The sequence below is a fragment of the Desmodus rotundus genome, chromosome 6, assembly GCF_022682495.2.
Source record: "Desmodus rotundus isolate HL8 chromosome 6, HLdesRot8A.1, whole genome shotgun sequence".
NCBI lineage: Eukaryota > Metazoa > Chordata > Mammalia > Chiroptera > Phyllostomidae > Desmodus > Desmodus rotundus.
In genome coordinates, this window is record NC_071392.1 from 135,084,989 (window position 1) to 135,661,704 (window position 576,716).

A 576,716-nucleotide genomic window follows, 5' to 3' on the forward strand; every position below is an offset into this window, starting at 1 on the left:
TGTCAAAGATGGACAGATCTTACAAATATCAAAAAAGATATTGTGTCATTGAACAATGCCCTACATGAAATGCACTTAATGGATATGTAGAGAGCCTTTCATTCCAAAGAAGCAAAAATCACATTCTTTTCAAATGCACATGGAATATTTTCATGATAGACTACATGATAGGACACAAAACAAGCCTCAACAAATTCAAGAAAATTGAAATCATATCAAGCATTTTCTCTGACCATAAGGTACTGAAACTAGAAACAATTCTCAAGGGAAAAAATAAAACATGGAAATTGAATAGCATGCTATTAAACAATGAATGGGTGAAGAATGAGATTAGTGAAGAAATGAAAAAGTTTCTGGAAAAAAGCGAAAATGAACTCACAACAATCTATAATGTATGGGGCACAGCAAAGGCAGTTCTGAGAGGAAATTTCATAGGGATAAAAGCTTATATAAAAAGAACAGAAACATTTCAAATGAACAACCTTACCCTATACCTACAGGAACTGGAGGAACAACAACAAAGACAGCCCAGAGCAAGTAGAAGGAAGGAAATAACCAAGATCAGAGCCGAATCAAATGACATAGAGATGAAAAGCTCAATTTTAACAATCAATGAATAGAAGAACTGGTTCTTTGAAAAGGTAAACAAAATCAACAAACACTTAAGCAGGCTCATCAAGAAAAAAAAAGAGGATCCAAATAAACACAATTAGAAATAAAAGAGAGATTAAAACTGATACCACAGAAATACAAAGGATTGTAAGAAATTACTACAAAGAACTATATGCGAAGCAATGTGGAAACTTAGGTAAAATGGACAAATTTCTAGAAAAATATAACCTTCCAAAACTCAATGAGGAAGAAGCACAAAGCCTGAACAGATCAATAACACCTGATGAAATTGAAACAGTAATCAAAAATCTCCCAACACACAAAAGCCCCGGACCAGATGGTTTCACAGGAGAATTCCACACAGCATTTAAGGGAGAGCTAATCCCCATCCTCCACAGATTATTTCAAAAAATTCAAGAAGATGGAAGACTCCCAAACTCAGTTTATGAAGCCAACATCATCCTGATCTCAAAACCAGATAAAGACACAACAAAGAAAGAAAATTTCAGGCCAATATTGATGATGAAAAAAGATGCTAAAATTCTCAAAAAAATATTGGCAAACTTCACCCGGCAATACATTAAAAAGATCATCCACCATGGCCAAGTAGGATTCGTCCCAGGGATGCAAGGGTGGTACAATATTTCAAATCCATAAACATAACACACCACATAAACAAAAACAAACAACCCCCCCACAAAATCTAATCAATAGATATGGAAAAATTATTTGATAAGGTACAGCACCCATTTATGATAGAAAACACTCAGCAAAGTGTGAAGAGAGGGAGCATTCCTCAACATAATAAAGGGCATATATGAGAGACCTACTGCCAACATCATACTCAATGGACAAACACTTAGAGCTTTCCCACTAAGATCAGGAACAAGACAAGGATGCCCTCTCTCCACTCCTATTTAGCATAGTATTGGAAGTCCTAGCCACAGCAATCAGACAAGAAAAAGAAAGAAAAGGCATCCAAATTGGAAAGGAGGAAATGAAACTGTCATTGTTTACAGATAACATGATTCTGTACCGAGGAAAATCCTACAGACTCCACAAAAAAACTACTTGACCTAGTAAAGGAATTTGGCAAAACAGCTGGATACAATGTCAATACTCAGAAATCAAAGACATTCTTGTACACCAAGAATGAAACATTAGAAACAGAAATTAGGGAAAAAATCCCATTTGATATAGCAACAGGAAAAATAAAATACCTAGGAATAAACCTAACCAAGGAAGTAAAAGACCTGTACTCAGAAAACTACACAACATTGAAAAAAGAAATTAAGGAAGACAGAAACAAATGGAAGCATGTACCATGCTCAAGGATTGGAAGAATTAACATCATCAAAATGGCCATACTACCCAAAGCGATTTACAGATTCAATGAAATACCTATTAAAGTACCCATGATATATTTCACAGATATAGAACAAACATTTCAGAAATCCATATAGAACCATAAATGACCCTGAATAGCTGCTACAATTTTGAGAAAGAAGAACAAAGCAGGAGGGATCACAATACCTGATATCAAACTGTATTACAAGGCCATTGTATTCAAAACAGCCTGGTACTGACATAAAAACAGGCACATAGACCAATGGAACAGAACAGAGAGCCCAGAAAGAAACCCAAGTCTCTACAGTGAATTAATATTTGATAAAGGAGGTAGGACCATAAAATGGAGCAAAAATAGCCTCTTCAACAAATGGTGTTGGGAGATCAGGACAGCTATGTGTAAAAAAATGAAACTCGATCACCAACTTACACCATACACAAAAACAAATTCAAGGTGGATAAAAGACTTAAATTAAGTCATAACACCATTGAAGTCCTAGTGGAAATCATTGGCAGGAAAGTCTCAGACATTCCACATGGCAACATCTTCACAGACATGTCCCCTAAGACAAGAGATATAAAGAAAAGAATAAACAAATGGGACCTCATGAAAATAAAAAGCTTGTATATGGCTAAAGAAAACAGCATTAAAATGAAAAAAGAACCACAGTATAGGAAAACATTTGCCAATGATACCTCAGACAAGGGTCTGGTCTCCAAAATATGTAAAGAACTCACATGAGTCCACTCCAGAAAGACAAACAATGCAATTAAAAAATAGACAAAGGAATATAACTGGAGACATTGAAATTAAGAACAATGTAAGAATAGCCAGAGGGGAGTGGGGAGAAGATACTGGGGAGAGGGGTCTACAGGAGCTACTATAAAGGACACAAATACAAAATCAAGGGGGAGGGTAGAGGTGGGGGAGGAAGGTGGGATTGGTTGTGGTGGGGTGGAGGGATGGGGAGAAAATGCAGACAATTGTAACTGAATAAAAATTTAAAAAATTTTTAAAAATATGCAAAGACTTGAACAGACACTTCTCCAAGGAAGACATACAGAGGACCCAGAGACATGAAAAGATGCTGAGCATTACTAGCCATCAGAGAAATGCAAATTAAAACCACAATGAGGTACCATCTCTCACCAGTCAGAGTGGCTGACATAAACAAATGAACAAACAAATGCTGGAGAGGATGCATAGAAAAGGGAACTGTAGTACATTGTTGGTGGGAATGCAGACTGGTGCATTCACTGTTCAAAACAGTATTGAATTTCCTCAGAAAACTAAAAATTGAACTGCTTTTTGACCCAGCAATTCCGCTGCTGGGATTATATCCTAAGGGCCCTGAAATATCAATCCAAAAGACCCTATGCACCCCAATGTTCATAGCAGCACAATTTACAATATCCAAGTGCTGAAAGCAACTAAATGCCCATTAGCAAATGAGTGGATCCAAAAACTATGATACATTTACACAATGGAATTCTATGCAGGAGAGAGAAAGAAGGAGCTCCTACCATTTTCAACAGCATGGATGGAATTGGAGAACATTATGGTAAGTGAAATAAGCCAGGCGTGAGGAACAAATACCATATGATCTCACCTTTAACTGGAACATAATCAACAAAAGAAAAAAAACTAACAAAATATAACCAGAGACATTGAAGTTAAGAACAATCTCATAATAGTCAGAGTGGAGTGGGGAGGGGTTGGTGGGTAGAGGGGATTTCAGGAAGTACTATAAAGGACACGTGGACAAAATCAAGGGGGAGGATGGAGTTGGGGTAGGCAGGTGGATTTGGCAGTGGTGGGGTAGATAGATGGGGAGAAAATACAGACAAGTGTAATTGAACAACAGTAAAATAATTAAAAATGGAAAAAATATAGTGAAATGAGCTAATAACATGGAGTGTTGCTGTGTACTATGTACAACTGTAAGGAACTACAATTATTTACAATAATACTGGAACAATAATATGACAGGAAATATATGATTTGGATAACCAGAATAGAATGTACCTGTTCAAGAATTGTATGTTACTGGAACACAGGTGAAGTGAAAGAAGGAAAATTAAAATACCATACAGAGTGAATAAGGAAAACCAGTCAAACAATGCAAATAACAAGGAAATAAAATGTGGAAAGCTAAACATAAGGAAGAGAAATAAAAAAAGTACTAATAAAATAAAAGTAGTAAAAAATAATGACAAGGTAATAATAGTACACATACACAATAAAATGCCAGCTCTGTGGGATAGTAAAGTGACATTTGTCTTAGTTTCTCATTTTGGGGTTAGCTTTGTGCTTCCCCTTTTGACCTGTCTCTATACCCCTTGGAACTCAGCATCTTAGTGCCTCACCTGTTGGAAGAAAAAAAGGGAAAAAAAGAGAGAGGATCCAAAAAGAAAAAAAAAAAAAGATAATAATAAGCCTCCTGCTGAGTTTAAACTTGTTCAGTGTGTTCTGCTTATATTCCTAGATGCAACAGGACAAGAGGGGCTGGTCTTCACTTTTCTCCCTTCTTTTGTTTCTGAGAGGATGGGGACCAGGTCTAAGTCACAATATTCAGTTTCCCAGCCTCAGGCCCAGGTCTTCCATGAGCTGCCAGACCCAAATCAGCCACTCAGCTGCTCACAACATGAGTAAATCTCCAGCGCAGAGCTGAAAGAAGTGGGGTACACGGTTCTGCCTAGGCCCTCACTCTGGGCATGCAGTGAGAGACAAGTGGGGTGCACTGTTCTGCTCAGCTACTGTCTCTTGTTGAACAGTGCCAGACAAGCAGAGCACACTAAAACACTTGTTACTGTGAGCCACTTCTCCTCTCCTGAGGGAGTCTATGGTTTTGCCTTCACATCAACATTTGAAAGATGCCTTGTTGGCAACAAAGGAATGACATCAATTAGCTTTGTTTCTTTATATGATTCTAAAAATAACAAATATCCCCTTTTATGTTTTACTCAAAAGTGGCCCATGAATTTGCAAGTGTGCATCTCCTTTTAATGTGAATTAATTCATATCCCAACAGCTACAGTAGAAAAGATAAGCACTTTAACATATGTTATTCATAATTCTTAAGATCTGAGAAGCCAAAGGCAAAATATGCTCAGAAATGAATGAAAACATGTGAAGCCAAAATGTGCATTGTGGCCTCTCAGTCTGGTCCTGCTTCCCAGAATGCCCTGTCCACACTCCTCACCAAAGTATCCCTCTATGTCAAGGTTTGCAAGAAACACCATCTGGTTTTTCCAACCTCAAACACCCCCTCATTGTCTAATCACTTATTACTTACATTGCATATTTGCTATTAATAATAACACATAGAGAAGGCAATATGTGCCTGGTATAGTTTCACAGAACTTGTTCAGGTCCTGGCCCCAGGGTGTACTATAATTCTGAGCTTTCATTTCTTTTTAAGTTGTAGTACCCTGGATATTTTAGAGGCTGTGTATAAGACTATGTGAAACACTACCTTGGAAACCAAATAGAGTAGACTCAGTACATATGTTTCCTCCCTCATCCTTGTTATTCTCCTGTGACTCTTTCTCTTTTATATGGGGGATATATGTGTAGTTGTTGCAAGCTACTTATGAGTAGAGGATCTAAGTTAAGTAGTTAACTTTAGTGTTGATCCCAGGAAGGCCTAGGAGGTGACTAGAGAAGTGAAAGTGAGAGGGGAAGGAGCTGTAAGTGAGTGGTCATTCAAATTACTATCAAACAATTGAAGCTTAATGCTATGCAGAAAACCTGGAAACAGGCATCTCAGAGTTTTACAGGCTGAGGTTCTAGGGGGCCAGGGTATTATTTTACCAAACCATAACAATCATTGGTTAAAGGCTGACCTGGGGTACTTCCAGCCTGCACTGCTCTCAGAGAAAAACCCAAGTAAGGAGATGGAGCTATTGAGTGCTTGAAGTTCTGCCCTGGAATAGTCAGGCTGGAAGGAAATGTTGAATACTGATAGCATCTGCTACTAGGGCCTTTATTTGAGAAAAAAAGTTTATGATTAATAAATGTAAATACTGGCAGTGAACTAGGAGGGTGGTGCTGTAGGCAGAATGGCCATATACATGTTAAATGGAAAGATCATGGTGTGAGAGCCTCCAGGGTAGGAGGGAGGATGGAAGTCAGGCAGGAGACAGCACAGGAAGACCTCTGAGACTGCACTGCTGTTACTGGCCAGCATTTACCATCCTGGTTGTCAGGAAATGACTTTTATGACTTACATAGAATGAATAGTAAACTAAGGCAGGGAGGAGGGAGACATGTCTCACCCACTAACTCAGTAGTCTTGAGCCTGGTCTGATAATATTGCCAGGTGTTCCAATATGACAAGAAATACTATGTTAGCAATGAAGGAGGGAGTCCTTGTAATTCTATGTAGTGTTTCCACTATCTGGGAAAAAAAGCCTTGAAACTCTGCCTTCATACTAAGGCCTGGAATGTGGGAGAGGGTCCACAGTGCCCAAAGAAGAAGCCAATAAGACAACTTAGGTTAATTGTATACTTCTGGTCACTATCTGTTTTACAAGGGAGTCCCTAATGCTTATAGAAAAAGCCCATAAATGGTTTTGGGTAACCGTCTCAACTTTAATTAACTGCCTCCTGTCACATATCTGTTTTACAACAAGATGAACAAATGGAGTCTGGAACAAGATAAGGATTTGGGCTAACATACCCCCACACTTACCTAAGTTTTGGTAGTCCCATCCCCTCAGGAAAGCTGGTGCCACATTTACCCATTAATCAATATGTTATTTTTTAATTCCTATCCCACCAACTACATAAGTCCTCAGAACAAAGGACTCACTCCCTTGGCTCTCTGGCCACCCAGCCTCATGCTACCTGGGGGCCTGCCACCCTGGCTTTTAGCTGCCCTTACTTTTGCAGCCCTGCTTTGCCCTGAACCTATGCTTTTCAACCCCCTCCCCACTGGCACACACTAGCTAGGCCCGTTCTCTTCCAAGGGAACGGATCACTAATAAACTTTACATGCTACTAGACCTGGTGATCTGTAATACTTTACATGCATTGGCAAGAAGAACCAGGTCTCTCCCACCAACAGAAGGAAGCCAACATGAGCACTCATGAAGGGGTTTTGACTCAGAGTCTCACAGTGACACGCATGAGCACTGTGACCTTGGCCAAGTGACTTAGCATCTCCCCTTCTGCATCTGAACAATGACAAAAACAATACCCATTTTAGAGCATCACATCCAATAGAAGTGTCAGGAAACTGATAGAAATGTCTTATATCTTTATTGTCCCACTACAACAGTCACTGGTTGCCTTTGAACACATGACATCTATCTACAGAGACTGCAGAACTAAATTACACATTTTATTTAATTTATACTTAACCACAGGAGACTAGCACTGCCATGTTGGGTACTGCTGCTTTACAGCATGGTTTCAGGGATTGGCTTTGCTCCATTTACTCTGGTCCCCCCACACTATGGTGAGATATTTCTCATAAGCCAAGTCTCTGTATCCAATGTTATTTAAAATTTGTCTCTTAAACAGAAGTGTGTTTGGTTCCAAGGTGGCTGTTGCCAGCAAGTCCCCACTGATAGTGATGACTTTCTTGGCATCCTTCTAGCACATGATTGACCTGGCCAATCAAAGAAAAAATTGAAGTGGCAGCCACTAAACTGTTTATGGCCACTGTTTAGTGGCTGCCACTTCAATGAAATATATCAATTGTACCCCAAACTAGGGGCAAAATGACAGTCTCCAAGGATGAAGAAGCAGGGCCCAGCATATGACCCAAAAGGCAAGAAGAAAATCTCTGTTTGAAGAATAACAATCAGTGGCTGAAAGCTATTAAGTTCACTCTTCTAGTTCAAAGAGACTTGAAATGGTAATTTGTCAGGCAACTGTTGTCACTATAAGTGCCCCTAGTTGCTTTCTTTGAAGCCCTTGATTGACTACAGAAGGCTATGCCAGATTCTTCTAAGGACAGGATTTCCACAGTTGAACACATTTATGTCACAATAATTATGACTCTTCTCAAATTTAATCAACAAAAGGAAAAATAGTGCAAGTTGGAGGAAATATGCATATGCTCTGCAGAGTCCAGGCAATGGCCTCAGTGATTCCAAAGCCAGACAACCAGTCGGACAGTTGTAGTTGTTTAATTGTGCTGGTCAGATGCTAACAAAAGTTTCTATTTTGACAAGGGAAAGAGTAAGAGTCATAGACTGAAGATTTCTTCTTTTGTTCTACTTGTTCTGTCAGACAATGAGGCAGAAAACCTGAGATGCATAATTCCTAGGAAAGAACAACCAACTGAGAAATAAGCAACCTAACTAATACAGTATTATCTCTCTAGCTGTCAGAAGTAAGATCTGGAAGGAAATTTTTTCCAGTTTTTTCTGAAAATAGATGCAAAGGCAAATGTGCTCCTGTGAAGTAATGAAAGCCTTGAGTGGAGAGGAGCAAAAGAATATTAGCAAGTGTGAAAGAGAACTGTGGCAGCTACTGTGCTCCTGACTCAGACTTTCTCCTGGAAATGTATATAATAGTGAGAGAATGGAGTAAGCCATTTGAGTCATTTTTGCATTAGGAAGAAGTATTTTCAAGTTAATTTGCTATTTGTGTGACTCTCAATAACCTGTTCAACACTGGGAAGTGTGTACACGAGTATCTGCAGATGGGGTATATGGTGAAAATTGCCATGGTGTGATCCATCTTAAGCATTCATGAGGAAGGTCAAATCAGAAAGCTTGAGGCTGAAAGAGTCAAGCTGTCCTTATAGCCCAACCTTTTGCTAAACTTCTACACATTCTATAACTGAGGCAACAGCAGTATCCTAGGTAGAAGAGGGAAGAATGATACAAATGGTAATGGGGTACCAAGGAGAGAGTCAGTGAGGTGGATCCTTGCCTAGCAGATGTGTGCCAGATGTCTTTGCTATGCAACATTGGGGACCCATCCATGACAAATAACTAAAGAGAAGTGACAGCAGAGAAGAAAAAAAAAAACATGATATCTGCATAGGACATGTTGGGACAAGGACAGCAGCTAGGTCAAGAAAAGCAGTTCACCAAAGGCAGGGGTGAACAAATGGAAAGAAAGTGAAGCAAATAAAGATCTATAAAGCTGGTATGGGAGGAAATCACACTTCTAGCTGTTTCACAGGTATATACTCCCAACTATAGGAAGCCAGACAGCACCATGTGTAGTTTGAAAGTGTGCCTAAGGTGCAGAGGTCAAAATACACAGGGCATTTGACTGTTATTCTAACAATGCTGCTGTAGGTGCGTGATGGTTACACAAGGAGCATGTCATTGACAGTGTGATGCCACATGGTCTGTGTGAGCCACATGAGGCCTGTGTTTATGCTGACTGATGTAGCTCCCATAACTCAAACAGCATTCATTCTCCCTGAACAAACCAAGAAGAAATCAATGCCCACATGAGAATCTCCCTAAATTATTCAGACAATGGAAAATAAATGGCAATGTGCATAGGCAACAAAAATAATGGGACCTCAAAATTAAATCCAATTAGCATGCTAAAAAAATTATATTCAGAAGAAGAGACCAAAAAATACTTTAATTGGTCTTAATTCATCTGGAAAATTTGTGTCTTCCAAGAAAGAAGAGGTAATAGGAAAATATTTTTTTCTGGAGTTTTCAGCATCATTCTTGAAGTCAAGAAAGTTTCCAAGAACTTTGAGGACAAGGAAAGCCTTGTGAAGAATTTTGAAGGAGACAAATGTTAGACACTAACATTCTAACAAATGAGTGTGTTTCCCAAGACCTTTGTATATAGTACCTGGTGTAACTTTACCCAAATTAAAAATACAAAGATTTCGCAGGCTTATGCAAGAAATTATTATTATTAAATGGTGGTAAAATACACATAAAAGAAACATAAAATTATTAATAATTTTAAATGTATAATTCAGTGGCATTGAATATATTCAAATTGTTGCAACCATTACTTCTATCCATCTCCAGAACAATTTCCAACTTAAATCTGAAATTTTTTACCCACTAAACAACAACTCCCATCTTTCTATTTCCTAGCCCCTGAAAAGCACCATTCTACTTTCTGTCTGTGTAAATCTGACTACTCTAGGTACTTCCCATAAGTAGAATCATATAGTATATTCCTCTTTGTGATTGGTTTATTTATCTCAGCATAATGTCCTCAAGGTTCATCCATGTCAGAATTCCTTTCCTTTGAAGGCTGAACAATAGTCCATTGTATGTATATACCACATTTTGTTTATCCATTCATCCATCAATGGACACTTCTAACTATTTTGTATCTCCCATTTCAATTTTTCTTAATAGCAGCCATCCAAATGAATGTGGAGTGATATGAAGACAATATCTTTAATCATATGGAATTTTCAGATCTTGCTTATTCATTTATACATTCATTGATCCATATATTAAACTGCATTTTATTATATATTGTCCCACATATTTGGTTAAAACCTTTTAATGAGTTACTAATTCAAAAAGTATGTAGTTTTTGTGCATTCAGATACATTTTAGGTGGAAAAGAAAGTAAATAAAAAGTAAATAAATGCGATTATATCTGATAGAGAGTTTGGGAGAGACAAGATGGTGAAGGAGTGCATGGAAGCCACACTAACATCCTCCCAGAACCAATCAGGAATTACAACTAAATTGTGGAGATATCACCAGGTGGTGGAGACTTGAGAAGACTGGCTGGGCACACACAGGTGGCAGTGCCTGAGGTATAATTAAGCAACTGGTTGATTTCCCTGAGAATTCTGGGATATAAACCCTACCTGGGATCCCCAGCCAAGAGCACCAGAGCCCAAAATGTACACAGATAACAACCAATGGTGAAAAGTGGCAGGGTTGCTCTTTGCCAGATATAGATGGCTAGAGATGCAAAAGGCCACTTAAAGGGCCAATATTCAAATTTTCATTTGCAGCCACTTACCCTGGGCTCCAGAAAAGGTGAGGGCAAAGTAGGCTAGATACACCAGCAGGGGTTGGGATGGAAGCTTTGGGGAGAGAACTGAGAGAGTAGCTGCTGGGATCCTGGTGCTGTCTCATCACCCATACAACAGTAGCCATCCTGCTCAGGCAGACCACTGCCCGGACAGGAAGCAGCCTGAAGGGAAACAACAGTCTGGATCCCAGGAAAGATTTTGCCCCAGCTCTGTGGTGCTTAAGCCTGACTGCTGAGTGCAGAGTTACTAGATTAACAACTTAAGGAGACTGCAGTAGATCAGTGGCAGTCTTGCAGCAGGCTGCCTAATGTCAGATGGAGCCAACATCTGACATCACCAGAGGCAAATTCAGAAAGGAAAAAAAAAAGGTAAATACTGGAGGTTACATAGACGAAATCCACCACAGTTTTCTCCATGATTGGTGATACTTTTTTTTCCTGCATAGCTTTTTAACATTCATTTCTTGTCCATCATATTTGTGCATGTTTGGACACTAGATTTTATACTACAGTTTATTTCTCACTTTTGTTATAATAGTCTTAACCTCTTTACACCCTTATTAATACTGGTTCATTTGCTATTGATAGTGGGATTGTGGGGTCTGAGGCAAGATATTTTTGAGATTGTGAGCTTGTTCCCTGCACTTTGTGGTTTTGTTCTGGCAGCACCTGCATAAAAGCATACAAGACATGTTAGGCAGAGTGACATTCAGTCAACCTGCTGGAGGGAAGGATATACCAAAGAATGACCCAACCACGATAAAAACCCAATTACATCCAGAGAGGCAACATAAATGGTATAAATGGCATCCCAAGAACATCAAGTTCAGGAGACCAAGGAGACTGCACCACTGAATCTCACATGTCTCCTACCATAGACATTCACACCACAAACTCAGGGAGACAAAACTGAATTTAAGAAGCAGAAGCAAACAAGAAGAGGCTCACAAATAACGGGAAGACAAAGAAACAACCCCTGATCAAAAGGAAAGGAGGATACTTCAGAAAGAACACTAAATTGAATAGAGGCAAGTCAACTATCAGATACTGAATACAAAACAATGGTTATAAGGAAGCTCAATGAGCTCACTGAGAATTACCAAAAACTACAGGAAAGCTACAAGGAGCTCACAGCAAATTAAGCCATCATGAGCCAAGAGGAAATGAAGTTTATTTGTATTATTAATTTTTTTCATTTTTACTACTTTTATTTTATTAGTATCTTTTATTTTCCTTCTTTATGTTTAGTTTTCTTCATTTTATATCTCTGTTTAATATTATTGTTTGACTGGTTTTCCTTATTCTCTCTTTATTGTATTATAATTTTCCTTGTTTCACTTCACTCGTGTTCCAACAACACACTAATTTTGATCATGGACTTTCTATTATGGTTATCCAAATCATATATTTCTTGTCAAGAATATAATTTCTGAACTAAAGAACACAGTAGAAATAACCAAAAGCAAGCTAGATGAAGCAGAGGACTGAATCAGCAAGCTGGAGGACAAGGTAGAAAAACACTGCTAGAAATAGCAAGAAAGGAAATAAGACTCAAAAAGAATGAAAAGGATAAAAGTAATTGCAGGAAAACATGAAGCATAATAATATCCATATAATATAGATAGTGGAAGAAGAAGAAGAGGAGCGAAAGATAGAAAATTGGTTTGGAAAAGTAATGATGGAAAATTTCCCTGATTTGATGAGAGGAAAATTCACACAAGTCCACGAAGCTGAGAGGGTCCCAATCAAGAAGATTCCAAAAAGGCAACTGCAAGACACATCATAATTAAAATAGCAAAATTCAGAGACAAAGAGAGAATCTAAGAGGCAGCAAGGGACAAACAGGAAGTAACATACAAGGGAGCCCTTACAAACTAGCAGCTGACTTCTCAATGGAAACACTATAATCCAGAAGGGAATGGCAAGAAATATTCCAAGTAATGAAAAGCAAGGGAATGCAACCAAGACTACTCTATCCAGTAAGGCTTTCAATTAAAATGGAAGGTGAAATAAGAACTTTCCCAGTGAAAAGATGGATAAAAGAATACACCTGCATCAAACCAGTACTTCAAGATATGCTAAAGGGACTGCTTTAAGAAAAGTAAGGGAAGAGGGGGCAAAGGTACGAAGGGTGTGGAATGACAGTGAATAAGTACTCATCAATAATAACATTAAATGTAAATTGATTACATACTCCAATCAAAAGACCTAGGGTAGTTGAATGAGCAAGAAAACATGACCCACAGATATGCTGCCTACAAGAGACCCACCTCATAACAAAACACCTACACAGACTGAAAGTGAATGTTTAGAAAAAACAGGGCCAAGAGCAGACTCTAAGATGAAAAGACTTGCTGGACAGTCATCTGACTGTGGTCCATCTGGCAATGAGAGTTTGGTGAAATGCATGGCGCCTCCCAGTTCGTCCTGTTAAATAAGTCCCAAATAAAAGATGCCCTCTGAAAGTGGATGTTACTTCCACACAAACCCTTCACCTTTTTCCAGCGAGCTTTTTTCAGACCCTCGCTTGTTCCTGAATACACAAAGGTTCTGTTCTTTCTCTCAGGAATGTTCTTTGCAACAGAAATTTTGAGGTGGACTTCCTGACTTCATTGGGGTCTTTACCTAAATTTCCCCTTCACAAAGAGACCTATCCTGAATGTTCTTTTTAAAATTGCAATTGCCCACATCCCAAGTCTTCCAGTCTCCTTACCTACATTATTTTAATTTTTTTCCTTAGCATCTACCACCATGGAAAATACAATTGATTCTACTGGTTTTATCTTGCTTATTGTCTATCCTCTCATGTACACACACATTTTTGACTATTTGCTTTATTGTTGTATCCTGAGCATTTAAAACAGTGCCTGGAGAATAGATGGTACTCCTCAATGAAAAATGAATAAATGGATAAATGAATAAATTAATGCATGAACAAACAAAGTGGATGAAGGAAGCTGTGAAAGAGAATGTGCACCTGGAGACCTAGCATGCTATTTCACCTGCAGGCATGTTCCCAGATGCATCAGTTTTTAGGTAAGAGGTCACACATAAGTCAGGGACTTGATATTGGTCATCTTAAAACTCTCCACATACCCACGTATCCCACCAAAGGACAGTGGTACACCCTGGAGTCACCACTACTCCAGTTTGAGGGCATCTTGTCAAGTTAACCTCAAAAATGCTTCCAGCTATTAAATTTCATGAGTTTATGGGCACATAGATGGAGGCAGCATAGTATGAGCTTGCCCTCAGACAGGTAGATGGCATTATTTACCTCTCCCTCATCAGCCTATATAAGCTAGAATCAGACCCTTTCCATCTAACACAAAGGGACTGCCTAAAATTCTGGATGGGATTTGATAAGTTTCATATAAAAAACGTGGTCAATTCCTACAATGTCCAACTGTCAATAAAAATGTAATCCTACTAGCCCTGCTCTGCTAGTTATTAAGTAATTACTACAGGATAATTTTTTTCTAAGTGCATCTGGATACCACCTCATTTAATGCTCACAAGTAAACTGGTTGGGTATTGTAACCTCCATTTCAAACATTAATAAACTGAGGCGCAGAAAAGTTACATAATTTTCTAAGTATGTGCAGTTAGCAAGTTGTGTGGAGGAATAGAGCCAGGTAGGTCGACTTCAAAGTCCATATTATGGACTCAAATTTTAACTTACCAGTCCTGGGAGCCAGGTAACTTTAGAGGATAGTATTATAAATATGATTCTGCTGTAATTCTGTGCTTTCGCAAAGGGGTTAGTTTCAGAAAGATCAGCCAGACCCATGTGATCTGACCCTGGGAATCTGGTCATTTCATGAGTCTATCGTGGGCTGGTGGTTGAAAACCATCTGAGTCAAAGGAGACCTACTTCTTCTTTCTGCATTTTCACTGAGACATGAGATCTATGTCTTTCACACTGACCATGGCCAGTGCACATCTGTATTTTACACAGCCTCCCCTTCATGTACACAAATAAAATAAAGGATCGCCAAGTAGACACTTGCATATATACAGTCACCATCTTGGCAAGACAGATATTTATTTGCTGTTGTATAAATGAAGGAAATTTGTACTAGCCCTGAAAATTTGGCTACACTGATTCATCCTTCCTCCTCCCCAGTGATTTGTTTTTCATTGAGAATGGTCACAGTCCATGATACTTACTTCATTGTGCTCTGTTAAAGACCAGCTCACAGCTCTGGGAAGGTCTGTTTTGCACCTGTACTTGGGCCACATAAGGTGCTTAGGCTGTCAGGAAAATCCCGTGCACCAATGCTAAATCAAGTCTTACATGACAGGGAGGAAGTACTATTAAAGTTGCTCTAATTCTGTCAAATATTGTTTTGTGGGATGGTCTTTTAAAATAAACCCTGTATAATGGGACTTATTTAAAGGGGTCATCCCCTTGCACTGGACTGAGAATGGAAAAGATATAAAAACAAGGCATGAATTTAAACCAGGAATGTCAAGTTCTACCCCATATCTTCACCTCCTCACACACACACACACACACACACACACACACACAGAGGGAACTATGAGGGTTCTCTTGCAGCAAACTTTAAATGTATGATTTGTGAGCTCTCATTAAACTGTAAGGAGAATGTCTTAAAGACATTCTCTCAGACATTTACCAGGAAAAAAAAAAGACATTCTTATAACAAGAGGGTGATGATAAATAGCATTTCTGAATTGCTGGAAAGTTAATTATTTTTATTAGTTAAAATTTTAACATCAAATATTTTAAAGTTATTAATTCAATAATTTCTATAACCACTATAAGTAATAACATTTAACAAATACCTTTTGTGTTTAGAACCAGCATTCAGACATCACGTCATCAGTAGCCCCAGCAGTAACCGAGGGACTGGGATGGGAAGGATGCATGAATAGATGTAATCTTTGCACTTGAAGCAAAATAAAAGAAAAGAGCAAAGGCAGCATATAGTATCAGGATTTGGTCTAAGTCCTATCACTTCTGGGGACATTTTCCACCACATGACTTCAATATGTCATGTACATACTTTCATGACATTATTAAGTGACCCAACCTTTTGGTATGGCTCACACTATTTTGGGAGCTCTGCCAGGGAATTAAATTCTTATTTTTCAAGTTCACTGTAGCTTATTCTACACATTTAAAACTACTTTTCTTCTACTTAACACATGAATCCCTATTTTGGAAACACATCCAGTGAAATCTTCCTAACTCTCTAATCTTCTTCTTGAAAATTCTCCACTACTGTCATTTATCTTTGAGTCTAATTCCCATATTTACAATTCCTCTCTCACTGGTTTGTTTTATCCTGCTTTAGACACACAGTTGCTCACCACATTTCTATACACATCACCGTTGTTACCCACTTAACCTTGCCCATCAGTGCTGGATTTTTCCATGCTCTAAGGAGCTTTGTCAGTAACTATCCACAGGAAGCAAGCCTGGGGTAAGACTCAGGTGGAAGGGGCTTTATTTATTTATCCCTTTGGTAAGCAAAGCATAACTCAACAGATGGCATAACAGAAATGGATCACCCTACATCCCACTCAAGACTCCCATCTTGGAGGTTGCAGCTGTGCCCTGAAATGTGACAGAGGGGGACAAAGACCACACAAAGAGGTCACTGAGAGCAGAATCTCTTATCAATGATCAGCCACTGAATTTTTTTATTTAAATTATCTTACTGTGTTTAATTATACTTGTCTGCATTTTCCCCAAAACACTCCACCCCCACCCCAGCCAAACCCACCTCCCTCCTTGCTTCCACCCTCCCCCTTGGTTTTGTCCATGTGTCCTTTTCAGAGGTTCCTGAAAACTATTCCCCTCATTTTTCCATCCCCCATCCCTTCTGGCTATTGTTACATTGTTCTTAATTTCAATGTCTCTGGTTATATTTTATTTGCTTTTCTCTTTTGTTGATTATGTTCCAGTTAAAGGTGAGATCATATGGTATTTTTCCCTCACCACCTGGCTTATTTCACTAAGCATAATGCTCTCTAGTTCCATCCATGCTGTCACAAAGGGTATAAGCTCCTTCTTTCTCTCTGCTGCGTAGTATTCCATTGTGTAAATGTACCATAGTTTTTTGATCCACTTATTTACTGATGGGCACTTAGATTGCTTTGAGCCCTTGACTACTGTAAATTGTGCTGCTATGAACATTGGGATGCATAGGTTCTTTTAGATTGGTGTTTCATGGCTCTTAGGATATAGTTCCAGCTTTCTGAGGAAATACCATACTGTTCTCCACAATGGCTGCACCAGACTGCATTCCCACCAACAGTGCACTAGGGTTCCCTTTTCTTCACATCCTCTCCAACACTTGTTTGTGATTTGTTTATGATGGCCATTCTGATCAGTGTGAAGTGATATCTCATTGTAGTTTTAAGTTGCATCTGTCTGATGGCTAGTGATGCTGAGCATCTTTTCATATGTCTCTGGGCCCTCTGTATGTCCTCCTTGGAGAAGTGTCTGTTAATGTCTTTTGCCCACTTTTTAATTCAGTTTTTTTTTTCTTCTTGGACTGGAGTTGTGTGAGTTCTTTACATATTTTGGAGATCAAACTCTTGTCTGAGGTATCATTGGCAAATATGTTTTCCCATAATGTTGGTTCTCTTTTCATTTTAATGCTGTGTTCTTTACCCAGGGAGAAGCTTTTTAATTGGATAAGGTCCCATTTGTTCATTCTTTTGTTTATGTCAGTTGCTTGAGGGGACATAACAATGAAGGTGTTGCGGCTTGGAATGTCTCAGATTTTCCTGCCAATGTTTTCCTCTAGGACTTTTATGGTGTCACAACTTTTTTTAAAGTTTTTTATCCACCTTGAATTTATTTTTGTGTATAGTGTAAGTTGGTGATCGAGTTTCATTTTTTTTTTGCATGTATCTGTCCAGATCTCCCAACACCATTTGTTAAAGAAGTTAATTTTATTCCATTTTATGCTTCTTCCCCCTTTGTCAAGTATTAATTGAACATAAAGACTTGGGTTTATTTCTGGGCTGTCCTGTTCCACTGGTCTATGTGTCTGTTCTGATGCCATTACCTGGCTGTCTTAATTACAGTGGACTTGTAACACAGATTGATATCAGGTATTGTGATCCCTCCTACTTTCTTCTTCTTTCTCAAAAATTGCTGCAGCTATTCAGAGTCATTTATGTTTCCATATGAATTTCTGAAATGTTTCTCCTATATCTGTGAAATGCGTGATTGGTACTTTAATACAACTGTGTAACAGACAAACAAACGTTTTTGTTTATCTTTTCAAAGAACCAACTCCTGGATTTATAGATCCTTAGAATTGTGCTTTTCGTCTCTACATCATTTAATTCTGCTCTCATCTTGGTTATTTCCTTCCTTCTACTTGCTCTGGGTTGTCTTTGTTGCTGTTCCTCAAGTTCTTATAGGCATAGAGTTAGGTTTTTTATTTGAAATGTTTCTATCCTTGTTAGGTAGGCCTGTATCGCTATGAACTTCCCTCTCAGTACTGCCTTTGCTGTGTCCCATAAGTTTTGGATTGTTTTCAGTTCATTTTCATTTGTTTCCAGAAACTTTTTGATCTCTTCCTTAATCTCATTATTGACCCATTCATTGTTTAATAGCATTCTATTCAATCTCCATGAGTTTTAGTGTTTTGGGATTTTGTCCTTGAGGTTGATTTCTAGTTTCAGTCCATTGTGGTTGGAGAAAATACTTTCTATGATTTCAATTTTCTTGAATTTGTTGAGGCTTGTTTTGTGGCCTATCATGTGGTCTATCTTTGAAAATGTTCCATGTGCATTTGAAAAGAATGTGATTTTGTGGGGGAGGGGATGTAAGGCTCTCTATATATATCAGTTAAGTCCATTTGATCTTGGGCATTGCCACAATAGCTTTGTTGATATTTTGTTTGGAAGATCTGTCCATTTTTCATAATGAGGTGTTAAAATCTCCTGCTATAATTGTGTTGCTGTCAATATCTTTCTTGAAATCCTCCAAGATTTTCTTTATATATTTGGGTGCTCCTATGTTGGGTGCATATATATTTACAATGTTTATGTATTCTTGATGTATTCTTCCCCTGAGTATTATGAAGTGACCTTCTAGGTCTCTTATTATGGCTCTTTTTTTTTTTGAAGTCTATTTTGTCTGATATGAGTATTGCAACCCCGGTTTTTTTCCTGTCTATTTAATTGGAAAATTTGTTTCCAGTCCTTCACTTTCAGTCTGTGTGGGTTGTTTTTCCCAAGGTGGGTCTCTTGTAGGAAGCATATGTGTGGGTCTTGTTTTCTTATCCATTCAGGTATTCTATGTCTTTTGAGTGGGGTATCTAATCCATTTACATTTAAGGTTATTTAGGGTCAATTAAGGGTCAATAGGTACTTTTTCATTGTCAGTTTTTGTACCTGTTTTCCCCTCTCTTTCACTGTTTTTCTTCCTGTTCTTAAAGCAAACCCTTTTGCATGTCTTGCAGAGCTGGTTTGGCAGAGTTATATTCTTTAAGGCTTTTTTTTCCCCCCAAGAAACCCCTTATTTGGCCTTCCATTAAAAAAAATATGGAATGCTTCACTAATTTGCATGTTATCCTTGTGTAGGGGCTATGCTAATCTTCTCTGTATTGTTCCAATCTTAGTATATGTGCTGCTGAAGGGAGTACAGCCACTGGATTCTAAAGTAAGGACACCTGTGTGTCCAGTAGATTTACCTTGGGAAATATGGATAATGCATTAGGAAGGCATGGAATAACATCAAATAAATCACTGGAGAAGCTGGGTTCAATGACACTTGTCTGTGGTGATAAAAACAAGCATGGGTAGTGGACATAGAAAGGCAGAGTAAGTTGTAATTTGAAAAGCTTTTTCCATCACATAGATTGAAGAAACAACAACACTAACTTGAAGGTCTCCTATCATACCTGTTTATTAATTCTTTTTATTCCAAGATTGTCTTGATAGTTTTATTGTATATAAAAGTATCCATAAAATATAATATTTAGTGTTAAATAATATAAAACTTTATATAAGTGGAATCATTCTTTGCTGCCACTTGTTTTGTTTTGGGTTTTTTTTTTTTCACCCAATACTATGTTCCTGAGACTTATTTACAATCTTTATGCAGCTGTCAACCCTCCATTGACCCTGATGGAAGCCTTTGTCCTTTTTCTGGAGATCCCACAATTTATTTTTTCACTTTCCTCTTGAGGAAATTTGAGTTGCTTCCTGTTCGAATGTTTGTGTATGCATGTGTGCATGCACACAATCACAATCCAAGCTTCCATTAATGTTCTCCTACAAATAGAAAAGCAAGTGTTTCTCTGTGGAATATATGTAAACGGTAGATTTGGTAGGTCATAGGGTGTCCACAACTTTAACAAAAGATAGTACCAAATTGGTCTCAGGAAGATTGTAGTAACTGACAATCTTTCCATGAAGTGTTCTCATTTCTGCATGTCTTTGCAAGTCCTTGATATTACCAAGGTTTTTAATTTATGTTAGTTCTATGACTGTGAAAAGGTGTTTTATTTGATTCGTAGTTTTCTTTTTTAAAATGTATTTTATTGATTATGCTATTACAGTTGTCCCACTTCCCCTGCCCCTTTATTCCTCTCTGCCCTGCACATCCCCTCCCACCCATATCCACCCCCCCACTTTTAGTTCATGTCCATGAGTCATATATATAAGTTCTTTGGCTTCTACATTCCCTATACTGTTCTTAACCTCCCCCTCTCTATTTTCTACCTACCATTTATGCTACTTATTCTCTGTACCTTTCCCCCCCTTTTCCCCTGTTGATAACCCTCCACGTGATCTCTATTTCTGTGGTTCTGTTCCTGTTCTATTTGTTTGCTTAGTTTGTTTTTGTTCTTGCTTTAGGTGTGGTTGTTAATAACTGTGAGTTTGTTGTCATTTTTTTGTCCATATTCTTTATCTTCTTTTGCTTAGATAAGTTCTTAAACATTTCATATAATAAGGGCTTGGTGATGATAAACTCCCTTAACTAGACCTTATCTGGGAAGCACTTTATCTGCCCTTCCATTCTAAATGATAGCTTTGTTGGATAGAGTCATCTTGGATGTAGGTCCTTGCCTTTCATGACTTTGAATACTTCTTGCCAGCCCCTTCTTGCCTGCAAGGTTTCCTTTGAGAAATCAGCTGACAGTCTTATGGGCACTCCTTTGTAGCTAACTGTCTTCTTTTCTCTTGCTGCTTCTAAGATTCTATCCTTATTTTTAATGTTGGGTAATGCAATTATGATGTTCCTTGGTGTGTCCCCCCTTTGGTCCAACTTTTTTGGGGCTCTCTGAGCTTCCTGGACTCCTGGAAGTCTATTTCTTTTGTCAGATTGGAGAAGTTCTCCATTATTTGTTCAAATAAGTTTTCAATTTCTTGCTCTTCTTCTCCTTCTGGCACCCCTATAATTTGGATGTTGGAACATTTCAAGATGTCCTGGAGGTTCCTAAACCTCTCCTCATTTTTTTGAATTCTTGTTTCTTCATTCTTTTCTGGTTGAATGTTTCTTTCTTTTTTCTGGTCCACACCATTGGTTTGAGTCCTGGTTTCCTTCCCATCACTGTTAGTTCCCTGTACACTTTCCTTTATTTCACTTGTCATAGCCTTCATTTTTTCATCTAATTTGTGACCATATTCAACCAATTCTGTGAACATCCTGATTACCAGTGTTTTGAACTGTGCATCTGATAGGTTGGCTATCTCTTCATTGCTTAGTTGTATTTTTTTCTTGAGTTTTGATCTGTTCTTTCATTTGGGCCATGTATTTTTTCTCAGCATGCCTGTTACATAGTAAGGGGTGGAGCCTTAGGTGTTCAATAGGGCTGGGCAACCCACATCACTGTGTTGTGATGCTGTATGTTGGGGAGGGGTCTGGTAGGGAACAATGCCTCTTGCTCCACTCTCTGCTGGTTTTCAATCACTTTCCTTGCTACCTATAATCAAATTGGGCCCTTCTGGTGCTGATTCCCAGGTGAGTGGGCTTGTGTACACTCTAGGATCCTGTTGGTCTCTCCAATTAACTGTCCTGTGAGGCTGGGAGTTTCTCCCACTGTGGCCTCAGCCCCCACAGGTGTTTTCAATCAGAGGTTTGAGGCTTTATTTCTGCACAGTGGGCCTCTGGGTTGTGCAGTCTTGCTCCCCACTTTTTCCTCCCAGTTTATCTGAACATGAATATGGAATGCCTTGGTCCTCAATCCACTGCCTCACTGGGTCCACTAGCCGCCTCCTTGACCACAATCCACAGACTTTCCTACCCCGGTCCTCCAGCCACTGCCTTGCTGTGAGTTCTCTTTGCCCAGACGCCCATCTCCATCCCTCCTACTGGTCGGGATGACTGTTTCTTCTTTAATTCCTTGGTTGTCGGACTTCCATACAGTTTGATTTTCTGTCAGTTCTGGTTGTTTTTTATTTTCAAATTTGTTGTTGTCCTTCTTTTGTTTGTGCAAGGAGGCACAGTGTGTCTACCTACACCTCCATCTTGGCCAGAAGTCCTTCTTATTTTTTCAAATGAGTTTTCAATTTCTTGGTCTTCCTCTTCTCCTTCTGGTACCCCTATGGTTTGGATGCTGGAAAGTTTAAAGTTGTCCCAGATATTCCTAAGTTTCTCTTCATTTTTAAAAAATTCTTGTTTCTTCATTCTGTTCGGGTTGGATGTTTATTTCTTCCTTGTGTTCCAAATCATTGATTTGAGTCTCAGTTCTCTGTATATTTTTCTTTATTTCACGTTGTATAGCCTTCATTTCTTCCTTTATTTTGTGACCATAATCAATCATTTTTGTGAGTATCTTGATTACCAGTGTTTTTAATTGTGCATCTGATAGACTGTCTTTCTCTTTGTCTCTTAGTTCTTTTTATGGAGTTTTGATGTGTTCTTCCATTTGGGCCATACTTCTTTGTCTCAGTGCACCTGCTACATTGTGAGGCAGGAAGTCTTAGGTATTTGCCAGGGTGGGGCAACTCACTTCACTGCATTGTGGTCCAGTCTGCATGAAAGTTTCTTCTTTAATTCCTTGGTTGTCGGACTTCATACTGTTTCATTTTCTGACAGTTCTGGTTGTCTTTTGTTTTTAAACTGGTTGTTATCCTTGTTTTGGTTGTGCAAGGGGGAAAACTGTATTTACCTATGCCTCAATCTTGGCCAGAACCTCCAGAAAACTTTATATATCTCAGGCCCCAAATAATCAGAATAAACCTTCAGCAGTATCACAGTGTCATGATTTGGTAGAAATGGAAAATGACATAAGAAAAAAAGCCTATATTCAAAAGAGAACAAATACCAAAGAATAGAGGTGAAAGTAGGTTCTGTAAATTTTAAAAAATTGTCTTGTTAAAAAAACTTTTTTAGAAATCATGAATATCAAGTAAATTTGTATAAATCAGACTAAATTTAGGATGTATTATGTACTTTTCTAGAAATCATTTCCAAAGATGATTTCCACAAACAATATTTTTTCAATATAGTATATAATATTATAATTTTTAAATATTTGAATATTGTGCCAGTGGAGGGATTGGAAATTTCATTTTGTGGCGGTAGAATTTATGTCATCTTTATGAAATTTAGTGTCCTTTTTTGCAAACCGGGATTAATACAATCTAACTTAAGAAAGTGTGACAAAATCTAAGATAGATAACATTTTAATGTTTTCAAATGTTTCTTAGCTATAGGGTGCTTTTGTTCAAATGCTTCCTCCCTGAAAGCTCAGTGTGTATATTTGTGATAAATGGATTCATGTATGTTTAGTCACAGCTCTTCCCCTCTCCCATCCACTATGATGTCGGTATCATCCAGAAGTTCTTGAAATTTGTTGTGCAAAAGAATCAGGTAAACAAGTAGAATTCAGAGGACAACAAAGGAGAGAAAAATTATAGAAGCTGATGAACTTAAGTAATTTAAGGTGGAAAATATAAAATTATTGGTCAAAATAAAAAGACATATCAAGAAAATAAAAGAGGCAGTGAAGAAAAAAATTCATTCTGTATTGAGGAGAGACTTTTTTATGCAGACAAGAAGTGAGAAGACTAAAAACATAGGTCATAATCTTTATTTTTTAATTTTTTAAAAAAATATTTTATTTATTTTTAGAGAGAGGGGAAGGAAGGGAGAAAGAGAGGGAGAGAAACATCAATGTGTTGTTGCCTCTCACCTGGCCCCCACTGGGGACCTGGCCGGAAACCCAGGTATGTGCACTGACTGGGTATCAAACCAGTGACCTTTTAGTTCACAGCCCATGCTCAAACCACTGAGTTATACCAGCCAGGGGCAAAACATAGTTTTTAGAGAAAATATATGTGTGTTTATATTTATATATATATGATTCCCTTAGGACATTGCTTGAATAAGTGAAGTAAAAATTTAAATATTCTTGTGATAAGATTATCTATCTTTGATTCTGGTTCTCTGCCAGAAGGAGACCTTAAAGTAGCTGATTCTTATATTGTTTATATATGAACTTCATGAAGGCAAAGCTGCTTTTGTTGAATAGTGCATGAGGATTCAAGGGAGGTCTTCTAAGAAGCTGCTGGAAATGCTTGGAACTCCTTCAGGCACAGAGATATACTTGAAAACACTTTGTAAACTTGAAAGTGACATGCATATGAGGCATGATCAATTATAAAAATGCTGTTAACAAAGCATTATTAGGATTTGCAACTCTTTATATGCCTGTTAAAATGCAGACTCCTAAGCCTGTCAACTTGAATCAACTCTACCAGATTCTATCTTTTCAGCAGGTTCCTTATATCACATTTATATACCTCAAACTTTAAGAACCAGAATATTTGTGGAACAGGGAATTTAAAAGCTGACAAGGAAGACTTACTTGCACAGGTCTGTATTCCCATGTACAAAAGCAAAGATTTTTCTTTTTATTTTCTTTCTTTCTTGTTTTTTCTTTTTCTTGTTTAAGTGTCTTGAAATAGTAAGTGTTAATATCACTTGACTCAAATGAAAAATATTGTTTCCTTGTTCTTAATGTCCTGGGAAAAGCAAAGAGTCATTACTGCAATCTGAGAGTACATTTGTGTATGGGGTCTGAATCTATCTTTTGATTTGCACATATGTAATTTAATTTGTCACATGTAAAATTATTTGTTTATAAAATTATTAAAATTATGTTGCACTTAAACCAGTAGAACCAACTTTTTGGTTTAATTATAATTTGTGGGCATTGGGAAAAAGGGGATTAGTGAGGTTTCCTTCCTTCCTCTCTCTCTTTCTAAGTTTTAGTGTCTGTGGTATATATAAACTATCAGAGAACTTTTTAAACTATCATAGAACTTTTGCCATAACCCAGAACACTGCACTCTAGTGTCTGAAGAGACAAATTTAGCTGAAGTGAGTATAGTTGGGCCTCCAGGGTGCTAGCTCTATATAAATGCATGGAATTGCCTGACCATGTGATCTTGGCAGAAGTTAATTTATGGTTGCTTCATTTCTTCTAGTGCTCTCCTCCACATAATTCCATAAATTTGGTACAGAAATTTGGGGAACCAATTATTTACTTAATTGAGTCCTGTGGCATCATTAAGATAAATCAGGAGTATGAGCAACATTCAGCAAACACCACAGTTTGAACCACATCTTGCTTTGGAGGTTCAATATATATATATAAAGTTTCTAGTACTTTTGAACTTTGACCAAGCATTACATGGTATTTAAAAGACAACTTGTTTAGTAGCATAGTGAAATCACATGAATAGATTTGTGATACTTGGTGTTTTTACAATTTCAGTGAGGAAATAAAAAAGTTTGCATCAGGCAAGAGAGTGTCAAAATGTCTATATCAGAAATAAGATGAAAATTGTTTGTCATCAATGTCTTAAAATTTAATTAGAGACTCTATCAGTTCTGCAAATAAAATTATTAGAGGTTAAAAGCTTAAAACTTACATGAAACTTTAGTGTGAATGGGGAAGCAATTTTGTAAACCCTTCTTAGTTATTATCTCTTCCTGCTTTAAACCCCCACCCATGTAGCATGTGGTGCCTCCCATGAATAGAGAGTTTCAAGGGTTTCTTGGTTTCTTTTTTTGTTTATTTCTTTTCCTCCAGAAAATGGTGGAGGCAAATATCTCTAAAAGATTTAAACTCTATTAGTTCTATTTAGTTACCAATAAGCCTTTTCCTCTCTTTTTAATCACTTACCTAAATTTTTATTTCCTAAATTTAGACTAGAAAATGAAGAGAAAAAAGCATTTTCATGGAAAAGTATCCAATGCCATTTCACAATATTTGCAGTGGGAGGTTTTCACAAACCAATTATTCTCTTCACATTCAGAGGGATAATAGAGTTGACCTCTTGAGCAACTAGCCTTTTCCAGTAGCAAGAAAATTTCACAGTGGGAGATCTGCTAGTAAAACTATTGGAGCCAGTGTGCCACCTACTGATATTTCCACATATTGCAGTTTACTAGGAAAAGGCAAAAACAAAACAAAACAAACAAAAAAAACATTTGGAAATTCAGCAGACAGATGCAGAAAAGATTCTCATACAATATTATACTTTCCTGCTTATTCTAAATGTCATTCACTATTTATGAAAATAATTAACTTATTCATGGTCTTCAAAGTGTCCTTTATTAAACCATCTATCTAATTTGTTAAGAAATACCAAGTAATCAGACACAAAATGGCAGAGGAGGGAGTGGAAGCCACACTAACTAACTTCTTCCCAGGATCAATCTGGAATTACAACTAAATTGTGGAGAAATCACAAGGAACAAACAACTGAACAATAGTGAGAGAAGACTTACAACCTTGGACACACTAAAGAATCAGCTTTAGCACAGCCTGACTGGTAAGGAGTATGGTGGAGACTTGAGAAGGCTGTCTAGGCACCCACAGATGGCAGCACTGGAAGAATAATTAAACAACTGGTTGGACCCCTTGAGAAGTCTGAGGTCTAAAACCTAAGCTTAGATCACCAGCATAGAGCAAGAGAGCCCAAAAATTACAGAAAAACAAGCAGCTGTGAAAAGTGGCACAGTGGGAGCCTCAAAGAGCTGATTTAGGGGCCAACACACAAGTTTTCATTTACAGCCACTTACCCTGGGCTCCAGCAAAGGCTGGGGCAAAGTAGGCTAGAGATGCCTAAGGTGAGACTGGAGGTGGAAACTTTGGGAAGAGAGCTGAGAGAGAAGCTGCCAGGATCCCAGTGCTCACTCATCACCAATATAGAAGCAGCCATCCTACTCAGGCAGACCATTCTCATCTGAGCAGCAGCAGCCTAAGTGGAAACAATAGCCTCAAACCCAGGAGGGATTCTGCCCCACCCTATGCGACTTAAGATTGACTGCTGAGTGCAGAATGACTAGGTTAACAACTGAAGGAGATAGCCACAGACAGTAGATCCCTGGCAGTCTCAGAGCAGGCTGCCAAAGGTCAGATGGGGTCAACATCTGACATCACCAGAGGTGGATCGAGAAAGAAAAAACAGTGGTAAATACTAGAGGCTCCTGAGAGGAAATACACCATGACCATACCTACGATTAGCAACATTTTTGTTCCTGCATAGATTTTCAACATTCATTTCTTGTCCATCAAGTTTATGCATATGAAGTCACTAGATTTCATACTATAGTTTATTTTTCTCCTTTCTTATATTAGTCTTATCTCTTTATACCCTTATTACTATTGGTTCATTTGTTGTTGATAGTTGGATTGTGGGTGGGAGTTATTATTGTTGATGTGTGTTTGTCTCCTGTGCTTTGTGGCTTTCTTCTGGCAGCACCTGTACAAAAGCATAAAACATATGGTGGGTGGAGTGAACTTCAGTCAACCAGCTGGAAGGAAGGACCCCCCAAAAATGACTTAACAAAAACCAAAACCCAATTACATCCAGAGAACCAACATAAATGGCATAAAGGGTATCCCAAGAGCATCAGGCTCAGGAGGTCAAGGAGACTGCACCACTGAATCTCACAGGTATCCCACTAAAATATTCACACCACAAAATCAGGGAGTCAAAACAGATCAATTTAAGCAGCAGAGGTAAACAAGAAGAGTCTCACAAATAATGGGAAGACAAAGAAAAAATCCCCAATGGAAAGGAAAGGAGGAATCCTCAGAAAGAGTCCTAAATCAAATAGAGACAAGTCAAGTATCAGATATTGAGTTCAAAACAATGGTTATAAGGAAGCTCATGAGCTCAGTGAGAATTACCAAAAACTACAGGGAGGCTAAAAGGAACTTACTGCAAATTATATCAACATGAAAAAGGACATAGAAACTATCAACAGGAGCCAAGAGGAAATGAAGAATACAATTTCTGAATTGAAGAAGACATAGAAGGAATCAAAAGCAGGCTAGATGAAGTAGAGGATCGAATCAGCGAGCTGAAGGGCATTGTAGGAAAAAACTCCCTGAAAGAGCAAGAAAAAGAGAAAAGAATGAAAAAGAATGACGAGGAGTTAAAGGAAACTCCAGGACAACATGAAATGCAATAATATCTATAAATAGGATTACCGAAGAAAAAAAGAGGGGCAAGGTATATAAAATCTGTTTGAAATAGTAATGATGGAAAACTTTCCTAATTTGATGACAGAAAATGTCACATAAATCCAGAAAGCATAGAGGGTCCCTATAAAGAGGAACACAAAGAGGCCCACTCCAAGACACATCTAATTAAGGTGGCAAAATTCATAAAGAGAGAATCTTAAAGGCAGAAAGGGAGAAAAAGGAAGTAACATACAAAGGCTAGCAGCTGACTTCCCAACAGAAATATTTCAATCCATAAAGGAATGGCAAGACATATTCCAAGTAATGAAAAACAAAGACCAGCACCCAAGACTGTTCTATCCAGCAAGGCTCTCAATTAAAATGGAAGGCCAAATAAGGAGTTTCTTAGACAGAAGAAGGCTGTAAGAGTACACCTCTACCAAACAATCACTGCAATATATGGAAAAGGAACAGCTTTAAGAAGATGAAGAAAAAGAGTGAGAGAGAGAGGAAACAGGTACAAAAGAGGTAAAATAACAATGAATCAATACCTATGAAAAAAACCATAAATGGAAATGAATTAAATGTTCCAATCAAAAGACATAGGGTAGCTAAATGGATAAGAAAACATGACCCACACATGTGCTGCCTACAAGAGACCTACCTCAGAACAAAAGATCTACACAGACAGAAAGTGAAAGGTTGGAAAAAAAATATTCCAAGCAAATGTACAGGGGAAAATGCCAGGATAGCAATACTTATATAAGACAGAATAGACCTCAAAACAAAGGCCATAAAAACATACCCAGAAGGACACTTCATAATAGTCAAGGGAAGAATCCATCAAGTAGACATAATTATGGTAAACATGTATGTACCTAATATAGGAGTACCAAACTACATAAGAAAAATCTTAGAGAACTTCAAGAAAGATATAGACAGGAACACAATTATACTACGAGGTTTTAACACCTCACTGCCAACAACGGATAGATCTTCCAACAAAATATAAAGAAGGGTATTGTGGAAGTGAGCTACACATTAGATCCAATGGACTTAACTGGCATACATAGACACTTTCATCCCAAACAAATAAAATACACATTCTTTGCAAAGGAACATGAAACATTTTCAAACATAGACCATATGATAGGATACAAAACAAGCCTCAACAAATTCAAGAAAATTTAAATTATATCAATCATTTTCTCAGACCAAAAAGGCCTAAAACTAGAAAACAACCTCAAAGAAAAACCTCAAAAACACTCAAATTCATGGAGATTGAATAGCATACTATTAAACAATGAATGAGTTAATAATGAAATCAAGGAATAAATCAAACACACAGCCTATTTTTTAAATTGTATTGGTTTTGTTCTGATTGAAGGTTATTTTATGTGGATTTAGAATCAAAGGAAATACTTTCCTAGAAACAAACAAAAAGTTTCAGGAAAAAATAAAAATGAACACACAACAAACCAACACTTATGGGGCAAAGGGAACACAATACTGAGAGGGAATTTCAAAGTGATACAGGCCTAACTATAAAAGATAGGAACATTTCAAATATAACCTAAATCTACATATACAAGATCTGGAGGAACAACAACAAACAAAGCCCAGAGTGAGTAGAAGGAAGGAAATCAAGATCAGAGCAGAATTAAATGACATAAGACAAAAATAACAACTCAAAATATCAAAAAAGCCAGTGGGTGGTTCTTTGAAAAGATAAACAAAATCAACAAGGCATTGAACATGCTCACCAAGATAAAAAGAGAAAGGAACCAAATAAGCAAAATCAGAAATGGAAGAGGAGAGATTGCAACTGATACCAGAGAAATAAAAAGGATTGGAAAAAATTACTACAAGCAACTAAGTGCCAAAAAATTTGTAAACCCGGTTAAAATGGACAAACTTCTAGAAAAACATAACCTTCCAAAACTCCAAAACTGAGTGAAGAAGAAGCAGGAAATCTGAACAGACTGATAATAGCTGGTAAAATCGAAGCAGTATTAAAAAAAACTCCTGGCACAGAAAAGCTCTGGACTGGATGGTTTCACAGGAGAATTTTACAAAGCATTTAAGGAAGAGCTAACATCTGTCCTTCTCCGACTATTCCAAAATATCCAAGAAGAGGGAGGACTTCCAAAGTCTTTTAATGAAGCAGCATCATCCTAATCCAAAACCAGATAAAGACATAACAAAGAACGGAAACTATACGCAAATATCTCTGATGAACATAGACACTAAAATCCTTAACAAAGTATGGCAAACCACATCCAGTAATATATTAAAAAGATCATACACCATGATCAAGTGGGATTCTGTTGGGAACCACCCTGCCTGGTTTCAGAAACTGTAAACCCCCATAGCTAAGGCTGAGTAAAGAGACCTTGCGACCATAAGCCCGTAAGGATACAAAGCTTATGTCCCTGCTAAGCTTTTTACTTCACCCTTTTACTTCACCCTGCTTGGCCCCAGGCAGATGACTGGTTAGCCAATGACTGGTAAGATTCCTCAAGGGAGGGACAACCTAAGACAGGCACTGTTATGAAGGGTCCCTCAGGGAAGGACTTGGGGAGCTATAGAAAAAAGGGGGTTATGGACCCTCACCCCTGGGCTTTGACATAGCCTGAGTCCTCATTCTGTCTGCAAGAAGTCTCCTAATCTCTTGGCTGCCTTACTTCCCCTGCCTGAGTTAAGTAACTCAATCTGGATGCCAGAGGTGGGTGCAGCCCTGTACTGTAAAGGGTGGATTCCCCAGGGGGATCAGGCCTGAGAAAGAATGTATAAAATCCTATGAAACCTACTTTGCTAATACCCTCAGTTAAAATGATAAGGGTCCAAGCGTGAATTGAATTGTTTCCCCAAAGTTTTATTGCCCTTTTGCTATCTGACCCTGAATCAAAATAAGCCCTCATAGTTCTTTGAATGTTATCTATTGTTTGATCATTACTACCTGACAATGATTGATGAGTTTTAGGTATACACCTAGGGAAATTAAACCCAGGGAAAGCCCATTGAAGAACATGCTCCTGGCCCTTCTCCTTTGAGAGATTGTTCATCTTTCCTCCCCAAGCAGATCATATCTTGGTAGACTTATGTTCATCTTATGTTCACCTGCAGGCAGAGTGCCCCCCATAGGATTCATCTTAGGGATGGAAGGATGGTACAATATTCACAAATCAATAAATGTAATACATCAAATAACCAAAGGAAAGACAAAAATCACATGATCATTTCAATAGATGCAGAAAAAGCTTTTGATGCGGTATAGCACCCACTTATGATAAAAAAAAAAAAAAAAAAAAAAACATTCTGCCTAGTGGAAGTAGAGGGAGCATACCTCAACATAATAAAGGCCATATATGGGAAACTTACAGCCAACATCTTAATTAATTGGCAAAAGCTAAAAGCTTTCCCACTAAGATCAGGAATAAGACAAATATGCCCACTTTTCAACACTTCTATTGAACGTAGTATTGTAAATCCTAACCACAGTGATCAGATAAGAACAAAAAAAAGTCATCCAAATTGGAATGGAGGAAGCAAAACTGTCATTGGTTGCAGATGATATGGTAGTGTACAAAGGAAACCCTATAGGCTCCACCAAAAATTGAATCGACCTAATAAGTAAATTTGGCAAAACAGTGGGATACAAAGCCAATATTCAGAAATTGTTGCTGTGTACACCACCAACAAAATATCAGAAACAGAAATCAGGACATAAAATCCCATTTGCTAGAGCAACAAGAAAAATAAAGTACCTTGGAATAAACCTAACTAGGGATGTAAAAAGCTGTACTTAGAAAAAATACACAACACTAAAGAAAAAAATTAAGGAAGACACAACGATATGGAAGCATATAATGTGTTCATGGATTGAAAGAATTAACATCATCAAAATGTCCATACTCACCAAAGCAATTTATAGTTTCAATGCAATACCTGTTAAAGTACCAATGACATATTTCACAGATATAGAACAAACACTTCAAAAATTTGTATGTAGCAATTAAGGACTCTGAATAGCTGTAGCAATGCTGAGAAAGAAGAATAAAGTAACAGGGATCACAATGCCTTAGATCAAAGACTATTATAAGGTCACTGTAATCAAAACAGTCTAGTACTGGAACAAGAACAGACACATAGACCAATGGAACAGAATAGAGAGCCCAGAAATAAAGCCAAGTCTTCAACAAATGGTATTGGGAAATCTGGGCAGCTACATGCAAAAAATAAAAATTAAACTCGATCACCAACTTACACCATACAGAAAAATAAAATCAAGGTAGATAAAAGACTTAAATATAAGTCATGACACCATAAAAGTCCTACAGGAAAACATAGGCAGGAAAATCTCAGATATTCCATGCAGGAGTATTTTCACTGATACGTCCCCTAGAACAAGGGACATAAAGAAAATAAAAAATAAATGTGATTTCATCAAAATAAAAAGTTTCTGCATGGCTCAACAAAACAGCATTAAAATGGAAAGAGAACAAACTGTATGCGAAAACATATTTGCCAATGGTACCTCAGACAAGGGTTTGATCTCCACAGTATATAAAGAACTCACACGACTCCACTCTACAAAGACAAAAAAAACAATTAAAAAATGGGCAAAAGACTTGAGCAGACACTTCTCTGAGGATATACAAAGGGTCCATAGGCATATGAAAAGATGCTCAGCATTGGTAGCCACCAGAGAGATGCAAATTAAAACCATTATATGGGGAGAGAGATACCACTGCACACCGGTGAGAATGGCCATCATAAACTAAGGAACAAACAACAAGTGTTGGAGAGGATGTTGAGAAAAGGGAGCCCTAGTGCACTGTTGGTAGGAATGCAGACTAGTGCAGCCACTGTGGAAAACAGTATGGAATTTCCTCAGAAAACTAAAAGTGGTACCGCCTTTTATCAGATTCCTGATACTTCATCTCATAAGAACCTATACACCCTAAAGTTCATAGTAATATTTTTTAGAATAGCCAAATCTTGGAAGCAACCTAGGTGCCCATCAGTAAATTAGTGGATTGAAAACTATGATACATTTACACAATATAATGTTATGCAGTAGAAAGAAAGAAATAAGGAGCTCTTGCCCTTCATGACAACATGGATGGATCTGAAGAGCATTATGCTACATGACATAAGCCAGGCAGTGAAAGACAAATACCATATGATCTCACCTATAAGTGGAACCTAATCAACAAAACAAACAAGGAAGCAAAATGTAAGAGCTGACAGTAACCCGAGGGGAGATAAGAGGTGGTAATGGAGGGGAAAAGGGGAAGGGTCCTCAAGGAGCATGTATAAAGGGCACATGGACAAAGCTAAAGTGGGTAAGATTAGGGTTGGAGGTGGGAATGGGTGGTGTGGGGGGGAATGGTAGTGGGAAAATTAGACCACTGTACTTGAACAATAATAAAAAGAAATACCAAGTAAGTCTAGTTTGCTGTTAATTTGTATTTTTCTTCTTAAGTTATTGGTGTATATTTGAAAGATATACAGCAGATATAAAAGGGCATTATCCAATAATATTTCTAACCCTCAAAAATTAAAATAAGTCATCCTTTAATCCAGAAACAATGTTCCAGTTGTGAGAACCACACATAGTTATTTCATTCAACATGCACGAAAAAATAATTAATCTCCTAGTTAACACCATTGATATTAGGAAAAACAGATATTGTGCGCATCCTAACAGGATGAACTGCATAGGACACAATATCACTTTTGTGGTTTTCTTTTCCAAAATGAAAGACACAGGAGAAATCCAAATTGAGTGACATTCTGTAAAATAACTGGCCTCTACTCTTCAAAAACATCAAGGTCAAGAACCAAAGAAAAGCTGAGGGTCTGCTCCATATTAAAGGAGCCTAAACAGACATGACACATGGTTCCAATGTGATTGAACCCTGGACTCGGGGAAGTAGCTAAAAAGGACACTATTTAACTCTGATGATTAAATGACTATGATATCATTTAAAAGTAGACTCTGGACTAGATTACAGTGTTGTACCAACGTTATATTTTCTTACTTTGTAATACTATGGTAATATAAGAAAATGTTATTGTTCAGAGGTAATATACACTTTAAGAAAACCTGTAAGAATTGAATCAGACTAATGGACCCATAGTGTTGAAGTAAGTTGCTTATGATGGTGCAAGAAGGAAAGATGTCAGAAAAAGAAATACTGAGCCTGTGTTTCCTTCTCCCTGTCTTTGTTCAAGTCTGCATGGTTTAGAGCATGAATGCTTTGTGCCTTGACTCCTACATCTGTTGAAGGGGAGACAAATTTTCTTCAACCTGTTCTACCTAACCTCTCTTGATCTTTAGGGCATCTCAAAGATCAAATTGGACAACAGACCCAAAGTTAAAGATGTATTTGGCCCTTATATGGGGAGAGGGATACAGAATGACCTCTGCTGGTGATGATATAAGTAACCAGGAGAAAGGACGTTTCCACATGTCTTCATAAAATGAAATTTAAAAACTATGGTACATTCACACAATGGAATACTACGCAGCAGAGCAAAAGAAGGAGCTCCTACCCTTTGCAACAGCGTGGATGGAACTGGAGAGCATTATGCTAAATGAAATAAGCCAGGCAGTGAGGGACAAATACAATATGACCTCACCTTTAACTGGAACATAATCAACAAAGGAGAAAAGCAAACAAAATATACCCAGAGACACTTAAATTAATAACAGTCTAACAATAGCCAGAAGGGAGGGGGGAGGGAACAATGAGGGGAAGGGTTTTCAGGAACTACTATAAAGGACAGATGAACAGAACCAAGGGAGGAGGGTGGAAGCAAGGGAGGGAGGTGGGTTTGACTGGGATGTGGGGGGAGTGGGGTGGGAGGGAAACACAGACAAATGTAATTGAACAACAAAAAATAATTTCAAAAAATAAATAAATAAAAATGAAATCAAATAACAGGACAGGAAATTTTCAATCATTTATATCATGTATGCCTACAACAGTTGTCACTTATCAGAATATTTCCCTTATACTATCTCATAAAACTTGCACAATGATTTGCAAAGCCTGTGGATGAGATTTTATAAGTGACATTTTATTTATGGTGAAATTAGGGCTTATGTATAAATAGCAATGTCATTTATTTTAGGAGTTAGTTCTAGGCAGAGTTGGAATGAATTCATCCACCACTTATCTCATAGGCAGTCACTGCTTCTTAATTTGGTGCAAGATACTCACTTAGTAGAGGCAGAAAGTCTGCCTCTGTAGTATTGCAGAAAGTCTGTATCTTTGAAATATTCCAGATGTGGATTGACATCTTGTCTCCACTGCTTCCTAACTACCAGACTTCACCTTGAGGTGTTTTGCTTCTCTGAGCCTCAGTTTCCTCATGGTTTTGTGCTATTAACCATATATGCATGCCCATGAATAATACACAACAGTGATTAGTGTATTTATTATAATGTATTGTAACTTTATGGAAGTATATAATGTAGTTGTGGAAAGTGCCATATCTAATGTGTATAGCTCCATGGACCTTCACAAACAAAATGCATATGTGCAACCACCACCTAGATCGTGAAAATGAACATCACAAGCACACAAAAGCCCCTTCTCATATATTTTTAATTATGTAAATGGTTTTATATTGTTTGCATCATTTTACAGCTAGCTCTTTTCACTCAATGTCATGCTTTTGATCTCTAAACTGCTGTACTGAATTTAGTTCAAATTGAGAATAGCAGTTTTCTATGAAGCATTTTCAACAATTTATCATTTAATAAAATAAGATAATGTATAGAAGAAAGAAGTGAGGAGAGAGAGAAATGGAGAGTCAGGGAGGGAGGAAGAGTGGAAGAGAGAAATAGATACCCCAACTCAAACCCCCATAGTGAATGACCAAACTCAAGAGTGGCCCAACCAATCATCACTTCCAACTGGATAGTTCTGCATTCCTCTACCTTGTTCATGCGATAGAGAATGTTCTGGAATGTTCATTTGTATGGGTGTCCTTTAGCAGGTCATTTCTAACCTGTAACCACTAAGGGGAAATTTTCTATTCCTTGTCTGTTCATCATGTCATTTTCAGATCCCTGTGGATAGTTGCCAAGAATTTATTGTATTTATTTTTCTTTCTGGACTAATCTTTTCTGCTTTCTCAGCAAAAATGGACTAGATAAAAATTCTGGCAGTAGTCCCAGCTGCCACGTTCATTCAAATGCAGGCTAAGTAGAGATTTAATACACACATCCCTGTCCCGCCTTACTTTACAGCTGTATAATAACCCTCATTAGGACACGCTGTCTAAAGCCCCATCTAAACCAAATAATATCAGATATTCTCAGTTAGTGCTTGAGTTTACTTCTGTCTGAAAGCTCTGCTGTGATGGTTCCCTGTATCATTCATCCCTCCTTATGCATCTTCAGGTCCTGCGTGAGTTGTGGGGGACCAATCAAGCTTTACACCAAGAACGCAGACTTCTGTCTGCCTGTTCCTGCAGGTTCTTCCTCCTCTTGGCAAAGCTTGATACAGGTGATAGAAAGAGCTCAGGGTGCTCTGGAGCCAGAATAAACAGGATTCAAATAGAAGGGCTACCTAATAGCTGTGTGACCTGAGCTCATTCAACCTTAATTACCTCCAAAAAGGCCCTATCCCAAATATAGTCACATTGGAAGTTAGGGATTCAACATATGAGTTTATGGGAAAGGGAGAGAATTCAGTTCATAACACATGCCAAGAGCACACAGGAGTCAGCACAAAAGGGTTATCACTGGCCTAATATGGTGCCACTTGGATGTCAAAATAAGTATTGATAGCAACAAATAATAACCTTGAATAAAATACAAATCTATACTCCCATGCTGATATAACTGAATATATAAATACATAAAAACTGGGGGAGAAGGGAGAACTCCTCCAGGCAGTAGAAAACCCTTGATGAATTCATAAAATTATAGAATTAGATAATCACAACTACCATTTAGAAATCATTTTAGTGATACCTAATTTAGGCAACAATTGCAAATGGATGATAAAAGCAATGAGTGAAATATTGAGGAACAGAATATTTACATGATATCAAATTATTTCCCCTAAGATATCTATAACTTATATTGACTAGGTGCCTAATCACCCAAAATAATTTATTCTAAAAGTGGGGGACATTGCAACCCAGTGTATTCAGACATGGCAAATTGCATGCTAAGCTTCATACTCTGGCCTGCATGCTAAGATGGCAGGGTATTTATAAAAGAAAAGGGAAGGGTAAGTTAGAAACATAGAGCTTTATAATAATCATACAGTTCTTCCTGTAGGGTAGTCATGTCACGTGTAGGGTTCTCTCAATTGCGTAGAGCTGTAGCTCATCCCATAGATTCTCCTATCTGATTATATTTGCTTAAAGTTGCAGTTAGCCTTTATCACTTACAAAGGGAAAATACCACTTTGCAGTTTAGAAATCACTTAAAGTCAGCAAAACTAACTGATATTGAGACATACCATATCATGTGCCTGATATGATGCACTGAAAATGACACATTTCTGGGATAGTCTTCTCAAAACATGTGTTAACTTGAACCTCATTATGAAGAAATATCAGACAAACCCAAATTTAGCATTATTCTACAAAACAACTGGCCTGGACACTTCAAAAATGATAAGATCATGAAAGACAAAGACCAAGACTGAAAACAACTCCAGATTTTAAAATTTGAGGCTTGTAGTCAAGATGGCTGAGTAGGTAAATGTACTCATCTCCTTCCACAACTACTACAAAATTACAGCTAAACTACAGAAAAAACATCATTGAGAATCACCTAAAAACTAGCTGAACAGAAGTCCTATAACTGCAGGTATATAGAGAAGAATGCACTTCAAGACTGGTAGGAGGAGCAGAGACTCAGGGAAAGAGCTGGAAGGGTAGCTTTCCCCAGACAAAAGTGCTTGCAGTGTCATTGTTCAATTACTGAGTCCTTTGTCTGCAGGCAGAGACAGGTGTTATATCTTGAGTTTTCACCAACCTGGCTAACACTGTTTTCCCTGCCCTGGTGATTCTCTAAGACCCTGCCCCACCAATTGCAGCCCCATCCAGGCCATTTCCAGTGGCTTTTTTATGCAAACAGCCTGTCTTAACTCATGCTGTGGATTTTCCTAAAATCAAAGTTTCAAAAACCCTTAACAAGCAACATCTGGCTTTGGCCTGCCCTGTACTTCTTGCTAAGGAGCTCCAAACCCAGCAGTAGTGGCAGCTGTCCTCAGTTCACAGCTTCACCCCCCTGCCCCACACCTCCAAGCCCAGTACAAATGATAACCATCTCCAGATCACTTTGTACCTAATACCAGGTGGCCATAGGTAGGGCACAGGCAGTAGTTAATCTTGACTTGCACCTCCTAAGAGGCACCAGAACCAACACACCTAGTGGCCAGTTTCAGACCATACCAGAGCACCATCCAACCACCTCCACAAATGACACACTCAAAGGGTAAACTTGGCAGGCATCAAAATACTGCTAATGCAATTCTTCCTTCATTGGGTCAGCCCCTGCATAAGAGATCCTCCACATAGTCGCAGTCAGTCCTCACAACCAATCACTCTAAAGATCAATCTCTCCCAGTGACCTGCCAACAGCAATCGAAACTCAACTACAGTAGCAGGACACATACAACCCACCCAAGGGACACACTTGGAGCACCTGGCTCAGGTGACCATTGTGCAATTGGACCCCAAAGGGTACCTACTACATATGACCACTCTATTGAGACCAGATGAATATAAAGAAACAAACACAGGAAAACAACCAAAATGAAGAGGCAAAGAAACAGGACCCAAATGAAAGAAATTAATAAAACCAGAAAAAGAACTAAACAAGATGGAGACAAGCAATCTACCAGATGCACAGTTCAAAATACTTGTTATAAGATTGTTAAATGATTTCAGTGAGAACTTCAACTATGAGATAAAAAACATTAAGATAGAGATAAAAATAAAGAGTCATAAATGAAGACTACAATAACTAAAATGAAAAATACTTTAGATTGAGGATGGGTGGGTGAGGGATAGTGGTGGGGGGATAATGGAGACAACTGTACTTGAACAACAATTTTAAAAAAGAAAATACATTAGAAAGAATCAACAGTAGATTAGATGAAGCAGAAGCTTGAATCAATGATTTGGAAAACAAGATAGCAGAAAACACACAATCAGAAAAGCAAAAAGGAAAAAGTATTTTAAAAATGAGGATATTTCAAGCGGCCTTTGGGACAATATCAAGCATACAAACATTCATATCATAGGGTTACAAGAAGGAGAAGAGAAAGAGCAAGGAATCGAAGACATAGTTGAAGAAATAATGACAAAAAAAACTTCTTTAATCTGGTGAAGCAAATAGACATACAAGCTCCGGAAGTTCAGAGGGTTCCAATCAAGAACCCAAATAAGCCCACATGAGGAAACATTATAATTAAAATGCAAAATATTAAATACAAGGAAAGAATCACAAGAGCAGCAAAAGAAAAGCAGTTAAGTAGCTACAGGAGAGCTACAATGAGACTGTCAGCTAATTTCTCAACAGACACTTCACAAGCCAGAAGGAGGTGGAATGAAATATTCAAATTGATGAAAGCAAGGACCTACAACCAAGATTACTCTCCCTAGGAATGATGTCATTTAGAATCAAAGGACACATAAAAAGCTTCCCAGATAATAAAGCTAAAAGAGTTCATCACCACAGGTATTATAAGAGATGTTTAAGGGACTTCTGTAAGAAGAAAAAAGATTAAAAATATGAATAATAAAATGGCAATAACTATATATCTAAATACAGTTATTTTACCCATGCAGAAGCTTTTTATTTGGATGAAGTCCCATTTACTTATTTATTTTTCCTTTATGTCCCTTGCTCTAGGGGACATATTGGTGCAAATATTGCTGTATGAAATATCAGAGATTTTCCTGCCTGTTTTACTCTAGGACTTTTATGGTGTTGCAACTTTTATTAAAGTCTTTTATCCATCTTGAGCTTATTTTTGTGTATGGTGTAAGTTGATGGTTGAGTTTCTTTTTTTGCAGGTAGGTAGCTGTCCAGATCAACTGACACCATTTGTCGAATAGGCTGTTTTTATTCCATTTCATGGTTCTGCCCCCGTTTTTTAATATTAATTGACCATTGAAACTTCGATTTATTACTGAGCTCTCTATTCTGTTCCATTGATTATCGTGTCTATTCTTACACCAGTACTGTTTTGATTAAAATGACTTTGTAATATAGTTTGATAGCAGATATTGTGATTCCTACTAGTTTGTTCTTGTTTATCAAAATTGCTGTGGCTATTAGGGGTCATTTGTGGTTCCATATAAATTTCTGAAATGTTTGTTCTACATCTGTGAAATATGCCATTGGTATTTTAATAGGGATTGCATTGCATCTATAAATTGCTTTGGATAGTGTGGACATTTTGATGATGTTAACTCTTCCAACCCATGAACACAGTAGATGCTTCCATTTATTAGCATCTTCTTTAATTTCTTCAGTGTTTTATAATTTTCTGAGTACAAGTCTTTTACTTCCTTGGTTAAGTTTATTCCTAGGTACTTTATTTTTCTAGTTGCTATACCAAATGGATTTTTCCCCTAATTTCTGTTTCTGGTATTTCATTGTTGGCATACAAAAATGCCTTTGATTTCTGAATATTGACTTTGTATCCCACTATTTTGCGAAATTGAATTATTAGATCACATAGTTTTTTTGTGGAATCTATAGGATTTTCTATATACACCATCATGTCATTTGCAAACAATGACAGCTGCTTCCTCCTTTCCAATTTGGATGCCTTTTATTTCTTCTTCTTGTCTGATTGCTATGGACAGGAATTCCAATATTCTGTTGAATAGAAGCATTGGAAGGAAACATCCTTGTCTTGTTCCTGACCTTAGTGGGAAATCTTTTAGGTTTTTCCCATTGAGCATGATGTTGGCTGTAGGTTACTCATACATGGCCTTTTTTATTTTTTTAAGATTTTATTTATTTATTTCTAGAGAGAGGTGAAGGGAAGGAGAAAGGGAGGGAGAGAAACATCAATATGTGGTGGCCTCTCATGTGCCCCTCAATGGGGACCTGGCACACAACCAAGGCTTGTGCCCTGACTGGGAATCAAAATGGCAACCCTTTGGTTCCTAGGCTGGCACTCAATCCACTGTGCCACAACAGCCAGGGTGTATTTGGCCTTTATTATGTTGAGATATGCTCCACCTATTCCCACTTTGCTGAGTGTTTTTATTATAAATGGGTGTTGTCCCTTATCAAAGGCTTTTTCTGCATCTATTGATAAAGAAAACATTAGCAAAATGAAAAGGGAACCAACCATATGGGATAATATATTTGCAAATGATACCTCACAAAAGGGTTTGATCTCCAAAATATATAAAGAACTCACATAACTCCACTTCAGAAAGACAAAAAACCCAAGTAGAAAATGGGCAAAGGACCTGGACAGACACTTCCCTAAGGAGGACATACAGAGAACCCAGACACATATGAAAGGATGCTCAGCATCACTGGCCATCAGAGAGATGCAAATTAAAGCCACAATGAACCCTGGCTGGTGTGGCTCAGTGGACTGAGTGCTGGCCTGTGAACTAAAACCCCAATGAGATACCACTTCACATTGGTGAGAATGGACATGATAAACAAAGCAACAAACAACAAGTGCTGATGAGTTTGTAGAGAAAAGGGAACCCTAGTACACTGTTGGTGGAAATGCAGACTCTTGCAGCCACTTTGGAAAATAGTATGGAATTTCCTCAGAAAACTAAAAATGGAACAGCCTTTTGAACTGGCAATTCCAGTGCTGGCACTATACCCTAAGAATCCTGAAACATCAATTCAAAAGAACCTATGAACCCCAATGTTCATAGCAGCATAATTTATAATAGCCAAGTTCTGGAAGCAGCCTAGTTGCCCATCAATAAATGAGTGGATCAAAAAACGATGGTACATTTGCACAATGGAACACCACACAGCAGAAAGAAAGAAGGAGCTCCTACCCTTTGCAACAGCTGGGATGGCACTGGAAGAAATTATGCTAAGTGAAATAAGCCAGGCAGTGAAAGACAAATACCATATGATCTCACCTATAAGGGGAACCTAATCAACAAAACAAACAAGCAAGCAAAATATAACCAGAGACATTAAAATTAAGAACAAACTGACAGTAACCAGAGGGGAGGTGGGAGGGGGTAGTGGGGGAGATGGGGGAAATGTTTTCAGGAACATGTATAAATGACACATGGACAAAGCCAAAGAGGAGAAGGAGGGAGGGTAGGAGGTGGAGGTAGCTGGGGTGGGGGGGGGAGCGGTGGGGGGAAATGGAGACAACTGTACTTGAACAACAATAAAAAATAATAATTCTAAAAAAGAAAAAAATGAAAAAACAATTATTTTAAGTGTAAATGCATTAAATGCTCCAATCAAAAGCAATAGGATCACTGAACATATAAGAAAATATATCCTTACATATGCTATCTACAAAACACTCACTTCAGGTTGAAAGACACACAGACTAAAAGCAAAGGGATGGAAAAAGACATTTTATGAAAATGAAGAACAAAACCAAACAAACAAATAAATAAACATAGGTAACAATACTTATACCAAACAAAATTGATGGTAAATCAAAGGCTATAACAAGAGGCAAGGAATGACCCAGAAATTACACTTCTGGGTATTTATCTGAAGAAACCCAAAATACCAATTTAATAAGACATATGCATCTATATGCCCATTGAAGCATTATTTACAATAACCAAAATATGGAAGCAACCAAAGTTTCCATCAATAGAAGAATTAATAAAGAAAAAATGGTGCATACATATAATGGAATATGACCCATAAAAATGAATGAAATTTTGCCATCTTAAACAACGTGGATAGGCCTAGGATATATTGAGCTGAGTGAAATAGCCAGAGAGAGAGACAAATGCTATATGATTTGACTTATATGTAAAATCAAAAGAAAAAGAAAAATAAACAAACAAAACAGAAACAAACTTATAGACAGATAGAACATTTTAATGGTTGTTAGATGGGAAGGGGATTGGAGGGATGAGTAAAAAAGGGGAAGGGATTAAAAAGTACAAATCAGTAGTTACAATATAGTCATGGGGTACAACATAGGGAATATATGAGGGGGTATAAAAAAACCCAGGAATTTATTTATAAAAATTTTGTGTATTTATTCTTACATGTTTAAACTTCAGTCGCCTTCAAAGTACTCTTCATTTGATGCAAAATGCCTATTGAGACATTTTTTCCACTGTTCAAAACAGTTTTTGAACTTGTTGATTTTGATGCCTTTTAGTGCTTCTGACAATTTTTGTTTGTAGTTGTCTTTTACTGCCTGGCTTATTTCACTTAGCATGGTGCTCTCCAGATTCATCCAAGCTGTTGCAAATGGTAGGAGCTCCTTCTTTCTTTCTGCTGCATAGTATTCCATTGTGTAAATGTACCACACATTGATCCACTAATTTACTGATTAGCACTTAGTTTGCTTCCAATACTTGGCTTTTGCAAATTGTGCTGTTATGAACATTGAAATTAAGAACAAACTGAGAGTAACCAGAGGGAAGGTGAGAGGGGATAATGGTTGGAAAGGGGAAAGGGTTGTCAAGGAACATATATAAAGGAAAAATGGATGAAGCCAAAGAGGGGTAGGATTGAGGGTGGGAGGTGGGGAAGTGTGAGGGGAAATGGAGAAAACTGTTCTTGAATAACAATAAAAGTTAATAAATAAATAAATAAATACATAAATAACATCTTTATTTCTCTGTTTAGTTGTATAATAAAATTATGAAGTCAACCCTAGATGTTTTATGGTATTTTTACCCTTAATTGGAACCAGGTGAAGCCATGTCTCTTTATTCAATAAATTTCATTTCTAAACCAAAGTCAGACCAGTATGTATATTTTAATAAATAACAGGTAGGTTGCAAGAATGGTAATGAGATTTGATCACAACTTTATCTAGGTGCTTTGATACATATATCTATGTATGTATACATATTACATATGTATAAATGTGTAGAAGCTTTGTATATTATGCATGTGTTATAATTATATTGTATCAAATACAATGGAAAGAAAAATAAACTGAATAATAAAATTTTTTTCATTTTGAGAATTAGTAACATTATTAAAATGCCAGTGCCACTGTCAGGGCATTGTATCTATCTTGTTCTAACTATATCACCAGTGCCTAGAATAAATCCTGAAACCCAGTAGAAACTGAGTAAATATTTCTTGGATGAATGAATTGGAACCAAAAAAATAAAGGAAAGAATGAAAAATGAGTTTCTGACAGGACCTGAATGTCATCTGTTAAATGGGAGTAGAGAAACAGTTACAGTTTATGTCTAATTGGGGGGTCAAAACCAATGATGACTGGAACTAAGAGTTGCATGATGTTATGCAAAAATATTTATTGATAGAGATGGTATTATGCACCAGATAACTTCATGTGGTTCACCCACCACAATTCAAACAAGAGCTAGGGGTGGAGGTGAAGGATAGAGGGAGTGGGAGAGGGAATAAAATAGCAGTTTCTAAGATCTACCTGGCCACAGCACTATGCTGCATTCTTCTCAGGGTTTTTGAAATAACCAGGAGTGTTTGCTTTATTTTGTGTTTTCCTAAGTGAGACACAAAGAGCAGTGGGAAGAATATGGATTTCATAGCCCATACATCTCAATTAGAAAATCACTCCCAACCTAATAACAAACTAGTGGAGTTGTTAGAAGACCTGAGTTTTGAATTCTGGCTCAACCACTTCAACTACTTTGTCAGCTTGAGTATGTTTCTAAAAGTTTCTAATCCACAGTTTCTTCATCTATAAAGTGGGGTTAACCAGTACAGCCACCCAAAAGGCTTGGTAGCCTAGGATATGACACACATCATTGCTCATAAAGGCTGCAATCATGTTTAATCATGTAAGGAGCCATTTAACTTCTCTGACCCTCAGTTTTTATTTCAAGTCTTCCCTTACCTCATCTGTACAAGGTTGTGAGGACAACCTCAAAATGCTTACAAACGGGTCTGGCACCTGATATTTTCAAAGAAAGATTAGTAGTAGTAATTTTAGTATGAGTGAAATTATTAGCATTACTACTATTAAATTTAATACTAGTTAATATGAGTACTAGTATTAGTTTTAATAATCAGAAAGTGTTAGTAAGAGAAAAGGTGTAGTCAAGACCCGGACCTGGTCCTGTAAAGTGAATATCAAAAGTGTATTTTATTATTTTGCATTTTTTCAAATCAAATAGAAGTTTCCTTCTCCTCTCACATATTTCATTCTCTTTTCTGCCCTTTGGAGATCATTTAACTCCTATTTTTGGATTGATTAAAATGAGCAGGCCACAACACCATGCCTGACTTCATTCTTCAGCTGAAATGATTTCAGTGTCCTCTAAAATATTAGATTCTTTCTCTCAGCTGTATTTACTATGCACAGATGCAGAAGGAGAATTACTCAAGTTTTGCAATAAAAATAAGCTTGGCTTTGCAAGCACCTGCTTTCTGCCGTTTAATAATGCTGAGGTCTCTTCTTCTCTGTGCTTCTGTTTACTCTTCTGAAAATTATTTTTGTTCTCAGTTGACAAAGATAAATGATGGGATTAATATATATTGAAGAAGTCTCTGTGAACAGCATGGCAGCTCTGGGGAAGGGTGGGGATTATTTCCCTCAGGTAAGGCAACACAGCAAACTGGATTAAGAGTAATTTGCTGTGGGGTTTATTGATGATCATGATCCATTAGTGATACACCATTTATGAAAATTGCTTTTTCTTGAATAAAAATTAGAATGACTTTCATTACCTTGTCAGGAATGACACAAGCCTACTGGATTTCCCCCAAGAGAAAGCAAAACATCAATGACAAGGTTTAGATTTTTTTTTTAATTTAAACTCAAAGCAATCTTCATACTGTTGAAAGTAACAGTGAACTAAATATGTGGCAAGAAACTTTAGTCTATAATGTTCAGGGACAGTGTGTACAATTAGAGCTAAAATTTAAAAGCAATATATTTGTAAGAAAAATGAGTAAATCCAGTGTTGTATCTTGTGATGATTGTTTTAAAAATTATATAAATCTATGTAACCTTAGTAGGGATGTTGCAAAATTATAGGGAGACTTTCAATATCATAATATTTTATTACTATATTACATAATCATTTTGAATAATAAAATAATATTTTGACCAACTGATTCAAATTCTATGTGTCTTATCATGGCATCCTCAGCATGAAACTCAATATTCACACAATTGGTATGATGTGTAATAAACCCTTATTTACATCTTTGGCTTTTCTATAAGAAAACACTTTTCTCTTTTTAGGAACATATCTATTTATCACTGGGCTTAAAATAATTGATAAGACTTTTAAAATTAGGAGAGTTTTTTAAATGCATTAATAATAATGATGAAATGTGTAAAAAGTGCTCATTTTCTATGACTAAGTTTGGATTTTTTTTACCTGTCCTGTGTGGTGAGGGGGTAAAGTAGTTTTATATTATACTTCCAATTTTCATCTTGGGGTGGGAGTTGCCATCAGGTCATACTTCTCTTTGACATCTTCAAAGAGAAGCAAAAAAATGTAGGAACCAGCCATCCCCACATGTGCTCATACCAACCTCAGTCTTGCCAAGATCAAAAGCAGCTATGGTTTCAGTACAAGATTATAACATGGGTGGTTGCAAAGTCATGGATTTCCTATAAGAGATTGGGGTGTGGATCACATCCATGATTCAGAAAAGAGAAAGGAAGATTTCTGTGTTCAGAGCATTTGGGTGAGGTTAGAATAACGATGTTCCTGCGCCAAGTTGACCAACTGGGAACTGTACTTCTCTTGAAGCTAAACCAGATGCATTTAAAAAATGGAAATTCTAAATCCTTCACTGGGCTCTGACATATAATGAGCCAGTGTTTCTCAAGTGTAACCTTAGTGGTTTTGTTGAGTGGGTGGTATTGGTTTGCATGAGCTCCCTTTAGGAATGATGATGTGGCCCCTTTGTGCAATGCCTTGTTCCTGCTTCTCTGCATTTATCAAGCTTTGGACACATAAACCCCAAGGTTATCAACATCTACACAGATCCAAGTATGGGTCGTGAGAGTTAATAGATGAGCAAAGATAGTATAAACACAGTGTAAGGGACTCAACCAACAAGGAGAACTGGGTGGAAGAATTAAGCAGATTATAAAACCTGCAAAATTTAGCTTTATTGGTTCTATAACTTTTATTTCACTCAAATGACAGAGGCTTAGCTGGAGCCTTTACAATATCACACTAAGTCACATTCCATATAGACCTATCTGTAATCAGTTTTCTCAAACCCAATTATCCACCACTGAATTTTGCAAAATTGTCCTGGGAGATTTGGTCAATGTCAAGTGAATTAGAAACCTTCATGTTCAGTGCAAGCTAAAAGCTGATTGATATTATAACTTATGAGCAATCAGGCAGGTGTTAACTCTCATACCTGTACTTGTGCTCTCCTCCGTGAAATTATAAAAGCAGGTCATTTAGTGCTGCATTTACACATCTAAATATGGACTGGAACAAAAGACACTTTCTCAGTTCAGAAATATTAAGTAGTTTCTACTTGCCTTTTAAAAGCAAATGAGAGAGAACCAAGATGGCGGGGTAGGTAGACACACTGCGCCTCCTCCCACAACCTGAACTGACATAAAATCGAATGGCAAGGGGGTCCGACACCAAGGAAATAAAAAATAAACATTCATCCAGACCTGTAGGAGAGGCAGAGATGGGCACCTGGGTGGAGAGGACTCTCATGGCTGTGGCAGGACCCAGACTGGCGGAGTGTGGGACCAACGACGCAGGCAGTCCAAGCACTAGCAAACCCTGTGGCCCCACATTCCCGCACAGATAAACCTAGAGGGCCAGACTCAAAGTGGCAGAGAGCGGGGCAGGCAGAGCAGTGGGTAGCACCCCGAGGCCCTACATTCGCACATAGATAAACAGGATGAACGGCGGGGAGTGAAGCAGACCACTCAACCCAGGGCTCCAGCTTGGGGAAATAAAGCCTCAAACCTCTGATTGAAAACATGTGTGGGGGTTGGAACAGCAGCAGGAGAGACTCCCAGCCTCAAGGGAGAGGTCGTTGGAGACACCCACAGGGGCCTAGAGTGTGCACAGGCCTGCCCACTCAGGAACCAGCACCAGAGAGGCCCAGTTTGATTGTGGGTATCAGAGTGAAAGATTGAAATCCAGAGGAGAGTGGAGCAGGCCCCATTGCTCCCTCTCAGCCCCTCCCCCACATACAACATCACAGCGCAGCAACCAGCATTACCACGCCCCGGGGAACACCTAAGGCTCTGCCCCTTAAAGTAACAGACTTGCCAAGACAAAAAAAAAAAAATGGCCCAAATGACAGAACACTTCAAAGCTCCAGAAAAAATACAACTAAGCGAGGAAGAGATAGCCAACCTATCAGATGCACAGTTCAAAACACTGGTTGTTAAGATGCTCACAGAATTGGTTGAATTTGTTCAAAAACCAGATGAAAAAATGAAGCCTATGCTAAGAGAAACAAAGGAAAGTGTACAGGGAACCAATAGTGATGCGAAGGAAACAGGGACTCAAATCAATGGTGTGGACCAGAAAGAAGAAAGAAACATCCAACCAGAAAAGAATGAAGAAAAAAGAACTCGGAAAAATGAGGAGAGGCTTAGGAACCTCCAGAACATCTTGAAACGTTCCAACATCTGAATTATAGGGGTGCCAGAAGGAGAAGAGGAAGAACAAAAAATTGAAAACTTATTTGAACAAATAATGAAGGAGAACTTCCCCAGTCTGGCAAAGGAAACAGACTTCTGGGAAGTCCAGGAAGCTCAGAGAGTCCCAAAGAAGCTGGACCCAAGGAGGAACACACCAAGGCACATCATAATTACATACCGAAGATTAAACGCAAGGACCTTTATCCAAGATTACTGTATCCAGCAAAGCTATCATTTAGAATGGAAGGGCAGATAAAGTGCTTCTCAGATAAGGTCAAGTTAAAGAAGCTCATCATCACCAAGCCCTTATTATATGAAATGTTAAAGGGACTTACCTAAGAAAAAGAAGATAAAAAATAGGGACAGTAAAAATGACAGCAAACGCACAGTTATTAACGACCACACCTAAAACAAAAACAAGAGCAAACTAGGCAAACAACTAGAACAGGAACAGAACCATACAGATGGAGATCACATGGAGGGTTGTCAATAGGGGAGTGGGAGGGGGAGCGGGGGGGGGGAAAGGTACAGAGAATAAGTAGCATAGATGATAGGTGGAAAATAGACAGGGGGAGGGTGAGAATAGTGTAGGAAATGTAGAAGCCAAACTACTTATAAGTATGACCCATGGACATGAACTATAGGGGGGGAATGTGGGAGGGAAGGGGTGGCCAGGATGGAGTGGAGTGGGGGGGGGAATGGGACAACTGTAATAGCATAATCAATAAATATATATAAAAGATAAAAATTTAAAAAAAAGCAAATGAGATAGGAACTACAGCCTTAAACCAATTTGGGGTGTCCCACCCAAGTACCTGAAAGTCCTTTGGTGTACTTACTTGAGAAAGCAGGTGTGTGAACAGGAAAAATAAGATACATAGTGGAGATCATTTCCTTTCTGGACCCTTGAATCCCCAAGATTGTCACGCAGTGGCTGACATGGTGATAGAAGTATGGGTTTCCTGGAAGTATCTTTGTATCACAATCCTTTTAAATATTGGTTTTAAATTTTATTATGAAAGTTGCTTCCAAGAACATATATGTTGGTTGAAGTTATGAGTGATTAATCATGCCATCTTCTGCAGCTGGGAGGGACCACGGGAGGTCATGAGTTTAACTACAGGGTGAGGAACTATCTTAAAAAAAAATCCCAATACCAGGACAATAGGGAAATAGAATTGAATATCTCATAATTGAAACCACCTTCAATATTGTCTTCAATTTGTTCTGTATCAAATAAAAATACCAACAGGTGCTCTGAACCAAACTAAAAACACTAAAATAATTTTTTCAAGACAGTGAATTCCCAATCACCATGACTTTGTATTGTTGTGTTCTATTTTAATATATATACCTTTACTCCACCTTTTTATATTTTTGCTCAGAGGGGTATATCATTAAAAGTAAAGTAGGTTATTTTTACCTTCCCAACCCCATTTTTGGTATTTGGTATTTGTCTTCTTTTTTAGGTCCACCCATCTCCATGCCCAATCACCAGAGGTAACTATTCTGACTTATTTTTTTAATTAATTAATTAATTAATTAATTTTTATTCAGTTACAATTGTCTGCATTTTCTCCCCTTCCCTCCACGCCACCCCAGCCAGTCCCACCTCCTTCCCCTACCTCTACCCTCCCCCTTGATGTTGTCCTTGTATCCTGCACAGTAGCTCCTAAACACTCATCTCCCCACTATCCCCTCCCCACTCACCTGTGGCTATTGTTACAATGTTCTTAATTTCAATGTCTCTGGTTATATTTCGTTTGAATTTTTTTGTTGTTGATTATGTTCCAGTTAAAGGTGAGATCATATGGTATTTGTCCCTCACTGCCTGGTTTATTTCACTTAGCATAATGCTCTCCAGTTCCATCCATGCCATTGCAAAGGGCATAAGCTCCTTCTTTCTTCCTGCTACGAAGAATTCCATTGTGTAAATGTACCAAAATTTTTTCACCCACTCATTTGCTGATGGGCACTTAGGTTGCTTCCAGTACTTGGCTATTGTAAATTGTGCTGCTATGAACATTGGGGTGCATACATTCTTTTGGATTGGTGTTTCAGGGTTCTTAGGGTTTGATCCCAGCAGTGGAATTGCTGGGTCAAAAGGCAGTTCCATTTTTAGTTTTCTGAGGATATTCCATACTGTTTTCCACAGTGGCCTCACCAGTCTGCATTCCCACCAACAGTGCACTAGGGTCCCCTTTTCTCCGCATCCTCTCCAACATTTGTTTGTTGATTTTTTATGTTGGCCACTCTAACTGGTGTGACATGGTACCTCATTGTGGTTTTAATTTACATCTCTCTGATGGCTAGTGATGCTGAGCATCTTTTCATATGTCTCTGGGTCTTCTGTATGTCTTCCTTGGAGAATTGTTTGTTCAAGTCCTTTGCCCATTTTTTAATTGGGTTGTTTGTCTTCCTGGAGTGGAGTCGTGTGAGTTCTTTCTATATTTTGGAGATCAGGCCCTTGTCTGAGGTATCATTGGCAAATATGTTTTCCCATACTGTTGGTTCTCTTTTCATTTTAATGCTGTTTTCTTTAGCCCTGCAGAAGCTTTTTTATTTTGATAAGGTCCCATTTGTTTATTCTTTCCTTTATGTCCCTTGCTTTAGGGGATGTTGCTGCGTGGAATGTCTGAGATCTTCCTGCCAATGTTTTCCCTTAGGACTATTATGGTGTTACAACTTATATTTAAGTCTTTTAACCATCTTCAATTTATTTTTGTGTATGGCATAAGTTGGTGATAGAGTTTCATTTTTTTGCATGTAGCTGTCCAGATCTCCAAACACCATTTGTTGAAGAGACTATTTTTGCTCCATTTTATGTTCCTGCCTCCTTTTTCAAATATTAATTGACCGTAAAGACTTGGGTATATTTCTGTGCTCTCTGTACTGTTCCATTGGTCTATGTGCCTGTTTTTATGCCACTACCAGGCTGTTTTGATTACACTGTACTTGTAGTACAGTTTGATATCAGGTATTGTGATCCCTCCTGCTTTGTTCTTTTTCCTCTAAATTGCTGCAGCTATTCAGGGTTGTTTATGGTTCCATATAAATTTCTGAAATGTTTGTTCTATATCTGTGAAATATGTCATAGGTACTTTAATAGGGATTGCATTGAATCTATAAATCACTTTGGGTAGTATGGCCATTGTGATGATGTTAATTTTTCCAATCCATGAGCATGGTACATGCTTCCATTTGTTTGTGTCTTCCTTGATTTCTTTCTTCAGTGTTGTGTAGTTTTCTGAGTACAGGTCTTTTACCTCCTTGGTTAGGTTTGTTCCTAGGGACTTTATTTTTCTTGTTACTATATCAAATGGGATTTTTCCCTGATTTCTGTTTCTGATATTTCTTTGCTGGTATAGAGGAATGCCTTTGATTTCTTAGTATTGACTTTGTATCCAGCTGTTTGCCAAATTCATTTATTAGGTCGTGTAGTTTTTTGGTGGAGTCTATAGGATTTTCCATGTACACTATCATGTAACCTGCAAACAGTGACAGTTTCATTTCCTCCTTTCTAATTTGGATGCCTTTTCTTTCTTTTTCTTGTCTGATTGCCGTGGCTAGGACTTCCAGTACTATGTTGAATAGGAGTGGTGAGAGAGGGCATCCTTATCTTGTTCCTGATATTAGTGGGAAAGCTCTAAGTGTTTGTCCATTGAGTATGATGTTGGCTCTAGGTCTCTCATATATGGCCTTTATTATGTTGAGGAATGCTCCCTCTATTCCCACTTTGTGGAGGGTTTTATCATAAATGGGTGCTGTAACTTATCAAATGCTTTTTCCACATCTGTTGATATGATCCTGTGGTTTTTGTCTTTGCTTTTGTTTATGTGGTGTGTTATGTTTATTGATTTACAAATATTGTACCATCGTTGCATCCCTGGGATGAATCCCACTTGATCATGGTGTATGATCTTTTTAATGTATTGCTGGATGCAGTTTGGCAATATTTTGTTGAGGATTTTAGTATCTGTGTTCATCAATGATATTGGCCTGAAGTTTTTTTTCTTTGTTATGTCTTTATCTCGTTTGGGGATTAGGATGATGATGGCCTCATAAAACGAGTTTGGGAGTCTTCCATCTTCTTGAATTTTTTGAAATAATCTGTGGAGGATGGGGTTAGCTCCCCCTTAAATGCTCTGTAGAATTCTCCTGTGAAACTGTCTGGTCCAGGGCTTTTGTGTGTCGGAAGCTTTTCGATTACTATTTCAATATCATCAGGCATGACTGGTCTGTTCAGGCTTTGTGCTTCTTCCTCATTGAGTTTTGGAAGGTTATATTTTTCTAGAAATTTGTCCATTTCATCTAGGTTTTCAAGTTTTCTGGCATACTGTTCTTCATAGTAATTTCTTACAATCCTTTATATCTCGCTGGTATCCATTGTAGTCTATCCTCTTTCATTTCTGAGTGTGTTTATTCGGATCCTCTCTCTTTTTTTCTTGATGAGCCTACTTAAAGGCTTGTAGATTTTGTTTATCTTTTCAAAGAATCAGCTCCTGGATTCATTGATCCTTAGAATTGTGCTGTTAGTCTCTATGTCATTTAACTCTGCTCTGATCTTGTTTATTTCCTTCCTTCTACTTCCTCTCAGCTGTCTTTGGTGTTGTTATTCGCGTTCTTGTAGGTGTAGGATTAGGTTGGGTTTTTTTTGAAATTTTTCTATCTTTTTAAGGTAGGCCTGTATTGCTATGAACTTCCCTCTCAGGACTGCCTTTGCTGTGTCACGTAGGTTTTGGGTTGTTGTGAGTTTGTTTTCAGTTCTTTCCAGAAACTTCTTGATTTCTTTCCTAATCTCGTTCTGGATCCATTGATTGTTTAATAGCATGCGATTCAGTCTCCATGATTTTGAGTGTTTTGGGTTTTTTCCTTTGGGGTTGGTTTCTACTTTCACTCCCTGGTGGTCTGAGAGAATGCTTTGTATGATTTCAATTTTCTTGAATGTGTTGAGGCTTGCTTTGTGTCCTATCATGTGGTCTATCTTTGAAAATGTTCCACGTACACTTGAAAAGAATGTGTATTTTTGCTTCTTTGGGATGAAAAGCTCTCTATATATATCAGTTAAGTCCATTTCCTCTAGGGTATTGTTAAGTGACACAATATCCTTGTTGATATTTTGTTTGGAAGATCTGTCCATTTTTTTCAGTGGGGTGTTAAATTCCCCTGCTATAATTGCGTTGCTGTCAATATCTTTCTTGAAGTCCTCCAAGATTTCTTTTATGTATTTGGGTGCTCTTATGTTGGGTGCATATATATTTACAATGTTTATGTCTTCTTGGTGGATTCTTCCTTTGAGTATTATGAAGTGATCTTCTGTGACTCTCTTTATGGCCCTTCTTTGGAAGTCTATTTTGTCTATTATGAATATTGCTACCCCAGATTTGTTTTCCTGTCCATTGGCTTCGAAAATTTGTTTCCAGCCTTTCAATTTTAGTCTGTGTAGGTCTTTTGTCCTCAGTTGGGTCTCTTGTAGGCAGCATATGTGTGAGTCTTGCTTTCTTATGAATGAATAATCCATTCAGCTATTCTATGTCCTTTGATTGGAGCATTTAGTACATCTACATTTAAGGGTATTATTGATAGCTACTTATTCATTGCTGCTGAATTCATTCCTCTCTCTCTCTCTCTCTCTCTCTCTCTCTCTCTCTCTCTCTCTCTTCTCCTTCCTTTCCTTAAAGCAGTCCCTTTAGCATCTCTTGCAGAGCTGGTTTGGTGGAGGTGTATTCGTTCAGAATTTTTTTACCTGGGAAGCTCTTTATTTGGCCATCTATCTTTTTGTTTGTTTGTTTGTTTGACCTGCATTTCCTTTTGTTTTAATTAATTAATTTATTTATTTTTATTCAGTTACAATTGTCTGCATTTTCTCCCCATCCTTCCACCCCACCCCAGACAGTCCCACCTCCCTCCTCCACCTCTACCTTCCCCCTTGATTTTGTCTTTGTTTCCTTTATAGTAGCTCCTATAGACCCCTCTCCCCACTATCCCCTTCCCACTCCCCTCTGGCTAGTGTTACTATGTTCTTAATTTCAATATATCTGGTTATATTTTGTTTGCTTTTTTGTTTTGTTGATTATGTTCCAGTTAAAGGTGAGATCATATGGTATTTGTCCCTCACCGCCTGGCTTGATTGAGAGCCTTGCTGGGTAAAGTACCCTTGGTTTCAGGCCTTTGTTTCTCATTACATGGAATATTTTTTGCCATTCCCTCTGACTTGAAGTGTTTACATTGAGAAGTCAGTTGCTAACCTTATCAGGGCTGCCTTGTATGTTAATTCCTGTTTCTCCCTTGCTGCCTTTAAGATTCTCTCTTTGTTGGAATTTTGCCATTTTAATTATGATGTGTCTTGCAGTGGGCCTCTTTGGGTGTCTCTTGCTTGGGACTCTGTGTTTCATGGATTTGGGTGACTTTTTCTCTAATCAGATTAGGGAAATTTTCCATCATTACTTTTTCAAACAGGTTTTCTATCCCTTGTTCTTCTTCTCTTTCTGGTATCCCTATTATATGGATATTATTAAGTTTCATGTTGTCCTGCATTTCTCTTAATCCCTCTTCATTCTTTCTGAGCCTCTTTTCCTGTTCTTGCACTTTCTGGGTGTTTTATTTTTTCTACTTCGTCCTCCAGCTCGCTGATTCGATCCTCTGCTTTATCAAGTCTTCTTTTGATTCCTTCTACTGTGTTCTTCAATTCAGAAATTGTATTCTTGATTTCCTCCTGGCCCTTGTTGATAGTTTCTATTTCCTTTTCCATGATGATATAGTTTTCAGTGAGTTCATTGTAGTTTCCCTGTAGTTTCTGGTAGTTCTCTGTGAGCTCAGTGAGCTTCCTGATAACCATTGCTTTGAACTCAGTATGTGACAGTTGACTTGCCTCTATTTCTTTTAGCATTCTTTCTGAGGTTTCCTCCTTTCCTATCATTTGGGGATTGTTTCTTTGTCTTCCCATTGTTTTTGAGACTCTTCTTGTTGGCCTCTTCTTCTTAAATTGATCTGTTCTGACTCCCTGGGAGTATGGTATGAACTTCTATGGTAGAATGCCAATGGGATTCAATGGTGCTGTCTCCTTAATCTCCTGTGCGCCCTTGTCTTGAGCTGATGTTTATGGGTCTAACAGGGTCTATCTGTGGTCTTTACCAGAGCTCCAGGTTTTATCGTCTCACCTGCAGTTCAAATAATTTCCTCCATGAGGACAAAGTCCTTGCTTTAGCACTTAGTGACTCTGTACTTCATGCAGACTCCAACCATTGTGTTGTGGCTGTGACAAATTCACACAGACTGCAGAAGTCTTTGCTGTTATGGCCAATCATAAAGTGCACCTCAGAGGTCTTGTGGGTTCTGTCACAGACCACAGGATAAAGTGGGTCTAATCTTTCTGCTGGTTGGAGGGTCTTGTCTTCAATTTGTAAGATACACAACACCTTGATAGATCCAGAAGTTATGGGAATCAAAAAGGAGACAGCTGAGTAATGTTCATCCTTGTAATTCCTGGTCCAGGCACAAGTTTTGATGCGGTCTCCAGGTGCGGTCCCCTGCCCCCTTGCCAGGTGCTCAGCCCCTCCAGACATTGCTGGCACCCTGGACTTCAGACACCTCAGCTGGTTCAATGTCTGTCTGGAGCGGGGTCCAAGGCTCCAGCTCCAGCCCCACCTGGTTGCCCAGTTCCCTGTGCTCCCCAACTGGCTCTGCCCCTCACCCAGCCTGGCACAAATTTCTTGTCATATTGTCTTCATAGTAATTTCCTACAATCCTTTGTATTTCTGTGTTGTCAGTTATAATTTCTCCTCTTTTATTTCTGATTATGTTTATTTGGGTTCTCTCTCTTTTTTTCTTGATGAGTCTGCTTCAAGGCTTGTTGATTTTGTTTATCTTTTCAAAGAACCAGCTCCTAGATTTATTGACCCATAGAATTGTACTTTTGTCTCTATGTAATTTAATTCTGCTCTGATCTTGGTTATTTCCTTCCTTCTACCTGCTCTGGGCCTCCTTTTTTGTTGTTCCTCTTGTTCTCATAGGTGTAAGGTTAGGTTGTTTATTTGAAATGTTTCTCTTTTGTTAGGTAGGCATGTATTGCTATGAACTTTCCTCTCAGGGATGCTTTCACTGTGTCCCATAAGTTTTGGACTATTGTGAGGTCATTTTCATTTGTTTCCAGAAACTTTTAAAAATTTCTTCCTTGATCTCATTCTTGATGCATTCATTGTTTAATAGCATGCTATTCAATATCCATGAGTTTGAGTGTTTTTGAGTTTTTTCTTTGGAGTTGGTTTCTAGTTTTAGGCCCTTGTAGGCTGAGAAGATGCTTTCTATGATTTCAATTTCCCTGAATTTGTTGATGATTGTTTTGTGTCCTATTTATGTGGCAGTTTTTGAAAATGTTCCATGTGCTTTTGAAAGGGATGTGTATTTTGCTTCTTTGGGATGAAAGGCTCTCTATATATCACTTAAGTCTATTTGATCTAAGGCATTGTTCAATGCAGCAATATCCTGTTGACACTTTGTTTGGAAGATCTATCCATTTCTGACAGTGGGGTGTTAAAATCCCCTACTATAATTGTGTTGCTGTCTATATCTTTCTTGCAATCCTACAAAATTTTCCTGATGTATTTGGGTGCTCCTATGTTGGGTGCATATATGTTTATAATGTTATGTCTTCTTGATGGATTCTTCCCTTGAGTATTATGAAGTGTCCTTCTGGTTATCTTTTTATGATCGTTGTTTTTGAAGTTTATTTTGTCAGATTTTAGTATTGCTACCCAGGCTATGTTTTTTTTTTTTTTCCTGTGTGTTTGCATGCAATATTTTTTTCCAGCCCTCACTTTCAGTTTGTGTTGGTCTTTTGTTCTGAGATGGGTCTGTTGTAGGCAACATATGTGTGGGTCATGTTTTCTTATCCATTCAGCTTCCCTATGTCTTTTGGTTGGAGCATTTAATCCATTTTCGTTTAAGGTTATTGTTGATACGTACATATTCATTGCCATTTTACTTCCTTTGTACCTTAGTTCCTTTCTATCTCACTGTTTTTAATCCTTTTCTTAAAGCAGGTTCTTTAGCATCTCTTGCAGTGCTGGTTAGGTGGAGGTGTATTCTTTTAGCCTTCTTTGGTCTGGGAACCTCCTTACTTGGCCTTCCATTTTAATGGAGAGCCTTGCTGGATAAAGTTGTCTCAGTTGTAGGCCATTGTTTTTCATTACTTGGAATATTTCTTGCCATTCCCTTCTGGCTTGGAGCGTTTCTGTTGAGAAGCCAGCTGCTAGCCTTATCAGGGTTCCCTCATATGTTACTTCCTGTTTGCTGCCTTTAAGATTCTCTCTTTGTCTTTAAATTTTGCCATCTCAATTATGATGTGTCTTGCAGTGGGCCTCTTTGGGTTCTTCTTGATTGGGACCCTCTGTAGTTCCTGGACATGTGTGGCTACTTCTCTCATCAAATTAGGGAAGTTTTCCATCATTACTGTTTCAAACAGGTTTTTTACCCCTTACTCCTCTTCTTCTCTTTCTGGTATCCTTATTATATGAATATTACTTTTTCATGTTGCCCTGCATTTCCCATAATGCATCTTTTTTCTTTTTCAGTCTTTTTTTCTTTTTTTTATTCTCTTTTGAGAGGTGTTTTTATACTTGGTCCTCCAGCTCACTGATTCGGTCTTCTGCTTAATGGAGTCTCCTTTTCATTCCTTCTACTATGTTCTTTAATTCAAAACTTGTATTCTTCATTTATTGTTGTTCCTTGTTGATTGTCTCTATGTCCTTTTTTATGCTGATATAGTTTGCAGTAAGTTCCTTGTAATTTCCCTGTAGTTTTTGGTAGTTTGCACTGAGTTCATTGAGCTTCCTTATAACCATTTTTTTGAACTCAATATCTGATAGTTGACTTGCCTCTATTTCATTTAGCATTTTTTCTGAGGATTTTTCCTTTATTTTAGATTGGGGGTTGCTTTTTCATCTTCTCATTGTTTGTGGGACTCTTCTTGTTTGCTTCTGTTTCTTAAATCGATTTGTTTTGACTTTCTGACTTTGTGGTGTGAACTTCTATGGTGGGAGGCCTGTGAGATACAGTAGTGCAGTCTCCTTGATCCGCTGAACTTGATGTTCTTAGGATATCCATTATGACTTTTATGCTGGTTTTCTGGATATAATTGGGTTTTGGTTTTTGTTGGGTGTTCTTTCATGGTTCCTTCCCTGCTGCTGGTTGATTGAGGGTCTCTTCTCCCACCACCTCTTGGGTGGTGTTGTTCAGTCACTGACTGAACAACACCACAGAGCCCAAGAAACAAACCCATGCCCACAAATATAACTCCTCCCACAATCCCACTATCAATAGCAAATGAACCAGTAATGAGATTAAGACTATTATAAGAAAAAAGAGTGGATATTAGGTGACCTACTGAAAGAGAAATGATTTTTAGGAGGTAGAGGGAGGAGCTTTAATAAGAGTTGGGAGTTGGAGCAATGGAAGGAGAGAAGGTAAAGTTTACCTCATGAATATAGAAAGGGACTGAAGAGTGTGGGATAGAATATGAGAAGGGAAGCATATAACATTAGGTTTAAACAGAAATTAAAATAGTATAAAATAAAATAAAGTTAGAGAGAAAGAAAAGGGAAGGAAAATATTAAATAATTGATAAAATATAGGAGCCATACTGGATAGAAAGATCCGCCAGAGTACTATCAACAACAAATGAGCTAAAATTAATATGGGTGGTATGGGAATAAGAGGTAAAAAAGAAAAAGGAAAAGTCTAAGAGATGTTTAGAGGAATAGGAAGTGATTTTGTAATGATAGAGGAAGAGGGAATACTGAGTGAGGAACAAAAACTAAACTAAGTGAGGAAAAAATTAAAATTTGGTATGTAAAGGAAAGAAAAAAGGTGAATAAAGAAAAATAAAGGGCACAATGAAAGAGAAATAGAATAAAAACAAAAAAGATTAAAAACAGGCTAATATGGCATAATTAAAATTTGATTTAAAAAAGTAGGAGGGTTCTAGCAAAAATTTTTATTTGAAATACAGAATTAGTGGAGCCCTAGAGATAACCTTGAAAAAACAATGCAACAATAACTATCTTACCCAAAACCAACTAGCAAAGTTTGTTACAGGTGTAGAGAGAACACAGGTATTTTAATAGCTGGACAAAAAGTATGTAAAATATCCTTCAGAAGAGAATTTATTTTGAGTGTCTGGACAAGGGAAAAATAGTAAGAGTGTGGAATGGAAACAAGTTGTAGCTAGAGAGGAAACCAAATTTGAAGTGAGAATATTGCAAGAAAAGAGGAAGGTAAGATGGGCTAAGAGAAGGGAGGGACAAATATGTGAATTGAAATATGGTATAGTATAAAATCTAGTGTCTTATTGTTACAGAGCAGGAGGGGGGGTGGTTCACGATAAATTATTACAGAAAGGATTCCGCCTTTCTGTCTCTGGAGGTTCCTTCCCCCCACGCCCACCTGCTAGGTTCGCAATGCCCGCCGCCAGAGGAAAGACGTCTCTCAATGCCAGAGACTGGTGAAAAGGAAAGGAATTGTTTATTTAAAAGTTACACAAACTTAGAATAATGACCTAATGTCTTCAGTAAGATACTAAAGTCCTCTAGAATACCCACAGATGCACAGTCCTTCCCTCTCCCTGTGCCCAGTCCGGGGTACCGTGTCTCAGGAAAAGAAGTAGAAGTCCGTGATTCAGGCTCCCAGCACCATCAGCTGTGTGGCTGCTGCGATCTCCAGTTAATCCAAAGCCATGTGGCACCTTCTCATGGCCCAGCAGCAAGAGTCCTTTCTCCCCTTTCTCTATGGCTGCAAAGTCTCTCCTGCTGCCTAAGCCGCGTGGCAAGAAGAAGCACTCCAAAACCTCGTGGTCCTCTTTACTCTCCTTCAGAACCACGTGGTCCTTTTCCCCACTTCAGAACCACATGGACCTCTATCTATCTACTTGCTTCAGAGCCTCATGGTTCACTCCTTCCTTCAGAGCTGCATGGTCTCTTCTTTCTCCCCCATAACCTTGTGGTCCTCCCTACTCTTTGAAGCCGCGTGGTCTCTCTCTTACTTCAGAGCCGCATGGTCTCTCCTTCCCTTCAGAGCCACATGGTCTCTCCTTCTCTTCAGAGCCACATGGTCTCTCTTCCCTTCAGAGCCACATGGTCTCTCCTTCTCTTCAGAGCCACATGGTCTCTCCTTCCCTTCAGAGCCACATGGTCTCTCTTCTTCCCTTCAGAGCCACATGGTCTCTCTTCCTCTCTATGGCTGCCGGGCCTAGGTTTAAATCCCAGTTCCCATCTTCCTTTGCAGCCCATTTCCGACTCCTCCTACAGTCAGCTACACCTGCCAGCATCCCTGTATTCTTCCAGCTTTACTGGGCTGCCATAGTAAGTCTGGGCAGGTGTGGCCCCATGGCTTGGAGCCAATCATCTCCAAGCTCTCACGCAGGCCCTGTAACCAGGGGGAGTTGCTTCCCAGTCCCATCTTGGGTGGAAGCCACTCCCATCTCCAAGGCTCAAGGTAGGACCACAGCTATTTAACATATCCATGAAACCAGTTAAAGGTTATAGATATGTTAAATGACCATGCCTGGGGTTAGCTACAAAGCTGTTGCTACCCAAAACAGCTCTGAATGGCCCTGTTCCATGTGTCCCATCCCCCCTGGCTCAGGCCTGTAGGGGTGAGGACATCCTATATACATTTTTCTAATGTTTCCTGGACACCCCGAGTCCTGGACCCCATTACAAATCCCTTCTTAGGGCCCTCCTCTTGGCTGCACCCTGCTTCATTATTATATACAAATTCACTGGAAAAGAAATGAATGTGATAAAGCTATGCAGGAAAGAAAATATCACAAATCATGAAGACCACAGTGGCTTTCGAATTGGTAGCCTCTTGTAATTACCACTGTTTTTTCCTTTCTGGATTTGCCTCTGGTGATGTCAGATGTTGACCCTGTCTGACTTTAGGCAGCCTGTTCCATACTTACAGTGAATTGCTGTCACTGGCTGTCTCTTTCAATTGTTAATATGGTCCCTCTGCACTGAGCAGTCAGGTTTAAGCACGTTGGGGGAGGTGGAATCCCTCCTGTGGTAGAGGCTATTGTTTCCCCTCACGTAGCTTCAGGGAGGGGAGTGGTCTGCCTGAGCAGGATGATTGCTGCGTGTGGGGGTTGGCTCAGCACTGGATCCCAGGGGCTACTTTCTCAACTCTCTCTCCAAAGCCTCCATCCCCAGTCTCTCTTCAAGTACCTCTAGTCCACTCTGCCCCTCCTTTGCCAGTGATCTACTGTCTCTGGTTGTCTCCTCCAGTTGTTCATCTGGTCACTAGGCCTCATCAGTCAGGTTTAAGCACCAAAGGGCCAGAGCAGAGACCCTCCTGTTGTCAGGGCTATTGTTTCCCCTCAGTCTACTGTTGCTCAGAGGGGAGTGGTCTTCCTGAGCACAAAGGCTGTTGCTGTCTGGGGGATGACTCAGTACAGGGATCCTGGTGACTACTCTCTCAGTTCTCTCCCCAAAGCCTCTGTACCTAGTCTCTCCTCAAGCAACTCTCATCCACTCTGCCCCTGCCTTTGCCTAAGCCCCAGGTACATGGCTGCAAATGAAAAATTTTGTGTTGACCCTTTAAATGGCCCTTGCATTTCCAACCATCTGTCTCTGGTGTTTCCAAACCCTGCTGCTTTTTCCAGTGGTTGTTATCTGTGTACTCTTTGGGGTCTGGCGTTCTAGGCTTGGAATCCTAGTTTAGGGTTTAGACCCCAATCTTCTTCGGGGGATCCAACTAGCTGCTTAATTATCCCACTGGTGCTGCTGCCTATGTGCGCTCAGCCAGACCTCTCAAGTCTCCACCGCACTCCTTTCTAGACCGGTTGTGCCAAAGCTGGTTCTGTATGTCCGAAGTTATACGCTTCTCTCTGGCTATTTCACCGTTGTTTTTTTCTGGGTGGTTTCTCCACAATTGAGTTGTAATTCCAGGTTGGTCCTGGGAGCATATCAGTGTGACTTTCATTCACTCCTGCACCATCTTCCCTCCTCATCATAGATGTTGATCAAAGATGAGTGACTAAAGACATTTGGTAGACTACACAGTCCCCAATGTCACAATGCAACCTGGATGGCAAGCCCTCAGTCTCTGCCGTATAACTGCATTTAAATCATGGTAGATGTACTAAATTACTTGAATTACTCCACTTCGAGAAAAGCCTATTCTCCCCAATTCTACTAGCAGGTGACCAAAAATCCTTCTTCTGTCATGTAATCGTGTCCCCACTCTTTATTGAAGTTGAAGACTGGCTGATGAATAATCATGAGTGTGTTGAAGATGCCCCCTGACTCTACCTTTTTTGTAGCTGTACCAGTTCATTCTTAGAATTGTCAGATCATATTCTGTATTACAATATCTCCAATGTTAGGTCATATTGGACCATAGCTTTGCCATTATTATTTTGGGTCCTATTAAAATTTTGCAACTTTCATAAGCATACCCAATGTTCTATATCTCTATAAGCTTTTGGTATAATTCTACTGAGTTTTGTGACTCAGTTACTGACTTAGCATTGATGTTGTCATGACTGACAAGTTAGAAAGGACACTACATGCTCAGCAAAGGTGGTGTCCACCATTCCTTCTTCCAACATCATTGTTAGTCCTACACAAAATGAAGGCATGTACTCACCCTGAGGTTTCCAAACCTGGGGAATTATCAGAATCACCTGGGAATAAATTATATTGCACACCCAAGGGCCTGCCCAAGGAGATTGAATTCAGTAGGTCTGCAAGGGTATGGCTGAACTTGACGTTATTAAGGACTCTTGCAACTAAAAGCTCAAGATATTTAGAAGGAAGGTGAGGATTAAGGTAAGCTTTGTAGATAAGATTGACTTAAACTGAGTCTTATAATATAGGCAAGAGTAGGTAGAAGTGGGGTGAGAATCTTTGGTGGGTAATAAGGAAAATAGACCATTGTGGGGGGGCTCTGCCCACAGGGCCTTCCCGGCTGCCACTGATGAGAATAAGTCTACCAAGACCTGATCTGCTTCGGGAGGAAAGGTGGTTGATCTCTCAAAGAATAGGGGCCAGGAGCCTTTTCCTCCATGGGCTTTTATTGGGTTCAATTTGCACAGGAATACAGGTAAAGCTCATCAATCACTGTCAGGCAGTAAGGATCAAACAATAGATAACATACAAAGAACTATGAAGGCTTATTCTGAGTCAGGGTCAGTTAGCTAAAGGGCTATAAAACTTTGGGAAACGAACTCATTTCATGCTTGGACCCTAATCAGAAAATTGAGGACATTCTTAGCAAAGCAGGTTTCACAGGGTTTTATGTATTCTTTCTTAGGCCTGATCGCCCCAGGGAATCAGCCCTTTCCAGCACAGGACTGCACAGCCCTCTGTCATTGTTTCAGGGTTAAGTCAGTCAGGGGAAGTAAGGCAGCCAAGAGATTAGGAGACTTCTTGCAGACAGAATGAGGACTCAGGCAATGTCAAAGCTCCAGGGTGAGGGTCCATCCCCCCCTTTTTCTATATCCCCTCAAATCCTTACCTGAGGGCCTCTTCATGACCATGCCTGTCTTAAGTTGTCCCTCCCTTGAGGAATCTTACCTGTCATTGGCTAACTGGTCAGGCTGGGGGCCAAGCAGGATGAAGTAAAGAGGGCAGGGGCAGCGTCCCTGCCAGGGAGATAAGCTTTGTCTCCTTAATGGCTTATGGTCCCAAGGTCTGTCACTCAGCCTTAGCCCTGGGGGTTTATAGCTTCTGAAACCAGGCAGGGTGGTTCCCAACAGGCCATGTGTAAGAATGGGAAATTGTGGCTTCAAAGAATGGAGTTTGAGGTGGGTTGACCAGCAAGTTCCTTGGTTTTAGGAATGGAGTGTTGTTTTGGAGTCAGGGACACAATGGGAAAGCTACCCTGATTTAGCAGCTTATGCTAAGGGATTTTATAATTCTCTAGAAAGGTTGAGAGGGGTCATCTTATATCACACATGTTTACCTTCAAATGCTCTCTACAGAGTCTCATTCAACCTCTTGTTCCAATCCCTCCTTTATTTTTAGCTTTTGTACTGGGAATGTTTGATGAGCCACCTCAGAAAAAAAGTTGTTGGGAATAGGGGTTGGGTCATAAGGGTAAACTAATCAATTAACAATCTATAGGCTATAATATGAGTGATTTAGTTTTACTGGGTCTGGGTGGAATCCAATCGCACTGTAGGATTTAAGATCACATTCAGGTAAGAGCTTGAGAATTTAGGGAAAAAATATGAGAATTAGGATGAATTTTGTGAATGGGTTGAATTAAACTGAGTTTGAAAAGTCAGCAAGATTTTTAATAGGTAGAAATTCATTTTAATTTGCCTTTCTTATGATTGCACTCACCATGAGGCATGGAAGGCATAGTGAATGCTATTCTCCTCTGGGTTGCATACCCATAGTCAGAACAGTGGTAGGCACTGGGGGCTTGCCATCCAGGTTGCATTGTGACATTGGGGACTGTATAGTTTACCAAATGTCTTTAGTCACTCATCTTTGATCAACATCTATGATGAGGAGGAAAGATGGTGCAGGGGCACTCCCAAATGCTGTCTGCAATATGGGTTCACATGTCATAATATTGACCAAGGTAAAGCACAGTCTTTACTTGGGATGATAGAAATCTTTTGTTTTTGTTTTTTTTATGTTGATCAGGGTCATGGTTTCAGGCTGTATACATTTGTCAAAACTCATCAAACTACTCAATTACATTGAGTGTAGCTTGTTGCATGTGAATTATGCCTCAGTGTAGTTTATTTAAAAAGTGAGCACACACACATTTTGTCTCCAGTGTGTCTGTACTCACTAAGTTAGAGATAACATATTGGTAAATTTTAGAAGTTAGGTGAAGCAGTAAAAGAGAAATGTTCTCTTTGTATTACTGAACTTTGAAGCTTAGAAGCATTCTAAGATCCAAGTTAAAATACCATAGTGTTGTGACTCTGATGAAGTTATATATAAGGATGTGGTCTGACTTTAGTGCATTGAATTGATGGAAGCATATCAGGAAGGCAAGAGCTTCTGCCCTGGAGTCCTGAGTGAAGCAATGGATGTATGGTGTGGGAAGTGGGAGATGGATGTATATAGCTGAGGGGGGGAAACCCAACATATGTTGACATTGTCTCCATCCAACTCCTTCATGTTCTGCCAGACTAAACCCAGCCCATTTGCTCTGAGACCCATCCTCTTATCATTTTACTGTGATTTGAATCATGGTGACTAAAGCTAATCTGGGAAATCTACTCATCCTGGTATTTTAACTGCTTTTTTTTAAAGATTTTATTTATTTTTACACAGAGAGGAAGGGAGAGAGAAGGAGAGAGAGAGATGTGTGGTTGCCTCTCATGTGCCCCCTACAGGATATCTTGCCCACAACACAGGCATGTTCCTTGACTGGGAATTGAATCAGTGACCCTTCGGTTTGCAGGTCGGTGCTCAGTCCACTGAGCCACACCAGCCAGGGCATTAACTGCTTTCTGTGCTCTGTCTGAAAGGAATAGCTTCTATTTGTTGTGGACATGAGGTCCAACCTATAGTCAAGGTACCATCATCTTCTGTCCTTCTCAGGGTCCACAATGTAAGCAACCTCTCACTGCTTTTGGATTACCCTCCTCCAAGTTATTTGGGTCTCTGTTCGGTTGTTGCCACCAGACTCAGGCCTGTTTTAACTTGCGACCCAGCATCTGCACTCATCCCCCTTCTGTTTGAACTAGCATGGAAAGGAACTCAAGCAAAAATAAGATGTTCCTGAATGTGAATCAAAGATGAATAGTTAAGGATATTTCACTTGTATTTGGCCTCAGACCCCATCATACTCAGGGAATGCTCCAGTCAGTGGAGCCTTTTCTTTCTCATTCATTTGTAATGAACCAGCCTCCCAATCTCACCTCAGAGGAGCAGCAGCAGGACAGAAAATAAGCAAAACATAAGAAGCCAGAAACGGTGGGAAGCAATGCATTCAGCCAGCAAACAGAGACAGGGTGGCCTCACATCGATGTGTGTGTGAGGGGGCATGAAACAATGTAGAAAGAGGAAAACAAACAGAAATAATCTGACTTACCCATCCCTAACAACTCACAAATCCCCACACTTCTGAATGGGTTCTGAAACCCCCATTCACTTTTTTTGTATGAAAATGGATTTGTTAGGACTGTAGCTACTGCATTGTAAAGGGATTTTCTCATGTTTATGAGAAAGTTAACCTCTGCCACAGCTAGGCCCAGTCTTTTGAGAACACAACAAGCACAGGACTGCCAGGCTAGATGCCCCATCCTCTGTGTGTTCTAGATGTGACTAGACCTGGGCACAGGCTGCAGCAGGCATGTGTTAAAGAAGTGATATACATGGGGCCCTTTGTTTAATAGCATATCACAAACTTTTGGTGCCCATCAAACTGGTCTATTATTTATTTACCAAACAATAATTTTCCCAGGATTCTATGCTTTTCTTCACACAATTTCTTAGGGTTTAGAAAACTTAATTAATTCTCCAGTTAGCAGTTCTCAGACCTTCTTTCAATGTCCCTATAAAAGGGCACTGTTTTTATCAAACATCCTGTTCTTGATAGTTCTTCCTGATCTGAATTATGATGTTATTATTAGTCTGTTCCTGCCCCAAAGCCTTTACATTTGCTTTGTTGTTCAATCTCCATAGCTTTTTCTCCTAACCAGCTCCTTCTTTTTATTTTTTAAATGTTGTTCAAGTACAGTTGTCTCCATTTCTCCTACCACTTCCCCCAATCCAAGCCATCTCCACTTCCCACCATTGATCCTACCCACCTTCCATATGTCCTTTATAGATGTTCCTGAAAAACCTTCTCTTTCTAAAGTCTCACACCTTCAGCCATTGACACTATTGCATCATCCTGTTTTACCTTCTTCCAATGCACATTAACATTTAAAATCATCTTGATTTTTTTTGCTTACTTGTGTGCCCTAGGGATCTTTTTCATGGTTATCTTCCCAACACCTAGCACAGTACAAGAACAATAGAGTCTCAGTGAATATTAGTGCAATGAACTAATTCATGAATGCAGTTATTTTTGGCCAGTGTGACAGATACACTTCCTTTTCTCCAGGCCACAGCATCCTGAGCTTGTAGTGCAGCCAGGTTCAGCCTCTGCTCAATATCTGGGCTTACACCTGTCCATTGCCTCCTCAGCTCAGCCCCTCTTTTCACCAAATGGATGGTAAGTGCTCTCAGAGATGGGCCTCAGCCATCTGACTTCACGAGTGAATAGCAAGTGCTCAGGTAATAGGTGAGGCTGATATGGGGTTCCCTTCCTTGTCCAGGAGGCCAAGCTCTGTGGTCTAATGGGTGAAGAACAACCTGTGTCTTCACCCAGTGTGAGGGTGGACTATTTTGAAAACAAGAAAGCTGTGGTGCTTACAATAACATTGAGTTACAAAATTTTATACATTAATCTGCAAAATAAATCACAAACGAGAACAAGAATCAGAAAACTATAACCCTTGGGCCAAATCCAAATGGTAACATTTTAAATGTCCATATGGACACCTAGATACTATTCTTGAATTTCTTGTCTTAACTTGCAGGCCTAAAATATTTGCTCTCAGGTTCTTTACTTAAAGTTTGCATACCCCTGATTTATGCTGTTGTTCAGAGGATCAAAAATGTACAGGATGAAGTGAACATGTTTATAACATACTTTTGCCAGTAGACAGATTATTAACACTATAGGAAAGAGTCTGGTCAAGGAAGAGACTGTCTACTGTGTGACATGAACAAATGAAGGCTGGTCGTGATCAGAAAACAAGTTCCCCAGTCAGAACAACCAGTGAGGAATGAGGGGCCGTATAAGGAATCTGCTACTTCTATGGGCTGGGTGAAAATGCCAACTTGACCATGTTTCAGCCCATTTTCACCCATCAGCATTAACACTGATATCTTCAGGTCTTGTTTTAATTATGACATCAATATTATAATCCTTTCCATCAGTGCATGATACAGGTTTCCCTTTAATGGTTACATAGACCTTTCTTTCCTCAGAGGCTGACTAAAGACCCATTTTTTCCTTCTCAGCTCAGAGACTTTATGTGGTGACATACCTATGTGTGTCCACTTGGGGGCGCCATAGAACAATGTCTGTGTTCCAGTGTACTTAAAAAAAAAAAAAGTACAGTTCAGGCCAAATGTAACCCAGCTCTGCCTCATCTGCTCAAATATGTAACTTTTGCAAATATGATAATAAAAATAATTTGATAATGATGTTATTGAAATAAAGTGATTTGAGGTGAGATTTTTCTAGGCAGAGAAGCCAATTCAGGAGTTAGGTTTAAACATTTCCCTTGGTCAGGTAAGGGATCTGATGACTACCTGACCTGGAGAATCAGATGGGTTTTGGAAGGTCAGCACTCTGAAAGGAACACTCTCTCACTAGCATGAGGCACAAGGCATTTCATAATAGTTTAGGGCTGTCAAAAGTTAAATTTCTAAACAAAACTAGTACCTAGTCTGAAGGAGAAAAACATCTCTCGACTGGTCCTAATTTCACTGGAACTTACACACAACTCTACCTTTTTGATAAGAGAACTATTTGTGTCATCCACACCTCTTTATAGCCTGGAAAACATTTAGTAATTATATGACCTTAAATTGTTACAGTTCTTTGTCATTTTATGGATTTTCATCTGCATATCTCATAAAACATATATGACTAGCATCTGATTGAAGTCAAATTAAGTAACTTTTATAATATCTGGCTCAATACTTGCAGTTCCTTTGCTATCTTTCTGTGGATTGAGTTAGTTTGCTTTACACATCTGTATGTCCTCCTTTCAACAAGAGAGTCTTTGTGAAATATGTGAAGCATAACCATGTGATATAAATAGATATATCTGAGCTATTTCAAGCCATCAATCATTTGCTGCCTAAGTTTGTAAAATCCTTTCCCTGATGCACCTGGTTCTGAGAAATTATCCGAAAGCTAAGGTGGGGTCTTCTCTTTGGGTTCCTCATGCATTTTTCTGAAATAAAAACAAATATTTCAAACTCCAAATAAACTATATCCTGCCATTAAAAGTAGATATGGTCTTATATTTTTCCTCCCCAGTTTGAACAAATGTTGCCAGTTTCAGGGCTTTTGGAATTATTACCAGATAATAATTTCACAAGCCCTGTGGATTTAGAAAAAAATACTCTAAGTAAGCTGTTTCTGATCTCCTGCTAATCCAAGATAATTGCTTTTGGGTTTCATGGGGAATCTGAAATTATCAATGCTGGATATACTGAATGGGTCTACTGGAAAGGGGCTTTGAGGGACTTTTTGCCCCTATTACCAAACCAGTTTTTAGCAGCGGTTCTGTCACAAAAGTACCCTTTACTGTGGTAACTACCAACTTCCAACATCTACAAAAATCATAAACAGCTGCTCAGAAATTCTAAGATATTCTTTGTTTTCTTTTCTTTAAAATCTCATCTAGGACATTTTTTCATTGCTTTTAGAGAGAGAAGAAGGACAAGAGAGAGAGAGAGAGAAACATCTATGTGAGAGAGGAACACCAACTGGCTGCCTTTGTTTGTGCTCCCAGATCAGGGATGAACTTACAATTTAGGTATGTGCCTTGCCCAGGAATCAAACCTTCAACCTTTTGGTGTGGGGGACAATGCTCCAACAAACTGAGCCACCTGGCCAGGACTTTAAGATATTCTTTAATGAATCACCAGCTTCCTTCATCCTTCCCTCCCTCCCTTCCTGCCTGCCTCTCTCACTTTCTATCTTTCCTTCCTTTCTCCCTGCTTTTTAAAATTGTTTAACAGATTTCTGGTAAACCCCTGAAAAATGTCTGTCAGAGGTAGCTTCCCTATTGCCTGGAGGATTTACAATAGGTTTGGGTGGCAGTGGATATCCTTGAGCTTTGTTCCTAGGACAAAATGTCAGGATTATGTTGGTCTTGCTGGTTATGTTTACTGCTGAAGTTCAAGTAAAACCCCTAGACACTTTACCAGTTTGGTTTAATTCTCAAACTTGCCACTTGACAGTTGATTCTAAGAATTTACATTAATCTTAGACCTCATAACCTCAAGCCAAGAATGGTCGTGGCCAGAACTTGCTGACCAGTTGCCCATAAACTGTGCTTTCGGGGATAAGGGAGGAGGGGCCAGAACTCTAAAGTACGAGGCTCCTGTGGAGAAGGCAGCCTCTCCTGGGACCATATGCTCCTTTTAAGACAGCAAAACCAGCTGTTCTGTCAGCAAATCTCCTGGACACAGAAGGTCTCACAATCTGGAATACCTTCTCACACCTCCATTTTGTAGAAGAATTAAATGCTATTACCAAGGACTCTGTTGACCACATCACATAAAGCCCTCTCCGTAGGCTTCATTTTCCTGGGGAAATTCAGATTCCTAAGTGCCCCCTTTTCTTCTTTAGGCCTCATAGTGTTTCCCCTTATTTCAATGTATTTATATCTGCCTGCTCACTACCTGGGCAAAATGAAGGCTCAGATGTTCACTTGTCCCCATTTTGGCCAAAAATTAACCTGGGATTAGATTTCGGTCTTTGAAAGTCTCTTTTTAATAAAATTTCAGGGCTAACTAAGAATGCCAAAGGTTGCTGAAGTGGCTATATTTCCTTTGTAGCCTAATGTATAGACACACAAAAAATTAATTTTGATGACTAACAATCATAACTAAGAATGTACTATGTGATTTTGTGCCTTTAATCCTCATACAAAATACAGAAGGCAGAAATTGGTATTGATCCTACTTTACAAAAGAAAATAAACTCTGTTGGGGCTTAGGTAAATTTTCCAAGATCACAGATCTGGCAAATCACAGAAGTATGGTCCACAGGAAGCTTTGTCTAATGCTCTGCTAGGTAAAGGACACACATTTCACAAGAACGGCCTACAAAGCAGGGCAACCAGTGCTCATTACCTGTCAAGTATGTTCACTGTTGAGTGCCCAGAAACATCATCAGAAAAACCTGTTGACCCAGCAAAGCTGAATTTATTAAAATACCTTTCAGGGGATTTATGCAAAGATGATTCCAGTAAAGTACTATATCATAGAATAACCTGTGGACATCAGTCACCTGGCTTATCTCTCAATATCTTTAAAACTGTAGGAGTTAATGGACCTATTTAACTATAGATTACTGAATTTTAATTTTTAATTATCTATGAAATATCCTGGTTAAAGGAGGGATTAGTGAGGATTATTGTAAAATAAAGAGTATTTGTTTTATATCAAACTATAGGTTATTAAGCATCCATTGTTTTACCTTTAAAACTCAGAAGTGAGCCCTCAGTGGTCTTCCTTCTGATTTGTCTCAACAACTGAAACTGTATATAATAGCCAGATGTTACAAAATGGAGCCTGGAAGTTAAGGTGTTAATAAAAACAATCAGAAATATGTGAAAATGCAATTTAAATTGGAGTAATAAGATTTGTGGTATGTTTTTTGTTAAACAAAGATATGTTTTATATCTAGAAGTGGCATCATTTCTAATTTTTAGCCATTTAAAAATATTTTGACTTTTCCCTCCCTCTCTTCCTTTTTTCCCCATCCTTTTTCTCTCCCTCTCAGTCCTTAAAGCAGCAGTTGCCAAATACCTACAAAATATTGAATGGTTTTGGTCACCAGGGGGTGTATTAGACCAGCAAATTGACACAATGTCTGTAGTGGGTTGAGTGGGTTGGGAAGTCAATAAGGAATAGAAGGTGCTTTTCAGATGGATTGGGGGTTTGCCCTGGCTGGGTAGCTCAGTGGGTTGGACCATCCTCTCCATGCATTGATATCCTGGGGTTGGGGGTTCCATTACCTGTGGGGGCACATGTGGGAATCAACTGCTGAATGCATGGAGGGATGGAGCAGCACATGGAGTCTTCTCTCTCCTTTTCTCTTTCTCCCAGCTTCTCTGTCTCTAAAATCAATAAATGCAAATTTTTAAAAGGTGGATTGAGGTTTAAATAAAGATGGATTGAGTTTCATTAGATGTGACAATAGGTAGATAAAGAAGGAAGAGGATAATTTATAAAGGGAATTCTGAGATCCTTTCTGTTCAGTCCAACCCTGGACAGGTTGTGCCTTTCTTTCCCCCTTCTTTTACCAAACATCACTTACTGATGAGTTTGGTGGCAGAGGCTGAGGAGTGGGCATTATCCTGAAACTTTAGAAGGGAATCTTGGTTCTCCCTTTCCCTCAACTATAAAAGGAGGGGCAATAACTTTAAAGGAAAATGACATGAAGCTATGGTTTGTGCTGAGCTATTCAAGGTTTATAGCTGACTACTTCCAGGACTCCAGCTTCCTTAAGGTTCATCCCCTTCCTGTTAATTCAAGGAAGATTAGAGTGGAGGACAAGATAGATAGTTCCCCATTTTTGTTGCCTGCTTTCTGAATCCAGTAGGGAGGCAATCTTAGGTCAGAGAAGTGACTGCCCCATAGAAACACAAATGTCCAGAGGCAGGGAGCTGAGTCTAGAGCTGTGCCATTCAGTATGGCTTTGTATTTGTAGTAACATTAAGACTTGTTATAATAGGTATGATCCTATTACTAGTACCCTGCCTTATGATCCTGTGCTGGGACCCTGCAAACTACTGTGCAGCTTGGCCAGCTGCTCCCTGTTGGGCTCTGCCAAGAGGAGTCACCAGAGAAAGACTTCCTCTTGCAGCCAATATCTCCCCAGCACTGGTAGGTCCTTCCTGCAGCAGCAGCTGAATCCCATTTGCTGTCTTCTAACACCCCCAAATCAGGTCTATCACACACACTCAGAGCCTTCAGCACAAGCCACTTTCCCTCCTCATGGCTCTAGTCACAGGACTGTGGAGCTCTTCTTCTGAATTCCCCAAGGGGAGAGCAGCTGCTTCTGCTATTCCTGCTTTTGTGACATCGTAGGGTTCCCTTTTTGCTCTTTCAGTTCTTTGCTAACAGTAACAATTCTTTATATTAAACTCTCTGTGTTACAATGACTGTAGTGCTTTCTGTCTCTGATTGATATATGTTCTACCCATAGCCTGACAGATGTCAATATCACAGATAATTTGGGTATGAATTATGAAGTGTAATAAACGTAAAAATAAGCAACACCATGACTGGAACTGAGGTGGTAGGGTTCTGTTAAGTTAGCATTCATTTTAGAGTAAGGGTAGAAGGGCAAACAACTTGAGGACAAAAGGTCACTTTTGACAGATTAGGGCTGGCCCACCAAAAATAAACTTGCCTCCTTCCCCTAGCCTGGTGGAGGGTGCTGATTCTCACAGCCACAGCTTTCCTTTTCTGGACCTTTTGCCCCTTAATATTAACCTTTTCCCTTGCCCTAATAGAGCTTTGGAAAAAAGACCTATGGGTCATATTTGCACTAAATATAAATGGCTGATAAAGCTTAAATACACCATAGAAAAATTTACATTTTAAAAATTACCTCCACAGCTGAAATCCAAAACACTGGCAGCATCAAATGCTGGCAAGGATGTAGAGCAACAGGATTTCTTATGATTGTTTGTGGGAATATGAAGTGATTCCCAGCAGATGCCCAGCAATTGTGCTCCTTGGCATTCACCCAAGTGAGTCAAAAATATATATCCACACAAAAATGTTTATAGCATCTTTATTTATAACTGTCAATATTTGGAAGCAACTACTATGCCCTTCAAACAGTAAACAAATCAACAGATGGTAGTAAAGCCATACAATGGGGTATTATTTAGTGATAAAGAGTAATGAGATGTTTCTCTTTCTAGCCAGCATGAAACCATGGCATATCCTGGGACAACTGTCACAAGCTCTGCCACACTGGAGACAAGAGAAATCCCCAGCATAGCAAACAAAAATATGAGTTAGATACCCTGCTGCCAATAATCACAAATATGAGATTTGCCCTGACTGCATATACACAATCTGCATGCAGGGAGGCAACAAGGAGTACTGAGCCTTGAGACTAGACGTGGGTATCTTCTCCTGGAGCTTCTAGTGTTGTTGCACAAGGCAACGATTATTGGCATGGTTTACAATGCATCCAACAACAAACTGGTCCACACCAGACCCTAGCAAAGAATTGCATCATGTTCATTGACAGCACACCATACCCACAGTGGTGTGAGTCCTACTAGGGATGCAAGACAGGGGGCCAAGTTGATTCCTGAGGAGGAAGAGAGTTTAAACAAAAAATGATCAAAGGAAATTCAGTCTTGAATTTCTTGTTGAAATTCAACAAGAAATATGTTGAAAGGGAAAAATGCCACAATCAGCTGTCTTCTGGAGGAGCAGTACCAGCAGGCAAGCTTCTTGCATGTCTCACTTCAAGACCAGGCCAACATGGCCACTCATATGGCTGAGTGCTAGAGGACAAGGAGCTGGGGTTCTAGCTGAGGAAATCCAGGCCTGGAAATGTAAATAAGTCCCCCTCCCTCCTATCATAGGGCATGTAATAAAGGTGTTTGCTGTTCTTAAAAGAAGAAGAAATGAGCTGTCAAGCCACAAAATGACATGGAAGAACCTTAAATGCATTGTAATAAGTAAAAGAAACCAACCTGAGAAAGTCTACATGCTATATAATTCCAACCATATGACATTTGGGAAAAGATAAAACTGTGGGAACAGTAAAAACATTAGTGGTTGCCAGGTGTGAAGGAAGATGAAGGAATGAATAGGAGCAGAGGTGATTTTTAGGGCAGTGAAAGTACTCTGTATGACACTCTAGTGGTTAATACATGTCATTATATATTTTTCCAAACCCATAGAATGTACAACACCAACAGTCAACCCCAATGCAAACTATAGATTTTAGTCAATAATAATGTATCACAATCAACTCATTCTTTGTAACCAATGTACCACTCTATTGAAAGATGTTGATATCAGGGAGAATATGGGGTAGAGGCAGAAAGGGGTCATATGGAATGCTGTACTATCTGCTCGATATCCTTTAATCTAAAACTGCTCTAAAAAATTTAAGTCTATGATTAAAAAACTCAAAGTTAAACAAAAATACAAAATGTTTATTGGTGCTATTAGCACCATCACATATAAGTGCTACCTGTGCTGGTTCTTAGGATCTTGGTGTGTTTACTACATGAGACCAACCTCAACTGTGTGGGTCACTTTCCCCAGCTCCTCCCTCACCACCATCCCCAGTATCTTCCAGTTCCCAAGTGTTCATCAGTAGATGAGTGGATAAAACAACTATGGGACATTTACATGATGGAATACCACTTGCCTGTAAAAAGAGGAGAAAGTTTTGCCCCTCACGACATGGATGGACCTAGAGAACATTACGCTTAGTGAAATAAGTCAGTCAGAGAAAGACAAATACCATATTATTTCACTCATATGTGGAATCTAATGAACAAACTGAACTAACAAGCAAAATATAGACAGACTCATAGATAGAGATCAGGATGACAGCTAAGGGACCAGGACAGTAGGGATTGAGCAAAAAGGGAAAAGGACTTATGGACATGATCATGAACACCATATGACAGTGTGGTGATTGTGGTGGGGAGGAGGGTATAAGGGGACTAAATGGTAAAGGAAAAAATACAATTGAAAAACATAAATACAAAAATAAAAATTAAAAAGTGCTGACAATATTCCTGTGAAAAAGACAGTCTTGCCCTCATGAAATCTGAAATCTATTCAGAGAGAATAATTAGCAGGGCATATTAGATATCACCTGCTAATAACTAATGGGCAACTAGGTAGACATAGAGGAAACCTTGCAGAGGGTTGGGAAGTTTTGCATATAGGAGGTAGCCAGAAAGATTCTGTAGGATACTGTCAGGCTACCAGAGGCTTGTCCTTAGTATGAAGCGGTTTGGGGTGACATGGACTACCCTGAGCAGAAGGCAGTTTGGCTGAAATTCAGCACAACTAAAAATCAGGAGGCATAGGAGGGAATGGCAGTTAAGAACCTACTAGAAGATCTTCAAGGACTCTGTACACCTGCTAAGGAGTTTGGGTTATTAATTAGGAGACCCAATATGTTTCAGACAACAGTACAATAGCAAGAAATTATTTCAACTCTGGCACAGTGGAATTGAAACAGTGAAGGAGTATATGGAACAGTGAAGGAGTATATGTACTTTCTGCACAATTTTTTTGCAAACCTAAAAGCAATCTAAAAAGTGTCTATTAATTATAAGAAAATTAACCTAGATCAATGGTTTTGAAAACATGGTCCAGAGACTTGATATCATAAAAGTTGTATCTGGAGATACATGGGATCAAAACAATTTTCATGATCCTGTGTTCCTAAGACATTTTATTTTTTCATTCTTATTCTTCTCTCATGAGTGTACAGTAGAGTTTTGCAGAGGCTATGTGACATATGTTGTTAAAACAAATCAAATTCAGATGCAGACATGAGAATCCAGTTGTCTTTTGTTAAGCCAGTCTTTAAAGATAAGGTAAAGAGGTAAAACAGCATGATTGTTTTGACCATCTTTTTCTGTTTTGGAAAACATAATGTGGCATATAAAATATTTTGTTTATTTAAAGTGAATTGAAAATATTTTTAAATGCCTCAGTTATAATTTTCTATACATTAAATATCTATAGACATTTGGTGGTAGACTTAGCACAATTGTGGCTATGATCATGTGACATTCATTCATTCATTTATTCATTCATTCTGTTTTCATTTGTTCCTTCACTAACCCACACAAATTAAAACTCTTGAAATCCTCAATGGTTTTTAGAAATGTAAAGGGATCCTGAGACCACAAAGTCTCAGAAACTCTGGTCTAGGCTCTAATAGTGAAAGGTAGACAGAGAGCAGGCTTAAAAGATAGCTGGCAATGAGGTTGACAAGAGGATTTAAAAATAATTATTTATAGAAGGTTGAGCTTGAGTGGATCTTTGACATCTAAGCAGTCCAGGTCCATAAAAGCCGTATCTCCATATTTTCAATCTCCTGTGACTCCCTCTTCCTTGTTCATCACTTAACATCCAGGGGCTTATTTAGCATAAAACACTGAATCCCTGATCCCAAGTCTCATTCTGAATATCTTATCTTTTGTACAAGTACAAGCTGAATTCATGAGAAAGAATAAGGAGGGTTTCTTTGAAAGTAAAAGATCATTATGATCTGCTTTGGAAAGCTGATAACTCTCCTCTCTTATCACCTAGATTAATTTTCCTAAGACATTTGCCAAACGTTAGATCCATTTCTCTCTTTCTTTTTATTGATATATTTATTGATTATGCTATTACAGTTGTCCCATTTCCGCCCCTTCACTCCACTCCATCCTGCCCACACCCTCCCTTCCACACACCCCCCCCCGTTATAGTTCATGTCCATGGGTCATACTTATAAGTTCTTTGGCTTCTACATTGCCTACACTATTCTTACCCTCCCCCTGTCTATTTTCCACCTATCACTTATGCTACTTATTCTCTGTACCTTTCCCCCCCTCTCTCCGACTCCCAATCCCCTATTGATAACCCTCCATGTGATCTCCATTTCTGTGGTTCTGTTTCTGTTCCAGTTGTTTGCTTAGTTTTCTTTTGTTTTGTTTTTAGGTGTGGTTGTTTATAACTGTGAGATTGCTGTCATTTTTACTGTTCATATTTTTGATCTTCCTTTTCTTAGATAAGTCCCTTTAACATTTCATATAATAATGGCTTGGTGATGATGAATTCCTTTAACTTGACCTTATCTGAGAAGCACTTTATCTTCCCCTCCATTCTAAATGATAGCTTTGCTGGATACAGTAATCTTGGATGTCGGCCCTTGCCTTTCATGACATGGAATACTTCTTGCCAGTCCCTTCTTGCCTGTAAGGTCTCTTTTGAGAAATCAGCTGACAGTCTTATGGGAACCCCTTTGTAGGTAACTGTCACCTTTTCTCTTGCTGCTTCTAAGATTTTCTCCTTCTGTTTCATCTTGGGGAATGTAATTATGATGTGCCTTGGTGTGTTCCTCCTTGGGTCCAGCTTCTCTGAGCTTCCTGGACTTCCTAGAAGTCTATTTCCTTTGCCAGATTAGGGAAGTTCTCCTTCATTATTTGTTCAAATAAGTTTTCAATTTTTTGTCCTTCCTCTTCTCCTTCTGGTACCCTTATAATTCGGATGTTGGAACGTTTCAAGATGTCCTGGAGGTTCCTAAGCCTCTCCTCAATTTTCCGAATTCTTGTTTCTTCACTCTTTTCTGGTTGGATGTTTCTTTCTTCCTTCTGGTCCACACTGTTGATTTGAGTCCCAGTTTCCTTCGCATCGCTATTGGTTCCCTGTACATTTTCCTTTGTTTCTCTTGGCATAGCCTTCATTTTTTCATCTAGTTTTTGAACAAATTCAACCAATTCTGTGAGCATCTTAATAACCAGTGTTCTGAACTGTGCATCTGATAGGTTGGCTATCTCTTCCTCTCTTAGTTGTATTTTTTCTGGAACTTTGAAGTGTTCTGTCATTTGGGCCTTTTTTTTTTTTTGTCTTAGTGCATCTGTTACTTAAAGGGGCGGAGCCTTAGGTGTTTGCTGGGGCAGGGTAAAGCTGGCCGCTGTGCTGTGATGCTGTACGTGGGGGAGGGGCCGAGAGGGAGCAATGGGGCCTGCTCCACTCTCCATCGGATTTCAGCCACTCTCTCGGCTACCCACAATCAAATTGGGCCCCTCTGGTGCTGGTGCCCAAGTGGGTGGGCTTGTGCACACTCTAGGCCCCTGTGGGTCTCTCCCATGAACTCTCCTGTGAGGCTGGGAGTCTCTCCTGCTGTGGCCCCAACCCACACAGGTGTTTTCAATCAGAGGTTTGAGGCTTTATTTCCCCTTGCTGGAGCCCTGGGTTGCACGGTCTGCTTCGCTTCCCGCCGTTCTTCCTGGTTTATCTGTGTGCGAATGTGGGGCTGTGGGGTGCTACCCGCCACCCGCTGGCCGCTCTGCCTGCCCCATTCTCCGTCACTCTGAGTCTGGCCCTCTGGGTTTATCTGTGCACGAATGTGGGGTCGTAGGGTCTGCTAGTGGTCAGACTGCCTGCCCCTTTTGTCCCACACTCTGCCAGTCTGGGTCCTGCCATGGCCACACAAGTCCTCTCCGCCATGGTGCCCGTCTCTGCCCCTCCTACCGGTCTGGATGTATGTTTCTTTTTTATCTACTCAGTGTCGGACTTCCTTGCCATTCAATTTTCTGTCAGTTCTGGTTGTGCGAGGAAGCGCAGTGTGTCTACCTACACCGCCATCTTGGTTCTCCCATTTCTCTCTTCCTTATAGTTTAATAAGAGGTCAGATTGAGTCATATAATCAGCCTGGCAATAACCCACAACCTTTTGACCAACTAGGTTGTGTCATATAAAAGCATTATTTTTGTAGATTGAAAAACATAGTTGGGTATTGTCAATTTTCATAGTAGGTAAATTAATAAAATAATTTCCTATGAAACTGAGGCAAGAAATAAATTTGTTTTGTACCCGAGTATATGCAGAAGAGCTGCCCAAAAGTGTTATTCTGACAATGGAAAGATTTCTTTAAATGGATGGTAGCCCTTAGTTTTGGGGCTTATTTCTGGGACCTGCCTAAACAGTATGCAAAGCAGATCTAAGATTTGCATGTCTGTGACTTTGGACCATGGTGACGACACACTGGGTTAACAAGCAGTGTCCATTACCCATTACATATCCATACTATAATATAGTGTTAATCTCTATTTCTGAGATTCATTGCAGTATCCTTGGAGTGCTTTCTGAATCATTAAGGAAAATATGGGTTACATTCCTTTTGACTCTTGAAAATCAATGCATTATATTGCAAATTGGCAATCTATATTATCTAACTCAAATATTGAATTAAAAAGACCATCCCTAGCTGGCAGAGTGATAGGTGGAAGTGGAGTCCACTTCCCCTCAGCACCAGTGAAATACTTAGCTGATCTGAGGAACAGAGCGAACAGCCAACAGTATTGAGCATATATGAAGATTGGAGGCCAAAGATAGAGGACATTGAAAGATATGACGATAAGAAGAGTGCTTAAGGACAATAAGGTCCCTAGGACCTGCACGGGGACTAGGGCAGCTGAAGCCTGGGCCCGGGCGCAGGGTCTGCTGCAGGGTTCTTGGGAGAGAGCCAGGCTGGGCTGTGTGAACACCCAGGTGCTTGTTTGGACCAGGGGGGCCTGAATAGGAAGAATTTGTCAAAAAGGAAAAGAAAATAGAGACACTCAGCCACTAGTTAGAGAACTCTCCACAGCAGCCGCCTACTCTGGCGCCCATACCCCCTCAGCCCCTGGACTGTGAATGCGGAATAAGCAGATCCAGCTCTCACATGAAGGCCGGTTGCGCACACCCAGATTAGCAGACTGGGCGCCCACAACTGAAACCCCGCTGGGCACCTACACCTGAAACCTCGGGTAGGTGCCCACTGGGAGCAGAGGCTAGCTGCCCAACACACAGACCCAAAGCAGCGGACCAGCCGGCTGGGCAATCCAGACCCAAAGTGGCGGACTGGCTAATCAACAGCCTGGCTGCCTGAGAGCGACCACACCTAAAAGCACCGGTTCTGAACAACTCCTACCTAGCTGGTGTGCACAGAGCCCTGCAGGCTCTCTAGGACAAAGGCAGAACATCCAGGAGAGGGGAGCTGCAGGGCTAGGGGGGACTGCATTCCCCAGAAACACTCGACCCAGTAGGGGGCTGAACTACCCGATAGCAGCACCCAGAGCCCCTAGCATCTAAGACAGCAAAGAGCAAGAAGAGGGAAAGTGAGTGGCCCCTAATAGGTGCAACTCAAGGACAGCACAACTGGTAAACTAAAGACATAGTGGGGAGCAGAAGGACCCTGAGGAACTGGACTGGAGGCTGAACATAAGCTAAGAGTGTGGCTCAGGAAGGGAGAAAAGTGAAACCAATCCTTCCAACCACCCCCTCCTCTTCCACAGACAGGAAGACCAGCAGAACTAAACTGACCAGTTTAAAGCCAGCAGAAGACTTTTTTTTTCCTCCTTTCCCCTGAATTTCTTCTTCCTTTCTGTCCTTCTTTCTTTTTTTTATTCCTTCTTCCTTCCATCCTTTACCTTCTTTACTCCTTCTTCCTGCCTTCTTTTATTTATTGTTTTGTTTTAATTTTTGTTAAAATTCCTTCTTATCTTGCCTCCGATCTTTCTTTATTCCTTCTTTCTTCCTTCCTTTCCTCTTCTATTCCCTTTTTCCCTCCTCCCCTTCTCCTTCCCCCCCCTTTCTCTTTTTCCCACAGGTGAGACAATAAAACATGGAGTGCTGAAAAGACCAGAGTTAGACCGTGTTAGACCCATAAACGTCAGCTCAAGACCAGTGAGCACAGGAGATAAATGAGACGGCACCACTGAATCCCATCGGCATTACACCATAGCAGTTCATACCATAAACCCAGGGAATCAAATAGACTAATTTAAGAAGCAGAGGCTAACAAGAACAGTCTCACAAAAAATGGGAAGACAAAGAAACTATCCCCAAATGAAAGGAAAGGAGGAAGCCTCACAAAGAATGCTAACTAAAAAAAGGCAAGTCTGTCTTCCTGGAGTGGAGTTGTGTGAGTTCTTTATATATTTTGGAGATCAGGCCCTTGTCTGAGGTATCATTGGCAAATATGTTTTCCCATACTGTTGGTTCTCTTTTCATTTTAATGCTGTTTTCTTTAGCCATGCAGAAGCTTCTTATTTTGATGAGGTCCCATTCGTTTATTCTTTCCTTTATGTCCGTTGCTTTAGGGGACATGTCTGTGAGGATGTTGCTGCGTGGAACATCTGAGATTTTCCTGCCAATGTTTTCCTCTAGGACTTTTATGGTGTTACGACTATATTTAAGTCTTTTATCCATCTTGAGTTTATTTTTGTGTATGGCGTACGTTGGTGATCGAGTTTCACTTTTTTGCACGTAGCTGTCCAGATCTCCCAACACCATCTGTTGAAGAGGCTGTTTTTGCTTCATTTTATGCTCCTGCCTACTTTGTCAAATATTAATTGACCGTAAAGACTTGAGTTTATTTCTGGGCTCTCTCCACTCCAGGAAGACAAACAACCCAATTAAAAAATGGACAAAGGACTTGAACACACACTTTTCCAAGGAAGACATACAGAGGGCCCAGAGACATATGAAAGGATGCTCAGCATCACTAGCCATCAGAGAGATGCAAATTCAAACCACAATGAGGTACCATCTCACACCAGTCAAAGTAGCCAACATAAACAAATCCACAAACAAATGTTGGAGAGGATGCAGAGAAAAGGGAACCCTAGTGCACTGTTGGTGGGAATGCAGACTGGTGAGGCCACTGTGGAAAACAGTATGGAATTTACACAGAAAAGTAAAAATGGAACTGCCCTTTGACCTAACAATTCTGCTGCTAGGATTATACCCAAGAATCCTGAAACACCAATCCAAAAGAATCTATGCACACGAATTTACAATAGCCAAGTACTGGAAGCAACCTAAGTGCCCATCAGCAAACGAGTGGATCCAAAAACTATGGTATATCTACATAATGGAATTCTACACAGCAGAGAGAAAGAAGGAGCTTATACCCTTTGCAACAGCATGGATGGAACTGGAGAGCATTATGTTAAGTGAAACAAGCCAGACGGTGAGGAACACATACCATAGGATCTCACCTTTAACAGGAACATAACAAGTAGAAGTAAAAAGGAAACAAAATATAACCGGAGACATTGAGGCTAAGAACAATCTAACAATGGTCAGGGGGCAGTGGGTAGGGGACTGTGGGGAGAGGGGATTACAGGAACTACTATAAAGGAAACATGGACAAAATCAAGGGTGTGGGTGGAAGTGGGGGAGGGAGGGGGTTTCAGCTGGGTTGGGGTGGAGGGATGGGGAGAAAAGGCACACAACTGTAATTGAATAACAATGCAAAATTAAAATTAAAAAATAAAAAGAAGAAAAAGAAAAAGAAGCAAGTCAACTATCAGATACTGAGTTCAAAGAAATGGTTATCAGGAAGCTCACTGATCTCACTGAGTTCACTGGAACTACCAGAAACTACAGGGAAACTACAATGAACTCACTACAAACTGTATCAACATGAAAAAGGAAATAGAAACTATCAACAAGGGCCAAGAGTAAATGAAGAATACAATTTCTGAATTGAAGAACACAGAAGAAGGCATCAAAAGCAGACTTCATGAAGCAGAGGATCGGATCAGCAAGCTGGAGGACAAAGTAGGAAAAAACACCCAGAAAGAGCAAGAAAAGGAAAAGAGGCTAGGAAAGAATAAAGAGGGATTAAGGGAAATGCAGGACAACATGAAATGTTACAATATCCATATAACAGGAATACCAGAAGGAGAAGAAGAAGAGCAAGGGACAGAAAACCTGTTTGAAAAAGTAATGATGGAAAATTTCCCTAATCTGATGAGAGAAAGTCACACAAATCCAGGAAACACAGAGAGTTCCAAGCAAGAGGAACCCAAAGAGGCCCACTGCAAGACACATCATAATTAAAGTGGCAAAGTTCCAAGACAAAGAGAGGATCTTAAAGGCAGCAAGGGATAAACAAGAAGAAACATACAAGGGAGCCACAATAAGGTTAGCAGCTGACTTGTCAATGGAAACGCTCCAAGCCAGAAGAGAATGGCAAAAAATATTATAAGTAATGAGAACCAGAGGCCTGCAACCAAGACTACTTTACCCAGCAAGGCTCTCAATCACAATAGAATGCAAAATAAAGAGTTTCCCAGACAAAAGAAGTCTAAAAGAATACACTTCCATAGAACCAGCTCTGCAAGAGATGCTAAAGGGACTGCTTTAAGGAAAGGAAGGAAAGAGAAAGAGACAGGAACACAGGTAGGAAAAAATGGCAATGAATAAATACTCATCAATAATAACCTTAAACGTAAATGGATTAAATGCTCCAATCAAAAGACACAGAAGAGCTGAAAGGATAAGAAAACATGACCCACACATTTGCTGTCTAAAAGAGAGCCACCTTAGGACAAAAGACCTACACAGACTGAAAGTGAATGGCTGGAAACAAATTTTCCAAGCAAACAGACAGGAAAAAAAAGCAGGGATAGCAATACTCATATCACACAAAATAGACTTCAAAAGAAGGGCCATAAAGAGAAACCCAGATGGTCACTTCATAATACTCAAAGGAAGAATCCACCAAGAAGACATAAACATTGTAAATATATATGCACCCAACATAGGAGCACCCAAATACATAAAGAAAATCTTGGAGGACTTCAAGAAAGATATTGACAGCAACACAATTATAGTAGGGGACATTAACACCCCACTATCAAAAATGGACAGGTGTTCCAAACAAAATATCAAGAAGGATATTGTGTCACTTAACAATACCCTAGAGGAAATGGATTTAATATAGACTTAAAAGCTCTGATATATAGAGAGCTTTTCATCCCAAAGAAGCAAAATACACATTCTTTTCAAGTGTACATGGAACTTTTTCAAAGACAGACCACATGATAGGACACAAAGCAAGCCTCAACAAATTCAAGAAAACTGAAATCATGTCAAGCATTTTCGCTGACCACAAGGGACTGAAACTAGAAACCAACCCCAAAGGAAAAAACTCAAAACACTCAAAATCATGGAGGCTGAATAGTATGTTATTAAACAATGAATGGGTCAAGAACGAGATTAGGGAAGAAATCAAAAACTTTCTGGAAACAAATGAAAATGAACTCACAACAACCCAAAACCTATGGGACACAGGAAAGGCAGTCCTGAGAGGGAAGTTCATAGCAATACAGGCCTACCTTAAAAAATAGAAACATTTCAAACAAACAGCCTAACCCTACGCCTACAAGAACTGGAGGAACAACAACAAAGACAGCCCAGAGCAAGCAGAAGGAAGGAAATAACCAAGATCAGAGCAGAGTTAAATGACATAGAGACTAAAAGCACAATTGTAAGGATCAATGAATCCAGGAGCTGGTTCTTTGAAAAGATTAACAAAATCGACAAGCCTTTAAGTAGGCTCATCAAGAAAAAAAGAGAGAGGATCCAAATAAACACAATTAGAAATGAAAGAGGAGAGATTACAACTGATACCACAGAAATACAAAGGATTGTAAGAAATTACTAGGAAGAACAGTATGCCAAGAAATTTGAAAACCTAGGTGAAATGGACACATTTCTAGAAAAATATAACCTTCCAAAACTGAATGAAGAAGAATCAGAAAACCTGAACAGACCAATAACAGCAGACAAAATTGAAGCAGTCATCAAAAAACTCCCAACACACAAAAGCCCTGGACCAGATGGTTTCACAGGAGAATTTTACAAAGCATTTAAGGAAGACCTAACCCCTATCCTTCACAGACTATTCCAAAAAATCCAAACTGATAGAAGATTCCCAAACTCTTTTTATGAAGCCAGCATCATCCTAATCCCAAAACCAGATAAAGACACAACGAAGAAAGAAAACTTCAGGCCAATATCGCTGATGAACACAGACGCTAAAATTCTCAACAAAATATTGGCAAACCGCATCCAGCAATACATTAAAAAGATCATACAGCATGACCAAGTAGGATTCATCCCAGGGATGAAAGGATGGTACAATATTCGCAAATCAATAAACATAATACATCACATACACAACAGCAAAGACAAAAATCACATGATCATATCAATAGATGCAGAAAAAGCATTTGATAATATACAACACCCATTTCTGATAAAAACACTCAGCAAAGTGGGAAAAGAGGGAACATTCCTCAACATAATAAAGGCCATATATGAGAGACCTACAGCCAACATCATACTCAATGGACAAAACTTAGAGCTTTCCCACTAAGATCAGGAACAAGACAAGGACACCCTCTCTCACCTCTCCTATTCTACTTACTATTTGATGTCCTAGCCCAGCAATCAGACAAGAAATATAAATAAAAGGCACCCTAACTGGAAAGGAGGAAATGAAAATGTCACTGTTTGCAGATGACATGATAGTGTGCATGGCAAATCCTATAGACTCCACCAAAAAACTGCTAGACCTAATAAATGAATTTGGCAAAACAGAGGGATACAAAGTCAATACTCAGAAATCAAACGCATTCCTGTACACGAACAACGAAACTGCAGAAACAGAAATCAGGAAAAAAAATTCCATTTGTTATAGCAACAAGAAAAATAAAGTACCTAGGAATAAACCTAACCAAGGAGGTAGAAGACCTGTACTCAGAAAACTAAACAACACTGAAGAAAGAAATTAAGGGAGACACAAACAAATGGAAGCATGTACCATGCTCATGGATTGGAAGAATTAATATCATCAAAATGGCCATATTACCCAAAGCCATTTGTAGATTCAATGCAATCCCTATTAGACTATTCATAACATATTTCACAGATATAGAACAAACATTTCAGAAATTTATATGGAACCATAAACGACCCCGAATAGCTGTAGCAATTTTGAGAAAGACGAACAAAGCACGAGGGATCACAATACCTGATATCAAACTGTATTACAAGGCCACTGTAATCAAAACAGCCTGTTACTGGCCTAAATACTGGCACATAGTCCAATGGAACAGAACAGAGAGCCCAGAAATAAACTCAAGTCTTTATGGTCAATTAATATTTGACAAAGTAGGCAGGAGCATAAAATGGAGCAAAAACAGCCTCTTCAACAGATGGTGTTGGGAGATCTGGACAGCTACATGCAAAAAAATGAAACTCGATCACCAACTTACGCCATACACAAAAATAAACTCAAGATGGATAAAAGACTTAAATATAGTCATAACACCATAAAAGTCCTAGAGGAAAACATTGGCGGGAAAATCTCAGATATTCCACGCAGCAATATCCTCACAGACATGTCCCCTAAAGCAAGGGACATAAAGGAAAGAATAAAGGAATGGGACCTCATCAAAATGAAAAGCTTCTGCATGGCTAAGGAAAACAGCATTAAAATGAAAAGAGAACCAACAGTATGGGAAAACATATTTGCCAATGATACCTCAGACAAGGGCCTGATCTCCAAAATATATAAAGAACTCACATGACTCTACTCCAGGAAGACAAACAACCCAATTAAAAAATGGGCAAAGGACTTGAACAGACACTTCTCCAAGCAAGACATACAGAAGACCCAGAGACATATGAAAAGATGCTCAGCATCACTAGCCATCAGAGAGATGCAAATTCAAACCACAATGAGGTACCATCTCACACCTGTCAGAGTGGCCAACATGAACAAATCCACAAACCAATGTTGGAATTGATGCGCAGAAAAGGGAACCGTAGTGCAGTGTTGGTGGGAATGCAGACTGGTGAGGTCACTGTGGAAAACAGTGTGGAATTTCCTCAGAAAACTAAAAATGGAACTGCCCTTTGACCCAGCAATTCTGCTGCTGGTATTATACCCTAAGAACCCTGAAACGCCAATCCAAAAGAACCTGTGCACACCAATGTTCATAGCAGCACAATGTACAATAGCCAAGTACTGGAAGCAACCTAAGTGCCCATCAGCAAACGAGTGGATCCAAAAACTATGTTATTTTTACACAATGGAATTATTCGCAGCAGAGAGAAACAAGGAGCTTATACCCTTTGCAACAGCATGGATGGAACTGGAGAGCATTATGCTAAGTGAAATAAGCCAGTGGGTGAGGGACAAATACCATAGGATCTCACCTTTAACTGGAACATAATAAATAGAAGAAAAAAGGAAACAAAATATAACCAGAGACATTGAAGGTAAGAACAATCTAACAATGGTCAGGGGGGAGTGGGGAGGAGGCAGTGAGAAGGGGTATTACAGGAACTACTACTATGAAGAACACATGGACGGAATCGGGGGCTAGGGTGGAGGTGGGTGAGGGAGGGGGTTTGACTGGGGTGGGGTGGAGGGATCGGGAGAAAAAATACACAACTCTAATTGAATAACAATAAAAAATTAAAATTAAAAAAGAAAAAAGACCATCCCATTCTGTAATGCCAGATCGGTGGGCTTTTTTTTTTTTTTTTGCCTTTCTTTGCTCTCTTTAGATTTTATCATTTAAAAAGTGTAAATGATGGTAGTATCTACCTATACTGTATGCTAATTAAGTGCAACCATTTAAGAGAAGTTTTGGCTCAGTGCTAAACACATGGTTGGTCTCAATAGTCTTACTTTTCTCTTCTCTTTTCCATACGAAAAAACATATGCTTATGCCTATGCACAAAGTCATGTATACACATATTCTCACATACAAAAACATCCTTGCACCCGCATATGCACACATGCACACACACACTTAACTGTGCTCACATGTATGACTATTTGTATATGTCAAGGTGAAGAAAAATGAGTGTGGTAGCCTCTTATACTACTGTGCATGCATGAATACCTAGACAGTTCTGTGGGATAGAAATAACATGAATCCAGAACCAAAAACTTACTTATTCCATTGCATTGCTCTTTGGCACATTATATTCATTGCAAAATCCTTAATTCTCTGGGCCAAGTTTCCTCGCATGCAAAATGATGGTGTGGAAAATAATTGTGGTCTCCTGGGACTGGAAAACTTTTTTTTGACAAACATGAACAATAGCTTGAGAATCTGGAAGGTACAAATTGAAACTCCAACTTCATCTGAGTTAGTTCATCCATTTGGAAGCCCTGATTCCTACTTGGTTACAGTGGAGAGTACTGCCAACACAATAGGTATTTGTGAGGGTTAAATGCAGTAAAGAATCCACCTAACCACTCTGTTAGGATCCAACAGAAGGAATGGTGGCATCTACCAGGTGACAAGATCCTGCCTGTCACTGCTTCTGCAGACATCTCACTCTCTTCCCTGACAGTGAAACAGAAGATCTTTCTGCTGCCTCTGAATGAATTTAACACTAGTTCAAACATGGTATAACTGAAAAAAAAAAAAAAAGAAAGAACACCTCTCATACCCACTCTAGTATACCTTGGTGTTTGCCATTATTAGAACAGCAAACTAAATACTGTTGATGCAGAAGGTTTGTGGTTTACCAACCTGATTCAGTTAAAGTCCTCTTCCTACCCTTGTGACTCATGAACACACTTCAAATCCTAAACAGAGTAATTTACACTTTGAACAGTTTTTTTGCTTCTTGTCCCATTTCTTTTTGAACAGATTACCCAGGATGCTTCCTTTATTCAAAAAAGCAAAAGCAAACAAGAAACAATGTTTTGAGAATAAAGAAAGATGTAAGACCATGAATTTTATGGAAGGAAAAAAAATCTCAGTTCCAATTTATGCCACTGCATAATACACCTGTAACTCCAAAATTGTCCTGGATTGGATGAGACATTATGTAGGAATTTGACTTACAAGCAGAACACTTATCTTAGGTGTGGTGGAGGCAAAGCCTGGAAAAGTAAGAAGGAGTGCAGGATTTTGACTTCCACACAGGGGAAAAAAGGGAATTACTCATCAGCCCTTTATAATCCATATCCCTTTTAAAACCTCGCTACTTAGGGTGTAGTTCTGGACCACTAGCACAAGGTCATTTGGGAGTTTGTAAGAAAAACAGGCTCTCAAACCCCACCTTAAACATACCTAACAGAAACCTTCATTTCCAGACGACCCAAGGTGATCCCTGTATTTACTCCCAGTGCTTTGGAAAACCTTGCCTGGATCCCTGTGCATCAGAGGCTTCAACACTTTATCAGGGAGTTACTGGAAGTTACAGGATAACTCCTCCAAAGTTTCAGGATTAGAGGATTTCAGAGTTGAAACCACATTCCCTCCACTGTAGTTAATGTATAAATCTCCTCTAAGTGGCCCCACCTGGAGGACCCCATTGTGTGCTGGGGAGTGCTACTCCCAAGAAAGAACTTTTCAAAGTGCCTCCTTGTACAAGTTGAAACTTGCTGCCCTGGAACTACCACTTACTGGCTCATTGTTTACATTACAGAGGCACTCAGAGAAAAGATTATGTCCCTTCTCAGGTGAAGAATTTTGGATCACTAGGAGAGCTCCCATGTTTTATCCCAGATCCAGTTCGTACCTGAAGAACTCTGGTAGGTTCAGAACTCCTCCCTGAGGAAATAGTATCCCTCAGTGCTTTGGCCACCCTCCTGTGGTGGCGGATTTACATAAAGTCAAATCAGCAGAATGACCTGTTGGTAATGTCATTCATGTTTTAATGATGTGCTAGTGAGTTATTAAATTACAGTTTTTCCACTTGTTTCCAAGGCAGTCAAGAGCTGTGGCCAGCTCGACCCTGAGAGCAGTAGTTATTTTTGTCTGTTGTCAGCAACACCTTGAAGATAAACATTGATGTGACAGGCAAGGCTAAACACAAGGGTTTGAGTCTCAATTAACAGCAACAATAAATCTTAATAAAACAATACCTGATACTGGGGATACTGGCTATAGCAGAAAATGAATGGATAATAAGCAATGGCTTCCAATAAGGTGCAGTCTATCTGGAAAATAACTGTAAGTATGCAAATATCAGTATACCACTTAAACTGGCTAGCATTCTTGGCAATACTTTTTAAAATTTTTAAAATTAAATATACCTGGCTGGTGTAGCTCAGTGGATTGAGTGTGGGCTGTGAACCAAAGGGTCTCCGGTTAGATTCCCAGTCAGGGCATATGCCTGGGTTTCAGGGCCAGGTCCCCAGTGGAGGCCATGTGAGAGGCAACCACACATTGATATTTTTCTCCTTCTTTTTCTCCCTCCCTTCCCCTCTCTCTAAAAATAAATAAAGAAAATCTTAAAAAATCAAATATATTGTGTTTATGGCTGAGTAGTATTCCATTGTGTAAATGTCCCATAGTTGTTTTATCTGCTCATCCGCTGATGGACACAGGCCCCTTCCAATTCTTGGTGACTGTAAATAACACTGCAATGAACATAGGGGTGCTTATGTTCTTTCAAATTAGTGTTTTGGATTTCTCTGGATATGGTCTCAGAAGTGGCATTGCTGGGTAAAAACACAGTTCCATTGTTAATGTATTCATTTTAATGTTTCCATTTTTTGAAGTATCTCCATACTGTTTTCTACAGTGACTGCACCAATCTGAATTCTCACTAACAGTGCAAAAGGGTTCCTCTTTCTCCACATCCTCTCCAGCACTTGTTTTTTTATTGATTTATTGATGATAGCAGTTCTGACCAGTGTGAAGAAAATTTTACTCTTTGCATTAGCATGGATGGATCTGGAAAAGGTTATGCTAAATGAAATAAAACAGTCAGAGAAAGACAAACACCATATAATTTCACTCATATGTGGAATCTAATGAAAAAACTGAACTAACAAGCAAAATAGAGACAGACTCATAGAGAACAGGTTGACAGCTATGTGGTAGTTAGGGGATAGAGAAATTGAGCAAAAAGGAAAAAATACTCATGGACATAGTGACTGCAGGGGTAGGACAGTATAAGAGTGATAAATGGTAATGGAAAAATAATAACAAAAAATTAAATTTATTGGAGTGACACTGGTTAACAAAATAGGTTTCAAGTGTAAAATTCTCTAATACATCATCTGTATATTGCATTATATATTTTACCATCCAAAGTCAAATCCCCTTCTGTCACCATATTTTTGACCTCCTTTACCCTTTACTATCTCCCTTCAACCCCTTTTTGCTTCTTATAACTGCAATGCTATTGTTTGTGTCTATGAGTTTGTTTGTTTCTTTATTTGATGTTTTCAGTTTTATTTAAAGAATGAATGTTTTTATTTATTTATTTAAAGATTTATTTATTTATTTATTTTTAGACAGAGTTGGAAGGAAGGGAGAAAAAGAGGGAGAGAAACATCAATGTGTGGTTGCCTCTCATGCACCCCTACTGGGGACCTGGCCTGAAACACAGGCATGTGCCCTGACTGGGAATCAAACTGGTGACCCTTTGGTTTACAAGCCTGCACTCAATCCTCTGAGCCACACAAGCCAGGGTTGATGTTTTCAGTTTTATATCTAACATGTGAGTGAAATCATATGGTTCTTGACTTTTTCCATCTGGCTTATTTCACTTAGCATGACATTCTCAAAATACATCTACGTTGTCACAAATGGCAGTATTTCATCTTGTGGCTAAGTGGCATTCCATTTTATATATGCAACACATCTTCTTTAACCAATCTTCTATCAGACACTTTGGTTGTTTCCATGTCTTGGCCACTGTGAATAATGCTGCAGTGAACACAGAGGTACATATATCTTTACATATAAATGTTTTCACAGTTTTCAGATAGATATCCAAAAGAGACGTTGCTGGGTCATATGGTAACTGTATTCTTAATTTTTTGAGAAACCTTCATACTGTTTTCTATTGTGACCATACCAGTTTACATATCCACCAGAAAGCAGTAAATGAAGGTTCCTTTTTCTCCACAACCTCTCCAACACTTTTTATTACTTGTCTTATTTATAATAGCCATTCTAACAGATGTGAGGTGGTATTTCATTGTAGTTTTGATTTGTATTTCCCTAATAGTTAGTGAAGTTAAGAATCTTTTCATATGTCTCTTGACTATTTTGTTATGCCTTCTTGAGAGAAGTATCTATTCTGGCCCTCTGCCCATTTTTTAATTGGATTGTTTATTTTTTGTTGTTGAGTTGTATAAGTTATTTATTGATTTTTTTGTTCTGTTTGCTAAAAAATGCCATTAGTAATCTGATGGAGATTGCATTAAATCTGTGTGTTTGGGCAATACCGAAGAACTGAAAAGTGCAGTTATGCACTGCATAAAGGTATTTTGGCCAACAATTAACCACATATACGATGATGGTCCCATTTAATGAAGATGAAAAGTTCCTATGGCCTAGTGCACAATGCATTACTCACTTGTTTGTGGTGATGTTGGTATAAACAAACCTACTGCACTGTCAGTCTTATAAAAATGTAACACATACAATTATGTACAATAAAACTTGATAATTACATAATAATAATCGACTATGTTATTGGTTTATGTATTTCCTACACTATACATTTTATAGTGATTTTAGAGTATAATATATATATACATGTATATTTATGTTTGTTGTAAAAAAGTATGCCATGTTACTCTGAAAGCAACTTCATACATCTTGTGCCTACTGTGTCTCTTGATTGAATTATGTTCTGTGTTTGATATAATCTTGTGTTGTTTTATAAAGTTAGTATAACCTAAATATATAGTGTTTATAGTATTTACAGTAGTAAACAGTAATGTCCTAGACCTTCACATATAATTACTACTCTTTCACTGACTCATCCAAAGCAACTTCCTGTCCTGCAAGCTCCCTTTATGGTAAGTGCTCTATAGAGATGTACCATTTTTTATCTTTATACTGTATTTTTACTGTACCTTTAATATCTTCAGACATGTGCAGATGCCCAAATACTTAATATTGTGTTACAGTTACCTACAGTGCTTTATACATAACAGGTTTTACAGGCTTACAGCCTAGAAGCAATAGGCAATACCATATTTCCCTATGTGTGTAGTATAGGGTGTTCCTTCTAAGTTTGTTTAAGTGTACTCTATGATGTTCACACAACAACAAAATAATTTAATGACTCATTTCCCTAAGGGAAATATTTCTTTTAGAATAGTTAAAATAAGTTTTTTGTTTATTATCCCATGGCGATTGCACTGTAAATGAAGTATTTTGGTAGGCAACTGGGTGGCTTTAAATTCTGGCTCTGATACTTACTAGCTTTGTAAATTAAGCAAAAAATCTAACTCTCTTAACCTCTGTCTTTTGTCTTTAGAGAGGGCTTGATAACACCAATTTCAGAGTGCTTTTGAAGGCAATGAATAGTAAATTGTGTTTAGATCATAAAGTACCCAACAATGCAAGTAGTGCACAACAGGAAAATAAATTAAATTTATGCAATAAAAGTGAAAGAATATATCATTCAGGAAAAGACATTCCAAGACATAAATCTGCACAAAAAGATATTTTTATACCCTTCGGGCAAGAAGATGTGACAAGTGCAAGGCATACGGTTGGAATTGCAGGTGACTCATGCAATTTTCTTTAATACAGATTCATTAAGAAGTTGAATTTGAAGTCTGGGCAGTATGCCATTAATCATTTGGGAGAGGCAGGTGCTCTGTGTTTAGAATATCATGGGCCAAAGCTCAGGGATAAATAAGAGACAAGAGCTGGAAAGAACAGTAAACATGTGTGTTGAATTTAGACTGAGAATGACAGCAGTCCATTGATAAGTAATGGGAAGTTGGCTTTTATGCTATACAACAGGGCTTGGCAAACATTTTCTGTAAAGGGCTCAATTGTCAATATATTAAGCTGTGTGGGCCATACAGTCTCTGTCCTGACTGCTCACCTCTGCTGTTATAGCAAGAAAACAGCCATAGACAATCCATAATTGAATGGGTATGGCTGTATTTCAAAAAAACTTTACTTACAAAAACAAGGTGGTAGGAAGATTTGGCCCAAGGGTCATAGTTTTCCAACTCCAGCCATACCTGATAGATTTAAAAAATAATTTGGAATCTCCCTACCAAGAAACTTCTAAATACAAAAGATGCAAAGAAAGCTATTAAAATCTTGAAGTCCAGTCCAAAAGTTATAGGAAGGCATGACTTTTGCCATGAAAAGTAAACTCTCTTCCTATCTTAGAAATGACTCCTAGGAACATATCTTGGGTGGGGGGTGTTTTCTCTACTCTGTGTCTAAAAATATACCTCAAGCAGAACATTCAACTGTGTCAACATGCTATTTCATCCAACCAGATGTAGCAGTTTGGAGAAATAAAAAATCTCAGGAGCCAGAAGCTGCTGCTGAACAGAGTTTATGTTTGAGGGAGTGAAAATCATGCCATGCCTGTGTATCATCTTGGGCTGGCAATGAATTGCCCAATAGCAAGGAGCTGGGCCTCACAAAGCAAGACAAGCACAAGGAGACCTTCTTTTCTTCTGTAAAGGAAGAAGCTGGGTGCCAGAGCCATGTCAGGATTCCGTGACTGACTTATTGAGAATTTATTGGATGACATGCATGTACAGAGATTCTCTTAAGGGATTCTAAGGGATTTGTTGGTAGGAACGTCTATCTGAAGGTCAAAAGGAGAAAATGGTTTAGTTTTCAGAAGACCCCATGGTTACTATTGGCAAACCAAATAGTGATCTGGGAAAACAGATTTTTTTTTCTATAAGATTCACTAGGGGAGGGTCAAGGACTACCTCAGCCACCTTAGTATCTACATTATAGGCTCAGGGACAAAAACAGTAGATGCTCACTCAGTAATGATTTCTGCATGGGAAAGTTTTTCACCATTCAGTAATAGTTCCCATTCTATGCACAGTTGGCAAAATGGCTGTGTTGTTGAATGAAAGGATAGATGAGCATTGCAAATTCTAACATTTCTGCTCTCTGCATCCTGAAGTAAAACACATTATGACTGATGTGCAGTCTTAGAGTTAACTAGCCACCAAACCTAGAGGAACAGGAGCAAGCGGTTCAGCTCATTCCCCATGTGGAAGCTTCCTACAGTTTAAAAACTTTCCACAAAATTCTGCTCCTTCAGAAAAGGGTGGATAACTTTGACCCTGCCCAGAAATCTATAAAGTTTATGAAATGAAATCTGTAAGAGCTCGTTGACCCACACATTATCTTGCCCACTCTCAAAAATAAACACAAGGTCCTATATTCTAGCTGGAGAAAAAAAAATACCTCAGTTTCCACAGTTCAGAGTTAGCTCCTGTTTTCACTATGTTGCCCTTTGCCCTTCAAAATAGATCCTTCTACAACCCTTTTTTTTTTTTTTAAATGAAGTCTAGATATGCTTTGGGTATTAAAAATTAGAAGATATCTAAACTTTGAACTTTTGATCTCTATTTAAATGTTTGCAACCCACAAACATATGATGCAATGGTTATGACACAGATTCAAGGTATTTCTTAATTTTAATGTAAAATGTGATAAATTTGTATTTTTTCACTGAATGATCCCTTATGTTTCACTAGATATGTATTCCATAAGGGAAAAATTATAAAGGCAAAGTATTTTCTATTTCCTTTTTATAATATATTTTTCTATGTAATTTAACTTTTACATTTTTCATTTGAAAGAAATATAAGATATTTTATCCTATGTTCATAGTTATCTTATTTACAAAGAGAATTGAAGGATTTAAAACTCTACTACTGATCCTGACTTGTATGTATCTAATGTATTTTTCTGTATATTTTGACTATGAGCCAATGTGAAAGCAGCAATTTAAAATTTACTTGAATGCCTAGTTTAGTCTAAATAAAAACTACAACATAAGAACAAGTCTACAATCAAATTAGTAGTCAAATAACCAACAGCAAGTGGAAAAATGGTCAATGCATTACTTCTTCTATAAACCAATTCAAAATGCGACATTTAAAAATGTAAATTTCTCTTTTCAATGTTAGAGAAGCATCGACGAATATTTCTATGAGTAGGAAAATATTTATTAAAATAGTGGCCACCTATTACAACTGACCTTATTCTTTCAAACATCAACTCTTGAAAGAGACATCTGGGCCAGATGAAACCCAATGGCAATGGAAAAGAGAACGCAAAATACTGTCCACCTGTGATGGCCAACACAAAGTGGGGGAATAATGGTTCCAATTCCTTCTATTTACAAACCTGGAGAACAAAGAACAATCGATATTTCATTGGAGAAAAACTGTCCCCAATACGTAGTTAAAGAGTAAATTCTTTGATTCATGGCAGTTTGAACTTTTTCTTTTCTTTCTCTTCTTAATTGAGTTGATCTGGTCAATTTTTTAAAATTTCTGATCACAACAGCATGTATGGAACTGCAGAGCATTATTCTAAGTGAAGTAAGCCAGGCAGTGAAAGACAAATACCAAATGATATCACCTATAAGTGGAACCTAATCACCAAAACAAATAAGTAAGCAAAATAAAACCAGAGACATGGAAATAAACAACAAACTGATATTGACCAGAGGGGGGTAACAGGGGGAAAAAGGGAATGACCTTTATTTTTAATTAGAAATGAATAAAAGTTAAAATAAAATATCTTCCCAGATCTTCCTCCTCTTTTCTTTTGCCTAACTTCATCTACAGAATTGGTCCATTCTTCAGCTGATCAATTTGCTCCTCCTTGATCATGTTGATGTCAAATTCACAAATTAATTAATAACTATGGAATTTTAGGAAGCCTTTCAAAACAAGGGGAAAGAGCTGATGATTATCTAGAACTACTTTATAAGGCTGGTTGGGCTCATGGCCAGAAATCAACTAACTTATAATGTGACACATTTAGGACCTAGTGAAACAAACTCCCAAGAACGAGTTCCAATCATATCAGTAGAAAAATCATTACATTGTGGGTCAGACCTTCTGATCTCACATCTACCACACCAAACTTTATTAACCTGTACAAGTTACATGAGCTCCATGAGAAAGAGATTCCTCCTCTGTCACATGAGCGCTTAACATCTCTTGGGTCACTGCTAGCACAAAATTTTATAATTCTAAACATTATTCCTAATTGAGATACAGATGAAAGTTGTTATTCTGGAGTTCTGTCAAATTCAACAAATTAAGTTAATTTCTTTGTGATGTGGTGAAGTTTGCCTTATGTATGATTCTTATTCAACTCTTCTATCCCCTGCTTTGACAGCTATATTTGTTTGTAACTTGAAATAGATCTTCCCGTCAAAGGTATTTTTTCTCTTGGAGAGCTAGAGGTAAAATGTGTGTTCTATAGTATGAGGGGAATTTCTCTGGTATTTTGAATCCTTTTATCCAAACATCAGTCTCACTAAGAGTCACACTTCTCAGAACTAGATTGACTATCCAATGTGTTCAAAGCATATCTGTACAATTTGCAAGTATCTGACATCACATTTGAGATAGTTGTTTTCAGAATGACATCCATGGCATATAAAACAAATCTCTGTTTCAAAGGTAAGTTGGAAGAGTAAAATGGAAAATGATGATTGATAAATATATGCATTTATAAATGGTATTTATGTCTATACTAGAAAACTAATAATGCTTTCTTCATGATTTTGGGGTATTAAATGAACAAATGCATGTGCAATGCATGTATATACTTGAAAAATATTAGATGCCACTCAGAAATGCCTAGTTTTTATTCATGTAATGACCCTACGTCTGAGGGCCCAGGCTTCAATTCTCCTTCTGCATTTTTGGTGGCCATGCAGCAGGAGAAAGCCATTTTCAATATATTTATAGAATACATTTACAAATTTAGAAACTGGACTTATTTCAGTTTCCAGAAGGAGACCACACTGTGAGGTAGGTACGAGAGGGATTATTACCTCCATTTAATAGGTTGATCACTATTTAACAATGAAGGTTCACAGGGGTTAAGTGCCTTGCTTGAAGTCACAGTCTGGTGACAGTGAAAGGAATTTATACCTGGTCCAGACTACCAGAACCAGCAGTCTTAATTTTCCAATGCATATCTTCATTGGTGGCAAATTTAGAAGAGTAATTACAGAGTCAAGAGTAATATTCTAGAATATAATTTCTCATCAAGCTTCTCTTCTCTCATTTCCTGTGTTTCTTTACAAATACTCTAGAAAACTTCTCATCAAAGTTTGGAAATATGATGTAGGATTCCTTAAGATTCCAAACCCCTAGTGATTCTATCACTACAGATTAAACCTGGGGAGAAATATTTTATCACCTGCCACATTGAAATATATCAGCAGTACTCTATGAGTTAGGTGAATGTAGATATTATCAATCTTCACCCTGTGTCAAGTTGTGAACATTTAAGTGCCCAGATTTGGATGCACACTGCAGACATGATTAGTTAGCTTCAAAAGGCTTTAATCATAAGTCCACACTCTGGCTAGGGTAACCTTGGTTCTCATTTAACACTAAAACCTGTGCTTCTCAGAAATGAATGTGCAGATGAATTGCCTGTAGATCTTGTTAAAATACGCATTATGACTCAGTCTGTCTGGGATAAGGTCTGAAATTCTGCATTTCTAACAAGTTTCAGGTGAATTGTGATGCTTCAGATCTCACAAAGTGTGAGGATCCCACTTTGAGTTACAGCCTACATGTGTGTTGATTATCATAGAGAGATCATAAATAATGCTTACTGGTGAAATAAGTGTTGTTCAAGTTAACATCTTGTTGCATTTTTTAACTGGAATATAAGCATCTGGTGAGCCCTAGTGTCAAATTATTTTCCCAACTGACCTGAGACCTCAGTCTATGCAATATTGTGTTTAGCCACAGAATGTAGGATTCCTGTACAACACACAAAGATGTGGAGAGGAGGCCTCTGTAGTGAGATATGTCTATTATTATAAGTATCTAATAATTACATTAGCTTCAGTTTATTGAGAGTTTACAAAATGCTAAGAAAATATTAACTCACTCCACTCAGCAGTTAAGACACAGAAAGATTCAACAATGCGTGCTATAAAACAACCAGTTATCTACCAGTATCCTTTCCACTTACTCATTTCCTGACTATATCCATGGTAAAAGAATCACTGTGTCTTCATTGCCACCTGGTCACGAACTTCCCATATAGTAAAGGTTGGCATACAACTGTCTCCTAGTCAATGTAATAAGAGTGCAGCAATAATATGCTCTTAAAACTTCCAGGTAGTGACTTTGCAGTAAAGATGATCACTCTCCCTTTGAGTTCCTCCCTTGATGCAGACTGGAATTTGGATAGTCTGAAGAAAATTTCTACAAAATGGAAGCTGCATATTGAGGATGGCATATACTGTGATCCAAGCAGACTTGGGTGGAACATTGCCCACTCTTGCTATATATTTAATAATAATAAAAAATTAAAAGGAAAAAAATTACCTGATCTTGTTTTTGCTTCATAATGACTCAGATGATTAGTAAAATGTGTCCCAATTTCACAGATGAAGAAACTGGGGCTTGTAGATGTTAAATAATTAAGCTAAGAAAAAGATGGACTTCAACTTGAGTGTTTTAATTCTAAATATTGCTTACATTTTGCTTCCTCATACCTATTTTAGTGTCTAAGGACTTGAAAGGAATCCTACATAAAATAAGTTAGACTAGATTTGAAAAGCAAGCTAAGTCTCATGAACACAATACTAAAATGCAAGGAAAGAGTAACTCTTTCACCTTACTGTACAGTGTTGAACAAAACAGCACTGGGCTAAGAAAGGTCTCCATTCAGAGGTAATTTCCTTTTTTTCTAATTTATTTTTTAAATTTAATTGTTGTTCAAGTACAGTTGTCTCCATTTAACCCCACTGCTCAACACACCCCACCCATCCTCACTCCCCATACTTGATCTTACCCGTCTTTAGTTTTCTCCATGTGCCTTTTGTACATATTCCTGAAAATCGTTGTCATATACCCCCCATTATCCCCTCCCATGTCCCCTCTAGTTACTGTCAGTTCTTAACTTCAATGCCTCTGAGTATATTTTGCTTCCCTGTTTGTTTTGTTGATTAGAATCCACTTTAGGTGAGATCATATGGTATTTGTCTTTCAATGCCTGGCTTATTTCAATGGGCATAATGCTCTCCAGTTCCATCCATGCTGTCCAAAGGGTAGGAGTGCTTTCTTTCTTTCTGCTCTATAGTATTCCATTGTGTAAATGTACCATTGTTTTTTGATCCACTCATTTACTGATAGGCAGTTAGGTTGTTTCCAGCACTTGGCTATTATAAATTGTGCTGCTATGAACATTGGGGTGCATAAGTTCTTTTGAATTGGATTTTCCGGGTTCTTAGGGTATAATTCCAGCAGTGGAATTGCCACGTCAAAAAGCAGTCCCATTTTTAGTTTTCTGAGGAAATTCCATACTGTTTTCCAAAGTGGCTGCACCAGTCTGCATCCTACCAACAGTGCACTAAAGGTTCCCTTATCTCCACATCCTCTCCAATACTTCTAGTTTGTTGATTTCTTTATAATGGCCATTCTTACCAGTGTGGGGTGGTATCTCATTGTGGTTTTAATTTGCATCTCTCTGATGGCTAGTGATGCTGAGCATCTTTTCATATGTCACTGGCCCCTCTGTATGTTCTCCTTGGAGAAGTTTCTGTTAAATATTTTGCCCATCTTTTAAATTTGTTTTTCTGTCTTCCTGGAGAGGAGTTGTGTGAGTTCTTTATATATTTTGGAGGTATATCATTGGGAAAAAAATTTTCCAATAAGTTTGATTCTCTTTTCATTTTAATGCTGCGTTTTTTTAGCTGTGCAAAAGCTTTTTATTTTAATGAGATCCCTTTGTTTATTCTTTTATTATGTCCCTTGCTCTAGGGGACATATTAGTGAAACTATTGGTGCATGGAATATTTGAGGTTTTCCTGCCTATGTTCTCCTGTGGGACTTTTATGCTGTCATGACTTATATTTAAGTTTTTTATCCACATTGAATTTATTTTTATGTATGGTATAAGTTGGTGATCGAGTTTCATTTTTTTATGTGTAGCTGTCCAGATCTCCTAACACCAATTTTTGAACAGGCTATTTTTACTGAATTTTATGCTTCTTCCCCCTTTCTTGAATATTAATTGACCATAGAGAATTGGATTTATTTCTGGGCTCTCTATTCTGTTCCATTGGTCTATGTGCCTGTTCTTATGACTTTACCACCCTGTTTCAGTTATAGTGGCCTTGTAATACAGTTTCATATCAGGCATTATGATCTCTCCTACTTTGTTCTTCTTTCTTAGAATTGCTATGGATATTGGGGTCATTTATGGTTCCATATAAATCTCTGAAATGTTTGTTCCATATCTGGGAATATGCCATTGGTATTTTAATAGGCATTATAAATAGCTTTGGGAAGTATGGATATTTTGATGACGTTAATTCTTCCAATCCATGAACATGGTATATGCTTTCATTTGTTTGTGTCTTCCTTAATTTCTTTCTTCAGTGTTGTGTCATTTTCTGAGTACAGGTATTTTACCTCCTTGGTTAGGTTTATTCCTAAGCATTTTATTTTTTTCTTCTTGCTATATCAAATGGGATTTTTTCCTGATTTCTGTATCTGATATTTCATTGTTGATGCACAAAAATGCCTTTGATTTCTGAATATTGACTTTGTATCTCACTGTTTTGCCAAATTCATTTATTAGGTTGAATAGTTTTTTGGTGGAGTCTATAGGATTTTCTGTGTACCCTATCATGTCATCTGCAAACAATGATATGTTTGCTTCCTCCTTTCCAATTTGGATGCCTTTTATTTCTTCTTCTTGTCTGATCACTGTGGCTAGGAATTCCAATATTATGTGGAATAGAAGCTGTGAAAGTGGATAATCTTGTCTTCTTTCTGATCTTAGTGGAAAAGTTCGTGTCCATTGAGTACGATGTTGGCTGTAAGTCTCTCATATACAGCCTTAGTAAGTTAAGGTATGCTCCCTATATTCCCATTTTGCCTAGAGTTTTTAACATAAATTGGTGCTTTGCTTTATCAAAGAATTTTTCTGTATCTATTGATATGATCATGTGGTTTTTTTCTTTGCTTTTATTTATGTCATGTATTACATTTATTGATTTATGGATATTATACCATTGTTGCATCCCTGGGATGAATCCCACTGAATCATGGTGTATGATCTTTTTAATGTATTACTGGATGTGGTTTGCCAATATTTTGTTGAGGATTTGAGTGTCTATGTTCATCAGTGATAGTGGCCTGAAGTTTTCTTTCTTTGTTGTGTCTTTTTCTGGTTTTGGGATTAGGATGATGCTGGCTTCATAAAAAGAGTTTGGGAGTCTTCCTTCTTTTTAGATTTTTTGGAATAGTCTGTGAAGGATAGGGGTTAGCTCTTCCTTAAATGCTTTGTAAAATTTTCCTGTGAATCTATTGGTCCAGGGTGTTTGTCTGCTGGGAGCTTTTTGATTAGTGCTTCTATTCCATTAACTGTTATTGTTCTCTTCAGGCTTTCTGCTTCTTCTTTATTAAGTTTTAGAATATTATATTTTTCTAGAAATTTGTCCATTTCACCTAGGTTTTCAAATTTCTTGGCACATAGTTTTCATAGTAATTTCTTATAATCCTTTGTATTTGTGTGATATCAGTTGTAATCTCACCTCTTTCATTTCTTTCATTTCTTTCATTTTTTTAAAGATATTATTTATATTATTTATTTGGGGAGAGGGGAAAGGAGGGTGAATAAGAGGGTGAAAAACATCAAATGATTATCTCTCACAGGCCCCACCTACTGGGGACTTGGCCCATAACACAGGCATGTGCCAAGACTGGACTCAAACCAGAGACCATCTAGTTCACAAGCTGATGCTCAATCCACTGAGTCACACCAGCCAGGACTCACTTTTTTCATTTCTGATTGTGTTTATTTGGGTTCTCTCTCTTTTTTACTTGGTGAGTCTGATTAAAGGCTTGTCGATTTGTTTATCTTTTCAAAGAACCATGGCCTGGATTTATTGATCCTTAGAGTTGTTTTTTTTTAGTCTATATTGCATTTAATTGTTTTCACCTTTGTTATTTCCTTCCTCTTACTTACTGTGAGCTGTCTTTGTTGTTGTTCGTCCAGTTCTTATAGGTGTAGAGTTAGGTTGTTTATTTGAAATGTTTCTATCTTTTTTAGGTAGGCCTGTATTGCTATGAACTTCCCTCTAAGGACTGTTCCCTCACATAAGTTTTGGATTGTTGAGAATTCAGTTTCATTTGTTTCCAGAAACTTTTTGATTTATTCCTTCATCCCATTCTGAACCCATTCATTGTTTAATAGCATGCTATTCAATCTCCATGAATTTGAGTGCTTTTGATTTCTTTCATTGAGGTTTGTTTCTATTTTCACTCCCTAGTGGTTGGAGAAAATGCTTGATATGATTAGAAAAATCTTGAATTTGTTGAGACTTGGTTTGTGTCCTATCCCGTGGTCTATCTTTGAAAATATTCCATTTGTATTTGGAAAGAATGTGTATTTTGCTTCTTTGGGATGAAAGGTTTTATATATATATATATATATATATATATATATATATACACACACACACACACATACACACACACACATATACATATACACACATACATACACATACATATATATGTATGCATATATATACATACATATATATACATACACACACACACATATATAAATTAAGACCAGTTGATCTATGACGTTGTTTTATGCCACAATATCTTTGTTAATATTTTGTTTGGTAGATCTATCAATTTTTCACAGTGGGTTGCTACAATCCCCTACTATAATTGTGTTGCTGTCAATATCTTTCTTGATGTCCTCCAAGATTTTCCTTATATATTCAGGTGTTGCTATGTTGGATCCATATATTTTTATAATGTTATGTGTTCTTGATGGACTCTTCTCTTGAGTATTATGAAGTCCTTCTGTGTCTCTTTTGATGGCTCATGTTTTGAAGTCTATTTTGTCTGATATGAGTATTGCTACCCTGGCTTTTTTTCCTGTACATTTGCTTGGAATATTTTTTCAGCCCTTCACTTTCAGTCTCTGTCTGTCTTTTGTTCTGATGTGGGTCTCTTGTTGGCAGCATATGTGTGGGTAATGTTTTCTTATCCATTCAGCTATTCTATGTCTTTTGATTGGAGCATTTAATCCATTAACACTTAAGGTCATTATTGATTTGTATGCATTCACTTTCCTTCTATGTACCTGTGTTCCTTTCTCTCTCTCACACACACACTATTTCCATTTCCCTTCTTATAGGGACCTCCCTTTAGTATATCTCGTACTGTTGCTTTGGTAGAGATTTATTCTTTCAGCCTTCTTTTGTCTGGGAAACTCCTTATTTTGCCTTCCATTTTAATTGAAAGCCTCTCTGGGTAGAGTAATCTTGGCTGCAGGCCTTTGTTTATCATTACGTGGAATATCTCTTGCCATTCTTTCCTGGATTAGAGTGTTTTTGTTGAGGAATCAGCTGCTAGCCTCATCAGAGCCCCTTTGTATGTTACTTCTTGTTTCTCCCTTGCTGCTTTTAAGATTCTCTCTTTGTCTTTAAAACTTGGCATTTTAATTATGGTATGTGTTGGAAGAGGCAGCTTGGGTTCATCTTGATTGGGACTCACTGCACTTCCTGAACTTTTTTCCCCTCCACAGGTTTGGAAAGTTTTCTGTCATTACTTTTTCAAACAGGATTTCCATCCCTTGCTACTTTTCCTCTCCTTCTGGTATTCCTGTTATTCAAATGTTGTTGCATTTCATGTTATCATGAAATTCCCTTAATATGTCTTCATATTTTTTTAGTCCTTTCTTGTGTAGCTGCTCTACATGGGTGTTTCTTTCCACATTGTCTTTCAGCTCATTAATTCGGTCCTCTGCTTCATCCAGCCTGCTTGTAACTCCTCTTAGTGTGTTTTTATTTCCAAAACTTTATTTTTTCATTTCTTCTTGGTTTTGGTTTATAGTTTCTATATCCTTTAACATACTGTTGTAGTTCTCACTCAGTTCCTTGTAGTTGTCCATGAATTCCTTGAGCATCTTCATAACCATTATTTTGAATCTATATCTGATAATTTGCTTACCTCCATTTCCTTTAGCTCCGGTATTGGGGAGTCTTTCATTCCTTTTGATTGCAGGCTCTGTTTTTGTCTCTCCATTTTAGGTGGCTCTTTTTGTAAGTTTCTGTGCTATTTGATGTTTGGCTTTGCTAGCTGTTTTTGTAGGGTGAACTTCTATGGTAGGAATTCTATGGGATTCAGTGATGTGGTTTATTTTTTCTCCTTGTCTGGATGCTCTAGGTTTGCCCTTTATTCTGTTTGTGTGGGTTCTCCTCTTGTACTTGGGTTTTTCCCTGTTGGTGGTTCCTTTGTAGGTGGGTTCTGCCCTCCAGCAGATACTGACATTCATAGATCCCACCAAATCTTGTATGTAATCAGTGGCGAGGGGAAGGCAAAATGGATTAAGACAGCGGGAGAGTATTCTATGAAAATTAAAGCACCTGCAAGTAGAGAAGAGATAGGAGATCCTTTGGATAAGTATAGTGTTAACCGTGATATTCACTGAACTAGCCACTTTTTATAAATGGTGAAAAAGAGATAAGACTCTTGTTAGAGGGGAGAATGATTGTGAGCTGAATCCCGAAAACACAGCACTTGTGCAAGGTTAGATGATGAGATATAGTAAGAGTACAGGATAGAAAGTATGCCTAGTGTGGGAGAGATGAGTTAATTACAATAGTAATAAAGCTCAGGGATATAGTGAAGTGGGCTACAATTAGGGAGGAATGCTGTGTAGTATTTGCAATTATATGGAACAACAATTATTTACAATAGTACTGGAACAAATAATATGACAAGAAATACATGACTTGAATAACAAGAATAGAAAGTATATGACCAAGAGTGTGTTATTGGAGCATGAGTAGAGTGAAAGAAGGACAATTTAAATACAACATGAAAGAGAGAATAAGGAAAACCAGTCAAACAATGAAATTAAACAAATAATTAAAAAGGAGAAAACTTAACAGAAAGAAGAAAAATAAAAATATACTAATAAAAAATAATCAAAAATTATGAAAAATAATAATAATACAAGTAACAATAAATTGTGATTTCTATAGGATAGCAAAGTGAAATGTGTCTCAGTTTCTGTTGTTGGGGTTAGGCACATGCTCCCTCTTTGTATCTGACCCCAGACCTTTCACATCTCCATGTCTTGTTTTCTCACTTGGAAGAAAAAACAAAGATAGAGTTTTGAAATAAAAAAAGCCTCCTGCTGACTTTAAACCCATTGAGCGAGTTCTGCTGGTCTTACTGGATGCCAGAGGCGGAGGGGCCTGAGCTTCACTTTTCTCCCTTCATATGGTTTTGCAAGGATTGGGGCCAGGTCTGGGCCACAATATTCACAGTTGCCCAGCCTCCAGCCCAGCTCCACCATTAGCTGCTGTGCACCCACTGTCCATCTTTACCAGGATGGCGGGGGCAAGCAGTGCAAATCAGCTGCTGGGCAAGCTGTGCCAGTCAGCCTCCATGTGAACAACTTGAATCCACTACTGAGCAAGTGGTGTGAATCAGCTGCTAGGTGAGCAGATTGAGCAAGCTAAGGTGCGTGGGAGTTCCTTCAACAGCAGCTGAGAGCCTTTTTTTTTAGTAAAAAGCCTCCTGTTTAAACCTTCCATTCTTAACAAGTGTCCAGCTTTTCACACAGCCCAGCTTTCTAACCAGACTGGAGACTATCTGGGTAAGGGTATGAAAAGATCAAACTCTTCTCCCTTCTCTAGGTATCACCAAGCTCCCCAGTTTTTCTGGTAATGACCTGGCCTGCATCCAAAGTTCCAGCTGGTAAATACCACCTCTGTGTGTCTCCCACTTCAATTTTATGCCCCCAAGTGACTTCAGGCATACAGGTTCCTGCTGGCGCTATGTTGCCTTCCCTGCTTTAGTAGGGGAGGCAGCTGGATGATTTGACTCTTCTCCAAGAATCCTGCAGCAGTTGTTGGGCTGGGGGCTGCAGCAGCCTTGGCTCCCACACATATCCCAGGGACCTTATGGTCCCAATGCTATATCCTTACCATCTGTTTTTCAATGTCCTGTCCAAATTTTGGCCTCTAAACTTCATATAAGCTGGGTTTCCATTGGCTGTTCACTCTGTTCCTCAGAAGATCAGCTAGGACCTAGGTGTTCCAGGTGGGGACAGGGAGATGTGGGCTCCCCCCCCACACCTTGCTGCCATCTTTTGTCCACTTATATTTTGATTCAGGGAACAAACAAAATGCTATGAATTTGAAGTCTGACAGACATGAATCTAGAAATCCAAGAAGCTTAGCAAATTTCAAGTAGGATAAACCCGAAGAGGTCCACACTTAGACATGCTATAATCAAACTCTCAAAAACCAAATGCAAAGAGACAATATTGAAAGAAGCAAGGGAAAAGCAATTTTTCATGTACCATGGAACCTCAAAAATTATTGCAAACTTCCCAGTCAAAACCCTCAAAGTCAGGAGTCAGTGGAATAGTATACTGAAAGTTCTGAAAGAAAAGTCTATCAAACATAATATATCTGGCAAAACTATTCTTCCAAAAATGACAGTGAAATCAAGATTTCACAGATAAACAAAAGCTGAGGGAGTTCATTACCACTAGAAATTTCCTACAGAAAATGCTAAAACAAGTCCTTTACTAAAAGTGAAGTGAAAGCCAAGCAAGTGGCATTGTACCCTCTATGACCACTCCTCATATATAGTTCCACAAAGCAACAACATGGGTTGCCCCACTCTGGCAAACACCTAAGGCTCATCCTCCTTACAACAAAACAGGTGCACTGAGACTAAGAAATATGGCCCAAGTGAAATAAAAGATCAAAACTCTAGAGAAAGAACTAAGCAAAAATGAGATAGACAATGTATCAGATGCAGAGTTCAAGACACTGTGAATAATGATGCTCACAGAAATGATTGCATAAGACCACAAAATAAATGAAAAAATGAGAGCTATACAAAGTGGAATAAAGAAAAATATACAGGGAACCAAAACTGAAGGGAAAGAAACCAGGACTCAAATCAATGATTGGGAACAAAAGGAAGAAATAAACTTTCAACTAGAACAGAGTAAAGAAACAAGAATTCAAAAAAATGAGAAGCTTAGGAACCTCTGGGATGATTTTAAACATTCAAAAATCCAAATAATAAGGGTACCATAAGGAGAAGAGGAAGTGCAAGAAATTGAAAACATTTGAAAAAATAATGAAAAAGAACTTCCCCAATCTGGCAAAGGAAATAGACATACAAGTCCAGGAAGCTTAGAGTACCAAGGAAGTTGGACCCAAGAAAGCACACACCAAGACATATTATAATTACATTACCCAAGGTTAAAGATAAGGAGATAATTTCAAAAGCAGCAGGAGAAAAGAAGAGAATTACCTACAAAGGAGTTCCCACAACTCTATCAACTGATTTCTCCAAAGAAACCCTGCAGGCAAGAAGGGACTGGAAAAAAGCATTCAAAGTCATGAAAGGCAAGGACCTACACCCAAGATTACTCTATCCAGCAGACTATCATTTAGAACTGGGAGGGCAGATAAAGTGCATCCCAGATAAGGTCAAGTTAAAGGAGTTCATTATCTCTAATCTCTTATTATATGAAATGTTAAAAGAACTTATCTCAGAAAAAAGAGGATCAAAACTATAAACAGTAAAATGACATCAAACTCACAACTATCAACAACTGACCCTACTAAAAAAACAAATAAAAAGACAAATTAAGAAAACAAATAAAACAGGAACAGAATCACAGAATGGAAATCACATGGAGGCTTATCAATGAGGAGGGGTTGGGGGGAGAATGGGGGAAAAGGTACAGGGAATAAGAAGCATAATTGGTAGGCATGAAATAGACAGAGAAAGGTTAAAAATAATATAGGAAATGGAAAAATCAAATAACTTCTTTGTTCAACCCATGGCCATGAATTAAGGAGGGGATGCTGGGGGAAATGGGGGTACAGGGTAGAGGCAGATATAGGGGAGAAAAAATGGCATAATGGAAATAGCATAATCAATAAAATATACTTGAAAAATAAACAAATAAAATGAATGAACACTACAAATGAGCTCTAAGCATATAAAAATATAAAGATCTCCAGTAAGGGCAAATATAGACAAATATAAAAATCAATATTATGTAGATTTTTTGTTTATATTTTCCTTCTTACCAGAAATAAAGACAAATGCACAAAATATCATAAATCTATGTTAATGGATATACAATATATAAAAACATAATCTGTGACATCAATAATATAAACTGCAGATCTATAAAAGAATAGAGTTTTTGTATTAGTTAAGATTAAGTTGCTATAAATTTGAAATAGATTGTTATTACTTTAAGATATTATATGTAATCCTGACAGTAATAACAAGGAAAGCATTTATATAATATATGCAAGAAGAAATATGAAGGGTATCAAAATATGCCACTACATATATATTATCTAAACACAAAGGAAGACAGTAGTGTAGGAAATGAGGGACAAAAAGTGATAAAATATCCATAAAAAGAACAATACGGCAAAAAGCAGTTTTCTATTAGTATTTACTAAAAATGTAGAGGGACTCAATAATGAATCATAAAACATAAACTGGAAGAATTGATTGAAAAACAGGATCCTCAACCACAAGGGACTGAAACTAGAGACTGACCACAAGGAAAAAACTCAAAAACACTCAAACTCATGGAAATTGAATAGCATGCTATTAAACAATGAATTGGTCAAGAATGAGATCAAAGAAGAAATCAAAAAGTTTCTGGAAACAAATGAAAATTAATTCTCAACAATCCAAAATTTATGGGACACAGCAAAAGCAGTGCTGAGAGGGAAGTTTGTAGAGATACAAGCCTACTGAAAAAAGATACAAACATTTCAAATAAACAAACTAACCCTACACCTACAAGAACTGGAGGAACAACAACAAAGACAGCCCACAGTAAGTAGAAGCAGGGAAATGACAAAGATCAGAACAAAATGAAACAACAGAGAGACTAAAAGCACAATTCTAAGAACCAGTATATCTAGGAGCTAGTTCTTTGAAAAGATAAACAAAGTCTGCAAGCCCTTAAGAGACTCATCAAGAAAAGAAGAGAGAGGACCCAAATAAACAAAACCAGAAATGAGAGAGGAGAGATTACAACTGATACCACAGAAATACAAAAGAATGTAAGAAATTACTATGAAGAACTATATGCCAAAAAGTTGAAAACCTAGGTGAAATGGTCAAATATCTAGACAAATATAATTTTCCAAAACTTAATAAAGAAGAAGCAGAAAGACTGAACAGACTAATAACAGCTGACAAAATTGAAGCATTAATGAAAAAATTGCCAGCACACAAAGGCCCTGCAGTGGATGGTTTCACAGAACATTTTTACAAAGAATTTAAGGATGAGCTAACTCCAATCCTTCACAGACTATTTGAAAAAGTCCGAGAAGAAAGAAGATTCCAAAACTATTTTTGTGAAGCCAGCACCACCTTAATCCCAAATCCAGATAAAGACACAACAAAGAAAGAAAACATCAGGCCAATATCACTGATGAACATAGACGTTAAAATCCTCAAAAATATCAGCAAATCACATCCAGCAATACATTAAAAAAGATCATACACCATGATCAGGTGGTATTTTCCCAGGGATGCAAGGATGATGCAATATTTGCAAATCAATAAACATAATACATCACATAAACAAAAAGAAAGGTAAAACCTGATCATATCAGGAAATGCAGAAAAAGCATTTGATAAGGTACAGCACCAATTTATGATAAAAACACTCAGAAAAGTGGGAATAGAGGGAGCACTCCTCAACATAATTAAGGCCACATGTGAAAAACCAACAGCCAACATCATATTAATGGCAAAAACTAAAAGTTTTCCCACTACAATCAGGAACAAAACAAGGATCTCTGCTTACTCTATTCCTATTCAACATAGTATTGGAATCCTAGCCACAGCAATAAGACAAGAAAAAGAAATAAAAGGCATCCAAATTGGAAAGGAGAAAGCAAAATTTTCATTTTTTGCAGATGACATAATAGTGTACATAGGAAATCCTACAGACTCCACTAAAAAACTACTCAACCTAACAAGTGAATTTGGCAAACCAGTGGGTTATAAAGTCAATATTCAGAAAACAATGACATTTCTGTACACCAACACTGAAATATCAGAAACCAAGATCAGGAAAAAATCTCATTGGATATAGAAACAAGAAAAATAAAGTACCTATGAATAAACCTAACCAAGGACATAAAATACCTGTACTCAGAAAAAGACACAACAATGAAGGAAGAAATTAAGGAAGACACAAAGAAATGAAAGCAGGTACCATGTTAATGGATTGGAAGAATTAGCATCATCAAAATGACCATACTATCCAAAGCAATGTATAGGTTCAGCACAATCCCTATTAAAGTGCCAATGATGTATTGCACAGATGTAGAACAAACATTTCAAAAATCATGGAACACAAAAATGACCCTGAATAGCTACAGCAATTTTGAGAAAGAAGAACAAAGTAGGAGGGATCAAAATGTCTGATATCAAACTGTATTCCAAGGTCACTGTAATCAAAATAGCCTGGTACTTGCCTACAAACAGGCACATAAACCATTGGAATAGAATAGAGAGCCCAGAAATAAACCCAAGTCTCTGTGGTCAATTAATATTTGACAAAGGAAGCAGGAGCATAAAATGAAGTAAAAATAGCCTCTTCAACAAATGGTGTTGGGAAATCTGGACAGCTACATGCAAAAAGATGAAACTTGATCACCAACTTACACCATATACAAAAATAAATTCAAGGTGGATAAAGACAAATATAAGCTGAGACAACATAAAATTTCTACAGGAGAGCATAGGCAAGAAAATCTCAGATATTCCATGGAGCAATATTTTCACTGATATGTCCCCTAGAGCAAGGGACATAAAGAAAAGAATAAACAAATGGGATCTCATCAAAACAAAAGGCTTCTGCACAGCTAAAGAAAACAGCATTGAAATGAAAAGAGAACCAACTGTATGGGAAAATATATATGCCAATGATACCTCAGACAAGGGTTTGATCTCCAAAATATATAAAGAACTCATACAACTCCACTGTAGGAAAGCAAAGAACTCAATTGAAAAATGGGCAAAAGATTGAACACACACTTCTCCAAGGAGGATGTGCAGAGGGCCCAAAGATATATGAAAGGATACTCAGCATCTCTAGCCATCAGAGAGATGTAAATTAAAACCACGGTGAGATACCACTTCACACCGGTCAGAAGGGCCATCATAAAAAAATCAACAAACAACAAATGGAGATAAAGGAACCCTAATTCACTGTTGGTGGGAATGCAGACTGGTGCAGCCACTGTGGAAAACAGTGAGGTATTTCCTCTAAAAACTAAAAATGGAAAATATATCTTCTTGATAACAGTAGAATGAAAATAGAAATCAATGAGAAAGAAAATAGAAAAATTAATAAAATGTGGAAAATAAACTTTTAAATTTCAAATGTGTCAAAGAAGAAATCACAAAAGAGCTAAGAAAATATTTTTAGATAAATAAAACAAAAACACAACATATCAAATTTTTTGACCACTGCAAAAACAATGCTAAAAGAAAAATGTATGGTTGTAAATATTCTCAATAAAAAAGAAAGAAATAGCAAATCAACAACCTACCTCTACACCTTAAGGAACCAGGAAAAGAAGAAAGCAATACCAAAGCTAGTAGAAGGAAGAAAAATGTTCATCAAGAAACACGTACAAAGGACCCACAAAGCCAAATGGGGGGAGGATTGAGAGTGGGAGGGGAGTAGTGGTGGGAAAATGGAGACAACTGTACGCAAATAATTAAAAACAATTAAAAAAAAATTAGAACAGACAGCGTAAAACAAAAAAATCCAATTTAAAATGGGTAAAGGACAGAAGCAGACATCTCTCCAAGGAGTACAAGCAAATGGCCAACAGTCACATGAAAAGATGCTTATCACTAATTATTACGTAAATGTGAATCAAAAGCATAATGATATCACCTTACATCTAACAGAATGGCTATCATTAAAAAATGAACAAATAAGTGATGGTGAGGATGTGGAGACATTCTCGGTGAGATTGTATATTGGTGTAGCCATTATGAAAAACAGTATGAAGATTTCTCAAAAAATTAAAAATAGAGCTGCCAGATTGACCAATAATTCCATTCTTGGTATTTATCTGAAGAAAACAAAAAAAAACCTAATTCAAAAATAGACATGCACTCCTATGTTTTTTGCTGTATTACTTATAATAGGCAAAATGTTAAAGAAACCTAGAGGTTTATCAATAGATGAAAGTGTAAAGAATATGTGGTAAATATAAAAGAAAATTATCAGCATTAAAAAAGAATGAAATCTTGCCATTTGTGACAACGTGGTTGGATCTAGAGGGTACTATTGTAGGTGAAATAAGTCAGAGAAAAACACATATCATATATTACTTATATGTGGAATCTTACAAAAATGGACAAACAAAACAAAGTAGAGACAGACCATAGATACAGAGGACAAGTTCATGGTTGCCAAAGGGGAATGATTTGGGGGATGGATAAAAACAAAAAAGAGTGCCTCTGTCAAAAAGAATTTTCTTACAGATTAGAGGGAGAGATCCAAGATGGCTGCAGAAAAGCTTGAAGCTCTGTCCACTTGCTCCCAGACCTGGACTGGTCTTGCAGCTAAACCACACAGCAATCAACTCAAAAATCCAGCTGAGAGTGAGTGAGAGCATGTGTGACTGTGTACAGCTTGGACAAGTGGACAGGGCATGTGCATGAGTGGGCAAGAGCCTGCCCACCTACAGGGAACTCAGGCACAGGTGGCCTGGGCTCTCCTATAGGAGCAGTTGCCACTACTGCTGTCCAACCCAGCATTTGTGGCTGCACAGATTTGGTGCAGGAGCCACTTTGAGGAATTTAAAATATTCTCCTCAGGAAGAAACCTCTGGAGGGCCCACACCTTGGTGTCCAGATGTGTCTCTATGCCCTCTGACTTGTGTAGGGCTGTGCATCCTGGTGCCACCAGGGACCAGGGACCAGGAGCCAGCAACTTCTGTACTTACTGGAGAAGGGGCCATTGCCTCCCTGACCAAGGATGCTATGGGAACTATGAATGGGACAGAATCTGACTGAGGAGGCTGCAGATCCACTTACAAGATGTAAGCTCCAGGGACAGAGAGAGATGGATGGGGTGGTGTCGGATGCAGAAACAGCACAGAGGGAGCAGAGTGGAGAGTTCAGGCTTGAGTCTCCTGTGGGAGTGTCAGGCTGGGTATTGGATGGCCAGGAGCTGAGCACCTGAGATTTGCTGCAGCCAGACAGGTACCCACACAGGCAGGTGTGCCCAAACCCCACCTGAGAGACCACAGGCTCTGCAGATAGATCAGAAAGGTCAGTCTCAGGAGGCCCCTGCTGGGCTCATATCTGCAGGGGAAAGAAGACAAAACTCTGAAAAGAACTTTTCTACCAAACACTATGAGCTTCTCTGTTTCACGGGCCCTGATCAACTGAAACTGGCACAGCAGAGAAATTAGAGACAGGCAAAACAAGGGATATTCTGGGACCTGCCCAGCCTCAGCACCTAGACAGACTTGTTGTCTGTGCCAAGAAGGAAAAAGCTGCCTCATTTACACAAATTGGCCCCTCACAGGATATGGACAGCCTAATTCACCCCAAACCATACATTATTAGAAAGAATCCAGGACAGACCAAGATATTAAGTGAGGGGTTCAGGAAACACTCCCACCATCTACCCTGAAGACTGAACAGCACCCACACTGGGGATGACCCAGGGCTCGGGTGGAAAATGAACACTCTTGGGCCCTGGAGTAATGGAAAGCTGGCAAGACAGAACATTGGAAACCAGCCAAATCTGAAGAAGACAGCCATAGACTGTGGATTGCTTGCAGTCTTGAGAGGCTGTCTAGGGTCACACTAGGAGACCATCTGATATTACCAGGGATGGATAAAGAAAGAGAAGACAGTGGTAAACACTGGATTCTAGTGAGATTAATTCCAACATTGTTTTCTTCATTATTTGCATCATTTTTGATGCATGATTTTCTCTCCTGCATAGTTTTTTGACAATCATTTCTTTTCCTTCAAGTTTATGCCAGTTAATTCACCAGTTTTTTTATGATAGTTTATTCAAATCTCATATTTTTCTCCTTTCTCTTATTCAATTTTACCTTCTTCTTTTTATTTTGTTTCAAATTATACTTTTTTCTCTTGCTACAATTAGTTTCTATTCCACACTCTTACTATTTCTCCCTACTCCAGCATCTCGGAACTGTTTTTCTTGTCAATAGCCGTCTCACAATCCTTTTCCAGTTCTTTTATTTCATCATTGTTCAAGCACAGTTGTCTACATTTTCCCCCCACCACTACACATTGCCCTACTCATCCCCACCACCCACCCTCAATCTTACCCGCTTTTAGCTTTGTCCATCCTTTACAAATGTTCCTTGACAATGATTCCCATTTTCCCCTGTTATCTCCTCCTCCCTCTCCCCTCGTTACTGTCAGTTTGTTCTTTACTTCAATTTCACTGGTTTTATTTTGCTTGCTTGTTTGTTTTGTAGATTAGGCTCCACTTATAGGTCAGATAATATGGTATTTGTCTATCACCACCTGGCTTGTTTCACTTAGCATAATGCTTTCCAGTTCCATCCATGCTGTCATGAAGAGTAGGAGCTCTTTCTTTCTTTCTGCTGTGTAGTATTCAATTGTGTAAATGTACCATCGATTTTTTAAAAATTATTTTATTGTTGTTCAATTAGACTTGTCTGCATTTACCTCCCACCAATCTCCCCATCCAAGCCATCCCCACCTCCCTCCCCTGTTTCCATCCCCATTTGTTTTGTACATGTGTCCTTTAGAGTTGTTCCTGAAAACCCTTCCCCTCCCCCCTCCACTCTCCCCCCCTTATCCCCTCTCACTTCCCCTCTGGTTACTGTCAGGTTCTTCATAATTTCAATGTATCTGGTTATATTTTGTTTCCTTGCTTGTTTTGTTAATTAAGTTCCAGTTAAAGGTGCAATCATCTGGTAATTGTTTCTCACCACCTGGCTTATTTCACTTGGCATAATGCTTTCCAGTTCCATCCATGCTGTCACAAAGGGTAGGAGCTCCTTCTTTCCTTCTGCTGCATAGTATTCCATTGTATAAATGTACAATACTTTCGAGATCAATTCATATGCTGATGGATACTTAGGTTGATTCCAGCACTTGCCTATTGTAAGTTGTACTACTATGAACATTGGGGTGCATAGGTTCTTTTGGATTGGTGTTTCAGGGTTCTTAGGATATAATCCTAACAGTAGAATTGCAAGGTCAAAGGCAGTTCCAATTTTAATTTTCTGAGGAAATTCCATACTGTTTCCCACAGTGGCTGCACTAGTCTGCATTCCCACCAACAGTGCACTAGGGTTCCCTTTTCTCCACATCCTCTCCAACACTTGTTGTTTGTTGATTTGTTTATGATGGCCATTCTTACCAGTGAGAAGTGGTACCTTATTGTGGTTTTAATTTGCATTTCTCTCATGGCTGGTGATGCTGAGCTTCTTTTCATTTGTCTCTGGGTCCTCTCTATGTCCTCCTTGGAGAAGTGTCTGTTCAAGTGTTTTCCTCATTTTTTAATTCAGTTGTTTGTCTTCCTGGAGAAGAGTCATGTGAGTTCCTTATATATTTTAAAGATCAAACCCTTGTCAGAGGTATCATTGTCAAAAATGTTTTCCCACATAGTTGGTTCTCTTTTCATTTTAATACTGTTTTCTTTAGCTGTGCAGAAGCTTTTTAATTTGATGAGGCCCCATTTGTTTATTCTTTTCTTTATGTCCCTTGCTCTAGGGGACATATCAGTAAAATATTGCTGCATGGAATGTAAGAGATTTTCCAGACTATGTTTCCTCTAGGACTTTTATGGTGTCATTACTTATATTTAAGTCTATTATCCACCTTGAGTTTATTTTTGTGTATGGTGTAGGTTGGTGATCAAGTTTTATTTTTTTTGCATGTAGCTGTCCAAATCTCCCAACACCATTTGTTGAAGAGGTTATTTTTACTCCATTTTAGGCTTCCTCCTCCTTATTCAATATTATTTGTCTATAGAGTCTTGGGTTATTTCTGGGCTCTTTATTGTATTCCATTGGTATATATACCTGTTTGGAGGCCCGTACCAGACTATTTTGATTACAGTGACCTTGGAATACAGTTTGGTATCAGGCATTGTGATCCCTTCTACTTTATTCTTCCTTCTCAAAATTACTGTGGCTATTCAGGGTCATTTATGGTTCCATACAAATTTTTGAAATGTTTATTATATATCTCTGAAATATGTCATTGGTACTTTAATAGGGATTGCGCTGAATCTATACATTGCTTTGGGTAGTGTGGTCATTTTGATGATGCTAATTCTTCCAATCCATTAACATGGTGCATGCTTCCATTTGTTTGTGTCTTCCTTAGTTTCTTTCTTCAGTGTTGTGTCTTTTTCTGAGTATAGGTCTTTTACCTCCTTGGTTAGGTTTATTCCTAGGTACTTTATCTTTCTTGTTGCTATATCTAATGGGATTTTTTTCCTGATCTTGGTTTCTGATATTTCACTGTTGGTGTACAGAAATGCCTTTGATTTCTGAATATTGACTTTGTATCTCACTGTTTTGCCAAATTCACTTATTAGGTCAGTACTTTTTTTTGTGGAGTCTACAGGATTTTCTATGTACACTCTGATGTCATCTTCAAACAATGAAACTTTTGCCTCCTCCTTTCCAATTTGGATGCCTTTTATTTCTTTTTCTTGTCTGATTGCTGTGGCTAGGACTTCCAATACTATGTTGAATAGGAGTGTTCAAAGCTGACATCCTCATCTTTTTCCTGATTTTAGTCGGAAAGCTCTAGGTTTTTGTCCATTGAGTATGATGTTGGCTGTAGGTCTCTCATATATGGCCTTTATTATGTTGAGAAATGGTCCCTCTCTTCCCACTTTGCTGAGTGTTTTAATCATAAATGGGTGGTGTACCTTTTCAAATGTTTTTTCTGCATCTATTGCTATGATCATGTTATTTTATCTTTTGCTTTATGTCATATGTTACATTTATTGATTTGCAAATATTGTACCATCCCTGCATCTGTGGGATGAACCCCACTTGAACATGGTTTATGATCTTTTTAATGTACTGCTGGAGGCAGTTTGCCAATATTTTGTTGAGAATTTTAGCGTCTATGTTCATCAGTGATATTGGACCATAGTTTTGTTTCTTTGTTATGTCTTTACCTGGTTTTGGGATTAGGATGTTGCTGGCTTCATAGAGTTTGGGAGTCTTCCATCTTTTTGGGTCTTTTGGAATAGTCTGTGAAGGATACGGGTTAGTTCATCCTTAAATGGTTTGTAAACTTTTCCTGTGAAACCATCTGTTCCAGGGCTTTTGTGTGTTGGGAGTTTTTTGATTACTGCTTCAGTTTCATCTGCTGTTATTGGTCTGTTCGGGCTTTCTGCTTCTTCTTCATTCAGTATTGGAAGATTATATTTTTCTAGAAATTTGTCCATTTCACCTAGGTTTTCAAATTGCTTAGTAATTAGTCATCATATTAATTTCTTACAATCCTTTGTATTTCTGTGGTGTCAATTATAATCTCTCCTCTTTCATTTCTGATTGTGTTAATTTGGGTCTTCTCTCTTTTTTTCTTGATGAGTCTGCTTAAGGGCTTGTGGTGTATCTTTGAAAATGTTCCACGTGCATTTGAAAAGAATATGTATTACTTCTTTGGGATGACAGGCTCTCTCTCTCTCTCTCTCTCTCTCTCTCTAAGGCCATTTGATCTAGGACATTGTTCAATGCTGTAATATCTTTTTTGTTATTTTGTTTGGAAGATCTATCCATTTTTGACAGTGGGGTATTAAAATCCCCTACTAGGATTGTGTTGCTATCAATATCTTTCATGAAGTCCTCCAAGATTTTCTGTATGTATTTGGGTGCTGCTATGTTGGGTGCATATATATTTACAATGTTTATGTGTTCTTGACAGATTCTTCCCTTGAGAATTATGAAGTGACTTTCTGGGTCTCTTATGGCAAATTTTGTAATGTATATTTTTGCTTAATAAGAAAAAGAAATAAAAAACCATCCTGAGTGAAAATTCTTGTCTTCACAATTTTTTTTGTCTGCCTTTTCTCCCCATCTCTCCACCCCACCCCAGCCAATTCCACCTCCCTCCCCCATCTCTACCCCCCACCCCTTGATTTTGTCCTTGTGTCCTTTATAGTAGCTCCTGTAAAACCCTCTCCCCACTATCTCCTCCCCACTCCCCTCTGGCTATTGTTACATATTTCTTTTTTGTTTTTAATTTTTATTGTTATTCAATTACACTTGTATGCCTTTTCTCCCCATCCCTCCACCCCACCCCAGCTGAACCCACCTCCCTCCCCCACCTCCACTCTCCCCCTTGGTTTTGTCCATGTGTCCTTTATAGTAGTTCCTGTAATCCCCTCTACCCACTGTCCCCACCCCACTCCCCTCTGGCTATTGTTAGATTGTTCTTAACTTCAATGTCTCTGGTTATATTTTGTTTCCTTTTTTCTCCTATTGATTATGTTCCAGTTAAAGGTGAGATCATATGGTATTTGTCCCTCACCACCTGGCTTATTTCACGTAGCATAATGCTCTCCAGTTTCATCCATGCTGTTGCAAAGGGTATAAGCTCCTTCTTTCTCTCTGCTGAGTAGAATTCCATTGTGTAGATATACCATAGTTTTTGGATCCACTCATTTGCTGATGGGCACTTAGGTTGCTTCCAGTACTTGGCTATTGTAAATTGTGCTGCTATGAACATTAGGGTGCATAGGTTCTTTTGAATAGGTGTTCCAGGATTCTTAGGGTATAATCCCAGCAATGGTATTTCTGGGTCAAAAGGCATCTCCATTTTTAGTTTTCTGAGGAAATTCCATACTGTTTTCCACAGTGGCTACACTAGTCTGCATTCCCACCTACAGTTCACTAGGGTTCCCTTTTCTTCACAACCTCTCCAGCACTTGTTTGTTTATTTGTTTTCGATGGCCATTCTGACCTGTTTGAAGTGGTATCTTATTGTGGTTTTAATTTGCATCTCTCTGATGGCTAGTGATGCTGAGCATCTTTTCATATGTCTCTGGGCCCTCTGTATGTCTTCCTTGGAGAAGTGTCTGTTCAAGTCCTTTGCCCATTTTTTAATTGGGTTGTTTGTCTTCCTGGAGTGGAGTCGTGTGAGTTCTTTATATATTTTGGACATCAGACCCTTGTCTGAGGTATCATTAGCAAATATGTTTTCCCATATTGTTGGTTCTCTTTGTAATTTGGTGCTGTTTTCTTTAGCCATGCAGAAGCTTTTTATTTTGATGAGGTCCCATTTGTTTATTCTTTCTTGTCTTCACAATTTAAGTCTCCCTTCCCAAAGGCCAGGCACCTAAAGAAGAAGCAGGTTAGTATATCTTACACGTGATTCACTAGGGAAATAGGACTCTCTATTTTGTCATTCACAATCTTGGTAGGCTACTACTTCCACATGTGGTGATGAAACCATGGTTACTCACCAGACTTCCTGAAGCAACAGTTGCCACCTCCTAGTTTTCCTCCTGGGACCGAACTCATTCTCTCACCAAGCACAGTCTGCTCTGCAGGTATCTTTTTGTCTTAAAAGCCAGGAACATTCATTATTATCTTTTCCTTAAAAAAATACAAGTATAATCTTTTACAAAATAGCATTTAGTTTGAATTTCAGGTCAGGGATGTGATGTTAAAACAATCAGACATGCTCTATCAAGTTTTAAATAATTTTTCCCCTACTGTAGGTTTTAAATGATTTTCAGGCTTGCTACCTTTTAGGGAGTAAGTTTGAGACAAAAGGATTAGAGAAATCACACATAAAAGGTCTGAAAGTTATAGAAAGTTTCGAATATGACACCTTTCTCTTATTTTTTTCATACAATAAGCATATTGAGTAGATCCGAAATTACATAGTATAATTATTTTCTTATATCAAGTTGCTCCTCTTCTTCACTTGCCTTTTGCCTCCCTCTGTGTCCTTGTCAGGGATTTCCTCCTGTAATTAGGATCCAGTAATCTTATGTGTGTAAACCTCAATGATACAAAAATAGATGGTATTAGATATCTAAGTGCATTATTGTGAAATAATAAAACTAATTCCTCAAACCATTTTTAAAAATCAATGCAATACCCTAATAATATACAGCACACTTGTTTCATATAGTCACATTTTTACACCCTTCTGTGCACACACATGTGTGATCTACAGAGAAAGAGGGAAGTTACATCTCCTTGAAGATAACTGTGTAAATCACACCAATATGCACTTTTCTGAGTTGTTGGATTATATGTAACTAATAGCATTGTGGAATCTGCATTGTCATCTTCATTATGCAGGTGAGTAACTCAGAATGATGAAACAGTGGTCATACCTGCTCCTTCCACTGGCCATGACCTGACTCCTTGATGCTGCCATTCCAAAAGAGTTCTACTGAGACCGAAAGAATAAAATCCTGTATTGAAACACATAGTCTTTCACACTGGACTTAGTTTTCCATGTTTTGTTTTATTTTGCTTGTTGTTTTTCCTTTTGGTATCTACTGGTGGAATTGCTTAGACTTCCTGCATAGGAATAAAATCCTTGGACTCCAGTTTCCATTCAAACTACCATCGCAAATAATGTGCTTTCTAAGATTTGGGCTTCCAGAAAAAAAGTCACCTGCTGAAAACTTTCTAGAAAAAAGATCGTGTTTTAGAACCAGATCTATTAAAATGCCCCTTCTTTGAAATGAATTAAACAAAAAGTCAGCCCTCATTTTACAGCAGGAAACAGCCTATTTGGTGTTAGTTTTTCCAAAGGCCTCTGGCCCCTCCTTTGTCTGCAGAGGGTCATAAAGGCAGGTGCAAGCAGGGGACAAAGAAGCAGAGAAAACTGATCTTTAAAGCTTTGTTTCAGGCCAGTATGTATGGTTCCCAAAAGCATACTGACTAACACACATGACTTTCAACCTCTGCCCTTCTCACTTGTGTGTTGCTGTTGTGGGCAAGGCATTCATCTTCCTCCATGACACAACTCTTTAAGATAGAAAGACTACATTTTGAGTTATTATGATTATTGTGACCTTCTTCTGTGACCTGTTGTTTTCTTCCACAAAATGAATATGAGCAGATACAGATTTAAAATAATATGTATTATTAACTTTTATGAAGTCTGTCACATTGCCTTCCCACCTAACTTCCTGTGTCTTTACCAAGTAGTGTATTCATTTTTTATTGTGATTTATTTCTTAAAACCTAGATGTGGGGTTGGAGGTGAAGTGAAGGAGACAGATATTTAAGTCTTGAGACAGTATTTATTAGACACTGACTACATCCTCAGTGATGTCTAGAAATAGAAATATATATACATATATAATATAAAACTATACATATAGAAATATATACACAATAGGAAATAATTCAACCACAAAAAGAACAAAATCTTGCCATCTGCATCAATATAGATGGACCTAGAGTATTCTGCTGAGTGACATAATTCAGAAAAAGGAAGAAAAATGCCATATGATTACACTTATATATCAAATCTATAAGCAAAATAAATAAACAAGCTGAACAGTAACAGAGTCATAGATACAAAGAACATTTTGGGGGTTACCAAATGTGAGGAGAGTGGGTGGGGATGAGTGAAAAACATAAAGGGACTCAGAAGTACAAATTTGTAGTTACAGCATAGTCATGGGGATGTAAAGTCAAAAATATTGTAATTACTACATATGGTGTCAGATGGGTACTAGATTTATCAAGGTGATTGTTTCTTAAGTTACATAAGAGTCTAATCATGGGGTTGTAAACCTAAAACTAATGTAGTATTGTACATCCATTGCAACTTAAAAGAAATAGTTTGGAGTGACTTTGGATAAATGTATGAGGGGCTTTTTCTTTGCCCTACTTCTATAAGGTATCTTATTCTTCTACAATGAGCATGAATCATTCTTATAAAGGAGAATATAACCTTTGAAAATTAAAGTCACTCGAGATTAAACAACAGAAACCAGGCAAAGGACAAATTTATAAGCAAAATGTTTTGCCAAGTCAACATTCAGATGCTATTTCTCTCATACCAGGCCCCTCCAGTCGGTGCAGAGCAAATGTCTGGCAGTTTAAGAGCAGGCAGTTTAAGGTGAGACAGGGTCAAAATCTTACATCACCAAACACAGATCCAGAAAGAAAAAACGGTAGTAAATACTAGAGTCTACCAAGACAAAATCCACTGTGGTCTTCTCAATGATTAACAATATTTTCTTTCCTGCATAGCTTTTTAACATTCATTTATTGTCCAGAAAGTTTGTGCATATTAAGTAATTATAATGTATACTATAGTTTATTTCTCTCCTTTCTTAAAATTGTCTTAACCTCTTTACACCCTCATTACTACTTGTGCATTTGCTGTTGATACTGAGATTGCAGGGAGGAGATGCTTTTGTGGATGCGGGTTTGTTCCCTGGGCTTTCTGGTTTTCTTCTGGCAGCACCTGCACAACAGCATAAAGATGTGATGTGCAGAGTGACCCTCAGTCAACCAGCTGAAGGGAAGGACCAAACAAAGAATGACCCAATGACAATCAAAATGCAGTTACATCCAGAGAGCCAACATAAATGTCACCCCAAGAGCAGCAAGTTCAGGAGATCAAGGAGACTGCACCACTGAAACTCACATGTCTCCTACCATAGAAGTTCACACCACAAACTCAGGGAGTTAGAAGAGATCAATTAAAAAAGCAGAGGCTAACAAGAAGAGTCTCACAAACAATGGGAAGACAAAGAAACAAACCCCAAACTAGAGGAAAGGAGGAAGTCTCAGAAACAATGCTAAATGATATAGGGTCAAGTCAACCATCAGATGTTGAGTTCAGAGCAATGGTTATAAGGGAGCTCAATGAGCTCACTGTGATTTACCAAAAATTGGAATAAATGCTCCAATTAAAAGACATAGAATAGCTGAATGGGTCAGAAATCATGACACATGCCTATGCTACCTACAAGAGACCCACCTCAGAACAAAAGACCTACACAGAGTGAAAGTGTATTGTTAGAAAAAAAACATTCCAAGCTAATGGGCAGAGGGAAAAAGCCAAGGTAGCAATACTTATATCAGACAAAATAGACTTCAAAACAAGGGCCATAAAAAGACACTCAGAATGATAGATACTTCATAATACTCAAGGGAAGAATCAATCAAGAGGACATAAACATTATAAACATATAGGCAACCAACATAGGAGCACCCAAATATATAAGAGAAATCTTAGATACCTTCAAGAAAGACAGTGACAGCAACACAATTATAGTAGAGGATTTTAACTCCCCAGTGTCAAAAATGGATTTATCTTCCAAAAAAAAATATCAACGAAGATGTTGTGGCATTGAGTTATGCCTTAGATCAAGTGAACTTAACGGATATATATAGAACCTTTCATCCCCAAAAAGCAAAATACACAACCTTTTCTTTTTTTAAGAATGGTTTTTAATTTTTTAAAATATATTTATTGATTATGCTATTACGGTTGTCCCATTTCCCCCCCTTCACTCCACTCCATCCTGCACACCCCCTACCTCCCACATTCCCCCCCTATAGTTCATGTCCATGGGTCATACTTATAAGTTCTTTGGCTTCTACATTTCCTACACTATTCTTACCCTCCCCCTGTCTATTTTCCACCTATCATTTATGCTACTTATTCTCTGCACCTTTCCCCACTCTCTCCTCCTCCCACTCCACTATTGATAACCCCCCATGTGATCTCCATTTCTATGACTCTGTTCCTGTTCTAGTTGTTTGCTTAGTTTCCTTTTGTTTTTGTTTTAGGTGTGGTTGTTAATAACTGTGAGTTTGCTCTCATTTATACTGTTCATGTTTTTTATCTCCTTTTTCTTAGATAAGTCCCTTTAACATTTCATATAATAAGGGCTTCGTGATGATGCACTCCTTTAACTTGACCTTATCTGAGAAGCACTTTATCTGCCCTTCCATTCTAAATGATAGCTTTGCTGGATACAGTAATCTTGAGAGTAGGCCCTTGCCTTTCATGACTTGGAATACTTCTTGCCAGTCCCTTCTTGCCTGTAAGGTCTCTTTGGAGAAATCAGCTGACAGTCTTATGGGAAGTCCTTTGTAGGTAACTGTCTCCTTTTCTCTTGCTGCTTCTAAGATTCTCTCCTTCTGCTTAATCTTGGGGAATGTAATTATGATGTGCCTTGGTGTGTTCCTCCTTGGGTCCAGCTTTTTTAGGACTCTCTGAGCTTCCTGGACTTCCTGGAAGTCTATTTCCTTTGCCAGATTAGGGAAGTTCTCCTTCATTATTTGTTCAAATAAGTTTTCAATTTTTTGTTCTTCCTGTTCTCCTTCTGGCACCCCTATAATTCGGATGTTGGAACGTTTCAAGATGTCCTGGAGGTTCCTAAGCCTCTCCTCATTTTTCCGAATTCTTGTTTATTCATTCTTTTTCTGGTCGGGTGCTTCTATCTTCCTTCTGGTCCACACTGTTGATCTGAGTCCTTTGTAGGTAACTGTCTCCTTTTCTCTTGCTGCTTCAGTTTCGTTTGCATCACTATTGGTTCCCTGTACATTTTCCTTTGTTTTTCTTATCATAGCCTTCATTTTTTCATCTAGTTTTTGAACAAATTCAACCAGTTCTGTGAGCATCCTAATTACCAGTGTTTTGAACTGTGCATCTGATAGGTTGGCTACCTGTTTGCTGCTTAGTTGAATTAATTCTGGAGCTTTGAAATGTTCTTTCATTTGGGCCATTTTTTTTTTTGTCTTGGGGTGCTTGTTATGTAAAGTGGCGGAGCCTGAGGTGTTCACCAGGGCAGGGTAACGATGGTTGCTATGCTGTGATGCTGTACATGGGGAAGGGGCCGAGAGGGAGCAATGGTGCCCGCTCCACTCTCTGCCAGATTTCAGTCACTTCTTCCACTACCCACAATCAAATTGGGCCCCTCTGGTGCTGATTCCAAAGTGGGTGGGTTGTGCATGCTCTAGGCCCCCGTGGGTATCTCCAACGCCTGCTCCTGTGAGGCTGAGAGTTTCTCCTGCTGCAGCCTCAACCTCCATGGGTGTTTTCAATCAGAGGTTTGAGGCTTTATTTCCCCATGCTGGAGCCCTGGGTTGCACAGTCTGTTTTGCTCCCCCACCATTCCTCCAGGTTTATCTATCCACAAATGTGGGTCCATGGGGTCTGCTAGAGGTCGCACTGCCTGCCCTGTTTGTCCCACAATCTGCCAAGTCTCTGGGTCTGGTCCTCCCAGTTTATCTATGCGGGTGCAAATGTGGGGCCACAGGGTCTACTACCCCCTTCATCCCACACTCCACCAGTCTCTGGGTCCCGCTGTGGCAAGGCGAGTCTTCTCCGCCTATCTTTGCCCCTCCTATGGGTCTGGATGAATGTTTCTTTTTTTATCTCCTTGGTTGTCGGACTTCCTTGCTGTTCGATTTTCTGTCAGTTCTGGTTGTGCGAGGAGGTGTAGTGTGTCTACCTATGCCTCCGTCTTGGTTCTCTTAAAATTTTTTAATGGTTGAAAAAATCAGAAAAAGAATATTTTGTAAAATGTGAAAATTATAAAAATTTAGTTTTCAATTTCTATAGTAAAATTTATTAAAACATAGCCATGCACATTTGATTGCTTATTTTCTGTGTCTGTGTTACAATGGCAGAGTTGACTAGTTGTGACAGATACTGTATGGTCTGCAAAAATCTTTACTACTTGTCTCTTTATGGAAGAAGTTTCCTAACCACTGGTTTAGAACACAAAATTTACATTGCCAGGTGTGAGAAATGACATGAAAGAAGCTTACTGATCCTCACTATGGATTCTATTGGACACAGTTTAACTTGAAGTCTTTTTTTTTCTTTGCCACATTGCATACTCTCTTGGAGTACTCATAGGCCCTTTTCATTCAAACGTGACTTCTGACTTATTGCCTTTAGCTGTGATGTCTCCCTTGAGTTTCTCTTTGTATGTTCAACTGCCTACTGAATTAATCATTTGATTAATCCTTAAGGTCACCACGTTAAAATGGAAAGAACTACCTTCCTCTGAATACTTAATTTACTTTATTTATTTTAAAATACACATTCTTTTCATATACACATGGAATATATTCAAATATAGATGACAAGAAAGGACACAAAATAAGCCTCAACAAATTCAAGAAAATTGAAAACATATCAAGCATTTTCTCTGACCACAAGAGACTACAACTAGAAACCAAACTTAAGGGAAAAATTCAAACACACACAAATTCATAGAGATTGAATAGCATGCTATTAAACAATGAATGAGTTAATAATGAGATCAAGGAAGAAATTAAAATGTTTCTGGAAACAAGTGAAAATGAACTCACAACAGTCCAAAACTGATGGGGCACAGCAAAGGCCATCCTGAGAGGGAACTTTATAGTGATACAGGCCTACCTAAAAAAGATAGAAACATTTCAAATAAACAACCTAACCCTATGCCTACAAGAACTGGAGGAACAATAACAAAAACAGCCCACAGCAAGTAGATGAAAGGAAATAAGCAAGATCAGAGCAGAATTAAACGATATGAAGACTAAAGGGACAATCCAAAGAAACAATAAATCCAGAAGCTGATTCTCTGAAAAGATAAACAAAATCAACAAGCCTTTAAGTAGACTCATCAAGAAAAAAAGAGAGAGGATCCAAATAAACACAATCAGAAATAAAAGAGGAGAGATTACAACAGATACCACAGAAATACAACGGATTGTAAGAAATTACTGCAAACCACTATATGCCAACCAATTTGAAAACCTAGGTGAAATGCACAAAATTCTAGAGATAAATAATCTTCCAAAACTGAATGAGGAAAATGCAGAAACTCTGAACAGTCCAATAACAACTGACAAAATTGAAGCAGTTATCAAAAAACTACCATTGCACAAAAGCCCTGGACTGGATGGTTGCACTGGAGAATTCTATAAAACAATTAAGGAAGACCTATCCTATATCCTTCACAGATTATTCCAAAAAATCCAAGAAGATGGAAGACTCCAAAACTCTTTTTATGAATCCAGCATCATCCTAATCCCAAAACCAGATAAAGAAATAACAAAGAAAGAAAACTTCAGGCCACTGTGGCTGATGAACACAGACATTAAAATCATCAACAAAGTATTGGTAAACTGCATCCAGAAATACATTAAAAACATCATACACCATGATCAAGTGGGATTCAACCCACGGATGTAAGGATGGTGCAATATTCCCAAATTAATAAATGTAATATATTATATAAACAAAAGAAAAGAAATAAATAACATGATCAAAACAATAAATGCAGAAAAAGCATTTCATAAGGTACAGCACCCATCTATGATAAAAGCTCTCAGCAAAATTGGAATAGAGGGAGCATTACTCAACATAACAAAGGCCATATATGAGAGATGTACAGCCAACATCACTCTCAATGGGCAAAAACTTAGAGCTTTCCCACTAAAGTCAGGAATAAGACGAGGATGTCTGCTTTGATAATTTCTCTTCAACATAATATCAGAAGTCCTGGTCACAGCAATCAGACAAAAAAAAAAAATCAAAGGCATCCAAATTGGAAAGAAAGAAGCAAAACTGTCATTGTTTACAGAAGAGATGATAGTGTACATAGAAAATCCTATAGACTCCACCAAACAACTACTTGACCTAATGAATGAATTTGGCAAAACAGTGAGATACAAAGTCAATATTCAGAAATCAAAGGCATTTTTGTGCATCAACAATGAAACATCAGAAACAGAAATCAGGAAAAACATCCTATTTGATATAGCAACAAGAAAAGTAAAGTACCTGGGAATAAACCTTACCAAGGAGGTAAAAGACCTGTACTCGGAAAACTACACAACATGAAGAAAGAAATTAAGGAAGACACAAACAAATAGAACATGTGCCATGTTCATGGATTGGAAGAATTAACATCATCAAAATGTCCATACTACCCAAAGCAATTTATAGATTCAACCCTAGCCTGATTAAAGTATCAATGGCATACTTCAGAAATATAGCACAAACATTGCAAAAATGTATAAGGAACCATAAATGACCTGGAATAGCCTGAGCAATTTTGAGAAAGAAGAACAAAGTAGGGGGAATACAATACCTGATATCAAACTGTATTATAAGGCCACTATGATCAAAACAGTCTGGTACAGGTATAAGAACAGAAACATAGATCAATGAAACAGAATAGAGAGCCCAGAAATAGGCCCAGGGTTCTATGGTCAACTAATATTTGACAAAGTGGGCAGAGTCATAAAATGGGGTGAAAATAGCCTCTTCAACAAATAGTGTTGTGAGATATGGACAGCTACATGCAAAAAAAAAAGTAACTTGACCACCAACTTACACCATACAGAAAAATAAATTCAAGGTAGATAAAAAGATTTAAATATAAGTCGAGGCACCATAAAAGTTATAGAGGAGAATATATACAGGGAAATCTCACATATTCCATGCAGCAATATTTTCACACATAAGTACCCTAGAGCAAGGGACATAAAGGAAAGTATAAAAAATGGGATCTCATCAAATTAAAAAGCATCAGCATGGCTAAGGAAACAGCATTAAAATGAAAAGAGAACCAACCATATGGAAAAACATATTTGTCAATGATACCTGGGACAAGGGACTGATCTCCAGAATATATAAAGAAGTCACATGACTCCAGTCTAAGAAGGCAAACAACCCAATTAAAAAATGGGCAAAGGACTTGAACAGACATTTCCCCAAGGAGGACATACAAAGGGCCCAGAGACCTATGAAAAAATGCTCAGCATCATGAGCCATCAAAGAGATGCAAATTAAAACCACAATAAGATACCACTTCAAACAGGTCAGAATGGCTATCGAAAACAAATAAACAAACAAGTGCTGGAGAGGTTGTGAAGAAAAGGGAACCCTAGTGAACTGTAAGTGGGAATGCAGACTAGTGCAGCCACTGTGGAAAACAGTATGGAATTTTCTCAGAAAACTAAAAATGGAGATGCCTTTTGACCCAGCAATACCGCTGCTGGGATTATACCCTAAGAATCCTGGAACACCTATTCAAAAGAACCTATGCACCCCAATGTTCATAGCAGCACAATTTTCAATAGCCAAGTGTTTGATGCAACCTAAGTGTCCATCATTAAATAAATGGATCACAAAACTATGGCACATTTACACAATGGAATACTTTGCAGCAGAAAGAAAGAAGGAGCTCCTACCCTTTGCAACAGCATGGATGAAACTGGAAAGCATTATGCTAAGTGAAATAAGCAAGGTGGTGAGGGATGAATACCAGATGATCTCACCTTTAATTGGAACCTAGTCAACAAAAATAAACAAACAAGAAAAATATAACCAGAGTCATTGAAATTAAGAACAACTGACAGTAATCAGAGAGGAGGTGGAAGGGGATGATGGGGGGGGAAAGGTGGACAGGTTTTCAGGAACAACTATAAAGGACACATAGACATACCAAGGGATAGTGGGAGCAGTGGAAAGAGGTGTAGATGGCTGGGGTGGGGAGGGCGAGTGGTGGGGGGAAAATGCAGACAACGGTACCTGAAGAAGTTTAAAATAAAAAATATCTAGTGACTGCATATATACAAACTTGCTGGACAAGAAATGAATGTTAAAAAGCTATGCAGGAAAGAAAATATTGCAAATCATTAAGAAGACCACAGTGGCTTTTGTTTCAGTAGCCTTATATTTACCACTGTTGTTTTCTTTCTGGATATACCTCTGGTGATGTCAGATGTTGACCCCATCTGACCTTAGGCAGCCTGTTTGGTACTTCCAGGGATCTGCTGTCCCTAGCTTTCTCCTTCAATTGTTAATCTGGTCAGTCTGTATTCAGTAGTCAGGTTTAAACACTGTAGGACAGGGCCACATCCCTCCTGGAGTATGGGCTATTTTTCCCCTCAGGCTGCTTCTGCTTGGAGGGGAGTGGTTTGCCTGAGCAGGATGGTTATTGCATATGGGGGTTGTCTCAGCCCCAGGATCCTGGTGGCTACTCTTTCAGTTCTCTCCCAAAGGCCTCCACCCCCAGTCTCTCCTTAAGTTTCTCTAGTCCACTCTGCCCCACCTTTGCCAGGGAGCTACTGTCTTTGGCTGTCTCCTTTGGGTGTTAATCTGGTCACTACCACAGGGCAAGGGCAGAGGCCCTCCTATGGTCAGGCCTATTGTTTCCTCTCAGGCTACTGCCACTCAGAGGGGAGTGGTCTGTCTGAGCAGAAAGGCTGCTGCTGCCTAGGGATGCCTCAGCACCAGCTACTCTCTGTTTTCTCCCTAAGGCATCCATCCTCAGTCTCTCCTCGGTTGTCTCCAGCTCACTCTGGCCCTGCCTTTGCTAGAGCCCAGGATAAGTGGTTGCAAATGAAAATTTAAATGGACCTTTAAATGGACCTTGCCTCTCCAGCTGCCTGTCTCTGGCAGAGAGCAGCCCTGCCACTTTTCACCACTGGTTGTTACCTGTGTACTTTTTGAGCTCTGGTGCTCTAGGCTGGGAATCCTAGTTTAGGATTTAGACCCAATTCTTCTTGGGGGGAGCCAACTGGCCACTTAATTATCCTTCCAGCGTGGCCGCCTGTGTGTGCCCAGCCAGACCTCTCAAGTCTCCAATGTACTCCTTACAAGACAGGTTGCGCTGAAGCTGATTCTTCTGTCTGTCTGAAGTTATAGGGCTTCTCTCTGGCCATTGCTCAGTTGTTTATTCTGGGTTATTTCTCCACAATTGAGTTGTAATTCCAGATTGGCCCTGGGAGGAAGTTAGTTTGACTTCCATTCACTCCTCTACCATCTGCCTTCCTCTCGTTAGAAGTAGATTGTCTTGGGTAACCCTCCCTGCAATGTCACCATGGTCCCAAGGGACCCTAAGGTCTCTCTCTCTCTCTCTCTCTCTCTCTCTCTCTCTCTCTCAGCTAAAAAACCTTAAATTATAGAAATTTGAACCCTTATTATGTACCCTGCAAGGGTATAATTAAGCCCTTTGAGCTATCATAAGTCCCCAACCTTTAGCTTCAAAAGAAAAATGAACTCTTCAAGGGACATAAACAATTCTGATTTAAATTTAATCTGTGTGGTCAATTATTTGTATAATAATAAAGAAAAATAAAGACTATCTCACCAAAGTGAATACTATAATTTTGGAGCCCATTAAGACATTTGAAAATGCCTTGTGCAATTATGTGGCCCTTAATACTCAGATAATGAAACAATGAAAGATGTGTGTTTGCATTTTGTAAAATTAAACTGTATGCAGTTATTTATCTTTTACCTTAATTGTTTGAGCTTGTTTATAATGTAAACTGTTGTAATTTTAAATAAATATAATAGAAAGAAAACTTTCATAGGTATCAAGAATCCTGAGTAAATTTACTTTGCAAATAGGGTTTGTAGGTATGTTTTATGTTACAGATCTTAAACGGACACTTTAATTAAAAAATATTTTATTATTCACTGTTTGCCTCTCTGAGGTCAGATGGGTTTCCAGGAGACTAGCTTTCACAGTGAGGTTTGGGTGAGTTCATTTTATTCCAAGTCCTAAAATAAAGGAAATGTATAAAAATCAATATCATAGAAAGTTGGAAGTACATTTTGACTGGCTTTTGTTAATTATACTGAACTTTATGCTTTTGTTTTTGTCTTCTTCCTTCATTCCTAGTTCCTTTATACATGCCAAATTTGTTCTCTCTTCTAGTCACATTTCTCCTCTACTTACAATTTGTTAGTTTCATATACTATAAAATATTTGAGGTATTTGGGATGATAAGGCAAGTTTTGATATATAAATACATTTGATAACATGTAAAGTCATCAAGACAAGCCAAACTTACTGTTTAAATTCCAATGTTGTGAGTTGTTCTGATGTGCTATTCATACCCTGGCCATAAACACTTGCATGGTAAATAACAACCAGAGGAAAAAGCAAAATCATTCCCCATGGATTGCAAGACACTGAAGGATTATGCTCAATCATATTCACCTTGTCACCTGGGGATTTAATTGGTATTTTATTTCTTCAGTGTCACTGAATACCTATGGTACAGTGCTTATGAGTATGAACTTTGAAGCTGAATGCAAATTTCAGCAATGCCATTTACAAGCTGAGTGACCTGAGCCATGTCATATGAACTCTCTGTGCCTCAGTTTCCTTATCAAAGAAAAATAAGACCATGGTAATACCTAAGTCATGGAGAAAGAGGTTACTTGTTCTTTAATGAGAATGAATGTATTAATCTATTTTAAAATACTTTAAATGTTACCTGGAACATAGAAAGCCTTTAAAGTGTTATATCTAAGATAACATTTTATTTTGAAATATTTTTTTATTCACATAAAAGTGTAAAAATATACGGAGTACTTCTGTAAGTTTTTCTCTGAGGTTCACTACTTTTTAATATTTTTACTTATTTGCATCAGATATTATATTAGTTTTCTATTGCTATGTAACAAACTACTACAATCTTAGCAACTTAAAACAATATATATTTATTACCTCACAGTTTCCAGGGGTCAGGAGTTCAGGAATGGGTCTACAGGGTCTCTGCTCAAGGTCCTGTCAAACTGAAATCAAGCTGTCACCCTGAATTGGGATCTCATCTTATGTTCACGATCCTTATCTAATTCTGCTGGTTGTGGGCAGAGTGTATTTCCTTATGGTTGTAGGACTGAGGTTCCTGTTTTCTGCTAGATATCAGCCAGGAATCATGCTTAGAGCCTACAGACCTCCTGTCATTTCTTACCATGTGGCCCTTTCCACAGTATGTTAGTTTGCTCTCAAGTAGTAGAGCATCTCTCTGACACTTCTTAGTTAAGGGGTTCATCTGATTAGGCTAGACCCCCCAGGATGATCTCTTGAGTAACTCAAAGCCAACTGATGGTAGTCTAATCATGAAAGAGATATCCCATCACAGTCATAGGTTCTGCCCATACTTAATAGGAAGTGATTATATAGGCTATGTAAATAAGGGTGTGTAAACCTTGGGGCTCTCCTAGAATTCTGCCATATGTGTACACACACAGAGAATATAGACACAGTTCCTCGTCACCCCTAAATACTTGAGAATGCATTTTTTGTGATGAAGGGCATTCTTTTACAAAATTATACTGTAATTATTATAATGAAATTAAAAGTATAATTATCCATTTTAGAGACCTTATACATATATTGCAAATTGCCCCCAAATTGTTCTTTATATTTAAAAAAAACTGGTCTAAGAGACAACCAGTCTCACATGTTTTATTTAATTGTCATGGTTCTTTGGTCCCCTTTAATTTGGAGTAGTTCTTCAATCTATATTTGGATATTTTATGACCTTGACACTTTTGAAGAAAGCAGCCTTTTGAAAGAAGTTATTTTTTAAAATGTCCTTCATTTAGGGGTTGTCTGATATTTCCTTATAACTAGATTTAATTGATATATTTTTGCCAGGAAAATTTGCAGAATATTTGTTCTGTTCTCAGTACATCAAATCAAGATATACATTATCTCACTTGGTCCAATTACTTAGTGCTATTAACTTTGATCATATGGTTAAGGTAGGATTGCCAGGCTAATAACCATAAAGTTAGTTTCCACATACTTAGTTCTATTAATTATTACTAAAGATGTGCATTGTTCAGGGAGAAAGAGTTAAGAGAAACAAACAAAAATAATAAACTATTGTCACACATCTATATACAGACAACAAAGCATGTAATCCTTTGTCATGTAATCCTTTACAGTTAAAGAACAAGTCTGAGTTTGGGTATATGTTTGCTGGGCTCCCAATCTCTTGTCTTTCAAGAGTTGTCCGTTGGTCATGCAGCTCTCCCTACACCAACATTGTCTCCCTCTATTTTGAGGACTCTCAACACAGTGTCATTATACCTTGCTTTGCTTCATCAAAAAGCTTACAACAGTCTCCACAAAAAGACTGGGTTCATTGTCTTAACCTCCTCACTCTACTCTTGAGACAGCTGCGGTGCTGCTTCTATCCTTAGCACATCACTAAGAATGAAATGATTCTTCTCAAAGTCACCAACATTTTCCATGACACTAAATCAAAGAGACATTTTTTTTCTTCACTGTTTTGGAGCCCTCAACAGTAGCTAACATAGTCAGCCACAATCTCCTTGAAACATTCCTACTCTTCCCTTCTCTGGCAGCATGTATTCTGGATTTTCCCCTGTTTTGTTGGTTGTTCCTTTGAAGTTTCTTTATGTCTTAGATTGGGGTGTCAAACTCATTTTCACTGGGGGCCACATCAACCTTGTAGTTGCCTTCAAAGGGCCGAATTTAATTTTAGGACTGTATAAATGTAACTGCTCCTTAACAGTTAAGAGAGCTTGGTGCTGCCTCCAGGTAGAAACAAGGTGCTGGGCTGGATAAAACAAGGTGGGGGACCAGATTTGGCCCACAGGCCTTGTGTTTGCCACCTGTGTCTTAGATTGTCCTCACAGAGATACTTGGCTGACTTGCCTCTCTCCACATGACTGCTCATTCTCCAGCAGGTGAGCCCAGGTGTATGCCCATGGCAGAAATTGGATCCCAAAAGAGCAAGTCACAGCATGCAGTGTCTAAAGGTCTAAGCTCAAATCTGTCTCTCCAGAAGATCTCCCACAATCTATAGGCCAAAGTGAGTCACATGGCCAGGGGAAAGGAAACAGATTACATATCTTGGTGAGAAGAACTGCAAAGTCACATTGCAGAGAATATAAATACAGGGAGTTGTGGAGAATTGGGAACTTTTTTGCAATTAATCTACCTGCACTTAATCCATTAAAAAGTATCCTTGGATGAAACCATGATAAAGGACACATGGACAAAACCAAGGGGGAGTGTGGAAGCAAGGGAGGAGGTGGGTTTGGCTGGGGTGTGTGGGGGGGAAGTGGAGGCAGGAAAATGCAGACAGCTGTAATTGAACAACAATAAAGTAATTTTAAAAAATATCCCTGGATGAGAATGATATCAGCATCTCTCTGCTTTTATATACTTGGTCAGATACAGTTCCATGGTTCTCACAGTTTTTGACACACTCATGACACCCATTCAGATCTTCTCATGTTTCTTTTTTTTCTGTTTTACCATTTTCTCTTTTTTCCCATTTCATTAATATCTAAGATTGTATTGGTTTACAGTGTACAACATAATAATTTGATACACATCTATATCAATATCTATATCTTTTTATAGGTAGATAGATAGATATAAATAATTATCACAATAAGGTTAGTTAACATTAGTCCCCAAAGAGTTTCAAAGTCTTTTCTTGGGATGAAAATTTTTAAGATCTATTATCTTAGCAAATTTCAAATATACAATACAGTATGGTTAACTGAAGTCACTGTGCTATGCATTACATATCCAGAATTTATTAATCTTATAACGGGTAATTTTTACCTTTTGACTACTGCCATTTCCCCAACTCCCCAATCCCCTGACTCTGGCCACCACCAATCTGTTCTCTGTATGGAGCTTAGTTTTTTGTTTGTTTGTTTGTTTGTTTTTTAAGATTCCACAAATAAGTGAGAACATACAGTGCTTGTCTTTATCTGACTTATTTCACTCTCATGTCTGATAAAGACCTTGGCTTCTCCTACACCCCTCTATGATAATTTTTCCCAGATTCTGACCTCCATTGATTCCCAAATTTCCAGTCCTGCATCACACCAAATTCTAAGGTTATCAAATGATGTAAAGAGCAAACTCAAATAGAGGGGCACCTTGTAGGAATACAGCAGAGCAGTGTGAATGATCACAGAGCTCACCTTCACCTAGATTTTAATTTTCTCCCTGATCTCACCCCACGTCACCCAGCTCAAGTCAATCACCTTCTCTGGCACATTTATTAATTCTTAGGGGAAAATCAGGGTGGTTTTTCTTTGGTTAAGTAGCCCTGTACCCCTCTATTATTGTAATTTCATTCTGCTCTATTTTTAAGTAATTCTTTGTTTATAATAGATCCACATTTGAACCAAATAAAATTAGAAATGGAGCTTTTTTATTCAAAGTATTAAAAGAGGGTACAACTAAACCTGACACACATTTGGAGAAGGGGTCCATTCCACAGCCTTTCTTTTGATCATGGCATCCATAAAGGCAATGAGACCCATCTGAACATTTTCCTTCTTGAAGTATCATTGGAATAACTAGGGGAGCTTAAAAATAAGCATCCTTATCATGACCCCAAATATTTTTGAGGAGCAAAATCACACGAGTCTAAGTAGAACCCAATAATCTGTACTTTTTAAAAAGCTCTGCAGTCCCCAGAATTTAGATGATCAACAGAATTTGGAACCAGTGCTGTTTCAATTCTCCATTAACAAGGGCCCACATAAGTACTATGTAGGTGAAATGGTTCCTTGTTCATTTAAAATCAGCCAGACAATGACATCCAGACAGTGCCCTGACAAGCCTAGAATATCAAGCATATTGACTAAGATTCCACATCATGTATTGTCATTGTAATTTTTTAGTCCAACTCATCTGGACAAGTTTAGAACAAAAATTCTACTTCTACTGGTGACCCTCTGCCCTGCTGTAATTAAAAATAAGGAATGGGCTTTTCTGTAGGTAACTGAGAATCAGAATGGTATAATATCTTGTCATTCTATAACAGACAGGAGGCATATGGGAGTGAAATGTAGAAAGGACTGATGATGTCTTGGTTCTATGCATCACTAGAGCATTCTAAAGGCATTGATGAAGGATATGAAGTGAAGTAAAGGGTATGTGGGACATATGACCAACCGCTCTATTAACAGTGTAAGGTTCAGGGAGCTTTTGGCTTTAGGGGCTGTTCAATAGTGAGGAAGCTGTTTTCAACAAAGAGCCAGTATAGCAGGACAGTTGTACCAGATTTAAAGTAAGGATAGCATGTACAATTCTGTAAGAAAGTAGTAAATAAAACTCTACATTTAAATGCTCTTTTTTGTGTGCTGAAAAAAACCTGGGAGTTAACATAAGAAACTAGAAACAAAGATTATCTGATCAGAGGTCTTGGCAGATAGTTGAGCAGGGATGGAGGAAGGTGATTTTATTCCAAGGTGGGGTTTTTTTTGACATTTTCTGGGTTTTAAACCCAGAAATCCCATTTTCTGGGTTTTTATTGCTCATTCAAAGATTTTAAATGCTTGAGGACCTATACATAACAATAGTTATATTCTTATCCATCTGTTGAGAAAATACCTAAAGTGAAACAGTTGTGAATTCAGCAAAATGTTTACATTAACTGTATTTTATCAATCATAGCAGCATTTCTATGTTTGAAACACAGTAGTACATATTAGGGCAAGACATATATTATTTACCCAAGCTATAGATGAGCACATATGGACTCCTTCTAATGTCTCATTCCCATGCTATACCCCAGGAAAACTTTATTCTTCTGTGTGCCCAGGTGACCTGACATCTTTGGATTACTCTCTTCTCCACAAAGCCAAGTGTGGGACAACTTTATGGTATAAATCCTTATGCTTAAACCTTATAATAATTGTAAAGAAGATACTGTGATGCTTAAAAATAGCTTAAAACATTGGTTTTCCACCCTTCCCCGGGGTACAGCAGGCTGGTCTCCCTCTGCTCCTTTTGTGAGAATGGATACTTCTTATTCTTAACTCGTGTCAGCGTGTCTTCCATGTTCTCTTTTATTGTTAGTGCTAGAAAAGAGCATTTTGTAGTTCAATGTTTGGGAGAAATATACTCCCATCAGTAGCTCCTGAGGCCCTTATGTGGCCATGTCAGTACTTTTGCCTAGAACTCACACCCTGTAGTGTTGTGTGCTAAATGTTGCAAAGTCAGCCCTTACAACCCCATCTATGATGTCACTGGTACTTCAACAGATTAAAGACTCTGAAAAGTTCTGTAATAAAGTAACCTTTAGCTTTGTTTATACAAGCATCTCCCAGATTCACTTTACTGTTAATGACTCTTTCAAAGAAAAATTCTGAAAAGTTCTAGACTAAATAATGCCAACCTCTGTAAAGCAGACAAGGTAAGGTCTCCTTACCTCATATGTGTCTTCAAATCCCAGGGTCTTCTGTTTCTCTGAAATAAAAAAAAAATGTATTCTTAACTTTGTAATTTTTCTCTTTTGTTATTCCTCTCCTATTTGTAGAACGTAAAGTTACTGGACAATATTAATAAAGGTCAACTTTCTCTTTTTTTATTACAGTTGGCATTCAATATTATTTTATATTAGTTTCAGGTATACAGCATAGTGGTTAGATAATTGCATCATTTACAAAGTGATCCTCCCAATATTTCAAGTACCTGCCTGGCACCATACTTAGCTGTGTTTTTTTTTTAAAGATGTTATTTATTTATTTTTAGAGAGAGGAGAAGGGAAGGAGAAAGAGAGAGAGAGAAACATCAATATGTGGTTGCCTCTCGCACACTCCAAACTCCAGACCTGGACCACAACCCAGGCATGTGCCCTGACTAGGAATTGAACTGGTGACCCTTTGGTTCACAGGCCTGCATTCAATCCACTGAGCTACCCCAGCCAGGGCAAGTTTTCACAATATTACTGACTATATTCCCTATGGTGTACTTTACATCTTTTTGACTATTTTGTAACTACCAATTTGTACTTATTAATCCCTTCACTTTTCATCATTTTCTTCCCTGTATCTATGAGTCTATTTGTTTGTTTATTTTTGTTCTTTAGATTCCTCAGATAAGTGAAATCATATGGAATTTGTCTTTTTCTGTCTGACTTATTTCACTTACCATAATACCCTCTAGGTGTATTCATGCTGTCACAACTGGTAAGATTTCATTCTTTTTATGGCAGAGTAATATTCTATTGTATATAGATACTACAACTTTCTTATCCACTCATCTATTGATGTATACTTGGGTTGTTTCCATATCTTGGTTATTGTAAACAATGCTGCAATGATCTGTGCAATGTTGCATATATCTTTTTAAATTTGTGTTTTGAGTTTTCCTGGATAAATCTCCAGAAGTGGAATTGCTGGGTCATAAGGTAGTTCTGTTTTCAATTTTTTTAGGAAATAGAGGTGAACTTTTAAAGTCAAAATGTCCTCTTAAAGATATCAGTGGAAGATATTGAAATCTCACCCTACTTGCCTATAATTTAAAGGGAAAGGCTTCAAGCTGCTTTTTCTCTTTAAACAATTTTTTAAAAGCTCAGGTCTTGTTAAGAGTCTATGACATGTTAACACACATTTTCAAAAGAGACTTCTATGCTTTGATTTGAATCACTTCCATCTTGGATCTGTAAAAGACCTGAAAAGCTATATACTTTTCTCCTATTAATAAACCATCAGGAGACATTCCAGCTGGGCCCACTTGTCCTGAGCTCTGTGAAGAGCAAGTAGTCCTGCCCCAGTCACTGCTGCCTTTCCCAGTTGTAGCAGATTGTGGTGAAGCCCTCAGTTTCATGTGGGCTGGCTTTATCTACACCACATGTGGCAAACATAAGGCCTATGGGCCGAATCCAGCCCTCCACCTTGTTTTATCCATCCCAGCGCCTTGTTTCTACCCGGAGGCAGCACTGAGCTCTCTTAACTGTTAAGGAGCAGTTACATTTCTGCAGTCCTAAAATAGCATTCAGCCTTTGAAGGCAACTAGGAAGCTGATGTGGCCCCCAGCAAAAATTAGTTTGACACCCCTGGCTCTAGACAATTCATCTGAGACTGCTAGGGAATGAAAAAGTCAGCATTCCAGACCATTTAACAAAATAATAGTGGATTCCTTCATCTGGGCTTCTGTGATGCCTCAATCTGGTTGCTTACATGACTAGAATTATTCAGTGGACCCTCTTTTGGTTGAATAGAAATGCCTTCCATTCAGGAATAGTCTGTGTGGTCTGCCGCTTTTGGGGTTTTCAGCCACATTGGAAATGCTGTATTTAGCTTCAAACCCCACCTCCTTCCAATGCTGTTAACTGGATCTCCAGGGTGTAGGCGGCAGTTCAACTCAGGCATTTGTTTCCCATATACAGGGTCTGTCCAGAAGGTATCCAGCCATGTAATATGAAAAATAGAGACATTTATTGAAGAAGATGCAAGATACAAGAACATAATACATAAGACAATGATGTCTCTGTCCCCTTCAAAGTAAGTACCTTGGGACCTCATACAGTTCTTCCAGTCGCTGTCAGCTACCCCATCATATTTTCATGAATTTCACGGATGGTCTGAAATATCTTCCCTTTCAAAGATGATTTTAGTTTTGGGGAAAAGGCAGAAGTTGCAGGGTTCCAAATTTGGTCTGTAGGGGGCTTGAGTCACCTGGGTGATTTGATGTTTCACAAAAAAATCTCTGCATGAGACATAATGCATAAGCAGACACAATGTCGTGACATGATGAAGCTGCCAATCACCAGTTGCCCATAGCTGCTGCCTTCTAAATTATCTGAATAGTTTCTGTGGAGGAATGTTCAAGCTTAACACAAAATTTGATAGAGATTCATTGCTCTACTTGCTCAGTCATTTTGAATGTGCCAGCCACACAGTACACATGCTCACTCAAACAGTGTCTATTGCTCCCACTGACTAGTACAATGAAGTTGTCATTGTTTATGCATGCACATTCCAGTCCACTCTCCTTGGCTGCCAGGTTACATTGATGTCACACAAACCATTCTCATTATTATAACAATGGCTGGAATTTTTCTAGACAGATCTCATATTTCCATGAAACAGAACAAAGAGCCTCATTTTACTGAGACAGTTTCTTAAAGTTAAATTAAAAATCCACTGGGGTTTTCTCAGCTCTGCTAATCCTTATGTGAGTTTTTGACAGACCAGGAAATGACATTTTAGAGGCAAGAAAGCAAGTGAAACTAAAATTTTAGCCAAACTTCCCATGTGTGCAGGTGTTTTATTTCTCCAAGTCTGTTAAATGGGCAGGTTTAATTGAGAAGGAGAAAGATGCTAGTAACTCTTCTAATGGATTCTGATCTTCTGTATGAGAATCATCACATAAATGCAAACACTCTCTCCTTTCTGAAAATAGCCACCACACACTATTTCATTTATGACCTCATGCTTCTAAAGACACCACAGTCATTTCTGGAAGTAGAGTTGCTTTGTCACTGCCAACTGTACCAGTTTTGGGTAACTTATTTTACCTGTCTGTTTCATTTTCCTTATATCTACAAATGAGACTGCTTGTGAAGACTAAATGTTAAATTTTATATTGCATATCTAAAAGCAAAATACCTCTCACAGAATAACCTTTTCATTCCCTTTTTCCTCTCTTTCACCCTATTGCTCTCTTCATCTCCCACCACTCATGACCTTCATTTTCCCTTCCTTCTTCTTTCCCTTCTAGCTTCCTTCCTCCCTGCCTTCTCCCTTGCCCTGGTGTGCAGAGTCAATATCACTTCTTTGTAACCTGTCAGATGAGAAGTCTGACACAAAAAGGGGTTTCAAATATGAAAAGGGGTTTCAGAGAAACTGGTAGTAACTGCTCCATCCCAAACTCCACCTGATAAACAGCTATGTTAGCAATAAAAGAAAATGCAATTTCGTTTTTTGAGTTAAAAATCCAAATGCAGAAATCCAGCTGTCCAGGCACTAGAAGAGGCCAATCTACTTGTTTCCTGAAAAAATGCTACCCATGTGGTTTTGTTTTTCTTTCCTTTAGATGGCACCATTTTACTGCAGTGCAGCCACACAAGTTCCTGGCTCTCCCACTTCGAATACTATTCACTGTGCAAAAATAAGAAAATTCCTTCATTATGCTGGTGCCCAGTGGCATCCGATAATTAAAATGGTGTCTCAGCATTTCCATTACAAACCTCATTTTTCACGTAGGGTCGTAGCTCAGTAATAAAAACTTACTGGTGAGGTTTTAACTTTAGGACATTTAAAAGGAAACATTGCATTTAGCTTTTAGAGGGTCTGTCTTCTTCTTAATTACATATGTCATGTATAGCCCTCAGGTTGTTGTGGAAAACAGCCATTTCTCACAACAACCCCAATTCTCAACCCAATAATGTGTCCAGTTGACTCAGTTTTCCATGATGATCAGACACAAGAATCAATCAGCGACTCCAGTTCCCAGACAGTACAAAAGATTTGAACTCAAGTCTTCTTCTAGCATCAATCCACACTGCAAACCAGAGTGCATCAATTGCTCTTTCTTCATGGGCAGACTCTGGTAGGTGCACAAATGAGCAGAGCCAAGGATGAAAAAAGAGGTGAAAGAGAGGAAGAAAAAACCCCACACATGTGATTTTTTTTTGTCATCTTTGTTACTCCATGTAATTATATGGATATCTTTTTAAAAGTTCACAGAAGAGTCATAAGAGTGAGAGTAGAATTACTTTTATGTAACTGATACAAATATGAAAAACAATTCCTTTCTCCTTCTAGTGTGGACTTCAGGCCACACCCAATTTCCCAACATAAAAACAGAGTTTGATTTGAAATTCTAATTTAATTCTAACTCAAGATGGATGACCAGGAAGGTTCAACTAGGCAAGACTTGCTTAAACAGTTGTGGCAATAAAGTAGGAGCAGGGTTGTAGTGACAGAAACTGTCCAGAGAAAGTGGGGATTGTTTAGGTATATAATAAAAGATAGTTAAACCTAGGTCGCTGCACTGCAGTGAATGGCTAACAAGAGCATGATAGGTCCCTGACAGATCAGTTAACAAAGTCCTGAAAGAGAAAAATACATATCAGTAAGTGGTAAACTCCTGTTATTCAATGAAACAAGAAATAAGAGCATAAAATAGGAGACATATTCACAATTAAGTGTGTAAGTAACTTCAGAAAGGACCATTTCCACCTGAAAACATAAACATTAAAAAGTGGAGCCACTGTTAAAAAGTGTAACCAGGAGATTTTTTAACAAACCATCTATAAATAAATGTACCCTTGAGTTGCTTGGGAATCAAAAGCTCCAGACTAAAATTTATTCACCATGGATAAGTAGTCCTAAAAAGAGTAATAAAAGAGCATGTAGTCTGCTCAGCCAAAAATGAACTTGACTCCCTTCTCTACCAAACTCCTATTCACCCTCCACCCCAACTACACATTTCCCAACCCCTCTGTGAAAGTTCATTCATTTTTTCCTCATACCTCATATATCTTCTTCTACAGCCTTCTGTTCATACTATTTCTATGTGAAATTTACTACTGTAGGACACATCAGATTAGAAAGTCATTCTTTCTGCTAGGCTGAGTTCTTTAGGATCAGACCTTATTCAGATCTTATTCATCTTTCTATCCTCAGTGCTTGATATAAGCCTTATATATAAAACTCAATAACATAACTAAGTGTTGGCTAACAGGTGAATGCATGCATGGGTGCTGGAAAAGTCTTGCTTAATGGTTAATCCTTTACACCTGAGTGGGTTGTAAAGCAACCACCAATGGCAAAAAGCCAGGAAGTTTTCATTGTGGCTGCTACAAACCATTGGCCTGTTTCCACAGAGTAGTCTAGTTAGAAGAGAATGCCCAGAACAATCCTGTGTTCCATAATGAATGCCTAAACCTTCTTAGGACAGATCAACCTATTTGAGGATGTCATTCCATCATTAGCTCCAGGACTCAGGCTCACCCTGCTACTTTTAGAGTAAGATGACCACTCATTTATAGGAAGCATTTGGTGGCTGGAAATGCAGTCAGTCAACAGTGAATTGTTCAGATGCTTGGTAGCTGTTTCCTAGGAAACCACATGTCAAGCACCTGCTGAATCATGAGCTTCTGTTGGATTACAATGGGCTTCTCTGACAAAATGTAGGATAGGAGGCTTGGGCTGGAGTAGATACCTGGAATACACCTGAGCTGCCCAATCTAAGATTCAGAGAAGAAACGGAAATGTGAGGCTTGACTCACTGAGAATGTACTTTCATACAAGCTTCTTCCAAAGGAATAATGTATTCTCAGGTCAGAAAGTCAGTCAAACTTTTACTTCATTTATTTTTGACAGATGTTATCCCATACTCCTTTATGCTTCTACTTGTTATCATATAAAACTAACTCCCTTTTAGTTCTTGCTGTATGAGCATTACTGGCCTACTTATGAGTGGAAGGTAAATGCAATACCATATCTTCTAAATGAGAAGGAACTTTGTAACACTCTACCTTTAAAACAAAGCTACAGGTCAACATGTGACAAATAGTAAATCATGAGCTAGTTTTAATGAATCTCAAAATTTTTTTCAGTATCACAAAGAAAATAAATTGGGGGACTGGCAAGACTAAAATTTCATGGTTAAAGTTTAAATACAAACCCAGATTCTGTTTTACAGTCTCTCTTGATTCTCCTAAGATATCTATGAAAATCTTCTATGATGCTGCAAAATATTAGAGTAAGAAGCAACAAGATTCTGGGCCTCAGGTTGGAGTTATACCTACAAAATATTGCTTAAGCCCTCATTTAAATTCCACATTCCTGCATTCTAAAATATGCAAGAATCATTTTGGTAAGAGATGTTTTAAATTTGGAATAACCAGTGGCCAAATCAAGGGCAAAAAAAAGCACAAAAGACTTTACTAGAACATTGTTGGTAGAACTATATCTGGAAAAGGATGACCAGGTTGGAACTAAATTACTTAGGAAAATATAACTGTTAAAAACTATAAAACAACAGTTTTATACAGGAAAATATCTTTATCCATCTGTCCCACCAAGGAACTATTTGCTTTTCATCTTAGGGCTTACTTCTCCTCACACCCTAAACTTTCATAATGTGCATGAATCTCAGGAAAATTCTGTTATCAGAATGCTCCAAAGAATAATCCACTCATCCTTGTCTCAGTCCTTACCTCTTTGCATGGGAGCTATGCTTAAATGAAATGTGGCAACCCATTGACACCTAGAAGAGAAGGGAACTCGATGGCAACAAGATGTGCTGTTAGTAAATATTACAGCAGCCATTGAAAAGCCAAACTGTTGATCAAATGATACAGTTGTTAATTCAATACCATACCAAATATGTTACTTTTCCCATGAACTTGATTGATTTTATGAAATTTACCTTTTTTCAAAAATTGATTAGACACTGTTGTATATTGTAAACATTAGGATACCATACACGTGGCAACCTATAAAATTTATACTTTTAAAGTATTAAAGAGTATGTTCTCAAAAAATATTTATTGCCCTCACAATGTATTATTAGGGGAACAAAAGGAGAAAACAAAATGTCTACATGAAATACAAGCCTAAATTTATAAAAATGTATGTGTTTATTTATGCTTATATATCAAAATACTAAAGTGGTAACATCTAACCTATATATGCAAATTATCGCATTACCTGTGTAAACAGAAAAGGACCAAGAAAAATATAATGTTCCTTGATTTTAAGGAGCTGTAAAGAAAAATGTGACAGGGAACTTTCTGAAGCTCTTTTTATATTAAAGGAGCCTAATGGTTCTTTGCATAACAATGACCAAATATGAATATTTGATTTACAAAAGTCTATTGAAATTCTGCTGGTGTTTAAAATTGTTTCAACACATCCAGATGTAAGATAGAATCACCTGCATAAAAATACAAGAGTAAAATACAAAGAATATTAAACATTGTCTTTCCCTAAAATTCATTCAGAATGAGAAATTTCAGAAAAGATTTGTGAATAAGAAACTGCCTGGTTATGAAGAAAGAAAAACACCAACATAAAAAATTCAACTTGTTATTCAATATCTTTGTTAGATCAAATGTTTGCCATTTCTTTAAAATCACAAATCCATAAAATAAATCACACTATGATATTTGAAAGTTGAATTTTTCTTGAGAGTACTCCAAGAAAAAGTAGTCCAAGAAGGAGAAGTAGGAATAATTTCTTTTTTAATAAATCTTCCAGGAGCCATAACCTACCTGACCCCATTTCTATAGAAGATGATTTCATCTTCCTCTGCCACTGAGTCTTATGTATGAAAATGTGACCTTCCCATTGGTGAATAAAACCTCATTCGAATGGGTGCACACTCTCACTTACATTTTGAAATATGTTTGCATAAGAATTTATTTATGGCTGAAAAGGTTCATGATATTTTTTCCCTCCTTTTACTCCCTCAGGGATTTATAATATGGTTCCTTCACTGATTCTATCAAATGAACTCATACTCCTGCATATGTCTGAGTTCCCTGTGCCTTTACTTCTGTATATGCCAAGTGGTCATCCTGATCTTCTCTCCTTCCCAGTAGAAATCAGGATAACACAGCAAGAGGCCTATGATATAAGGAAACATTTTAAATAAATGGCCTAGTATTTGCAAATTTAACATTTACAAGTGTCCATGCATTAATTGTTCATTTTGCAGAGCTACAAATTTGAATGGGAAAATTAAGAGACTAATGTATAATCAAACACCTAAACTACTGAATCAAGCCAGCCAGACACCTAATACACTTGACTGTCTGGTCTTTAGTATAATCCTTTGGGTGCTGATTCTGAAACTACTCCAAAGTGGTGGTGACTTCATGAGGCTAGACAAAGACACAGGAATCTCTGGCTCCAGAATTATTAAGGAATTGAAAGGAATTTCCTTACATTTTGAGTTACACAGTATTTGATTATGATAAATTGTGGACATCATTTGCTATAGTGTAATTTTCAAATTTAGAGATGTAAGAGCACCTCAGGACACATCTCTATGAGATGTTAAGAGCCCATGATAAATAACTCTGTTATTGGGATAGGAAATAAATGCACTGTTTCCTGGAAATTGTAACCTATGCAATGTTTTAATTTGAAGAAAAGAACTGCATCTACATGTAGTGGTCCCTTCTTTTGTTAGCTTCTAAGACTTCAGCCAACATAAGCTGTTCATCTGCAGAACTCATGTATTTGGATGCTATGGTGAGCCTGACTTCTAGCTCCACCTGCATAATATGTATACCTAGAAAGCTAAGCCTTACAGATAAGGTGGGACACAGGTCTTTTTAACATGGGATGCACAGGGCAGTCATAGCATGTAACCTGCTGTGTTGCTAGAAGCCAGCAATATGGTCATTCCATCCAGGGTTCTTACAGACTCTGGATTTCCCTAGCCAAAGGAAATTGTGGGTTTGCTGCTAGAGGTCTTGGTCCATCTTGGGAATGTTTAACCAGCACACCTGTCACCAACATCTGTCTTCTATTTTTTGACAAGAGAAGGAAAAATAATCCTATCCTATCAAAAGGCAACTCTAACAAATGGGCTCTGCTCTTGTTGTGTCACTCTCTGATGCCCCATGCCCTTCCTGGCCAGAACCCAGCTGCAGGGAAGATAGAGCTGGAGTAAAAGAAAACCTGTATCAGTGGGTAGAAAGCTGGGCCACCTGTGTAAACCGACTGTTTCTGTCAAACTGAGGTGGAGAGACAATGCCTTCAGTCCCCAGGGAAGGAACCCCATCCTGGTTCAAGGGAAAGGGTTCAGGGTGTTGGGGGTAGGAGGGGCTGTACCTCAGCTCTGGACTGCCCCTACAGAGAGGCTATTGGCCTTGAAGTGCTGCCTCCCTGGTGAGTGCATAGACTGCTAGTAGAATAAACAAGTAGGGCTTGTTTGTGTGGACAAATATAGCCCAGCCAGATGTCTGCATGGGGGAGGAGCCCTGTCCCCTTTTATCCCGGTGGGATGGAAGACTTGAAACTCCAGCTGAGTAGGTGAAAGCATAAGAGAAGATTCGGATATTTCTTGGAAGGTAAACAACTTTCGGCTCCTCTCCCGATGGTAGACCACCTGTGTGCTTTCCCGTCTATTCAGATCCATCCATTCATTTTTTCAAGCAACATTCACTGGGTGCTTGATGAACAGTGCTAGACTCTGAAGAAAAAAGAAAACACCTAATAGCCTCTGCTCACACAGAGTTCTCACCCAACTTCCAAAGCTGAATACATCACATCCCCTTGACCTGGTTTTCTTCTCATGTGGTGTGATTCCCAATCTCGCAGTGAGCTGACACAGTGATCATTGCTTCCACCTGATACTGAAGAATTGGACACCGACTGTTACCAAGTCATAGGAAGTTGGGATCAGAAAGACCTGAGAGATAATCTAGCCAACACTCTTGTTTTCACATGGGAAGACTGAAACCAAGGCCCTCAAGTAGTTCAAGGCTGAGTGAGATTAGGTCTCACAGCACCTTGATTCCAGCCCAGCTCTGGCCTTGTGCTGGTACAATCCACCCCTGGGAGCCATCTCTCTCCTGCCCAATGTGGCTGAAAGTTTTCATCCAAATGTGAACTCAGGGGAAATGCTCATTAGAACAATTTTTTATTGCAACTACTACCTATAAAGTAGTCTTGGAAGACAGAGTCTTTCTCCTTAAATAGATCAGAAACTAGTGCATCTACTAAATCAGTAGCAGTTGAATCTCCTTTATGATGATATCAAATGCCTTGCACACTTTCAGTATCAAGATTTGTCTTGAAATAGTCTTTTTCTCCTGAGACCAAAAATATAACTAAATATAACTTGAGTTGTTTTTTTTTCTGAAACCTCTTTCTTTAAGAACGTTAGTACTGATGATTGACTTTTTAAATGATTAGAGTTGCAAACTAAACCTATAATTCTTCTCCACTGGTTCTAGCCAGCAGTTCTCATTTTTAAAAACAGTGTTACAAAATCTGGTTTCCTTACTGTCCCATAGGTAGGAAAAATTATTTTATTAACAACATTTGTGGTAGAATTTTAAGTACTTTGATATAATCTCACTCATCTGATCCTATGAAAGTTATGAGATTGGCAAAAATTGTTACAATCTTAATTTTAGGTATGCAAAATATATGTTTTAAAATAAAGAAATATATTTAAAATTTTAGTGGACTCTATATCACCCATCAAACTGGTGACAGTGTCTACATTAGGATGTGAGTCATTTGATGCTTAGTTCTGAGGCTTTGTTTCCAGTCCACATTAAATATATTGCTATAGTCTTGCCATTCTCTCCTCTGAAAATTACTGCTGGATAAAATTGATAGATCATTACAATATTATGATATCTATATAATGATAGACAGATTAATAGAACAGAATAGAAACCCAGAAAGTCCAGCACGCATAAAAATTTAGGATGTGATAACAGTAGCTTTCAAAATAATAGGAAAGGCAAAGAATAAAAGCTACTGAGACAATTAAGTAAATCCCTGGGAGGGGATGAAAATCAGAGCCATACGTAGTGTCACACATAGATCCACATCCATTCCTGATGAACCATGATTTTTTTTGAAAGCTAAAAGATAAATATTAACATAGAACAGAATTAGAATGAAAAACAAGGAGAGAGGAATACTGTATTTTGCCATGTATAATGCACACACACGTTTTTGGCCCAAACCTGTCCAAGTAACTGGTTTTTTTCAGGAAAAAATAGATTTCTTTTTTTTTATTTATTTACATTTAGAAACAAAATTAATTATCTTATCCCAGGGTATTATTTTACATGAGGATATCACTATTGTTTTCTAGAGTTACACTTGTAACACATAAGCATAAACAAAAGAATTAAAATCATTTATAGATATCGAATTAGTACTACCCATCTATAATGCACATCCTTATTTTTCCCTCAAAACTTTGGTGAAAAAAGTGCACAATATATATGGTAAAATACAGTAGATAATTTCAGGATAAGAAGTGCCGTGTAAGTATCATAGAAAACTATATTTAATTACATATAATATCAAATTTACATACCTATACACACAGACAACACAATATACATGGAAGAAAAAGGATTAATAACTTTACTATGTAAAGAGATTTTATAAATAAATAAGAAAAAGATAAACCCACCAAAAGATATGTATGAACAGGCAACTGCCTGAAAAAGAGAGAGGTAAATATATGAAAGAATTTTTTTACCTCATTTGTAATTAAATTTCAATAACTCCAACACATTTATCATATAGTATATGCATATATTCAACATTTATATTATTAAATTTGCCAATGTTTTTCTTTTTAATGAATATGCCCTGCAATTAGTAAAAGTGCTAAAAAAAATGAGCATTCATGTCAGCTCATGGAAATGTAAACTTGAATTACTATTCTAAGGGGTAATTTTGTGATAAATACAAGTGTCTTCAAAATTTATTGTCTATTTTCCTGGATTAGTCAGCTGGGCACAATGTAATCACTAGGGTCCTTACAAGAGAGAGGGAGGCAGGAAAGTTGGAGTCAGAGAAGATGTGAGGATGGAAAAGAGAGACTTGAAGATGGAGGAAGGGACACAAGCCACAGCGTGCAAGAGCCTCTAGATATGGAAAATACATGGAAACATTTCAATTTTTATAGACTCCAGAAAGAATTCAGCCCTGCTGAGACATTGATTTTAGGACTTTGACCTCCAAAACTGTGAAATAATAAATCTGTGTTGGTTTAAGTCTCTAAAAAAATGCTTTTTCTATGAAGTAGGATACACAATGTTAACATACCCAATTATCCTAAGGGTTGTAATAACAGGTTGCAGATGCAATGGCCACTGTAGCATTAGTTATACTTGTAAAAAAATAAACTAAATATCCAATAGTAAAAATGCCCAAACAAATCATGGTGCCTGTGAACAAGACTAGAATAATATGAAGATAAAAACCATGTAGCAAACAAACATACTTAACTATGGAAACAATCTGCAATATATTTTTAAGGGGAAAATTACCAAAAAATATATGCATTCGTTCATTTATCCAACACATTGAGTAATGGACTTAATTATATAAATAATAATAGCATGTATATGTGAGGAAAATACAGAAAAGACATAAGAATAGTAACTGTTTACATTTAAGTGTTGAAAATTGTAAAGAAGATCATGAAAATCATTCATAATCCTACCATTGTTCACTTTAATAAACATGCGGTACTTCTGAAATCAAATAGTAACAATTAAGTTAAAAGATATCATGCCTTAATGTGTCATGCATTTTTTAAAAGTCATGTTTTTTTTGCTGTTATAAAATTCTGTGCCTGTGCTTTTCATTTTTTTTACAATATTCTCTTTAGAGTTTAGTAATAACGATACAATTAAATGATAAAATAGTTCCAGTTTCTCTTTAAAAATTGTTTGACTAATTTTCCTGGGGTTAAGATGTATGATAAGGGATTTCAGCTGTAGCTTACCTGATGCTTCAGAGAAAGAATGAGGAAGAGTTTGAGATCCAGGAGGTGGATGCAGGACCTGCCTTGGCCTTCTGGTCTACAAGCCCTCTATACCCAAAATCTGTCATGTTTCTCTGCCACATGGTGCATTTGAGAGAGATTTATAAATGAGACTCACTGGGCCCTGACCAGTGTGGCTCAGTTAGTTGGACATCATCCTACAAAGCCAAAGCTCACCAGTTCGATTCCCATTCGGGCACCTGCCTGGGTCGTGGGGTCTGTCCCTGGTCAGGGCGACTGTATGAGAGACAACTGATTGATGTTTCTCACATCAGTGCTTCTCTCCCTCTCTTCCCCTCTCTCTAAAAATAAATAATGAAAATCTTTTTAAAAAAGGGACTTACTGGGAACAAAGATGGACCATGAAAGAAGCTGGTTCCATGCATCCAAATTGCTTTCTTTCAAAATTGCATGTCTTTTTCTTGTACAGACATGCTCCAGTGTGTGTTTTCAATACTACAAAAGCAAGGTCATCCTTCCAAGTCACTCAAGACCAGAAACAGATTTTTCCGAAAATAAATGTCTTGTTATATCATGTCACATGATGCTTATACTAAGGATCATGTGACATGATCACTGAACCAATAGTCAGCACACAATTTGCATTAGGAATATGTTAGGTATATGGTTCTTGTATACCAAAGATTTATCACCTAATGTGTTAATATGTTTTCCCAATCCCCTACCCCCGAAAAAACTTTATGTGTTCTCCCTCCTTCTCAAACTACAGATCCACATGTTTCTTCGTAAATATGACTCTTTTATACAAATTATTTACATTCTGACCATTACTCCATTACCTACCAGTCTTGCTTCTGTCCCATTCTCCATCAGTAATAAAAGGAGAGTGCTCTCCTGAACATCAGCAACCATCAACAATTGTGAGGTTCCTCTCACAATTCTTCCATAAACTTTTCCTTCATCCTCCATATACATTTTCTCTGTGAAACTCATGTACTGCCAATTGCCTGAAGAAAATCCTCTTGGTTTCCTTACCAGCTACTGAAATTTGTATACAGCTCAGGGTTATGTTGCCTTTTCTTGTTCCTTGGTCTTTCTCCTATAAATTTATACTAACTCATAATACTAGTATACTATCTCTTTTACTATCTAATTATGTGGCTCCTAAATTTGGGTATCTAGCTCCCTCTCTCTTGAATGAATACAAATTTGAAATAACTTCCTAAACCCCACCATTTCCTAATTTCCATCAGCAGTTCCTCACCTTCTATCACTGAAGCAATCACCATAACCTTACTTGCATCCCTCTTTCTGGCTTTATGCCCTCCACCCCCCTCATTTACAATTACCTTTCTAAATCAGGTATGGTCAGCACCTCTAAAGACCTAAATGGAAACTTGGGCATATATAAAACAAGTAAAACCATGTACTAACATCTCAGGAAAACTGTTATAATAAATATTCAAATCCATGGTGTGTTTGAATATAAAACATGTTCCCTCCCTGGAGCTATGCAGTACTCGACCTGTGCAACCATATGCACGGACTTCAGTTCTGTTAATTCATCTTGTCACCACATCAGAATAACTAGGTTGAAAGAGCACATAAAGGTCATTTGATCCCAATACTTTAGACCATCCACATATCCAACAAATGGTCTTTTGGCCCCTGTGTGAACATTGCCAGTGATTGGAAACATACTATATCTGATAGTATCACTGTTATTAGTTATTGAGTACAGACAATGAATGTGATTCCTCTTGAAGCTTCTATTTATTGGCAAACGTTACACACTTTGGGACTATTTGAAACAAGAAAACAGAAAAAGATAGCGGGTTAAGGGAATAAAATCAAATGATCAACAGCTATATTAGGGTAGTTTTGTCATTTACTAATTGACCTTAGACAAATTCCTTAATATCTGTCTTAGTTTCCTCATCTGTAAAATGGGGATTTATATCATTACTTATCATCTTTCTTTCAGGATTCTGAGGATTAAATGAGGTGATGCCTACAGCAAAGGCATGAGGATGCTAGGCAGTGAGTACCATGCACACATCTGCTCTGGTGGGGTTTTCATGTTTTCTGAGCCTCCCTGTATTTTACATGATTGGTAACTCCTCCCAAGACTTGACCAACCAAATTTTTCTAAGTGTGCTCCTTCTGAACTGAAGTGTCTGATGATATCTTTATATCTCAGAGCAGTAAACTCATTGATTTGCATTCAAGGCTTACTATTATTCATGCAATCAAGAACCTGGTTAGGTGTTTGCATATTGTATACATTTGCTTCTCTCCTTCTAGACTATGAGTTCCACAAAGACTCTTATTCTCCCTCATGGTCCATCATGCCTGGTATATCACAGATAACTCAAAAATATTTATCACATTTAAGTTCAACTTTGATTCTGACCCTTACTTCTGCCACAGTGTAGAAATTCTGATATAGGAAAGCTTTGATGTCTACACAATTCTCTTTGAAAGGCCATCCTTGGCTTCATAACAATCCTGGCTCTCAGTTTTTGCTTTGTGTTTCATTTGCTTGTTTTACCAGCTTTATTAAAATATAATTCACATACCATAAAATTTACCCATTTAAAATGCATAATATGGCAGTTTTAGTATATTTAAAAGCTTGTGCAACCATCACCACAAATTTAATTTTAGAACATTATAATCATCCCCATAAAGAAACCCTGTACCCAATGGTAGTAGTCATTTCTCATTCCCACCTTCAACCCAAGTCCCAGGCAATCACTAGATTTGTTTTTTCTGGACATTTCAGATAAATGGAATCATATAGTACATGTCCTTTTGTGACTGCCTTCTTTCATGTAAGACTATTTTCAAAAATCATCATGTATTAAATATTTATTACAACAAGCATGTATTAGATACTCATTCTCTTTTTATTTCCTGCCAAGTAATAACTCCTTGTATGGATATGCCACATGTGCTTATCCATTAATCAGTTGGTAAACATTTGGGTGGTTTCCACTTTTCTAGCTATCACTTTTAGTGCTGTATGGATCATCTAATGAGGTTCACAGAAAGACAGGTAAAGGGTGATTTTCATTTTAGAGTAAATATGCACTTTGGGATGCATCCTAGGTCAAAGATGGCCCATAGCTGGCACACATGCCCCACTGCCATATGCCATGCCCATACCCTCATCTGGGTACTCAGATCTCTGCACTTTGGTGATTATTTCTTCCTTTTTTAGCCTTTTTTTTTTAAAGATCATTAAGTAGCAATACTCTGTGTATTGATACACTTTGCTTTCTGGAAGCTCTGTTACTTAGACTCAAATATCTTGGAATGTGGGAAACAATGTGGACCTGTTGAATTTATGGAATCGTTAACTCATCCATGAGCCTGTATTTGGTGTGTGGGGGGGTGTTTTACAACCACTTCATATCAGAAGCAATGCTGTATGCAATAGTCTAGGTACCCATATATGTGCATGCAGGACATCTCAGGAAAGATTCTCAAATGTATGTACTATCTCCCCCAAAAGACCCACACATACACAAACATTTACTTTAAAAAAAATTCTCCTTCAGTGTAGACAACAAGTAGTCTCCCTCCAAACATGATTTTAAAACCTGGCCACAGTTTTGGTAATAATAAGGTGCTTTCTCCTTATGCATACTGAAAACTCCCATCCCTTTAGCCTCAAAAACAAATCTCAGCTTAATTATGACTGAAGAAGTTGCTAAATGTGCTTAATTATTTGTAATTAAGATGTAAACTGTACTTAGATATGGAGTTCCTATGAGGTTTTCCACTAAAGCTTTGTGTTATTCTATATGGAGATATTATTCATTTGAAAAATAATTATTTTGTAGGCTACAAAAGTAAATGAATAACTATGTTCCTACAATAATATATTTTTATTTTCTAATTAAAACTATAACTGCCAAATACTTCTCCCCTTTCTTTTCTTTTAATCAGGATATGTTTCTGCTCTACAGTGAGCAAAATTTCCAGAATAACTCAAATTACTATATATTATGCCATCAACTTTCTTTCATTCATAAGAGATCATCTCCATTTGCTCCTTCATTTTCTACAGTGAACTTTTGGGTAAGAGAAAGTGGAGGTAAAATATCATTACAAATGCCTGCAATCATCTTCAAACAGTTTCCTGAACACTCAAAAGCCTTCATTATGAACAAAAGTCTTATGTTCTTTCACACACTGATGAATATTGACTTAGCTTGAAAAAATCTAATTAAAAATATTGTGGAAAAGGCAAACGTGGCTGATTCAAACAGCCAAGAGGATTTATATTCCTGCAGTGTAAACTACCTATGGAGTGTTGAAGTTCCTCAAATCAATTACAGTTTCTAGAAACCAAACAAATGATTATCATACGCTTGTCCTGTAATGCTAAAACAAAAGCCTGGTGAAAGCACACTTCACATAAAAGTGTGAATGCTGATTTTTAAAGTTTTTTTTGGGGGGGGGGCTGTTGCTTTCTAATTTTTAGATAACTAAAGACTAAAACAACTAGCTGAGTAGGCTAGAATTTTAATTCATGATAATTGAATAAGATTCATGAAATAGAATTATTTTTTATCATTCCTTGTTCACCAACCCATTATTCAAAAATTTCATTTGCTGAGTTCCACAGGGCTTACCCACAAATTCTACTTGAGTAAGTCACATTTAGACAACTACACATTTCATTTAGACCTTTTGCAATGACTGGGCCAAGTTCAGTTTTATATTCTACTGCAATCATAAAGTGACACTTGAGATAAACAGAATGTTTACTCTTTCCATGTGAGCTGAGGCTGATATGTAAATTTATCCTCATTCTTTCATCAAATTTGCATTTATCCTCTTAGCCAAACACTAAAGGGTTCCAAATCAAACAGTTTTAATGATGGTCAACTCTTTATGACCAGTGGCCATATCAGAGAAAAAGAAACAGCTATTTAGATTAAAATGAAAGGCACAGCTGGATCATAACTCTCCTCTCTAGGTTAGTGCTAATTGGATGAACTTTCCATACTAGAGGTGTTTTGATGCTTCACTGCTTAGCAGTAATTACCAGTCTTCTGGCTTTGTGTATGCTTGTTCTTCCCCTTGTTATCTACTACAAACACACCACACTCACCTATTATTAGTATTTTTTTCCTGTCAAATGTCAAATAAACCAAGTACCTCTAAACAATTCTTTATATTAAAAAATAAAAAAAAAGAAGGAGGGCGTAAGGGGAAGACTTCCTCATCTGTGCAAATTGAATACTTCTTGGCTAATTCTAGCAAGAGAGAGACATAATAAATAATGATAATATACAAAGTAGAACATGAAAAACAAAACCCTGGTTTTTATAGGCAAGTGTTGCCTTCCTTTGAGATTATTCTGTTTCCAGTGAGTAGTTCTACAAAGGTGAATGTGCCCCGAGAGCAAGAGGGTGTGTTACTTAGTCTACGGTGAGCAGGAACCTCACAGGTAAGAAGCCCAGAGTATCCAAATAACCTCTAGGCCCATATGAAAAGCCACTACCAGAGTCTTAAATCTCTCTGATGCAGTTAAACAAGGGTGAGCCTCAGAGAACATGAGGGATAAAATTAGTACCTGTGTTTGCTTTCCATTCTTTCTGAACAAAAGGAGCTATTTCTGTGTTATGAGTTTGTAAAACACAGAGGATTAAGGGATAGGACCACACAACACATTGCTTTCATGCTGGGGGCTGGGCTAAGCAGAGTTAGAGCCCACTAGGTTGTTAGTCCCTTCTGAAACTTGCAAGGTCTGGGCCTTGCTCATAGAGGAAATAGGGCTTGGATGCCTGCTGCATAGCTCTTCTTGTGCTGTTTTGTTTTGTTTTATTTTGTTTTGGCTCCAAATTCAATGTTAGCAAGTTCAAAGCAAAGGGTCTCTGAGACTGGCTGCACAAAGAAGAAAAAAAGTGTCTTTCTTTGGAGGTGGGGGAGCTCCTAACTTCTGTTTCCTGTAAGGAATGAAAAATGAAGACTGTTGGCACTAAGCTTTGCTAGGTTACCTAAGATGTCCCACTTGGAATGTCAGACACATAGTAAATGGCTTGATCCAACAACAGAACTAACATAATTCACACCACCAATACAAGACAAGTGTCTATGCCCAAATTCAGTGCTTGTCTTATGAAGAAGGAGACGAAGAAAAAGAAAGAAAGGAAAAGAGAAAGCAAAGAGGCAATGCGGTGTGGGAGGGCAAAGGCGGGGGACACAGTTTTCTTTTCAGCGTGGCTGTCAAATGGCGATCTAATTGTAGCTGGGCTGCAGGAAAGCAGATAGCTTTTCTGAAGCCGCAAGTATTTCTGCCATTCACGAGGCCAAAGGATGCCACACACAGTCTGTTTGTTCAACATAAGCAAACAGATTGTAAACTGGCTGATAATTTTTGTACTGACAATGTCATTTACAGCTGTCAGCCTTTCGTCTGCCTTGTTTGCTTTATTCAAATATGAACCAAGTGGACCTCCCTTCCAGCACTTTCTTCTGCATTAAAATCACATCCATTCCCTTCCAAGCTGTCTTATCTAAAATTCATTGGAGGCCAATCAGTTGGCTGAATGCTTTGTTGTTTCCATGGAGGCAAGAAGTTTAGTGTGGACTTTCGGGGATTAGGAAGTTTCGGATTTATAGCCTTGAAGTGCACATTTCTTTGAGTTGGCTTCTTTTGATTGCACAGATGGCAAGAAATTTAAATATAATTTTATGTCTTAGATGTAAAGCAGTGTTTTGAAAATATATGTACTGATTCCAGCTTGCAGCTATATTACACCAGCACTTTGCCTTTCCTCTACTGGTTTAGTCCTTGGAATGTGCTGCCTTTGGGACACATATTGGCATTTGTCCTTTGGGTCTCTTGGTCACTACATCTGCTGGCTGGCACCCCTCAATCTCACCTCTTCTCCATGTAGCCTGGACTTGGTTCCTGCCTGCCAGGCATCACCCACAATTCCAGAAGCTTCCTCTGTTGTTAGCAGACCTCACAGTACATTTTGTTGGTAATTCATATCAGACCAGCTATCTGCTGGCAGGTAGGCAGCTGCCACTATTGCCATTTTTTTTGCAGAGAATACAACACATCCTAAAAAACAAAACAAATATACAAGGAAGCAGCATGGTTACCTATCTCCTTGCATCTGGTACAGACAACTGAGATTCAAAAGCTCCTGATTCCAAGACGCACTTAACTCTGAGCTTCAGCCTCATGTTTCAAGGGCATCATTAACCCAGAGTCATCTTTTCCATGAGAGTGGGGTTGCTGTCTTCGTTGGGGCAGAATGATCTTTCAGAAAACTTGTGATTCCTGGTCTCTGTCCAGTGAGTCAGATCCCAAATACTATCTGCCATGTATTGTGCAATTTATTACTTAAGTTGGAACCTTTAGAACATGGTATCCACTGGCTGATGCAGTTTCATTTGATTCGTGACTATGACATTTTTTTTAAAACTCACATTTTCTGAGTCCTTAAAATGGGCACAATGTTACTCAATGCCAATAAGTGGATACTAAGAATAAATTCTATGTAACAAGAAATTAATCAAAAAACTTTTGTATCTCTGAGAACGTATTAAGATCCATCCGAACTCAAATTTGCAACTTTTCCTTTGAATCAACTACAAGCAGCCTCAAATATAGGGTCTGGCAAAAATAACACCCATTTTTTATTACAAATATTTTATTATAAAATCATAAGCATGTAATTCTGCAACATGAAAATATCACACTCAAGCACACCATATTACATTTTAGGTAAAATGTTCAAATTAGAACTATAAATTATTACACCCATATTATTATACTACTAACCACACTCAAACAGGCCTTACTTCTGCCAAACCTTGTATCTGTTTAGTACAAACTCTTAGCATAAGAAACAAAATTCTAGTAGTTATACCAAATAAAGAACACATAGGAGGCCATTTGACAAGAGTTAGAGATAGAGTACAATTTCATGTTGGATGAAATCTAATAGAAAATACAATAAAATTAAAGTTTCAGAGGAAAGAGTTCTCAGTAGAGGCTGCTTAATGGGCACTATTCATTTTATCTACTTAGTAAATATAAAAAGAATAATGCATTTATAAAGCTGATAATTTTGAGTGATAACTAGTGTAATAGTATAAAATAGATCACATTACTTGTTGTTAAATGAACTAGTCTATTGTCCCAATGGTTGTCTTGCTTGTAGAAGACCACTATCCTCACTGCAACTGAGTCCTCAATCCATATGACTTCAAAGAAGCACTTCTTGTTGAAAAGAAATCATTAGTCTTGCTTATTACCTTTAAGACTTAAAGGTAATACTAGGCACATACTAGGTAGAGAAAAGAGAAGAAAGGATGATAAAGCAAATAAGACAAAGTAGACATAAATCTCTAATCTGAATAAAGGGTGTATGCTATTTCTTTGTACTATTATTACAACACTTCTATACACTTGAAGTTAAATCAAAATAATTCTTTAGAAGTTAGTAAAACCTCAAAGGATGCAGCAAAGAAAGAAAAAAAGAATCTTGTTTGATGTATCCTCTCCCTTTTCTTTCAGGTGGCTGAAGCTTATGTGAGAGAACAGAAACACAATAAGAAGGAAAATAAGAGACTATGGAATAAGAAAGAAGGACAGATGAGTGGAGGAAAAAAGAGAGAAGAGAGTCAGATCTGAAAACCATAATTTCATGTTATCTAAGTCTTTAGTGGCAGTTTACTGAATACTGACAGCTGTGGAGCCATCACCAGATTGTTTCTTCTGTTATGACTCAGTCTCTTCATCTATAAAATTGGAGTATTACAGAACCTACTAAACAAGATTGCCATGAAGAACAAACAAATAGAGACATTTGTCATCTTTATCCTTGGGATGATCATTGCTGTTATTATTTCTATGTTCCAGGGAGGGATGGTGCATGAAGAGATTCACATGCTTTAACCATTTTTCTCCCCTACAATAGACCTAAAGGAAGACACATTTATGAGAAAGTGAGCAGATAAGCAGCTCAGTTCATCAGTCCCTGCATCCTCCTCCTACCTCTCTGGGACATTTGGCCTCAGATAGTGGTGTCATGGTAAATGTCTAAAAACTGGCTCTCTGGAAAAAAAAGTATGTCTGTGTGTGTGTTTATTTTCTTATATAATTTACTGAATGGGTAGTACACCATTTATAAACAATAATAAAATGTAAAATACTCATTTTAAATTCTATATAGTGAATTGATGTTGGGAACTGCCCTGCCTGGTTTCAGAAGCTGTAAACTCCCATGGTTAAGGTTGAGTCAGAGACCTTGGGGCCATAAGCCATTAAGGAGACAAAGCTTATCTCCCTGGCAGGGGTGCCATCTCTGCCCACTTTACTTTACCCGGCTTGGCTCTGAGCTTGACCAGTTAGCCAATGATGGGTAAGATTCCTCAAGGGAGGAATGACCTAAGACAGGCATGGTCACGAAAAAGGCCCACAGGGAAGGACTTGGGAGGCTATAGAAAAAGGGGGTGATGGACCCTCGCCCCTCGTCTTTGACAAAGCCTGAGTCCTCATTCTGTCTGCTAGAAGTATCCTAATTCCTTGGCTGCCTTACTCCCCTGCCTTACTGAAGCCTGAAACAATGACAGAGGGCAGTGCAGTCCTGTGCTGGAAAAGGCCGACTCCAGGGGAGATCAAGCCTAAGAAAGAATACATAAGAATCCTGTGAAACCTGCTTTGTCTATACTCTCAGCTTAAATGATAAGGGTCCAAGCCTGAAATGAGTTTGTTTCCCAAAATCTTATAACCCTTTAACTAATTGACCCTAACTCAGAATAAGCCCTCAAAGTTCTTTGTATGTTATCTATTGTTTGATCCTTACTGTCTGACAATGATTGATGAGCTTTACCTGTATTCCTGTGCAAATTGAACCCAATAAAAGCCTATTGAGGAAAAGGCTCTTGGCCCTTCTTTGAGAGATCGGCCACCTCTCCTCCCCAAGCAGATCATGTCTTGGTAGATTTACTTTCATCCATGGTGGATGAGGGGCTCTGCTGCAAAGCTCCCCCACAAATTGACTCAAACAGAATACTTTTCTTAATTTTTGCTAAGCTTTTCTATTCACAGCCAACTTATGATTGTGATTCAACTATGATTTTTGAAAACTGGACTACACATCAATGATTGATTCCATCAGACTCAGCATAGAAGTTGCTTACCTCACTGAGTGTAGTTCCAACATGAATGTTCATTGATATTTTTGCTGATGTTAACTAGTCAAATGAAATGGAAACAATGAAAACATTTGTTGGAACTTTGCTTATTCATCAATAATGTGAGTGGCTTCTTTACTGAATTGGAGAATAATTTTCAAATGCTGGAAGAATGTTTCCTCAAATTTATGTGTTTTTATAATATAGTGGCAGAAAACACAATATAATTTTAAGTTTAATCTGCTATACTAACATTTTCCCAACCATTTTCTTAACTTCAGAGAGTTAAGATGAACAAACAATAATTCTAGCCTTATTTGTACCATTTGCCAATTTCCATGGTGTAAATACTCTCATCAGGGCTGATCTCAAGCTACCAACAATATTTCATTGAACATGGCTTTGGGAAGAGATGCCAGTAGTACACCATTATCTATGGATTTCACAAAGAAGGTAACGTTTGAACTTAAGGTTTAAAGAAATGGTTAAAAATTTTATAGGCAGAAATGGATAAAAGGGCATCACAAGTAAAAGCTACACCTTAAATAAAAGCAAAATTAGAAAACCATTTTGACATAGACAACCAATAAAGGGTCTAGAGAGGACAGTAAGTTCAGGTGGAATCATGTAAAGAAAATCTGGAGACAGACTTGGAAGGACTCTGGGTACCTTCCTTATCCTAACGAATTTCCCTTTATTTTTAGTTTTTGTGTCGTGGGGAAATATTTGCATGTTTGTATTGTTTTGGTTTATCATTTTGGGGAATGGAGGCCAGATTAAACAAAGGGGATAGTGTAAAATAATATTTGATCTTTAAGTCTATAACCCTAATACACAGAGTTCTAAAGGGTTGTGAGATGGTTGACATGGGGTGGGAGAGTTAGGATGAATTTGGAGGAAAGGAAATGCTGTACCAGCTTGCAATAACAAGAATGTCAGTTTTAAGTGGGCCTGGAGTATACCTGACATATTACCATCCATGTCCCCAACACTATGTTCTGGTACCTAGAAAGTGCCATTTGCTCATGAATGAAAAGTCAAAATGGAAAGCAGGGGAAAGGGGAAAAGATCTAAAGTATGTTCATATCTGTGAAAATTTTCAACTAACATCAAGTATTATATAAATACATTATTTATCAGAGTAGGTAAGAAGGCTATTATCTGCTTAAACCATTTTTTTTAAATTATATCCTTTTATTTTATTTCTTTTAATTATTTTATTGTTGTTCAGTTACAATTCTCTGCATTTTAACCACATCACACCCCTGCCTCACCCCAGCCAAACCCTCCTCCTTCCCTTGCTTCCACCCGGCCCCTTGGTTTTGTCCACTTTTCACCCATCATCCCCACACTCTTCCTCTCTGGTTACTGCCAGATTGTTCTTAATTTCAACGTCTCTGGTTATATTTTGTTTGTTTTTTTCTTTTGTTGATTGTTCCAGTTAAAGGTGAGATCATATGGTATTTGTCCCTCCCCTCTTGGCTTATTTCACTTAGGATGAAGCTCTCCAGTACCATCCATGCTGTCACAAAGGGTAGGAGCTCCTTCTTTCTCTCTGCTGTGTACTATTCCATCATGTAAATATACCATGGTCTTTCAAACCTCTCATTTACTGATGGACACTTAGGTTGCTTCTAGCACTTGGCTATTGTGAATTGTGCTACTATGAACATTGGGGTGCATAGGTTCTTTTGGATTGGTGTTTCAGGGTTGTTAGGATATAACCCTAGCAGTGGAATTGCTGGATCAAAAGGCAGTTCCATTTTTAGTTTTCTGAGGAAATCCCATACTGTTTTCCACAGTGGCTGCACCAGTCTGCATTCCAACCAAGAGTGCACTAGGGTTCTCTTTTTTCCACATCTTCTCCAACACGTGTTTGTTGATTTGTTTATGATGGCCCTTCTGACCTGTGTGAAGTAGTTTCTTATTGTGGTTTTAATTTGCATCTCTCTGATGGCTAGTGAAGCTGAGCACCTTTTCATATGTCTCTGGGACCTCTATATGTCCTCCTTGGAGAAATGTCTGTTCAGGTCTCTTGCCCATTTTTAATAGGGTTTTTTCTCACTGGTGTGGAGACATGTGAGTTCTTTATATATTTTGGAGATCAAACCCTTGTCCAAGGTATCATTTGCAAACATGTTTTCCCCAGTAGTTGGTTCTCTTTTCCTTTTAATCCTGTTTTCTTTAGTCATGCAGAAGTTTTTTAATTTGATGAGGTAGCATTTATTTATTCTTTCCTTTTTGTCCTTTGCTTTAAGGGACATATCCGTGAAAATGTTCCTGCATCGAATGTCTGAAATTTTCCCGCCAACGTTTTCCTCTAGAACTTTTATGGTGTGACGACTTATTTTTAAGTCTTTTACCCACCTTGAATTTATTTTTGTGTATGCTGTAAATGGTGATCAAGTTTCATTTTTTTGCATGTCCAGATCTCCCGACACTATTTATTGAAGAGGCTATTTTTACTCCATTATATACTTCTTTTCCCTTTGTCAAATATTAATTGATCATAGAGTCTTGGTTTTCTTTCTGGGGTCTCTGTTCTGTTCCATTAGTCTATGTGTCTGTTCTTATTCCAGTACCAGTCTGTTTTGATTACAGTGCCTTGTAATACAATTTGATATCAGGTTTTGTGATCCCTCCTACTTTGTTCTTCTTTCACAAAATTGTTGCAGCTATTTGGGGTCAGTTATGGTTCCATATAAATTTCTGAAATGTTTGTTCTGTATCTGTGAAATATGTCATTGGTACTTAATAGGGATTGCATTGAATCTATAAATTGCTTTGGGTAGTATGAACATTTTTATGATGTTAATTCTTCCAATCCAAGAGCATGGTTCATGCCTCCATTTGTTTGCATCTTCCTCAATTTCTTTCATCAGTGTTTTATAGTTTTCTAAGTATAGGTCATTTACTTCCATGATTAGGTTTATTTGTAGGAACTTTATTTTTCTAGTTGCTATATCAAATGGGATTTTTTTTTTCTCTGATTTCTGTTTCTGATATTTCATTGTTGGTGTACAAAAATGCATTTGATTTTTGAATATTGACTTTGTATCCCTCTGTTTTGCCAAATTCACTTATTAGGTTGAGCAGTTTTTTGGTGGAGTCTATAAGATTTTCTATGTATACTATCACGTTACCTCCAAACAATGACAGTTTTGCTTCCTCTTTTCGAATTTGGATACCATTTATTTCTTTTTCATCTCAGATTGCTGTGGCTAGGACTTGCAATACTATGTTGAATAGGTGAAAGAGGGCATCCTTATCTTGTTCCTGATCTTAGTGGGAAAGCTCTAAGTTTTGCCCATTGAGTATGATATTGGCTGTAGGTCTCTCATATATGGCATTTATTATGGTGAGGAATTGTTGGGAACCTACCTGCCCAGTTTCAGAAGCTGTAATCCCCCATGGCTATGGCTGAGTAAAGAGACCTTGGGACCACAAGCCACTAAGGAGATAAAGCTTATCTTCCTGGCAGGACCACCACTCTGTCCCCTTTTCCTTCACCTTTCTTGGCCCTGAGTGGATGCCCAGTTAACCAAGGATAGGTAAGATTCCTCAAAGAAGGAATAACCTGAGACGAGCACAGTCATGAAGGGGCCCTCAGGGAAGGACCAGGGGTCTACAGAAAAAGGGGGTGATGGACCCTTACCTCTCAGCTTTGACATAGCCTGAGTCCTCATTCTGTCTGCTAGAAGTTTCCTAATTTCTTGGCTGCCTTACTTCCCCTGACTGACTTAACTCTGAAACAATGACAGAGGGCCCTGCAGTCCTGTGCTGGAAAGGGTGGGTTTCCTGGGGTGATCAGGCCTAAGAAGCAATACATAAAATCCTGTGAAACCTTCTTTGCTAAGAATGTGCTCAGTTTTATGATAAGCGTCCAAGAATGAAATGAGTTTGTTCCCCAAAGTTTTAAAGCCCTTTAGCTAACTGATCCTAACTCAGAATAAGCCCTCATAGTTCTTTGTATGTTATCTATTGTTTGATACTTACTGCCTGACAATTATTGATGAGCTTTACTTGTATTCCTGTGCAAATTGATCCCAATAAAAGCCTATTGAGGAAAAGGCTCCTGGCTCTTCTCCTTTGAGAGGTCAGTTACCTTTCCTCCCCAAGCAGATCATGTTTTAGTAGACCTATTTTCATCTGTGGCAGAGGGGGGCAGCTCAGAGGGTGGAAGCCCCAACAATGAATGCTCCCTCTATTCCCACTTTGCTAACTGTTTTTATCATAAATGGGTACTGTATGTTATGAAATGCTTTTTCTGCATCCATTAATATGATCGTGTGATTTTTGTCTTTGATTTTATGTGATGTGTTATGTTTATTGATTTGCAAATATTGTACCATCCTTGCATCCCTTGGATGAATACCACTTGATCATGGTGTATGATCTTTTCAATGTATTGCTGGATGCTGTTTGCCAACACTTTGCTGTGGATTTTAGCATCTATGGTCATCAGTGATATTGCCCTGATGTTTTCTTTCTTTGTTATGTATTTATCTGGTTTTGAGATTAGGATGATGCTGGCTTCATAAAAAGAGTTTGGAAGTCATCCATATTCTTGAATATTTTCAAATAATCTATAAAGGATAGGGGTTAGCTCTTCCTTAAATGCTTTGTAAAATTCTCCTGTGAAACTGTCTGGTCCAGGACTCTTGTGTGTCGAAAGCATTTTGATAACCACTTCAATTTCATCTGCTGTCATTGATCTGTCCATGCTTTCTGCTTCTTCTTCATTCAGTTTGGGAGGATTATATGTTTCTAGAAATTTGTCCATTTTACCTAGGTTTTCAAACTTCTTGGCATATAGTTCTTCATAGTGATTTCTTACAATCCTTTGTATTTCTGTGGTAGCAGTTGTAATCTCTCCTCTTTCATTTCTGATTGTGTTTATTTGGGTCCTCATTCTTTTTTTCTTGATGAGTCTGCTTAAAGGCTTGTCAATTTTGTTTATCTTTTCAAACAACAAGCTCTTGGATTTACTGATCATTAGAATTGTTCTTTTAGTCTCTATGTCATTTAATTCTGCTCTCATCTTGGTTATTTCCTTCCTTCTACTTGCTCTGGGCTATCTTTGCTGTGGTTCCTCGAGTTCTTGTAGGCATAGGGTTAGGCTGTTTATTTGAAATCTTTTTATCTTTTTTAGGTAAGCCTGTGTTGCTGTGAACTTCCTTCTCAGGATAGCCTTCATTGTGTCCCATAAGTTTTGGATTGCTGCGAATTCATTTTCCTTTCTTTCCTTCCTTTCTTCAAAAAGAAACTTTTTGATTTCTTTCTTGAGCCCATTCTTAACCTATTCATTGCTTAATAGTGTAGTATTCAATCTCCATGCGTTTTAGTGTTTTTGAGTTTTTTCCTTGAGGTTGGTTTCTAGTTTCAGTCCCTTGTGGGCAAAGAAAATGCTTGACTTCCTTTCAATATTTTTTTTGAATTTGTTGAGACTTGTTTTGTGTCCTAGCATGTGGTCTATCTTTGAAAATGTTCCATGTGCATTTCAAAAGAATGTGTATTTTGCTTCTTTGGGATGAAAGGCTCTCTCTCTATATATATATATCAGTTATGTCCATTTCATCTAGGGCATTGTTCAATGCCACAATATCTTTGTTGATATTTTGATTGGGAAGTCTGTCCATTTTTGACAGTGGGGTGTTAAAATCCCCTACTATAATTGTCTTGCTGTCAATATCTTCCTTGATGTCCTCCAAGATTTTCTTTATGTATTTGGGTGGTACTATGTTGGGTACATATATATTTCCTATATTTATATCTTGATGGATTCTTCCTTTGAGAATTATGAAGTGACCTTCTGGGTCTCTTTTATGACTCTTTTTTTGAAGTATGCTTTGTCCGATTTGAATATTGCTAATTTGGCTTTTGTTTCCTGTCCATTTGCTTGGAATATTTGTTTTTAGCCCTTCACTTTCAGTCTGTGTAGGTCTTTTGTCCTCAGGTGGGTCTCTTGTAGGGAGCATATGTGTTGGTCATGATTTCTTGTTCATTCAGCTCTTCTATATCTTTTGATTGTGGCATTTAATCTATTTACATTTAAGGTTATTATTGATAGGTATTTATTCATTGCCATTTTTCATATCTGTGTTCCTCTCTCTCACTATTTTTTTCCTGCTCTTAAATCAGACCCTTTAGCATCTCTTGCAGACCTGGTTTGGAGGAGGAATATTCTTTAAGGCTTATTTGGTAGGACACTCCTTATTTGGCTTTCAATTTTAATTGACAGCCTTGCTGTATAGAATAGTCTGAGTTGCAGGCCCTTTGTTTACATTACTTGGAATATTTCTCGCCGTTTCCTTCTGTCTTGGATCTTTTCCATTGAGAAATCACCTGCTAGTCTTATTGGGACTCCCTTGCCTTGGAATTTTGACATTTTAATTATGGTGTGCCTTGACTCGGGCCTCTTTGTGTTCCTCTTGATTGGGACCCTCTGTGTTTCCTGGATTTGCGTGACTTTTTTCTCTTCAAATTAGGGAAGTTTGCCATCATTACTTTTTCAAACAGGTTTTCTATCCCTTGGTTCCTCTCCTTCTGGTATCCCTATTATTTGGATATTATTGTGTTTCATGTTTCCTGCATTTCCCTTAATCCCTCTTCATTCTTTCTGAGCCTCTTTTTCTTTTCTTGCTCTTTCTGGGTGTTTTTTCTACCTTGTGCTTCAGCTCACTGATCTGATCCTCTGCTTCATCTAGCTTGCTTTTGATTTCTTCCACTGTGTTCTTCAATTCAGAAATTGTATTCTTCATTTCCTCTTGGCCCTTGTTGATAGTTTCAATTTCTTTTTTCATTTTTATATAGTTTGCAGTGAGTTCATTGTATTTTCTTTGTAGTTTTTGGTAATTCTCAGTGAGCTCATGGAGTTTCTTCATTACCATTGCTTTGAACTCAGTATCTGATAGTTGACTTGCCTCTCTTTCATTTACCATTCTCTTTCTCTTGGCATTCTTTCTCTCCTTTCATTTCTTTTGGGGATTGTTTTTTTGTCTTCCCATTGTTTGTGAGGCTCTTCTTGTTAGACTCTGCTTCTTAAATTTATCTGTTCTGACTCCCTGGGTTTCTGGTGTGAACTTCTATGGTAGAAGACCTGTGAGAGTCAGTTGTGCAGTCTCCTTGATCTTCTGAGCTTGCTGGGCTTGGGATGTTTTTTTATGTTAGCTCTCTGTATGTCTCTCTGATTCTTTTTATTCTTCTGAAAAGCTCATCCAAGAAGAAGTACACTTACAACTCCAAGGGTTCCCTGCATACAATTGCTTTGAAGTTTCCAATCCCGTACATCCATGACTTGGCATTTCTCTTAGGGTCATCAGTACTCGTCCTCTCACTTCACTCTGGATTTGTGTGAATAGTGAATGGTGGGAACTGATGTGGTTGTGATGTGCCTTGATTGAGCCAGGCTGGGCTGGGCTGTGAGAAAACTGTTTAATCCTGTTCTGGTGAGGAGTTGAAAGTATTAATTAAAATTCACAATTTTTATAGGAGCCATATAATATATGTGTTTGAATAATGTGAGTAAGAAGATTATTTCTGACTCAGTCACTTTGGGGAGGTATCTAATATTTTATGCTATCATTCCAATACTACCTTCATTCTTTGTCAATACTCCCTTTTCAAGGAGTTAATCATCTGCAACTGCATCTGTGAAAACTCTTAATTAAGAAACATTTCAGGGGAAAACCAAGATGGCGGCATAGGTAAACACACTGAGCCTCCTCACACAACCAGAACTGAGAGAAAATCGAATGGCAAGAAAGTCCGACACCAAGGAGATAAAAAATAAACATTCATCCAGACCGGTAGGAGGGGTGGAGATGGTAGCCGGAGGGGGGAGAGGACTCACGTTGCCGTGGCTGGACCGAGACTGGCAGAGTGTGGGATGAACAGGGCAGGCAGTCTGACCAATAGCAGACCCTGCAGCCCCACATTCGTGCACAGATAAACAGAGAGGGCCAGACTCAGAGTGGCGAAGAATGGGGCAGGCAGAGTGGTGGGTAGCACCCCACGGCCCCACATTCATGCACAGATAAACCAGGACGAACAGCGGGGAGTGAAGCAGACCACGCAACCCAGGGCTCCAGCGTGGGGAAATAAAGCCTCAAACCTCTGAGTGAAAACACCCGTGGGGGTTGGGGAGGCAGCAGGCGAAACTCCCCACCTCACAGGAGAGGTCGTTGGGGAGACCCACAGGGGCCTAGGGCACGCACAAACCCACCCACTTGGGAACCAGCACCAGAGGGGCCCAATTTGACTGTGGGTAGCAGAGGGAGTGACTATAATCCACCGGACAGTGGAGCGGGCACCATTGCTCCCTCTAGGCCCCTCCCCCATGTACAGCAACACAGCGCAGCAATCAGTGTTACCCCGCCCTGGGGAACACCTAAAGTTCTGCCCCTTTACGTAACAGACATGCCAAGACAAACAAACAAACAAAAAAATGGCCCAAATGACAGAACACTTCAAAGCTCCAGAAATAATTCAACTAAGCAGCAAACAGATAGCCAACCTATCAGATGCACAGTACAAAATGCTGGTAATAAGGACGCTCATAGTATTGGTTGAATTTGGTCGAAAATTAGATGAAAAAATGAAGGCTATGCTAAGAGAAACAAAGGAAAATGTACAGGGAAACAATAGTGATGGGAAGGAAACTGGGACTCAAATCAACGGTGTGGACGAGAAGGAAGAAAGAAACATCCAATGAGAAAAGAATGAAAAAACAAGAATTCAGAAAAATGAGGAGAGGCTTAGGAATCTCCAGAACATCTTTAATTGTTCCAACATCCTAATTATAGGGGTGCCAGAAGGAGAAGAGGAAGAACTAAAAATTGAAAACTTATTTGAACAAATAATGAAGGAGAACTTCCCCAGTCTGGCAAAGGAAATAGACTTCCAGGAAGTCCAGGAAGCTCAGAGAGTCCCAAAGAAGCTGGACCCAAGGAGGAACACACCAAGGCACATCATAATTACATTCCCCAAGATGAAACAGAAGGAGAAAATCTTAGAAGCAGCAAGAAATAAGGACACAGTTACCTATGTAGGACTTCCCATAAGACTGTCAGGTGATTTCTCCAAAGAGACCTTACAGGCAAGAAGGGGCTGGCAAGAAGTATTCCAAGTCATGAAAGGCAAGGATCTACATCCATGATTACTGTATCCAGCAAAGCTATCATTTAGAATGGAAGGGCAGACAGAGTGCTTCCCCAATAAGGTCAAGTTAAAGGAGTTCATCATCACCAAGCCCTTATTATATGAAATGTTAAAGGGACTTATCTAAGAAAAAGAAGATAAAAAATGTAAACAGTTAAAATGACAGCAAACTCACAGTTATTAACAACCACACCTAAAACAAAAACAAAAGCAAACTAAGCAAACAACTAGAACAGGAACAGAACCACAGAAATGGGGATCACAGGAAAGGTTATCAATAGGGGAACAGGAGGGGGAGAGTGGGGGGAAAGGTACAGAGAATAAGGAGCATAAATGATAGGTGGAAAATAGATAGGGGGAGGGTAAGAATAGTGTAGGAAATGTAGAAGCCAAAGAACTTATAAGTATGACCCATGGATATGAACTATAGTGGGGAAATGTGGGAGGGAGGTGGTAGATAGGATGGAGTAAAATGAGGGGAGGGAATGAGACAACTGTAATAGCATAATCAATAAATATATTTTTTAAAGAAAAAAAAGAAACATTTCTTAGAAATCCATCTGGGCACTTCTCCAAGGAAGACATACAGAGGGCCCAGAGACATATGAAAAGACGCTCAGCATCACTAGCCATCAGAGAGATGCAAATTAAAATCACAATGAGGTACCATCTCACACCTGTCAGAGTGGCCAACATAAACAAATCAAAGAACATGTGTTGGAGAGGATGTGGAGAAAAGGGAACCCTAGTACATTGTTGGTGGGAATGCAGACTGGTGAGGCCACTGTGGAAAACAGTATGGAATTTCCTCAGAAAACTAAAAATGGAACTGCCCTTTGACCCAGCAATTCTGCTGCTGGGATTACACCCTAAGAACCCTGAAACACCCATCCAAAAGAACCTGTGCACCCCAATGTTCATAGCAGCACAATTTTCAATAGCCAAGTACTGGAAGCAACCTAAGTGCCCATCAGCAACTGAGTGGATCCAAAAACTATGGTACATTTACACAATGTAATTCTACACAGCAGAGAGAAAGAAGGAGCTTATACCTTTTGCAACAGCATGGCTAGAACTGGATAGAATTATGCTAAGTAAAACAAGCCAGGTGGTGAGGGACAAATACCATATGATCTCACCTTTAACTGGAACATAATCAACAAGAGAAAAGATCAAACAAAATATAACCAGAGACATTGAAGTTAAGAACAATCTAACAATAGCCAGAGGGGAGTGGGGAGGGGACAGTGGGGAGAGGGATTTACAGGAACTTCTATAAAGGACACATGGACAAAATCAAGGAGGAAGGTGGAGGCAGGAGAGGGAGGTGGGTTCAACTGGGGTGGGATGGAGGGATGGGGAGAAAATGCAGACAACTGTAATTGAATAACAATAAAATTTTTTAAAAAATCTGTTTGGGAGTAATTTGGGTCTTTAAAAAATAATAATTCAAGGCTTCCTCTGTGTGCAGGTGGGGATAATTTGGGAAAAGCTATAGTGATGTAGAAAAATTAATAGTGAATCCAGATTTTGAAGCATAGTGATAGCTGTACACTTCCTTGTCTCAACATGGGGTATGACTTTAACACTGTAAAGTATTGAGCTCCTGAATGGTTATAAGTCTGTCTATGGGTTAGCATTGTAAGTACAGGGTGGTTAATCATTACAGGTTTCTCTGCTAATCACTGCAAGGGGCTGGCCACCAGAGCATGGGAGGAATGATGGATTTCTATTTAAGTGCTGGCAGAAAATGAGCTTTACTGGTTTTATTCTGAAGCTGCTAAAGAGATAGTCCTCCTGCCCTTATCACTTTTTATTCTTATGTCTACTTTATATTGAGACAATGATGGATTTTTTGATTCTTGGTGTCAATAGTGGCAGCTGATTATTTCCAGTCCTATGGGTTCAACTGACCTTCTCAGTCTTTAGCTGAGGGTTTGGCAGGACAGAGGTGAGGACATGTCAGGTTTTCCTACATGATGCAATGACTTAATTTGCTGAATCACAGATCCTAATTTTCATGGAATCCAGGAAACATGACCTTGATTACTCTTGATTCAAGTGCTAAACTTTTAAAAGACAACCTGCTAGATTATTTCCGTCCTTAAATTGAGATCTCCATATCAAGTTGTGCCATTTATTTATGTTAAACTTTTACTGCAGTTTAATAAAATAAAGGTGAAAATATGATAAGTGTACCATCCTGTGAATTTTCACAAACCAAGCACAACCTGTGACTAGCACCCATATTAGTTATCAAAATCCTTCCAGCTCTTGGAAGGCCCAGCTGAACATCTTTCCAGTCTCTTCATCCTTCCAAGGACCCACTGTCTAGCCAGTAGCATAGATTAGTTTTTGAACTCTAAATAAATTAAATCACACAATATTTACTTTTTTATGCCTGGCTCTGTTCCTCAACCTTATTGTTATGTCAAGCATATTTTTGTGCTTCTGTATATCTTACTCTAGCTCATTGTTGTCTACTATTTCTTTGTGTGAATATCACTGTTCATTTTAAATGTGTATTTTTTCTTTACTTTCAAAATATTTGGGAGAGAACTTTTCATCACACCCAAATACATTCACATGTTGAAGCACTGTTTTTGAATCCTCTTTTTATTATCTTTGTCATCTCTCAGATCCAATTATTCTAATAAAATTCTAGTGATTTTGTTTCTCTATTATCCTCCCCATCAGATTCACTTTATAAATATCACTTAAGAGCACAGATCTGATCATAGCTCCCTCTATTCAAACCCTTTATCACTGCAATCTCCTCACCCAGACACCCATAGCCTTCCACAGCTTGGCCCTTTATTATAATTTATTTACCCTACTTTGGAGGCATAGGTCCTCTTTTCTATTCCTGGGACTCTTATCAGCATTTTCCTGCCTCTAGGCACTTATTCAAGGATTTGTTCAGTGTCATTTCTTCCCTATATACAACTGTCACAATATGCCACCCTTGAAGACCCAGTTCATATTATCCCAAGCATTGATGCCCAGGTTGCCATTCTGTAAGGATCTGCTTCTCCTGATCCACTGTGAACTTCCAAGTGACTGAGATCCTTAGATTCCCATTAGGTTCTTTCCTTTGTTCAGATATCTGTTTGATGACATCCTGGCTCCTTTCCATACTCCCTGATTACCCTCTATGTTTCTTTTCTATAGCAATACCTATGGGCTAGCATACCTTTCAAGGGTTGTGGGTCTTACAGAGGTGAGTGAAGAGTGGAGAGCTAATCTGGTGACAGAGAAGATTCATGTCTGGGCTTATTTTTCTCTGAAAACTCTCACTGAGTATACTTTCTTGGGATTGTTGTACAAGAAGCATAAAGAGCAGAACAGTGTGCACATGAGCAGCTAAAATGCCAGAAGTCCCATCAAAATCCTACAGGTTTAATGTGCTTAGAGGTGGCTAATGGGAAGTGAACAGACGGGATATATATAGGAGAGGACAGAGTATGAAGCAAAGCAATGCAATCTTTGAATAATTATTGTTCTGTTTATGCAAAATAGTCCTGGGTTGGAGACTAGCATCATCATTTACATTGAAATATCACGGTTACCTTATTTTTTAATCTAACATTCTTAATGTCACAGAAAATCTTTTTCTGATATGTGAATTAATGAGAAAAGTCTTTTAATGGTAGAAAAATTTAAATTATATGTAGTTATACATTAAAGGAAGCAATTTCTGAAATTAATATGATCATGTAAAGTCGAGATTGGCCAGAATAATGTATTCTGGGTTTTGTTCTTAGTGTGGATAGCCCATTCCAAGTCCACTGATTATCCTTTATATCCTGGAAATTGAAGTGGTTCAAAAGAAATCAAAGTGAATACAATCCTGTTGTTTACTGAAAACAATTTCATGTAGAGAAGATAAATGAAACAATAAATCTAAGTTAGAAAGTTTAAAGTTGGCTAGTTATATCAATATGTTAACTCTCAATATGTGTCTTCCTCTCTTGGCATGTGACCTCAAGATTATCACCTGAAGAAAATAAGTCTTATAAAAATAAGTTCTATGGCTGAAATTTATACTGCATTTTAAACAATTCAATCATATTCTTTTTGTACCATAAAAGACCAGCTCAAAGGCCATGAAGAGCATAAAGCAAGAAGCAGATGGAAAAAAAGCATTGAAATGATGAATGTAAAATTTCATGTCAGCAACTGGAATTTTTTTCAGTGTAACTGTCTTGGCCTGCTGACAACATGATTTAATGGCCTGGTTGCTTCACAGGTTGACATGGCAACTACGGAAAATGCCATAAATATCTCAGTTGTGGACATGAATGGTATGTTTACATTGTGTGCAATGTATTGTGTGACATGTGGTGGCTGTTGTCCCATTCAGTTGAAAACGTCTTGAATTAACAGCCATTTCTTAGAGTCATTTGAGCTAAAATGACTCTCATGACAGATACTTTACTGAAAGTCCAGACCTGTGCATTTTTGTGTATTTTGGGAAATTAAGCTAAGCATTTAATGGGCCATAGGGCCTTAACACTTTGCTATGTACCTTAAGCCACTTTCTCTTTCTGATTCCAGACAATGTTAGATTCCTTCTGCATTCAGCAGAGTAGCAAACAATTAAGACATTTATTCAAAATAGAATTTAGTGAGCTCTTCCATAAATTTACTGAAACCCAAGTCCTAGAGTTGAAAAGATTCTTGAAGTAACCTCAAGTCCAGTTATTTTATTCCTTAGACAAACTAGCAATGGCTTTTCAAGGTCTCTGAGGAAAGCACTGACATCTAATACTCCTCTGTACTTAGCAGATTTTTGTACATTAAAAAAATGTGAACAATGTCTTTTAAAGGGAAAGAACCTAAAACTGTGTTGTATTATATTGACTGTAATTACCCCAAAGACCACAGAAAAACTTACTTATGAAACAAAACTATGTTTATAACAGCCACTTGGTTTTGCAGAAGTAAAATATATTTGTTGAAGAGTAGACAAATTCATCACATCCTAGTAAGGGAAAATATTACCTTGTGGGTCTTAGGACTTAAAATGAAAATTAGGATAGTGCATTAATAGCACTTTTAAGACCCACACTGATGCTTTTTAAGGTGGTTCTTTTCAGGTGGAGAACTGGCTTGGGCTGGAAAGAATACATGATATTGTTGTTTTATATTAATGGACACAGCAAGGAAAGAATTTTGAAGAGTCTTGCCAAGGAAGCCCTTAGTCTTGACAATTAAATTATTTAGTTGGTTTATGGTCTCATCCAGAAACAGAAATTCTTGGAGCAAGTAGCTAAGCTACTTTTGCTTGGTCTCAGTAGTATTTAACATACAGACAGGAAAGAATGACTAGTTTAAATATTGTTTAGTACAGGGTATAGTAATTACAGTGGTTTCTGTCCTCAGTAACATTCTTAATCTTAATATTTTTGTGCCTTGTTCATTCATTCACCTTTTTACTAATTATATGTTGAATTTTAGCTGACTGAAGCCATTTTAGATATCAAAGTAAGACTTGATACCTGACCTCCAGGAACCGCTATATAATCTTGGGTCCTTTTATTGTGTTACATTCCGTTGGACTTTTCTAAGTTGCAAGGAGCCAAACCATACTCATTTAGCCACAGATGAGCATTTTTATCCTAACAGCTTTCCAGGAAATTAGAAAACACAAGAAACTATCTTAGCAGCCACAAATCAGGCCTCATGGAGACCAGAAACAATGTTGACCACAGTTCAGGCTATTATAGGAGCTCTGGTGATCCCACGACCACTCTGGGAAGTCCTATCTCATTTCCTGAGAGAGAGGATTGATTAGGTGATTAGTAACAATATAGGATAGAGCACACTATTTGTCCAGATTTTCATACCAGGTCAACTCATCTACCAGCTCACTGACACTAGTATCCCCAGATCTGTGCCAAGATCCAGTTGTGTGTCACTAGATCATGGCTGAGCCTAGTCAACTGTGGCTCATGAAACAGGTTATGTGGCAATATATAAAAGAAATTACCTTTTGTTCTCAAAGCCCCTAACATTGTTGGCCCTCAAATACCCAGAGTCAATATAGTCTCATTGGTAGAGTCATAAAACATTAGAACTTGATACCAGAAGGGATTTCAATTACATGCATTTTTTTCTGTATATGTAATATCTCTTCAAACCCTACTTCCTTTAGTTGAAACCTAAACCTTCACTAGCATCAAACTTAGTTGCCTTTATTGAAGCCATTTTGTTGCTTTGGGTTTTTTTTTTAATTTTTTATGGTACAGTACCTTATTATACTCAAAATAATTATGGAAAACATCTCAATGAACAGAGAGAAACAACCAGAGAATTGAGATAAGAAATTATTAAAAGCTTAGTCTTTCTTGTTCTTTCACATTCATCTTGGTTTTGCAGAAGAAGCAAAATATTGTCAGTAAAAAACAGACAAATTTGTCACATCTTAATTTGATGGTAAAGAATCACCTTCAATCATTGACCTTTATTTCTTTGTCTTGGGATCAAACTGTAACTATGGAGCCTGGTGTAACATGATGCTTGAGAGAAAAGGATTTAACCTCTTTGAAGGTAACAAGCTTGTCCTTCTCACACCATGAGGTATTGATGTGTTGGTTTACAGACTCATTCATCACAGTATTGTGAGCAATCATCTGACACATCAAGCAGGGATCTTCATCTCCGTGTTTCTAATTTACCTTCTTCAAATCTTAGAATTAGCACCAAAAAAGTGAAAACTCTCTGTGTTTTTTCATATAAAACACATGGAGGTCATGTTTAAGTTTTTGGAGCTACAGTACACAGAAGGCTTCTTCTTGTTAAACCATTCCCATCCTAGTTTTCAGGTCACACTCATTGTAGCTGACTTCTATGACTTCCCAAATGCTACTTTTATGGGAAGGATAGAAGCAGAGTCACAGGGAAAAGAATCACAAATGTAGTGCTCAGATGTAAAGAAGAAATGCCTCTAGAAGTAATGGTATCCCAGTAACAATGACTGTACCTAGCACCCAGATCTTGGTTTCTAATACCATTCTCAAGTCAAAGGAGCCAGCACTCTTTGGAGAAGTGTCTGATTCTAGGACTGGGGCAGATAATGTATAAGATAATCCTGGTATGACTTATAGTGCCTGGAAATGCTTTTTAAAAAGCAGCACACAATACCAGAGGAATATCAAAGGACACAGGATACAACTGAAAGAGCTCTTACTGGCCAAAGCTGGAAAAATTTGAGCAGCAAAGTAAATAAAACAATATAAGAAGGAGCTTATACCCTTTGCAACAGCATGGATGGAACTAGAGAGCATATGTTAAGTGAAATAAGCCAGACAGTGAGGGACAAATACCATATGATCTCACCTTTAACTGGAACATAATAAATAGAAAAAAAAAAAGGAAACAAAATATAACCAGAGACATTGAAGTTAAGAACAATCTAACAATAGCCAGCGGGGGGGGGACAGTGGGAAGAGGGGATTACAGGAACTACTATAAAGGACACATGGACCAAATCAAGGGGGAGGGTGGAGTTGGGGGAGGGAGGGGGGTTTGGATGGGGTGGGGTGGAGGGATGGGGAGTAAAGGCACACAACTGTAATTGAATAACAATAAAAAATTAAAATTAAAAAAATATTAACAACAACAAAAAGAATGTAAGACAAAGAATTAAATATTCATGGTTCTAATAAAATAAATTAATAAGTGTGATAGGATTAACAAATCTTTCATAGAGAAAAATCCCAAATATTTAATGTAGATTCTCTACCCTTATGTAGCATAACACCGCTCCCCAACTCCTTTCATGTGAGTTGCACAAAGTGTCTACCTTCCAAAGAGCACAATATAGAATAAGGAGAAAATAACTTCTTTACAGTAGATAAACCTGACAAATACCACCTGATCAAGGTTAACATTAAATGTGATAATATGCACCACTTTGATAGTATCTACCTTTGATACGATGAGATGAAAACGGCACTTGACATTTGTGGTTTTCTTCCCCAAAACTCATTACTCCAGTCAAACTGTAAATAAAATATTAGATAAATCTCAAATGAGGGACATTTTACAAAATGTCTGACAAGTTATCCTCTAAACTGTCAAGATCATCAAAAATAAGGGAAGGCTGAGAAACTGTCACAGCCAAGAGGAGCCTTAGGAGACAACTAAATGTAATGCGGTATCCTGAATGAGATTCTGAAACAGGAAAGGACACTAGGTAAAATAATAATAATAATAATAATAATAATAATAATAATAAGGAAACCTCAATAAAGTGCAGGCTTTAGTTAATAATAATGTATCAATTACTTTAAAATTATTAGAAAGATAAAAGAAATGTTGTCTTTTTTTTTTTTAATTACAGGATCTCTAGGACAGTGCCTACTCTGGGCTTTCAAACAGCACTGGTCATTCTTTCCCGAATCTATTTGCATCAAGCAAAAATCAGAAAAAAGGACTGAATCAGCTAAAATAGTTCACTTATCTAAACCAGCAACTTACTCATCAAAACTAATTTCAAGTCCCTCATCTTCTGGGGCTCACCAGTTCAAAGATGTTACGTTATAAGCTCTGCCCAGTCCCAAATTGCTCCTAACCTTGGAAAACCTTCTTTAAAAAGCACCCAGAGCAGCTTCATCTGCTGCTCCTGATGCTGCTTGTGTGCTCATTTGGTGCAGACCTGGCACTACGTTTGTGAAGCTGCTGCTGAGGAGATTCTGGCACATGCTATCACCATCAAAAAGCCCAAGAAAGGAGGCAAGACTGAAAACAATGATCACATTAATTTGAAGGTGGTGGGGTAGGATGGTTCTGTGGTGTATTTTAAGATTAAGAGGTATACACCACTTAGTAAACTAATGAAAGCCTATTGTGAACAACAGGGTTTGTTGATGAGGCAGATCAGATTCTGATTTGACAGGCAACCAGTCATTGAAACAGACACACCTGCACAGTTGAAAATGGAGGATGAAGATACAATTGATGTGTTCCAGCAGCAGACAGGAGGTGTCTACCAAAAACAGAACATGCTACTTTACTACAGAACTGTGTTCCTCTAGACAAAGAAGACATTCTCATTTAGAAAAATGAAATTTGGTTTCACCACATCCTGACTACTAAAGTATAGGTTTGTCTATGCTTTCATTTCCCCTTCCCCAATTCCTTTTATTGTCCATAAAATAACTGATATATGTGAACAAGCATTTGCATTTTTAACTCAATGGTCAATGGTATGTTTTGATCGACATCAAATGCAGATGAGATGGGAAAAATAGTGAAAGTAACCCCTTTCTTCATTAGTGGCATGCTCATTCAGCTCTTGTCTTTATATTCCAGTAAGTTATTTTTCTCTTACTGTTTAACAAAAAGCCCCCACAAAAATCCTTGTACACATTGTTTGATTGAAGAATTTCAATGTTTTTTGTTTATCATTATAAATGCAAGGACAATTTTAAAACATTTTTGTATGCAGCTGTTACACATAGGAAAATCTGTCTTTAAATATGGATAAATTACTCTTCAACCAAGCATCCTGCAGTTTAAATAAACTTCTTGTTTAAAAAAATCACCCAGAGCAGATCCTGATCTCTGCATTCTGAGATACCATTAAGTCCATCAGGGTAATATTCTCATACAGCAGATCTAATAAACTTAGTTTAGTTTCATCAACATGTATCTCTGGGGTCTTCTGCAAAGATGACAGTCAACAGTAGTTAGGTAAAGGCAAGAGAACTTAATCTTACCTTAAGAGTGTTTTAGTATCTTCCACTTCAATACAATTACATTTCATGTAAATATTCATTTGAATCAAAGTTCAGCTCCTATTAAGGAAGTTTCTAGTCTTCCTACTTCTTCTGCCCAAGATGGTGACTGTGGATGGTTTTGGCTTTGGGTGTCTGGAAGAGGAAAAAGGAGCTTTGATGCTTCAGATCTTTTCTGGCCCCAGGCTTGTGTCACTAACCACAATTGCTGCTCATGAAGATGTGCCTGCCCTCCTGTTAAGCAGGCTGAGTGGTTCTCTTGCTGTAGCCCCACAGATTTCCCTTGGTTTTTGGCTTTAATTGACAGTCTGTTCTTCAGTGGAGATATTAACCTAAGCTTCTGGGTATTTTGTCTCTACCACAGTAGTTCTGCCCCACAGGGCCCAGCAACCACCACAGATAGCTGCCCTCCATGTAGGCTTTGCAGGCTAATTTAGGCCTCCTTTCTGCCTAATTAGGTCATTGTGCCACTGTCACTCAACTGTGGCCAACTTCTGCGTGCTCTCCAGCCAGGGTTTTTAACTTTTGGTTTTCTCTACGTAACATTTTGCCCCACCTAAGATTTCTCTTCAGACAGGGGCGATCACATCACAGGTCACTGACCGCTCACTTCCTCCTGCTTTGACACTTCTCTTCACACTGACCTTCCCTCTAAGAAGAACTATTTCCTTTTCCTGTCTGTCAAGGAACTTCCCCTGTATCACAGCTGCCTCCTGACGTGACATGGTGACATTCCTGGTATATGTAGCAGACAGGGACATGTGTGCATCCCTCAGAACCCCTTCAAGGAGGGACTAATTACCCAGCCATAAGGAATGTGGTTAGCTGACAGCTTCCAGCTGTTTACTCCCTTAGGCTTTCATTGCTTTCCAGCTGTGATGTTCTCTTTGGGGAGGCCTCCAGACAATGACTGCTCAGTGGTACCAGGGCATGGCCATTTCCTCCTGACAAGGGAACACTCTATGGGCAATCTTTGTGCCAGACTTTTCCTTGGTCTAAGAGAAACTTCCCTCAGTCTCCTTTCCTTACCTCTCATTTCATAGGAGTCAGACCTGCATCAGCTCTGAAGTCTCTTGGGTCAGTGCCTGCTTATTCTCCTCTTTGTTGCTCACAGGTGTTAACCACAATTAATCTCTTGCTCTTTTAAATGCTTCTTAGCATCTGCTTCCTGGACGGCTCAGCAATGTTGAGAGTGTTCTTAATTTCAGTGTCTTTGGTTATATTTTGTTTGCTTTTTTCTTTTGTTGATTATGTTCCAGTTAAAGGTGAGATCATATGGTATTTGTCCCTCACCGCCTGGCTTATTTCATTTAGCATGATGCTCTTCAGTTCCATCCATACTGTTGCAAAGGGTATAAGCTCCCTCTTTCTCTCTGCTGCATGGAAGTCCATTGTGTAAATGTACCATAGTGAGAGTGAACACAGCTTATGAATGAGCATGTGAAAAATCTTTGTATTTTCACATTATATTAGTACCCAAGTATATACCATTATACTTCTTAACAAAAATGTTATGCTGGATATTCTCCTTTTGCCTGCCAGCTGCAATACCCACCTTTCTTCCCCCTACACTGCTAACAGACTGCATCATCTATACTTTTCCCTTCTGGCCTCTAGGTGGACTCAGCCCCAAGAAATCATCACCAGGAAATTAGAGAGTAGGGGAGGATGGATAGGTAAAATCTCCCACTTTTCTCCCCACTGAGTCACCATGCATTGGCTGTGTCATTCTACTGAAGGCCTCAGCACCTATCAGTGGGTGACTCCTCTCAGGGTTCCGGTAACTGCTTCTTCCCCGTGCCTCATTAGACACAGGATCTGTAACAGCCCCCCACTGTGGCTGGCCCTGAGGTACTGCACCAGCCTGTGGATTCCCAACACTCTCCCCACACTTCCAACATAGCTGGATATGCCTGCCAGGACTAAGTAAAACAGAGACCAAACACAACTTTATTAACTTGGCATTAATTTTGTCAGTTAAATTTTTAATCATTATATTGGAAAATCCCACTATTTTCAAACACTAAGAAAAACATAATAAAAGCAGAATCTATGAATGTGTTGAGAAAAATTGAAATAAAGTTAAATTTATTTGAACCTTATTATAAAGTCATTTCCACGATTTAGCATAATAAGTAACACAGAACCTGTCAGAAGCAATAATCGATCATATTTGAGTTTATTAAAGTTCAGCATAAGACATGAAACAAAAAGTCCAGTCCAGATCAAAAGTTTTTCAGGATTAGGATGGGATCCTTCTGGCTCATATTCCTGTTTTCTCTCTTTGAACAAATATCTCCACTTCAAATGGGGCTTTGATTTGTCCAATACATTGAAGGGTAAATTGAAGAAAGTGATTTAAGAGAGTGTTTCTAAAACTCTTTTATTCTTTGTTTTTTCATGTTTCCTTTGAGAAGTTAAAAAGCTTTGAATCTTCTCAGAGATTATATGAATACATTCAAGCTCTCAAAATATAGCATCAAATATGTCTACAGTGTCAGAAAAAGTTGGAAAACCTTCTGTCCCATAGTCTTTGGGCCACAAATTATGAATTTCTGAACCACAAATATGTAAGAAAACAACATAATTTTAGAGGAGTGGATTCAGTGGATAGAAACTGGTATAGACACCATCACACACAAGAACATCCCTATACACATATGTGTACATACAAATCCCAGAATTCAATATTAGAAAGGAGAACTTCTACACCTAAAGATTAGTCAAGGAAAACAAGAGACATATTTAAATAGGGATAGATCTGAGTTTGTGTGTGCACCCACATGTACACATACCCAAATGTCATTTTTATTTTATTTTTGTTCATTATTTTATTGTTGTTCAATTACAGTTGTTTGCATTTATCCCCCCACTCGAGCCATCCCCACCTCCCTCCCTTGCTTCCACCCAGCCCCTTGGTTTTGTACATGTGTCCTTTTAAGTTGTTCCTGAAAACCCTTCCCCCTTTTTCCCCCATCATCCCTTTCCACCTTCCCTCTGGTTACTGTCAGATTGTTCTTAATTTCAATGTCTCTGGTTATATTTTTCTTGCTTGTTTGTTTTGTTGATTAGGTTCCAGTTAAAGGTGAGATCATATGGTATTTGTCCCTCACCACCTGGCTTATTTCATTTAGCTTAATGTCATTTTAAAAATGAATGTCTCAAAATTCTACTCTTATTCTTTAGGTATACACTCAGTAAAATTCAGCCCCAGGTTTTCCAATGGATTTTTGAATTATCCTAATGCTTACAGTTCATAGACATGATGTCAATAAATTTGAGCATTTCTACCAGAATGTATCATGTGACTCTAAGTCAAATGTTTGAATTACATCCATGATTTTCACCCTTGTCCACATCTCAACTCAGCATTAGCTTTCTCAGTTTTAGTACCACCATTGACAAATTGCCTAGGTGGGAAACATGAATGACTTTGATGAATTCTCTTCCTCATCAACAAATACAAAGTATGTCCCAAAAGATTCTCAATGTTCTCTTCCTTCCTCTCCCATTCAGATTATTGTTCAGCCTGTGCCCCATACTGTGAAAAGATTCCATTTCCTTATTCCCAATTCCATTTCATCCTCACACCACCACTAATTATCTTTCTGAGGTGCACTGCTGATCTGACCATTAGCTAATTCTGCTTTGGACATCAGAAAACCCTTTATTTATCTCTTCCAGGAGCAACGTCTAACAGGTATGAGGAAGCTTTTCATGATCTGGTGTCCAATCACCTCAGCTCCTCTGCTCTGCTTACCTCCTCTGTACACACTAAGAGCACTAAATAACTGTAATTTCTCAATACCACATGACTTTTCAAGTCTGTATGTCCTTCTACCCTGTACCTTGACTTCCATTTGTATGGACGGTGCCTTCTCATCCCTCAAGTTTCATCCTAAACACAACATCGTCCAAGGCCTTCACTGACTACATATGGCCAACTAATCACTCTCTCCTTCCTGTTCTCAGACACAGCATGCCTGGCCATATAAATGCCTGGTATTAAAGGTAGGGTATCTCTTTATGCCTCTCTGTTTCCACAGGATAAGGTATGCTCCCTGACATGGGGCAAGAATTGAACTGATTTGGCTATGTTTTCCTAGTGCCTGGCATGTGCTAGGGACCCAGAATATATTTACTGATTGAATAAGTGAATGAATTTCTGCATCTCCTTCTTCAGAGAAGTACTGGCTCAATTATTCTTACATGAAAACTAAAACAAAATACCAAGTTATCTTATTCAATTACTTTTTGTACATTTTTAACATCTCTGTGAATTAGTTTACAAGTTTTCTGATGACAGGACCTGCCAGGGTAAATTAAGAACTGATGAAAATGAACTTTTGGTCAACATGGAGGTGTAGGTAAACATGGTTCACCTCCTTGCACAACCACAGCAAATATTACAATTAAACTACAAAACAACTATCACCAAGAATTGTCAGAAAATCAAGCTGGATGGAAGTCCAACAACCAAGGAATTAAAGAAGTCACATTAAACCAGATGGGTAGGAGGGATGGAGAGGCAGAGACGCAGGACAGGTGGTACCACTCCCACATGTGATGGATAAAAATCAAGACGGGTACCTCAGTAATAACGGATCCCAGTTCCATACCAGACCACCCAGCCCAGGTTCCAGAGACAGAAAGATAGTCCCCATAACTTCTGGCTGTAAAAACCAGTGGGAGTGGGGGTTGGAGAGATGGAAGAAACTTTGGGATTCTCAGGTGTTTCCTCTTAAAGGGCCCACAACAGATTTAGGACTTATGCAGACTTACTCTCTCTGGGCTGCAGCACTAGGGCCAGTGGTGACAGGGAGAAACTGAAGTGTCTGGCATCAGGGTGAGTACATCTACCTAATACTTAGATACAAACACAGGGAGGCTGTCAAAATGAGGAGACAAATAAATATGGCTCAAATGAAAAAAACAGAACTCCAGGAAAAAGAACAAAACAAAGTGGAGATAATCAATCTCAGATTCAGAGTTTGAAACATTAGCTATTAGGATGCTCAAGGAACTCATTGGGTATTTCTTTTTTAATAAATTTTTCTTTATTTCTTTTTTTAGACTTTATTTATTTATTTATAGAGGAGAGGGGAAGGAGAAAGACAGGGAAAGAAACATCAATGTGTGGTTGCCTGTCACACACCACCTACTGGGGACCAGGCCCACAATCCAGTCATGTGTCTCAACTGGGGATTGAACCAGTGATCCTTTGGTTCACAGGCCAGTGCTCACTCCACTGAGCTACACCAGCCAGAACTCATTGGTATTTCTTTTTCTTTTTTTTTTAACATTTTATTTATTTATTTTTAGAGAGGGGAAGGGAGGGTGAAAGAGAGGGAGAGAAACATAAATGTGTGGTTGCCTCTTATGCGCCCCCTATTGGGGACCCGGCCCAAAACCCAGGCATGTGCCTTGACTATGAATTGAACCAGCGACCCTTTGGTTCACAGGCCAGCACTCAATCCACTGAGCCACACCAGCCATGGATCACTGGGTATTTCAATAGCATTAAAAAGATGCAGGCATAAATGAAGTTTACACTAAGTGAAACAAAGAAAAATTTATGGGGAATCCACAGTGAAGTGGATTCACAGTGAAGCTGAGAATCAAATCACTGATTTGAAACATAAAGAAGAAAAAAAAATTAAATGAGAACAGCAAAGAGGAAAAAGAATCCAAAGAAAAAATTAGGGTCCTCTGGTACAACTTCAAACATACCAACATTCAAATCATGGAAAAGAGAGAGAGAAAGAAACTGAAAACCTGTTTGAAAAAATAATAAGAGAAAAGTTTCCTAATTTGGTGAAGGAAATACACATAAAGTCCAGCAAGCACAGAGAGTCCCAAACAAGATGTGCAAAGAGGACCACACCAAGACACAACATAATTAAAATGCCAAAAGTTAAAGATAAAGAGAGAATCTTAAAAGCAGCAACAGAAAAGCAGATAGTTACCTACAAAGATATTCCCATAAGACTATCATCTGATTTCTCAAAAGAAATTTTGCAGGCTAGAAGGTTTTGGAAAGAAGTATTCAAAGTGATGAAGAGCAAAGTCTTACAATCTAGGTTATTCTATCCAGCAAAGTTATCATTTAGAATGGAAGGACAGGAGAACCAAGATGGCAGCGTAGGTAGACACACTGCGCCTCCTCGCACAACCAGAACTGACAGAAAATCAAATGGCAAGGAAGTCCGACACCAAGGAGATAAAAAATAAACATTCATCCAGACCAGTAGGAGGGGTGGAGACGGGCAGCCAGGACAGAGAGGACTCGCATTGCCATGGCGGGACTGAGACTGGCGGAGTGTGGGACGAACAGGGCAGGCAGTCTGACCACTAGCAGACCCTGCGGCCCCACATTCATGCAGATAAACTGAGAGGGCCAGACTCAGAGCAGCGGAGACCGGGGCAGGCAGAGCGGCCCCACATTCACACACAGATAAACCTGACAAATGGCGGGGATCAAAGCAGACCTCGCAACCCAGAGCTCCAGCGCTGGGAAATAAAGCCTCAAACCTCTGATTGAAAAACGCCCATGGGGGTTGGGGCGGCAGCAGGAGAGACTCCCAGCCTCACAGGAGAGGTCCTTGGAGATACCCACAGGGGCCTAGGGTGTGCACAAGCCCACCCACTCGGGAACCAGCACCAGAGGGGCCCAGTTTGATTGTGGGTATCAGAGTGAAAGATTGAAATCCAGAGGAGAGTGAAGCGGGCGCCATCCATCTTGGCCCCTCCCCCACGTACAGCCTCACAGCGCAGCTACCAGCGTTACCCCACCCCGGGGAACACCTAAGTCTCCGCCCCTTAAAGTAACAGACACACCAAGACAAAAAAAAAAAAATGGCCCAAATGACAGAACACTTCAAAGCTCCAGAAAAAATACAACTAAGCGAGGAAGAGATAGCCAACCTATTGGATGCACAGTTCAAAACACTGGTTATTAAGATGCTCACAGAATTGGTTGAATCTGTTTGAAAACTAGATGAAAAAATGAAGGCTATGCTAAGAGAAAAAAAGGAAAATGTACAGGGAACCAATAGTGATGCGAAGGAAACTGGGACTCAAATCAACAGTGTGGAACAGAAGAAAGAAAGAAACATCCAACCAGAAAAGAATGAAGAAACAAGAATTTGGAAAAATGAGGAGAGGCTTAGGAACCTCCAGGACATCTTGAAACGTTCCAACATCCGAATTATAGGGGTGCCAGAAAGAGAAGAGGAAGAACTAAAAATTGAAAACTTATTTGAACAAATAATGAAGGAGAACTTCCCTCATCTGGCAAAGGAAATAGACTTTCAGGAAGTCCAGGAAGCCCAAAGAGTCCCAAAGAAGCTGGACCCAAGGAGGAACACACCAAGGCACATCATAATTACATTCCCCAAGATGAAACAGAAGGAGAAAATCTTAAAAGCAGCAAGAGAAAAGGAGACAGTTACCTACAAAGGACTTCCCATAAGACTGTCAGCTGATTTCTCCAAAGAGACCTTACAGGCAAGAAGGGGCTGGCAAGAAGTATTCCAAGTCATAAAAGGCAAGGATCTACATCCAAGATTACTCTATCCAGCAAAGCTATCATTTAGAATGGAAGGGCAGACAGAGTGCTTCCCCAATAAGGTCAAGTTAAAGGAGTTCATCATCACCAATCCCTTATTATATGAAATATTAAAGGGACTTATCTAAGAAAAAGAAGATAAAAAATATGAACAGTAAAATGACAAAAATCTCACAACAACCAACAACCACACCTAAAACAAAAACAAGAGCAAACTAGGCAAACAACTAGAACAGGAACAGAACCATAGAGATGGAGATCATATGGAGGGGTGTCAATAGGGGAGTGGGCAAGGGGAGAGGGGGGGAAAGGTACAGAGAATAAGTAGCATAGATGATAGACGGAAAATAGACAGGGGGAGGGTAAGAATAGTGTAGGAAATGTAGAAGCCAAAGAACTTATAAGTATGACCCATGGACATGAACTATAGGGGGGGAATGTGAGAGGGAGGGGGTGGGCAGAATGGAGTGGAGTTAGGGGGGTGGAAATGGGACAACTGTAATAGCATAATCAATAAATATATTAAAATAAAAGAATGGAAGGACAGATAACGTACTTTCCAGACAAAGTAAAGCTAAAGGAGTTCGTCATCACCAAGCCATTATTATATGAAATGTTGAAGGGACTTATTTAAGAAATAGATCTAAACTATGAATATTAAAAACGCAATACATTCACAACTATCAACAACTGAATCTAAAAAAGAAATTAATCAAACAAGCAGAACATAATACTAGTATCAGAGATACGGAGATCATTGGAGGGTTATCAGTTGGGAGGTGGAAGAAGGAGAATGGGGAAAGTTTCAGGGATCAAGAAGTGCAAATTAGTAGGTGCAGAATAGACAGGGGGATGTTAAGAACAGTATAAGAAATGGAGTAGCCAAAGAACTTACATGCATGACCCATGGACATGAACTAAGGAGGAGGGAATTGTCAGATGGAATGGGGGATACCAGGTGCAGGAGGACAATGGGGGAAATTTATGTTATGTAATAACATAATCAATAAAATATATGTTGTAAAAAAAGAAGTGATGAAAGCTCTGTTGTACTGGACCTCAAACTCAAATCCCTGATAGCTTCAGCATTGTCTTAACCTATGGATATAACTAGGCATGCATGCATGTATGGGCATGTGTGCACATGTAACACACACTTTTGTGTACATGCTTGTACATGCACATGCATACTTATAACCAAGTGTACATTCATGCGTTCACACATGCATATGTGGAAAGGCTGAAGAAGTGCCTCTGGGTGTACACACTATGGAGTGCTTAGTTTAGGTGCTAAGCTAATAGTTTCACATGCATTATCAAATTGAATATTATAATAACCTTTGAGATAGGCTTTATTTAAATTCAGATGTGTATTGTAGGTAAACTGAGGCTTAAAATTGTTTAATAGCCTGTCCACAGGCAAAGAGCCATCACAGAGTATGGGTTTCTTAAATGATAATATTGAAACATTCTTTCTCCAGTCTCCTGTTTTCTATTTTGTATTCCCTGCCCTTTCACAGCCTCTTTGTTCTGAAAGTTAACTTCTTAGTGATTTATGCTTCTGACAACAGGTTTGTTTTTGAGTAAGTAGGTCCTAGAAGAACAGGAAAAGTGATGACAATCCATTCAAACAGAATTCTGGCTATTGGAGCAGGGACGGACAGACACTTAAAGGGAGACTGTAAATGTGCACTTTATTAGTTGACATCAGTTTATTACTACATCAAATATTAGTTTGATCTTTGAGCATTAGGAATGGAAATTACTAATATTTAATAGACCTGAAATTTACTTGTAAATAAACATTATAATTAGCTGAAAAACCAATGTATATTTATTTAATATGTTTACATTTCATATATATACATATGTAAATTTTATATTTTCTTCAAAAAGTAAACACACACACACATACACACACAGATATTTCCCCTTATAAGTCCTCAAACATTCATCCCCAAATTATGTTTTACAGGAAAAATTGTCCTATTTTCTAACAGACCTAAGAATGACCTTTTCACTTTTTATATCAGATGCTTGTTGCTTCTCTGACGATCACAAACCATTTTCAGCTAAAGCCAGTCAGAAGCACAAAGCAACTAAACAATTTTATTAACTCACTCTGACAACAGTAGAAGTAGTGTAAATTTCTGATAATGTTACAAAAGTGTCCATAAATCTAATGAGGGATACAGAAACCCTCCTGCAAGTATGAGATAAAAAAATTCTGGATGCATTTCTCTGCCTCTAAAATACATAAATAATGCTAAGTAAAGCAAGCCAAAAACTAGGTCCTTGGAAGTAAATCCAAAGTCAACTTTGAGATTTGGGAATATCATGCTGTTCAAAGAATTTAGGAGATGTGTTTAAGTTGACTATTGGTCTAAAAGGTACATTCATGAGTTAATCACTGACAGAAGTTGAGATATTCAGAAAGCTTTTGTGAATTGCCTGCACATCCCTCCCTCCATGACAGGGAGCACAGCCACTGTAGCCCATCCTGAATGTCTAGTGATAAAAAGAGTGGGCAGGGTACATGTGAGCCACTCAGGTGAAAAATGGGTAGATTGCACAAGGCAGATAACAAATAACACTCTTCAACAAAGGAAGATCTATTTCATGCTTTCCCTTATCCCTATAACTTCAAGTTTTTGTTCTTAGTCCAATCTGCCATAAGTATTCAGAGAAAACATTTCATTTCTGTCACTGCTGCCACCCTGTGTCTCATGAAATGGGAAAAGCAGTGGACTGGTACCCACAAGTCCATGGTTTCAGTGGTGACCTGGAAGGAATTAGCTTTCTGAACTTCCACTACTCAATTTCCACACGTCTCAATTTTCCTTTGTTATGGGATCAATTAGATGACTAAATAATATGTAAGCCCCTGTTTGGTTTAAAATTTTTACTCTATGATCCCCTCTACTTCTTCCCTCAATTGTACCATAAGAAAAGACAAAAGCTAATATTTCCTATAATAAAAATATTTGTGTTAATGTACATATGTACTTCAATATGTAAAAAACAAATGCACAAAAAAGAGACCAGCAAGAAATACCTCAATCTGGGAAGAAAAGTAAAGTGGAGAGGTAGTAAGGGGGGAACTTTCACAATTTATTCTAGATAACTTTGTATTTCTTCCAACAAAAATAAATTCATACATTATTGACATAAAAACACAAACAAAAAAAACTCTAATGTTTGTTGGGCTCTTAAGTTTGCATATCTTTCCATTTTGAACCTAGGAGCAGCATCACCAAAAAGAAAGTACTAAATGCCTGTTAGAGTATAACGAACATGGTCTCAGAAACTGTGGTCACTCTCTCATAATGAGTTTCTGGAGATATCAGCCTGAAAAGCTCATTTCAAGACAATTGAAAAGTATTCTCTTTTCAGGCTATAGGACATTGAAAAATTACAATAATTTAGGTTGGAAATCATTTTCTTTTTTTTTTCTTTTTATTCAGTTACAATTGTCTGCATTTTCTCCCCATCTCTCCACCCCACCCCAGCCAGTCCCACCTCCCTCCCCCACCACTACCCTCCCCCTTGATTTTGTCCTTGTGTCAACTCTGCCTTTTAAAAGATAATATCTCAAATCTGGATTAAGTTTTAATAATGTTTCAGGACCATTTTGTAAAAATTTTATAATTGAACTTTCAGCCAAGATGGAAGCATAAGTAGATACACTGTGCCTCCTTGTACAACCAAAAGAAGGACAACAACAAATTTAAAATGAAAGAAACAACCAGAACTGCCAGAAAATCAAACTGTATGGGAGTCTGACAACCAAGGAGTTAAAGAAGAATCATTCATCCAGACCAGTACGAGGGGCGGAGACAGGAAGTCAGGAGGAGAGGACTCCTGGCAAGGCTGCAGCTGGTGGACCAAGCCAGTCGGCTGGCTGGTGAAGCAGGTGGTCCCACATTTGTGTAGGGATAAACTGGAAGGAATAACAGGGAGCTAGACAGACCATGCAACCCAGGGTTCCAGTGCAGGGAAATAAAGCCTCAAAACCCCTGACTGAAAAAACCTGTGGGGGTTGAGGTGGTAGGAGAAACTCCCAGCCTCACAGCAGAGTTCTTGCAGAGACCCACAGGGTCCTAGAACATACACAAATCTGCCCACCTGGGAATCAGCATCAGAAGGGTCAAATTTGCTTATGGTTGTGATGGAAGTGAATGAAAGCCAGCAGAGAGCTGAACAAGCCCCATTGTTCCCTCTCTGACCCCTCCCCCATATACAGCACAGCAACGCAGGGATGTGGGTGGCCCAGCTATGGCAAGTACCTAAGGCTCCACCCCTTACAATGTAACAGGTGTGCTGAGACAAAAATAAATGGCCCAAATGAAAGAACAGATCAGAGCTCCAGAAACAATACAACTAAGTGACGAAGACATACCCGACTTATCAGATGCACAGTTTGAAACACTGGTAACCAGGATGCTCGCAAAACTGGTTGAACATGGTTCTGAAATACAGGAAAAAGTGAAATAAAAGAAAATATACAGGGACACAACAGTGATGGGAAGGAAACCAGGACTCAAATCAATGGTTTGGAGCAGAAGGAAGAAATAAACAATCAGAACAGAATGAAGAAATAAGAATTTTTTTTAAAAAAGAGGAGAGGCTTAGGAACCTCTAGGACAACATTAGACGTTCCAACATCCAAATCATAGGGGTTCCAGAAGGAGAAGAGGAAGACCAAGAAATTGAAAACTTATTTGAACAAATAATGGAGAACTTCCCCAATCTGGTAAAGGAAATAGACTTCCAGGAAGTCCAGGAAGCTCAGAGTCCCAAAGAAGTTGGACCCAAGGAAGCACACACCAAGGCACATCATAATTGCATTGCCTAATATTAAAGATAAGGAGAGAATCTTACAAACAGCAAGAGAAAAGGAGAGAGTTACCTACAGAGGAGTTCCCAACTACTTTCTCAAAACAAACCTTACAGGAAAGAAGGGGCTGGAAAGAAGTATTCAAGGGAGTTCTGGCCAAGATGGAGGTGTAGGTAGATACCCTTTGCTTCCTCACACAACCAAAAGGAGGATAACAACCAATCTGAAATCGATAAACAATTAAAAGTACAAGAAAATCAAACTGCATGGAACTACAACAACAAAGGAATTAAAGAAAAAATCAACCAGAAAAACCAGACCAGTAAGGCAGCAGACCCCGAGGGCCTCCTCAGAAAAACCAAGAGGTGGCGGACCTTGGGGGCAGGGCTGGGTGCCAAGCTGGGGTGGGGTGGCTGCTCGGGAGGGCTGATTTAAGGGGCCTCAAAGGTGGCTGTGGGCTGCCATGGTAGGAGAAGCTCCCAGTCTTACATGAGAGTCCGAGAGTCCTTTGAAAAGTATGCTAGAGAGGAGCAGGCCAGCTGCATTTTTCCCTCTTTGGCCCCTCCCCCACAGGCAGCACTGCAGCGCAGCAAAGAGGGTGGCTCTGCCTGGGTGAATACCTAAGGCCTAGCCCCCTTACAACTTATCAGCTGCCCCAAGACAAAGAAATATGGCTCAAATGAAAGAATAGAGTAAAGCCTCAGAAAGAGAGCTAAGCAATGAGGAGATCGCCAAACTATCTGATGGAAAATTTAAAGCCCTGATAATCAAAATGCTCACAGATCAGACTGAGATTGATCAAAAAATGAAAAAACAAATGAAGGATACCCAAAGTGAAATAAAGCAGAATGTTCAGGTAACCAACAGTAACAGGAAGGAAACCAGGACTGAAAGCAATGATTTGGAACAAAAGGAAAAAATAAACATCCATCAAGATCAAAATGAAGAAACAAGAATTTGAAAAAGCACAGAGACTCTTACAAACCTCTGGGACAACCTGAAATGTTCCAATATCTGAATTATAGGGTTGCCAGAAGGAGAAGAGGAAGACCAAGAAATTGAAAACTTATTTGAACAAATAATGAAGGAAAACTTCCTTCATTAATCATTAAGTTACCAAAGATTAAAGACAAGGAGAGAACCTTAAAAGCGGCAAGAGGGAAGGAAAGAGTTACCTACAAAGGAGTTCCCATTAGGCTATCAGTTGATTTCTCAAAAGAAACCTTGCAGGCAAGAAAGGGCTTGAAAGAAGTATTTGAAGTCATGAAAGGAAAGGACCTATGTCCAAGATTAATCTATCCAGCAAAGCTATCATTTAGAATGGAAGGGCCAATAAAGCGCTTCCCAGATAAGGTCAAGTTAAAGGAGTTCATCATCACCAAGCCCTTATTACATGAAATGATAAAGGGACTTATCTAAGAAGAAGATCAAAAAATAGGAACAGTAAAATGACGACAAATTCACAACTATCAACAAATGAACCTAAAAGAAAAGAACAACAATGAAAACAAAAACTAAGCAAACAACCAGAACAGGAACAGAATCAGATAAATGGTCATCAAATGAAGGGATTTCACTGGGGAGGGGAAATGGAGGAATAGAGGGGGGAAAGGTACAGGGAAGAAGAAGTATGGTTAGTAGGCATAAGGTAGATGATGGGAAAAGATAAAAATGGTATGGGAAACAGAGAACTCAAAGAACTTATATGTACAACCCACGGACATGAACTAACGGGGGAGATACTGGAGGGTTGGGGGGCAAGGCAGAGGGGGGATAGGGGTGGGTAAATTGGGAAAAACTGTAATAGCATAATCGATAAAAAATATTTAAAAAAGAAGTATTCAAGGTCATGAAAGGCAAGGATCTACATCCAAGATTACTCTATCCAGCAAAGCTATCATTTAGAATGGAAGGGCAGATAAAGTGCTTCCCCAATAAGATCAAGTTAAAGGAGTTCATCTTCACCAAGCCATTATTATATGAAATGTTAAAGGGACTTATCTAAGAAAAAGAAGATAAAAAATATGAACAGTACAATGACAAAAATCTCACAACAACCAACAACCAAACCTAAAACAAAACCAAAAATGAACTAAGCAAACAAGTAGAACAGTAACAGAATCACAGAAATGAAGATCATATGGAGGGTTCTCAGCCAGGAAGGGGATGGGGGGAGTGGAGGAGAAGGGACAGGGAATAAGTAGCATAAATGGTAGGTAGAAAATAGACAGGGGGAGGTTAAGAACAGGATAGGAAATGTAGAAGCCGAAGTATTTGAATGTACAACCCATGGACATGAACCAAAAGGGGGTGGGGGGGAATGCAGTTGGGAGGAGGTGTGCAGGATGGAGGGGAATAAAGGGGGGAAATGGGAAAACTGTAATAGCATAAACAAAAAATATATTTAAAATTTTTATAATTATGCTTTTGGTTTGTGTTACTAACTGAATCTAAATCCATAAATTGAAGCCCTATTCCACCAAGTGATGGTACCCTAAGGATGGGGCTCTATGATGTAATTATTGTGCTTATAAGAACAAGAAACACCAGAGTTTCCTTCCATGTGAAGGATACAGCAACAACGTGGCTGTTCTCTGAACCCAACCATGCCAAGCACTCTGATCTTGGGCTGCAAGCTTCCAGAACTGTGAGATATAAATGTCTGTTCTTTAAGCTGCCCAGTGTATGGCATTCTGTTATAGCAGCCTGAATGAACTAAGACAGTGTGTTAGTAAACATTTTTCAGTTCTTACATGCAGTAGCTAGCCTCTGCCTACATTTGGAAATTGCTATTTCCAATGAAGCCTAAGAAATAGGCAGTATAAATTCGGACTACTATGTGTAGAATATTGAAAGCAGCTGCCAGCAAGTGCCTGTTGGTATCCCCTCTGAATTGATGCATGTACTGAGCATGTGGATGTGCCATTGTCTTGGCCACCAAAGAGCTTCCTGCATGTTGTTGTGGATCTTGAATTTCCCCTGGGAGATGAGTCAGGTCATCAGGGCTGTATGTGGACAAAGGCCTGGTGCCTGCTTCTGAAATGCTTGGTGGTCCTTACTGGGTCCTCAAGGAAATTCTCATGAACACTGTGCTACATTTTGTTTGAGTGGATTTAGAACTCATTTTACCTGGCAGGGCTGTCCAACTTCACGGCATCTCTGGGCCACAGTGGAAGAAGTGTTGTCTTGGGCCACACATTAAATATACGAACACTATCGAAAACTGATGAGCAAAAGAAAGGGTTTAAGTAAATTTACGATTTTGTGTTGGGCCACATTCATAGCCATCCTGGGCTGGGGTTGGACACCCCTGTAAGGATTTATATTCATTGGAATATAAATTCAGTGTCATGAATGAGGATTAATCTCTGCTTTAAGACCTCTTATTCACCCCAAATTCTCTATTTCTGTATAACAATCATCCCAAACTTAGTGTAAAAGTGTAAATATATGAATAATTTATTTTTATTATATTAAATGGTTCTGCACATTGATTGAGCTCAGCTGGGTAGTTCTCACTTGGGAATCTCTCATGTATTAATAGTAACAATCAAACAGTGACTAAGGCTGGAGTCAGAGCATGAGAAGATTCAAACAGCTTTGTCCATCTCTAACTTTATGTGGTCTCCCTTGTGGTTTTCATGCGGGGTGCAGTCAGGGCTTCTGAAGTGTGTCCTGAGAAAAAGCACCAGGTGGAAATTGTACCACTTTTTCAACTAGCCCTAGATGGTACACAGCATCAGTCTGCCCCATCCTACTCATTAGAAATGAGTCACTAAGGCAAATCCCATTTACAGGCGGAAGCTTTTCATACCATTTCTTGATGAGAGAAGTTTCAAAGAAGGTGGTGTTGTGTTTAAACTACCACACAAGTCAATACTGGGCCTTTGACCTAGTCTTTAATGCATCCCTTCTTTCTGGCCCTCCCTTTTTTTCTTTCCATGGCTCACTGCAGGTAGAAACAGATAAAGGCTAACTGTTCATTGTTCTTTCATCCATGCTTCCCACCACTACTACATTCATTATTATAGTGGAAAACAGAGGCCAGGTAACTTGAATGATTCAATCCATCTTTAATACCAGAGCAGCAAGCAGCAGAACCCCAGAACTCTTCAATTTTCTATGAAAACAGGAAAATTAAATGACACAAACTGCTATTCCCAGAGTTGTTCAGAGGAACTGTGTGAGAGCTGGTGTGTACCCACCTCTGCAGTGGTCACACTGAGGATAAATGACCACTTACTCATGGTATGGATGTGCTGAGTCTTGGAATAACAGTGGTTTCCAGATGGTCATTCCCCAAACCTGGCTAGTGTGGACAGGGTGCTCCCCTGAGATGAAGTTCAATGTGCAAGATGTTTATTAAGAAGAGGCTTTGGAAACAGGATGTATGGAGGAAAGCCACAATGAACCCCACAAGGTGTTCTGGAAATGGAGTGACTCTTGAGAGCGGTACTGAGGGGAGCCCAGACAGCAAGGCCTTTGTAAGTGTGGCCAATGGTCATTGGGTGCCATGCCTAAAAGGGGCATGAGCTGGGTTCCTCACTGAATACACAGGGAAGATGGTCTGTTGACCCTCTCAGCAGCTGGAGCCCTTCCTTAACTGGGTCCACATAGCACATTATTACAGCAAACTGTTGTGAATCACAAATGAAATTCCAGAGATTCTGACCCAGTAGGTCTGGGGTGGGGTCATGTTTCCAAAGGGCTCCCTGTTGATTTTTATTCATAGCCACATTTGCTATATATCCTATATGGCCCTGTGGTTCTGAAGCTTTCTGAGGTCCTCCCTGGGCTGAGGGTTGGAATGTAGTGAGCATCCAAAAGTCCCACATAGCAAAAGTGAACATAAGGCCTTGATTGCACAATTCTCCCAAGTTTAGTAAATTGTCTGAGCCAGAAGTTGTGTCACTCCCACAAAGCAGAGTTGGCAGAGGGTCCCAGTTCTCACCTCTTGCAGCTGGCACACTCTGGCCAGCCTTGTGATTTCTGACAGCAGGTTCTCCTTGAGAGCCTGATGAATTGAACTTTCAGCTCACTGAATTGGCTCATTCCCCAGCTGAAGAAAACAGCCCAATTATAAACATTCAGAACTTGAGCTGGGATCAGGAGGTGGAGTTAAAGCCTCTTGCCTAAGTCCAGCCTGCAAAATTGACTTTTTCTGTCAATGAGAACATAGCTCTGCTTTCACTTCTTTTGTGTGCTTTGGCAGTTTCAGTGTGGCTATAAAATTTATCCAAGGAAAACTGGTATTTATCTTGGGTTCACTTTCCCCAGCAAAACTGATAAACAGATGGGGGTTTGCCAGGCCCCAGTTAATTTGGTTAGCACTTTATAAAATACAAATGTCACCCTATATTTCTTCAGGGATTATTTACTGCTAACTGGGAAGTTATCAGTCTGTTATATTCTAACAGGATTGTTCACACAATTTAAAGAACCCACTTCCCATTTTTTGAGAGGCACTAACCATGATAAAGGCAGGAGGCAGGGAAACCCAGAGTGGAAAGAGACTTTATAATATTGTTGGCAATACAAGAATAAAATAGCCTTGCTAGGTCTGTGGGTGCAAACACAGGACACTTATTTGTTAAGGGTTGTGGCGAAAAAAAAGGGAGAAGGGAAGAGATCAGACTTCAGACCAAATGTTCCACTCTTGTGTCTAGGATTTTTTTTCTTTGTGTCTCAGCTAAAGGCACTGGGATGATGAGAGACCTCATCCCAGCTCTGTTTACTTTGGGAACTATCAGCGGTGTATGAATAATAATGCCTCCCTCTGACCACGACTAATTGAATTGCAGCATGCAGGCAGCAGTGAGGGGGCTTTGGCTGGCCAGTCCATCACTGTGGCTTCTGAAGTAGCCATGGACAGTGATTGATGCCATGCTGCTTCCCAAAGATCATCCTTGAACACCTAAGAGCAGAGGTATGAAACTGAATTTGTGTTTCTATTAGCCAGGGCCTCCCAGAGGGGAAGTGAATGTCAGGAGTCAAAAATGGGTTTGGAGTTGAAAAGGGAGGAGGAGACAGACAGCTCCCCAACCTCCCATATCTCCCCTGATTTTAAGAGCTTTGGTCCTAGAGATGAATGAGGAAATGTCAGCCCAATGACAATGTATGCTACAGTGGTGCTGCCCTGCTGAGGCCATGCCCATTAAAAGTATCTGGGTTGTTTGGGGTGCAGCAGGAGCCTCTCCTTATCAGACTAAAATGACAAATAGGTATTTGTCTAAGAGGATGTTTTTATGTTAACACATGAGGTAGAAAGGGAGAAAGAAGATGAGAGAGAGAGAGCTGTAGAAAGCAGTTGAAAACAGAGTCTATGGCCACGTCTATATTCTAACAATACATTGCACAGGAACCTTAACATTTGTCTATCCTGGTTGTCTGTGCTGTGTTTACACAGCAGAGCCTTGCAGCTGGGACCTCAGTTCAGTTGGACTTTGTTCTCACAATAAGAAGGTGACCTCTGGTGAACTGTGATCAGGGAAGCTTACACTACCCACCCATCTCTCTGGTGGTCGGCAGACAGTGGAAGTCCTCCAATTACAGGGTCACTGGTTTCCATCTCAGTTGAATTTAGTTGGGGCAAGCCCCAACCAGATTGGCACCTTTTGATGAGAGTTTTGCATACCACCCTGGCTATTCTTGGTGGCAGGGGCTAGTTGGAACTCGGCATTTTAAAGGTGCCTCCTGGTTTCTAGAATCTCAAAATTTTAAATTCCTCCCAAACACTTTTATTAATTCTCATTAGCTCACAATGCTTTAAAACTAGCCATAGGTGTCGTTAACAACAGTTATTCTCCGAACACATTTCTCAGCTTCACTTCCCATCAAAAAATTAGATAACCTCTAATTATTCTGGCTTTACAGAAATAAAAGATATATTATTCTTATAAATAAGGTGATTTTTTAAACTTCTAAAGTGTTTCTATTTTGTACCCTGGCTGGTGTGGCTCAGTGGATTGAGTGCCATCCTGTGAACCAAAGGGATGCTGGATGGATTCCCGGTCGGGGCACATGCCTAGGTTGCAGGCCAGATCCCTAATAGGGGATGCACAAGAAACCACCACACATTGATGTTTCCCTCTTTCTACCTCCCTTCCCCTCTCTCTAAAAATAAATAAATTAATCTTTTAAAAATATATAAAATTATAAATTAAAAAAATGTTTCTATTTTGCTTATGTATTTGTTTGTATTAATTAACTGATTAATTAAATCCTGGAGAGAAAGATGGTGTGCTAAGGGAGCAGTCCCTACCCCAGGCAGCAGTAAAGTGCAGGATGCCATTTTATGCAGCCAGGCTACTGTCAGTAATTCTTAATCTATGCAGAAAAACAGTCATCTTTTCAGTATATTTTGCTAATCAACCCCATTTGAACAAGTGGGAAAGAAGATATTTTCGGGAAATGATCATTTTCCTGTGCCTATACCAAATGAGAAATATTTTCAATCCATGATATCCAGCCTGTTTTAGTCCCTGGTTTCCAATCCCCAGCTCAACCTAGTAAACAAGCAGGATGACTACTCTGGAGGGGGCCATACTACTAGGATTAAAACATGCCATCTAGAATCCCTTCACTCTTTCATACCTGATATTCATATTCACTGTTTTTATGCTTTAAATAACAAACAAAGGGAAACAGAACTGGCTCACTGTAGCACAAATTAGGGGAGAGGAAGGGTAAGGCAAAGCATTTGTTCCTTCAATTTGTATTTAGAAAATAAATATTTCAAATCCTTGCTCAGAAGATAGGCTCTTCCCTTTGGCATGCAGCAGCAGAATTTATTATGAGATAAAAGCAGAAACCAATTTCTAGAAAGACTACAGAAGACTACCTGTCTGGGCTCAGAACTGTATCCAAACCCATGTAACTGCACTCCCTTTGGCTCAGATGCCTGGAGGCAATTATGCCTCATGATTGAGAGGTTTTGAGTGGGACCACTCTGCACTGTCTTAGCCATCCTAACATTGTCCTATAAAAACTTCACACTCTGGATCTAGATGCCATCTACACACCAAAAATCCTCCACTCCATTGAAATAAGGCTCAAAGAGGTATTTAAGGAGAAAATAATCAGTGTATAAGGAAGAGCTACAAAAAAAGATAACAGATATTTCCAAAAGAACAGGAGAGTATAACGGAAAGAGAAGTGAGAATGAAAATCAAAGGTGCAATCCCATCCCGGCACAATTCCCACTGAGTAGTCTGGGTTCCCTACTTACTACAAAGTTGTGAGCAAAGGCAGGACTTCTCTTGACAACTTACAGTCTGGGGGGTGAAACCTAGATAGAAATAAGATATTCTTTTTCTGTAAAAGTCAACCACCATTAGTTACTTGAGACTCTGGAAAAATAATGACATTTTAACCTATTACTCTTTCCCATGTGCTGTGCACTGAGTACTTCCAATATTCCAAGTTCATTTCAATACTCTCAGTAGTCTAGGAAGTAGATGATATTATCATCCCCACTTTGCAGCTGAGGCACAGAGAGGTCAGATCAATGCCAGGTAGGCTAACCAAGGTGTATCCTCAAGGTCCTATGGAGTCAGCCTTAACAGAAACATTCTGCACCCCAATGCCTGCAGTGGGTATTTGGAGTATCTGAGAACATTTAGCTTTCACACTTGAATACTTTAGAAAGAGTATTTAATGATGAGCAGAATTTAAATAAAGCAGATTATGAGACACACTGAGATTGTATGGAAGGCTTCCTGCTTTCCAAGAATGCTAGGCAAAGTATAACAAAGACAAGATTCAGGTCTTCAAATGACAAGTCACCTTTTTACCTTCCATGATAGTAAGGACATTATTGGCTTCTCAAGCAATTGTTTTTCAGGCAGCTTCAAGCACAGTTGGTACAACATTTTTGAAACATTAACTATTAAAATTTAAATGAACATATACTTGTTACTTAATAATTATACTTATATGTGTATTTGTTCTATAGAAAAACACACAAAGATTTCATTCAAAGATGTTCATTGGCTTTTTATGAAATAGCAAAATTCCAAACACCAGAAATGTCCTTCCAAAGAGGACTGTTGAAGTAAATTGTATTTTATATACTAGACATTGCTGAAAGCAACAAGATGCATCTATACAACCTAAATGAAAAATCATTTGAGATATTTTAAGTGAGAAAAACTACATAAGGAGAAACATCCACTTTTTATAAATAATTGTTTTATGAAATAATAATCACACAAGCAATTCTATAAAAAAAATTCTGAAATATTTCAATCAGGAGCAGTTACCTCTGTGTTTAAGATCAGAGATGATATCAATACTTACATAGCTTAGCACAACCATTTGCAGATGCTTGTCATGTAGCAAAAAAATTGAGTTGACCAATGTGCACATTACCACCTAGGGATGAAGAAGGGGATACTTTGCCTTCTTGTTTCTGTTCTCATACCATAAACCACTGTCATTTTACAGTCCATTTAGTGCTGTGTGGGGGCATTCTTGTGCTTTCTGATGGTGGTTATCTGTTTCAAATGACCCCCAAACATAGTGCTGAAGTGCTGTCTAGTGTCTTTAAGCTCAAGAAAGCTGGAATGTGCCTTATGAAGAAAATATGTGTTACATAAGCTCATTCTGAGTTATAGTGTTGTTGCTAGTAATTTTAATAAATGAACAATATAAAAAAGTGTTTCCTTGTTTAATTAAATAGAAACACTTGTAAAATGAAGTTATATATTGATCAATTGATGAAAATATTATGACCACCAGAGTCTCCCCTAACCTTTTGTTTCCCCCCAAAGAACAATGGTTCATTATTCTCTCATTCAGTGTTTGCAGAAACTTTATTGAAGTAACTGTGAGAATCAACTCAACTTCAGTCTGAATAGTGTAATCCCATGAATGGTCTTTGGAATGTCCATCCCATCCCCACACAGCCTGCTGCCCTTATCTGAAAAACATACTCTAGGGATGCATAGAAACATATATATTAATTTAGGTACAACTTATGTAACTTTACAGAAGATTGCTATCATTTATATATTTGAAACCAAATAGCTTAACTAATTGAATCTTAACTGAATCTTAACTGAATCAATTAGTTAACTGAATCTTAGTTAATTGCCCTAAAATAGAAGTAAAACTCTTACTAAATGAAAATGCAAATTATAATTTTTATATTTGATTAAAAACTTGAGTAGCCTCCTACATACAATGTTTCATGGATTGTCAACTACCCCCACTGGCTTCATTTTTCTTTCCTCTCTAGTCTTTGTTATTTCTAACAAAAATCCAACCTTTTTTTCTAAAAAATAACATCTGTTAACTCCCACTCTGGCTTCATTTTAGGCTCCATCAGATCACATTGTGATGTGGAGTGAGCCTCTGGGCTATTGTGATGTGCTGTCTTCCAAGATACTGCAGCGGCCCAGAAGCACTAGAACTCAGGCCACGTGCTATCCAGTGACTGGTGATTGTGAGCCTGACCATCTTGGGGACTCAGAGTGACCCTAAAAGCTTTGCCCAGCTCCAGTGCTGCACCTGACTTGTGTAAGTCCTTGACTGAATTCATATTCTTTGGTTATTTTTCCTTCCCCTTTATTTGCAGAATAGACAAATTACTTAAATCCTTTGAGGATAATGAAAAACCTGAGTTGTAGTAAATTTTTTACATCTCAGAACAAGTTTTATGCAATGAATTTCTGGCAGTATCCTTCTCTCTGCACTGTGTTTAGAAAGCCAATGTCTTCCTGAGGTAGAATATATCAATAAGAATAGAATGTTCCTTTGTTGGATATTTAGATCACACACACAGCCACTACCTGATTTGGCAGAAAGTACATTTGGCTTAATTAATTCCTTAGGTCTTTCTCTTCTGATTTTCCTAGAATTCATCAGCTTGGATGACATGGATATAGAAGAAAAATGTACACCCTGCTCTACAGGTAAAAGACCTGGGATAGAATTGGCCTCAAACCGTAGCTCTGATGCTTTTTGTTTATTTTCTTCAAAACTTGATTTCACAATCAAATAATTTTCTTTCATTTGTTTTTTTCTGACTGGAATAATTATTTTTTTATATTTTGTGATAATTTTTATAGTAGCTTAACATTTTCTTTTGGAGTTCTTAGCATTTAAAACTAATTTCTAAATTTACATTTCATGAAATTTTAATATCAAATATTTTTCTACTGCATGAATTTTCCGTAACAGCATTTAAACTGTCATTCATTTATGTAATCCTTATGTTATAAATTATTAGGGATAAGCAGATATTTGTTATTACATAATGATTTATATTGTAATGATGGTGATTCTCAATTTAAACTGGAGACAGCAATTTCATCCTTGTACCTTAAAAAACAAGTGATATGAACATCAACAGAATATTAAATATTAGCCCTGTGCCATTAATAACAAGGTTTTATTTTTTTTTTTTACATTTAAAGGTCCTTACCCATGAGTTCATTACTCACGGAATCCTTATTTAGTTTCATTGATTTATATGTCTGTTTTTATGCCAGTACCATGTTGTTTTTATTACTATGACCTTGTAGCATAGTTTGATATTAGGTTGGGTGATTCTTCCTAGTGTTCTTCTTTCTCAAGATTGCTATGGCTATTCGAGGTCTTTTTGTGGTTCTGCATAAATTTTTGGAATATTTGTTCTAGTTCTATGAAATACACCATTGGTCTCTTGATAAGAATTACATTGAATCTGTAGATTGCTTTGGTTAGAATGGGCATTTTAATAAGGTTAATTCTTTCTATTCATGAATATGATATATGCTTCCACATATTTGTATCTTCTTCAATTTCTTTTAATTTTCCAAGTACAGGTTTTTTACATTCTTGGTTAATTTTTTCCTATTTACTTTATTCTTTTGGAAGCAATTGTGAATGGGATTGTTTTCTTCAGAATCTTTATTTAGGAACATGGATTGTTTTACATGTTAGATGAACACAATCATTTGATTATTGTATTAATTCCTTAAGTTGAAAAGGAGAATTACTTCATTAGACCATGACATCCTATTGTCAGCTGCTGGACATTTTCCATTACAAACAAATTATTCTCCTGCCCTGAGAGTCAACAATGTTATGATAAAAGTAGGAAAAATGAAAATGAAAAGATGTCAGTGATATGAAGTGATATCCCATGGGTGAGTTGTTTTGTTTGTGTCACAGTTTTACATGATGCCTGAGACATGACAGCTCCTCAATAGCACTAATATCTTCACTTATCAAATTATGATAGTGCTCTTTTTTCACCTATAGAATGGGGCAATATTTGCCAGACTGTGTGGCATGGGATAAATACTCAATAAAGGTTAGTTTCTTTGACTTTTTATTTGAGATGGAAATCCCCCTTCTAAATTCGCAAAATTGTAAACATTTTAAACAGAGGTTTTTATATATACAACAATATTTGCTTGATATATCCTAATATGTGGGTAGAAAAGAAGTAGCTAATGGGCAAAATTAGATTTTTATTCATTTTTTTAATAACTTAAAAAAATAAGCACTTGCAACTTCAGTATCCATTGATGGATGAATGAATAAATAAAATGTGATATACACTCAATGTGTACATACAATATATACATACAATGAAATATTATTCAGCCTTAAAAAGGAAGGTATTTCTGACACATGCTACAACATGTATGAATCTTGAAGACATTATGCTGAGTGAAAGAAGCCAGACAAAAAAGATCATATACTGTCCTGGCTGTTTTTGCTCAGTTGGTTGGAGTGTCATCTTGTGCACCAAAAAGTCATGGGTTTGATTCCAAGTTGTGAATTCAGTTCCCAGTTAGGGCACCTATGGAAGGCAACAGATCACTATTTCTCTCTTACATCGATGTTTTTCTCTCTTTCTCTCTCCATCCCTCACTCTCTAGACTCAATAAATAAATTCTCAGGTAAAGATTAAAAATAATAATAAGATAAAAAATTTATAAAGGACAAATACTGTATGATTTCACTAATATAAGGTACCTAGAGTAGTTAAAGTCAGAGACAGAAAGTAGAATAGTGGTTGCCAGATGCTGGGGGAAGAGGAAAAGAGGAACTGTTGTTTGTTGGGGACAGAGGTTCACTTTTGAAAGATGAAAAATTTCTGAAGATTCATTGCATAACAATATGAATTCATTAAACATTGCTGAACTGTGCACTTAAAAATGATTAAGATGATAAATTTTATGTTATCGGTATTTTACTACATTTAAAAGTTGTTAGAAAGTGATCAGAAAGTTATGGAATCTTCCCAGGATGTTAATAAGAAGATGGGAAGGGCCATCAAATGGAGCACAGTTGGAAGCAGGGATTAAAAATAAAGAAAATATTTCTATGTTTAAAAAAAAATACAAGTACTTACTGAGTACCCACTATATTCTAGTCATGGAGGACACAGCCCACTGTCAGGTGGGCATGACGACATGTGAATGAAGCAGTCATTATGGAAGAACAATTGTAACTGCTCTAATCACAGTACCAAGGAAGAGCTTTGAAAATGAGGAGGGTTATTTGAAAATACAAAGAGGTCATGCATGAATACTAGTCAATAAGCCCTTTTCCACACTGCCTCAGCCTAACCTGAGTGACTCCCTCTTTGCCAATGCTGCCATTATTAATGTGGAACTTACAGAAAGTCTGAGCCAGAAGAGAGTTAAGAGAGTATCAAAGCCTGCAGTGCAACCTTCTTCCCCTTACGGGTAAGAAGGTGGTGGATGGCTCAAATGGCTCTTTACTCACTGTCCAGGGTATTTCCCACTACTTTACCTCCAGCCCTTTCCCAGTTTCTCACACTTCTCTAAAGATCAAATATCCCTATCTTTCTCTCTGCCTGGGGAAGTTTATTTATTTTATTTTATTTTTTAATATATTTATTGATTATGCTATTACAGTTGTCCCATTTCCCCCCCTTCACTCCAGTCCATCCTGCCCACCCCCTCCCTCCTACATTCCCCCCACTATAGTTCGTGTCCATGGGTCATACTTATAAGTTCTTTGGCTTCTACATTTCCTATACTATTCTGACCCTCCCCCTGTCTATTTTCTACCTATCATTTATGCTACTTATTCTCTGTACCTTTCCCCCATCTCTCCCCCTCCCACTCCCCTGTTGATAACCCTCCATGTGATCTCCATTTCTGTGGTTCTGTTCCTGTTCTAGTTGTTTGCTTAGTTTGCTTTTATTTTTGTTTTATGTGTAGTTGTTAATAACTGTGAATTTGCTGTCATTTTTACTGTTCATATTTTTGATCTTCTTTTTCTTAGATAAATCCCTTTAACATTTCATATAATAATGGCTCGGTGATGATGAACTCCTTGAACTTGACCTTATCTGAGAAGCACTTTATCTGCCTTTCCATTCTAAATGAAAGCTTTGCTGGATAGAGTAATCTTGGATGTAGGTCCTTGCCTTTCATGACTTTGAATACTTCTTGCCAGCCCCTTCTTGCCTGTAAGGTCTCTTTTGAGAAATTAGCTGACAGTCTTATGGGAACTCCTTTGTAGGTAAGTGTGTCCTTATTTCTTGCTGATTCTAAGATTCTCACCTTCTGTTTAATCTTAGGTAATGTAATTATGATGTGCCTTGGTGAAGTTTATATTTAAGAGAAAGTTTTCTAAATGATCAGAGGGTTCATTAAATGAGAGATGGATGATTTAAATTGAATAGCTGAAACAGGTGACTCTCACAGGTTTGGGCATAAAAATTTCAGGATGAAAAATCTATAAGCAACAATTATTTTTTTCTAGCATTTTCCAAATGATAAAAATTAGTTTGAATAGGAAAAAAAGGCCCATGTTATTACTGACAGTTCCATAATCCTTGGTTTTTATATTGGCCTGACTTCATGGATGCCCCCATATCATTCTGAGTGACATCTTTTCCTAACAATGGAGCCCTTTTGGTTATCTTGGCATAGCAGACCAGAATCCATGGTTTAGCAGCTACTGCCAGCATCTCTCAGCCGATGACTGACAGGAGTTGGTGGTAAATACCCCAACTCCCTTACTCCTCAGTTGGAATAACCAGAGACATATATTCCATACTGTCCCCAGAGGTCCCCAGTGGCATGAGGCTTCAGTGGCTATGGTGGTATTTTGTATTTGAACGCTCCCTGCATTGGTTATCTTTCCTCCCTCTAAACTCCCAGGGTTTCCTGGAGCAACCTTCCAAATGAATGACTTGCCTAGAATTCTCATCTTAGTCCTATTCTGTCCTCCATCAGACTCTGACACCCTTACCAATTATTTTCATAGAGCTTATAAATTTCTCTTGTTTGAAACAAAACCATCCAAAAATGGAAGCCACATACAGAAACAATGAAGGCAGACTATCTCAATCTCCAACTTTCCAGATGTTTTCATTCAAATAGCCAGTCAAAGTTCCAGGGTTTCCTTATTAGAGCACGTTTACTCAACCTTGGTATAGACACAGAAATCCCTGACAACCCAGTATGCATGACAATTTCAGGTCTGTGTATACTCCATAACTTCACTGCTCTATAAATTTTTCACAGGAAAATCAATGTCTGCCTGTATATTTATTTGTTTGTTTTTTGAGGTCAAGAGGACTATCTGTGTTTATTAACTCAGTCTGGCTTGCATATATATTGCAGATAAGGACAAATCAGGATGCTACTCACAATGCTTTCTCTTTTTTTGCTTTCCTATTTCTTAATATTTCTTGCCCTGGAGGGAAATAGAGAGGAGAGACAAAGGAGGGGAAATATGTAACTTACATTTTTTAAAAGCAGATATAATTACCTTTACAAGGAAGCTATTATGTAAAAATTATAATGTGATTTGTCTTCTTAAAAAAGAGTGAAGCATCCCTGCCTCTTTTTCAAATAATAAGAATGGAAAGGAAGAGAAGAGAAAAGATATAGGGTTGAACTGTACACTCAAAATAAACTGATAAATTCCCATGACGTCAGATTATAAAGCAGTCTCCAAGATGGAGCCACTAGTGCCACCAAGCAAAAGCTGCTGCTCCCTTATTCCAGAGTGGGCAATAGGAATAGAAAGTGTCAAATGCTTCAGATTTAGATTCAATAAATACATGTTGAATATGCCCCTCTGATCTAGATATTCTGTGAATATAAAGAGAACAAAAATATTTTTATTCAAGAATCACACAGTTTGGTAGGGAAAATAAATCAAAATATGCAAAAATAAATGCAAATAATACAACATTTTAAAATAAAGAAATATATATCTATTTCTTTGTGTGTATGTGTGTGTGTGTGTGTGTATAAGCAAGGTAACAGAGCTGAGAGGTTTAATCCAACTGGAGAGATTAGGAAAGTTTTTCTAGACAGTCTCTCCAGGGATAGGTTTTGGAGGATGAAAGGAGTTGGCAAAGTGAAGAATGTGGGGAAGGGCATTTTCAGCTGAGGGAGCAGCACGTACCGAAGAGCAGTGCAATTCAGGTGCTACATAAAGACTGCTGATAAACAACAATGACAGCATCCAAGCCCTACCTACAAATCTAAAAATGATGCCATAAATAGTGTTTTAGAAAATCTGTAATAGTGCTGGGAAATAAAGGGTAAAATTTGGAGGGAGTGGTGGGGTGAAAGTGCAGGCAACTGTAATTGAGCAACAATAAAGTAATTTAAAAATAAAATAAAATAAAAAGTAAGAGGCAAAATCTCAGTGGACCTGAAATGTTAAAGAATCCTAGTAAGATAGAATAGAAATAAAATCAGTTGATAAAGGCAGACTACCACCAAAAGCAAAGGCAGAAAAGGTCTTTTGTAAAACAGAGACTAGATCTTTTTCAGGATTCCAACCTCTTAGGCAGCTCACAGAAGGGATCAAAGAAGTCCAGGGCCACCCAAAGTGATAGTTTGGGAGACTAAGAGCAGCCCCACCCCTAGTGGTCTGACTTGTGTTGCACAGCAGCCAGCACTTAGAGCTGGAAGCAGTGAGGGCAGAGCCCCAGCTCAAAATATGGGTAAGGCCTGTGGAGCTGTTGATGCACATGAAGAGCCCAATATCTTCAGTCTCACAGAAGCTCTGGCCCACATTCCAGTCAGTAGAATGTCCCACCCACCTTTCTCCAACAGTGGAAGCAGTTGGAGCAGTTAGGCTGATTCAAACATAGGCTAATAAGGAATACCAAATATGAGAAAAACAGACAATTAGGAATCATCTAATATGATTAAATAATAGTGTAAATGTAAAGACTCCATAAAGAAAACTTCCAGGCAAATGTGTTGACTCAACAACCCTTTGTACTGCCTAAATTTTTTCTGTATGGTTTAAAAGGGAAGAGTTAAGGAAAGAGATTTAATAGGGATCCAGAGATTGGTATTAGTCATGGTATTGACTCCGCAAAGATTCGTCAGAATTTGTAGACTAGATGAGTTGCCAAGAGTAAGTTGTCTTATATTTGGTGAAAAAAAAATCAAACATATGTGCAAATGAATGTGTTAAGATAGGATGGAATGGGATTGGTTCTGGCCAAGATGGAGGCATGGGTAGAAACCCTTTGCTTCCTCACACAACCAAAAGGAAGATAACAACCAATCTAAAATCAATAAACAACCAGAAGTGTCAGAAAATCAAACTGCATGGAACTCTGACAACCAAGGAATTAAAGAAAGAGTCAACCAGCCCAAACAGACTGGTAATACCCCAGACAGAGAGAAATTGCAGCAAGGTGGCGGACTGTGTGGGTGGAGCTGGCTAACTAGTAAAACTGATACTCAGAGCTGACTGTAGACTATGGTGGGGGTTGCCACGGTGGGAGAAACTCCCAGTGTTACACAAGGGATCTTTGGAAAGTGGGCTAGAGTGGAGCAGGCCAGCTGCATTGTTACCTCTCTGGCCAACCCCCATAGGCAGCATCCACTGCAGCAAGGAGGGTTGCCTTGTCCTGGTGAATACCTAAGACCCTGCCCCCTTACAACTTAACATGTGCCCTGAGACAAAGAAATAGGGCCAAAATGAAAGAACGGAGCAAAACCTCAGAAAGAGAGCTAAGTGATAAGGAGATAGCCAACATATCTGATGGTGAATTTAAAGCCCTAGAAATCAAAATGCTCACAGAACTGATTGAGCTTGGTCACAAAATGAAAAAAACAAATGAAAGATACCCAAAATGAAATAAAGCAAAATATTCATGGAACTAACAGTGATAAGACTCAAATCAATGATTTGGAACAAAAGGAAAAAATAAACATCCAACTGGAACAGAATGAAGAAACAAGAATTTGAAAAAGCACAGAGACTCTTACAAACCTCTGGGATAACTTGAAATGTTCCAATATCTGAATTATAGGGTTGCCAGAAGGAGAAGAGGAAGACCAAGAAATTGAAAACTTATTTGAACAAATAATGAAGGAAAACTTCCTTCATTAATCATTAAGTTACCAAAGATTAAAGACAAGGAGAGAATCTTAAAAGCGGCAAGAGGGAAGGAGTTACCTACAAAGGAGTTCCCATTAGGCTATCAGTTGATTTCTCAAAAGAAACCTTGAAGGCAAGAAAAGGCTTGAAAGAAGTATTTGAAGTCATGAAAGGCAAGGACCTAGATCCAAGGTTAATCTATCCAGCAAAGCTATCATTTAGAATGGAAGGGCCGATAAAGTGCTTCCCAGATAAGGTCAAGGTAAAGGAGTTCATCATCACCAAGCCCTTATTACATGAAATAATAAAGGGTCTTATCTAAGAGAAAGAAGATGATCAAAAATATGAACAGTAAAATGACAACAAACTCAAAACTATCCACAACTGAACCTAAAAAGAACAAAACAAAAGCGAATTAAGCAAACAAGTAGAACAGGAACAGAATCACAGAAATGGAGATCACCAGATGGAGGGTTATCAGAGGGGAAGGAGAGAGGGGAAAATGGGGGAAAAGGTACAGGGAAGAAGATGCATAAATTATAGGTACAAAATAGACATGGAGAGGTTAAGTATAGTATAGGAAATAGAGAAGCAAAAGAACGTATATGTACGACCCATGGATATGAATTAATGGAGGGGTATGAAAAAAATGGCACAACTCTAATGGCATAATCAATAAAATATATTTAAAAATAAGTAAATAAATGTTTGTTAATTGTGTGTATTTGTTATGTCTCTTGATCTCTTTTCATATCTGAAATCATCCTCTTTTTTTCCCTATGGTATTATCTTGTTGAAGTTACTAGACCTATAGAGTGTCACACTCTGGATTTACCTAACTGTGCCCTCTTGGTGTCCTTTAACCTGATTTCCCAACCCCCCACATGACCCATTAACTGGGGAGATTGAATACAAAGGCCTCATTAAATATGTTACTTTTGAGATTACACCATCCAAAAACTTATATAATATCCACTAAGGTACTTTCATGGAATCTAAGGTTGATCTGTGTGTTCAAGTGAAAGTTTACATTTGGAAGTATAGGAGGCATTTGTAGCTGTTATATTTTATGTATTTTTAAGAAAGAAAATGGGGGGACGGGAAGATGGCGGCAACATAGGTGGGAGCGGAATCCACTTCCCCGCAACGCCAGGGAAATACCTAGCTGGTCTGAGGAGCAGAGCGAACAGCCAACAGTATTCCAGCATATACGAAGATCAGAGACCAAAGATAGAGGACATTGAAAGATCTGACGGTAAGAAGAGTGCTCAAGGACAATAAGGTCCCCGGGAACCGGGACCGTGCGGTACAAGGGCGGCAGAGGCGCCAGCCCTGGCGCAGGGGCTGCTGCAGGAGTCTTGGGAGAGGGCCAGGCTGCGCTGTGAGCAGCCAGGTGCTTGATTGGACCAGGGGGGCTTGAAAAGGAGGAATTTCTCAAAAAGAAAAAGAAAATAGAGACACTCAGGGGCTAGTTAGAGAACTCTCGGTGGTGGCCGAGGCCTCTGGCGCCCCTCCCCCCTCCGCCCCTGGACTGCGAACGCGGAACTCGGGATAAACAGCACCGGTGCTCACCTGAGGTCCGGTTGCGCGAGGTCGCGCGCGCGCAGATTAGCGAACAGGGCCCGTACATGAAACCCCGGAGGGACGCCCACACCTGAAACCTCCGAGATCATTTGGAGCAGAGGCTAGCTGCTCCACCCACAGACCCAAAACCTCGGAACCGAGTACCGCGTGATTTGGTCCCAGGGCGGCCCCGCCCACCCGAGAGTCTCAAGCCCCGGGCGGCTGGATCAGGCCCCCAAGCATAGAGCCTCTGGCTCGGCGGCGGGCTGTGCGCTCACCAAGCGTAGGGCCGGCTGGATGCGCGTTTCCCAAGCACAAAGAGGCTGGCGAGTGTCGTAACACCAAGGCGGCTGAACCAGCAGCTTGCGGCACGCCAGCCTCCCTAGCCTGGGCGGCTCGATCGGTCGGCCGGCTGCGCGCTCAGAGCCCAAATAACGTCACAAACCCGAAGCGGCTGGATTCCCCTGCTGCGTGCGCACGCGTCCCGAGCCAAAGCGGCTGGAGCGGCCTCTCGCCTGTCCCAAGAACAAAGCTGCTGGATTAGCTAATCAACGGCCTGATTACCTGCCAGGGACCACACCTACAAAACAGTGAAGAGTGTGACCCAGGAAGGAAGAAAAGTGAAACCAATCCTTCCAACCACCCCCTCCCGTTGCACAGACAGGACAACAGCAGAAATAACCTGAACGGTTTAAAGCCAACAGAAGATTTTTTTTTCCCTTTTTTTTTGTTTTCCTTTTCCTTTCCCCCTGAACTCCTTCTTCCTCTCTCTCTCTTTTTTTTCTTTCATTCCTTCTTCCTCCCATCCTTTACCATTTTTATGTCTTCTTCCTGCCTTCTTTTATCTATTTCTATGTTTTAATTTTTGTTAAAATTCCTTCTTATCTTGCCTCCGACCTTTCTTTAATCCTTCTTCCCTCCTTCCTTCCTTTCCTCCTTTCCTATTTCCTTTTTCCCTCCTTCCCATCTTTGGTTTTTTTTTTTTTTCTTTTTTCCTTTTCTTTCTCCCCCCCTTTCTATTTTTCCCACAGGTGCGACAACAAAACCTGGAGTGCTGAAAAGACTAGAGTTAGACCGTGTTAAACACATAAACGTCAGCTCAAGACCAGCGAGCACAGGAGAGTAAGGAGACAGCACCACCGAATCCCATTGGCATTCTACCATAGAAGTTCATATCATAAACCCAGGGATTCAGAACAAAGCAATTTAAGAAGCAGAGGCCAACAAGAAGAGCCTCACAAACAATGGGAAGACAAAGAAACAATTCCCAAATGAAAGGAAAGGAGGAAGTCTCAGAAAGAATACTAACCGAAAAAGAGGCAAGTCAACTATCAGATACTGAGTTCAAAGCAATGGTCATCAGGAAGCTCACTGAGCTCTCTGAGCTCAAAGAGAACTACCAGAAACTACAAGGAAACTACAATGAACTCACTGCAAACTATATCAACATGAAAAAGGAAATAGAAAATATCAACAAGAGCCAAGAGGAAATGAAGAATACAATTTCTGAATTGAAGAACACAGTAGAAGGAATGAAAAGCAGACTTGATGAAGCAGAGGATCGGATCAGCGAGCTGGAAGATAAAGTAGAAAAAAACACCCAGAAGGAGCAAGAAAAGGACAAGAGGCTCAGAAAGAATGAAGAGGCAATAAGGGAAATGCAGGACAACATGAAATGTAACAATATCCGTATAATAGGAATACCAGAAGGAGAAGAAGAAGAGCAAGGGATAGAAAACCTGTTTGAAAAAGTAATGATGGAAAATTTCCCTAATCTGAGGAGAGAAAAAGTCACCCAAATCCAGGAATCACAGAGAGTTCCAAGCAAGAGGAACCCAAAGAGACCCACTGCAAGACACATCATAATTAAAAAGGCAAATTTCCAAGACAAAGAGAGGATCTTAAAGGCAGCAAGGGAGAAAAAGGAAGTAACATACAAGGGAGCCCCAATAAGGTTAGCAACTGACTTCCAATGGAAACGCTCCAAGCCAGAAGAGAATGGCAAAAAATATTCCAAGTAATGAGAACCAGAGGCCTCCAACCAAGACTACTTTACCCAGCAAGGCTCTCAATCAAGATAGAAGACCAAATAAAGAGCTTCCCAGACAAAAGAAGTCTAAAAGAATACAGCTCCACCAAACCAGCTCTGCAAGAGATGCTAAAGGGACTGCTTTAAGGAAAGGAAGGAAAAGAGAAAGACAGAGGAACACAGGTAGGAAATAATGGCAATGAATAACTACCTATCGATAATAACCTTAAATGTAAATGGATTAAATGCTCCAATCAAAAGACATAGAACAGCTGAATGGATAAGAAAACATGACCCACACATATGCTGCCTACAAGAAACCCATCTCAGGACAAAAGACTTACACAGACTGAAAGTGAAGGGCTGGAAACAAATTTTCCAAGCAACCGGACAGGAAAAAAAAGCAGGGGTAGCAATACTCATATCAGACAAAATAGACTTCCAAAGAAGGGCCATAAAGCGAGACCCAGAAGGTCACTTCATAATACTCAAAGGAAGAATCCACCAAGAAGACATAAGCATTATAAATATATATGCACCCAACATAGGAGCACCCAAATACATAAGGAAAATCTTGGAGGATTTCAAGAAAGATATTGACAGCAACACAATTATAGTAGGGGATTTTAACACCCCACTATAAAAAATGGACAGGTCTTCCAAACAAAAGATTAACAAAGATATTGTGTCACTCAACAATACCCTAGAGGAAATGGACTTAACTGATATATACAGAGCTTTTCATCCCAAAGAAGCAAAATACACATTCTTTTCAAGTGTCCATGGAACTTTTTCAAAGATAGACCACATGATAGGACACAAAGCAACCCTCAACAAATTCAAGAAAATTGAAATCATATCAAGCATCTTCTCTGACCACAAGGGTCTGAAACTAGAAACCAACCCCAAGGGTAAAAACCCAAAACACTCAAAATCATGGAGACTGAATAGCATGCTATTAAACAATGAATGGGTCAAGAACGAGATTAGGGAAGAAATCAAAAACTTCCTGGAAACAAATGAAAACGAACTCACAACAACCCAAAACCTATGGGACACAGTAAAGGCAGTCCTGAGAGGGAAGTTCATAGCAATACAGGCCTACCTTAAGAAGTTAGAAACAGTTCAAACAAACAACCTAACCCTACGCCTACAAGAACTGGAGGAACAACAACAAAGACAGCCCAGAGCAAGCAGAAGGAAGGAAATAACCAAGATCAGAGCAGAACTAAATGACATAGAGACTAAAAGCACAATTGTAAGGATCAATGAATCCAGAAGCTGGTTCTTTGAAAAGATAAACAAAATCGACAAGCCTTTAAGTAGGCTTATCAAGAAGAAAAGAGAGAGGATCCAAATAAACAGAATTAGAAATGAAAGTGGAGAGATTACAACTGATACCACAGAAATACAAAGGATCGTAAGAAATTACTATGAAGACCTATATGCTAAGAAATTTGAAAACCTAGATGAAATGGACACATTTCTAGAAAAATATAATCTTCCAAAACTGACTGAAGAAGAAGCAGAAAACCTGAACAGACCAATATCAGCAAAGGAAATTGAAGCAGTCATCAAGAAACTCCCATCACACAAAAGCCCTGGACCAGATGGTTTCACAGGAGATTTCTACAAAGCATTTAAGGAAGAACTAACCCCTATCCTTCACAGACTATTCGAAAATATCCAAACTGATGGAAGACTCCCAAACTCTTTTTATGAAGCCAACATCATCCTAATCCCAAAACCAGATAAAGACACAACGAAGAAAGAAAACTTCAGGCCAATATCGCTGATGAACATAGACGCTAACATTCTCAACAAAATATTAGCAAACCGCATCCAGCAATATATTAAAAAGATCATCCACCATGACCAAGTGGGATTCATCCCAGGGATGCAAGGATGGTACAATATTCGCAAATCAATAAACATAATACATCACATCAACAACAGCAAAGACAAAAATCACATGATCATATCAATAGATGCGGAAAAAGCGTTCGATAAGATACAGCACCCATTTCTGATAAAAACACTCAGCAAAGTGGGAATAAAGGGAGCAGTCCTCAACATAATAAAGGCCATATATGAGAGACCTACAGCCAACATCACATTCAATGGACAAAAACTTAGAGCTTTCCCACTAAGATCAGGAACAAGACAAGGATGCCCTCTCTCACCACTCCTATTCAACATAGTATTGGAAGTCCTAGCCACAGCAATCAGACAAGAGAAAGCAATAAAAGGCATCCAAATTGGAAAGGAGGAAATGAAACTGTCACTGTTTGCAGACGACATGATAGTGTACATGGAAAACCCTATAGACTCCACTCAAAAACTACTCGACCTAATAAATGAATTTGGCAAAATAGCTGGATACAGGGTCAATACCCAGAAATCAAAGGCATTCCTGTATACCAACAACGAAACTGCAGAAACACAAATCAGGAAAAAAATCCCATTCGATATAGCAACAAGAAAAATAAAGTACCTAGGAATAAACCTAACCAAGGAGGTAAAAGACCTGTACTCAGAAAACTACACAACACTGAAGAAAGAAATTAAGGAAGATACAAACAAATGGAAGCATGTACCATGTTCATGGATTGGAAGAATTAACATCATCAAAATGGCCATACTACCCAAAGCAATTTATAGATTCAATGCAATCCCTATTAGAGTACCCATGACATATTTCACAGATATAGAACAAACATTGCAGAAATTCATATGGAACCATAAACGACCTCGAATAGCAGCAGCAATTTTGAGAAAGAAGGACAAAGCAGGAGGTATCACAATACCTGATATCAAACTGTATTACAAGGCCACGGTAATCAAAACAGCCTGGTACTGGCATAAAAACAGGCACATAGACCAATGGAACAGAATAGAGAGCCCAGAAATAAACTCAAATCTATACGATCAATTAATATTTGACAAAGGAGGCAGGAGCATAAAATGGAGCAAAAACAGTCTCTTCAACAGATGGTGTTGGGAGATCTGGACAGCTACGTGCAAAAAAATGAAACTCGATCACCAACTTACGCCATACACGAAAATAAACTCAAGATGGATAAAAGACTTAAATATAAGCCGTAACACCATAAAAGTCCTTGAGGAAAACATTGGCAGGAAAATCTCAGACATTCCACGCAGCAACATCCTCACAGACACATCCCCTAAAGCAAGGGACATAAAGGAAAGAATAAACAAATGGGACCTCATCAAAATAAAAAGCTTCTGCATGGCTAAAGAAAACAGCACCAAATTACAAAGAGAACCAACAATATGGGAAAACATATTTGCCAATGATACCTCAGACAAGGGCCTGATCTCCAAAATATATAAAGAACTCACACGACTCCACTCCAGGAAGACAAACAACCCAATTAAAAAATGGGCAAAGGACTTGAACAGACACTTCTCCAAGGAAGACATACAGAAGGCCCAGAGACATATGAAAAGATGCTCAGCATCACTAGCCATCAGAGAGATGCAAATTAAAACCACAATGAGGTATCATCTCACACCAGTCAGAATGGCCAACATAAACAAATCCACAAACAAATGTTGGAGAGGATGTGGAGAAAAGGGAACCCTAGTGCACTGTTGGTGGGAATGCAGACTGGTGAGGCCACTGTGGAAAACAGTATGGAATTTCCTCAGAAAACTAAAAATGGAACTGCCCTTTGACCCAGTAATTCCGCTGCTGGAATTATACCCTAAGAACACTGAAACACCAATCCAAAAGAAGCTGTGCACCCCAATGTTCATAGCAGCACAATTTACAATAGCCAAGTACTGGAAGCAACCGAAGTGCCCATCAGCAAACGAGTGGATCCAAAAACTATGGTATATTTACACAATGGAATTCTACGCAGCAGAGAGAAAGAAGGAGCTTATACCCTTTGCAACAGCATGGATGAAACTGGAGAGCATTATGCTAAGTGAAACAAGCCAGGAAGTGAGGGACAAATACCATATGATCTCACCTTTAACTGGAACAGAAGCAATAGAAGGAAAAAGCAAACAAATTATAACCAGAGTCATTGAAGTTATGAACAATCTAACAATAGCCAGGGCAGGGATGGGGGGTGGGGGCGGGGACAGTGGGTAGAGGGGATTACAGGAACTACTATAAAGGACACATGGACAAAACCAAGGGGGAGGGTGGAGAGGGGGGAGGGAGGTGGGTTCAGCTGGGGTGGGGTGGAGGGATGGGGAGAAAAGGCACACAACTGTAATTGAATAACAATAAAAAAATAGTTATAATTCATAAAAAAAAAGAAAAAAAAACAAAATATTACAATTTTCGATGAAATAATGAAGATTGGTGTGTTTTAGGGGAAATGAGAGCTTCCAGCCATCCTTTAAGTATGAAAGAGTTGGGTCAAAGACATTCAAAGAATTCTTTCAGACTAAGAGTAAGCATATTTTGACTGTTGCTTTCTTATTTTTCCTTTGTCTTTCTCGTTGATGACGATGGAGGTAAGCAGGTTTCACCTATAGTTACCAATCATTCCTCACCCTGGGACACGTGCTTCCCTGGGCTTCCTGGAACCAAGGCTGAGCTTTTATTCTGAATCCATGGCCTTTTCTTCTCAGGCTTCTTTGTAATCATCTTTCTTCACTATCCCCTGTGTATTATTTTTACACAGAGCTATTTTAGGTCCTTGTTTGTTCTCTCTGGACGAGAGGGGGGAGGGAAGTGGGTTCACCTGGGGTGGGGTGAAGGGATGGGGAGAAAAGGCATACAACTGTAATTAAATAACAATAAAAAAAAAAAAAGAAAATGAAAAAAAAAAAAGAAAGAAAATGGATAAATTTTACCACATCAACATTTGAAAATTGGTAATGACACATATCCCCCTTAATAAAATTAAGACAAATGACATACTGGGAGAAAATATTTTCAAAATATAGAACAAATTACTTATCTGAGGCATCAATAACTGCAAAGAAGGAAGAAAATTCAACTAATGTCAAGCAACAAAAAATAAAGAAAAATAAGTAATAGAAATGTAAGCAAAGGTGGATAACAGGATAGAGAGTCAAAGAGAAGTACAAAAAATAATTGTCAATAAAAGTATGAAAGGGTGCAATTTCAGTAATAGTCAGGGAGAAAATTAAAATCTGAAGATATTTTACCCGTAAATTTTAGTTTGACTCTAACATTTACTCATTTATCTGAAGATATTTTTATGTTCCAAACTTACACCAGGTCTAATTCTAGGTGTAGCTGAGAACAAAGTAGGTGTTCTATTTTTGAGAAACATGCATGACTGAGCAGATAGTAGTCAATAAATAAGTAAACAAATGCAAGGACAAGTTAATATCAGATAATGACATCTTTACAAATAAACAAATTACTTAGTAGCCCAGAGTGAGGATTAGATGAATTATAAAGGAAAGGCTTCACAGGACGAAAGATGTTGCCAACTATGTGATGGGGATGGTATTGGGGTGGGCATAGTGTGAGAAAAACTTTTCTGAGTAAAGAGCTGGGCAAAGATCCAAAGACCAGAACAAATCCTCCATTTCATAGGAGTAAGAGGCCAGTGTACCCAGAGCACTGTGGATGGTGCAGCATGTGCCACACTACATCATGTCAGAATTTACATAATATATCCACTTATCAATAGGAGGGTAGAAGTGAAGTTCAACAGCAGAATGGGACCAGACCAGATAAGAATCAACAGCCATTTTAAGAAAGTTAGATTTGATGAAAAACACTGCAAGAATCCCTGTGAACTTTATAACAGATGAAAGATGTGATCTAATTTTTTAAAAAAATCATTCTGGGATTATGTGAAAAAGATACTGAAGGTGGAAGAATGGAAGTAGGGAGACCAGTTAGGAGCTGAAAAGGAGTGAATGGGCACAGGTCATATTTTGAAGGTAGAGCCTCAGAAAGTCTTGCCAATTGGATGAATAAATGAGAGAAAAGGTGGAGCCAAAGATGTCTTCAGGTTTTAGTTTGAGTAACTGGTTGAATGGTGGTGCCATTGACTAAAATGAGGAAAAAGTTGTGGAGAGAAGTAGAGCTCCTTGGAGTGATTTACATATGACTGCTGGCTGATGAAGCTACTAAACGCATCAGCAAGGGAGAGAAATAATCAGACTGCCATTTTTAAAGAATGACTTGATGAAGAATGGGCCTGGAGATGAATGTAAGGGCTCTTAAAACAATCTGTGGGATTCAATAGTGAGACTTAAAGCTAAGGTCATGGGAAGGGTGAGGAGGAGAGTATAGTTTTTGGAGAAATGAATAAATGTAGGGTAAGGCACACTGCTGGGCCTGGAGGTAAAAGAGGCTTCCTTTACCTGAAGAACTGAAGTGATTTGATAATGTGTCTCAGTATTGAACTTTGTTCTTCAGTCTTTGAGTGTTTCAATAGTAAGATAAGGAAATACCAACCAGGGACTAAAATCCCAGTGTTGTGACCATTATACATTGTGAGCTGTGTAATGGTACAGATGGACATGGAAATAGTAAGCACCAGTTAATCTACCTTATAATGCCACTCCTTTGTTATATCTCAGCTGGAGAAATTTCAGTTTTATTATCTATCAACAATGAATATTCTTTTCCTCATTGTACAATTATACAATGCTCTGTTTCCACTCTAATTTGTATTCTGACTAGACTAAATATGGGATGTTACAACTCTTAGTAACATACTACATAACTCAGAGTGTCACATAGTCCTCAGATCAAGGGTTAACCAGATACTGAAATACTGTTAGCGTGGTTTTCTTTTATAACCAGAAAAAGATGTTTGAAAGGTGTAATATCATTTACTGAACGTACATCCCTACATTCTACATCTCCTGGGTATGAGATAATTTATACAGCAGTATTTCTACATGTGTTATTCTAAGATCAGACATACCAGAATGACCTGGATTGTTTATTTGTTTTCTATAGAATTTTCCACCTCCTAAAATAAGCTGCCATTCCTTTGTTTTTCTGACAGAGTTACAGTTTACAGCACTTCTTAATCGTGTTTTGTTTGCTTTAACCCAGAATCTCATGAGACTAGTACATATTTTTTCTCTAGTAACTTACACATCTTTTGCATTCTGTGAAGCACACATTTACCAAAATGAATGTGCATAGATAAAGAATAGCCATATCTTTAGTAAGCATGACTGACCCAAAGAAAAGGTCATAATTTTGCTTACTTTGCTTTCTAAATTGTAAGAACTGATCATTTTCTAGAGAAAGGAAATAAGTGTGCATGACCTCTCCAGTATGGTCAAAGCTGCCTGTCTGTCACAGTAATAAAGTATTAGAAAGGGCAAGTTAACAGGAATAAACATATTAATAATAAATTATACAGAATAATGCAATTTTTTGGTAATCTCATCTCACTCTCACTTTAAAGGTGTTGGAACTGAGGCTAAGAGCAAACAAAACTAACAAGTGGCATTCCTGGGAATGGAACCCAAGTGTCTTACTTTCTGGCCCAATGTCCTTCCCATGCAATGACTCTTCCTCCTTCGTACTTTGAGTAATACTGGCCCTGGTTCAAAAAGAAAGGCTTTGATAGCGAGATAAAGCAGTGAACCTGACACAGCCTCAAAGCCAGAGGAGAATGGATTAAAGAAATAAGGATGTAACTGAGGCAGGTAGTTTGATTTGTGTATAATCAAAGACACTGCTGCTACTGCCCCAGCCACCTAGGCTCTTAGAAGTTCAGTGAGAAGTCTGGCACTTCCAAGTGCCAATTCCTAAATTCCTTTGCTTGAGGACTTTAGTTGCTGGAGTCAGCTCTTCCTAAAGGTGCTACTGGCTAGAATAGCTAAGGAATTAATGTTCCTGGGAGCAGTCCAAGACCAAACGCAGAGGAGTGGATAAACACCACAGCTCTCTAGCCCTTGGTTGGGGTTGACTCTGAGACAGGTTTCAAGGAGATTCTGAGAAGTCCCCAGAAGGATTTATCTCCTTTGCCAACATTGGTGACTGGCTTGATGACTCTTTTTACAAACTGCCTTCCTGTCTCACTCTCCCCATTCCCCGAGTTGTGTTCCCCGGGACCATCCCCTAAATAAACTATTTGCATGTGAACCCTTGATTTTGATCTGATTCTTAGGGAACGCAAGTCAGACAATAGGACTTGACCCACATGTCTCCTTAGATTTGGACTGAGTAAGGTTAGTAGCAAGGGCTAGGCACCATGAAAGCTGAAGTTCTTTTGGAGTGCACTCTAGCTCATGAGTTTCCTGATTTCCAGTTGGGTAAGTGTGATCCACTTCTGCATCCCTTCCAACTTGGCACATCCACTGCCGGAGCAGAGAGCATAGGGGTAAACATGACATTTTCCTCATGCTCAGCAAGACAGGAAGTTCATTAAATTTAGTAAAAAAATCTTTGCCTTTAAGTGCCAGTTGGTGATCTATTTTCTCCTTCTGTTTAGATTTTTGAGAGTGTAGGTGCTAACCTCTGAAATCCAACCCAAAACCCCAAGTGAAGTCCTGTTGATAAATCAACAAAAGCCCTGTTTGCACAATGCAAGCCAAATGTAAATCCCTTATCCTTAAGAGTGAGTCTAATGATCATTTTTCAATGTTATGAAAGGGGCCATGTCAAGGCATCTTACTAATTCTCACTTTGGCTTCTAAAAAACATCCTCTCACTGACTTCCTTCAAAGAAAATCCACAGATAAATAAAACCTCTAAAGGAACACCAAGGCAGTAAACACATCTGAGGGGAAAGAAAAATTGCTTGAAGATGCAAATGGCAGGCATATTCCCCTCTTACCTCTACGTTTGAGCAGCACAGTGCCTCAGTGCATGCTTCTTCACCTATTAAGGGACTTTAACATGGTTTTTACACAGAATCTTCAACAAACCTACACATCACAAATAAGACATTATCAACTACTACTTGTTATTAGCTGAGAATTGGGCATGCTACTGAATTTATTTGATCCTCTATTTTCTCATTTTCCGATTGTTAAAAGAATTAAATTACTTGTTTGTTCATTTATCCAAGAGATACTTATTGATCATCTACTCTGGAATATAGATGTTCCTCACTGGTTTATATGAAGACAGCTGGAAAATACACACTCATTGTCATATAGAGCTATAGTTGCAATTTTAGAATTGCTTATATGCCGGAGGTTCCAAAATTTGGCTAAGCTTGGGAAGATATAGGTGAACCAAACCATTATGGACAATGAATATAAGGTGACTGGCAATGAAGCAGTGAAAACAAAGACACAGATAAAAATAAAGCTGATAATGTTGGTATGTGCCAAATAACACCAGGCTTAAAAGACTGGGATAAGGGATTGGTTGTTGTAGAAAGACCTTTTGGAAACAATTGAAAGATATTAGAAAAGTCATGAGAATAAATTTGGGAGCAAGAAGAGAATGGATGAGAGAAGAAATAATAACATGAGGCACCTGGATCAGTGTGGCACAGGATAAGATTCAACAAATATAAGTTTTTGCCACTCTGCTTTACCTCCTTACCTTCAGAAGCAAGAGTTATCATCCTGCCCTTAACCACTTCATCTACGGCAATATTACCTGGTAACTGTTAAGCTGTCACCCAACACTGTGATCCAATTATTTAATGGGGGCAAAGATAATTTATTTTTTGTCAAGAGGAAATTGGGAGTTACATTTTATGAGCTAACGTAGAAAAGGCTTATGTTTGACAAGAATCATAAAATTGTTACACATTTCATATAAATCCACATAGTGAAACACAAAAGACATTATGAGATTTAGAACTCATATTATAAGGTCAAAGACAGATCAATGGTTGAGCAAGTGTGTGAAAAATATGCCTTCATAAATATAAGGTGTGTGTCCTTGAAAAGTCCTTGGGAAATTAAGGAATCCATTTTTCATAAATTGAATAAGTATTCAAAATAATAAGGGCAGTTAATTAGGTATAGATATTGTTTGTGAAATTTTACATTTAGGTAAAATATAGTTTTTAATTATAAGACAATTGGGGAAATATGAAGGCATCTAAACAATTGAATGTGACTGAACAAAAATATTTTTGTTGAATATATATCATTAAAATATACAAAAGATGGACCGAGACAAACACAGAAGTGTGTCACCATCAAAGAATTTCAAGGACACCAGAAGACTAAATAATATGGACCCTTTCAAAGACAAAAATTCTAAGGACTCCCTAAAGGCTTTATTTTGTTGTATTTAGATTAAGAAAAACAAAGAAGTAATGAGCCCATTAGTATGCATAAATCTAATAGTCTATCTAGAAGAATAATGATACAATTGGAAATATGATAGAAAATCAAAATCCAGAATTGATAGAATTCTAAGAAAGTATCCAGACTTTGAAATGAAAACTGAAAGAATTGGCAGAGCTATTTTTGGTAACAAAAAATAAAAAATAAAAAACCACCAATCATGAGAATTGTCAGAAGTTTAGAGAGAAGCATATGTTGCCACTATTAAAAAAAATTACTAGGCTGTATTTTAGAAATGACAAACAAAAAGATTTGTGATTGATCATTAGAAAAAAATTCTAGAATGGAAGCTTAAACATGATTTCTGAGCTTTTAATAAGAGGTGAGTATCAGGAGCCAAAATATGTTCACTGAAAACAAGTGCTGAGGGGCTACCAGTCAAGATGGAAGCAAAGCTTCACCTCTTTGTGCAACCATAGAAAGAATTACAACCAGATCTCAAAACAAATAACACCCAGAACTATCAGAAAATTGAGCTGTATAGAAGTGTAACATTCATCCAGATGGGTAGGAGGGGCAGGATCATGGGATGGGTGGGAGGCAGTGTGACACAGAAAGGTGGTAGTGGGAGTGATGGAGCAGATGGTCCCACATTCATGTATGGTGGATAAAAATTGGGAGGAATACCTTGGGAGCAAGGAATCCTAGACCCAGGCCTGTCCTTAAAGCCCAGGCTTCTAGTACTAGGAAAATAAATCTCCATTATCTTTGGCTGTAAAAACCAGTGGGGGTTAAGATGGTGCAATAAACTGCCAAATTTTCACCACTTAAATGGTCCTTATGGACTTAGAATGTACACAAACCCACCTAATCTGTGTTTCACAACTAGGACAACCACTCACACACAAGAAAAAGGGAATGGAAATGGGGTGAGTACCAGGCAAAAAATCCAGAAGCTAGGGAGCAACATTGTCCCCTCTCCAAGCTACAAAGTGGTGAAGCAAGTTGCCCACCCTGGCAATTATGTAAGGCTCTGCCCCACACAATTTATAGGTGCCTCTTCTAGCCAGGCCACACTACTAAGAGAGGGAGTAAAAGCAGCTCTACCTAATACACAGAAACAAACACAGGGAGGTTGCCAAATTGAGGAGACAAAAATATATGGCCCAAATGAAGGAACAGAACAAAACTCCAGAAAAAGAACTAAATGAAATGGGGATAGCCAACCTATCAGATGCAGAGTTCAAAACACTGGTGATCAGGATGCTCAAAGACCTCATTGAGTACAGCAAAAATAAATAAATGAATGAAAGAAAGAAAGAAAGAGAGAGAGAAAGAGATAAATAAATAAATAAATAAATAAATAAATAAATAAATAAATGTTACACTAAGTGAAATAAAGAAAAATCTACAGGGAACCAACAGTAGAGAGAATGAATTCGAGAATCAAATCAATGATTTGGAGCACAAGAGAGGAAAAAAACATTAAATCAGAACATCAAGAGGAAAAAATAATTCAAACAAACAAGGATAGGATTAGGAACCTCTGGGACAACTCCAAATGGACCAACCTCTGAGTCATAAGGGTGCCAGAAGAAGAGGAAGAGCAAGAAATTGAAAACTTATTTGAAAAAATAATGGAAAAAAACTTCCCCAATTTGGTGGAGGAAATACACATACAACTCCAGGAAGCACAGAACCTCAAATAAGTTGGACCCAAGGAGGACCACACCAAGATATGTCATAATTAAAATGCCAAAGGCTAAAGATAAAGAGAGAATCTTGAAAGCAGCAAGAGGAAAGCAGGGAGTTAGTTACCTACAAAGAAATTCCCGTAAGACAGCCAGCTGATTTCTCAAAAGAAACTTTGCAGGTAAGAATTGACTGGCAAGAAGTGTTCAAAGTGATGAAAAGCAACGACCTACAACTTAGATTACTCTATCCAGCAAAGCTATAATTTAGAATGGAAGGGCAGGTAAAATGCTTCCCAGACAAGGTAAAGCTAAAGAAGTTCATCATCACCAAGCCATTATTACATGAAATGTTAAAAGGTCTTGTTTAAGAAAAAGATCAAAACCATGAACACTATAAAGACAACAAATTTACAGCTATTAACAACTGAATCTTTTTTTAAAAGCTAAGCAAACAATCAGAACAAGAACAGAATCATAGGTGTGGAAATCATTTGGAGGGTATCAGCTGGGAGGGGGAAGGGAGAGAACTGGGGAAAGGTGCGGGGATTAAGAAGCATAATTGGTAGGAACAAAATAGACAGGGAGAGAAACAGTATAGGAAATGGAGAAGCCAAAGAACTTACCTGTACAACCCATGGATTTGAAGTAAGGGGGGAATTGCTGGAAGGAAGGGTGTACTGGGCAGAGGGTGACAAAGGGGCAGGGAACTGGGACAACTGCAATATCATAATCAGTAAAATATACTTTAAAATTCTGAAAAAAAGATAAGCAAACCAAAAAATATCCTTCCCCATAGCTGTTGATTTCTTGATGTGTTACCAACAAAAGAGATCAGGATCACACAATAGAGCCAGTTGGGTTTACTGCCTGTAGACATGCACAAAAACCTATTAGAAGACTGTTGTGCCCAGTACTGCTAAATGGAAAGGTTCACTGAAGATGGAAAATGAAGATGAACTCTTCACTGCATTCAGTCACATTCAGGCTCTTCATCTGGTTTGGATTCAGATTTTTATTCTGGGTTTCATTTGAGTGTGAGTGCACAAATATACTTGTAAATTTTTCATGCTAATTAGATAATTAGAGTTGCTAACCTGTGAAATGTGAGGCAAATGCCATTTCCTCTCATTACTCTTACTAATATTTAATGCTATCTTTTCTAACAGGTGAACAATATTACCATCATTTTCTCAATGAAGATAAAGCTTTAGTGACTTGTAAAAAAGCAACTGTGTTTGGAATTAGCTGTGAAAATCATCATATTGTCCTGGACTGATAAGTGAAGAGAATAAAGTTGAAGTTCTATGATAAACATTGAGGAAAGAACCCATCCTTTTGCAAGAGTTTTAGCTTGTCCAGAAAATTGGCCAGTTTTACTTTAACATGGACAGTGGACCCTACATTCCTATCCTTCATGCTCCATTCCAACATGGCCCCAGGGAAGCTGTGCAAGGCAGAGCCCCTACATCATCTGTACTATATGTACATTTGGTCAGGCTGTGTAAACTTTGACATGTGGGTGTCAATCTTTCTCATATTTGCAGATGGCTTTATCAGAGCATGATTAGTTTCCAGAACAAATTTGAGCAAAAGAAAACATTACCTACAGTATGTAAGCCAACAGACCAGCTAGTTTTCAGATTTGTCTATTTACATGGGCACTGGATGTTTTGCTAAGGCTCTCTAAAACTGATGGTAATTGAACAGTGCCAGTGTGTTAGTGGAAGCTGATGAGTTGTAAAGGTTTTATAAACAACCAGGGTGGATTTGGCCATAGCCTTTCTAGTAATGTTTGTTAATCTCCCTGAGCAAGTGTGCACCTAACAAAATGTAAATACTCCAGAATTTGGAGGTGTCAATAGTGTAACTTTTACTGTTTGTAAAATCATTCTTTGATATCATCAGTAAGTTTACTGAATGTCTCATGGCCAAATATAATAAAACCTTAAGGAAGTGTTTGCAGAGAAATAGGGGAAAACATGTGTTTTATTTTTAGCCCACTGCATGTTTGTTAAAGGATCACCATAGAGTGATAAAGTGGTGATTGTGCCTGTGTTTAGATTTCTGTTTGGCTTCTGGAAAAAGCTAGTTATTTATATTCCACTCTAAGAAGAATTATCTATTTTAAATTATTAGATAGCTTAGTTTATGTATTTGGTTGAAAGAGACTGTAGAGCTTCCAGGGGACATCTTTATTCCCCCCAAATTATCAGCATCTAAGACAAAATTTCTTCAAGATTAACATTAAGTAGAATTCAAGGTGTGAATTTTGGCAGTAATAGTTGTGTTCAGGTATACAAATATCCTTGCATATACCTGTTTGTGGGTGTGGCTATGCTTTAAAATGATGTTGAATATTGTCTGATGAGGCCTCCTGTTATTTCTGAGCACCCTTGAGAACCACTAGAGGGCCTATCTATTTTGCAAGTGTTTTCTGGACAAGGAGGAAAATTTCTTCTGAATATCAGAGAAAAATCTTTGAAACACCCCACTTTTTTTGTTTGTTTGGTAAAGAACTTTACTGACCACACCCTGAAACTGCTACCTCTCCATTGATATTTGTGAAAACTAGAAATGTGTAGAGCCCCGAGGTGCATCAAATAAGATCATAGCTCTCAGACTTAACCAGTTCCTCTGGCCACAATATTGATGGATAGCAGAGGAAATAAAGCTGCAGTGACATTTTAAATAAAAATTTGTGAACCACAGATATGAGCATGACTGGTGCAGCATGGCAGCACATAAAATCAATACAAATAACCCAATGCTTAACACCTTGATCCAGGGAAGAGTCTAGCTTTATCAGACACTGGGAGGGGAGCAGCCCAAGGCCACCTGCTCTAGGCATGTTATTGACTTGCTTGCAGAGGCATTAAGCCAACTACAATTAGGAGGCTATTTGTTTTCTTATTTTTGAGGCATTTCCTTCCCCAGAATTTCCTGGGGAAATATGTACAAGAGTAAAAAAAAAAACATCTTGGAAAAGTAATCTTATAGCAACATTAATCACTCCATCTTGTCACTGCAAAACTGAATATTTATATTTATCTCTCCACATTCTAAAAAGTTGTCTTTGTTTTTGAATCTGTTAAAATAATCTGAAGACATACACTGCCTTCCACTGTGTGGTTTCTAAAGGCTGGCAAGAGCCTTTTGTTTCATGAGCTGATAAGTGCACTCTCATTGTTTATTGCAGAAGGGCATCATTTTCTCTTCTTTGTAGCATAAAACTCATGAGCACAACTAACTTTGAGCTGCTAGCCATACAAATCAATGGGAGCTAAGACCCAGCTTTATAGAAGGGTGGTATGCTATTGATTATGTGGTAATATTAAATTTTCCCTTTTTGCATAATTACACTTAAAGGAATGGACTAAAAAGAGCCCTGTGGCCAATTCCTTCGAAATAAATGTGTTTTTGAAGAATATTTTTTCTATTTCTTGTTCTACTTCTTGTTATGTTATGGCAAAGGGTAACTTCATTTTCAAACATGTGAAAATTCAGAATTAATAATCTTTTAGAGTTTATATGGTATATGAGGAATATGAGAGAGAGTATAATTGTTTCAAGCATGCCTGTTTAGTCATTTTTCATGTGTGCAGCCCTTGTTACATTCTATTTGAAAGGAATTAAAAAATCCAATAAGCACTAGACATATGTGTGTGTAGACTACTCCTAATATCAGGGTGGAAAACTGAATGCCTGCTGAAATCACTCAATCTCTTGTTTTTATCTGGATGTCTAAGGAACCAAGTAGCCTACCTTATAATAAACAAAGACTTGGCTTACTAAAATAGGGAAATCTTTAAATAGCAGGAGTCTACATCTCTCACAAAATAGAAAAAAATGAAACTAAAAATTTATTCTCTTACTCATATTATTCAATGTTTAGAAGGAAGGCAAATAATTGGCTTATTCTTGTGTGAGTAGGAGGTGAAATGATAAATTCTTCTTCTATTAGTAATTATTTACTTTTTGAAAGAGTAACCCTCTGATTTTTAATTATGTGGTATGTGGGATCTCTGGGCACAAGATGCATCTGTCTATAACACTGTCTCAGTGAAATGTGAGGAGATGGAATACAAATGGTGCACATAGGTGAGGATGGCCTAGTGTTAGGGTTAAGTGCACCCCAAACCCAGTCTGAATTATAGCTTCTCCCCTGTTCTCCTCTGTCACAGACAATCCAGGTGCAATTTTCCTAAAACTAAAAGCTCTCAAGAGACAGAGCCACTGGATTCTGAAACCTGCTGGTCCTTTGTAAAAACGTATAAGAACCCAGAGCCCTGCAAAGTGAAACACTGTGTGGGATGTCATTTGTTAATTTGTGTGCAGAAGAACTCTCTTTGTTTGTAGGTCCTTAGTAGAAGGGTGTCTAATGTTGACTTTTTGAGGCTAAAATTTTAATTTTCTCTTCCAAATCTAAGCTACTTTAGAGAGGGCTCATTTTTTTCTATGCTATTTGTACACCCATCACTTTTTTTTTTCTGGTATTAACCAAGTCTTTTATGTTCTTTTGTGAAAAATACATTTAATTGATTATGTTATTACAGTTGTCCCAATTTTCCCCTTTTGCTCCCCTCCACCCAATACACCCATCCCCTCTGCAATCCCCTTACTTAATTCATGTCCATGACATATAAGTTCTTTGGCTACTTTATTTCCTATATGTTCTTAACAACTCCCTATCTATTCTTTGCCTACCAATTTGTACTTCTTAATCCCTGCATCTTTTCCCCCATCCTCCCTCTTCCCCCTCCCAACTGATAACCTTCCAAACGATCTTGATTCTGTTTCTGTTCTGCTTGTTTTCTTGGTTTGTTTTTTAGATTCAATTGTTGATAGCTGTGAATGCATTGCCATGTTAATGTTCATAGTTTTGATATTCTTTTTCTTAAATAAGTTCCTTTAACATTTCATATAATAATGGCATGGTGATGATGAACTCCTTTAGCTTTACCTTGTATGGGAAGTACTTTATCTGCCCTTCCATTCTAAATGATAGATTTACTGGACAGAATAACCTAGGTTGTAAGTCCTTTCTCTTCTTTGAATACTTCTTTCCAGTCCCTTCTAGCTTTCAAAGTTTCTTTTGAGAAATCAGCTAACAGTCTTATGGAACTCCTTTGTAGGTAACTATCTACGTTTCTCTTGCTGCTTTCAAGATTCTCTCTTTATCTTTAATCTTTTGCATTTTAATTATGATTTGTCTTGGTGTTGACCTCTTTGGATCCAACTTGTTTGGGACTCTCTGAGGACTTGTATGTGTATTTCCTTCATCAAATTAAGAAACTTTTCTTTCATTACTATTTCAAATAGGTTTTCAATTTCTTGCTCTTTCTCTTCTCCTTCCAGCACCCCTATGATTTGGATATTGGTGCTTTTGAAGTTGCCCCAGAGGTTCCTTACCTAATCCTTGTTGGGGTTTTTTTTTTGTTGATTTTTTGTTTTTGGGGGGGAGGGGGATTCCTTTTTTTCTTGCTGTTCTGATTGAATTTTTTTCTTCTGTGTGTTCCAAATCATTGATCTGATTCTTGGCTCCATCCACTCCACTGTTGGTTCCCTGTACAATTTTATTTCACTTAGTTTAACCTTCATTTATGCCTGGGTCTTTTTCATTCTATTGAAGTACCCAATGAGTTCCTTGAGCATCCTGATAACCAGTGTTTTGAACTCTGCATCTGAGATTGCTTATCTTCATTTTGTTTTGTTCTTTTTCTGCACTTTTGTTCTGTTCTTTCATTTGGGCCGTATTTCTTTGTCTCCTCATTTTGGCAACCTCTCTGTGTTTGTATCTAAGTATTAGGTAGATCTACTTTGACTCCCTGTGTTAGTAGTATGGCCTATTGTAGAAAACTGAACCTGTAAATTAGATGGGGCAGAGCATTAGGTAATCGCCAGGGCAGGGCAACCCATGTGAACCAGGTTGATGGAGTCCCCGATATAGTGTCACCTCTCTATGGCTCTGTGTGGGGGAGAGCTCAAAAAAGGGACAATGCCACTGCCTGGCCTCTAGAGTTTTGTCCAGAAGGAACTGTCCCTCAGCTGTTGCCTTCATGCCAGACACTTCAATTTCTCCCTGTACGCCACTGGTGCCCTTCTAGCTGCTGCCCCAGTGCTAGAGCCCAGAGAGAGTGAGTCTCTGGGCCATGTCAGGCTCTCCACAGACAACCCTAGTGGGAAGTGAGGGGGAAAGTGCATAGCTAGCAGACCTGTTGCATTTTCCAGTGGGTAGGAAGCTGTGCGCAGTGAGGAGCTCACTGGGCCAGCAAGATCTGAATGGTTGGTAAGAGTACTGTTACCAGATCTCTTAGAGGAAAAAGGAGCAGGCCCTGTGGGTGGGCCAAACTTGACCCATTTAAATAAGAATCTAAAGTCTCAATGCTTACCAAAAGCAATCCAGGCCTCCAGGCCCTTTTCAGGGCTATGGATCTCAGTCTGCATCCAGGACCTTTTCCTGGGATTAAATGAAACTTAAACCTGCTAAATAAACACAGGCACAGAAAAAAAAATTCATTGAGAGTTACTTGGCATCAATCATTGCTGCCCCAGTACTTCACATCCTAACAGTTTACTTTGGGGAGGGAGCCCCGAGCAGTTGGAAAGAAAAGAGGGAGAAAAAAAAAAAGGAAAATGGCAACAAAAAAGCAAATTATTACATTGCAAGCTCAGGAAGAAAATTAAATCAAGGGAAACAGGTATCAACAGAAAGATTAATACAAAATCAGACAAGAAGTTTTTGTGGGGGAATAAACTCTTTCACTGTACTGATCTCTTTCTGTGGCAAATATTGCCTTGACCATTTCATTTATTCATTCACTCATTCATTCATTCACACCTTCAATTATCTACTCATTCATTCAAAAATGTATTCCATGTGCTAGAGATACAATGGTGAACAAGGCAAAGCCCCTGTTAAAGGAAGGAGATAGAAAAGAAACAAGTGAACACATGAGTATATCATGTTGAGAATGATATAAGCTATGAAGAAAATAAATCCAGTAAAGGGTCAAAGGCTCTTTGAGGTCAGCAGGTCAGAAGAGGCTTGTTTGAGAAGGAGGCCCTAGAACTGAGATCTGAAGGTAAGTGCTATCATGGAATGATCCTGGGAAGTATGTTCCAGAGGAAAGAACAGAAGTTGCATAGAACTGTGAGGAACCCCCATCTGGTGCAATTTGAGGGTCAAACAGTAGGTCAGTGGACTGACCTGCATGCACATGGAGCACTACCAATGAAAATACAGTGAGTGGGAGCCCCTGGTGGTCAGGAATGCCAACCCTTCATCTGAAACTAGATTATTGTTTTACTATAGACCCAAAGACAGCTGTTTTTTAGCTCCTAAAAATCTCAAGTTTTTCACAGATTTTACACACACACACATATACACACACATACATACATGTTATTGTTCAATTACAGTTGGCCCCATTTCCCCCCATTACTCTCCCTCTCCCTATCCACTTGCACCTCCCACATTCAATCTTTTCCTCTATCTCATTGTCTTTGTCCATGTGTCCTTTATACATCCCTTGATGACCCTTCCCCTTTTCTCCCCCATTACCCCCCTCCCTCATCCCCTCTGGTTACTGTCAGTTTGTTCTTTATTTCCATGTCTCTGGTTCTGTTTTGCTCATTTATTTGTTTTGTTGATTAATGTTCCAATTATAGGTGAGATCATATGGTATTTGTCTTTCATTGCCTGGCTTATTTCACTTAGCATGATGCTCTTCAGTTCCATCCATGCTATCATGAAAGATAGGAGCTCTTTCCTTCTTTCTTCTACGTAGTATTCCATTGTGTAAATGTACCCAAGGTTTTTGATCTACTCATTTACTGATAGGCACTTGGGCTGTTTCCAGCACTTGGCTATTGTAAATTGTGCTGCTATGAACTTTGGGGCTCATAGGTTCTTTGAATTAGTGTCTCAGGATTCTTAGGGTATATAATCCCAGCAGTGCATTTGCCAGGTGAAAAGGTAGTTCCATTTTTATTTTTTTGAGGAAATTCCATATTGTTTTCCACAGTGGCTGCACCAGTTTGCATTCCCACAACAGTGTACTAGGGTTCCCTTTTCTCCACAACTGTGCCAGCACTTGTTGTTTGTTTATTTATTTATGATAGTCATTCTGACTGGTGTGAAGTTATCTACACAAACCCAGAGGCAGATGCAAATCCACTGACAAGGAGATGCTAAAGAAATACTGATCTAAGTTCTTTCCTGAAAGCAATCACAGAGCTTTCCCCATGGGCCTAGGAGAGCTGTCAGCAGGAAAATTATCTTCAGAAAGACTATAAGGCAATGTTCCACTTTCCAATTCAGGTTTTACCTAACTTTTTTGTTGCCATCTTAGGTAACCATCCTTAAACCCATGGCCCCTGGGCTTCTTCCTCTACCAAGAATGGTTTGTGGTATGTGTCTCCTGAGTCCCTCCAGGTGATTCCCATGTATCCTGGGCTGGCAAGTAGCCATTTCTACGTGCGATCCTTCGACATCTTCCAGTTCCAACAACTGCAATGATTAGATTTCCGAAGATTATGCCAACCTGCAGGACAGGTCTAAGTTCCAGAAAATTGTTAGTGCAGATACCCCACCTTTGTTTCCCCATGTGGGACAACTCTGAGGCCCTCAGCAGGATAGAACCCCAGTTATTAACAGTTATCACACCTGAAGATGGCAAACCTTCTGTTGGCCTCCTTCCCTTCTCTGTTTCATTTCCCCCTCTCCCTCTTAGGGCTCTTAGCATCACCTCCCTAATAAATGCTTTTTCCTTATATCATTGTTTCAGTGTCTGCTCTTAGAGAAACTGAATATCAGGCATTCCTAAAGTACTAACTAACATGCATTCTTTATGACTCTAAAACTTAGGAGTTATGTCTTCCTAGAATCTTTCCTTGATCTCCTACCTCCCCTTCCCAGAACAGACAGGTCTGGCTCAGGAATCTTTTCAACTGGTTTGCTCAACACATAGAAGATACTTAATGCTGTCCTTTAACAAATTAAAATGGTAACTCTCTAGATAACTAGCAAATGCAAGGAGTGAGACCTGAGACCACCCCCAGGTCTCCTGCAGAAGCTTCTCTCCATCTCCAGCTGCCCTGGCCTCACCTTCTGACTGGGATCCTTCCTCTAGAGCACCATTGATTAGTGCTCTCTGAGGATAGTCCTATTGACAATTTGGCTCTTCCCAGAAAAGCACAGCAAAGCAAACTTTCAGATTTAGGCCAACACTTATTGCTCAATATTAGCTGTCTTACCTGTAAATATCTGTTGGGAAGGGATGTTAAATACCACCAATAGGGATCATTTTCCAAACGGCACTAAACACATGGACACAAGTACACAATTGACAGTGAACTCCAACTTTTAATCATTAAGTCTTGTGTGTCAGGATTTGGCTTTGTCCATGATGAAGATATTTCCACTCACCCTCCACCCCTAGGAACTTCTACTGGCAAAGAGGCCTCCCCAAGTTTAAATTATCCAAGCAATGCAGCACTAAGTCACATTTCTACAATCCAAAGAGCAAAAGTACTTAAAATAGATCTTCATTGTTCTAACTTGAAATTATTTCACCTGCAAACAAAGTAGATTAATTTCTTGGCCTGATCCAAAGTAAATGAACTTATGTTCATCATATTGTAAGGTAAATGTGTCTCTTGCAAATATGTACTAGTTCAATGTTAGCAAAGAGCTGATAAGGCATTTAGAGATTCATTAGTTATTTTCAGAAGACATCTCTATCAAGAGGTCCACCTACTGAGTAGTGCAAGCATGTTTCCCAGGAACTAAAACCATACAAACACAGATCATTTTCCTGCAAAAAAAATCAGAACAAGAAAAAAGTTTCTGCAATAAAAATTTGAGGTGTAACTTATGGAATCTTTGGAAAAAGAAGGATGCTATGATGGCCATATTTCTCAAGACCTTTGGAAAAGTACTGGTACTGTTAGGCTTCTGCTTCATGTTGAAGGGAATTTGTAACACTCTAGGCGGGGTAAAAATAACTGGAAAAGTCATTTTTCAAATCCTCCCAATGAACAGTGGGACTCTACACTGAGCTTCTCATTTAGATGAAGAGGTAAGATCAAGACAACAGATGCCTAATGTACCCAGGTTGGCTTCTTTTCTATGACATATGGATGCATGAAATGAGATACCAGTGTTCTGAGGCAGGCTGAATGAACTGTTAAAAATTTCTTTTTCTTTAATTTCATCATGCTACTTCAGACAAATTTCAATAGTGGAGTTGGTGACGGAACTCACAACACTGTTGAGTACACATATCTACACTGTCAGGAAGGTTGGGAAACAATAGTCCAAAGACAGGAGGGAGAAAAACTGTAAAGGAAGGGAATGGAAATATAGTAGTAATCTCCATTGTGTGACACAGGGTCCAGGCAAAGGCTGTAGATTGTTGCAAATTAAAATTCCGGGAAGGTACTCAGAGAATAGCTGTTTTGCACACAAAGAAAGCTCATATTAAAGCCACTGTGTTTAGTGTACAATTATACTTACTTTTAATGTATTCTGGACATTATTCACATGCTTCACTCTTGCCCAGCCAATATTTTATTTAACATAACAAGGGGCTGATTCTTCATTCTGTTCCTACCAAGCATCAGTACTCTTTCAGATTTAGGGAAACTGGCACAGTTACTGAGTCCAAGTCTGAAAGACTTTTCCCTGACAGTTTATAAACTATTGGGCAAATGAGGTAAGAAGACTAACAAAACTTGGTATCTTTCTCATCTGATTCCATGTGTCATTGTAGTCAATAAAGCACTCAACCAAACTCAAGTTTGGTATGGCAGAGGGAGAGATTGAGCAGAGCAGTGGTTCTTCATGTTACATAGCACCAGACTTACTAGCCCCTTTCACTTAAAAATAACCACAATGAAATAAACCCTCCTTTATTTAATAAGTAAACTTCATCATCATAAAAATATGCCAAGTTTTCTGGCGATCACATCAAAACTAACCTCGAAGAAACTACCACTTATTAGGTTTTAGTATGGCATTTTAAAAAAGTACCCACAATTATATGTAAACATTATTAAAATACCTCTGACTTTCACAGCAACAACCCAATAATATAACTTCAGCATAATACTTAACCCCAAATAATATAACACAACAGATTGAATGCAGAAGCAGATATAAGAATCCAGCTGTCTTTATTAAGAGAGACATTAATGAGCTCTACAAAAAAGTGGAAAATGCCACTCTTCTCCCTAAATGTTTTTGTTTAGAAATATATAGTATTTTTTAATGTTACCCATGTTAACATTTCCTGGGCAAATTATAGTTATTTCAAGATAAATTAATAAATAATTGTATTATTTATATTTTCTCAGTTTCAAGTTCTAATATGCTAAATACCACCATCAGTAGATGTAGCCCACATAAATAAAAGCTTTCGGGAGACTTCAATAATTTTAAGACTGCAAAAAGGATCAAAGACCAAAGAGTTTGAGAAGTACCGATAACTAAATTGTCACCCAACTTAGCCTTTATAGTGAAAGGTAAAGCTTTTGGTCTACCAAGTTTTGTCATTTTCAAGCAGCAAAAAGTCAAGATCTTGAAGGAACCTTTGAGGATTTTACACTACAGTCTTTTAGCTGAGCTCCAAGCTTAGTTTTTTGACATAAAGCTCTTCCATGGGCTCAAGCCTGTACAGTGAAGCAAAGACTTTTACTAATCCTTCTCCAAATCAGTCCCTCCCCTTTTAAGGAAGGGGCTTCTCTTATTAGATAACTGTATAAGGGAGGGGCAGGCATATGTCAAGTCCCAAGAGCATGCTTCCTGTGTGGTCTGTGTCCTCACATAGGATTTCTCTAACACCTCATACACAGATAAGGACTGCCCAAAGGAATAGATGCAAAGTAAGTCACATTCCCCAGTCCTACTCTGCAGGAACTAATGAAGAAATAAAATCATGGCAGAATTTGCCTCTTAGATACTACCTGCATTTCTTTGCGTTCCTTGGGGCAGGTGAGTTGGATCCAGAGGATATGCTACCAGGATGCTGTAAGCACCCCACTGTGATTCCCTACAGGGAATACCCCTGTTTGCTCACCTACAAGTACTAGAGCAATCGCACCACTTATTTCCCCACCAATTCTCCAATTATTAAGAGATCAGTGCTCTTGATCTATCTTTAATCTCCTCAAATTACTGCTGCTGTTTCCTGGAGCAAGCAAAAGTTTCATATACATTGTTTTCTATAACTAATGTGGACAAAGGGTAGAGGTACTTGAGAGGTCTCCAACTGCAGTAAAGATGCTCAAACTTAGAAATTCCAGAGCAGTTAAAAATTATAAGCTGAAAATATAGCCTTGTGAACAGTGAAGTTGACAGCTTGGCTGTTGGAGTTGGTCAATTTTGCCAAGACCAAGTACTCTATTCCTCACTCTTGATAATGCCAAGAGCCTACATCCTTTAGCGAGTTTCACTTCAAAATACTCACCTGGAAAGTGGTAAAAAGGAACTATACAAGACTGCGAGCCAAACCTGGTACCCTAGGCTTGTGTTCTGACCAGGAATAAAACCCATAACCTTTCCATTACTGGAAAGTGCTCCAACCAACTTAGCCACAATGGTCAGGGTCCTTTGTAACCTATTTTGTATCAGGTGAAAAAAGTATCTTGAACCCTGGCTGTTGTGGCTCAGTGGATTGAGTGTTGTCCTAAAAACCAAAAGGTTGCTGGTTCGATTCCCAGTCAGGGCACGTGCCTAAGTTGCAGGCCAAATCCCCAGTTGGGGGCATGAGAGAGGCAATTGATGTATCTCTCGGATATCATTGTTTCTCTTCCTCCCTCCCTCCCTTCCCCTCTCTCTAAAAATAAATCAACAAAATATTTAAAAAGAAAACATCTTGAGAGTAATTTGCTGCTCAACCAAAGTCTGCATACTACTATCTACATGATCTTTTCTTATATTTCAGGTTTGCAAGTTATAAAACATTTAAGTTATAGGTAAAATGATACAGATAATTTGCTGATTTTAAAGCAAAATAGCAAAACTAAAAAAAAGCCATTTCTATTCCTCATACCACAATGCTTCATCAATCATACCCTTTTTCTTTTTAAAATTAGACATGCATTCATTTATTCATTCAACAAAATTCAAAACATCTTCTAAGTAATGGGATTTAAAAATATGAAATATTTCAAAATGCAAATAATGGGAAATATGGCAGAAAAAAGTCACAATCAATTAATAAATATAAATTAATGTTATGTGAGGTAGCTACTTTTAATGCACTACCTTTTACAGATATTTTAAAAAGAGATTCAGTAACTTGCCCAATATCACACTTAATATTTCCAATAATGAAAAAAATAGAAATACTTCTCCCCCACTATCAATCCACAACTATATACAGTATTTCATAAATATGAGTTTCTTTCCCTTTTTTTTTCTGAATTCAGGTCCTAGTCATTTTCCTCCAATTTCTATTTCATTCTCTCATTGGTTGTCACATGGAATTGAGATTTTTATTTGTGATAAAATAGACCTGCAGACAAGTGTAATTGAACAACAATAAAATAATTATTTAAAAAATAAAATATAATAAATATTTTTTAAAGAAAAGAAATAGACCTGCTGACTCGGTCACAGAGAATAAAGATGACACACATTTCTGGCTCCAAGTGAGTGCAGCTGACAGATAACTCCCAGCTCCTGGGGACTGTAATTAAAGGGATACACCTGCCTAAGGTGGTTAAGGAGAGATCTATTTCTGTACAGGGAATTGCCATAAATCACAAAAAGATAAAAAAAACATTTAAAAACAAAAAGTAGTTAACAATTTTTGAGTAATTAAACCTAGTTTTGGAAAACAAGAAATTTCTATGTCAGTCCTCGTCTTTCAAACATTATTCTCTTGTTTAGTTAAGCTATATAAACACCAGGAATCTGATGTAAGAAAGACTTTTCTTTTTGTACATTGTACATAAATGTCTTCAATCTTCCAAGTTAGGAATTTATCAGTTGAGTGTTAATGGGTATATTCAGCAAAATTCTGAAGTGATTTTTTTTCTCCAACAAAAAAAAATAGAGAAGGGGGATGCAGAGAAGGGTCAGAAGCTCATGTCAGAGCCATGCCCCCCCGCAAAAAAAAAAAAGTTTTCCTGACACAAGAGAGTAGTTGAAGGTACAGCCAACCTTTGGCCAGCTGATCTCTGGGGCCTGGGTGAAGGTACCTTGGGTCAGGCAGGGGTAAAGGAACTGCAGTTGAACTGACCAGTTGAAAATTAAAGTTCTTTCCTGGAATTTCAACAGCAACAACAAACCAAACAAACATGCCACATCACAGGTAAGCCTCACAGCTGTATTCTGGCCTCTTGCTCTGGTTCTCTTTTCTTTTTTACCCTTCTACAATGCCTTGATTTAGGCCAGGTCATAGCTTGGACTGGGAGCCAACTTTTCTCTCATTCATGAGCTGTAGAGAACAATCAAGAAGTGCTTCATGAGCTGGTTGGAAAACAGAGAGTGTGTAGAAGCAGAGACCATTGCTTCTGGTTTCAGTTCATTCCCTCCTTATCTTTCCTCCTCCCAGTCCCTATCCTACATCTGTAATTCCAGCTCCATGAAAAGATTTCACACACACCACATATACCTAATATGCACTCACATAATACACCCAAAACATACACATCCCATACAGCATACACACAGGTACATACAACACACCTAACATATACATACCACCTACAGTATATCTATCACACCACACGTACTACCACCACCATCACTATAATATCCTATGTACATGCACATATACCACCCTACACATACACACACCTCACGCTCTCCCCCATACATACACGCATCCAGGACATATACCACCCTATGTATATAAACCTCATAACTCCCCACACATACTACACACACATATAGTGCATACACTATACACCCCATTTATCACACACATAACACATACCACAGGTACTATCACCATATCACTATCACAAACTGTGCACACACACATCATACACATTCACATACACATACCAACATACCACACACCAATACGCACCCACATATACGCACCTCATGCACCACAACACACCTCCACCTCTCACCACACACATACATACACACATGTTCACCACCCTCATGTACTCACACCTCCAGGTTCCTCCTGTGGGTTTTGAGTGTTTTAGTGATAGTTCTATTGATGGTCATCACACATGGCTTTGTGTTATAGTTATTTCTATTTCCTCCCAACTTTTCCTTATTTGGTGCTTAAGCAGTTTCTATGTCTAGTTAATTTTTGTCTCCCACAAAAAAACTGCTGTCAAATGTACAGTGGCCTTCATTAACATTGGGTGAACTAAACTTAATACAATAAAATTATAGTTAATTTAACAGGTGGAGGACATGGAATAAATAATTGCACAGCAGTAGAGATTTCACTGGACATTAGGGAAGGAGAACTGGGTATTTTCCTAACAATTATGGCAAAGACTCATTATCTAACTGACTGCACACTAACTGTGACATAGATCTCAGCTTATAGGAAACAAATATCTGTGCTGCGTCCACTCAAAGGTCCACTTTGATGAGAGCATTAAAGGACTTGGAAATGGAATTCAATCATAGGTGGGAGGCTGTTGCTGCTGAGGACTAGACAAGCCAGGCCAAAGGCTTAAATTTCAATTGGAAGTCATGGGGGCCACTACAGATCTTGGAGCCAAGGTACAATATAATTGAGGTTGCCCTTTAATAATGGACTGTTAGGTATATTTATGTGGAAAAATCTTTACATTTTGCAAATCAGCCAGGTATGCATTGTCTGCCTCATCAGGAATTCCACACACAGCTTGATGTGCTCACAAATTCACAATTCAGAATTAATTGGTTTGTAGGCCATGCATTTAGGTCACATCACCCAGACACTCCATTTCATGTGGTGAAAAGAAATTAAGTCAATTTTCCCCTGCCAGACCCTCAGCTTTCATCTCACAAGCTTGGTGAGCAGTCCCCTGCATATTCAGGAAGAAGACAACCTTTAAAGGCATTCTCATTATTTCTCAGGGAGATGTCATTAAGTACTGTAAACATGTCGTGAATGAATCCATGTCAAAAAACTGCAAAGCGTTTATAGAATAAAAACCCATAGCACCAAAGTGAGATAAAACAGTGGAGGGGGAGAGAAAAAGGCAAAGTGAGATTTTAAAAAAAGTCTTTATGATCAAAAAGTTGAGCTAAAGTTGTAGACTATAAGGTAAGTTTGCTCCCCTAGGAGCTTTGACCACATACAGGAAAGCAGGGAAGGAACCCACCAGGTCTAAGTGTCCACTTCCCCTCTTTCCAGGCTCCTGGCAGACATCACTAATCCATCACACACATAATACTCTCTGAATTTACAACTGACAGGCATCACTAATTGATAACACTCATCTTGCCCTCTGATTCACATCTGGCAGACACTGCTAATCAATCACACCCATTTTGCCAGCTGAATTCATACCAGACCTCAGAATTCTTGGCAATAAAGCTGTTTAGTCAAGCAATTTAAATTGCAGTTGGAATTTACTGATATTTCTATTTGTGAAGGGCTCATGTATCCTTATTTGGAGTCCATGATACTGCACTATTACAAAAAGTGTGATTGGTCAAGATGAGATGAGCACACTATCTTAGTTGAACATTGCCTTATTTGTTATTTTACTATGCATTCGTCTTTACATTCAAGTTAAGGAGATAATATACTCAGAGGTTTGCACTGGTTTGAATTCATAAGAGTTGACACTGTGAGTACACACAGGCCCCAGGACAATGTCTGGATAAAAGGTGCACAGAATTAAAGAGGATCAGTGTGTTCATTTTCAAGGAAGAATAGCAGCATCAAGGCTGTCTTTTGGGGTTCTGCCTTCAGCTCCCAGAAACCCTTTGTCCACCTCATGCAGACAGCATAAGAGTCTGGAGATTTATATTCCCCAGGTCAAGCCTTAGCCTTGGATTGGCAGTGTTAAATCACAGCCACCTTGTCTTGCAGTGGGAATACTCTGAGGCACATGTTAGGCTCCAATGTCCCCAAAGGTCATGCCAAAGGTACCCTCTCCACAACTTTGAGATCACACAGTTGCTTGTCTTTCTCCCTCCTGTCCTGCTTCTCCCATTTCCTCACCATCACTAGGAATACTTTCTTAATGCATTGTCACTTGCACATGAATTTTCATCTTGGTCACAGAAAGAACTGTAGATAATAAGCTCTTACAAGCATAATGCAAACTTTATCTGTGTTTCTTTACATGTTCACCAGACCTGCTCATGGGACTTCCCTTGATCTCGTCTCCCACAGTATGCCTGGCTAGGTCTGCACCCTGGAGAACAAGGGGCTGGAACAGCTGGGGCAGACCTGATGGACTGTACAATTGTCCTCCCTTTGTGAGGACACACATCATCTGCCTAAACATCAGGGAGCTCCATGCAGAGTTTGTACCTGGGAGCCCTAAGACAAATGTCCCCACATCAGCTGACACAAAACCACTAAATACTATTCAAAATATTTCCAGAAGTAAAGCATAAGTAGAAACTATAGGGTACCACCTGTCTCTGGTAGGAATTTTTGGAAAAAGTTTTAGGTATATAAAAATATTGTCTGAAGAAAGTAAAATATTAAAACAAATTTAACTTTAAAATTTACAGCAGACTTTTTTGTAATCTGCTTCTTAGCATTTAACCTTAAAATGTTAATCACAGTTAGAGTTTGTGAAGCTATTAAGTAATTTACAAAATAATTTTAATTATTTTATTTATTGCATTTCACTAATACAATAATTTGTTCTGGTTTTAAGTAAAGGGAGAACTTCTGCATTAAGATCAGTATTAGCTCCTTCAAATCAGTAATCTGAGGGCACTGTGCTGTGTTCAAAATAGGTCAATTGTAAAATTTACCCTAGAGCCTATGATACATCTTCAAAAGACCCCCAATTATGGGGCTCTTCTTTTGTTTAGAACAAGGTTAAAAACATAGATGAGAGAAATAGGTAAAAGCATCTACAGTCAAAATTACAATGTGACAAGGAGGCAGCAAGATTTGGTGTTCTGAAGCTGGTGCAAGGAGTGAATCTGTGCTTCCTGGGAGGACCACACACAAGAGTGAGTGAACATTCAGCGTAACACCAGCATTGAAAGGTTATCATCTACTTGAACTTATTTATACTTGCATTTGTTGCATTTATTTATTAAACAGTGGTCTCATTCACAGGATATAACTTTCATTTCTTCCCTACACTGGACCTCCACTCCAACTGTGGTCTTAGTCTGCAATACCCCATGACCCTATTCAAGACTTCTCAGAGCCCTCTGCCTGAATCAGTCTTCCACTTGCCTATCTGGAGAGAATGCAGTTCCTCTGCTCCTCTGGTTACTGTTGAAGTGTTAGACCACAAAAAAAAAAAAAACCCTACTTTTTCATCTTTGTTAGCCCCATGGTGTTGCACAGTGTTTTTCTCAGAGTTGAAAGTTGAAACTCTGAGCTGAAAAGACCTGCTCCCATATTTTCACATGACAGAAACTAGAGGTTATACAACTTATCCGTCCCTGCCAGCCAGCACTCTGATGCTGAACCATGGCACCTGAACACATGGCATGTAGCATTCACTCCAGACTCTTGTTTTTTTTTTAAAAACTGCAGTGCATGTACAATAATCACGTGTTCTGAAACCAGCAATTTTTAGTCTTTCTTGAAGTTCTCTGTGTCTTGTCTTCCATCTGGAACATGGCTGTCTACATCAGAGCTGAGATTCTTCACCTGGAGTCTATCATCTGGGAAATTCTAAAATTGAATGGGCTTTTTTTTTTTTTCAAGATGTGTAACTTTCAGTGGATTCTGAAAGGGGTCTGTATGCATTTTCTAGTGCTACTGTAACAAATTAGAGGGTTAAAACACAAAACTTTCCTGACATTTCTCTAAGTTAAAGGTCCAGCATTAGTCTCATGGGGCTAACACCAAGAGGTGGTAGAGTTGTTCTCCATTCCAGCTTCTAGAGATAGTCTGTGTTTCTTGGCTTATGGTGCTATTCATCTATCTTCAAAGCCAGTAAGGGAGGAGTGAGAGTGGGATGAGTCCTTCCTCTATACCCATCTTCTGTAGTTAAATCTTTCTCTGAACTCTCCTTTTCTGTCTCCTTCTTCCAGTCATAAGGATCCTTGTGATCTCATTGGGTTTCCAGAATACTTTCCTTAAAAAAGACCAAAAAATGTGTAATAAATATCATGTGTACTCATTCCTCAACACGTCATCAATGTATTATTTATCAAGTATTTATTGAATATCTATGCTATGCTAGTGTACTTAGATGGTAAGATACAATTACAAACAAAAGAGGTGTAAGGTAAAAACTATCCTGATTTACCCAAAACAGGGGTTTCCTGAGATGCAGGATTTTCAGTGTTAAACCTGGGACTGTCTAGATTTAAACTAGGACCACTGGTCACTCTGGGTGTGGTCTCTACCATGAGGAGTTTACAACCTAGTGAGGGATATGAACAAAATGCAGTCAAATGGAATTCACAACTTGCCATATATATTTCAAAGGGAAGAGAAAGGGGGCTCAGACAGACATATAGAGAATGAGTGGTACACCTTCTTCTGTCAGCACCCCTTTGGGATAATATTGACTGAGCTCTAAATGCATGCCAGACACTGGCTAAGTGCCACACACATGATCTTGTTTAAAACACAGAACAGCCCTGTGAAGAAAGGACAATCATTGCCTGAAGTTTGCAGAGGAGGAAATAGAGAAAGAGAAATAATGAACTTAACATCACACAACTGCTGTCTTAGAGACATGGGGATCATGAGCAAGCAGTTTATTAAGGAAATGCTCTCAGAAGAAGACTGTAAGAGAGTTTAGGGAGCAGGATAAGGAAGGGAAAAGAAGACAGCAAGGATGAGATTTCAGGAAAAGTTCCAGAGAGGACACCTTCATCCTAATTCATCAGGGGTGTAAGTCAACCCTCAGTTTCTCCTGATAGGGGGTGGAATTTGTTCTTCCACACATTTAGTTGGATGGCTATGGGCCGCTGAGGCTATGTAAAACTCCAGGCATTTCTGTCTCTGTCTGTTGAATGGGCAAAGTGCTTGCTGCTCAAAAACTGGCTGCTAAAGAACAGTCACAGTTGTGGGCTGTAGAAGCAGAGACACCAAGGTTGAGAGAAAGAAGGCATCTTGGTGGTCTATGTAGAGTATGAGCAGCTTTCACATTAGCTAGTAAGAGGTAAGGTAGACTGTGAACCCAACCTAGCAAGTTCCAAAGTAAGATAGTTAATATTCTCTTCCATTCCATGTACATTCATATCCTTACATGTTTCCTTAAAACCTAAGATTTATGGATTTTTTTTCAGAATTTTTCTCTTGCAAGAAGACTTTCTATCCACTAGGACTATTGACACAAATATTAAAATTCAATGTGTGTTGCCATTCAGAATCAACAACCAATGAGTATTGTAGTTTGTAGGTACATTATTTTTATTTCCTTATGACACTTGATTTGCTAACAACAATAATAATTAGCATGTCACTGAGGAGATTATAAAGAATACCATATGATCTCACCTTTAACTGGAACATAATCAACAAAAGAACAAAAGCAAACAAAATATAACCAGAGATATTGAAATTAAGAAAAATGTAACAATAGCCAGAGGGGAGTGGGGAGGGGATAGTGGGGAGAGAGGTCTACAGGAGCTACTATAAAGGACACAAGGACAAAATCCAGGGGGAGGGTAGAGGTCGGGGAGGGAAGTGGGATTGGCTGGGGTGGGGTGGAGGGATAGGGAAAAATGCAGACAATTGTAACTGAATTAAAAAAATAAAAAATACAAAAAAAAGAATAAATACAACTATCTGGATCTCAGTGATGTTTCAAATGGCTTTTAGGCACTGTAATCCATCTTAGAATTTTCATACACATACAAATTGTAATTATATAAATGCCTTTGTGTAAATGGGAGGCTAGGAGGTTGTGTCTTTTCAGAATTATCATAGGAATGGTAACTCTTAATTTCAAACATCAAAAGGCTCTCTTATTCACTGAAAATGTGATATTTTAGTGTCATCTTGGCTCTTCACTATCTGAAAGAGCAGATCCTTTATGGGTTCCAGATGGAAAGTTCAATGTTAATAACCCCTTGTGGACCACCACCCCTATGCTTTCCTGGAACTACAGAGATGTACTTTGCTGATAATGTCATTTACTTAAATGAAATCAACATATATAAATGGTGATAGACTGCTGTTTCTGAATTTTGTTCTAGACATTTCAAAAAAGAAAAAAAAACTTAATTTAGCCACCCAAAAGTCTGAAATAAAAAGCGGGTCATCCATATGGTGATTAAGAATCACCAACCTTTTTTGTGATTGTACTTATGTGTGTTCTATATATGTTTGGAATAAGCCATTCTCAAGCCCAAAAATTACTGTTCAAACCTGTCAAACATTTATGTATTTGTATTACTTAGAACTAGGTTTGCTTGCAATAAATAGAGATCCACAGTGGGTGGCTGAAACAAGAAGGAAGTTTATTTCTTTGAGACATAAAAATCCCTATTCTGTTCCTGAAATTTCTTGCAGCCCACCAATCCGCTATCTCTAATTTATGGTCCTGGTTTTCATAATACAAGATGGCAAGCTATACTTTCTTTTCAGGCAGGAGGCTAGATCAACTGTTTTTAAAGGAAGGCGAGCAGTCAGGTAATACTTCTTCTTGTATCTTATTGGCCTGACCTTGGTCACATGGCCAAACCCTGCCCCAGGAGAGGCTGGAAATGCAGTCTTTTACATGAACAGCCAAAGACCCTGATAAAAACTGAGGATATATTACTGTGAACAAGGAGTGAAAGGATCTCAGAGAATAAAAACAGCATCTGCCACAAGCATTTACATTAATTTGTAAAGCTGTCATATGGCTAATTCCTGTTTCTTTTACCTTTCACATTGCTTATTCCAGGATGAGAATTAAATCTGAGGTTAACTCATTGTAATGTTGAACAAAGTTCTTTTGAACATGTGAATTCAATGTGTGGCAAAACTAGGCCTCTCTAACAGGACTGGATTCTGTTATGAATAATTTTATTGCTCAGGCAAGAAGCCTCCTCATATCCAATGATTTATCCATGTGGAGGCATAAAAGCCCTGCTTTCTCCTGCCACACTGAGTCCGTGCTGAAGAGTTATCCCAACTTCAGAACTCCCATAAGGGCTGTTCTGAGGCTCCCTTGGGTCTACATCACAGTTAGGCTCCCCTCCTCAGCCCACCCTGCTTCATCACCAAGCCTACCCCTTCAAAAACATTTCCCAATAGACTTGTATACATCAGTCCCCATCTCAGTACCTGCTTCCTGGGAAAGGAATGAATCAAACCAGCTGAAATCCATATTAGATCACTCTCCAGTCATATTTCTTGCACTTGTCAGCTCTCTTTATAGTGAGGTTCTTGGTCTACCGTGCCAGTCAGTAAACATCTCTCTACTTCTGACAGAGTTCTCCTCTCCCATCCTGGGAATCCTTCCGGATACTCCAGGAACCCTCTTTGTGGGAGCAGATACTCAATGGTTCATTATAATCTTTTAAAAAGAATGTGCTATAACAAGGAGAGTGGGAATCTGGCTACCTGAATTCCATCTCTGTTCTGCCATATCTAGGCAGTGTGATTCTGGCTGAATTAATGTTCTCCTTTCCAACATGAGGATAACAACCTCTGCTTCACAAGGTTATTGAATTAAATAAGCTAATTTAAACCACCATCTTGTCAATACTTTCCTGCCCATTTCTTGTATACCTCAGGCTAAGATAGAATTTACTTGCCCAAAAGGTCAACAAAATATTTTGACTTTCTAATTGAACCCTGAAAAGTTCAGAGTATCTTCAAAAGAAATATTCAAAACAGCCTCATTGCATTGAGTCCTCTTATTTTTCTGTTGGTGGCCAGCCTTTTCCTCTATTTTGTGGTCACTCTACCTCAATGTATATCTGTCATAGTTTAGTTTTTGACTTTGTGTGACTACACCAGTTGCTGCCAAGTGCTGGATTATTCTTCCACCTTTCATTATCTCTAGAACCAGAAATTCTCAGCTCAGAAAAACATGGAGATTTAATGTGTTCCTTCTGAGAACATTATCCAAACCGCTGATATAAAATCTGCTCAACTGGGAAAACTGAGAATAGCAGGTTAAAGCAGTGAGTCCTCAAAGTAGGGTCCCTCCGCCAGGAGCGTTAACATCAGCTGAAACTTGTTACAAATTTAAATTCTGGGACCTCAGCCTGGACTTACTGAATCAGGAACTCTGAGAGCCAGACTCAAAAATTTATATTTTAACCAGCCCTCAAGAGGAATCCTGTAAATTTTGAGAGTTCACTGCTAGAAGGGGTGTCCCAAAGGATATAAACAAGAGGGCTTTCCTTGAGAGTCTTCCACTAACATTAAATCCCCCCACCCATATGCAAGTGGGTGTTTGGGGTATTACCTTAACATTAACATGTTTTCTAATATTGGTCCTGTGGCTTTAAAAAAAGAAAACTACATTTTTGTGAAAATTTTAGCATAAATAAATACTTGACAGGGCAAAACTTTTCCTAACTGTCCTCAGAATTCCAGAAAAAATAAATAAATAAAAGGTTGTTAAACTTTTAAGCCACATGACCTGTAAATTACTTCAGCTGCTGACGGTGGATCTGACCACACTGCAGGCAATAAAGGGCTAGCTGACCTGCCTTTATTTTCTCTCTGCTCAAGATAAACATTTATCACTAGGAGTATTGATTAACACCATATAACTTCCCTCTTCAGACTTGTGAAAGGAAACAGGCTCCCTTGGGTAGTCAAACATTTGGAGGGCTCAAGAGACGCCAAGTGCTCCTACAGTTATGAAGCTCTGTAAGCTTCAAGAAGGTACAGGACGCCCTCTGCCAGGGAGAGCCCGGTCAGTACTCCAGAGCTGATTTGAGTACTAGTGGTGCTTTTCCAGTGGGAGCCAGTCAGGGAGCAAAATGGTTGTGGCCCACTGAGATGTGGAGTCCACAGTAGGATGCATAGGACTTTAGAAAATGACATTACTGAAGTGCAGAATACCTGCTAAAAATGTCTACATTATTCATGACCTGGGAAATAAACTACAAATAAACCTTGTATTTCATGAATTACTTTTGGCTTTGTTTTTTTTTTTTCTTACTTTTGCTAATGATTGGAAAGCAGGGCTAGAGAGAGATCAGCAATATTGGCTTGATTACAATTTACAAATAACATTAATGGTCTATGAGTATTTTAATATTTGAGGCTGCCTCAGTTCTTATCCAGAGCTGGGTTGAATACAAATTATAAATAAATGGATTGATTTTCCACCAACTCTTTCTCTGATGTTTTGTTTTTGTTAACAACTATTCCTGTAGCTAATAAAATAGGTTTTGTGTCTATACAACTGGTTAATTAAATTATCTATATTTTAAAATCATAATTATGCATCCTGAGAAGTGTATTTTTACTAAACATACTATGAAGTAGTCAATTCATGGTTAAGTACTTTGACTACACTAACCTATTGTTTTTAAACAAATCATTCTGACAGCAAATTTGTTTCTTATTTTGCTATCTTGGTTCTGGAGAGAACCTTGGAATCTGTCTGTCCTTTAAGGGAGCTAATGTTGAAAGGCACTGGGCTGCATGTATACATCTGTGTAGAACTAATAGATGACATTAGGATCATTAGCTGCTATTGTTTCTTCATGTTTTTTTGCAAATAAAAACATAACATCTTAAAACTTTTTAACTAAAAAATTTAACTGTCATCCTATTTAAAACTTGGTAAAGGTTTTTTAGATAATGAAATAATTATAGATTTATATGCAGCTGTAAAAAATTATTTAAAAAATCCAAGCTCTCTTTAGCCGGTGGTAACACCTTGTAAAATTATTGTAAAATATCACAACAAGGATACTAACATTTATATAGTCAAGATATAAAATATTTCCATCACCACAAGGATTCTTCATGTTGTTCATTTACAGCAAAACCCATGTCTTTTCCATCTTGCCCTCTCTTTAACCCCTGGCAAGAAATGACTAATTTGTTCTCCATAGCTATAATTTTATAATTTCAAGAATATTTTATAAATGGAATCACATACTGTGAAATCTTAGGAAAGTAAATTTTTCCCTTCAATGTAATTCTCTCAAATTCATCCAGATTATTGCCTGTATCAATATTTTGTCCCTTTTTATTGCTGAGTAGTGTTCCAATGTATGGATGTACCACATTTTATTTAACAATTCATTCATTGAAGGACATCAGGATTGTTTCAGGCTTGGCTGTTATGAATAAAGCTGCCATAAATAACTGCATAAAGTTTTATGTGAACATAAGTTTTCATTTTTCTAGAATAAATGTCCAAAAGTATAATTGCTGGATCATATGGTAGTAGCATATGATCCATCAATTTTAAAGAAATTGCTGAATTGTTTTCGAGAGTGACTGTCGCATTTTATGTTCCCACCAGAAAGTTAAAAATGATTCCGTTTCTCTGCATATTGGCCAGCATTTGGCATTGTCACTATTCCTCACTGTGGTTTAAATTTGCATTTCTCTAATGACTAATGATTTCCCTAATTCTAAATTTATTTTCATGTGTTTATTTGCAATCTGTATATCCTCTTTCATAAATGGACTGTTCATGCACATTTTTAAATAAGATTGTTTTTACTGTTGAGTTTTGAAAGTTCTTTACATATTTTATATAATAGTCTTTGGATAAGTGGTTTGCAATTATTTCTGCCAGTCTGTAGCTTGTTATCTCAACCTCTTAAAGGGGTCTTTCACCAAAAATAAAATTTTTCTTTTTAATTTTGAAGATGTCCCACTTGTTTATTCTTTCCTTTATGTCCCTTGCTCTAGGGGACACATCAGTGAAAATATTGCTGGGTGGAATATCTGAGATTTTCCTGCCTATGTTCTCCTCTAGGACTTTTATGGTGTCATGACTTATATTTAAATATTTCACCCCTTGAGTTTATTTTTGTATATGGTGTAAGTTGATGGTTGAGTTTCATTTTTTAGCTGTCCAGATGTCCCAGCACCATTTGTTGAAGAGGCTATTTTTACTCCATTTTATGCTTCTTCCCCCTTTGTCGAATATTAATTGACCAAATGATCTCACCTATAAGTGGAACCTAATCAAAAAAACAAACAAACAAGCAAAATATAACCAGAGACATTGAAATAAAGGACAAACTGACAGTAACCAGAGAGGAGGGCAAAGGGAGGTAACTGGAGAAAGAAGGAAAAGAGTCACCAATAAACATGTATAAAGGACCCATGGACAAAGTCAAAGGTGGGAAGCATTGAGGGTGGGAGCTAGGGGTGGGGAGTGTGGTGGCAGGAAAATGGAGACAATGGTACATGAACAACAATAAAAAAATTTAAAAATAGAGAAAAAATAAAGTTTTTAATTTTGATAATGTCCAATTTATAAATTTTTCTTTAATGGATCATGCTTTTTGTGTCAAGTCTAAGAAGTCTTTGCCTCACCCTGAACTATGTGGCTCAGTTCATTGGGTGTTATCCTGCAAAGCTAAAGGTTGCTAGTTTGCTTCCCAGCCAGGGCACACGCCTGGGTTGCAGGTTTGTCCCTGGTAGCCACAGGCACCAGAGGCAACCGATCTATATCTCACATCGATGTTTCTCTCCCTCTCTCTAAAAATAAATAAATAAAATCTTTTTAAAAAATGAAGTCTTTGCCTCATCCTAAATCCCCAAAGTTTTATCTTATGTTTTCTTCTAAAATTTTTATAGTTTTACATTGGCATGTAAGCCCACACACAATCCATTTTTGAGTAAATTTTTGTCTAAGGTTCATATTTTGCCTATGGGTATTCACTTACTTCAGTAATGTTTGTTGTAAAAGCTATCTTTTCTTGAATGAATTTTGAAACTTCATCAAAATTTTTGGGGCACATTTGTGTGAATCTATGTTTAGGTTCTCTGTTCTTTTCCATTGGCCTACATGTTTATTCCTCTGCCATTTCCACACAGTCTTGATTACGATAGCTGCAAATAAGTCTTTAAATCCAATAAAATGATTCCTTCCACTTTATTTTGCTTTTTATAAATTGCTTAAACTATTTTAGTCCGTTTGCCTTTCCATATAAATTTTAGAATAATCTTGCTTATATCTGCAAAAGAATTTTGCTGGAATTTTGGTTTAAAAAATGTATTAAATCTGTATGTAATTTTGGGGAGCACTGATTTTGGGCTTTCCAATCCAGAACACAGCATGTATTCTCCACTTATTTAAATTTTCATTAGTTTTTTTCATCGGCATTACATATTTGTCAGCATACAAGTTCTGTATATGTTTTGTTAGATTTATACCTAAACACTTCTCTTTATTTATTTTATTTTTTTATTGTTGTTCAATTATAATTGTCTGCATTTTCTCGCCATCCTTCCACCCCACCCCAGCCGAGCCCACCTCGCTCCCCCACCGACACCCTCCCCCTTGATTTTGTCCATGTGTCCTTTATAGTAGTTCCTGAAAACCCCTGTTCCCACTATCCCCTCCCCACTCCCCTCTGGCTATTGTTAGATTGTTCTTAACTTCAATGTCTCTGGTTATATTTTGTTTGCTTTTTTCTTCTGTTGATTATGTTCCAGTTAAGGGTGAGATCATATGGTGTTTGTCCCTCACCACCTGGCTTATTTCACTTAGCATAATGCTCTCCAGTTCCATCCATGCTGTTGCAAAGGGTAGAGCTCCTTCTTTCTCTCTGCTGGGTAGAATTCCATTGTGTAAATATACCATAGTTTTGGGATCCACTCGTTTGCTGATGGGCACTTAGGTTGCTTCCAGTACTTGGCTATTGTAAATTGTGCTGCTATGAACATTGGGGTGCACAGGTTCTTTTGGATTGCTGTTTCAGTGTTCTTAGGGTATAATCCCAGCAGCGGAATTGCTAGGTCAAAGGGCAGTTCCATTTTTAGTTTTCTGAGGAAATTCCATACTGTTTTCCACAGTGGCCTCACCAGTCTGCATTCCCATCAACAGTGCACTAGGGTTCCCTTTTCTCCGCATCCTCTCCAACATTTGCTTGTGGATTTGTTTATGCTGGCCACTCTGACTGGTGTGAGATGGTACCTCATTGTGGTTTTAATTTGCATCTGTCTGATGGCTAGTGATGCTGAGCATCTTTTCATATGTCTCTGGTCCCTCTGTATGTCTTCCTTGGAGAAGTGTGTGTTCAAGTCCTTTGCCCATTTTTTAATTGGGTTGTTTTTCTTCCTGGAGTGGAGTCGTGTGAGTTCTTTACATATTTTGGAGATCAGGCCCTCAAATAAGTTTTCAATTTTTTGTTCTTCCTCTTCTCCTTCTAACACCTCTATAATTCAGATGTTGGAACCTTTAAAGATGTCCTGGAGGTTCCTAAGCCTCTCCTCATTTTTCTGAATTCTTGTTTCTTCATTCTTTTCTGGTTGGATGTTTCTTTCTTCCTTCTGGACTACACCATTGATTTCACTCCCAGTTTCCTTTGCATCGCTATAGGTTCCCTGTACATTTTCCTTTGTTTCTCTTAGCATAGCCTTCATTTTTTCATCTAATTTGCGACCAAATTCAACCAATTCTGTGAGCTTCCTGATTACCACTGTTTTGAACTGTGCATCTGATAGGTTGGCTATCTCTTAATTGCTTAGTTGTATTTTTTCTGGAGCTTTGATCTGTTCTTTAATTTGGGTCATTTTTTTTTTTTTATGGTCTTGGCGTGCCTGTTATGTAAAGGGGTGGAGCCTTAGGTGTTCACCAAGGCAGGGTAATGCTGCTTGCTGAGCTGTAATCCTGTGTGGGAGACTTACTTTAAGAAGAAGAAAATGGGAGCTTCCAGCCAAGATGGAGGCCTAGGGAGACACACTGCGCCTCCTCGCACAACCAAAAGAAGGACAACAACAATTTAAAAACAAAAAACGACCAGAACTGACAGAAAATCGAATTGCATGGAAGACCAACTACCAAGGAGATAAAGAAGAAACATTCATCCAGACCAGTAGGAGGGGTGGAGACAAGCAGCTGGGGTGGAGAGAACTCATCATCATGGGAAATAGTCATCATTTCTTCAAATAGGTTCTTGATTCCTTGTGCACCTTCTTCTGGTGTTCTCATGATACAGATGTTATGCTTCATGTTGTCTAAAATGTTTTTTAAGCTTTCCTCATTTTTAATTCTTTTTTTCTTTTTGCTGCTCTGTCTGGGTGTTTGTTTTCCTACTTTGTCTTTGAAATCATTGATTTGATCCTCTGCTTCATCTAGCCTACTGTTTATTACTTCCAGTGTATTATTTATTTCAGATAGTGCATTCTTTATTTCTGACTGACCTTTTTTATGGTCCTTATGTCTTTTTTCATGCTGTTGAGTATCCTCATAATCATTACTCTAAACTCTCTATCTGATAAATTGCTTGCTTCCATTTCAAGTTCTTCTTCTGGAGAATAGTCTTGTTCTTTTATTTGGAGTCTGTTCTTTTGTCTTCCCATTTTGACTCCTTCTTTGTATTTCCTTGCCTTAGCTGTTAAACTAATCAATCACCAAATGGCTCCATTATTAATCCAATCAAGCTGTGATCAGCAGCCTGGCTTAAACTGCACAGGGTAGGGCAGAGTAATTCCTGTGGGCAAGGCTGTTGCTTCCCCTTAGGATGATACCATTTGGAGGGGCGTGCTGTACCTGAGAAAGATGATCCTGTAGTATGGGGAATGACTCAGCACAAAAATCCAGATTGCTGTTCCTTCAGTTCTCTCCTCAGAGCCACCAACCCTAGACTTTCCTCAAGCATCTCTAGTCTAATCTGCCCTCCCTCTGCCAGAGCCCAAGGTAAATGGCTGCAAACAAAATTTTGTGCATTTTGGCTCTTTAAGAGGCTCTCTGCATCTCCAGACATCTCTCCCTGGTAGACAGAAACATCGTTGCTTTTTGTGGCTGGATGTTATCCCGGTTCCTCTCCAACTCTGGTACTGTAGGCTGGGGAGCCCAGATTGTTGTTTAGATACCACACTTCTCATAGGGAACCCCATGGCCACTGAAATGTCCCTCTGGAATTTCAACTGCCACCAATTGAAGCCCAGCCAGCCCTCTTGCACCTCCTCCACACTGCCTGTCAGTCTTGTTGTGGTGAGGTGTTTTATTCTGTCTGCCTTTGGTTATAAGGCTTCTCTTTGGCCAGTGTTCTGTTGGTTATTCAGGATGATTTCTCTACAATTTTGTTATAATTCCAGATTGGTCCTAGGATGTGGTTAGTGTAGCTTTCACTTACTCCTCTGCCATCTTGTATCTGTAGTTATTTCTTTTTGATCCTTTTATTGTCTACATGGTCTATATCAGCAGTTCCCAAACTTTTGGGCACCAGGGACCAGTTTTGTGGAAGAAAATTTTTTCACAGATGGGGAGGACATGGTGGGGAGACAACAGGCAGACCTCAGGCTATAATGTGTGCAAAGATTTGCTGCTCACCACCTGCTCACCTCCTGCTGTGCAGCTCCATTTCTAACAGGTCATGGACTGGTACCAGTCTGACGCCCAGAGGTCAGGGACCCGTGGCCTACAGTGCTATTACCTATTTCATTCTTGATATGAGTAATTTGAGCCACTCCTCTTTTTTTCTTAATTTTCAGTCTTGCTAGAGATTTATCAGTTTTATTGATCTTTTCAAGGAACCCACTCTTTGTTTTGTTGGTTTTTCCATATTGCTTTTTGTTTTAAATTTCATTGATTTATTATTTTTATAAGTTTCTTCCATCTGCTTGCTTTGGACTTATTTTCTCTTCTTTTTCTGGGTTTTTAAGGTGGGGAGCATATATTATTGATTCAACACCAACTCTTTCATAATATGAATGTTTAATGCTATAAATTTTCCTCTTGGCATTATTTTAACTCCCTACCACAAATGTTTATTCAGGTAAATTTTGTTTCTTACTAAAAGCTTGTTATTTATTACTGTATTATTTAAGAGTGTGCTGTTTAGTTTCCAAGTGTTTGGAATCTTTCCTGTTATTTTTTTGTTACTGACTTTAACTTGTATTCCATTGTAGCCAAAACCACACTCTGTATGATGTCAATTCTTACAAAGAATTTTATATTTGTTTTATGTCCCAGAGATGGGCAAAATTGGTTTATGTTCCATTACCAGTTGAAAATAATGTACATTCTACCATTGTTGGATAGAGCATTCTATAGATGTTAAAGGGATCCTGTGGATTGATGGTGCTCTTCAGTTCTCTCTTTTGTTGTTCACTCTAGCTGAAGGTTTATCTATTCTGTTGACCTTTTCATAGAACCAACTTTGGATTTTGTTTATTTTTTTCTATTGTTTATTCTTTATTTCATTTATCTTCTCTGTAATTCTAGTTTTTTCCTTCATTCTTATTGCTTTAGAGTTAGTTTGTTATTCTTTAGATTATTGATTTGAGATCTTTTTTCTTTTTAAGTATAAACAAACACTAACAACTTTTAATTTTTGGCCAAATCATTTAAAATTTGAAGTAAAAAGAAAGGTTTTTGTACAAATAGCTTTCAGCCTGTGACCTGAAATTCTGTATCTCCCTTACAGTGCTGTTTTCTCTAATTATGGAAAACAATCATTTATTTTAATTGCTGAAGCAATCAGTGAATAATGTCTGTACTTTTCCCTAATTAGTATATATCTGAATATAATTAGAATTGAAAGAAAGGAAAGTGCCATTTCTGTTATATGCCACTGAGCTCTGCCTTCTCAATATGGCTGCTCTCAAAATGGTGAGATATATAGTAAGGTAGTAGGTGAAGGTGTCATCTTACTCAGTCTTGGATTTCCACCTTCTTCCACATTCTGCATATTTCTCTTGTCCTTTTCTTTCCAGTACTGACAAGACATCTGTTAGTTATTTGTTAATTTAAAACTTTGTTCACTTATAAATTCACTGGCCCGTTCACTGAACAAACTTACAATGTTTCTACTACAAGCAAGTTTTGGTATGTGAAGACAAATGAAATAACCTAAAACTTGCCCTTGAGAAGCTCATTGTCCATGAGTATCCACTGGTCAGATACCAATCCCAGGAGCATCTTGCCATTGATGTGTTACTTACTCCTTCACTACAGGTACCATATTTGACTCAAGTTAGCCTGGACTATAGGGAATAATAATAAAAGAGAGTCTCTTACTTTTAAGAAACTAACCAGAACACATCTCTTTAAGTGGTTGTAGAATGCTTCAGAAGAGTCACTTTGAAAGGCTAAGCTCTTCTATTGGTTTCAAATGGTTTAGGAACTTATAACATACCCTGTCAATGCCTTTTCCATATCCCCTTGACCCACTCTAGGGGTCTCATGACAAAGAATCCAAACATGCATGAGGCTTTCACCCTCTCTTTGCCTGAAGGAATTCTTCAGTACAGGAGTGTGTTTAAGCATGTGCAGCAGGTTGAAATCTCTGAGTTGCTAACATCATAAAAGTTGTCACTAATCAAACAAATCAGGGAGTTAATGGATCAATAAGCAGCTTCTCATCCTTGGTAGTATGATTCTGAGGCATATTCTACAGTTTCTCAGAAGCTTTCTAGTTGATTTTAACCCTAATTGCCCACACTTTATGTTTTAAAATAACATATATGTATACATAGATATTTATACATGCATATGTTACTAAGTAGAAAAGTATCCCAGTGAATAAATAGTTGGAGATTGAGGTATAGAAGGGAGAGGGAGATTATTTATCATTTTTGGAAACTAGATTGTCTGGATTTCAATTCAAGCCCTGAAACTGGCTGTGTAACCTTAGGCAAGTTACTTAACCTCTCTGTAATTTGGAGATGATGGCAGCATGTATCTTATTGTTCATTTGTGAAGATCATACTAGTAAATATGTGAAAAATGCTCAGAACAGTGTCTGGCACATAGTAAGCATCATTTAAATGCTAGGTGTTATTATTTATATATATTTGGTTTCTTTTTGTTATTTTAAAATGTGTGCCATATGTATGTATTGAATTAAAAAAAAAACTTGAAAACTTCAATAGGCAAGTGTCAAACTGTTTTGTCAACAACTTTTTGACAAAAAAAAATCAATTAGTAATCATTATTTAAGCTACAATTCCATTTTCCAGTGGGTAGTATAATTTATTTGTATCGGTAACTTAAGAATTTAAGGAACACAATTGTATCTTTTTATATTGTTAAGTAACATAAAGGGGAGGAAAAGCCTTTGGATATATACCAATAGCTGATTTTTCAGTTCATCCCCTTGACAATGTTCTTCTATGCCAGTTTCATAATCATGCTCCTCATAATCATTTATTTATTTGGCTACTAAAGTGTTTTTACTTAACAATGATTCTTGTGTTCTAAGTAACGAAGGCAATAGCAGTGCCACCTACCTGTCAGTGAGTATATGGAAGAGAAAACCAATGATTTATTAGCTAAAAATAATTAATTATCCACTAAACTTGTTTGGTGTCATTGAAATTCACACTGGGTGCCTGTACTCAGAGGTAACCAAGTCCTTCCTGCAACTGAGGCCTGTAACTATACCATCTTCATCTAAAAAAATTCAAAGCTTAGGAACAATAGGAAAGTATGCAGAGTAACACCCCCACAAGTCCCCAGCAAACACCAGTAATAGATTGCAGTAGCTTGATCAGGGAGTTTGGGGCTGGAAGTTGATAATGCTAATGTTTATTCTGTGGTCAGCATCGACTGGATGAGGAAAGCAGCGCCCCGCACACCACAGCTGTGTTTGAGTTGACATTTGCCATCTCTGAACTGCATTTGAGTAGAAAGACCCCACAGGGTTGTTGGTTTGTTTCTTTGTTTCCTTTAACTAGGAATCCAGCAGAATGCTATATTTAAATATCAAACATTGGTAATCATGTCACTTGTTTCTTTGGATAAAATGTCTTTCCTACTATAGTTAGTTGCTTAAATAAATGCAAATTAACATACTCTTTGTAGAGAAATTTATGCTGTCCTTTTTAAAATAACTTTGTTTCATTTTCTGTTCATTTCTGCTATTGACTCAAAGGGCTTTTATCACGTCACACTGATAATCTGTGCTTTATGGCTGCTGGCGTGATTGGGAGCAATTGAAGCAGCGTGCAGTAATACACATATATATTTAAATGAAAGTCTGTTTGATGTAGGCCAAGAAGAAATGCATTTAAGCCAATAATGCCACTAGAGGAACCTTGATTCTAAACCAGGACTAGGCAAGGTCACCCTCTCTTTGAACTACTTGGAAGGTGGGTCCAAGTATCATGGCTGATTGCAGAGACAGGTCGTTCCAGGCCTCAGGGTATGCGGTGCCTAGTGGGGTCCACTCTGGCAGACTATAACATCATTAATGCAGCTTACTATCTGGATCACTAAAATCATCCCTCTGAGAAGAATAAATTTGCTATTGCTGGGAGTTAACGACCTGAGAGGTTGTAATCAGTTTACCCAGGCTTTGTGTTTGGTTGCCACTTGTTACTGCAGGGTTCAAAGAACATGATGCCCTGTCTCCCTTTCCCATTTTTGCATGGGGGTTTCCTCCCACCTTTTTGCACCTCTTCTAAACAATTAAAAATGAGCACCAAGTGACGTTCAATTTAGAAAGTAAGAGCACCAGGAAGCAAAACTGGAGACAAACAGAGCAGCTAATTTCTCCAGGCATAGCTGTTGCTGGCCACGGTTGTCCCTGACAGCAGGGCTGACTAGGAACCACCTGTGTTTGCTCACTAGCTTTCCCCAATCTGCCAGAAAATGGCCTGAGCTGGTCACATGGCAGCCAGATAGGCCAGGCACCAAGGGAATACAAAAGCCGGAGCTTTTAACAGAGTTAATCATTAATGCGCCTTTTCTTTGTCCCATTCAAGAGCACTGACAGGGCTTTGATAGCCTATATTTGCCATTGGGTGGCTGCAGACATGGCCAGGTACCAATAAACCCCTGGCTCCTTCACAGTGATAGTGACAGAGCCTGATGTGGACCTGGTCACTGCCCTCCACCTGGATCCTGCCCCTGAACACAACTCCTAGCCCCAGGTTGTGCCCCACCCTGAGTCCTGTTATTAGACGCCTACGAGGCTGGAGTCCTGTGTGTTTCTGCGTATTTCTGCATATTTTCTGCCTGGAGTCCAGTACAGCAAGGCTAGAAGATGTGTAATTAGGAAAACCCTAACCCTCCCTTCCCCATGTGTTATCTTTCCCCCAACCAGAAAAAGAAGAAGAAGAAGAAAAAAAGCTAAACTGAATCTGCTTTTATTTGTTTTAATGTGGACTGGGAAAAGACTACTTTGGTATAATAGCAATGCTTAGCTTGAAGAATCATTTATAAGTATATTCTGATATTTCCATCTCAGAAAGTAAAATGCAGGTGTCCCTGACAGCTATTTCTTTTAATGGAAACCCCGCCTTAACAGCCTTCACAGTAAGTGGCTTGTAGGTTAACAGACTGGAGTGAGGATAAATGGGAACCACATGAAAACCTTCTTGCTACTTGTCCATTCATCTGATTCTGTGAAGCTGCCTCGCTGCCAGTAATAAGATATCCAAACTTCCCAAATCTGTGCTTTTGCCTCTAACTTGCTGAAAATGTTCTTTGGGTTTATGCAGCCAACTTCCTACCAGTCCCTTGAAAACATAAGCTACTGTTAGGATATAGACCATGAATGTCCTATTGTTCTTTAAGAATAAATGAAAACAAGTGAATAAAAAGTAGATCTTTGAAGCCTGTCTTGCAAAGGAACAGAGATTTTAAACTTTTCAGCTATTAAAGACCAGAGCTTTTTTCCTAGAAACTGAGGAAATTTTTGCTGAAAAAATTTCAGCAAAAATTTCAGCAAAAAATGAAAATTTTGCTGACTGTTGATTGTATATGAGGACATTATCAGTAAAGACATTATACTCAAAACAAGGCACTACCATGTGTTCATATATCTCCCATTGGCCAGAGTCAAAGAGTTGGCTGACTTGCTTCATGTCTTAGAACTATAACAATAGACAGATGATTAGAATCCCAGAAGCATGAGATTGTGCGACCAGTGTTTCAGCATAAATTCCTCACTTGTTATTGTATCCTGTGCCCAGAAGCCTAGTTTTATTCTTAAAGAAATTACTTAACTACTCAAGTTTACTAGTTGACTACTATATACTACAGAACACTTAGCTCTGGAGGGAATAAAAATGAAGAGTTTATGGTTGCTGCTATGGAGAAACAGCTTGGGAAACAAGACACTACAAATAAATGCAGCATCAGAAGAAAATGTGTGTGTGGCATTTAAGTGCCACAAGATGAAGCAGGTAAGTCCTTACATTATGGTAGATCTTTGTCCCAGATCTGAAAACTCTCCTGAAGAAAAAGCTAGTGATTTCAGAATGCCTGGATGTTAGAATGTGGAAAGCATCCAATTCAAATAATGTTATCTGTTTTAACATGATGAGGAGGGTCTGTGGTATGATCAGCCTTTACTTTTTAAAATGCTCTTCAGTCAGGGAGCATAACAAAAGTGTATACCCTACATTGCTCATCCCATCACAGGTTCATCAACCACAGATTTGTGTATAGGATTAGAGTTGACTCTGGCAAGAAAAAAAATCTATCTTTGTTCCTCCAATATGTGCATTTGCTCGAGAATACAATATTTAGCTTTCAAAGGGGGGCAAAGCCGTTGGTTAACCACACATTCAAATATATTTCAGTGCACTCAAAGGACATAAGTGAAAACTATTCTGTTATTTGGGGGGCAAAATTGCTTGAATTACTTCTTAAGATTTAACCAGAAATTAAATGGCCATTTGGGACAGATAATGGAGGTAAAATTGATGTACTGAAATGATGTACTGATTTTAAATAATATTGACAGTCTCCTGGAATTTTTTAAGTACGGTGAATCAAGAGAGATAGATTGGATCTGTGTTTCTTAGTCTTATTTCCTGACAGGACAGCACAAGTCTTAGATTAGGATACCCCACCTGTAGCCCCTAAGTCAAGAATGTGAATACAAATTGTTTTCTGGAATGTGATCCCAGGAAACAGGGTGAGGGAAAAGAGAAGTGAGACAGGGAAGGGAGGACAGACAATAAAGGGTGTGTTAATGATCACACACCACTGTTGATGACTGAAGTTTAACCCTATAGGGCAACCTCTGAAGAACTGCACAGAACCCAATCCAGGATTTCCCACTAAGGGGAAATAAACCTGAGTTATTTGACCACCCACTCCTATCCTTCACTGTTTGAGAGTGCTTCCTGTATGTGTAAACTCCCTAGCACTCTGACCACCCCACCCAACCCATTGGGAAGCACATTCCTCAGTTCCAAGAATACCCTTGCACAGAGGAAGCATCTGATATGTAAGAAAACTGTCTTCAAGTGCCCTCTGATGGGCCAAGAAGATATGGGCAGAGCATGTACAGCATCAGCCACAACAGATTTCACTGAAGAACTGGTGGAGGCTCATGCTTGGGGCCAACTGAGGTCAACAGAGTTTGTAAGCAGAGCCCTAGACATGAAACATGGAAACATTGAATAAAAATATAAGATGATAAGATTGATCCTAGATCAACCACAGGGTTTTTTTTTTCCCTTCTATTTGCAAAACAAGTATACTCTGGCATGGAGAGACAGGCTTCAAAAGATCTTGAGGCTGCAGTATTTACTTGAAAAGTGTAAGAATGCCATCATCAGAGCTCTGGGAGGTCCCACTGTAAAAGGTTTGTGTGTGCCCATATGGGCCACATGGCTCCTTGTTGGAGCTGATCTCAGTAGTGTGGGGAGCTCATTTGGGTGTATATTGGAATAATGAACCAGAAAATGGAATAAGTGCATTTATATAGTCATGGTCTTAGCACGTTTAAAGTCTTGGTGTCTCTGTTTACACAGAGTCATTTTTGTACATTTTGTTCAATGAATTCATGCCCCTTGCAGCAACTTATTCTTACATAAGTGATTGTCAAAATGCTAACCTGGGACCAGCAGCATCAACATCACCTAGGAACTTATTAGAAATGCAAATTTTTTCAGACTCTACCCAAGACCTACTTTTTCAGAAACTCTTATTGGGGGAGGGGCAGGAATCTGTCTTAACAAGCCCACTGTGAGATCCTGAGGCAAGCTAAAGTGTAAGAACCACTGGTGGGATTGCTCCAGGGGACTATTTTGAGGATCTCTGCCTCCACTTCCTGTCCCCCATTATTCTCTGTTTTATATATTTTCCACACCATATTCCTTAGCTTTAAATAATATTCAAAGACACAATAACAATTTAATAACAGCTTTCCAGAAAGAGAGATTATCCTGATTGTATTGTACACATACCAAATTTAAAAAGAAAAACATGAAAGTATGAAATACACCCATCTGGGAAACATGAAAACACAAGCATTTGGGATGTCCCATATCTGACTTTAACAACCTAAGCTTTCACAGAATGTTATTTCCTCCCCTATGTCCCCTCCGGGCCAACCTAGAGCTCAAAAGAAGAAGAAATAAGAAAAGTTATTCTTCATGTGAAGTGGCTTAGAATTCCTGCAAATTCAGTGATGTGCTTAACACAGGAAGGAAGAAGATGATGTCAAAGTTTCAGGCACTGATCTTGCCATTCTATCCCACGTACCACAACCCCCAATGAGAGATATGTGGACCTGCATTTTCCTGATTATCCTGCCCAGTTCTGTGTGCCTCTTGGGATATAAATATCTCACCCCTGGGATTTAAGAAGATGTGTTTTTCTACACAATAGCCCCTAAATGCAACCAGTGTTCTGGTTCAACTAATCACCCTGTTATCTATTCTGATTGAAGAGAATGCTGGCATCTTGGACCCCCTGAAAGAAGTGATGTCAGTCTCCAGTGTGGTCCTTTCTGATGGTATTTTTAAGGATAAATTTGACCACACAGATGTTGCAGGTTTGGTTCTGTAGGAAGCAGACATTCAAATAGAAACTAACAGGATATTTATTAAGGAGTGATATCTAAGCCTGTGAGAAGGAGCAAAAGGAAGCAGATTGGACAGAGAGAACCCAATAAAAACCCTTAGCTGTCCTCATGGTGAATCTGGGCTGGCCTTCAGGGTGTTTCCCACTTGGTTGAGACAAGGAGACTGGGTCTTTACCACCATGTTAATCAGGCACAGGATGAGAGATGTCCCTGCAAAGGAGCACAGGCTTGGGCCAAGCAGTTCTTCAGCCCTAGAGTAATGGTCCACATATGAATCATATATTCTGCATAATTTCATGCCACACCCAAGTTTGAAAGTTTATATGTGATAAGCTCTTAGGATAAACCTAAAACTATTAATCTATTTATAACACCAAACTGGAAATAGTCCAAGTATCCATCAGTAGGTGAAGGGAGAAACTGTGGTATATTCATACAATGAAATACTAGTCAGCAATGAACAAAAAGAATGAACTGCTCATACATGTAGCAACATAGATGAACCTCAAACACATTATGCTGGGCGAGAGAAACCAGGCTCAAAAACCTGTATACTGCATGATTCTATTCACAATCTCTGTCCAGAAGGTATCCAGCCATGTAATATGAAAAATAGAGACATTTATTGAAGAAAATACAAGAAACATTGTACATATGACAATGACACCTCAGTCCCCTTCAAAGTAGGCACCTGAGAACCTCACACAGCTCTCCCAATCATCATAAGTTGCCCCATCATATTTTCCTGAACTTCATTGACAGTCTGAAATCTCTTCCCTTTCAAAGGTGATTTTAGTTTGGGGAAAAGCCAGAAGTTGCAGGCTGCCAAATCTGGGCTGTTGGGAAGCTGAGTCACCTGGGTGATTCAATGTTTTTCCAAACAACTCTGCGTGAGACATGACCCATGAATGAGCTCATTGTCATGATGAAGCTGACAATCACCAGTTGCTGTTACCTGCAGCCTTCTGAATCATCTAAATAGTTTCTGTAGAAGGAAGTTCCAGCTTAACACAAAATTTGATGCAGATTTCATTGCTGCTGTCACTCAGTCATTTTGAATTTGATGGCCACACAGTACATGTGCCCATTCGATGGCATGTACCACATCCACTGACTAGCACAGTGAAGTCGTCATTACTCACACACGTGCATTCCAGTCTACTCTCCTTGGGTGACAGGTTACACCGAGGTCATGCAAACTGTTGTTATATTAACAATGGTTGGAATTTTTCCAGACATACTTTGTATATAGCATTCTAAAATAGGAAAAACTAACCTGTGGTAAAATCTTAAAGAACAGCAGTAGCCTCAGGAAGAAAGGAAAAACATGATAGACTGGAAAGGAGCAGGAGAGAAAGTCCTGGGGAGATAGAAATGTTCAATCTACACAGGGACTTAGCTCACGCAGATCTCTACACTTATTAAAATTCAGTGTCTAGTAAATGCAAGTTAGTACATTTCACTATATGTCAATTTTTACCTTAAAAAACTGCAAACAAATATTCAACTCTAGTCATAATAGAATGCATCCTGATGTGGCTAAAGGTGAAGTGCCTGGATGTCTAAAACTTACTTTGAAGTGAATCTCAAACAATGACAGACAGGTTGAGGATTGTGTGAGAAAGTAACTACAGAAAAATGTTAACAACTACAGAATCTAGGTGGTACAGATGTGGGTGTTCACTGAACAAGTCATTCAACTTTTCTTTGCATTTGAAAATTTTCATTATGTAATCCTAGGGAAAAGCCATTAAAAATAAGTTTTCCCCTCTCCCATTCATGAATCTACCTCCTAACTTAGTGATCACAATCCCTGAGCCATAATGGCAAAAACCCTCTTATACACAGACTTTTTAGAGCCTTTTACATGAGTGAGGGAGAATTTCATGATTAGTGTGGAAGAACACAAATAAATGGTACTGTTTGACTTGTGCCAGAACCAAGTTTTGAATCTATTTAGAATGTGCTGGGTTACTTCCTCAAGCTCAGTCATTTTGAGTCCAGGACAAATAGGTAAGTTCTTCCATTATCTTGGAACATGGACAGAATGTGGCTCTCTCTGCTTCCAGTAAAGAAAACACTTAATAGAACAAGCTCATGGATTCTGTTCCATATCTTGAATTAAAACAAACCAATCCCCATTTGTTGTGGACTAAATATTTATTTATGTCCCTCTAAAATTAACATAATAAAGCCCTAAGCCCCAAAGTGATGATATTTAGAGGTGTGATTTTTGGGAGAGGATATGGTTTAGATACAGTTATGAGGGTGGGGCCCTGAGGATGGATTATTGTCCATATAAAAAGAAATCAGAGAGTTTGCTTACTCTCTCTGTCCTTCTGTCTCTGTGCCTGTCTGCCATGTGAAGATACTAAAAGTCAGGAAGAGAGCTCTCACCATACATAGAATCTCTGAACACCTTGATTTTAGAGTTTTCACCCTACAGAACTGTAAGATATATACATCTGTTATATAAGCCACCTAGTTTATGGCATTTTGCTATAGCAGCCCAGCCAACTAAGACACCATTGTTCTGAATGATTGCCAAGATTCAGGTTCATTCTAAAGACCAGACTTCACTAAAAGGCCTTAAAGTTTCTCACTGTTTAGCTCCATTTGTAAGTTACCCAACATCTTCATTCTCCAGTTTTATAAGGTGGTGGGGTGAAATCTACCCATTGGGTAGATGTATTCTACCCAAGGTGGAATCTACCATAGACACAGCAGGGCCCAGGAGCAAAGGGATAGAAGGGGCAAAAGGATCCAGGTCCAATATTATGGAGGTGATGCTAGTTGGTTAGACAGGCTATGGGATTAACTTCCAAAGGCTGCAGGCTGCAGCAATTGATTATGGAGAAAGAACAGAACTAAGACTGCCTCAGACATAGGTCCACACAAGTGAGAAGTGGTGGAGGTGACAACATGGGGACCTCAATGACCTTGAAAAACTGGGTTGGGAAGCATGAAGGAGATACTGAGAATTTTAAAAAATGCTAATATCTATTGAGCTCTTATTGGTGCCAAATACTACTCTATATACTTTACACTTAATTCTTAAAGCTCACAAAAAGTCTAGAAAATAGGTGTAAATATCACCTCCATTTGTCAGACAAGGAAGCCTACTCACAGAGATGAGAGCTGCTCAACATTACTTGCCCACAATGTGAGCTGAGTGGAGCTCTGACTCTGGGGCCTGTCCTCTCAATCACTCCACACTTGAGCTCAGTGTACATCGCTGAACTTCAGCTTCCCAACTGTTCAGTGATGATAACGATGGCAACTGAATAGGGGTACTGTAAAACAGGGTAATGGATATGATTGTGTTTTAGAAAATGAAAACCTCTCTACAAGCATCAGAAATAGTTTTTGTTATTTTTCTCAATTGTTCTAGAGAAGAAAGGTTGTTCTTTCATTGACTGAGTGCCTCGGGCATGACACATTAGAAGTTCTACTATTCCCCAAAAGGGGAATAGATGGCTATTGGTCACACAAGTAGATTGAAAGCCTCAGACACGCCCTCTGGCATGAGTAATGATTTCACAGGCAGATGGTCCTGGTAATTAAATGCTGAGAGGATTTCAAAAAAACACCTGCCTGCAAATAGGGGCTGCCAGCCACTCATCTTGCCATACTTGTGTCTTCAGCTGCGGGGAGCTCCCAGTAATGGTGGTTCATCACCTTGTTTTTAAAGGTGAGGTCACAGGTGTTGTGCTTGGGTAATTTGATGGGCACCTCTTGATTGCAGCAGCTGCCCTTTCCACGTGGCCTTCTTGTCCTCATTTAGAACATGGGTGGTGTGAGCTGAGACAAGATAAAACATGGGGTGCTTGGAATACACATGCTTCAGATCCTGTTTACTGACCTTTTTCTCTTCCACCTCTACCAGGGATCAGGGGCCCTCTGCATGTTCAGCAGATGTTTTGCCAATGCTGTTTTCACAAGAAAAGCTTTTTTCTTTCCAATTTTTTAATATCAAAAAGTCCCAAAGAGCTGTCTGTTGGGCTACTTGCTTATAAGAACATACTTCCTCTGTAAACAAGAACTTTCATCTGAAACAGCCCTCAGACCTAATCTTCTCCCTTAGTGCCCATACCAGCTTCATCCCTTGTCAGAATATCCCCTGTAAGGACAGCAGAGAGAATAAAGCTGAAGATGTATTTTTTGACCAAGTTCTGTAGCCTTCTGCAGCTCAACAGTAGCCTTCAAGAAACCCTAGCTAACTCAGCATGGGAACCCTCTGCCTTCTCCTCCACATGGTAGTCCTGGTGTCTGAAAGGTCATTCTTGCTAGTGAGGGAAACCGAGAGAAATTCTAGAAAACTTGAATTACCTCAGTATAACATCTTTGTTCTATACCTATAGATGCCTTTTCTACCAACAAAAACTCTAAGACAGGCATGAAAGTATTTCCTCTGTGATCAGTGTGATCAGTAAAGCATGAGGGCACAAGATACCCAGACAGAGAATACTTCAGAAAAGGAGGAATGTAAAGAGGCTGAGAAGGTATATAGGTATGATGTTGAGAGGCCCCAATCCATAACTCTTTTTATACAATCCTTCCTTTCCATGCCCTATTTGGAGTCCTTCTTGCTTCTGTCCATCACTGCACATTGACCCTGGGCTTTAACACTCCCTTCTTAGGGTTAATCAGCCCAGGGGACTGGGATATAGGCTTGGGTTTGACAGCTCACTCAGCCCAAAGAAGCTTTCTTTCACTTTCACTTGCATGGATGCTAACATTGACCAATTTGCAAAAGGCATTATATAAAAATAGGGACAAGATCACAATAATCCATTCTCAACACCAAAAAACTAAATCCAAAATAATGCTCTATAAATGGAGTGACTACGTTGTTGCTTTAGGATACAAAAGGCAGAACAAAACAATTGCTGTTCCTTTTACCAGGTGTATCGCCACCCTTCAGGGCCAGGCAGGTTCATGGTATTCGTGCAGATGGAAAAATACTCACGGAGCCGTTGGGATATCAGCATGCCATTATTCACAGGTTGGAGAGCCATGCACACTTCAAGCCGTGTGTCTATCTGCATGTCTCATGTCATGGACCTTGCTCCCCAGCATGGCACCCATCATGGCACCTGTCCCCCTGTGTGTCTCTCATCATCATTGCCCCCCCAGCAGGGAGTCCCTACCTGTTTAAGTACTAGAGGGGAACAAAGCCGGCAAGATGCCAGAAATTACATAACATAATTCTGTGCATGCGAGTCTACTTCATTTTTTATGGGAACAGTTTATCGGACCCAGTCTCAAGGCTATGAAAACACTAGTTATCAGGCCCCTCCAAGGCTATGGGAACACTGCTTCCTTTAGCCACCCAGATACCTGGGTAAGGAAGCCAGACTGCCTCCACTTACCCTACACCAGGTGAAAGGACAATACACTACACTTTGAATCAGGACACATGAGTTTGAGTTCCAGCTTTGACAGTAACCAGTGTCTGGGAAAGTCACTAACCTTTTCTCTTTCACTGCTTAAAAATAATAGGCATAATCATAATGGCCACCAAAAATGTCACTATGTGTCTTGGTTAATCTTTACAAGTTGAGAGGAAGATGTCTACAGTTCAGGTGTACAAATTAAGGGCATAATGTAAGGGAGTTGAACAATGGGACATTTAGGGATCTGGCCACTCCCAGGGAAATCCCTCTGTAACCACATCTCAAAAAAGCACTGATTTGTCTCACAATAAAAACCACCTGCAGTCAGCTCAAGGCACTTGCCTTCAAACTATCATCTCATCAGCAGCCTTCAATGTGCTTTGATCATCAAAGGTGAAGATGTACTATCATGGCCTTGGCTTTGCATTGTTCTCTCAGACCCAGTCTCACTCCTGTTTCCATCCTGCTGTACTGCATGCCCAGCTGGTGCTCTCTCCTTTTCCTTTGGTTTCTCTCAGTAATGGCCCCCTTGCCTATCCCAGTCTGTTGTTTGGGGTAATCAATTATTCATATTCAACACATGTGTGGTGGTATGTGCTTTGTCAACTTTGTTTACCTGGGAATTATATTCCCCAGAACCTCCTCCCTTGTGTTGTTCTAAGTTAGAAGAATTTGCACAAGTTTTGGGCTGCAGAAACAAAGCAATGCTCAGAAGATTGCCAAGAGGTTGGAAACAATGATGGACAGAGAGAAGTGCAAGTGTCCTGTGCTGTTTGGCTTCTCCTGATTCTCAACTCTGCATTCAGCTCATCTTTCAGACTCACAGACTTGCTTATCAAGAACTAAATTGGAGCCCTTGACAGATAGTTCAGCTAGTTGGAGGATCATCCAGAACAACAAAAGGTTGCGGGTATGATTCCCAGTCAAGGCACACACCAAGGCTGAAGGTTTGATCCTCAGTCAGGGCTCATGAGGGAACAACCAATAGGTGTTTCTGTTTCATGTAGGTCTCTCTCTTTCTAAAAAAAAAACAATAGTAAACACATCCTCGGGTGAGGATTTAAAAACAGAACTGAATTGGACACCCAGAGTGGTACCTACAGAGAGGTAATACCTTCCCATACATCTTTCCCCAAAGTCCTCCATCATGGTCCCTCTCCTGTATGGGGTGGGCTCGTCTTCTCAAATTGACAGGTGGGTAATGCTTCTCTAATCTTCCAACATCCTTTGCCAGTAACATTCACCATATCCCTGCTTCCTGTCTGATGCAATAGCCATGAGGCACTCGTCATGACACAGGTGACAAACACAAGGCCCATGGGCCAAATCCGGCCCTCCACCTTGCTTTACCTGTCCTGGCACCTTATTTCTACCCAGTGGCAGCACCGAGCTCTTGCTTAACTGTTAAGGAGTAGTTACATTTATACAGTCCTAAAATTACATTCAGCCCATGGAAGGCAACTGCGAGGCCGATGTAGCCCCCTGAAAAAATGAGTTTGACACCCCTGCCTCATAGGAAAAGAATAAAGAGCATCATGGGAGACCATAGGTACAGAGGAAATTTCATTCTGCTGCAACATTTTTATAATAATAGAAAGCTCTACCTTGAGTTGTCACTACATTTTTCAAAATGCAGGAATCCTTTGATGAGACCAGCAGAGATATATCTTATCACCTCATTTTCTGAAACTATCAAGGTGACCAACCATGAAAAAATAACTGATGGCTGAAGCCCAGATCAGTTGCTTCCAACAGCCAGTAATGATTTTTGACACCCAAGATGGTCTCCGTAAATATCAAAGGATGTTGCAAAATTCTTAAATGACAAATACCATAAATTCACTATAAAAATAAAGTAATGGAAAAAGAGGTGGCTGATGGGAAATGAAGAACGGGGAGCTGTAAAATCAAATGATCAATAATCATGAAGATACTTTCTCTTGGGGGTAGAGGTGGATTAGGGAAAGGAGAGATGGGTCTACTCTTTTGAAGTGTTGCTAGAAGCAATGCAAGGTCTTTACAACCTGTCTTGGCTGTAAAGATAATGTGTCAGATGACAGACAGATTCAAACACTCCTGGGTTACCTTACCTGTGCAGGGGAGTATACCTGCTGTGTGGGGTCTTGAGGATCAAGGATCAGCAAACAGGGAAGAATTAAAATGTCTCCAACCAGCAATGAATATAAGCCTTTTATAAGGGTGCAGGCCAAGCAAAAGCTTTTTTTTTTAAGTATGACCATAGCAAGGCTTGTTTTTATTAATATCATCATTGTGATCATCATAATTACTGACATAATAAACAGTCCTAGAAGGCAGTGGTTATTACAGCACTGTCTCTAAAACAGATGAGGTAGAAGGTACAATGTGCCACTAATCCTCTTTTTTTTAATTTGATGCTAATTACAATTTCTTTAAAAGCTTTAAAAATTAGTTCATTTTACAAAACAATAGAAACATTTTCTATGATTTTTTTCTTCTTTTTAAATACTTCTAAATTTTACTGTTGTTCAGTTTTCTGGCTTTTCTTCCCACCTTTTCCTCCTTACCCCAACCATCCCCACATCCCTCCCCTGATTCCACGCACCCTTGGTTTTGTCCATGTGTCCTTTATAGTTATTCCTGAAAATCCTTCACACTTTTGTGCCCATTATCCCCTCCCATCTCCCCTCTGGCTATCCCTTTGTTCTTAATTTCAATGTCTCTGATTATATTTTGCTTGCCTGTTTGTTTTGCTGATTAGGTTCCAATTAAAGGAGAGATCATATGGTATATGTGTTTTACTACGTGGCTTATTTCACTTAGCATAATGCTCTCCAGTTCCATCCATGCTGTCACAAAGGGTAGGATCTCCTTTCCGTCTGCTGCATAGTATTCCATTCTGTAAATGTACCCTAGCTTTTTGATCCATTCATTTACTGATGTGCACTTAGATTGCTTCCAGCACTTGGTTATTGTGAATTGTGCTGCTATGAACATTGGGGTGCATAGCTTCTTTTGGATTGGTGTTTCACGGTTTTATATATAATCCTAGCAGTGGAATTGCGGGGTCAAAATGATGTTCCACTTTTAGTTTTCTGAGGAAATTCCATACTCTTTTCCATAGTGGCTGCACCAGTCTGCATTCCCACCAACAGTTCACTAGGGTTCCTTATTCTCCACAACCTCTCCAACACTTGTTGTTTGTTGCTTTGTTTATGATGTCCCCTCTGACCAATGTGAAGGGGTATCTCATTGTGGTTTTAATTTGCATCTCTCTGACTGCTAACGATGCTAAGCATCTTTTCATATGTCTCTGGAACCTCTGTATGTCTTCCTTGGAGAAGTGTCTGTTCAAGTCTTTTGCCCATTTTCTAATTGGGTTGTTTGTCTTCCTTGAGTGCAGTTATGTGAGTTCTTTATATATTTTGGAGATCAAACCCTTGTCCGAGGTATAGTTGGCAAATATGTTTTCCCATACAGTAGGTTCTCTTTTCATTTTAATGCTGTTTTCTTTAGCCATGTGGAAGTTTTTTACTTTGATGAGATCCCATTTGTTTACTCTTTCCTTTATGTCCCTTGCTCTAAGGAACATATCAGTGAAAATAGTGCTGCATAGAATATCTGAGATTTTCCCACCTATGTTCTCCTGAAGGACTTTTATGGTGTCACAACTAATATATAAGTCTTTTATCCACCTTCAATTTATTTTTCTGTATAGTATAAATTGGTGATCGAGTTTCTTTTTTTTTTTTGTATGTAGCTGTGCAGAGCTATCCAGATCTCCCAATACCGTTTGTTGAAAAGGCTATATTTACTCCATTTTATGCTCCTTTCTCCTTTGTCAAATGTTAATTGACCATAGAGACTCAGGTTTATTTCTGGGCTCTCTATTCTGTTTCATTGGCATATGTGTCTGTTCTTATGACAGGACCAGGCTGTTTTGATAACAGGGGCCTTGTAATACAGTTTGATATCAAGTACTGTTATCCCTCCTACTTTGTTCTTCTTTCTAAAAATTGCTTTGGCTATTTAGGGTCATTTATGGTTCCATATAAATTTCTGAAATGTGTTTTCCATATCTGGGAAATATGCCATTGGTACTTTAAACAGGTATGGCATTGAATCTATAAATTGCTTTGGGTAGTATGGCCATTTTGATGATGTTAATTCTTCCAATCCGTGAACATGGTATTTGCTTCCATTTGTTTGTGTCTTCCTTAATTTCTTTCTTCAATGTTGTGTAGTTTTCTGAGTACAGGTCTTTTACCTCCTTGGTTAGGTTTATTCCTAGGTACTTTATTTTTCTTGTTTCTATATCAAATGGGATTCTTTCCTCATTTCTGCTTGTAATATTTCATTGCTGATGTACAAACGTGTTTGATTTCAGAATATTGGCTTTGCATGCTGCTGATTTGCCAAATTCACTTATTAGGTCAAGTAGTTTTTTTGATGGAGTCTATAGGATATTCTATGTATACTATCATGTCATCTGCAAACAATGACAGTTTTGTTTCCTCCTTTCCAATTTGGATGCCTTTTATTTCTTCTTCTTGTGTGATTGCTGTGGCTAGGACTTCCCATACTATGTTGAATAGGAGTGGTGAAAGTGAGCATCCTTGTCTTGTTCCTGACCTTAGTGGGAAAGCTCTAAGTTTTTGTCCATTCAGTATGATGTTGGTTGTAGGTCTCTCATATATGGCCTTTATTATGTTGGGTAATGCTTCCTCTATTCCCACTTTGCTGAGTTTTTTATCATAAATGGGTGCTGTACCTTATCAAATGCTTTTTCCACATCTATCGATATGATCATGTGATTCTTGTCTTTGTTTTACTTTATGTGATGTATTATATTTATTGATTTGTGAATATTGTACCATCCTTGCATCCCTGGGATGAATCTCACTTGGTCATGGTGTATGATCTTTTTAATGTATTGCTAGATGTGGTTTGCCAACATATTGTTGAGGGTTTTAGAGTCTATATTCATTAGAGATATTGGCCTGAAGTATTCTTTCTTTGTTATGTCTTTATCTGGTTTCAGGATGTGGATGGAGGTGTTTTCATAAATTGTTTGGGAGTCTTCCATCTTCTTGGATTTTTTGGAATAGTCTGTGAAGGATAGGGGTTAGCTCTTTCTTAAATGCTTTGTAGAATTCTCCTGTGAAACCATCTGGTCCAGGGCTTTTATGTGTTGGAAGTTTTTTATTACTGTTTTAATTTCAGCAGCAGTTATTGGTCTGTTCAGGCTTTCTGCTTCTTCTTCATTCAGTTTTGGAAGATTATTTTTTTTTAATATTTGTCCATTTCACCTAGGTTTTCAAATTTCTTGGCATGTAATTTTTCACAGTAATTTCTTCTAAACCTTTGTATATCTGTGGTATCACTTGTAATTTCTCCTCTTTCATTTCTGATTGTGTTTATTTGGATCCTCTTCCTTATTTTCTTGATGATTCTGCTTTAAGGGTCATTGATTTTGTTTCTCTTTTCAAAGTGCCAGCTCCTGGATTTATTGATCCTTAGAATTGTGCTTTTAGTCTCTATGTCATTTAATTCTGCTCTGATCTTGGTTATTTCCTTCCTTCTACTTGCTCTGGGCTGTCTTTATTATTGTTTATCCAGTTCCTGTAGGTGTAGGGCTAGGATGTTTATTTGAAATGTGTCTATCATTTTTAGGTAGGCCTGTATCACTATGAATTTCCCTCTCAGGACTGCCTTTGCTGTGTCCCGTAAGTTTTAGATTGTTGTGAGTTTGTTTCCATGTCTTTCCAGAAATGTATTTTCTTCCTTGATCTCATTCTTGACCCATTCACTGTTTAATGGAATGCTATTCAATCTCCATGGGATTGAGTGTTTTTGAGCTTTTTCCTTGCAGTTGGTTTCTAGCTTCAGTACTTCGTGTTCTGAGAAAATACTTGATATGATTCCAATTTTCTTAAACTTGTTGAGGCTTGTTTTGTGTCCTATCATGTGGTCTATCTTTGAAAATGTTCCATGTGCATTTGAAAAGATTGTGTATTTTGCTTCTGTGGGACGAAAAGCTCTCTATATATTAGTTAAGTCCATTTCATCTAGGGTATTGTTAAGTGACACAATATCCTTGTTGATATTTTGTTTGGAAGATCTGTCCATCTTTGACAGTAGGGTATTAAAATCCCCTACTATAATTGTGTTGCTGTCAATATCTTTCTTGAATTTCTCCAAGATTGTCCTTATATATTAGGGTGCTTCTATGTTTGGTACATATACATATTTGTCTTCTTGATAGATTCTTCTCTTGAGTACTATGAATTGACCTTCTAGGTGTCTTTTTATGGACCTTTTTTTGAAGTCTACTTCATCTGAGTATTGCTACCTTGCCTTTTTTTCTCTGTCCATTTGCTTGGAATATTTATTTCCAAAACTTCCCTGCCTGTCAGCGTGTGTCTTTTGTTCTAAGGTGGGTCTCTGATAGGCATCATGTGTGTAGGTCATGATTTATTATGCATTTAGCTATTGTATGTCTTTTGATTGGAGCATTTAATCTGTTTGTATTTCAGATATTTTTGATAGGTACTTATTCATTGCCATTTTTTCATACCTGTGCTCCTCTCTCTCTCACTCTTTTTTTTCTTTTTCTTAAAGCACACCCTTTAGCATACTCACAGAGCTGCTTTGGAAGAGGTGTATTCTTTGAGGCTTCTTTTGTCTGGGAAACTCCTTATTTGGGCTATTTTAATTGGGAGCCTTGCTGGATAGAGTAGTCTTGGTTGCAGACCTTTGTTTTTCATTACTTTCAGTATCCCTTGCCATTTTCTTCTGGCTTGGAGCATTTCCATTGAGAAGTCAGCTGCTAGTCTTATCAGGCCTCCCTTGTATGTTACTTCCTGTTTCTCCCTTGCTGCCTTTAAGATTGTCTTTTTCTTGGAGATTTGCCATTTTAATTATGATGTGTCTTGAAGTGCGCCTCTTTAGTTTCCTCTTTATTGGGACTTTCTGTGTTCCTGGATTTGTGTGACCTTTTCTCTCATCAAATTAGGGAAGTTTTCCATCATTACTTTTTCAAACAGGTTTTCTATCCCTTGGCTCCTCTCCTTCTGGTATCCCTATTATACTGATATTATTACGTTTCATGTCCTGCATTTCCCTTAACCCCTCTTCATTCTTTCTGAGTATCTTTCCTTTTCTTGCTCTTTCTGAGTATTTTCTTCTCCTTTTTTCTCCAGCTCGCTGATCGATTTTCTGCTTTATCCAGCCTGCTTGTAAATCCTTCTTGTGTCTTTTTTATTTCCCAGATTTTATTTTTCATTTCTTCCTGGTTTTTGTTTATAGTTTCTATTTCCTTTTCCATACTGTTTTAGTTCTCACTTATTTCCTTGTAGTTGTCTGTGAGTTCCTTGATCATCTTCATAACCATTATTTTAAATTCTATATCTGGTAGTTTGTTTACCTCAATTTCATTTAGCTCTGTTAGTGGGGAGTCTTCCATGCCTTTTGATTGCAGGTTCCTTTTTTGTCTTCCCATTTAGGTGAGTATTTTTGTTTGTTTCTGAGCTTCGTGATGTTTTGCTTTGCTAGCTGTCTTTGTAGGGTGAAATTCTATGGTAGGAATTCTATTGGGTTAGTTGTGTGGTCTCTTTGATCTCCTTGCCTGGATGCTGTAGGCTTTCACTTTCCTCTGTTCATGTGGACTCTCTTGTTGTACTTGGGTTTTTACCTTTTGGTGGTTCCTTTGTTGGTGGTTTATCTCCTCCAGCAGGTATACAGATGTTTTCAGCTCCCACCTATTCTAGTATGTGATCAGTGTCAAGGGGTAGGCAAAATAGATTAATACAGTGGGAGAGTATTTTATGGGCTTTAAAGTACCAGCAAGTAGATAAGAGATAGGAGATTCTTTAGATAAATATAACATTAACCATGATATATCAACCAACTAACCACTTTTTGTAAAAGGTGAAAGAGAGATAAGACTCTTGTTAGAGGGGAGCAGGATCGTGAGCTGAATCCAGAAAACAGAGCACATGTCCATGGTTAGATGATGAGATATAATGAGAGTGAAACATAGAAAGTAGGCATAGTGTGCAAGAGAATAAAGTTAATAATGCTCAGGAATAAAGTGAAGGGGGCTAAGATCAGGGAGGGTTGCTCTGTAGTTTGCACAATTGTATGGAACTATTTACAATAGTACTGGAACAACAATAATATGACAAGAAATATATGATTCGGATAACTGGAATACAGAGTACATAATCAAGAGTAGTGTGTTATTGGAACACAAGTGAAGTGAAAGAAGGAAAATTAAAATACAATAAAGAGAGAATAAGGAAAACCAATAAAATAATACAATTAAACAAATAAATAAAATGAGGAAAACTAAACATAAGGAAGAGAAATTTAAAAATGCTAATAAAATAAAAGTAGTGACAATAATGAAAAAATAATAATAATACCCATAAACAATAAAATGCCAGTTCTATGGGATAGCAAAGTGACATTTGTCTCAGTTTCTCAATTTTGGGGGTTAACCTTGTACTCCTCCTTTTGATCTATTTCTGGACTTTTCATAACACTTGGGGAGAGAAAAAAAGGAAAAAACAAAGAGAGGGAAGAAAATAAAGTAAGCCTCCTGCTGACTTTAAACCCATTGAGCGAGTTCTGCTGGTCTTCCTGGATGCCACAGGAAGAGGGGACCTGGGCTTCACTTTTCTGCCTTCCTATGGTTTTGTGAGGATGGGACCAGGTCTGGGCCACCATATTCACAGTTGCCCAGCCTCCAGCCCAGGTCCTCTGTGAGCTGCCAGGCTGAAATCAGCCATTCAGTCTCTGGGGCACAGAGTGAGCCAGGCCTGGACCCGTGGCCCCGATCAGCCACTCAGTCTCTCAGTGCACAACACAGGTCAGGCCTGGATATGCATTTTAAATCACCTTCAGGGCCAGCCAGTCATTGCTTGAGAGTTCCTTACAAAGCAGCTGCCTGCCATTCTTAACATGCACAAGGCTTTTCACACAGCCCAACTTTCTAACAAGTCTGTAAACTATCCAGGTCAGGGTCTGACACGGCCCAACTCTTCTCCCTTCTCTAGGTGTTGCCCAGCACTCCAATTTCTCTGGTAATGACCTACCCAGTGTCCACAGCCCCAGGGAATGTATACTGCCTCTGTGAGTCTCCCATTTCATCTCTACCCCACCCCCACCCCAACAACTTCCAGCATCCAGGTCCCTCTTGGTGCCAGGCTGCCCTCCCTGCTCTGGGAGGGCAGGAGCTGGTTATCTAACTCTCCTCCCTGTATCTTGCAGCAGATGCCAGTCTAGGGGCCACGGCAACCTAGGTCCCTGTGCAGATCCTAGAGACCTTACCATCCCAGCGAAATCTCCTCACTGTCTGTTTTTCAATGTTCTCTGCACTGTTTGGCCTCCAAACTTCATATAAGCTGGGATTCCATTGGTTGTTCACTGTGTTCCTCAGAAGATCAGCTAGGTGTTCCAGCTGGGCACAGGGAGAACTGGGCTCTTCTCCCACCTACCTCGCCACCATCTTCCAAGCAAGATTTTTAAAAGTTGGCCACAGAAGAAAAAAGAAGTCATTTGGTTGTTGTTGTTTTTGTTATGTAGTGAGGTAAGAGTGGAATCAGAGTGAGGAAATCTCTACCCAAAGCTTTCAGGAAACTAAGGCAGATGTTCAAGTTCCTTCCCATTTTGAATTTAACAACCAGCAATTGATTGTCCTGTATCTCTTGGTGTGAAGGCTGGGGAAACAGAGAAACCTAAAAATAGCTAGTGGGAGAAAGCCACAATGTGCCCTTAACAGGGCAGTGTGAGTGATGCTGAGATAAGATGCCACGTGGGGGTGTAAACATAGTTCTGAAGGAAGTGGAGGCACTAAGGCCTGGAAAGGAGCCCAAGGCCAAGGGAATGCCAACAATGGAGGCACAGAATGTGAAGAGGGTCACAACATATTTGGGGAAACAAGAGTTTGGTTTTCATAGCTCATACAGGAGAGTGGAAAGCCACATGGTAAGGTTTTCAGGGGTCACGCTAACTGAGGTCAGACTTGGTCCTCAGTGCACTGGGCTCTGCCCAGAGACTATTCATACATGATCAGTTCTGTTTTAGGAGGCCAGATTTGCTCAGAACTGTTGAAGTGGAGAAAGAAGACACCCATTGTGGATGAAAAGAGGGTGCTGTAATAAATTGTAAATTTCTAACTGTGCTGTGACATGAGCCCCATATCAAGTGCTCTAGACCACATGAGGATAGTGTCTATTGTACTGGCCAGGGCTGATATAGAATAATTCTCCTATCACAGACAGTTCTATTGGATGATTTTGTCCTAGACAATGACATTTTACATCATTGAAAACAATATTAAACAAGTATTTGAAATCACCTCCTCACACCCCATGTTGCCTGCTATTTTTTAATAAGCAGAAATTTAGAAATAGGGTATTCTGGAAAAATGATGGTGTCTTGGCAGCTTCTTTGGCCAGTTGCACCCCCAGGTAACCAATCTCCTTTCTTACCTGGTTCTTATATGTGTTATTAGTTTATATGTGTCTTACATGTTTGTGTGTACACATGCATGTGTGCACTCATGCAATAAAGCAGTGTTCAATATTCTGCTGTATCCTGGGCAGAAAAATTCCATTAACCAGGCTAAAAATTCTCATGAATTTCAGTGAGGAGACTTAACTCACTATCAAAGCAGCACATGTTGAATATACTGATGATCATTCTAGAGCCTCTGTAGATACTATCTTGTTTCTGTTCTGAATATGACTTACAGCTGGTCAATTCCTTTTTTAAAAAAATATATTTTATTGATTACACTATTACAGTTTACAGTTGTCCCATATCCCCCCTTTTATTCCCTTCCACCCTGCACACCAGTTCCCACCCCATTTCCCCCCTTTAGTTCATGTCCACGGGTCATATATATAAGTTCTTTGGCTTCTACATTTCCTATACTATTCTTAACCTCCCCCTGTTTATTTTCTACCTACCATTTATGCTACTTATTTTCTGTACCTTTTCCCCCTCTCTCCCCACCCACTGCCCCACTGATAACCCTCCATGTGATCTCCATTTCTGTGATTCTGTTACTGTTCTAGTTGGTTGCTTAGGTTGTTTTTCTTTTTGTTTTTACTTTAGGTTCAGTCTTTAATAATTGTTGAGTTTGTTGTCATTTTACTGTTCATATTTTTGATCTTTTTCTTAGATAAGTCCCTTTAACATTTCATATAATAAGGGCTTGGTGATGATGAACTCTTTTAACTTGACCTTATCTGGGAAGCACTTTATCAGCCCTTCCATTCTAAATGATAGCTTTGCTGGATAAAGTAACCTTGGATGGAGGTCCTTGCCTTTCATGACTTCAAATACTTCTTTCCAGCCCCTTCTTGCCTGCAAAGTTTCTTTTGAGAAATCAGCTGATGGTCTTATGGGCACTCCTTTGTAGGTAACTGTCTCCTTTTCTCTTGCTGCTTTTAAGATTCTGTCCTTATCTTTAATCTTGGCTAATGTAATTATGATGTGCCTTGGTGTGTTCCTCCTTGGGTCCAGCTTCTTTGGGACTCTCGGAGCTTCCTGGACTTCCTGGAAGTCTATTTCCTTTGCCAGGTTGGGGAAATTCTCCTTTATTATTTTTTTAAATAAGTTTTCAATTTCTTGCTCTTCCTCTTTTCCTTTTGGTACCCCTATGATTTGGATGTTGGAATGTTTAAAGACGTCCTGGAGGTTCCTAAGCCTCTCCTCATTTTTTTGAATTCTTGTTTCTTCATTCTGTTCTTGTTGAATGTTTCTTTCTTCCTTCTGGTCCACACCATTGATTTCACTCCCAGTTTCTTTCCCATCACTGTTGGTTCCCTGTACATTTTCCTTTATTTTACTTAGCATAGCCTTCATTTTTTCATCTAATTTGCCACCGTATTCAACCAATTCTGTGACCATCCTGATTACCAGTGTTTTGAACTGTGCATCTGATAGGTTGGCTATCTCTTTGTTGCTCAGTTGTATTATTTCTGGAGCTTTGATCTGTTCTTTCATTTGGGCCTTTTTTTTTTTTTTTTTTTTGTCTCAGCATGCCTGATAGGTAATAAGGGGCAGAGTCTTAGGTGTTCACTAGGGTGGGGCAACCACGTCACTGCATTGTGACACTATATGTGGGGGAGGGGTCCAAGACGATACAGTCCCACTTGCTCTGCTCTCTGCTGGTTTTCAGTCACCTCTCCCACTACCCACAATCAAATTGGACCCTTGTGGTGCTGATTTCTGGATGGGTGGTTTTGTGTACATTCCAGGACCCTGTGGGTCTCTCCAATGGACTCTCCTGTGAGGCTGGCAGTTTCTCCCACTGCCGCCTCAACCCCCACAGGTGATTTCAATCAGAGGTTTGAGGCTATATTTCCCTGCTGGAATTCTGGGTTGTACCGTCTGTCTCACTCCCAGTTTTTCCTCCCAGTTTATCTGCATGTGAATGTGGGACTGCCCAGTCCGCAATCCGCTGCAACCTTGCCTGCCTTGGTCCTCCAGCTGCTGGCTTGCCAGGAGTCTTCTCCACCCGGCTGCCCATCTCCACCTCTTCTACCGGATTAATGTTTCTTCTTTAACTCCTTGGTTGTCAGGCTTCCATGAAGTTTGATTTTTCTGTCAGTTCTGGTTGTTTTTTGTTTTTAAATTTGTCGTTGTCCTTCTTTTGGTCATGTGAGTAGGCACAGTGTGTCTACCTATGCCTCTATCTTAGCCAGAAGTCCCTCACACAGTCTATTCTTAATATAACAGTCAAAGAGTCTCTTGGGAGAAAGTATCGAAGAGAGTAAGGATCCAGATGAGAAGGCTTAGCATGCTGTCTTCCTACCCTGCACCCACCTGTGGCTGGGCCCAGGTGGTCAGTTCTAAAGGAGGTATGTAGAGCATGACTATGGTTTAAAGTAACTGCTGAGAAATTTCTGAAATTATTCTGAAAGGTGACTCTATATGTATACATTCTACTCTTAGTTTTTCTCCTCCAGCACCAAAAAATAGTTATCTCTTCACAGAAGCAGCTGGTGAAGGATTGACTGGAGATACTGTTTTCATTTGTACAAAATACAAGGACCTGAACAGTTGGTGCAACAAGATACTTATGCTAAAAGAAATAGGTGGGGATTCAAACCAAGGGAGCAACAGAGTTTGTAGTCAGCCCTTCTTGCCCAGTGGGATGGCAGCTGAGCATAAGCACAACCTGCTGTCTCTCTCTCTCTATCTAAGGAACAGGAATTATGGACATTAAGTGCACATATGGTGTTGTACCACAGCATTACAGTGCCAGACACCCATGGGTAAACACAATCACCCCCACACTACAACTCCTGCCAAGCCACAGGGAGGATTACCACATGCTGGACTAGTAGAGACAGCATTTGCACTGTAGACATAGATCCTGCCCAGTGAATATTTTCTGCCCCTGGGTCTGCCCCTTGCCAAGTGTAGGGAGTATCTCTCTCTGACAAAGCAGGCAATGCCATTTACAGTCAAAACTGTAGGATGCCCTCTTTCCAATGACAGAAAATAGAAGTGTTACCAAGCTGGCATTGTGTTAAGTAAGAAAGTGGCAACAGCAGCAAGCTGAGTGTTCTGGGAACCAGTCACACGATGCTGGGCATCTTGGGTGAGAATGCCCAACCAAGCTACTTGATAAAAATTTTATTTTCCTGGTAGCATGGGGGAGAGAGTGATGGAGATAGTGTTGGGGTGGTAGCAAGAGAGTGGTGGTAGCATTGGGGAGAAAGTCTATAGGATGGTGATGGAGAATGGAATCATTTCTGCACTGATTTATTGCTGATTCTGAGGGTCTTCTATCAGAAATGGACCTACAGAGCTGCATTACATTATCCTAATGAACACAGGATTAAAAAAGAAACCAACAGTTCATTGTCTTAATGCTTCACAGTTAATGCAAATATAAAGTACCAATGTTGAAAAATTTTGATTTTTCCATATAAATCTTTTTGCTCTACAGACCAACTACTAAGGACAGCTCAGGTTTAATAATTTTGTTCATATTGCTTTTCTGAGATGTGTTTTAGGAGCCAGAAAATATTAACTCATTCTCTTTTTTATATTCTTATTTTTATAGTCTAGAAATAATTTTAAGGTTCAAATACCATGCACACTCCACTGATTTGGAGCACACTGGAGACCTCACCACGTGAAGACAGATTGGGAGCAGCTACAAAATATAGCTTCCTCAGTCCTTTCCTTGACTCTGAGGAAGACTGAGATTGCAGACGGATTTATTTTTTAAAAAACTATCACTAGCAACTGCTCAGTGCTACATATCAAACTTTACACAGGCTGTGAAACCAATGAAATTGGTTGTAAAAATTGTTTGCTGAAGTTGACATGACTTGCAATTGTCATCTAAGACCCCAAATTTAACTTTCTATTTAATAAAATCTATGTTCATATGTTAACCATAAAATAATCATATTATTTATTCTCTTTGACTTTATGATAAGCAAACATTATAAATATAAGCTAAGAGCAACTATATCAGCTAGTTATCAAACTAATAAAATATCTCCTTTTTGGCTTGTATACATTAAGGGTTTATGCATAACAATTTCTTTAAAACTAAGAACATTTTTTAAAATTTATTTTTTAATTTTATTTTTCAATTACAGTTGGCATTCAATATTATTTTGTATTAGTTTCAGGTGTACAGCACACTGGTTAGATAATCATACACTTATAAAGTGGTCACCATGATATTTCAAGGACCCACCTGGCACCATACATATTTATTACAATATTTTTTACTATATTCCCTCTGCTGTACTTTACATCCCTGTTACTATTTTGTAACCTTCAATTAATACTCATTAATTGCATCACCTTTTTCACCCAGCCCACTAACAACACTCTCCTCTGACAACCATTAGTCCCTTCCTGTATTTATGTCTATTTCTGTTTTGTTTACTTTGTTTTTTATATTCTAATTATATATGAAATCACATGGTATCTGTCCTCTCTGTCTGACTTATTTCACTTAGGATAATACCCTCTAGATCCATGCTGTATCAAATGGTAAGAATTCTGGAGTTCTGGCCAAGATGGAGGCATAGGTAGAAACCCTTAGATTCATTGCACAATGAAAAGGAGGGTAATAACCAATCTAAAATCAATAAAGAACCAGAAGTGCCATAAAATCAAATTGCATGGAACTCTGACAAACAAGAAACAGTCAACAAGAGCAACCAAACTGGTGGGCTGACACAAAGAAATAGGGCCCAAATGAAAGAACAGAGCAAAACTTCAGAAAGAGAGCTAAGCAATGAGAAGATAGCCAACCTATCTGATGAAGAATTCAAAGCCCTGGTAATCAAAATACTCACAGAACTGACTGAGCTTGGTTGCAAAATGGAAGAGCAAATGAAAGATATCCAAAGTGAAATAAAGCAAAAATATTCAGGGAACCAACAGTGACAGCAAGGAAACCAGGACTCAAATCAACAATTTGGAACAAAAGGAAGAAATAATCATCCACCAGGAACATAATGAAGAAACAAGAATTTTTTTTTAAAATGCAGAGGGGCTTAGGAACCTCTGGGACAATTTAAAATATTCCAGTATTCAAATTACAGGGATTCCAGAAGGAGAAGAACAACAGCAAGAAATTGAAAACTTATTTGAACAAATAATGAAGGAGAACTTCCCTAATTTGGCAAAGGAAATAGACTTTCAGGAAGTCCAAGAAGCCCAGAGAGACCCAAAGAAGTTGGACCCAAAGAAGAACACACCAAGGCACATCATCATTAAGTTGCACAAGATTAAAGATAGATCCTTGTTGTTGCAAAGGGTATAAGCTCCTTCTTTCTCTCTACTGAATAGAATTTCATTGTGTAAATGTACGATAGTTTTTTGAGCCACTCATTTGCTGATGGGCACTTAGGTTGCTTCCAATAATTGGCTATTGTAAATTGTGCTGCTATGAACATTGGGGTGCATAGGTTCTTTTGGATTGGTGATTCAGGGTTCTTAGGGTATAATCCCAGCAGCAGAATTGCTGGGTCAAAGGGCAGTTCCATTTTTAGTTTTCTGAGGAAATATACTAAGTGAAATAAGCCAGGTGGTAAGGGACAAATACCATATGATCTCACCTTTAACTGGAACATAATCAACAAAAGAAACAAGCAAACAAAATATAACCAGAGACATTGAAGTTAAGAACAATCTAACAATAACCAGAGGAGAGTGGGGAGGGGACAGTGGGAAGAGGGGATTACAGGAACCACTATAAAGGACATATGGACAAAATCAAGGGGGCGGGTGGGGGCGTGGAGGGATCGGGAGAAAAGGCAGACAACTGTAATTGAATAACAATAAAAATTTATGAAAAAAAGATAGAGAATCTTAAAAGTAGCAAGAGGAGGGGAGAGAGTTACCTACAAAGGAGTGCCCATAAGACTATCTGCTGATTTCTCAAAAGAAACCTTACAGGCAAGAGGGGGCTGGAAAAAAGTATTTGAAGTCACAAAAGGCAAGGACCTACATCCAAGATTACTTTATCTAGCAAAGTTATAATTTAGAATGGAAGGACTGATACAGCGCTTCCCAGATAAGGTTAAGTTAAAGGAATTCATCATCACCAAGCACTTATTACACGAAGTGTTAAACAGACTTATTAAGAAATTGAATAACATCAAAAACTATGAACAGTGAAATGACAACAATCTCAAAACTATCAACAAATGAAACTATGGGGGGGGGAAGCAACAAAAACAAAAACTAAGCAAACAACTAGAACAGAACAGAATCAGAGAAATGGACACTAAAAGGAGGGTTTTCAGTTGGGAGGGAGAAGGGAGGAATAGGGAGGAAAGGTACAGGGAAGAAGAAGCATAATTGTTAGGCATGCAATAGACAGGGAGAGGTCAAAAATGGTATAGGAAACAGAGAATTCAGAGAACTTATATGTACAAGCCATGGACATGAATGAAGGGGAGGGAATGCTGGAGGGTTGGGGGTGCAGGGAAGAGGGCGATAAAGGGGAAAAATTGGGAAAAGTGTAATAGCATAACCAATAAAATACACTTTAAAATAATTCTTTCTTTATGTCCAAGTAATATTCCATTGTATATGTGTACCACCACATTTTTATCCACTTGTCTATTTTTTTAAATATATTTATTGATTATGCTATTACAGTTGTCCCATTTCCCCCCCACTCCACTCCATCCTGTGCACACCCTCCCTCCCACATACCCCCCCTATAGTTCATGTCCATGAGTCATACTTATAAGTTCTTCTATAAGATAGGTCTTCTATCTCCTTGGTTAGGTTTATTCTGAGGTATTTTATTTTTCTTGTTATTATAGCAAATGGGATGTTTTCCTGATTACTGATTCTGACATTTCATTGTTGGTCTACAAAAATACCTTTGATTTCTGAATATTGACTTTGTATCCCTCTGTTTTGCCAAATTCACTCATTTGAATAGTTTTTTGGTGGAATCTGTAGGGTTTTCTATATATGTTATCATGTCATCTGCAAACATTGACAGTTTTGCTTCCTCCTTTCCAATTTGGGTTCCTTTTATTTCTTCTGTTGTCTGATTGCTGTAGCTAGGACTTCCAATAGTGTGTTGAATAGGAGTGGTGACAGTGGGCATCCTTGTCTTGTTCCTGATCTTGGTGGGAAAGCTTTTATTTTTTTCCCACTGCATATGATGTTGGCTGTAGGTCTCCCATATATGGCCTTTATTATGTTGAGCAATGCTCCCTCTATTCCCACTTTGCTCAGTGTTTGTATCATAAATGGGTGCTGTTCCTTATCAAATGTTTTTTCTGAATCAATTGATATGATCATGTGATTTTTGTCTTTGCTTTTGTTTATGTGGTGCATTATGTTTATTGATTTGTGAATATTGTACCCTCCTTACATCCGTGGGATGAAACCCATTTGTTCATGGAGTATGATCTTTTTAATGTATTCGTTGATGCTGTTTGCCAATATTTTGTTGAGGATTTTAGTGTCTATGTTCATCAGTGATATAAGCCTGAAGTTTTCTTTTCTTGTCATGACTGTCTGGTTTTGGGATTAGGATGTTGCTGGTTTCATAAAGAGTGTGGGAGTCTTCCATCTTCTTGGATTTTTTCAAATTGTCTGTGAAAGTTAGGAGTTAGCTCTTCCTTAAATGCTTTGTAAAATTCTCCTGTGAAACCATTCTGTGTGGGGCTTTAGTGTATTTGGATTTTTTTATTACTGCTTCAGTTTCATCAGCTGTTATTGGTCTGTTCAGACTTTCTGTTTCTTCTTTATTTAGTTTTGGAAGATTGTATTTTTCTAGGTATTTGTCCATTTCACCTAGGTTTTCACATTTCTTGTCATATAGTTGCTTGTAGTAATTTCTTACAATCCTTTGTATTTCTGTGGTATGGGTTGTAGTCTCTCCTCTTTCATTTCTGATTGTGTTTATTTGGATTCTCTCTCTCTTTTTCTTGATGAGTCTTCTTAAAGGCTTTTCAATTTTGTTTATCTTTTCAAAGAACAAGCTCCTGGATTTATTGATTGCTAGAATTGTTCTTTTAGTCTCTATGTCATTTAATTCTGCTCTGATCTTGGTAATTTCTTCCTTGTACTTGGTCTGGGTTGTCTTTGTTGTTGTCCCTCAAGTACTTGTAGGTGTATGGTTACATTGTTTATTTGAAATGTTTCTATCATTTTTAGGTACACCTATATCACTATGAAATTCCCTCTCAGGACTGCCTTGGGTGTGTCCCATAAGTTTTGGATTATTTTGAGTTTGTTTTCATTTGTTTCCAGAAACATTTTGATTTTTTCCTTGATCCCTTGCTTAACCAATTCATTGTTTAATATGCTATTCAATCTGCATGAATTTGAGTGTTTTTGAGGTTTTTTCCTTGCAGTTGGCTTCTAGTTTCAGTCCTTTTTGGTCTGAGAAAATGCTTGATACGATTTCAATTTTCTTGAATTTCTAGAGGCTTGTTTTGTGTCCTATCATGCGGTCTATCTTTGAAAATGTTCCATGTTCATTCAAAAGGAATGTGTATTTTGCTTCTTTGGGATAAATGGCTCTATATACATCAGTTAAGCCATTTGATCTAGGGCATTGTTCATTATACTTGTTCATATTATGTTTGGAAGATCTATCCATTTTTGACAGTGGGGTGTTAAAATCCCCTATTATAAGTGTTTTGCCATCTTTATCTTTCTTATAGTCTCTCAAAGTTTTCTTTATGTATTTGGGTGCTCCTATGGTGGGTTCATATATATTTACAATGTTTGTATCTTCTTGATGGATTCTTCCCTTGTGTATTATGAGGTGTCCTTCTGGCTCTCTTTTTATGGCCTTTGTTTTCAAGTCTTTTTTGTCAGATTTAAGTTTTGCTACCTGGCCAGGCTTTTTTCCATGTCCATTTGCATGGAATATTTTTCTATCCCTTAACTTTCAGTCTGTGTAGGTCATTTCTTCTGAGGCAGGTCTCTTGTAGTCAGCATATGTGTGGGTCATGTTTTCTTTTATCCATCCAGCTATTCTCTGCATTTGATTGGAGTATTTAATCCATTTACCTTTAAGGTTATAATTGATAGGTATTTATTCATTGCCATATCACTTGCTTTGTACATTAGTTCCTTTCTCTCTTACTGTTTTTCTTCTTCTTCTTAAAGCATTCCCCTTTAGCATATCTTTCAGTTCTGGTTTGGTGGAGGTGTATTCTTTTAGCCTTCTTTTGTCTGGGAAGCTTCTTATTTGGCCTCCCATTTTAATTGAGAGCCTTGATGGGTATAGTAGTCTCAGTTGCAGACCTTTGTTTTTCATTTCTTGGAATATTTCTTGACATTTTTTCTGGCTTGTAATATTTTTGTTAAAAAGTCAGCTGTTAGTCTTATTGGGAGTCCCTGTATGTTACATCTTGTTTCTCCCATGCTTACTTTAAGATTCTCTCATTGTCTTTAAATTGTGCTGTTTTAATTATGATGTGTCTTGTGATGGGCCTCTTTGGGTCCCTCTTGATTGGGACCCTCTCTGCTTTCTGGATTTGTGTGGCTTCTTCTCTCATCAAATTAAGGATGTTTTCCATCATTACTTTTTCAAACAAGTTTTCTACCCCCTGCTCCTCTTTTTCTTCTTCTGGTATCCCCATTACAAGGATATTATTCCATTTAATATTATCGTGCAATTTTCTTAACCGCTCTTCATTCTTTTTCAGTCTTATTTCTTTCTTGCTCTTTCTGGGAGTTTTTTTTTTCTCCTTTGTCCTCCAGCTCACTGATTGGATCCTTTGCCTCATGGATCCTGCTTTTGATTCCTTCTACTGTGTTTCAACTCAAAAATTCTATTCTTCATTTCTTCTTGGCACTTTTGATTGCTTCTATGTCTTTTTTTTATGCTGATATAGTTTGCAGTAAGTTCCTTGTCATTTCCCTGTATTTTTGGTAGTTCACACTGAGTTCATTGGCCTTCCTTATAATCATGGTTTTGAACTCAGTATCTGATAGTTGACTTGCCTCTATTTCATTTAACATTCTTTCTGAGGGTTCCTCCTTTAATTTAGATTGGGGGTTGTTTCTTCATCTTTCCATTGTTTGTGGGACTTTTCTTATTTGCTTCTTTTTTTCAAATTGATCTGTTTTGACTTTCTGACTTTGTGGTGTGAACTTCTATGGTGGGAGGCCTGTGAGATACAGTAGTGCAGTCTCCTTGATCAGCTGAACTTGATATTCTTAGGATATCCATTATGACTTTTATGTTGTTTTTCTGGATGTAATTGGGTTTTGATTGTTTTTGGGTCATTCGTTCGTGGGTCCTTCCTTGCCTCTGGTTGACTGAGCCTGAGGGTCACTTGCCCACCATGTCTTGCATGCTCTTGTGCAGGTGCTGCCTCAACAAAACCAGAGAACCTAAGAAACAAACCCACTGCAGCAAATATAACTCCCTTCCACAATCCCACTATCAATAGAAAACAAACTGGTATTAATAAGGGTGTAATAAGATTAAGGCTATAATAAGAAAAGAGAGTGGATATGAGATGATCTACTGAAAGAGAAATGATTTTTAGAGGGTAGGGGAAGGATCATTGATGAGAGTTTGGAGTTGGCCCAATGGAAAGAGAGAAGGTAAAGTTTACCTCAAGAATAGAGAAAAGGAATGAAGAGTATGGGATGGAGTATGAAAAGGGAAGCATATAGTATTAGGTTTAAAACAGAAATGAAAATAGTATAAAATGAAATAAAGTGGGAGAGGAAGGTTGGTGGCAAGATAGGTGGGAGCAGCATCCACTTCCCCCTGCACATGGGTGAAACATCTAGCCAATCTACTGAGGAACAAAGCAAACAGCCAACAGCACCCCAGCGTTTATGAAGATAGGAGGCCAAAAAGTATTGAGGACACTGAAAAAAACCAGACAGTAAGGGGACTGCTTCAGGACAAAAAGATACCTGGGACCAACGCGGGGACCAGGACAATTGCAGCCCCAGGCCCGCACCCACCAGGCCTGCTGCAGGACTCCTGGGAGAGAGCCAAGCTAACGGCTCCCTCCACTGCCAAATAGGGTTTAACCAGCACTGAGACATACCTGGTTGCTTGAAGTCACAAGGAGGGGAATAAGGACAAAGTGTGGTAAACACACGGAGACAGTGGGTGCTGGCTGGGGAGAGTTGAGAGTTGGGCCATGTGGGGCCCTGACCCACACAGTCCCCATCTAGCTGGAGAGGTGGGGTGCAAGAGGACAGGCCCTTCCTTGTATGGAGCGGCAGTACTGAGCAGGAGGATTTTCTCAAAAAGAAAAAGACTCTCAGGGGCACTTTGGGGAACTCTCCTGCAGCAGCAGCTCCAGTCTCCTCTCCACCTGGCAGTCCGGCACTCCTGCAGGGCTGTGCGGGATATGGAGCCTAAATCCTAAGCACCAGGGGGAGAGTGCACACCACACCAAGACCACAGGCACCAACCAGGGAGAGTGCAACTCAGAGACACATGGGACCAAAGGCACCAAGGAGACTACAAATCAAGGAAGGCCCCGTGCGTGCACACCAATAGCCAAGAGGAGGTGAGACGATAAAACCTGGAACTCTGAAAAGACCAAATTTGGACCCAAAGAGGGGGCATCCCAACAGCAGAGACAGTGAAACAAATTTCACTTTGCTACTCCAGAGAATGTGCAAGATATTGTATATTTGTATTATTATTTTTTTCGTTATCCTTACATCACTCATTTTATTAATATTTTTGTATCTCTCTTCTATCTGTTTAGTCTTCTTCACTTGCCTGGTTAATTTGCATTGTATGAGTGGTTTCCCATTGTTCTCTCTTTCACAGTGTATTGTTAATTAACTGTCTTTCACTGCACTTGGGTTCCATTAGCACACTACTCTAGGACCTATACTCCCTATTCTAGTTATCCAGATCACATAGATTTTGTCATATGATTGTTGCTCCATTATTATTGTAAATAACAGCTGTTCCATACATCTATAAATAATACACAGAATTTCTCCCAGACCTCAGCCCACTTCATTGTTTCTGGAACTCTATTACTGGTGTGGTTAAATCTATTCACTCACATATTACACCTATTTTCTACACTTTACTCTGACTTTAGCCCATAATCTGACCTCCCACAAGCTCACAGCTTTCTAGATCCAACTCACAATCCTTCCCCCCTCCCCACAACAAGAGTCTTATCTACTTTCCACCCTTTCTAAAAAGTGACTAGGTGGATGAAACATCATGGTTAGCACTATATATATATATCCAAAGGATCTCCTATCTCTTCTCCTTAAATATCATATAATATACTCCTGCTCTCTTAAGCCATTTCGCCTGACCCCTACAACCGCCCATAAAAAGAGTACGAAGAAGCCGTGAACAACAGGATATCTTTTGGAAGATGACACCCACTAAAAAAGGTAACACCAACAGCTAAGAACAGGTGAAGGTGAAGGAGGGAGTGGAAGTAACACTAACTCAACCCAGGACCTGTCTGGAAATACAACTAAATAGTGAAGAAATTACTAAGAAAAAAAAAACTGAACAAGAGCAAGAGAAAATCCTCAAAACATTGTACACACAGAAGAAACAGCTCCAACACACCTGCCCACACCTGCACAACAGAAAACAAGAGGTGGGAGACAGACTGACCCTCAGATAACCAGCTGGTGAAAAAGACCCACCAAAGAAAGTCTCAACAAGAACAAAAAACCAAAGACATACACAGAGCAAACATAAACCACAGCCCAAGATCAGTAAGGTTGGGAGATCAAGGAGACTGTACCACTGAATCTCACAGATATTCTAGCAAAGTTCACACAATAAACCCAGGGGGACAAAACAGAGCAACTTAAGCATAGGGTAACAGGAAGAGTCTCACGAATAATGGGAAGACAAAGAAACAATCCCCAAATGAAAGGAAAGGAGGAAGTCTCACAAACAATGCTAAATGAAAAAGAAGCAAGTCAACTATCAGATATTGAGTTCAAAGAATTGGTTGTAAGGAAGCTTCATGAGCTCACACAGAATTACCAAAACCTACAGGGAAACTACAATGAACTCACTGCAAAATATATCAACATGGAAAAGGAAATAGAAAATATCAACAAGGGCCAAGAGGAAATGAAGAATAGAATTTCTGAACTGAAGAACACAGTAGAAGGAATGAAAAGCAGGCTGGATGAAGCAGAGGATGAGATCTGCAAACTGGAGGACAAGGTAGAAAAAAAAACCCAGAAAGAATAAAAAAAGTAAAAGAGGATCAGAAAGAATGAATAGGGGTTAAGGGAAATACAGGACAATATGAAACAAAATAGTATCTGTATAATAGGGATACCAGAAGGAGAAGAAGAAGAGCAAGGGATAGAAAACCTGTTTGAAAAAGTAATGATGGAAAACTTCCCTAATCTGATGAGAGAAAAAAGTCACACAAATCCAAGAATCACAGAGAGTCCCAATTAAGAGGAACCCAAAGAGGCCTACCTCAAGACATATCATAATTAAAATGGCAAAATTCCAAGACAAAGAGAGGATCTTAAAGGCAGCAAGGGAGAAACAGGAAGTAACATACACAGGAACCCCAATAAGGTTAGCAACTGACTTCCCAATGAAAACTCTCCAAGCCAGAAGAGAATGGCAAAAAATATTCCAAGTAATGAGAACCAGAGGCCTGCAACCAAGACTACTTTAACCAGAAAAGCTCTCAATCAAGATACAAGGCCAAAAAAAGAGTTTCCCAGACAAAAGAAGTCTAAAAGAATAAACATCCACCAAGCCATCTCTGCAAGAGATGCTAATGGGACTGCTTTAAGGAAAGGAAGGGAAAGAGAGAGAAAGAGAAGAACATAGGTAGAAAAAAAATCAGCAATGAACAAGGACCTATCAAAAATATCTGAAATACAAACAGATTACATGCTCCAATCAAAAGACATAAAATAGCTGAATGGATAAGAAAGCATGAACCACACATATGCTGCCTACAAGACACCCATCTCAAGACAGAAGACCTACACAGACTGACGGTGAAAGGCTAGAAACAAATTTTCCAAGCAAATGGGCAGGAAAAAAAAGCAGGGGTAGCAATACTCATATCTGACAAAATAGACTTCAAAAAAAGGGCCATAAAGAGAGACCCAGAAGGTCACTTCACAGTACTCAAAGGAAGAATTCACCAAAAAGACATAAACATTGTAAATATATATGCACCCAACATAGGAGCACACAAATACATAAAGAAAATCTTGGAGGACTCCTACAGCCAAAATCATACTCAATGGACAATAACTTAGAACTTTCCCACTAAGATCAGGAAAAAGACAAGGATGCCCTCTCTCACCACTCCTATTCAACATAGTATTGGAAGTCCTAGCCACAGCAATCAGACAAGAAAAAGATATAGAAGACATCCAAATTGGAAAGGAGGAAATGAAACTGTCACTGTTTGCAGATGACATGATAGTGTACATGGAAAACCCTATAGACTCCACCAAAAAACTACTTGACTAATAAATGAATTTGTCAAAACAACTGGATACAAAGTCAATACTCAGAAATCAAAGGCATTCCTGTATACCAACAACAAAACTGCAGAAACAGAAATCAGGAAAAAAAATCCCATTTGATATAGCAACAAGAAAAATAAAGTACCTAGGAATAAACCTAACCAAGGAGGTAAAAGACCTGTACTCAGAAAACTACACAACATTGAAGAAAGAAATTAAGGAAGACACAAACAAATGAAGCATGTACAATGCTCATGGATTGGAAGAATTAACATCATCAAAATGGCCATATTACCCAAAGCATTTTATAGATTCAATGCAATCCCTATTAAAGTACCCATGAACTATTTCACAGATATAGAACAAATATTTCAGAAATTTATATGGAGCCATAAATGAACCCAAATATTTGCAGCAATTTTGTGAAAGAAAAACAAGCAAGAGGGATCACAATAGCTGATATCAAACTGTATTACAAGGCCACTGTAATCAAGACAGCCTGGTACTGGCATAAAAACAGGCACACAGACCAATGGAACAAAACAGAGAGCCCAGAAATAAACTGTAGTCTTTATGGTCAATTAATATTTGACAAAGGAGGCAGGAGCAGAAAATGGAGCAAAAACAGCCTCTTCAACAGATGGTGTTGCGAGATCTGGAGAGCTACGTGCAAAAAAAAAGGAAACTCGATCACCAACTTATGCCATACAGAAAAATAAACTCAAGATGGATAAAAGACTTAAATATAACTTGTAACACCATAAAAGTCCTTGAGGAAATCATTGACAGGAAATTCTCAGACATTCTATGCAGCAACATCCTCACAGACATGTTCCCAAAGCAAAGGACATAAAGGAAAGAATAAACAAATGGGACCTCATCAAAATTAAAAGCTTCTGCATGGCTAAAGAAAACAGCACCAAATTACAAAGAGAACCAACAGTATGGGAAAACATATTTGCTAATGATACCTCAGACAAGGGCCTGATCTCCAAAATATGTAAAGAACTCACACGACTCCACTCCAGGAAGAAAAACAATGGGCAAAGGACTTGAACAGACACTTCTCCAAGGAAGACATACATAGTGCCCAGAGACATATGAAAGATGCTCAGCATCACTAGCCATCAGAGACATGCATATTAAAACCACAATGAGGCACCATCTCACACCAGTCAGAGTGGCCAACATAAACAAATCCACAAACAAATGTTGGAGAGGATGCGGAGAAAAGGGAACCCTAGTGCACTGTTGGTGGGAATGCAGACTGGTGCAGCCACTGTGGAAAACAGTATGGAATTTCCTCAGAAAACTAAAAATGGAACTGCCTTTTGACCCTGTAATTCCACTGCTGGGATTATACCCTAAGAACCCTGAAACGCCAATCCAAAAGAACCTATGTACCCCAATGTTCATAGCAGCACACTTTACAATAGCCAAGTACTGGAAGAAAACTAAGTGCCCATCAGCAAATAAGTGGATCCAAAAACTATGGTATATTTACACAATGGAATTCTATGCAGCAGAGAGAAAGAAGGAGCTTATACCCTTTGCAACAGCATGGATTGTACTGGAGAGCATTATGTTAAGTGAAATAAGCCAGACGGTGAGGGACAAATACCATATGATCTCACCTTTAACTGGAACATAATAAATAGAAGAAAAAAGGAAACAAAATATAACCAGAGACATTGAAGTTAAGAACAATCTAACAATGGGCAGGGGGGAGTGGGGAGGGGACAGTGAGAAGAGGGTATTACAGGAACTACTATAAAGGACACATGGACCAAATCAAGGGGGAGGGAGTGGGGTTCGGCTCTGGTGGGGTGGAGGGATGGGGAGAAAAGGCACACAACTGTAATTGAATAACAATAAAAAATTTTTTTAAAAAAAGATACTAACCTTGGGCCCTGAACAATGTTGCTCAGTTGTTTGGGTGTCCTCCCACACACACAAAAAAAATCTCTCTAGTTCCATTCCTGGTTGGATCACATGACTAGGTTGCAGGTTTGTTCCCTGGTAGGGGCCTGTGTGAGAGCAACTGCTCGATGCTTTTCTCTTACAACAATGTTTCTTTCCCTTCCTTTCTACTTTCCTTGCTCTCTCTCTAAATAAATAAATATTTAAATTAAAAAAATTTATACTGATGCTGGGTCCCATGCACATTGTGTCTGATTTCATTGGCTTGGCCATTGAGAGTTTTTGAAGCTCCACAGGTGATTATAATGTGTGACCAAGATGAGAACCACCATTCAAACTCAAGGCAGAGGAGAGACAGTTGCAAGCTCACAGACGGGGATTGCTGCCAGATATGTTTCTTTGTAAATGTGCCCATGTATTTGAGTTCCCAAGATCGCTGTCTTAAGCCCACACTTCCCAGCTGCTCCTGCCATACCTAAGATCTCTCTGTGTTTTATGATGTCCTGCCTGCTCTTGCATCAGGATGCCCTCCTTGGCCTGGGGACTCAGAACACACTTCTGCTCCTCTCCTGTCCAGTTAAGGCTTCAAGATTCTGGCCAACTATGGGGTCATCTAACCTGGCAATATGCTCTTTCTCCTGACTTCCCAAAACCTGGCTATCCCCATCTCTGGACTCTGGAATCTCATTCTCTTTCTACCTGGAGATAAGATTTCTTTTTTATTCCCTATATTGTTGGGTGCACACCTGCTACTGCTCCTCCTAATGACAATGATGTCATGATTTCCTTTAGGAATAAGGATCCTACTAAGGTATCAGAACTTACAGCCATATAGAAGCTTTCAGGAGATGCCAGAAGGTCTGTGGAAGGCTCCACAGATCATTCCTTGACATTCATTCCAAAAGTCCTATGAACAAAAAAATGACTCCTGAAATGTGCAAATCAAAAGCACAGAGATACCACTTCACACCCACTGGAAGGGCCATATATTTTTTAGAAAAAGGAACACAAACATTGAGAAGGATGTGGAGAACTTAGGACTTGTACATGGCTGGTGGGAAAGTAAGAGGGTGCACTTCTTACTTCTACCTCCCTGTGGAAGGCACTTTGGTGGCTCCTCAAAAAATTTAACATAGAATTACTATACAACTCAGCAATTCCATTGCAAAAAAAATGGAAACAGGGATTCAAATACATGTACATGCATGCCCATAGAAACTTTGTTCACCATAGCCAAAAGGTGGGAGCAGTCCAAATGTCAAATGAATAAATATATTAATGAATACATTTTATATATAATTATTTATAATTCTATTAATGTTTATTATCATCAAATATATCTTAGTGCTTAATGAGCAATTATATTGTAATAAAATGTATTAATACATGTATTTAATACAAGGTTACCTTACAGAACATGTTACATATACCAAAATCGAAATTAAAAAATAAGATTAAAAATCTGAAGAAACTCCTCTTTCCTCAAGCTTCCAATGGGGCCACCAATCTGGCAGAACACTCCCACATTTATTTCTCTTTGTATAGAAACCCTGAGAGTTAAAATCTGAAAAGACCTCCCACCCCTTATCTCTGCTTTCCTTCCTGGCTTCAATGGGACTTAAAATTTAAGGACAAAATTTGTTGTGCTTCTGTTTTACAGGTGACTGTTTTGTTTTACAAATTCTTCCTGGAAAGATAATCTAGGTATTTGAATTCCTTCAATAAAGTATATTTGCTCTAAAGACAAAACTGTGCTTAGGATGTGTCTGTGAGAATAATGAAATAAATCTAATCAAAGCTCTGATGCTAGGTCATGGAAGTAGACATGTATCAGAGTGGGCAAAAGTAGGTTCACATTTGTGAGTGTGGGTAAAGACATGCAGGTTATGATTATTATAATAGCTTTCTAACTCTGTGTTTTCAGGTACCCACAATTGTGAAACTGTATTCAAAGATCTGTAAGTACAGAGCTGTTTTCACCTTTATACTCTACATGCTCTAGTCCCCTATGCATTTAACCTAGTGTTTGTCTCTTATCCAATGTAGTCCCTTTGATAGATAAGAATCTTTTGTCCAGATTCCAAGTGAGGACCAGAGATAGAGCAGCTGGGTGGTGACTGACATCCAGGCCTTAGTCTCCAGTCTGTTGGTGTAAGGGCCTGATGGGTGAGTTTCAAGGATGACTTCAACTTCAAAGAGGATTCTCTCTGTTGTCATTGGGAACATGTGCTTAAAATAGTCATGATTATATGGATATTGTGATATCCAGAAAAAAAGAAAGGGACATTTTACTTCTGAGCAGGGCGAGGCCGAGCAGGATAAATTCCAAACAGAAAATTTTACCTCATGAATCCTTGTTTTTGTTTTTTTTTTTTTACAAAATGAAAACCATGAATTGGTTTAGTTATCATCTCACACGTGTACTCTAAAACAAAACGGACAAGTTCACAAGGAAATATATGTATTTATGTTTAACCATATGAAAATGACAATATCTGACCTATTTTAGACCTATGAATGCATTAAGTTCAAATGGTTTAGCCTAACATTTATGGAACATAATCAGTAAACTCCTGAAAGTGTGATACTTAAGCAGAAAATCTTATATTGAGAAATAAAAAATATATATGAGAGAGTGAGAACTTTCTAATTTAAGAATAATTAAGCAAGATAAAAAATAAAATCAGCAACATTTACTTTTGAATGAATGTTGAAATTCTTCTTAAAAGAAGAAATATCAGAGAAAAATCAAATAAGCAAGGAAGGCTTTTATACACATGGTGGTGTATAAAGTAATAGATGTCCAGAGACAAGATCCATATTCCCTTTTTCAAAACTGGTCTCTTGTAGCAGCTTCTCCACAGAAGGACAAACCATAATCAGGACAAACCAGAAGGACTTGTGAAGTTAATACAATACAACAAGGAGATTTCACTGGCTGGTGTGCAGACAACAGACATGCTAGATGGGGCCAGGGTTCAGACAAAGGCTCCTGTTCAGTGGGAACAGGTACAAGACAGATGGTTTGTTAAACATTGCCAGCATACTTGAGCAGTGCCATTCAGCGGTCAGTGCCTGGATAATGGTCACAAGGACATTGTGTAGGAGCGTGTTGGCCAATTTCAACCCAGCTAAAGCGTTTTCTTATCTTTGTTGGTTTTGCTAAGATTAAGGCCATTTTTCTGCTTTGAATACACCACAGCTGCCCCACAAAGCATTCCTGAAGTTTTGTCTGAATTCCTGTTGCTGAGAGGGACGGCAGGACTTGGCACGTGTGAAGACTTGTTTTGTTAGTAGTTGGAGTTGGTTCTCCTTAAAAGATCTGGGCCACTCTGTACTCTTATTTCTTAAGGATACTCTGGAGGGACAGGGGCCTTCTTAGTGAAATATGCCCTGTGGGCTTCAAAGAGCATCTGCTGTGGGTTTATATTTTCTATCAGGACTAAATAATTTGCTACTTTTGTGGAAAAGGGTTAACACCATCATAAATTCCATTCGCTGAATCATGGGGTGGTGGTGGTGGTGCAAATTAAATGTGTTTGCTTTCAGAATGGGGCCCTTAGCTTCTTATCTTTATGTACTGAAGCAAATCAAGCTCAACCTGGCACTTGTGACCAATGGAAATGCACCTGGAGGTCAACTTAGTCTGGGCTCTAACCTGCTGCTCCTCTTCTCTGTTTGCAGGTAAAGGGAGAGGGCATGTAGCTGATGCAGAGGGGCCTACAGGCCCAAAGTAAAGGGAGTATAGCTATTACCTGGATATGTTAAGAAAAAGCAATGCCTTGATCAATTGGGTATTTCAGACCATTCAGATGTCTCTATCTTTTTTTATAGGTGGTGCATGGCTCACTCCAGCTCACTGAACAAGTGCTGTATTTACTTTAGGCAGCCTCCACTGCCTAAATTAGATTATTTCCCGCTATAAAATTAAGAAATTGTGCAAAGCAGATAAGCCCTAAAATTAACCTTTTTGACAGCATCTACAGAAGCAGTCTCTCTTCCTTTCTTTCTCTCTCATATGCACACACACACACACACACTCACAAACACTCCTAGGCTTCAATGTCTCTACTTAGCTTCAGGTGTTGTCATGTAGAATCAGTGAGTAGCAGCTAAGCGCTACTGATTTAGTAAACATCAAAGCTTTGAGAATGTATCCTGGGGAAATAAAAGCCATTTCAATTCTGAAGAGCTTTCCTTTAAGAAACTATAGATCAGGAGAAACCACTGGGAACTGACATACTTAAATGTTGTGTTACAGTATCTCTGGGATTCAAGAAGGAAGAAAAAATCCTCTGAGCTGGGAAGTTCATCCAAAAATTCTTTATAACATTGAAAGAAACATTATATATCTCTTTAAGTGAAAAAAATTCAAATAATAATAACACTCAGGCCATGGCACATCGTGTCCACACATGTTCCCTCTCCTGATTTATTTTATGTTATTATTTCCCCTTGATCCTCCATCTGCATTCTGGCTCTCAGACCACTCACTTGCATAGGCACCCACCTGAAGATGTTTCATATGCAGTGTGGGACATGCATAGATCCCTGAAGGATGCCTCAGGTGCCACCTGTGCTGACAGGCATGTTTGGGGAAGTGGGAGTGCTTTGTGCCATTTAATCTAGTTTTAAAGTGTGTGAGAATATAGAATTTTATGCCCACCATTATCATCTCACCTTTCAAAGAATCCAATTTTATTAGGGATTTGGGCTGTTTCGCTGATTTTTCATCTTACCTCTTTTATGTCCTTCCTTATTGTTGCTTTGGTTTTACTCTATTATCATTTTCTCTTTCCCTAATGTGTTTAGTTTATACCCTTTTGTCTTTGCTTTTCAATATGCTTTGCTTACTATTAATGTACTCAAAATTATGCAAAACTTCAAGTGCTACTTTAGCTGTGAACCACAAAAGTTAACATTTGACACTTTCATCTTGTTCGCTTTTCAATTTTTTTAAAAGATTTTATTTTATTTTTTATTTTTTTAATTCTCAATTATCTTATTTTATTTATTTTTTGTTTTAATTGACATTTTTATTATTTTTTATTTTTTAATTTTTATTCTGTTACACTTGTCTGCATTTTCTCCCCATCCCTTCACCCCACCTCAGCCAGGCCCACCTCCCTCCTCCACCTCCACCCTCCCCCTTGATTTTGTCCATGTGTCCTTTATAGTAGTTCCTGTAATCCCCTCTCATCACTGTCCCCTCCACACTCCCCTCTGGCTATTGTTAGATTGTTCTTAACTTAAATGTCTCTGGTTATATTTTGTTTGCTTATTTCTTTTGTTGATTATGTTCCAGTTAAAGGTGAGATCATATGGTTATTTATTTATTTTTAGACATAGGGTGAGGGAGGGAGAAAGAGAGAGAGAGAAACATCAATGTGTGATTGCCTCTCATGTACCCCGAACTGGGGACCTGGCCCTCAACCCAGGCATGTGCCCTGACTGGGAATCAAACTGGCGACCATTTGATTTACAGCCCTCCCTCAATCCACTGAGCTATACCAGCCAGGCTCATTTTTTAAATATTTTTAACTTTAAAATTTCCTCTTAACCCCAATGACTATATAGTACATGTTATATATAATTCTGTAATGGGCCAAGTAGATGTTTAAAACTTTCTTGTTGTTGTTACTAATTTTTTTTTTTATTTCATTATGATCAGAATACAGTCTGTATGTGTGGATTATTTGGTATTTATTGAAGCTTCCTTTGTTCTGTGAAAACTTAAAATGAATACTCTCTGTGAGTGTATGTCTGATATATAATATTATATAATAGATGCAAATATAATATATGTATAGCCATATATATGTATGGTTATATGTAATATATAATATATAATATAGTTATATACTTTCTAGAAATCATATAAACAAAGTAAAATTACACAGGTGAAATTAACTTTATATATTTCATTTAAACCAAAACATGCAAAATAGCATATATAAAAGTATTAATGAAATACTTTACATTCTTTTTCTGTATTAAGTAATACAAATTTGGGATGAACTTTACACTTAGTGTGCATCTTAATGTAAATACTAAATTTATATCAGATACTGTTTCTCTGTATTTAGATTTTATTTTAAAATTGAAAACGTTATTCCAAACACACCTAAGAGTTTTCCCTTACCTAAATCAAGTAAAGTAGACCCCCTTACCTATGGTTTTCTTTCTGCAGTTAATTATCCACAGTCAATTACAGCCTCAAAATCTAAAATAACTATTAAGCACTTGAAAGGTGGCTATTATGCACTTCAAAAATTGCTGGTCCAAACTGAGGTGTGCTGTGAGCATAAAACACACATTAGATTTTGATGATTTAATATGCAAAAAAATAAAAATATAATTAATATTTTATATTGACTGACATACTATTTAGATATATTAGATTAAATAAAATATTAAAATTATTTTGCTTATTTCTTTTTTCAGATTAATTATATTTTAGAGTTCACTCTGTACTTACCAAATATTATTTGTTAATGATATTATTAACAAATATTATATGTTCAATTGAAAGGGCACTTTAACAAGGGGTCATGTTTCTGAGGCATATCATTTGCAAAGGCTTCTTAGACACCTGATGTGATAGTCAAGTTATTTCAAAGAAATTATACCCATTCATTGACTTATTTATTTAAGCAAAGCTATTGATCATATTCTGCATGACAAACACTGTTCCCAGCACTCACCCTGCTACTGTGAGGTTAACTTGTGAGCAAAAACATATAACAAGCAATAAAAAAATAAATTACTGTATTTTAGTGTATGCTCAAAGCCAACAGGTGATATGAAAATAAAGAAAAAAGGAAGGAATGAGGGAGATGTGGGCAAATAGATTACCATTGAATATTTGGTATTTTCATTAAGAAAGTAATAATGGTGAAACAGCATAGAAGAAGTGAGTGTGTAAACCATGCTAAGAAGAGGACATTCCAGATGGACTGGCAGCTGGTAGGACTGGAGCAGATGAACAAGGTTGAGGAGCAGATGAACAAGGTTGAGGAGCAGATGATCTCATTGGGGTAGTAAGACTGAGCATGTACAAATTTTTACTTTAATCTCAGTGAGATAAGATGTCATCAGTGAGTATGGAGGTGGGATGTGGCTTAAATCACTTTACATTTTTAGAGGATGACTGCTTAGTTTGTTGAAAATAGGCTGTAGGCGGGCAAGGGTGAAAACAATGGAACCCATGAGGGAGCTCTTAAAATAATGCAGGAGCAAGGTGCTGGTGTAGCACATTGGTGACTGTCAGGGTGACAGGATTCTAGGTGTACTTTTGAGGTTGCTCTAACAGGATGTCTTGATACATTAAATATGTGAGGTGTAAAAAAAAGAGAAAAATCAAGGATGACACCCAGCTTCTGACCTAAGAAGAACTTAGACAGATGCAACTATTGAGCACCCACTCTTTGTATTAGGCAGCATATGCAGGAAATGTGGAAATCCAAATGTTCTCTGCACTGAAGGAATCCACAGGAAAGTGGCAAGAAAGGTACATGCATGTGAGCATACATGGCACTCTATGTGACAGTATTTGTGTGAAAAGAAAGAGAAGGATCATTTTAACTTGTCTGTCAGGTTTCAATTAGGTTATTTATGGATGCATACAAATTCATCAGACCCAAAGTACTAAAAAAGATTTCTAAGGTCAAGAAATAGAAAGTGCAAAGCCCAATGTTGACAGAGAAGGTGGATTATTTGGGGACTTGCAAGTTGAATGGATGGTGAGTGGCCTGCAGGAAGACGTCCAGCATGAGGTAAGATAATTAGAAAAGGGGCCTGCTCATGAAGATACGTGCAGAGCTAAGGGTCTTCTACAGGCATTGGTGAGAGATCAGAAATTTCTGGGCAGGACAACTATGTAGTCAAACTTGTGTTTTCAAAGCATAAGTCATGTAACTCTATGAAGATTTGAGGGGAGAGAGGATAAAATTTAAATATGAAGTGGAGTTAATAAGCTATTAAAATTTCCCAAAATTTTGTTGGGGGTTTTAACTGGAGAGAATCGGAAGTAAAGGAAGGACTGATTGGAAAGATTTTGGTTTAATTAGTAGAAGTCAGTGACCAATGGAAAGATGAACTTTCCAGTAAGGAAAGAGAATAAAAAACAGCACACTGGTTTCTGGTTTGGGGGTTGTTGGGTGTCTTCATAAACTGAGATGGAAAAAGCAGAAGCAAGGTAAACATGATTCAAGCATGCCAAGTTTGAGAAGTATCTTAATTTGGATTCACCCAAAAGCTAACTCTGAAAGGATTAATTTTTAATGAGTGCATTTGGAAGGTGATGTTATAAATGGTAATGTAGGAGTTAAAGGAACAAAACAAAGAACAAAAGGCACAAACATAGACTTGCACAGATTACTATTGTTGGGGGTGGGTGAGAAATGTTAACACTGCTGGGCCTTCTGGAAGAAGCAAAGAGTATACATTAGAACTGTTCCACCTACAGAGCTGGGTGTTATTCACAGATTCTCAAGGAACCATTAATTCCTGACTTACTCTGAAGGCCTGAGAGAGCTCTCAGGCAGAAAGCAAGGTGGCCCCAGGAAGAAGTTCTGGGTGCATTACACACATGAATGGAAAGGCAAGTTGCAAGGTAATACGTTTGAGAAACTGACAACATCATTTAAAATGTGCCCCTTAAGACAAATTTGCATGTGGAAATGCCACTATAGCCACAGAGAATACAAATACAGATTTCTAAGGAAAAGTCAGGCTGAAGATAGTGCTTTGGTGATTCCAACATACTAGGTTAATATTAGCATAAGCCTCTTCAAGCTGGTTTCTCTTCCAAATATCTCTTTAGGTGAATACACCTCCATTTGTAAGTTATTAACATGTGCCTCTCCCCAGCACCAGCAACACAGGTGAGGCTGAATTGAACTTGTGTGCCACCCCTCATCTCTTGATAAAATTTCACTCTATTGGACAATAATTCATGAGATTTTATTACTAAGGGATTTTTCTAAGATTTCATTTCCTAAAGGTAATTTATTCTATTAAACAAGTGGGTGTTCCATTAATTGAGTCCATCTTTCTAAAAAGTAAACAATAAATTCTATCATGGGCTAGTGTTATGAGTATTCCTAAATTTGAGTTGGAATTTTTCCTTTAAAAAAAAAAAGCTACAGGCTTGATTATAGAAAAGAAGAAGAGAAAGAAAAGGAGAAGAAGGAGGAGGAGGAGAATAAGAAGAGGGAGGAAGAAGGGGAAGAGGAATAAGAAGAAGAAGGAGGAAAGGGAGTTGACGGGGAAGGGAGAGAGATGGAGAAGGAGAAGAAGAAGGAAGAAGAGAAGAAGAGGAAAGGAGAAGAAAGGAAGTTAGGAAACTCCTATGTCTTTTTATGTCAGGGACCAGTAGGACAGGAGAAGTCTTGAAAATGGACATACCTAGTGAAGGTAAGCACTCTTGTACATTTTCCTTTTGGCCTTATCTGTTCAGCCTCACTTATGAGCTGCTGCCCTGGAGCAAAAGCTTTCAAATTATTTAAGCAAACACATTAAATTCCCAGTATGTCTCCATAAGATTCCATGTCTAAGAACTATCTCCTAAAGATTATAAGTAGAGCCTTGGAACTATCTTCAAATTCAAATTCTATCTCTGTCCAATTAACAGCGGGCCTTTGTATGGGCTGTTTGGCCTTTCAAAGTTTAAACTTCTTCATCTGTGCAGTGGCAATTAGACCCATTTCACAATTTCTTCAGGATCAGGTGTAATGTGGAAATAAGAAACTGCCATGAATACTGAAAAGTCCTCAATAATATTAAAAATGTGATCTAGAATGACTTTTACTGTTATCATAGCTCTGGATAATTCTTTTTTTTATCACATTTATTTATTTTTTAGAATGGGAAAGGGAGGGAGAAAGAGAGAGAAACATCAATGTGTGGTTGCCTCTCAACCCAGGCATATGCCCTGATTGGGAATTGAACTGGTGACCCTTTGGTTTGCAGGCCAATGCCCAGTCAACTGAGCTACACCAGCCAGGGCAGCTCTGGATAATTCTTAAACTTCCTTTGGCTCTAATTGCAGCCTGTAGGCCATGGTCAGAAGGCCTACAGTATGAAAGGTAGACATCCACCTCTGGGGTCCTCCAGCACATGACTCAAGCACTGGAGCCCCCACTGGACTCTGTCTTTCAAGACAAACACTCGATCATAGAGAGACCTTGAGCTCTAGATCCACCTGGACCTCTCACAATATGCCCAAAGTGAATTACGTCATTCCCTTTTATATGGGGAAAAATGAATTTGACATGTTTAAATCATACAGCTCAACACTTCCATAATCTGCACTTAAAACTCTAGTCTTGACTAACCCATACTCCCATTACTCTGGTTAATTAAGAAACCGAGGTGATGGAAGCCATTATCTTCCTAATGAGTGCCAAGTGGCCATCCTCAGAAGCATTCCAGTTTTCTCACTGCCTGAGCAGCTTACTTTAACACTGTTACCTCCAACCTTTCTCTTTAGGTTCTGCTGGGGGTGAGGAGGAGGGAAGTTCTGAAAGCATTAGAAGAACCAGGAACCCTATGGCGAAGCTGTGTCCCAATCTTAACAGGAGATTCTTTAAACTAAACTCTAGTGGCTTTCAATTTAGGGTGAAATTCCAAACCGGTAATCAAAAAATATGAATTAGGAATTCAACACTTCACATTCAATTCACATCCCTTAGAGAGTGCAAAAGCAAGCACTGGAAGGAGTGAACAAAGTTGAACACTGTAAAACAAAGCATGGTTTAAAAATAAACATCAGTTAGGATAAGACTAACAGATGCACACACCCTATATATGTCTTTATGTTTTTAATCATTCAGCCTTCAATTTCAAGATACATTTCCTCTGACCCACCACCTACCTTGGCCCAGAAAAACATATGCCATGTAGAATTATGGTGATTCGGGCAAGTGTGAAGAGTCAGGGGCATATGGTGCTCCCAAGCTCTCTGTTTACTTTTGTACCTGAGCAGATTAGTCAGCCAGAGGCATAGAATCAGCCTGAATGCCATCTGGTCATTCTCTGATATAGGCTGAAGGTGAAAAGTCATCCCTACATACCTTGATAGCTAGGTGAGGGCTTGGATCATTCAAAATGAGACCTTCAACCTGCAGACTTGAGCAGAATACAAGGCTCTTACTGTAATCACTCAGACCATCTTTTCTGTCTGAGCAAAGGGAAGCTGCATTCTGGAAAAGGAAGACTGGACTTGAATTGTTGTGAATCTGATTTACTCAGAGCTCCCAAGAGTTCCACTGGGCTCTTCCTGAATTCAAGACACAAGGTGGCTGCTATCACTCCTCCCCTTGCTGGTCTGCAGACTTCAAGAGTTGGTCTAAGAGTTATAAGTATTCTGCATTTAAAGCTGGCGCTTTGTCAGTTGAAAGATTTTAGACTTTGGCCTTGTGTCTGCCTGCTTTTAGATTCTGGTTTTGAGATCTTGGATAACTGTTAAAACCTCTGTAAGTCTCCCTTTCTTCATCAGTCCACACTGGATTATTGCCTAGGATGAATTTATCTTATATAATCTATGTAAAACACCTGGATTTAAGAAGTGCAATAAAAGTTAGTGCCCTTTGCCTTTCCCTGAATTATCTGGTTTTATTCCACTCTACCAGAGTATCCTTGATGAACAGAAAGGTATTATGTAATTAGTCTGCAATTCATGTGATGAAATAAAACTGTCATCAAAATAATGTTGATATTACACTGGCATGCCTGGACCACAGAAATGATGATAGGGTGAAATAAAGTTGAAGCTATTGGTTGAAGGAAGAGGTTAACAAGTCAAGTGTGAAGAGAGATAGACTGGCACTAGTGGAGAGCCTGAACCCTTCTCCATGAAGAATAAAATTGTACATGACTCTCTTGAGTGGTGCTGGAATTTGTGGGCCTCCATGATACATGTGTTGGACAAAATTCTCCCCGGTTTCCAGCATTCCAGGTTCACTTCCCTGTAATCCATCAGAACTGACTGTACTTCCCATTCACCATCCCCAGAAGGAGGGTGACTTGGCAAAGAATTTCATAACTGATTACTTATGGGAAACTTTTCATCATTAATCTTGGATCAAAATATTAAGTTAAAAGTTATAAGGTTCCAAATTATTAAGGAATCTACACTGAATTTCAACTGGCCCAAATGGTTTGGTTACAGAATTTGTACCTGGTTTTGAAAATACTAATGCTGTCTTTTTAAAAAATCTTCTGCTTGGTACACAGTTCCATTTGAAGACATACACTGCTGGTTCATGCAAGTGCCTGTGTGCTATTTTCACCACAGAACTTCCCTGACCTGACAGCATCTGACCAACCTCAGAGAAATCGATGAGGGCTGGAAGGGTGGACTTTGTTCGCCCATGGTATTCCAATGAATTTTTTCAGGCTTAAGGAACTGACTGTCTAAAAATCAAATTTATTGATTTTTGAAAGGGCAAGTGCAAGCAGATGGTCCCATTAAAAAAGGGTTTCCCATTGGCTTTCCAACACTCACTCTTTATTCTTTATGTTGAACAGCTGCTCTTCTGGAGGTTAAGGGAAAAAAAAAAAACAAACCTAAGTTTCACTACTGTGGAATATGCAAAGGGCAGAAGGGCAGAGGGCATTTTCTGTAGAAAAAGCCGCCCAGCTAAGGAAGGCTACATCCAAAACCTCATGTCCTGTGTGCAGACATTTCCATGAGCTCCCATTACTTCTGGCTCTGATTCCTAGTATGTGTTCCTGTACTAGCAAAGGTTTGTTATGACCAGAACAGCTCTGTTTACACAAAATGAGAGTGGTCCCGGAGTCCAAAATGACACAAACTGGAGGAGTGCCAAATTGCATAAATACAGCCTCTCCTTACATGTTCAAAAGTGGGTACCATGGCCAGGTTAGAAAAAAAAAGCAGGACTTAAGAATTAAGAGGAGTGGGTTCTAGCCCTACATAATTAGCTTCCAAAATGAGTTGATCTCTTCCAAGATTGTCACACAATTTAATCTTTCCAGTCTCAGTTTCTGCATCCATAGAATGAAATAATGATGCCTGTGTAGGCAGTAGGCTCAGTGCTGGCTACATGTGTTATTACAGCAGAAATGGAGACAATTGACTTGCTTTTATGGAGGAATTTTTAAAAAAGGAAGTTGAGCCCTGGCCGGTGTGTCTTAGTGTATTGAGTGCCAGCCTGCGAATCAAAGGGTCACCGATTTGATTCTCAGTCAGGCCACATGCCTGGGTTGTGGACCAGCTGTGCAGTAAGGGGTGTGGTACAGACAAACACACATTGATGCTTCTCTCCCTCTCAGTCTTCCACCCTTCACCTCTCTAAAAAAAAATAGTAAAAAAAAATATTTTAAAAATATAGAAAAGTAAGTTCAGGAAGTGCAACCTGTGAAATTCAGTGACACTTCCTCCTGGTCCAGATCCCAGATGCCATGTCAGATGAGGGCAGTGATCCCACCTCTGGCTACATTCTTGAGCAGTGTCACCGACGTCTAAGGTGAGACATTGAAATCTGGAACATTGAGCTTTTCTGGAGAAGCCAGCATTAATGATAGAAATCCAAATTTAAGTTGTGGCCAAGGACTTTTGTCTCTGCTAGTCCTCAGCACATCTTAGAGAGAATGGTGCTGGTGGTTACTTTTCTAGAGTGAAGCCTTTGCCTCCTGAAACTGGATTCTTCTCAAAGGGAAACAACCTAGCACATATGTACAATTACTTTTTTTGGTCTAATTGTTGTGAAAATTAACCATACTTTTACACACAAATAAAAATTGTGTTCTTAGAAAAGTGTTGGGATTATGTGAAACTTTGAATTCCCTCTGTAGGTGGTTTTAATTCTCATGGTGATATTTATGATGACTGAACTACTAATGACACATGCCCCTACCCTAATATCCTGAAGAGGTCCAAAATCACAGAAAAACAGAATCAGGGTACTAAAGGGGCTGTGGAAAATCTGTTATTAATTGTCAATTAATCAAGGGAAGATATTTCTGTAGGAGTGTGGTTCAGCTGAGAGCTCAGCACTGGTATTTCAGTGGGACCTGTCTTGTGTGATATTAGGCAACCCCCAACCTCTTCAATCATGTGTTTCCTTATCTATGAATACAGAAATAATACTTGATAACACCTCTTTAGCTATACCTTGAGAGTGGTAAGGATCCAGAAAGAAACTAGACCTGACAACATTTTGAAAAGCACTACCATCTATAAAATACTATAATAATAAGTTGAAATGATTATTACCATATGTCCAAGGAGCACTATCTGGCAGATGACACATTTATATACCTACTGGTTAATTTCTGCTCAGCATCTTTAAAGACATGTATTTGAGCTCAAAAGTCACCTGAACCAGTGTATTAAATTCCTTCAACTTTTCTGCATGTTTTGAAATATTTCATAATAAATAATTGGGAGATTTTTAAAAATTACCTTAACTGAAAACTGCAGTTTTATACTGCAGGGAATTTAGAGTCTTCATTTTAGGAAAGAAAAATGGTAATATTATCAAAACAAATTGTAAATTCTCACTGATTATAGCATGTTATATTCCAGGATACTCATCACAGTCTTATTTAAAATAGCACAATCCCCCCCCCCAAACATTTGAATTTGTTTATGGCACATTATTCTAAGGAAATGCTCCACCCATTAAAACACTGAGTAAGAAGATGATACATCAACTTTATGCCTATTATAATGCTAAGTAAAACAAGTAACAAAAAGGCACATTTTAATATTTTTATTGCAACTATTTAAAAAAAAAAACAGAAAGACTAGAAGTAAAGGTACCTAAAAAGACCCTGATGATTGATAATTGGACTAGGATTGCAGGAAGACTTTCTCATTATTTTATGCAAATGATACCTTTGGTGTGGTTATATGACTTTCTTTTAAAGAAAAAATATCTTTTATTGTTTTCATTTAGTATAATTCTTTGTTTTGAAAAAAATAAATGGAGGTTTTATACCCAGGGCCCTACCCTTGGCACCTCTGGCAAGAGTAATTTTGCTTTGAAAGAACTCATTGGGTTGCCAAATGTATTGTTCAACTGTGGACGCAGAAATGACTTTGAACACAATAGTTGCCAAGTTAAAGAGTGCCTGCTGGGCAGCTCTACTCAGCTTTGGTTCAAGTCTATTGTTGCATCCAGTACTTCTGCAAAGAGCCCACGTGGCCAAGCTTTGAAGTTGGGTTCACAGAGCCTGTTTTCTCAGAGCATGTTTATTATGTTGAAGACCACAGACTTGGGAGTGAGGGACAAGATGTTCCAAAATGATCCCCAAAATCAGCATAATCTCACAGAAATGTGTGCAAAAGAGCTGGAGATCTCCAAGCAAAGGCTGAGATGTTGCCAGCTGGGAAACAGGGTACAGGAAGGATATTTGTTTCAGAAATTGATCCAGTGATCAGGACAGCTTTTGGTGAACCAGCCCTTTGCTTCCACCTAAACTGTCTCTCACAAAAGAGCCATAATTGCCCTTTGTTCTTAGGCAGCAAGAGTCAGGGTCACATCTCAGAGGAACACATCTAAAGCTCCTGCTTTCCCAACCAGGCAAGGCTGAGAGGTCAGAATCCAAGAACAACAGGGTGCTGTGCACTGGGTCAAGGTTACAGACCTGGAAATCTGCCCCTGCCCTGTTCCTGTGTTGCAAAATGCCTCAAAATCAGTTTCAGCTCTGGTACCAGCCCTCGTAGGGAAGGATCCTAGGTGCACATTTTATTTTATTAAACATTTTTTTATTGCTGTTCAATTACAGTTATCTACATTTTCTCCCCTCCCCTCCAACCCACCCCAGACAAATCCACCTCCATCTCCTGCCTCCACCCTCTTCCTTGGCTTTGTCCATGTGTCCTTTATAGTAGCCCCTGTAATCCCCTCTCCCACTACCCCCTCCCCACTCCCCTCTGGTTATTGCTGGATTGCTCTTAACTTCAATGCCTCTGGTTATATTTTGTTTGTTTCTTTTTCTTTTGTTGATTATGTTCCACTTAAAGGTGAGATCATATGATATTTGTCCCTCACCGCCTGGCTTATTTCACTTAGCATAATGCTCTCCAGTTCCATCCATGCTGTTGCAAAAGGTATAAGCTCCATCTTTCTCTCTGCTGCATAGAATTCGACTGTGTAAATGTACCATAGTTTTTTGATCCACTCAAACCACAATGAGGTACCACCTCACACCAGTCAGAGTGGCCAACATAAACAAATCAACAAACAAATGTTGGAGGGGATGCGGAGAAAAGGGAACCCTAGTACATTGTTGGTGGGAATGCAGACTGGTGAGGCCACTGTGGAAAACAGCATGGAATTTCCTCAGAAAACTAAAAATGGAACTGCCTTTTGACCCAGCAATTCCACTGCTGAGATTATACCCTAAGAACACTGAAACACCCTAAGAAAAGAACCTATGCACCCCAATGTTCATAGCAGCTCAATTTACAATAATCAAGTACTGGAAGCAACCTAAGTGTCCATCAGCAAATGACTAGGTGCACATTTTGTTTCAGAGAATGTTAGATTTTTTTTTGAACACTTGGCTCAATGAGTCAGGAACAATACTTCCATGTCTTCCATGCCTTCCATGTATAAGGAGCTAAAAGTGTAAATATAGATAAGATACCTTCAATGGATCCACAAGGAATCAACATAAGCATAGTCCATGCAGTAATGTTTGCTGAGCCTTACTCTTTGGCAAGCACTATTCTATAGACTTTTCCCTAAATTAACTCATTTAATCTTCATAAAAGATGTATGACGTGGGTTCTATTATCATGTGCATTTTATAAAGAAGGAAACTGAGTCGCAAAGAAGCAAGCATAAACTGGCTGGCTGTAAAGCCTGCAATCCTAAAATCCCTTGCACACCCTAAGACTGTCTCTCATACAGTGACAGGTGTCATAGGCAATAGCTTTGGAAAGGAAGTCTAGGGAAGGAAACTTTCCAGGTGTTTTGGAAGTGTGCTGGGTTTTTCAGCATTGTTTTTCAGGTTAAGCATTCAGAGACTAAAAGTCCTTATTTATTTATTTCAAAATTAGAGTGACAGTAAATAATATTATTTCTTTTCAATATAAAATATTAAACTATAAAATTTTTCTTATTGAAAAATAACATCTTTGTGTATTTTCCCCACATATCTAACACTTATGTGTCATATGACATATAACCCTGGCTGGTGTGGCTTAGTGGATTGAGCACCAGACTGCAGACCAAATGGTTGTAGGTTCTATTCCCAGTCAGGGCACATGCCTGGTTTGCAGTCCAGATTCCCCATTTGGGAGCATGTGAGAAGCAACAAACTGATGTATGTCTTGCACACTGATCTTTCTCTCCCTCTCTTTCTCCTTCCCTTCCCCTCTCTCTAACAAGTAAATAAATAAAATCCTTAAAAATTATGACATATGACAATTTGACTTCCTTGTATTCCTGTCACTTACATTTATAGCAGGTATAACGTTGCTGCATCATTTTTTTTTATCACATTAATGTATTCTGTCCAGTGACTATTCCATAATCACCTTGACCATTATCCTATTTTTGATAATATTCTTTATGAATAACATTGCGATGGACATGTCTAGTTCTAAAGCATGTTTCTTATGTTACATTGTTTCTCAAGCCAGAATTCTGAGATGTAGATTTACAGAATCAAAAGTTAGGTGCATTTCTAAAAAATTTTAATATCCACTGTGTATTATCCCAAAAAGTGTACTACAAAGTTGAATGTTTTACTTGTCAGAAGTTTGATCACTTCTCAAGCAGTATTTTAAGAAAGAATTAAATATCTGTGTGCCCAAGAATGTAAGTTGAATCCAAGTTGAAGAAAGGGAGATTTTAGGGTTCTTAGGGTATAAGCCCAGCAGTGGAATTACTGGGTCAAAGGACAGTTCCATTTTTAGTTTTCTGAGGAAATTCCATGCTGTTTTCCACAGTGGCCGCACCAGACTGCATTTCCACCAACAATGTACTAGGGTTCCCTTTTCTCCGCATCCTCTCCAACATTTGTTTGTTGATTTGTTTATGTTGGCCACTCTGACTGGTGTGAGATGATACCTCATTGTGGTTTTAATATGCATCTTTCTGATGGCTAGTGATGCTGAGCATCTTTTCATATGTCTCTGGGCCCTCTGTATGTCTTCCTTAGAACCCTGAAACACCAATCCAAAAGAACCTATGCACCCCAATGTTCATAGCAGTGCAATTTACAATAGCCAAGTACTGGAAGCAACCTAAGTGCCTATCAGCAAATGAGTGGATCAAAAAACTATGGTACATTTACACAATGGAATTCTACGCAGCAGAGAGAAAGAAGGAGCTTATATGCTTTGCAACAGTATGGATGGAACTGGAGAGCTTTATGCTAAGTGAAATAAGCCAGGCAGTGAGGGACAAATACCATACGACCTCACCTTTAACTGCAACATAATCAACAAAAGAAAAAACAAACAAAATGTAACCAGAGACATTGAATATAAGAGCAATCTAGCAATAACCAGAGGGGAATGGGGAGGGGGCAATGGGGAGAGGGGATTACAGGGGCTACTATAAAGGACACATGGACAAAATCAAGTGGGAGGGTAGAGGTGGGGGAGGGAGGTGGGATTGGCTGGTGTGGGATGGAGGGATGGGGAGAAAATGCAGACAACTGAAATTGAATAACAATAAAAATTTTTTTAAAAGAATGGGAGATTTTAAACAAAGCAGGAATTCATGGAACCCCTAGGAGATGCACTAGGGGAGGCAGAGGTGAGAAAGCTTACTCACACTCAGTATTAAAGAAAAAGGACTTGATTATGGAGACAATGTGGGCCTGTTTCTAAGGTGCCAAATAGTGCTTATGGGGTCAGATTTGCATGTGTGAAAGATGCCCATGGAAGGAAGCAACTGGGGAAATGGATGGTGTTGAGAAGACAGTGATTACAAGAGGCCAAGAAAGGACTAAGGGACATGGAATTAAGACTTGAATGTAACTGATAAAGGGGGAGGAATTTATATGTCTCCCAGATTCCTGGACTTGATGTTACCCAGGTAGAAAGGGCACACAAAAGAAAAGAAAGTCTTAAAGATGAGTATGGGAGGAAGTGGATAATTTAACTTGAACCTGAGGCACTGATAGAGTGTCTATCAGGAGGGCTACTGAAGAAAAATTGTACATAAGGATCTGAGCCTCTGGGAGGGTCTGGGGAAGGGGCTGAACTTGAATATACCCACTATTTGGGGCTAATCTGAAGCTCTGTGAGTGAGGTGGCTACCCAGGGAGAGGTGCTAAAGGGGGCAGAAGAGAGAAGACCAAGATGCAGTTGTGGGCAAGGATTCAGAAAAGGGTGAAAAAGATGAATGTTCTGAAAATGGAAGAGAACATGATATGGTGCAGCCAGGTCACAGGAGAATTCTTTAATTTTTAAATACTTTGAAAATATATGTCTTGTAACCCTAGGAGAAATTTTAAAAAGAAAGAGCTGAAGTAGATAAGGGAGAGCAAGGATTAACCACAAACATTGCAGAGATCTGCCAGCATCCAGGACAGACACTATTTGATAATGATTTCATGACTTCTTAATTCTCAGTTTTCTCATCTGTAAAATGAAAAATATTATTTTGTAATTACAAAGTTTTTGCCAGGTATGGTTGAAAAAAATACAAGCATCAAAATTGACTGTAAACCAGCATTCCCCAAAGTGTATTTTGTGGACTATTCCTTGAGATGTGAATTGTAAGACGATAAGTTTTTGTGGTGTGATGGAAGTAGATGTATGATGTTAGAATATGTTAAGCAGGTCTCCTTGCTGCAACTCCTCTGAACCTTTAAATGACTCACACACAGAATGAGTTTCCAAGAGAGGTGTGCAGTGTTTTCCCAGACATATTGGGCCATGGGACACTTTTCACAGAGTACCTGGAAGGATGAGTGTCTGAAAAACCAACCTTGGGGAAACCAGCACATGGGGTACAGTGATGCTCCCCTTGCCAAGCTGAGAGGATTGTGTGTGATAATATATGAAGAGTCCCTGGCATAATTGGTGATCAGTGATCATTAGTTACCTTCCCACACCAGACAATGAAAGCAGAGGAATCATCCTAGAAAACTAAAGTTAAAATGCATAAGAGAAATCTTAAGGGACACTCTGGGACTCTATGTCTTATAGCCTTTTCTGAGAAGCAGCTGTGAATAGATTCAAATGTCTGGTCTACAACTTTCTAGCTGTGTGATCTGGCAGTAGTTACTTAACTTCTCTGAGAAATGATGCAAGGATAAACTCAGATAATCTAGCATGTGCTATTAGTTACCTCTTACTGTATAATGAGTTACTGTAAAACTGAGTGGCTTAACTCCCATTTATTACTTCACAGTTTCTGTTGGTAGAAAACCAAGCATCACTTAGCTGGGTTCTTGCCTTTAGGATGTCCATAAGACTGCAACTGAGATGTTGGCCAGGATTGGGTTTTGACTGAAAGTGCCACTGGAAAAGGATCCACTTCCAAGTTCATATGCATAATCATTGGTGGGATTCAGTTTTGTGAGGGCCTCAGTTTCTCTCTGGCTATTGGCCAGAGGTCACCCCTCAGTTCCTAACCATCTGGGCCTCTTCAACATGGCAGTCTGCTACAGTAAAGCAGGATGGGGGAGAGAGTGCTAGCAAGAAGTCACAATCTTTTCTAACTTAATCTTGGAAGGTCCTTCCCTTAATTGTACCCAACTCTATTTGTAAGAAGCACATTACTGGAGGGGAACAGATTATAAAAGGCCAGGAGATGGGGCCCCTGGGTATCATCTTAGAGACTGCATGCCACATAAACAGAATCATTTATTATCTTTAAAGGAGTGGCCAAGATGGAGGTATAGGCAGAAATGCTTCACTTCCTTGCACAACCAAAAGAAGGAAAACAACAAATTAAAAAACAAAGAACAACCAGAACTGCCAGAAAAACATGTGCATAAAAGTCCAACAACTAAGGAATTGAAAAAGCATTCAATCAGAGGTAGGAGGGCCTGAGACAGAAATGATGGTGGAGAGGATGCAGCAATGTGGCAGTTGGAGGACTGCACAGGCAATACTAATTCACACACAGACAAGCCTTGGGGAAAGTGGGAGAGAGAGATAGACTGCGAAACACAGGGTTCAGTGTGGGTGACTAAGGACACAAAACCACAGTTAGAGGAAAAGACCTGTGGTGATTGTGGTGGCAGGAGAAACTCCCAGCCTCACAGGAGAGTATGTTGGAGAAACACAAAGGGTCTAGAATGAGCACAAACCCATCCACCTGCAAATAGCACCTAAAGCTCTTGTGGCAAGTGAGGGAAGTGACAGAAAGCGGGACAAGAACAGAGCAAGTGGCATTGTTCCCTCTATCACCCCTCCTCCAATACAGTGCCACTATGCAGCAAAGAGGGTCGCCTGGCCCTGGCAAATACCTAAAACTCCTCCCCTTATATGTAACAGATGAGCCTAGACAAAAAATTATGGCCCAAATGAAAGAACAAATTAAAAGGTCCAGAAAAAGAACTAAGAGAGGAGAAGATAGCCAACCTATTTGATGCAGAGTTCAAAGCACTGGTAATCAAGATGTTCACAGAATTTATTGAGCTTGGTGGCAAAATGAAGGAAGGAATGAAGGCTACACAAAGGGAAATAAAGGAAAATATACAGGGAACCAACAGTGAAAGGAAGGAAGCCAGGACTCAGATCAATGATTTGGAACAAAAAGAAAAAAATAAGCATCCAACTGGAACAGATGAAGAAACAAGAACACACACAAAAAAATGAGGAGATGCTCAGCCACTTCTGGGACAACTTTAAAGGTTCCAACATCCAAATCATGGGAGTGATGGAAGGAGAAGAAGGGCAAAATATTGAAAAGTTATTTGCACAAATAATGAAGGAAAACTCCCCAATCTGGCAAAGGAAATAGACTTCCAGGAAGTCCAGGAAGCCCAGAGAGTCCCAAAGAATTTGGACCCAAGGAAGAGCACACCAAGGAACATCATAATTAAGTTACACAAGATTATAGATAAGGAGAGAATCTTAAAAGTAGCAAGAGGAAAGGAGAGAGTTACCTATAAAGGAATTCCCATACGGCTATCAGCTGATTTCTCAAAAGAAACCTTACAGGCCAGAGGGGCTGGAAAGAAGTATTCAAAGTCACGAAAGGCAAGGACCTCCATCCAAGATTACTCTATGCAGCAAAGCTATCATCATTTAGAATGAAAGTTCAGATAAAATGCTTCCCAGATAAGGTCAAGTTAAAGGATTTCATCACCACCAAGCCCTTATTATATGAAATGTTAAAAAGACTTATCTAACAAATAGAAGATAAAAAACTATGAACAGTAAAATGACAACAAACACACAACTATCAACAACTGAACCTAAAAAACAAAAACTAAGCAAACAACTAGAACAGGAGCAGAATCACAGAAATGGAGATCACATGGAGAGTTATCAATGGGGAGGGAGAGGGGGAAAATGGATAGGAAAGGTACAAGGAATAAGAAGCAGAATAGGTAGACACAAAGTAGTCAGGGGGAGGTTAAGAATAGTGTAGGAAATGGGGAAGCCAGAGAACTTATATGTACAACCCATGGACATGAACTGTGGGTTGGGGAGTACTGGAGGGTGAAGGGTAATGAAGGCAAGGAAAAAAAAAAAAACAATAGAATAGTCAATAAAATATACTTTAAAAAAAGAGAATCATTTATTTTAAGTTCCTATATAATGGTTGGTTATTCTTACTCTTTTTTAAAAATGCCTGCTAAAATTGATTAGTCAGTAATATCAGTTGATTATCACCTTAGAGAACAAAAGCATTTAGAACACATGGCAGTGGGGAAGAAAAAAAACAAAACAAACAGAATACAAGATTCAGCATTGTCTGACTATGGTACAAACCACTTTGAAATGACTTTAAACCATAAAGAACCCAGAAAGCCATTGCTTCATAGTTATTATTCTCCTTGGCCAATGTTCTTGGACTCATACCATTACCAATCTCTTTTTTTAAAGGCAAAGATAATAAGAAGAAGTCATTGTTTTAAGTATTTTACACATAATAACTAATTTAATCCTCAGAATAACCCTGTAAATTTGGTTTTATTATCCTCATTTATAAATGAAGAAACTGAAGCACAAAGAGGTCACAGGACAGTGCCAGTGGTCCTGTAGCTCATGAGTGGCAAATAGGAGATCCCAATCCTCTCTGTGACCTCACACACCATCTTAACCTCTAAAGATTTTGACCTCATAGGAGGAGGGGTACATTATTTCTGGTCACTCAATGTAAATTAATCACAAAGAAACCATCCCACAGATAGACACTAGAGATTTGAAGTGGAGGAATGGGAGGTGGGAGTACAACAGACTGATTCACTCCCATGAAGCTTTGCCTTGGTCCTTGCATCTATTTAGCATATCTGTGGATGTCAGTTGGCCAAGACTAGCTCAGGTCCTGCTGAAAATTATAGGGTATTAGGGTCCTTGTTGCCCCTTAGTGAGCTCAAATGAATTCTTGGCCTTTCTGAACCCCAAGGTGAAAATATAAGACACTAAAAAAATTCCTAAGAGCCTTTCATATGACCAATAGTCAACAAATAAACAGGCCTAGATAACCTTCAGAAGCTGGGTTGGGTAAGGAGTCATGTCCCAATTTGTGCAGATCACAACTGACCTTTTTACAGATTGATGGTTCGTGTAAATGAAGCACAAAGCTCGGAAACCTGAAAACATCTGTGCATGTTTCTGATCCTAGGCAAGCCAGGGCACCACCACAGAGCATTTGGGAACCTTATGAGATCAAATTATATTATCATGGTTTATCTGGTAGACCCTGGTGGTCCCCTGCCTTCTCTACCCTTGTAGAGAGAGGCAGCTTACGTTCCAGGAAGAACCAAAAAAACTTCACCTTTCTAACAAATGGGTCCTGGTGGTCATCAGGACATCCCGTGAATTTACTAAGGATGTCACAGCAACAACTGGTGAGTTAAGGAAGATACACAACTAAACTCATCATATGACTGAGGAAAGAGCTGGAAGAAGGAGTGTGACTGCAAGACCCTCGAGCCTCTATTACCCACCTCCTAAAAATGGGAAGCCAGTCAGAGGGAACCACAGTGCTTCTGCCACTTTTCTCCTTAACTTTGGAGCCTGTTAAGTAACCACTGAACCAAATCAGTTTGGCAGGAACACAGACCAGTGGGATCAGGGAGCATTTCCCAAGGCCTTGAGGTCATTCTCCAGGCCTGTTGCTTGGAGAACTACCCAGATAGGCAACTGCCACCTGCAGAATGGTAATCCAGCTCCCACAAGGAGGCTGCTGTACAATTCTCTCCAAACTTCACATAGAATGATTTCCCCACAGCATCCTTTGAGAAGATTAATACAATAGCTGCACACACTCATGTGTACCTCACATATATCACCTTCACCACCATTTAACATTTTGAAACATGGTCTCCTCAAGGATTTCAAACACTGCTTTGGTTTCTAAGAGTAATTCTATTCACATCCAGAGGTATGGTGGGATTATTAGCCCTGAATCTGGAAACAAGGAACAAAACCTAACAGATAAAATCTTCTTTTCCAGGGTTCTGGCAGAAATGGAGTTGTAGGTAGAAATGCTTCACTTCCTCACACAACCAAAAGGATAAAAATCAATTTAAAAACAATAAATAACCAGAGGTGCCAGAAAATCAAACTTCATGGAACTCCAACAATCAAGGAGTTAAAGAAACATTCTTCCAGACTGGTGGGAGGGAGCAGAGATGGGCAGCTGAGCTAGCTGAGAGGACTTGTGGCAAGGTGGCAGACTGTGAAGGTAAGGTGAGGCTGGCTGAATGGAAAACTAAAGATTAAAATCTTCCATCTGTAAAATACTGTGGGGATTGTGACACTGGAAGAAACTCCCAGTTTCACGGTTGAGTTTGTTGGAAAGTGGGGCTACAGCAGAGTGAGCAAGCATCATTGTTCCCTCTCTGACCCCGCCTCCACAGACAGCACCACAGTAAAGCAATGAGGGTTGCCCTGCTGAATGCCTAAGGCTCCACATCCTTACCATAAAACAGACGTGCCACAACTAAAAATATGTCCCAAGTGAAAGAACAGATCAAAACTCCAGAAAAAGAACTAAGTGATAAGGAGATAGATAACCTATCTGAGGCAGAGTTCAAAACACTCATAATCAGGATGCTCACAGAATTGGTTGAGCTCACTGGCAAAATGAAGGAAGAAATGAAGGCTACACAAAATGAAATAAAGCAAAATATATAGGGAACCAACAGTGAAGGGAAGAAAATTGGTACTCAAATCAACAATTTGGAATAAAAGGAAGAAAGAAACATCCAACCAGAACAGAATGAAGAAACAAGAATTCAAAAAAAAAAAAAAAATGAGGAGAAGCTTAGAAACCTCCAGGACAACTTTAAACGTTCCAACATCTGAATTATAGAGGTGCCAGAAGGAGAAGAACAAGAGCAAGGAACTGAAAACTTATTTTAAAAAATAATGAAAGAAAAGTTCCCCAATCTGATGAAGGAAATGAACTTCCAGGAAGTCCAGGCAGCCCAGAGAGTCCCAAAGAAATTGGACCCAAAGAAGAACACACCAAGGCACGTCATAATTACATTAGCCAACATTAAAGATAAAGAGAGAATCTTAAAAGCAGCAAGAGGAAAGGAGAGGGTTACATACAAAGGAATGCCCATAAGAGTATCAGCTATGGGGACTAAGAGTATCAAAGTCATGAAAGGCAAGGACCTACATCCAAGATTACTCTATGCAGCAAAGCTATCATTTAGAATGGAAGGTCAGATAAAGTGCTTCCCAGATAAAGTCAAGTTAAAGGAGTTCATCATCACCAAGCCCTTGTATGTAAAAGGGACTTGTCTAAGAAATATAAGATCCAAAAGTATGAATAATAAAATGACAATAAACCCACAACTATCATCAACTGAACCTAAAAAACAAAAACTAAGCAAACAACTAGAACAAAAGCAGAATCACAGAAATGGAGATCACATGGGTGGTTATCAGTGGGGAGGAGGAGAAGAAGAGGGGAGGAAACGTACAGGGAATAAGCATAATTTGTAGACATAAAATAGACAGTGGCAGGTTAAGAATAGTATAGGAAACAGAGAAGACAAAAACTTATCTGTACAACCCATGGACATGAACTAAGGGGGAGAAAGCTGGATGGTGAGGGGGTGCAAGGTGGAGGGGAGATTAAGGGGAGAAAAAACTGCGACAACACTAATAGTATAATCAATAAAATATAGTTCAAAAAATCTCTTCCAAATGAGGTCCCCAGGTCTAAAAAGACTGCTTTAATTTTACATCAGTGTTTTCACCCTGGTATTGATATCTCTAAGGATAAAAGAACAATTTTAAGAAGTTTTATGGGAAAAAAGAGAGAGAGAAAAGAAGTTTTATGACTTTAGAAGCTCTATTTTCCTAACCCTGAGAGTCTGGGCTTAATTCTATGTTTCCCATTTCCTAGTTGTGTGATCCTAGACTCGAAGCTGAACCTCTCAGAGCTTTAGTATCATTCAATATAAAGACAGGATCATCACACAAATTTGGTTGGTTTTCTTTGAGCACTGAATCATAAAAGATATATGATATAACTTTTTGTTGACCTTCATTTTCTAAGCATTTCTGCAAGGATTCTCAAAGATGCTCTTGTCTTGCCTTGTCCAGCCAGATAGGTAAGAATTTTTCACTTCCTTCTCAGCATCCCCAGGTGATAACACTTTTTAGTTCACTCAGGATTCTTGGGGTAAATGCAAACATGGCCCAGCCCATTGGGATCTGAGCTACTTGTGAGCTAACCCTACAAACAGAACTTGAGAACTTGATTGGCTCAGGGTCAACCATCCTGTCTAGTGCCTCTGTTCCATCTTGGGATTAAAGGTAGACATTTGTAGTAAACCCTTAGTGTGCTGGGTCTCTACATTCCCCCATCCACTCCTCCCACTGGCTTTTGTCTCTGAATTGGACTTCTGGCCATAGACCACCACCCTGCTTCTTCTCGTGGGTTTTTTTTTTTTTGAGGTAAACATGGTTAATAACATTATATAAATTTCAAGTGTACATTATAATTTGGTATCTGTACACTCTGTTGTGCTCACCACCAAAAGTCTAGTTTCCTTCTGTTACCATATATTTGTGAATTGGGCAAAGGAGGTCAAATATATATACCTTCTTGTCTTGCTGGTACCTTCTTGGCTTCCATCTCCAGCCACTGGTGCTCAGAGCTGACCCCTGTTTGAGATATCTTATTTGTGTCTTAGAGAATTCAGAGGCCATCCAAGAAAGGGTGTTAGAACACAGATAACGTGTCTAACTTCTTTCTCTAAAGAATCCCCTATAAAGCCAGCCAGCCAGCCAGCAAACCTATTGAGCTCCCATTATATCCCAGGCACTGTAGTAAGTCAGGAGATTCAAAAATTAGTAAAACTTCAAGAAACTCATCCCCCAGTGAGGGATACAAGCATATAAATGTATATACATGATACAAAGTGGTTGTTCCTCCTGGAGGCTATTCACCCAAGCTGTGCTCCAACATCCCCACGACAGGGCCTTCTTTGTGATATGGTTCAGTCCATCACCAGGTGTTTCTAATTGCTAAAATTTTCATTCTAATTTGAACATTAACTTTCTAAATATTCTTTCTAAATGTTCTTTCTCCTCCTTTCTGCTTATAGGATTTAGAATTTAAACCCAACTTAATCTGAGATCAGACCATATTCTCACCAGCAGTGTGACCTTAAACAAATATTTCAACCTCTCTAAGCCTCAGTTAGCTCAGCTGTAAAATGAGGATAATAGCCACATGAATGCGTTGTATTACGTGAGATAACATGTTTTGCCCTATACAGATAAAGAAACTGAGGTTCAGAGTGCTTAGGTAATGTGCCTAAGTTTGGTCAGTCAGAGAAGGCATGTAAATTTCAGCTGTTTGGCTATTGCTCAACATCTGTCATCACTGAAGATTATGGCTACCCATCTGTTGACATTTACCAGGTCAACTTCTCAGGGAAAGACCCTTTTTTTAGGCTCTAGACCTAAATGTTAATGGTGCACAGAGCTTCTCCATTTGATGAATAACAGCTACCTCAAGATGAATGTGAACTCATTTTCTTTCCCTACAAATTCGTTCCATCCCATCGTCTGTCTCACACAAGTCAGATGGCTGGAAGTCATCCACACCTCCACCTCTCGCTCCCCTTTCACAGCCAACCAAAACTCTAGTGCTGCCTCTTGAATGCTGCCAACTCTGCCCTCTACCCCTTTAAATGTCCTCAGTTCCTGCAGGCTTCATTTCTTGCCTGGATTTCTGCAAGTTGCCTAACTACTCTCCCTGCCTCCAGTCGGACCTCCTTCAACTTGATGTCCTGTCCCATGTCCAGGTGATTTTTTTAAAAATCTGTACTCCTCACTTAAGACCCTTCCTTGGCTAATCATTATCTTAGAGATAACATCTAATTTCCTTAGCATGCAATTCAACACATTTATCCTCTGTCCCTGCAACCTCTCATATCTGTACCATCATCCCCTGCTTCACCCTCTGCTCCATTCTATATACATCACTTGGGTTATGAGGATAATTAGAAAAAGAGTGATGCCCATTGGGTGCTCCCTAGGAGCTACACAAATGTCTCCTGTCATCCTTACATCTATGTGGGTGTAAAAATTACTGTCTCACAAGTGAAGTGAGTGAGGTTCAAAGAGGTTAAGCCACTTTCCCAGAACTTTCAAAATCAGGTGTATCTAGCTCCAAAACCCATGCTCTTCACCACTGTGCTCTAGGAAGCTTGTTGATTGCTCAGTGTGGACCACCTTCTATGCCCTTTCCCTGCAGGGATCCACTCTAGGTTGGCTACTTCCTTCAGGTTTTAGTTCAAGGGTCAGCCCTCTGGAAAGCCCTGGTTGGCCTTTTGCCCCCAAGCTGACTCAGATGGTTCATTAACTTTCTATTCGTTGAAGCTTCCATCATCTGGAAGATGCATCCTTGGTTTAATATTATATCTCTGTAGGAAAACAAAAATCCCACCATGATAAATGTACCCATCCTCAGTCATATTTCACACTGGACACACACACAAGCACACAAGATAGCTCCTACGTAAACAGCTAAATTCAGCCTCACCTAGACTGTCTTCATTGGTACAATTTCTAATTCTACTAGGCTAAGCCTCTTAAGAGATTCTCATTTTGATACTCCCCAATGACTGACACATGGTAGAAGCTCAATAAATAAACCTTTAATGAATAAATAATGAACAGAAAGAAAAATAGCTAGCATTTTTAAAGCACATACAAAACTCCAGACGTTGAGCTAGAGTTTTTGGCATAGATTATTTTAAGCATTTGGTAGTGGTTATTTTATTTTAATTGCTCACAATAAAAACAATGAAAAAGGAAGTATTCTTATCTACATTTTGTGGTATGGAAACAAAAAAATCAGAGAAGTTGGTTAAGCAAGTCACTTAAAATTCCACAGAGTGATAAGAGATTGATATTTGGCTGATGTCAAAGTTTGAGTTTTAAACTTATGCTACCTTTCCAAAGAACACATACTCTTTATTGCTCCTCAGAAATGATCTTCAGTCCCTCAGCTCTTTCTCCTTCCTGTCCTCACCCATAGGTCAAACCTACCAAGATTATTCTTGTCCTTCTTTCTTTTTATCAATGTCTCTTTTAAAAATTACAAAAAACAAACAAACAAATAAAAACTTACCTTCAATTCAAGCACAGCTCATTCAGTATGGAAAACAGTAGAATTACTACCTCCTTTGACCTAGATGCCACGTTGTCCTATTTTAACTGCTGAGGCTCACTGTCAATTTTAACTATTTTAATAGTTAATAGGTATTACTGTCAATAGGTATTAGGTGAGCATGTAGTTCACCTTGACTCTAAGTGTTTCACACAAAAACTAAGTCAAGTTGTGTTAGTCTTTTTTTTTTGTATTTTTTATTGTTGTTCAAGTATAGTTATCTCCATATCCCCCCAACTCCCGCTAACTCTAACCATCCTCATCTCCCACCCCTGATCCCACCCTACCTCGGTTTTGTCCATGTGTCCTTTATGGTTATTCCTGGAAACCCTTCCCCACTTTCCCCCATTATCCCCTCCCACCTTCTCTCTGATTACTGTCAGTTTATTCTTAATTTCAATGTCTCTGATTATATTTTGCTGGGTGCACTTTTTCTTCTTGATTATGTTCCACTTATAGATGAGATTATATGGTATTTCTCTTTCATTATCTGGCTTGTTGCACTTAGCATAATGCTTTCCACTTCCATCCGTGCTGTCACAAAGGGTAGGAGCTTCTTCTTTCTTTCTGCTGCATAGTATTCCATCGTGTACCATTGTTTTTTGATCCATTCATTTACTGATGGTCACTTAGGTTGCTTCCAGCATTTACTTATTGTAAATTGTGCTGCTATGAACACTGGGGTGCACAGGTTCTTTTGGATTGGTGTTTTAGGGATCTTAGGATATAATCCTAGTAGTGGAATTGCCAGGTCAAAAGACAATTACAATTTTTAGGGGTTTTTTGAGGAAATTCCATACTATATTCCATAGTGGCTGCACCAGTCTGCATTCCCACCAACAGTGCACTAGGGATCCCTTTTCCCCACATCCTCTCCAACACTTCTTGTTTGTTGATTTGTTTATGATGGCCATTCTCATTGGTTTGAAGTGGTATCTCATTGTGGTTTTAATTTGCATCTCTCTGATGGCTAGCGATGATAAGCATCTTTTCAAATGTCTGTGGGCCCTCTGTATGTCCTCCATGGAGAAGTGTCTGTTCAAGTCCTTTGCCCATTTTTAGTTGGGTTGTGTGTCTTCCCAGAGTGGAGTCCTGTGAGTTCTTTATATATTTTGGAGATCAAACCCTTGTCTGAGGTATCATTGGCAAAGATGTTTTCCCATGTAGTTCCTTCCTTTTTCATTTTAATGCTGTTTTCTTTAGCCATGCAGAAGCTTCCCATTTGTTTATTCTTTCCCTTATGTCCCTTGCTCTAGAGGATATATCAGTGAAAATATTGTTACATGGAATGTCTGAGATTTTCCTGCCTATGTTCTAGTGAAGGACTTCTTGGTTCCACGACTTATATTTAAGTCTTTTATCCACCTTAAATTTATTTTTGTGTATGGTGTAATTTGGTGATCGAGATTCATTTGTTTGCATGTAGCTGTCTAGATCTCCCAACACCATTTGTTGAAGAGGCTATTTCTACTCTATTTTATGCTTCTGCCCTCTTTGTCAAATATTAATTGACCATAGGGACTTGGGTTTATTTCTAGGCTCTCTATTGTGCTCCTTTGGGCTATGTTTCTGTTCTTACGCCAGTACCAAGCTGTTATGATTACAGTGGCCTTGTAATACAGTTTGATATCAGGTATTGTTATCCCTCCTACTTTGTTCTTACTTCTCAGAATTGCTGGACCTATTCAGGGTAGTTAATGGATCCATACAAATTTTTGAAATGTTTGTTTTATGTCTGTGAAATATGTCATTTGGTACTTTAATATGGATTACATTGAATCTATACATTTTGGGGGTAATATGGATATTTTGATGATGTTAATTTTTCTAACCCATGAATATGGTACATGCTTCCATTTCTTTGTTTCTTCCTTAGTTTCTTTCTTCAGTATTATGTAGTTTACTGAGTACAGGTCTTTTACCTCCTTGGTTAGATTTATTCCTAGGTACATTACTTTACTTGTTGCTATATCAAATGGAATCTTTTCTTCATTTCTGTTTCTGATATTTCATTGTTGGTGTACAAAAATGCCTTTGATTTCTGAAAATTGACTTTGTATCCTGCTCTTTTGCCAAATTCACTTATTAGGTCACATAGTTTTTTGGAGGAGTCCATACGAATTTCTATGTACACTATCATGTCATCTGCAAGCAATGACAGTTTTACTTCCTCCTTTCCAATTTGTTTGCCTTTTATTTCTTCTTCTCATCTGATTGCTGTGGCTGGGACTTCCAATACTATGTTGAATAACAGTGGTGAAAGCGAATATCCTGTTCTTGTTCCTGATCTTAATGGGAAAGCTTTTAGTTTCTGCCCATTTAATATGATGTTGGTTGTAGGTCTTTTATATATGGCCTTTATTATGTTGAGGAATGCTCCCTCTATTCCCACTTTGCTCACTGTTTTTATCATAAATGGGTGCTGTACCTTATCAAATGCTTTTTCCACATCTATTGATGTGATCGTGTGGTTTTTGTCTTTTTGTTTATGTGATGTATTTTGTTTATTGATTTGGTGATGTTATTCTCGCATCCATGGGATGAATCCCACTTGATCATGGTATATGATCTTTTTAATGTATTGCTGGATGTGTTTTGCCAATATTTTGTTGAGGATTTTAGTGTTTATGTTCATCAGCAATATTAACCTGTAGTTTTCTTTCTTTGTTGTGTCTTTTTCAGGTTTTGGGATTAGGATGATGCTGGCTTCATAAGAAGAGTTTGGAAGAGTTTGGAAGTCTGTCATATTTTTTGGATTTTTTGGAATAGTCTGTGAAGGATAGGGATTAGCTTGTCCTTAAATGCTTTGTAAAATTACCAGTGAAACCATCCAGTCCAGGTCTTTTGTGAGCTGGGAGTTTTTTTTATTACTGCTTTGATTTAATCAGCTTTTACTGTTCTCTTCAGGCTTTCTGCTTCTTTTTCATTCAGTTTTGGAAGATTATATTTTTCTAGGTATTTATCCATTTCACCTAGGTTTTCAAATTGCTTGGCATATAGTTCTCCATAGTAATTCCTTCCAAACCTTTGTATTTCTGTGGTATCAGTTGTAATCTCCTCTTTTATTTCTGACTCTGTTTATTTGGGTCCTCTCTCTCTTTTTCCTGATGAGTCTGCTTTAAGGCTCGTTGATTTTGTTTATCTTTTCAAAGAACCAGATCCTGGATTTATTGATCATTAGAATTGTGCTTTTAGTCTCCATGTTGTTTAATTGTGCTCTGATCTGGGTTATTTCCTTAAGTTTTTGTAGGTGTACAGTTAGGTTGTTTAGTTGAAATGTTTCTATCTTTTTTATGTAGGCCTGTATTCCTCTGAATTTCCCTCTCAGGACTGTCTTCCCTGTGTCCCATAAGTTTTAGACAGTTGTGAGTTCATTTCCATTTTTTTCCAGAAACTTTTTTATTTCTTCCTTGATCCCATGCTTAGCCCGTTCATTGTTTAATAGCATGCTATTCAATCTCCATGAGTTTGAGTGTTTTTGAGTTTTTTTCCTTGAAGTTGGTTTCTAGTTTCATTCCCTTGTGGTAGAGAAAATGTTTGATATGATTTCAATTTTTTTGAATTTGTAGAGGCTTGTTTTGTGTCCCATCATGTGGTCTATCTTTGAAAATGTTCCATGTGCCTTTGAAAAGAATGTGCATTTTGTTTCTTTGGGATGAAATGTTCTATATATATCAGTTAAGTCCTGTTGTTCAATGCTACAGTGTGTTTGTTGATATTTTGTTTGGAAGATCTATCCATTTTTTTAAATTTATTTATTTATTTTTATTCAGTTACAATTGTCTGCATTTTCTCCCCTTCCCTCCACCCCACCCCAGCCAACCCCCCCTCCCCCAACCCCCCCCCCAAACCCTCTCCACAGGGATCTATCCATTTTTAACAATGTGGTGTTTAAAACCCCTACTACAATCGTGTTGTTGTCAATATCTTTATTGGAGTCTTCTAAGATTTTCCTTATATATTTGGGTGCTCCTATGGTGTGTGAATGTATATTTATACTGTATATGTCTTCTAGATGGATTCTTCCCTTGAGTGTTATGAACTGTCCTTCTGGGTCTTTTCTTATGGCCCTTGTTTTGAAATCTATTTTGTCTGATATGAGTATTGCTACCCCAGCTTATTTTTACTGTCAGTTTGCTTGGAAAATTTGTTTCCAACCATTCACTTTCAGTCTGTGTAGTCATTTTGTTCTGAGCTGTGTCTCTTGTAGGCAGTATATGTGTGGGTCATGATTTTTTATCCATTCAACTATTCTGTGTCTTTTCGTTGGAGCATTTAATCCATTTACATTTAAGGTTATTATTGATAGGTACTTATTCATTGCCTTTTTACTTTTTACCTGTGTTCCTCTCCCCCCTTCTCTTTTTCTTCTGTTTCTTAAAGCAGACCCTTTAGCATACTTGCAGAGCTGGTTTAGTGGAGGTGTATTCTTTCAGACTTTTTTTTTTTTGTCTGGGAAACTCTTTATCTGGCCTTCTATATTGATTGAGAGTCTTGCTGGGTAAAGAAGTCTTGGTTGCAGGCCTCTGGTTCTCATTACTTGGAATATTTTTTGCCATTCTCCTCTGGCTTGGAGTGTTTCCATTGACAAGTCAGCTGCTAACCTTATTGGGGCTCCCTTGTATGTTTTTTCATGTTTCTCCCTCGCTGCCCTTAATATTCTCTCTTTGTCTTGGAATTTTACCATTTTAATTATTATGTGTCTGGAGTGGGCCTTATTGGGTCCCACTTCATTGGGACCCTCTCTGCTTCCTGGATTTGTGTGACTTTTCCTCTCATCAAATTAGGGAAGTTTTCCATCATTACTTTTTCAAACAGGTTTTCTATCCCTTGCTCTTCTTCTTCTCCTTCTGGTATTCCTATTATACGGATATTGTTACGTTTCATGTTGTCAGCATTTTCCTTAATCCCTCTTCATTCTTTCTGAGCCTCTTTTCATTTTCTTGCTCTTTCTGGTGTTTTTTTCTACTTTGTCCTCTGCCCGCTGATCCGATCCTCTGCTTCATCAAGTCTGCTTTTCATTCCTTCTACTGTGTTCTTCAGTTCAGAAATTGTATTCTTCATTTCCTCTTGCCTTTTGTGATAGTTTCTATTTCCTTTTTCATGTCAATGTAGTTTTCATTGTGTTCATCATAGTTTCCTTGTCATTTTTGGCAATTCTTAGTGAGTTCATTGAGATTCCTTTTAACCATTGCTGTGAACTCAATATCTGATAGTTGACTTGCCTCTAATTCATTTTTCATTGTTTCTGAGGATTCCTTCTTTCCTTTTTGGGGTGGTTTGTTTCTTTGTCTTCCAGTTTTTGGTGAGACTCTTCTTTTTAGCCTCTGCTTCTTAAATTGATCTATTCTTACTCCCTGAATTTGTGGTGTGAACTTCTATGGTATGAGACCTGTAAGATTCATTAGTGCAGTCTCCTTGATCTCCTGAACTCGATGCTCTTGCAATGCCATTTATGTTGGCTCTCCAGATATATTTTGGTTTTGATTGTTGTTGGATAATTCTTTGATGGGTCCTTCCTTCCAGTTGGTTGACTGAGGGTCACTCAGCCCACCACATCTTATATGCTGTTGTACAGGTGCAGACAGGCTGTATCGAAGATATTTCTGCTGTCTGTTAGAGGTTTTAAGGATTATCTCTTGCCATTGTTCAGTTGTTTATTTGGATAGTTTCTCCACAGTTTAGTTGTATTTCCAGATTGGTCCTGGGAGGAGGTTAGTGTGGCTTCCACTCACTCCTCCACCTTCTTCTTTATTATCTGTTGGTGGTTCCTTTATTGGTGAGTTTTCTCTTCTAGCAGGTATATTGGTGTTCACAGCTCCCTCATGGCTGAGTTCTCACCAGTAGGAAAGACTGTCAGTTCTGCTCCTTGCGTGGGTGCTTTTGGGACTCCACCTACATTAGTCTTGTATTTCTTGTACTTCTTCAGTTGAAGACTCTATCATTTATAAGATAAATCTTTGACTTAATATTATTTTTGCAGAAAACCAAGTAAAATATTAACCATGGTAAACATACACAATTTCAATCTGTACCACATGCCCTATATAAAAATAAATGAAAAATGGACTATATACCTGAATGTGAAATTATAAATGTCTTAAAAGAAACAGCAGAATACTCTGTGAGCCTGGATTAGATAAATATTTCGTAAATACAACACCAGAAATAAAACATACAAAGTAAAAGAAATTATAAACTGGACTTCACTAAAATGAATATCTGTTGTTAAAAAGACACTGTTAATGAATGGTAAGAAAAGCCACTGACTGTGGAACAATATTTGCAAAACACATATCAGATAAAGAACTTACCTAGAATATGTAGAAAACTTTCTAATTCAAAAACAAAAAAATTTTGAACAGACAGATCACCACAGAAGATATATGGACAAATTATCATATGAAAAAATGTCCATATGAAAATTTATTTTTAAAATGCTGACGATATCAAAGATGCATAATTCATTTACATTGCTACTGGGAGTGCACACTGGTATGGCAATTTTGTAAAACAGTTGGTCAGTTCCCTAAAATATTTCTTTTTATTTTTTTATTGTTGTTCAAGTACAATTATCTCCATTTTCACCTCACTACTCCTCTCTGCCCCACCTATCCCTGCCTTCCACCCTCGATCCTACTCACTTTGTCTTTGGCCATGTGTCCTTTAAGTCCCTAAAATCCTAAACATACACTTGCCATATGACCCAAAATATTACTTCTCACTGCCCAAGAGAAGTGAAAACGTGTGTTTACACAAAACCCTGGACATGTATGTTTACAATAGCTTTATTCATAATAGCCCCAAACTGAAAACAATACAAATGCCCTATAAATGATGTATGGGTTAACATTGTGTGGGAGATCCTTAGCAATAGGAAGGATCAGAACACCAATACTTGTGACAAGATGGATTAATTTCAAGTTCATTCATTAAGCAAAAGAAACCAGACACAGAAAGGCCACATATATATAATTCTATTTATATGACATTCTGGAAAGCCAAAGCATAATATAGAAAACAAATCAGTGAATGTGAGAGACTGGGGGCAGGGATTTGACTTTAAAACAGAAAAAGGGAACTTTAATTTTGGTGTTGCTTACATCACTGCAGTTGTCAAAGTTCCTGAAACTATACACTAAGAACATTCTTTAGTGTATTTAAATTACACCTCCATAAAAAAAATGTATTCCTTTATAGTGTACCCAATGGTGGAGGAAAAATCAGGTAACAATTAGTTGAAACTTTATCAACGTAAAGGTAGGTTTTTCTATTTACAACTACTCTACCTATAAACAGCTAGTTGCCTTTGACATTGATTTTAGGAGGCATTTAAAGTTCAGAAATAATAAAAGGTAGAGGGAATTCTCTTAGAACCAGTAAAATACATACACAATATAATTGTTATGCTCAGTGTAAACTTTAATTGTGTAAACGTCCAGTTTATTGGACCTTTTCTGACCCTGAAACTATGTGTAATCACTCCTTTACAATCAGTATTCCTAAAAGTGGGGTGAATGTCTCTTCTATTTCTTTGCTGAAGCTGAATGTGAAAATACTAGACAGGATATGGTAAGAGAGCAGAGACATCTATCTATGTGGGTGCCTTCCAGCCAAAGTTCTCCTTCAGGAACTTTCCAGTTGATGGAGAATAACTGCAGAGACTGGACTCCCATTTCCCAAAGTTTAGCACAAAGTTTAGACACAGAGGCTTCCCTGTATCTAAGATCCAAATTGACAGAAGACTTTACCTGTTCTTGATTGGTTTCTCCCTGCCTGAGTGGAGAACCAGCATCACCCTGACAGTCCAAGTCAAAAATACAGTTGCTGTACTCAGGACATATTTGACTGGCTTCATTAAATCAAGATAACATTTATACCTAACTTTACATTCTTAGAGACTGAGACTCCACAGACTTACATTTGGAAAGTAGTTTTCAGAGAATTATATCTTCAGAGCTATCTTCTTTTTAATAGTCTTAGAGAAGTAACTGTCATTTATGATTAAAATCAACATCATTAATGAGGGGAAATGGACACTGTGCAACCAAAGTGATGCCCTGGGCAAGACATGGCATCATCTGTAGGTACCCAGCCAGGGGTGCACCACCTGAATGTAATCATGAAGAAACAGGAAAAACAAAAATGAAAAACTGTATTCTTCAAAACCATCAATATCATAAGTAAAAAGAAAGGTTGTAGAAATATTCCAGATTAAAGGAGATCACATAGATTGATAACATGTGCTGAGGGGAAAAATGCTAAATAGTATATTAGTGACTCAAATTAATAATATAATATGAATACTGACAGTAAATTAGAAAAATATTGTCTCTGTTAAATTTACTGAGGTTAACAGTTATGCTATGGTTATATAAAAATATCCTTACTTCTAGAAAATATATACTGAAATATTTAAGAGTAGATAAGAAATATTTAGGAGTAAAGAGCCATGATGTTTGTAACTTACTTTCAAACAATTTAGGAAAGAAATATTATTTCTTGATCATTGTTATCTGCATTAAATGGTTATTATTAAAGTTTTATTGTCAAAATTATTTCCAAATGGAAAGCTTTTAAAAATGTAGTCCTTTGTGCACGTCATTTTATGCATACATTTAGCACCATGAGCATTTCTTAATTGTAGAATGTAGCGAGAGGGAAGAATGGAAGGTGTGGTTTTCCAAGCCCAGTGAAAAGCCTCGATTGGCTGGATCCTTATGAAAATGTCAGTACTAAATATCACTTGACAGATGTACTTCCCAGGCTTTTAACTGGGACTGATATCACGTACACTTTGTCCTTTAGATAATGTCTTCTTTGGTGTGTGATAAAGGCCCCTGCAGATGCCCACTTGCCAAACATTTCCAACACAACAATCTCCATTTATCCCAAGATCCTCCCAAGGAGGACTGAATATTTACCACAGTCATTTCAATACTTTTCCTTTTCCACTGTTTGACTTGGCCAAGACCTTTTTTGAATACAGTCTACGATCCTGTTGGTCAAGACCTAGGCAGTCATATGACTTCATTCTTCTCTTCATGGTCATTTTACTTTTCAGTACGACTTAGAATGGGGGTAGGTTCACAGATTATAAGGAAGAAGAACTTAACCTTAATGTCTTGTTTTCATTATAAATGTGACATTTTGATAATTGTGGTATTAATACAGGAAGATGAATACATTGGCTCAAAGTTTGGGGGTGTGAATAAAATTCTTGTGACAATTACCAAATCTCAGAGAATTAAACATATGAAAAGTTTAATTTTCACACTCACAAAAGTCAACATGGGTTTGCTGGTGCTCTTCCAAGTGGTAACTCAGGGGTCCAGGCTCCTTAACTTATGAGTCATTATCATCATCAACATGCATTCTGCACAGTTACCACTTCATGAGAAGAAAGAATGGGTAGCACATGTAGATTTATGTGTAGGTTCAGAAGTGGCTTACATCACTTTAATCCACATCATAAGTCAACAATAAATCATAGACATCAACAATCCTCCACTAAGAGGTGGAGACTACATTCCCTCCCCTGAAATCTGGATGGAACTTTACAGCTATCTCCACTTGTAGAACATAGTGAAAGAGCCAGTGCATGTTTCTTAAGGCTAAGTTATGAAATAAAATATGACTTTGGCTTGGCTCACTCTTTCTGCATCTCTGAATGCTCACCTTTGGACTCTGGCCACCATGTAGTGAGGAAGCCTAGGTCATGTGGAGAGACCACAATGTATATGTTTCATCTGACAGACCCAAATAGGTTCCCAGCCAATAGCCAGTATAAACTGCTAGACCTATAAGTGAGAGCCTTCGGCCTTCTACAGGAGGCTCTAGACATGATTGAGCAGAAATGAGTCATCCTGCTGTACCAAGTTGAATTCCTGACTTGCAAAAAATGATAAGAAATAATAGATTATTATTATTGTTTTAAGCCACTAAGTTTGGGGCTAATTTCTTACACAGTAATAGATAACAAATACAGTGAGCAATTTGCTAGTCTGCCACAATTCTCCAGCCTCTCTACATTGAGTTACATATTAGGATTCTCAGACCATCAGCTGGAAGAAAAATAACCACAACCACTGTCACCTCCACCATCATCATCAGTCATTGTTGGTCTTAGCAATAAATGCAGATGCCACACTGAAAAGGAAAAAATGTGAGAGTTTTGTGAAGGTTGTTATGGCAAGGTTAAGAAAGCTTATTAGTGACACACTCTGGGACCGGCAACAATGAGTGGTGATGGGACAATACCATTCTAGCTTTGAAGAGGCAAGGTAGGGACTGGTTATGGGAATCTAACTACTATATTATGGAGGAATTTGCTGAAAGGGATTGGAACTTTCAGAGTATAACCACTGTCAAACTGAGGGCCAGCAAGGAGAGGTGGGGGAATAAATACCCAAACTGTCTCTTTTCTCACTCTATTTTCCCATTGATATATTCCCTATTCTCTGAACCCAACAGGAACCCAAATGCAAATGAGCCTGGCTGACAGTAACAGAGGCCAGCCTCTCAGGAGAAAGAGAAGGATGAGAAAGATGGAGAGTAGATCTGGAGGAGGAAATGTGAATATTCTGCACATTCACCATCATCATCACCATCTTCATTATCATCATCCTTGTATACCTCAAATGTGCACATAAAGTAATTCCTCATGTTTTCTCTTATATAAGGTAACCCCTGCTTCTAGCAGTGGGCATGGTACATAACTGGTGCTTAGTGCTTAGTTCAATCCCACAAATGTTGTAGAATAGCCACTCTATTCCCTCAAATAGAAATGTGAGTACAGAGAATAAATTTCCAACTATCATCACAAAAATGCAAACTGTTGAAAAGCTTAATCAGAAAAGACTCATGGAGATAGTGGTGCTCAAGTTTGGCTTTGGGTGTGAGGTTGATTTCAACAGGTGTACCTGGAAGGAAGAAAGAGCTTCCACATCCTGGAAACCACATGAAAGAAAAATGTAAAGGTGAGGGAAATAGAGACCATGTCATGAAAACAGGAAATAATTCCATTTGCTGGAGAATAGAATTTAAAGAGATGAGAGTCCTGGTCAGGTGGCTCAGTTGGTTGGAGCATAGTCCTATGTACTAATAGGTTACAGCTTCATCCCCAGTCAGTGTACATACCTAGGTTGTGGGTTCAGTCCCCCATTGAAGCACTTATAGAAAGCAAGAAATTGATGTTTCTTTCTCTTCCTCTTCTCTCTCTTTCTCTTTCACTCACTCTTCTCTCTCTAAAAAAAATCAATAAAAATATCCTAGGGTAAGAATTTAAAAAAGGAAATGAGATATAAGCTCTGAAGTGAAAAAGTAAAGTGCTCATATTGTGATGTCTTGAAAGCTGAGATATGCTTATATTCAGCACAGATGGTTTGAGCAGAGGAATAGAGTATTCTAACTGTTCTTTAAGAACATCAAGTTGACATAGATGGGTGGGATAAATGGAGTACTCACATAAATGAAATGGGGAGATGTCTTATGGGGTCACTGCCCTAGTTTCAGTAACAAGAATCTTGCTAGTTGGGTGGAAGCAGAAGCAGAAGAAAAGGGTGTGGCAACAGGCTGACAGTATGAGAACCAAGAGAGTAAAAATTACTCTTCTGACAGCCAGTCACTGCTGGCACAGGGATGCCATTTGTTCAACATCACAAGTATTTATTGAGTGACTGACTACTCTGTGCCAAGCACTGTTCTTGACTTTGTGGACACAGTGGGGAGAAAGACAGATAAAACAGCCTCACTTTCAGTGAAAGAATTCAATTCAGTAAGAGAAGATACTGCCATTGACACAAGTAGAAAATTTAGGACTAAGAGATGGCATACATGTTCTCTGCCTGGAATAGTCTTCTTCTAAGCTCCTTTACTTAGAAAACTCCTACTCACCCTTCCAAAAAACCTCTAACTCCCAACAATTTAGACACTTGTCCTTCATTCTTTCATTGTAATTTGCTCATTCCTCTGGAATCTCCCTTCTGAGATAACTAGAATTTCAAGGGTTCAAAGCAACCTTTTATAATAAAGTAGATTGTGAAGGTCTCTTGGAAGGTTTATTAAAACTATTAGATCAAACCATTAGCAAAGCTGTATTAGTAGATCAAAATTTATAAATTGGAAGAAATTTATTATAGTTGAAACACATTATTTGTCCTGAAAGTTAGGAAACAGGAAGGACAACCCTTATCCTCATCCTTACCCACTGGATCCATGCATGGGAAGGGTGGTGTCATGCGGCAAAATGGCCCCACATGCAATTGTTGGGCTTGCTGGGCCATACTTGTGCTTCATTCCTCACTCATTGGACTAAAGAGAAACCGGGTTCAGGTCACTTGGGCAATTAATACAGTCTTTTACATCAAGCTGACCTAAGCTGGAAAGGAGGCTTTTCCACTTAAATCACAAGGTCTCTAATAAAGATCTCAACTCTGCAGATCCTTGGCTTTCTTACCTGTGGAAGAGGAAGAGGGTTCCTGGGAGGATTAATTGGTGCAAAAATTAGAAAGTTCCTTTTTGCCAGCCACCCTGTTCCCAGTAGGCATTCAATAGAGTGCATGTTTTTATTTGAATTAAATAAGATTCACATGTTAGGGCTCCCATTGCACTTGTGTATGCAGTTCTTCATCCTGTGGTTGGCTGTCCCCCCAGACATCTCTGATGGTTCACTTTTTTAAAGATTTTATTTATTTATTTTTTACGACAGGGGAAGGGAGGGAGGGAAACATTGATGTGTGAGAGATACATCGATTGGTTGCCTCTTGCAGGCCCCCAAGTGGGGACCTAGCCCACAATCCAATGCCCTGACTGGGAATCCCAACCAGTGACTTTTGGTTCCCAGGCCAGTGTTCACTCCACTGAGCCACACCAGCTAGGGCTCTGATGGTACTCCTTGCAGATAATCTCTGAGGGACACCCAATACTGAGAACCCCAGGAAGTTCTCAGAACAACTTTAGAAGGCTCCTACTCCATTTCCTCAGCTCCATTCTTGTCCCATTATCAATCCTTCTCAGAGAATCATCTGGGTTACAAAGTTGAACTCATTATTCCCAGCTGAACATCCATCACCAACAGCCTCCTCTGCCTACCCTAACCCTTTCCCCTAACATCACATCCCTGCTGACAGCTCTGGTCTCCTCTCTCTGAGATATTTCCTTAAGCTTGACACTCAGTTCTTGAGGTGCTTAAAAAAGGGGGTCTGCCAGGTAACCTTCAGCAAGCCATGCAAACTATCCATGCTCAGCTTCCTCTTCTGTAAAATGAGACTGAGGATTCCTCAGAGGTTTTTGCAAAGTTTAAATGAAAAAGACATGTAGAGAATTCAGCATAATGCCTGGAACATATTATGTGTTTAATAAATGTCAGCTACTATGACTGTTGTGTTATTAAATGGCTTGGGATTCCAACATTGGTGGTGCCAATTCATGCATTGAAACCATAAGGAGTGCTACCTCTCTCACCTAGAGGAGTCTTACTCTTTAAAAGTCAAAGGCAGTCTTTCTAGAGCCTCCAGGTTGAGCTAAATGCCTCCCTTTAGTTTTCTCAGACAACTTTTCATCTCTCTACTCTAGCACAATCTTTCTTATAATTAAGAATACCTGTTTATATATTTATACCTCCCCTCCAGACTATAAATTCTAGAAGATGAGGAAATGTGGTATCTCCACCTGTGCATCTCCATCACCCAACAAGTTGATTTATATGGAGGGACATGAACAGCCAGCCAGACAGAGAGGTAGTCAGATAAACAAGCAGATAGATGATAGGTAGGTAGATAGAGAGACAGATAAGAAAATAGGGAAATCTATTGAAATTCCCAGTCTATTTTCTGTCTATGCCCACCCTATCCCTTGTTAATAATAATAAAATATGTATATAATTTTATTTTGTTCTAAACAAATCATACTATCTCCTCAGTCACAACATTTTAATTTTAAAAATTATTTTAAAATATATAATGAAACTGGCATATGCATTTTATCTGTGTATGTATATAGATATAGATATAGATACAGATATACATATACTTATATATCATGTAGCTTTTATAACAATAATAGTTAATTTTTATTTAACAAGTACTGTATGCCCAGAAAGTTGCTAAGGGCACCATCTTTTTAACTCAGTTGATCATCACAACAACCTTACAAGGTAGATGTTGATATCCTGATTTTATACGTTAGAGGTTTAAGGAAATGCTCAAGGGTAACACAGCCTGGTGCAGAATTTGAAATCAATTTTTTGCTTCCCTCTGTGTTATGGGTGAATTGTAATTCCCTTAAAAAACATATATTGAAGTCCTAAGCACTAGTACCTCATAATGTGACCTTATTTGGAAATTGAGTCTTTATAAAGATAATCAAGTAAAAATGACATCATTAGGGTGGGCCCTTATCCAGTATGACTGGTGACCTTATGGAAAAGAAAAATTTGGGTTGAGAGACAGACACACGCAAAAGGAACATAATGTGAAGGAATAAAGACATAAAGAGAAAACCACATGAAGATTGGAGTGATGCATCTATAAGCCAAAGTCTGCCAGGAAACTACCAGAAGCTAGGAAGAAGGCATGGAAGAGATTCTCTCACAACCCTCAGAAGAAGCCAACCATGCTAATATCCTGATTTTAGATGTCTAGCTTCCAGAACTCTGAGATAATAAATTGATGCTACTTTATTTATTTTTTGTCTACTTTTTTTTTATTGTTGTTCAATTACAGTTGTCTACATTTTCTCCCCACCTTTCCACCCCACCTCAGCCAAGCCCACCTCCCTCCCCCGCCTCCACCCTCCCCCTTGGTTTTGTCCATGTGTCCTTTTTTTAAAGTATTTTTTAAATTTTTATTGTTATTCAATTATAGTTGTCTGCAAAATCAAAGGGGAGGGTGGAGGTGGGGGAAGGAGGTGGGTTTGTCTGGGGTGGGGTGGGGTGGAGGAATGATGCTACTTTAAGCCATCCAGTTTAAGGTACTAGAAAGTCCTAGCAAATTAATATATCTTGTTTCCAAGGATGTTCTTATCCACTGAGGAGCTGAATTCATTTTCTGTGGGCTTGTTTGTCTCTCCACTGGCAGGCATGAAATCTTCAATGGACAACATAATTTTTACATTTGCACCCCCAGTTTATAGAACAGTTGCTGACACAGGGCAAATGTCCAAATACATTTAATAAAGGAAAAAGTGTTGGAGTACGAGTTTTCTTACAATTTTAGTATTTAGAACATATAAAAAATATGTTTAGAAATTATCTTTCAAAGTATATTAAAAGAGGAAAAGGCAGCTATATAAAATGTGTTGGAGAAGTGGAGGATAGAGGATTCAGGCTGCTTGATTATATGGAATAGCCGCACATATTCTCAGCACGCACGTATCCAGTCTTCCCTGTGGGCCCTACCACCCACTCCAACTTGCCTAAGCCAGTGAGGGACATCATCTAGAAAGTTCCAGTCCTGGCTGGTATAGCTCAGTGGATTGAGTGTGGGCCTGTGGAGCAAAGGGTCGCCAGTTTGATTCCCAGTCAGGACACATGCCTGGGTTTCAGGCCAGGTCCCCACTAGGGGACACATGGTTACACACTGATTTTTCTCTCCCTCTCTTTCTCCCTCCCTTCTCTTCTCTCTGAAAATAAATAAATAAAATCTTTTTTTAAAAAAAGAAAGAAATGTCCAGTCCATGAAAACCAAAATTGTGACCCAGTCAGTGATGTTTATAAAACTAAGAAATGCAAGTACAGAATCTAAAAAAAAATGGCAGAGTGTTTGCAAGTGATATAGAAAATCTGCTGACACATCCTCAAGTGTGCAGCCATATCTTCACCTTGACTGAGAGGGTTTAGGACTGACTGGATGCTGGGAAGGAGCTCACAAGTGATTAATTTGCTCAACAACCCATATTGAACACTTTCAGTTCACAACACTGTTCTGAGGACTGAGAACCATGAGGTAAATGACTCAGACTTAAATGTTTGTATTCTTATCCAAGATAGAAAAAAATCTATGGATGAAAATAGCAAGTTAATTGTTATGGGCTCAAATGGCCCAGCACAACGCCCAACTTATCCAGACAAGGTGGGCATTTGAGTTGGGTCTATCTCCATTTTAAAGTGCACAAGAGAGGTTGAACACTGGTTTAAGGCCCCACACCTTATAGAGGTCTAGTCAGCTCAGAGTCATCTTTACACTATGTGCAAAGTGAAGGTCAGGTGAGACAAACTAACAATGGAGTCCCTATCCATGACTGCCAGTGAGCTGGGTCTTGAAACATTGATAGGACTTGCCTTATCCCCAGTAAAAAGGGAACTGAAAAGTTTCAGAACTTTGGGGAAAGGTGTTTTCAGTGAGGAGGTTAGTATGGAATTTGTGTGGTCAGAAATCAGACTGAAATAATACTTTGAGATCAGACAGAAGATGGTGGAAAAATAAGTTGAGAATATTATCTTGCAGGAAACAGGAACTCTCTGATGGCCTTGGAGGGGTGAGCACAGGAACAGAGAGGGTCAGGAATACTTTCCAGATGCCAGTCCACAGTATGGAAAATGCTGGGAAACTGAGAAAGAATGTAAGACAGAGGGGTCTGATCATGAGTATTGGAGGTGAGGATGGAAAAGAAGATCAATGTGAGAGATGAGACATTATGAAAGACGAGCTGACAGTAAATATGGTGCCTCAGGAAATATGGGAGAGGAAGGTGAAGGAAGGAATTCAGTTTGTAGAAATTTGGGGTATGAGTAAATGAAAGAACTTCCAAGTAGAAATGTCTGGCAATCAGCTGAAGAGGTGAGACCAAAAAAACTCAGAAGGGGGCCCTGGCTGGTGTGGTTCAGTATATTGAATGTCGGCCTGTGAACCAAAGTGTCACTGGTTCTATTCCAACTCAGGGTACATGCCTGGGCTGCAGGCCAGTTCCCCAGCAGGGGGGCATGAGAGGCAACCACATATTGATGTTTCTCTCCCTCTCCTTCTCCTTCCATTCCCCTACCCCTCTCTCTAAAAATAAGTAAATAAAATATTTTTTAAAACTCAGGAGGGAGAAGCCTCTCAGCTGTAGTAGTTATCAGAAAGAACAGACAGCTGAACTCTGGACCCACATAGTAGCTTCCACGGTTGGCTAAGAGAACGGGCAGTTAAGGACATGATAACAACCTCAGAAGAAAATCAGTAGTTGCATCATCATGGAAACCAAGGAAATGAGTCTTTCAAGGAGAGGTTGATGAATGGTCTATCACTACCACAATTACAGAGAAATGGCCATTGAGTTTGCGACTCAGAGTTCAACCTTTGCAAATGCTCTGTTAGCAAACAAAACATTGGGGAATTGGGAAGAACCTAAGTAGCAAAGCAGTTTGCATATCACCTACAGAGGACTTCTTCAACTAGGCCAGCAGTCACCATTAGGAGGTAAATTGAGGAGAAGTCTAGGAGAAGAATATGTGGCTTGAATGGACAGGAAGATGGCCACTTCAGAATCCTATCTATCTCTAACTTTAAATCACTCACCACAGATTTGGGGCAAATATCTTAATGAATGTGCCCCCTAGTTTTTTCACTTTGTACTGCGGAAATTTTCAAACACATTAGAGGGAATAGTAAATCACATCAGTCTGCTCCAGACAGTTACCAACCCATAGCCAATCCAGATTCACCTTTACTCCATCAGCTAGTTTATTTGAAAGTTAATTCTACTTATTAAATCACCCTTCTTTAAATAATTCTTTGAATGCTACTCTAAAAGATACAGATTTTAAAAAATTATATAATAGGTCATGTTTGTTTTCACATTTCAGAGCTCACATGTTTTACAAGATTTTTTGTCCAGTTTCTACCATATATGGTAAGCTGTTTGTATGAACAATAGACATAACTCAAGCACTTTAGAAACTGTCATCATCTAATCTATTAAGCATATGGTTGTTCAGTACATTTTAAAAATACATTCCTGTTGACCATACCTTACTTTCTATTTTGTTTTTTTTAGCATATTTTCATTGTTAGTTCAAATGGCAGTTTTCCTGCCCAGACAAGTTAGATTTATTTATTTATTTATTTATTTATTTATTTATTATTTATTTATTTATTGCCCATTTGTTTTTTAGGATAAATTCCATACTTCTTTTTTTAATTGTGTCTCTTCCAAAAATTTAACCACTCTTTTTTTTTTAATTATTGTTGAATTACAGTTGTTTGCACTTTCTCCCCGCCCCACCCCAGTCAAACCCACCTCCCTCCCCCACCTCCAACCTCCCCCTTGGTTTTGTCCATATGTCCTTTATAGCAGTTCCTGAAAACCCCTCTCCCTGCTATTCCCTCGCCCCTCCACAAATACCATATGATCTTACCTTTAACTGGAACATAATCAACAAAAGAAAAAAGCAAAAAAAATATAACCAGAGACATTGAAGTTAAGAACAATCTAACAATAGCCAGAGGGAAGGGGGGAAGGGACAGTAGGGAGAAGGGTTTTCAGGAACTACTATAAAGGACACATGGACGAAACCAAGGGGGAGGGTGGAAGCAGGGAAGGGAAGTGGGTTTGGCTGGGGTGTGATAGAGAGGTGGGGAGAAACTATACACAGCTGTAATCAAACAACAATAAAATTTTTAAAAAAAGAAAAGAAAAGGAACATTTCCCCTTTATTTCATGAGAAAAATAAATAGGTAAACTGCTCTGGAAAAAAAAAAAAGAAGGTATAGCCACATGCCCTGGCAGTATCTAAAAAGTTAACAGTAATTCCTGAATAGCACATAAGTATTTAAATTCACCCCAATTATTTCATACCATTGGGGGCTGGTGCTTTAATTGAAATCAAGATCCAAAGTCCAACCCTGATCTGTGTTGGGCATCATTCCTCAAAGCAAAAGATCACTGGTTTGATTCCTGGTAAGGGCACGTGCCTGGGTTGGGTGTTCAGTACCCAGGTGGGGAATGTGCCAGAGACAAACTGATCAATGATCCTCTGTCACATCAATGTTGCTCTTCTTCTTTTTCTCTGTCCCTTTCCCTCTCCCCCTGTAAAAAAAAATCCAAAGTCCACACCTGGCATTTGACTAACATATGTTTTCCATCTTTTTTTAATCTATAAGTTTTTCTTCCTTTTTCTTCTTGATAATTATGTGTTGAAAAAAAAGGAATGTGTCCTGTTTCCAACCATCTGAATTTTACTGATTCCCCCCACATGATGCCATTTAATAGGTTCCTTCCTCACCTGTATTTTCTATCTGCTGGGAATTAGATTCATGATGAGGTTCATATTTTATTTTTGTCAAAAGTGCTGTATGTTCTCTGTTGCATCACATCTGAAGATACAAATGTCTATGGCTTCTTTTTTTTGTGATGTTCAGATTGATGTGTAGGTACAGAGGTCATCTATCCCATCCACCCACTGTAAATTTCCAATACCTTTCACTATATTGGCAAGAAAATATAAGTTCTCACTTTGTTACAGAAAATCTAATCTATTTCAATTAGCAGAATATTCAAGATTCTACAGACAGATGTAAAACATGGCTGTTCTTAAATTTAAAAATTGTGTTCATATCCATGACAAACTAATTGATAAGCCATGTTCAGAATGTGGTCTATCACTGACACTGAAATAATAGGTATTGAATGCCTAATAAAAAGTATGATGATAATTGGGTGGAAAAGCAACTTGTGCAAATTGCCCCCCATCCAGGGAACATTGACACAGACTTCTAAAAAACAACTACTGGTGGTGCTAGAAACCAACACAGGTGGTGCTAGAAGGTGATTTTCCTTGTCATAAATATTGCCCTTGTCAAGAAGGACCTATACTGGCAGAGAAAATGGAAAAGTAGTGATAAATGTGATATTATGAAAGAAGAATTAACAAGATTTAGTAAATAATTAAAGAAAAGGAGAGTTGAGATATTGCCAATACCTTTACCAGCTGATTTCTCAAGTAACAAAAGAATGTGAATTGGAAATTTCACAAGAACATGAAAAAATGCCCTACTGGTTTAGGCCAATGGACATCCCAGCTGGTAGGTATTACTCTCACTTCACTGATAACAGGTGTACTCAATAACCCCAGAAATTTCCTAAGGCATCAGAATCCACCTTTTCATCTCTGTATTTCTTAGAAAACTGCTAATAAATAAATAACAAGGAGACCCACTGCTAAGCGGTATTGTAAAACTCTGTCATGTGCCAAATAACATTTTAAGAAAATAAAATATTAACCTATTTATCTGAAAAATACCCAAATGCTTTAGTTCTTGTGTAATGAATTGATTAAATAAATACACTGAGGAGCAGCCAACACCCCTACACATATAAAGAATTCTGTAGAGTAAGTTAAAATTGTGAGTTCTATTATATAGTCAATGTTATTAATGATTCTGTGCATGGCAGAGCCTGGTGGGGATGGAAGCTTCAAGTCTGACAACAGAGGTATGAGACACTTGAGAGCTCAGACCTGGGTCCTAGAAGTGAAGAAGTAGCAAGCATAGAAGAGGTGGGGAAACCTAGAAATAAAAATCTGAGAGAAAACATTCTATCCTGGAACTGGCCCCCAAAATTCTGGTTAGAAGTAGTACATTAGAATAAAGGATGTAAATCTCAGGTGACTAGGATTTCAGTAGAGACCTTCTAGTCAGTCACTAAATTTATTTATCAGTAGACATTCTCAGACAAAAAAAACCCACAAAAACACAACAACTATTTGCCAACTCATTCTTGTCTATGTTGGTACATGGTAAGGGTCTCCTCACTCCCAGGTACCTCCCTGAGAAGAGACCCAACTACAGATGCTACCATCTGACAAGGAACCACCCACATGGGCACACAGTCAGATGCCAATTAGATGATAGGGTTGGTTTGCTCATGCCAGGAAAGAGCCTTCCCAAGACAACCAGACCTTCTAAGTAAACCACCTGCTGTTTAGGGGTCACAGGTTCTGTCTGGGAGCTCTGGGTGGTCTGGTGTGAAAGGAATCAACATTGCCTATGAACAAAGTCTGCTTTACAGGTGATGACAAGGAATTAGCCATCTCTTCTCCACTTAAGAGGAGATCAATGGCAGCCTCTGGGCCCAGAGTTACATGGCAAAAGGTCCTGGTTCTTGTAAGAAAGCAGATTTTGTATGTCCGATGAAGGCATTGGCAGTGCAGGAGACAGGAAGGAAGAAAAGTGGGTGATGTATGCTAAGAAGAGAACAGTGATCTAGCAGGCTGGGATCCCAGCACCTTTCCCTGGAGATACCTGAGCCTCATATGAAACAAACTCTTATGATAATAATAAAAAACCATAGCAACCTTGTTGATGTTGGGATTTGCACCAAGATTCCAAATCTAAAGGTAGGGCAGGAGAAACAGGTTTATATTTCTTTCACAGAGCAGGAAATGAATGTGAGGGCTTTTCCATGAATTTGAAGAGCTGACTACTAACCACGTATTGGCTTTGCTCACACCCTATTCCACTCCAGGTTTCCATAATGAGAAGTGAGTTCAAAACACCTCACTATCACTGGCATCATTAATTTCCAGGAAACTTTGAGAAGCAAACTTTTTTTAAAAAAATGGTCTGTGAAATTGGTTTATTTTATCCTCTGACACAGAGAGAAAGAGACTGAGGCCAAAAGAGAAAGGTAGATATTTACACGCCTTTCACCCACATTAGGGGACAAGGATAAAAATGCAACCCTCAAATCAATTGGGTACCAGTGTATCAGGACAGAAAACAATCAGATGTTTTTTAGAGCATGGACAAGCAATCTCAGCTACATGAGGTCTTCAGAATTATGATTAAAATGATAAAATAGAGGGGATATCTTAGTGGTTCTCCTAGGTTGCTCCTCAAACATGGACTGATGGAGAGGACCAGTGAGCACATGGAGATGCGTGGAGGGCAATTTTCTCAGGTGGACACAGGAAGGTGTTTGCATGTGGATACTGGGAAGAGGACCTCAGGAAGCTGGAAAAGATGAGGCAGTGAAGAAGGGAAGCCACCTCAGGGAAGCACCATTGGGATGGTCACTGCCCTGGGCAGCAAGGGCTCCAGCCCACCAGGACCCCATGAAGAGCTGAGCAGAATGCCTATAAGAACTGTCCCCAGAGGAGCAGCATGTACACCTGACCCCAGAACTTGGGAGCTGCCGTGAGCAGTAACTTTACCAAACTCTAGCCAGCATACACAGGGTGGCCCCTCCGACGGGCAGAAATCAGCATTCTGTGTCAATGCCAGGTGCATTACAGCCCTCGGGGATGGCTCTCCACAATTGCAGCAGGCATCAGAGGTAGGGTGAATAATAGGCTTGGAAACAGGGTGAAAGAGGAGCCCAAAACATTCCCAAACACTGGAGGACCCCAAAGTCATTATTTCACATGTTGTTTTTCTTTCTTACATTGTTCTGGAAGACACTCTGAATGTGCCAAGCCTGCCTTGCATGCTTCTCTCCTCCTATTCCACCATTCCCATGTGCTTTCTGCTGCTCCCTGTCCAGCAGAAAGGAGGAAAAGCATGTGGGTTGTTTGTCCAGTGTGTGGGACACAGCCAACCTGACTCTGAGGCACCTCCTAAATGTCTCCAAAGATGCCCCTCCTCTCTCTTCTGACCCTGAGGTTAGAACAACAAAAAGTCTGTCTTTTTGGACACAGAGAGTAAAATAGACTCAGTATTTTCAGAACCGCTGTTTTTGCAGGTATGATTCAGTTCATTTTCTCTAACTCTGAAGGGTAAAAGTATCAAATTTCCCCTTCCTCTCTTAGACATCCTTGGAGTCAGGAAGTCTGAGCTCTTCCATCTCCCTCAGGTAACAGAGCCTGAGTGGACTCTTCCCAACCACCACACAGGAAAGAGTGCCAGAGAGAAGGGCAATAGGCTCTTTCTTAAGAGGACAGAGGACATAGGCTCCAGAATCAGAGCAGGTTGCCCCTGCCCCTTACTGCCTGCGTGACCTTATGAATATCATTTAACCATATTCAGTTCAGTTTCTCTGCATGTAAGACATGTTAACCTACAAGTGATGCTGGGATCAAGAAAACGGAAGACATTCAGAGGGCCCAGAGACATATGAAAAGATTCTCAGCATCACTAGCCATCAGAGAGATGCAAATTAAAACCACAGTGAGGTACCATCTCACACCAGTCAGAGTGGCCATCATAAACAAATCAACAAACAAATGTTGGAGAGGATGTGGAGAAAAGGGAACCCTAGTGCACTGTTGGTGGGAATGTAGACTGGTGAGGCCACTGTGGAAAACAGTATGGAATTTCCTCAAAAAACTAAAAGTGGAACTGCCCTTTGACCCAGCAATTCCGCTGTGGGGATTATACCCTAAGAACCCTGAAACACCAATCAAAAAGAACCTGTGCACCCCAATCTTCATAGCAGCATAATTTACAATAGCCAAGTATAGGAAGCAACCTAAGTGCCCATCAGCAAATGAGTGGATCCAAAAACTATGGTATATTTACACCATGGAATTCTATGCAGCAGAGAGAAAGAAGGAGCTGATGCCCTTTGCAACAACATGGATGGGACTGGATAGCATTATGCTAAGTGAAATAAGCCAGCTGGTGAGGGTCAAATACCGTATGATCTCACCTTTAACTGGAACATAATAAATAGAAGAAAAAAGGAAACAAAATATAACCAGAGACATTGAAGTTAAGAACAATCTAACAATAGTCAGGGGGTAGTGGGGAGGGGACATTGAGGAGAGGGGATTAAAGGAACTACTATAAAGTACACAAGGACAAAATCAGGTGGGGGAGGGAGGTGGGTTCAGCTAGTGTGGGGTGGCGGGTTGGGGAGAAAAGGCACACAACTGTAATTGAATAACAATAAAAAATTAAAATTAAAAAAAAAGAAAAAAGAAAAATGCTCAGTCATTCACTGTCAAAATGTGACAGTCTCCAGTTTTCCCTTCATTTTTCACTCTTGACTAAGTTCCGTAATGTGTTTCACCATGAATATATATGTCTGCTATGAGCACTTTCAGAGCACTTTACATTTAATGCTATTTAAGAATAAATAAATAGCCCTGGCTGGTGTGGCTCACTGGATTGAGTGCCGGCCTGCAAACCGAAGGGTCGCTGGTTCAATTCCCAGTCAAGGTACATGCCTAGGTTGTGGACCAGGTCAGGCCCCCAGTAGGTGATGTGTGAGGGGCAACCACACAGTGATGTTTCTCTCCCTCTTTTTCTCCTTCCCTTTCCTTCTCTCTAAAAAAAATAAATATTTTGTAAAAATAAAAATAAAACATATATATATGGCATATATGTGGCCCTTTCTCTGGAATAGGTATTAAAAACACACCTCTTTGTACAAATTTATCCCCCTTAAATCATGATCATGATCTGGAGCAGTCAGATCACAATTCAGAGAATTTAGGGTCCCCTCCCTCTCCTTCCTACTCTTTGGCCAACAGTAAAGTCAGGATTACCCTAGAAGATATACCAACCTTTACTTGTTTTTGCTTCCAAGGGTACTGACAGAATAAGTTGCTATTTTGTTTCTCATGCACAAGGCCTTCAAGCCCTGAAACCTGTACTTCTAGCATTTTATTTAATCTTAATAGCATCCATCCCCTGCTGATCTATGGTAAGGGAAATAAACTAGCAAACCAGGAAAAAGCCATGTATGAGTGTGTGTATCTCCTATAAAACTACCCCTCAGGATGACTAACCAGACCTGTTCTAAGCCTACCACACCCAGTCAATTTGGAAATTTTCAATTTAAATAGAAATCATTGTGGGTGGGAGTAGGGGGGTGTAATATTTCTCCTTTTAATAAATAAAATACATATTTCTGGGGACTTTTACTCAGCTAGAGTGTCCATTTTCTCATTACTGGGATCATTTTTATTCTGAAATCAGTATTACCAGCATGTGTTAAACTAGCACTTCACAACAAGAAAAAACATACATGGCAAATGTCTTCAAATTCCCAGAATTGGGCCTTGAAATCAACCTGATATTTAAATCAACATGGATATCATTCTGAGTCAAAATATAATCACAATTTCCACAGAGATAGTGTTTCTTTTTCCTTTTCTAGCAAATTTCTACTCCCTGCCCCCAGCCTTCATGGCTTAAGCATTTTATCCAGTTTAAACGATTGGGATTTAAATTGCTATTTTAGTGGAGGAGGCTTGATTAAAACTTGTGTCCTCATCAAATTATTGGACAGTGCTTCTTGGGCTCTGTTTACATTAGTGTCAACCTTAATTTAAATTCTGCATAACTATATTTGCTTCACTAAATGCATCCACAAGGAACATGCCACACATTACTTTGCATTATGAGCAGTTTCTTTGTCTATGGCAAAGTGTTTTGAAATTAGCACCATAAGTAACTAGCTGTAAGTGTCACTCGATCTCCTTAATGCTTCATTAATCAAACCCTGTGGCAGCTGGTGTGATGACCAAGCCAGTCTCACATAAGATCAGTATCACTTGCTCCTTGCTTCTGACCACAGACTTTCAAACTCGATTCATTATTTGTGCATTTGCCCTCTGCTCTGGCACTCTTCCCTTGGAGACCTCCCCACACGTGCAACTTTGCACTGCATACTAAATTGCATGTTCATTCTTTGCAGAAATTGACAATAAAAAACTATTTCCCCTCAGAAAGAAATTCATGATCTCAAACATAAGAGAGATTCTTCTGAGTTACCCACAATAATTCAACATGATTTACAGATTGCTATTAAAATGCCAAGCTGGAAAAATTTCCCTGGACAAGATTTTCTTTATGTCAAGAATTAGAGAGAAAAAAGCACACTTACCCAGGCAGACTACAATTTTCTCATTTTGGCCTCAGTTTTTATAAAGATGGAATACATTTAGTTTAAGCACCTAACCAGACAAACAAAAGTGTGTTTGTCATTTATTATGTGTTAATATGCTAAATTATAATATATATATATTTTGCTAAATATATCTATGCTAAATATAAAATTTTAAAATTTGTAAATAAAGTGCAGAAGAACTTATACTTGACAGTTACATTAAAGTCCTGAAGAAAAAGAGGTTACCATCCATACATATTATAGAAAATCACAGCAAAAATGATATATTTTATAGGACCCTTTTATTTTTGCATGGTGCCACCATACACTTGCAAATGTCTAAATAGAACCTTTCTACCATATTCCATCCCCTCTCCCTGTACAATATACAGGCCAGAATTCACACACACACACACACACTTTTAACTAAATATAATACAGCCCTTAAAACTACTTAGCAGCTCTAGTGGTCAATGGACACAAGGGCATTTTACAGGATGTCTTGAGCCCAGCATGACACATTGGGTGGGTGTTTCCCTCAAAGGAACCCCTGTCCCTACTGTAGAGTCAGGTGCGAATCTGTCCCGGCAAAGACGGACAGGTGCTTTCATCTCCTGGGCAGCAGCAGGAGAGGTGGGCTGGGCTTTGGCACAGCAGTGTCTCAATGCAAGGCCTTTGGCTTCCTGGGCTTTCCTTCCGACCACCCAGCAGGAAACATATACAGAAAGTTTGTTTTCCCCATGGGAATTTTGTCAGTGTAGGAAAAGTAAATAAATAAATAAAAACAGCATCAAACCCTTGTATTTCCCTCAGGTGGACTTCTGGCCTGTGAATGTTTAATACAATCATAGTACTAAACCATTCATTTTCCTTGTTGTTAACTTTTTACTTTTCACATAATAAAACCACTCAGGCTAAATAAACCTTATTACAATATAATTAAGCATCTGTAGCCTGGCTCCTAAAATCAATATCAGTGGCAAAAACCACTGAATTGTAACACTAGACAGTGCTAACTTGTATTCACTTTTTATTTTAAAATCAGCTTACTGTAAACTGTACTTTATGTTTCTTAAATAAGTTATCACATTTATTTTCTGTAATGAAATTTAAAATAGGTTCTGACTTTAAAAGAACAAATGTGAAAGATCATCTCGATTATATTTTAGATGATATTTACTCTGATTAGAGGTATGAATTATGGCAATTACAAAAGTACATTTTATGTCTTATCTTCAGTTCATCCTCTTTTTACTTGATCCAGCAACCTTTATTTATTAGAATTCTGAAAAAAAATGTGGAAAAGAGAATTCCAAAATGATTTTTTAAAGTGTGACAAATCATCATTGAACAGTTTTTAAATTGCCAAATCAAAACTTTTCCCACTTTTCAGCTGCCAAAGAAGCCTGATTATTTAACCCAAATATTCTGCCTTGACCCTCTCCCCTCTTTCCTTCACTACATACACACCTCCTTCCCTGACTTTTGCCAAAAGACAATTTTGACTTGGTGGCCAGTACTAATCACTCACTGAACCCTTAAATTCTAATGCTCCACAAAGATTGTGTCTGATCACATCCTGAATTTAATGAAGAATTAGAAAAACATCAGAAATGAGACACAGGCAACCTCACAGCCCTATCTCCCACCCTATCCCCTTCTCTGCCCTCTTCCATTCTTCCATTGTCTCCCTCACCATTGCCTTGTAAAATAAAAGGGAGCAGAGGCTAACCCGTTACAGTAAAGGCACCCCAAGATTTAGGGGGATAAGTGCAGCTTTACTTATCTGTAATGCTGCATCTGTGCTCTTATCTGCCCAAAGGAGACAGGGACAACAAAAGGCCCCAAAGAAGGGACTGTGGATGCCTGGGAAAACCACTGCCTCTGCATTGTGGTGCCCTTCTGCTGAGCAAATAGTTCAAACTGTTCATTCCCATCTTCTATTCTCTCCCTGGTACATTGTTTGTGCCCTCGCATTTCATTCTGCAAGGAAGGTTGCTCTCTGGGCCTATAAGCAAACAGTCCAGAAAAGAGCTAGCCAGCCTCTTCTCTTCCCGGGAGAACTAGCATTTTTATTTCAGCTGCAAGCTGTCAAAGACCTGGAGAGTTGATGTCAGTGTCCTGAATTAATTGCTTTAAGCAGGAGCAAGCTCCACAGGCTACCAAATGTCCAGAAGATGTTTATTAATAACATTTCCTCCAGTATTCTGGCTTCAAGCTGTCCCTTGCTGATGGCCTTTATCTGTCTGCTACCCTCTCATCCCTGGATTCTTTGTGCTGGGGGGTAGGGAGGAACTAACCTCTTTCAGTCATTGTGACAAAATTTAGAATTGCCTAGGGTGAATAAAATATTCACCTAGGTAATGAGATGTATAAGATGGACATCTTTGTTCTGGCCCAGAAGAGTCCAGGGGTTACAGAAACCACATGTGTGACCCTGAAGTGGGCTGAGGGACAGAAAGCTGCAAGGACATTCCTCTGCGAAAGCTCATTTAACCAATACACTTTGCAAAGGAAGCAGAAGAAATCAAATCCCTCTACTACCCACCCCACCTGCTTCCCCAAATGAAAATTCAGTGAGACTGAGAACATGATGCAATTTAAAGTTTTCCTGGTACAAAAAAAAAAGAAAAGAAAAGAAAATGACTCTTTAAGAGATTGAAATAATAAACCAATTTATATACCAATATAAGACCAGGATTGTGAATGCCATTGTGTAATTTTCCTCTTGACTTTTCATTATCTACCTGAACAAAATCAATCTATATGTATGGGATCAACATATAATTCCGGAGAGAAAACCTGAAAATAAATGTGCTTTGCATATCTCAGATATAAAAGACACAGTCCTTCATACATGCTTTTCTTCTCTAACAGATGCATTTATAAAATAAATTGTGTCAAGGAAAAAAAACAAGGTGTAGTGATGTATCTTGAATGTTGACTGCTTTGCTGGAAATATTGATCTCACAAATGAGCAGTGGTTAATAAGTACCCTGCAGATGATATCAAGTCTTTTGCCCAGGTCAGTTTACCCAGAGGGCTGTCTGGGTCAATGTTTCTCCCAACCAAACCTCCTACCTACAAAAAATAATAATAATACTTCCCCTATTATCATGGATTTAAGGCTCAGGACTTCAAGGGCCTTCTGAAGCCTCTCCACAGAGACAAAGCACACTGAAAAATCACATTATATCAGAACCACCTGCCTCCCCCACCTGCAATAAGTGGCAGCTTGTGAAGGACAGTCTTCAAAAGGCAAAGGGAAGTGGACTGTGCACTTTGAGGTTGACATTTTTACTCTAAACAAGTTGAATTTCATCTATTGTATGTCATTTCTCACTCCAATAATTAGAAATGGTACTAGAAATAGTTCAATTCTCTCTACACTAGTCATGCTCCAGTCCTGGTTACTCCCTTCATTTGAGGCAGATGGCAGAGGTAGTGACCAGAGAGTGCCCTAGGCTATTCATGTGCCCTGTTGGGTTCAGGGTTCCTTGGAGAAAGTGCACCCACTCCACTGGCCTGCGGGTCTCACAGGGTCTGTTTATAGTATGGCCACTAGTCATTCTCATTTCTGTGAGGCAGGGAATCATTTCCCATACTTTATGGACCAGCACAGAAAGGCCCACAAGGTATGTGTACTAGATCACCTTTTCCCCCAAACAATCTGAGTTCGTGGGTTTTTTCTGGTTGTTGGAAAGTAATGATGGTCCTGGCTGGATAGCTCAGTTGGTTAGAGTGTTGTCCAGATATGTTCTGATATGCCAAGGTTGTGGGTTTGATCCCTGGTCAGGGCACATACAGGAATCAATCAATGAATGCATAAATAGGTGGAACAAGAAGTCACTGTTTCTCTCTCTCTCCTTCTTTCTCTCTCTCTCTCTCCTTTTCTCTCTCTCAATCTAAAAATCAATCCATCCATAAAAATGACCATATTAAAAAAAGAAAAAGAAAAGTAATGATGTCTTAGGCCAAGGATTTACAAAAATTATTCACTATTATTTATTCATAGAAAGCTTTAGTAACTTCAGAGGTTTAATGTCTTCTTGGGCAACTTGACTGTCACCAATTCAATTTGTTCAATAGCACAAATCAACATTTATATTTTAATATATTTGTGTTGATAAATCCTAATGGTTATTGATCTGAGAGATTGGTACAAATCTGTAAATCTTTATTTTCATATGCCCTTTCCCCTTATCCTGAGAGCTCTATATCCATCTGAACCTGGACCATCAACTATTAACAGTCTGTTTTGTGTCTCATTCCTCGTGGAAAATGTTGAGGAAAGCACCCAGGAAAAATCTGAAAGCAGGGTGATAGCTTCTCTAGGACACTCTTGTGATAATGGTCAGAGTATGGCATGAGGAGAAGTTGTTTATGCACTTCAGTCACATGAGACTCAGGAAAACAAATGTCCTCCTTCCATCTCATCTTTTTTGTTCCAGTAGCTGTTAATAAGAAAATCTGGAGAAACCGTAAGACTGAAGTTAGAAAAGTTAGACAGTCATTAGAATCTTGTTTGAAAAGAACTACATCCTGATGGAATGTTTTAAAAAGTCCCTGTATTTCCACTACAAAATTGATGGTTTCTATACCAGCCTTTGTGAACTCAAGGTATATTTTTTCTGTGGTTTAATTACTCAATCATCCAAACATTCTGAGCACCAGAAAATGTAATAACATAGAAATTACCCATTATACAGACAGTCCTTTAGGAATGTTGTGCCTCTGAGCTCCATAAGGAAAGAGAACACACCAAAATAGGATGTTTCCACTTCCACAAACACATTTACTTATGTACCCAAAATGTCACTGCTGAGTAACATCATCATCTTCTTAAACAAGCAGAAGTCTTACACAAAGTCAGATTGCAATCCATGGTTATAAAATAAATGTTTATTAAACAGAATAAACTGAAAAAAATTAAAGGTATTTTTAGGAATAATGTCAGGGGAAGAAAAATGGACAGTCAGAAGTTGAGTAAACATATTCAGATACATAGAAAAGTAGAAAATTATCACCATTGTTTCATAGCTCTGACATTAGAAAAAAAACATGTATCAGCAGTTAAAATCTTTAAAGGAGGAGACAAGGGATATAAAAAATTAGGTATAATGGTGCAAATGTGCACCTATCAGTCCTCTTGGCTGGACTAAAATGAGACTCTCAGGATGTTAGCGTACTGCAGTTATTAAGCACTTGTTAGAATCTTGGAAACTGGAATTGTATATGAATAGTGCAAGCTAGCCTGATCATACTTATCTGCCTAGGTATCATAAGCTAACTCATTTTTCCCTCAATAGTTGCCTCACTCTTGCCTTCTAGTATATACACAGCATCTTTAAGAACAAGCAAAGTTAAGAGTGCTCTTCATCTCCACCAATATAAGATACTCAACTTCAAAGCCCCAGCATGTCCCTTCATGCCAGGCTTAATGGAAAAATAAGGAATCCACTTTACAGATGAAGAACTAAAATGTCATCTTTATAAAGGCAAAATGGAAACACTTTTCAAAGTTTTTGTTTTTGTTTTTGTTTTTGTTTTGAGGGCAGGTGGGAATGAGACCTGAATGACACACAGCCTTAAATCAGAATCTCTTGCACACTCCTTTAGAACAATCCACTTGAGCTTAGTGAAGATAAAATTCCTCCCCTTGGCTCTCTGAATTGTCAACACTGAAATCTACTCAGAAGAGGGTGAGATCTAGAAATGGGGCCATGAGAGGGCTTTGTTGTGCTCTAAACATGCCACAAACTTCCCACAGTATTTAAAATCTTCTTCAAGTTGTCCTGTATGGATAGTTGTTTAAAATGAAAAGAAAAATAATTGTAACTAATTCTTGATGACAGTTTGAATGGAATTTTCATTTGCAATGAATACTGTTACTGTGAAAAAATTATAAACTGTAGAATGATAGAGAGAGTATAGACATGCTATGAGAGACACATAATTTCTTCTTTGTCTAATAGTTGTTTAAAACATTTTTAAATGTGGAGAACTAAAGGAAATATCTCTAAAACTAAATTAATATTTGATACATAAAGTGTTGCTTTTGTCACAAGAAACACACATGAAGGTGGGTTACCACTCATTCCATATATGTCCCAACTTTTCTTGATTTGAAAATATTTTCAAATATATTTCTTAAGTATGTCCTTATTATTTAACAATAAGAATTATGTATCCTTATCCAATTTTTTGCCATATTATTGTACACAGAGACCATATAATATAAAGGAGGGAAACAAGTTTTCTTTTAAAGAAATATGAAAACAGTTGCTTTATTATAAAACTTTGGTAGTAACAGTCTATGACAATGAGAACGTCTCCTTTCAAATAGCATTTCATACACTTCCACAGACGGAGCATCAAGCATTCTGTTTGTGCATGACTCTAGGCTGCAACAGCAGTAGTTGTATCAAGTCTAATATTTTGCTATATGGTAAGATTCATTAGAGTCAAGTTAGATGTTCAAATATACTTTATACTCTTTTCCAGAAATTCTATATGATAGAGATGCGAATTTACAGAAAGGACAGTTCTCAATGAAACCAGGGTGTGTTTATTGAGAGTGTCATTTTAAAAGGAACTGCAGAAATGATGATTGCTTGTCACAAACATCACTTAAAAGTTCAAAAGAAGTATCTGCAGCCCAGCACACGGAAAGTGCTTTACTTCCCAATTCACTCACACTTTTTAAATGGTTAATATTGGTTGTAGACTTACTCAGATAAAGCAAGAAAAGCATCTTTGTAGTCTGACCTGTGAATTGATGAAACCAAAGAACATTGCTAGAAGCCCATTTTTTCCCTATCCTTTTGGTTTCTTCCAGGAGCTAGGGAAACAGTAACAAGACAGTAGGAATATTAGAAGTCTTTTTACTTTGAGAAAAGAGAAGCATCCATTTTCAAGTAATTTGAAGAATGAGAATTCTGACACTGAAGAATTTCAGTGCTAGATTTTCTGGAAACTGGAGACTAATTCAAAGACCAAACACTGAGGTGCAATTTTTTACAGTGTGAGTTTCTTTTTCCTTTTGAGTAAGAAAGTAATTAAATTAAGAAAAGCAAAAGAGAGATGGGAGTAGTACATTATTTAGATATGTTGCTTGGCATTGCACGGAGTGATTTCACACAATGAAAGGATACCAGATTTCAAACATTTAAATGTGCCTGTCCTAGCTAAAAAGTCATGTCATGTCCAAAAAACAAGCCTGAGTTGATGTGAGATTGTATACTCATTTTAGGTCAGATAAGAGAACTTTGTGGAAATATACATCGTGGCTTGGGGTGGAATTAAATAATATGTTCAATTCCAGTGTTCATTTTGAGTTCATTGGTATTTACATATTTCTCCAATTTTTGCCCAAGGTCTGAATCCAATACAGATGGTTATATTCTCATATTGGGCACCCAAAGAAGGTCACAGACTTTACATCAATGGCAATTAGTTCCCTTTTTAAAATGGAAAATGTCATTAAGTTCTTGAATAATTCAAGAGTAGAGGTCACAATACAGTGTCCCTTTTGGGGGTCTTTATGGTGCAAATGGAAAAACAAGGCGATCCTATCAGTAAGAGCAGATCTAAGGTTTACAATGTAGCTCTATTTAGTGTGACAAGAAAATTAAATTACTCGAGGCACTCATTCATTGTCACCCGTTAACAGGCTTGGGAAAATTGTGGATCCCCGGGGAAAAATCACTGACAATGAGCGAGGCAAATAATAATATTTCATTTTAATTGGCTACTGTTTCTTCTGCTTAGTTTTGAAAAAAAAAAAATACAAAAACATATCCCCTACAAATAGGGTCCTGAATCTCCAAAACGCGACCATTACTTAGAAGCACGTTAAAAACTCTGGGGAACATGGGTCTGATCCAGAGGTTCCTGGAAAGAAAGTATAGGTTTCAAAAATGAGCTTTCGCTACTTCGCACCCCGTTTTTATCTGGGCTGCTGAGCCGGAGTTACTGCATTTCTGGAAGAGGGGCTTCCCCTCAGTACGACTGAGGCGGAGGCCAGGACAGAGGACGCAGTGAGGAAGAGAAAAAACCCAGACTGTCTTTGGCAACCCTGGGCCTAACACCAAGCTCTTGGGCTGAGGTAGGGTGGATGGTTAGAAAGGGAGGAAGAACAGGTTGCGGGGTTAAATGAAAATCCTCGGAAGTCACCGAATGAGATTAAAATTGTTTCAAGCCCAAGCCAGCACATTTTAGCTTTTGCTAGTGCCCCCAGGGTCCCCCAGTGTCCTAGTTAAGGCTGGTGGGCGTGGCTGCTTGGGTCCTGCTTCCACCCTTGACCGGTACCCTGCTTCCGAAGACTGCGGGTCCACCTGCTCCTCCGCCGCACAAACCGCGCGGACCATTTTCCAACGCGTCCGCCCGAGGCACCTGCAGAAGATCCCAGGGAGCGCCTACGTTCTCTGAGGCAGGAGGGAGACAAGCTGGGGTTGGAGAATAAAGTTTGCAGCGTCTAGGGTACTGGGGATTGGATTGACTCCATTCGGCGGGTCGGTTCCCTGCAATTTAGGACGCAAAACGCAAGGAGACCGTGGGTTTGCCTATTGCTCTTTTAAGCTCGCTCTCTCTCTCTCTCTCTCTCTCTCTCATCTCTCTCATCTCTCTTCTTCCCTAAAAATCTTTGACACTTCCCTTTTTCCGCCTCTTCCATCAAGTCCCTGGAAAATGCTCTGTTAACAAAGTGAGCATTGGGGCGGGGAGGAGGGGTGAGGCAAAGACCCCCACGGGGACCACTTCAGGCTTTCGTACTTCGCGCATCTCTGACGTGCGGAAGCCAGAAGGACGAGCGAAGAAGCTCCAGGACTTGGCCCACTACTCCCGGCTCGGTGAATCCAGGGTTGAGGTGGCTGAGAGGACCCGAGGGCTCGGGCGGAGGCGGCCAGACCGCATCGCCACCACCAGTCTGCAGGGCGCTGCGTAGGTACCTTAACTTGGGCTGCAGCAGAGGGTCTCCCGTCTCCGCCACTCGCAGCCAGCGGCTTGGGGCTCATTTCCGAATGAGGAAAGCAAAGCGGGTGCCCTCCGGTTTTGGAACCAGGCTAGACTTTAGTAACACTTAGGTAAACTTAACTTTTAAGAAAAAGTTATATTCCAAGATGGTTGGTTGATGGCTAGGGAGAATGACTGATGCCTGAACCTCAATGCATTTCTAGTAGAATTAAAGAACAAAATTCGTACCTAGACGTTAGGGAACAGAGAAGGGCAATTTAGAGGTTTTTCATTTTCTAAAAGCTTCAATTTAAGCAAACACTTGGGGACTCCAAGTTGCTGTAATTCCAAAAACAATTTTCCCTGGTTTTAATTTGATTTGCATTGTTTCGACTTTGATAATATTCAATTTCATGGCTGAATACACATGTAAACACTGTTAGGTCGTGTTTTTCGCCTCTTGCATCAAACGGAATGTCGCGTGTCTCAGACAGAGTGCCATGGGAGGTTACATTCTCCTTCCCACTAATATCTGCAGGTTTCTCCTGAGTTATTTTTCAGAACTTAGCGTGGTTTTGCCTGGGCTCCAGAGGTGGTGAACTATTACAGAATAGCTAAACACCCCAAGTGTGGGGAGACCCTCACAAACTGCATAAAGGAAGGAGGTAAAGAAAACAAATTCCTATTTCACTTAGAATCTATACAAATTTTACCCAGAAACATTTGTATATGTTATGAAATGTGTCAAACAATGCAAAAATGATCACTTCCTCCCAGTATTTTTGGGGGGTAAATTTGACAGCTAGAAAGACAAACACTGAGAAATATAAATAAATAGCCTCTGAAAGAAGAGGTTTAATTAGTGCCATTGAGCTATTTTATCAAATATAAAATTAAGAGAAAAATATGAAGTAAAATTGGATAATTAGCTTTGGTCATATCAAGACCAAAGAGAAAGACATAATTTCCAGTCATCACGACAATATAAAAAATTAGTACAAATCCTAAACAATACAGGCATCAGAAACAACCAAGGTAGGATACTGTGAACTGCACCCTGTAACTCTCCTGGACAGCCATTTATCATTCTTTCGATTTCTCAGGACACACGGCTGACTGTACATAGTGTAAAGACATAGTTGAGCCTCAGCAAATATGCAAGTAGATGGCACGTAATAAATATATCAAAACCCCAAATGTTTATTATACTTCACAAAATTGTGCTAGAAAAGGTAAGGCGTAAAAAAATGACATATTTTCTTGGTTTGTCCAGGGGTATCTAATATAATAAAATAGCAATCTAATTTCAGAGATTATCTTTTTTAAAAAAGTTATTTCCTTAATGTTCGCTACTGTGGAACAATTGATACTGTCAAAGTTATTTCTATTTTAAATACTAAGAAATCAGCGTTTGTTTTATATTTTAGGATTTCTTCAATTGGATAGCTCATGGACAAGATAGTGATTTTTTTTTAAATATTAGACTTTTGGTTTCTTGGAAAGAACAGATCCAGAAATTAAATTTGTGAAACTTTTTGAAAAGCTTTTTGCTTGCTTGAAGCTGGCAGATATTAGAAAACTGTATTTTAAGTTGAATGATCTAACTTCAAAAATATTTTTATTATGTGAAAGGCACTTAAGCAAACAAGAAAAGAATTCCATTTGAAATAGTACTGACTTTGAAAAAAGAAGTTCCTTAATATTTGAAAACACACTCATTGCAGACTGGTTGTGTTGAACGACTTCAGGAAAACTGTTCTTTATCATTTATCAACTCTTTTTTTAAAAGAATTATTGAATTTGAAATTATCATTGTTTAGGATTTGTACTAATATTTTATATTGTGATGATTGGAAATTATGTCTTTCTCTTTATTTTGCACAAATACATGGCAGAGTGTACACATTCCACGTGATCCCTACAAAGCAAACCTATTCCTAGAGATAGAGCTAAATGATATGAACCAATTAAAGCAAATGGTCTGTTCAGAGAATTGCAAATTGTGGACAATAGGAAACCCATTTCTCTTTTTCTATTCAGAATTGTGGAGTAATATGGGGATCTTGCTAAAAACCTTAAAAGTTTGATCACCAGAGTAAGCTTACTACTTTAATTCACTTTTACCCCCAAGGACCAGAGGGCCAGGTACAGAAGCACCATTCCAGCATTGCAGACAGCAAATCTGTCCCCATCCCCAACTTTATTCTGCTGGGTCTGAGCTTTTCAACAGGCTTCTCAAAGATCGACTGGGAATGCCCTCTGGGGGTAGATGGGAAGGGAAGCAAGGTAGGAATAGTACAGAGAAGTTTCTAGCTAGTATTTTAGTCAAGTGTGAACTTTTGGAGGTGACAGGGTAGGGGGCCTAAAGGGTCAACACTTTCTCAGGAGCTTTTCCTACAGATTTAGGAATTTGGAAGGCTATGTTCTTTGGGAGAGATGTATGTTCTTCAGAGGAAGGTGCAGCATCCCCGCCCCCACCACAAAAGACTCAGCTGCTGGGAATGGGGAGGTCAGCTTCTGCTGTTATAAAAGGACCACAGTCTGCTTGTTTCTTAGCCTGAAGAAGGGAAGGAGTGTATGTGTGTGTGAGAGAGAAAGAGAGACAGAGACAGAGACAGAGACAGAGATTCCTCTAAATGCAAGGAAGAAATCCTGCAGTTAATTTTAGCTGTTTACTGAGCTAGAAGGGCAAAATCTAAACAGCACTTTTTGCAATCAATGAAAGGATCACCTAGGGTTCCAGAGTTGAGCCCTCTAAATGAGGCTGGTATTCTGATAACCACAGGTTAGCACCTGAGATCAACTCCTTCCCACTACTCAATGCCAGCAAGAGATAAAGAGGAATCTTGTTCCTGAGCTCTGGGAAGAGGGGCTATGGGAGGGGAATTTAATTGTCTGCCTGGGTGAATCGAAATGTCCTTTTAAAGCAAAGAAATCAAGAGACAACTTTAATTGGCAAATTCTGTTGGTGAGAGGAGAGTGGTAATTAAAATGGAAAGTGGAAAAAATATAGATTTGATACCTACCTCACCCCAATTCACTCCCATAAATAGTCCCAAGATTGCATTCTCCCCTTCTCTTTTAGTCTTTTGAAGGTTCAGCGCCTGATCTGAGTTTGGGTAACTGTCATTCGCAGTGTATTTTCCCCACCTTAGTCTAACACCTCGATTATCTAGTTTAGAATTGGGTGTTTTCAGTTTAATCTAGAAACCCATTCACTTCCAAGAGTTGGCCATCCCCATGTCCTAGACATCACTGTGTATTGAGCTGGCCTTAGAATCCAGTTGTCTAGTTTCCTCTGAAATCCCAAAACAAAAGACACTAAGTCTAAAGAAAATCCCACACCACTAAAAATGGACAGTCTAGGGACCTTATATTCTGAAATGTTAGGGGAGAAAAAGGAGCCCTCTGTGTCCAGACTGAGGCCTTGTTGTCAGGAAGGCCAACTCTCAGTCAGCCCCATGTCCCCAGGGCCTGGTGGAAGCAGGTATCAGCCATCTTTGGCTTGCATATCCAAGTGCCCAAGTGCAATTTAGTGGGAAGCTGGGTGGTGTTATTCTTCTAGACTTCAGGCCTACTGAGTACTATAGCACACCTTTCCTCTGTGATGGAAGCAGTTAGTCTAGGTCAGCCTCCTATTCATAGGCAAACCTCCAAGGCAGGTGTTTATATAGATCTGCATTTATATAACGTGGGAGGGAGGGGTGCTGTGGGAGCTGAGATCTTGCTATTCTGTTGGCTGGGGCAGGGGTAAGGAAGCACTAAAGCCCAGATGTGGACAGTGTGTACATTCCAGCTGTGCTGTCACCTGTGCCGTCAGGCCACCAGGTGCAAGTCAGGGAAGGTCAGAGGCAAGAGTCTCAGGATATTCCTGAGCCTGCTTTAGAATCCCCAGTAAGGAATAAGGCTGGCAGGCTGCCTCTTGATAAATAATTTTGTTATGTGTATTGCTTTAAGCCCATAGGTCAGGCCATTGTCTCTGCCCCCTGACATTGTTCTCTTTTGTAATCACAATGCAAGAGCTGTCTCCTCCTTGCAGCACTCACCAGCTGGCCCCAGAAGCTTCAGTGAAGAAAAGTGGCTGGCCCAGGCCTGAGTGAACCTCTGGCTGGCTTTGAAGGACCATGGTCACATGGGAATTCTAACTGTATTGCTGTAAAAGAGGAACTAAGAATTCAGCCTGATTCTAGTCCTTAACCCACTATATTGATTTCCAGCTTAATGGGTGGGATCTCTGCCATCCTTTGAGGGAGAATATCTGAGCTTCAATCTTCTTGAGATCTTCCTGTTTATTTACTGCCTTCCCCTAACATTTCAGCTTCACTTTCTATCAGAAACATCTCACTTTGAAACCTGGTGTTTCTGGTGAAGGCAGGCATCCTATTGCATTTGAATCAGAGAGATCTGTGTGCAGTATCATACGAAGCCTAGAGATATGGCAAGAACATAGAACTGAAAGACTTGAGTTCAGTACTGAGCTCTGGAATTGGAACAGGTTCCTTAATTTCTCTCTGCCCCAAGCCCATCACCCATTAATTTTGACATCTACCTATAGGGTGTGGGGAAGCTTAAAGGAGGTCATGTTCATGAGACACCTTGCATGATGTGCAGAGGACCCCACTCTACGGTGGTTGGATTGAATACAGTTGCAGTGAAGAAAAAAGAGAGAGGGTAAAAATAAGAAACACAAAGATGGAAGAATAAAGGGTAAAGTTTTGACAAGAAATAGACTCACTCTTCTGGGTAGAGGATGAATCTTCTCAACGAGCAAGTCATTGAAGTTAGAACTTCTTTCTGTGTGTGAACAATTCAGTTTAACGTAGTTCAGAGTTGCATACTAAATGGAAACTAGTGGAATTGGTCTCTTTTATTTTAAACTTATAGATTAGGTTTTAGAACATATGCCAAGCAGAAAGTTTCAGTATAGGGTTATATATTTTATACCAGAGTATACACATGTTGATCTCCTGATTTCTTTGCATACAGAGCTCCTTATAATCCATGCCCTGCCCTGGGTGACATTTCACCCTGTTTCTTCAAAGAAAATGTCATTTAATCATTATCTTCTCTTCCCAGTTCTTCAGCCACCCACTTCAGACCTTAGCTCCTCACAAGCACTCTCCTCCAAACACTTCCTAAGATGGCATTTTGTATTTTCAAGTAATAAGCTTTTAACATTCATTAAATTAGGAACTGCATGCTTTTCTCTATGCGAACAAAACCTTTCCAAAAAAAAATCCATTATACAATTATGTCTGCTTTGTGAAAAGGGAAGAAATAATGAATTGAGATCATACTTCTAATGAAATAGCAAGTCAAAATTGACATGCACATGATTTTATTTTGATTTGCCAGGATCATTACCAACCCTGATCTAAAAACATTCCTGCTTATTATTGAAACATCTGTTTTATTCTTTTCAAATAAAGAAACAAAGGAAAAGCTGTTTTTCCCAAGGAAAAGCCTAGTCCTCAATCACTTCACTGAGTAGAAGTGAAACTGCTTAAGCAAGTAAAACTGAGAAAACACAGCAAATAATTCTCACTCCAAAATTGTAATGTGCACAATGCCAGTATGTTTTCCTCCAAGTATATGGTTGTTCCCTCTCAGTTAATTTGATGTTTTTAAGTTTTTTAAAAATTGCATTGCTGGCATCATGTCCTGACATTTCAGGGACTATTGCTGCCTCCAATTACCTTCAAGAGAGAGTAAACCCTAGACATTTACCTTAATGAGAGCATGAGGCCTCTAGTTTAGCATGAAGGAATCAATGCAACTTAATTTGGGTTGCTTCTTTCAGCATTCCCAGCTATCAGTTAAATTATCTAATAGTAAACACTGAGTGAGAAAAAAAGAGAGAGAATGGAAAGTCAATGCCTTTTAATGGGAACCTGGCAGGGAGTGAGATTGTGTGGGACAGTGACATCTGACCAGTCCTCATTTTTTTGACAGTGAACTCAGAGTTCTGACAAACAGCCACTAATGTAAAATATAAGCATACTGTTGCGAAGATGTGCTTGTAAAACAACCCTGTCCTCTCTACCTGTACAGGAGAGGGGCTTTGGTGGCAGCTGCTTCTGTAGAGGATAAGCCCCCAGGATTCAGGGACTGAGGGGGAGGGAAGAATAGGAATCACCTCCAGTCTGGCAATAGGGACCCGGGTAGAATGACAGCTTGTAAAATAAGCCTCCATCAGTCTCCCAGGAGACAGCCAGCTTCAACTTGGGTGTTCCAGGCTTGTTAGCCTCAGTCATAATTGGTCTCTCCTCCCATCCCACGTTGTTGGTTTTCTGTGTGTGGCTTTTGGTGTGAGCGTGTTAGGTCATCAACAAATACAATGGCAGGAGGGGGCGGGGTGGAGTATACACATGATTGTTTTAAAGAAGAAAGGAGAAAAAGGATAAGAGAGTGGGCAGGAAGGCTATGAAGAGAATGGGGAGATGTCCCAGGATTTAAGCTTCCGCGGCAACCCCTGAATCTTGCTCAGAAGTAGGGCACTCCCTAGAAGCTTTGTTAAAGGAAGAAGAAGGAGCTGGGACCCTGCAGAGCACCCCTGAGAATCAGTGTATCTTCCATGCAATTTTTGTTTGCTGGTCTCTAGAGGTGCCTGTCACATCCTGCTCATATCCAGTGCATCTCATAAAAAAAAAAGAATTTTTTCAAAAAGTCCCAATCATTGAAACATGCACAAGAAAGGATGTGAATCTGAAGCCAAAGACTGAAAGAGCAGTCTAGGTCCCAGGGATGGCCAGGCACACAGGCAGTGTCCAGCCACCCTACCTCTGTTCATTTTTTTTTCATTTTCACTGAATGTATTGGGGTGCACTGGTTAACAACATTATACATGTTTCAGGCGCACAATTCTACAATACACCACTTGTACACTGTATTGTGTGTTCACCACCCTAAGTCAAGTCTCCCTCTATCACCATTATCATCCCCCCATAGACCCACCACCACCCTTCTTCCCTGACAATTACCATAGTATTGTTCGTGATTTTTCTTAATCTCTCCACCCACCTCCACAGCCCCCTCCCACACAACCCCTGACAGCTGTCAGCCTGCTTTCTAATCATTTTAAAAATAGTTTTCTCACTGCCTCATGATCTTTTTATCCATCTCCTATATCTTCTTGTGTCCTCTTCTCAGGAAAACCAGTTCCTAGGGGTAAAGGCTATAAGAAGCTGTAATCTGGATTCTGCTGTAAAACTGGGAGGAGACATGCCTTTGCAGTCCAAGAGAGTTGCAGATCTTTGGCACAGAAGGCATATAAGTTTCTGAGACCCTCAGATATTTGTTTAGTGTAAAAAGAACAATTGATGGGGGTAGGAAGGATCAGAAGCTTAATTAAAGGGAGCTGCAAGTTTTGGGGAAGTTTTTTCTTGTGTTTTTGTTTTTTTAATTTCACTCCATTAGTTTTTGGTTGCCATGGTGTTGCAGGCAGAGCTGGCGTCCCTGTGTCCCTGACCCAGCAAAGACATTCAAGGATCTGAAATCTTGCCTTTCTGCTACAGCAGACAGCAGATTGGGACCAGTGGCTCTAAGTCGTATAGGGGGTGGTGCAGGGAGGGGGGAAACGTGTAGGGGGAGGGTGGTGCCTCTTCTGTGTGGCAGGACTTTGTGCCTACAAGTTTCTGGGCAATAGTCTGCACAGACTGTTCTGCAATGTCAGGTCCTAGGATGACTGGGGACTCAGAGAAGAATTCCCTTTCCTATCTCCTCTTGCAAGCTGAAGATTCGCAGCCAGAAAATGCCCTTCCCTTTTCCCTACAGTTCTGACCTACACATTCCAGTAGATGCTGTCTAAGCGATTCCCCACCCCTGGCCTGGTGCTTAGACAATGTGCTGCACCTGATCAAACCAGGTACCCCAGGGTACCTTCAGGTAACTTCTTGATCAAACACACTAAACCCCTGACCTATTAAGCCGTATCTCTCCCTTCTCTTCTCCCCACCCCCACGAAAAAGGTCCCCAAAGCTCTGAGGACCCGCTTCTCTTTATAAAGCCTACAGAAGGCAGTAGGCGGGTGATAAAACTCAAGCGTTTAAATTGGCCATTTTGAAGATTGCATCTTTTCAGCGAGGGGCTTTCTTTCAAAACTCACACTGAATTAAGGGCCACAGCTACTTCCCACCCGGCTATCAAAGGCCAAACACCTTTCATTCCGCCGTGGAGTGGGCTGGGCTAGGTGACCTGGCTCCATCAAAGGGCCAAAGGAAGGCCGTGGGGCGATACAGATTTAATGACAAGTAATTGACAGATTCGAGGCCACGCATTACCAGCGGAACGGCGAGACATTAATTATTTAAAAATGATTAGCCTGGCCGTGTGTCGTGCAGACATTCCATCTTGTTTAGGGAATATAACCAGCCAAGCGAGCTGGGCCGGGATTTGGAGGACAGCGGACAAACAAGTAGCGGTCTTCTGGAGCGGTGGGCAAAGATTCACGGCTGGGGCGGGAGGGGGCAAGGAAGGAGGGGAGGGAACCCAAGCTTCCCACACATGGAGGCGCTCACATAACTGACCCTGTCAATTACCGGAACAGATTTCTGCTCACTTGAGTTTGGAATCTGGGGACTCACAAACTAGAAGAGCTTTCTGGTTGGGGTGGTATGCAGTTCAGGTAGGCCAGTTATCCAGCACGGCACACTGGCGAAACACCCAGAGTAAGGAAGCCAGCATGGGCCTCTTACAAGGCCGGACACCCAGCAGTTTAAAGTAAAAACCCCAGGGGGAATACAGATTTCAGGGGGGTGTCTGGTAGACCCCAGAGAAAAGACACCTTTTCTGTACCCTCGAAAAATGAGGGTCCTGCATTTTCAACTGGTGATACTGGAACCACTAGTTTTCCTAGCCCACTCCTTTCTAGAAATATGCGTTCGATTATGTTTGGTTCTCCAAACCGCAGGCACCGCAGCGCGCCCCTTCGAGCCACGCTCTAGGAGAGTGGAGTGATAAATGGCCCCTCCGCTGGTTTCTGACTTTTCCTGCTGGACCCAGCTTGTAACGCCGGAGGCTCCGGAAGATGCCTGCATGCAGCCTTGCGCGTGTGCATGAAGGCCACAGCCACTTCTTGTCCCTCGAACGAAAAGTTCACTGGCTTCTCGAAGAGACTCCGCCTCTGCTCTGCTCCCGTAGGTCGTCAACCCTGGCCACCGCCTAGGCCCAAGGGCTTCTGGAGAAAAGCCGAGGCTGGACGCCAACCTGTGCGCCTCGGGGGAAGGCGTCACCACTCCCGAGCCTCTGCCTCTGCAAGCACCCCACTACCAGCACATCCTTTATTGCTGACCCCCACCCCTGACTCTGAGACCAAGTGTATTACCGCACCTTCCCACTGTGCTTGGGAAACACGAGGCCTTCGGATCGAATCTCCAGCCACAAGGGGCTGCAGGGACCAGCAGTGGCTTCCTGTAGCTTGGGGTCCTACCAAACTGTACTCAGAGCCCAGATTTAGTCCGAGTTCGTAATTCTTCCACTCTTCATTCTCTAAAACTATTCATTCTCAGAAATCCCCCGCAAAAAAAAAAAAAAAAAGCCACCTTACAAACCCCTGGGTCTTCTCGGATTTAGCTTCTCACTACCTCCATCGCCAAACTCCCTCCTCCCAGGGGTCGCAGCTCTTGGAACAGTTAAGTACTACCTGGGGGAGGGGAGGCGCGCCGCTTGGAGTGGGGGTAGAGTCGGACTCAGCGGAGGACCCCCAGCGCGGCCCCGGACTGGGCTTGTTCCCTACCTGCGGAGTTCCGGCCGGCTGATGGCGGACCGTCCAGCACTCGGAGGGCGGCGGCTGACTGCTCCCAGCCCAGGCATCTCCGCATTTATTTGAGCTCAAACCCAGCGACTGTTGACTTTAGCACACAAAGCAAAGATTTCACTGCCCGCTAGTTTAAAAATGAATATTTTACCAAGATATCGATCAGCGTTATAAAATTCGGTTAAGTACAATGGGATCCTGGAAAAAAAGAATAATAAAGGAGAGGGGGGAGGCAATATAATATCTGTGCAAATTTGCTGAAGTCTGACGTGGCATGGAAAGATTACCCTCCTGGAATTCGGATCTAGAATGTTTTTTTCGGTTGTTTACTGACTTTGTTTATTCACAGATCACGGTTGCTTAAGCAGGCGCGCGTTCGGCGCGAGGAAAAGGAAGGAATAAAAGAGGGAGGGAGGAGGAAAAAAGAAACGCTGCACCCTACAATACTTAGAGTTGGGGGGAGGGAGGCGGAGGGCTATCTGTGAGCTAGTAAGCTTGGAGTATGGGTTTCAGGGAAAAAGGCGGTGGCCTGAGTGTGAGGTGTGAAAGACACAAGAAGCGCAGAATCCTCCGAAAGCTCCCACTGCCCAACATCCTTTTTATGTATTCGGACAGAACTCCATCTTATCGGACCGGATCAGTGAAGGGAGGTGGGGTGGCGCGCTAAGTAGTTTAAAACGACCCTCACACAATGGGCGTGCGTTAGGAAACATAGCAGGTTAGGGCAGCGCTTTCAGCCTCCATTGTCCTCCTTTGGGCCGCCCGCCCTGCCTCTCCGCTCTTTCGCCACAGGAGCCTTTTATGTGATAATGAAACACATTTCAGGCAGGGCTCACGACGTGTGTGTCCGGCTAGAAGGAGACAGCCCCGATAGCTGGATTCGGCCTCCGGATACCAGCCTCCCCCCCGCACCCCCCCCCCCCCCCGCCACAGCCCCAATTTCTCTTCCTTGTGTTACTGGGGACAATGTGGCCGGTTAAAAACTAGGATTTAGAGGCGGGAGAGAGTGGCCCAGGGGAGGGCCACCCCCCCCCCCCGTTAAGCACATGGGAAGGCCAGGGTTTGAGGAGGCAGAGACCCCTCAAGGTGGCAGAGGGAGCACGGAGAAGCAGTTTCCAGGGCTGGGGGGACTCTGGGACACTAGAGGCTTGGATGCTAAGAAAATCCAAAGATTAGTCCCAGAAACAGGAACTCAGGCTTTAAAAGCCTAAGGCAAAATATCCTGGCTTCAGAGGCCTTCTTACCCACCCTAAGTAGCTGTGCTCCAGGTGGCCCCAAGTCTGAAAGGCCTGTGACAACACTGGCTCCTGACCTCCCCCAGACAGCTAGCCAGCTTGCAGGCCCGCAGATGCGTCTGGGAAAGCCGAAGCTAGGCCCTCTTTGCACACCCTGGCCCAGCTTCGCTTCTGGGGTTTCCACTGAGATTGACCACAGAGTTAGGGTGTCTGTGGGGAGAGACAGCATGATTGTAAGAATTTATTCTGAGTGTTTCTTTATACATTTGAATTTTCCTTTAAGGCTCACAAAATAATACCCCTCATCCCTTCTGCCCAGCAATCCTGGCTTCTCAATCCTGGCTAACTGGGTGCTGTGCAAGATGTTGGCATTTGTGGGGAGAGGAGGAAGAAGGCCCTGCAAACTCTGGGATCTCTCCACTGGCTACCGTCACTTTGCACACCTCTGTATACATCCTTTTACTCATCCCAAATATACCTTGTTTTTAAATGGAAATTCAGAACATCATTCTGCGTGATCAATCCTTTTATAATTCTAGGAAAAAGTCATCTGTTTCCAGATGCCTCACTACTGCCAAACTTTAGCGAGGTCTACCGAGGTTGTGGAAAACACCTAAGTAAAGAAGAGGCTGGAATAGATTTGTGGATTGTAGACATAGAGGTCCAATTCCATAGGAGGGTAAAGGGGTGTCACAGAGGCAGCAATGAAAAGGCAAAGTGCTGCCCCAGGAATTTGCAAATTGAATCTGGGCTTACATGAAGGAAAAGCTAAGATGGGAAATACACCAAAACATGTAAAATCCAAGCCTCTTCCCAGAAAAGCCTGCCCTAGGGCCCAAGAGATGTGAACAACATCGAACCTTCACATGGCCCAGGTGTAAAATCAGGATATGTGTTTTGCACCTGGCTTGAAAGATAAATCTGCATCAGACCCGTGGAATGGTTGACCTGACATCTGTGTTTCATTGCATGTAAAGATGAACTCAAAATCCAAAAGGTAACCGTTAACAATATTGAGTTCTATTTAATGATGTGCTTGTTGAAGTGTACTGATGTCCGAAATTTACTGTGATGTGCCCTTAAAATATAAGAATTGACCAATGGACTGTAGATAGGACAGATATACAATACAACAAGTATAGTGAAATAATTGCAGGATCTGGGCAATGGGTACATGTGTGTGTGTTTAAAAACATTTTATTTATTTATTTTTAGAGAGAGGGGAAGACAGGGAGAAAAAGGAGAAAAACATTGTTGTGAGAGAGAAACATCCGATCAGTTGCCTCTCTCTGGTGCCTAGCCAGGGACTAAACCATAACCGAGGCATGTGCTCTGGGAATCAAATGTGACCTTTTGCTTTGAGGGAGGACGCCAAACCAACTGAGCCACAACAGTCAGCACGTCTGTAAAATCCATTCAAATTCAATATGTCTGACAATTTTAATAAAATGTTGGTAAAATAACAATCCCACCCCCAAATATAACCTGCAACCAGCCTGTATCTCCCTCTCTCCACTAATTTCTAGACTTGTTTATTTTTTTAATCAGGCAAAGAAAAAAAAATCTTGACGATTCAAGGATTAAAACCGGCAATAACACTTTAATATAGATTTGTGGAACTCTGGTCCTTGCAGCCAGAAGACACATTTACAAGCCATAAATAAAGCACACAGAAACCATAAATTAATCAGACCCAAGACCTGGATTTCACTGTGTCAAACATGGGAATGCATATTTTTTCTTGGTCATTTAAAACAGACCCTTACATCTTTTATCTCCCTCTATTTTTAAACAATGGTACAAGTCTCTGGTTCTCTGTTAAAACTACATTGCTTTACATTGACTCACAAAAATCTGTGGGATTGATTTGTGTGTGTGTGTGTTTGTTTGTTTTTTTAAATAAAGTAACAACAACAGCAATGGAAAGTACAACAACAAAAATCGGAATTCGCAGATGCTGCAAGAAGCAGGCATCTACACAGTAGTGGAAACTGGAGGTTTTTTTCTTTTTGTGTTTTTGACTGTTTATCTTTTTCCCTCCTTGTATGGAATGATACAAATCAGTGTGGCACATCTATTCGGGAGGGAAGAGCTGCAGAGAGTAAGGGGAAACTGCTGTCCTGGGGGTGGGAGTGTCTTGGATTTCTCCCCTGCATCTCTCCAACACCCCTACCTCAAAGTCTCTATCCCACTTCCTCTCTCTCTTTTACTTGTCCGGGCTAGTGGTGCCAGCAGCTGTCTTAAGAAGAGTTCATAATGGGCCGGGAGTACACTCCCTGGTAGTAGGAGGTGTCCCCAGCCAGGGGTGAGGCGTCCAGGCCCGCTTTGTTCGTGACTGAGCCCATGGCCAGGCTTCCCGGCATAGGGGAACCGTAGCCGGGGTAGTGCATCACCTGTTCGTAGGCCTTGAGGTCCATTTTGTGGGGCTGGTGGTGGTGGTGGTTGTGGTGGTGCTGCTGCTCGGAGGACATGAGGTTATTGATGGAGAAAGGGTGGTTGAAGGCGTAGTGATGCTCCGGCTTAAGGTGGGCCTCCGGCGGCAAGCCAGGATGGTGGGGAGGACCCAGCAGGTGAGTCGCGGCCTGTGGCTGCTGCCCCGGCGAGGGCGCTGTCTCCGGGGGGCTCAATGCCGTGGCCGGCGTACCCTTCAACTCCCCCATGACCCCTCGCTTGTGCTCCTGGCACGGAGAGGCCCTCGAGCGGGGTGATTCTGTGCCCACCGTTGTCTCGGAAGCGGGCCCGGAGCCCTCCCCGAGTTGACCCTGCGAGGCCTGAGCCCCTGAGCCCGACTTCTTTCCACCACCCGTGGAGCCCGCTGTTTCCTTCAGGGCCAACTGCTTCTCGCACTTGAAGCGCTTCTGACGGCGCAAGTAGCAGCCGTTTTCAAACATGTTGCCTGAGTCGGGGTGCAGGGTCCAGAACGAGCCCTTGCCGGGCTTGTCGGGCGAGCGGGGCACCTTGAGAAAGCAGTCGTTGAAGGAGAGCGAGTGGCGGATAGAGTTTTGCCAACGCTGCTGGTTCTGTCGGTAAAAGGGGAAGAGGTCCATGATCCACTGGTAGATCTCGCTCAGCGTCAGCATCTTGTTGGGGCTCTGCTGGATGGCCATGGTGATGAGCGAGATATACGAATACGGCGGCTTAGCGTGCGTGTAGCTGCGCCGGTACGTCTTGGGGTCCCGCGCGCGGCTCAGGCCCGCCTGCCCATACATGGGGCTCACGGAGTTCATGTTGGCATAAGGGGCCAGGCCGCCCATGGCCCCCGCCGCCTGTCCCCCAAGCGGGCTCAGGCTCGGACTCAGGTGTGGTCCCATGCCTGCCACACCGGTCGCTCCCGCCGAGCCTCCCATGCTCGCCATGGCTCCTGCCCCAGGGGACATGCCGGCTAGGGACGGGCTCATGCCCGCTCCCACGTACGACGACATGTTCATGGAGCCAGCGCTCATATTACCGGAGCCACTGCCCATGGCGGCCGCCGACATGCTCATGTAGGTGTTCATGCCGTTCATTCCCAGGCCGGCGTTCATGTTGCTCACCGAGGAGTAGCCCTGTGGACAAGAACCCAGGGACGGAGGCACAGAGCTTTAGCACCAAGGCTTGAGCGCGCCCTGACCTCCCAGCCACCGGGCCAGCTCAGGCCCTGGGCTCCGGCGAGTCCTTCCCTCGCCTGCACCATCCCTCCTCCCTGTCCCCTTCCGAGTCCCTTTCACTCAGAGCCGTGATTGCCCCTAGGGAGGTAGCCAGCGGGATGCTAGTCCGTGCGTGTGTCTGGTTTCTAGCCCTTTTCTGCCTGGCTCAGATTCTCAAACAGGGGGCACCTGAAACATCCCCAAGCCAGGCACCTCAAATGCATCTGCCCTCCCTATAGTGTCTCCAACTCTCCCGCCAGTATACTTAGTTTCCGCCGGGGCCCCAGACCCCGCCTCGACCTTAGCAAGCAATCTGTGGGAACCCCTAGCAGGGCGACCAGGGCAGCCTCAAGACATTGTCCCAGAGTCTTCCCTGATCAGTTTTCTTCCCAGGACCCCATTCTTGGCCCCAAGGGAACCGAAACCCAGTACCCGAGCAGAGTCTGGGGCCTGCGGGAGGCACTGGATAGAGGGATAAGTAGGAGACCGCAAAATGAACTACACGCAGCTGTGTTTTGCAGCCACAAACTTTCTTTTGTCCTCTAGTGTTTTACTCTTTGCCTCTACCTCAGCCTCCAACTCCTGCCCACCTTCTGCTTTCCAGCTCCTCACCCCCCTTGCCGCCGACCCCCCACCCCTCCCCAGCCGCGCGCTGCCAAACATAACTCTGTTAGGATAGTGCGTGGCTCGGCCACGAAGAGGATTTGGAGGCGCCGCAAGTCAATATTTGATCACAAAGTTAATATTATCTCAAGGCTAACAGTGTGTCGTATAAAAAAGAGACCCATTTGAGTGGAAGTAGGGTGGAAAAGGCGGCTACCCAGAGCGGCTGGGGCTGCGTGGGTGGGTGCAGGCAAGGAAAGCAGTCCCGAGGTTGAGGAAAAAGAGGGAGCCGCCACCCCAAGTCCCCCCGGAAAAGGCGAGTGCCTACCTCCGGCTCCGCATAGTAGCTGCTCCAGTCGGACGGCTCGTGCCCTTCCATCTTCACCGCTCCCAGCATACTGGAAGCTGAGTGCATGGCAGTTTAAAATTTAACAGCCACAACAAATGACCAGCAATCACCGCTCCCCCCACCTTAAAAAAAAAAAAAAGTCAGCTATGGCACTGTCTCCTCCCTCCCTCTCTCTTGCTCCCTCTTTCTCTGCTCCACTCCCTCTCTCCTGGGGCTGGCCAGAGGCGGTAGTTGGAAGTGGGCGGGAGGGGTAAGTGGCGGGTGGAGGGGGCCGAGGACCGGAGGTGGCTGGGACAAGAGACCTGGTGCCGGCAGCGCCCGTCGCCTGCCGCCGTCGCGCTAGCGGGCTGCTGGATGGAGGCTGAGGTTGGCAGTGCGGAGCTGCCAGGAGGCGGCGGGAAGCTCGTGGCGTGGGGGCGGGTGGGGAGGGGTGGAGAGTGAAGGAGGAGGAGGAGGTGTGGATCGGAGGAGAGCCGACCAGTGCCGCAGTGACGTGGGCGGCTGGTGATATAGCGCGGCGCGCGGGCGCCGGCCTCCAATCCCCAGACCCCAGACAGCCAATTTGAATAATCAGCTCACACCTAGGTGAAAGGGAGCTGTGGCCGGCGCCCCGCACCTGCCCCTCCGCGCCTGCAGTCCTCCGAGCCTGCTTGCGGTGACGTGAGTGGCGATCTAGGCGAGTGGGAGAGAGGGCTCCCCAGGACGTCCCCCATTCTTCCGCGTTCACCCTGAGCGGCAGTGGAAGGAAAGCTTTGGGAGGAAGCGTTCCCAGAGCTCTGACGCCCGCCCTCTCCCTTAGAGCTTGGCGCCTGGTGCTTCTGTCCGAGGGCGCGCCCGGCTTCGGGGCCCAGTTTCCTTCTGCAGAACTATAAAAGCTGCACTTATTTATCCAGGTTTCCTCATTCTCAGCGCTCATTCTCAGTCAAAACAACAAGACACTGACAGAGCCAATTTGCAGAGCGCTGTCATATTTAGAAAAATTGTGTACACACCTTTAATTCGCCCGCCGCTGCTCTGGGAGGCCCATCCCTATTACAGTTAAGACTCGGAACTGCTCAGGAAGGCGTGGAGTGCACCTGGTTTGGTCACCTCGGCTTTTTGTCTTATCTGAGCCTGGCCTCCAGCGTCCGAATGAGGGCGGCCGGCTGGGAGGAACGCTGTCCTGGCGCTGGACGAACGAGGCCTCTCCAGCTGCAGTCGACGGTTGGGAGACTGTAATTTGTCTCTGACATTCTGGACGCCGTGTTTCAAGGTTACTTTCCAGTCACAACCTAGGTGCCCACAGAATTTCACAACTAAAACAAACAGGGCAGGAGGTGGGAGTGAGGCAGGAGAAAAGAATAAAGGAGTCAATACGTGGCACATGGAATCTCTTCAGGAGGGTTTCTGTTTTCTCTGCTTTCCCGGGGGAGCTGTTTTATAAGAATTAGAAACCCGAGCAACCATATACTTCCTTTTAATTTTTGCTCCAGTTTCTCTGTCCAAATTATCATCTGCTCTGGGGCAGCCCGAAGACCCCAGTTAGCCCAAATTTGAGAGGGAGTGTGGTATTACAGGTGTTTGGAAGCGGGCTCCATTTCTTGGTTCTAAAAACCCACCTGGGGGCCTGAAGATCTAGCCCTGAGACTTCCACTTCAGAGACAGGAAAAACTAGAAAATTGTGGGCATCTGGCCCACCTCTCCAAAGTTGTGGGTAATGGTGGCAAAAGATAAGGGAGGTGGCAGGCAGAAGGATGAACACTGGGAAGGGAAGCATTGGATGAAGTTCACGCCAGAAAGTAAGCAAGGAAGAGCAGCAGACGCAGGGCACTCCCACCCCTTCCCTCTATCCCAGGTCTCTAGGGCCCTCCATATCTTTGAACCGAAGAAACGCCGGATGGTTTGACTAATTCATTCTGAGGGCGTTAATGAACTCAACGAGCGAGTTATAAAGCAGTATTCCCCAAAGCCAAGGTCTGCATTGCCCTAAAGCCATGCGTAGCTCTGAGGGCTTCCAAGTAAGAGTATATACATAGTTACTGTAGGCGTGAAAAGGGGACCCAAAGGGACCAGATCGTCAGCATCTATTACGGTGTTCTGGGGACTTGGGAAAGACAGTTGCGCACTGGAGGAGTTGCCTGTTCTCAAAACTTTGTGCACAGGCTTATGGCAGAAAGTCATACACACCACCACCACCACCACTACCTTAAATCCCTTTTCTCCTCCCCATGGGTGCTTCTCACATTCAGTAGAAAAGAGACTCCAAACAGAGACAAAACTCGTGAAACAGCGACAGATAGCTTTCTGGTGTGTATGGAATTGAAAACGTAAAATAATATTTTGGTCTATGCATGTGTATGAGTATCCGGTCTCTTTTCCCTTTTGGCTCCTGGTCGAAATATGGTTTTAGAAATTATTCCTTGAGCAAAAGGAGTGATTGGGACCGGGAGGGGAGGTCCGTGGAGTAGGGGCGCTATCTTCTTAAAGAGCGGAGTTTGCGAGTTTCCCGACTTTCGGTGGCCGGCTTTTGCTGGATGCCGGGAAAGGTTGGCACTAGCATCCGCAGTGATAGGGCGCCCCCTGTCGGCCTCACTGCCTTAGGGACTGACCGGAGCCCTCATTTATTCTGGCCCCCTTTTTTCCATCAAGCCGGAGCACTGGTGTTCTGAATCTCCCCGAAAGCGCCTTCAGGGAGTTGGCATTTCTGTGGAGTCCCTGGAAGTTATGCGCAAACTCAAACCTGCCTCCTCACGCCTCTGGAGGTTCCGAGGTCTCGGGGAGGGTCGGGTGGCGGCTTGTGACACCTCCTAGAGTCCCTCTCTGCTGGTGGCCTCCGGGGAGGCGGGGGACGGGGGGCGGGGGAGGGGCGGGGAGAGGGAAGAAGGCGAGCAGCTCAGAATCCGACACCGGGAGCTGTGGAGGAATCAGGGACTTTCACCCAGCCTGGGATTCGCTTTCCTTCCCCAGCGCCCAGGTTTTTGGAGGCGCTACTTGTCCTGCATAATCCTGGTCCTTCCCGGCAGCTTTGGTTTCTAAAGGTTTATTCAGAGCGTCTGGCACGATAGCCTTTGGTTGGAATGCTGTAAATTGCTCCAGGAGCTTCTCTCCAGGAAAAGGTTCACGGGTAACTCAGACTGAAAACAGATATTTTCCCTGATCGCCCTTTAGTTTAAACCCACCGAGTACTGAGACCCACAAAGCTTTCCTTGGCACGTGTCCCCATTCTCTTCCTTTTTGTTCGGTGTTGCCCGGTTCCATATAAAGCCTCTTTATAACCTACGATTATGCTTGGGGTTACCACACTGTTTTTATTCCGGATGGTGTACCCGCGGATTTGACTTGGGCTAAATCTGGCCCCCCTCTTCTTTTCCTGGGAAGAGGACACTATGATCCTGCATCTCGTAGCGAAACTTCTTCCTCCCAGAGCCCACTGTCATAAGAACCTAGTCTGGGGAAGGGAACAGGTCTCAAATTTCCTAAGGGGAAGCCGCATTCAGTTGATCAATAATACTACGATCCCCAAAGCCTTTCAGAGAATACATATCCGGGACAGGCCTTGCTTCAGGGCATGATCAGGCAGGTCTGCAGGCAAAGTCAAGATAGAGGAGAAAGAGAGGTAGTTTGTCAAAGTCTTGTGAAAATACACATTTTACTTTCAAGTAAGCTTTTGGGTTGGCAAAAATCAGGCTCACAGCTCGCTATTCACAGAGTGGAATTTTCAGGGTGAAGCCCATATCTTGATAAAAAAAAGGCACACACATATATGCATACATATGTGTGTGTGTATATATATGTTTGTGTGTATATGTGTGTGTGTGTGTCAAAGGTTATAACTAATATTTCATTTCCTGTGGGTGGGTTCTTATTCCTGAAATTCTGTTTAAAAAAATCAGACTATTAAAAGTAGTGTATGTGAGCACTTTCAGATACTCTTTTTCTTTTTCTTCTGGATTTCATAGTTCTTGGATGACAAAAACACTAGTTGTTTATGGAGAGAACAATTGAAAAGGTAAGCTAAGAGTTACCTTAACAAAAGGGATTTATGAAAAAAGACTGCAGGAAATATTCAGCATGTCCAAAGTCTTCTGCAAAAACACTGAGAAGTACTGATAAAAGTAGGAGGAAAGCAAGATACAACATTGTAAGTTAAACACAATGCACCTGCATACAATCTATCACTCCTGGGCAAGATTCACAGGAAAAGATGGGGAATAAATAATAATGATAAAAATAAAATCAACAATCAGGGCTAATTGCCCTAATTGTTTTTGGGTGCTAGAATTGTATCTTCAATCTACATATTTTATGAAGTATAGTGGTATAATTTTATGTCATAATTATTTTATTTTTGCATTTAATTATTTTATGGTGAAATATGTAATTAGAATATTAGATACAATGTCAAAGGAACCTTAGAAAAATAACATGAACACATATTTCTTCAGTTCTTACACTTGAAAGGATACCAGTGAAGCCACCATTCAACAGACAAAGAATTTTATTTTTGTAAAACCTTTTATGGATTTTCTCATGGTTGGTTGACTACATTCCCATGTGTGTGGGTCTGTGGGGAGGATAGTGCTCTGAACCACGCAGGTTCATGGTTTGACAAACATTTCTGGTATATACTTACCATTCTGTCCACCATTCTTGAGTTTTTAAGCATGTTTCTGGTATGTGGGACTATTATAACAGGTAATTAAAATAATTGGAAGAGATAAAAATAAACACCAACTTTTAGTGCAATAATAACATGTCAATGTGAGTGCAAATAAATGGCCCTTTGAGGGATGCCTAAATTAGATGCAGCTGCATTTGTGACCCTATGAGCTGTTCCATACATTTGAATGTTATTCTTGGAGGATCAGTTATTCCAGCTGAAAAGGCAAGCAATAAACTTCATTAAGAACAGGATACATGTAGAGTCAGTCCAAGACTGGAAAATGAGGCCCCCAGCACTCCTTAGGAAACCTTAGCCTTACACAGAAAGAGAATTCAGAAGTGGGTCCATTACATACTGATTACTTACTTGAATAAACAAACAAAGTTTTAATAACTATGAAAGGAAGAAGCATCTGACACACGTGGAGATCAGGAAGAGTATAGCTAGGTGTGGATTTGAGTCTTATGCTTATGAAGCGATTATTTGCTTCTTGTTTCCATCTCAAAGTGATGATGAGGGGGCCTCTGTGTAAACATAAAAGAATGATATATAATGTGCTCTCATATTAAGCGGTGACAATGAAGATGAGTTTATATATTTTGGACCATTCAGTAACTGTTTTAATGAGTACTTACTATATCCCAGATGGTGAAAATACAGCCTTGAGACACATGGACAAAACCAAGGGGGAGGGTGGAGGTGGGGGAGGGAGGTGGGTTCAGCTGGGGTGGGGTGGAGGGATGGGGAGAAAAGGCATACAACTGTAATTGAATAACAATAAAAATTAAAAAAAATACAGCCTTGAACAAGGTAGGCAAAGCCATGTACTTAAAGAGATTGTTTCTTTCTTCCTTCTCCCTTCTTTCTACCACAGGTTTCAGCAAAACCTGTCTTTCCCTATGTTTCCAAGTTTCCTTTTAACCATAATCCAAGAATTTCCCAGTGCCCAAATCCCATTCCAAGAGGAATCTACATTTCACCCTTCAAAATAGTTTATCTGCTGTCATGGATGCATTAATACTCAAGAAGTGCTCTGCCTGTGTTGACCCAGAATTGATAGGAAAACCATGGGTTTATTCAGTCCTTTGAAGCAGTTAGCATGATATCAGTAGAGTAGGTATGGTAAGAGTGCATTCACACAAGAGCTCTAGGTAGTCCAATCATTTCCCCCACAATTCGTAATCTCTAGGTTATGCTTACCTTTGAAAGACGGAACAAGGCAACAAGAAAGTGCTCCTGATGATGGAGGGTGCTGGCTTGGGAGCCCTGTTTTATCTGTGTGAGAACTCTGGTCCTGGCCCACGAGGAGTGTTCAAATGTTTTTAATATATATGTCTGTATTCACTCTGTCAATTTTTACTTCTAAAAGTAATTGCAAAGGAAGGATCCTGGAGTTTCCTGAAAATCCTGGAGCTTTATTTTACAGGGAGGGGTAACACATTACAGCAACAGTGACCCAGAGGGACTGAGGTAATTAACTAGGCTTGGGACCACCCCTCAAATCTTTTATGTGCAGAGGAACTCCCTGGGGATCTTGTTAAAAATGCAAATTTGGATTCAGCAGCTCTGGGGTGGTGCTTTGGAGTTTGCAATCTATCAACTTTCCTAGTGATGCTGCTGCTGCCAGTTTCTGACCAAAGGTGGAATAGCCCCATGCTTAAAAGACTTTCTGTCACTCACCTTACAATCTGTCCCAAGCTGCCTGTTGGCATGTGATTTGCCAAAATGAGCAGTGTTAAATCCGTCTTCAGTGTCTGACAGTTCTCCCCTCTGATTCACCCTCAGCCACACCAATGCTCCCCACTGCCAAGACGCCAGGATTCACCTTCCCAGCCCACAGGACTAAGAACCTGTCTGCTGCCGGAAGCCCAAGTAGTGGGGTAACTCTTCAAAGCAAAGCTTCCTCCTCCAACACCTACTACATCTCTTCCTGGGCTGCATTTTTCCTAAACAGGGACCTACCAGGTTGACTAGGGAGGAGAGGGGAACTGTGGCAATTATCAGTTTGCAACATGGAAGCTGTCATTTTCCAAACATGGAAAATGGTCTAAGCAAAGTTTTAGCAATCACACTGTACCAGTTAAGGTCCACCAAGGTCCCTTAGCTTTTCTCTTTAAGGAAGAGGCCCCAGGAAACCCAGTTTATCCTGCCTTTCTATGAACCTCTGGCACTGGGCTCATCCTGAAAAATAAAAGGGATAGGACTAACCTGTTCTTAAACATCCCCCAAACTCTTGTCCCAATATGTATTTTAAAGAAGTAAAGTAGAAAGATCAAAAAGAAGAGAAAGTGACCAGTAGAGTCATATTTATTTACTTTTGAATGGAGTTTGAATGTCCTCCTTCTGGGCAAGACCTGGGCCTCTTGTGATGGCAACTGGGAATGTTTTCTTTTGTTTTCCACACAGAATTTGACCCAGTGATGAAGTAGCACTGCCTGCCAAAACATGAGAAAAAGAACATGACCCAGGTAATGAAAAATGAACCCATAGACAACACCCAAATTAACCCCCTTGTTGAGAAACACATTGTTTTCCTTGTTTTGTCACCCAAATATCTTCTAATATAAATAAAAGAAGCATTTAAGAATTAAAATTTGAACCTCAAAGGTAGAAGAATTTAAAAATTCAGGATGTTTCCTTAAGGCTTATTCTATTTGCAATATGAACTCATCACTAGTGCTAATACTATCTCATCCTTCTCCTAAGGCATTCATTCTGAAAAGTATTCCTTTCTTCCAGGTAAGAACTGCTAAAAGGGAGTAAATATATATATTTTTTCCTGTGGGCATATGTTTTCTTATTTCTACCATATTTATATAAGCACATGAAGAACAAATGTAAATACAATGGGAATTTTGGAGCAAGTACTTAATCTATGTTTGATGTTAAAGCAGTGTGGATATGGGATAAGAAAGCTATGAGGAAATTGCATTAAGCTGCTTTGACATCCCTGGATGAAACTGGGTATAAAGGACCAACTTATTTTGCAGTTGTTCCTTTCACACCTGGCTACTAAATCTCCCTAATATTTGCCTCTTGTCAGACTAAGGGATTGACATAGGTGCTGCTGACATTGAATGTATTGTTTTATATTATATGAAAGATGATAAGTGCTGCATAATATTCTCCAGAGTATTCTACATAGTAGGTCTATATCTTTAAAAATCCTGAGTTTAGCTCTTCCTTTTAAGAGTAAAACCTCATGAATTCATTCCTCTAAGTTTTCAAACTAAAGTGCTAAGTAGATACTAATGAAGAGGAACATCTGGTCCAGGTGGCAGTTCTGTGTCTCAGACCTGACACTCATTTCCCAATCCTTATAGTTACATAGAAACTGGATAGAGAAAACTTATCTCTACTTCCCTGTTAATTTCATTCCATTTCTCCCATTTAACATGTTGAATTTAGTAATACAGAAGTTTTTCTTTCAGTTCATTCCTTGAATTCTCTCTGCACCACCCCCCACCTCTGCCCCACCAACAGATGCATTTTGAAGAATAAAGAGATGTTGCGAAAGGGGCTAACAGCAACCTCAGATTTGATGCTTCAAGCCGGCCTCTCCCATGTGGGAGTTTGCTCTCTTTGTTGTCATGGGAATGGGAGTGCAAGATGTTGAGGGCCTTCTTCTGGTCCTAGACCTTCAATTTTAGCCTAGGCTTTCTGACCCAAATTTGACTTGTTTCTACCTAATGTCCTCAACCTTCCCAATTCCTTCAGTGAAATGGAGAAGACACCAGAAGATGGGAAAAGAAAATGCTCACAGGAAGTTTTCAGCTACTGGTATTGTGTGTGTATGTGTGTGTAGTTTATCAAAACATGCCCAAATCATGAAACATGTGGTTAAATAAATAATAACCTGACATCAAAATCACAACTAAACTATACAATGGTAACTCAGCACCATCTGAAATCTAGCTGAAAAGAAGTCCTGTAACTAAGGATTTACAAAAGAAGCCACCTTGAAACTTGCAGAGACATGGAAAGAGCTACCCCACACCCATGGTGCAAATTGAGAAGAATGTCTCAGCTGTAAAGATGTTCATGAGTATCAAGGGGTTCCATCCCCACACCAGATTTCCCAGTTCAGGGTTCCAATGTCACAAAGAGAATTCTCCATAACTTCTGGCTGTGAAAATCAGCAGGACTGTGGCTGAGTGAGATGGAGGGCTTCTGGTATCTCAGACATTCCTTTTAAAGGGCCTGTGAACATAATTTCCTGGACTCATTTGCTCTGAGTTCCAGCTCTGGGGCAGCAGCTGGAATGGTGAAAGGGATGAAGGGGGAAGAACTGAATTGTCTGACTTCCAGGCAAGAGTTGGGGGCGGGGCAAGTTTCTCCCAGACAAATATGCTGACAGGGGACATTGTTCCTTTGTTGAGCCCACCTCCTTCAGGCACAGGCAAGTGTGAATTCCCTAACTTGTGGGCCCACCCAAGCTACTTCCAGTGGCTTTCCCATATAAATGGCCTGTTTTGACTCATGCTTTGGGCTTTCCTAAAATCTCTCAAAGGCTTATAAAGCCCAAACAAGCAACATGTGGACTTGGTGTGTCTGTCCTGTACTTCTTGCTAAGTGACCTCAAGCCTGAAACTAGCAGCACCTGGGTTTACTTCATAGCTTGGCTTCTTCTGGGCACCTCCAAGCCCAGCACAAGTAGCTTCGTAGTTCATGCTGAGTGGCCCAGCGTGACATGCAGGTGAATGCTGATCTTGGCCTCTACCTCCCGAGAGTCCCCAGAGCCAGTACACCTGGCGGACAGCTTCAGACCATGCCAGAGAACCACCCAACTACCTCCATGAGCTATATACTCAGGGGTGGACTTGGCATGTGCCAGAGCCCTGATGAAGTGAGTCCTGCTCCACTCGGTCAGCACAGTATGCAGCTTATCTGCTGTGGTCACAGCCAGTCCTCTAAGGCTACCTGCCTGGGGGTAAATCTCTCCCACTGATATGCTGACAGCAGTTAAGGTTCAACTACAACAGAAGAGTCCACAAAGCTCTCATCAGGGAGCACTTGGAGCACGCAGCTTTGGTGACTAAGGTGACTGTACTACTGGGCCCCACAGGACACCTACTATACTAGATCACTCTACCAAGACTGGAAGACATGGCAGCATTACTTGATACATAGAAGTAAACACAGAGAGGCAGCCAAAATGAAGAAACAAAGAAATGTGTCCTAAATGAAATAACACGATAAACTCCAGTAAAAGAACTAAATAAAATGGAGACAAGACATCTATCAGATGCAGTTGAAAACACTGGGTATAAGGATGGCCCAATGAACATGGGGGAAGAGTAGATGAACTTAGTGAGAACTTCAATGAAGAGATAAGAAAAAATAAAAACGGAGCCCTGACAGGTGTGGCTTAATGTGTTGGACATTATCCTACAAACCAAAAAGGTAGCTAGTTTGATTTCCTGTCAAGTCACTTGCCTGAGTTGCAGGCCAAGCTCTGTTTGGCAACATGTGAGAAGGAAATTTTATTTTATTTTTCTCTTATACATCAAGGTCTTTTCACTCCCTCCTTTCTCCTCTTTAAAAATAAAGAAAAGTTTTTTAAAAAAAATAAAGAAAAACAAAACTGGAGATAGAAAACAAAAAGAACCTGTCAGAAATGAAGACTGCAATATCTGAAATGAAATATACATTACAGGGAATCAAAAATAGAGTAGATAAAGCAGAGGATCAAATCAACAATCTGGAAGCTACAGTAGCAGAAAATACCCAATCTAAGTACCCATCAGTAAGTGAAAGTGTCAAAAAACTATGGTACATTTACACAATGAAATACTACGCAGCAGAAAGAAAGAAGGAAATCCTACCCTTCATGACAGCATGGATGGAAATGGAGAGCATTATGCTAAGTGAAATAAGCCAGGTGGTGAAAGACAAATACTGTATGATCTCACCTCTAAGTGAGACCTAATCAACAAAACAAACAAGCAAGTAAAATATAACCAGAGACATTGAAGTAAAGAACAAACTGACACTAACCAGAGGGGGAATAATGAGGGAAAGAAGGGGAAAGGTAATCAAGGGACATATATAAAGGACCCATGGACAAAGTCAAAGGTGGGGTAGGATTGAGGGTGGGAGGTGGGAGGGGTGTGGCAGGGGAAAGTGGTGGCAGGTAAACGGAAACAACTGTACTTGAACAACAATAACAAAAAAGAAGAACAGCAAAAAGAAAAAGAGAATCCAAAAAAGGGAGGATAGTATAAGGAGCCTCTGGAACAACTTCAAGTGTGCCAATATTCACATCATATGGGCTGTCAGAAGAAGAGAAAAAGCAAGGAATTGAAAACACATTTGAAAAATAATGATGGAAAACTTCCTTAACCTAGAGAAGAAAATAGACATACAAGCCCAGGAAGCACAGAAGAGTCCCAAACAAGATGAACCTAAGAGGTCACACTAAGACAATTCATAATTTAAATGCCAAACGTTAAAAAGAAAAGAGAGAAACTTAAAGCAACCGGAGAAAAGCAGTTAGTTACCTACAAGGGAGCTCCCATAAAGACTGTCAATTGTTTTGTCAACAGAAACTTTGCAGGCCAGAAGGGATCGGCAATGTGATAGTCAGTGATGAAAAACAAGTACCTACAACCAAGATCACTCTGTCCAGCAAAGCTATCATTTAGAATCAAAGGACAGATAAAATGCTTCCCAGACAATAAAAAGCTAAAGGAATTATCACCACCAAATCACTATTAAAAGGAATGGGAAAGAGTCTTCTTTAAGAAGAAAAAGAAAAGAGGTAAAAAGTATGAATAATAAAATGGCAGTCAGTACATATATATATCAACATTTACTTTAAATGCAAATGAATTAAATGCTGTAATCAAAAACATAGGATGGCTGAAGGCATAAGAAAACATGACCCTTAAATATGTTGTCTACAAAAGACTTGCTTCAGATCCAAAGACATATATACACACTGAAGTTAGAGAGATGGAAAAAGATATTTCATGAAAGTGGAAAAAAAAGATGGGGTGGCAATACTTATACCAGACAAAATAGACTGAAAAACAAAGGCTATAGCAAGAAACAGAGCAAGATCCATTAATCCTACTTCTGGGCATTTATAGGAAGAAACCCAAAACACTAAGTTGAAGAGATATATGCATACATATGATCGTTGCAGCATTATTTACAGGAGTCAATATATGAAAGCAACCAAAGCATTCATCAATAGATGAATGGGTAAATAAATGGTGAATATTATACAATGGAATATGACTTGGCCATAAAAAAGAGTGAAGTCTTCCCATCTGCAAAAATATGGATGGACCTAGAGGGTATTGCAGTGAGTGAAATAAGTGAGACAGAGAAAGACAAATGCCGTATGATTTCACTTTTATGTGAAATCTAAAAACCAATAAGCAGAACAAAAATAGACTCATAGATACAGAGAGCATTTTGGTGGTTGCTGTATGGGAGGGGGGATTCGGAGGATGAGTGAAAAAGTTGAAGGAATTAAGAAGTAAAAATTGGTAGTTACAGAATAGTCATGGGGATGAAAAGTACAGCATAAGGAATATAGGTAATAATATTATAATAACTATGTATAGTATCAGATGGGTACTAGATTTATATGAGTGATTATTTCATGAATTATATAAATGTCTAATCCTTAGATTGTACATCTGAAACTAATATAATATTGTACATCAACAGTAGTTGAAAATAGTTATTAAAAAATAAAAAATAAACAATAACCCAAACTTATTGTGGAATATTGCCAGCTGTTATAAAGAATTATATAAATCTCTATGAAATCATATAGAAAGTATATCCATTTTATGATGAAAGGTTAAATAGTTGCAAATATGGGTAATTTGATTTATTTTTTTTAATTATTTTATTGTTGTTCAATTACAGTTCTCTGCATTTACCCCCCACTACTGCCCCCACACCCCAGCCAAACCCACATCCCTCCCTTGCTTTCACCCCCTCACTTGATTTTGTCCATGTGTCCTTTAGAGTTGTTCCTGAAAACCCTTCTCCTGACTGTCCCCTCTCCCCTTCCCTCTGGCTATTGTTAGATTGTTCTTAATTTCAATGTTTCTCATTATATTTTTATTGCTTTTTTCATTTCTTGATTAGGTTCCAGTTAAAGGTGAGATCTTATGGTATTTGTCCCTCACCACCTGGCTTAATTCACTTAGCATAATGCTCTCCAGTTCCATCCATGCTGTTGCAATGTGTAGGGGCTCCTTCTTTCTTTCTGTGGCATAGTATTCCATTGAGAAAGTGTGCCATAGTTTTTTGACCCATTTATTTACTGATGTGCACTTAGGTTGCTTCCAGCACTTAGTTATTGTAAATTGTGCTGCTATGAACATTGTGGTGCATAGGTTCTTTTGGATTGGTGTTTCAGGGATCCTAGGATATAATCCCAACAGTGGAATTGCTGGGTCAAAAGACAGTTCCATGTTTAGTTTTCTGAGGAAATTCCATACTGTCGTTCATAGTAGCTGCATGAGTCTGCATTCCCACCTACAGTGCACTAGGGTTCCCTTTTCTCCACATCCTCTCCAACACTTGTTTGTTGATATTTGTTTATGATGGCCATTATGACTGGTGTGAAGTGGTATCTCATTGTAGTTTTAATTTGCATCTCTCTGATGGCTAGTGATGCTGAGCATCTTTTCATTTGTCTCTGGGCCCTCTGTATGTCCTCCTTGGAGAAGTGTCTGTTCAAGCCTTTTGCCCATTTTTTATTTGGGTTGTTTGTCTTCCTGGAGTGGACTCATGTGAGTTCTTTATATATTTTGGAGATCAAACCCTTGTCTGAGGTATTACTGGCAAATATGTTTTCCCATGTGTTATTTCCTTTAGCCATTCAGAAGCTTTTTAATTTGATGAGGACCCATTTGTTTATTCTTTCCTTTATATCCCCTGCTTTAGGGGACATATCAGTGAAGACAGTGCTGCATGGAATGTCTGAGATTTTCCTGCCTATGTTTTCCCTAGGACTTTTATGGTGTCATGACTTATATTTAAGTCTTTTATCCTTTTATTTTAAGTATTTTTGTGTATGGTGTAGGTTGGTGATCAGGTTTCATTTTTTTTTTGCATGTAGTTGTCCAAATCTCCCAGTACCATTTGTTGAAGAGGCTATTTTTACTCCATTTTATGCTTCTTCCCCCTGATTTAATTTTTATAAAAATAAACCATCATTCTGTCTACACGTAGAAAATATTTACATGTCACACACAAAACTGTTCACAAACTAATCCCTAGAAGCTGGTACTGGGCAAGGTATGGAGGACACTTTCTTTTTCCCCTTTATATATTTCTCATTTTTTAACAATCATTGCTAATAGTGTTGTCATTAAATAATAGTACATAAAACAACATTGTAAATAATGTTCTTTGCCACTAAATAGCTAACTGCACGCAAGTATTTCTGGTCTTTGTTAATCAAAACATACACTTTACTGTATCTTGTTTTAGAAGAAATGAACAAGTCCTCTGGAGGAGCATAGATCATATTTGCAAGAAGAGAGTCAAACTGGGAACACCCATAGTGCAGGACAATTTAGGTAAGTAAAAGAAACCACTAAAATTTAATAAATCTGACCTAACTTTAAAAATAAAAAAAAGTGAATGTCACAGGGAAGTCTTAAAGAACTAGTACTTTAATTTCTGTGAGTCTTAATTTCTTATGGTCCTCAGGAAGTGAAATACAGCTTCTCTGTGGTTGAGGTTAATTAATATTTATGACTGCAGAAGAAAGTTAAATAAGGGAAATGGTGTAATTTTAAACAGCCAGTGGTCATGGTTAGCAAGACTCACAACAAATTCAGAAAGCTGGAAGTGAAGACTGACAGTGTGGTTTCAGTTTTCATTTCCCCATCCACTTTCTTTATGCTGTATGAGACCTTCAATTCTGGCATCTCAGAATGCTATAGTGACTGCTTCACTTATCTATTTTAGACATTTTCTTTTTCTTTGTGACTGATTGTCCGAAGGAAGATATTTGTTTTGGAAGCGGCATGGTTTATGCTCAAAGATGTTAGCTCTAGAATCATCTATAATTGTTCTGTTGGGTGTTTCTAGGGTGTGTATTTGCCATTTAATGATTCTTTGCATGATTTGATGATTTGAGTTTTTCCATTTTGGGAGTTAAGGATTAATGAGATAGCATCAATTTCTGCAATGAGGACCTCAGACCATAAAGTTGGTTCAACTCCTGCATGCTAATAGATGTTTAGGTGGAGAGATGGGAGGATGGATAGAGATATGGATGGGTAGATGGAAGAGTAGAGGACAGATGTTATGTGACTTTGATTGAAGAACTCATAGTTTATCTGTGAGGACTGGTTTTGGAGGGATAACATCAGATTACAATAAATCCGAAGTGAGCACTTTTCAAACTTCAATTGATGGCTCATTAATAAGTTGTGACTGGAATGGACTTCATTGAAACTATTATAAAAATAAAATAAAGGAATAGAATAGATAGAATCAGCGCATCTCACATAGTAAAGGCATGTATATTTTTGAAAAACTTTTTTCCATTATAAACGTGTATATCTTCATCAGGAGGGAAAATGTATTTCTTATTCTGGGTTCTCATCTAAAAAGCCTGAAAGTCTGGGTACACTGTGGGGCCGAGGACTCATTGCTTTCTCTGCAAAGCAGCTTTAGATTTATCATCTGTAAAACAAGGTAATAGCAGGAGCTGCCTTCATGAACTGGGTGAGGACAAAATGGGTTCAGCCACCTGGCATATTGAGAATGTCTGATCAATGTTGCTTTTGTATCCTGTGCAGTGTTGCAGCATTACACTGGATGAAGATCTCAACACTTTGCACAGAACGATGCTTTACAGTCCTACATTTTACAATTTGTCTCAACTCTAACCAAAAACAACCCTCTTAAAAGACAACTAAACTTACTCAAAATGACATCACATATTTTAAAAGATCATTCTCATCTCTTTGCATGATATAAGTGAGCTCTGGGCGAAGGACTTCTCCAGGATTAGCAAATGTGTTCTACCCACCCATGACTCTTTTTAGCCAAGAGCTAAACCTTGGCTTCAAATCCATGGCTGTTCTTCTCTTTGAAGGCTAAATTTAGCACATCATTTTTTACGTTGACTATAACCCCCAACCTCTGCCTGCTTCCAATTTTTTTTCTAAACCCTTTACTACCTGCTAAAACCATACCATTCTTTTCTGTCCTCTTCTTGAAGTCGGTTCATCCAGAAAGTCTTGGCTTTGAAATGTTTTTGCAACTCCCCTCTTGACGCTTCCCAATAATACATGTTGTTCACCATTTCTCTTTCTGATCCTTCTTCTGTTTTTTTAAAAGTCTCTATACTCCCTTTCTCTCCTGCCCATAAAGCCAGCTCCCACCCCAGTGATGCTCTCTGTGTGACCCAAATCCACTAGAAGCTTACTTCATCCATCTTTACAGAAGGACCCTCAGCTGCCAGAGGCAGCCTGCCCCTTTCTCCCACTGTGTGTTTCAGACCACCTTGGGGGAGCTGCTCTTGGAACATTTTCCAATTTCAACCCAATTAGATAAACAAGCAAACAACAGCAGCAACAACAAACCCAGTCTTTTGTTTGGATTTATTTTAGATAACTTGAAGTTCTCATGCTCTTAAGCTGACTAATGTGGCCACTTGTTCCATAAGAAAGTAGAAAGGATTTTCAGGAACAACTATAAAGGACACGTAGAGAAATCAAGGAGGGGGTGGAATAATGGGAGGGAGGTGGGGATGGCTGGGGTAGGGGGCACAGGTGGGGGGAAAGGCAGACAACTGTACTTGAACAATGATAAAATTTTAAAAATGGGAAAAAAAACCCTTGCTCTTAGTGATGAAAAATTGTTCCCTTTTCCATGGGAGGTGGTTAGTTGGAAAGTCAGAGCAGAGGCCCCCATGATCAGCAGCTGCTTTGCTCATTGCTTGGACAAACAGAAGAAATTAGGCTGTGATTGGCAGCAGGAGTGGGAAGAGGACAGGAGTACTTCGGGGTGGTGGAAAAGGAGTATGTGTTTCTTAACTTTTCAATAGCACTGTTCTGGAGTATTATTTTTCTTCAATGTTATTTTAGCACATATATCTATATCATATTTTATTTTTATTTTAAACATATATTTTACTGATTATGCTATTACAGTTGTCCCAATGTTTCCCCTTTGCCTCGCTCCACACAGCACCCTCAACTCCCTCTGACAATCTCCCACCTTAGCTCAAGGCAATGGGTCATATATATAAGTTCTTTGGCTACTCCATTTTCTATACTGTTCTATATATCCCCCTGTTTATTTCGTACCTACCAATTTGTACTTCTGAATTCATACATGTTTCCCCCCATTCTCCCTTTCCCCCATCCCACCTAGTAAGTATCCAAATGATCTGCCTATCTATGATTCTGTTTCTGTTCTGCTTGTTTGCTTAGTTTGTTTGTATTCAATTGTTGATAGTTGTGAGTGCATTGCCTTTTAATGTTCATAATTTTGATTGTCTTCTTTTTCTTAGATAAGTCCCTTTAACATTTCACATAATAATGGCTTGGTGGTGATGAACTCCTTTAACTTGACCTTATCTGGGAAGCACTTTATCCTCCCTTAGATACTAAATGATAACTTTGCTGCATAGAATAATCTAGGTTGTAGGTCCTTGCTTTTCATCACTTTAAATACTTCTTGCCAGTTCCTTCTAGCCTGCAAAGTTTCTTTTGAGAAATCAGCCAACAGTCTTGTGGGAGCTCACTTGTAGATAACTAACTGCTTTTCTCTTGTTGCATTTAAGATTCTCTCTTTGTCTTTGACCTTTGGCATTTTAATTATGATGTATCTTGGTGTGGTTACTTAGCCTCACTAAGACTCATTTTTTTCTTCTCTCAAAAAAGATAATGATTATTCCTTTCTCTAAGCACTGTGGACCTCATGCCTGTCATGCACCCAGTGATTGCCCACAGTAAGCCTGCTAGAGGTATTAATCATGACCTATACAAATATGATAAGATTTCTTTATACAATGGCTATTGCAGGTTGTGGAAACAGCTAAATGAATTGTCACTGAATTTGAAAGTGGTCTGACTTACAACACAGGCTGTGTGATAGCTGAGAAACTCCCTTTGTAGAGCTGTGAGAGTTTCAGGGGGAGAAAAAGGTGAACAATTATATATTTATTTTGAGGATGGTTAATGATTCCTCCAATAAAACTGGATATTTATTTCCCCTATTCCTCCTCTTCCTCCCCCTCATCATTATAAGGGGTGGGAAATCATAATGTTTGAGGTTGACATGTTGGAGGCACATCCTATCCTCCCACACAAGTTTGTATAGAAGAGTCAATTGTTCTGACTCAAAGCAAACATTTTTATTCTGTTTGTGATTATTTCTAAAACCATAGAAACAAAGTTTTTACTGTCATTCTCCTTTTCAACAGCTTGGAAAAGTCATTGAGAATAGCTTGCCCCCAGCTCTGACTCTTTGGAGCTTGGTGATCCGTAATGAGTTGTTAATTTCACCCGAGAGAACTTAACCTGTTTTATGATCAGAAATTGTGAAGGTGATATGATATTGTAGAAGGATGGTGGTTTTGGCCCATAACTTGGTGCTCAGTGACATAAAAGGATGCAAGCTGAAAGGCTCTGAGAAGTCCTCCCATACACCATTTACAGTTTTTCAGGTCATGGGGAGGGTTTGGTTTCTCTAAAGAAAATTTTTCTTATTTTTGTTTTCACAAAGGTGCACACCTATTAATAATGACTAGGAGTAAACCCTTATTATTGAAAATATTAAACCGGTACCTTTCTAGTCCCTTTGTAAATCACATTTTCTCTCAATCCATCCATTGTGAAACTTAATCCATATGGGAAGGATCGAAGAGTTTTTTTCCTAAACCAATGCTATTTAAACTTTATTGTGCACACCAGTCTCCTGGTTAGGCTGGGGGGAGCCTTATCAAAGACAGATTCTGATTCAGAAGGTCTATGGAAGCCCGAGATTCTGAATTTTGGCAAGCTTCCAGGCAATGCCCACCTGCCATTCTGGGGACCTGTCTTTGAGCACCAAAAATCAACAATAAAATGGCAAATAATTGGCTTTGAAACTCAAAGTTCTCTATCTTGAGTACAGAGCAAGGAAATAATTTTAAAAGGCAAATTCTGGAGAAAGAGAAAAAGATATTTTAAACTACAAATCTTTCTTTACATGTCAAGAATGAAAGCAGACAGATTCTGACCATAAAACTTGACCATAACCTGTGATAAAAGAAGATCGCAGGGCATGATGTTAAACCATTGCTCAGAAAACAGCAAGTGGGAAGGAAGTGCCCCCTGGTTTCTGAGAGGGTCAGGGGATTGGAGTAATAGGTGGTGATTTGGCTATTTCTCCTGAGGGTCAAATCCCAGGATGAAGTTGGAGTATGAAAACATCTAGAATGTGTTTGCTGAAATGCCAAAGACTTCTGGCTGCATGCTCCTTTTTCCAACATGGGAGGGCAGCTGTAGAGAAGAATGAAAAGATGTGGGGTTTGGGGTGGAGAGTCCTGACCTCATGTTTTATCTTCCACTCCTGCCTCTATGAGAGGAAGGCAGCTGGGTGTTCCTGGGAGCAGGTGCACAGAGTCATGAGATCTATCTTGCCTGCTGTGGATTCCAGGGTGAGGGATTCCTCCTGCAAAGGCTGTTTGGTGAGTATTTCAATTAGGGTTTGAAGGTCAACATGCCTGGGACTCAGAGGATCTGCAGCCCCCTGGAGGTAAGAGTTAGCCTTCCTTGGATGTGGCACTAGCCCATCCCCCGCCCTGCTCCAGATATATGCTCTGCAGACACTTTAGCACAGGGAACTCCCCAGTCCCCCAGAAGGACCAGGCAGGGCCATCACTCCATGGCGGCACCTGGAGCAAATGTCTAGATCAAGCAAGAGAATTTCCTCACCTAGGGATTATTCAGACCTAGAGGAGTTCCAGTATGGGATCAGGGGCCTCCCCCATCACCTGAGGATATGTAAGGATTTCTTGAAACTGGAGTCTTGAAGGAGAGGGATAAACTGCTCTGGTGGAAAGGTGGTTTTTGAATAAATGCGATAATTAGCTGACAGAGGCTGCTTAAATAGAGGAGACTGTATGACTTTTAATTATCACTTTTGCCTAGCCTTCTCCCTCCATCTTCAGAAGGAATGCAGGTGAGAGGGACTCCAAAGTTGATTTCAATTACAGGAAAAAAAACCCACTTTTTTCTTGGTACATGGGAATAGTACTGTAACCCCCACAAACCTCACCGATAGGTAAATAAATAAATTTACATGGTTTGGCAATCTTTATTGTGCTGCCACCTGCCAAATTTGGAAGCATGAAAAGCTGGTGGTCTCTGCCTTTTTCTGAGGCTGGCTGGGATAAGCCTTGTTGGTTCTGCTGACTGCAAATCATTTACATACTTATAATGGAACTCAGGTTCAGAAAGCAGCAATCGAGAATCAAGATAGAGAGAGTGTTGTTGGTAGGAAATTTGTAGGTCAATGAGGTGGTAAAATAGTGAGTGACAGCTGTCCTGCTGGTATCTAACAGTGTTGGCCCAGTTAAGTGTAGTGATGGGCTAACTGAATTTGCACTGAAATATTTCATTGTCCTACTGGCCCACTGTAAGGGCCCACAGGGTGGTGGAACACAAATACTGAAAGTTTATAGATCTAGTTGGACAGAAAGCAGTTTCTCTCTAGATTCTAATTTTCATGGATACAGGCAGCACATTCCAAATTTGGTATATGATGCTGGTAGTGCATGTGAAAAATTTAACAGGTGTACTGTTTGGGGAAGGAGTGGGTAAAGAGAGAAAAATGCAGCCCAAGTGTGGCAGAATTCTAAGGTCTCCCCTATAACTCCCACGTGCTGGTATTCATGACTTAGAGAGTCCCTCTTGGATAGGACCTGTGACTTGCTTTAGCCAAAAGAATATGGAAAAGGGGGAGGGATTTTGTAGATGTCATTAAGGTCTAAAACTAGCTGACTTTGTGTTAATCAAAGAAAGATGATCCCAGCTGAACCTGATTCCATCCGGTGAGGTATTAAAACATGACCTGAGCCCTTACTGAAGTCAGAGGCTCTCCCTGCCTGTTTGAAGAGCTGGAATGTGGTGAGCTGGCCTATGGAGAGGGACACGTAACTAGGTCCCATGAACAACAACCTACCAGCATCAACATGCCCCTGGTTCCTAGGGACAGCTTTGGTCTTAGCTAGAGAAAGGGTGACTGGGACAGTTCTACAGTTGACCCAGGGGTGGGCAAGGGTTTCAGGAAGCTCTCCTTTTAAATTAGTCATAACTTTGCCAACAGCCCCAGAAGTCAACTGGCCACTAGGCCACCTGCTTAGGTTTGAGAGGACCCTGGGGCTATTAGTAGTCCTGGCTACTCTGTGACTACTCAAGCCTCTCCTTTTGAGATAAGCAGGCTCCACAACATCCATTTCCTCTTTTTCTGGTCAGTTCTTGGTAACTCTATATTTTAGGTATCCATACATTTTCCATGTGGTCCTTGAATTTGGGGGATGCTATTGCTTGCCCCTAGCTGTGGTAAGTATCTTGGGTATCATGCCTGAGCTAACTAGCTCAACTTCACCCCCTGGCCACAAGTATGAATTTAGGGGTGGGCTCTGCATTCAAAATGAACCTCAGTGAACATGCACGGGGGGTATCAAAAGAAATGTTGCTTGGCTTTTCTGAGAAGAGATCTTCATTCTCTTTCCTTGATGTGGTAGAAGAAGTTTACAATCATGAAAATTGCTAGGAGGTATTTGCAGTTCTGTTTAAGGCTGACCACACAGAGAAAGACAAGAGAAACAGAATGAATGAAAGGATTTGATGATTCTACTATACCTTTGAATCAAACAAACTTGAAAGCTTCCCTCCTCTGGACCTCCAGTGAGGTGATCCCTGAGTCTCATTCTGGTGTGAACTTGGGTATGGTGGTCTTTCCCAGCAAAGGCTTAGTTGGGTTAGCTGAAATGTTAGCAAAGTAGAACCCCACTGGCAATTAGAATTGCCTTTTTAGTAATTCTGTGTTTGCACTTTTCAAAGACTTCATGGCCCAGTAGACTTCATAAATGCTGGTAAATATCCCTCAAACCATCATCAAATTAAAATGCTGGTTTCCAATTTGCAAAATGTCTGCATTCAAAAAGTCTGCAGGATTAGAGCAAAGTGGCATTTTTCTTCTAAAAAATATCTACACCAGGATTACAACAACTGTAAGGATTAATGAAAAGAAAAAGTCACTAAATTTTGGGGATTGGGATTTGCATTTGCAAAATAATTTGTAACCAGAGCTGCCAGGTCGCACTTCATGGAAATCAAGAAGTGAGTTTTGAATATATAGGTCATCCCCTTACCCACAGCATCCAAATCTATAGTAAAATCAACTTTATAGCTGTCTGGAAGAGATGGAACTAAGTGCTCAGAGTAGCTCTCTCATAAATGCTGAATAATTGTGATAAAAGCAGATGCATCTAAAACATAATAATATTTAATTTATGATATTATGATATTAAATATGATAATATTTAATTTTCTAAACCAGTTTACTACCCAAGAAACTCTTCAATTCAGTTGTCCTTGCCCTGTGGCCACTTTCTATAATTGCCAAAGCTAGCTCCTCCACTCTAAATAACTCTGAAACTGGCATAAGCATTGGGGTTGGTTTGAAATGGCAGGATTTTCCCACCCATTTCTCCATTCAGGATTTAGTTCCTTCAAAGGATACTTTGTATATCTCATGTTTCCTTCCCCTGCTTGTCTGAATCTAAAATGAATCTGAACTAAAAGTACTTGTTGAGTGGTTATGATCCCAGCTGTAATTTGGAGTCAAGGTATGAATATTTTCTAGTCAAAGAGGCACTGAAGATTTATAGGAGGTTTTTAAAAATAAATGAATACACTCATTTTTGTTGGCATGGGCATACTATAGCTGGGGAAAAACAAAAATATAAGCAAGCCCTCAGTCATTAGTCTTTAAAAAATGAACATGGATTTGTGACTGGGGATGATTGGGAGTAAGTGTGGTGAGTACACAGTGTCCCTTAGAAGAAAGAAATACCAGGATGAAGGAGAACTTGGTAGGAAACAAACACAAAAGCCACCCAAAGACTCCAATCTCTATTTGAATTCACCTAAATTCCAGAGGTGTAGTTTCAGAAGGTACTCTTCATGTCCTGGCAAAAAATAGGTGTCAGGCTGAAGAGCCAGTATTCAGATGCCTGTGGCTTCCTTTCACTGCAAAAATAGACTTAAAAATAATCCAGTCTTTGGCAGTCTCTCCCAAGATGGAGAGACCTGAGTAGCCCCTTTACTTTCACTGTGTATGCCATTGCAGTGAAAGGAAGCCACAGCTAGGTGAGCTCATAGGTAATTCAAAGATGTTGAATACAGTGGAAAGAGAATATTAATAAATGTTAATTAAACATTTCCTTTTTTCTTCTTTTATAAATCTGTGAGGTTTGTTCTCTTAATAACATCTATTGGCTTACAGGGACAGCCCTGTTAAGTAATTTTCTTTATCTTTAAATAACTAGAAAGTAGCGACAAAGTGTTTTGGCTCTTTTAACCTCTAAGCATGTCCACACTAAGGATGACAATTACCCCAGAAACTTAGGCTTTCCTTTTCTAAAGATTTCTGTAGAAGGATATTCCGCACAAGTCATTTCTGATTTTCATTAAGTACTCTATATACTATAATTGTGCCTAATGCATATTGCTTCTCTTATAATGCCCTAATTTTACCCTAGGCAAACTATGTGACAATTTAGAAGAAAAAAGGAGAATTTCTAAACTTTTATGGGTGGCTGCTAAGATCATAATCATCTGTGGGGGCTTGGGTACTTTGCCTTATAGTAAATGTTCTTAGGCAATATATCAGAAAAAGTACTGCTATGAGCAATGTCTGAAATTTTATGGCCTATGTATTCTTCTAGGATTTTTATGGCTTCAAGCCTAACGTTTAAGTCTTCAATCCATTTTGAATTTAATCTTGTAAGTGGTGTAAGAAGATGGTCCAAGTTTAATTTTCCCCATGTATCTGTCTAGTTTTCCCAATACCATTTATTGAATAAACTATCTTTATCTCCTTGTACGCCCTTGATTCTCCTGTCAAATATAAATTGACTACAAAGGTGTGGGTTTATTTCTGGGTTCTCTATTCTGTTCCATTGAACTATGTGTTTGTTTTTATGCCAATATCATGCTATTTTGATTACTATGGCCTTATAGTATAATTTGATATTAAGTAGCATGATTCTTACAGCTTTATTCTTTTTTCTCAAGATTGCTATTGCTATTCAGGGCCTTTTGTATTCCATAAACATTTTGGATATACTTGTTCTAGTCCTGTGAAATATGCCATATGTATTTTGATAAGAATTGCATTGAATCTATAGATTGCTTCCATTTTTCATGATCTTAGTTGTTTACACATTTTTACTATGTTAATTCCTTCCATCCATGAAAATGGTATGGGCTTCTAGTTATTTGTGTCTTCTTCAATTTCTTTTCTCATTGTCTTATAATTTTCTGAGTACGGGCCTTTTAAATCCTTGCTTAAGTTTGTTCCTAGGTAATTTATTCTTTTAAAAGTAATTGTTAATGGAATTGTCTTAATTTTCCTTTCTGTTAGTTAATTATTGGCATATAAAAATACAACTAATCTGGATATCAATTTTGTATCTTGCTATTTACTGACTTCATTTATCAGTTCTAGTAGTTTATAGAATCTTTAGTGTTCCTTATATACAGTATCATTAATCTGCAAATATGGAAATGCAGTCAATGTCACTAATCATTGTAAAATGGAAAATAAAGCCACAATGAGCTATCACCTCACACTTGTCAGAATTGCTATCATTAACAAATCAACAAACAATAAGTGCTGGTGAGGATATGGAGGAAAGGAAACTTTGCATTGTTGGTGGGAATGCAGATCAGTGCAGCCAAAAGCAGAATTGACTTATCTCAAAAAATTAAAAATGGAACTGCCTTAAGACCCAGTAATTCCACTTTTGGAAATTTATCCAGCGAATCCTGAAACACTAATTTGAAATACTATAAGTACCCCTATGTTCATTGCAGCATTATTTACAATAGCCAAGAATTGGAAGCAGTCCAAGTGCCCATCAGTAGATGACTGAATAAAACAACTATGGTATATTTGCACAATGGCATACTTCTTGGACATAAAAAAAGAAGAAGAAATTACTCTTTGAGATAGCATAAATAGACCTGGAGAACATTATGCTAACTGAAATAAGCCAGTCAAAGAAAGACAAATACCATATGATTTCACTCATATGCAGAATCTAATGACCAAACTGAACTAACAAGCAAAGTAGAGACAGACTCATAGATAGACATTAGGCTGACAGATCTTGGGATGGAGGGTGGTTAGAAGGTGGAGGGATTGAGCAAAAAAGACAAAGGAATGATGGACACAGTCAACAGTGTGGTGATTATGGGATGGAGGTGGTGGGTAGATGTGGATGATGGTGTAAGGGGGATAAATGGTAATGGAAAAATAAATTTTTTTAAAGATGGAAAAAATAAACGATCTAAGCAAAAACCTAAAAGAACTAAAACAACAACGACAAACAAAGCCCAGACTGTAATCAAGTAATCAAAGCCCAAGTAATCAAGATCAGAGCAGAAATAAATGACATAGAGACTTAAACATATTCAAAAGGTCAACAAATCCAAGATCTTGTTCTTTGAAAATATAAGCAAAATTGATGAACCTTTAACCAAATTCATCAAGAAAAAAGAGAGAGAAACCAAATAAATAAAATCAGAAATGAAAGAGGAGAGGTAAAAACTGATACCACAGAAATACAAAGATGCATAAGGAAATACTATGAACAATTACATGCCAAGAAATTGGACAAACTGGACAAAAGGGATACATTTCTAGAAATATACAATGTACCAGAACTGGAACAGGAAGAAGCAGAAAACCTGAATATACCAATAACAACTAATAAAATTTGATCAGAAAAAAAAAAAAAAAAACCAAACAACTCCCAGCAAACAAATGTCCTGGACCAGATGGCTTCACAGGTGAATTTTGACAAATTATTCAAAGAAGAAATAACACCTACACTTCTCAAAACCATTCTAAAATTTTCAAGGAGAAGGAAGACTTCCAAGCTCTTTGTATGAAGCCAGTATTATCTTAATTCTAAAATCAAGTAAAGACACAACAAAAATAAACAAAATTATAAGCCCATATCCCTGATGAATATAGATCCTAAAATCCTTAACAAAATATTAGCAAACTGGATCTACCAAGACATTAAAAAGATCATACGTCTTGATCAAATGGGATTTATACTGAGGATGCAAGTTTTAGTATAATATTCACAAATCAATAAATATTAATCACCACATAAAATAAAAGATAAAAATCACAAGATTATATCAATAGATGCATAAAAACATTTGATAAAATCTAGCACCCATTTATTATAAAAACTCTCAGCCAAGTGGGAATACAGGAAAAATACTTCAAAATAATAAAAGCAATTCACAAAAAGACCTATAACCAATATCATACTCAATGGGCAAAAACTAAAAGAATTTCTTTTAAATCAGGAACAACACAGAGGTGCCTGCTTTCACCACTCTTACTCAACATAATACTGGAAGTCCTAGCCACAGTGGTCAGACAGGAGGAAGAAATAAAGTGTATTCAAATGGGAAAGGAGGAAATAAAACTGTCATTATTTGCAGACAATATGATATTGTACAAAGAAAATCCTATGGGCTCTGCAAAAAATCTACTAAACCTAGTAAATGAATTCAGCAATGTAGCAAGATACAAAGTCAATACTCAGAAGTCTATGGCATTAATACCCAAACAATAAACTGCCAGGAAGAGAAACTAAGGAAACAATCCCATTTACATTTTCAACAACAAAAAAATAAAGTACATAGGAATAAATTAAACCAAGGAGGTAAAAGACCCGTAACAAGGAAACTACAGGACACTGAAGAAAGAAATTGAGGAAGATAAAATAAGTGGAAACGTATACCATATCCATGGATTGGAAGAATTAGCACTATTAAAATGTCAATACTACCCAGAGCAATCTATAGATTCAATGAAATTCCTATTAAGACACCAATGACATGTTTTACAGATCTAAAACAAATATTCCAAAAATTTATATGGAACCAAACAGACCTGAATAGCCTCAACAATCTTGATAAAGAAGAACAGAGTTGGAGGGAACCCAATACCTGACATCAAAGTATTCTAAGGCTACTGTAATCAAAACAGTCTGGTACTGGCATAAGAACAGACACATAGATCAATGGAACAGAGTATAGAGCCCAGAAATAAACCCACATGTTTATGGTCAATTGATCTTTGACAAAGGAGGCAAAAAAACATACAATGGAGTAAGGACAGTCTCTTCAATAAATGGTGCTGTGAGAGTTGGACTGGTACATGCAACAAAATGAAACTAGACCATCTTACACCATAAGTAGAATAAACTCAAAATGTATAAAAACTTAAAAATTAGTCAGTATACCTTAAAAATCCTAGAGGAAAACATAGGCAGTAAAATTTATCATATCTCATGTAGCAATGTTTTTGCATATGTATTATCTAGGGCAAGGGAAACAAAGGAAAAAATAAACAAATGGATTACATCAAATTAAAAGCTTCTGCACAGCTAAAGAACCCATCATCAAAATGAAAAGGGACCCACTGTATGGTAGGACCTCTCTGCCAATGATACATCGATCAAGGGTTCAATCTTCACAATATAGAAAGAACTCATATGACTCAACACCAGGAAGACAAACAATTCAATTTAAAAATGGGCAAAGGACCTGAATAGGCACTTCTCTAAGGAGCACATATTGATGGCCCATAAACATATGAAAAAATGCTCAACATCACTAGCCATTAGAGAGATGCAAATTAAAACCACAATGAGATATCACCTCATTTCTGTTAGAGTGGCCATCTTTAATAAATCAACAAACAACTAATATTGTTGAGGATGTGGAGAAAAGGGAAACTTAATGCAGTGTTGGTGGGTATGCAGACTGGTATAGCCACCTTGGAAAACAATATGGGGTCTCCTCAAAAAATCAATAATGGAACTGGCTTTTAACCTAGTGATTCCACTGCTGGGAATATAGCCTAAGAATCCTGAAACCCCAATTCAAAAGAATATATGCACCCCTATGTTCATAGCAGCATTACTTTCAATAGCCAAAATTTTGAAACAGCTAACTTCCCATTAGTAGATGAATGATTAAAAAAAAAAAAACAAACAGTGGCACATTTACAGAATGGAATACTATGCTGCAGTAACAAAGAAATTCTTACCTTTTGTGGCAGCATTGTTGAAAATTGTAGACTGTTTTGCTAAATTATAATTGAATCTAATTCAATTATATTCAATTATAATTGAATCTAATAAACAAAATAAACTAAGGACCAAATTAACCATAGGCATATAAACATGGAACAGACTGACAGCTGCAAGAGAGGAGGGGGCAGGTGGGACTGGTTGAACAAAGGTGAAGATATTAGTCAAAGAACATATGTGCATGACTCATGGACATGGACAACAGTGTGGAGATTGACTGTGGGAGTGGGGCCCATGCTGGCTGAAGGCAGGCAAAGGGGAGAAAACTCAGACAGCTGTAATACCGTAAATACTAATACATTTAAATTAAAAAAGAATCAACTAATTACTACATAAATAAGTGGAAAAACAAATCGATGTTTCCCTTTTTCCTTTCTCCCTTCCTCTCTCTCTACAAGTAAATAAAAATTTAAAAAGTATTTTAACTATTTTTATCATAAATCTCAGTAGCTGGAACTTTATCAGGACATTCTTGGCTGACCTTGCCTCATGGATCATCTAATCTACATGGTAGAGTCTGGTTGCCTCCATCCTATGCTGGGACCACATTTCTCTGCCTTAGAGAGAGAGAGAAACCTGAGAGTAAGGATAGCACGACTGCTTTCCTGGAAACATGGGCAGGGGATCTTTTGAAAGACAGCAGCATGAAAGGGGGAGGGATCCCCATCCCTGTCCCCATCCCTAATAGACCATTGGGAGACTACAGCAGGTGTGGGTCTGTGTAACTCAGCCTTGTTTCCCAGCAACTTAGTGAGCATATGTGAGTCCAGTGTCAGGGGGTGGGGATGGCATTGCTTCTACTTGTTCCCTGTCTTTCTGTCCCAGTGTTGATGGAGGTGCTAATGGCCAGGTAGATGAGAAAGGCTGGAAGAACAACCCTTGGATAATGGATGACTGAAGAACTGGCTATAAAATTTTAAAATAATTTAAAAATCCCCAAACATGGAGTTTCTATAAGATTCACATAAACAGAAAGGAAAATTTCCTTATGAATTCTTTATTCGACCCTGAGAAGTGACCTTAGAAAAGACTTCAATTTTACACTAGGCATGAATTTAAAAAGTAGTAGACAACTAAAGATGGCTTAATTTCTTTCTAAAGTTTCTGATAAAATGTGAATAGAAAAGCTATTAATATATAATCTCAGGCCCCCCTTTTTTTAGTAGGATATAAACCTTTAAAGAAATGCATAGGAATTTAGGGGAACTTTAGTTTTTCAACTAGTGTGTGTAACATATATGAACATAAACAGCTCACATGGAGATTTGTGTTGGAAGCAGACATCAGTCCTCATAGTCTAGCATCAGGAAATCATATTTAATGAAATGATACTCTTTGTTCTGAACAGAATTCCCTCTGTTCTGTGAAGTTATCTCCACAGTTATCTCTGCTAACTTTGTATGAGAAAGCATACTAGGGAATTATCACAATTACACTGAATAATGTTTACTCAGCTATTTGAAGAACTCTAGAGCTGAATTTGTGCTAACTAGATTCACCACTTAATGGCTATTCTTAATTTACATTTTTTTCAGTTAACTTAGTAATCTGGATAAAGCACAAGTGTAGGGTGCTGTTCACATATTTAAATGACTTCTTAAAAATTGAGAAGGATGAGCCTAGGAGATTTGTATAATCCAAAATTCATTTGATCTATCAAAATCAGAATCAGACCCTCAAATTCTGTATTGATGCCCTATCAAGTCATAGGGATCCAATTTGCTGAAAATAACTTGAGAAAAAAATCTTTATGTACTAGTTAATGATTGTACATAGTTATACCAGTCTAACTAATTCTTTAACTGTAACTGCTGGAGAAAAACAAAGGAAGGAGAAAGGAGTAAAAAAGAGACAGAGTTTTATATATAAAACTTTTATTTATTAAGAGGAGAGGTTTTTTCTTTAAAAAAAATATTTTATTGTTGTTCAATTACAGTTGTCTGCATTTTCTCCCCACCACTTCCCCTGAACCCGAGCCAAAACCACCTCCCTCCCTTGCTTCCACACTCCCCCTTGGTTTTGTCCATGTGTCCTTTATAGTAGTTCCTGAAAACCCTTCTCCCCACTGCCCCCCCTCTGGCTATTGTTAGATTGTTCTTTACTTCAATGTCTCTGGTTATATTTTGTTTGCTTTTCTCTTCTGTTGATTATGTTCCAGTTAAAGGTGAGATCATATGGTATTTGTCCCTCACTGCCTGGCTTATTTCACTTAGAATAATGCTCTCCAGTTCCATCCATGCTGTCACAAAGTGTATGAGCTCCTTCTTTCTCTCTGCTGCATAGAATTCCATTGCGTAAATGTACCATAGTTTTTTTTTTTTATTGTTATTCAAATACAGTTGTCTGCATTTTCACCCCATCCCTCCACCCTACCCCAGCCAATCCCACCTCCCTCTCCCACCTCTACCCTCCCCCTTGATTTTGTCCATGTGTCCCTTATAGTAGCTCCTGTAAACCCCTCTCCCCACTAACCCCTCCCCACTCCCCTCTGGCTATTGTTACATTGTTCCATAGTTTTTGATCCACTCATTTGCTGATGGGCACTTAGGTTGCTTCCAGTACTTGGCTATTGTAAATTGTGCTGCTATGAACATTGGGGTGCACAGATTCTTTTGGATTCGTGTTTCAGGGCTCTTAGGGTATGATCCCAGCTGTGGAATTGCCAGGTCAAAAGGCAGTTCCATTTTTAATTTTCTGAGGAAATTTCTTATTGTTTTTCTCAGTGGCTGCACCTGTCTGCGTTCCCACCAACAATGTACTAGGGTTCCCTTTTCTCCGCATCCTCTCCAACATTTGTTTGTTGATATGTTTATGTTGGCCATTCTGACTGGTGTGAGATGGTATCTCATTGGGGTTTTAATTTGCATCAAGGAGAGTTTTTTGTTATACTTTTAGAAAACTACCTCTATTTTTCTTATTGGAAAGAATAAAGAAACCAGGGAATTTCAGAGAAGGGCCAAAAGTGGCTGCCTGCTCATAGACAGTGTCCTCCCTGAGGTCAGCAATTGTGGGCCCTGAAGAGATAATTGTTATTGTCTCTTTAGGGCCTGGACCATGAGGGCCTATGAGGAACTGATAAAACTTTTCTGTCTGGACCTTCTAAATATCATCATTTTCCCATTTATTATGCATTTATAAAATGTATCACTCAAGTCATTTTTATGCTAATGCAGTCATTAATTGTGCTAGACAGGAAGTATTTCCTTCTTCACAATTTGGAACTCCCTCCAAAGGGACAGGTACCAATGAAAAATACATACACATATATGTATAACTTATATATATATGTGTGTGTATGTGTGTGTATTTATCATTTATATCTATACATCTACCTGTTGATTTGTAATTTCTAAGATTGATGAGCATATTGTTAATAGGCAGCAGTTTAAAAGTCAATTAGTCTCTTTGATGGTCAATTCGGGATTTTCCCTCTGGACATAAGAAATTATTTCTTTTATCCTCTTGTATAATTTAATGCATCACAATGAATTAAACCTGTTGTCTGGGTGACTAAAATAATAACTTAACAATTTGATCTAATCTTGTTATTAGGTCAAAGAAAATAAGGAAACAGTATCATTTGATGATCTATCTGATCAGCCACTTCACCAAGTTGAGATACTGACTAAGACACAGCTATAGAAAGATAGTCTGTCCTGGGATTTTCTTGTTGATTCATCTAGGAAATGTCCTTTCATCCTGTGCACATTTATTTATAAATATAAAAACATGAAGAAGATAAACAAAATGCAATTAACATTTGAAGTTGGGTTTTATGTGTTAATCTGGGTCTTTTTTAAGGTAAAATCCTTGGAAAGGCAGCCCAATGCGTTTCTATCCCTCATCCCAACAAATCCTCATGGTAATTATTTGTTGTCCATCATCTCAGTATGCTGGAAACAGATCTGGCATAACACAATCCAATAAAGTATGGGCACATTTAGCAGGGGCCTGGGTTTGAGTACACACACTGCAGAAAGGCCAGATGGGCCTTGCCACCTGTCATTTCTGGTGCTGTTGTTTGCTTGGGTCACCCCCAACTATGGGGACTGACTGGATACAGCTGGAGAGCAAAATTAAGCCTGGCAAAATACTTTAACATCATGAAGGTTTTGGCATTTCTCCTGGTTATTATATATCTTTTGTGAATTTCTAGACACTTAAATGTTTTTGTTCCTGAAACATTCATTTTCAACTCATCATAAACACTGTAATTTTATGTACATTATTAATCTTATTGTAATATATTCAACAAAAAGTTGTGGGTTTTGCTCAATACTACACAGGAAACATCAATTCAGCAAAAAGAAAGGCAAAAAATATTGAGTGTATGATTCCTCAAAATTTGTCCTCTTTTCTATAAAACTTGTGCAATTTTTAGTCATAGTAAAATTCATGCTATGAAATTCTTCATCTTTTTTAGTTTGACTGGAAGGGATTTCATCAGAAGAAATTAACACTAAAAGCTAGGAGTGAGGCTTAAGTGCTGGAGCTGTGGAAGTGTGAAACTTATAAGACACCACTCAGGTTAGCAGCTGACTTGATAACTCAGATACAAGAAAACAAAAGGGAACGTCAAGTAGGAGAATATGCTGTGAGGCCCAAGCTCTGTGGATGATCCCCTATCTTTGACTTAATATGTGCAATTGGAAACCCACATATTTTTCTTGAGATCTAAATACCAAATATAATTACATAATTATTCTTTTTATGTAAAGTTCATTTTAGCAACATAATACACTCTCTCAACATAAGTTTAGAAAAATATTAAGTAGAGAAAAATATCACCAATATTCTTGGAACCTAAAGGTAAAAATGTGAAATTTAAAGGTATTTGTCATTGTTATTTCTCTTTAGTCATTGAGAAATTCTTGAACCATTTTTTCCCTTGTTTTCTAGAAGTTTTGTTTAATGTGAGAAAGGCCAAATAATGTATTTGAACCATCTGCACTGCAAACGTGGTAAATGATTCCAGCTTTCCTTAAAGTTACAGAGTCACAACTCAGAATTATCCACAAAGTGATGGTTTTTAATATTATCTGTTTTCATTTAGCATGATTATCTATTACTGGAAAAGAAGCAAATGTAAAAAAGTGGAAAATGAAAATGATTGAAATAGCTGTCTGTATGTTGCTGCTGTCCAGACCATTGAGTTTATGTTTAAATGGTGAAGGTGAAATCCTTAAGCTCTCTAAGATCATGGATTCCAAAACGTTACTTTTAGAACACTAATTTCCAAGATCTTAAACCTATTTCTAAAAAAAGGGGGGGTTCCATGGTAAGTTTGGAGATCTAGGTGTTGAACAAAATAAAAAAGGATTTCTTCCTGTAGTATGACTGCTCAGAACCAGAAATGTGCTAAAATGACTTGAGACTACCCAAAAGGAAGTCTTGGGCCACAATATCCCCCACATGTAGGTGATCAGAGAATTTTTAATGCCACCCTCCACCCCAACACATTGAGGTACTCCTATTTCAGAAAACTTGCCTTGGAGGAAATAAATCCATATATACTTATAAACCACAGGGCAATTTTACCTCAAAGAACCTCCTATTTTGTATTTATTTTCACATTTTTAACCTGTCATGCTCATCCTTACACTCAAAACTGAATTTCCACAGAAATATTATGGGCTCTAGCAGTTGCATTCTCCTTCCATCAGTGGTATGACTGCACCCGTGATCACTAGGGCTGCAGGTCTATGGACTCTAAATGATAGATTTATGCATAGATGTAAAATTCTGAATGTGGAGAAACTCTCAACTTAATGGAAAATCAGCTCTCTCATTAAAGAAACTTCCTTTTGGTATTTTTATTAAATTACTTATTTTTTCAATTCTGAGTCTTTGTATATTTTGTATGTTTTATTGGGTATCATTCTTAGGCTTTTAAAAATATCCTCACTCCAGGACAGTTTTTCATTGCCAGAGAGAGAGAGAGAGAGAGGGAAACAATGTGAGAAACATTGAACATTGACTGGTTGCCTCCCGAACACGCCCTCACCAGTGATTAAACCCGCAATCCAGGATGTGCCCTGACTAGAAATTGAACCTGCAATCTTTCTATGTGCAGGATGATGCTCCAACCAACTGAGCCACACTGGCCGGGCCCATTCTCATGCTTTTGAACAGAGAGAGGAAAAAAACAAAGGTTAATTTAAATATAACTGTGTGTGACTTTTTAAGTAATAGTTACATCTTCAAAGATATTTCAGAAGAAGTTGACAATAACATGTTTTGGAGTTTCCAGGAGAAGCAAATACAATTCCCTGAAGATTTAGTATATTGTAGTAAGAACTAGTGAACACCAGCATGTATTGCTATCAAAGGGCATGATATAGTTAAGATTTTTCCTTGCCTTGCAGATGACATAGTGAGAAACTTAGAAAACATGCATCAGTGAAGATTAATGTTGGATGAGCTATAAGCAAAATGATTCTGTGGCTAATGAAAACATATGAAAAGACAAAAAACAAAAACAAAATAGCCTGAATCTGTTGACTTTTTGCTGCTGGCAGTGTGATGTCTGGGTTTGATACCATTGCCTTGCACATTTAGTTAAGTCAACATGATGCACAGATGTCTGAGACACCTCCGGAACAAGACATTTGGAAATGCAAATTGCATAATTACTAAAGTCACCACCTCAGATTTTGATTTTATTATTAAGGTTTTGCTTTTTGTTCCTTAACTATTTTATTGGGTATTTCACAAATATTTAATTTTGATGGGTGTGTATATATATGCACAGAGGATTTTTCCAAGTAATGCTGTTAAATGCACACTATCTCCCTCATGCACAGCATTTTAAGTTGGTTCCTAGAAACAATGCTGGGAGGAGGCATTCATATGCCTGGGGTTTATTGGGGAACAGTTCTCAGAGGAAAGTTCATGAAGGACCCAAGCAAAGGAGTGGTCTTAGGTAACATCTAAGACCAAAAAATACATAAATAAATAAAGCAGGCTAAAGGGATAGAGAACATTGGAGTAGGGGGAGCAATTTTAGATTAAGGTCTCCCTTATGAGGCGACATATAAGCAGAGACCAGATAATGGGAATATTTGAGTGGAGAATATTTTAGGAGGCGGTAAAAGCATATGCAAGGGCCCTGAGGTGACAGTCTCTTTGGCATATTCAAGGACCAGTACAGAGACCAGTGGGGTTGAAATAGAATGAACCAGAGAAGAGTGGAGGAAAATGAGACAGGACAAGTTTTCAGAGTGCAGTTGGTGAGCCATGGTGGAAACTGGGATTCGACCCTAAGTCATTGGAGACCACACAATTGCCTGTGTGGCCCTCAACTGCCCTACATACCAGTTTTGTTATCTGTAAAATAAATTAAAAGACCAAATGTTATCCCAAGACATAAAATTATATGATTCCAAAATGATTTATTTGGTATTTCACACTATATTTCCTTATTTGTCTAATGAGTATAGGTTTCAGTTAATCCCACAGAGCAATTAATAGGCCCTATGAACTCTCCTGAAAGAAGAGGCATAACATTGTTGCAGAAGGAAAAGGATGGTTTTTAAGAGATCAAAGACATTTAGGAAGCAAGTTGAGGATCTCTATATTTCAGGGACTGTGCTAGTGGTGCACGGAAAGTCATAGGCATGGTTTTCTCTCTACCTTTATTTTTTTTATTTTATTTTTATTGAGTTATTGGGGTGACATGGTTAACAAAACCATTCAGGTTTCAAGTGTACAACTCAACAAGACCTCATCTGCACACTACATCATGATCCCATCACCTAAAGTGATGTCTCTTTTTACCCCAATTTATCCTCCCTTCACCCTCTTCCTACCTTTAATTTTAAGCTTCTAGAGGTTGCATATATAGGGGTTCATACACAATTATTCAATTTTAAGGTTATTTGTAGAAGAAGGATATGAACATTTCAGGTTGCCTTGTGCAGAATGTGTGGTCTAGTAAAAAGAATAGAGAATATTTATTATTGGCTTTTCAATAGCATAAGAGGAGTGAACCCATTGGAGTAATGAGTTATTAGATTCTATGATGTGTATATTGGGGTAGAATTTAAGAGGAAAACAACATAAAATAGCTCATAAAGCCTTCACATTTTAAGGCAAGATTATAGCTAAGGGTCAACAATAGGATATATCAGGACCACAAAGTTTTGTAACATGATGTTTTTTTATTGAGATTTTAATTCACATACCATAAAATTTATAGTTTCAAAATATAAAATTCAGTGGTTTTTACTGTATGGTAAGGCCATCACCACTATCTAATTCCAAAACATTCCCATCACTCTGAAAAGAAATTTTTACCCATAAATAATCTTTCTCCAGTCCTCCCACCATCAATCCCTGGTAATCTACTTTGCCTACTTTGAACAGGTCATATTAATGTAATTATACAATATATGGCCATTTGAATCTGGCTCCTTTCACTTACCATAATTTTTCCAAGGTTCATCTATGTTTTAGCATATATCAGTATTTTATTCCTTTTAGTTAGTGAATAATATTCCATTGTACAGATATACAGGATTTTGCTTATCCATTTAAGTTGATGAACATTTGAGTTGTTCCTACATTTAGCTATTATGAATAATGTTGATATGAATATTCATGAACCAGTATTTATGTGAATATCATTTCCAATTTTTTTAGTGCTTATAGGTGATTTATATACCTTCTTTGGAAAACGTATATTTAGGGGACTGAAGATGGCGGCGAGACAGGCGGAAGCAGCATCCACTTCCCCTTGGTACCAGTGAAAATCCTAGCTGATCTGAGGAACAGAGAGAACAGCCAATGGTATTCCAGCATATATGAATATCGGAGAACAAAGATAGGGGACATTGAAAGATCTAACTGTAAGAAGAGTGCTTAAGGACAATAAGGTCCCTGGGACCAGTGTGGGGACCAGGGCAGCTGAAGCCCCTGCCCGGGTGCAGGGTCTGCTCTAGGATTCTTGGGAGAGAGCCAGGCTGGGCTGTGTGAGCAGCCAGGTGCTTGTTTGGACCAGGGGGGCTTGAAAAGGAAGAATTTCTCAAAAAGAAAAAGAAAATAGAGGAGCTCAGCAGCTAGTTAGAGAACTCTCCTCAGCAGCCGAGGCCTCTACCAGCCCTCCCCACTCAGCCCCTGGACTGTGAATGCAGGATAACCAGCCCCAGTGCTCACCTGAAGCCCGGTTGTGTGAACCCAGATTAGCGGACTCGGCGCCCACAACTGAAACCCCAGCGGGCTGCCCACACCTGAAACCTGGGGTGGATGTGCACCAGGAGCAGAGACTAGCTGCCCCACACACAGAACCAAAGCTGCAGACCAGCCTTCCCTGCACCACCCAGGCCCAAAACGGCAGATCACCTGATCAACACCCTGGCTGCCTGCTGGTGACCACACTTAAAAACACCCTTTCTGAACAACTCCTACCTAGCCCCTGCTCACAGAGCCCTGCAAGGCCTACTGGCTCTCTAGGAGGAAGGCAGAACGCCCAGCAGAGGGGAGCTGCAGGGCTAGGAGAGACTGCATTCCCCAAAAAGAATCGACCCAGTAGGGGGCTGAACTACCCCATAGCAGCACCGAGAGCCCCTAGCATCTAAGACAAGAAGGGAGAGTGTGAGTTGCCCCTAATTTGTGTAACTCAAGGACAACACAACTGGTGTACTAAAGGCCTAGTGGGGAGCAGAAAAACCCTGAGGAACTGGACTGGAGGCTGAACAACAGCAAAGAGTGTGGCTCAAGAAGGGAGAAAAGTGAAACCAATCCTTCCAACCACCCCCTCCTGTTCCACAGACAGGAAGACCAGCAGAACTAAACTGAGGGGTTTAAAGCCAGCAGAAGACTTTTTTTTTTCTTTCCTCCTTTCCCCCCGAATTCCTTCTTCCTTTCTGTCCTTCTTTCTTTTTTTATTCCTTATCCCTTCCATTCTTTACCTTTTTTATTCCTTCTTCCTGGCTACTTTTATTTATTCTTTTGTTTTAATTTTTGTTAAAATTCCTTCTTATCTTGCCTCTGATCTTTCTTTATTCCTTCTTCCTTCCTTCTTTTCCTTTTCTATTCCCTTTATCCCCCCTTCCCTTTTCCTTCCGCCCGCCCCCCTTTCTCTTTTTCCCACAGATGAGACAATAAAACCTGGAGTGCTGAAAAGACCACAGTTAGACCGTGTTAGACCCATAAATGTCAGCTCAAGACCAGTGAGCACAGGAGATTAAGGAGACAGCACCACTGAATCCCATTGGCATTCTACCATAGAAGTTCATACCATAAGCCCAGGGAGTCAGAATAGATCAATTTAAGAAGCAGAGGCTAACAAGAAGAGTCTCACAAACAATGGGAAGACAAAGAAACAATCCCCAAATGAAAGGAAAGGAGGAAGCCTCAGAAAGAATGCTAACTGAAAAAAAAGGCAAGTAAACTATCAGATACTGAGTTCAAAGAATTGGTTATCAGGCAGCTCAATGAGCTCACAGAGAACAACGAGAAACTACAGGGAAACTACACTGAACTCACTGCAAACTATATCAACATGAAAAAGGAAATAGAAACTATCAACAAGGGCCAAGAGGAAATGAAGAATACAATTTCTGAACTGAAGAACACAGTAGAAAGAATGAAAAGCAGACTTGATGAAGCAGAGGATCAGATAGGTGAGCTGGAGGACAAAGTAGAAAAAAACACCCAGAAAGAGCAAGAACAGGAAAACAGGCTCAGAAAGAATGAAGAGGGATTAAGGAAAATGCTGACAACATGAAACGTAACAATATCCGTATAATAGGAATACCAGAAGGAGAAGAAGAAGAGCAAGGGATAGAAAACCTGTTTGAAAAAGTAATGATGGAATACTTCCCTAACCTGAGGAGAGAAAAAGTCACACAAATCCAGGAAACACAGAGAGCCCAAACAAGAGGAACCCAAAGAGCCCCACTGCAAGACACATCATAATTAAAATGGCAAAATTCCAAGACAAAGAAAGTATCTTAAAGGCAGGAAGGGAGAAACAGGAAGTAACATACAAGGAAGCTCCAATAAGATTAGGAGCTGACTTCTCAATGGAAATGCTCCAAGCCAGAAGAGAATGGCAAAAAAGTTCTCAAGTAATGACAACCAGAGGCCTGCAACAAAGGCTACATTACCCAGCAAGGCTCTCAATCAAGATAGAAGGCCAAATAAAGAGCTTCCCAGACAAAAGAAGTCTAAAAGAATACATTTCCATCAAACCAGCTATGTAAGAGATGCTAAAGGGACTGCTTTAAGGAAAGGAAGGAAAAGAGAAAGAGACAGGAACACAGGTAGGAAAAAATGATAATGAATAACTACCTATTGATAATAACCTTAAACGTGAATGGATTAAATGCTCCAATCAAAAGACAGAGAATAACTGAATGGATAAGAAAACATGACCCACACATATGCTGCCTACAAGACACCCATCTCAGGACAAAAGACTTACACAGACTGAAAGTGAAGGGCTAGAAACAAATTTTCCAAGCAAATGGTCAGGAAAAAAAGGCAGGGGTTGCAATACTAATATCAGAAAAAATAGACTGCAAAAGAAGGGCCATAAAAGGAGACTCAGAAGTTCACTTCATAATACTCAAAGGAAGAATCCACCAAGAAGACATAAACATTGTAAATATATATGCACCCAACATAGGAGCACCCAAATACATAAAGAAAATCTTGGAGGACATCAAGAAAGATATTGACAGCAACACAATTATACTAGGGGACTTTAACACCCCACTGTCAAAAATGGACAGGTCTCCCAAACAAAATATCAACAAGGATATTGTGTCACTTAACAATACCCTAGATGAAATGGACTTAACTAATATAAATAGAGCTTTTCATCCAAAAGAAGCAAAATACACATTCTTTTCAAGTGTACATGGAACTTTTTTCAAAGATAGACCACATGATAGGACACAAAGCAAGCCTCAACAAATTAAAGAAAATTGAAATCATATCAAGCATTTCCTCTGATCACAAGGGACTGAAACTACAAACCAACCCCAAAGGAAAAAGCCCACAACACTCAAAATCATGGAGACTGAATAGAATGCCATTAAACAATGAATGGGTCAAGAACGAGATTAGGGAAGAATTCAAAAACTTTCTAGAAACAAATGAAAATGAACTCCAACAACCCAAAAGCTATGGGACACAGCAAAGGCAGTCCTGAGAGGGAAGTTCATAGCAATACAGGCCTACCTTAAAAAGATAGAAACATTTCAAACAAACAACCTAACCCTACGCCTACAAGAACTCAAGGAACAACAACAAAGACAGTCCAGAGCAAGTACAAGGAAGGAAATAACCAAGATCAGAGGAAAGTTAAATGACAGAGACTGAAAGCACAATTCTAAGGATCAATGAATCCAGGAGCTGGTTCTTTGAAAAGATAAACAAAATGGGCAAGCCTTTAAGTAGGCTCATCAAGAAAAAAAGAGAGAGGATCCAAATAAACACAATTAGAAATGAAAGAGGAGAGATTACAACTGACACCACAGAAATACAAAGGATTGTAAGAAATTACTACGAAGAACTGTATGCCAAGAAATTTGAAACCTAGGTGACATGGACACATTTCTAGAAAAATATAATCCTCCAAAACTGAATGAAGAAGAAGCAGAAAACCTGAACAGAGCAATAACAGCAGACGAAATTGAAGCAGTCATCAAAAAACTCCCAACACACAAAAGCCCTGGCCCAGATGGTTTCACAGGAGAATTCTACAAAGCATTTAAGGAAGAGCTAACCCCTATCCTCCACAGACTATCTGAAAAAATCCAAACTGATGGAAGACTCCCAAACTCTTTTTATGAAGCCAGCATCATCCTAATCCCAAAACCAAATAAAGACACAACAAAGAAAGCAAATCAGGCCAATATCGCTGATGAACACAGACACTAAAATTCTCAACAAAATATTGGCAAACCACATCCAGAAATACAATAAAAAGATCATACACCATGACCAAGTGGGATTCATACCAGGGATGCAAGGATGGTACAATATTCACAAATCAAGAAACATAATACATCACATCAACAACAGCAAAGACAAAAATCACATGATCATATCAATAGATGTGGAAAAAGCATTTGATAATATACAGCACCCATTTCTGATAAAAACACTCAACAAAATGGGAATAGAGGGAGCATTCCTCAACATAATGAAAGCCATATATGAGAGACCTACCGCCAATATCATACTCGATGAACAAAAACTAAAAACTTTCTCACTAGGATCAGGAACAAGACAAGGATGCCCTCTCTTACCACTTCTATTCAACATAGTATTGGAAGTCCTAGCCACAGCAATGAGACAAGAAATAGAAATAAAAAGCATCCAAATTGGAAAGGAGGAAATGAAACTGTCACTGTTTGTAGATGACATGATAGTGTACATGGAAAATCCTATAAACTACACCTAAAAACTACTCGACCTAATCAATGAATTTGGCAAAACAGCTGGATACAAAGTCAATACTTAGAAATCAAAGGCATTTCTGTATACCAACAACAAAACTTCAGAAACAGAAATCAGGGAAAAAATCCCATTTGATATAGCAACAAGAAAAATAAAGTACCTAGGAATAAACCTAACCAGGGAAGTAAAAGACCTGTACTCAGAAAACTACACAACACTGAAGAAAGAAATTAAGGAAGACACAAACAAATGGAAGTATGTACGATGCTCATGGATTGGAAGAATTAACATCATCAAAATGGCCACACTACCCAAAGCAATTTATAGACTCAATGCAATCCCTATTAGAGTACCCATGACATATTTCACAGATGTAGAACAAACATTTCAGAAATTTGTATGGAACCATAAAGGACCCTGAATAGCTGCAGAAATTTTGAGAAAGAAGAACAAAGCAGGAGGGATCACAATACCTGATATCAAACTGTATTACAAAGCCACTGTAATCAAAACATCCTGGTACTGGCATAAAAACAGGCACATAAACCAAGGGAACAGAACAGAGAGCCCAGAAATAAACTCAAGTCTTTACGGTCAATTAATATCTGACAAAGGAGGCAGGAGCATAAAATGGAGCAAAAACAGCCTCTTCAACAGATGGTGTTGGGAGATCTGGACAGCTACGTGCAAAAAAATGAAACTCGATCACCAACTTATACCATACACAAAAATAAACTCAAGATGGATAAAAGACTTAAATATAAGTTGTAACACCATAAAAGTCCTCAAGGAAAACATTGGCAGGAAAATCTCAGACATTCCATGCAGCAACATCCTCACAAACATGTCCCATAAAGCAAGGGACATACAGGAAGAACAAACAGATGGGACCGCATCAAAATAAAAAGCTTCTGCATGGCTAAAGAAAACAGCACTAAATTACAAGGAGAATCAACAGTATGGGAAAACATATTTGCCAATGATACCTCAGACAAGGGCCTGATCTCCAAAATATATAAAGAACTCACACGACTCCACATCAGGAAGACAAACAACCCAATTAAAAAATGGGCAAAGGACTTGAACACACACTTCTCCAAGGAAGACATACTGAGGGCCCAGAGACATATGAAAAGATGCTCAGCATCGCTAGCCATCAGGGAGGTGAAAATTAAAACCACGATGAGGTATCATCTCACACCAGTCAGACTGGCCAGCATAAACAAATACACAAACAAATCTTGGAGAGGATGCGGAGAAAAGGGGACCCTAGTGCTGGTGGGAATGCAGACTGATGAGGCCACTGTGGAAAACAGTATGGAATTTCCTGAGAAAACTAAAAATGGAACTGCCCTATGACCCAACAGTTCTGCTGCTGGGATTATACTCTAAGAACCCTGAAACACCAATCCAAAAGAACCTGTGCACCCCAATCTTCATAGGAGCACAATTTACAATAGCCAAGTACAGGATGCAACCTAAGTGCCCATCAGCAAACGAGTGGATCCAAAAACTATGGTATATTTACACAATGGAATTCTATCCAGCATAGAGAAAGAAGGAGCTTCTACCCTTTGCTACAGCATGGATGGAACTGAGAGCATTATGTTAAGTGAGATAAGCCAGACAGTGAGGGACAAATACCATATGATCTCACCTTTAACTGGAACATAATAAATAGAAGAAAAAAGGAAACAAAATATAACCAGAGACATTGAAGTTAAGAACAATCTAACAATGGTCAGGGAGGTGTGGGGAGGGGACAGTAAGGAGAGGGGTTACAGGAACTACTATAAAGAACACATGGACAAAATCAAGGGAGAGTGTGGAGGTGGGGGGATGGAGGGGGTTTCAGCTGGGGTGGGGTGCAGTGATGGGGAGAAAAGGCATACAACTGTAACTGAATAACAATAAAAGAAATTTTAAAAAGAGAGAGCCCAGAAATAAACTCAAGGCACTATGGTCAATTAATATTTGACAAAGTGTGAGGAATCATACAATGGTTTAAAAATAGCCTCTTCAACAAATAGTGTTGGGAAATCTGCCCAGCCACATGCAAAAAAATGAAACTCAGCTACCAACTTACACCATAAACAAAATTACATGCAATGGGTATAAAGAATTAGATATAAATCACAACACCATATAAGTCATAGAGCTAAACATAGGCAGGAAAATCTGAGATATTCCATTCAGCAATATTTTAACCCATTTATCCCCTAAAGCATTGCACATAAAGGGAAGAAAAAACAAATAGGAGTTCATCAAAATAAAATGCTTTCACATAACTAAAGAACACATCAGCAAAATGAAAAAGGAACCATCCATATAGGAAAATATATTTACAAACGATACCTCAGACAAGTGTTTGATCTCCAAAATATATAAAGAACTCACACGACCCCACATCAGGAAGACAAACAACCCAATTAAGAAATGTGCAAAAGCCCTGAACAGACACTTCTCCAAGGAAGACATACAGAGGGCCCAGAGACATATGAAAAGATGCTCAGCATCACTAGCCATCAGAGAGGTGAAAATTAAAACCACAATGAGGTATCATCTCACACCAGTCAGACTGGCCAGGATAAACAAATCCACAAACAAATGTTGGAGAGGATGCAGAGAAAAGGGAACCCTAGTGCACTGTTGGTGGGAATGCAGACTGGTGCAGCTGTTGCAGAGAACTGTATGGAATTTCCTGAGAAAACTAAAAATGGAACTGCCTTTTGACCCAGCAATTCCACTTCTGGGATTATAACCTAAGAACACTGAAACTCCAATTCAAAATATCCTATGCACTCCAATGTTCATAGCAGCACAATTTACAATAGCCAAGTGTTTGAAGCAACCTAAATGCCCATCAGTAAATGAGTGAATCAAAAACTGTGGTACAGTTACACGTGTGGAATACTATGCAGGAGAAAGAAAGAAGGAGCTCAGCCCTGACTGGTGTGGCTCAGTGGTTGAGTGTAAATTTGTGAACCAAAGTGTCATCAGTTCAATTCCCTAGGGTACAGGCTTTGGTTGCAGGTCAGGTCCCCAGTAGGGGATGCATGAGAGGCAACCAGACAGTGATGTTTCTTTACCTCTCTTTCTCTGTCCCTTCCCCTCTCTAAAAAAATAAATAAATAAAATAAAAGATTCCGGACGCTTAAAAAAAAAGAAAGAAAGAAAGTGCTCTTACCCTTTGAGACAGCCTGGACAGATCTGGAGTGCATTATGGTAAGTGAAATAAGAAAGGTTTTGAAAGACAAATACATATGATCTCACCTAAAGTGGAACAAACAAACAGACAAGGAAAATATAATCAGAGACATTGAAGTAAGGAACAAACTGACAGTGACTAGAGTGTAGTGGGGTGGGGGATAGCGTGTGAAGGAAAGAGAAGGGTTGTGAGGGAACATGTATAACGGACACATGGACAATGCCAAAGTGGGGTAAGATCAAGGGTGGGCATGGCTGTGGAGGGAGGAGTTGTGGGGGGAAATTGAGAGAACTCTACTTGAAAAACAACAAATATAATTAAATAACATAATAAAACACAGAAACCAGAATTCAAAACAATGGTGTGAACCAGAAAGAAGAAAGAAATATCCAACCAGAAAAGAATGACGAAACGGGAATTAAAAAAAGTGAGGAGAGGCTTAGGAACCTCCAGGACATCTTGAAACGTTCCAACATCTGAATTATAGGGGTACCAGAAAGAGAAGAGGAAGAGCAAAGAATTGAGAACCTACTTGAGCAAATAATGAAGGAGAACTTCCCTCATCTGGCAAGGGAAATAGATTTCCAGGAAGTCCAGGAAGCTCAGAGAGTCCCAAAGAAGCTGGACCCAAGGAGGAACACACCAAGGCACATCATAATTACATTTCCCAAGATTAAAGATAAGGAGAGAATCTTAGAAGCAGCAAGAGAAAAGTACACAGTTACCTACAAAGGGGTTCCCATAAGACTGTCAGCTGATTTCTCAAAAGAGATCTTACAGGCAAGAAGGGGCTGGAAAGAAGTACTCCAAGTCGTGAAAGGCAAGGGCCTACATCCAAGATTGCTCTATCCAGCAAAGCTATCATTTAGAATGGAAGGGAAGGTAAAGTGCTTCTCAGATAAGGTCAAGTTAAAGGAGTTCATCATCACCAAGCCCTTATATGAAATGTTAAAGGGATTTATCTAAGAAAAATAAGATAAAAAAATATGAACAGGAAAAATGACAGCAAACTGACAGTTATTTACAGCCACACCTAAAACAAAATAAAAGCAAACTAAGCAAACAACTAGAACAGGTACAGAACCACAGGAATGGAGATCACATGGAGGGTTATCAACAGGGGAATGGGAGGGGGAGAGAAGGAGGAAAGGTACAGAGAATAAGTAGCATAAATGGTTGGTAGAAAATAGACAAGGGGAGGGTAAGAATAGTGTAGGAAATGTAGAAGCCAAAGAACTTATATGTATGACCCATGGACATGAACTATATTTGGGGGAATGTGGGAGGGAGGGTGTGTGCAGGATGGAGTGGAGTGAAGGGGGGAAAATGGGACAAGTGTAATAGCATAATCAATAAAATATATTTTTAAAAAATAACATAATAAAACAAAATAACAATGAGTACTGAGGTACCACTTTGATGGATTTTGGTGAAGACTGGACACATCATGTGTTATTAAGAAGCTCCTTCTCAGATTTTGATGTACAGCTAATGTTAAGATGCATGTACTTAATCAGTGGGAACTGAGACTCCCCACTGGGGAAGTTTTCACAACTGTGAGGTGGGGTCCTTGCCCACATTTTGTAAGTCCCTCCAAGCCCACTCTCCTCCAACTCAAAAAGGAATGGGGACTTACAGCTAAGTAGAATCTTGTCCCCAGGGTACAAGAGCTCACGAAAGGAAGCTAACATATTTCCTGTGGAAGCAAAATCTATATATGCTGGTGATCAACAAGTAACCTTAAATTCTCACATTATTTTTTAAGGAAATGAATTACAGTTTATACCATAACACTCTCACCTAGCATAAATGCATTAGCCCCAAATCCTGGGGTAAAGCATGTCCCATCCTCCTTGTTATTCCAGGGTCTTATTTAAGCATCAGTACCCTGGGTTCATCTGCTATCAGATATGTGTGTGGGGTGTTAATCAATGGTCATTAGTGCCATTTCAATGGCAACAGGAATCCCCAATTTTGGGTGTGTTGAAGAAGGAAACATTATTCAGTGCAAGTCAGGTCAATTGTGATACAGCACAGATGTGAAAACAGCATGGCTGTGGAACAGCTCCATTGTAATACAGCACGGCTGTGAGGAAACCCTGGGGCTAGGCCTCTTTCCAGTTAGACAGCTCAGCTCTGTACCTCAATGGTCTGCTCTGCTCTGCTCTGCTCTGCTCCAGCACATCATCAATGTTTCAGTTCAGCCAGGGAGATACAGTCTTCTGCCTTTGATGGAAAGGGAATGCATGCTCTCCTAGCTAGAGGGGAGCTGGCTTACAGGGACAGGAGTCTTTGCCCCTAGTTTATGATTAGTTTGTCCTCATGCAAATGCGGGCTCTAAATTCTTGCAGTTTAATTGGTCCAAATGATACTGTCCTGATTGGTTAGAAATAAGCTGCTCTTGGCTAGAGTGGTACAACTCTGATTGGATGGGGAAAGCGTCAGTCTTATTGTTTGAAATAGGATTCTAGGAACTCCTTTACAAGGGCTAGCTCAGATGGCAGAAACACAGTGCAGGCAGGCAGTTTATGGTAGAGGCAAGTAATTCTGTACAGGCTTTTTCTTGAAATGCAGTTTGTGTGAGAGGTCCCTGTTCAGAAATGGCTGCTAAGCTATGTTTTTTGTTTGTTTTTAATTTGAGCCCAGTTGGCCACCAGGAGCCCTTACATCTTAGTAGGTGTCATTTTTTTCCCCAGGTTCCCAGAGGAGATTTTACAGCTCTGCTCTCCCCTGATGAATATTCCTTGGCTCAATCTTCTCCACATGAGTAGTGTGAACTGCCCACAACTTTGGATGCCAAGTCTCAAGTTGATATCCATCTACCTGAATGAGTAATGAAAGGACTATAAACTCTGATTACAAGAAATACTCTTTCTACCTCATTCTGAAGGGTCACATTTTACACCTGGACCAGGATAGCTAAAGTCAATTACAAAATGAGTGAAAACCAACTCAGACAAGGATGATAGTGCTTGAGGGACACCTGAGTCATTCTTGTTTGAGTTTTCTTAATACTCACTGGCTTGGAATCATGTATGACAATAGTATGACTAGAAGGGATATGTTGATATCAGAGGATGTATTGGAAAGGGGAATTGGTGATACCTTCCAGAACTTTCTAGCTAGTTTTTGGAAAGCCACTCAAGGACTAATTAGAGAAAGTACAACAACAGTAATAGATGATTATGTTTTGCTAATGCCTACCATTGCCAGGTATGATGATTTATGCTCATTATATGATTTAAGATTTCAGCAAATATAGCAAAACTTTACAGAAAGGGTAATTGAAGCTCAGAAAGATTAACTCACTTGCCCACTAAATAGGTAACATAACCACTAAGTGACAGCTTTGGATTTCAAGCCAATCCTATTTGATTTGAGGCTATATCACTGCAAACAACAATTGTCAATAATCATTCCTTCACTAAATATTTCCTACTATGCATTCTCACTGCCACCCTCCCACCCACTCTTACCAGCTATACATATCACAATCCATTTTACACAGTGAGTTAGATGCATTGTCCCAAAACACACATTTAACAGCACAGTCTGCTATTCAGTACTCTTGTCTGTATCTATGGGATAAGTCCCAGGTTTATCACCCACAGCCATCTACAGTAACTCTTCAGTAGAAACTGGCCTAAGTAAGTACACATTCCTGACACTGGACCTTTGTTTCCTTTTCTCCCTCCTAAAAAACTTCCCTCTGTTACTTATTGAACTCCTACCTGTCTTTTAGCAGGGTTATATTAGTAATAATACCCATGAACTCAGAGTCAGCCGGACCCTGGGTCATTTATTAACCATGGGAGAGGCATAACCACTCCAAAATAGGAACTATGGGGTCAGAAGTACAAGATAGCAAACTAAAAGACCCAGAAGATACTTGATGTTCAATAAATATGCTCATGTTCTCTCATGCTTGTCTCAGTTTGTGTTCTTTCTTTGCCTCCTGTCCCCCACCTACGTTCTGAAATTCCTGGTACCTTCTAGCTGTGATTTCTTAGTATAGTATTCCTTTTGCTTCTAAATGCTCAACTTTGTAGCAAATAAATGGCAAATTCTTTTATTTTTTAATTGTTTTTCAAGTATAGTTGTCTCCATTCTCCCCCACTACTCCCCCCTCCACAGCCATCCCCACTTCCCACCCTTGATCCCACCCCATTTTGATTTTGTGCATGCATCTCTAACACATGTTCCTGAATACCTTTCTCCTTTTCAATCCCTTACCCGCTCCTACCTCCCCCTGAGTTTCTGTCAGTTTGTTCTTAATTTCACTGTCTCTGGTTATATTTTGGTTGCTTGTTTGTTTTGTTGATTAGGTTCCACTTATAGGTGAGATCATATGGTATTTGTCTTTCACCACCTGGCTTATTTCACTTAGCATAATGCTCTCCAGATCCATCCATGCTGTCACAAAGGGTAGGAGCTCCTTCTTTCTTTCTGCTGTATAGTATTCCATTGTGTAAATGTACCTTAGTTTTTTGATCCATTCATTTACTGATGGGCACTTAGGTTGCTTCCAGCACTTGGTTATTGTAAATTGTGCTGTTATGAACATTGGGGTGCATAGGTTCATATGAATTGTTGTTTCGGGGTTCTTAGGGTATAAACCCAGCAGTGGAATTCCCGGGTCAAAGGCATGAACTGCAAATTCTCGAAAACAGTTTACTAACAGGCTTTGTACTTTTGTAGACATTGGGTTATATATAAGGATATTTTGGTCACTAATTCATCTCAACAATAACTTACAAACTTTGTTGGAATCAAGAGAAAAGATGACTTTTTTTTGGCTAGATGCTTAAGAAAAGGCTCATTTGCTTGGTGCTAATGCAACCAACCTGGACCTGCAGAGCCTTCCACATAAACCAGTGAAAACCTACCAGATGCACAAACCTCAGCCTGAAAGCAAGACTATTCACTGTGTTGCATTTTATATCCAGATTATACAAATGATAGGATACTTAAAAGTAGTAATTTCCCAACCTATGGGTCAGAAGATCCCTGCAGAAAATGAAGATGATTTTCAAGAGCGGAAAAATTGCACCAAACATGGCCTGTGGGCTTTTTAAGCTATCTACACAAGATGTATTCCATTGAATTTAGGATACTATGAATTGTAGAGCCCACCAGTATTTACATACTAGAAAATAAGCACAATAGCTAAGACATTGTCATTTGTCAAAAACATGCCAATATTGTAGGTATTATAAAGTATAAATTAAAATGCACAATTTACAATTGATGAGATATGTTTGCATTATTTCCAAGTTAAAGTAGAGATTTTGTTAAAGAGTATTTTTAAGTTCAAATTTATTTAACAATGTTAGAGAACTAATGATAACATTTCCCTCTCTTCAATGGTTGCTAAAAATACAAACTTAAAAAAGACTTTCATTCTCAATAATGTTGAAACCACTAGTGGGGGTTTCTCTCTTCCTGCCACCTCTCTGGGGTTCCTGTAAAAAAATCTTTAACCCTCAGAGAGCAGATCAAGATTCTGAAGAGGGTCCCAGAGGAGCTGCTAATTAGAGACAATCAGCAAATGATCAGGATCATTAGGAAGTGTGGCTACATCAGCTCTGATATTGTTATGTTCCAAAATGAATGTAATTTCCACAAAACTCACAGAATAAAATATATTGAGAAATGTTACTCTTGGGGAAGTGAAGAATACATGACATAAGTTGTCAGATATAAAAATATTTCCTTAAACATGGGGCTCTGTCAGGTTTTTTCAAAGCATATTTCCACATCCATTACCATAATTTTAATCTCACAAATCTAACTAGATAACCCATTTGGGAGACTTTTGCCTCTGTGACTATTCATGTGGGGATGGGCATTCTGAAAGTGCTTTGGGAAAGGAGCATGGAAGTAAAGGCCATGCAGAAGTCTTTGGGGTCACATGGGGGCCTACAGAAAGCCATCCAAAACACTTAAAGACCATGACTTATATTTTTACAACTTAGCTTTTGAGCTGAATGACTGAGTCTCAAATATTGAAATCTGATAAACAGTGAAAGATCAAAGCATTCAGTAGTTGTACAGTGACATGTCAGCAGTAATATTAACACTTGAAAATATCAGTGTCAGATACTGTGATGGGATTTGTAGAAGTTGTGGCATCACAGATTTAATAATGTTTAAGATGGTGGTTTGTAGGTGTGCATTTTAGTTCTTTCAATGAGGGCACCTCTTCTCCCTATTTCATGTATACACTAAGCTACATCTCTGAAGAAACTCCCCTTCTTTCTTTGTCAGACAGCATCACTGGTGTGCACCCAGAAGATCTCCCACATCTTAAGAGAAGCATTTTGCAACAGATTGGGGGCTTGGAACCCAAAGCATCTGTTCTGTGGGTCATGTTATCAGATTTGTCCCTTTTGCCTGCTCTGGTCTGGGAAAAACGAAGAGCAAGACATTGGGGGAGGCAACTGCCAATCAGTCTTGCCTTTCTGCTAATAATTTGTTGAGTTCATTTGAACAGGTGCTCCTGGACCTGATCTGAAAAGGGGGCTGCAAAAATAGACAGGAGCAGATAATTCTATCTCTGCTTTTCCTTTTCATTCTAACCATCTTTATCCATGTTTTCTCTGGAGGCTTTAATGGGTTCCATATACACATCCACCTCCTTTCATTTAAACAGCCCAGAATAATTAGAAATAAGACTTTGGTCTCTTGACATCCAGGGACATGGATTTCTCCTACATTTGCCAGAAAGATGACTTTTTGAAACTTGACAGAATGACATGTGGGAAAATGACTTATGGTTTCTTTGAACTGAATTTCTTGAAGGCTAAGTACTATTAAAGCTAGACTCAAATATGCTGGAGATTCCTTCATCTAGAAGTCATCAGGCCCAATGAAGCTTGGTCTGCCCAGGGAAGCCCTTCAGGGCTGTTCTTCAGCAGTCAGGTAGAGTGACCTGCCTAAAACCAAGAGAATGCAAAATGCTAATGTCCTTTGACCAGTGTTTGCTGAATGCCTGCTACAAATATAGACTGTACTATGGATCTGGTCCTCACAGCTAGTCCTAACTTCTCTAACAGAAACTAACATCAACCCAGTTGATCAGTTGTTAGAGCAATGCTATGAAGGCCCCCAAACTGCCAAGGTTTGAAGAGTGGGGAAGACTAATCCCAGGAGCTATCACCTAAGAATCAACAAAAGGTTGCTTGCAGAGTACAGTAATATTTTTAATTTTTCCTATTAAAATCTGAAATTTAGCCCTAAGTAAAGTAATACCATGAATTTCTTAATTTAGTAAGCAAGTATTGGCCTCCTAGTATTTATATGCCAGTGCTATAAGCAAAATGAATGCTGCTCCAGCTTTCTAGAAGTGTGGCTGTGAGGGTTTTTGAGATGATGGCTAAGTACATTTCATGATAAAGATGTTTTGCATCTGAGCTGCAGGATCCATTTTAAAGTGTAAAAGAAGCTGGTGTGCACATGGCAGCACCCAAGATTGTGATCTGAGATCACTATGAGCCACCTGGGATCATGTATTGTGCTCTTCCTCTGAGCAAGGAGAATGTTGTGCCCTCAGCTCTGCTTGGGGACTGACTGCCCAGACCCTGCTTGCCTCCTCTTTGCATGATGGCATGACCCTCCCTGTGAAACACACACAATTGCTATAGGAAACACCCTCACATTGTGTCAGACTTTAGACATTTTCTCATTTTAAAGCATAAAATGTAGCTTGTCTTTGGTATTTCTGAATTTGTTTTGAGTAATCTGGGCAAATGCCCTTGTTTGTTTTCTGTTGTTGATCATTCTACATTGGTTTCGAAAAGGCCAAGTTCTCCATTCCTGTCACCTCTGATTACTGTGGAACTGAGCCCTGCCCTGTGCAAAGGAGCTGCTAGGATAGACACACCAGTATGCCCAAGGCCCATGCATCCCTGCTGTGCTGCCACATGCAGCACTGGGTCTTCTTGGGAAAAAAAAAATGCATTGTCCACCATGGAAACAATTGTTGGCTTATTAATTGCCCCTGGTTTTAGTGGTCTGGGTAGATCTTTAATTTGTGTTGTTTAAGAGCAACTAGCATGACTCATCAGTGAGTCTTTTGGCCAGCAGGAATTGCTTTCCATGTGCAAGATCACACACACTAGGTCATTGTCAAGCCATTGTCAAGCCATTGTCAGGTGAGCTCTGCTGAAGAACCCAGTGGTACCAGGGGTCCCCACATTATCACTTCATCAGCTCCCTAGGGTCTGGGACAAACACAGCCTTACTGGTCAAGGAAATAATGAGCCCGTTGTGATGCAAAGCCACTTTGGAGGACCTTGAGGTGCTTCCTGGCCTCACTTGGAGTTCAGCTGTCTTCTGTTCCTTCTGCAAAGCAGTGGGGGATGGGGAACCTGGCTGGGCTCAGGTGGGCAAACAGTCATGTTGAAGGGAGAGACACATGGTGGGATGTGTATTCACTGCCTCAGGAAGTGTCCATGTTCCTTGCTGCTCTGAGTGGTTTACAGATGCACATTTCTTCTCAGCTTCCTGGTTTCAAAGTCAAACCTGGCTGGAGATTTTTCAGAGCATCACACCTGGGACAGGCTTCTTCCAGAAGGAAGGCTATCATTGATTTTTCAGGAATGTTGGCTGAACTTTGTTTCACAGTCTTTTCAAGTTAAGCATCCTTTCGGGGGTAGGGGTGGGTACAATTGTCTGAAGGCTCTGTGACCACATCCCAACAGTGACTGCTCCTCTTGATATTCAAAGTTCTTTTCCTGATTTCCTTAGTGACCAATTTGTGTTTGGAAATTCCTGCCTCTGTTCCATCTCCCCTTTATGATATTGTGTCCTGAAAACAAAACAAAACTTGGAGCATCATGCCATACACTAAAAGGTTGTAAGTTCAATTCCTAGTCATGGCACATGCTTAGATTGCGGGTTCGATCCCTGGTTGGGTGCATATGGGAGGCAACTGATCAATGATTCTCTCACATCAATGTTTCTCTCTCTCTCTCTCTCTCTCTCTCTCTCTCTCTCAAATCAATAATATATCCTCAGGTGAGGATTAAAAAACCTCTTTTACATCATACATCATGTCACTATTCTATATCATGTCACTATGATTCACAAGATCCTGCTGTGTCTCCTTTTTATCTGAGGACCAAATTAAAGCTAACTTTCTCAGTACCATCTGTGCAGCATATATTTGAAGATGTGCTTCAAATGTCACTTCTTCAAGGAAGTCTCCCCCTGCCCCCGCTGGGCCCCACCAAAGCATAACTATGTCAAAATTACCTGAGGCTTGGTCCCAAGGCCTAACTCAGCATTGCATACAATAGGTTCTTTAAAAAAAAAATTATACTTATTTATTTAGAGGAAGAGAGAGAGAGGGAGAAACAGAAGAAGAGAAACATTGATACGAGAGAAACATCAATAGTTGCCTCTTGTACATCCCCAACCAGAGACCAAACCCACAATCCAGGCATGTACCCTGACTAGGAATTGAACTGGTGACTTTTCTCTTTGCAGTAAGATGCCCAACCTACTGAACCACACCAGCCAGGGTGCACACAGTAGGTTCTTTGTATTTGAATCTTGCTATTCCCATTACACATTTTAAAAACACTCTTCATAGGAACTTTTCTGCTGCCATGTTCATACACATTCTGTGCCAGTGTTCTTTCTCTTCATCAGAACTGATGTCCCTTGAACCCTGATTTCCACTCCAAGACAATCACATGTTAGGCATTCTTTGAAGCCCAACTTATCTTACACAAACTTTTCTAATAACTATAGCTTAGGACTTTTTTAATTCTAACATATCTCTTCACTGATTATCATGTTATGCAAATTAACATTTGAACATTGGTTTTGTTTTTCGATGGTTTGTAGAAAACAATTTTTTCTTTAATCCTGGTACTGAATGTTAAGATAATGTATACATATGTATTTATTTTTGATACACGACCACATACAAAAAATAGGTTTCGTTATTCACACTCTTTTAGTAAATATATTGTCTATTCAATTTGAATATAAGGGGGAGAAATGGTCACCTTTAGTTCTTAATATTGTTTCATGAAAATAATACATGATAAACTAATATTTTGAAATCTTTTTGTGAGATGGTTTTATATGAGATGGACTTTGGCACACAATCAGATTTGCAACCAAAATTCCATACTGACAGCATGTCACAGAATGCCCCAGTCTGGACGTGATTTACCTATGTGATGCTATTAATGTGCTATTATAATTGGGGGTTATTTACTGGTGCCAATTTGTGTGAGATATTTTCAAACCTCCCTTGCAGTTAGATGTGATCACATGACTGACCGAGTTCCAACAATGAAATACAAGTAGAGGGGACAGTCAGTCACATTTTTTCAGGCCTGCTGATTAAACTCTTCATCCCATAATCCACATCTTTTCCTATGTCTGTTGGTTGAATATCAACAACCACAGTGGCCTTGGAAGTTTCATGTTGAAGGTAACTAATTCACTGTGTGGATCAGAGCACTTTCTGAACCCAACCCTACTTCTTTTCTACCACCTATCAAAATGTCTGGGTTTGGACTTCTTGTGAGTAAGAAATAATCTATTTTATTATGCCAATGTCAAAACATCTGGTACTTGTCTTAACCAACACATTGCAGGGACTCTAAAAATACAGCCACTACAGAAATCCTATTTTTCGAGAACCAAGATGGCAGCGTAGGTACACACACTGTGCCTCCTTGCACAACCAGAACTGACAGAAAATCGAATGACAAGGAAGTCCGACACCAAGGAGATAAAAATAAACATTCATCCAGACCGGTAGGAGGGGTGGAGATGGGCAGAAGGGGCGGAGAGGACTCTCGTTGCGGCGGGACCCAGACTGGCGGAGTGCGGGAGAATAAGGCAGGCAGTCTGACCACTAGCAGACCCTTCAACCCTACATTCGCACACAGATAAACCAGACAAACAGCGGGGAGCAAAGCAGACCACACAACGCAGGGTTCCAGTGCTGACAAAACAAAGCCTCAAACCTCTAAGTGAAAACAGCCGCGGGGGTTGCGGCGGCAGCAGGAGAGACTCCTAGTCTCACAGCAGAGGTCATTGGAGAGACCCACAGGGGCCTAGAGTGTGAACAAGCCTGCGCACTCGGGAACCAGCACCAGAGGGGCCCAGTTTGATTGTGGGTATCAGAGGGAGTGACTGAAATTTGGTGGAGAGTGGAGCGGGTGCCATTACACCCTCTCGGCCCCTCCCCCACGTATAGTGTCACAGCACAGCGACCAGTGTTACCCCGCCCCAGGGAACACCTAAAGCTCTGCCCCATTAAGTAACAGAAGCACCAAGATAAAAAAAAAAAAAAAGGCCCAAATGACAGAACACTTCAAAGCTCCAGAAATAATTCAACTAAGCAGCAAACAGATAGCCAACCTATGAGATGCACAGTTCAAAACACTGGTAATCAAGAAGCTCACAGAATTGGTTGAATTTGGTCGAAAACTAGATGAAAAAATGAAGGCTATGCCAAGAAAAACAAAGGAAAATGTACAGGGAACCAATAGTGATGCAAAGGAAACTGGGACTCAAATCAACGGTGTGAACCAGAAGGAAGAAAGAAACATCCAACCAGAAAAGAATGAAGCAACAAGAATTCAGAAAAATGAGGAGAGGTTTAGGAACCTCCAGGACATCTTGAAACGTTCCAACATCTGAATTATAGGGGTGCCAGAAGCAGAAGAGGAAGAACAAAAAATTGAAAACTTATTTGAACAAATAATGAAGGAGAACTTCCCCAGTCTGGCAAAGGAAATAGACTTCCAGAAAGTTCAGGAAGCTCAGAAAGTCCCAAAGAAGCTGGACACAAGGAGGAACACACCAAGGCACATCATAATTACATTCCCCAAGATGAAACAGAAGGAGAGAATCTTAGAAGCAGCAAGAGAAAAGGAGACAGTTACCTACAAATGACTCCCCATAAGACTGTCAGCTGATTTCTCCAAAGAGATCTTACAGGCAAGAAGGGGCTGGAAAGAAGGATTTGAAGTCATGAAAGGCAAGGGCCTACATCCAAGATTGCTCTATCTAGCAAAGCTATCATTTAGAATGGAAGGGCAGATAAAGTGCTTCTCAGATAAGGTCAAGTTAAAGGAGTTCATCATCACCAATCCCTTATTATATGAAATGTTAAAGGGATTTATCTAAGAAAAAGAAGATAAAAAAATGAACAGTAAAAATGACAGCAAACTTACAGTTATTAACAACCACACCTAAAACAAAAACAAAAGGAAACTAAGCAAACAACTAGAACAGGAACAGAACCACAGAAATGGAGATCACATGGAGGGTTATCAACAGGGAAGTGGGAGGGGGAGAGCGGGGGGAAAGGTACAGAGAATAAGTAGCATAAATGATAGGTGGAAAATAGACAGGGGAGGGTAAGAATAGTGTAGGAAATGTAGAAGCCAAAGAACTTATATGTATGACCCATGGACATGAACTATAGGGGGGGAATGCAGGAGGGAGGGTGTGGGCAGGATGGAGTGGAGTGAGGGATGGGGGAAATGGGACAACTGTAATAGCATAATCAATAAATATATTAAAAATATATATAAATAAAAAAGACATCCTATTTTCCTCTCCCAGTCACTAATTTAGAATGCGCGAAATGATCTTTTGTTTTACATTACCCTGTAGAAATACTGCCTATTGTTATAAACTGGTAGACAGCATCTCAGGATGTCACACTATATGAAGACATATGATTTTACATTTATAGAAATTTAATGATCTATAGAAACTGTAGTGCAGTTTCTTATTTTCAGCCTTTAGGAGAAACCCTTCTGCACATTTTGGTGGTGGAATAATAAAATGACAGGAAATGTCATTTATCTCTATATAAATTGCCTTCAGCTTGTAAAAAGGAAAAAAGAAAGAGAAATTTTACTTCCCTATTTTAGCAGCTAAAAATTTCTTACTTGCAACTTCCCACAATTCATTTGAGCTACCCATTCCTCTTGGCTTCAAATTCTCTGCAAGAATGAAGGCAGGAATCAGAGAAGGGAGTATGTGAGTCTGAGAGGAATCTTCTCTTAATGCCTTGGGCTCTGTAACTCAGTAAATTGCTGCTCTGTTGGTGTCGTCAAAGTTTGGCCCTGTCTGATAGTTTCTGTCAAAGTTTATGATCTTTAGGCTTTTTCCCAAGAAGAATTTGATGTGACAGTATTGTTTTAAGCTGATGTTCGGGGATCTAGATTGGTCTTTAAAGAAATTCAATTACTAACTGATGCTTAAAATCCAGTGCAAACTTTGGATAAAATTGTCAATCAACAAACATGTCCCAAAGCTTGAATGAACAAGTAAAAATGCTGCATCCTGAGGGATTTTCTGAGGATTTTAGTCCACATGATTCCAAGCTCAGGGTTGTTGCAGTCAAGCTGGGACACACAAGGAGCTATGCAGGGGCTGTATCAGTAGCTTTTGCTGTGTAAGAAACCAAGCCAAATGTACAGGCTTAAAGTAACAAACACTACTTATTTGCCTGGTTCTCTCAGTTTCTGAGCAGTTCTTCTGGATTGGATTAGCTTAGTGGCAGCTGGGTTGTCTAGGTGGTCTCACTCACATGACTGGCTTAATATCTCCTGGAAAATAGCCATGTGTCCCTCATTCTCGAGTGGGCCAATCCAGTCTCATTCTCTTGATGATAGAAGTGTTCAAGCATCAGAAGAGGCCAAGCTGCATAGAAGAACACAATCGGAATAAAAAGGCAACTTACAGAATGGAAGAAACTTTGCAAATTATATATAAACAAATATATAACAGATATATAAATTATATACAAAGGGCTATTATCCAGGATATATAAAGAACTCCTGGAGAACCAAGATGGCAGCGTAGGTGGACACACAGCGCCTACTCGCACAACCAGAACTGACAGAAAATCAAACAGCAAGGAAGTCTGACACCAAGTAAATGAAAAATGAACATTCATCTAGACCAGTGGGAGGGGCGGGGACAGGCAGCGGGGCAGAGAGGACTCAGGTTGCCCTGGCGAGACCGAGACTGGCGGGACCAAGACTGGCGGGGTGTGGGACGAATGAGGCAGGCAGTCTGACCACTAGCAGACCCTGCAGGCCCACAGTCCCGAAGATAAACCAAGAGGACCGGACTCAGAGTGGCGGAGAACGGGGCAGGCAGAGCGCGGGTAGCACACCGAGGCCCCACACTCGAGCAGGGATGGACCGACCGGGATGAACGGAGGGGAGCGAAGCAGTCCTCGTAACCCAGGGCACCAGCCCTGGGGAAATAAAGCCTCAAACCTCTGATTGGGGACGCCGGTGGGGGTTGGGGCTGCAGCAGGAGAGACTCCCAGCATCACAGGAGAGGTCATTGGAGAGACCCACAGGGGCCTAGACTGTGCACAAGCCCACCTACTCGGGAACCAGTGCCAGAGGGGCCCAATTTGATTGTGGGAAGCAGAGGGAGTGGCTGAAACCCTATGAACAGTGGAGTGGGCGCCTGCTCCCTCTCGGCCCCTCCCCCAGGTACAGCGTCACAGCTTAGCGTCACAGAGCAGCAACCAGCATTACCCCGCCCCGGTGAACACCTAAGGCTCCGCCCCTTAAAGTAACAGGTGCCTAGACAAAAAAAAAAAAAAATGGCCCAAATGACAGAACATTTCAAAGCTCCAGAAAAAATACCACTAAGCGAGGAAGAGATAGCCAGCCTATCAGATGCACAGTTCAAAACACTAGTAATCAGGAAGCTCACAGAATTGGTTGAATTTGGTCGCAAATTAGATGAAAAAATGAAGGCTATGCCAAGAAAAACAAAGGAAAATGTACAGGGAACCAATAGTGATGCAAAGGAAACTGGGACTCAAATCAACGGTGTGAACCAGAAGGAAGAAAGAAACATCCAACCAGAAAAGAATGAAGAAACAAGAATTCAGAAAAATGAGGAGAGGCTTAGGAACCTCCAGGACATCTTGAAACGTTCCAACATCCGAATTATAAGGGTGCCAGAAGGAGAAGAGGAAGAACAAAAAACTGAAAACTTATTTGAACAAATAATGAAGGAGAACTTCCCTAATCTGGCAAAGGAAATAGACTTCTAGGAAGTCCAGGAAGCTCAGAGAAGCTGGACCCAAGGAGGAACACACCAAGGCACATCATAATTACATTTCCCAAGATGAAACAGAAGGAGAAAATCTTAGAAGCAGGAAGAGAAAAGGAGACAGTTACCTACAAAGGGGTTCCCATAAGACTGTCAGCTGATTTCTCCAAAGAGACCTTACAGGCAAGAAGGGACTGGCAAGAAGTATTCCAAGTCATGAAAGGCAAAGGCCTACATCCAAGATTACTGTATCCAGCAAAGCTATCATTTAGAATGGAAGGGCAGATAAAGTGCTTCTCAGATAAGGTCAAGTTAAAGGAGTTCATCATCACCAATCCCTTATTTATGAAATGTTAAAGGGACTTATCTAAGAAAAAGAAGATAAAAAATATGAACAGTAAAAATGACAGCAAACTCACGGTTATTAACAACCACACCTAAAACAAAAACAAAAGGAAACTAAGCAAACAACTAGAACAGGAACAGAACCACAGAAATAGAGATCACATGGAGGGTTATCAATAGGGGATTGGGAGGGGGAGAGCAGGGGGAAAGGTACAGAGAATCAGTAGCGTAAATGATAGGTGGAAGATAGACAGGGGGAGAGTAAGAATAGTGTAGGAAGTGTAGAAGCCAAAGAACTTATAAGTATGACCCATGGACATGAACTATAGGGGGGAATGTGGGAGGGAGGGGGTGGGCAAGATGGAGTTGAGTGAAGGGGTGGAAAAGGGACAACTGTAATAGCATAATCAATAAATACATTTTAAAAAAGAACTCCTACAATTCAACAATCAAAAACCAAACAACCCAATTAAAAACTGGTCAAAAAACTTGAACAGATATTTTTTCAAAAAAGATATACAAATGGCCAATAAATATATGAAAAGATATTTAATACCACTAATCATTAAGAAAATGCAAATTAAAACTCCATTGCAATATCACTTCACATCCATTAAAAGAACTACTATTTTAAAAACAAAGAAAATATCAAGTTTTGGTTAGGATGTAGGGAAATTGGAACCCATGCACATTGTTTGTAAGAATACAAAATGGTACAGCTGCTATGGAAAACAGTATGGTGGTTCTTAAAAAAATTAAAAATCAAATTACCATATAATCTAGCAATGTTACTTCTGGTTGTACATATAAAATAATTGAAAGCAGGACCTCAAAGAGATATTTGTACACCCATTTTCAGAGCAGCATTATTTATGATAGCTAAAAGGTAGAAGCAGCTCTTGTGTTCAATTACATATGAATGGATAACCAAAATGTGGTATATACATAAATTGAAATATCATTCAACCTTTAAAAAAGAGTGATATTCTGACACATGCTACAATGTGGATGAAACTTGAGGACATTACATTAAGTGTATTAAGCCAATCACAAAAACACATATACTGTATGATCCCACTTTTAATGGTGGTTTCCAGGTCCTGGGTAGAAAGGGAAAGTGGGAATTATTTTTTAATTGGTACAGAGTTACAGTTTTGCAAAATGAAAAAGTTCTGGAAACTGGATGCACAACAATATGAATGTACTTAACACTGGTGTGTTGTGCATTTAAAAATTGTCTAGATGGTAAATTTTATGTTGCATGTATTTTATCACAATTAGAAAAAAAAGGCTGGGGCAGTGCACATGCACATTTTAAGTCTCTCTTGTGTCATATATTTTAATGTCTCTTTGGCCAAAGCACATTGTCCATTCCTGATTCAAGGGACAGTCAATAGACTTACCTCTTGATTGGAGGTGAGTCAAGTTGCAATTGGGTGTGGATACTGGGCTGGAAAAAGTTATGGGCCATTTTTGTAGACCATCTACCACAGGTGCTCAGGGCCCATGGAAGAGCCAGGGGTTAGGACAGGGCAGTGAGGAACCTGAGCTCTGCTTTGAAGGGTGGTGGGACATCAACAGAGAGGGATAGAGTAGAGTTAAAGGCAGCCAGGCCAGAGCAGAGCTAGGGCAGTGGCTTAGCAAAGAGGGAGCCTGAAGCCTGGAAAGGGGATAATTTTAATGTCACTGGAGCAGTAGGATAGAGTCAAGGAGCCAAAGGAGCAGAGCAGAAAAATGGGATAATTGGAAAACAACCAACTTTAGAGGGCTATCAACATCAGCACAGGGACATATAAGCAATCCAGAAGACCAGAATTTCCCTAACTATATACTCTGATAGTATCCAGAGTTTAAAAAGGATTTTGTCATCAATCAGCTTTGGGCCTGTGTAGTCATTGAAGAGGTTTCTTTCCTGTAGGAGTTTGCAAAGGCTGTATTATAATGTGTTTTTGCATTTTCCCAAGGGAAGGAGGCATTTCCCAAGTCTTCCCAGGCTGGTATGTATTCCTCAGAATAGCAGTTAAAGCACCCACAGCAGAATCTGGGAGGTCTGTGAGCAGGAGAATAAGGGAGTATTTTAATATGATGGAAGTTTTTATAAGTTTCCTGAGGGCAGAGATATCTCTGTTTCATCCAGCAGTAAGTTCAGTGCCAGTAATAACAGTGCCTAACACATAGCAGGTGCTCACTAAAGTTTTTAGAGTGTTGTTGTAGAATAATCTGTAAGGTTTCTGTCACTGTATTGTTCATCAAATGCTTCTTTCTCTCAAGTTTGAGAGCAGCTCAAGAACTATTCCAGTGTAATGATATTGTCATCCTACTATAAAGATGGTTTTTTCCCTTCTCAAGTTAATATTTAAGTGATCAGTGGCAGATTATTTAGCAAGTTTAGTGCTGAGCTGAACATGAAGAGGAGCTTCTGCTTGGGTATCTGACTAGATCTCCTTGAATTGTCAGTAAAATGTCCTGTGGAAGAGGGACTAGTGGGCAATTCCCAGTTTGGAAATTAAGAAACTTGATAAAGAAATGTATAAGCTCTGGGCAGCCTAGAATGCATTCTCTCTAAGAATATCATTTAGTATTATTACTAAAGTGATACTTTGTACTGGAAGAAGCATCAAAAACAAGAGTTTTGAACTCCTGAATACTAGAAGAGTTGTTTGTTCAAATACATTTATGTTTGTACAACTAAAACCTGAGCTTGAGAATTCAATACTAAAAGGGGCTTGAGTCAGAGGTCTGGTGCCTTTGGCCTCCCTCTCAGAGCACCTGGGTGGATAGCTGCCTGGATATTTCTTGTCTCGATCTAGGGGCCACAGAGGACAAGAGAAGCCAATGACAGCCTCTGGCCTTTCCAGGAACTTTTAGGGAGAGGGCAATTTCTTAGGGTCAGAGGCACAGAGTTTTATAATTCCTGCATACTCCAGCATCAAACTCAGGTGAGATGACAATTTTCTGTGAAGACTGGTTTCTAAATCCACTAGGCCAGAGGTTCATTAGTAAATCTGATGGGAGCAGTGGATATTCCTTCTAGAAAAATCAACAGAGAACTTTGTTGCATCCTATTTTAGGGGCTTTTTTGGACCTCCATGATAACCTACCTTTAGTCTTTGACAAGACATCTGATTTAAGCCTTGATCTCTGTCACTCTCAACTTAGTTTGTATGTAATAGAGAGTAAGTGGATTTCTCCTGACCATCATTAGCCAGCTAACTTCCTGTACCATTTGATTTAGTTTTGTTTATTCAATATGTAAAACATGATCTCAAAAACCAAAACTACATGAAAAGGCATTCTCAGAGAAGTGTCACTTCTTCTAGTTGGGTGAGACTTGTCAGGTGGTATAATTGTCACCTGAAATCAAGAGATAGAGCAACTCCATAACTCCAGAATGTCCCCATCAGATTCCTCTCCATTCTACTTCCTTCCCCACCCATCCAGGGCAGCCTTTGACCTGCTTTCTATCACAATTATTTAGTTTTACCTGAACTTCACATAAATATTTTTTCCACAGTGTGGAGTTGACTTCCATCCACAGTGTGGAGTTAGTTGCCATCTATATTGGCATTTCCTCTTGCTCTTAGGGAGCAGCTGTCATGGTGGAAACTCTAAGTGCCCTCTGCATGAACTCATTCAGTGTGTTCATGCTGTCAAACCAGTACAAAACCATCCAACAACAGTGGTGGTGTATTTTTCTAATTCCACTAACACATCAGCACAGCTCTATGGGCTATTGAAAATGTGTGCTGAATCCAGGCCTCCAGGTGGGCCACACCATAGGCTTCTTTACCATTCTACGAAAAACTAAGTTGCCTGCTCACTTTTCCTTTTGGGTGCACAGGACTCAGAGTGGAATTAGGATTTAAACATGCAAGATGGGCCAGTGAGAGAAGACATCATGAATTGTTAGAAGAATGGGATCAGCCATGCAGAGCTGCAGGGCTGCATTTTGAGCACCTGCAGAAAAGGGCATGGAGGAATAATCTTTGGGTTCAGAGAAGCTCCAGGAGCTGTAGGACTGGGGTGGTCAATACTAGAATGAGGGCGTTGTACAGGGGTGATAAGGCCACACCTACCTTATGCTGTGAGGAGTGTCAGTCTGCACCAGACAGACAGATACAGTCCCAGAAAAACTAAAGGAAGCGGGTTTCTGATTAGATACACAGGCATAGCAGAAGACAGGGCTTTACAACATGATACTGAGTAAAACTAGCATGCTTCAGGGTGGGATGCTGGATACCAGGTCCTCTCTCAGTTCTGCATTATCCAGAGCACAGGTGGCCTGACATGGGTCCTGCTCCTATCAATGAGTTTGGCAAATTCTTCTCTTGAGCTACTGAATGTTTATTGGAGAGAAGTTCTCATCTTAACATTTATGGGTAGGGTTCCCCAGTAAAAAGTATGAGTCATTGCTTTAATAATTGCTTCTTCTATATGCTTACTCTTCAGACCATTCCTTCCTGTAAATGATTTACTGTATAAAGCTGAAAGATGAGAAATACTCTTTTAAAAAATATGACCATAGTACTATTACCATGTGTAAAAATAGTGAGTGATAATTGCTCAATATTATCAAATATCCAGTTAGTGGTCAAATTTCCAATTGCTTCCTAAATGTCATAATCATTTTTGAAGTCTTTGCATTAGGAACCAAATTATATCTACATGTTGCAATGAGTTAATATATCTTCAAGTCTCTTAATCTATATTCTCTTTCCTTAGCAATGCACAGGTCATTTGTATTTCTTGTAGGATGGTCACCTTCCTAAACTCTGTGTAAGAAAAATTCAAGACCCAGATTCTGGTCCCAATCCAGCTGGTGCCTTTCAAGGCATTTCCCCTTGGAAAGTGAGGCAAAACAGAGCCAAGCCCACTGAGTAAAGCCCTGTGAGCTTGCCATGTCTGATGGTGATTAACCAGCAGAACAGAGTGCATGAGGCCTATGCTTGAGTATGTGGCCATTCCTGGTCTTCTCAGAGGTGACAATGCACAGTGGCTGTGGGTCAGGTGATACCTCTCAGAGGAAATTTTTACACATTACTCTATTTGATAACTCAAATTGTTACATAAAACATGAAAAAAATAAAGCAATATCATTATACATATTAAGTAATTAAAGATTTTCTCTGAACTTTGTGGACTGCAGAGTTTCAAATCTTTCACATCTTCCATTCCCTTGTCCATTGTGAATTGTGGGAGAAAATTCATTAGGAAGACAGATGCACACTGTCGGGTGAACTATCACACATGGGGGCTGCTTGGTCCAGCTTGTCGTGAATGATTTTATGCCAGATATAAGCATATTTAAAATAAGTGCCAGGCTATGAGGCTTGTATTAGTCCTAGGGAAAGAGCTAGTCCTCTTACAGATTTTGGAGAAGATAAAGATGAATCCACAAAAAGACAGTAACTGATAATACACAGGAAGGAAATATAAATTGTCACTACTTACAGGGAAGAGTGTTTGACTTTGCAGTACTCAAGAAACACCAAGGAAAGAAGGAGAAAATATTTTACACTAAATAAAATTTTAGGAATAGGGTGGTTGGATCAAAGATATTAATGGTTGTACTTTTTTATTTTTTAATTTTTATTATTTTCAAAAATCTTTACCCAAGAATGTTTATTGATTTTAGAGAGAGGAAGGGAGAGAGAGAGAGAGAGAAACATCAGTGTGAAACAGAAACATCAATCTGTTGTCTCCTGTACACGCCCTGACTGGGGATCCAACCCACAACACTGTGGTGTATGGGTTGACACTCCAACCAACTGAATCACCTGGCCAGGGGATGGTTGTGCTTTTTTATAACTGAACAAAAGATTACATACAACCTGAATATGTTAAGCCAATTATGGAAATTATAAAGTAAATTATGGCATTTTGATTCTTCAGGATATTATCCAACTATTATAAACAATTAATAAAGACACTTTTACACAAATAAGTATGATTTCAAGATAAATTTAAGGTGACAGAACAGAAGTTTGTGTACACAAAATGTCATAAGCAACAAAAATGCATGTATATTATAACTTTAAGTATATATGCATTTAGCTTTATAGTTTCAAGGAATGAAAATACAAATATAAACTAAGTGTGGGTGTTGGGCCAATGGGGATATGAGCAAATATCTTTTACTTTTACACTAGTAATGAAGAAGTAAAACATTTCTTGAGCATCTACTATGTGTCAGACAATTTGCTAACGACCCCATTTAATCCTCACAAACATAAGGGTAAGATTTTATAATATTTCCATTCATCTTATAATAATTATATATCACCAACAGTAAGCATGATGATAGTTATTATGGATTGAATTATGTCCCACCCAAATTCATATGTTGAAGTTGTAACCCCCAGCACTGCAAAATATGATCTTATTTGGCAGTACAATCATTGTAGATGGGATAAACTAAGATGCGGTCATACTGGAGTGGGGAAACTCTTAATTCAATGTGACTGGTGTCCTTATAAAAAAGAGAAATTTGGACACAAATATGCACACAGGAAGAATATCATGTGAAGATGAAGGTGGAGATTGTAGTGATGTCTAAAAACCAAGGAATTCTGAAGACTGTCAGCAAATCACCAGAAGCCAGGGGAGACGCATGGAACTATATGACAGTACATTTTTGTTGTTTTAGCCATGTAGTCTGTGGTATACTTTGTCACAGCAGCCATAGCATACTAATATAATAATAGTACTCAATATTTACTGAGTCACCTGCAATATGAAAGATACCTCTCTAAGTACATTATATGTACCAACACGTCATCTTTATAGAAAGAGTGGGAAGGAGGCATTCTTAATCTTGCTTGGGGATGTGGAGCCAAGGATTTGCATGTGGCTCCAGAAACTATATAGGGACTGAAACATTTTGAGTCCTGAAAGGTGATAAACTTCCAAAGTCAGATTATGGTTTTAGAGACATCCTATCTACCCTCTTTCCTGGCTAGGTTACCCATAAATGGGAGGCCCAAAAGGAATGACTGCTGATGTTATGGAGCAGGAGTTTTGGTCCTGATATTAAGTCCAGGGCTTTCCAGGGCGACAACACTGCCCATAATTTTCCTCCCTCAATTCTCTAAAATTCCCAAGTCTGTCTATCCCACAAACAGTGGCCTGCCATAGATAGGCAGGGTCTGAGTGGGGAGGTAAGCATGAAGAGGGTTGTGTCTGTTGAGACTCCAGATAGTCATGATTCTTTGGATTTCTTCTCTTTTCCTGTTTTCCCTCCCCAAACACTGTGGAGTTTTGTTGTTGTTGTTGTTGTTGTTGTTGTTGTTGTTGTTGTTGTTTTGGAGTTTTGTTTGTTTGTTTTAAGAGGACTAAGGCTCGTCTTCAGAGGACAGCCCTGAGAAAAGAGCAGCCAACTGATGATCGTGGCCACCAATTCAAAGCCAACAGGAGTTCCCAATTGGGGCATTGAGTGAGGAGCTTCACTTAGGGAAAAAACACCAGTTGTGAAACAGCTTGACTGTGGACCAACATGGCTGTGAAGCAGATCAATTGTGAAATAGCCCTGCTATAAAATAGCTTGGGAAAGGTGGCAAGGGCAAGGAGGACTAAGCATTACTGCTCCAGTGTTACAGCTCCAGTGTCACAGCTCAGTTCTGGCAAGACAGCTCTGCTCTACTTTGCTCTGGGGAGACAGGTCGAATGTTACAATTCTGGCTGGTGTTGTAGCTCCAGTGTTACAGCTCCAGCTGGTAAAGCACAGTCTTTGATGGAAACTGAAAGTGTGCCTCCTTGAAGCAGAGATGAAACTGGCTTATACAGAGAAGAGTGCCCACCCTAAATCCCTGACTGGTGCATTTCTACCTAAATAAGGACTCCAAATCCTCACAATTTGATCAGTTGGATTGGAGCTACTTTGTTTGGCCCAAATGAGATCTTGAAAAAAAAAAAAAAAAAAGGCTTGACAGCCCAGTCTGTGGCATTTCCCTGAAATGTGTGCATGAGACACCTTTGCAAACAATAGCTGCTAGACTCTGGTTATAAAATTTGGCCCCAATTAACCACTATGGGTCCATTTTTGGCACATATATTCTTTTTTTTTCTTTTTTACATATATTCTTTTTGGCATCAATATGTTGCAAATGCCACAGGGACAGTCTGTGGATCATTTATTTAGTGAATCTCTGTTATGCTAGTCTAGACCACAATCCCAGGTCTAGACAATGTTCTGAGCAATGGATTTATCATGGAAGAAGAAGGGACCTAGTACACCTCTTCTCTCTGTCCCCTGTAGTATTTATAAATGATAAAATCAGGTTAAAAGATTATCAAATATGCTCTGAAAAGGGAAAAAGAGGGGAGAATATCAACAAGGTAGCATTAACCAGTGGGCAATGGGAAAAGGGTGTGGAAAGGAGTGGTGCCTGCTGGCTCAACCTGTCTTCTGCCTGGCCTGCTATGAAAGAGCTGCTGCCCAATCACCTTCCCTAGAGCATTCCTTGGGCATGCCAACCTCTTCAAAGCCTCCAATGGTCACATCTGAAAAATGGTAAAGCCTGGATTTCTTAGCTTCATCATTAAGGACCTCTGTGATCTCCACTGGCTTCAACATCCTTTCCCACAGTTATTTTCATACACCCTATTGTCCTGCTGTTTCCAGTGTCCATGCTACATATCCCCTCCACCAATCTTTTGCTCATTCAATATCCTGTGCTCATGACATTAACAAGAATGATGTATCAATTAGCTATTGTTGCATAACAAAACTTCCTAATCTCAGTGTCTAGGGTTTAGCTGATCCAGGCTGGGTTTTGAAGATTGCTCTGCCCCATGCTGCCTTGTTAGAAGAGCTGTTGCTTCTCAGTTCAGGTATGTGGATTGGCAATAGTGGCTCTGCTCTACATGTGTTCATTCTGGCCTGAGGCTGAAGAGGAAGCAGCAACTCAGGGAAATCTCCTCTTATGTCAGTGGTAGAAGCATAAGAGCTAAAGTGGAAACACGCAAGACTCTTTGATCTCAGGCTCCAAACTGGAAAAATTTCTCTTCTTCCTTCAGGTTATTGATAAAACCAGGTTGTATGCTCAAGACCAAAGTCAAATGACATCTCACCTAGGCAAGGATCTGGATACAAGAGGGGTAAAGACTTAGGACAAATAATTAAGTCAACCAGAAGTAGTGAGATGATAATAATAGCAAAAAACAACAACAACAACAGCAAAACAGTAGCACTAGAGGCAGTAACAGATGATTTAAGGTACTTACCCTGTCCCATCCCCTAGAATTACTGTTCTATAAACATTGTTAATCCTTACCACTACTCCACAAGAGAATAATTCCTGTTTCCATAGTACTGTAAATGAGGAGTGAAACTCCTAATGATTTCTCAACTTTCCTAAAGTCAAACAGGTATTAAATGACAGAATCTGGCTAGGAGAATAAGATTTGGAACCTAGGATTTGATTCTAAAACCCAATCTATGTCAAATTTTACCTATCCTTCAAAAGTCTCTCTTGAAAATTAAAACCACAATGAGATATCATCTTATACCTGTCACAATGGCTATCATCAATAAATCAACAAATAACAAGTGCTGGTGAGGATGTGGAGAAAAGGGAACCCTAGTGCACTGTTGGTAGTAATGCAGATCGGTGCAGCCACTGTGGAAAACAGTACAGAATTTCCTCAAAAAATTAAAAATAGAACTGCTTTTTGATCCAATGATTACATTGCTGGGAATATACCCCCAAAATCCTGAAACACCAATTCAAAAGAATTTATGCACACCTATGTTCATAGCAGTGCTATTTACAATAGCCAAGTGCTGGAAATGGCCTAAGTACTCATCAGTAGATGAGTGGATTAAAAAACTGTGGTACATTGACATAATGGAACACCATACAGCAGAAAGAAAGAATTCTTACCTTTAGCAACAGCATGGTTGGAACTGGAGATTATTATGCTAAGTGAAATAAGCCAATCAGTGAAAGACAAATACCATATGCTCTCACTCATAAGAGGAGAATAAAATAATGAATAAAATAAACTAATGAGCAAAACAGAACCAGAGGCATGGAAACATGGAGCAGACTGACAGTTGTTAGAGGGGTGGGGTACGGGGATAATGGTGGAAAGAAGGGGAAGGGACTAGTCAAAGAATATGTATGAGTGACCCACAAACATGGACAATGGTGTGGGGATTGACTCTGGGAGTGGTGGGTGGGCTGGGTGGAGGATGGCAAAAGGGAAAAAATTGGGACAACTGTAATAGAACAACAATAATAAAAAATCTCTCTCAAATGTTGGCTTCCTCACAAACCATTTCTTAATCCATCCTTGTATTATGCCTGCATACTAGATTAAATGACATAATATCATAGATGTAGATTTTCATTCTAAATTGTGCTGTGCTCTGCCACTGTTGGGTGTTTTAATGGAGCTCAGTCCAATAGAGTTTACAAGTAAATGCGTAATAAACCCAACTCTACACATATAAACACATGGAAAGTCCAAGAGGGGTTCAATTGCTTTTCACTTCTTACGTTAGTTGTCAAATGAAGAAGTCCTTTTTGAGCAATGGGAATATGTCAACTATTTTCATTGTCCCAATGTTAGAGGGAAGGACCTGGAATTTCTAAGTTTGAAGCTGCTTATCTAAGTTCGCTGAACAATAATCAGAATTAAACAGTGCTAACATTATTCAGCAAAGGGTGGTTCTCCTGGACTCCTGGCCACCTGAAATGGAAAATATTTTTTCACAAGAAAGGGTATTGCCAGCTTTTGTGACAATGAGATGTAAGTCATACCCTTCAGAGAGGACTAGGACAGCCAAAAATACTGGACTCACCTGGCGATCCTGAAATACTTTATTTGGACAAGTTGCATGCTTTTTGAACTTATGCTCTAGAAAAATTCTTTAAGAAATGTCAAGGTGACGGGTATATTAAAACAAGGAGCCAAGACAAACAAAGATGACATTCTTTTAGTTCTTTTCCAGCTAGGTCATTTTCTCCTTAACATCTAGTATGCTGCCATCTTCCATAATAAACCATCAGCCTACTCAAAGGTCCACACTTGAGGGAAATTGTAAAGTAAGTGAGATTTTTTCATCAGGTCTGTTAACTCAGATGTTCCTTCAGATTTTCTCATCAAGGTTCCATATGATGCTCCAAGTTAAATCCAGAAAATGAGAAAATCATGCTGGCAACTTAACTGCGCTATATGCCTTCTAAGAACATGTTAATAAAAACATAAATCACTAATGGTGGCATCATACATTGGTCACTGGGGAAGAGGCTATGAGTTGGGAACATCTGGCTCCCCCTAATTATATCTCATCAACAACTGTCAGTTCTGCCTCTTTTCATGTCCAACATATTGAGAGATGTGCAGTTTGTTTGCTAAGTCAGAAAGGTCACTGTTGGATTTAGCTATGAAATCTGGTTCTTGCAAAATTTTTCAAAGACAGTGTCTATGTGTTACATTGCTAAGGCTGATTATCTGAATGTTTTGTATTAGGTTGAATCATATACATTCAGGTTGAATCAAAACAAATAGTGGTAAATCACATACACTTACCACTATTTGTTTTTTGCTCTATGGCTATAATTATTACATATGGTTTAATGTGAAGAACTACTATGATCCAAACATTAAAAAATCCAAAAGTGTACAGGTATAGCTGACTTTCAAGAAAATATGTTTTCTGAATCAATCCATAAATCCAAATTTGTATATTGAATGCCATTTCCCTTTCATGCATAGCAAAATCAGAGTTCACACTGGCTCATTATTGAGCCAATAGTTTTCCAAGACTATGTATGGCCTTATATGTGTCAACTTACACCAGATCCCAAGCAGTAAGTGACCTACAGAATATGAAGGAAAACTTGTCATTAGATGATATATATATATTTTTTTCGCTTTTAAGTTCTGTATTCTGTAGTGTGCTACTAGAATTGATTGATCCATCAAAGTAATGGAATTGTAGTTATAATGGATTCATTACTAAAAGAAAATATGTGAAAATAATAACCAGGATGAACAAAAGCTGGTCTATCAGCTTCTAGCCAAGATGGAGGCGTAGGTAGACACACTGCCTCCTCGTACAACCAAAAGAAGGACAACTATTTCAAAACAAAAAACAACCAGAACTGACAGAAAATTGAACTGCATGGAAGTCTGACAACCAAGGAGATAAAGAAGAAACATTCATTCAGACCGGTAGGAGGGCCGGAAACAGGCAGCCAGGGTGGAGAGGACTCCCAGCAAGGTGGCGGCTGGTGGACCCAGCAAGGTGGCAGATTGTGGGGCAGGCAGTGAGACAGCTAGCAGACTTCACAGCCCCACATTCGCACATAGATAAACTGGGAGGAACGGCGGGGGAGTGAAAGAGACCCCACAACCCAGGGCTCCAGCTCCAAGAAATAAAGCCTCAAAACTCTGATTGAAAACACTGGTGGGGGTTGAGGCAGCAGCAGGAGAAACTCCCAGCCTCACAGGGGAGTTTGTTGGAGAGACCCAGAGGAGACTAGAGTGTGCACAAGCCCACCCACTCAGGAATGAACACTGGAGAGGCCCAGTTTGATTGTGGGTAGCAGAGACAGTGACTGAAATCCCACAGATAGTGGAGCAGGCACCATTGCTCCCTCTCCGCCCCTCCCCCACATACAGTGTCACAGCACAGCAACCAGCATTACTCTGCCCCGGTGAACACCTAAGGCTCTGCCCCTTTACATAACAGGCACACCAAGACAAAAAAATGGCCCAAATGAAAGAACAGATCAAAGCTCCAGAAATAATACAACTAAGCAATGAAGAGACAGCCAACCTATCAGATGCACAGTTCAAAACACTGGTAATCAGGAAGCTCACAGAATTGGTTGAATTTGGTCACAAATTAGATGAAAAAATGAAGGCTATGCTAAGAGAAACAAAGGAAAATGTACAGGGAACCAATAGTGATGCGAAGGAAACTGGGACTCAAATCAACAGTGTGAACCAGAAGGAAGAAAGAAATATCCAACCAGAAAAGAATGAAGCAACAAGAATTCAGAAAAATGAGGAGAGGCTTAGGAACCTCCAGGACATCTTGAAACGTTCCAACATCTGAATTATAGGGGTGCCAGAAGGAGAAGAGGAAGAACAAATAACTGAAAACTTATTTGAACAAATAATGAAGGAGAACTTCCCCAGTCTGGCAAAGGAAATAGACTTCCAGGAAGTCCAGGAAGCTCAGAGAGTCCCAAAGAAGCTGGACCCAAGGAGGAACACACCAAGGCACATCATAATTACATTCCCCAAGATTAAGCAGAAGGAGAGAATCTTAGAAGCAGCAAGAGAAAAGGAGACAGTTACCTACAAAGGGGTTCCCATAAGACTGTCAGCTGATTTCTCCAAAGAGATCTTACAGGCAAGAAGGTGCTGGAAAGAAGTATTCCAAGTCATGAAAGGCAAGGGCCTACATCCAAGATTACTGTATCCAGCAAAGCTATCATTTAGAATGGAAGGGCAGATAAAGTGCTTCTCAGATAAGGTCAAGTTAAAGGAGTTCATCATCACCAAGCCCTTATTATATGAAATGTTAAAGGGAGTTATCTAAGAAAAAGAAGATAAAAAATATGAACAGTAAAAATGACAGCAAACTCACGGTTATTAACAACCACACCTAAAACAAAAACAAAAGGAAACTAAGCAAGCAACTAAAATAGGAACAGAACCACAGAAATGGAGATCACATGGAGGGTTATCAACAGGGGAGTGGGAGGGGGAGAGCAGGGGGGAAGGTACAGAGAATAAGTAGCATAAATGGTTGGTAGAAAATAGACAGGGGGAGGGTAAGAATAGTATAGGAAATGTAGAAGCCAAAGAACTTATAAGTATGACCCATGGAAATGAACTATAGGGGGTGGGGAATGTGAGAGGGAGCAGGTGTGCAGGATGGAATGGAATGAAGGGGGGGAATGGGACAACTGTAATAGCATAATCGATAAATATATATTTTTTAAAAAGTGCTGGTCCATCATTTTTAACAGCAAATGATATAGGAAAGCAGGCAAGTACAGTTTTCTACTACTACATTCAACAAGAACAATTTAGTTTCACCCCCAAATACCATTTAGCATTATGTGGGTAAGTTGAATTGATTGGTTTTAACATTTTGTTTTAATAAATGTATAAATTTGGCTGTCATTTGTTGTTCAGAAGCTATATCATTCGATGTTTACTTTTATTTTTTACTTTTTACAGGTATATGTAATATAATAATCATTCCATGAAATTTTTTTTGTTTGTTTCAAAGGTTTGGTATTTGTCTAGGTTTGGTGAGCACTGTAGTAGAATTATAACCCAAAACTCACCTTTGGCTTCCACTGCTGGGTCCTAACTATGAGGAAATGGGTGGATTTTGGGAATCAGTGCAATGTGTCACATAAGAGGACAAGGTTGGGGTCTGGCTGGTGTGGCTTAGCTGGTTGGAGCATCGTCCCATTATCTGAAAGGCCACAGACTTGATTTCAAGTCAGGACACGTACCTGGGTTGCACCCTGCAGGGATTGGTCCTTGATTGGGGAGCATGTGCAAGAAGCAACAGAATGATGTTTCTCTGTCACATTGATGTTTCTCTCTCTCTCCCTTCCTCTATCTCTAAAAACAATCAAACAATGTCTTTCAGAGAGGCCAAAATTTAAAAAAAAAAAATAGAGGACAAGGTTAGAACTCCTCCCTCCGCAGAAATAAATAAGAGCCACGTGTGAACAGGAGAAGCAGCAAAGTAGGAACACAGCACAGGCCTTCTGATCTCCACACATGGTCAAAACAGTTTTGCAGCCAGAATCTGACTTTTCTGACTTGCACCAAAATGTGCAGCTCAGGTTTCTGAGAAGTGAGGCAATGTATTCATATGTTTAAGGCTTCCAGATCTAGACAAAGAGGTTTGGGCCACCTGCAATCTGTCTGGGATGGACCCAGAGGTCAGAAGCCAGCAACATTCTACTGTGGCTCCCAGATTTGATTCCTGGAAAGTCCTTGAGCCCCAGTTTTTCTTAGGGACACTACTGTTTCTTGCCTCTTTAGGGTCACTAACTGGTTCCTTTTTGGGGAAAGGTTTCTTGTTCTTGGGAAGACTTCCAAAGCCAGCTGTCCTTAGCCACACAGGGATCCCATGATGGAACCACAGTTCGCATTTAGTCGGTTATGCCTTTGGTCCAATGAGGACAGGAATTGAGGATTATCATGGTGGGTCAGACCGAAACCTCAAATACAAGTTCTGGATAAATTCATGCATTAGATTAGGGGTCAGACACATGGACAAAACCAAGGGGGAGGGTGGAGGAGGGGGAGAGAGGTGGGTTCAGCTGGGGTGGGGTGGAGGGATGGGGAGAAAAGGCATACAACTGTAACTGAATAACAATAAAAATTTTAAAAAAAGATTAGGGGTCAGAAAAATGTAACCTAAGGGCCAAATTCATCCCACTGCCTGTTTTTGTAATAAATTTGTATATTGGTACACAGCCACAGCCACTTGTCTTTATTTTGTCTGGTTCTTGTCCTGCTACAATCACATAGTTTACTAGATACTACAGAGACCTAGCTATGGTCTGCAAAGCCTGAACTATTTACCCTCTGACATTTTACAGTAACTATTTTCCAGTCCCTGCACTGTAGGAATAAAGGAAAAATAACCCCTTTCCAGGAGACCCTGAGGGGGTCCCCAGAAAATGGCAGAACACAGGTGCGTTCTATTCCAGTGCTGACTCCAAAATTGTAAAGCAGTCAAAAAGCTCTTTGAACTCTTCTTGCTAAATAACTTCCTCCTCTACAAAAGGAATAACAGCAACAGAGTGAACCACTTCTCCCTAGAGGTTACGGAATGCTCAAATGAAGGACTGCATGGCCAAGGTCAAATGCCTCCTGTGCTGGCTACTAGCTGTGTGCAAAGGGCATGTTATTGACCTTCCCACTCTGTGCCTTGGTTTCCTTCTATGAAAGATAAGGCTAAGAAAAACAAACATCTCATGGAGTTTTTATGGCAATAAAATGAGAAGTTAAGAGTAAAGTGCTTAGAACCTAGTCTGTCTCATACTAAGTATGCAACAGATACGAGGATGTCTAAATTGGAGGAATCTCAGAAAAGGTACCATCATTACTGTCCATCAGGAGAGGAAGTTAAAGCCAGGGAGATTAGGTGACTCTTCCAAGGTCACACCCTCCATTTGTGTCAGAGCAGGTCTAGGACTCAGGCTTAATCATACATAGAGACAGCTAATACTTTTGAGTGTTTTCTATGTGCTGGGCCAGGTTTCATACTTTACAAGTTGTATTGTACTTAACGCTCAGAGCTTCCCTGTGAGATAAGAATTTTGTTCACTCCCACTTTACAGATAGGGTAACAGAAAGATGAAACAACCTGGAGGTTCTGGAACTCAAGCCTGTCCAGTGTGAGCTCATGCGAAGTTCCCAGTTTTCACACTTTCCATTGCCACTCCACGCAGTTCCACTTACGAATTCACTTGAAAGAAATGTAGCACCTTGGAATCCTGGGATGGAGGAGGTCTGGAGAAATTCAACTAGAAAATACCTCCAGCATAAATTCTCCATCTGGAGTAACTGGGATAAACAGGAGACTCCTTGGCTGCCTGCTTCTCCTGGGTTTAGCGTTGCCACGGGTCCACCTAGTGTCCAAAGGCAAGAATTTCCAGTGGTTAGGTCTGAAGAGTAACTAAGCCAGAACTGTTGCGACCTCACCAGGTCAAGGATAGGCAGACTGAACAGATGCTGGACTTGAGGCTACCTGTCAGTGGATGCATCTGGAATGTAATTATGGAAGGACTTTTGCAAAGTTGTGTTCTTCCTCCCCGAACTCATCCTTTCAGAGCCTCTGTCACTTTGTTCAAATAGAGGCAATTTTGCCCCTCAAGGGGACATTTGACAATGTCTGCAGCTATTTTCGGGTGTCGTGATTGGGAGGCTACTGGAATCAGTGGGTAGGAACCAAATATGCTGATGAACATCCTACCTTGCATAGAATGGCCCCCATGACCAAGAGAGATCCAGGCTTAGATGTCAGTAGTGTCAACCACAGTTGGGAAACCCTACTATGTCCTCATAAATGGGACTGGTCCATGGGTAGGCAGGAGGATTGAGTGAGTCTGTGCATGCTCAGAGGCTTTTCATGTGTTTGTTATTCCTTCCCCTCCTCTTAATTCTTTTATCTCAGCTCATGAGCACATCTGCAGGGAAGGTCATCTGCTCACCTCTGCCTCTCTCTCTCTGTTTTGTGTCCTCATAAAAAGATATGAGACAAGGATTTCAGGGAAGAAATTTGTTTTGGAGGTGATCTTAGGACACACCTGCAGGGGAATGGGATAGAAAGATCATCCATGGGATGGGGGCAATGAAGGGCGAGTTAGTGAGCAGTTTTAATAGCAAGCAGCTGAGGCTTCATCTCTGGGCAGGAGCCTTGAGGACTCATGTCAAGTGTACTTTGGAACTGCCCTCTACAGGAGAAAGAAACCTCAGTATTTGTCCTCCAGCTTGCATCCTTCATGAGTGGAGGGCTGCCCCTGGGTACCACCCCCCACCCTGCAGCCTGCCTGTGTACTTACAGAGTGACAGAAGCAGACTTGACATTGTCTGGTTTCCATGTTAAAGGGCACTTGAGCTTGCACACTCTCACCTAGTCCTCAGAAGCTAATGGCTCACTTCTCTCAAATGAAACTCTAAAGACCATTAACTAGGGGCCTGGTTAAGCCCAGCTCTGAGAATTTAAGAGGTGAGACACCACCACAGAGGAAATTCTGACTCCTTGTTCTTGGTGGCTACATTGTTAACATCATGGAAATCTGGTGGTTGGACAGCAGACTACCATGCAAATTGTTACATTACATTCCCAGCTAGACCAGGCTCAGTGTGCTCAGTAAGAAAAGCAACGTTTATGTTGAATTTCACATTTTCTCTGAAGTAGTTAATTAACCTTTTTGAAATCATAAAGGATGTCATAGTAGGAAAATGAAGCCATATCCTGTACAGACGGGCTATAGCACATACAGGCTATCAGGGAGATAGAGGGGAGGAAGTATGGATAAAGGAATGTGTACAGACTGATTCCAAATATGTAATAATCAGCTATGAAATGGATCGAATCATCACCTCCCCATGGATAGATTCTGCTGTGCATGAAGTTAGTCCTGACATCATGAGCCAGATTCCAGTTAGGGTGGTGGGGAGCTCCTTTAAACTTTTAGCCACAGAGGACCGAGTGTGAGTAACATCTATATATGAGTAACATAGACCTGCTTCTGATGAATCAGGTAAACAGAGCAAACAATAGAGCAGGCTGACTGAGTACAGAAAATTATACTGATTTCAGGTGGGAGAACTAATGTGCTTGGCATCATTTGCTTAGATTTTTCTCATTTTGAGAAAAGTTGACAATCCAATAAACATTTATTAAGCACCTAATGTGGACCTTGCATCCAAAGCTGAATGCATGAAATCGAGTAGGACAAATGTATATCTCGTATCTGGCGCATAGACTATACCTCCCCTTCCCTCATCCCTTCTGCACTGCATGGAGCTATGTTTCCCAGGCTCTTTTGCCTTCCTGGTCAGCTCACCAATGGGAGGCTCTGGCAGAAGGCTGGCTGGTGGAAGAAAGAGAGGGGACTAACTCCCCCCTCTCTTCCTGTTTCACATGGCCCCATCCAGCTGTGGCCATCGCATCTATAACTTCAGCTCCTGCAAAAGGCAGTCCTTGTCTCTGTGCCCCTGCTGTGCCTGGCTTGTCCTGGGCAGAGAGAGAATGTGGGCTCTGATGACCCCACATTCTCCTTTTACCCCTCTGCCAAGGAGTGTCACCAGTTTCCTGGCATTACCAATACTTGTACCTGCATTTTGTCAGTGTTTCTTGTTTGATGCCTGAGCTCTCCCATCACTTGTGTAACAAGCTTCCCATATTAAATTATCTTCACTTGAAATACCCAGTGTGGTTTCTGTTTTCCTGAAGATCCTGCCTACCCTTCCAGATTTATTTCATATCCTCTCTCCTCTCTCACTAGGTTTCAGACTCCCTGGAATCTTTTCTGTTCTAAGATGCCTGTTTCTTTCTCATCCCAGGACCTTTACACTTATTTTCTATTTGCATTAAGTATTCTTACCTTGGCTCTTCTGCTGGCTGGCACCTTCTTATTCCCTACATTTCTCAGAAGCCTTAACTGACAATCTTATCTAAAGATACCCATTCATCTCATGCCCACTGCAAGTTACTCAACCTTCTATCACATTGCCCTGTTTATTTTTTCAAGTCATATATCACACTCTGTAATGATTTTATTTACTTGTTCACAGGTTTTTTTTTTAATTACCAGGGCCCTCTACTAGAATATAAATGTCATATTCTCAACATTTAGTACTGTGCCTGGCACAGAATACACATAGAATAAAAATTATTGAATAAATAACAAAATAATATTTTAAAACACTTTGAAGGCAAAGCCAAAATGAAAAATGTTTCAAAAATGGTGTATTTCTTTATCATTTTAGGAGATAAGTCTCAGATAAGAGGGCATGTTAGAATTTGTGAATTCTTCTACCTGGAAAGTAAAGCATCCTCAATGACACTCTTTCTCCTGAGCTACATGAGGCCTGTGCTTACATGCAAAGTGAGGCGTCTTCCTGCCTTTAGTGCAGGGTTTTCTCTGGGCCAGGGTCCTGAGCAGTCACAGGCTGGCAGTGCACACCCTCCTGTCAATGCTTCATGGATTACAAGCATCCAACTACAAAACAAGGACATAATTCTTGTCACCCGATTGCTTGATCAAACCTGTAACAGAAATTGTTAGTGTCTGGCCAGTTCTCCTCAGCCTGCCTGAGTTTACCCAATTGGAAAAGACAATCTCAGTAAATGCACAATTTCCATTTTTCTGTCTAGAGTCTACTTCCCCACCCACCCCTGCCAACACACATAAGAGGATCATTGCAAGCAAGTGTGATCTGAATGGGGAATATATGTAAGAACCTCAGCCACGGAGTTGGGTGAAGGATGTGAGGTGGGGTATATTGGAAAAGGAGTAGATGAAAAGTATACTTGCTTAGAGCTCTCTAGTGGTATAACTCTCAAGTGTGGCCCACATGGCTTCTCAAACAGTGCTTGGCAGGATTGAATCCCAGAAGCACATAGTGGTGACCTGCTCTGTAATACCTGGTTATCTTCTTCCTTACCCTATCTCACTTCTCTGTTCCCTTATTTGTGCTTCTTGAGATGACCTCCCAAGTAAGCGCCCTATCCAGGAGAAAGAGGCATCTCCTGGAAAGTCTGTTCATAGCTGGAACTCTAAAATAGGTTCTTTCACTGTGTGCAGGCCTGCAGTAGCAGAAGCCAGTGAGATAAGTGGTACTCAAGCCCCGCCACAGGTCTATGAATCAGGAACTGGGGTGGGCTTAGTCCAAGTCTGCTAACCAGCTCTTCAAGGGCTTCTAAGGCTCACTGCAGTCTGAGAAGTGTTCCTATGAAGCCAGCCAATCATAAATGGAGGACCAGTTCACAAAAAGCTCTTTCTGCTTCTAACCACTGGGGGCAGGGTTCAGGTCACTGATGATATAGCAGAATATGAGGACGTTATCAGTAATGACAGATGCCCTTGTGCTTACCAATTTCTTTATATTAGTGATTCTTGAGGTCACAAACCAGGTGTTGAAAAGAACAGGGGCTTTGGAAATAGAGGCAACTGTGCTGACACCCTCTTTGATGTTGTGATGGCAGCCTTGTCAGTGTCCTGCATGTTTCCTGGTCACTTCATCATTTTGTGCACACTGTTCCCAGTGCCATCACTCCCAAGACCAACACCTGCACCTCCATTGCTTACCCTGCTTGTGTGGGTCACTGGGACAGTCTTCATTCAGTGATGGATGGGTTCAAGGTTTCCCAAGGCTCAGGATCAAGGAGTCACTAGAGTGGCTCATAGGAATCAGGAAAGCCATTATATTCATAGTTACATTTTATTATAGTGCAAGGAGACAGATTGAAATCAGCTTTGGAAAAAAGCATGTAAGGTGGGTCCAAGAGAGCTCCAGGTGTAGACCTTCCAGTTGTTCTCTCGCAGGGGTGCTATGAACGGAAGTATGTTCTCCCAGTGATGATGATGGTTACATGGGTGGAGGAGTATTTGCTAACTAAGGAGGTTTGCCTGAGCCCTGGGGTCTCAGGTTTTTAGTGGGGGTCAGTCATTTAGACATGGTTAGTTGTCCATATATTTGACCTTAGTCTCTAGCCTCCCAGTGATCAAGCTGCTAATGTGTGGCTCAAGTACCCCACCATATATTATATCGTTAGCATATACTGTCTGTCATGGCCCAAAGTCCCAGGTAAGCAAAGCCATTCTTACTAGGCAGGATATTCCCAGGGCTACCGGCTGCTTCTAGTTGCTGTTGTTGGACAAACAGATGAACAAAAAACCCTTCTAGACTAAAAGTCATCTTGAAGTAATTGACTTATTGAGCCAAATGCTAGCCAGAGTAAGGATGAGGGCCTGGGGCATGCAGTTTGAACCACGTGAAGCAGGGCTAGATGGAGAAGCCAGAGATGACCACTGTCCTGGGCATACAGTGTCTTTCATACAATGAGTTTGGGGAAAAAAGATGTAAGTTGTTTTGAAAGAATTTATCGCAGCTGTAGATAAGCAGGGGTAGCTGTGGGACAAGATGAAGTGAGAAACATTCTGGAATAAGTGGGATAGAGAAGAAGAATTTGTTGCTTCTGGATTGGTGGTGGACAACCATCTGAATAGTTCATGTGTAAGTAGGACATCTGGTGGCCAGCTATTCTTTCTTGATAATTGTAGAAATAGCTGCTTAGAAGTCAATTTAGAAGTTAAAGTTTCAACATACATTCAGAAATGTGGGAAGTCTTATGTTAATTTTGGGTGCTAAATAATCAACTTCCCTTGTCTCTTTCTGCAACTCTCCAGCCTGCTGTAGTTTAATTTAGGAAATCTCAGAATTCTTTTCTTGTCATTGTTCAAAAACCAAACCTTTCATCAGGTAAGAGTAACATTTTACCGCATATTGGAAGTAAATCCTACATAGTCTACAGAGCTCCTGGAAGTGTGACTAGCCCTCATCCTGCCTCCAGAGCTCCTTGGCAGGATGGAGCTAACAGTACCCTCCATGGGACCAGTTCAGTCCTCTTCCCCTCCTAGTCTCCTCTCTCCTCTCTTTTCCCCTCTTTTGAGTACTGAGAAACTTCATAATAAACTCCACTCACACAAATCATTGTTTGATTGTTCTCTTCTGGGGATCCTCAATTAAGACAGCCCAGGAATATGCCAAGTTCTAAGTGTCCCTAATTTTCTGTATTTCATGAATCTTCCCGTGTGGTCATGTTGACAGTGATGACACTTTAGCCTGTGCACATAGACCACCACTCCCTGCAGTCTCCTCCCCACATGTGTTTCTTTCCTGGAGTCCCCAGGGGTGTTGCAGTCACATGTGGTCATCAGCACTCTCAGGACCTGGCCATTTCTGTTGGGTGCTGCTTCTATATCTGCCTGGAGCCAATACCCACACTGGGGAGCATACACATCATGCTGTAATCCTTGAGGCTCAAAGTTGAGCCAGCTGTGAAATAGTTTAGGTTGCCTCCCTTTGTCTTGGTGTTACTCTGTTAGAAGCAACTCTAGTTGTGAAGTCTTGTTGAACTTGTGAATTGACTCTTTCAGTTGAAACTCTGGGCTTGCTGCCAAAAACCCAGCCACGTCTGTGATCCAGACTCTGGTAGTGGGCATCTCTCTTGGGGGGCCTTCACACTTACCAGAAAAATGCTCCCAAGGCTCAGGGTTGGACAGGATCTCTCTGGAACCTAGATATTTATAACATATGATGGGCACAACTCTTTACCTTCTCTTTATGCTGTGTTTCCCTCTCCCTGTGTCCCATCCAGCTCCTGGCCTCATGCTGGGCAGCAGCTCCCTGGGCCCTCTCTCCATTCCTTCCAGCAGCAACCTCATCCTTGTGCAGCTTTTGAGCAGCATGAGGGGTCCCTTCCTACCTTCTTTTCGACTTATGGAACTGCCTCACATGTGTGCTGCTTCATAGTTAGAGCTCCTTTCAGCCCAGAGAAGTGCACAGAGCAGAACCATTCCCATCTTGATGGTGAAAAGGAAATCCAGATCAGAGAAGTATCTTGATGAAAGAGCTCCCTAGAGTGGCCTCAACAAAGTACCACACACTGGGTGGCTTAAGACAGCAGAAATGTACCATCTCACAGTTCTGGAGGTACGAAGTCCAAGATGGTGACAGGGTCATACTTTCTCTGAAAACTTCAAGGGAGAAACCTAGCCTCTTCCAGCTTCTGATGGTAGCTATCAATCTTTGATTTTTCTCGGCTTAGATACATAACTCCAATCTTTGCATCCATCTTCACATGTTCGGCCTTCACATGACCATCTTGTTATAATAAAGACACCAGTCATATTGAATCAGGGGTCCACCTTACTCCAGTGTGGCCTCATCTTAACTGATTACATCTGCAATCACCCTAATTTCAAATAAGGTCACATTTTGAGGTACTATAGATGAGGACTTCAGCATGCCTTTTTTGGGGAGACACATTCAATCTACAACAATTGCCTCAGGTCATAAAGCTGGTAAGTGAAAACTGAATTTCAGGGATGGGAACATTTCTTAGTACAGAATTTTTTCTTCATCACTGTAAAGAACAATGAGAGTTTCTGATGCTAAGATGGTCTAAGTGCTAGTGGCTAGCACTTAGAATTCTATGGAATTCAGATAATGAGGAGAAGAAAGCCTTTTTAAGTCCACCCCCCCGAATTGTACTGTAGTCATATGTTGTATCAATTAAGTTTCAGTCAAGAAAATACCCTTCAGCAAGTGGCATGCATGAGAAATATTGTTTGCAGGGGAAGATTGTGAAAGATTCTGAGAGCAAAAAGCAAATAATGGGCACATGTATTTTGTAACCATCAATAGATAAAAGGCAATAAAAAACTATGAATTTAGTAGGGCTGTGGGTGATGCAAGAAAAATCAATGAGTTGTGTATATTTACAAACAATAGTGTAAATGTATGCGTGGCCTCTTATTCATTCTGTTTATTCAGATTTTGGTGGGCATGTGGAGAGGCAGTGGTATTAATTCTCATCCCTCCTTTCTTTCCCAGAGGTGGGCAGCCAACAGGTTGATACTTCCCTTTCCAGAAGATTAAACAGCCAGAACCTCACCCATAAAAGTTAAAGATGATACACTGAGAAGAAAAAGTATAATCCCCTTATGTGCACATGGTGCTGATTTGAAAATCTGATGAGCTTTTTAGATTACCATGCCCCCATTTGGCACTTAGTTGGTAAATGTATAATTCAAATCCATATTGTCTGTATGCTTACAAAATATCATTTATTTCACTGTCTGTCCTCTCACCTACAGTGTCCAGTGCCACAGGACATTGCATTATTCTCCCCTGGCCTTTCCAATTTTTTTCTAACCCCTTCTTTTGACTGGACTGTATATCTCCACTGGTATATCTCCACCTGGGAGGAACAGGGAAACACAGAAAGAACACATATGAGGAGGATAATGGTGCCTTTTCTACACTGTCCCTAGCTAGCTCTTTGGACATGGGGTCATTTTCTCTGGGGCTACAGTTAAGCCACTTAACTTCCAGGCTGTTAGAGAGCTGTGCATTTCCATGATAAGATGCCATCTGAAGAGCTGGTGAAATGTAAATAAAATCTCCCTTGGATTGGAATTTGTCTTTGTTTTGAATATTTTCTTATTCCCAGAGCAAGGAATGAAGCCCTGAACATAGTAAATTTGCAATACCTCTTTGGAGACATGCTGAATCTTGGTGTTTAACACAAGTAACCATATGACTGGCTGATTCTTGCACATAGGCACAAAGTTACAGCTTGTTGCCAGTGGAGTCTGAATAAGCCACCCAATAGCTACGTGGGAATGGAGTGATGCAGCCAACTCTGAAGAAAGCTCATGTAACCATAAGGGCTTGTTATCCTGCTGTCACAAAGAGTAAGAAGCTATGAAACTTTACCTTTTTAGCATCCCTGATGATTGGCACAGTCACCCTACATAAAGAGCTGGAAGGCCTCAAAGAAGAGCTATGTTCGGACCAGTGCTAACAAATTTTCTTACTGTGTGACGTGGCTTCCTATCACATAGATCTGCACGCACTGCAAACCAGACTATGTGCCCTGACACTTGCCAACATGATAGTAAAATCTTCATAGAGCATGGTTAGCCAACACTGTTGCTGTGATCCCTGGACCTGATACTGACCAGGCAGTTGGTCCTACCCCAGGTCACAGGTAAGACTGCCTTTTGCCCCCATTTGTCCATGAGCTCCCAGTTTCTAGAAAGTAGCATTGAGGTTTGCTTAATGTAAACTATTGTAATGTATGTGATTTATGCCAATAAATTGATATGTATAATAGCAGGGGGAAGAAAAATCAGTTTAATGTAGAATGCTCTTGCAGTTACCCTCTGAACTAGCTGCAATGAAGTAGAATGGGCAGCAGAGGGCAGCAGAGGATGCTGTTTCCTTGTTTATTGGGGACTGGCCAGGCTCCGCCCCCTCTTTCTCCCTTTCAGGGAAGCCTGTAGAGCTCCAGCCAAGAGGTGTGAGCCCGGCTCCTCCAGCATGGACCTTGACTTGTGAAGAGTCCCTGGCGACTCCATTTCAGACTTGGTAGAGAAGCTTGCTGTGTGAACAGCTTCTAACTCTGGCTTAGGGGAGATAAATTACAGGTGTTCTGCTCTTTCCAGCTACATGTCTAGGGGGAGTGGGGCAGCTGTCTGCTGACTCCAACTAGCTAGGTAGGCCTCCTTGTCCCAACCCACAACCGGTGAGTGAGCCTCAGATTCTCAGGTAGCTGCTTGTTTTTTGAGACCTCATCTTCTCATGACCCTGACCTGCGGCATGCACATGCACCTAAGGCACCTTCCACCACTCTGGATATCTGGATAGGGTTATATTGAACTTCCTTCTTCCTCACTATCATCGGTGTTGAGATAAGCATATGGAAGTACCCAAACTAGGAAAGAGAAAATATGGAGGCCAGGTGTAATCCCTTGGAAAGAGGAAGTATGCACAGCAGCCCAGCAAGAAAGTAAGATGGTTTTGAGCAACTGTCTGTTTTCCCCTTCAGTTTATTTGAGTTATAATTAAAGTGAAATTGCATATGTTTAAATTGTACAATATGATGATTTGATATACATATAGATTATGAAATGATTACTACAATGAAGTAAATTAATATATCTATTATATCACTTTTCATAGTTATTTTTATTTTGTAGTGGAAACACAAATCTCTTAGCAAATTTCTACTTTTAGCAACTTTCAAGTACACAATACAATGTTTTAGGTATAATCACTACACTGTATATTAGATCCCCGGAACTTATAATTGGAAGTTATATCTTTTGACCAACATGATACTATTTCCTCCACCTTCCAGCTCCTGGGGCCTACCTTTCTACTCCCTGTTTATATGAAACTGGCTTTTTTTCTTAATAGATTTCACATATGAATGAACTCATGTAATATTTGCCTTACTCTGCCTGGCTTATTTCACTTAGTGTAATTCCTCCAGGATCATCCATACTGTTGCAAATGGCAGACTTTCCTTCTTTCTTTTACACCTGAATAATATTACATCATGTATATTTACCACATCTTCTTTATCCATTAATCTGGACACTGAGATTGTTTCCATACCTTGGCTATTGTGAACAAAGTGTTTATTGGATTTTGTTTCTGAAGATGCCACTGCCATTGGCTCTGGGTATCAACATCCCTAAATGATCCATGGAGCTACACAAGGGTAAGCAGCACCCTGGTTCCTTACTGATTCCCTCAACTAACCCAGCCGTTTTCTTCTCTGTTTCAGACTTCATGTCTTCATTCATGTTTTTGTCCCTTCCTACAGTTTTTCCAGCCTTCCTCTCTACTAGGAAGGATGGTCTGCTTCCATGACCCTATTATAATGGCTGAGCTGCCAGATGATTCTTTCCTAACCTTCCCGGCTCTCCCCAGGTACTAAGGCCACCCTGTACCCAGGCTGCAAGAAGATATGCCAGAAGCTCATTGGCTCAGAGTAAAGTCAGTCTTGATGCAGATCATGGTACCCAGGAAGTGGCAGGCACATCCATATCCTGGGGTTGAATGTCCTATTCTGCTCCCCAGTTCCCAACCCCAGCTTTCTTGAGATATAATTGACATTTAACATTGTTTAAGTTTAAGGTGTATAACATTTGGTTTGATATAATTAAATATTTCATAATGAAGACTACTATACATAGCATTAGCTAACACTGCCATTTCATCACATAATTACCATTTCTTTTTTGCAGTGAAAATATTGAAGACCCATTCTCTTAGCAACTTTCAAGTATCATTAGCTACAGTATCATTAGCTATACTCACCATTCTATGCATTAGATCCTCAGAACTTATAACTGGAAGTTTATGCCCTTTAGCCAATATCTCCTCATCTGACTCTTCATCCCAAACCCCTAGCAACTACTGCTCTACTCTCCTACAACCTTCCCAGACTCCTGGCTCTATCTCATCAAATCAGAGGAGTTTCTGTGTTCTGCCAACTGTCTCCTTTCCTGCAATGTGACGGAAAACTAGGTAATTAACTTGTTTTATTTTTTTAATTTTTATTGTTATTCAATTAGAGTTGTATGCCTTTTCTCCCCATCCCTCCACCCCACCCCAGCTAAACCCACCTCAATCACCCACCTACACCCTCCCCCTTCATTTTGTCCATGTGTCCTTTATAGTAGTTCCTGTAATCCCCTCTCCTTACTGTCCCCTCCCCACTTCCGCCTGGCTATTCTTAGATTGTTCTTAACTTCAGTGTCCCTGGTTATATTTTGTTTGCTTTTTTCTTCTGTTGATTATGTTCCAGTTAAAGGTGAGGTCATATGGTACTTGTCCCTCACCGTCTGCATTACTTCACTTAACATAATGCTCTCCAGTTCCATCCATGCTGTTGCAAAAGGTATAAGCTCCTGCTTTCTCTCTGCTGCATAAAATTCCATTGTGTAAATATACCATAGTTCTTTGATCCACTCATTTGCTGATGGGCACTTAGGGTTGCTTCTAGTACTTGGCTATTGTAAATTGTGCTGCTATGAACATTGGGGTGCACAGGTTCTTTTGGATTGGTGTTTCAGGGTTCTTAGGGTATAATCCCAGCAGCAGAATTGCTGGATCAAAGGGCAGTTCCATTTTTAGTTTTCTGAGGAAATTCCATACTGTTTTCCATAGTGGCCACACCAGTCTGCATTCCCACCAACAGTGCACTACGGTTCCCTTTTCTCCGCATCCTCTCCAACATTTGTTTGTGGATTTGTTTATGATGGCCACTCTAAACGGTATGAGATGGTACCTCATTGTGGTTTTAATTTGCATCTCTCTGATGGCTCGTGATGCTGAGCATCTTTTCATATGTCTCTGGGCCCTCTGTATGTCTTCCTTGGAGAAGTGTCTGTTTGAGTCCTTTGCCCATTTTTTAATTGGGTTGTTTGTCTTCCTGCAGTGCAGTCGTGTGAGTTCTTTATATATTTTGGAGTTCAGGCCCTTGTCTGAGATATGATTGGCAAATATGCTTTCCCATACTATTGGTTCTCTTTTTATTTTAATGCTGTTTTCTTTAGCCATGCAGAAGCTTTTTATTTTGATGAGGTCCCATTTGTTGATTCTTTCCTTTATGTCCCTTGCTTTAGAGGATGTGTCTGTGAGGATGTTGCTGTGTGGAATGTATGAGATTTTCCTACCAATGTTTTCTTCTAGGACTTTTATGATGTTACGACTGATATTTAAGTCTTTTATCCATCTTGAATTTATTTTTGTGTATGGCATAAGTTGGTGATCGAGTTTCATTTTGTTGCACGTAGCTGTCCAGATCTTCCCAACACCATCTGTTGAAGAGGCTGTTTTTGCTCCATTTTATGTTCCTGCCTCCTTTGTCAAATATTAATTGATCATAAAGACTATAATTTATTTCTGGGCTCTCTGTTCTGTTCCATTGGTCTATGTGCCTGTTTTTATGGAAGTACCAGGTGTTTTGATTACAGTGGCCTTGTAATACAGTTGGATATCAGGTATTGTGATCCCTCCTGCTTTGTTCTTCTTTCTCAAAATTGCTGCAGCTATTCGGGGTCGTTTATGGTTCCATATGAATTTCTGAAATGTTTGTTGTATATCTGTGAAATATGTCATGGGTACTCTAATAAGGTTTGCATTGAATCTATAAATTGCTTTGGGTACTGTGGCCATTTTGATAATGTTAATTCTTCCAATCCATGAGCATGGTACATGCTTCCATTTGTTTGTGTCTTCTTTAATTACTTTCTTCAGTGTTGTTTGGTTTTCTGAGTACAGGTCTTTTACCTCCTTGGTTAGGTTTATTCCTAGAGACTTTATTTTTCTTGTTGCTCTATCAAATGGGATTTTTTTCCAGATTTCTGTTTCTGATGTTTCATTGTTGGTATACAGGAATGCCTTTGATTTCTGAGTATTGACTTTGTATCCAGCTGTTTTGCCAAATTCATTTATTAGGTCGAGTAGTTTTTTGGTGGAGTCTATAGGATTTTCCATGTACACTATCATGTCATCTGCAAACAGTGACAGTTTCATATCCTCCTTTCAAATTTGGATGCCTTTTATTTCTTTCTCTTGTGTGATTGCTGTGGCTAGGACTTCCAATACTATGTTGAATAGGAGTGGTGAGAGAGGGCATCCTTGTCTTGTTCCTGATCTTAGTGGGAAAGCTCTAAGTTTTTGTCCATTGAATATGATGTTGGCTGTAGGTCTCTCATATATGGCCTTTATTATGTTGAGGAATGCTCCCTTTATTCCCACTCTGCTAAGTGTTTTTATCAGAAATGGGTGCTGTATCTTATCAAATGCTTCTTCTGCATCTATTGATATGATCATGTGATTTTTGTCTTTGCTGTTGTTTATGTGATTTATTATGTTTATTGATTTGTGAATATTGTACCATCCTTGCATCCCTGGGATGAATCCCACTTGGTCATGGTGTATGATCTTTTTAATGTATTGCTGGATGCGGTTTGCCAATATTTTGTTGACAATTTTAGCGTCTATGTTCATCAGCAGAATTGACCTGAAATTTTCTTTCTTCTTTGTGTCTGTATCTGGTTTTGGGATTAGGATGATGGTGGCTTCATAAAAAGAGTTTGGTAGTCTTCCATCAGTTTGGATTTTTTCGAATAGTCTATGAAGGGTAGGGGTTAGCTCTTCCTTAAATGCTTTGTAGAATTCTCCTGTGAAACCATCTGGTCCAGGGCTTTTGTGTGTTGGGAGTTTTTTGATGACTGCTTCAATTTCATCTACTATTATTGCTCTGTTCAGGTTTTCTACTTCTTCTTCATTTAGTTTTGGAAGATTATATTTTGCTAGAAATGTGTCCATCTCATCTAGGTTTTAAAATTTCTTGGCATACAGTTCTTCGTAGTAATTTCTTACAATCCTTTGTATTTCTGCGGTATCAGTTGTAATCTCTCCTCGTTCAATTCTAATTGTGTTTATTTGGATCCTCTCTCTTTTTTTCTTGATGAGCCTATTTAAAGGCATGTCGATTTCATTTATCTTTTCAAAGAAACAGCTCCTGGATTCATTGATCCTTGGAATTGTGCTTTTAGTCTCTATGTCGTTCAACTCTGCTCTGATTTTGGTTATTTCCTTCCTTCTGCTTGCTCTGGGCTGTCTTTGTTGTTGTTCCTCCAGTTCTTGTAGGCGTAGGGTTAGGTTGTTTGTTTGAACTGTTTCTATCTTCTTAAGGTAGGCCTGTATTGCTATGAACTTGCCTCTCAGGAGTGCCTTTGCTGTGTCCCGTAGGTTTGGGGTTGTTGTGAGTTCATTTGCATTTGTTTCCAGAAAGCTTTTGATTTCTTCCCTAATCTCATTCTTGACCCAGTCATTGTTTAATAGCATGGTATTCAGTCTCCATGATTTTGAGCGTTTTGGGTTTTTTCCTTTGGGGTTGATTTCTAGTTTCAGTTCCTTGTGGTCAGAGAAAATGCTTGATATGATTTCAATTTTCTTGAATCTGTTGAGGCTTGCTTTGTGTCCTATCATGTGGTCTATCTTTGAAAATGTTCCATGTACACTTGAAACGAATGTGTATTTTGCTTCTTTGGGATGAAAAGCTCTCTATATATCAGTTAAATCCATTTCATCTAGGGTATTGTTCAGTGACACAATATCCTTGTTGATATTTTGTTTGGAAGATCTATCCATTTTTGACAGTGGGGTGTTAAAGTCCCCTAGTATAGTTGTGTTGCTGTCAATATCTTTCTTGAAATCCTCCAAGATTTTCTTTATGTATTTGGGTGCTCCTATGTTGGGTGCATATATATTTACAATGTTATGTGTTCTGGGTGGATTCTTCCTTTGAGTATTATGAAGTGACCTTCTGGGTCTCTCTTTATGGCCCTTCTTTGGAAGTCTATTTTGTCTGATATGAGTATTGCTACCCCTGCTTTTTTTTCCTGTCCTTTTGCTTGGAAAATTTGTTTCCAGCCCTTCACTTTCAGTCTGTGTAGGTCTTTGGTCCTGAGGTGGGTCTCTTGTAGGCAGCATATGTGTGGGTCATGTTTTCTTATCCATTCAGCTATTCTATGTCTTTTGATTGCAGCATTTAATCCATTTACGTTTAAGGTTATTAATGATAGGTAGTTATTCATTGCCATTTTTTCTTACCTGTGTTCCTCTCTCTTTCTCTTTTCCTTCCTTTCCTTAAAGCAGTCCCTTTAGCATCTCTTGCAGAGCTGGTTTGGTGGAGCTGTATTCTTTTAGACTTCTTTTGTCTGGGAAATTCTTTATTTGGCTTCTATCTTGATTGAGAGCCTTGCTGGGTAAAGTAGTCTTGGTTGCAGGCCTCTGGTTCTCATTACTTGGAATATTTTTTGCCCTTCTCTTCTGGCTTGGAGCATTTCCATTGAGAAATCAGTTGCTAACCTTATTGGGGCTCCCTTGTGTCCAGTCCTCTGCTTCATCGAGCCTGCTTTTGATTCCTTCTACTGTGTTCTTCAGTTCAAAAATTGTATTCTTCATTTCCTCTTGGCCCTTGTTGATAGTTTCTATTTCCTTTTTCATGTTGATATTGTTTGCAGTGAGTTCATTCCAGTTTCCCTGTAGTTTCTGGTTTTTCTCTGTGAGCTCAGTGAGCTTCCTGATAACCATTGCTTTGAACTCAGTATTTGATAGTTGACTTGCCTCTTTTTCAGTTAGCATTCTTTCTGAGGCTTCCTCCTTTCCTTTCATTTGGGGATTGTTTCTTTGTCTTCTCATTGTTTGTGAGACTCTTCTTGTTAGCCTCTGCTTCTTAAATTGATCTGTTCTGACTCCCTGGGTTTATGGTATGATCTTCTATGGTAGAATGCCAGTGGGATTCAGTGGTGCTGTCTCCTTAATCTCTTGAGCTCACTGATCTTGAGCTAACATTTATGGGTCTAACAGGGTCTAACTTTGGTCTTTTCAGAGCTCCATGTTTTACTGTGTCACCTGTGGGAAAGGAGAAAGAAGAAGAAAAAAAAGGAGAAGGGAAGGAAGGAAAAAGGGAATAGAAATGGAATGGAATGAATGAAGGAGGGAGAATAAAAAAGATTGAAGGAAAGATAAGAAGAAGGAATTTTAGCAAAAACTAAAAGAAAAAAATAAATAAATGTGAGCAGGAAGAAGGAATGAAAAAGTAAAGTATGGAAGGAAGAAGGAATAAAAAAAAAGAAAATGGAAAGAAAAGAAGAAGGAATTTAGGGGGAAAGAAGAAATAAAAAGGGAAAGAAAAAGAAAATAAAAGTCTTCTGCTGTTTTGAACCAGTCTGGTTAGTTCTGCTGGTCTTCCTGTCTGTGAAACAGGAGAACGGGAGGGGGTGGTTGGAGGGATTGGTTTCACTTTTTTCCCTTCCTGAGCCTTACTCTTTGCTGTTGTCCAGCCTCCAGTTCTGTTCCTCAGGGTCCTTCTGCTCCCCACTAGTCCTTTAGTTCACCAGTTGTGCTGTCATTGAGTTGCACCAGTTAGGGACAACTCACACTCCCCTTTCTTGCTCTTTGCTGTCTTAGATGCTAGGGGTTCTCTTTGCTCCCTTGGGGTAGTTCAGCCCCCTACTGGATCAATCTTTCCAGGAAAAGCATTCTCCCCTAGCCCTGCAGCTCCCCTCTCCTGGGTATTCTGCCTTCCTCCTAGAGACTGAATAGGCCCTGTAGGGCTCTGTGCACAGGGGCTAGTTGGGAGTTGTTCAGTCCCAGGTGCTTCAGTTGTGGTCGCCCATGGACAGCCAGGGTGTTGATTGGGTTGCCTGGCTGATCCTTGGCTTTGGGCCTGTGCACTGGGGCAGCCAGCCGCCAATCCTGGTGTGTACCCACCAGAGCTTTCAGGTATGGGCGCCCAGGCCCCTGATAGAGGTGCGCGCCCACCCAGGTGGTTTGGGTCTGTGTGCCCAGACACCCGAGCTGCTGATCTGGGTGCACACTGATCTCCAGCTTTGGGCCTGTGCACCTGGGGCAGCTGGGCCGATGATCAGGGTTCATGCCCACCCGGGGTTTCAGTTGTGGGCACCCAGTCCACTGATCTGAGTGTGCACCAACCGGGCTTCAGGTGTGTGCTTGGGCTGCTTATCCCGAGTTCACAGTCTAGGTTCTGAGGGGGGAGGGGCGCAAGAGACCAGGGCTGATGCAGAGAGTTCTCTAACTAGCCCCTGATTGTCTCTATTTTCTCTTTTTCTTTTTGAGAAATTCTTCCTATTCAATCCCCCCTGGTCCACACAAGCACCTGGCCTCTCACACAGCCCAGCCTGTCTCTCTCCCAAGAATCCTGTAGCAGATCCTGCACCCCATCCAGGGGCTTCAAGCCGCCCTGTTCCTGCGCTGGTCCCAGGGACCTTATTGTCCTTAAGCACTCTTCTTACCATCTGATCTTTCAATGTCCTCTATCTTTGGTCTCCGATCTTCATATATGCTGGAATACTGTTGGCTGTTTGCTCTGTTCCTCAGATCAGCTAGGTGTTTCACTGGTGCCGAGGGGAAGTCAAGATATCAAAACTCACTTTCTATTCTTGTTATTGCAGTGAACACTAATTCATCCTCTTCGTCATATGTTTTCCTCAGGAGAAGAATCTCCAAAATAACACTGGGGACACAGCCCTGGGACCAAAATTGCGAATATCAAAACTCTCCTAAGCAAAGGAATTAAAGAAGCAAAAACTAAATCCCAGTTTTGGAAACTGACTGCCTATCAAGGAGAAGATGAAAAAGATTGCATTGCCCAAGGAAACATTTCCCTTTGTTTGTCATTTCAGCCTAAAAGTAGAATCCCTGATTCTTTCTGGGACTTTATAAACTAAATTATCCCTATTGCAGGGATGTCAAACTCATTTTCACGGGTCCACATCAGTCTTGTGGTTGCCTTCAAAGTGCTGAATGTAATTTTAGGACTGTATAAATGTAACTACTCCTTAAAAGTTAAGAGCGAGCTCGGCACTGCTGCCAGGTAGAAACAAGGTGCCCAGCCAGATAAAACAAGGTGGAGGGCTGGATTCGGCCCAGTGGCCTTGTGTTTGCCACCTGTGCTCTATTGTATTTCCATATTTAGACTGTCAAATGGAAACACCAACAACAAAAAAGCATTTGTACATAGTACCATACTATCTGCCAACTATCATAGCCTAAACCTTTTATAATCATAGGTTCTCAGGATTATGGGGACAAAAGTAGGTGTCAGACAAGTCACCAAGGATTCATGGGTCCTTACATAAAGGAAAAGGGAAGGGAATCTAACAAATCAGGGACCTTGAAATGAAGAATACCTAGTACATCAGAAATATTGAAACTCAGACACATGGAAACAAACTAAAGAATGGGAGGAATATAAAGGAATAAATAAAAATTCACATTTCTGTGAAACTACTATAAAACTATCCAATACTTGTATAAATATGATTGATTTGGGAATATAATTACAGAGAACATAAAAGGTGTGAATAGCTTTTGTAAATTTTTTGGGAGAGAGGAAATAACCTTAAGACTACTAGAATCTCTTGGTTTAAGGCCATAAATCCTTTCAGTTCTTCAAAGAGGGTGGCAGACTGCCATGCTTCACTCCTCCCATCTGTCTCCAGGACTTCTGGCTCTCTGCTGTCTTACCTCATCCAACACTCTCCTTTCCCATGGACTTTCCCATTCCCAATAGGACATTTTTAGTTTTTATGAATGAAAAGCATGAAAGTCAGACGCACATTCCTTAATTTAATATAATCAAAGACACACCTTCCCCAAATCTAAAATATTTTTATACATTCTACAGCCTATGCATTTTTAATCCTGGAAACTACACCAAACACAGTTTTAAGGTATGAGATATTTCTTCCCTATCTAGGGTGACTCTTTGATGTTCTCATATTTTACCCTAAAGCTTGTTGGGTTTATTTCTAAGCTCTGTAACCTTGACTGGAATGATTCATAGTCCAAGTAATATTTTCCTTTTTATACATTTCTTAAGTTATATTTTTCAAAGAATGTGTCCATAACCATTAAGTTGTAAAATTTTTTGGCTTAATGTTGACCATAATATTGCCTGATGATTCTTTTGCAATTGCAGGATCTACACTGTTGCTCCCTCTTTCATTCCCAATATTGGAAATTTGAGTTGTTCCTTTTGTCTTGATTGGTCCAGCTAAGGATTTATCCTACACATTTGAAACCCATGGTTAACATTTACTCTTGTCCTGAAATGAAAGCTGATCAACAGCTTGTGAATTTACAGGACTGTGTGAGGTCAGAGTTAGATGAGGAGGTGAAAGTGCAGGCCAGGTCAGAGGCAGGGTCTGTGGAAGGTGGGGAGGCTGGTGGGGAGACTGATAAGGAGGGAGTTCAGTGACTCAGAGGCTGGGTAGGTGTAGAACAGAAGTGCAAAATAGCCAGGGGTACCCACCCTTCCTTTGTTATTATAGTGATACTTCCTGGTAATGTATTGTCAAAGGACCATTTCCCAGTACATTCTCCTGAGGCCCACAGAACTGACTTCTTGTGCTCTACAGCTGTACATTATGCTAACAGGGACCACAGAAACATGGAAAAAGGAAAAAAAAAGAAACATTGAACTATATATAGCATGTGTGTCTCCCTATAAGATGGGAAGGAAGAGACACAGGGCTTAAAACTTCAGAGAGGGAGAAAGGGCTACATTTAGAAAACTCTGTTTATATAAGCCATAGTTACCTCTGGCTTGATTAATGGGAAATTCTGTTTTCAGTTTTCCACATGGCATGAATTATTAATTAATAAGAAAAATTCATATTTTATTACTATGCATGCTGCAGTCTGGTGAATTAGAAAGTGCTCTAAACAGCAAAGACAAATTCCAATAAAATGAGTTGTAAATAACAAAAATAAATAAAATAATAAAAATTCAAGACTAAGCTGAAAACCAATAAAAAGCAAAACATAAAACCCTAAACTTTTTTGTATGTGGTATCAAGAACCTTGCTTTGGCCTCAGATCAGTTGCTAAATAGAACCTTGTCAGTACTCTCAAGTACAAGCTGTGAGTAATTTTTAAGACTTAGCTCTTGTTTTCATTCATCACATGCACACTTGTTTCATATGGTACAATTTGAAGTTGTTAGCAGATCTACAAAGGTACACAGTGGAACACAGATAATCTGTTTTCCTTATGCAAAATCCTAAGTAGATAAAAACAGTCAAGTGGAAAGTTTGCCTAATGTGATTCTCAAAAACTTAAGCTCCTCCAGGTCAGCAATATGGAAGTGGAAGATGGACCACTCTCTCCTATCCTCCCATGTTCTCTGGACATTTGCTTTTCAACAATTCTTTGTTCCTATTTTTCAAATGGGATCCTGGTCTATCTAATATTTTTTAAGACAAGGTCTTAAAAATGGTGGACAACCCTAAAAGAGAATTGTAATCAGATATGATCTGACACGTTCACATTTAACACTCATCCCGAACACATTATACCACCAATTGGGATATTTCACCAAGTGTAGTAGTTTGTGGGGAACCATTCCATGCATGGGAAATGTGGCTCAGCCCCCACTCAGAAAAGCCAGTGGGGAGCGAGGTTGGTGGGCAGGACCCACGTCCATGGATAGGTTCTCCAGTGGGAAATCAGGCCTGCATTGTACCTTGACTGCTATGAGACTTGCTCTTGCTAAAACTCCCTCACCCAGAGGCAAGCAAATGTTTACTGAGTATCTTTATCTTCCTAAAATCTGAGCTACACCTTCCAGGTATGGAACATAGCTGTTTAGACCATTTCTCCTTTTACTTTGCAAATATCCTTCTTTGATGTATTCAGCGACATCCTCTCCTTTGTCTGCAAAAGATAACCACCCAAAACAAACCTTTGCATAGTAAAGGAGGACCATCTTTGATGTAAGGGGCCTAGAAAAACAATAAAAGCCTGTCAAGGCAACGGTCAGGTGCTCTCCTTTTGAGGGAGTGGCTGAGCCATCCCTTTTCCTCCACAGGATTTCTGTAGTCCGTGTGTATTTGTATATCGTGGCCACAACACCGGATCCTGCGAGCCGGGATCTGCGTCAGTAGTTCTTATTCCTTTCAGGATTTTGGACCCCTTTGTGCACTAATGGTGTCATGGGTCATTGCTCCATAAGCAGGCACACCCAGACACACAAAATAAAACTTCACATTGCTGCTCACCACTGCACTGAGCTGAGGTGTGGATCTTGGTTCACAGCATCTGCTTCCAGGGACACACTTCTGGGTGGTGTCTCCAAATAGGGTTGCAAGGGGAATTTGAGGGGTATTCCCAGGTGCTGCTAATTAACTGTTCTGTGCTTACCTGTGTTCAAGGGTGAAGTTTGTTTTCCTATGTTTTATTCCAGGCCATTTTAGAGCTTCTCATATATTAATATTTTGGGGGAATCTTTTCCTTGTTATTTCCCAAACATCTTTCCTTCAATTGAGGAGTATAGTCTATGTACATCCCCCATGAAGGCCTGCAGATTCCTGCCTCAGAGAAGATACCATGCAAACATCCTCATCTGGAAAAAGCATAGTGCAGAGATGCCCAGATGAGTGGGGAAGTAAAGGGCTAGCAAGCTAATAATATCCTGCTACCTCCTGTTCAAAAACAGAGGAAACCAGAGTGGTGACTCTGATGAGCCAAGACCAACATATAACAATTCTGGGGTGGTCCCTTGGAGGAAGACTTAAGTCTCAGGGCCCTGGGGAGGAATGTTCTTACCAGCTTTGAGAGGCACACTGAGGCAAGGGGTGGCAGTTTCTGCTTGGTCCTGGCCCTGTGGGTGATCAGATGTGCTAGGAGTGACAGGCAGTTACAAGATTTCACATACCTACCTCCCAACTCATAGCACCATGAGGCAAAAGCAGACTTTGTTTTAAAATCAAAGTTTATTTAAATTATTTATTTTTATATTTGAGACTTTCCCCAAACCATTTTTTAAAGTACCTTTTTCATTATAGAATTTCCCCTACAAACACAAAAGTAAAGAGAACAGTACAATAAACCCCTCATATCCATTGTCTATGTGGTCCCAAGATGTACCCTCTAAACTAACCCTTCCTCCCAGGCCCTGCTTGGTTGTTTTGAAGTAAAGCCCCAAATATATCATGTCAGCCTTCAGCATGAATTCTAACAGATAAAGGCATAAACAATACAATCTGTGATATAATTTGCATATGTAACACTTAATAATTACTTACCATTAAATACTATCAAGTTAGTGTTGCAATTTCCTGATTGCTTCATAAATCTCTTTTCATAGTTCGCTCAAAACAGGATTTAAACAAGTTCTGAATATTACTTTCAACTGATATGCCTCAAGTTTCTAGCTTTTTTTTTTTAACTGAAGCTTAAAATACACACATTCACACTGACTTCAACTGCATGTTTTAATGAATGTCTACATGCACATCTAGCACTGCCAGGTCACAATGTAGAGCATTGCCAGATCCCCATCCCTCCTGCCCCTTCTTGTCAGCCAGAAGGGACCTCTGGTCTGGCTTTCCTCGATGCATGTTCATTCGCCTGTTCTTGAACTTCATATAAACAGAATCATCCACATAGTAGGTACTCTTTTGTTTGGCTTCTTTTGCTTAATGTCAGGTCTATGAGATTCACTCATGTTGTTTTGTTTTGTTTTCTGTGCTTGTACTATTCCATTGGTGGACACTCACCTTTATTTTGCCATCTGTATTGATTTGGGCTGTTTCTATGCTTTGCCTGTTATTAATAGTGCTATTATGTATATCCTTGTCTATTTTTTTGTGACGTAGCTACTCTTCTAAGAAATATGAAATGTCTGAATAGTAAGGTCAGTGAAGTTTAGCTTTTGAAAATACCCCCAATTTTCCAAAATGTTTCAATTCCATTTGACCCACATCTTTATAAACACTTGGTATTTATTTAATTTTAGCCCATTTTGATATGTAGCAGTATCTCATTAGGGCTTTAATTTTCATTTTCCTTGTGACTGTTGATTTTGAACACCTTTACACTCTCCTGATTACTAATGATGTTAGCAACATTGTTAGCTATTTGGATATGTTATTTTGTGAAATACCTTTTGAGATGCTTTTGCTTATTTTTAAAAGTTAGGTTGTTTTTTTTTTTCTGAATAATGTTTATATGTATACTAGTTTGTTTACCTTTTCCTCCTAAACTGTTTCACCCACACTTAAGTGGAATGGGGTAGGTTAGGAAAGGATAGTCTAAAGTGGAAGAATAGAGATTAGACAAAGTGGCAATACTAAAAATGTTGGTCCTTTTAGTGAATTTAAAAACATGGTATTAAGTAAATGAGCCGCTTGTTGCTTTACAAAGGAAAGCTATTCCTTGGGAACAAGATGAACATAAAAATAACAAAATGAAATGAATCCATGACTTACATAAATGATAGAAAAATTGATAATTATTAGAAAGATTAAATCAATGGAGAATAACCAATAGTAAGTAAAAAAATTAAAGATTTGAAGAGGAAGGTCATGGCTTCTATGTAAAACAGTTTCTTGAAATATATCACATATTCTACTCTTTCTATGTCTTAATAAGGCTCTTCAATACATGACATAAAATAGTCTTAGTTTACCCGGAGGGGTTTAATAATTTAAAGAAGTCCTCATGATTCTCTTTAATGATGGCTCTTTTGTGTTTAAGTTGCAAGTGACAGAATCCTTAAATTTCCTGCCTCATAGGCCCAACCCCATGCATTCTTGTAACCTGCCCTTGTCTCCTTTGAAGCTGACATGGCTGAGGGCTGGTCCTGTTGGGTGTGGAATTTCCTGACTCGGGAACCTTGCCTTTCCTGAAGGAAAAATGAGATTGTCCCAAGGGGAAGGAAGAGGCTGTCAGAGTTAGCATTTGCCAACTCCCAGGGACACCCATGCAGAGGACCCAGCTTGGGAGGCCTCCAAGAAGGCGTCTGATGGGTCAGTCCACTGTGATATTGCAGCCACAGCTTTCCCATAGCAGTGCTAGCCACAACTTGTACTGTCCATAGCAAGTACATTTCTGTCTACTTGAGTGTGTGGAGGGTGTCATGAGCAGCCCAGGGATGTCTGGGGGCTTGACTGTGGAGCTTGAAAGGCATATGTCCTCACCTTGCTTAACGTGGGTCCTTGGGAAAGCTTTCAAAGTGTGGAGGGAAGACATGTAAGTGGTTAAGAAAGTAGAAAAGGTTTAGGTAATGAAAAGAAAGTTGCCAGAAGAGGGAGAGATTACACAGTGGTGTGCCACAAGCACCAATCCTTACACCAGTGGGGAAATGGCCTTTCCTGTGAGGCAAAAACTGGTGCTGGTTCCCGAGTGGGTGGGCTTGTGCATGCTCTAGGCCCCTGTGTGTCTCTCTAACGACCTCTCCTGTGAGGCTGGGAGTTTCTCCTGCTGCCGCCCCAACTGCCACGGATGTTTTCAATCAGAGGTTTGAGGCTTTATTTCGTTGCGCTGGAGCCCTGGGTCCCGCCGTTTGTCTGGGTTTATCTATGCGCGAATGTGGGGCCACGGGGTCTGCTACCCGCCGCTCTGCCTACCCCGTTCTCTGCCACTCTGAGTCTGGCCCTCTCGGTTTCTCTGTGCGTGAATGTAGGGCCTCAGGGTCTGCTAGTGGTCAGACTGCCTGCCCTTTTGGTCCCACACTCTGCCAGTCTCAGTCCCGCCACAGCAATGTGAGCCCTCTCCGCCCAGCTGCCCGTCTCCACCACTCCTACCGGTCTGGATGAATGTTTATTTTTTATCTCCCTGGTGTCAGACTTCCTTGCCGTTCGATTTTCTATCAGTTCTGGTTGTGCGAGGAGGTGCAGTGTGTCTACCTACGCCACCATCTTGGTTCTTCCCATGATCTCACCTTTAACAGAATCAACAAAACAAACAAGCAAGCGATATATAACCAAAGACATTGAAATTGAGAACAGGCTGTCAGTGACCAGAGGGGAGTAGGGAGGGGATAATGGGGGGACAAGGGTGAAGGGTTTTCAGGAATAAGTATGAAGGACACATGGACAAACTAGGGGTGGGATGGAAACAGGGGAAGGAGGTGGGGAGGGCTGGGGTGGTGGAGAGGGGTGGGGGAAAAGGCAGGAAACTGTATTTGAACAACAATAAAAAATGTTAAAAAAAAGAAAATCAAATCAAATTGTGTGAGCTGAAATAAAATTATTGTTCTTACATGTGAAAAATGCCAACATTAACTGCTGAGAAATTTAAGAAAATGATCCTTGTTATTTTCTAGGTCAATATGGGTGACTTATCACCTAGGAACTGACTCTCAATACTGCTTCTCACCCAGTCTGGATACTTGGGGCAGAATTTCCAAATGAGATCATGAGATAAACATTAAACATTTGCATGACAAGGAAACCAACATGCTTCTTTGTGAAGATAAGCCTACTACTTGAGCACCCTTCTCCCTTCTATTCACTGAATTGCAAACACCTTGTATGTTGGTTCTTCTGGCTCTGTGAACACTAAACTTCTTGACGCATTGATTCTCTCTCTCTCTCTCTCTTTTTTTCCATACCACAGGTTATCCCCACACCAACCTGGGTTCTTAATGCTCTTGTGTTGATATGTACAACAGCACATCTCCTATGTACCCTGGGAACCCACACTCCAGGCCTATGGGACAGCCTTTGGAAGTCCCCCAGTTCCCTCAGAGTAGAGCTGTTTATTCATCAAACAGGTTGCATCAAGTGGGTTTTGGGGCTGTAGAGCCTTGCTTTTCCCACTCACCCCAGTCCTTCACCACTTGTTCAGTGCAGGAAACCCCCAAACCATATCTACCATCAACTTATCTTGTAAAATTGATGGCTCTTTTTGGCTTCCCTGGAATAGGCTTTGGCACAACCACTGTGCACCCACCACAGAACTCCAAACCCTTGCGACCCCAGGTCAGCTAACTCAGAATCCCTGAAGCTTGGCTCCCTCTACCATCTCTGGACTCTGATGAGCTCAGGGACTTGGGCGGCACCCACAGACACAGGAATTGCTTTCCCAGAGGAATTAGGTGACATAATCCAGAGAAATGAAGTGTTAGTGCTCCATGGAGCAGAAGCTGACCACTGAGAGAAAGAGAAAAGGCCCACACAATAAATTCCTCTCTTTTCCTGCCATTGGTGATTGCTCTGAGACCAACTGATTGCACCTGTTGGGCCAGAAGTTGCTCTTCACTGGTGCTGCCCTGGGATTCATATCCCATGAAGCCTAGTTTGTAAGCTCAGCCCAGCTTCCTGAGTAAGTGCAGTACAAGGTAATGACCTGGTGCTCCTTAACTAAACCAAATGCATCCACTTACATAGTGTCTTAAGCTGGAAAACTGAGGAGTATCCAATCTCCTTTTTTGGCTCCTTATACCCATCAGCTACAAAACAAATATCTCCACTTCTAAACATCTCAGAAGCCCCAGTCTCCTTGTCATTATCATGCCCCTCAGTCCAGTCCATTACCATTATTAACTTAGCAAATCACCGAACTCTAGGATCAATTAACAGCTCTATTTTTGCATATTCCAGGCCATCCTCTCATACACACATTCACAAGAGAGGCCTTTCTGAAATGCAAACCCAGCCATCTTCTTTTCTTCTTAGAGCCTTCCATTGGTTTCCATCATGATCCTGGAGGATAAAATTTTAATATTTTAGGATGAAGACATTTAAGACCTTATCTTCTGAAAGCTCCTTCTTCCAATCCCCCATCTTTCCTGTTTCAGCAGCAGGAATTGCCTGCTGCTCCTATATCACACCATGCTCCCCTATGCTTAGTGTTGCAGGTTGGGGTCTTCAGAGCAGACACTAAGTTGGAATTTAGGGTGAAATATTTATCAGGGCTAACATTAACCAATAAAATATAAGATTCACAGTAAAATTGAATTTCAGATAAATAAATAATAAATAAGGTATTCCCCGTACAATATTTGGAATATACTTATATAAAAATGATTGTTTATTTAAAATTTACATTTAATTGCAAATTATGTGTTTTTATTTGGCAACCCTAAATAAGGATCAATATCTGTGAAGGGAAGAAGGGGAATGCATGATTAAATGAATGCAGGACTGGGCAAGGGGTAACCAACCCCATGTTTAGCTCAGGAGTAACTATTACCTGTCACAATGTCCAGAATTAGGTTAAAAAAGTCAGGGCTTTACACTCCCATCTCACTCAGTCTCCAATGCAAACAACCCCAGGAATGGCTTGACCTTGGCAAGGTTGCTCTCTGCCCCTGAGCAGAACAGGAAGGAGCTGGTGGCTGTAGGCTCCTGATAACCACATTGCCTGCTGGACAGCAAGTCCTGCCCTGAAAGAAGATCAGGGACACATCTTTGTGTCCACTGTACTTAGCCTTTGCTCTTGTTTCTGCTTAAATGTCTTTCCTGTGTTCCTACCTGGTCTATTCAGTCATTTAAGACACAGAGGTCACTTGTTATGATTCTGTCTGCACCTTACCTACAAAGAATCACTCCTCCTCTATGTTACTTTTTGATTTGCCTCAATTGTTCTCCTTATTTCTCCGAGTTGTTATTTATATGCTTGTGTCTGTCTTCCCTGCCAGATGGCTAAACTATTCAGTACGTCATAGTGTGTCTTCTCCATTCACAAAGTATTTATTGGCATTGATAATGAACTAGGCAGTACACCAGACATTGGGACACTACTGTGAATAAGGCCACCACATCCCAGCCCACCCTGACTTTAGAATTAGGTGATGGGTACAGGCAATTTAGTTAGGCAGCCACAGCATTAGCAGGGTGTCTTAGCTTGAGTTCCCACAGAAGCATATCCCGAGACAAGGATTTGGGTATAGTAAGTTTATTTGATGATCCCAGAAAACCCTGGCAAGTGAACAAGGGGGAAAGAAACATGTGTAAAAGCTCAGAGGCAAGAAAGAGCTGAGTGTCCAAGGGAATAGAATGAATTCAAGCATTTGCGAACCAGTTCTCAGGAAGTGCTGTGAATGGGGCTGAGAAACAGCTGGAACTACATCCTGGGAGGCTCTGAGAGCCATGACATATGTTTGAAGCAAGACCCTTCTGCTCATCAGGAGTTCTTGAGTAACATAGATGAATAAAGGTCTGTGTGTCAAAGGATCTCAAACAATTTTTTGATGTCATAGGATCTTATTGCATCACTAGCTTCAAAATGAACATTTTGAATAGGGCTCAGAAAATAAAAGTTTCTCCTTACTATGGGCAATACCTGCTGGAATTATTGCAGGAAAACCCACCAACCTCAGATCCTTCCCTTAACCCAAAAAGTGAAAGTAAGACCTGAGAGTGCCCCTCCAAGCTCTTTGGGCATGTTGAAACATGTGGGCTCTCTCCCTTATACTGAGGTTCATGAAAGCAGCTTAGTGTCAATACTTCATGGGTGATACACACCAAAGGCAAATGTTTTAAAACAAAGGAAAGGACATGTGGAATGAGAAAGTGTCTACAACATTGCTGAATACTGGAGGGCAATGGGAACTGGGCCAACTTTGACCCTCAAATCCTTACCGCCTAAATTGGAATTTGAAGACTATTCCCAAGTAAAAATCAGCCTAAACCTTAATGAATTTAGACTCTATCCCAAGATCAGTGGTAAAAGATATTTACAGTACTTAGAAAAAATGGTCAGCTTGTATATACTCAAGAAATATATTGAAGTGAATGGGCATGGTGGTTATGATTTCTTAATGAAAACTGATCAAGTTGCCCACTTTCATATTTGTTGCTCAAGGTCCCATCTTGAATCCCTGATACTGTCTCCATCTTTACACGGTGTAAGCTACCTGCTTTGAAAGCAGGCCAGGCAGTATGGTATAGGGAGAAATGCCAACCCTGGAACTAGTCAGAAGACCTGGTTTTGAGGTCCAACTGGGTTTCTTAAGCCTCAGAAGCTTATTTAGTTGTAAGCAAGTCACTTAGCCTATGTGAGGCCCAGTTTTTATAGCTCTAAAATGGGTACAAATCAATGTTTCCTTTGCATCACTGATATATATATCTGACCTGGTGTGTGTGTGTGTGTGTGTGTGTGTGTGTGTGTGTGTGTGTATCTGACAGAATGCCCAAAAGAGGGAAGTGTGGGACAGGAGAAGTATCATGGACTATGGAATTTGATAGACTTACCTTAAAACCTCACCCACCACCTAGCATATGGGCATGTTGCTGATACTCTCCCAGATGCAGTTTACTTATTTACTTTTTAAATCTACTTTGGAAGTCTTTTTGAGGATCAGATAAAACCATGTATGTAAGGCACAAATCAAGCTATCAGAAATGGTAGCTCCAGGAATCTTTTAGGTAAATGAAGATGCAGTTGCTCAATATATGCAGTAACTGTCCAGACTCTCAGTGATGTCTAGACTCTTATTGATGAGTCAGAGTCTTAGTTGCAGACAACAATGTGCCCTCTAGTGAGGTTGAGTGGAAGGGCTTTCAGTAAAGGAAATTTGGATGCTCACAGACCTATGGGAGGCCATTTAATTAGGTGTGGATGCCACATAGCCCCTTGCAGTGCAGCCAAGAGGTTGCTCTGTAAGAGCAACCTTACTTGCAGAGGTACAAGAAAACGTCCTAACAGTCTCAGCAGAAAAACTGCTACCTTCTACTTGCCACCTATGACATTAGGGTCTAGATAGCCAAAGCCACGGCACATTTACTCCAAGTCTCTGCACCTCACCTCATGTTGCTGTGGTCTGTGATAAGTCACATGGGGGGAGTTAGCTGCAGGGGATGCTAGGAAATACAGCATTTGGTTTTCTGAATGGTAAGCTAGAAGATTGGATGAGAGTTGAGAGAGCTAACCTACATTCTAAGCCATCTGCTCCTTCATTCTGGATAATCCTACAGAAGAGGAATCATCTAAGTTTCAATATTTATTCTAGATTATTCCATTCAGAACTGCTAGCAAAAAGAATCTTTATTAGTTTTTTAAAATAATAACTATTTTTCAGGTCTGAATATGTATGTGTAAGAATAATATTGCTTGAAATTATCTTTATTCCTAGATATGTTTAATTTTAAAAATAATATGAAACATTTTATTTTGAGTATTAATCTAATTCTCCTGGGGGAAGCTGCTTGTCTAGAAAAGGAAAACACCTCCAGAATACTGCCTATTTGGGGAACCCCTTAGAAATTGTTCTAACAGGAGCACTTGGTTAGGGCTTGGGGCTGATAGTCATTTTTCACTTTAAGAAATGGGGACAAACTCATAGATGGAGAGCAGGATGACAGTTACGTGGGAGGAGGCTAGGGGATGGAGGGTTTGAGCAAAAAGGAGAAAGGACTCATGGACATGGACTATGGTGTGGTGATTGCTGGGGAAGGGGTGCATAAGGGAACTAAATGGTAATGGAAAAAATACAATAAAAGTTAAATTAAAAAACTAAAAAAGAAGAAAGAGATTCCACTTTTTCCATGCGATCCTGAGCACTTTCATTCCCAGGGTGTGCCTGTTATCTCAGAAGGTTGCCCAGAAACAGAGCCTGAGGATTTCTGGGGAAGTGTTTGGTTTGAAAGTGTTTGTATTTGGCAGAACAGGAATGAGTAGGACTGAAGAGGGAAGCAAGACAAGCAAGAGTAGTAGGATCTCCAGGACAGTCCCAAGAGGGAAGCACTGGCTCAGCCCTGCAGGGAGTTCTGGAGACTGGGCAGGCTCCACATCAGAGCTGTCCTACAGAAACTTCAGGTACTGGCTACAGGGGTGAGACCATTAAGAGCTGATGTGTATGGAAGTGTTAAGGTAACCAGACAGGCTGGAAATGACTTACATGTTACACATAATGTGCGTGTATGCATGTACGAGCAGAAAATGTAACACTGTGAATGACTACCACTGTGAAAGTCCCCCTATGTGTGAGACATGTGGGATTAATCATTCTATCAACCCCATAAAACTGGGGCCAGTTTTACACATAGGTAACTAAGGTCAGAAAGGTAAAGTAATTTGTGCACAACTGGAAAATAACTTATTCTACTGCTAGTAAGTGGTGAGAGTTTGGATTTAAACTACAGCCTGTCTGACTCCATATGTATTCTCTTAACCACTAAAATCTCCTCAGGTATGATAGTAGATGATTGATGATTAGATAGATAGAGGCTAATCAATAGTCCGATAGCTATCACCCTATACCTACACATGCAGATACAGATATACATAGATTAGAGGTCTTTGCACCTGTCTTGACATTGGTGAAGTAGAAATATCCTAGAAAAATAAATACCGTCCCTTATTGCATCCATATTTATTGGAAGTATTTTCTCCTTTGTTACACAGAGTGAGTTGCATGAGCTTTTGGTCATACAAAGGCAAATAAATAAAGCCCCAAGCCCTTCCTCTGTGTCTTTATCAGAAAATTAGACCATGTGCTGAGACCACATAATTGGAAATCCTGCAGGAATGTCATAGGAGTGGGCAGAGGTTCAGTTGAGAGGGCTCAGCCTTCACACCCATGATGGAGGAAGAAGGGTTCCATTGTCCACAGGCAGAGGCTGTCCAAGGTTCTGGGAAAGTAGCCCCATCTTACAGACTACCTGAGCACCTCATAGTTTATGGTCCCACTTAGGAGCTGCAGCAGAAGACGTGGAAGCACTCACCAGAGCCTTGTGATTCTGCCATATGTTGGACAAAAGGGTTTTTTTAAAAAGTGACGGGTTCCCTCTTGATCCCCTTATCCAGCACATTGTCAGGAGCAAAGCAGCAGGAAAGATGAGTAGAGTCCCTGGTTGTGTGGGATGGATGCATGCATGTGTGCTTTTGTGGACCTGCATGTGTGTGTGCCTGTGGGTTGACATATAATTAGCTGCAGAAGTTCAGCCACATCCTCAGATTTAAAGAGGATGACCAATCAGGTGTCATGACCAAGCCTGGTGTTTCACTGGTATCAGGTATAGGTGAAGCACTGGCACATGTCATTTCTTGATTGATTGAGCTTTCCAAGTAATCATCTTTGGGTTATTTATGCTAGCTTTTCCCTTTGATCTCAAGGTGAGTGAACATGAAATGTGAACTGCTTATAGCAGTCAACAGAGTCCAGAGGCAGAAAAAATTACACCAACTTTCAGATCAGATGAAAGAGGTATCCTGTTTCATCAGGTCCCTGAAGTTTTTGAAAGATAGAGTTTCCTATTCAAGTGATGAGTGGGGGAGGGCTCTCTGGAGAAGGACAGTGAGGTATCTAAGACAGAATGGGTTTGAGATAAGTGTGGCAGGATTGAAGATGGTGGCGAGATAGGTGGGAGTGGAGTCCACTTCCCTTCAATGCCAGTGAAATACCTAGCTGAACTGAGGAGCAGAGCCAACAGCCAACAGTATTCCAGCATGTATGAAGATCAGAGACCAAAGATAGAGGACATTGAAAGATCAGACTGTAAGAAGAGTGCTTAAGGACAATAAGGTCCCTGGGAGCAGCTCAGGGACCAGGGTGGCGGAAGCCCCGGCTCTGGCGCAGGGTCTGCTTCAGGATTCTTGGAAGAGGGCCAGGCTGGGCTGTGTGAGCAGCCAGGTGCTTGTTTGGACCAGGGGGGCTTGACTAGGAAGAATTTCTCAAAAAGGAAAAGAAAATAGAGGCACTCAGCCACTAGTTAGAGAACGCTCCCCAGCAGCCAGGGCCTCTGGCCCCCCTCCCCCCTCAGCCCCTGGACTGTGAACGCGGAAAAGCAGCCCCAGCCCTCACCTGAAGCCCGGCTGGCGCGCACCCAGATTAGTGGACTGGGAGCCCACAACTGAAACTCCAGGTGAGCGTGCACCCTGATAAGCCGCCCGGCTGCCTGGGCGCCAGACCCAAAGTGCCCCAGTGGGCACGTACCCCAATCAGTGGCCTGGGGCCCACACCTGACACCCCGGGTGGGCGCATGCCCTGATAAGCTGCCCGGTTGCCTGGGCGCACAGACAAAAAGCGCCTGGGTGGGCGTGCACACCTAAAACCCCGACTGGGAGCCCACACCTTAAACCTGGAGTGGGTGCGCAACCGGGGATCAGTGGCTGGCTGCCCCCGTGCACAGGCCCAAAGCGGGGATCGGCAGCCAACCCAGGCCCTAAGCCAAGATCGGACACACAACCGGATCAATGGCCTGGCTGCCTGCCAGCGACCACACACAAAAGCACAGGTTCTGAAAAACTCCTACCTAGCCCCTGAGCACAGAACCCTGCAGGGCCTACTGGCTCTCTAGGAGGAAGGCAGAACGCCCAGCAGAGGGGAGCTGCAGGACTAGGGGAGACTGCATTCCCCAGAAAGACTCGCCCCAGTAGGGGGCTGAACTACCCCACAGCAGCACCGAGAGCCCCTAGCATCTAGGACAGCAAAGAACAAGAAGGTGGAATGTGAGTTGCCCCTAATTGGTGCAACTCAAGGACAGCACAGCTGGTGAACTAAAGGCCTAGTGGGGAGCAGAAGGACCCTGAGGAACAGGACTGGAGGCTGGACAACAGCAAAGAGTGTGGCTCAGGAAGGCAGAAAAGTGAAACCAATCCTTCCAACCACCCCCTCCTCTTCCACAGACAGGCAGACCAGCAGAACTAACCTGACCGGTTTAAAGCCAGCAGAAGACTTTTTTTTTTCTTTCCTCCTTTTCCCTTGTATTCCTTCTTACTTTCTGTCCTTCTTTCTTTTTTTTATTCCTTCTTCCTTCCATCCTTTACCTTTTTTATTCCATCTTCCTGCCTTCTTTTATTTATTCTTTTGTTTTACTTTTTGTTAAAATTCCTTCTTATCTTGCCTCCGATCTTTCTTTATTCCCTCTTCCTTCCTTCCTTTCCTTTCCTATTCCCTTTATCCCTCCTTCCCTTCTTTCTTTTTTTTGTGCCCCCCTTCCTCTTTTTCACACAGGTGAGACAAGAAAACCTGGAGTGCTGAAAAACCCGAGTTAGACCGTGCTACACCCATAAATGTCAGCTGAAGACCAGTGAACACAGTAGATTAAGGAGACAGCACCACTGAATCCCATTGGCATTCTACCATAGAAGTTCATACCATAAGCCCAGGGAGTCAGAATAGATCAATTTAAGAAGCAGAGGCTAACAAGAAGTCTAACAAAAAATGGGGAGACAAAGAAATAATCCCCACATGAAAGGAAAGGAGGAAGCCTCAGAAAGAATACTAAATGAAAAAGAGGCAAGTCAACTATCAGATACTGAGTTCAAAGCAATGGTTATCAGGAAGCTCACTGAGCTCTCTGAGCTCACAAAGAACTACCAGAAACTACAGGGAAACTACAATGAACTCACTGAAAACTATATCGACATAAAAAAGGAAATAGAAACTATCAACAAGGACCAACAGGAAATGAAGAATACAATTTCTGAATTGAAGAACACAGTAGAAGGAATGAAAAGCAGACTTGATGAAGCAAAGGATCGGATCAGCGAGCTGAAGGACAAAGTAGAAAAAAACACCCAGAAAGAGCAAGAAAAGGAAAAGGGGCTCAGAAAGAATGAAGAGGGATTAAGGAAAATGTAGGACAAGATGAAATGTAATAATATCCATATAATTGGGATACCAGAAGGAGAAGAAGAGCAAGGGATAGAAAACCTGTTTGAAAAAGTAAGGATGGAAAATTTCCATAATCTGATGAGAGAAGAGTCACACAAATCCAAGAAACACAGAGAATCCCAAGCAAGAGGAGCCCAAAGAGGCCCACTGCAATACACAGCATAATTAAAATGGCAAAATTCCAAGACAAAGAGAGGATCTTAAAGGCAGCAAGGGAGAAAGAGGAAGTAACATACAAGGGGCCCCAATACGGTTAGCAACTGACTTCGCAATGGAAACGCTCCTAGCCAGAAAAGAATGGCAAAAAATATTCCAAGTAATGAGAACCAGAGGCCTGCAACCAAGACTACTTTACCCAGCAAGGCTCTCAACCAAGATAGAAGGTCAAATAAAGAATTTCCCAGACAAAAGAAGTCTAAAAGAATACACTTCCACCAAACCAGCTCTGCAAGAGATGCTAAAGGGACTGCTTTAAGGAAAGGAAGGAAAAGAGAAAGAGACAGGAACACAGATAGGAAAAAATGGCAATGAATAACTACCTATCGATAATAACCTTAAATGTAAATGGATTAAATGCTCCAATCAAAAGAGATAGGATAGCTGAATGGATAAGAAAACATGACTCACACATATGCTGCCTACAAGAGACCCACCTCAGGACCAAAGACCTACACAGACTGAAAGTGAAGGGTCGTAAACAAATTTTCCAAGCAAATGGACAGGAAAAAAAAAGCAGGGGTAGCAATACGCATATCAGACAAAATAGACTTCAAAAGAAGGGCCATAAAGAGAGACTCAGAAGGTCACTTCATAATATTCAAAGGAAGACTCCACCAGGAAGACATAAACATTGTAAATATATATGCACCCAACATAGGAGCACCCAAATACATAAAGAAAATCTTGGAGGACTCCTACAGCCAATATCATACTCAATGGACAAAATCTTAGAGCTTTCCCACTAAGATCAGGAACAAGACAAGGATGCCCTCTCTCAACACTCCTATTCAACATAGTACTGGAAGTCCTAGCTACAGCAATCAGACAAGAAAAAGCAATAAAAGGCATCCCAATTGGAAAGGAGGAAATGAAACTGTCACTGTTTGCAGATGACATGATAGTGTACATGGAAAATCCTATAGACTCCACCAAAAAACTACTCGACCTAATAAATGAATTTGGCAAAACAGCTGGATAGAAAGTCAATACTCAGAAATCAAAGGCATTCCTGTACACCAACAACGAAACTGCAGAAAAAGAAATCAGGGAAAAAATCCCATTTGATATAGCAACAAGAAAAATAAAGTACTTAGGAATAAACCTAACCAAGGAGGTAAAAGACCTGTACTCAGAAAGCTACACAACACTGAAGAAAGAAATTAAGGAAGACACAAACAAATGGAAGCATGTACCATGCTCATGGATTGGAAGAATTCACATCATCAAAATGGCCATACTACCAAAAGCAATTGATAGATTCAATGCAATCCATATTAGAGTACCCATGACATATTTCACAGATATAGAACAAACATTTCAGAAATTCATATGGAACCATAAACGACCCCGAATAGCTGCAGCAATTTTGAGAAAGAAGAACAAAGCAGGAGGGATCACAATAGCTGATATCAAACTGTATTAGAAGGCCACTGTAATCAAAACACCGGGTACTTCCATAAAAACAGGCACATAGACCAATGGAACAGAACAGAGAGCCCAGAAATAAACTCAAGTCATTACACTCAATTAATATTTGACAAAGGAGGCAGGAGCATAAAATGGAGTAAAAACAGCCTCTTCAACAGATGGTGTTGGGAGATATGGACAGCTACATGGAAAAAAATGAAACTCGATCACCAACTTACACCATACACAAAAATAAACTCAAGATGGATAAAAGACTTAAATATAACTCATAACACCATAAAAGTCCTAGCGGAAAACTTTGGCAGGGAAATCTCAGACATTCCACACAGCAACATCCTCACATACACGACCCCAAAGCATGGGACATAAAAGAAAGAATAAACAAATGGGGCCTCATCAAAATAAAAAGGTTCTGCATGCCTAAAGAAAACAGCATTAAAATAAAAAGAGAACCAACAATATGGGAAAACATATTTGCCAATGATACCTCCGACAAGGGCCTGATCTCCGAAATATATAAAGAACTCACATGACTCCACTCCAGGAAGACAAACAACCCAATTAAAAAATGGGCAAAGGACTTGAACAGACACTTCTCCAAGGAAGACATACAGAGGGCCCAGAGACGTATGAAAAGATGCTCAGCATCACTAGCCATCAGAGAGGTGAAAATTAAAACCACAATGAGGTACCATCTCACAACAGTCAGAGTGGCCAACATAAAGAAACCCACAAACAAATGTTGGAGAGGATGCAGAGAAAAGGGAACCCTAATACATTGTTGGTGGGAATGCAGACTGGTGCGGCCACTGTGGAAAACAGTATGGAATTTCCTCAGAAAACTAAAAATGGAACTCCCTTTTGACCCTGCAATTCCACTGCTGGGATTATACCCTAAGAACCCTGAAACCCCATTCCAAAAGAACCTGTGCACCCCAATGTTCATAGCAGCACAATTTACAATAGCCAAGTACTGGAAGCAACCTAAGTGCCCATCAGCAAATGAGTGGATCCAAAAACTATGGTACATTTACACAATGGAATTTTATGCAGCAGAGAGAAAGAAGGATCTCCTACCCTTTGCAACAGCATGGATGGAACTGTAGAGCATTATGCTATGTGAAATAAGCCAGGCATTGAAAGACAAATACCATATAATCTCACCTTTAACTGGAATGTAATCCACAAAGGAAAAAAGCAAATAAATATAACCAGAGACATTAGAATTAAGAACAATGTAACAATAGCCAGAGTGGAGGGGGGAAGGGACAGTGAGGGGAAGAGTTTTCAGGAACTACTATAAAGGACACATGGAGAAAACCAAGGGGGAGGGTGGAAGCATGAGAGGGAGGTTTGTTTGGCTTGGGTGGAGGCGAATGGTGGGGGGAAAATGTAGACAACTGTAATTTAACATTAATAAAATAATTATTTTAAAAAACACTAAGAAAAAAAGAAAATGTGCACACACACACAAAAAAGACATCATAGCCATCCACTGGTGAAATATAGAGCTGAAATGTTTAAGTTGAAATAACTTGAGGCTATCCAAATACAGTGCTGGCACAATGTGGACATGTGGTGGGCAGGATAAGAGAGTAGACTTGGAGACTTGCAGACCAGGGTCAGAACACCCCCTTACCATCTCAGTGTGACTATAGGAAAGATATGTGGCCCTGCAGAAAGGGCAGAACAGTAGGATCTACCCCTAACTGTTATGTGCCCCAGAAGAAGGCTTACCATTCAGGTGTTGACCAAATGACAGAGAAAGAAGACAAGTAGGCTGATGCAGGGTTGGTTTTGAGGGGTGTTCTTTTTGGCTTTCAAAAAAATTTTTACATCTGTCTTTTTCTTAGCCATTCTGAAGGGGCTGTGTTGTTTTTAAATCAGTTTTTATTGAAGTATAATTTACATAGAAGTCTCCAGTTCAATGAATTTGACACATGTATCATTACAGTTGTTTAACTTCCACCCCAATCAAGGAAGGGACTATTTCTGTCACCAGAAACTTTTCTTGTGGTGGTCATGATCTGTGCCCTGGGAAGGCAAGCAGGCAATAGCATGGAGAGGGAACCAGGAGATCAGAGCTTCCAAAATTGAGGGAGGCCACCCAATCATTATCAGTTCTTAGCCTCTTTCCCCAAAGCAGAGAGACTTCATATAATTTGCTTAGGAAACTGTGCTCTTTTGATCTCCTGGATTTGAAAAGATGAACCTTGGGCTCCAGAAATACCCACCCACAAACCAGGAGCTTGACTATCTCCCTGGGCACATCACTAACTTCTCAATCACCTCAGAGTATTTTACTTTGAGCTATTGAGAGAGAGTATAGCTTCCCCACCAAGCTAGGGGTTCAGAGCTCCCTGCAAAGCCTCGCATTGTAGAGTATTTCTTAATACCCAGAGCCATCTTAACCATTGTTCCATTTGTCATGGGTCTCAACTGGCTTGCTGCTGGGTTTTTACTGCTTCATCATCTTAGCTCCATGTTTGTTATGGTGGATCCTGCACACTGGAAATTCAGACAAATGAAACAGAGAAGCAGGGATCTTCTTAGACTTTCCTTTCTTCTGTGTTACTGTTGGATTTCTCAGGTCCTACCTCTTAGGAGAAAATATCTGAAGAGTCAAATCCTCTCAGAGAATCACCAAAAGTGGTGCCTTTGGTTTCCACCACCATTGTGAGACATATTTCACACATGTGCTCCAACTGTGAGGGCAGTGGTGTACAAGGCTGAAGCCTCCAAGGAGTTTGTTGAAGGTGGGCCCTCATTCTCATGAAAATGAAATTGTATTAAGGCAGGAGGTAGAAGAAAGAGGGAAGAAGTGGGAAGATTGTGGAAAAGTCTCTTTCTTCCTTGCTGGGTAGTTGAACAAAGGTTTCCGTGAGTCATCTGGTGTTGAGTAAGCAGTTAGTGCCGGCCTTAGTGTGAAGACGGAAGGAAGATGCCAGGAGGGTGATGGAGAAAAGTTGCCATACATCAAATACTCAGAAGAAAGCAGGTTTAACCTGAGAATAATATTGGTCATGAATGTCCTATTTTTTTTTTAATTATTTCAGGCAGGAGTCGGAAATGTCTGGTTTATGGCCCCTAAGGGAGGTCATTGTCCTCTTGGACCCCACATTAGAAGTTTGGTGTTTTTAACTGGATCCCTGAAACCCCTCTGCTGTTTGCTGTCTGTTTCCAGGGTGTGACTTGGAGCATGACACACCAGGATTCTTTTGTCTTTCACAATCATGCTTTCAAAACACTCCTAAAAAGAATTTTGGTTTTGTTAGAATCTGATGTTAAAACAGTATTTCCTTTCTCTTGTGAGAGGAAGCCAGTTGTTTGCCTACATCTTAGCCTGCTCACCAAAAAAGGGAGGAAGTTCTTTCTTAAAACAAAAAGAGATTGTGCTAAACCCAGGCACATATTCTGTAAAAGAAAGAAAGAAAAAGTGGGTGTTGCCTGTATTATTTTAAGAAGAAATGCCTGAAAAGTTCATGAGTTGTTTCAAAGGAGCTTGGTGTCTCCCCACCAGAGTCATGACCACGGTGAAAATGTCCTTATATATACTTTTTGTAACCTCAGTTTTTCTTGAAAAGATGATATAATGATTAACCCATATTTAACACAAGAGCAACAGGAGTCCCCAAAAGTTAGAACTTGAGAATCCTCTGTCCCCTGGCTCTGTCAACATCCAGAATATCACCTAGAAGCCTAAGAAAGGAGTGTAGTAGTTTGCCACATGGGATGCAAGGAGACAACACCCTCATTTCCTTTGTCTTGTTTTTGTTTTGTTTTGTTTGTTTATTTTTTTCTTATTTATACACTTCTGGTGGACTGCCAAGATTTTTAGAAGATCAAGTCCAGAACTTGGGGTGAATGAGTAGGGCACTGGGAGAAATATGAGCTGGGTTTCACTAAAAACTAATTGTTGAAGGTAAAGAGAGTCAGGCTTTCCGGCTGTTGCTTAGATGTGGTTATCTTTGTGATTCAAATGAAAACAGAATTCTTGGTGTGGGGTGATCCTGAAGGGGATGTGGTAAATAGGAAGCCTCGGGATGGAAAAAGGCCTCATCCTACATGTATAGATCACTCCGATGGCAGCAAAGCAGGAGGGGCCACAGGGAGCTTTCTGGTGTGATGAAAATGTCCTATACATTGCGGATGGCAGTGGTTTCCACAAGTATATGTGGCCTTCAGATTTCATAGAACTGTTCACCAAAAGGAGTAAATTTTACTGTATGTTAATTATATCACAATTTCAAAATAAAATAAAAATAAAATAAGAAAATATAAAATAAAAAAGTGTAGTAACCAGTGTTTGGGCTTAGCCAGCTCTTTCAGGGGCCTACTCCTAATGGCCAGCATTTTCCAGATCTTAATACAGATCTTAATGCTTCTAGTCCCTAATCAATGAGCTGTCTCCATTTGAATCTTAGGTCCCTCTTTCCCACACAGAGAAAGAGGAAGAGGACCAAATGTATGTACATTTTTGTGACAGAGAGTTCCAAAAGAGCCCTGCATTTTAGTCGATGATGCTTTGAGAAGATAAAGATGGAAATAGTCATTGTTTCTGAGTGGTTAATCTCTAGTGTGCAGTAGGGGAAATCCACTCACAGGAAGGAGTCACAGAGGTGCCTGTGACTTCCCCTGTGGGGAAGTTAAGTGCCCAGACCTACCACCTGCTTGCAATGCCCCAGTTGGAGAACAGTTGAGAAAGTTTAGAATTTGCCTCAAGATCTCACTGTAAAGATTTGTGCACAACTGGGCCTGTGCATCAATTTGAACTGATGTTTCTTTTCTCTCTTGCAGGTTCCTCTTTGGTGTTGCTAACTTGAGCTGAGGGGGAGGGGGAGAGTACAAGGGTCCCCTTCCCCAGCAGATTTGGGTTCTTCCTGGGCTGGAGCCAATCTTCTCTTTCTCCTTTGGGTCCTAAGAAAGCAATCAGGGCGCTTAAGGGTGTGTTCTCTCCTTCTCTGTGGCCTCCCTGGGAACAAAATGGAGGGTATCTGTGCACTCCATCTTTTGATGGACCTTGGGAACAGGGTTAGTAGATCTTGGGAACAGGGCTACTTCTCCCCTTGTGCCAACATACCCCTTGTTTAGCTCTGTTCAGTGACCCAAATACCATCATGACCCTTCCTCTAGAGTTGACAGCATTCATTCTAAGTGACTGTACCTTGATTTGAAACAGTACATTCTATTTTCTGCACAACCTTGAAGTTACCCTCACAAACCTCAAGATCTCAATATAACCTTTATCTGCATTCACTTATGTACCCACTAATTTAGTGACATATAAACTGACATTTACTGGTCACCTGCTATATGCAGGAATCTGTGATCACTCACCTCATCTAATCTTCATGAAAACCCTGTAAAGTGGCCCTGATAGCACCTGTTTTTGTAGCCTTAGAGGGGTTTTATGCTGCTCACAGTCAAGTGACCACCAGGTGTCAAATCTAGATGTATATGACACTCACATTTTATGCTTACAAGAGAAACTCTGCAGCTATCTGCCCATGGAAACACATAATTAAGTCTAGAATTGTTACATTCCTATACAATTTCACTTCAAACACCTGCACGCTCTTATTAAAACTCCTTGTACCTAGAAGTCAACATCTTTATACTGGCCTATAGTCCCCAATCCCCCTCCACTTTTACTTCTCTATTTTCATATCTTCAGCCTCATCTTGACCACCCTCCTGCTTTCTCACTATGCTCTATGCCCTCTGCCAAGACCCTTCCAGGTGCAGAGCATTTGCATGTGCTGTTCTTTTTACCTGGACTGCTGTCCCATCCACTTCACATTAGACTAACTCCTGCTCTTCTTCAAGTCTAGTGCTAAGGTCAGCTCATCAAAGATGTTTCTCCAGTCCTCTAATGTAAATCCTGATTTTCTGTTTTGCTGTGCTTCTCTTACCCAGTTTTTATTGTTACTACAGGCAGTTGTCAGTTGGAGCATGGGCCTTTTGGCCACCTCAGAGGGTTGAGACACATATGGGCTGCACAGAGGATGTGAGTGTGCCAAGATCCAGTGGTGTCAGTGGACTCCACTGGCTCCTCCCATGTGTGGGCAATGTGTCAGTTGTCAGAAAGTGGGCTGAGGTCTGTGGCATTTCCAGGCTTTCTGATTGCAGGTTCTATAGCCATTCCCACTACTGTATACAGTCAGAAAGCATCAGGGAATCTCTTCCATGGGCCAACATGGTGGCAAGCTGGTGTTTTTACACTGGGTGTGCTGAAAATCTAGAAAGATGAATGAATAGCACCCCAGCAAGCCAAAGGCCAAAAAGATGAGTGGAAGGACATGAGTACACCAAAAGCTAACAAAAAATTGATGAGAAAAAAAAGCATTCCTTTCCCTATCCCTATAAAGACTACAGGCTTGAGCAGGAAGGGGAGATGGTGTTTGAGACAGGAGCCCACTATTCTCCCAGGTCACAGCACCTGAGTAAACCTATTTCCTTTTGCATCAGCACCTTTCTTATGTGTTTGGCTCTCATTGCAGCAGGCAGTCAAACCTGCATTTTCGCTTACAGTACTCAGCTTCTTTCGCTCAGCTTCTTTGCTGAGACAGCATGGACCACATTAAGTCCCAGAGGACTCAGGTCAGGTACCAGCTGCTTGTGGCAAGTCCACCAGGGAGTGGGACTGTGGGGATTTCCTAGTAGCTGCCAAGAGATTTTTGTGGTAAATTTTCCTGTACTCCTTCTCAAGGCATCAACCTCCTGAAATGCTTGGCTGGTGAAAGGAAACAGGTTTCTGGGCAGCAGACAGATTCCAACACTAGGTAAGTTGAACCACCATAAACATTGGGGGTCCTCTATTCCTGCTACTTGGGCTTTGTTCCATTTGGGCTTTGTGCCACTTAAGTTCATTTAAAACCATTTGCAGTGCTGGCGGCAGACTATACCTGCCACTTAAGCTTTGTGCCACTTGGGTCAGGTTAGAGCCATTTGTGGTACTAGCTGGCAGGCTATCCCTGCTGCTTGGGATTCATGACACTTGGGGTTTTTTTACCAGTTGAGCTTTGTGTCATTGGGTCCAGTCAGGATCACTTGAGGTATTGTTTGGTGGGAGATAATATACTAAAACTTGCTTATGAGTGCTCATTTGGAATAATAGAATTATGGATCCCAATTTTGTTTACATGTTCCCACATTGTTTCATGCCTTTCTATGGTTATAGTTTTGGGTTTGTACTTTTGTGCCAAAAGAGGTTTTAACTCCTTAAGGGAGCTCATTGGGCTGAATTTTAGCATGTTTGTTCATGTACAACTATGATCCAATGAAAAGAAGGAACTGATTTTCTATTATAACACTGCTTGGCCTATGTACACTTTAGACTCTGGGGAAAAATGGCTCTTAAATGGTTCCCTAAATTACAACATCATAGAGTTGAAATTATGTTGCCAATGGTCAGGGAAATGGGATGAAATTGCTTATGTCCAGATGTCTATGCCTTTACACAATAAAGATTCAGCACAAAAAGGGTACAACTGAATGATACAGAGAAGAAAATTAGCTTCCAAACCCTTCCCTGATAGTAAGACACAAGAAGAAAAGGAAAATGAGGCAATGAATCTCCTTAATGCCCTAAACCTGAGAGACCTAGGATTAGCAGCAGGAAGCTTTCCCTGGCTAACAGCTCCACTGTTAGATACCCCTGAAATAGGACCCAGAGGGACAACAGCCCCACCATGGTATGGTGAAGGAATTGTCTCCCACTTGAAGACCCAGCATGGCATGCAATATGGCCAGGGAGCATCCCTATCCAGAGCCGGACAATTCGGTTTGAGGCAGAATAGGTGGAATAAACTGTGAATGCCAGCTCACTGGCAACTATTGGGCTATACTTCATTTTCCACTTAGGCTTTACTAAATTGGAAGGATTCCAAACCCTTGTATAGGGAGAATCCTCAGAAAATGGCAGATCTTATAGCCTCCACTTTTGCCACTCACCAGCCAAACTGGGCAGATATTCAGGCTCTCCTTAACAACATCCTGCTAATGGCAGATGAAAGGTGGCTAGTTATAAATAAGGTTAAGGAAGAAGCTCATTGCCTTCATCAAGAGAATTTCAATGGGACCTCCAAACCAGCCAGGGAAATTCTCTTGATAAAACCCAACTGGGAGTCAAATAGCCTTCCTAGAACATTACAAAAGAGGCATATTGGAAGAACTTAAGAAAGGGTGTCTAAGCAAAAGATTATGAATGTGTTAAAGACCATTCAATGGAAACCAAAAGAAGATCCTTCTGAATTTTTAGAAAAGATCAGGCTTATCAAAAGCACACTGATACTGACCCGTAGGCACTAGAAAATGTCCAGATGGTAAACATGACTTTTATTGGACAAAGTTCCTCAGATATCAGAATGAAGTTCCAACATTTAGATGGGGCATTGGGAATAAATCCCTCCCAGCTACTGGACATAGCATCAGAAATTTACTATGGCTGGGAAACAAAGATATTAAAGCAGTCTATCATTTTCTTAGAAACAGTGCAGGGAAACCAGAAGGAGAGGCAGGACTTGAAAGGAAAAGGGAACGACCCACTAGGCACCAATCAATGAGCTTATTGCAAAGAAGAAGGCCATTGGAGAAAGGACTGCCTGGGAATCAAAAAGAAAAATTAAAAGGATAGAAACCCTCACTGATAAATGTTAGAAAGGAGTGACGAATCTGATGATAAATGCGGAGGCCCAGGACTCTATTAGACACCTCCCAACCTATTACTATTTGCCCACAGGAGCCATGGGTACAAGTGACAGAGGGGAAGAAGCTGATTGACTTCCTCACAGATATAGCAGTGACATACTCAGTGCTAAAGATAGAACTAACCAAGAAAAGTTCACCCATGGCTAGGTTGCTCAATTGTTTGAAGCATTGTCCCATATACCAAAAGATTGTGGGTTCTATCCCTAGTCAGGGCACATGCCTGGGTTATAGAGTTGATCCTTAGTCAGATCACCTATGGCAGGCAACTGGTTGGTGTTTCTCACATCCATATCTCTCTCTGTCTCCCTCTGTCTCCCTCTCTCCTCCCTCTCTCCCTCCTTCTTTCTCTAACATATCCTCAGGTGAAAATTTTAAAAAACAAACAAAAATGTTCAGCTGCATTGTTGATTACTGGAGTGGCCAAACAATTACAAAAACAGGTGTTCCTTCAAACTCTAGAATGCCAGGTTGGGGATCAAAAACTTATACATAGTTTTCTCTATATTCCAGACTGCCCCATTCCACTGTTGGGCCAAGATTTGCTTTGCAAGTGAATGCACAAATAACTTTTTTCCCCCTGAAAAGTAACAAAAATGTTTAGGAATGTAGGGAACCATTCCAAGCATGGGAAATGTGGCTCAGCCCCCACTCGGAAAAGCCAGTGGGGAACAAGGTTGGCAGGCAGGACCCACGTCCATAGATAGGTTCTCCAGTGGGAAATCAGGCCTGCTTTGTACATAGGCTGCTGAGACTTGCTCTTGCTAAAATTCCCTCACCCTGAATTGAGGCAGCAAATGTTTACTGAGTATCTTTAACTTCCTAAAGTCTGTGCTAAACTACCCAAGTATGGAGTGTGAACAGTTTCCCCCTTGAGCTGTAACATCCTTGTCTTTGAAGTAATTAGCAGTATTCTGTCCTTTGTTGTCCTTAAAAGGTAATCACCTGTGACGAACCTGTGCATAGTAAATGAGGACCATCCTACATGTAATGTGCCCAGAAAAGAAATAAAAGCCTGTCCAGGCGGGGGTCGGCTCTCTCTCTTGGGCTCTCTCTAGCCCTCTCACCCTCTCTCTAACTTGGAGAGTGGCCATGCAGCCCCTTTTTCTCCGCAGGATTTCTGTAGTCCATGTGTATTTGCATATTGCCACCACAACACAGGGTCCCGTGGGCCGGGATCTGTCATAGGAGTCCTGCTGGAACTTGCTGTCTGACTCCAGGTACTTTGACTTGCCTGGAAATACCTGGAGGTGAACTCTTCCCACCATCTGTGAGCAGGTTGATCAAGCTATTTTGGCTGATAGAATCCCAGGCAGGGCAGTTAACATCCAACCTGTAAAAATTGACATAAAAGAAGAGGCGCAGATCCTACAGAAGAAACAACATCTCCTTTAAAAGGAATTCAACCAGTATTGCAGAAATTCTTAAAATCAGGATTAATCTGCCATGGAAGTCTCCCTATAACACCCCCATTTTGCCTTCGTATAGCCTCACTCCGATGAATATCAATTTGTACAGAATCTTAGGGCCATAAATGATGTTGTCCAGGACATTCATCCTATGGTGACCAAGCCTTATACTTTGGTGATCATGGTGCCCAGGGATAGCGAAGATTTTTGTTCCTAGATTTGAAGGATGCTTTCTTTTCTGCATCTTAATTGATGAACAGGCTCAACTATTATTTGTCTTTAATAAGGATCCAGAAACTAAAGCCTTGCTCTAATAAAGTTGGACTGTGTTGCCACAAGGATTTAAGAACTTCCAAAACATATCTGGGAAAATATTAGCAAAATATTTGAAGGATATTCTATTGAAATTGGAAATTTTTCTACAACATGTAGATGAATTACTAATAGGTAGCAATACTTACGGAAGACTGTTTGCTTTACATCATTATAGTTCTGAATCATTGGCAAAAGGAAGATATAAAGTATCAACTCACAAGGTGCTGATTTACAAAGAGGAGATGGCATAAATGGGGTTCCAACTGAAACAGAGCATGATGAGCTTGACAGCTAATCAAGAGCAAGCCATAACTACAATAAATATCCCAGAGAACTGGAGGTAGCTTGGTGGATTCTTAGGGATTATAGTTTCTTGCCTTCCCAACTTCGGCCTCATAGCAAAACCATTGTATAATTCATTGAAAATACTGGACTCTGAACCTCCAGGTGGATGAGAGGCTGTCATTTAAGGTGGCATTTGACAACTTAAAGGAAAAACTAGATTTGGTCCCTGCACTGATTGCCCAATTTACAGAAAGTATTTTAAATTATACATTCATTAATAGAAAGGAAGTGGACTTGGAATATTAATCCAGACCCTGGGAAATATCCTTCAACTCATAGCCTATTCTCAAAGAAACTAGATCACAAAATGAGAGGATAGTCTCTCTGTCTCTGGGCAATAGGAGCTACCTGTGGAATCTTATAGAAAGCAGAAAAATTCACTCTAGGCAACTTACTAAGGTATTTGTACCACACCATACCCTAGGTTTATTGGAACAGAAAGGCTGATGGAAGGGCACATGGGAAAATATCAGGCCATGTTATTAGACAACTCAAATGTTAACTTAAAAAAACAGCAATACCTTAAACCCAGCTACCTTAATCCCAGAATCAGAGGGAAGCTCTGACCTCCAACACAATTGCTTAGAAATTATTGACAGAGCTTATTCCAGCATAGTAGATCAATTATATCAGATACAGAATCTGACTAGGAATTATATACAGATGGGATCATCTTCATGGAGAATGGTTAACAACAAGTTGGGTACACAGTATCACTATAAGCAAGGTAATAGGAGCCTAGGTCCTTGAGGTAGAACTTCAGCACAAAAGGTGGAGCTGATAGGCCTCACCAGAACCTTGGAATTATCCCAGAGAAAGAATGATAAAATCTACACTGACTCTAAATATGCCTACTTGGTAGTTCATGCCCATGGGACAATATGGAAAGAAAGAAGGCTCTTAACATCATGGGATAAGGCTATCGAACATGCAAAAAAAAAAAAAAAAAGATGTTAAAATTCTTAGAGGCAATGAATCTACTGAACCAGATTGCCACAATGCACTTCCCAGGACACTAGAAGGATGGTTCTCAAACAAACCAGGGAAACCAAACTGCTGATAAAGCAGCAAGATAAGCCACACATAGGCCACCACTTCTTGAGGCTTTGCTTCCCTACCTGTACTTGTCAGAATTTAAACAAGATGAGGAAATGGACCCATGTATGGGGATTCTCTAACACTGACCCTAATTCTATATGGAAGATCAACACTCATGGTATGATCTTACTCCCTGAAGCACTAGTGCATCCCATCCTCAAACACCTATATGAACATACCCATTATTTAGGGAATGCTTTAATGAACCTCATTAGACCACATTTGAAGGACTCTCATTTACAAAGAAGAATTCACAAGATTATCCAAGCCTGTCAGATACATGCCAAAAGTAATTCTAAGACAAAATATGCCCCAACAGGAAATGGAGTACAATATAAAGGGATATGCCCATTTTAGGACTGGCAAGTTGACTTTATACAGATGTCTAAAACTATAAGAAACTTTAATTTTGTATTAGTTTTTGTTCACACCTTTTCTGGATGAGTAGAGGTATACCTCACTAAAACTCAGAGGCAACTGAAGTAGCAAAACTGCTCCTCAAAGAAATAATCCAATTCTGAATCCCATCTCTTATGGGGACAGTACACCAACCACAAAGGATGACTTTTCATGGACCAGCTAAATTGGTATTCAAGAGTAAGGGTCCTGGTTTCAAGTTCAAGATAATATAATAGAAAGATCCTGAATTCACCTCCTCTCATTGACACCAAAACTACAACTACATATAGAAGAGCTGCCTCTGAGAACCACTTGAAGAGTAGCAGAACAGATTTTCTACAACTACAGATATAAAGTAAAAGCCACATTGAAACAGGTAGGAGGAGTAGAGATTAAGTCAGGTCAGAGCCTACCTTACTCCCTATCTTCATGCAATAACTCACAAATGGGAGGGATATCACAAGGTGGAGGTTGTCCCTGAAGAGTGAAGGGTGTAAGCCCTAGCCTGGTTGACCTGAACCAGGAAGTGGTTCATCACATCTGGCTTTGAAAACCAGTAAGGCTTATATCTGAGAGAGCCAAAGTGCTGTAGGAAACAGAAACTGCACTCTTTCTGAGTCCTGGTATAGAGGCAGTAGTTTGAAAAGCACCTAGACCATATGTGAAGGTGATACATTGATTAATTTTAGGGTATGTGTTGGAAGAACAGGTATCTGTTGGAACTTTCTCTTGAGTCAGAGGAGCTGGTATGTGCCATTCCTCCCTTTTCTTTAATCTAGCTGGTCTGACATGGGCAGGCATCATGTCTGACACTGCATTAACCTTGCTAACATTGTTCACCCCACCCTGTTGTTTCCCTGAGGACCCACCCCGGGTAGGACCCGCCAAAGTGCCTCCTTCCCTGACACATCTAGTGGGCAGCCTCTCAGCATCAGCACACAGCAGTGTGTCTGCAACAGTGGGGCTGGGCCTTGTAGCCAGCCATATCAAAGGTTTTTCCTGCATACCAGTGAGCCTGCAACATTTGTGGCCCACCCTCACAGCCAGCAGGCCAGAGTCCAACCTTGCCTACCAGTTTGTTCATAGAAGTTGTGGTCAGCCACAACAGGAGGCCACACTAGTCCACAGTCTGGAGCACCTGGATCTGGTGACAAGGTGGACACAGTTTAAATAAAGGCCTCACAGGACACCTTCTAAATAAGGCCACTTTTTCAAGACCAGAAGATTTAGCTGACCTATCCAGTACATTAAAACAAACAGGCAAAATGAGGATAGAAAAGAATATGTTAAAAACAAAATAAAACAGGGCAGAACCCCAGAAAAAGAACTAAATTAAACTGAGGTAAGCTGTCTGCTAGATGAAGAGTTCAACTAACAGTCATAAAGGTGTCCATCCAATTGTCCAGACAAATGGATAAACTTAGTGAGAACTTCAACAAAGAGATAAAAATTATTAAAAGTGACCTATCAAAACAGAAGAATATAACAACATAAATGACAATAAACTAGAGGGAATAAACAGCAAATAAGATGACAAGAAGAATGGACTGGCAACCAGGAAGACAGGACAGTGGAAATCACCCAATTGGAAGATCAAAAAGAAAAAAGAATGAAGATAGCATAAGGGACCTTTGAGACAACAAGTGCACTAACATTTGAATCATAGGAGTCCCAGAGGGAGAAGAGAGAGAGAAAGGAACAAAAATGTTATTTTAAGAAATAATGGCTGAAAATTTCCCTAACCTGGTGAAGAAAACAGCCATCCTAGTCCAGGAAGCACAGAGTCCCAGACAAGATGAAACCAAAGAGACCCACACCAAGACATGTTATAATTAAGTTGTTAAAAGTTCAAGATTGGTAGGGAGTGCAGAAGAGGCACAAGATGGCTGTCTGGGCACAGACAGGAAGCAGCTGAAGTTCCAGAGGGATATTTCAGTGGCCAGGGTTTCCTCTTGAGAAGTGTGGGGTCTAAACCGCAACCTGGGCTCCCTGTACTACAGCATCAGAGACAACAAAGGAATCAAGATAGCATCCAACTGTGAAAAACAATGGTGTTCCTGTCCACCAGGAGAGATGGCTAGAGATGCAGAAAGCCTCTTAAAGGGCCAATGTACAAAATTCTGTCTGCAGCCCCTTGCCCTGGACTCTGGCAGAGGGAGGGCATAGTAGCCTAGAGACGAATGAGGAAAATCTGGGACTGGTGACTCTGGGGAGAGAAATTAAGGAACAGCTGCTGATCAACTTCATATTGCTGAGGTCATCTTTCTCAGCTAAAGCACACCCCTCCAAGTGGCATGAGCTTTGGGGGGAAGCAATAGTCCCACCAACAGAAATTACTCTGCCCCACTCTGTGGAGCTAAAGCCAGGCTGCTGAGGAGTACAGTTGAAGGTATCCCAGTGATTGAATTTACAACTGAAGTGGGCCTCTGGGAGGTCTGAGATTTTAGCTGACCAACCACTGGGTCAGGTGCTGGTAAAAGTAGGCAGCTTGGTTCTTTCTGCACATACCCAGGCCAAGCAGAAGGAGCCACAAGCTCTGAATTGCTGATAGCTCCAAACAGGTTGCCCAGGGCCAGTCACAGTCAGTGTCCAACATAGGTCTGCACCAGAGTCTTTGCAGATCTACCAAATACATAAAAACAAACACAAAGAGAAAGCCAAAATGGGAAGACAAAGAAACATTACCCAAATGAAAGAACAAGAGAATCCTCCAGAAGAAGAAAAAAATGAAATGGAGGTAAGCAATTTATGAGATATAGAGTTAAGAGTAATGGTGATAAGGATATTCAACAGCATGAGAAAAGACATAGAAACAAACAAACAAACAAAAAAAGCCCATCAAAAATAAAGAATGCAATACCTGAAGTAAATAATACACTGGAAGGAATAAACAGTAGGTTAGATGAAGCAGAAGATCAAATCAGTGATGTAAAAGACAAGAAGGAAAAAACACCCAAGTACAACAAGAAAAAGAAAAAAGAGTTAAAAAGAATGAAGAGACCTTAAGAAACCTCTGAGACAACATGAAGCATAATACACATTGTGATGTGATTCCACATCACAGGAATATCAGAAGAATAGAGTGAGCAAGAGATCAAGAACCTACTTGAAGAAAAAAATGACTGAAAACTTTCCTATTCAGGTAAAAGAAGAAGACACACTTCCAGGAAGTACAGAGAGTCCCAAACAAGAAAGACCCAAAGAGGTCTACACAAAGAATTAAAACATCAAATTACACATCAAATTAAAATAGCAAAACTTAAAGACAAGAAAAAAATCCTAAAAGCCACAAAGAAAAGCAGGTAGTAACCTAAAATGAGTTCCCATTACACTGTCATTAGATTTCTTAACAGAACCATTTCAAGCCAGAAGGGATTGGCATGAAATATTCAAGGTGATGAAAAGCAAGGGCCTAAAACCAAGGATACTTTACCCAGTAAGGCTATCATTTAAAATTGAAGGAGAAATAAAGAGTTTCCCAGACAAGAAAAAGCTAAAGGAGTTTGTTGATATATAACCAGTAGAGCAGCATATGTTAAAGGGCTTGCTTTAAGAAGAAAGAGAAGCAGAAAAACAAAGAGAAATAGTTTTAAAATAAAATGGCAATAAATACATATCTATCAATTATCAACTTAAATGTAAAGGGCTTAAATGGTACATCCAAAAGACATAGGCTATGTGAATGGATCAGAAAACATGACCAATACATATGCTGTCTGCAAAAGACCCACCTCACATCAAAAGATACACACAGATTAAAAGTAAAGATTTGGAAAAGATATTTCAAGCAAATGAAAAGGGAAAAAAAGCTGGAGTAGCCACACTTATTTCCAATAAAGTTGGAAAAATGAAGTTCCAAAAAAAAATAAAGACTGTATAGTAAGAGAAACAGAAGGACACTACATAATGATAAAGGGGAAAAATCCAACAGGATATAACCTTAGTAAACATATATACACCCAACAGAGGAGCACTTAAATATGTAAAGCAAATCTTAGTGGACATACAGGAAGAGATTGACAAATATACAGTCATAGAAGGGAATTTTTACACCACACATCAGTGGATAGATCGTCCAGACAACAAAATCAACAAGGACAGAGCAGCCTTAAATGACACATTACATCATATGTATTTAATTGATATCTTCAGAGTATTTCACCCCAAAGCAGTAGAATATACACACTTTTCAAGTGCACGCAGAATGTTTTCTAGGATAGATGACATGTTAGGACAGAAAAGAAGCCTTGATAAGGTTGAAATTATATCAAGCATTTTCTTTGACCACAATGCTATGAAACTAGAAAATACTCAAAGAACACTGAAAAATACACAAAGACATGAAAGCTAAATAATATTTTATTAAACAATAAATGGGTCAACAATGGGATTAAGTAAGAAATCAAAAAAGGCAGAAGGAAGATGGTGGAGGAGTGAATGGAAGTCATTCCTCATCCCAGGAGCAATCTGGAATTACAACTCAATTGTGGAGAAACCATCCAGAAAAAAACCTGAGTGATAGCCAGAGAGAAGCATATAACTTTGGACATACAAAATCAGCTTTGGCACAACCTGTCTAGTCAAGAGTGCAGTAGAGACTTGAGAGGGCTGGCTGGGCACCATACTTACATGACCAGTTGGATACCCTGGAGAAGATTGGGGTCTAAACCCTAAGCTATGATTCCCAGCCTAGAACACCAAAGCCTAAAAAGTACACAGGTAACAACCAGTGGCGAAAAGCAGCAGGGTTGCTCTCTGCCAGAGACAGACAATGGGAGACCCAAGGGCCATTTAAAGGGCCAATACACACATTTTCATTTGCAGGCACTTACACGGGGCTCCCACAAAGGTGGGGGCAGAGTGGCCTGGAAACGCCTAAGGAGAGATGGGGATGAAAGCCTTGGGGAGAGAACTGAGAGAGTAGCTCCTGGAATCCTTGTGCTGAGTCATCCCCCAGATGGCAGCAACCTTTGTGCTCAGGCAAACGACTACCCTCTAGGCAGCAGTAGCCTGAGGGGAAACAATAGCCCTGACCCAGGAGGGTCTCTGCCCTGGCTCTTTGGTGCTTAAGCCTGACTGCTGAGTCCTAGTGACCAGATGAACAACTTAAGGAGAGAGCCAGACAGTAGATCACTGGCAAAGGAGAGGCAGAGTGGACTAGGGAAACTTGAGGAGAGACTGGAGATGGAGGCTTTGGGGAGAAAACTGAGAAGGCAGCTGCTGGGATCTGGTGCTGAGCCAATCCCCACACACAGCAACCATCCTGCTCAGGCACACCGCTCCCCTCAGAGCAAAAGCAGCCTGAGGGGAAAAAATAGTCCCCACCCAAGGAGGGATTTAGCCTGCCCTACAGTGCTTAAACCTGACTGCTAAGTGCAGAGTGACCACATTAACTGAAGGAGATGGCCAGGGACTGCAGATCCCTGGAATTATCAAACAGATTGCCTAAGGTCAGACAGGATCAACACCTGACTTCACCACAGGCTATCCAAAAGAAATAAACAGTGGTAAATGCAAGAGGTTACTGAGATGAAAGCCACTGTGGTCTTCATGATTTCTGATATTTCTTTTCCTGCATACCTTTATAACATTCATTTCTTGTCCAGCAAGTTTGTATATAATAAGTCACTAGATTTTATACTATAGAGTATTTCAACTCACAAATTTTGCCCTTCCCTTCTCTTAGCCCATTTTACCTTCCTCTTTCCTTGCAATTTTCTCATTTAGAATTTGGTTTTCTCTCTAGCTACAACTTGTTTCCATTCCACACTCTTACTCTTTCTCCCCCATCCAGACACTCAAAATGAATTCTCTTGTCAAGGTTCATTTCATATTCTTTTGCCCAGTTCTTAAAATACCTGTGTTCTCTCTACACCTGTAATAAACTTTGCTAGTTTAATGTGGGTAGGGTAGTTGTTGTTGCATTGCTTTTTTTCAGGTTTACCTCTACAGCTTCACTGATTCTGTATCTCCAATAACAAATTTTACTGGACTCCTCTCCTACTCTTTTTTTTACTCAAATTTTAATTCTGCTGTCTTATCCTGTTTTTCTCTTTTTCTTTTTTGTCTTTCTTCTATTTCTCTTTTATCCTTCCCTTATATTTTATTTATTCTCCTTTTTTTCCTTTTCCTTTATGTCCCAAATTTTAATTTTTCCTTCACTTAGTCTAGTTTTTGTTCCTTACTCTTAGTATCCCTTCTCCCTCTATCATTATAAAATCACTTCCCATTCCCTAAACATCTCTTAGATGTTTCTTTATTTCTTTTTTCCCCCTCTTATTCCCATACCACCTGTATTAATTTTAGCTCATTTGTTGTTGACAATACTCTGGTGGATCTTTCTTTCCAAGTTGGCTCCTATACTTTTATTATTTGATATTTTCCTTCCTTTTTCTTTCTCTATCACTTTATTTTATACTATTGTAATTTATGATTAACCTAATATTATATGCTTCCCTTCTCATACTCCATTCCACACTCTTCATTCCCTTTCTTTATTCATGAGGTAAACTTTACCTTCTCTCCTTCCATTTCTCTAACTCCCCACTCTTATTAGTGCTCCTCACCTGACCTCTCAAAATCATTTCTCTTTCAGGAGGTCATCTCATATCCACCTTTTTTCTTATAATCGTCTTAATCTTGTTACACCCTTATTACTACTGGTACATTTGCTATTGATAGTGGGTTTGTGGGGGAGTTATATTTGTGGGTGTGGGTTTGTTTCTTGGGCTCTGTGGTTTTGTTCAAGCAGTGCCTACACAACTGCACAGAAGATATGGTGGGCGAAGTGACCTTCAGTCAAATAGCAGCAGGGAAGGACTCACAAAAGAATGACCCAACAACAATCAAAACCCAATTACATCCAGAAAACCAGCATAAAAGAAATAAAAGACACCCCAAGAATATCAAGTTCAGGTGATCAAGGAGACTACACCACTGAATCTCATAGGTCTTCCACTGTAGAAGTTAACACCACAATGCCAGAAAGACAAAACAGATCAATTTAATAAATAGAAGCAAACAAAGAGAGTCCCACAAATGATGGGAAGACAAAGAAACAAATCCCAAATGAAAGGAAAGGAGGAAGGAAGCCTCAGAAAGCATACTAAATGAAATAGATGCAAGACAACTATCAGATATTGAGTTCAAATCAATGGTTATAAGGAAGCGGAAAGAACTCAGTGTCAATTACCAAAAACTACATAGAAATTATGAGGAACTTACTGCAAACTATAACAGCATAAAAAGGATATAAAACAATGAACAAGGGCCAAGAAGAAATTGAGAAGACAAGTTCTGAATTAAAGAACACAGTAGAAAAAATCAAAAGCAGGCTAGATGAAACAGAGGGTCTAATCAGTGAGCTGGAGGACAGAGTAGAAAAACACTCACAAAAAGAACAAGAAAAAGAAATGAGACTGAAAAAGAATGAAGAGGGGTTAAGGGAGATGCAGGACAACATGAAACGGATTAATATCTGTATAATAGGGATATTATAATCAGAATGAGAAGAAGAGGAGCAAGAGATAGAAAACCTGTTTGAAAAAGTTATAATGGAAAACTTCCCTAATTTGATGAGAGAAAGAAGCCACACAAGTCCAAGAAGCAGAGAGGGTCCCAATCAAGAGGAACTCAAAGAGGCCCACTATAAGACACATCATAATTAAAATGACAAAATTTAAACAATGAGAGAATCTTAAAAGCAGAAAGGGAAAAACAGGAAGTAACATGCAAGGGAGCCCCAGCAAGGCTAGCAGATGACTTCTCAACAGAAACATGACAATCCAGAGGGAATGGCAAGAAATATTCTAAGTAATGAAAAACAAAGGCCTGCTACCAAGACTATTCTACCCAACAAGGCTCTCAATTAAAATAGAAGGCCAAATAAGGAGACTCCCAGACAAAAGAAGCCTCAACGAATACACCTACTCCAAAACAGCTAAGTACCTATCAATAATAACCATAAATGTAAATAGATTAAATGCTCCAATCAAAAGACATAGGGTAGCGGAACTAATGAGAGAACATGACTCACACATATTCTGCCTACAAGAGACTCACCTCAGAACAAAAGACCTAAATAGACTGAAAGTGAAGAGCTGGAAAAAAATGTTCCATGTAAACAGACAGGAAAAAAAAGCAGAGGTAGCAATACTTATATCTGACAAAATAGACTTCAAAACAAAGGTCACAAAAAGAGAGATGGAAGGAAACTTCATAATACTCAAGGGAAGAACATATTGGAAAATATAAACATTATAAACATATATGCAACCAACATAGGAGCAACCAAATACATAAGGAAAATTTTGGAGGACTTCAAGAAAGATATTGACAAGAACACAATTATTGTAGGGGATTTTAACTGCCCACTGTAAAGAAAGTATTGATCTTTCAAACAAAATATCAACAAGGATATTGCAGCACTGAACAATGCCCCAGATCAAATGGAAATAACTGATATATATATAACCTAACTAAGGAGGTAAAAGACCTTTACTCAGAAAACTACACAGCACTCCAGAAAGAAGTTAATGAAGACACAAACAAATGGAACCACGTACCATGCTCATGGATTGGAATAATTAACATCATCAAAATTATTATACTACCCAAAGCAATTTATAGATTCAGTGCAATCCCTATTAAAATACCAATGACATATTTCACAGGTATAGAAAAAACATTTCAAAAATGTATATGGCCCATAAACGACCCCAAGAAGCTGCAGTAATTTTAAGAAAGAAGAACAAAGTAGGAGGAATCACCTTACCTGACATCGAACTATATTACAAGGCCATGGTAATCAAAACAATCTGGTACTGGCATAAGAACAGACACATAGACTAATGGAACAGAATAGTAATCCCAGAAATAAACCCAAGTCTCTATGGTCAATTAATGTTTGACAAAGTTGGAAGAAGCATAAAATGGGTAAAAATATCCTCTTCAGCAAATGGTGTTAGGAGATCTGGACAGGTACATGCAAAAAAAAAAAAATGAACCTCAACCACCAACTTACACCATTCACAAAAATAAGCTCAAGATGGATAAAAGACTTAAATATAAGTCGTGATACCATAAAAGTCCTAGAGGAAAACATAGGCAGGAAAATCTCAGATACTCCATGCAGCAATATTTTCACTGATATGTCCCCCTAGAGCAAGGGACATAAAGGAAAGAATAAACAATTGAGACCTCATCAAATTAAAAACTTTTGCACAGCTAAAGAAAAGAGCATTAAAATGAAAAGAGGACCGGCTGTGTGGGAAAACACATTTGCAAATGATACCTCGGACAAAGGTTTAATCTTTAAAATATATAAAAAACTCACATGACTCCACTCCAGGAAGACAGACAACCCAACTAAAAAATGAGCAAAAGACTTGAACAGACTCATCTCAAGGAGGATATACAGAGGGCCCAGGGGCATATGAAATGATGCTCAGCATCACTAGCCATTAGAGAGATGCAAATTAAAACCAGTTAGATACCACTTCACACTAGTCAGAACGTCCATCATAAACAAATCAACAAGAAGTGTTGGAGAGCACATGGAGAATAGGGAACCCTAATGCACTGTTGGTGGGAATGCAGACTGGGGCAGCCACTGTGGAAAACAGTATGGAATTTCCTCAGGAAACTAAAAATGGAACTGCCTTTTGACCCAGCAATTCCACTGCTGGCGTTATATCCTAGGAACCCTGAAATACTGATCCAAAAGAACCTATGCACCCCAATGTTCATAGCAGCACAATTTACAATAGCCAAGTGCTTGAAGCAGCCTAGGTGCCCATCAGTAAACGAGTGGGTCAGTAAACTGTAGTACATTTTACACAATGGAATACTATGCTGCTGATAGAAAGAAGGAGCCCGCATCCTTTGTGACAGCATGGATGGATCTGGAGAGCATTATGCTAACAGAAATAAGCAAGGTAATGAAAGACAAATACTGTATGATCTCACCTATAAGTGGAACCTAATGAACAAAACAAACAAGCATGCAAAATATAACCACAGAATTGAAATTAAGAACAAACTGACCATAACCAGAGTGGAGGGGAGAGGTTAATAATATGAGAAAGAAGGGAAAAGATCATCAAAGAATATGTATAAAGGACACATGGACAAAGCCAAAGGAGGGTATGATTGAGGGTGGTAGGTGGGAGTGGGTAGGATGAAGGAAAGTGGTGGTGGGAAAATGGAGACAACTGTATTTCAGACCAATAAAAAAATTTTGAAAATAGAAAAAATCTGTTAAATTCTAGCCACATTTTTGATGAAGGGGAATTGAATATTGCAGTTAATTGGTTATCGACTTGCTTTAACATTTCCACATAATAAACTGATAAAATAAATAATAGAAATCAAAGATACCCTAAAACAAAATAAAATAGAATACAACAATGTAAAATCTATGGGACACAGGGAAACCAATCTTAAAATGGAAATTCATAACATTAAAAGCCTCACTCAAAAAAGAATAAAAAAAGAAAATGAAAAGCTCAAAATATGTAACTTTACACTTAAATGAACTTCAAAAATCCAACAAGCAAAGCTTAAATTGTGTAGGAGGAAGGAGGTAATAAAGATCAGAACAGAAAGAAATGAAATAGCATCTATAAAATAATTTTTAAAAAAACAATGAAAACAGGAGCTGGGTCTTTGAAAAGATAAACAAGATTTACAAATCTTTAACTACTCATTAAGAAAAAAATAGAAGGAATCTTAATAAATACAATCAGCAATGAAAGAGGAGAAATAACAACTGACAGCAAAGAAATATAAAGAATTGCAAGAAAATATTATGAACAACTATATGCCAACAAACTGGACAACCTGAATGAAATGGATATATTCCTAGAAACATACAGTCTTCCAAAACTAGACCAGGAATAATCAGAGAATCTGAATAGATGGATTACACCTAGTGAAATTGAAATGGTATTCAAAAAACTGCCAACAAACAAAATCCCTGGACTAGATGGCTTCACAGATGAATTTTACCAAATATTCTGGAAAGAAATAACACCTCTCTTTCTCAAATTATATGAAAAAATTCAAGAGGAGAGAACTTTCAACAGGAGAGAAAGTTCCCAAGCTCATTCTACGAGGCCAGCATTATACTAATTGCAAAACCAGATAAAGACACTACAAAAAAAGAAAATTACAGAAAAATATTCCTGATGAACATGGATGCTAAAATCCTCAACAAAATATTAGCAAACTGAATACAGTATACATCAAAATGATCATATACCATGATCAAATGGGATTTATTCCAGAAGTGCCAGGTTGTTACAACATTTGCAAATCAAGAAATATGAGGAGAACCAAGATGGCAGCGTAGGTAGACACACTGCGCCTCCTCGCACAACCAGAACTGACAGAAAATCCAACGGCAAGGGGGTCCAACACCAAAGAAACACAAAATAAACATTCATCCAGACCGGTAGGAGGGGCTGAGAGGGGCACCAGGGTGGAGAGGACTCACGTGGCTGTGGCGGGACTGAGACTGGCTGAGTGTGGGACGAACGGTGCAGGCAGTCTGACCACTAGCAGACCCTGCGGCCCCACATTGGTGCACAGATAAACCCAGAGGGCCGGGCTCAGAGTGGCGGAGAATGGGGCAGGCTGAGCAGTGGGTAGCACCCCGTGGCCCCACATTCGTGCATAGATAAACCGGGTGAACGTCGGGGATCGAAGCAGACCCCGCAACCCAGGGCTCCAGCTCGGGGAAATAAAGCCTCATACCTCTGATTGAAAACGCCCCTGGGGGTTGGGGCAGCAGCAGGAGAGACTCCCAGCCTCACAGGAGAGGTCGTTGGAGAGACCCACAGGGGCCTAGAGTGTGCACAGGCCCACCCACTCGGGAACCAGCACCAGAGGGGCCCAGTTTGATTGTGGGTAGCAGAGTGAAAGACTGAGATCTAGAGGAGAGTGAGGGAGGCGCCATTGCTCCCTCTCAGCCCCTCCCCCATGTACAGCGTCACAGCACAGCGACCAGCGTTACCCCGCCCCAGTGAACACCTAAGGCTCCGCCCCTTAAAGTAACAGAAGCGCCAAGACAAAAAAAAAAAAAAAAAAATGGCCCAAATGACAGAACATTTCAAAGCTCCAGAAAAAATACAACTAAGCGACGAAGAGATAGCCAACCTATCAGATGCACAGTTCAAAACACTGGTTATTAAGACGCTCACAGAATTGGTTGCATTTGGTCACAAATTAGATGAAAAAATGAAGGCTATGCTCAGAGAAACAAAGGAAAATGTACAGGGAACCAATAGCGATGCGAAGGAAACTGGGACTCAAATCAACAGTGTGGACCAGAAGGAAGATAAAAACAACCAGAAAAGAATGAAGAAACAAGAACTCGGAAAAATGAGGAGAGGCATAGGAACCTCCAGGACATCTTGAAACGTTCCAACATCCGAATTATAGGGGTGCCAGAAGGAGAAGAGGAAGAACAAAAAATTGAAAACTTATTTGAACAAATAATGAAGGAGAACTTCCCTAATCTGGCAAAGGAAATAGACTTCTGGGAAGTCCAGGAAACTCAGAGAGTCCCAAAGAAGCTGGACCCAAGGAGGAACACACCAAGGCACATCATAATTACATTACCCAAGATTAAACGCAAGGACCTACATCCAAGATTACTGTATCCAGCAAAGCTATCATTTAGAATGGAAGGGAAGATAAAATGCTTCTCAGATAAGGTCAAGTTAAAGAAGTTCATCATCACCAAGCCCTTATTATATGAAATGTTAAAGGGACTTACCTAAGAAAAAGAAGATCAAAAATAGGAACAGTAAAAATGACAGCAAACTCACAGTTATTAACGACCACACCTAAAACAAAAACAAGAGCAAACTAGGCAAACAACTAGAACAGGAACAGAACCATAGAGAAGGAGATCACATGGAGGGTTGTCAATAGGGGAGTGGGAGGGGGAGAAGGGGGAAAGGTACAGAGAATAAGTAGCATAGATGATAGGTGGAAAATAGACAGGGGGAGGGTAAAAATAGTGTAGGAAATGTAGAAGCCAAAGAACTTATAAGTATGACCCATGGACATGAACTATAGGGGAGAATGTGGGAGGGAGGGGTTGGGCAGGATGGAGTGGAGTCGGGGGGGTGGAATGGGACAACTGTAATAGCATAATCAATAAATATATTTTTAAAAATGACAATAAAAAAAGAAATATGATAAACCACACAAATGAAATGAAGGATAAAATACCATATTATCTCACCTTTAATGGAACATAATCAACAAAAGAAAAAGCAAACAAAACATAACCAGAGACATTGAAGGTAAGAACAATGTAACAATAGCCAGAAGGGAGTGTGGAGGAGACAGTGGGGAGAGGGGTTTACAGGAGCTACTATAAAGGACACATGGACAAGATCAAGGGGGAGGGTGGAGGTCAGGAGGGAGGTGGGTTTGGCTGGGGTGGGGTGGAGAGATGGGGAGAAAATGCAGACAACTGTAACTGAATAACAATGAAAAGAAAAAAAACTACATGATCATATCAATAGATGCAGAATAAGCATTTGATAAAATCCAGCACTCATTTATGATAAAAACTCTCAGCAAAGTAGGAACAGAGGGAAGATAGCTCAACATAATACAGGAGATATATGACAAACGCACTGCCAGGATCACACTCAGTGGGCCAAAATACAAGTGTTCCCCTTAACATTAGGAGCAAGACAGCAACGTCCGCTTTCACCTCTGTTATTCAACATAGTACTGGAATTCTAGCCATAGCAAACAGGCAAGAAGAGGAAATAATAGGCATTCAAATTGGTTAGAAAGAAGTAAAACTGTTATTTGTAGGTGACAGATACTGTACATAGAGAACCTTAAAGATTCCACCAAGAAACTACTAGAACTGATAAATGAATTCAGGAAAGTAGCAGGATATAAAATTAATATCCAGAAATTATTTGCATTTTTATGTACCAATAATGAACTAACAAAGAGGAAAATTAAGAAACCATCCCATTCACAATTGCTTCAAAAAGAATAATATACCTAGGAATAAAACTAACCAAGATGTAAAAGACCTGTACTCAGAAAATGTTAAGACACTGAAGACACATTAGTGGAAGCACATTACCGTGTTCATGTTTAAGAATTAACATCATTAAAATGCCCATACTACCCAAAGCAATCTACAGATTCAGTGCAATTCCTATCAAGATTCAATGTCATATTTCACAGAACTAGACCAAATATTTCAAAATTTATATGGAACTACAAAAGGCTACACATAGGAACAGTGATTCTGAGAAAGAAGAAAAAAAATGGAGTAAGCATGCTACTTAATATCAAACTGTACTATAAGGCCATAGTAATCAAAACAGCATGGTATTGGCATAAAAACAGTACATGGATCAATGGAACATAATATATAATCCAAAAATAAACCCACACCATTATAGTCAATTAATATTTGACAGAGAAAGCAACACATACAATGGGCTAAAGATGGTTTATTCAATAAATAGTGTTGGGAAAAATGGACAGATACATGCAGAAAAGTGAAACTAGACCACCTTCTTACACCACACACAAAAATAAATTCAAAATGGATCAAACACTTAAATATTAGAACCAAAATCACAAAAATCATAGAAGATACACACAGCAAAATCTTGGATATTGCTTGTAGCAATATTTTATCTGATATATTTCCCCAGGAAAGGGAAACAAAAGGAAAAATAAACAAATGGGACTACAACAAACAAAAAGTTTTTCCACAGCAAAGGAGACCATCAACAAAATAAAAAGGCAACCCATGGAATAGGAGAACATATTCTCTGATACATTTGATAAGGGGTTCATATCCAAAATTTTAAAGAACAAAGAAAACTTGACACCCCCCAAAAAAAAGAAAGAAAAAGAAACAGTCCTATTAAAAATGGGCATAGGACCTGAATAGACTCTTCTCTAAGAGGACGTAGAGATGGCCAGTAGACATATGAAAAGATGATCAATGTCACTAATCATCAGAGAAATGTAAATTGAAACTACAATTACATGTTATCTCATACCTGTCAGAATGGCTGTCATCAATAAATCAATTAACAACAAGTGCTGACAAGAATGTGGATAAAAGAAAACTCTTTTGCACTGTTGGTGGGAATGCAAAATGGTACAACCACTGTGGAAAGCAGTATGGATATACCTCAAAAAATTAAAAATGAAACTGCCTTTTGATGCTACAATCTGTTCTGGGAATATATCTGAAGAAACTCAAAACACCAATTCAAAAGAACATAAGTACCCTTATGTTCATTGCTATGTTACTTGTAATCACCAAGATATGGAAGCAGCCCTAGTGTCCATCAGTAGATGAGTGGGTGAAATAACTATGGGACATTTACACATTGGAATACTACTTGGCCATAAACAGGAGAAAATTTTACCCTTTGTTACAACATGTATGTACCTGGAGAACATTAAATATTAGCAAACTGATTAAGCCAGTTAGAAAAAGACAAATATCATATGATTTCACTTATATGTGGAATCTAATGAACAAACTGAACTAGCAAGCATAACAGAGACAGACTCACGTAAAAAGCAGGATGGCAACTATTGCATGGGGTGGGCAGAGGTCAGGGTATGGAGGGACCAAGGACAAAGGACTCATGGACATGGACAACAGTGTGATTGCCCAGGGGAAGGGGAGTATATGGGGGTTAAATGGTAATGGGAAAAATACAATAAAAATAGAAAAACAACTAGGTATATACAAGAGTAAGCCCATAGGACTGTCACCTGAGTTTTCAACAAAAACTTTGCAGGCCAGAGGAAGTGACATGATATATTCAACATGATGAAAGGGAAAAATTTATAAGAATACCCATCAAGGTTATCATTCAGAGTTGAAAGAAAGATAAAGATTTTCTCAGACAAGCAGAAGTTAAAGGAGTTCCTCAGCACTAAACCTGCATTACAAGAAATTTTAAAGGGAATTCTTAAGTGGGAAAGAAAAGCCAACTCTAGAATTAAGAAAAAAAAAACCTTACTGGTAAAGGCAATCATATAGTAAAAGTAGTAGACCAACCACTTATAAATCTAGTATGAAAACAATTAAAATGGCAATAAATACATACCTATCAATAATTACCTTAAATGGAAATTGGCTAAGTGCTCCATAGGAAAAACATAGTGACTGAATGGAAAAAAAGACCCCTACATATACCACTTACATGAGACTCCAGATTGAAAGACACGTGGATATTAAAAGTAAAGGGATGGAAAAGATATTTCATAAAAGTGCAAATTAAAAAGAGAAGTTGGGGACTTTGGCTAAGATGGAGGTGTAGATAGACACACTGTGCCTCCTCACACAACCAAAAGAAGGACAACAACAATTTAAAAACAAAAACAACCAGTTCTGACAGAAAATCGAACTGTATGGAAGTCCAACAATCAAGGAGTTAAAGAAGACACATTCATCCAGACTGGTAAGAGGGGTGGAGACGCACAGCTGGGTGGAGAGGACTCACATCAAGGAGGTGAGTGGAGGACCAGGGTGAGGTGGTGGTTGTGGAGCCGGGTGGGCAAGGCTGCAGCTGGCTGGCAAGGAGTGGCTGGCGGATCCTGCGAAACAGTGGCTGACAGACCCGGCAATCCCACATTCACACACAGATAAACCAGGAAGAACAAAGGGGGGGCAAAACAGACCACGCAACCCCAGGGCTCCAGCATGGTAAATAAAGCCTCAAAGCACTGATTGAAAACTCCTTGGGGATTGAGGCAGCAGCGGGAGAAACTCCCAGCCTCACAGGAGAGTTCGTTGGAGAGACCCCCAGGGTCCCAGAACATACACAAACCCACCCACATGGGTATCAGCACCAGAAAGGCCCACTTTGCTTGTGGGTAGTGGGGGAAGTGACTGAAAGCCAGCAAAGAGTGGAGCAAACACCATTGTTCCCTCTCAGACCCCTTCCCCACATACAACATCACAGCACAGCAACATGGGTTGCCTCACCCAGGTGAATACCTAAGGCTCCACTCCTTTACATAACAGGCACACCAAGACAAAAAAATGGCCCAAATGAAAGAACAGATCAAAGCTCAAGAAAAAATACAACTAAGCAACAAAGAGATAGCCAGCCTATCAGATGTACAGTTGAAAACACTGGTAATCAGGAAGCTCACAGAATTGGTCGCATTTGCTCACAAATTAGTTGAAAAAATGAAGGCTATGCTAAGTGAAATAAAGGAAAATGTACAGGGAACCAATAGTGATGCGAAGGAAACCAGGACTCAGATCAACAGTGTGGACCAGAAGGAAGAAAGAAATATCCAACCAGAAAAGACAGAAGAAACAATAATTCAAAAAAATGAGGGGAAGATTAGGAACTTCCAGGACATCTTTAAACATTCCAACATCTGAATTATAGGGGTACCAGAAGGAGAAGAGGAAGAACAAAAAATTAAAATTTTATTTGAAAAAATAATGAAGGAGAACTTCCCTAATCTGGCAAAGGAAATAGACTTCCAGGAAGTCCGGGAAGCTTAGAGAGTCCCAAAGAAGTTGGACCCAAGGAAACACACACCAAGGCACATCATAATTACATTCCCCAAGATGAAACAGAAGGAGAGAATCTTACAAGCAGCCAGAGAAAAGGAGACAATTACCTAAAAAGGAGTTCCCATAAGACTGTCAGCTTATTTCTCCAAAGAGGCCTTACAGGCAAGAAGTGGCTGGAAAGAAGTATTCCAAGTCATGAAAGGCAAGGACCTACATCCAGGATTGCTCTATCCAGCAAAGCTTTCATTTAGAATGGAAGGGAAGATAAAGTTCTTCTCAGATAAGGTCAAGTTAAAGGAGTTCATGATATCCAGCCTTTATTATATGAAATGTTAAAGGGATTTATCTAAGAAGAAGAAGATAAAAAAAAATATGAACTGTAAAATGACAGCACACTCACAGTTAATAACAACAACAAAGGCAAAAAACAAAGGCAAACTAAGCAAACAAATAGAACAGGAACAGAATCACAGAAATGGAGATCACAAGGAGGGTTATCAACAGGGGAGTGGGAGGGGGGAAAAGGTACAGACAATAAGTAGGATAAATGGTAGGTAGAAAATAGACAGGGGGAGGGTAAGAATAGTATAGGAAATGTAGAAGCCAAAGAACTTATATGTATGACCCACGGACATGAGCTAAATGGGGGGAATGTGAGCAGGAAGGGGTGTGCAGGGTATAAGGGAGTGAAGGGGGGGAATGGGACAACTGTAATAACATAATCAATAAAAATATATTTTTTAAAAATTAAAAATAAATAAATAAAAATAAAAGAGAAGTTGGGATAGCAATACTCATATCAGACAAAATAGACTTTAAAACAAAGGCTATATAAGAAGAGACAAAGGACAAAGGCCTGATCTCCAAAATATATAAAGAACTCACACGACTCCACTCCAGGAAGACAAACAACCCAATTAAAAAATGGGCAAAGGACTTGAACACACACTTCTCCAAGGAAGACATACAGAGGGCCCACAGACATATGAAAAGATGCTCAGCATCACTAGCCATCAGAGAGATGCAAATTAAAACCACAATTAGATACCATCTCACACCAGTCAGAGTGACCAACATAAACAAATCCACAAACAAATGCTGGAGAGGATGCGGAGAAAAGGGAACCCTAGTGAACTGTAGGTGGGAATGCAGACTAGTGCAGCCACTGTGGAAAACAGTATGGAATTTCCTCAGAAAACTAAAAATGCAACTGCCCTTAGACCCAGCAATTCCGCTGCTGGGATTATACCCTAAGAACCCTGAAACACCAGTCCAAAAGAGCCTATGCACCCCAATGTTCATAGCAGCACAATTTACAATAGCCAAGTACTGGAAGCAACCTAAGTGCCCATCAGCAAATGAGTGGATCAAAAAACTATGGTACATTTACACAGTGGAATTCTATGCAGCAGAGAGAAAGAAGGAGCATATACCCTTTGCAACGGCATGGATGGAACTGGAGAGCATTATGCTAAGTGAAATAAGCCAGGCAGTGAGGAACAAATACCATATGATCTCACCTTTAACTGGAACATAATCAACAAAAGAAAAAAAGCAAACAAAATATAACTGGAGACATTGAAATTAAGAACATTGTAACAATAGCCACAGGGGAGTGGGGAGGGGATAGTGGGGAGAGGGGTTTTCAGGAACTACTATAAAGGACATATGGACAAAATCAAGGGGGAGGGTGGAGGCAGGGGAGGGAGGTGGGACTGGCTGGGGTGGGGTGGAGGGAAGGAGAGAAAATGCAGACAATTGTAACTGAATAAAAATAAATTAATTAATTTTAAAAAAATAATATGGGAAATGTAGAAGAGACAAAGATCCAGCATTTTCACATCTGGGGGCTCATCTGAAGAAAATAAAACATTAATTCAAAAAGATATCTGCACCTCTATGTTCAGTGCAACATTATTTACAATAACCAAGTTACTGAACCAACCAGGGTGTTCATCAATACATGAATGAATAAAGAAGAAGTGGATATATGTTGTATGTGCATGCACATACACATTCACTAGAATATTACTCAACCATATAAAAGATTGAAATCTTGCCATTTACAACAATATGGATATACCTAGAGGGTATTATGCTAAGTGAAATAAGTCAGAGAAAGACAAATACTGTATCATTTCACTTATGTATGAAATCTAAAAAACTAAAGAAATGAACAAACAAAATAAACAACCCATAGATACAGAAAAACAGATCATTGCCAGAGGGTTGGGCAGTGGGGGGATGGGCAAAAGGTTAAGGGGATTCAGAATACAAACTTAGAGTTGTAATATAAATAAGTCACAGGAATGTAAAGAACAACATAGGGAGTGTCATTATTATCACAATAACTTTGTACTGTAACAGATGCATGGTGATCCCTTTGTAAGGGAATAAATGTGAAATCTCAGTATGTTACATACCTGAGACTAATGTTGTATGTCCATTGTACTTTAATTCAAAAGAGCTTTACATTCCAGAATGAAAATTAGACCTGAAGTCATTAAAAATAAATAATTAATTAATCCTAAATAGGGACTTTTCTTACAGCTTTCAAAGTGACATTGGACCCTAATTCACTTCAGACACCTCCCAGAAGATAAGACAGGTACTGCAGACTCAATGGAAACTACATGCATCTTGGAGACTGCAGTCTATGGGGAAGACTGACAAAATAAACTACACAATAAAGAAGACCACGGCAAAAATATGCCAGAAAACACATTTGAAATGGTACCAAACACTCTTTATTGTCTTGCTGTGGATTATTGTAGTGCCCCAAAGCAGGCTTAAATTAAGGCTTTTTTAAATAGTTTATGAGACCCTTCAAAGTTTCTGTTTTAGGAACACCCCCTTTAGATTTAGAATATGAATCAAAAATCAAACAATATGTACAACATTTAGGGCAAACACTAAAAACTTTCCACAAGGTTGCTTATTGTTGGTCTATCTACTTAGCTGTCTGATGAGCCCTTACACCCATTCCAGTGGGAAGACACGGTCTTACTAAAGACTTGGAAGACTCCAGGTCCTCAACAGCAGTTTGCCAAGCAATGAACTGGTCCTGTGATGTGCTGCTGGCAACACACTCTTTCTTAAAACCCAAGGGAATGAAACCTTGGATCTACTACATAGGTAAACTGGGCGTTGCCTAAGGAGGACTTGAATCTTGTTGCTGCTGTTGAGACAGCAAGGGAAAGCTAGACCTGTACTCCTGAAAGATTTAAAATTCCTCTTGGAATATAATAGTGCTTTCCAAACCTAAGTGTCAATGTTACTTTTTATCCAAGAATGGGGATTAAGTCCACAGGGAAGACTAAAAATCCATTTGACTCATAAAGTCAAATTCTGACTTATGCAGAAATACTACCTTGACCTTCTCCCACAGGTCCTGCCCATTGTGGAACATCATGGACAAACCTGTAGCACTTGCTCAGGTGTGGGAATCCCCTTCAGTCCTGGATGTCCAACAATGTGAACAGAAAGCAGAGATTATACAGATTGGCTTGTGACCCTTGTTCCATAAGATCTACCCTCTTTTAGATGCTGGGGGCTAGTTTTTTAGCTAACTTCTTGCTTTTATGGTCCTAGTGTCTTTCTCAGAGAAGGGGTTCTTAGTTGTTTTGTAAATAAAAAATGTGTAAATAAAGCCTGTAAGTAGTGATACTGATCTCCCAGGTAACAGAAAGTGAGGAGGATAGGAAGGGTCTGGGCTTCTATTCCACCAGTGTTCTGGAGTCCAAGATGCCCCAGTAAAATCTATTGTTTTGGGTTCCTGAAAGTGTGTTTTGTTCTTCTTGTGTTCTTCAGAAAATGCTCCTTCTCTGGAGGAAGAGAATCTACAGGAATGGGCAATTTGACAGCAAGTTGGGAACAGACACTTTTGAAAAATGGAAGGCTGTGTAGTCAGGACAAATTAGTAAGATACCCCTCTCTCCTCTGGACACCCAGCACAATTTATCTATACCTGCTTTGCCCCACTCAGCAACTTCTTCCATACATACCTTCTACTGAATTTGATGTTCTGCTAATTTACCAAATTCCTAAAGGTAACATTGCTTGACTACTTATCTGGGTAGGGCACTGCTCATAGTAGCACCCATCTCTCACCCCCCACAGCCAAAACTGCCAATTTCATCTAAGATGGATGTTGAAATCTCCAACTGCACCTTCACAATAGTAACTCAGCATTACACAGCTGTATAAAAGTACCTGAATATTTGATTAATTCAATTTCCTTATCTTGTGCTTTATGAAAACTTTCAGTGCACTGAGTATACAATTCAGTCAGTTCCACCAAGCCAGAAAAAGGGGTCAAAGATATTTGGATATTAAAAAGACAAAGTCTATAATCAACAGAAATGAGAATCTTTTAATACTGCATGAGACCGTGTTATGTAGAAACGATTTTTTTTTTTAATTTGAGCCACAGACTGAGACTCTTTCATGACTGCTGTATTTGCATATCTCAGGGAGCAGATAATACCAAACCATGCTCAGAAGGACACACAGATGGGACCTAAAGATGCCCCAAGAAAGATTGTTTCTTTATTCACCCACTAAAATAATGTTTTATTTTTTAATTTAATCTTTATTGTATATTTTTCCATTACTATTTAGACCCCTTATAAGCTCTTCCTTCCAGCAATCCCCACACTGTTGTCCACATCCATGAGTCCTTTGTCCTTTTTGCTCAATCCCTCCATTCCTTAACTCTCCCCCACTAGCTGTCATCTACTCTCCATCTATGAGTCTGTCTCTGTTTTGCTTGTTAGTTCAGTTTGTTCTTTAGATTCCACATAGCAGTGAAATCATATGGTATTTGTCTTTCTCTGACTGACTTATTTTGCTTAACAACAAATAATGTATTTTAAAATGCATGGACACAAGTTCTGTGCATGATGAAGTTGTTATGGTTACAGAAGGAAAATAAATCAATATTTCTGTGCACAGATATAACATGACATCTTTTTACAGTGAAAACAATCACCTCTGAAAAAAATCTTTGGAAGTCAGAGATAATGCCATGAGCAGATGGAGGCTAGTAATGGGTGTGGAGCAGTCTTTAAATGCAATTCATGGTATTTGCACTATTCAATAACCTTGTTTTAATGATGTAAACTGGGGGATTGGGAGAGGGGAGGTGGACAGACACACAACCCAAGAACGAACTGTTATTTATTTATTTTCTACATGTGATGTCATAGGCAAGGGTTTTGCCTGCGTTCTAGTTTATCTTTAGTAAATAAATAACTATGTACAAATGTGCTGAGTTTACAAAATAGCAGAGGAAAATCTTTGTGTCACAAAAGATACACTTTTTTTTCCAATCATGGTTTCATTTCTAGCTTAGTTGAACCAAAAACACTGGTTAGTAATGTCTAAAGGGATGCACCAAGTTTTTTTTCTACTGGAAAGCAAAGCTATGAAATAAAAATTCCTGTTTCTTGATAATAAAGGGCCTAATTTGGCCTGCTACTGATTACTGATCCATATTTAGTGTATTCCAGAAGTTGGAAGCTGTCTGCAACAGTTCTCCTCATACTTTACTGGGCAGATAACCCCCCAGTAGAACTTATTAAATACAGATTTTCATGGAATAGGTGGGATGGAGCTCAAGTTTCTGCATTTCTAACCAGTTTCTGGGGGAGGAGGGAGATAGCCCTCATTTCTCATTGGGGATCAAGTTCCAAGTGAATGGGGTTAGAAGACCCCTCTAAAGTGTAAAAAGTTTTCAAGGGCCTGGTCAAGGTGAGGCCCTAAATTGGGTATCTTCCAGGCTCAATTCCCAAATACCCAAATCTCTCCAAAAGTAAAGCTGGGTTTATTTTGGCCTACAAACTACAAAAACAGTGAGAGTCAAAATGGTAATTGGCATGAATCATGCAGCTTATAACTTTCTTAAAATATCTCCTGGGAGGTGCTTCCTTTTTTTCAATCTAGAGCAATTAGGTGAGCATTTCAACACTGTTAAAAATAACTAAAAATACAAATATTATTAATAATAAAGAAAACTGCATATGAAGCTTAACAACAATTACTATCTTTCAGTCCAAATCAAAACAACAATAATAAAACTCAGGCTCACTGCTTAAAAAATAGAAATAAAAACTCCTTGGGTTTAATTTCTATGACAGTTCAGCAATATTAATTTACCAAATGCCTCTCACATCTTAACCTTTGTTAAAATATCACTGTGGAAGCATGAAACTTCAGGATAAATGAGCAAATTAAGTGAAAGAACAAATGCCCAACCGTTCTTGTTTTTAGTGTTTTTCCCCGCTGTGTCACACATAAGTTCTGCCTAGGCAGACAGGTAGGAGTAGAAGTAGTGTCACACACAGGTAGAATGACTGAGGTGGGTGGGTCCAGTTCCTGGGAAGGGAAAATTGGTAGGAATGAGAGGGGAAAATGAGGCTTGGCTTTATAGATGAAAAAGGCTGAAAAAAAAAAAAAAAACCTCACCAACATAGATGACACGTGGGAGTATATAAATATATAGATAGGAAAGGTGAGAGAGAAAGCAGAAGGAAGGGACTCAAAGTGGGCATGTAGATAGGAAAAAAAGAAAAAGAAAAGAGAAAAGTCTTAAATAAATAAATATCTTAGTCATCATCCATCACACAATTACACTTACTAGTCCATCGGATCACAGTCCGCCCAAAGGCCACTGACCCATAATGCTCACCCTTCTTGCCCCACTTGAAGATATGGGACATTATGCAATCTGCATCTTCATTGTAAAATTACCATCTCTGCCCACTAGTCTGGTGATATCATGAAAGTAACCCCCTAACAACCTATTCTTAGAATCATCCACGAAAGGGGTAGGGGGTCAGTCTCCTCTAGTTTTGATGCCAGTTAAGATGCTTTGGGGTAGCCAGGGAGTAAGGCTGGGGAATAAGGCAGGGGAATGAGGGACAGGAGGGAAGAAAAGTCCAAACCAACATCTGGGGCCAGGAAGTGAGGCCCCCTCAGAGTTTTTGAGGCGTCTGCTCCGTACTCAAGCGCTGCAACACCACCTCTTTGTCAGGGACCCCACACTTGTACTCCAGCTCGGCCTGCATGGAGCCTTGCTTCTTACGCAGGTGGCAGAGGAGTGCCAAAAGCGCCACCACCAAAGACAAGCTTAAGATAGAGATGCCAATGAGCACACCCGAGTGTCCAGACCCTGCAGGCGACGGGCTTGAGGTCGTGCCAGGAGTTGCGCTGACCGGGGGCTCCCCAGAGCCGTCCTCATCACCACGGTCGCTCACCTTGGTGAGGTCACAGTCAGTGCCAGCCTGGGCCCAGTCAGGCCCGCAGATGCACTCGTAGGAGCCAGGGAGGTTTCTGCACGAAACTGCACCTAGGCAGTTGCCATTGTCACACTCGTCGATGTCGGTGCACATGAACCCTTCGTCCAAAATGTAGCCCTCAGGGCACTGGCAGCTGTCAGGCTTGTTGGGATCGCAGTCAGCTGAGCATGAAGTCTGGTTGCAGAACATCTGGCACCTGTGTGGCGCTTGGGGGTTGGGAGCGAAACCCTCTGCGCAGACACAGCGGTAGTCAGTTTTGCCCAAGGGCTGGCACTGGTACTCGCAGTTAGTCCCGATGCACGGGTCCACTGACTCCACGCACTCACCGTCCACCATGTCGTAGCCACGATGGCAATGGCACTCGAACCCGCCCTGCTTGTTGACACAGACCTGCTGGCATGGACTGGGCACTTGCATACAGTCGTCTACATCCTCACACTGGTGCTGATCTGCAGCCAGCTTGTAGCCAGTTTCACACATGCAAGAGTAGGCGCGGGGCACGTCCAAGTTGCGGACGCAGAAATGTTCACAGAGCTTGTCGCAGGAGTGCTCCCCAGGCGCTGCGCAAGAGCGCCGGTCTTCCTGAGTCGCCGTGTCGGCTGGGCAGAGGCAACGCGACACCCCGGCGCTCCAGTTGCACACGTGTTGGCAGCCGCCGTTCTCCACGCCACAGTCCCAGGGACCGGGCACCTCTCGGCCCCAGCGGGCCTCCGCCTCTCCTGGCTTCTGCTCACACACCAGCTCCACTCCAAAGGGCGATACCGCTGCGGAGCTACCAACCGGCAGGGCCTGAAAGTCTGCGCCTCGGGCACCGAACGGGGTGCTGTAAGTGATAGAGACCCTGGCGGCCGCTGTGGCTCCGTGCTCCACAGTTAGAGGCCTGCAGGATGCTGAGAAGTGGAACTCGCAGAGGAAGCCATCGGCCTCCACGACGCACTGCTCCTCCTCCCAGACCTGCTCGCCTGGCGCGGGAGACCCGGCCACTGAGACGGCAACGCACAATGGACCGCAGAGACGCGAAGGGGGAAGCCGCGCCCACCTACTGTAGCTGGTCTGGTTGTCTCCCGTAACCCACTGGAAGCCACGCAAGGGACCTAGTTGCCCCAGGTCGCCGCAGCCGGACGGAAGCTTCAGGCCAATCCAGAGGCGAGAGCTGTGGCCGCCGTGGCCGCTCAGTAACAGGGAGATGACATCAGCTGCCACTGAGGAGCGCACGGTCATCAGGTGGCCCCGCAGGCGCTCGCAGGCCTGGCTGGCGGCTAGGAAGGTCGCAGGGCCCCGGAAGAGCGTGTAGCAGTCTTGTTGGACGCACTGGCTGCCACTGGGCTGTGGCTCTCGGAGCGCAGGGAGTCCCAGGGCAGCGGGACCCAACACGCTGAAGAGCAGGACCTGCATCATGCTGTCCTGTCACTCCGCCGGCAGGCACGGGGGAGAGCGCAGTCGCTGCACCAGGTCCGAATCCGGTGGCTTCTGAAAGGCTCAGGGCGCTGGCAGCTACAGGCGTCCGTGTCTGTCCCAGAGCAGAAGCGTAGGGCCGCTGAGCACAGCCCGGGCAAAGCAGCCTATGATATGCCCTTGGGTAGGGGCCAGAGTTTATAAGAGCGCAGCCCTCCCTCCCTGACCGTTGAGGGAAAGGAAGGAAGTGCCTGATGGGAAGGGCTGATGCTGCATTCTCGGATTACTGGGTTCTCTGGAAGCGTTACGCCCGCCCTCAAGCCTGGGATCCCCTCGCGGGGATGAGTAAATCCGGCCCGGGGCACTGGGAGGTCCCCGGCCGGGGCTGCCGGGTGCAGACACCATCATTTGTTAGCAAGGGGACACTTCCAACCCCTGCATTGGGGCTCTCAGTTTCGCAACCCATCTTAATCTCTTGGTCTTTCTTTTTCTTAACAAGTATGCTGTTTTCACCATTTTCAAAGACAGCTTGTATTGCAGAACTCTGGGAAGAAGAGGCGGGGAGAGGAGGGCTTTGAATGAAGTACGCGGGAAAGTAGTGCCCAGGACCTGGGAAAAAGTGTCCGCCAAAAGGAGGACTTTGGGAGAGGTCGTCTAGCAGGTAGACTTGCCCAAAGACATGATTGCAAGGAGAGAGAGCTGGACCCCGCCTTAGTTCTGAAAACGGAAGTGTGCTAGGTCCCAGAAGACAGGGGTGTGGCTGGGGAGACAATGGCCAGAGGAGAGAGAATTAGACTTAACACCCTGAGCACAACTAGGGACACAGGAGTCCCTAAGCACGAGCAGCCAAGGCCAGACGTCGTCTAGTCGATTGAGAAAGTCTCGGGGATACTTTCAGGGCCTCGAGGTCACCCTGCGGAAGCAGTGGCAGACAAATTCCTGCAGAGGCCTGTAGGGGCGGACGTTTTCCAGAGCACATCATCCAGTCTGGTCTGTTTTTGCCCAGGCTCACAGAGGGATAGTCCATCTAGAACCACCAAATGGGAGCACAAGAAACCTAGCTGGCAGGTGCTGTGGGCTCCAAGCTGATCCCACTCGGGTCTGTTAAGGATTTTTTCCCTTTTGGCTGAAAGATCAGACCTAAACAGAGGTGCATATAAAAGTTACTTGTGCCGCAAAGGGCATTGAAAAGGGGCAACACTTGTGGACTGGCAGGGTGGGGAGAGCTGGGAAGAGGAGATGGGAATCTCATTTTCGCGACCCTTTCTACTTATTCACTTAACAAGAATGCAGAAGAGTGGGTCCAAAACATAGCTGAGTAGCGGAGAGTGGTAAAATTATTATAATTTTTTTTATAACACCCTTTGCTATCTATCTCTTTGCTATGGTCACCCACCACAAAGCACCAGGAGGCGGCGCTGTTGAACTCTAAACAAAGCTAAAGAAGTTGGAGATCTCCAAACTTGGGCTGAAAAGAGTTAAAGAGTGTTGGGACCGCCTAGGCCTACGCCTGGGGCATTCAATGCAACTCCAGGAAACCACACCTATTCCTCAGCCTACCCAATGTCTTGCCTTCCTGGTCCTACAGAGCCCAGACTTTTGGGCAAGAAAGTGTGCCAGCATCCTCATGAGAGAAGGAAAAGTACTTGTTGGCTGGACTGAGCCAACCTATGCACTGTAAAAGTGAAAAGAGGTAGGTAGTTGGTCCCTTCCTGCACTCCCTGATCCTTGGAACTGAAAGCTGGGACCCACAGAGCCTCAAAACATCCTTCTGAGCTCTGCAAGATCCTGGGAAAACCGACCCAGCTCTCTCACAGAAACTGGAAGAACAGGTCTGAAGCTCCCAGAACTGCTCCTTTGGAAAGAGGAAGGGAAGACCAGCAGATTGGAGAGTCAGGCTGTTCCCAGTGGAAGTAGGGCAGGTGCTGACCTGACCTTGACTGGCTGCCTGGGCTGAGTCAGGGGTCATGACTCCTGTGCACAGCCTGCTCATTGGAGGCTGCATCAGGTGCAGCCAGCCCTGAGGCCTGAAGGTATGGTCTGGAATCACTGGGACATTGCTGAAAGATGTCACAAATGAGGGATATTGTCCGGGTGCATGACACAAGAAAGGGAACAGGACACCCTGATTCCAAATTAACTAAGAATTTCAAGACCGAGACAGAAAAGCATTAAACAAAGGATGGGGCCCTCCTGAGCCTGCCAGCCCTAAAAGAAGTTGTAGGACATACAAGCATCTGGTTTTCCCCATGCCATGCTGGTTCACTCCTTGAATAGGTTCTAGTCTCACCATGACTATCTTTGGTGGCACATCCTATTCTGGTGTCCTTATGCCCATTACTGATTATTGAAAGAAAAAGAAATAAAAGATTAGAAGTCTGAGAACAGTCCTAGTAGCTGAGTTCACATGATAACTCAATGATGCTTGTGATACTTGGGCCAACCCAACATGAAAAATTGGTGAGTGTTTCCATGTGGAAAGAAACCATGGCAACAACTAAATTGAGTGGAGCATTGACCATGGGTAGATCACCTGCAAAAGGATGGGTAGACACACCCATTTGGCCTTTCCCACCCCTCAAATGTTACCTCTAGGCCTCAGTGCACATCATCTCTGCCTTCTGGGACAATCCTTGTCAATCCCTGCTCTTCTCCAATCATCACTTTGAAGCTTTTTTTACATGCTTTTAACTACCCACATCTTGCCTGCACCTCTTGCACAAGATGGGCCACTCCCTCTCTCTCCATGTGGATGGCATACTAGTTCCCTCTCCTTGGACTACCCTTGAACCCACCACCCTCACCAGAGTTCACCAGCCCAAGCCTGTTTTACTGGAACAGTCCCTTAAAGAAAACTGTTTCCTAAATACTGAAGTCAATAACTTGTTTTTAGTTTTCATCTTTCTAGACGCCTCTGTGCTCTTTATACTCTTGAGTCCTCAGTATTCCCAAGTTTCTTCCTCCCATGTCTTCTGAAACATCTGTCCTTCTGCCCCCCCAATCCTTTTCCTCCTCTCTAACTTGGCCTCTCTCACCCTTTTGCCCAATGAAGGTGGTCAGTCCTCAGGGTTCTGCCTATGGTCTTCACCTGTCTCTTTACATCCGCCCTTTGTCAAATTAACACATTCCCCTTGTAATGATATTGATATCAAAGCACACTGGGAGTTGGTTGCCCAAAAAGTACACTGAAATAATTTTTTTCCTGTATCAATATTTGAGCCACCCCATTTGAAATCATTACTTTCAGACTTCATCAGTTTCTCTGTCTTGTCTTTGCCCTTATCACTGCTTCTGTGAGACAACTCTTTTCCTGGCTTCTATTTTTTCTGGCTCTTCACTCCTGCTGACAGCACCTGCATCCTCACAAGCCTCTCATGCTGCTGAAGGAGCCCAAGCTGCTTCTAATTCCTCCCCACTCAGCCTTGCTATGCTGAAAATGCTCACTCACTCTGCTTCTACTCTGTGACCACAAAATAGGAAATTTGCACTCACAGTTCTGGGCTGTGGTTTGGACCCGGTATCTGACCCCACTCATAGGTTTTAAAGCATGGTATCCCATTGATCCCTATGCATGCTGGAAGTCCTAGCTAGAGGGGACCCTGCTGACTGTGGGAGAAATACCTCATACTGTCTCACCTTCATCCCAAAGCCCCTATCTTTTCCTCTGCCAGGAACGTTCTTATCTTTATGTCTTCTCAATCTATTAAAATCTGACCCTTCTTTCCAGGCATAGGTGTTAATGGGAAACAATTAGAAAGTGTTTTTCAGTGACCACACCAGAAATGATCTCTCTGTGAAATTCATAGAACTTTCTATCAACACTTTAGCACTTACCTCACCTTCCCTGCTTTGTAAGTCGTCACATACTTAGGCTCTATGCTAGCCTTACAATCTAGTTTTTCTAGGGGTGGAACATTGTTTTTATACATCTTTGTATCCCCACACAGCATATTGTGTGCATAGATGGAGTTATTAGAGTGCCTGTTTTATATGAGTTTTTGTGCCCCCCCTCAGTGTGACGTTTTCATGTTAACCTGCAAACACAAGAGTGGGGAACTCAGAACCTTAAAGTTAGGAGTATGAGCTTTGAAACCAATTTGGCTGGATTTAAGTCCAGCACTCTTGTTTATAAGTTGTGTCATATTTAGCAAGCAATCCAGCCTCTCTGTGCCTAAGTTTCCTCAACTGTGTGAGTGACACCCATAACTGTCACTCCTCCATAGTGTTATTATGAGGATTAAATGAGTTATACATGTAAAGCATTTAGAACAGTTGAGCCATAGTAAACTCTCAGCAAATTTTAGCTAAAAAAAGATACAGTTGGGTTTCTAGAAATTGAATTTGGCCACTGATTGTGTTTAACACCCAGCATAGTTCCTGTCCTTAGTGGAAACTCAGTAAATATCTCTTGGTAAAATTTAGGTCAGCTGAGCGCTTTTACCAATAATAACAATAAGCGGACATGAAAAAATTAAGGAGGAAATGAAGTTGAAGGATCCAGGAGAAACAGGAAAGGAATTGAAGACAACCAGAGAAACAGCCCTGGACCCTGGTCCCCAGGAGGATCCCTTTTCATCTGCCCTAGTGGCATCCATTGTTAATTCCTCATTTTCCATATGTGGAAACTGAAGATCAGAAAGAATAAATGATTTCCCAAGGCCACACAGGTAGTAAGTGGTGAAACTAAGATTCTTCAGCTTACATTAGGATGAAAGAACTAGTATATAAAATATGTTCGGGTCCTGATTTTACCTGTTGCTAGAACTTGATTAAGCAACTCTGGTTTTTCTCACCTCAAAACAGAAGATATAATACATAATTTATAAGGTTGATGTGGAAATTAGAAAATACACACACAGTGATTATTACCTTTCTTAGAACACAGCAACTGTTCAACAAATAGTTGTTACTACTGGTGAAAACTTTATGAACAGTTCCTGGGGTCACTTGGATCTATCTGGCCAGGAGGTCTGGCATTAAGGTGGGAGTTTCTGGCTGAAGTCTGTGGAAGAGGCTAAACCAACTACCCAGCCATTTGTACTGAAGGCAAACATACGTGAATGTTGTTAAAACAGAGATGAAGAAGAGTCCAGATACAGAAAGGAGCCTGAGGACAACTTCCTGGACCCACATATACCTCAACCAAAAAGCATTCTCAAGTGTGGAAGGCAGCTCTTCTTTTAAGAGATTTAACAAAACTTTCTAGTTTCAACATGAACACTTGCTCTTAGACTTGTTAACTCGTAGGTTCCCTGACGCAGACCACTGCTTCACATTCTGTTTCTATTCCAGGCATGTGGGCCACATACCTGAACTGAAACACATGTTGGCTTGGAACACAAGCCTCTCGCATGGATGAAAAGAAAACCCACCTCTCAAAATGCACAATTCTTGGTGCTAAGGACACCAGGATTTTTGAGATATATGACTAACTACCAATTGTTGCTGGTGATAGAAGTTCTAGCTTCTGGGATGGAAATTGCTGTCACTAAAATTTAGGGATGAGGCAGGTACAAATTGAGAACATTGTCTATTAATCATCTATGATTATTGTAACTTAGACTTATTAAATATAAAGTAAAAAATCATTTCCTCTCTCTCAGAGCCACATGCCAACTGCCTAAAAGATTAGTGACTACTAAACTGGACAGTACAGAGGGAGAACATTTGATCATTACAGAAATTACCATTGGATAGTGCTGGCATACACATAGAGCCAGATAATGTCACCTCAAGGAAGCCATCAGTAGGGGCACATGTGTGTCCCCATCTTGGATTCAAAGTACACTGGGGTTTTTTTATATATTGATTATGCTACTACAGTTGTCCCATTTCCGCCCCTTCACTCAACTCCATCCTACCCACCCCCTCCCTCCCACATTCCCCCCCTATACTTCATGTCCATGGGTCATACTTATAAGTTCTTTGGCTTCTACATTTCCTACACTATTCTTACCCTCCACCTGTCTATTTTCCACCTATCATTTATGCTATTTATTCTCTGTACCTTTCCCCCCTCTCTCCTCCTCCCAATCCCCTATTGATAACCCTCCATGTGATCTCCATTTCTGTGGTTCTGTTTCTGTTCTTGTTGTTTGCTTAGTTTTCCTTTGTTTTGGTTTTAGGTGTGGTTGTTTATAACTGTGAGTTTGCTCTCATTTTTACTGTTCCTATTTTTTATCTTCTTTTTCTTAGATAAGTCCCTTTAACATTTCATAAATAAGGGATTGGTGATGATGAACTCCTTTAACTTGACCTTATCTGAGAAGCACTTTATCTTCCCTTTCATTCTAAATGATAGCTTTGCTGGATACAGTAATCTTGGATGTAGGCCCTTGCCTTTCATGACTTGGAATACTTCTTGCCAGTCCCTTCTTGCCTGTAAGGTCTCTTTTGAGAAATCAGCAGACAGTCTTATGGGAACCTCTTTGTAGGTAACTGTGTCCTTTTCTCTTGCTGTTTCTAAGATTCTCTCCTTCTGTTTCATCTTGGGGAATGTAATTATGATGTGCCTTGGTGTGTTCCTCCTTGGGTCCAGCTTCTTTGGGACTCTCTGAGCTTCCTGGACTTCCTGGAAGTCTACTTCCTTTGCCAGACTGGGGAAGTTCTCCTTCATTATTTGTTCAAATAAGTTTTCAATTTTTTGTTCTTCCTCTTCTCCTTCTGGCATCCCTATAATTCGGATGTTGGAACGTTTCGAGATGTCCTGGAGGTTCCTAAGCCTCTCCTCATTTTTCCGAATTCTGGTTTCTTCATTCTTTTCTGGTTGGATGTTTCTTTCTTCCTTCTGGTCCACACCATTGATTTGAGTCCCAGTTTCCTTCGCATCGCTATTGGTTCCCTGTACATTTTCCTTTGTTTCTCTGAGCATAGCCTTCATTTTTTCATCTAATTTGTGACCAAATGCAACCAATTCTGTGAGCGTCTTAATAACCAGTGTTTTGAACTGTGCATCTGATAGGTTGGCTATCTCTTTGTTGCTTAGTTGTATTTTTTCTGGAGCTTCGAAGTGTTCTGTCATTTGGGCTACTTTTTTTTTTTTTTTGTCTTGGGGCATCTGTTACTTAAAGGGGCGGAGCCTTAGGTGTTCACCTTGGCAGGGTAACGCTGGTCGCTGCGCTGTGATGCTGTATGTGGGGGAGGGGCTGAGAGGGAGCAATGGCACCCGCTCCACTCTCCACTGGATCTCAGTCTTTCACTCTGCTACCCACAATCAAATTGGGCCTCTCTGGTGCTGGTTCCCAAGTGGGTGGGTTTGTGCACTCTCTAGGCCCCTGTGGATCTCTCCAATGACCTCTCCTGTGAGGCTGGGAGTCTCTCCTGCTGCCTCCCCAACCCCCACGGGCGTTTTCAATCAGAGGTTTGAGGCTTTATTTCCCTATGCTGGAGCCCTGGGTTGTGCGGTCTGCTTTGCTTCCCGCCGTTCGTCCCGGTTTATCTGCGTGAATGTGGGGCCGCAGGGTCTGCTAGTGGTCAGACTGCCTGCCCCGTTTGTCCCACACTCCGCCAGTCTCGGTCCCATCATGGCCACGCGAGCCCTCTCCGCCCTGGCTGCCCGTCTCCGCCCCTCCTACCAGTTTGGATGAATGTTTATTTTTTATTTCCTTGGTGTCAGACTTCCTTGCCGTTCGATTTTCTGTCAGTTCTGGTTGTGGGAGGAAGCGCAGTGTGTCTACCTACGCCACCATCTTGGTTCCTAATTTTTATTTTTAATGGATAAAATTCATTTGTTATTTTTATTAATTTTTATTCAGTTACAATTGGCTGCATTTTCTTTTTTTAATTAATTAATTTATTTTTATTCAGTTACAATTGTCTGCATTTTCTCCCCATCCCTCCACCCCACCCCAGCCAGTCTCACCTCCCTCCCCCACCTCTACCCTCCCCCTTGATTTTGTCCTTGTGTCCTTTATAGTAGCTCCTATACACCGCTGTCCCCACTAGCCCCTCCCCACTCCCCTCTGGCTTTTGTTACATTGTTCTTAATTCCAATGTCTCTGGTTATATTTTGTTGGCTTTTTTCTTTTGTTGATTATGTTCCAGTTAAAGGTGAGATCATATGGTATTTGTCCCTCACCGCCTGGCTTATTTCACTTAGCATAATGCTCTCCAGTTTCATTCCTGCCATTGCAAAGGGTATAAGCTCCTTCTTTCTCTCTGCTGTGTAGAATTCCATTGTGTAAATGTACCATAGTTTTTTGATCCACTCATTTGCTGATGGGCACTTAGGTTGCTTCCAGTACTTGGCTATTGTAAATTGTGCTGCTGTGAACATTGGGGTTCTCTTGGACTGGTGTTTCAGGGTTCTTAGGGTATAATCCCAGCAGTGGAATTGCTGGGTCTAAGGGCAGTTGCATTTTTAGTTTCTGAGGAAATTCCATACTGTTTTCCACAGTGGCCACACCAATCTGCATTCCCACCAACAGTGCACTAGAGTTCCCTTTTCTCCGCATCCTCTCCAGCATTTGTTTGTGGATTTGTTTATGTTGGCCACTCTGACTGGTGTGAGATGGTATCTAATTGTGGTTTTAATTTGCATCTCTCTGATGGCTAGTGATGCTGAGCATCTTTTCATATGTCTGTTGGCCCTCTGTATGTCTTCCTTGGAGAAGTGTGTGTTCAAGTCCTTTGCCCATTTTTTAATTAGGTTGTTTGTCTTCCTGGAGTAGAGCCATGTGAGTTCTTTACATATTTTGGAGATCAGGCCCTTGTCTGAGGTATCATTGGCAAATATGTTTTCCCATATTGTTGGTTCTCTTTTCATTTTAATACTGTTTTCTTTAGCCATGCAGAAGCTTTTTATTTTGATGAGGTGTCATTTGTTTATTCTTTCCTTTATGTCCCTTGCTTTGAGGGACATGTCTGTGAGGATATATACCACATAAACAAAAGCAAAGACAAAAACCACTTGATCATATCAATAGATGTGGAAAAAGCATTTCATAAGGTACAACACCCATTTCTGATAAAAAAAAAAAAACCCTCAACAAAGTAGGAATAAAGGGAGCATTCCTCAACATAATAAAGGCCATATATGAGAGATCTACAGCCAACATCATACTCAATGGACAAAAACTTAGAGCTTTCCCACTAAGATCAGGAACAAGACAAGGATGCCCTCTCTCACCACTCCTATTCAACATAGTATTGGAAGTCCTAGCCACAGAAATCAGACAAGAAAAAGAAATAAAAGGGCATCCAAATTGGAAAGGAGGAAATGAAACTGTCACTGTTTGTGGATGATATGATAGTGTACATGGAAAATCCTATAGATTCCACCAAAAAACTGAATTGCATTATTTTCTTAACTATCATACTTAAAACTACAGGACTGACTACTGATTCTTGAGGCATATCACATAGATGAAGAGTAAACATGTTTTTCATCAAGGTGGATTTCTCGGCCAGTTGTAATTGTGGCATTCCACCCACTATAGTCTCTGCTGAAACCTACACCCACCCATTTGTTGTCTGTCATTTAAGTAAAACTTACCTGGAATTGGCAGGAAAAACTTGAAAACTTTGAGTATCTTGAGTTGATGGTACAGCTGCTAAACTTGAGTTTGAATTGACCAGTTTATTTATAAAATTTCACACTTTTTTTTTTAATGATAAGCAGTCTAATTTGAGGTAGGGGGATGGGAAAGTGGAAATAAAAAGATTGCATGCACTGTTCCCTTTAGACACTTGTTTTGTCCTGTGCCTCCTCCAGAGACCCAAGGTAGGTATTTTTTAAGTATATTTTATTGATTATGCCATTGTGGTTTTCCCAATTTTTTCTCCCCTTTATCCTCCCTCTGCCTTGCATCCCCTTGCCCTCCAGCATTCCCCTACCTTAGTTCATATCCATGGGTTGTACATACAAGTTCTTTGGCTTCTCTGTTTCCTATACTATTATTAACCCCCCCATCTACTTAATGCATACCAGTTATACTTCTTATTCCCTGTACCTTCCACCCCCCATTTGTCCCCTCCCTGTCCCGAATGATATTCCTCCATATGCTCTCCATTTCTCTGATTCTGTACCTCTTCTAATTGTTTGCTCAGTTTTCGCTTTTGTTTTATAGGTTGACTTGTTGATAGTTATGAGTTTGTTGTCATTTTACTATTCATAGGGTTTTTTTCTTATTCTATTTCTCTGATAAGTCCCTCTAACATCTCATATAATAAGGGCTTGGTAATGATAAACTCTTTTAACTTGACCTTATTGGGGAAGCACTTTACCTGTCCTTCCATTCTAAATGATAGTTTTGCTGGATAGAATAATATTGGATGGAAGTCCTTGCCTTTCATAACTTTGAACATATCTTTCCAGTCCCATCTGGCCTGTAAGGTTTCTCTGTCAGTTCGATTTTCTGTCAGTTCTGGTTGTGCGAGGAGGTGCAGAGTGTCTACCTACGTCTCCATCTTGGTTCCCCTGAAAATGAAAATTTGTACGCTGGCTCTTTAAATGGCTCTTTTCATCTCCAACCATCCACCTCTGGCAGAGAGCAACCCTGCTGTTTTTTGCTGCTGGTTGTTATCTATATACTTTTTGGGCTCTGGTGTTCTAGGCTGCAGATCCCAGCTTAGGGTTTAGACCCCATTCTTCTCAGGGGGGTTAACCTGCCACTTAATTATCTCTCTGACACTGCCACCTTTGGGCTCCCACCCAGCCCTCTCAAGTCTCTACTGCACTCCTTACCAGACAGGTTGTGATGAAGCTGATTCTTTTATCTGTCTTAAGTTGTAAGGCTTCTCTCTTGCTATTTTTCAGTTGTTTGTTCTGGGTAATTTCCCCACAGTTTAGTTGTAATTCCAGACTGGTCGTGGGAGGAGGCTAGTGTGGCTTGCACTCACTATGAAGGTGCAGTCATATGATATGCCCTCAGGTCATGTGTCTCAGGTTACACAATCTCTCTGGAGGTGGCAGACCTTTTGAGTAGTTCTAGCCCCAGTGTGTGTGTGTGTTTGTGTTCAGGGAGTTCACAAGTATAAGTATGTTCAATCAGACAGAAAATATTAAAAACACCCATAACTTCTTTTTAAAAAATTTTTATTGTTATTCAATTACAGTGTCTACATTTCCTTCCCATCCCACCACCCCACCCCAGCCAAACCCGCCTCCCTCCCCCACCTCCACCCCTTGATTTTGTCCATGTGTCCTTTATAGTAGTTCCTGTAACCCCCCCGTCTGTCCCCTCCCAAAATACCCATAACTTCTTAATGTTCCACCTTTCCTATTTTGAACAGGTTGAAAGGCCAGCTTGTTGCTAGATGATACTTTTTAATTGCAGGACCAGTTCCCATTCACATATAATGGAAGGCAATGAGACCTCGTGATTAAGAATGAGACAGCAAGATTTCACACTGCTACTCTCATCACCTATGAGCTGTGTTATTATAGGCAAGTTTTCCAAATTCTCTATGCCTCAGCTTTTTTATCTATAATGGGGGGGGGGGGGGTAGCAGTAATGTCTGTTTCTCAATAAATAAATATTACTCTCATATCTGGTAAGTAAAAGTTTAATGAATTTCCCCCCATGTTGCTTTAAGATATGTTGCATAAAATAATATGTCCAGCTGGTCTTCAGGTTAAAAAATAGTTGAAACTGTAATTGAATAACAATAAAAATTGAAAAAAAAATAGTTGAACTCAACTATGTAAAGCACTGTGCGAGGCACAGTAAAGATACATCTCTGCCCTCAAGTGCCTTACAATCTCTTAGGAAGGTGTGGCATGTAGCCACTGAGACTTCATGTGAATCCATTAGAAAATTACTGAAAAAGAAGTCCCTATCAAAGACTCAGCTTCCTCCTGAGGAAATCAAGCTATGGTTTTGGAGGAAGGAATGGAGTGTTTACTGAGCACCACTGTGTGCCTAGCTCTTTTCCAGGTACCTTGGGCATATCAGAGATCAAAAGACAAAAACTGCTGCTCTGAAAGAGTTTACATGTATATAAATATAGACAATAAATAATAAATGATATCATATAAAAGAAAACTCTACACTATGTTAGTAGGTGACCAGTACTTTGGAAAAAAGCAGGATGAGAGCAAGGGTCATTGAAGGGCTGAGGAGAAGATACAATTTCATAATGCACTGTGAGAGGACAGAAAGATGGAAAATGTTGAAGAAAAGTCAGGAGATATGGGATATACTGCCATCTAAAAATTGTTTCCAGAATAAGAGTGAAGAGAATAGACAGGAGTTTATACTCACAACAATAAGAGAAGGAAATTACACCAAACTGAATAAACAAAGGTTCTCCAAGTAGAGTCCCCAACTGTGGGGGGGCTCCACCAGCAGGGACCCCCTCGGCCACCACAGATGAGAATAAGTCTACCAAGACAGGATCTGCTTGGGGAGGAAAGGTGGCTGATCTCTCAAAGGAGAAGGGCCAAGGGCCTTTTCTCAATGGGATTTCATTGGGTTCATTTTGCACAAGAATACAGGTAAAGCTCATCAATCATTGTCAGGCAGTAACGATCAAACAATAGATAACATACAAAGAACTCTGAGGGCTTATTCTGAGTTAGGATCAGTTAGTTAAAGGGTTATAAGATTTTGGGAAACAAACTAATTTCAGGCTTGGACCCTTATCAGAAAATTGAGGACATTCTTAGCAAAGCAGGTTTCACAGGGTTTTATGTATTCTTTCTTAGGCCTGATTACCCCAGGGAATCCGCCCTTTCCAGCACAGGACTGCACTGCCCTCTGTCATTGTTTCAGGCTTAAGTCAGTCAGGGGAAGTAAGGTAGCCAAGAGATTAGGAGACTTCTTGCAGACAGAATGAGGACTCAGGCTATGTCAAAGCCGAGGGTTCATCACCCCCTTTTTCTATAATCCCCCAAGTCCCTCCCTGTTGGCCTTTTTCATGACCATGCCTGTCTTAGGTCATCCCTCCCTTGAGGAATCTTACCTGTCATTGGCTAGCTGGTCAAGCTCAGGGCCAAGCAGGGTAAAGTAAAGTGGGCAGAGGCAGCACTCCTGCCAGGGAGATAAGCTTTGTCTACTTAGTGGTTTATGGTCCCAAGGTCTCTGGCTCAGCCTTAGCCTTGGGGGTTTACAGCTTCTGAAACCAGGCAGGGTGGTTCCCAACACCCAACCAGCAGCAGCAGCTTCATTCAGAAACCTGTCAGAAATGCAAATTTTTGTGCTCCTTTCCAGACATGCTGTCTCATAAATTCTAGGCTGAGACCTAGTTGTCTATATTTTAACAAGCCCTGCAGGGGGCTTCAGGGGACCTCCAACAAGTGTTCCAAAAACTACTGGAATAAAACACCCTCCTGAGATGGACAGTGCTCACTTAGTGCAGACAGGGTAGGAAAAGTAACCACATCTATTCCACTGAAGTACAACCTCAGAACACAAGAAAACAGGAAAATAATAAAAAGCATTCAGGGAGGAACAGAAAAGAAAAAGAAATCATGAAAGAAAACCAGTCATTTGACACTAGTTATCTCATCATTAACAATGGCTGCAAGAAAGCAAGGTCACCATATCAAGAGTTCTGAGGAGTAGTAGTTGACATCTCCAAAATCAATGTTTAGGTAAACCATCTTTGGTTGGGGAAAAAGGCATTTCAGTCATGCAAGGAAGCAACAAATCTATTTTTCCATGGCCTTCTCAGAAAAAGACAAAAAAACAAACAAACAAAAAACACAGTTACTCAGTTTTAGTTCCATTCCTATGAAAACTGAATCCAAGGCAATCAGGTAAAGATGAGAAGAGAATCATGTAAAATTCATGACATCTAAGTAGTTGTTGACTGTAAAACTGCAAACAGTTGGAAAAAATTAGGTGGAATTAAGGTGGGTGATGGTCATGGAGGTTCAGGTATTATGAGAAGAGATAAAGAAATAACAGATTGCTGCAGTTTTTGTCTGTCTTTTTTAGGCAAAAGGGTATTACTAATGATGAACATTAGACATTCAGAGGAAGGCATAGGTTTATATAATTGAGGTAAAAAATTAAGATAAGCCTTTGGAGAATACAAATAGTCCTTATAAAGTTTTGACATATTAGAGGGGAAAAGTAGAACTAAGAACCTCAAGTTAAACCAATACTTGACAAGAAATTAAAAAAATAAGAACACCAAGAACACTTTAGAATAGACAAAAAGCCAGTACACACTTACTAGTAACCTTAGTAAATGTAAATAAGTTACCTTCTCCCATTAAAAGACAAAAAGTTTTTTGATTGGACAAAAAATAAAAATCATAAAATTCAGCATTATTGTTTATAGGAGAGGAACATAAAGATAAAATAAGACTGAAAATAACAAAATAAAAACATCATCAATATGAAAAGGGAACTGACTGTATGGGAGAACATATTTGGCAAAGATACATCAGACAAGGGTTTACTCTCCAAAATACACATCACATATGAAGAACTCATATGACTCAACACCAGGAAGATGACCCAATTAGAAAGTGACAAAGGACATGAATAGACACTTCTCCAAGGAGGACATACAAATGGCACATAGACATATGAAAAAATGCTCAACATCACTAGCCATCACAGAGATACAAATTAAAACCACAGTCAGATACCACGTCACACCTATCAGAATGGCTATCATTAATAAATCAACAAGCAACAAGTGTTCATGAGGGTGTGGAAAGAAGAGAACCTTAATTCATTCATGGTGAGCATGCAGACTGGTACAGCCACTGTGAAAAACAGTATGGAATTTCCTCAAAAAGCTAAAAATGGAGCTGCCTTTTGACCTAGTGATTCCATTGCTAGGAATATAGTCTAAGAATTCCAAAACATAATAACAATAATTTTTTTAAAAAAGAGCTGCATTTCAACTCAGAATAATAATGCTTTAATTTATCAAATGTATGAAATACATATTGTATTACGTGTCAAAAAAAATTCCAAAACATCAATTCAAAAAAACTCATGCACCCCTATGTTCATAACAGTGCTATTTATAATAGCCAGGTGTCAGAAACTGCTGAAGTGTCCATCAGTATGTGAATGGATTAAAAAAACTGTGGTACATTTATACAGTGGAATACTACGTGGCAGAAAGAAGAAGGAATTCTTACCTTTTGCTTCAGCATGGATGGAACTGGAGACTATTATGCTAAGTGAAATAAGCCAGTTGGTAAAAGACAAATACCATATGTTCTCACTTATATGAGGAATCTAATGAACAAATCAAACTAACAAGCAAAACAGAACTACAGGCATGGAAACATGGAACAGACTGACAGCTGCCAGGGGTGGGGGATGGGGGGAATGATGGAAAGAAGGGGAAGGGACTAGTCAAAGAACATGTATGAATGATCCATGGATATGGACAATAGTGTGGGGATTGACTGTGAGAGCAGGGGTGTAGACTGGGTGGAGTAGGGCAAAGGGAGAAAAATTGGGACAACTGAAATAGAACAAAGAAGAAAAAGAAGTATAAAAAAAAGTCAATTGCCAAAAATTCTGAAAAAAATTAGTACTCATCGCATGCAACAGATTAGTCAGGCATATCAGTTTTAATAGTTAGACAAAATATAATTTGAGATGAAAATGTCCCAAATATTATAATTCTTATTAGTAAAGGAAGCAACCTGTCAAATAAGTATCAATCACCTAACCATGCAGCTTTAAGTGGAAGACAAAACTGAAAGAAATACAATGAGAAGTGACAAAGCCACATCGTGTGGGAGATGATAACATGGACAAAGACAATGAACAGGTCTGATGTGATTGATATGCAAAACCTGCACCCAACACACACATTGTGACCTTGTAGATGGGGCTAGGATATACAGACACTATGTGCTTGAGAGGGCAGGTGATGGTTTCGAAAATGAAGTGAAACACTTAGTTTGGGACATAATCTTTTGGGGGAAAGGAAGACCCTGGGAAAAAAGGTAAAAGGCACAATTATTTTCTTCTACTTCACCAGTTCATTATTTTCATGTGATATTTGAACATAGAAGGAGCTCAAGAGAGCAGAAATCATGAAACCAGCTTAAGGCTTTATCACAGAAATTATGTGGACAAGCAAAAAAAAAAGTGAAGTAGAAAAAGATAAACAGTGCTTTGCAGGAAAAAGGTGACAAGAACATGATGCAAAGGGTATTTGGTCCTCAGCCAAGATCAGCAGAAATACAGTTTTGCTGTTCTGCAAGTGTTGACCAGGAAGTTACACAGGCAATGAGGGCAAATAGCCCTTAATTATCTCAAACTAAAAGAGAACAAGTATGAATGGTGACCCGGTGACCTTCACCACATCTAAGTTATCCCCTGCCCCACTCCTCTCTCCCTCTCTGTCTCTCTCCCTCTCTCTCTTCTTTTCTCTCCTTCCTACCTTTTCTGTTTTTCGTCCATTTATTCTTTTTTCATGGAGAACATATATATTTTTTAAATTATAGTTAACATTCAATATCATTCTGTATTAGTTTCAGGTATACATCACAGTGGTTAGAATCCAGGGGTATCAAACTCATTTTCACCAGGAGCCACATCAGCCTCACGGTTGCCTTGAAAGGGCTGAATGTAATTTTAGGAATGTATAAATGTAACTATTCCTTAACAGTTAAGTGAGAGCTTGGTGCTGCTACTGGGTAGAAACAAGGTGAAGGGCCGGATTCAGTCCGTGGGCCTTGTGTTTGCCACCTGTGGGTTAGACAATCACTTCTTTTTCTTTCCTTCCTTCCTTCCTTCCTTCCTTCCTTCCTTCCTTCCTTCTTTCCCTCTGTCCCTTCTTCCAGAGTTGAATTCTATGGACCAATTTCAACTACAAGAGTACTACAACATCCAAGTCAATGATGACAAACCTCAAATAAAAACCCAACAAATGGCTTTCAGTACAGGGTAACAGCTGTGGCAAATTCTGGCTGTGGGCACCTGGAGTCTCAGGGAGGGCATGTATGTGTAGCCCTGTGAAGAGCATTCTGTTAAGTGAGATAGATTCCCAGAGAGTGATTGCTGGCCTCATGGATTATCCTGGACCTTTCACTCTCTTTGCCTCTTATTTAAATAATTTACCTGTCCTTCTTTTCTTTTTTTTTCCTAAGAAGGATGAGCCAGGGGGTATAAAGAAGTTGAGAAAACTGTCCTCTTTTTAAACAGCTGCAATACCAAAATATAATGCAGGGAGAAGGAAACTGAGTCACCAAGAGGCGTGACCATTAAAATTTGGCATTTTAGTTCATGGAGTTTTCCTAAGACAGAAAACACTTGCCTCAGGTTTTTCAGTGTAAAACAGAAGAATGTTAAAATTGTGTGTGTGCTTGTGGGTTGGTTGTGTTTGTGTATACATTGTGTATTTGTGGATGCCTTTTTGTGTTTATGTGTTTGTGATGAACATACAGAGGTATGTGTGTTGGGGGCCAGGCATAGTTGTTCATATTAAGATAAAATGTCTAAATGTATTTTGTTAGTGACTAGACTGTTTAAAAGATCAGCTTTATTTAACCCTTAGTAATGACTGTTTATCCCAAGTTTCCTGTTCATTAGCACAGCAGCAGAACACTTGATCCTACCTAAGCCCTGTTCTTGCCAGTACACAATCTGCAAAGCATGTGAACTTGGAATTGACCGCCCTCTGCTGCCCCAACTTCCACTCACAATGAAATTTATGCGGCCAAACAATGAACAATCTGGTCAACCTGTCCAATTTGTTAAATAAACTGAAAACGCTGCCTACAAAGTGATGATGATGCTGGTACAATAATAAGAGAATGGTGTTCTTCATCATTCTAGTCAAACATGTTTAATCCTGCACCCATGAAATTAAAATGTGTCACCCATGAAATTAAAATGATGCAGGGAATCAAATGGTGAAGATGGAGTTACTGAGGAGTGGACTCTGAATCCAAAGGCAAAATTTGAAAGCATTCAATTATACTTGGGTCTCAGCTGCTGGGACACTGGTCACACTGCAGCCCAGTCCCTCTGTATGTCCATGTTCCTGAGGGCAAAGTGCTGAGGGACAACGCAAGCAGGAGGACACTGCCTTGCTCCCACTTAGTGCTCTGGGGTTATTGCTGCCTCCAGTAGGTGAAGAGGCAGAAATGAGGCAATCAAGTTACCTTCTTTTAGCAATTCCATGGAAAGGAAAACAGATACATTTAATGATCATTCATGCAAGTCTGCCATGTATTTTGAGTTGTTCTGAAATATATTACACGTTGATAACAAATATATTTCACATTTATTAAAATAGGTGTGTAATACAAAGCACAAAAAAACAACAAACCTGCCACTTCTTGAGGCTGACCAGAGATGCCACACAGTTTCTCTGTGTTCTAGGGATCAGTGCTGTGTTCAACGGTGCCCTACCCCCAACCTGCAAAAACACTTATGCCTAGGATGAAAATAAACCCCGTTTTAAAATTCCATGTTTCCAGAATTAGTAGAACAAATCTGAAATACACAACATTTAAAAATACTTAAATTCTCATTTAGCATTCATTAAATGATTACAGACATTCATAACTGCATCTAATATAAGAAAACTTGCATACAATATAGTTTAAGCTTAAGCCAAATATGCAAAAAAGAACTTCAGCCCAGTGTAGCAGAGAACAAAATCTGCTGAAAGAAAACACTTGCCACCATACAGATAAAAAGAACAATTCAAGAAAGGAATTATAGAGTTTCTTCCTAAAATAGATAAATGGACATTAACTCTAAGAACAGACAAAAGCACAATTTATTTTTTATAAAAGCAGTTCAGTTAATGTTAGTTCCTGGAATCTGGAATGGAATAAACTATTTGTTGTTGTATAAGTGGGGAATTTTGATTATCGTCCTTTTATTTTGATTGTCGCCACAAACAATACAGATTTAAGCAGTGGGTTTTGCAGCCAGATAGGAACAGATGTTTTCAGGGCTCATATCTCAGATTCCCAAACTGAACCTATTGTTTAAAATGATGGAAATATGTAGAGCCATTGCATGATTTGTAGCTGCTAGAATGCAATGCTTTCCTGTTTTCCTGGTCTAGACAATGGAGAAGCTCAGAAGAAAAATAATACAAAAAGGCTTTCCTATATTTGCTTTAAAAAACTGCACTATTTTGAAATTAGTACATTTTTTGTCAAATTTCATCTCTCCTGTCTTAGTTTTCACAAAAATATTTATGGAAAAGAAAGTTGGAATAAAAGCAACTAATGATGAAATCCATGTTCTTCAAAGGTTGCTCTCTGCTAAAAGTCCATTGCAATATGATCCGACAATTTCTCATGATTAGAACATGAAAGAGAATAGCGATACACATGTGTGTTGAGAAAAGAGATTCATTTTCTATTCAGTTCCTCCTTCGTGATGTACATTTGCATGTATTACATGCTTAACTTTTTATTCTACTAGTTTGCCTGATCACGGGAATGTGTGAAGAGGAGCCTTTGCCAAGGGCTGTTAGGCTACCACTGAAAAACTCTTAGGGCTAGAGATGACCTTGCAAAGCTGGCAGTGACTGCACCCTAGAGTCCTCCTGTCTTCAATCCAGAAACTGCTTTAATTCACCCACTTAATGCCCCTGGGAAAACACCATGTGGAGGTGTAGCATCACAATGTCATCACTACAATGGTCAAGCTGCCCTTGATGCCTGTTTGTACCTCAAGGCCACGCTGTTCAGCAGTGGTAGGTTATTGTACAAAGGATGCTCACCAAGTTCACCACTCCCCAGACATTTTGGGTAGTTGTCCCACCCTTGGTTTTCTCCATGCCTCTGATTTCCTAGGGAGAATTGCCCTCTTGCATCAGGCCTTTCCAAATCATAAAGAAGAAAAGAGCAATGATTCTCTCTAAAAGTCAGAAATGGGCCCAGTGGGCTGCATGTTTAAAGGTGTCCTCCACTTTAAATTATCTGCCTTGGGAGGTGAAGGGTAGGAATAAGTGAGTTTGCCCCAGACATGATTTCCAAAAGCTTCCTACAATGATTGAACTATGGGAAATACTATTTGGACAAAATTGTCCATTACCTGAGATTGTTATCGAGTAGAACCTTCTCCCTCTCCCCATTGACTCACTTGTTCTGCTGCTCAGCTGGTCAGGGACAGCACAGCACCTGGTCTGTCTCTGCCCAGGGACATGGTTGGAGGGGTCTGCACATGGCAGAGCTACCTCTCCACATGATCATTTCCACCCATTTCTCTGGCTGTGTCACAGCTAAGCTACCTGGGGCCCCTGTGAATAAATGGGCAGTTTGCCAATGGCCACGTAGCTGATGGGCACTTACTCACCCATTGTTGTGGCCCCGAACTCCCCAATACAAGGGTTTGAATGTCTCAGACAGAATTACAGCAATATCGAATGGGAGAAAAAAGCATCTGTTTGAAGCCAGTGGTTTCATCAGGTAATCTGCCTGAGGTCATCCAGGTGAAGGATCTTGGCCACTGGTGGGCAGTGGGGTGAGATCAGGAGAACTCACTGGCCTTTGGGAGGCCAAGTCTGCTGGAGCAGATTTTAAGAAACTGTTATTTATCAACACATTTATTCCCTTGTGGGTTCCACAATGAGGATCTGTGTGGTCTCCCTGGTGAGGGGGTTAGGTGGCCTATTCCTACCACAGAAAAATTTAAACACAGACCAGAAAATGAGGCAGAGCTATAGAAGAATCAAACACTATGAAATGAGTTTAGTAATCTCAGCCAATTCAAGACCCACAGGGTCACAGAGGACTTAGGCAAAGATGAAAGTAGGAATGTCTCCCTTATAAAAACTGAAAAGAAAAACTGTAAGGGTCTAAGAGTAAAACTGCTGAATTTGCATTTCTTTCATGTAAGTACAGATACTGGTCAGCAACACTTCTGGCCAAATATTTAAAATCACCTGAATGGCCAAACAGTTGGTTCCAATACAACAGACTGCCAAGGGTCCATCCTACGGCCAATGGACACAGCTTTTGTCTCCTTGAGTGTTAAACACCACTTACTCCAAGTGAAAACTGACAAAAAGCAGTTCCAAACCCCAGAGCCTTCATCTTTCCTTTTACACTCCCCTGCAGTTTTCCATTTTCTTAAAAAATAAATAAATAAACCATAGCATCTGCATTTCAAAATTGTCCAAAAAATAATGCACTTAACTTTGAAGGCTGGCTATGTACGTACCACTACTCACACCCACAGTGTTGAACTCTGGGACAGTTGCATTTCTAAGGCAAAACCAGAAACAATAGGGCACAGGTGGAAAACACAAGGCCCATGGACCAAATCCGGCCGTCCACCTTGTTTTATCCCCCTCCCCTACACCTTGTTTCTACCTGGTGGAAGTGCCGAGCTCTCGCTTAACTGTTAAGGAGTGGTTACATTTATACAGTCCTAAAATTACATTCAGCCCTTTCAAAGCAACCACAAGGCTGATGTGGTTCCCAGTGAAAATGAGTTTGATACCCCAGAAATAGGGTATCCACTTTCTGAGAGAGAGTTTGGAGTCTCTGGAAGGAGTTTGGAGTCTCTTTGTCCTTCTGCAAGGTGGCAGGAGAAAGTCCCCAGGCCACCGGAGGCCTTGCAATATCACTCGGGAAGCTCTAACAATTTTGAACATACCGGCTCCTTTCTGTCTACACAAGTAGAACCTCACATTACTGACCACATTATAAGGGGAAATCTTTTCAAGTGAGCCCTTAAAAATGAAGATATAAATAAAAGTTGTTTTCAGCAGTTCTTGCAGTTGTGAATGACTTTGGTTATGCTCTCTTTCTCTTTCTCTTTCTTTTTTTTTTAATTGTTGTTCAAGTATAGTTGTCTCCATTTCTCCCCACCACCACTACCCCCCACCCCAGCCATCTCCGCTTCCCACCCTCCATCCTACCCTCCTTTGGCTTTGTCCATGTGTCCTTTATACAAGTTCCTTGACAACCCTTCCCCCTTCTTCCACCCTATTTTCCCCTCCCACCTTCCCTCTGGTTACTGTCAGTTTGTTCTTAATTTCAATGTCTCTGGTTATATTTTGCTTATTTGTTTGTTTTGTTGATTATGTTCCACTTATAGGTGAGATCATATGGTATTTGTCTTTCACCACCTGGCTTATTTCACTTAGCATAATGCTCTTCCATGCTGTTACAAAGGGTAGAAGCTCCTTTCTTTCTGCCACACAGCATTCCATCCTGTACATGTACCACAGTTTTTTTATCAATTCATTTACTGATGGGCACTTAGGTTGCTTCCAGCACTTAGCTATTTTAAGTGGTGCTGCTATGAAAACTGGGGTGCATTGGTTCTTTTGAATTGATGTTTCAGGATTCTTAGGGTATAATCCCAACAATGGAATGGCTGGGTCAAAAGTCAGTTCCATTTTTAGTTTTCTGAGGAAATTACATACTGTTTTCCACAATAGCCGCACCAGTCTGCATTCCTACAAACAGTGTACTAGGGTTCCCTTTTCTCCACTACCTTGCCAGCACTTGTTTTTTGTTGACTTGGTTATGATGGCCATTCCAACAACTGTGAAGTGGTATCTCATTGTGGTTTTAATTTACATCTGTCTGATGGCTAGTGATGCTGAGCATCTTTTCGTATATCTTTGGGCCCTCTGTAATTTATAGATCAATACAATCTCTATTAAAATAACAATGATATATTTTATAGGTGTAGACACTTCAAAAATTAATATGGAACAATAAATAACCCCAAATAGCCGCAACAATTTTGAGAAAGAATAACAAAGTAGGAGGAATCATCATACCTGACATCAAACTATATTATAAGGCCACAGTAATCAAAATAGTCTGGTACTGGCATAAAAACAGACACCTAGATAAATGGAACAGAATAGAGAGCCCAGAAATAAACCCAAGTCTCTATGGTCAATTAATATTTGACAAATGGTGCAGCAGCATAAAATGGAGTAAAAATAGCCTCTTAAATAAATGGTGTTGGGAGATCTGGACATGCAAAAAAAATGAAATGACCACCAACTTACACCATACATAAAAATGAACTCAGGATGGATAAAAGACTTCAATATAAGTCAGGACACATAAAAGTCCTAGAGGAGAACATAGACAGGAAAATCTCAGATATTCCATGCAACAATATTTTTACTGATACATCCCCTAGAGCAAAGGACATAAAGGAAAGAATAAACAAATGGGACTTCATGAAAATAAAAAGCTTCTGCACAGCTAAAGAAAATATCAGCAAACTGAAGAGGGAACCAACTGTATGGGAAAATATATTTGCTCTTGACACCTCAGACAAGTGTTTGATCTCCAAAATATATAAAGAACTCGCATGACTCCACTACAGGAAGATAAACAAACCAATTAAAAAATGGACAAAGGACCTGAAAAGATACTTCTCTCTCTTTCTCTCTTCATTCCCACTCCATCCCTCTTTATAGGGAAAAGAGAGAAAGGGGGCATATATTTCTGAAGAAACACTGGGACAGTCATCCAGTCTGCCTCATCCCTGACTTTTTTGTGTGCTACAGCCACAAGTCAGAATCAAGTTGTCAGGATGCAATGTTAACTATGAACTGTGATAAAAAGCTTTATGATGACAGTTTTCAGAACTCAGCAAGTCATTTCATTCACACATCCTTTAGAAGCAATCAGAATGAGAGACATTCTACTATACCCTCCCTCTATAGACAAATCACCCAGATCCAGAGCTGCCTGAGGTGAAGGCAGAGCAGCCTGCTGAGGGGTTGATGTTCAGGCTTAGAGACAAGTTGTCCTTGGCTTTTTCCTTATGAGTGTTCATCTCATCAGTATTTAGGTCTGTGTTAACATCAGAACATTTACACAAATTTAGATTCAAGTATTTGTGAAAAAAAAACTGGCCTCTCTCTTCAGCATTTCAGGTTATTTATTTTCAAAATCATTTTAACTTTCTTCATATAACTTTTAAACATTTTTCAGGCTTCACTGGCAAATAAACCCAATACAATCAGAAAACTAAGAATGAAAAATGTGATTTCCAAAATTCCTGCGTCCTTGCTAACTAAGCAATTAAGTGTATTTCTGGTCACTGTAGAGGATTTCATAACATCAAGTTCAGAAGACTTGTGATGAGAAAAATGAATGCAAAGACATGTTTTCAGTTCTAAATATGTTTTTTTGAAAAAACAAAAAAATCTTTTTAATAATTAAGCAGTAATTGACTTAGCCTCCATTATTCTAAAAGGAACAAATTATTTCAGTCCTAATTAACATTATCAGACCCCTTTTCTTTTTAGACAAATCCAGTGAGCAGAAAAGCAGTTCAAGGGAAACCCATTAGCACCTGACTTGTAATTCAGAATCAGTACAAAAAAATGAAACTAGTCATATTTGAATTTGTAAAGGAAGAATGAGTGCAAATTGTTAATATTCAAAAATTCCCAAATGACACCACAATTTGTCAATTCCACTTCAGGAATATCATATACATTTAGAATACACCTATATATTCCAAGTTGCCCAGATTTAATGGAGAAAGTTTACAATTGTTTTCTCAGATTCCAATCCAGCCTTTCAGAAGGTTGCAGGTCTCGCCTTTTGACAAGGGGTCTAAGTTTTGAAGATGGTGGCAGCAGACTTACAGTGTCTTTGGGGCCACCTCATCTTCAGCAGTCTGTTCCAGCCGTTGGGCTATAGAAAACAGAAGATGACAGCATTGGGAGCTGCTGCACTTTGCTGTGCATGTCTAGACCCTGAAGGAGGCCCATGTTCACCCCAGCTACAAGCAGTGCAACTGTTCTAAGAGAGCTCCAGCATGCCTCTAGGTTGGCAGCAGGGTTAGGTTTATCATCTGACATGGACAGCAGCTATCTCTGCCCTCTGCCTGTTTGTGTGGGAGTCTTTGCCCACCCACCTCTCTGTGGCTGACCCCTCCTGCCCCAGGACAACCTCAGTCCCCTTTACCTGTACTGGTTTTCCATAGCTCTGCTTTCAGCTTGCTCTGGAACCCAGGAGTAGCTGTCTGTTGCACTCTGGGGCTTTTTCCCCTTTTCCTCCTTCTTGGCTCGCCGCTTGCGGTAGACCAGCAGCCCTAGGGCCAGAGCCAGCAAGAGCAGGATGGCCACCACAGTGCCCAGGATGTAGAACAAAAGTAGCTTTTGCCCGTCCGTGCCATAATCTCTTTGTTGGACCATGAAATCCCCTCCTGTAGACTCCTTGAGGCCAGTGGTGACTGTGGGGTGATGGTTGCTTGGCTCCATCCAGATGCCAGGGGACCCATTGGTGGCTGGAGTCTTGAATGACATGGGGGTGATGGAGGCATTGGGTGTCAGGAAGGGTCTCCTCATGGTAGGTGCCACGTTGGAGGTATCCTTAGGGTGCTCACTTGGACTTGATGTTGTGATAGAAAGCACAAGTCTTCCCTCTCTATCTCCTGTCTTCTCCCCCTGGGGAGGCTCCACAGATGGTCCCAGGGATGTGAGGCTTGTGATACAGGAGACCCCATCAGGGGCCAGCTCCCTGCCTGGCAAACAGCCACAGCGGAAGGACCCCTGCATGTTGAAGCATAAGCTGTCACAGATACTGCCCTCTGGGCCCTCACACTCATCCACATCCTGGCATTGGGTTCCATCCTTCCCTGTCAAGACATAGCCATCCTTACAGGAGCAGTAGAAGGAGCCATCTGTGTTGGTGCAGCCCTGGGCGCAGGGTGAGTGTCCCAGGGCACACTCATCCACATCCTGACAGGCTTTCTTTTCAGGACTGCCAGGCTCATAGCCTACCCAGCACTGGCAGTGGAAGCCCCCAGGAGTATTGATACACTCCTGGGAGCAGGGGGAGTCCTGGCACTCATCCATGTCTACACAGTTCTTCTGAGTTGAGTCCAGCTGGTAGCCTTGGGGGCAGTGGCATGTGTAATTTTCCCCAAGAGTTTCAGGGATGCATGTGGCCAACCCTCTGCATGGGCTGGAGCTACAAGGGTTCCGGGAGGTACAGGTCACCAGGTCATCCAGCAGCCGGAACCCTGGACGGCAGCCACAGCGGAAGGAGCCATCCCCACCTTCAAAGCAGTCTTGATGGCAGCCTCCATTATTGAAGTTGCAGCCAAACTCAGGGCTGACACAGAGGGGTCCTGAGCTGTCCCAGTCAAACACATTAGTGGTCTTTTCATTGCACAGGAAGAAATGCTGCCTACTCTTATCGCCATCCCCACAGACCACATGGGCCACAGAGGCAAAAGGCACAGCCTCCAAGGAGGAGCTGGTGGCCTGGAAGGGAGTAGTATAGTTCACCTGACCTGGGCCACCCAGGGACAGGGGCCGGCACATGCCTTTGAAGCTGAATTTGCACACGAAGCCCTCAATGCGGATTCCAGGAGAGCCTGGGCTCCCACAGGGGCCCTCAGACCACTTGAAGAGGTAGCTGGTGAGGGACGAGTGGGACAGGTCCACCATCAAGGACACACAGCGCTTGGAGATGCAAGAGCTCTTGACCTCCTTCTGCCAGTTGGAATAAGATGTTTCCTCTCCGCCACCCACCCAACTGAAACCCTTCAGAGGCAGGCTAGGGTCCAAGCACTTCCTCTTTTCCCGCTGGAGTCCTATCCAGAACTTGCCTTTCTGGGTTTCCAGGGGCACCCCAGGCTGTAGGAGCTGGGCTAGTGCTCGCTGAATGTGCCAGGCCTCCTCCTCAGACCTCACCGTTGCCAGGTTGCCCCCATTCTTGCTGCAGTGAACCTGGGCCTCAGCCGCACTCAGCTTGCCCCAGTGGGCTGAGTAGCAGGCAGTTCCCGCACACACCACGGCCTGTTTCTCAGCACCAGCCTCCATCCAAGGTGGGCTCAGGAGCAGCAGCAGTAGTAGCAGCAGCAGTAGTCTGGTGGAGGTGGCCATCGCAGCCTCTGTGTTGCCCTCAGCCGGAGGCTTGAAACCTGACAGTGACAGCAGCTGCCACAGTTGAGTTCAGAGGGGGAGTGGAGGGCTCAGACACTGACACTCTGACGCAGAGGACACAAAGGCTGTGGGCTTTTCAAGTCTCCCTGACCCAAGGCGCATCCTGTGCTGTTGTATTTCTTATTTCTCACCGGATACTGGGACTTCCTGCAGTGAATAGTTTTCTGACTCCTGTTGCCTTCATCACAGTTTTGTTGTTCACAAAAGGAGCCAGGCAGCTTTGCTGGGTCACTGGCTGAGCACTGGGAAAGTGTGGCCACATTGGGGGAAAACTGTTACAGCTCTGGAATACTAGCTGCTTTATTTAGGTTCCATTCTCTCCCATCTGTATGAGGAGCTTAAATGGCATGCTACAGATTGAGTAGGGACATTTGTGGGCCAAGAACTTGAAAAAGCTCACTGAATAACCTATAATAAAATTCCATTTTGTTTTGCAAACAACCAGAAAGGGGAAAAATCCTTAGACTTGAGACATGAGGCCATGGATGGTTATAATTTTCCGCCTTTTTTAGAATCAGACTGGATTTTTCTTTTGTCTACTCATGTTCCCTTTAGTTTTGTAAGTCTTTTTTCTTTTATTCCCCATCTCATGAACTTTAAATAGACAGAGGCAGTTTTTAAATAAAAACTGGGCTGTGGGAATGTCTGAGCATCTCTAATACAATGCCAAGCTCCTTGAAAACATTAAAACAAATTGGATGAAATTTAGCAGTTTTCAGGGTTTCACAGTGCAAATATTATCTTGGGAGGAGGTAGTGCACCAAAAGCACCACAAATAAAAAACAAAAATGTTCCTGACCTCCTGGCACTGGCTTGACATCTGCCTCCCCTACTCAGGGTTCCCAAAAAGGGTCAGAGCTCTGAGCCTGGAAGGAGGATCCAGGCCTGGCTCCTATTGCCTTCATCACAGTTTTGTTGTCCTGAAAAGGAGACAGGCAGCTTTGCTGACCATCTCCCACATAGTAACTTACCAAAGACTCTGAATTACAAGGGTTCTTTTCCAGAATCACAGACATGGTTTGCTTATTGGGGCTGTCTTTGATTTGGGTACCCAGAAATAGACCCTGAGATAAGGATTTGAGGCAATTAGTTTATTTGGGAGAAGACAAAAAAAGGAGGAGCCAACACAGGGTGACTGAAAGAGCAAGTGACACTGGGGCTTCCAGACCAACATTCCCTGGGACACTCTGAGAAATGATGTGGGCTACATGGCAGAGTGTTGCCACCTGAGGGGAGGGGGCTGAGACAGTTCTCCTCCAGCTCTCCTCACTGGTGGCAGCAGCTCCTTATTGCTCATCACTAACAGTGAGGACTAAGTACACCAAAGGAACAGTCAGGTGGAGAATCACAGGGGATTGCCACAGTTCTGTGGATGTAGTACCAGCATCTGCCATATCAGCTTTCTATAGAGATTTGAGTTAAGATTTCATAGGGTTTATGAACTCATTGGCTTTCAGCCTCCCCAGTGCATAAATAAGGTGTCCACCTCAGATTTCAGCTGGAGATCTTTCAGAGGTGTTTCTTATGTCCTACTTATTTTAATAAGGTATTTCAGATTGTCCAGGGACCCTCTCTCAGAACCCACGAGATCTTTCCTGTGCTCCATGGTGTCTGTGAAGATCCATCCATCATCTATTTATCCACATATCCATCCATCTACCCATCTATATCCACCCGCCCACCCTCTGCCCACCAACACATCCATCCATCCATCCATCCATCCGCCCACCCACCCAAAGTTAATTAAGCCCTTACTATGTACTGGATTCAGCACTGAAATTCTGGGAAGGAAATCCTGCCTTCATGACCCTAAAGTCAGAGTGAACAGATTTGAATACATTGAACAGCTGCAACTGTGACAAGTACCACAGGGAGAAGAAGTTCAGGATGTCAGGAGATGACTTGACCTGGTTGGGGGTAGGGCAAGTATGGGCCATGCTCCTCTGGGGAAGAATTCCAATGAAGCCAGAATCCAGAGAGGAATATCTAAGAGGGAAGATGATGTCAACAGTAGAGGAACATCACATACCAAGGCCCTGTAGTAGGAGGGTTGTGACCTTCACAGGGAGTAAAGGAAGTGCAGTGACATTGATCCTAAAAAGTAAGATGAAAGGTCTGGGAAGGTGGAGCCTTGTGAGTCTAAACAGTGAAGACTTGAGGCTACTTAAATCTATGGGGAATCACTGAGGGGCTGACATGCTGAGATGAGCATGGCAAAGAGTGTCTATTGCCATGGAGAAGGGAGCAGGCTAATGGGCCCTAAGCATTGTTAGGACCACTCAAAAGCTGACTGCAACTTTCCAGGCATAGAGGATGGTACCTTGGATTGAGCTAGGCACCTGGATTAGGGACAACATATTCAGGAAATGATGAAGGGCTAGCTCAGGCCATTCTTGGTGCTGCATGGAGTGCGGTTGGAGAGTATGGGAGGCACATAGGAGGACTTCATGGCTTCCTGCTTGTGCCACCAGAGTCCAGGGTCCTTGAAAACTGTGTTAACTGGAGGTAAGGAAATGGGGTCTGAGCTGGAGAGCGGAGGAGGCTGCCTCTGGCGTCTGAGAGTCTCCCAGGAACCTGTCATCATGACTTGTCTCCTCAAGACTCTAAATTTGCTCCCAGACTTGGGAAAGTAACCATGTTCAAGAGGACCTGGGAAGGCTGGTGTTCTTAGGCCATCATTACAGGGCATGCACTTAGGCTTAGTAAAGGTCAGTATGGATCTCTGCCTTGGAGAAACTGCATTTCTAAAGGTTTATTTATGGGCAGGTGACTTTATTAAAGGTTTATTTGTTAAAGGTGACTTCCTAACATTCTCTAAAATCAATATGATGATGTTCACCTTGAAATGCAACACAGCTGGGCATACTCTCATAACAGAAAACCTTTCTTCTGGTTTAGACTCATGTCTGTGAAACCCAGAGCTAGATTCCTCAGTTAAGTGTTGTGATCCTGCAGGATTCAACAAGCATGCTGCTTGGTTGATGCTTAAAGGCAGCGTGTTAGTCACTTGGACTCCCAGGTCTTCTTCAGGATATCTTCTTTTGCTGGCAATTCTTCATCTTCCACATGAGAACTTTCAAATCAACTACTCTTCACTTATTCAAGTGTTGAAGTCTTACAGAAGAAAATAAACTAGCAAGGACACATGTGCAGCATATTCATTCATTAATCCAGGAAGTATCTGTGAACCATTTACAGTGAGAAAGGCCATGTAAAGTGCAGGAACTGCCCTGTGCTGGGAGTTAGCCAAAACCTTCATTCATTTTTTCCATGAGATGGCTCTAGTAGTGCTTAGTGGTCTTTAACTTCATTTGAAACAACCTTATTAGACTGTATTGTGACAGCTGTCATATCAGCATGTATCTTAAAAAGACTTATCAAAATTGGTGATTTTTTGTATAGCCATTTTAACATTGAAGATGGAAGAAAATAAGCAACATTTTTGTATATTATGCTTTATTATTTTAATAAAGGTAAAAACATAACTGAAATGCAAAAAAAAAAAAAGATTTGTGCAGTTTTGGAGAAGGTGCTGTGTGACTAATCAAATATGTCCCAAGAGGTTTAGTAAATTTCATGCCAGAGATTTCTTGCAGGATGCTCCACAGTCAGGTAGACCAGTTGAAGTTGATAGCAATCAAATTGAGACACTAATTGAGAACAATCAATGTTATACCACATGGAGGATAGCTGACATACTCAAAATATCAAAATCAAGTGTTAAAAATCATTTGCATCAGCTTAGTTATTTTAAGTGCTTTGATTGGATCTACATAAATTAAGTGAAAAAAAACCTTGACCGTATTTCCACATGTGATTCTCTACTCAAATGTAATGAAAATGTTCCATTTTTTAAAGCAAATTGTGATGGATGATGAAAAGTGGGTACTTTACAACAATGTATAATAGAAAAGATTTTAGGGCAAGAAAAATGAACCACCAACAACCACACCAAAGTCCAGTCTTCATCCAAAGAAGATGATGTTTTGGATATGGTGGGATTGGAAGGGAGTCCTTTAGTATGATCTCCTTCCAGAAAACCAAGTGATTAATTCCAACAAGTACTGCTCCCAATGAGACCAACTGAAAACAGCACTCAATGACAAGCATCCTGAGTTAGTCAACAGAAAATGCATAATCTTCCATCAGGATAACACAAGACTGAATGTTTCTTTGATGACCAGGCAAAAACTCTTACAGCTTCCCTGGGAAGTTCTAATTCATCCACTGTATTCACCAGACATTGCATCTTTGGATTTCCATTTATTTCAGTCTTTACAAAATTCCTTTAATGGAAAAAATTAAAATTCCCTGGATAACTGCAAAAGGTACCTGGAACAGTTCTTTACTCAAAAAGATAAAAACTTTTGGGAAGATGAAATTATGAAGTTGCCTGAAAGATGGCTAAAGGTGGTGGAATTAAATAGTAAATATGTTGTTCAAATATTGATGATAACAAAAATTTGCCTTTTATTTTTACTTAAAAATTGAACAAACTTTTTGGCCAACCCAGTACTTCATCATTCTCAGTAACCCGGTTTACTCAGCCTTGGCTCTCATCTGTAAATAAGGAGATGGGAACAGGGCTCCTTAATGCCTTTCTTGCTATAGCATCAGTAACAGTAAGTTCATGTTACTTTCATCCTTTGTATTTGGGGAAGAAGCAAACTGGAGAGATAGTAGGAACTGAGTCTACTGTCGAGCCTTCACAAGATGACACAAACAAGCAAAAATCCTGTCTAAACTGCACAGGTGCAATTTTCCCTATGCTGACCCATTGACAATTGAAATATGGTGCAGTAGCTTTACTGGCTATCCCTTCTTTCCTTGTCTCTCACATATTCTGATTTTTACATTGCCCCTTGATCCTTTAGTCATGACCTGCTGAGCTTGGCTATGTTAATTCACCTGGGATCTGACAGCCTGGGTTCTCCAGCTCCTGATCTCCTTGTTGACCTCTCTACTCACAGAGAAGTGCCAGGAAAGTCCCAGGGGCTGGGGAACCATGCCTGCAACCTCAGCAGAAGGAAAGCTTACATTTTACCAGTGACATTTGCATGATTTCTACAAAATATTTAGGATAGTTTGGATGCAAACTTTGAGAAAATCCTGAACCTCACCCAATTAATGGTGATTCATTGTATTTTATTTAGAGTGCAGATTTCATCAAACCTTTCTGAGGACTGACAGTTAAAGAACAGAAATCAGCATTCAGGAGACCAGAGAGCTTTCCTTGAAAAATCTTTGAGTGGAAGCTATTTTAAGCATTCTAGAATAATTACAAGTCTAACAGTATGGCCCCACACCATCCACTTTCAATCTAGAGTCTCAAAATGAATACTCTGAGCTTTTTAAAAATTATCTTAAAATTTTACTTCACTGTGCTGGAAATGGGCTCTTCTGGTTGCCAATATAAGGTTGTTAAAAATCTTAACTATTTTGGAACAAAATGGTTGGTTTATGGACTATTTAGACATTTGATTTCTCTTTTTTCTTTATATTCTGAACAAAAAGATTCAGTGGAGTAGAGTATATAAAGCATTCTACACTTTTCCTAGAATACTCAACAGGTGCCTGATGTAAATCAGTACTCTCCCATATTTGTTCACTCAATAAATGTATATGAGCCCTTGCTATATACCAGATTCTATTTTCTGCATGTGGAGGGGTGGATACATAGGTTTTGGTACTTTGGGGGGTTTGTATCAAACAAGTGGATGAGGGACAAGAGGACAGTGCCCAATAGAGAGGGACAGGCATAGGGGAAGATGGCTGGCCACCATGGTCTCAGAAGCAGTTCTAGTGAGGGAAGGGCAAGTTCCAAGGGTATCCCAGGTAGACAGGGAGCACCAGGGGTCTGAGGCAGTGGTCAGGCTATCCCAGAGAAGAGTAGACATGAATACCACAGGGTCTGCAGAAAATTTAAAACAGTAGATAAAAGTTAGCATTTTAAAATTATCTGTTTATTCTTTTACCAAGAATAGGTAGTGTCTAGAAGATGACAATACTGAACAACCAAAGCTGGTTGACTGCTTCATATTTCAAGGGATGGTGTTGCAGATAGGCTTCCATAGTGAGACCTGTTGTGTAGACAAGCAATGAAGTATTTAGTGAGGTGTATGCTTACTAGGGAAGGGGAAACTGTAGTGAAATCAGAAACTAGAGAAACTAAAGGATCCCCCCAATCTAATTCGGGACTTTGGGTGGCAAACCCAACAGCAGGATAAGTTTGCCAAGGAAGCCACTCTCTGAGAAATGCAAACAAAGGCATTATCAGTCCAAGCATGAGCACAAAGTGTCAAAAAATAATAAAATAAGTGAAAAGTAACATTGTCACTTAGCTTTGGAAAGCAATGTTACTTTCCAAAAGAGGAATTTTAAATCTCTTTCAGGAGTACAGGTCCAGCTTTCCCTTGCTGTATCGACAGCAGTAGCAAGATCCCAGTCCTCCTTGGGCAGCACCTGCTTTACCTATGTGTAGTGCATCCAAGGCTTCATTCCAGTGAGCTTTAGGGAAGAGTGTGTTGTCAACAGGACATCACAGGACCAGTCCACTTCTTGGCTAACTGCTGTTCAGGACCTTGAGTTTCCCAGGTCTTAAGTAAGACTCTGTCTTTCAGTTGGAATGGGCTCATCAGACATGTAGATATACTTTCAATGAGAAAATTTGTGCAAAGATTTAGTGTTTGCCCTAAATGTTGTACATATTGTTTGATTTTTATTCATGTTCTAAACCTAAAGGGGGTGTTCCTAAAACAGAAACTTGGAAGAGTCTCCGATAAACTACTTCAAAAGGGCTTAATTTAAGCCTGCTTTGGGGCACTACAGTAATCCAGAGCAAGGAAATAGAAAGCGCCTGGTCTCATTTCAACTGTGTTTCCTGGCGTATTTTTTGCCAGGGTCTTCTTTATTGTGTGGTTCATTTTCTCAGTCTTCTCCCATCAAATGGGATCTACAAATGCATGTAGTTTCCATTGAATCTGTAGTGTCTGCCCTATCTTCTGGGATATTTCTGAAGTGAATGAAACTCTTTGAAGCTTTTTGACTAGCAAAATGGGGGTGTTATAGGGAGACTGGTATGGCTGAATTAACTCTGATTTTAAGAATTTCAGGACTTCCAGTCAAGTTGGAGGCATAGATAGGTATACTGTGCCTCTTTGCACAACCAAAAGAAGGACAACAAAAAATTTAAAAGCAAAAAACAACCAGAACTACCAGAAAATTGAATTGTATTGAAGTCCAATCACCAATGTGTTGAAGAAGAACCATTAATCCAGACTGGTAGGAGGGGTGGAGATGGGCAGCCAGGATGGAGAAGACTCATGGCAAGGCAGCAGCTCCTGGACCAGGTGAGGTGGCAGCTGGCAGACTAGGTGGTCCCACATTTGCATGCAGATAAACCAGAAGAAACAACTGGGGAGTGAGACAGATCATGCAAGCAAGGATTCCAGTTGGGAGGGAAAAAACCTCAAAGCCTATGACTGAAAAAACCTGTTGGGGTTATGGCAGCAGGAAAAACTCCCAGCTTCACAGGAGAGTTCATTGGAGAGACCCACAGTGTCCTAGAATGTACACAAATCCACCCACCTGGGAATCAACACCAGAAGAGCCCAATGTGCTTCTGAGTACCGGAGGAAGTGACTGAAAGCTGGCCAGAAAAGAGCAAGCCGCACTGTTCCCTCTGGGACCCTTCCCCCACATATAGCACCACAACTCTGCGACATGGGTTGCCCAGCCTTGGAGAATACCTAAGGCTCCACCCCCTACAACATAACAGGCATGACAAGAAAAAAATGTGGCCCAAATGAGAGAACAGATCAAATCTCCAGAAAAAAAAATACAATTAAGTGATGAAGAGATAGCAAACTTCTCAGATGCACAATTCAAATCACTGGTCATCAGGATGCTCACAGAAATGGTTGAGTATGGTCACAAAATAGAGGAAAAAGTGAAGGCCATGAAAAGTGAATTAAATGAAAATGCGCAGGGAACCAACAGTGATGGGAAGGAAACTGGGACTCCAATCAACAGTTTGGACCAGAATGAAGAAATAAACATTCAACCAGAAGAGAACATAGAAACAAGAATTCAAAAATAAGAGGAGAAACTTAGGAACCTATGGGACAACTTCAATTATTCTAACATACATATCATAGGGGTGCCAGAAGGAGAAGCAGAAGAGAAAGAAATGGAAAATTTATTTGAAAAAAATAATGAAGGAGAACTTCCCTAATCTGGCAAAGAAAATAGACTTCCAGGAAGTTCAGAAAGTTCAGAGAGTCCCAAAGAAGTTGGACCCAAGGAAGTACATAACATGGCACATCATAATTATGTTACCTAAGATTAAGATAAGGAGAAAATCTTAAAAGCAGCAAGAGGAAAGGAGACAGTTACCTACAAAGGAGTTCCCATAAGACTGTCAGCTGATTTCTCAAAAGAAACCTTACAGGCAAGAGGCTGGAAAGAAGTATTCAAAGTCATGAAAGACAAGGACCTACACCCAGGATTACTCTATCCAACAAAGCTATTGTTTAGAATGTAAAGACAGATAAAGTGCTTCCCATATAAGGTCAAGTTAAAGGAGTTCATCATCACTAAGCCCTTATTATATGAAATGTTAAAGGAACTTATCTAAGGAAAAGAAGAGATTGAAAACTATGAACAGTAAAATGACAACAAACTCACAACTATCAAAAACTGAACCAAAAAAAAAAACCCAAAACAAACTAAGCAAGCAACTAGAACAGGAACTGAATCACAGAAATGGAGATCACATGGATGGTTATCAGTGATGGAGATGGGGGGGGGGAGAATGGAGGAAAGGTACAGGAAATAAGAAGCATAAATAGTAGGTACAAAATAGACAGGAGGAGGTTAAGAGTACAGGAAATGTAGAAGCCAAAGAACTTATATGTACTACCCATGGACAAGGGTGGGGGGAATGTGGGCAGAAGGGTGGGTGCAGGGCAGAGGGAAATAAAGTTGGGGGAGGGACAACTATAATAGCATAATCAATAAAATATTTTTTAAAACAAAGAATTTCAGTAATACTGGTTGAACTCCCTCTAAATCTTCCTTTTTAAAAGGGTATTGTTTCATTTGTAAAATCCATACCTGTTATTTTAGGCTAATTTGGGGGGGTTGGATGTTAACCATACTACCTAGAATTCCATCAACCCAAATGGATCAATCAACCTGCCTGTAGATCTCATATGGGAAGAGTTCACCCCTGGGTCTTTATGATCAACTCAGAAGCCCCTGGACCTGGAGGGCATGTTTTGGTAGGACTTTTAAGCACAATTACTCCTTCTCAGGGGAAAAAGTTACTTGCACTTGCAATTTCCAAAGTAGATCTCAACCAAGCCCCCAAATGAAATGATACAGTCTGGCATATAGAAAAAGAGTATGTGTAAATTTTTAATCCCCAATCTGGCATTCTGGAGATTGAAGGAACACCTGTTTTTGTCATTGTCTGGTCACTCCAGTAACTGACACTGCAGCTGAAGTTTCTTGGTTAGTTTCATATTTAGCACTGAGTTTGTAGCTCCCATATCTATGAGAAAGTCGATTAGCTTGTTCCTCACTGTCATTTGTACCTGGGGTTCCTATGGGAATAGTTTTAGGTCAGGATATATCTAGGGGAGCCCCTGGGCCTCCTCATTTATCATATCTATCATTCCTTTCTAACATTTCTCTGTGAGGCTTTCTATCCTTTTTATTTTTCTTTCTGATTTCCAGACAGTCCTTTCTCAAATGGCCTTTCTATTTGCAATAGGTTCATTGATTGGTGCTTAGTAGTTCTTTCCCTTCTCCTTCCCAATCCTGCATCTCTTTCTGGTCCCTCCTGCTATTTTTTTTTTCTAAGAAAATAGAAGCCTACTTTAATTTATTTGTTTCCAGGCCATGGTGTACTTTAAAGGCTGTGTCCACAAGCTAGAAGTTATTTATTCCCAATGCGCTGTCCAAATGTTGGAGCTTCCTTCTGATATCTGGGCCACTTTGCCCAATAAAAATCATGTTTACCATTTGGACATTTTCTGGTGGCCTGTGGGTCAGCATCAGTGTGCTTTTGATAGGGCTAAGAGATCCTTTCTAATAATTCAGAAGGGTCTTCAGCTGGTTCCTTTTGAATGTCCTGTACCATATTCAGGCTCTTTTGTTTAGGCACCTCCTTGTAAGACCCTTCAATATGCACCTTTTGTAATGTTCTAGGGAGGCTTGTCCCTACTAATCAGGCCCCAGTTGGGCTCTCTAAAGAGAATTGCCCCAGCTGGTTTGGGGTCTCATTGAAATTCTCTTGATGCAGTCTATGGGCATACCACCCTGAATGTGCCCGATCTTGTCTGAAATGCTCTTGATGAAGGTGATGAGCCTCTTCATTAGCCTTATTTATAACTAGCTGCCTTTCACCCATCATTAGCAGGATGCTAAGGAGAGCTTGTACATCTGCCTAGTTTGGATGGTGAGTGGCAAAAACTGAAGTGATAAGATCTTCCACTTTTTGAGGATCACCTCTGTATAAAGTGGTTGGAAAACTTTCAATTTGGTAAGTCTATAGTGGAAAATAGAGTATGGGCCCAGTAGTGGCCAGCATGCTGGTCCTCCCAGTTTATTCAGCCTGTAGGGTACTGCCTCAAAAGGAATTGTCCCACTCCAGATAGGAATACACCCTGGCCAAATTGGGTACCCTACCCGGCCTTCAATGGGGAGACCACTCCTTCATCACACAAAGGTGGGGTTGTCATCCTTCTGGACCATATTTTGATGTATCTAGCAGCAAGGGTGATGGCAGGAGAAATATTTCTTCTGCTAATTGCAATCCCTTGGGTGCAGAGTATTAAAGAGACTCATCTCCTCATTTTCCTTTTTACCTGTGTCTTACTATCAGGGAGGGGGTTTGAAACCAATTCCCTTCTCTGCATGATTAGGTTGTTCCCCTTCTCTGCCAAATCCTTATTGTGTAAGGACATAAATGCCTGGATATAAAGGATATGATCCCATTTCCTTGACTGTTGGCAAACAATTCCAACTGTATGATGGTGCAGTAATTTAGGAAAACATTTAGGGTCCATTTTTATACATAGTCTAAAGTTAAATAGGCAAAGCAATATCACAATAGAGAACTAATTTTTTTTCTTAGTCATTGGATCATAGCTGTACGTAGACCAATCTCCTAACATTTGGCCCAGTGGGATCCCTTTAGGAATCAAAACAGAACAACATCTGATGGTACCATCAGAAGTACAAACCCCAAAACATAACTACATAAAGACCCCTGAAAAAGTGGGAATGTATAAACAAAACTTGGATCCATAATTCTATTATTCCAAGTGAGTTCTCACAAGGTTGTCCTAGAATCTTATCTCCTGCCAGCTAATACCATAAGTGACCCTCTTTGGACCCATGTAGCATAAAACTCAAGTGACACAAAGTCCAAGTATTACAAAACCCAAGCGGCACAAAGCCCCAGTCACAGGGATGGCCTATCAACTTGCAAATGGTCCTGACTGGGCCCAATTGGCACAAAGCTCATGCAGCAAGGATAGCCTACCAATTGGTACTGTACATGTTCCTTACCAAACCCAAGTGGAATGAAGTCCAAATGAGACAAAGCCCAAGCAGCAGAAATAGAGAGCCCCTGGTGTGCACAGTGGTTTGACTTACCCCGTCTTGGAGTCCTCTGCTTTCCAGAAACCCATTTTCTTTCACCAGCCAAGTATTTCAGGCACATGACTCTTGAGAAGGCCTGTAGGGAAATTCCTGGAGAAAAGCTGTTGCCAACTGCGGGAAAGTCCCCACAGTTCTGCTCCCAAGGTCATCCTGGGCCCTCTGGAACTTGCTGAGGTCTGTACTGTCCCACCTGAGTTGCCAAAACCTGTAACTGAACAAGTGGGTTTAGCTGCCTGCCACCCCAAAAGTCACGTGAGACAAGTGCTGCTGCAAAACCAAAGAGGTTTATTCAGGTGCTGCAACCTGGGAGAATGGCAGACTTCTGTCTCAAAGGTATTCCCCTTCCTGCTTGAGCTTGCGATTCTTAAGGGATAGGGAGGGGAGGGCTTTCTTTTTTATCAAATTATATCATTAGTTTTTGGTCCATTAAGGTCCTGTCCTCTCATCTTTCTAGCTTTTGATGCACTGGGGCACTACCTATTCTTTTTTTTTTTTTTTTACCTTTTGTGTGCTTGGGTCCTTTCCATTTATCTCTCTAGCTTTGGTTTGCTTGAGCCCTATCCATTCATCTTTCTAGCTTTCTGCATGCTTGATGTAAGAACCACCCCTTGCCATCATCTTAACCAATGAGGGAGACTCCTTGGTGCTCCAATTCATTGTCTACAGTAACACTTGCAGAAGCTGAAACTGAAACTTAAGCTTGGCCATTTGCTGGCATTGGGATTAGACCCAAATTCTTCACCTCCAGATATTTTGTTTTCCTCATTTGTTATATGGGAAGAATAAGGGTCATGAAGCCATAATGCTGTCATGAGGATTAAATTAAAGGAGACAGTAACTGTAAGTACTTCCTATGGGGACTGGTGCATAGATAAGAGTCCTGTCTCTGATTGTAATGAAACAGGAAAAGACAAAAATGAAAAGGAGAAAATTTCTGTTACATTAGCAGGATACTTGGAGCTTTTCTTTTTCAGAGATTTCTCTGCCTTCTTTATTTGGCTCTTTGGCTGGGTAAACATTCTTCTAAAGCATTATTTATTTTTCCACATCTCATTAATAGTCTCCTAATGTAATTTCTCATGCACAATATTTGTAGAAAACTTTCCTGGGTGAATTTTGTTTTTAGGGTTAAGTTGTGCTCACCTCCTGGCAACTGGCTTTGATGAGCTAAGGCCTCTTGTCAGCATCTGGAAAAGCATAAATTACACACAGAGGAACTGCACTTTCAGCAGGACCTCTTCACACATTTCATCTCCACCCTCAGCTCCAGGGGTGACATGCAAGGCGGTAAATCTTGATATATGGTTGCACCACTTGATATTCAGAACCCCTTTGGTATTTGTAACCTTCTTGGAGGTTTGAGTAAGTTTTCATAACTATTTAGCCTATTTAGATGATATGAATTTTTAAAAATCTCACCCAAGTTTAAGTTTTATTGATTTTAGAGAGAGGGTAAGGGGGTGGGAGAGAGAGAGAAAGAGTTAACTTTGATGTGTGAGAGAAGCATTGATTACTTGCCAACTATATGCACCATGCCTGGGGATCAAACCTGGAACCTAGGTATATGCCCTGACTGGGGATCAAACTCTCAGCCTTTTCATGTATAGAACAATGCTCCAACCAACCTAGCCACCCAGGCAGGACTAGATGAAATGAGAAAAGTATTTTCCAAAAGCTTTTTTTCCCAACAACAGTTGTTTGGAAAAAAAGGGGGGGGAGGGGGCATGTAGGTTGATTAGAGAAGACTTCATTACTTTGGAAGCTAACTGGAAGCTCTTGGAAATTTCTGAGGATTTTAAATTAGATCTGGAGAAGCAGAGATCCCAAGCAACCATTGAGAACCTACCAGGAGCCAGGTGTGTCCTGGTTCATACTCAGAGCCCCTTGGACTAGAGAGACTGGGCTGCAGCCATGCATCCTGCTCCAGGAGCACTCAGAACATCTTTCCAGGTCAGAACTGCTGTCTTTGCCTGGTCTGGCTTTGACTGCCATCCCCAAACTCAAATAACTTAGAGCAGTAATTTTCAACCTTTTTCATCTCATGGCACAGATAAACTAACTACTAAAATTTTGTGGCGCGCCAAAATATACATTATATTTTTTGTTGATCTGACCAAAAAATAGTATAATTTTGATTCATTCACACCAAATGGCTATTGTTGGCTGTTGTGATTTTTTCATTTGACAGTGTAAGAGAAAAAAGTCAGTGTCCCTGAGTAAATAGTCAGGTATTGCATGTTTTAAAAATTATTGCAGTATACCAGCATATCTCTGTGGCACATGGGTTGAAAATATCTGTCTTAGAGGAAAGGGGAAAGATACTTCTGTAGGTGTTATCACTGGTCAAAATATGATATTAGCCATGTGACTTTGGACCACTACCTTTCCTCTCTGGGTCTTTGTTTCCTAATGTGTAAATGGTGTCACATGCACAAGGGAATACACATTAAATGAGATGACTTAGTAAAGTGTTTGGCACAGTCAGGGTTTCATCACCTTTGCCATTATTAGGCACATGAATACAGTCTCATTTACTACCTAACAGTTCTTATGATTATAATTATCCTTTTGGCCCTTATTGATTCTCAGGGGACCAAGAATATACCCTAAACAGAGGAAGTGTCAGCACCACAACACCTTCTCTAAGATCCTAGGGTAGAATCGTGCCTTATATCATTACATTGGCACCTGAAAGACCTGACTGTCTGCCACGATGGCCTGGGAGAAGACATGGAGAGGGATTGATGATAGCAGAGAGATGGTGGTGGCATGGCCGTAGGTGTCCCTAACCCAGAAACTAAGACAGATATGTGTAGAGCGTGGAGTGGTATGTGTATGTTCTCAAAGCAAGCACTGTAACCTAGGATCTCAACGTGTGCTCAGTGAGCTTTCCCCAGCTTCCCTGGGACAGCAGAGTCCATGCCTAGCTCAAAGGTTCTGACACCCTGTGGTCCATTGGTGGTGCATCTTTATGTCACTCCATCACCCCACTTCTGGGGTCACAAGTTGTTGTAAACATCTTGGACCAGCCAGCTCTTTGTGGGCACCGAGGATCTACATGAACATTGACACCTTCAGATGCCCAGGCCCTATTAGATGGGGCAGGGATAGAGGAGGGAGTAGGTATGCTCCATCATAACTGTCACCCAAAGGTGTCATCAGGAGGCTATCACACCCATGGTTTTGGAGCATGGATGTGCCAGGGACAGACCCTGAATCAGAGCCAAGCTTGTCCTCCTGAGAGGTGAGTCAGGCTTGTCTGTGGGCTGTGCAGCATTCAGATGTATCTGTCAAACACTGGGTTTTTCACCCCGTGGGGGGCGGGGTTATGCAGTTCCCAGAGGACCCTAGGGAACCTAGAATCTGATTCCCCTAAAGTATTCCACAGAAACTTGAAGCCCTTCCTGTCATCCTGAAGAGCAATGCTGGAGGTCAGAGCCCCTGGTTCCAGATGAAGGTTCCCTGTAAGTTCTGCTCTCATGCCTGGTACAAGCTCTGACTTCAGGGAATGAATGGCTCAACTCTCCTGTGCCTTTGATTTCCCATCTATGAAAGGCTAATGTGACACCCTGACTCTCTTCACACAGTGGAAGAAGGAGAGGACAAGAAAGCCAGACCACGAAAGAGCAAAGCAAGACAAACTCAGCAGCCAATCACACCCATTGCCTCAATCAAGGCACTTAGTGGGCAAACAGGTAAAGAGTGCTCCTGTTTTGATATCCTATAAAGGATAGACTGACTGAATTTAGTTCAATGTAGTCATTTTTAAAGTAAACCATGATGCATTTTTATATTCTTTTTCCTGAAATAACAAAAATTTACCTTTTTGTAAGCTGCTTTTTTTCCCCTCAGTTTCCATGGATCCACCTCTTGGTGGGAAGTGTTTAAGAAGAAGAAGGCAGGGCGAACAGGATGGGGTGGGAATGCCAGGAACAGAGGCAGGTCCTGGCAGCTGCAACTGTGGTGACATAGTGAAGGTGGGGGTGGGTGGGCAATGAGAGTCTGTCCCCAAGGTGCAATAACAGATAAGAGTCCTTGTTAATTAGGCATCCTAACCATGACTGGATTCTCACAGACAAAAAGGCACAACTGACACCCCAGTAGCAGTGTTAATTCTTGTTAAAACTTGATAAGGGTCAAAATGAGGGTGGTGGTTTGCAAAGACCCCACATCTACATTTCTGGAAGATTCTGCTAATGTGGCTGCCTACTACATAGGCTTACCTGCCTAAGCCTGGGCTTATTAGTCTAATTTTATTTTACTGGTAGTAAGTTTCATCATCAAATAAAACAGAAGTTTTGTTTCCCATAAATGTTCTAGATTACATCAGGTTTCCCTCCGAAACTCTGAATCACACAGTCCACACCCTACCTTTCTGCATTACCACAAGGGAAATACTCCTCTTTACAGGAATCATTCCTGTCTATTCTCTCATTTCCCCTTTCCAGTTCTTTTTGGAAGATAAAAGTTGGAAAGTGATCTGACCTCAGTTCTGAAAGAATATAAGTGTCCTCGGGCCTTTGCTATACTAGTTGATATCTCTCAGCTGGAGATGCCACTCCTAGTCAGTGAACACAAGTAACAGTCAAGCTTCAACGACTTTTAGACATTGACCTCTTTTTCTGAATGAGAGCCTGTTCTCATTGATTGCAGCCTGTGTCTAGCTCTTGACCCACCACACAATTTTCCTAAAATTTTGAATTAATTATCACTATTTAAGAAGTGTAAGATTTTACATAAAGATCTAGATTTCTGGCTTCTCTTAAAAAATCAGTGTCTGGCAATGTTGGCCCCATTCTGACCTGGAAATCAATGGTCACACCAGCACCCTCATGGAAGATACCTTGCTAGCTTCTGTAGCCCTGGGAGACTCAACTTTGCTCAATATCAATCCAGTGGCCTACCTGTTTTCCATCTAAAACTATGAGAGTTCCTTGGCTGGAATTTATATGGGGCCTATTTGGGATTCTGTGTGCATGTCTCTCTATATGAAGTGGGGTATGTGGAGAGTCTTAATTATAACAACATGTGAATCCTTGACGCCTCTCCAACACATGCTAAACTGTGTATCTGTTGGCAATAATCTTTAGGAGTTTCCAGCAGACTCCTCTGTCCAAGGGATAAACCTAGAGAGGTCTGAGCCAGTACCTGGATCAGGACAGAAAAGTGACACTGACAGCCTATGTGATATGAGAAGAAGTGCTGGGTGCTTATGAGAAATCTCCCATTGCCCTGCAATAGAGGTGATAAATGTTCACCCAGGACTCTGAATAATCTTCTGAGTGATGGTTTACACAGAGGTAGGACAGGCTGGTGTTCTCGGTAAGGTAGAGCATAAACAGGGAAAGGGTCTGGGTCCTCAAAGGCCTCATAGAACTTCTGACTTAGCCACACAATATCACCTCACTTGAGACTTCTTGTAAAATGTTATTAGCATTTTAATTGTTTGAGTAACTTATATCTTGGCTGTTACTTGCTGCTGAAAGCATTCTTTCCAGACTTTGGGGTCCTAAAGATTTTACCTTACAGGACAAACCCTGACCCTGAGGCCTTCCAAGTCCTTCCTGGGTATTCAGACATTTGGTCTGTTTGTTGAATCAAAGTTACACAACAGTTCCAGGAGCAAAAGTCTGCCTCTCCCACATATATTGGAAAACAGAAAAGTCTTCTATTTGGACTATTTCTGCTGAAAGAGTGGGGCTTCCTCTTTACGTGCTGACAATGAGGAAGGCAGCCTTGTAGAAGAGGGAGGTGGCTGCTTGTACATGCAAATATTCCAGATGATGGCTTGGAAGGGCTGACATGAAACCTTCTGGGAGACTGGCTCTTGTATGTTTGTCTATAATCCAACAATCTGCCTCATACCTCAGAGCCCAGTGAAAGCAGGAGCAGTAGAGGGCACAGACCTGCATTCAGGCCCACATATCTGTTGTCACCTTTCCCTTTCCCATGGGAAAAAAGCGATAGCAGAAAGGAGGATGAGACAGTGAGCTACATCAGGCTCCAACATGCAGATGCCATTTCATACCTACAATGGGGGCAAGCTGCATCATCTGCTATTCAGGATAAAATGTGACAGTGTGACATCATTCAGAGCAGCAGTTCCACAAGGTCCCCTAAGGTTAAGCTGAACTTCCCCAAAGCTGCCAGCATTCCACCTTAGTAATCCAGCAAGTGTGCATTGTTTCTTTTAGCCCTTGTGTTTTAAAGGCAGAAATGACTTTGGTGTGCTGAAAATTCATTTCTGAGTGTAAAGGAAAAAATTATAATTTAAAGTGGTGACCAATTTTTAGGAGTTAGGTTGCCACATGCAAAACCAGCAGTTCCACAGAATTCAACAAAACATGCATATTTCCATTCAACCAAAAGTTTCAAGTTATGAGCAGTGAATGGTGCAGAATTACAGTAGTTCCCTTTATTAGGAAACTCTGTAGCTCAATATATCAATATAGCACATTAGTACATAAAGAATATGGGTGACCTACTCTGACTGAGGTTTGCAGTTGATTTCTTCTCCCTGTAATGAAGCAACCTGATTCTTAAAGACACAGAGACATAGTAGACATTTGCTGGACACAGGCCCTTGTTAGGCCTGGGAAAGAAGAATCAGCCAAGTGGCAGGTGAGGCCTGCACTCCATGTCTTTGCACCCACCAGGAAGATGCTGTAGCCAATACCTGCTCTAGCCAAAGCTGTTCTCCCTTCCTGCCATAACCATGCTTCTCATACTTGTGCATTGTCACCTCAGTTTTCCCACCTTTCTCACTTATTTCTTTATGGTCTTTTTCATGTCCTGAAGCTGTTTTCACAAAGATCCCCTCCAATTGTGAGTGACAACATGGCCCATATCAGTCCTCAGTTACTGGACCTTCAGATATTCCTTCTGGAATTCTCCCTCAGAGACAGCAGTAGTCTGCATCCCCAAGGATCTTTCCCACCTCTCTGGTGGCTGAACCATTTTGAAGCTCACTCCTGGGCACCTGTCTCCCTCATGTTCTATGCATCCTGCACAACTTCATTAATACCACATATG

General features: G+C 39.8%; 3 protein-coding genes, 1 long non-coding RNA gene, 1 other non-coding gene and 1 pseudogene across 9 annotated transcripts; 1 reads left to right on the forward strand and 5 right to left on the reverse strand.

Annotated features, from left to right (window-relative positions):
* Positions 1-19,432: 19,432 nt before the first annotated feature.
* Positions 19,433-19,539, reverse strand: LOC112304285 (U6 spliceosomal RNA). Its single transcript, XR_002974728.1, has one exon. It is a non-coding gene; the product is annotated as a U6 spliceosomal RNA (small nuclear RNA).
* A 114,395-nt stretch (positions 19,540-133,934) lies between these two features.
* On the reverse strand, positions 133,935-374,296 carry LOC128781285 (uncharacterized). Of its 2 annotated transcripts, XR_011651390.1 has the most exons (6): positions 374,180-374,296; positions 340,882-340,988; positions 182,547-182,699; positions 180,754-180,827; positions 140,462-140,499; positions 133,935-134,012 (listed from the first exon to the last, which is right to left on the reverse strand). It is a non-coding gene; the product is annotated as an uncharacterized lncRNA (long non-coding RNA). The 2 variants fall into 2 exon arrangements; XR_008427215.1 differs by lacking the exons at positions 133,935-134,012; positions 140,462-140,499; positions 180,754-180,827; positions 182,547-182,699 and adding an exon at positions 246,650-247,975.
* On the forward strand, positions 180,978-181,862 carry LOC112303624 (small ubiquitin-related modifier 2-like; annotated as a pseudogene).
* A 2,371-nt stretch (positions 374,297-376,667) lies between the features above and the next one.
* FOXA2 (forkhead box A2) lies at positions 376,668-381,137 on the reverse strand. Of its 4 annotated transcripts, none has more exons than XM_045194756.2 (3): positions 381,006-381,137; positions 379,993-380,135; positions 376,668-378,980 (listed from the first exon to the last, which is right to left on the reverse strand). In XM_045194756.2, exons 2-3 carry the CDS (start codon positions 380,077-380,079, stop codon positions 377,676-377,678), a joined length of 1,392 nt encoding a protein of 463 aa, XP_045050691.1. In that variant the 5' UTR covers positions 380,080-380,135; positions 381,006-381,137; the 3' UTR covers positions 376,668-377,675. The 4 variants fall into 4 exon arrangements, with proteins under 4 accessions (XP_045050691.1, XP_024415664.2, XP_045050692.1 ...); XM_024559896.3 differs by having other exon boundaries at positions 379,993-380,069; positions 381,006-381,011; XM_045194757.3 differs by lacking the exon at positions 381,006-381,137 and adding an exon at positions 380,630-380,714.
* Positions 381,138-525,426: 144,289 nt separating this feature from the next.
* Positions 525,427-531,420, reverse strand: THBD (thrombomodulin). The gene has a single exon (XM_024559842.3). The coding sequence runs from the start codon at positions 531,231-531,233 to the stop codon at positions 529,512-529,514; it is 1,722 nt and encodes a 573-aa protein (XP_024415610.1). The 5' UTR covers positions 531,234-531,420; the 3' UTR covers positions 525,427-529,511.
* Positions 531,421-553,012: 21,592 nt separating this feature from the next.
* On the reverse strand, positions 553,013-558,094 carry CD93 (CD93 molecule). Its single transcript, XM_024559857.3, has 2 exons — positions 556,027-558,094; positions 553,013-555,753 (listed from the first exon to the last, which is right to left on the reverse strand). Exons 1-2 carry the CDS (start codon positions 557,952-557,954, stop codon positions 555,729-555,731), a joined length of 1,953 nt encoding a protein of 650 aa, XP_024415625.1. The 5' UTR covers positions 557,955-558,094; the 3' UTR covers positions 553,013-555,728.
* Positions 558,095-576,716: the final 18,622 nt, after the last annotated feature.

Excerpts from the sequence above, each read along its gene's own strand:
- THBD (XM_024559842.3), bottom strand. The coding sequence starts at position 531,233 with ATGATGCAGGTCCTGCTCTTCAGCGTGTTGGGTCCCGCTGCCCTGGGA.
- FOXA2 (XM_045194756.2), bottom strand. The coding sequence starts at position 380,079 with ATGCACTCAGCTTCCAGTATGCTGGGAGCGGTGAAGATGGAAGGGCAC. Across the intron at positions 378,981-379,992 it reads GCTACTATGCGGAGCCGGAG|GGCTACTCCTCGGTGAGCAA; the intron begins GTAGGCACTCGC and ends TCTTGTCCACAG.
- CD93 (XM_024559857.3), bottom strand. The coding sequence starts at position 557,954 with ATGGCCACCTCCACCAGACTACTGCTGCTGCTACTACTGCTGCTGCTC. Across the intron at positions 555,754-556,026 it reads GCTATGGAAAACCAGTACAG|CCCAACGGCTGGAACAGACT; the intron begins GTAAAGGGGACT and ends TGTTTTCTATAG.